The sequence below is a fragment of the Hyla sarda genome (genome assembly GCF_029499605.1).
Source record: "Hyla sarda isolate aHylSar1 chromosome 1 unlocalized genomic scaffold, aHylSar1.hap1 SUPER_1_unloc_2, whole genome shotgun sequence".
In the NCBI taxonomy this organism is placed as follows: domain Eukaryota; kingdom Metazoa; phylum Chordata; class Amphibia; order Anura; family Hylidae; genus Hyla; species Hyla sarda.
This window is the reverse complement of record NW_026607581.1, coordinates 686,045-1,195,637: the sequence shown is the minus strand read 5'-3', so window position 1 is coordinate 1,195,637 and position 509,593 is coordinate 686,045. Positions and strand designations below refer to the sequence as shown.

The window sequence follows — 509,593 nt, the reverse complement described above, 5'->3', positions numbered from 1 at the left end:
CTCCCCTGTATGGCTTCAGATGATGTCACGCCTGCTGGGGAACGCCCCTTCCCAGTCTGTGAATCTGACTGAGACTGAGCAGAAAATACAGAGTAATATCAAGGTAGAAAACTAAGAAATAATAAAAATGAAGGCCGGGGGTGGTTTATCATGATGGGGCAGTGACCTGGGAGGATTATAACATGTAACAAGTTAATGAGAGGTTCTCTTTAATGAAACCGCGCGGTCAATGGCGTAAACATAAAAAATACCAAAGTCCAGAATTGCTGATTTTTGGTCACTTCATAAACCTCAAAAAATTATCATAAACGATCAATAAGCCCCAGGAAAACTATAGTGGTAATAAAATAGTACAGATCCCGGCACATCCGGCTCGTACATTCCTGTATACGGACAAATAAGAGTTATAGGGGTCAGAGGAGGACGATTCTAAGCCCAATCGTGTCTGTACAAAACATTATACGTGTTTAACCCCTTAAAGACTCATTTTGCATTTTCGGTTTTACCTCCTTACCTTTTAAAATCAGCAATTTTCCACCTAAAAATTCATATGATGGCTTATTTTTTGTGCCACCAATTCTACTTTGTAATGACATCAGTCATTTTACCTAAAAATCTACAGCGAAACAAAAAAAAAAACCATTGTGTGACAAAATTTAAAAAAAACAAAACACCATTTTGTAATTTTGGGGGCTTCCGTTTCTATGCAGTGCAGTTTTCTGTAAAAATGACACCTTATCATTATTCTGTAGGTCCATACGGTTATAATGATCCCCTACTTATATAGATTTGATTTTGTCGTATTTCTGGAAAAAATCATAACTACATGCAGGAAAATTATTACGTTTAAAAATTCTCATCTTCTGACCCCTATAACTTTTTTATTTTTCCGCATACAGGCCGGTATGAGGGCTCATGTTTTGTGCCGTGATCTGAAGTTTTTATAGGTATGATTTTTGTTTTGATCGGACTTTTTGATAAAAAAAATTAGTGACCTTAGTTACAAAACTACAACTCCCAGCATGCCCAGACAGCAGTTGGCTGTCTGGGCATGCTGGGAGTTGTAATTTTGCAACATCTGAAGGGCCACAGATTGAAGACCACTGTGCAGATGTTGCAAAACTACAACTTTCAGCATGTCCAGAAAGCCAAAGGCAATGCAATGATACATGTCCCCCTATGTGGCTGAAGGAAGCTACTCATCAGCGACTGTAGACTCAGGCTGCTGCTGATTGAGCCGGTACTGCTCCTGCCACCCCTCCCCTCCCCAGCAACCGTGCCAGTGGAAGGTGAGCGCAGAGGGCCCCCCGAGTCAGACCTGTGAGTGGATGGACCATGTGGACGTCATCGCGCTGACGAATTGTGACAATTCGGGGGTCACTACGCAAGCAACTCAGCATGCATCGTGCCATTTGTGACAGTGACTCGCTGTGACTACCTGCCTCCATCTCCACTGCATACTGCCACGGTGTGTCTGGGTCCTCTGTCTCGCCTCCCTCGTAATAACCCTCCAGCTCCTCTGGCTGCTCCTGCTCCTCCTCTCCTGTCCAATGACCAGAAACACTGGCCATCTCATCCACCGTAAACTGTGCTCCGCTCTGCCCCTCATCATCCTCCTCCAGTTCATCCCCCACAGGACTCATGTAGCCTTCTGATGTAGGTGCAATGTCTCCATTGCCGTGACCAGCCATGTTTTCAATAATTTTTGGGAGTAAATGTAGGAGTGGAATTACGTCATTCATGGTGTAATTCGAGCGACTAACAAAAATGTGGCTTCCTCAAAAGGCCTCAGCAAACGGCAGGTGTCACGTATGAGCTGCCACTCGTTCACATTGAAGTTACACAGGGGAGTACTCCTATCTGCTTGTATCATCAAAAAAATCTGTGATGGCTTTTCTTTGTTCGTATAGTCTGTCCAACATATGGAGGGTGGAATTCCAAAGTGTGGCAACGTCACAAATGAGACTATGTTGTGGGATACCGTTCTGACGCTGCAGCTCAAGCAAAGTGTGCTTGGCGGTGTACGAGTGGCTGAAGTGCATGCACAGTTTCCTTGCCATTGTCAGAACGTCTTGCAAATGGGGTGAAGACTCGATGAACTTCTTGACAACCAAATTCAACACGTGTGCCATGCAGGGCGAATGGTTCACACTTCCTTGTCGCAGCGCGGCCACAATGTTCTTCCCATTGTCGGTCACCATGGTTCCCATTTCCAGATTTCGTGGAGTAAGCCATACTCGGATTTCTTCCCTAATGAACTTTAGCAGTTCCTCCCCTGTGTGACTCTATTCACCAAGGCAAACCATGTGAAGGACGGCTTGACACCGCTGTGCCCTACACACGTGGTATGATGAAGGGCCACCGAGATTTGGACGTGCAGTGGAGGCCGAGGACACGTGGAGGAGGTGGAGGAGGTGCACACTGTAAAAGGACCAACTGCCTGGGAGCCAGAGAGTGGAGGAGGAAGCGGTGTGACCTGTCCAAGTTCCTGTTGTGGCTGTGCAGGAACAACATTTACCCAGTGGGCCGTAAAAGACATGTATTGTCCCTGCCCATAGTTACAGCTCCACACGTCGGCGCTGCCGTGCACTTTTGAACACACCGAAAGGCTCAAGAACTGGCCCACCTTCTCTTGTACAAACTTATGCAGGGCTGGTACTGCCTTCTTCGCAAAGAAATGACGGCTTGGGACTCTCTACCTCGGCTCGGCACAAGCCATCAATTCCCTGAAAGCTGCAGAGTCCACCAGTTGGAAAGGGAGGGACTTCAACACCAGCAACTTCAGGAGCACATTCAACTTCTGCGCCGTTGGATGAGTGGGCGCATACTGTTGTCTCTTGGACATGGCTTCGCCGATCGATTGTTGGCGGAATGGCTGACTACGAGCGGAGGAAGCAGGAGTGCAAGAAGGAGGGTTTGACACAATGCTCCCTTCGGCTGAGGTGGTGGAGCCTTGGCTGGATGACGGAGGGAGCGGATGGCCACTGGGTGATGCGGCAGGCTGGACCAGTACCTCAGAGCCACGGTTATCCCAGGCCGCTTTATGGTGGCGAATCACGTGTTGATGCAGGGCCGTGGTGCCGAGATTGGGACCCTGGCCACACTTCACTTTCTGCCGACAGATTTTGCATGTGACTACGCTATGGTCCTCCGGATTCTTTATGAAGAACAACCACACCGCAGAGTAGCTGATTTTCCCACCCGCAGTTCGCACTATTTCACTGCTATTGGCGCCGTCTCCAGGAACCCCTGTTCCACTACCTCCCTGAATGGTAGCTTGCCGCGAAGCAGGTGGTCTCCCCCTGGCACGTTTGGCTCCTGAATTTTCACTACTGCCACCACCACGCTGATTGCCAACCGTTCTACCGCCTTACTGCCTCATAGAAAAAGTGCAAATCTCTTCTCCTGATGATGATGAAGCCCGGCTTCTGCACCCGGCTCCCAATTGCGATCGGCTTCATCATCATCATCAAAAGATGTGTGCACGTCACTGATGTCCTCCTCGTGTTCCACAACAGTGTCTGCCTCAGGACCCTGAACAATTGAAACACCGCCTCCCACGTCACTCTCCGCATCACTACTTGGCCGCATTGCGGAGCAAGGGACGCATGTCTCCTCACATTCTTGGCTGCCCATTAGCTGCTGACTGTCCTCTATTACATCGTCCTCGCTAAATAGTGGAGCTGAACCCAAAGCATGAGATACTTCTTTGGGAGAGGGAACAGCATAGGACAAAGGCAATGGGATTACAGGGACTGCTCCCGGGCCATGCCAACTGAGGGTTGTGTCTGAGGAACCCACCGACTCTTGACTGGGGTTGTCAGATGTCGCTTGTGATGATGGGGATGAGTGTGCAAACCAATTGACGAGGAGAGATGGGTCGACGACACGACCGCTGGGTGTTAATGGGAGCTCAGGCCTATTGCTGCGACTCCCCAAGTCTGCTGCCAACTCTGCCTGACGTATGTAGGCCTCTGCCCCTTCTCTGTGCACGTCCTGGCAGTTCTCTGCCTGACATACTTAGTGCGTTTATGAGGGTATAGAACAGCAGCAGGCGATTACTTACGGCTGTCCTTTCAAAGTATATAGGCCCTAGACAGAATAACAGTTACTGAATAGTACACTCCTTGGTTCTATGTATGCCCTTTGCAATGATGAGCGCACTGTTAAGCGTATTTATACGCAGAAAAAAACTCTTTTTTTGTTGTATACACCAGCCAGTGTATACTAATGTGTGGAATAGCACTGAATTTAGCACCGAGACAGAAATACAGGTACTAAATAGTACACTACTTGGTTGTATGTAGGCCCTTTGCAATGATGAGCGCACTGTTAAGTGTATTTGTACGCAGGAAAAACTTTTTTTTTCTTTAATACACCAGCAGGTGTATAACGTGGGGTATAACACTGAATTAAGCACAGAGACAGAAAAAAAGGTGGTATATGGTACGCTATTTGCTTGTATTTAGGCCCTTTGCAATGATAAGGCCACTGAAAAAGCGTATTTGTACTCAGGAAAAACGTTTTTTTTCTTTAATACACCGGCAGGTATATAACGTGGGGTATAACACTTAATTTAGCACAGAGACAGAAAAAAAGGTGGTATATGGTACGCTATTTGCTTGTATTTAGGCCCTTTGCAATGATAAGGCCACTGTTAAGCGTATTTGTACTCAGGGGAAAAAAATGTCTTTAATACACCGGCAGGTGTATAACGTGGGGTATAACACTGAATTTAGCACAGAGACAGAGTAACAGGTGAAAAATGGTAAAAAGGCACCAAAGTCCACACTAATATGACTTATTTCTGAACAGCAGCAGGACCCAACAGTGCAGCACCACAAAAAAATAATCCAGGGATTAAACCCTAAATTGCACTCTGTCCCACAATTCTGAGCAGCAGAAGATTTGTGGAGAATAAAAACTCAATAGAGCTGAAAAATGAGGAGATAAGATGGTTGATAAAGTTCAGGCAGCTTGGAGATCTGTATGAGGCAGCTGACAGCTATCTGCCCCTCTCTGCTGCAATGCTCAATAACGTGAATAGGAGGCTTAGCAATCAATGATCCTTCTCAGAGTAACAGCACAGCACTCTGCACTCCTGCCTTTCCCTAATGCTGATGTGACTAGCAGTTGCAGTGTAACGCTGTGGTATGAGCTATTCACACACACACAGTCCCGTCCTCTCCATCTGACTGCATAGATGAAATGAAGAGAGGCAAGATGGCCGCCGATTATATAGGGGCTGTGACATCACAGGGGTCAGTGAACACTGATAGGCTGCATCTCACATGTGGTTCAGGGTCAGACCGCCTACCTTAATTCCCGCTGCTGTTTCCCGCTCTCCCATAATCCCCTGCCCCATGTACTCACATGTGGATCCGCCATCTTAGGTCTCCAATAGCCTGGAACGCTGTAAAATGGAGTTTAATGAAGCGATTTGTGCGATAGAATCGCGGCGATATTCGTATTCGTTGCAAATCGAATTTTTCATAAAATTCGTAACGAATTCGGGTTAGTCAACTTCGATTCGCTCATCTCTAGTGTTAAGGCTAACTGGACCCCTTGTTACGTGCAGCACTAGGACCCCGCAGACTGCATTGTCGTCCCCATAGATGCCAATGCATTTCTGAGCAGATCTCACTAAAGATCCACCCAGAAATGCATTGCCATCTATGGGGACAGCAATGCAGTCTGTGCGGTCTTAGTGCCACCGGCTAAATCTCCAGCAGAAATTCTGCCCAGAGATTCCGTAGTGTGAACCTAGCCTTAAAGTTACAGTGGTAAGATGTGCAAAAAATGGCTGGGTCCTTAAGGTGAAAATGGGCTGGTTCCTTAAGGGGTTAAACCCCACTGGCACTTGACAGATCTTTGGAACAGTGGGCTGTACAAATGAAAAATTTTCATTTTTCATTTTCACAGACCACTGCTCAAAAAATCTATCAGACACCTGTGAGGTGTAAATGCTCACTGCACCTCTTATTATGGGTGTAGTTTCCAAAATGGGGTCAGATGTTGGGGGGGGGTCACTGTTCTGGCACCATGGAGGCCTAAACGCACATGGCCTTCAATTTCAGCCAGATTCTCTCTCCAAAAGCCCAATGGCGCTCCTTCTCTTCTGAGCCCTGTAGTTCACCCGCAGAGCACTTTACATCCACATGTGGGGTATTTTCTGACTCAGAAGAATTGGGGTTACAAATTTTGTGGGGCTTTTTCTCCTATTACCCCTTGGGAAAATGATAAAATTGGGGTAACACCAGCATTTTAGTAAAAAAATGTTTAATTTTTTTTATTTTCACCTCCAATTTGTCAAACACCTGTGGGATGTTAAGGCTCACTATACCCCTTGTTACTGTACGTGAGGGATGTAGTTTTCAAAATGGGGTCACATGTGGGTGTTTTTTTTATGTTTATGTCAGAACTGCTGTGACTTTAGGCCTCAAATGTATATGGTACACTCTCCCTTCTGAGCCATGTTATGTGCCTGCAGAGCACTTTGCGTCAAAATATACAATTTTTTTTTCCTTTTACCTCTTGGGAAAATTAAAAGTATGGGGCAACACCAGCATGTTAGTGTAAAATATGTAATTTGTTTACACTAACATGCTGGTGTAGACCCCAAATTTACCTTTCCCTAAGGGGTAAAAGAAGAGAAAAAAAATGTGTAACCCAAAACTGTTCCCTTGAAATATGAGAGGGCTCCAAAGGGAAAGAGCACCATGCGCATTTGAGGCTTAAATTAGGGATTTGCATCCACCAACAAATTACCCTACGGCAGTGCTTCCCAAATTGGGTGTCTCCAGCTGTTGCAAAACTCCCAGCATGCCAGGACAGTCAATGGCTATGCCGATGTGCTGGCCCCTGTATCACCCGTCATTACGCACAGAGCAAGTTTGCTGACAGCAGGGTGCTGCAACCGAGATCACGGGGGTCCTCTGGAGAGGGGATAAGATGTCTAGGTGCGGAGTACCCCTTTAAGAGGGAAAAACATGATATATATTTAACCCCAACCCAAATGTACCTTATTTTTATTTTTTACCTAAGGTACATAAAGACCGGAAAAAAAACACCTTGTTGTCCGATAGTTGCCTGATGTTTATCTGAATATATAGACCATCAGTTACAGAAATGTGCGGGGTCTTTACCAGCAAACCTCAGAGATAAAGGGCATTTATTAACCCTATTGAGAGATATCATACGGGAAAAGGACTATATGTGGGCAACACTAGATGTTTCTTCATTATATAGTAATATATCACATGACAGAGGAGTGGAGGCTGCGTGATCTTTTTTAGTGGAAGATCCCTTGATGCCCATACATCAGAGGAACGTCATTTTGGAGGCCATTAAAGGAGTAGTCCAGTGCTGAAAAACCCAAGGATAGGGGAAAGGTTTCAGATTGCGGGGGGTCCGACCACTGGGGGCCCCCGCGATCTCCTGTACGGGGCCCTGGCTCGCTGGCCAGATAGCGCATGTTGACCACCAGACGAAGCGCAGCCGACACGCCCTTAGCCTCTTAGCCCTTGATAAAGCCACAGCCTGTGGCGAAACGTCGGGCGGGCGGGCAATGTGTTAGTGTCACGATGCCGGCTGGCAGGTAGTGGATCCTCTGTGCCAGAGAGGGATTGGCGTGGACCGTGCTAGTGGACCGGTTCTAAGCCACTACTGGTTTTCACCAGAGCCCGCCGCAAAGCGGGATGGTCTTGCTGCGGCGGTAGTGACCAGGTCGTATCCACTAGCAACGGCTCACCTCTCTGGCTGCTGAAGATAGGCGCGGTACAAGGGAGTAGGCAGAAGCAAGGTCGGACGTAGCAGAAGGTCGGGGCAGGCAGCAAGGATCGTAGTCAGGGGCAACGGCAGAAGGTCTGGAAACACAGGCAAGGAACACACAAGGAACGCTTTCACTGGCACTAAGGCAACAAGATCCGGCAAGGGAGTGCAAGGGAAGTGAGGTAATATAGGGAAGTGCACAGGTGATTACCCTAATTGGAACCACTGCGCCAATCAGCGGCGCAGTGGCCCTTTAAATCGTAGAGACCCGGCGCGCGCGCGCCCTAGGGAGCGGGGCCGCGCGCGCCGGGACAGAACAGACGGGGAGCGAGTCAGGTAGGGGAGCCGGGGTGCGCATCGCGAGCGGGCGCTACCCGCATCGCGAATCGCATCCCGGCTGGCAGCGGGATCGCAGCGCCCCGGGTCAGAGGACGTGACCGGAGCGCTGCAGCGGAGAGAGTGAAGCGAGCGCTCCGGGGAGGAGCGGGGACCCGGAGCGCTCGGCGTAACAGTACCCCCCCCTTGGGTCTCCCCCTCTTCTTGGAGCCTGAGAACCTGAGGAGCAGACTTTTGTCAAGGATGTTGTCCTCAGGTTCCCAGGATCTCTCTTCAGGACCACAACCCTCCCAGTCTACTAAAAAAAAATTTTTCCCTCTGACCTTTTTGGCAGCCAAAATTTCCTTGACCGAGAAGACGTCCGAGGAGCCGGAAACAGGAGTGGGAGGAACAGATTTGGGAGAAAAACGGTTGAGGATGAGTGGTTTGAGAAGAGAGACGTGAAAGGCATTAGGGATACGAAGAGAAGGAGGAAGAAGAAGTTTATAAGAGACAGGATTAATTTGACACAAAATTTTGAAAGGACCAAGATAGCGTGGTCCCAACTTGTAGCTAGGGACACGGAAGCGGACATATTTAGCGGAGAGCCATACCTTGTCTCCAGGGGAAAAAACGGGGGGAGCTCTTCTTTTCTTATCCGCGAACCTCTTCATGCGTGAAGAAGCCTGTAAGAGAGAATTTTGGGTCTCTCTCCATATAATGGAAAGGTCACGAGAAATTTCATCCACAGCGGGCAGACCAGAGGGCAAGGGGGTAGGGAGGGGGGGAAGAGGGTGACGGCCGTACACCACGAAAAATGGGGATTTGGAGGAAGATTCAGAGACCCTGAAGTTATACGAGAATTCGGCCCATGGAAGGAGATCTGCCCAGTCATCCTGGCGGGAGGAAACAAAATGTCGCAAATAATCACCCAAGATCTGGTTAATTCTTTCTACTTGTCCATTGGACTGGGGATGATATGCAGAGGAAAAATTTAATTTAATCTTGAGTTGTTTACAGAGAGCCCTCCAGAATTTAGACACGAATTGGACACCTCTATCCGAGACAATCTGCGTAGGCAACCCGTGAAGACGAAAAATGTGTACAAAAAATTGTTTAGCCAACTGAGGCGCAGAAGGAAGACCAGGAAGAGGGATGAAATGTGCCATTTTGGAGAATCGATCAACGACCACCCAAATAACAGTGTTGCCACGGGAAGGGGGTAAATCAGTAATAAAATCCATACCAATCAGAGACCAAGGCTGTTCGGGGACAGGCAGAGGATGAAGAAAACCAGCGGGCTTCTGGCGAGGAGTCTTATCCCGGGCACAGATAGTGCAGGCTCGCACAAAGTCCCCAACATCCGTCTCCAGAGTCGGCCACCAATAGAAGCGGGAGATGAGTTGCACAGATTTCTTGATGCCCGCATGACCTGCGAGATGGGAGGAGTGACCCCATTTGAGGATTCCGAGGCGTTGGCGTGGAGAAACAAAGGTCTTTCCTGGAGGAGTCTGCCTGATGGAGGCAGGAGAAGTGGAGATCAGGCAGTCAGGTGGAATGATGTGTTGCGGAGGGAGATCAACTTCTGAGGCATCCGAGGAACGAGAGAGAGCATCGGCCCTAATGTTCTTATCGGCAGGACGAAAGTGAATCTCAAAATTAAATCGGGCAAAGAACAGAGACCACCGGGCCTGGCGAGGATTCAGCCGTTGGGCAGACTGGAGGTAGGAGAGGTTCTTGTGGTCGGTGTAGATAATAACAGGAAATCTTGATCCCTCCAGCAGATGCCTCCATTCCTCAAGTGCTAATTTAATGGCTAGAAGCTCTCGATCCCCGATGGAGTAGTTCCTCTCCGCTGGAGAGAAGGTCCTAGAGAAAAAACCACAAGTGACAGCATGCCCGGAAGAATTTTTTTGTAGAAGAACAGCTCCAGCTCCCACTGAGGAGGCATCAACCTCCAATAGGAAGGGTTTGGAAGGGTCAGGTCTGGAGAGCACGGGAGCCGAAGAAAAGGCAGACTTGAGTCGTTTAAAGGCGTCTTCTGCTTGAGGAGGCCAGGACTTGGGATCAGCATTTTTTTTGGTTAAAGCCACGATAGGAGCCACAATGGTAGAAAAATGTGGAATAAATTGCCTGTAATAATTGGCGAACCCCAAAAAGCGTTGGATAGCACGGAGTCCGGAGGGGCGTGGCCAATCTAAGACGGCAGAGAGTTTGTCTGGATCCATCTGTAGTCCCTGGCCAGAGACCAAATATCCTAGAAAAGGAAGAGATTGGCATTCAAACAGACATTTCTCAATTTTGGCATAGAGTTGGTTGTCACGAAGTCTCTGAAGAACCATACGGACATGCTGGCGGTGTTCTTCTAGATTGGCAGAAAAAATTAGGATATCGTCCAGATATACAACAACACAGGAGTATAACAGATCACGAAAAATTTCATTGACAAAGTCTTGGAAGACGGCAGGGGCATTGCACAGTCCAAAGGGCATGACCAGATACTCAAAGTGTCCATCTCTGGTGTTAAATGCCGTTTTCCACTCGTCCCCCTCTCTGATGCGGATGAGGTTATAGGCGCCTCTTAAGTCCAATTTAGTGAAGATGTGGGCACCTTGGAGGCGATCAAAGAGTTCAGAGATGAGGGGTAAGGGGTAGCGGTTCTTAACCGTGATTTTATTAAGACCGCGGTAGTCAATGCAAGGACGTAGGGAGCCATCTTTTTTGGACACAAAGAAAAATCCGGCTCCGGCAGGAGAGGAGGATTTACGGATAAAGCCCTTTTTTAGATTCTCCTGGACGTATTCGGACATGGCAAGAGTCTCTGGGGCAGAGAGAGGATAAATTCTGCGCCGGGGTGGAGTAGTGCCCGGGAGGAGGTCGATAGGGCAATCATAAGGCCTGTGAGGAGGTAGAGTCTCAGCTTGTTTTTTGCAGAAAACATCCGCGAAGTCCATATAGGCCTTAGGGAGACCGGTTACTGGAGGAACCACAGAGTTACGGCAAGGGTTACTGGGAACCGGTTTTAGACAGTTCTTGGAACAAGAGGACCCCCAACTCTTGATCTCCCCAGTGGACCAATCCAGGGTTGGGGAATGAAGTTGAAGCCAGGGAAGTCCAAGGAGAATTTCTGAGGTGCAATTGGGGAGGACCAAAAGTTCAATCCTCTCATGATGAGATCCGATGCTCATAAGAAGGGGCTCCGTGCGGAAACGTATGGTACAGTCCAATCTTTCATTATTTACACAATTGATGTAGAGGGGTCTGGCGAGACTGGTCACCGGGATGTTGAACCTGTTGACGAGAGAGGCCAAAATAAAATTTCCTGCAGATCCAGAGTCCAAGAAGGCCACAGCAGGGAAGGAGAAGGCAGAGGCAGACATCCGCACAGGCACTGTAAGACGTGGAGAAGCAGAGTAGACATCAAGGACTGTCTCACCTTTGTGCGGAGTCAGCGTACGTCTTTCCAGGCGGGGAGGACGGATAGGACAATCCCTCAGGAAGTGTTCGGTACTAGCACAGTACAGGCAGAGGTTCTCCATACGGCGTCGTGTCCTCTCTTGAGGTGTCAGGCGAGACCGGTCGACCTGCATAGCCTCCACGGCGGAAGGCACAAGAACAGATTGCAGGGGACCAGAGGAGAGAGGAGCCGAGGAGGAGAAACGCCTCGTGCGAACAGAGTCCATATCTTGGCGGAGTTCCTGACGCCTTTCGGAAAAACGCATGTCAATGCGAGTGGCTAGGTGAATAAGTTCATGTAGATTAGCAGGAATTTCTCGTGCAGCCAGAACATCTTTAATGTTGCTGGATAGGCCTTTTTTGAAGGTCGCGCAGAGGGCCTCATTATTCCAGGACAATTCTGAAGCAAGAGTACGGAATTGTACGGCATACTCGCCAACGGAAGAATTACCCTGGACCAGGTTCAACAGGGCAGTCTCAGCAGAAGAGGCTCGGGCAGGTTCCTCAAAGACACTTCGGATTTCCGAGAAGAAGGAGTGTACAGAGGCAGTGACGGGGTCATTGCGGTCCCAGAGCGGTGTGGCCCATGACAGGGCTTTTCCGGACAGAAGGCTGACTACGAAAGCCACCTTAGACCTTTCAGTGGGAAACAGGTCCGACATCATCTCCAGATGCAGGGAACATTGGGAAAGAAAGCCACGGCAAAACTTAGAGTCCCCATCAAATTTATCCGGCAAGGATAGGCGTAGCCCAGGAGCGGCCACTCGCTGCGGAGGAGGTGCAGGAGCTGGCGGCGGAGATGACTGCTGAAGCTGTGGTAGTAACTGTTGTAGCATAACGGTCAGTTGAGACAGCTGTTGGCCTTGTTGCGCTATCTGTTGTGACTGCTGGGCGACCACCGTGGTGAGGTCAGCGACAACTGGCAGAGGAACTTCAGCGGGATCCATGGCCGGATCTACTGTCACGATGCCGGCTGGCAGGTAGTGGATCCTCTGTGCCAGAGAGGGATTGGCGTGGACCGTGCTAGTGGACCGGTTCTAAGCCACTACTGGTTTTCACCAGAGCCCGCCGCAAAGCGGGATGGTCTTGCTGCGGCGGTAGTGACCAGGTCGTATCCACTAGCAACGGCTCACCTCTCTGGCTGCTGAAGATAGGCGCGGTACAAGGGAGTAGGCAGAAGCAAGGTCGGACGTAGCAGAAGGTCGGGGCAGGCAGCAAGGATCGTAGTCAGGGGCAACGGCAGAAGGTCTGGAAACACAGGCAAGGAACACACAAGGAACGCTTTCACTGGCACTAAGGCAACAAGATCCGGCAAGGGAGTGCAAGGGAAGTGAGGTAATATAGGGAAGTGCACAGGTGATTACCCTAATTGGAACCACTGCGCCAATCAGCGGCGCAGTGGCCCTTTAAATCGTAGAGACCCGGCGCGCGCGCGCCCTAGGGAGCGGGGCCGCGCGCGCCGGGACAGAACAGACGGGGAGCGAGTCAGGTAGGGGAGCCGGGGTGCGCATCGCGAGCGGGCGCTACCCGCATCGCGAATCGCATCCCGGCTGGCAGCGGGATCGCAGCGCCCCGGGTCAGAGGACGTGACCGGAGCGCTGCAGCGGAGAGAGTGAAGCGAGCGCTCCGGGGAGGAGCGGGGACCCGGAGCGCTCGGCGTAACAGTTAGATTTTTAATTGTCTTACACTATAGATTGTGGACTGCACCCACAATCTATCTTTTCAATTCAATTAGGATAGCATGCAGTGTCATGCCAATCAATGGATTATGGATCAATATGTGTGAGGTTATTTTAATCTTGGCTCAATAAACGTTAAGTTTTATATTGGGTGGGAAATATAGGGTCTTAGTGACCGCTTAGCGGTCAAATGTTAATAGTACCCCTTTAACTCGTTGGGGACGAAGGGCGTATGCATACGCCCTCGCGTCCCGTCACTTAAGGACGGCGAGTGGCAGTGATCGGACCGGGAAGACTACTGATATCTATCAGCAGGCATCCCGTGGCTATGCCAAGGATGGTCCTGAGACCCCCCCATATCGGCGATCGCAGCAAATCGCAGGTCAATACAGACCTGTGATTTGCCGCGATCCGGGCAAATCGGGTCACTGGTGACCCGATATCCCGGAAAATAAGACTGATCGGAGCTGTCAGAGACAGCTCCGACCAGCCTAAAGGATAGGAGCGAGGTGACAGTGTTGCCACCCCCTCCAATCCCCGGCCATTGGTCGGTCAGGCTGACCACCAATGGCAGGAGGGGGGTGGGGGGTTAGAGTTCATTTCCCCCGCTCTGGCCACAGATCGGAAGTCGGTACAGAGCGGGGGAACACGGGCGGAGAGGGGGGAGCATGGCCCGGCTTACCAGGACCTTCGGAGGCGGCATCTGCGGCATCCACGGAGCAGCGGCTGCAGCAGGAAGAGCGGCAGCCGGAAAGTGCGGCGGAGAAGGCTGCAGTGAAGATCGCGATAAATGATCTTTACTGTGGCCTTCTAAAAGCTGCAAAACTACAACTCCCAGTATGCCCACACAGCCAAAGGCTGTCTGGGCATGCTGGGAGTTGTAGTTTTGCAACATCTGGAAGGTCACAGTTTGGAGACCATTGTGTAGTGGTCTCTAAACTATGGTCCTTCAGACGTTGCAAAACTACAACTTTCAGCATGCACTGACTGTCTGGGCATGCTGGGAGTTGTAGTTTTGCAACATCTGAAGTGGCACAGTTTGGAGACCACTATATGGTGGTCTCCAAACTGTAGCCTTCCAGATGTTGCAAAACTACAGCTCCCAGCATGTCCAGACAGTCAGGGATGCTGGGCGTGTAGTTCTGCAATATCTGGCCCTTCAGATGTTGCAGAACTACAACTCCCAACATGCCTGGACAGTCTGGGCATGCTTGGAGTTGTAGTTTTGCAACATCTGGAGGGCTACAGTTTGGAGACCACTACTTAGCGGTCTCCAAACTGTTCTTCCCCAGTTGTTGCATAACTACAACTCCTAGCATGCCCAGACTGTCCAGGCATGCTGGGAGTTGTAGTTCTGCAACATCTGAAGGGCCAGATATTGCAGAACTACACGCCCAGCATCCCTGACTGTCTGGCCATGCTGGGAATTGTAGTTTTGCAACAGCTGTAGGCACACTGGTTGGGAAACACTGAGCTAGAGTCTGTTTCCCAACTCAGTGATTCCAACCCGTGTGCCTCCAGCTGTTGAAAAACTACAACTCCCAGAGTGCACTGACAGACCGTACATGCTGGGAGTTGTAGTCTTGCAACAGCTGGAGGCACATGGGTTGGAATCACTGAGCTAGAGTCTGTTTTCTAACTCAGTGGTTCCCCACCAGTGTGCCTACAGCTGTTGTAAAACTACAACTCCCAGCATGTACGGTCTGTCAGTGCACTCTGGGAGTTGTCATTTTGCCACAGCTGAAGGTTTGGCGCCCCCCCCCCCCCCATGTAAATGTACAGGGTACATTTACACGGGCGGGTTTACAGTGGGTTTCCTTCAAGGAAATGAATGTACCCTAAAAACACTACACTAACAAATAATAAAAAGTAAAACACTACACATACACCCCCTTACACGTCGCCCCCCCCCCCCCCAATAAAAATGAAAAACGTCTCATACGGCAGTGTTTCCTAAACAGCGCCTCCAGCTGTTGCAAAACCACAACTCCCAGTGTTGCTGGACATAGACTGTCCTGACAGGCTTGGAGTCTTGCAACAGCTGGAGGCACCCTGTTTGGTAAACACTGCTGTAGGGTTTTGGTGGAGACAAGCCCCATCCTTGTAACCGGGTCCACCCCTACTGCAAATTCCTTATTCAGGCCTCAAATGCGCATGGCGCTCTCTCACTTCAGAGCCCTGTCGTATTTCAAGGCAACAGTTTAGGGCCACATATGGGGTATCTCCGTACTCGGGAGAAATTGCGTTACAAATTTTGGGGGGATTTTTCTCCCATTACCCTTTGTAGAAATGGTAAATTTGGGAAAAAAACTGAACTTTAGTGAAAATTTTTTTTTTCATTTACACATCCGAATTTAACGAAAAGTCGTCAAACACCTGTGGGGTGTTAAGGCTCACCGGACCCCTTGTTACGTGCCTTGAGGGGTGTAGTTTCCAAAATAGTATGCCATGTGTTTTGTTTTTGCTGTTCTGGCACCATAGGGGCTTCCTAAATGGGACATGCCCCCAAAAACCATTTCAGCAAAATTCACTCTCCAAAATCCCATTGTCGCTCCTTCCCTTCTGAGCCCTCTACTGCGCCCGCCGAACACTTTACATACACATATGAGATATGTCCATACTCGAGAGAAATTGGGTTATAAATTTTGGGGGGCTTTTTCTCCTATTACCCCTTGTAAAATGTCAAAAACTGGGTCTACAAGAACATGCGAGTGTAAAAAATGAAGATTTTGAATATTCTCCTTCACTATGCTGCTATTCCTGTGAAACACCTAAAGGGTTAACACACTTACTGAATGTCATTTTGAATACTTTGAGGGGTGCAGTTTTTATAATGGGGTAATTTATGGGGGTTTTCTAATATGGAGGCCCTTCAAATCCACTTCACAACTGAACTGGCCCCTGAAAAATTCTGATTTTGAAAATTTTGTGAAAAATTGGAAAATTGCTTCTGAAATTTTAATCCCTCTGATGTTTTCCAAAAGTAAAAACATCTCAACTTTATGATGCAAAGATAAAGTAGACATATTGTATTTGTAAATAAATATATAATTTATTTGGAATGTCTGATATCCTTACAAGCAGAGAGCTTCAAAGTTAGAAAAATGCAAAATTTTCAATTCTTTCATCAAATTTTGGAATTTTTCACCAAGAAATGATGCAAGTATCGATAAAAATTTACCACTACCATAAAGTAGAATATGTCATGAAAAAACAATCTCGGAATCAGAAGGAAAAGTAAAAACATCCCAGAGTTATTAATGCTTAAAGTGACAGTGATCAGAATTGCAAAAAATGCTCCCGTCCTTAGGGTTATAATGGGCTCCGTCCCCAAGGAGTTAAGAGGGAAAAACATGATATATATTTAACCCCAACCTAAATGTACCTTATTTTTATTTTCTACCTAAGGTACATAAAGACCGAAAAAAAATACATCAGAGGAACGTCATTTTGGAGGCAATTAAAGGAGTAGTCCAGTGCTGAAAAACATCCCCTATCTCCTGTACGGGGCCCTGGCTCGCTGGCCAGATAGCGCGTGTTGACCACCAGACGAAGCGGCAGCTGACACGCCCCTTCAAAAAAAGCGCTATGGCAGAGCCAGAGATTGCCAAAGGCAGAGCTGCATCAGTCCCCTCAAAAAATTTGAGTTCCTGGATTTAAATATCTATATTCAGGATGGCTGTTCGCAGACTGCCACCTATTTTAAGGAACTACCTCGACTTTAACAGTCGGAAACAATGGAAGAAGAACATTCCATTAAGTCAAATGAAAAGAATCCGGAGGAATTGTTCTTCCACACAAAAATGCCAGCAACAACTAGATAACCTGGAGGATCGTTTTAAACAAAAAGTGTATCCCAAACCCCTTATACAAGGAGCACGCCAGAGAGTGGACGAATTAGAACAAAGTGCTTGCTTGGAAAATAATAAACAGGGTAATGCAGAGGGAGGTTATAATGATTCTGGTTTTCTAACTACCGTATATACTCGAGTATAAGCCGACCCGAATATAAGCCGAGGCCCCTAATTTCACTATAGGCCTAGGGTGGGAAATACATCATCCCCCCATGTAATCATCCAGACCCCCGTCATTATCCCCCCCCTCCCCTTCATCATCATCACCGCCTGTCAATCCCTTCATCAGTGGTTTTCAACCTGCGGACCTCTAGATGTTGCAAAACTACAACCTCCAGCATGCCCGGACAGCCATCGGCTGTCTGGGCATGCTGGGATTGTAGTTTTGAAACCTCTGGAGGTCCGCAGGTTGAAGACCACTGCGGCCTTCATCATCATCCCCCCCTTCATCATCATCCCCCCCTTAATCATCATCCCCCTCCCTTTCATCATCAACGCCTTTCAATCCCTTCATCAGTGGTCTTCAACCTGCGGACCTCCAGATGTTGCAAAACCACAACTCAAAGCATGCCCAGACAGTCCGGGAATGCTGGGAGTTGTAGTTTTAAAACCTCTGGAGGTCCGCAGGTTGAAGACCACTGTGGCCTTTTTGTTTTGTACTCACCTCCCCTCGGCAGGAAGTTAGGGTGAGCTGGTCCTAGTGATGTTGCCTTGACGACGACGCACAGGGACGTTGCGCATGAAGAGGGCCCTCCGGTGAAAATGGACAGCCCGGAACGAGTATCCCTCCCCACCGGACGGTCCCTGCAGCATAGATGGCCCGGACCAGCTCACCCAAACTGGGGGGGTGAGTACAAAACAAAAGAGGGGGGGGGGGGGCCTGGATGATGACGAAGGCCGAAGTGGTCTTCAACCTGCGGACCTCCAGATGTTTCAAAACTACAACACCCAGCATGCCCAGACAGCCGATGGCTGTCTGGGCATGCTGGGAGTTGTAGTTTTACAACATCTGGAGGTCCGCAGGTTGAAGACCACTGAAAAGGGATTGACAGGCGGAGAGATCACTCGAGTATAAGCCGAGGGGGGCGTTTTCAGCAAGAAAAATGGTGCTGAAAAACTCGGCTTATACTCGAGTATATACGGTAGGTATTACACATCACACACCAATATTTTTTTTACATTTTTTTTATTTTTTTGTATAGGTAATATCACCAGCTCATATTATTGTGCCATGATTACTGGCACCATATGTAGTCCCCCAGTTATTATTCTTTAGATGTTTTCCGTGTCCTGTGCAGTATCTCTCCCAGAAGTCCACTTGATGGCCCCCGTGGTGGTCTACACCCCGAAGTCATCAATTCTTACTCTAAGAGAGAGTTTGCAGCTGTTCCTGGAGACGGTTAACATTAACCTCTGCATGGTGGAATAATAGGTCACGATGTTTATCAGGATCAGTAGAAGCATCACCCACTCGATGATTATGGTGGTGATTTCACGGATCTCGTCCCAGTCTTCATCATCATAGAATAATTCCTGTAATGTTTTATATCCAAAGTAGAAAATTGCGCAGGTAAAAGCCAGGCCACAGCAGGTGCATCTACTATGGTGGATGACTTTGTTTGCTCCTGGTAATTTATACATCTGGATGGACTGCCCAAGGTAGTATAAGGCTTCACATGTAATGGAAATTATCGTGCTGACAAAGTGTATCCTGGGATATTCTTCGGGGGACAATACATGCATGACAGCTGTACCAAAACAGGAGGCCCACACAATGGCCAGCAGGATCCTCTGGATCAGGACCTGATGACCCCTGAACTCTTCAGTATGCATAACCATATACTTATAAATAAGAAAGGTTAGTACCAAAGTGCCAATGGACGTCCCTATGAAACCAATTCTCAATAATATGTTTTCGGGAAAGAAATTTCCCACGTCACTGTGAAGGAAAAGAAACCAATGTTATTGTGGATATTTCCTCACTCCCAACCCATGAAATAAGAATCTTGTGCTTGTTTATCTTACCTGATGTGCATCAGTGGCGAGGCGGCATGGCCGAGGACGACCGTCACGATGTAGCTGGTGGCAAGCCAGGCCGCACACCAAAACGCCAACAGAAGGGGGACGAACCCCAAACCTTTTAGCTCCATCTCAGTCAAGAAGAAGAAATAGAAGTTGCTAATCGCACTGTAATAATCTACAGAATGAAGGCTCGGGCGGCTGTCAGTGGAATGTCAGGACTCCAGCTGTCTATGACATCACATGTCTGATGTCACGATGACTGCTTGTTTCTTAGAGCTGCCATGATTTAGTATCTGCTATGGACAGAACCTGATGTTTCTACTATGGACCTTACAGACCCCAGAACCCAAGTAATTAGTGCAGGGGCTCCATTTTGATCATCTCATATTTCACATTATTTGAGTTCCAGGGCTCGGATACATTTGCACCCTCTATAGCAGTGGTCTCTAAGCTGTGAACCCCCAACCGCTGCAAAACCACAACTCCCAGCATGCCCGGACAGCAACTTTGCATAAGGAAATAGTCTAATTAAACTTTTCTTATATATAGACTCCCCGACATCTCCAAGGATAAGCATCTAAGGGTCTCGTTCGATCTTAATGTTATACCTTTTTTCAATAAGATCGATGATTCCAAAATGTATGAATATAGGAATAATTCCATATAAGATACAAAAAGTTAGCATCCTCCATTTCTGGAAAAGTTTCTGAGTTGCCCAAAGCAACCAATCAGATGGCTTCCTTCATTTTTCAGAGGTCTTTTCAAAAATGAAAGAAGCAATCTGATTGGTTGCTATGGGCAACTGCATAACTCTTCCTCTACACTGGTTTTGATGAATCTCCCCCATAGAGAGAGATTTATCAAAACCTGACCAGTGGAAAAGCTGCTGAGATGCCCATAGCAACCAATCAGATTGCTTCTTTTATTCTTGAAAAAGCCTATGAAAAATTAAAGAAGCGATCTGATTGGTTGCTATGGGCAACTCAGAAACTTTTCCAGGAAAGTAAAGTTTAACCACAACCAGGGGCGGATCCAGAGTCTAGTCTCGGGAGGGGCACTATTAGAGAATTTTGTATTGGCGGACAGAAAATAAGGTGTTTCTTAACCCCTTAAGGACGCAACCCTTTTTCACCTTAAGGACTGGGCCCTTTTTCGCAATTCTGACCACCGTCACTTTACGAATTAATAACGCGAAAAAACTTTTACTGAATATTCTGATTCTGCAATTGTTTTTTCGTGACATATTCTATTTTATTTTGGTGGTACATTTTCGGCGTTACTTGCATCCTTTTTTTGGTGAAAAATCCCCAAATTTAATGAAAATTTTGAAAATTTTGCATTTTTCTAACTTTGAAGCTCTCTACTTGTAAGGAAAATTGATATTCACAATAAATTTTATTTTTCTTCACAAGTACAATATGTTCACTTTATGTTGGCATCATAAAATGGACATATTTTTGCTTTTTTTAAAAATTAGAGGGCTTCAAAGTAGAGAAGCAATTTTCAAAAGGGACAGATGTTACAGAACTACAACTATTTAAATAAAAACAAAAAAAAAACGTATAGGGTTCCCCGTATTTTCATTCTCAGCACAATACCATCCAAACAGCAACAGCCTGACGTTACCAGGGTGGGCGGGGACCATTGTTACTGGCCCTCCCCAGCCTAAATAACGCCAGCCTGTTACCGCCTAGGCCCAGGAGCACCATTTTTGACGCTCCGGGCCTGTTGGTACCGGCTCTTCCCGGCACCCCTGTGGCGGTGGGTACCGGGGTAATAATTGGGGGTTAGCGCTAGCTGTTTTGGGGGCTAGCGCTAAGCCCTGGCTTAGTAATGGATTCAGTCAATAAGACAAGCTTCCACTACTAACCCTGAAAATTCATTAAAAAAACACATTGGAAAAATTATTTTATTTAACCCCTTAAGGACGCAGGACGTAAATGTACGTCCTGGTGAGGTGGCACTTAACGCACCAGGACGTACATTTACGTCCTGTGCATAACCGCGGGCATCGGAGCGATGCCCGTGTCATGCGCGGCTGATCCCGGCTGCTGATCGCAGCCAGGGACCCGCCGGCAATGGCCGACGCCCGCGAGATCGGCCATTCTCGCGGGCGTCCGCCATTAACCCCTCAGGTGCCGGGATCAATACAGATCCCGGCATCTGCGGCAGTGCGCGATTTAAATGAACGATCGGATCGCCCGCAGCGCTGCTGCGGGGATCCGATCATTCAGAACGCCGCACGGAGGTCCCCTCTCCTTCCTCCGTCCGGCTCCCGGCGTCTCCTGCTCTGGTCTGTGATCGAGCAGACCAGAGCAGGAGATGACCGATAATACTGATCTGTTCTATGTCCTATACATAGAACAGATCAGTATTAGCAATCATGGTATTGCTATGAATAGTCCCCTATGGGGACTATTCAAGTGTAAAAAAAAATGTAAAAAAATGTAAAAGTAAAAGTAAAAAAAAAGTGAAAAATCCCCTCCCCTAATAAAAAAGTAAAACGTCAGTTTTTTTCCTATTTTACCCCCAAAAAGCGTAAAAAAACATTTTTTATAGACATATTTGGTATCGCCGCGTGCGTAAATGTCCGAACTATTAAAATAAAATGTCAATGATCCCGTACGGTGAACGGCGTGAACGAAAAAAAAAAAAGTCCAAAATTCCTACTTTTTTAATACATTGTATTAAAAAAAATTATAAAAAATGTATTAAAAGTTTTTTATATGCAAATGTGGTGTAAAAAAAAAGTACAGATCATGGTGCAAAAAATGAGCACCCATACCGCCGCTTATACGGAAAAATAAAAAAGTTAGAGGTCATCAAAATAAAGGGATTATAAACGTACTAATTTGGTTAAAAAGTTTGTGATTTTTTTTAAGCGCAACAATAATGTAAAAGTATGTAATAATTGGTATCATTTTAACCGTATTGACCCTCAGAATAAAGAACACACTTCATTTTTACCAGAAATTGTACGGCGTGAAAACGAAACCTTCCAAAATTAGCAAAATTGCGTTTTTCGTTTTAATTTCCCCACAAAAATAGTGTTTTTTGGTTGCGCCATACATTTTATGATATAATGAGTGATGTCATTACAAAGAACAACTGGTCGCGCAAAAAACAAGCCCTCATACTAGTCTGTGGATGAAAATATAAAAGAGTTATGATTTTTAGAAGGAGAGGAGGAAAAAATGAAAACGTAAAAATTTAATTGTCTGAGTCCTTAAGGCCAAAATGGGCTGAGTCCTTAAGGGGTTAAGGACCGAGGGTTTTTCAGTTTTTGCAATTTCGTTTTTTCCTCCTTGCCTTTAAAAAAATAATAACTCTTTCAATTTTGCACCTAAAAATCCATATGATGGCTTATTTTTTGCGCCACCTATTCTACTTTTTAATTACGTCAGTCATTTTGCCCAAAAATCTACGGCGAAATGGAAAAAAAAATCATTGTGAGACAAAATTGAAAAAAAACCCGCTGTTTTGTAACTTTTGGTGGCTTCTGTTTCTACGTAGTACATTTTTTGGTAAAAATGACACCTTATCTTTATTCTGTAGGTCCATACGATTAAAATAATACCCTACTTATATAGGTTTGATTTTGTCGTACTTCTGGAAAAAGTCATAACTACCGTATTTATCGGCGTATAACACGCACCCCCATTTTAACAGGGAAATTTAAGTAAAAAAAATAAAATTTAAAATAAATGACTTGGACTAAATGCCACATCATCTCCCCAACTTCGTTTTCTTCTGCACCTCAGTTTGGTCCCGTCCCCTCCAGTGCCACATCATTCCTTCCCTTTTATCAGTTCCTGTGCCACATTTACCCCTCTCATCGCCACCCCCCATATCTCATCATCTCCCCATGTCTCATCATTCCCCCCTCATCATCCCCCACCCTGTCTCATCATTTCCCCCTGTCTCATCCCCCCCCTCATCATTTACCCCTGTCTTATCCCCCCTCATCATTTCCCTCCTCTTCCCCCCATCATCCCCCCTCTCATCATTTCCCCCTGTCTCATCCCCCTGTCTCATCCCCCCCATCATTTCCCCCTGTCTCATCCCCCCTCATCCCCCCATCATTTCCCCCTGTCTCATCCCCCCCATCATTTCCCCCTGCCTCATCCCCCCATCACCCCTCCTCATCATTTCCCCCTGTCTCATCCCCCCATCACCCCCCCTCATCATTTCCCCCTGTCTCATCCCCCCCATCATCCCCCCCATCATTTCCCCCTGTCTCATCCCCCCCATCATTTCCCCCTGCCTCATCCCCCCATCACCCCCCCTCATCATTTCCCCTGTCTCATCCCCCCATCATCCCCCCTCATCATTTCCCCCTGTCTCATCCCCCCTCATCCCCCCATCATTTCCCCCTGTCTCATCCCCCCATCATCCCCCCTCATCATTTCCCCCTGTCTCATCCCCCTGTCTCATCCCCCCATCATTTCCCCCTGTCTCATCCCCCCTCATCCCCCCATCATTTCCCCCTGTCTCATCCCCCATCATTCTTCCCTCTCATCATTTCCCCCTGTCTCATCCCCCCTCATCCCCCCATCATTTCCCCCTGTCTCATCCCCCCATCATTCTTCCCTCTCATCATTTCCCCCTGTCTCATCCCCCCCTCATCATTTCCCTGTCTCATTATTCCCCCATCATGTTCCTCCTATGGCATTCAGTGGTCTTCAACCTGCGGACCTCCAGATGTTGCAAAACTACATCTCCCAGCATGCCCGGACAGCCAACTGCTGTCCGGGCATGCTGGGAGTTGTAGTTTTGCAACATCTGGAGGTCCACAGGTTGAAGACCACTCTTCCCCTTTCCTTACTTGTCTGCACTTCGGCTGTCTTGCGGGGTCAGTGAAGCAGATGAGTTACGCTCTCTCCCGGCTCCTCTGCACGGCATCACGGAGGTCACTTTTCGGCAGCGACTAAAAAAAAAATTTAAAAATTAAAAAAAAAATAAAAAACGTGTGTGGTTCCCCATCTTTTCATTTCCAGCCAAATACCAACCAAACAGCAACAGCCTGACGTTACCAGGGTGGGTGAGGACCATCGTTACTGGCCCTCCCCAGCCTAAATAACGCCAGCCCGTTACCGCCCAGGCCCAATTGCGCCATATTTGGCACTCTGGGCCTGTTGGTATCGGCTCTTCCCGGTACCCCTGTGGCGTTGGATACCGGAGTAATAATTGGGGGTTAGTGCTAGCTGTTTTTGGGGCTAACGCTAAGCCCCAGCTTAGTAATGGACTTCGTCTACAAGAGGGCTTCCACTACTAAGCCTGTAAAGTAATAACAAAGAAAAAAAAAGCACACACAAGTTAAAACATTTTTATTAGGAAAAACACTCCCCCACAGCCCTCGTTAACCATTTTATTAAAAGAAAAGAAAAAAATGCAGGTCATCATCGTAGTCCACCGATTCCGATATAGTCCTCCGCATTCACGTATCTGAAAAGAGAAGACAAACACAAAAAAAATGGGTTATTACCTGGAGAGCCTAACTTACCACCCCCATTCCAGCTCCGTCATCTTCCTGCATTGCTAATAGTCCAGTGACTGAGCAGGAACGGAGGTGGGTAAGTGGCCTTGTGATCACCGTATCCAGCCATCTATACATGTGACTGTATACTGCATTAACGTAGCAGAGCGCAACTGCCTCTGCTACTTTTGCAATACTACAACTTCCATCCTGCCCGGACGGCCTTTGGCTCTCTGGGCATGCTGGGAGTTGTAGCCCCTTCACTTTATGACTAAGCTAAGCTACACCCCACACTAAACTCTCTAAACTACACTTCATCTGCCTGTAAAACTAAGTTAGCTACACTACACCCGTGTACAACTACACCAACTATGCTAGAACTGGACTAACACTGCACTACGCTAACTAATCTAAGACTACGCTGCGCTCACTACTCTAAGACTACGCTAACAATACGCTATGCTAAATATACTAAAAGTATGCTAACACTACACTAAAAGTGCACTAACACTACACTACGCTAAAAGTACGCTAGCACTAAGCTACGCTACAATTGCGCTAACACTACGCTATGCTAAATAAGCTACAACTGCGCTAACACTAAACTAAAGCTACGCTAAAATTGAGCTAACGCTACGCTAACTACTTTATACCTGTGTAAAACTACAACTCCCAGCATGCCTGGGCAGCCTTCAGCTGTCTGGGCATGCTGGGAGTTGTGGTCCCTTCGCTGTCTAATCTAAGCTTAACTACCACTCCCAGCATGCCTGGGCAGCCTTTAGCTGTCTGGGCATGCTGGGAGTTGTAGTCCTAAACTACAACTCCCAGCATGCCTGGGCAGCCTTTAGCTGTCTGGGCATGCTGGGAGTTGTAGTCCTAAACTACAACTCCCATGCTGGGAGTTGTGGTGCCTAACCTCCTTTTACTATTAATGCTAAACTATGCTAAATTACAACCTACACTAATGTACGGCTACGCTACCTACCTATGCTATTTGCGTAGTGCTGCGCATGTGCAGTACTACTTTAGCGGCGCCCGCTGCTCTACTTTCTGTTCCCCGTTCCCTGAGAGTTAACGGGACGGGGAGCAGAGCAGGGGAGGCAAGCGGTTGTCAGCGCTATCGGGCATAGGGATCCTGATAGCACTGTCGAGCGAGCGCGCTGGCGGGTGACAAGCTGATAACGCCGCTATCAGGCATAGGGATCTCGATAGCGGTGTCGAGCGAGCGCACTGGCGGGTGACAATAAAAGTATTAGCTTCTGTGGCCCGATACCGCTCTTGGAATCGGGCCACAGACGCCATGAGAGCTCCGTACAGCTTCGGGCTATTACAGGGAGAGATCCTGTCCCTGTGATAGCCCAAGTGAGACTGCCGTGAGCTGCGATGCCTGAGGGTTAAATATGTCATGTGACACTCGCCCCCCCAGCCCCCGCAGTAACCAATGGTTGGGGGGTGTGCGAGTGTCAGCCTATAGAATGTGATGGAGGCGGAGCGCTCGAGCAGGGAAAACTGCTGAGTCACTCCATCACAATCTATGGCAAATCACAATCTACGGCACTGCACCGGCCCACAAGGGAGGAGGATTGGACTCGTAATGAACCAGATATATATATATTAGGATAAACCCCCCTCATGGGGCAGCACGGGGGCTCAGGTGTTTGCACTGTTACCTTGCAGCACAGAAGACAACATCTGCAAAGAGTTTGTATGTTCTTCCATGTTTGTGTGGGTTTCCTCCGGTTTCCTCCCACACTTCAAAAACATGTGACCCCCCAATTGGGACAGTGACCAATATGAGTGTACAGCGCTGCGGAATCTGTGGGCGCTATATAAATAAAGAATTATTATAAAGCAGTCACCCTCAATTATAATAGACAACCCCAATTATATTAGACGCCCCCCCAATTATAATAGACACACCCCAATTATATACACATCCTCAATTATAATACACCCCCCCAATTATAATAGACACATCCCCATTTATAATAGACACATCCCCATTTATAAAGGAGACACCCTAAATTATAATAGACACATCCCCATTTATAATAGACGCCCCCTCAATTATAATAGACACATCCCCATTTATAATAGACGCCTCCCCCCCCAATTATAATAGACACATCCTCAATTATAATAGACACATCCCCATTTATAATAGACGCCCCCTCAATTATAATAGACACATCCCCATTTATAATAGACGCCCCCTCAATTATAATAGACACATCCCCATTTATAAAGGAGACACCCTAAATTATAATAGACAGACCCAAAAAATAATACACACCCTCAATTATAATAGACATATCCTCAATTATCATAGACACCCCCCCCCCCAAATATAATAGACATACCCATGACTATTAGTATGAGTTAAAGGGGTACTCTGCTGGAGAACATTTTTGTGCCAGAAAGTTAAACAAAAAAAAATCTTAATACTTCCAGTACTTATCAGCTGCTGTATGCTCCACAGGAAGTTCTTTTCTTGTTTAATTTCCTTTCTGTCTGACCACAGTGCTCTCTGCTGACACCTCTGTCCATGTCAGGAACTGTCCAGAGTAGGAGCAAATCCTCATAGTGAACCTATCCTGCACTAGACAGTTCCTAAAACGGACAGAGGTGTCAGCAGAGAGCACTGTGGTCAGACAGAAAAGAACTTCCTGTGGAGCATACAGCAGCTGATAAGTACTGGAAGGATTAAGATTTTCAATTTACAAATCTGTTTAACTTTCTGGCACCAGTTGATTTAAAGCAAAAAAATTGATTGCGGCATTTAAAATAGGAAAATAGCATTTCCAGCTAGCTGAGGGCGCTGATCAGGACCGTCACAACAAAACTGCGGGGTACCAAGGACACAAGAGGAGGGTCCCTCACCTGCCTCCGGTGCATCCGATCGATGATTGATTGCTCCAAGCCTGAAATCCAGGCTTGAGCAATCGATCACCGATAACACTGAACAATGCAATGCTAAGGCATAGCATTGATCAGTGCTGGCAATCAATGTACTGTATATTATAGTCTCCTAATGGGGGCAATAACATTGCAAAAAAAAAGTTAATAAATGTGATTTAACCCCTTCCCTAATAAAAGTTCAAATCACCCCCTTTTCCCATTTAAAAAAATAAATAAATGTAAATAAAAATAAATATAAACATATATGGTATCGCCGCGTGCGTAAATGTCTGAACTATAAAAATATATAGTTAATTAAACAGCTCTGTCAATGGCGAACATGTAAAAAAATTCCAAAGTCCAAATTAGCGTATTTTTGGTCACTTTTTATACCATAAAAAAATTATTAAAAATCGATCAAAAAGTCCGATCAAAACAAACATGGTACCGATAAAAACTTCAGATCACGGCGCAAAAAATGAGTCCTCATACCGACCTGTACGTGGAAAATTACAGTTATAGGGGTCAGAAGATGAGAATTTTAAACATATAAATTTTCCTGCATGTAGTTATGATTTTTTCCAGAAGTGCGACAAAATCAAACTTATATAAGTAGGGGATCAATTTAATCGTATGGACCTACAGAATAATGATAAGGGTTCATTTTTACTGGAAAATGTACTGTGTACAAATGGAAGTCCATAAAAAGTTAGAAAATTGTATTTTTTATTTTTATTTTGTCGCACAATGATTTTTTTTTTTTTCCGTTTCGGTGTAGATTTTTGGGTAAAATGACAGATGTCATTACAAAATAGAATTGGTGGTGCAAAAAAAAAAAAAAAGCCCTCATATGGATCTGTAGGTGCAAAATTGAAAGGGTTATGATTTTTAAAAAGTGAGTAGGAAAAAACGAAAGTGCAAAAACGGAAAAAGCCTGAGTCCCCAAGGGGTTAAAGAGGTATTCCAGTTAAAAACTATTTTTTCACATCAACTGGCTCCAGAAAGTTAAACAGATTTGTAAATTACTTCTATAAAAAAAATCTTAATCCTTCCAGTACTTATCAGCTGCTTGTTACGCCTAGCGCTCCGGGTCCCCGCTCCTCCCCGGAGCGCTCACGGCGCCTTTCTCCCTGCAGCTCCCCGGTCAGCGCTGACCGGGAGCGCTGCCCTGTCATGGCCGTTGGGGATGCGATTCGCACAGCGGGACGCGCCCGCTCGCGAATCGCATCCCAGGTCACTTACCCGTTCCCGTCTCCTGCGGTCATGTGCTGGCGCGCGCGGCTCCGCTCTCTAGGGCGCGCGCGCGCCAGCTCCCTGAGACTTAAAGGGCCAGTGCACCAATGATTGGTGCCTGGCCCAATTAGCTTAATTGGTTCCCATCTGTTTCCTGGCTATATCTAGTCTCCTCCCTTGCACTTCCTTGCCGGATCTTGTTGCCCTAGAGCCTAGTGAAAGCGTTTTTGTGTGTTTATACCCTGTGTACCAGAACTTTGCTATCTCCCCTGACTACGAACCTTGCCGCCTGCCCCCGACCTTCTGCTACGTCCGACTTTGCTTCTGCCTACTCCCTTGTACCTCGCCTATCTTCAGCAGCCAGAGAGGTGAGCCGTTGCTAGTGGATACGACCTGGTCACTACCGCCGCAGCAAGACCATCCCGCTTTGCGGCGGGCTCTGGTGAAAACCAGTAGTGGCTTAGAACCGGTCCACTAGCACGGTCCACGCCAATCCCTCTCTGGCACAGAGGGTCCACTACCTGCCAGCCGGCATCGTGACAGTAGATCCGGCCATGGATCCCGCTGAAGTTCCTCTGCCTGTTGTCGCCGACCTCCCCACACTGGTCGCCCAGCAAGCCCGACAGATTGCCCAACAAGATCACCAGCTGTCGTACTTGACCACCATGACTCAGCAACTCCAGTCGCAGCTACAGCAGATTCAGTCTCAGCTACAGCAGCAGCAACCATCTCCTCCGCCAGCTCCTGCACCTCTTCCGCAGCGAGTGGCCACTCCTAGCCTCCGCCTGTCTTTGCCGGACAAATTTAATGGGGACTCTAAGTTTTGCCGTGGCTTTCTTTCCCAATGTTCCCTGCATCTGGAGATGATGTCGGATCAGTTTCCTACTGAAAGGTCTAAGGTGGCTTTCGTAGTCAGCCTTCTGTCTGGAAAAGCCCTGTCATGGGCCACACCGCTCTGGGACCGTGATGACCCCGTCACTGCCTCTGTACACTCCTTCTTCTCGGAAATTCGAAGTGTCTTTGAGGAACCTGCCCGAGCCTCTTCTGCTGAGACTGCCCTGCTGAACCTGGTCCAGGGTAATTCCTCCGTTGGCGAGTACGCCATACAATTCCGTACTCTTGCTTCTGAACTTTCCTGGAATAATGAGGCTCTCTGCGCGACCTTTAAAAAAGGCCTATCCAGCAACATTAAAGATGTTCTGGCCGCACGAGAGACTCCTGCTAGCCTGCATGAACTCATTCATCTAGCCACTCGCATTGACATGCGTTTTTCTGAGAGGCATCAAGAGCTCCGCCAGGAAAAAGTCTTAGATCTCTGGCCACCTCTCCCACAGTCTCCACTGCAATCTGCGCCTAGGCCTCCCGCCGAGGAGGCCATGCAAGTGGATCGGTCTCGCCTGACCCTGGAAGAGAGGAATCGCCGTAAGGAAGAGAATCTTTGTTTGTACTGTGCCAGTACTGAACATTTTCTGGTGGATTGCCCAATCCGTCCTCCACGTCTGGGAAACGCACGCTCACACTCAGCTCTCGTGGGTGTGGCGTCTCTTGATGCCAAGTCGGCTTCTCCACGTCTCACGGTACCTGTTCGGATTTCCACTTCAGCCAGCTCTCCCCTCTCAGCCGTGGCCTGTCTGGACTCTGGAGCTTCTGGGAATTTTATTCGGGAGTCCTTTGTGAATAAATTCCATATTCCGGTGACCCGTCTTGTCAAGCCACTCCGCATCTCCGCGGTCAACGGAGCCAGGTTGGACTGTACCATACGTTTCCGCACGGAGCCCCTTCTTATGAGCATCGGATCTCATCACGAGAGGATTGAACTTTTGGTCCTCCCCAATTGCACCTCGGAAATTCTCCTTGGACTTCCCTGGCTTCAACTTCATTCCCCAACCCTGGATTGGTCCACTGGGGAGATCAAGAGTTGGGGGTCCTCTTGTGCCAAGAACTGTCTAAAACCGGTTCCCAGTAACCCTTGCCGTAACTCTGTGGTTCCTCCTGTATCCGGTCCCCCTAAGGTCATTAAGGACTCTGCCTGCCACAGGAAATGCCCCTCCCCCCCTCCCAGGCAAGCTTCTGTGTCCCCTCATGGCCCTCGTCCTGGTGTCACACTGCCCCGTGCCAGGTCTCGCCCTCTGCCCTCTCTCCCCATTCCTACTCCTGCGGTTCTGCCTGCCGTTGAGGAATCCCTCCTTCCTTTCCCGGTGTCCTCATCCCAGGGGAGGCAGTTACCCGATAAAGAGAAGGGGAGACCTAAGGGGGGGGGTACTGTTACGCCTAGCGCTCCGGGTCCCCGCTCCTCCCCGGAGCGCTCACGGCGCCTTTCTCCCTGCAGCTCCCCGGTCAGCGCTGACCGGGAGCGCTGCCCTGTCATGGCCGTTGGGGATGCGATTCGCACAGCGGGACGCGCCCGCTCGCGAATCGCATCCCAGGTCACTTACCCGTTCCCGTCTCCTGCGGTCATGTGCTGGCGCGCGCGGCTCCGCTCTCTAGGGCGCGCGCGCGCCAGCTCCCTGAGACTTAAAGGGCCAGTGCACCAATGATTGGTGCCTGGCCCAATTAGCTTAATTGGTTCCCATCTGTTTCCTGGCTATATCTAGTCTCCTCCCTTGCACTTCCTTGCCGGATCTTGTTGCCCTAGAGCCTAGTGAAAGCGTTTTTGTGTGTTTATACCCTGTGTACCAGAACTTTGCTATCTCCCCTGACTACGAACCTTGCCGCCTGCCCCCGACCTTCTGCTACGTCCGACTTTGCTTCTGCCTACTCCCTTGTACCTCGCCTATCTTCAGCAGCCAGAGAGGTGAGCCGTTGCTAGTGGATACGACCTGGTCACTACCGCCGCAGCAAGACCATCCCGCTTTGCGGCGGGCTCTGGTGAAAACCAGTAGTGGCTTAGAACCGGTCCACTAGCACGGTCCACGCCAATCCCTCTCTGGCACAGAGGGTCCACTACCTGCCAGCCGGCATCGTGACACTGCTGAAGTTGAGTTGTTCTTTCCAGTCTGACCACAGTGCTCTCTGCTGACACCTCTGTCTGTCTCAGGAACTGTCCAGAGTAGGAGCAAATCCCCATAGCAAACCTCTCCTGCTCTGGACAGTTCCTGACATTGACAGAGGTGTCAGCAGAGAGCACTGTGCTCAGACAAAAAGAACAACTCAACTTTAGCAGCTGATATGAAAAAATAGTTTTTAACTGGAATGCCCCTTTAAGCTTGTAATAAGAGATCCTGCTGAAATCCTTCAGTGATAGAAACTTAGGCAATGACTCTTGTTGTCGGGTGAATATTATGTCATCTGCATAGAGGGAGATTGTCTGGTTCCTTCTCCTATTGAGACCCCAGAAATACCAGGATCTTGTGGAACTGCTTGAGCTATAGGATCTATGCAGAGGATAAAAAGGGGGACGGTTCACCTTGTCGGGTCCTGTTACTAATCATAAATTCTTGTGATAATTCTCTGTATGTAAAGACCCCAGCATATGGGGCTGTATATAGAGCTTTTACTGCATCCAAAAAGTCCCCCCCATCCCCCTCTGCAGGATGGTGAGAAGGTAAACCACCGGTTTATACGGTCCAATCCCTTCTCAGCATCCAGCGACCGAAACAGTAGACTCCTAATCCAGCGCAACATCATGGAATAGGTTCAAGATTCTCCCGGTGTTGTCACATGTTTGGCGACCTTTAATAAACCAACTGAGGCATCAACATGGAAAGACGGCCTGCTAGAATTTTAGTGTGTATTTTTAAATCCATATTTAACCCCTTAACGATTATAGACATAAATGTTTGTCCTGATGCTGAGGTGTCAAGGTTTTCTTCTGGTTAGGCCTTAAATTGTGAGTGACGGCCGCTGTATACTGCTGAGGGCCGACACAAGAAATAAACACCAGACAAAAAGTTGGTATAAATCTCCTTCTCAGCAGAAGCATCGGCTAAGGAGCTGTCCCAAGGAGTTTTGTTTATTATACTGAAGTACATTGTTTTTTACAGTTGACAAAAAGGGGAGGTTAGTTATCACATCAAGTCATCATGTTATATGTTGATTGGTTATTTGAGTATTGTGTATGTATATATTAACATTTTAAGCATTCATTTGCATCCTAATAATTGGTCACTTATGTTGCAATTTCTCTATTCTAACAGAAAATTCCAGATGTATCCGTCATTCTGCACAGTCTGTATATTTTCTCAAATGTTTTGTCTCCAACTTCCAGCTTCTTCTTTATCTTACATCTTTCGGCATCGTCCCAAGGTCTTCAAGCAAATAGCAAACTGATATGTAGTGTAAGGGTAACAAATATCTTTCTGCAGCATTAGCAATAGCATATAAGTATTAATATATTGATTAACAATCAGAATCATTATAGAGGTACTTCACACACCCGGACGTACATTTACATCCTGTACATGACCACGAGCATCGGAGCAATGCTCACATCATGCACTGCAGGACCCGCCTGCTATCAGCAGCCAAGGACCCGCCGGTAATGGTGGACATCAGCAATCACACTGATACCACCATTAACCCCTCAGATGCCTTGATCAATACAGATCACAGCATCTGCAGCAATGCGCATTTTTTTATTGAAGGTCGGATTGCCCATGGCGCTTCCACAGGGATCCGATCATCTAAAATGGCCGACAGAGGTACCCTAAACTTCTGCTCTGGTCTGAGATCAAGCAGACCAGAGCGGAAGATTGCCAATAATACTGATCAGTGCTATGTCCTATGTATAACACTGAACAGTATTAGCAATCTAATTATTGCTATAAATAGTCCCCTATGGGGACATAAAAAGGGTATAAAAAAAAGTTTAAAAAAACAATTAAATGTGAACAATCCCCTCCCCCAATAAAATGTAAATCCCTTTTTCCCATTTTACCCCCAAAAAGCGTAAAAGGAATGACGTAAACGTTAAAAGAAAAAAAGAAAAAGTTGCTGTTTTTTTGTCTCTTTTGTCAAAAGCAGTAGAATTGTATTGACCAACAGAATATGGAAAACATGTAATTTTTACTGTAAAGTCTACAGCGTGAAAACAAAACCCTCCAAAATTTACAATATTGTTGTTTTCATTAAAATGTTATCACTAAAAAAATAATTTTTTAGGTTTGCCGTACATTATATGGTAAAATGAGTGATGTCATTAAAATAAAAGACGAAGAGATCTTATTCTGGTTTTCTAATTCTTGTTGCTTATTTATTAAAGGGGTACTCCGCTCCCCAGCATCCGGAACATTTAGTTCCAAACACTGAGTGCAGGCTTCCGTGGTCGCCCCATCCCCTTGTGACATCACTCCCTGTCCCCGTGATGTCACACCCCGCCCCCTCAATTCAAGTCTATGAAAAGGGGGCATGACGGCCATCACACCCCCTCCCCTAGACTTGCATTGAGGGGGGGGAATTAATGTCAAGGGGGCGGGGCTTGATGTCATGAGGGTGCAGGGCGACCACGGGAGCCCTCACCCAGCGTTCGAAACTAAATGGGGAGCGGAGTATCCCTTTAACATGTCTAGTCGTGTGTTATCTTGTTTCTTGTACGCATGTCCAAGTTTAATAAATGACCCTCTAATGTACCCCAGTGATCCAGAGGAGCCCAGGACGTGTATCTGGGGACATATTTGTCTAGAAAAAGAAATCCAGGTCTTTCCCCAGTAATCCACCGTATGTAGTATGCTGCATTATAAATATGTTGTTGCGCCATATTTATATTAGAACCTTTTCATTAAAAATGATTTATTATGTTTTATCCAAGACGTCGGGTTTATCTATTTCTTTTCCTATTTATTTATTTCTTTTATAAAGAGTTTGTTTGTAATTTTTGTATTATTGGGGCAATATGAATATTATTGTGGTGTAACGGTGATTTGTAACTTTTTTTCTTTTGTTAACAATAAAAGAGACATTGGGAAAAAAACGTTTTTCTTTTATAACGTAGTCACCGATCCAGCGATGTCATCTCTATAATTTTACATGGGAGGTAAAGAGTCTCATATATGGCTACAAGGTAACAGGACACGAGCAGATTAGACATATAAAATCACTTCTATCTTCTGGCTTCTAGGACATTCTGATCCTATAGGTGTTAGATTAGTGGGGTCTCCTACTCTACACAGGGTCCTTCCTTAGGTTATAGAGGGAAGAACAAGTTGTATTCGGCCGAAGTGCGGAGAAGAATTAACCAGGTGGCTCTATGGTTGGTTCCCAGCTCTCTGAGGGGCTGAAGCCAGCTGTGCGATCTCCGTTCAAGGAAAGGACTTGTTAGACGTCATTTGTTAATTTAATGGGGTACTCCGCCCCTAGACATCTTATCTCCTATCCAAAGGTTAAGGGATAATATCTTTGATCGTGGGGGTCACACAGGTAGGATCCCCGCGATCTCTGTGCAGCATCCGGTGTTGGTTTTGAACACAGGGTGCTGGCGGCGGGGCCATGATGTCATGGCCATGCCCCTCCCATAGACTCGCATTTAGGGAGCCTGGCGTGATGTCACAAGGAGCGTGTCTGTGATGTCACGATCCCCGCCACCTGCTCCAAGCCTTCGGAACATAATTTTCCAAATTCTGGGGCAGCGGAGTACCAGTTTAACTCCTTAAGGACATACTCCGTAAATGTACGGCGCTGCCAAGAAGTACTTAGCCCACAGCGCCATACATTTACGGCGCAGCTTTCCTTGATCACCGTGTCTCTGGGCACGGTGATCGGAATAGGATGACTGCTAATATCTATCAGCAGTCATCCCAGCATATCGCCCATAGGGGTCCTGAGACCTTCCCATGTCGGCGATAGCGGCAAATCGCGTGTCAATTCAGACCTGCGATTTTCCGCTATTCCAGGTCAATCGGGTCTCTGGTGACCCGGAAAAAAAGGGTGAATGGGTCAGCCCCATTCACCCATACCCAGCAGGAGTGAGGTGGCATGGGTGCCGCCTCACGATCACCATTGATCGGTCGGAACAACTGAACAATCACGGACCTGCTGGGTGGAGATCGGCGCCGGCGGGGGCCTCCTACCTTGCCCTGGACCGGCGGGGGTCCCCTCAGGATCGGTGGCGGAGACAGGAGCAGCAGGATCGGTCCCAGCAGCAGGATACAGCACGCGGTCCCGGCGGCAGGATACAGCAGGAGGTGAGCCTGTTCACCTCCTCTACCTCCTTTTTGGTAGTCTGTGCATGCTGGGAGTTGTAGCAGTGTGCCTCCAGCTGTTGCAAAGTTACAACGCTCAGCATGCCCTTTGACTGTCAACGCATGCTGATTGTTGCAGTTTTGCAACAGCTGGAGACACATTGGTTGTGAAACAGAGTTTGTTACCTAACTCAGTGTTTCGCAACCAGTGTGCCTCCAGCTGTAGCAAAAATACAACTCCCAGCATGCACCGAGAGACTGTACATGCTGGAAGTTGTAGTTTTGCAACAGCTGGAGGCACACTGGTTGCGAAACACTAAGTAACAAACGCTCAGTGTTTCGCAACCAATGTGGTTCCAGCTGTTGCATAACTGCAACTCCCAGCATGTATGGTCTGTCAGTACATGCTGGGAGTTGTAGTTTTGCAACAGCTGGAGGTTTGCCCCCCCCCCCCAATGTGAATGTACAGGATACAGTCACACGGGTGGGTTTACAGCAAGTTCTGCTGCAAGTTTGAGATGCAGAAAATTTTCTGCCACAACTCAAACTCATTGTAAACCCAACCGTGTGAATGTACCCTAAAAACAATACACTACCCTAAACCTACACAAAATAAAAAGTAAAACACTACATATACACATACCCCTGCACAGTTCCCCCCCTCCCCAATAAAAAAAAAACGATAAAAAAAAACGTCTTGTACGGCAGAGTTTCCAAAACGGAGCCTCCAGCTGTTGAAAAACAACAACTCCCAGTATTGACGAACAGCCACTGACTGTCCAGGCATGCTGGGAGTTTTGCAACAGCTGGAGGCAACCTGTTTGGCAAACACTGCCATGGGGTATTTTTGTGGTGGATTCAAATCCCCAATTTAGGCCTCAAATGCGCATGGCGCTCTCTCACTTCGGAGCCCTGTCGTATTTCAAGGAAACAGTTTAGGGCCACATGTGGGGTATTTCCGTACGCAGGTGAAATTGCGTTACAACTTTTGGGAGCTTTTTCTCCTTTTACCTCTTATGAAAAGGTAAAGTTGGGGTCTACACCAGCCTGTTAGTGTAAAAAAAATAATTTTACACTAACATGCTGGTGTTGCCCCATACTTTTAATTTTCACAATCGGTAAAAGGAAAAAAAAAAAAGACCCCCAAAAATTGTAACGCAATTTTTCCTGATTACGGAAATACCCCATATGTGGGCGTAAAATGCTCTGCGGGCGGACAACAAGGCTCAGGAGTGAGAGCGCACTATGTACAATTGAGGCCGAAACTGGTGATTTGCACAGGGGTGGCTGATTTTACAGCGGTTCTGACATAAACGCAAAACAATAAATACCCACATGTGACCCCATTTTGGAAACTGCACCCCTAACGGAATGTAACAAGGGGTATAGTGAGCCTTAAAGACGTACTCCGGTGAAAACCTTTTTTCTTTTAAATAAACTGATGGCAGAAAGTTAAACATATTTGTAAATTACTTCTATTAAAAAATCTTAATCCTTCCAGTACTTATTAGCTGCTGAATGCTACAGAGGAAATTCATTTCTTTTTGGAACACTGATGACATCACGAGCACAGTGCTCTCTGCTGACATCTCTGTCCATTTTAGCAACCGTGCATAGCAGATGTATGCTAAGGGCAGCATGGTGGCTCAGTGGTTAGCACTGCTGCCATGCAGTGCTAGGGACTTGGGTTCAAATCCCACTAAGGACAACAATAAATAAAGCGTTATTATTATTATAATAACATCATCAGAGAGCAGTGTGTTCGTGATGTCATCAGAGAGCATTCCAAAAAGAAAAGAATTTCCTCTGTAGTATTCAGCAGCTAATAAGTACAGGAAGGATTAAGATTTTTTAGTAGAAGTAATTTACAAATATGTTTAACTTTCTGCCACCAGTTGATTTAAAAGAAAAAAGGTTTTCACCGGAGTACCCTTTTAACACCCCACAGGTGTCTGACAGATTTTTGGAACAGTGGTCCATAAAAATGAAAAATTTAATTTTTAATTTGCACAGTCCACTGTTCCAAAGATCTGTCAAACGCCAGTGGGGTGTAAATGTTCACTGCACCCCTTATTAAATTCTGTGAGGGGTGTAGTTTCCAAAATGGGGTCACATGTGGGGGGGGTCCACTGTTCTGGCATTATGGGGGCTTTGTAAACGCACATGGCCCCTGACTTCTATTCCAACCAAATTCTCTCACCAAATGCTCAATGGCGCTCCTTCTCTTCTGAGCATTGTTGTTCGCCCGCAGAGCACTTTACATCTACATATGGGGTATTTCCATACTCAGAAGAAATGGGGTTACACATTTTGGGAGGCTTTTTCTCCAATTACCCCTTGTGAAAATGAAAAATTTGGGGTAACATCAGCATTTTAATTAAAAAAAATAAAAATTTTCAATTTCCTGTCCAACTTTAGCAGAAATTTGTCAAACACCTGTGGGGTGTTAAGGCTCACTGTACCCCTTGTTACGTTCCTTAAGGGGTGTAGTTTCCAAAATAGTATGCCATGTGTTTTTTTTTTTTTTTTTTTTTGCTGTTCTGGCACCATAGAGGCTTCCTAAATGCGACATGCCCCCCAAAAACCATTTCAGCAAAATTTGCTTTCCAAAAGCCAAATGTGACTTCTTCTCTTCTGAGCATTGTAGTGCGCCCGCAGTGTGCTTGACGTCCACACATGGGGTATTTCCATATTTTGAAGAGATGGGGTTACAAATTTTGGGGGACATTTTCTCCTATAACCCCTTGCAAAAATGTAAAATTTCGGGGAAAACCAGCATTTTTGTGGAAAAAAATTCATTTACACATCCGACTTTAACGAAAAGTCGTCAAACACCTGTGGGGTGTTAAGGCTCACTGGACCCCTTGTTACGTTCCTTGAGGGGTGTAGTTTCCAAAATAGTATGCCATGTTTTTTTTTTTGCTGTTCTGGCACCATAGAGGCTTCCTAAATGTGACATGCCCCCCAAAAAACATTTTAGAAAAACTCACTCTCCAAAATCCCATTGTCGCTCTTTCCCTTCTGAGTCCTCTACTGCGCCCGCCAAACACTTGACATACACATATGAGATATTTCCTTACTCGAGAGAAATTGGGTTACAAATTTTGGGGGGCTTTTTCTCCTTTTACTCCTTGTAAAATTTCAAAAACTGGGTCTACAAGAACAGGAGAGTGTAAAAAATAAAGATTTTGAATTTTCTCCTTCAATTTGCCGCTATTCCTATGAAACACCTAAAGGGTTAATACACTTTCTGAAAGTCATTTTGAATACTTTGGGGGGGGGGGTGCAGTTTTTATAATGGGGTATTTCTAATATGAAGACCCCTCAAATCCACTTCCAAACTGAACTGGTCCCTGAAAAATTCCAATTTTGAAAATTTTGTGAAAAATTTGAAAATTGCTTCTGAACTTTGAAGCCTCTGATGTGTTCCAGAAGTAAAATCATGTCAACTTTATGATGAAAATATAAAGTAGACATATTGTATGTGTGAATCAATATATCATTTATTTGGAATATCAACTTTCCTTACAAGCAGAGAGTTTCAAAGTTAGAAAAATGCTAAAATTTACCACTGTATTAAAGTAGAATATGTCACGAAGAAACAATTTCGGAATCAGAATAATCGGTAAAAGCATCGCAGAGTTATTAATGCATAAAGTGATAGTGGTCAGAATTGCAAAAAAGGGCTCTGTCATCAAGGTGAAAAAGGGCTCAGTTCTTAAGGGGTTAAAGCTCAAGGCGTCTGAACAACATTGCTGAATAAGGGTGGGTTCACATTACATTTTTCCCCATATGGGAGCGCAAACAGCAGGGGGAGCTAAAAACTTGTGCTCCCGTATGTAATTCACTTCAATGAGCCGACCGGACCGAACGTTTCACTCTGGTCGGCTTATTGAAATTAATTACACTCGTGAGCGCAAGTTTTTAGCTCCCCCCCTGCCGTACAACAGAGAGGTCCCACTGGGTTATGGGCTCTTACTGAATAAATCTCCAATCCCCTTCAGGAGGGGAAACCCCCCCTTTTCCGGGGAACAATGCCCTAACTTATAACCCAAATAAAATTTAACTTTTATTGTTATTGATTAAAATAACATGGGAAACGTGAAAATCAAATGTAGTGATTTAAAACTATCAGGAAATACAGGGTGTCTTCTAATGATAGCCCACTAGATGGTGCTACAGTGTAAGTTATGGAGTTCTCTTTTTCCCCTATGCCGGTTCACTACCGTTACATAGTCACTCCACACTTAGACACAGCCTGTATTCTTGTCTAAAAGTGTATAGATGCTCTAACGTTTCGTTTTTGACCAAACTTCTTCAGAGAGCTGCCTAAAAAAAAAAAAAAAAAAAAAAAAAAAAAAATGCGCTACTGTATGTGGAAAAACATAATGGCCCTCATTTACTAAGAAAATCGGGTTGTAAGTCTATGTTGCTTTCTTACCCGACTGCTTTTTTCCCCTGGTATTTATTATTATGTCGCATCCTGTTTGTCGCACGTGGGTTTTGTTGGTTTTGGTTTCCAACTCCTCTGAGCTGTCGGGAAAAAATCCACAACAATTCAACAAATTCGTGGGAAAGCTCAGAAATGTCGGGTTACGCCCCTTTTTCGGGTTTGGGAGAATCCACATCGGGTCCGTCGGGAAAAAATGTTGCATCGTGTCGCAGACTGGCGCACGATGTCTGCGACATGGCGCAGACAAAGCTGCGGCAAAAAAACCCGACAAAAGAGGTCGGGTTTAGAATAGTAAATGAGGGCCAATGTGAACCCATCCTAAGACATATTCTCCCACATTTCCATCTGTCTAGCACCAGAGTGTCCCTTTAATGTTCTCACTTTCTGCTGAGCAGACAAGAGGATAGGATATTACTGACAAAGCAGTTTAACAATCTGCTAAGGGGCCAAGGGCCCAGGACAAGTCTGTTTCTTTATTACAGGTAAGAAAAGCACAATGGACCTGATGTAGTTGACGCAACCATCTTAAAAGGTCTCCAGAGGCACCGAGGAGGGCAAGTGGGTAAAGAACGAGCTGCCCTGAATGATACCGGTCTGTATAAAAACAACAAGGATAAAATCTGTCTACCAAAGGTTCTGTGCCCAATGATGGCCCCGGAGACTCATGGAGTCACCCACAACTGGAAAATGACTATAATATCACTGGTGAGTGATCACTGGATAGCCTCAGGATTTACCACAGTGGTCACCAGGTAAATGCCGGCCGGCATGACCTGTGCAAGACCTAATGTAGGCAAAGCAGTGCAGGTGCCTCCTAAACGTGGCGGATTTACCCAGTGGCGTTGCGACCGGGGTGCGGGGGGTGCGGCCCGCACCGGGTGACACCATCCTGATGGGGTGACACCAGGTACGCCCCCGCTCCTCACTTGCTCTGCCTCTGTAATAGCACCCCTCACCCTCCCCCCGTCCTCACTTTTTCGCTGTCTCACTTGTCTCTGTACTAGTAGAAGCACCCCCACCCCCCCACCCCCGCCACCTGCACAGTGAACCGGCCTGCGCCCCCACATCTTCTGTTGCGCCGGCCCGACGTCACTCCGCAGGGCCGCGCAGGAGGACGTGACGTCACTCGCAGAGCGCCGGAGAGAAGGAGCGCTGCGCTGGATGGGTAAGTGAGTGTGTGTCTGTCTCACTCTATCTCTGTTTGTGTGTCTCTGTCTGTGTGTGACTGTGTGTGTGTGACTCTCTGTCTTTGTGTGTGTCTCTGTGTGTATGTATGTGTGTGTGTGTGTGTCTGTGTGTGGCTCTCTGTCTGTGTGTGTCTCTGTGTGTATGTATGTGTGTGTGTGTGTGACTGTGTGTGACTCAGTCTGTGTGTCTCTCTGTCTGTGAGTGTGTGTGTCTCTATCTGTGTGTGTCTCTGTGGTGTGTGTGTTTTTTTTTGTGTGGGGGGAGGGGGGGGGGTTTGTTTGAACCAGCGATCTAATGTGGGGAGACTTTGACCTATTGTGGGGAACATGCAAGGGAACCTGCAGCCTAATGGGGGGAAACTACTACCATATGTGGGGAATCTATGCTACTTCATGTGAGGAAACTGCTACCTAATGTTGGAAAACTGCTACCTAATGTGTGAAAGCTGCTACATAATGTGGGAAAACTTCTACCTAATGTGTGGAATCTGTGCTACCTAATGTGTGGAATCTGTGCTACCTAATGTGTGGAATCTGTGCTACCTAATGTGTGGAAATTACTACCTAATGTGGGGTAACTGGTACCACATGTGGGGAATCAATGCTACCTAATGTGGGGTAACTGCTACCTACCTAATGTGGGGGAACTGCTACCTACCTTAAGTGGGGGAACTGCTGCCTATCTAATGCTCCCCCCTGGCAGTAGCACCCTCATCATCCACCAGCAAACCCCCCCAGCAGCACCTCCATCAGCAGATCCTGATGGTGGATGATGGGGGTGCTCCTGCCAGGAGGACGATCCTGCCGATGGATGATGGGGGTGATACTGCCAGGGGGGATGGCCAGTAGCACCCTCATCATCCTCCAGCAACACCCCCCCAGTACTAGCACCCCCATCATCCAATAGCAACACCACCAGATTTATATTCAGAGGGTACAGTATGTGTTGGTATTATATTCAGAGAGTACAGTATGTGGCAGATTTATATTCAGAGGGTACAGTATGTGGCAGATTTATATTCAGAGTGTACAGTATGTGTTGGTATTATATTCAGAGGGCGCAGTGGGTGGTAGTATTATATTCAGAGGTTACAGTGTGTGGCGGCATTATATTCAGGGGTACAGCTTGTGGCAGATTTATATTCAGAGTGTGCAGTATGTGTTGGTATTATATTCAGAATGTACAGTGTGTGGTAGTATTATATTCAGTGGGTACGGTGTATGGAAGGTTTATAATCAAAGAGTGTAGTGTATAGTAGTATTATATTTAGAGGATACAGTGTCTGGCATGTTTATAATAATACTTGTTTTCATATAGAGGATGAGAATCCACTGACATAGTGAGGAGACGTCTGGGCGTCACATTCTGCAGAGAGAAGTTTTAGCTGGACCAGGCGGTATGTACCATCTGAATTAGATAAGGGAAGACTATAGAGAAGATGTCACCTGTAGTCACTGATATTATTCTGTATTCTCCTCACTATAGAGAAGTCGTCACCTGTAGTCACTGATATCATTGTGTATTCTCCTCACTATAGAGAAGACGTCACCTGTAATCACTGATATCATTGTGTATTCTCCTCACTATAGAGAAGAGGTCACCTGTAGTCACTGATATCATTGTGTATTCTCCTCACTATAGAGAAGACGTCACCTGTAGTCACTGATATCATTGTATATTCTCCTCACTATAGAGAAGACGTCACCTGTAGTCACTGATATCATTGTGTATTCTCCTCACTATAGAGAAGAGGTCATCTATAATCACGGATATAATTGTGTATTCTCCTCACTATAGAGAAGACGTCACCTGTAGTCACTGATATCATTGTGTATTCTCACTATAGAGAAGACGTCACCTATAGTCACTGATATTATTCTGTATTCTCCTCACTATAGAGAAGACGTCACCTGTAGTCACTGATATCAATGTGTATTCTCCTCACTATAGAGAAGACGTCAACTGTAGTCACTGATATCATTGTACATTCTCCTCACTATAGAGAAGACGTCACTTGTAGTCACTGATATCATTGTGTATTCTCCTCACTATAGAGAAGACGTCACCTGTAATCACTGATATCATTGTGTATTCTCCTCACTATAGAGAAGACGTCACCTGTAGTCACTGATATTATTCTGTTTTCTCCTCACTATAGAGAAGATGTCACCTGTAGTCACTGATATCATTGTCCTCACTATGTCCTATCAGAGCTGTAGTCGCTTGTCAGTTCTACAGTTAGGTCAGTGAATCTCAACTCCCAGCATAACCTCACCACTGCATAAAGGGGTACTCTACTGGAAAAAAAAAATGTAATCAACTGGTGCTACAAAGTTAAACAGATTTATAAATTACTTCTACTTAAAAATCTGAATCCTTCCAGTACTTATAAGCTGCTGTATAAGCAATTCACAGGAAGTTCTTTTCTTTTTTAATTTATTTTCTGTCTGACCACAGTGCTCTGTGCTGACACCTCTGTCCATGTCAAGAACTGCCCATAGTAGGAGCAAATCCCCATTGCAAACCTATCCTGCTCTGGAAAGTTCCTAACATGGACAGACAGAGCACTGTGGACAGACTGGAAAGAACTACACAACTTCCTGTGAAGAATACAACAGCTTATAAGTACCGTAAGGATTAAGATTCTAAATAGAAGTAATTTAAAAATCTATTTAACTTTCTGGCACCAGTTGATATAAAAGTAAATGTTTTCCAGTGGAGTACCCCTTTAAGTAATTCTGGGAGCTGTATATTTAAATGGTGAAAACTTCTTTAACACTTTCCCATTCTGTGGCAACTGGTATATCTGATTATTATACTAGAATTTCTCACAGTGCGCTACAACAGTGGTGTCTGTCACAACTGGCCAAAAACTTACTGGGGGGAGGGGGGAGGTATGGGGGTGACACCATTTTCTACCGCACCGGGTGACACCAACCCTAGCAACGCCACTGGATTTACCTGTTTTGGCGACTGCACATAGACTATATTCCGGTCTCCTTGTGAGGAGGGTATGAATACTTTTTGGTGTGTGTGGATCTCTTTTCAGGTTGGCCTAAGGCCTATCCGGGGAGAAATGGCGATGTAAAGATGGCAGCAGGGCAGATTGTGAAGGATATGCTAGGTAGTTCCAGAAGTTATTGATAGTGATGGAGGTCGCACTTTACTGGATGAATTATGATGCAGGTAATAGGAGCAGGTTATGGATTTATTGGGACAGAACATTGATCCAGGGATTTATTCTGACATTTGGAGTTGGGAAGGAATTTTTCCCCCGTCATGGGGCGATGGGAATCAGCCTCATAAGGGTTTTTTGCCTTCCTCCAGGTCAGCACAGTAGGGACACAATAGGGATATGGATTGACCTTTATGGACTCAGGTCTTTTACAACCTTATGAACGATGTTATGAAGAAGCAGCGGGTTGTCTCCTTATGGGACACTTTTTGGTTGTGCCCCTAGAACAGGGTTGTACTGTCCACAGCTACTGCAGATGTAACACAGTCACCTATCTAGCTATGCGCGGCCGTACACAAGCGCATACACAAGTCTTTATTCAATTCCAGATGGTAAAACTCCTGATATAGATCCTGGAGATCGGGTGGTGATAAAGAGACACAAAGAGTCCTGACCTCCATGTGACCGGCCTTTCCAAGTCCTGCTGACAACAACCACTGCAGTAATAGGAAGGAAAGCCTATGTGGATCCATGCCAGTCCTTGTACCAAAGTGACCTCACCAGATACCACATAAAACACCCGACACTCATCAGGATTTTTACCTCAGGACTAATATTTTTTGGCACCAGATCCCTCACAGATTATTCAATTACTGGTGTATCCTGAGAACTTATGGACACGTGGACAAATTCTGAACGTTTGGCACTTTTGTGTGAAGAATGTGCTGAGTGCGGATGATCCTATATCCACCTGCCTTATAGCTGTGCCCACTGCGGTGCCGACACCAAGAACTATTTTCAGTCTAATACACAAGGACCAGGATGTGGAAAACCACCATGTATCACAACATATTCTCCGTATAGGAATCATTATACCACAAACACTATAATTCTCCGTATAGGAATCATTATACCACAAACCCTATAATTCTCCGTATAGGAATCATTATACCACAAACACTATAATTCTCCGTATAGGAATCATTATACCACAAACCCTATAATTCTCCGTATAGGAATCATTATACCACAAACCCTACAAACTGTTGACTCCACATCAGGACTCTGGACATGATAAAGAGAGGTGAAATGTCATGTGACCCAGATAATATACCTAGGGGCAAGTAATGGAAAATGATAGAACAAGGTGATACTACAGGGTTCGGCAAAACTGACACAAATTAAATAAAAAAAAATGAGATGGAGTGTGACGCTATTATGGTGCCGCCTAGTCACATGACACGTTAGGCTTCTTTCACACTACCGCCATCTTCCTGCCTTCTGACACCCGTTATTCTGCAAAAACAGATCATTAAAAAAATAGATACAATAACTGAACATATCGGGTGATAACTGATGCCCAATGTACATTATTATAACGCCATTCTATCAAAATAATTGACATATTCCATCCATTACTACCCATTATTTCATCCGTCATGCACCGTTATAGTCCGTTATTTTATGTCCGTTTTAACCCCTTCTGGTTGTGACGCTGTATGGAGCATGCTCAGTAGCAATAAGGGATCATAACGGAATATAAAAATACTGGGTGCTAACGGATGTCATTTGTGAACATTCATCATCCATAGACTTCAATGTTAAAATTTTAACGTCTGTTAATCCAACGTTATTTTTGACGGGACAACAATGAGTGCATGCACCGTTATTTGCCCCGTCAAAAATAACAGACGTTAGTCTTAAGGGGACATAACTGATCATGAAGGATGGTCAAAGAATGAATAAAGAATGGACTTACTTAGGGGTACTCCGCCCCTAGACATCTCATCCCATATCCAAATAAGATGACTGGCCCCCTGTGCCACTTTATTTCCCCTGTGACAAATCACCCCTCCCTTTATTACCCCCTGTGCCACATCCTTTCCTCTTGATCCCCCTCTGTGCTATTTCATTACCCCTTTATTACCCTTTGTGCATATTCATCACCCCCTCTGCCACTTTATAAAGAGGTGGAGATGAATTTATACAGAAGGTACTAATGGGAGAATGAATGGCTCAGGGGGATCAAGGGGAAATGATGTGGCACAGGGGGTAAGGGGGGGGGGATAATCAAGCACAATGCACAGGGGAATAAGATGGCACAGGGTAAAAAAAAGGGAGGGGGGTGATTAATGATACAGGGGGTGATTAAACGACACTGGGAGATTCTACTGTAATATTTTTTTTATTGTGTTTTATAGGTAATTACACTCTGGAGTTAGCACAGGACAGTATTCAGTCATTTAGGAAGAATTTGGAGCCTTTTTCCCAATAGGGGCCATCTCTCAATAATGGACACTTTTATTCCCTGTGAGTGTCCGCTATTGGGAGATTCTACTGTCATCATTCATCCCCCTCCTGTCATCATCCACTGCCACAGACACCCATCCCCCATCATCAACCATCCTCCCTGTCATCATTCACTGACACAAACACCCATTCCCCGTCATCATCCATCCCCCTCGTGTCATCATCCCCCTCGCTTATTGTCTAATCACCTTTTCCTGTTGCCTGGCAGTAGAGAAAGGTACACTCCGTGACATCAGGGGTGTCCTTGCATGGTGGCCTTAATGCGCAGCAGCGACCCTACCCCAGAATCACTATTCCGGGGCCAGCCCAGAGTGGAGAAGGTGGATGGACCAGACCAGCTCACTTTTCCCACTGGTATGCGGACGGTCCCTGCGCAGACAGTCCCTTCAGCGTCCCTACTCTGGATGAGTCCGGGGCCGTCCCGGTAAAGATGGATGGCTCCCCCCCCCCTACCTGAATGGCTGGACTGATGTCACTATTATTTTTTTTTTCACTTGAGTTTAAGCCGAGGGGGACATTTTCTACACAAAAAAAAGGTGCTTATACTCGAGTATATATGGCAATCGAAATAACCTGCCAGAAAGATTGAATTTTCAAGCAAGACCCCTGTATATGTAAAAGAGTCCACGACTTAAACCCACACCTCCAACATTGAGAAGATTCTGGAATACCATGTGACAAAAGGAGAGGAGGAGTCCCATACCCCCGACAATATAACTTATATGAACTCTCCTGTATACGAATATAAGGGGAGCAGCCACGTGAGCGCTAGAGATAAATCCGCTCTGTTCTTCAGAGAGTTGGATATTCAGCTCCTCTTCTCATATAAGACGCATTTTGGTTACTATTAGGAGCAGAAGAAATCAGATAAGAATAAAGCTTAGATAGTATTATTATTTAGGGAATAAATACAATCTCTCTAAACCAATTTCAGGGACGTATGTTAGTATAACGCTTAAAACATTGGAGAGTAAAGATAAATTTACTTATAAAACCCCAGAAAGCCTGAGATTCCTCTATGGCCAAAGTCTTAGTAGAAGAATATAAATCTCGTAACGTAAAAGAATGTAAACGTTCCCACAAAGGGCAAGAGGGAAAATGTGTTTAGTAATAACCATAGGGAGTAAAGAAAGTGGGGTTAGGGGAGAAGGGAAATCAGAATCAGTCGTAGAGCAGTCTCGTAATACCGACAAAGTTATATATAAAAGAGGAAAGAACTAGAGAGGCCAAGGAGGAGTGCGGGGGCCACAAAATGGGCCCTATAGAAGGAGGGACTGAGGAGAATTCCATATCCACATGAGGAGGAATATAAAGGGGAGGATGAGAAAAAGAAGAGCGAACGAGCTCTAATAATCCAGACGAAGGAAAAGCTTTATAATAAGTGTGTAAATCCGGAAACACAAAACCGCCGTCTAATGTCTTCAGGGTGAGCGTCTATACGGGACACGTGGTCTCTTCTGAATCATAACAAAATTACTAAATAACCATCGGATAGAAGAAAAATAACAATTCCGTACTATGATAGGGACGGACTGTAAAAATATTAAATATTATTGGTAAATATAAGATTTAAGAACCTTTTTCCTTCCAATCCACGACATATATGGGAATTTACGAGCGTGTAACTGGGTCTTCAATCCGTGTAATAATGGCGCAAAGTGTGAAGTAAAGAGATCTTGTACCAGATGTGATCAGATCTCTAGGGATTTTATACCCCGGGGAGGACAAAGAAAAGGAAAAGAATTACACCGATGTTTACTGAACCCGGGGGACGCTGAGATATTGACGACTTCTCATATAGAAAAATGGATTTTATGATCTGAGACCGAAAATAGACGTCAAGACGGGAAACGCTGGTCTAGGGTTTGTGATAAATAAAAGTATCTGCAGCGTCTTATGTTCAGAAGAGACGATCTTCAAGGGAGACGCGCGGATCCTGTCTGATGCCTTGAATTAAAGTCTCTATAATCATAATGAGAAGGGGGCGGGGACAACACTGACGCGTTACATTCCCTATATACAACGTCAGGGACAATATTACATTTATTATAAGTCCAGTGTGCGGAGATGAATATAAGAATAATAAATCATATAAGAAAGAAAACTTTTATTAACAATTGGTAACAAGTTTGGAGATGCAGTATATGATATATGTATAAATGTCAGATATCCTATGTACATGGTGAATATATAGATGTGTTATCTGCATCATTTACTGCTCTGAATTGGCTTCTCTCCTGTGTGAGTTCTTTGATGTTGAACAAGATGTGATTTCTGAGTAAAACATCTCCCACATTCTGCACATGAAAATGGCTTCTCTCCTGTGTGAGTTCTTTGATGTTGAACAAGTTGTGATTTCACAATAAAACATTTCCCGCACTCTGCACAGCAAAATGGCTTCTCCTCCGTGTGAGTTTTCCTATGTACAACAAAACTTGATTTCTGAGTAAAATATTTCCCACATTCTGAACATGAATATGGTTTCTCCCCTGTGTGAGTTCGTTTATGTTTAATAAGACATGATTTCTCAGTAAAACATTTTCCACACACTGAGCATGAAAATAGCTTCTCCCCAGTGTGAGTTCTTTGATGTTGAACAAGATGTGATTTGTGTGTAAAACATTTCGCACATTCTGAACATGAAAATGGCTTCTCCCCTGTGTGAGTTCTTTGATGTCCAACAAGACTTGATTTCTGAGCAAACGATTTCCCACATTCTGAACATGAAAACAGCTTCATCCCTGTGTGAGTTCTTTTATGTCTAACAAGATGTGATTTCTGAGAAAAACATTTCCTACATTCTGAACATGAAAATGGCTTCTCTCCTGTGTGAGTTCTTTGATGTTGAACAAGTTGTGATTTCACAATAAAACATTTCCCACACTCTGTACAGCAAAATGGCTTCTCCTCTGTTTGAGTTTTTTTATGTACAACAAAACTTGATATAGAAGTAAAACATTTCCCACATTCTGAGCATATATATGGTTTCTTTCCTGTATGAGCTCGTTGATGTCCAACACCCCTTCTGTGACCTTTTTTTTGCTGAACATCCTGTGATGAGTGAGAAGACAGGACCTGTATATAAGGATGAGATGACAGATCTTGGCTGTGAAGGGCTGAGGGTGTATCTGGGATAATGGAATGTTCTTCATATGTATCTTGTGTGATATCATCATCTGCTTTATAATCTGAAGATATAAGATTCTCCTCTGATCTCCTGCTACAAGAATCTGCAGAGAATAACACAGATTTTATTATCAGTATTAACCCCTTAACAACCCAGGACATTTAAGCTTTTGTGTTTCCTTTTTTCCTCCTCTCCACATTCCCATAATTATTTTATTTTTCCATCTACAGAGCAGTTTGAGAGCTTGTTTTTTGTGGCACCAATCGTACATTGTATTAACACTTCATTCACTGTGCATTAAAATAAACAATAGGAGAATCCAGGGACCGGGTCAGATACACAGAAAGGGATCAGGAGCCAAAGTAGGTGATAAGGAAAAGCCCAAGTCAGGAGAAAGGAAAGAAGTGTAGTCAGAAGTCAGGAGAAAGGAAAGAAGTGTAGTCAGAAGTCAGGAGAAAGGAAAGAAGTGTAGTCAGAAGTCAGGAAAGAAGTGTAGTCAGAAGTCAGGAAAGAAGTGTAGTCAGAAGTCAGGAGAAAGGAAAGAAGTGTAGTCAGAAGTCAGGAGAAAGGAAAGAAGTGTAGTCAGAAGTCAGGTCCAGGATCAGGAACCAGAGTGGATGTCGGACAGGTCAGAGTCATCAATATAAGAAACAACAGGATCATCCAGGAGATCAGAGACCACACAAGGGCAGAGCCTCGCAGAACTAAAGCAGATTAACCCCTTAAAGGACATCTGCAGCGTGATTAACACTTATCCTCTATCCACAGGATAGGGGATAAGTGTTTGATCGCGGGGGGTCCGACCGCTGGGACCCTGTGATCTCCAGCATGACATTGCAGCAGGCACGCCTCCTCAATACATCTCTATGGGAGAGGCGGGGAGGCAGTGTTCGTGCTGTAGAACTGTATGGGGACGGGGAGGAGACGGGGCGTCACCCTCGACCACTAGGTCGACGCTACGTCACCATGAGCGCTGATGGCGGCGCTCCGTTAGGGAGATCGCGGGGGGTCCCAGCGGTCGGACCCCCCGCAATCAAACACTTATCCCCTATCCTGTGGATAGGGGATAAGTGTCATACCGCTGCAGTTGTCCTTTAAGGACCAAGACAATTAGGTCTGTACGCCCCTTAAAGACCCGGCCTGTATTTTATATCGGGGGTGTCTGACGTTATTAGAGAATAATTCTGGTTACGTTTTGTCAATCACGATAATTCTGACATTATTCTTTTTGTCACACGTCGTCCTTCATGTACATAGAAAAAGTAGAGTAGAGGGGAGGAGAGGAGAGGGGAGGGGAAAAGAGGGGAGGGGAAGAGAGGGGAGGAGAGGAGAGGGGAGGAGAGGAGAAGGGAGGAGAGGGGAGGAGAGGGGAGGAGAGGAGAGGAGAGGGGAGGAGAGGGGAGGAGAGGGAAGGAGAGGGGAGGAGAGGGGAGGAGAGGGGAGGAGAGGAGAGGGGAGGAGAGGGGAGGAGAGGGGATGAGAGGGAAGGAGAGGGGAGGAGAGGAGAGGGGAGGAGAGGGGAGGAGAGGGGACGGGAGGAGAGGGGAGGAGAGGGGAGGGGAGGGGAGGGGAGGAGAGGAGAGGGGAGGAGAGGGGAGGAGAGGAGAGGGGAGGAGAGGGGAGGAGAGGGGATGAGAGGGAAGGAGAGGGGAGGAGAGGAGAGGGGAGGAGAGGAGAGGGGAGGGGAGGGGAGGAGAGGGGAGGGGAGGAGAGGAGAGGGGAAGAGAGGGGAGGAGAGGGGAGGAGAGGGGAGGAGAGCCATTTGGCTTTCAGGAAATCATTATACAAATTATAGGCTGCACTTCATCTTATAAAGCTGCACCCCCAGAAGTGACCCCCATTATATATACAGGACCCCCAGAAGTGACCCCATTATATATACAGGATCCCCAGAAGTGACCCCATTATATATACTGCACCCCCACAAGTGACCCCATTATATATACAGAACCCCACAAGTGTATTGTCTGGACCAGGGAGCACTCTGATTGGTCCTTGGTCTTCTAGCAGTGACGCGCGGCTGTCTGTGACAGTTATAGTTCCTGATGGATATATCCGCCATGTTGTGGGAATAATCATCCGCTCATGGTGAATATATCCATCACTGGGTGTTTGGGTGATCGTCCCCATTCATACGGCATTTCTGCAGTATCGGTGTCCGCTGTCATGTCAGAAAAGGGATCCAATGTATACTGGACCCGTCTCATTCAGGAATTACTGGAGCTGCTACAGTATACGTCAGCATCATTATTATTGACGTGATGCTGACGGATACCTGTAACATAACGCTGAAACGCAGTATGAACGGGACGCAGTGTAGGGTCACATAGAGCGCAGAGTATTTCACACCGCGGATGCCCCCGGCAGTCACAAGGGCGAGATCACTGCTGCGGCTGGGTAGCTCAGTGTGTCTGCTCATGACTGCCGGCGGGAAATCCACCGCTATGAGTGGACACACAAAGATACCCAGCCGCAGCAGGGAGCTCACTATTGTGACTGCCGGGGCATCCGCAGCATGTAATATGGGATGTGCGCCGTGTAATCCTACACATTATGCATTTTTATTTTTCCTTTATTTAAAGGGTAGCTCCCACCATCCTATTTTTTTTTTTTTTTGCTAGCCCGTTCACCCACTCCCACCCCCCGCTACGGCACTAGCCCGTTCCCTCGTCCCCCCCTCCCCGCCCTGCATATTCCGTTCCCTCATTACACTTGCAGTTACTGCAGAGTCCGGCAGCGGGTGTGCAGGGACAGCGGCGGCAACGAGGTGGCGGTGGCGATGTACGGGAGGAGTGGCCTCCCGGCCAGTGGCCGGGGAGCCAATGCGCTCGCTCCCGCCTGTCTGATTGACAGGCAGGGAGTGAGTGCAGCCTAACTGAAAAAGGACTGATTGCCACTCCAAAATCAGTCCTCTTTCAGTGGCCGTTTTTTAAATGTAAATTAAACCTTTTTAATGAAAAAAAAAATAATAAAAGTATATTAGAGATATGTTGTAGTACATAAGTACTACAACATATCAAAAAATAAAGTTGGTGACAGTGCCCATTTAATAAATGTATTTTTTTTTTTTTTTTTTTTAACACGGTCCCGGCAGTGCAGCAGGCCCCTGCCTGCCGGGGATTACACACAGCACCCCGCGGTCGTGCTGCGGGGTGCTGCAGGGAAGACAGAGGGAGCTCCCTCCGTCAAAACACTTACAGCCCGCGATCACTTCTGATCGCGGCTGTAAGGGTTAAACTGTTGGGACCAAAGTTTACTTAGGTCCCGGCAATGCAGCAGGGTCCTGGCTGTGTGTTACAGCCAAGTCCCTGCCGTGATCTCTGGGTACACTGGGCAGTACCCACAAGAACCATGGATGTGTATACTCCTCCAGGTGCTGGAACGTGCATCCTCCTGGACATGTATACTCGTCCATGGTCGTTATCATGTTAAAGGAAAACTCTAGTACATGAGTACTTATCCCCTAGTCACAGAATCCTGGGGGGATAAATGTCTGATCGTGAGGGGTCCGACCACTGAGACCCCCGCGATCTCCTGCCTGGCATCCCGTTTGTATATCTCCGGCTCTCCCATAGAGATTTATAGAGAGGTATGTCGGGCACCTCTTCATGCAGTGGTTGACAGTAATCCCTGCACGGAGTGGAGGTCACTTGTGCCCAGAGGAGCTGGGAGGCCCCAGCCTGAGATATGTTTTGGGGGAGGGGGATGGTAATTCAAAATTTGGCCTGTAGTCCCAGAGATTCTAGTTACACCACTACTTCCCCCAAAATATTATTGTAGCCGGTGACTGAATAGAATCTGTGACCCTTCTCTGTATTTAATGATCACTACTTACCTGGGTGGTTACCTGTAAATATGTCCTCCTTATACTGCTCATCACCGCTCAAATATGTCTCTTCTGCTTTTACTATTATGTCTGGAGCATTAATATAGATCAGATCTTTTTCTGTAGAAATGTTCACCTTATACTGCTCATCAATGCTTATATCTGTCTCTTCTTCCTTTATGTCTGTAGCATTATTATAGATCAGATCTTTCCCTGTAGGAATGTCCTCCTTATACTGCTCATCACTGCTTACATCTGTCTCTTGTTCTTCTTCCTTTATATCTGTAGTATTAATATAGATCAGATCTTTCCCTGTAGGAATGTCCACCTTATACTGCTCATCATTGCTTACATCTGTCTCTTGTTCTTCTTCCTTTATATCTGTAGTATTAATATAGATCAGATCTTTCCCTGTAGGAATGTCCTCCTTATACTGCTCATCACCGCTCACATCTGTCTCTTCTTCTTCCTTTATGTCTGTAGTATTAATATAGATCAGATCTTTTTCTGTAGAAATGTCCTCATTATACTGCTCATCACCGCTCACATCTGTCTCTTGTTCTTCCTTTATGTCTGTAGCATTAATATAGATCAGATCTTTCTCTGTAGAAATGCCCCCCTTATACTGCTCATCACTGCTCACATCTGTCTCTTCTTTTTCTTCCTTTATGTCTGTAGTATTAATATGGATGAGATCTTGCTCTGTAGTATTATCCTCCATATTCTGTTCATCAAGAGGACGGGGACACCTCTCTGGTGCTGTTCTCTTACTGGATCTGACTGTATGGAACACATACATAGACTGAATTCATTCTTTACATACAAATAATGAGAGGACGTGTATATATAGTCATGTCTATTACCTGGTGATGTGAGGGGCTGCTGATCCTCCATCATGACCTGATCCTTGTACTGATCCTTGTGTCCTTCTACATACTCCCACTCCTCCATGGAGAAATATACCGCCACGTCCTGACACCTTATAGGAACCTGTATTGTGAATAAACATTTAATTCTATACAATTCCAGGATGTTATATGGAGACATTTGAGGGGATATTCCTGCACATGATTTATCTTCTTGCTCTCGGATGATGAGGTGAATACTTGTCGGGGCAGATCCTCTATATTATGGTCACATGTCCTGAACTGACCGCAAGTCTGATGATCCAGCTGTCAGTCCAGGTCATTATACCCAAAGCGCCCGTCCCATGGAGTGTAAGGAGTTAAGTGATATTTCATAGTATCACTGCTCCCCTCCCCCGGGACTATATAGATGGCTGCTTACTGTCTGGCCCCTAAGGATAGAATTGGCAGTGCTGTGCGCCACTTAACCCTAGCTAGACTGGTTGTTCTAATCCCAGCGAGTAGAAGGGACAATAAGCAGCTATCTGTATAGTGTGTGGCCCCAAAAAGTTAAGTGTCAATGCATCACCACCATTTAACTCCTTCATGGCTGACTGGGCAGGAGGTATATAATGTATAGCCATGGGCCCAGCTCCGGAGCAGGAGACGCATCAAATTTGGAATATCTTCTGCTCTTGTGCAGGAAAACCCTTTCAGAGCAGGGACTCCTGTCATTAAAGTGATAAGATTTGGAGGGGAGGGAGGCCGCTGCCTGTCTATGAAGCACAGTCAGGAGTTCAGCACGATTCATAGCCCCTAGGTCCTACCTGCTATCAGCATCTGGGACTCATTGCTAATGCCGGACATCACCAATGCCAAAAATCTATTTCCGGTAGCTCAGTGGAGCTGATAAGGACCCCCACAGTGAAATAGCGGGGTCCCGGTCAGCTGAGAGAACGGGTGGAGGTCCCTAACCTCGCTCCACGCTGTCTGAACGACGCTCCAATCCTGCAGGCAGCCTCAGCATCACAGCATTGATCAGTGTATGTAATCTATAGATTCCATGTAATAGTCTACTACAGGGACTAAAAAACTGGGAATAAGGTAAAAAGAACATTAACTTAATGTGAATAAGCCCCTCCCCTAATAAACTATTTAATCTTCCCCATTTACCAATTTTTTTAAATAAAATAATGTAAACAAAAAATTAATCTAAACATATGTGTAACCGCACGGTCAATGGAGTAAACGTAAAAAATACAACTTCATGGTCCAAAAGAGAACACTTAAAAAGCGATAAAAAAGTCTCATCAAAATTAGTTGTTCCAATAAAAATTACAGATCACAGCGCAAAAAAATGATTTTCATACATCCCCGTATACGGAATAATAAGAGAGTTATAGGGGACAAGGTAGGACAATCTGATACAGACTCATTATTGTACAAAAAGTTAAATTTTTTTTTTATATTTTAAAAGTATTAAAATAAAACCTATATAAATCATTTATCATTGTAATTGTTTGGACCTAAAGAATAAAGGGAATTATTACCGTAATGTGCACTGCGTCCAAACAGAAGACCCCAGATTTCACCCCACAAATTACATTTTTTGTCCCTTGTTGTAGATTTTGCAGTAAAATGAGTGATGTCATTACAAAGTACAAACCGGTGGTGAAAAAACAACAAGAACAAGAAGCCTCATATGGGATTGTAAAGAGGAAATTACAATCATTATGTCTATTAGAAGGAGAAGAGGAAAACATTAAAAAGAGAAATCACTGTGTCCTTAAGGGGTTAAAACGCAAAACTGCTGGGTTCTGAAGGTGTTAATAGTACAAAAAAACATCTAACAGCAACATGTGACCACACGCATACCTCCACCTGCAGAGCCGTACAGGAGCCGTGTACTTACAGGACCTGCGATGATGTCACAGTCACATGACCATTCTCACAGGTCCTTAACTTATCATCCCGTCTATTCTGCACTGCTGACCTCCGCCCACTCCTGTCACATGATCCTCTCCACAGGTCCTTCAGCCACAGTCACATCTATACTGCTAAACTTTGCCCCCCAAATGTACTGGTCACATGATTGTGACCTCATCACAGGTCCTACACCTCCAGCATGTAGCAGATACAGAGCAGGTCCTGGTGGGGCAGTCACTGCTGTTGTGTTGTGTGTGGAGATCTCTCAGAGCAGCAGCCCCTGATCATGTGACTCCTCCTCCATGTGACTGATCACATGACGGTGACATCATCGCAGGTCCTGTAAGCACACGGCTCCTCTACAGATACAGGTATGTGTGTGCGGTCACCATCAGATCAGGATTATTGGGGATGTTTATTATTAACCCTTAAGGACACGATGTATATTTACATTCTGTGCCCCATATGGGACTTTGAGGTGAGCTCAGGAGCTATAAGCAGCCAGGACTCCCCACTAATGACGCTCATCGCCATTAACCCTTTAGATTCCATGATCAAAGTCGATTGCAGGATCTAATATTAGTAAAATGCAGTTGTTGGGGGGCGGAGTCTAGATCAGCTGAGATGACGGCCGGAGGGCCCCTTACCGTGCTCTGTGATCAGATCGGTGCTCTAAGTATACAGACACCTCCACAGCCTGTATAAGCCGAGCACCGATAACACTGATCACTATGGCAGAGCGTTATTCAGGGTTTGTAATAGAAGCCCCTCCCCTAATAAGTTTATATCACATTTCTGTAATAAAATAATGTAGGTGGGCGTGGCTTAGACATGGCGCTGTGCGGTTGTTTCTCTAGGGAGCGCCGTGCCGACCAGCGGTTGTTTCCTGATTTCCTGCCTATACTGCCCCCCAGGGGATGTCTGGATGGTGAAGGTATCAGGTCACTTACCCGCCCATCCTGTCACCTGATCAGTCTCTTTTCTCCGGGTATCAGCCACTTCTTCCATACAGGACTATGTAAGCATCAGGTTTTTTAAATTTCTCCCGCGCCCCTATTATTACTTAAGACAGTGTTTCCAAACCAGCGTGCCTCCAGCTGTTGTGAAACTACAACTCCCAGCATGCCCTGACAGCCAAATGCTGTAACAGCTGGAGGCACCCTGCTTGGGAAACACTGACTCCGTTGGTGGCCCAGACCCTGTGTGTGTAACGGTATATGATGCTCGGCCTCTGCTGCAGGTAATAGCAGGTTCTTCCGGGGGGACATATCACAATTCACATAAAATCCTGATGTAATTGTGATGTATATTGTGCCCCCTAGTGGACACATTTCAGTATTCTTCATTGGACAATGTCATATTGAATCCCTCTATTCTTCTCCCTGCTCTGATGAAGACGTTCTGAATACACCGCAGCCTCAGAGATTAGGAGAAATGGATTCACAACGTCTTCAGCAGAGCAGGGAGAGCGACCTCAGAAGACCTGGAGGACCAGAGCACCACCACTGGACGGGAGAGGGGAGTGCGCTCTAGTCTCTTATTTTACAGCCCTCGGACAATGGATTTTGTTTTATAGAGAAATCTGAAAACTCCCATAATGTCTCCTCAGATGTTTCCCCAGATTATCTCCAGGAAATGGATTTTATTTCTCCATAGAATCTGGTGCGGTTTATCATCGTCTCCTCTTCTTCCCTTCAGGTTTCTCCAATCCAGGATCCTCTGCTGATATCTTCCATATAAGAGAATTCTCCTGGATGACCCATCAACCATGGAGAGAGACAGGAACAAGATGGCCGACAGGATCATAAACCTCACCCTACAGATACTCTTCAGGCTTACTGGAGAGGTGAGGGATTCTGGGAGTGATGTCACATGACCTCATTCTTATCTATGTAATAACAGATGGATATGACTGGAGAGGTGAGGGATTCTGGGAGTGATGTCACATGACCTCATTCTTATCTATGTAATAACAGATGGATATGACTGGAGAGGTGAGGGATTCTGGGAGTGATGTCACATGACCTCATTCTTATCTATGTAATAACAGATGGATATGACCGGAGAGGTGAGGGATTCTGGGAGTGATGTCACATGACCTCATTCTTATCTATGTAATAACAGATGGATATGACCAGAGAGGTGAGGGATTCTGGGAGTGATGTCACATGACCTCATTCTTATCTATGTAATAATAGATGGATATGACCGGAGAGGTGAGGGATTCTGGGAGTGATGTCACATGACCTCATTCTTATCTATGTAATAATAGATGGATATGACTGGAGAGGTGAGGGATTCTGGGAGTGATGTCACATGACCTCATTCTTATCTATGTAATAACAGATGGATATGACTGGAGAGGTGAGGGATTCTGGGAGTGATGTCACATGACCTCATTCTTATCTATGTAATAGCAGATGAAATGACTGGAGAGGTGAGGGATTCTGGGAGTGATGTCACATGACCTCATTCTTATCTATGTAATAACAGATGGATATGACTGGAGAGGTGAGGGATTCTGGGAGTGATGTCACATGACCTCATTCTTATCTATGTAATAACAGATGGATATTACTGGAGAGGTGAGGGATTCTGGGAGTGATGTCACATTACCTCATTCTTATCTATGTAATAACAGATGATATTACTGGAGAGGTGAGGGATTCTGGGAGTGATGTCACATGACCTCACTCTTATCTATGTAATAACAGATGGATATGACTGGAGAGGTGAGGAATTCTGGGAATGTATGTAGTGATATTAATGTGTCTCTCCATACACAGGATTACACAGTAGTGAAGAAGTCCTCTAGTGGGCGCTGTCGGGCCCCTGTGTGTGAAGGATGGGGAAGAACCCTGAGCCCAATCCCGGGGGCCCCACCTCACTCCCTGATACATGAGGAAATGGATGAACAAAAGATCCGAGAACTCATCAACAAGATGATGGAGCTGCTGACTGGAGAGGTGACCCTGCTGGGACATTATACAGTAATGGAGGGGTCTGGTGATGACTGGAGAGGTGACACTGCTGGGACATTATACAGTAATGGAGGGGTCTGGTGATGACTGGAGAGGTGACACTGCTGGGACATTATACAGTAATGGAGGGATCTGGTGATGACTGGAGAGGTGACACTGCTGGGACATTATACAGTAATGGAGGGGTCTGGTGATGACTGGAGAGGTGACACTGCTGGGACATTATACAGTAATGGAGGGGTCTGGTAATGACTGGAGAGGTGACCCTGCTGGGACATTATACAGTAATGGAGGGGTCTGGTGATGACTGGAGAGGTGACCCTGCTGGGACATTATACAGTAATGGAGGGGTCTGGTGATGACTGGAGAGGTGACACTGCTGGGACATTATACAGTAATGGAGGGGTCTGGTGATGACTGGAGAGGTGACACTGCTGGGAATGCTGGGACATTATACAGTAATGGAGGGGTCTGGTGATGACTGGAGAGGTGACACTGCTGGGACATTATACAGTAATGGAGGGGTCTGGTGATGACTGGAGAGGTGACACTGCTGGGACATTATACAGTAATGGAGGGGTCTGGTGATGACTGGAGAGGTGACACTGCTGGGACATTATACAGTAATGGAGGGGTCTGGTGATGACTGGAGGGGTGACACTGCTGGGAATGCTGGGACATTATACAGTAATGGAGGGGTCTGGTGATTACTGGAGAGGTGACACTGCTGGGAATGCTGGGACCTTATACAGTAATGGAGGGGTCTGGTGATGACTGGAGAGGTGACACTGCTGGGACATTATACAGTAATGGAGGGGTCTGGTGATGACTGGAGAGGTGACACTGCTGGGACATTATACAGTAATGGAGGGGTCTGGTGATGACTGGAGAGGTGACACTGCTGGGACATTATACAGTAATGGAGGGGTCTGGTGATGATTAGAGAGGTGACACTGCTGGGACATTATACAGTAATGGAGGGGCCTGGTGATGACTGGAGAGGTGACACTGCTGGGACATTATACAGTAATGGAGGGGTCTGGTGATGACTGGAGAGGTAACACTGCTGGGACATTATACAGTAATGGAGGGGTCTGGTGATGACTGGAGAGGTGACACTGCTGGGAATGCTGGGACATTATACAGTAATGGAGGGGTCTGGGGATGACTGGAGAGGTGACCCTGCTGGGACATTATACAGTAATGGAGGGGTCTGGTGATGACTGGAGAGGTGACACTGCTGGGACATTATACAGTAATGGAGGGGTCTGGTGATGACTGGAGAGGTGACACTGCTGGGACATTATACAGTAATGGAGGGGTCTGGTGGTGACTGGAGAGGTGACACTGCTGGGAATGCTGGGACATTATACAGTAATGGAGGGGTCTGGTGATGACTGGAGAGGTGACACTGCTGGGAATGCTGGGACATTATACAGTAATGGAGGGGTCTGGTGGTGACTGGAGAGGTGACACTGCTGGGAATGCTGGGACATTATACAGTAACACCACTGGAGGGGTCGGGGTGATGACTGTATCATTGTGTGTCAGGTTCCTATAAGGTGTCAGGACGTGGCGGTCTATTTCTCCATGGAGGAGTGGGAGTATGTAGAAGGACACAAGGATCAGTACAAGGATCAGGTCATGATGAAGGATCAGCAGCCCCTCACATCACCAGATAATAGACATGACTATATACACACGTCCTCTCATTATTTGTATGTAAAGAATGAATTCAGTCTCTGTATGTGTTCCCTACAGTCAGATCCAGTAAGAGAACAGCACCAGAGAGGTGTCCCCGTCCTCTTGATGAGCAGAATATGGAGGATATTACAACAGGGAAAGATCTGATCTATAATAATACTACAGACATAAAGGAAGAAGAAGAGACGGATGTGAGCGGTGATGAGCAGTATAAGGTGGACAATGACATTCCTACAGGGAAAGATCTGACCTATATTAATGCTACAGACATAAAGGAAGAAGAAGAGACAGATGTAAGTGGCAATGAGCAGTATGAGGAGAACATTCCTACAGGAAAATATCTGATCTATATGAAGCTACACACATAAAGGAAGTAAAAGAGACAGATGCAAGCGGTGATGAGCAGTATAAGGAGGACATTCCTACAGGGAAAGATCTGATCTATATTAATGCTACAGACATAAAGGAAGAAGAAGAGACAGATGTGAGCGGTGATGAGCAGTATAAGGAGGACATTCTTACAGGTAACCACCCAGGTAAGTAGTGATCACTAAATACAGAGAAGGGTCACAGATTCTATTCAGTCACAATAATATTTCAAATTTCAAATACTATCCCCCTCCCCCATAAAGTGAATCGACTTGATCCCATCACCACTACATAGTGACTGAATAATACCGCCATACTGTTTATGAATCACATTATATACAGACTAATATTCCCCCATTTAGCAGTAGATACCAGCTCTCTGTCTCTCTGGAGTCGATATCTTTCCTTTTTCATCCTGAGGAGAGGGGATAAGTGTCTGATCGTGGGGGGGGACCGCGTGATCTCCTGCTCAGCACCCCAGATCTCTCCAGGCACAGGTGACCTCCGCTCCGTGCAGGGATTACTGTCGACCACCGCACCAAGAGGTGCCTGACATGTCTGTCTATGAATCTCTATGGGAGAGACGGAGATACACAAACAGGATGCCAGGAAGGAGATCGCGGGGGTCTCAGTGGTCGGACCCCCCCCCCCAGTGATCAGACATATATCCCCTATACACAGGATTCTGTGACTAAGGGATAAGTACTCATGTACTAGAATTTTCCTTTAAAGGGTTACTCCGGTGCTCCAGCGTTCTGAACTTTTTGTTCAGAATGCTCAGAACCAGAGGCAGTGATCGTAAAGTCATGGCCACGCCCCCTCGTGCCGTCACATAACGAGGGGGCGTGGCCGGGATGTCACGACCACTGGAATCTTTAAATCCCTTTATTCTTTCCCTCTGATACGGAAATGTTCCGGTTCGGGTCACCTGTGTGGGTCCAAATGGATGTATAAGTGCGGCTGGTGAGTCGTGAGCGAAAATCATTAAAAATAACGGTTCCCCTTTTAACTTGGTTCCAGGAAAACTTCACTGTCTGCCTAGACAGGATAGGGGATAGGTTATAGATCACGGGGGTCCGACCCTTGGGACTCCCCGCAATCTCCTGAATGGGGCCCCAGCAGTCTGCCAGAAGCGGCCGTGCTGACCCCCACAGGATGCCGCGGCTGACACACCCCCTCCATATATTTCTATGGGATACATGGAGGGGGAGTGTCGGCCGTCGCTCCATGCAGGGGTTGGTCCGCCCCCTTCTAGCAGACTGCCAGGGCCCCGTTCAGGAGATCGCAGGGAGTCCCAAGGGTCGGACCCCCGTGATCTATAACGTATCCCCTATCTTTTGCCTGAATTCTCTGGCTGGCATGAGGATTATAAAGGGGGTGGTTTGGATGACTGCTCCATTATAACCTGCGGGGTCAGGTGGATTGGGGGGCACGGTCATTTGGTCCCTGACTGGGCCCCATAGCAGTGATTTTCCCTGAGGCTGTGTCCACATGATTGTCAAAGACTGGTGTCCCCGCTCCTTGTAAGGCAGTGGTGTCAACCTCCAGATGTTGCAAAACTTCAACTCCCGGACATGCTGGGAGTTGACGTTTGCAACATCTGGAGGGCCACAGATTGAAGATCACTGCACTAAGGGATACCATAAGAGGGAAGCCTTGATTTACTTTTCGGGGACAGTGCATCCATCCTCTGGAGGAGGCAGACAGACCTTTGGTGTCCCAGCATGCTGGAGTTGAAGTTTTGCAACATCTGGAGGGCCACAGTTTGACACCACTGTTGTATGGCTGCTCCGCTATCATAGTTAGAGATGAGCAAACTTACAGTAAAGTCGATTTGTCACGAACTTCTCGGCTCAGCAGTTGATGACTTATCCTGCATAAATTAGTTCAGCTTTCCGGTGCTCCTGTGGGCTGGAAAAGGTGGATACAGTCCTGGGAGACTCTTTCCTAGGACTGTATCCACCTTTTCCAGCCCACCGGAGCACCAGAAAGCTGAACTAATTTATGCAGGAAAAGTCATCAACTGCCGAGCCGAGAAGTTTTTGACGAATTGAATTTACTGTAAGTTCGCTCATCTCTAATCATAGCAACTATCTTCAGTTTTGCAGTAAATCTTATTTAACTCCTTAAGGACGCAGGGTTTTTCCATTTTTGCATTTTCATGTTTTCCTCATCACCTTCTAAAAATCATAACTCTTTCAATTTTGCACATAAAATTCCATATTATGGCTTATTTTTTGTGCCACCAATTCTACTTTGTAATGACATCAGTCATTTTACCAAAAAATCCACGGCGAAACGGAAAAAAAAATCATTGTGGGACAAAATTGAAGAAAAAATGTAATTTTGTAACTTTTGGGGGCTTCCGTTTCTACGCAGTACATATTTCAGTAAAAATGACACCTTCTCTTTATTCTGTAGGTCCATACGATTATAATGATCCCCTACTTATATAGGTTGGATATTGTCGCACTTCTGGAAAAAATCATAACTACATGCAGGAAAATGTATACGTTTAAAATTGTCCTCTTCTGACCCCTATAACTTTTTAATTTTTCCGCGTACAGGCCGGTATGAGGACTCATTTTTTGCGCCGTGATCTGAAGTTTTTAGCGGTACCATTTGATGGGACTTATTGATCGCTTTTTATTCATTTTTTCATGATATAAAAAGTGACCAAAAATACGCTATGTTGGACTTTGAATTTTTTTTGCGTGTACGCCATTGACCGTGCGGTTTAATTAACGATATATTTTTATAGTTCGGACATTTACTCACGCGGCGATACCACATATGTTTATTTTTATTTCACAGTTTAATTTAATGGAAAAAGGGGGGTGATTCAAAGTTTTATTAGGGAAGGGGTTAAATTACCTTTGTTTCATTTTTTTTTTTTTTTTTGCTGCAGTGTTATAGCTCCCATAGGGACCTATAACACTGCACACACTGATCTCTTATACTGATCATTGTTATCCCATAGGGACCTATAACACTGCACACACTGATCTCTTATACTGATCATTGTTATCCCATAGGGACCTATAACACTGCACACACTGATCTCTTATACTGATCATTGTTATCCCATAGGAGACTATAACACTGCACACACTGATCTCTTATACTGATCATTGTTATCCCATAGGGACTTATAACACTGCACACACTGATCTCTTACACTGATCATTGTTATCCCATAGGGACCTATAACACTGCACACACTGATCTCTTATACTGATCATTGTTATCCCATAGGGATCTATAACACTGCACACACTGATCTCTTATACTGATCATTGTTATCCCATAGGGACCTATAACACTGCACACACTGATCTCTTATACTGATCATTGTTATCCCATAGGGACCTATAACACTGCACACACTGATCTCTTATACTGATCATTGTTATCCCATAGGGACCTATAACACTGCACACACTGATCTCTTATACTGATCATTATTATCCCATAGGGACCTATAACACTGCACACACTGATCTCTTATACTGATCATTGTTATCCCATAGGGACCTATAACACTGCACACACTGATCTCTTATACTGATCATTGTTATCCCATAGGGACCTATAACACTGCACACACTGATCTCTTATACTGATCATTGTTATCCCATAGGGACCTATAACACTGCACACACTGATCTCTTATACTGATCATTGTTATCCCATAGGGACCTATAACACTGCACACACTGATCTCTTATACTGATCATTGTTATCCCATAGGGACCTATAACACTGCACACACTGATCTCTTATGCTGATCCCTGCAAAGCCATAGCTTTGCATGGATCAGTGTTCTAGGGGCTCGATTGCTCAAGCAGCTCAGCTGTAGCTCAGGCTTGGAGCAATCAAACGCCGATCGGACATGACAGAGCAAGGTAAGGAGACCTCCGCTCGCGTCCTAGCTGATCGGGACATCACGATTTTATCGCAATAGTCCCGGTCAGCCCGACTGAGCTGCCGGGAAGTTTTTACTTTCAATTTAGACTCGGCGATCAACTTTGATCGCTGCGTCTAAAGGGTTAATAGTGCGCTGCACGACATTCGGATCGGGACCGACCCTGTATGATGCTTGACGGCATGACCCCGTTTTAAATACCAGGACCTGACATAAGGCATACCGGTACGCCCTACGTCCTTAAGGAGTTAGGGTGCGTTCACACGGAGTAATTCAAGCGTAATTTACTCTAGTATTTCCTCTTGAATCCTCCGCTCCATATTAATGCTCATCTCCTCTGCCCATTGACTTTAATGTTTTTTCCGCTGTCCTGTTCACACTGTGGAAATTCTGCTAGCGGAATGCCGATGCTGAATTCTGTTCCGCTTGAAGGAAGAGCATGTTCATTCCTCAAGCGGAAACCCCTGGCAGAAATCAATAGAAGTCAATGGTAAAAAAAAATTCCGCCCGACATCGTTTTCGCGTGGAATTTGCGCGGAAATGGCTGAAAAACCCTTCACTTCTTTCTCCCCCATTTCTGTGCGCTAATTCTGCATGAAAATAAAATTATTTTTTCCGCCTGTAAATTTTTCGCCGTTAATTCCTCTTGGTTTACTCCTTGTGACTGCACCCTTAAAATGAAGGGTGGATTTACTAAGTACTATTGCTTAGAAATGCACAAATGTCCTGGGTTGTTAAGGGGTTAATACTCAAAAATAAAATCTGTGTTATTCTTGGCAGATTCTTGTAGCAGGAGATCAGAGGAGAATCTTATATCTTCAGATTATAAAGCAGATGATGATATCACACAAGATACATATGAAGAACATTCCATTATCCCAGATACACCCTCAGCCCTTCACAGCCAAGATCTGTCATCTCATCCTTATATACAGGTCCTGTCTTCTCAGTCATCACTGGATGTTCAGCAAAATAAAGGTCACAGAAGGGGTGTTGGACATCAACGAGCTCATACAGGAAAGAAACCATATTCATGCTCAGAATGTGGGAAATGTTTTCCTTTTAAATCAGACCTTGGTGTACATCACAGAACTCACACAGGAGAGAAGCCATTTTCATGTTCAGAATGTGGAAAATGTTTTACTGACAAATCAAGTCTTCTTAGACATCAAAGAACTCACACAGGGGAGAAGCCATTTTCATGTTTAGAATGTGGGAAATGTTTTACTCGGAAATCAGACCTTGTTGTACATCAAAGAACTCACTCAGGAGAGAAGCTGCTTTCATGCTCAGAATGCGGGAAATGTTTTACTAAGAAATCACATCTTGTTCAACATAAAAGAACTCACACAGGGGAGAAGCCATTTTCATGTTCAGAATGTGAAAAATGTTTTATTGACAAATCAAGTCTTCTTAAACATCAAAGAACTCACACAAGGGAGAAGCCATTTTCATGTTCAGAATGTGGGAAATGTTTTACTTCGAAATCAGATGTTACTCGACATCAAAGAACTCACACAGCGGAGAAACCATTTTCATGTTCAGAATGTGTGAAATGTTTTACTAATAAATCAGGTCTTGTTGTACATCAAAGAACTCACACAGAGGAGAAGCCATTTTCATGTCCAGAATGTGAGAAATGTTATACTTCTAAATCAGATCTTGTTGTGCATCGGAGAACTCGCACAGGAGAGAAATCGTATCTTGTTGAACATCAAACCACTAACACAGGAGAGAAGCCATTTTCATGTTCAGAATGTGTGAAATGTTTTACATCTAAATCACGGCTTGTTGAACATCAGAGAACTCACACAGGTGAGAAGCCATTTCCTTGTTCAGAATGTGGGAAATGTTTTACTAACAAATCAAATCTTGTTCAACATGAAATAACTCACACAGGGGAGAAGCCATTTTCATGTGCAGAGTGTGGGAAATGTTTTACTCGGAAAACAGACCTTTTTAGACATCAAATAACTCACACAGGAGAGAAACCATTTTCATGCTCATAATGTGGGAAATGCTTTACTCAGAAATCAGATCTTGTTAATCATCAAAGAACTCACACAGAGGAGAAGCCATTTTCATGTGCAGAATGTGGGAAATGTTTTACTATTAAATCAGGTCTTGTACATAAAAAAACTCACACAGGAGAGAAGCCATTTTCATGTTCAGAATGTGGTAAATGTTTTACTCAGAAATCAGGTCTTGTTGTACATCAAAAAACTCACACAGAGGAGAAGCTATTTTCATGCCCAGAATGTGGTAAATGTTTTACTTTTAAATCGCATCTTCTTTTACATCAAAGAACTCACACTGGAGAGAAGCCATTTTCATGTTCACTATGTGGAAAATGTTTCACTCAAAAATCGCATCTTGTTGGACATCAAACCACTCACACAGGAGAGAAGCCATTTTCATGTTCAGAATGTGGAAAATATTTTACTTCTAAAATGTGGCTTGTACAGCATCAGAGAACTCACACGGGAAAAACTGTTTTCATGTTCAGAATGTGTGAAATGTTTTACATCTAAATCACGGCTTGTTGAACATCAGAGAACTCACACAGGTGAGAAGCCATTTCCTTGTTCAGAATGTGGGAAATGTTTTACTAAGAAATCAAATCTTGTTCAACATGAAATAACTCACACAGGGGAGAAGCCATTTTCATGTGCAGAGTGTGGGAAATGTTTTACTCGGAAAACAGACCTTGTTAGACATCAAATAACTCACACAGGGGAGAAACCATTTTTATGCTCAGAATGTGGGAAATGTTTTTCTCAGAAATCAGATCTTGTTAAACATCGAAGAACTCACTCAGGGGAGAAGCCATTTTCATGTGCAGAATGTGCTAAATGTTTTCCTGATCAATCAAGTCTTATTCAACATCAAAGAACTCACACATGGGAGAAGCCATTTTCATGTTCAGAATGTAGAAAATGTTTTACTCAGCAATCACATCTTGTTCAACATAAAAGAACTCACAAAGGAGAGAAGGCAATTCAGAGCAATAAATGATGCAGATAACACATCTATATATTCACCATGTACATAGGATATCTGACATTTATACATATATCATATACTGCATCTCCAAACTTGTTACCAATTGTTAATAAAAGTTTTCTTTCTTATATTATTTATTATTCTTATATTCATCTCCGCACACTGGACTTATAATAAATGTAATATTGTCCCAGACGTTGTATATAGGGAATGTAACACGTCAGTGTTGTCCCCGCCCCCTTCTCATTATGATTATAGAGATTTTAATTCAAGTCAATATCTCAGCGTCCCCCGGGTTCAGTAAACATCGGTGTAATTCTTTTCCTTTTCTTTGTCCTCCCCGGGGTATAAAATCCCTAGAGATCTGATCACATCTGGTACAAAATCTCTTTACTTCACACTTTGCGCCATTATTACACGGATTGAAGACCCAGTTACACGCTCGTAAATTCCCATATATGTCGTGGATTGGAAGGAAAAAGGTTCTTAAATCTTATATTTACCAATAATATTTTATATTTTTACAGTCCGTCCCTATCATAGTACGGAATTGTTATTTTTCTTCTATCCGATGGTTATTTAGTAATTTTGTTATGATTCAGAAGAGACCACGTGTCCCGTATAGACGCTCACCCTGAAGACATTAGACGGCGGTTTTGTGTTTCTGGATTTACACACTTATTATAAAGCTGTCACGATTCGGCTGATTGGAGGTGGATCCTCTGTGCCAGAGAGGGATTGGCGTGGACTGTTTCAGTGGACCGGTTCTAAGTTGCTACTGGTTTTCATAAGAGCACGCCGCAAAGCGGGATGGTCTTGCAGCGGCGGTAGCAACCAGGTCGTATCCACCGGCAACGGCTCAACCTCTCTGACTGCTGAGATAGGCGTGGTACAAGGGATAAGGCAAGAGCAAGGTCGGACGTAGCAGAAGGTCGGGGCAGGCGGCAAGGTTCGTAGTCTATAGAAATAGCAGGAGGTCAGGAACACAGTATGGGTAAACACAGTAATAGCTTTCTCAAGGCACTAAGGCAACAAGATCCGGCAAGGAAGTGCAGGGGAAGTGAGGTAATATAGCCAGGGAGCAGGTGGAAGCTAATTAGGCTGATTGGTGCTCTGGCCCTTTAAATCTCAGAGAGCTGGCGCGCGTGCCCTAGAGAGCGGAGCCGCACGTGCCAGAACATGACAGCCGGGGACCAGGACAGGTGAGTGACTTGGGATGCGATTCGCGAGCGGGCGCGTCCCGCTATGCGAATCGCATCCCCGCCGGCAATGTCAGTGCAGCGCTCCCGGTCAGCGGGTCTGACCGGGGCGCTGCAGGGAGAGAAACGCCGCGAGCGCTTTGGGGAGGAGCAGGGACCCAGAGCACTCGGCGTAACAAAAGCTTTTCCTTCGTCTGGATTATTAGAGCTCGTTCGCTCTTCTTTTTCTCATCCTCCCCTTTATATTCCTCCTCATGTGGATATGGAATTCTCCTCAGTCCCTCCTTCTATAGGGCCCATTTTGTGGCCCCCGCACTCCTCCTTGGCCTCTCTAGTTCTTTCCTCTTTTATATGTAACTTTGTCGGTATTACGAGACTGCTCTACGACTGATTCTGATTTCCCTTCTCCCCTAACCCCACTTTCTTTACTCCCTATAGTTATTACTAAACAAATTTTAAAATGATAAAAAAAAATACAAAAATAAACTAAAGCAGGAAACAGGTCAAACACACAGCCAGGGGTCAGGAACCAAAGCTGGTAATCAGGAATAGCCAAAGTCAGAACCAGGATTAGGAACCAAAGTGGATGTCAGCCAGGCCAGGGACATAAATGGAATCACAAACGAGAACAACAGTAACGCTCTTGGAGATCAGACTGCCAATGCCCTTACATGGTCTTTGAACTGTTGCTGTTAAATAGCCAGGACTCAGCAGGGAAGGGGCTGACTGATTGAACAGTAGCCAGGGAAATAAGTAGCTGCTCATTAACATCAGCTAAGATTTTGTTGTCTGAGAAACCAGCAGTGGAGCAAAGGAAAGACAAGAGCCCTCACAGTACCCACCTCTTAATGAACCCTCCACATAGGGGAGCAACAGATTTGTGAAGGAATGTAGCATGAAAGGTACGGAGAAGGGAAGAAGCGCGAACATCTGTAGCTGGAACCCAGGACCGTTCCTCTGGTCCATAGCCTTTCCAGAGGATTAGATACTGGAGGCCACCCCTGGACATATGGGAGTCAATCATACTGCAGACCTCATAATCCGACCTCGTCAAGGAGGTAGTGAGGTGTAGTGATTGCATAACAACAACTTTAAGAATGAAATGTGGAAGATCTCGGAAGTCCGCATGGAGGGCGCGAGGTTAAGTTCATAGGCAACTGGGTTAACTTGTCAAAGTATGCAGTAGGGCCCAATATACAGGGGAGTCATTGTTTTGGTAGAAGTGCGGGGAATCACGTTTCCGGTAGACATCCATACCCTCTCTTGGCCTTCAAGGAGGGTGTCACTAATTGCCTTACAGTCAGTTTTGAGCTTCTGCTACATGGACCTCTAGAGCGATACTTGGATTTTAGTATATGCAACTTCAATAAGATTCTGCTGCACTGTGCACACAACGGAATTTTCAGATCAGACTTGTCCAGAAAGACTTGTGTAAGACTTGTATAATCTGCATTGTGATTGAGGCCCCTGCGATTGATACAGGGCCTCAACTCACCAATCCCAGGGGCCTCAACTAGATTTTTGGATGAACCCCTGGGACAGTCCATCTGTAACATACTCCTCTATGGCTTGGTTCTCTGCCACAAACAGAGGGTAGACTCGGCCCTTTGGGGGTATAGCACCTGGTTGAAGCTCAATGGTACAATCATGGGGTCTGTGGGGAGGTAGTGCCCCCCCGCCTACATCTTATCAAACACATTGCTGTACTCCTGGTATACTTTAGGAAGAGAAGATCTTTGTCGTGTACAATTATATGACAGACCGAGGAGATACAAACCAAACAAACCGATCTATATATACAGGTAGAAGCAAACTAATCACCTGATACCCAGAGTTCCTGAGGCACAGGTAACCACAGGCAACCAGTTACCAATGGGCTTTAGTCCAGCCCCTGATATATAAAGGGCTGTAGTCTCCACACTTAGGGGGAGATTTATCAAAACCTGTGCACAGGAAGAGTTGGGCAGTTGCCCATAGGCCTGTGAAAAATGAAAGAGGCGATCTGATTGGTTGCTATGGGCAACTGGAGAAGTTTTCCTCTGGTTCTGATAAATCTTCCCCTTAGTCTCTTGGTTCCTGCTCTTAGTTCCTGGACAGTAAAGCACCAGTCCTGTACAAGTTCAGTCCAGTCCAGCTAGGCCAAAGCCTACAAGTCTGCAGCCACATCTAATCTGTAAGTCTTCTATGTCTACAAGTCTCTACTGTCCCTACCAAAGTCCTAACAGTAGTACAGTGGCCTCCATCATCATTATTACCACTACAAGTCCAAGCCTGAGAGGTTCTCTGTGTCCCGGTCACCTCTGTAGGAATCTGAATGTATGTACAAATCAAGCCTGTATGTTTGGTGTGCCAGAGATCAATGCTGGGACTTGTAGTGTTACCCTGATGGTGGTGGGATGTCACGTTTATGTCCATGGTGGTTTGGAGTCGCAAACAGTAGTCCCTTGTAACTTCCAAAGGCCCCTACACCATCTTAGTAATGGAGGGCCTGCACTTGATAGTGGTGTAGCGGGATCCTCGGCGTGCACCCAAGTTTACTGTGTGCTGCAGATGGAAGTCGGGGCCCTTGGTGTTTTGGGTTAAAGAAGAAGTTTTTTAAAGTTCTAGATAGCGGGGGGTTCGAGCGCTGTGACCCCCCCCCCCCCCCGCGCGATCTCCTGCTTAGAGCCCCGACATTCCTTCATAGCGGCGCGTCACAACCTTCGCCCGAAGCAAGGGCCGCCACTCCCCCTCCATATATCTCTGTGGGAGAGCCAAGGATAGCCAAACAGCTCTACCCTGGAGATAAATGGAGGGGGCGTTGTGGCCCCCTCTTTGGGCGAGGGGGATGTGGCCGAGGCTCCCTACAGATGATCGCGGGGGGCCACAGCGCTCGGACCACTGCGATCTAAAACTGCAATTCCTTAGTGTGCAGCGGAATCTTAGGGTCTATTCACACGGCAAAATTTCCGCTTGCGGAAATTCAGAAGTTAGATGAATGGGAGTGCGGAATCCCATAAATTCTTATAGGTTTTTATTTATTTATTTTTTATATTCTGTTTGACGTAGCGAGATTGTTCTCCCACCTATTATTACAGACTCCTGACTCCAGATATACAAAAACGATGGAAGACGGCGCTCCAAATGGTGTCCAAATAATGTGAGGTTTATTGGTCCATACACATACAGGGGATGCAATGTTTCCACCTGACAATCAGGTCTTTCTCAAGAATAGTGAATACAAGATTTATCAGGTGTTATATAGGATGACAAATTAGTGACATCATAAGGAGGTGTTACCCTCATACATATCAGTGGGAGGGACCAACAGTGACATCATAAGGAGGTGTTACCCTCATACATATTAGTGGGAGGGACCAACAGTGACATCATATAATACAATAAAGTGTTTCATAACAAATAAATATTATTTTCATCACATATAACCCCCCCCCCCTATCAGTTTTTCCCATTTTACCATAAAAAAGCATAAAAAAATGAATACACATATTTGGTATCGCTGCGTACGTAAACATAAAAAAAATCAAAAATTGCTGCTTTTTTGTCATTTTATTCCCCCAAAAATTTATAAAAAATTAATAAGTAAAACCTAAGCAAAAGTGGTACCAATAAAAACTACAAAGCTACACATCACTTTGCAAAAAATGAGCCCTCATACTGCCCCGTATATGGAAAAATTAGAAAGTTATAGGTGGTCAGAATAGGGCAATTTCAAACACTAATTTCGTTAAAATGGTTTGAGATTTTTTATAAAGCGGTACAATTATAGAAAAGCATATAACATGGGGATCATTTTAATCGTATTGACCCACAGAATAAAGAAAACATCATTTTTACCGTAAAGTGAACAGCGTGAAAACAAAACCTTCCAAAATTTGCTAAATTGCGTTTTTCTTTTCAATTTTCCCACATAAATAATATTTTCTGGGTTGTGCCGTACATTTTATGGTAAAATAAGTGATGTCAATAAAAGTACAATTGGTGATGCAAAAAACAAGTCCTCATATGGGTCTGTGGATGGAAATATAAAAGAGTTATGATTATTAGAAGGCGACGAGGAAAAAACGAAAATGCAAAAATAAATAAGGCCAAAATGGGCCTGACCCTTAAGGGGTTAAGGTAGTGCTGGGCGGTATGACCATAAATGCAAATCACAGTACAGTGATCCCTCAACTTACAATGGCCTCAACATACAATAGTTTCAACATACAATGGTCTTTTCTGGACCACTGTAACTTGAAACCAGACTCAACATACAATTCTACAGACAGTCCAGATCTGTGAAACGCGTCACAAGTGGAGCAACTGACCAATCAGAATGGGCATTTTACTGGTTAATCACCTCTATTACTAAAGTGCATGCACTGACTGGCTGTCTGGTAGCGCCCCCTACAGCACAGGGAGGAACTACAAGTTCTGTACTACTCCTGTGCCAGGGTTAGCTGCTCCTTTGGACACCAGGTGAGGGTGGCTCCATTTGGGACACTATGTGTACTGTATAGGACCCTGAAGAAGCTCCTGTCCTCTACATAAACCATTGTTTCCCACCAGGGTGCCTCAAGCTGTTGCAAAACTACAGCTCCCAGCATGCCCGGACAGCCAATGGCTGTCCGGGCATGCTGGGAGTTGTAGTTTTGCAACAGCTGGAGGCACCCTGGTTGGGAAACACAGACATAGACAGTGATTACAGCTCCCAGCAGATCTTTCTTACTTTTATATGTAAGGACTTGCTATATCTGTATTAGTTATCTACTTATTTTTCTGTAATCCTCCTTTTTTCCAATTTTTTGGATGACATTTTTTGGCTTCAGAACCAATTACCAGGTTCCCATAGAGTTATGGTCTCAACATACAATGGTTTCAACATACAATGGTCGTCCCAGAACCAATTAATATTGTAACTTGAGGGACCACTGTATTTTTGCAAGTTAGGGCGGTTCCACGGTGTTGAACGGTAATGCCCCCCCCCCCAAGGAACTAATCATATATGCCCCCAGGCGCTACTATATTTCTCTAATCCCCCCTCCTCTCTCCTCCAGGCCGCGGCGCTTTAAAATGAATGAAATGCGGGCCGCCGGCACTTAAAATTTATGACTTGCGGGCCGCGGCGCCTTAAATGAATGACTTGTGGGCCGCACTTTAAATGAATGACTTGCGGGCCTCTGGTGCTTTAAATGAATGACTTGCGAGCCACGGCAAGCTTTCACCTCCCCCTGCAAGCGCTAAAAGCCAATCGCTTGCAGGGGGCCGGCACTTTAAACCGCGGCCCGCAAGTCATTCATTTAAAGCGTTGCGGCCCGCAAGTCATTTAATTAAAGCGCGACCCACAAGTCATTCATTTAAAGCGCCGCGGCCCGCATCTCATTTACAGCACCGCTGCAACTCATCTGCGGCTGATAATTCATTCATTTGAGGGGGGAGGGGCCTGACCAGTATTGCGGTATAGGAAAAATTCATATCGTGCAGGGAAAAAATTTCAGTATTCGGTATGAACTGGTATACCGCCCAGCACTAGGTTAAGAAATACCCCATAAATGACCCCATTATAGAATCTGCACCCCTCAAAGTATTCAAAATGACATTCAGAAAGTTTATCTCTTTAGGTGTTTCACAGGAATAGCAGCAAAGTGGAGGAGAGAAATCAAAATCGGCATTTTTTACACTAACATGTTCTTGTAGGCCCATTTTTTCATTTTTAAAAGTGATATAAGGAGAAAAAGCCCCCCTAAATTTGTAGCCCAATTTCTCTTGAGTATGGAAATACCTCATATGTTGACATAAAGTGCTCTGCAGGTGCACAACATGGCTCAAGAGGGAAAGAGCAACTGTGGGATTTTGGAGAGTGAATTTTGCTGTCATGGTTTTTGGGGGCCATGTTGCATTTAGGAAGCTCCCATTGTGCTAGAACAGCAGAAACCCCCCACATGTGACACCATTTTTGAAACTACACCCCTCAAGGAATGTAACAAGGGTTACAGTGAGTACTTACACCACAGGTTTTTGAACAGTGGGCTGTAAAAGTAAAAATTAGATTTTTAACACTAAATTGCTGGACAAAAAATTGATGGACACACAGGCAGAAATTAAAGAGCGTAAAAGGGAGAAATTCGTACAGGACAAGGCCGACTATGAATCGGCCCAGTTGTTTATGTGGCACAATACCAACAAAAAAGCCACTAGGTGCCCATGCTTCCCACCTAATCGTAGACGAGGAAATGCCCACAGGCCACCTGCGGACTATTGAACTTCGGACTCAGATGCTACCGGGTCCGATGAGACAACCAGCATGCAGAACTCTCTTCCCCAAGTTCCAGTCCCAGGTTCATTCCCTTTAGAAGGAAAACGAGGAGAGGGAAAAAAGGACACCGCCATCGCCTCTACCAAGAGGAAGGGGGTCACATGGAAGGACTAGAGACTGCCCCCGATCCATCTAACGTAATGAATCTGACGGACATCCCTCTCATGGCTGAGTGCATGTTACTCCTATCCAAAGGCTTGAACTTTGGCCTCAACCAGTCCAAAAATTTCAGAGATTCCTAGAGAGAAGGATATTCCAGCTACAGTAGGACCTCTAGGTTTTTCACCAATTCTAGATATGACCTCTACGGACAGAGACACTCGTAATACACTATGCGAGCTGGCATATGACAACATACCCAGCACCAGTCCCACCCGGTCTGAGGTATCCCCATTCAGAGGTGGTAACCCGTCTAAATTCTGCCCGTCCGCCCCAGCGGGAAGTTCTATCGACTTGTTCGCTCGGGTGGTGACAAGGGACGTGAAAGCGTTGCTTTACCCCCGTCCTGGGGATAACCTCACTCCGGATGAAACTAGAGCTCTAAAGTGGTTGGCGTCCAGAGCGGACCTCAAAGTAGTCAAAGCTGATAAAGGCAGCAGCACCGTGGTATTGACCACTGCCACCTATTACGCAGAGAAGCACCGCCTTCTAAGTGACGCCACTACTTACAGACCTATACCAGGGAATCCAACCAACAAAACTTTAGACCAGCTCAGAAGTTTCCTCTGTATTAATTGTGAAAAGGGCATTATCTCTAAAAAAAAACTGCAGAGAAACTTCTCCCTAATGCTCCACGCCACCCAAAGTGGTATTACTTGCCCAAGGTACACATGTCGCAGAGCCGACCCCCCCCCCCCCCGGACGCCCTATAGTGGCGGGGAACGGCTCTACGACCAAATACCTTTCGCAATACTTACTTAAACCACTCGTCTTCCACCCCCACGTTTATCAAGGACACAGGAGCCTTACTTAATACCCTCACCGACTTCCACTGGCACGAGATGTACCAACTCGCGTCAGTGGGCGTTGAGAGCCTGTACACCCGCATCCCCCATGATGCGGGTGTACAGGCTGTCCGTGAGTTTCTGTCAGAAACAGACAAAATGGAGCAGTTCATATCCTTTCTGTGACGCATTGCGTTTCATCCTTACCCATAATGAGTTCAAGGATGGCGAGGACTGGTACAGGCAGGAGACCGGCACGGCCATGGGCACGCAGGTCGCCTGCACTTATGCCAATTTGTTCCTCGCCGTCTTTGAACGCAGGTACGTCTTCTCACCCTCGAACCCCTTCTGTAAGTACATCAAAACCTTCTTGCGGTATGTCGACTACATACTTGTAGTCTGGGACTCCACAGAGGATGAGCTATAAATTTGTCGACTATTTAAATCAGTCCAATAAAGAAAATATGCTGTTCACCGCAGTGTTTGGGGGTTGCGAGCTCGATTTTCTTGATGTTAAGCTGAAGGCAGTGGGGAACACACTTACCACTGAGGGTTTTCGTAAACCCACTGCCAGGAATGCGCTATTACATTTTAAGAGCTCGCACCCCCTCTACGTGAAGAAGAGCATCCCCTTCTCCCAATTCCTCCCCAGGATTAATAGTAATGACAAAGTCTTTGAGAATCCGGCCGAAGACCTCAGAAAGCATCTTATAGCACGTCAATATCCTATTAACATCATTGACACCGCCCTCCAACGGGTCAGACACAGGAGTAGATCTGACCTCTTGTTTGACAAACATAAACGTACTGCATCCCCAAAACGTTTCTGTTTCTCCCTTGAAAATTCCAACATAAACCAACACGTAGCTGGTGCCATACGGCGCCATTGGTTCATTCTGGAATCTGACCAGGACCGAAATGAAGTTGTCCAACACCCTCCTTTAATCACCTAAAGAAAGAATGTCACTATAGGAGAAAAACAAAAGAAATTGAAGAGCGTCAGTGACCAGAATCATCCAACTAAAAATTGGCTCACCAGCAGTCCCCTTAAGGGCAATTACCCCTGTAAGACGTGCCACCATTGTAGACACATGTACACGGGTAATACCCTAACAATAGGAGGATGGCACCACTGAGTTAGCGAAATGATCACCTGCAGATCCACCCACGTGGTTTATGACCTTCTTTGCCCTTGTGGTAGGTTCTACGTGGCCAAGACCATCCGGCAGCTCCAGGTTCGGTTCCGTGAGCATGTTCGCTCTCTCCGGACCGGACATGGTGCCCCCAGGTTTATTGCCCACATGAACCAGACAGACAATGGTAATCATGATGAACTTAAATTTGTGGGCTTGGAAAGAATATTACCATTCAAAAACGGAGGGGATAGAGGAAGACTCCTCCTCCAGCGAGAAGCCTGCTGGATAGTGTGCCTGAATGCTACAGGCAACGCCGGTCTTAATGACCGGAATTAATTTGGTGCATTTTTGTAAATTTCACGATTGTATTTATTAATAATATATCTTGTCTAATTGTATTTGCACTATAGAGTTAGAAACTTGTTGTAGTACTCACAATAGTATTTCTATATGTTGTTTCGGTGCTCCGGTAATGTGACCATGACTCCGTTCACGTGACTTAGACACTCACCATTTTGCCGGGCGACTGTCTGACGCCGCCCCTATATACAGGAGCGCGGCACCAGAAGATGTCATTCTGGCTAGAGGAAGTGCGCATAGATGCACGAAACGGCTTGTTCCGGGTCCCTGCTCTCCATCCCGCTCCCCCACTGTAACATCATGTTTATGACGGAAGAAAATAAAGACCTGGATGGTGAGTGCGGCTCCTGTTTGTTGTATGTCTTCACTTTATGCTTCCTGTTCAAGCTTCGCACCTCCGCTACAGGATACTTGTCAGTCCCGTCCCGTGTGTCGCTGCATGTCTAAGTGGCTGCTTAGTTTTGTATGTGCCGGCGTTCTGTCCTCCTTTGGCTTACTAAATTGCTGGTACTAACCAAAATTTTTTTAGTTTCACAAGTAGTAACAGAAAAAAAGCTCCCCAGAATGTGTAGCCCAATTTCTCCAGAATAAGGAAATACCCCATAAAAGGCGGTAAAGCACTCTGCGGGTGCAAAACAGGGCTTAGGAGTGAGACAGCACCGATGAGATTTGAGGCCTAAAGTGGTGATTTAACTGCAAAGGCCGAGGATCTGACATAAAATAAAAATAAAATAAAAACCTCGACAAGTGACCACAATTTTTAACCTCTTAAGGACCTGTAGGCCCTACGCCCGGTCCCGGTGTTTAAAACTCATACCGGGTCGGTCCCGGCTGCTATTCATAGCTGGGACCCTGGCCTAACAGTGCGCGGCATGCTATTAACCCTTCAGACGCGGCAAAGTTTACCGCCACGTCTGAAAGTGAGAGTAAATGCTTCCCGGCAGCTCAGTCGGGCTGATCGGGACATCGCAATAAAATTGCGATGTCCCGATCAGCGAGGACGCGAGCTGAGGTTCCCTTACCTGTTTCCACCGTGTCCGATATGGGTTTGATTGCTCCAAGCCTGAGCTACAGGCCTGAGCAATCAAGCCCCTATCTTGCTGATCCATGCAAAGCTATGGCTTTGCAGGGATCAGCATAAGAGATCAGTGTGTGCAGTGTTATAGCTCCCTATGGGAGCTATAACACTGCAAAAAAAGTGAAACAAAGGTCATTTAACCCCTTCCCCAATAAAACTTTGAATCACCCCCTTTTCCCATAAAAAAAAAACTGTGTAAATAAAAATAAACATATGTGGTATCGCCGCGTGTGGAAATGTCCGAACTATAAAAATATATTGTTAATTAAATCGCACGGTCAATGGCGTATGCGCAAAAAAAATCCAAAGTCCAAAATAGCGTGTTTTTGGTCACTTTTTTTTATATCATAAAAAAAATGAATAAAAAGCGATTAAAAAGTCAGATCAATAGAAATAAAAACTTCGGAACACGGCGCAAAAAATTAGCCCTCATACCGGCCCGTATGCGGAAAAATAAAAAAGTTATAGGGGTTAGAAGATGAGAATTTTTAACATATAAATTTTCCTGCATGTAGTTATGATTTTTTTCCAAAGTACGACAATATCCAACCTATATAAGTAGGGGATCATTATAACCGTATGGACCTACAGAATAAAGATAAGGTGTCATTTTTACCAAAAAATGCACTACGTAGAAACGGAAGCCCCCAAAATTTACAAAATGACATTGTTTCTTCAATTTTTTTTTCCATTTCACCGTGGATTTTTGGGTAAAATGACTAATGTCACTGCAAAGTAGAATTGGTGGCGCAAAAAATAAGCCATAATATGGAATTTTATGTGCAAAATTGAAAGCGTTATCATTTTTAGAAAGTAATGAGGGAAAAAATGAAAATACAAAAACGGAAAAACCCTGCGTCCTTAAGGGGTTAATAAAGATAGGTTACTTGTAGAATCATATTAGCTGTTGGAAACACTTATAGGGAATATAATTAGAAGTCAATCTTTTTTAAAATAAAATTAAATAAAATGATCAATGATACTAACTCATGAAGAATTGAGTTTCTTAGCAAAAAGAAATGGGAAAGGGAAATGGGTGAAATATCTAAACTTGAACGGAGCTCTATAGTAAAAAGTCTGAAAATTGTTTAGAGATTCGAATTGTAATGAGAATCATAAAAAAATAATTACATTCAAAACTATTCATAGGTTATATTTAGTGTTGAGCGGCATAGGCCATATTCGAATTCGCGAATATTCGCGAATATATGGACGAATATTCGTCATATATTCGCGAATATTCGCATATTCGTTATATTCTCGTATTATTTTCGCATATGCGAATATTCACGTATGCGAAAATTAACATAGGTGAATAATGGCATATACAAAATTAACACACGCGTAAATTCGCATATGCGAACATTAGCATATGCTAATTTTCGCATATGCGAATTTGCGCATATGCGAATTTTCGCACGCCAGTCTCACACAGTAGTATTACAGCCTTCTTTACACCACACAAGCTGGAAGCAGAGAGGGATGATCACTGTGATGTGTACTGTGAAGAAAAAAAAACAACAAAAAAAAAACGAATATTCGTAATTACGAATATATAGCGCTATATTCGCGAAATTAGCGAATTCGCGAATATGCGATATTCGCGAATAATATTCGAATTGCGAATATTCGCGAGCAACACTAGTTATATTATACACCGGAGATGTGGTGTGAGAGCCTCTGCTGAATGTCCTTGTTATAATATACACCGGAGAGTCTATATAATGTGGTGTGAGAGCATCTGCTGAATGTCCTTGTTATATTATACACCGGAGAGTCTATATAATGTGGTGTGAGAGCCTCTGCTGAATGTCCTCGTTATATTATACACCGGAGAGTCTATATAATGTGGTGTGAGAGCCCCTGCTGAATGTCCTTGTCATATTATACACCGGAGAGTCTGTATAATGTGGTGTGAGAGCCTCTGCTGAATGTCCTTGTTATAATATACACCGGAGAGTCTATATAATGTGGTGTGAGAGCATCTGCCGAATGTCCTTGTCATATTATACACCAGAGAGTCTATATAATGTGGTGTGAGAGCCTCTGCTGAATGTCCTTGTTATATTGTACACCAGAGAGTCTATATAATGTGGTGTGAGAGTCTCTGCTGAATGTCCTCGTTATATTATACACCCGAGAGTCTATATAATATGGTATGAGAGCCCCTGCTGAATGTCCTTGTTATACACCAGAGAGTATATATAATGTGGTGTGAGAGCCTCTGCTGAATGTCCTTGTTATATTATACACCGGAGAGTCTATATAATGTGGTGTGAGAGTCTCTGCTGAATGTTCTCGTTATATTATACACCGGAGAGTCTATATAATATGGTGTGAGAGCCTCTGCTGAATGTCCTTGTTATATTATACACCAGAGAGTATATATAATGTGGTGTGAGAGCCTCTGCTGAATGTCCTTGTTATATTATACACCGGAGAGTCTATATAATGTGGTGTGAGAGCCTCTGCTGAATGTCCTTGTTAAATTATATACTGGAGAGTCTATATAATGTGGTGTGAGAACCTCTGCTGAATGTCCTTGTTATATTATACATCGGAGAGTTTATATAATGTGGTGTGATAGCCTCTGCTGAATGTCCTTGTTATATTATACACCGGAGAGTCTATATAATGTTGTGTGAGAGCTTCTGCTGAATGTCCTCACTATATTATACACTGGAGAGTCTATATAATGTGGTGTGAGAGCCTCTGCTGAATGTCCTTGTTATATTATACACCGGAGAGTCTATATAATGTGGTGTGAAAGCTTCTGCTGAATGTCCTTGTTATATTATACACCGGAGAGTCTATATAATGTGGTGTGAGAGCCTCTGCTGAATGTCCTTGTTATATTATACACTGGAGAGTCTATATAATGTGGTGTGAGAGCCTCTGCTGAATGTCCTTGTTATATTCTACACAGGAGAGTCTATATAATGTGGTGTGAGAGTCTCTGCTGAATGTCCTCGTTATATTATACACCGGAGAGTATATATAATGTGGTGTGAGAGACTCTGCTGAATGTCCTTGTTATATTATACACCGGAGAGTCTATATAATGTGGTGTGAGAGCCTCTGCTTAATGTCCTTGTTAAATTATATACTGGAGAGTCTATATAATGTGGTGTGAGAGCCTCTGCTGAATGTCCTTATTATATTATACACCGGAGAGTCTATATAATGTGGTGTGAGAGCCTCTGCTGAATGTCCTTGTTATATTATACACCGGAGAGTCTATATAATGTTGTGTGAAAGCTTCTGCTGAATATCCTCATAAAAAATTAAATAGGCATATGTGTTTTATGTTAAAGGGGTTCTCCGGTGCTTACACATCTTTTCCCCTATACAAAGGATAGGGGATAAGATGCCTGACCGTGGGAATCGCGCCGCTGGGGACCCCCATGATCTTGCACGTGGCACCTCGTTTGTAATCAGTCCCCGGAGTGATCACAGGGCAGGCGGCGTGTGACGTCACGCCTGCGCCCCCGTGTGACGTCACGCTCCGCCCCTCAATGCAAGCCTACGGGAGGGGTGTGATAGCTGTCACGCCCCCTCCCATAGGCTTGCATTCAGGGGCCAAGCGTGACTTCACACTGGGGCGCAGGCGTGATGTCACACGCCGCCCGCCCTGTGATCGCCCGTAATCAGACCCAGAGCGAACACACTCCGGGGACTGATTACAAATGGGGTGCCGCGTGCAAGATCACGGGGGTCCCCAGCAGTGGGACTCCCGCGGTCAGGCATCTTATCCCCTATCCTTTGGATAGGGGAAAAGATGTGTAAGCACCGGAGAACCCCTTTAACATAAAACACATATGCCTATTTTATTTTTTTATGAGGATATTCAGCAGAAGCTCTCACACCACATTATATAGACTCTCCGGTGTGTGATAGAACGAGGACATTACAAACGGGGACTGAGTTCAAACGGGGTGCCGCGTGCAAGATCACGGGGATCCCCAGCGGCGGGACTCCCGCGGTCAGTCATCTTCGTCTAAGCACTGGAGTACCCCTTTAAGTGATTATTTACCCAGGGTCTATGGAAGTGTTGCACATGTCTTTTTTATTTTTTTTACATATGTATGAAACGTAACATTATGCAATAAAAAAAAGTAATGTTAAAAAAATATATATTTATCGTTGTGATCGTATGGACCTGATTTATATTTTAATGCACAGCGAATGAAAGGTGTTAATACCATGTAAGATTGGTGTCACAAAAAAGAAGCTCTCAAACGGCTCTGTAGATGAAAAAAAATAAAAGAATTATGGGAATGTGGAGAGGAGGAAAAAAGAAAACACAAAAGTTTAAATTTCCTGGGTTGTTAAGGGGTTAATACTGATAATAAAATCTGTGTTATTCTCTGCAGATTCTTGTACCAGGAGTTCAGAGGAGAATCTTATATCTTCAGATTATAAAGCAGATGATGATATCACACAAGATACATATGAAGAACATTCCATTATCCCAGATACACCCTCAGCCCTTCACAGCCAAGATCTGTCATCTCATCCTTATATACAGGTCCTGTCTTCTCAGTCATCACAGGATGTTCAGCAAAATAAAGGTCAGAGAAGGGGTGTTGGACATCAAAAAGCTCATTCAGGAAATAAACCATTTTCATGTTCAGAATGTGGGAAATGTTTTACTTCTAAATCAAGTCTTGTTAAACATAAACAAACTCACACAGGAGAGAAGCCATTTTCATGTTCAAAATGTGGGAAATGTTTTACTGAGAAATCAAGTCTTGTTAAACATAAAAGAACTCACACAGGAGAGAAGCCATTTTCATGTTCAAAATGTGGTAAATGTTTTACTGAGAAATCAAGTCTTGTTAAACATAAAAGAACTCACACAGGAGAGAAGCCATTTTCATGTTCAAAATGTGGTAAATGTTTTACTGAGAAATCAAGTCTTGTTAAACATAAAAGAACTCACACAGGGGAGAAGCCGTTTTCATGTTCAGAATGTGGGAAAGGGTGTGTTCAAAAATCAGATCTTGTTAAACATCAAAGAACTCACACAGGAGAGAAGCCATTTTCATGTTCAAAATGTGGGAAATGTTTTACTCGGAAATCAGGTCTTCTTCAGCATAAAAGAACTCACATAGGGGAGAAGCCATTTTCATGCTTAGAATGTAGAAAATGTTTTACTCAAAAATCAGATCTTGTTCAACATCAAAGAACTCACACAGGGGAGAAGCCAATTCAGGGCAGTAAATGATGCAGATAACACATCTATATATTATCCATGTACATAGGATATCTGACATTTATACATATATCATATGCTGCATCTCCAAACTTGTTACCAATTGTTAATAAAAGTTTTCTTTCTTATATGATTTATTATTCTTATATTCATCTCCGCACACTGGACTTATAATAAATGGAATATTGTCCCTGACGTTGTATATAGGGAATGTAACGCGTCAGTGTTGTCCCCGCCCCCTTCTCATTATGATTATAGAGACTTTAATTCAAGGCATCAGACAGGATCCGCGCGTCTCCCTTGAAGATCGTCTCTTCTGAACATAAGACGCTGCAGATACTTTTATTTATCACAAACCCTAGACCAGCGTTTCCCGTCTTGACGTCTATTTTCGGTCTCAGATCCTAAAATCCATTTTTCTATATGAGAAGTCGTCAATATGTCAGCGTCCCCCGGGTTCAGTAAACATCGGTGTAATTCTTTTCCTTTTCTTTGTCCTCCCCGGGGTATAAAATCCCTAGAGATCTGATCACATCTGGTACAAGATCTCTTTACTTCACACTTTGCGCCATTATTACACGGATTGAAGACCCAGTTACACGCTCGTAAATTCCCATATATGTCGTGGATTGGAAGGGAAAAGGTTTGATAAAGCAAAGATAATGTGAAACAGTTGGACCAAATGAAAGAGAAATTATTATTAATTAGGCAGGATTACAATGGAACCCGCATTAACACACAGCAGGTCACATGATTTCTCCTGGGTATATGTTATGTGATCAGATAAGAGAACTGTCTTTATAATGTCATTTGTCCATAGTTCAGCCAATCCGGAGACAAAGAAAGTATATACGCATTCATCTTCTTTACCGTGACTCCAGATGCTCCTTGGTAGGTCGTGATAATATGAGTATCTTACACACACGTAAGCAGAAAAACAACTATTCATGACAAACAAAAATGTCATTGTTTCATTGCCTCTTAAGAATCAACTTAATATTAAAAGTAAGAAAAGTGGTAGAAATTCATTGATTTCTTTAACATATTTCACCCTTTTGATAATTATCACACATATATTGATGTTATTAGCACAGCACACGTAGAGGAGTTTTATTAGCATATCACACATATATGGATTGTTTTGCACTTCTCATCTAACAAACATCCTACCTGTCCGAAACTGACCTGGGCTAGTTCTTCATTAACCCCTTAAGGACTCAGGGTTTTTCCGTTTTTGCACTTTCGTTTTTTCCTCCTTACCTTTTAAAAATCATAACCCTTTCAATTTTCCACCTAAAACTCCATATTATGGCTTATTTTTTGCGTCGCCAATTCTACTTTGTAATGACATCAGTCATTTTACCCCAAAACCGACGGCGAAACGGAAAAAAAATCATTGTGCGACAAAATCGAAAAAAAAACGCCATTTTGTAACTTTTGGGGGCTTCCGTTTCTACGCAGTGCATATTTCGGTAAAAATGACACCTTATCATTATTCTGTAGGTCCATACGGTTAAAATGATACCCTACTTATATAAGTTTGATTTTGTCGCACTTCTGGAAAAAATCATAACTACATGCAGGAAAATGTATACGTTTAAAAATGTCATCTTCTGACCCCTATACTTTTTTATTTTTCCACGTACAGGGCGGTATGAGGGCTCAATTTTTGCGCCGTGATCTGAAGTTTTTATCGGTATGATTTTTGTTTTGATCGGACTTTTTGATCACTTTTTATTCATTTTTTTAATGGTATAAAAAGTGACCAAAATACGCTTTTTTGGACTTTGGAATTTTTTTGCGCGTACGCCATTGACCGTGCGGTTTAATTAAAGATATATTTTTATAGTTCGGACATTTACGCACGCGGCGATACCACATATGTTTATTTATTTATTTTTTGCACTTTTTTATTTTTTTTATGGGAAAAGGGGGGTGATTCAAACTTTTATTAGGGAAGGGGTTAAATGACCTTTATTAACACTTTTATTTTTTATTTTTTTTGCAGTGTTATAGGTCCCATAGAGACCTATAACACTGCACACACTGATCTCTTATACTGATCATTGTTATCCCATAGGGGGCTACAACACTGCACACACTGATCTCTTATACTGATCATTGTTATCCCATAGGGACCTATAACACTGCACACACTGATCTCTCATCCTGATCACAGGAGTGTATTAACACGCCTGTGATCAGCATTATCGGCGCTTGACTGCTCCTGCCTGGATCTCAGGCACGGAGCAGTCATTCGTCGATCGGACACCGAGGAGGCAGGTAAGGGCCCTCCCGGTGTCCGATCAGCTGTTCGGGACGCCGCGATTTCACCGCGGCGGTACCGAACAGCCGGGATACTTTCAGTTTCACTTTAGAAGCGGCGGTCAGCTTTGACCGCCGCTTCTAAAGGGTTAATACCGCACATCGCCGCGATCGGCGATGTGTGGTATTAGCCGCGGGTCTCGGCCGTTGATGAGCGCCGGGACCGAAGCGATATGATGCAGGATCGCGGTGCGATCCCGCTTCATATCGCTGGAGCCGGCGCAGGACGTAAATATACGTCCTGCGTCGTTAAGGGGTTAAGGGCATGTATAGAACTTGTAGTCTCATTGATAATCCCATCCATATTGCCAGCATATTTATTTCATTTATTTGCCAACTCAACTCCCCATCCGGTCCAAGACGGGAACCACATCCACGACTTATCTGCAGCTGAAAACAATTCTCGCTTATGTCTGTTTCCCCCAGAAAATGTTTTAAATAATGAAATATTTGCGCGTGGTCTAATGGCTGCTACAACTCTTCCTATAGTCCAGTTACCCCATGTTCCCATAGGAAGCCATGAATAGGTCCTGTTACCACAGATGTAATAGAGCCCCTGCTTTAGGACCCTAGGAATCATCTTACCATGAATCCGTACCATATTACGGTACAACTGAGTGTTACAGATCCCATCATCCTCATCTGTCTGTTCAGGACGGGACACCTGGGGGCACAAGAAGCTTTAAGAGTTGGACAAAACATAAAGTATTACAGGCACCATCCTTCATATCACACGGCATCTCCCTGTACTCCATGTTATATATCAGGGTGACATTCTTACAATTCGTTTCTCCAACATATACCTTGGGCAAATTAACAAGTCGACCTGTAATTTTGGCTATGTAATTCAGGTACATGGGACCCAAACATATTGTGGGTGTAGAGACAATACCAGCAATTTCTAGATATGTATCCTGGTCTGAGAGAGGATTATGGGAAGTGTGATCAACATCTATTTGTACATCATAGCTATAATCTGTGAGATTCACATCATTCAATGATATAGGGGACACCTATTAGAGGAATCCCCCTGTGGGTAGTAGGGATATGGGAACAGATCCCACAGTCAGTCATGTGTGTGTATATATTATATATTATATATAATATATAATATATAATATATAATATATAATATATAATATATAATATATAATATATAATATATAATATATATATATATATATATATATATATATATATATATATATGAGAACAGATCCAGCAGTCAGTCGTGTATATATATATATATATATATATATATATATGAGAACAGATCCAGCAGTCAGTCATGTGTATATATATATATATATGGGAACAGATCCCGCAGTCAGTCGTGTGTGTATATATATATATATATATATGAGAACAGATCCAGCAGTCAGTCGTGTGTGTATATATATGAGAACAGATCCAGCAGTCAGTCGTGTGTATATATATATATATATATATATATATATATATATATATATATATATATATATATATGAACAGATCCAGCAGTCAGTTATATATATATATATATATATATATATATATATATATATATATATATATATATGAACAGATTCAGCAGTCAGTTATGTATATATTTGTGATCGGGGCTCCATACGTGTACTAGTGACAGGAAAGATTGCCTACATACCTATACAAGATCTTACCCTAGCATAGCGGTCTGAGTTGTGCCATAACCGCGCAATGAGGGCACGCCTATAGAGGGCAAAAAGCAACCATGCTAGGATAAATACAATTCCTGAAATAAAACATCCTACATCCAGCATCAATCTTCACATACCCGAAGTAGACTATACCTAGTGTGCTGGAAGAGTAGCCCTGACCAACTAGTGACTACTAGAGGTGGTAACCATACCTTTGAAACCATGGTAGTAACGTCCATCTGTAAAGAATCAACCTGAGAATAACATTCCCTGCCAAATATACTAACTGAACTATACCTATTACCATCCCTACTTGTGACATTACTTCAAATGGACACGGAAAGGCTAACTTCATGGCAGGTCTGACAAGCACCAATCCCCTGCTATTTAAGAGGCAAAAACTAAACTGACAGGTAAATGACAAGAAATACCTATCTACCTGATAGACCGTGTGGGTCATGTCGCCTAACAAGTTTCACGAAGGCACCTTACCTGATTGAGACTGTAACAACAGACATACCTAACTAGCCACTGTACTGACCCAACTGGACTTGGAAGTGATGACCCGTTGCAGATGACAGCTCCCTGCGAGAGCAACGTACCTGTAGACGTGACCAGTGTTTAGGTGAACCATCATGCCTGTAGACCTGACAGGTCTTTGTGACACCGTTGTGCCTGAACCCGACACAGGTCCCCGCGGAACCATCGAGCCTGTAGACATGACAGGTCTTTGTGAAATCATCGTGCCTGTAAACGTCACAGGTCTTTGAAAACCACTTTTTTTTCTTTTAATACATAAGTGTGAAATGCCATATTGAGATTGTATGCTATCTCAAACGTGTCAGATTACCTACATAACCATGTCAAATCAATTGCTCTGAAATGAGACAGCAGCAACCACGATTCAATCCCCGATCCTAAAGAAATGAGTCATGTAACTGTGTATTAAATGCACAATATATCTGCAACTAAATGCTGGCCCTCCTTAAAAGAGAACATGCAATTATGCCGGATAGTTGAATCTGTGTACTATAACGAAATGATAACGTCATTGAGAAATACAACAGACGAGGTTGTATCTGACCTGAAAACGTGTCAGGTCATAACAAAAATAACACACAACAAAATTGCTCTGAAAACGAGTCAGTAGCAACTGGCATTACCCCTTTTAACCTGAAGAGGAGTCAGGCAACAGGGTAACATCATGAGTATGCATGACAAGATACCTGTATGAAGCTGGCGTGTTGTTCTGAAGGCGTGTCAGTAACAAAAATGACCAATTGTGTCCAATACCCTAAGCAAATGATCTACCTCCCCTGTGTGCACCGCATGAAACATGTTAACCGTATGTACGGCATAAACTGCTAACAGTATACCCAACTACAAGTCGCTACTCAATATGTTATTGCTCTGAGACATGTCTGTAACAATAACCTATGTGGTGCATCCCCCCTGCAGACGTAGGAGGTTTAAGAATATGGGCTCGATATATCTGCAATAAATGTAAGCACCATATGAATACTGTAATCGTGTATTGTAAATATATGTACAGCCAGAGGTGCAACTGCTATTCAACACTAGGAACGAATGCACATAATAACCTACCCGCATACAACTATGGTAGTATGCAACAAATGCTGTGTACTGGTGCATGTATCATACACAAGCTGGGAGCGTAAGTACCGTGAAAACGTAAGGAACGTTATGAATTTATGCTCTAACAACATTATGAGTACCTCATACATGCCTAGAAAATAAAGTGTAAACATATATCTAAAAAGATAGACAACGTGCAACTATGCTGGATAGTTGAATATGTCTACTATAAGTAACTGATAACGTGGTCATGAAATACCACGGAGGAGGCTGTATCTGTCCTGAGAAAGTCTCAGGTCATGACAATAAACCACAAAGTAATTGCTCAGAAAATTCGTCGGTAGCAACCGACATTAACCCCTTAAGCTGAAGGAGTCAGGCAAATAGGGCAACATCCTAACAAAGCTGTATAAGCTTTCCGTATAAACACTATGCACGAATATGCAGTATGAAAGCTATGAGCATGAGTACAGTAAAGCTACGGGAGCATATGTATAGTGTAGACTCTAAGGATGGAAATGTAGAAAAACTATTACCCATGTGCAGTACAACAAAATAAAGCTATGAACGTAACCAGACTATGAGCGTAACGTGCAACTATGCCAGGTAGTTGAATCTGTGTACTATAACGAAATGACGTAATCGAGAAATACAACAGACGAGGTTGTATCTGACCTGAAAACGTGTCAGGTCATAACAAATACACCAACGACAAAATTGCTCTGAATACGAGTCAGTAGCAACCGACATTACCCCTTAACCTGAAGAGGAGTCAGGCAACAGGTTAACATTGTGAGTATTCCTGAAATTAGTTGCTCTGAATGTGAGTCAGTAACAACCGCGATTCAACCCCTGAAGGAACGAGTCAGGTGACCGGGTATTGAACAGCCGATTAGTGCCACTAAAATGATGACCACCCTTTGAACGAGTACCTGTGCCGGATAGTTGAATATGTGTACTATAACTAACTGATAACGTAGTCGTGAAATACAACAGAGGAGGTTGTATCTGACCTGAGAACTTGTCAGGTCATGACAATAAACAACAATGCGATTGCTCTGAACGAGTCAGTAGCAACCGACATTGACCCCTTAACCTAAAGAGGAGTCAGGCAATAGGGCTACATCCTGACAAACCTGAGTGAATTTTCCGTATAAAAGACTATGAACGAATACACAGAATGAATGCTATGAACATACGTACAGTAAAAGCTACGGGAGCATGTGTGTAGTGTAGACGCTATGGATGAACATGCAGAATAAATACCATTACCCATGTACAGTAAATGCTATGGATGTTAGTGCAGAGAACATAACAGAATGAATGCTACATGTACGCAGAATAAGTACTACAACGTGTCAGCATAATAATTACTACCATCGTATGTACAGAATGAATGCTACGAATGTCCGTGTAGTGTATTGCTACAATTCTATGTGCAATATACATGACGTGAACATGTCTGTGGTATGAATACAAGCGTATATGTGGTATAAATGCTATGAGCGTATAGTGGTATGATACTATGAGCAGTATAATGCTATGAGTATACTTGCGGTATCAATGCTAAGAGCGTATGTGCCTGATGTAGGCCATGTGTATGTGCAGTATAAATGCTACAAGTACATGTGCAGTATAAGCGTTGAGCATATGTGCTATGAATTAATATGTGGTATGACGCTATGAGGTATGAGTACTATGAGCAGTATAATGCTGTGAACATGCTATGAGCGCGTGGCCACAACTGCATGAAACAGCATGACACTATGTGTGAGAACCGTATGAAACCTGCATGTATGAATGCGATGAACGTGTGAACAACAAAACCATGACCGTGTAACCAATATAACTGCCATGAGCGTATGAATGCGGTGAACGTGTGAACAACAAAACAATGACCGTGTAACCAATATAATTGCCATGAGCGTATGAATGCGGTGAACGTGTGAACAACAAAACAATGACCGTGTAACCAATATAATTGCCATGAGCGTATGAATGCGGTGAACGTGTGAACAACAAAACAATGACAGTGTAACCAATATAACTGCCATGAGCGTATGAACCCTGCGTGTATGAATGCGATGAATGTGTGAACAACAAAACCATAACCGTGTGACCAATATAACTGCCATGAGTGTATGAAACCTGCGTGTATGAATGTGGTGAACGTGTGAACAACAAAACCATAACCGTGTGACCAATATAACTGCCATGAGCGTATGAAACCTGCGTATATGAATGCGGTGAATGTGTGAACAACAAAACCATGACCGTGCAACCAATATAACTGCCATGAGCGTATGAACCCTGCGTGTATGAATGTGATGAACAACAAAACCATAACCGTGTGACCAATATAACTGCCATGAGCGTATGAAACCTGCGTGTATGAATGCGGTGAACATGTGAACAACTTAAGAACCGTGAGCGTGTGACCACTATAACTGCCATGAGTGTATGAACCGTATAATTGCTATAGGCAGTATACTGCCGTAACCAGTATGAAATACCATTAACATATGAACCGAATGATACTTTGAGCGTATGAACCAGTGATAATTACGAGGTGTTTGATTGCCATGAACGTAACATGGTAGAAAGAACGTAAGACCGTGAATATGCCAAGAATATGTGAACAGCATTAATGCCAAGTTTGTGGACCGTGTAAAACACCAGTGAGTGAGAGAATAACCATGAGGTGAACATCATAAACGAGTTTGCCCAGTATAAATGCTGTGAATGTATCGTCAGTGAGTATATGTACCGTATATAATGATATTAGCACATGAAACTGTATACATACTATGCGCGTACAAGCAGTATGCCATAAGCGTATGAATTAACCATGAGAGTACAGACGATAAGAAACTCATGGAGTTATCAAACCGTGAAGATGCTCTACTCGTGTGCACCTTGTACCAGTAATGCGTGTATGCCCATAATAAACCAAGCGTATGAACCGTATGGATACCATGATCGTGCAAACAACGAGTATTACACTGTGTATACTATGATTTAATTGGATGTAGCCTATGTTATATCTCTACAGAGCATTGCACCCTACTGTATACTATATTGAAGCAAGACAGTCTGCAGAGCACTGCATCAGCACACACAGCATATGCTACCCTGCAACGTGATCCTCTGCAGAGTATTGCACCACACCAAACAGTAAATGCCACCCTGTGTTGCAACGAGACCCTTCGCAGAGCACTGCACCACACTGGACATGCTAACTGTAACGACCCTCTGCAGAGCATTGCACTATGCCCTATATAATATGTTGTATTGAAACCATCCCATCTGCAGAGCATTGCACTAACTGTATAAAGTTTATTTATGAGACCATCTGCAGAGTATAGCACTATACTGTATATAGTATATATTATATTGTAATGAGACCATCTGCAGAGCATTGCACCTTAACTATATATCATGTATACTATATTGTAACGAGACCATCTGCAGAGCATATCGCCATAGCTGTATATCATGTATACTATATTGTAACGAGACCATCCGCAGATTATTGCACCATAACTGTATATCATATATACTATATTGTAACGAGACCATCTGCAGAGCACTGCACTATACAGTACATGTTATATTGTAACGAGACCCTTTGCAGAGCATTGCACTATGCCCTATATAATATGTTGTATTGAAACCATCCCATCTGCAGAGCATTGCACTAACTGTATAAAGTTTATTTATGAGACCATCTGCAGAGTATAGCACTATACTGTATATAGTATATATTATATTGTAATGAGACCATCTGCAGAGCATTGCACCTTAACTATATATCATGTATACTATATTGTAACGAGACCATCTGCAGAGCATATCGCCATAGCTGTATATCATGTATACTATATTGTAACGAGACCATCTGCAGAGCATATCACCATAGCTGTATATCATGTATACTATATTGTAACGAGACCATGTGCAGATTATTGCACCATAACTGTATATCATGTATACTATATTGTGAAGAGGCCATCTGCAGAGCACTGCACTATACCGTTATACAGTACATGTTATATTGTAACGAGACCCTTTGCAGAGCATTACACTGTACCGTATACTGCAAGGGCACCGTATACCCCGCAGAGCACCGCACCACACAGCAAAAGTTATATTGAAACGACTCTTTGCAGAGCATTGCACCACACTGTATACAGCAAACGTTATATTGAAACAACCCTCTGCAGAGCATTACACTATACTTTAGATTAACGATAGCAGCCAAGCTGACAGGACCGCCTAACGAAGACTGGGCAGCTGCCGCAACCTGTCCCAAGAGCATAGACAATTGTAGCAGGCAGAGCCAGTCAGAACCATACCTGCCCTATATTACCTTATAATCCGAGTGAGACACAGCATCCCCAGATAAGACAGCCAGCACCATACCTGCCCTATATTACCTTATAATCCGAGTGAGACACAGCATCCCCAGATAAGACAGCCAGCACCATACCTGCCCTATATTACCTTATAATCCGAGTGAGACACAGCATCCCCAGATAAGACAGCCAGCGGAGCTGCCAGGGATGCGGAGCTGCCAGGAATGCCGCGCCTGCACCCCCCCGACTCATGATCAGCGAGGCCTCCGCACCGTGAGCAGCAGCTCTGAAGATTTTTGTGGGAGATTCAAACACCAGCCTGCCACAGGAAGCAGAGATTCCACAAACGACACGAGCTCCGCCCCTGTAGGAGAGGGAGGAGTTATATACACACGCCCCCACCTGTTCCCAATGAGCCCCACCTGGAAGTGCAGGGAGCGATAATTACTTCCGCCCCTCGCACAAACACAGCCCATCAGGCTTTATACATATATGAGAACAGATCCAGCAGTCAGTCATGTGTGTATATATATATATATATATATATGAGAACAGATCCCGCAGTCAGTCATGTGTGTATATATATATATGAGAACAGATCCCGCAGTCAGTCGTGTGTATATATATATATATGAGAACAGATCCCGCAGTCAGTCATGTGTGTGTATATATATATATATGAGAACAGATCCCGCAGTCAGTCGTGTGTATATATATATATATATATATATATATGAGAAGAGATCCCGCAGTCAGTCATGTGTGTATATATATATATATGAGAACAGATCCCGCAGTCAGTCATGTGTATATATATATATATATGAGAACAGATCCAGCAGTCAGTCGTGTGTATATATATATATATATGAGAACAGATCCCGCAGTCAGTCGTGTGTGTGTATATATATGAGAACAGATCCAGCAGTCAGTCATGTATATATATATATATATATATATATATGAGAACAGATCCCGCAGTCAGTCGTGTGTGTGTATATATATATATGAGAACAGATCCAGCAGTCAGTCGTGTATATATATATATATATATATATATATGAGAACAGATCCAGCAGTCAGTCGTGTGTGTGTATATATAAATATATATATATATATATATATATGAGAACAGATCCCGCAGTCAGTGGTGTGTGTATATATATATATATATGAGAACAGATCCAGCAGTCAGTCGTGTGTATATATATATATATATATATATATATATATATGAGAACAGATCCCGCAGTCAGTGGTGTGTGTATATATATATATATATGAGAACAGATCCAGCAGTCAGTCGTGTATATATATATATATATATATATATATATATATATATGAGAACAGATCCCGCAGTCAGTCGTGTGTGTATATATATATATATATATATATATATATATATATGAGAACAGATCCCGCAGTCAGTCGTGTGTGTATATATATATATATATATATATATATATATATGAGAACAGATCCCGCAGTCAGTCGTGTGTATATATATATATATATATATATATATATATATATGAGAACAGATCCCGCAGTCAGTCGTGTGTGTATATATATATATATATATATATATATATATATATATATATATATGAGAACAGATCCCGCAGTCAGTCGTGTGTGTATATATATATATATATGAGAACAGATCCAGCAGTCAGTCGTGTATATATATATATATATATATATGAGAACAGATCCCGCAGTCAGTCGTGTGTGTGTATATATATATATGAGAACAGATCCAGCAGTCAGTCGTGTATATATATATATATATATGAGAACAGATCCCGCAGTCAGTCGTGTATATATATATATATATTCTGCTGATGTAGAAGCCAGATTGAATTTTTCTTCTTTCCACCTTCCACTTGTGCATGAAGATATAAAGCACAACACACCACGTAGGACAGTACATGCATTTTGATTCCGTCAATCCTCTTCATCCCCTGGGGCCTCACCCTTTTGGTGCTAGTCCTTTTTTTGGCCTTCCTTCCCCCTTGACTGAGGTGGGTGTAGTCAGTAGCACCTGGTATGGGCCGTCAAATCGGGGCTCCATATGTCTCCTCACAAATCGTCTTATCACCACCCAGTCTCCAGGGTGCAGGGGGTGAGTTCCGGTTACTTCTTCAGGATCTGGTAAGGAAGAGAAAACTGTTCCATGCTAGTTAGTCAGTTGTATATGCAGCTGGACGACATAGTCAGGTAAGGACGCGGACTGTCCATGTAGTTCTTGTGGAAAGAATAGACCTGTCAGTGGGGGTCTGCCAAACAAAATCTCAAATGGTGAAAGGCCATGTTTTCCCTTTGGGGAATGTCTCATTACAAAGAGGGCTGAAGGTGAGGCTTGTACCCACGTAAGATTTGTCTGCTCACAGATCTTAGCTATTTTGTTTTCTCAAATCCCCATTTGCTCTCTCTCCTTTGCCAGATGATTGTGGACGGTACGGAGTACGGAGATTAATCTGCAAACACTTGTCCTGTAAAGTGAGTCCCTCGGTCGGACTCTACTGTCTCAGGTCGGCCATATCTACACACAATCTCACATATCAGCTTCTTTGCTGTCACCTTAGCAACAGGCCACGCCTCCACCCAAGAGGAGAACATGTCTACACACCCCAGAACATACTCATATGGGGAGATTTATCAAAACCTGTGCAGAGGAAGAGTGGTCCAGTTGCCCATAGCAACCAATCAGATTGCTTCTTTCATTTTCCACAGGCCTCTTTAGAGGCCTGTGGAAAATGAAAGAAGCAATCTGATTGGTTGCTATGGGCAACTGCACCACTCTTCCTCTGCACAGGTTTTGATAAATCTCCCCCATAGACACCACATTTGGGCAGCTGGATGTGGTCTATTTGTAGTCTCTGGAATGGGTAGTCAGGTTTTACAAGATGTCATTTACCTGGATTGTACTTGGCGCAGATCATGCACTTTTTACACCACTCAACTGTGAGAAACCTGGAGCAAACCACAATGTGTTGGTGATAGGAATCATTCCCCCTTTGGAAACATGGGAAGGGAGATGAGAGAAACTCGCCAAAATGGGATACAAGACTGGGGGTGCACACAATCGACCATCCCCATGTTTCCAAACATCATTGTCCGGTCTACAACCAGCCTCCCTCCACCTGCTCTCAGTTTGAGGTCCTGTTTGGTTTTGGAGGGTTTTTAAAGCATCCATTGTCACATTCTCTGTGGTTGTAGAAGCAGCTGGAGAAGCATTAGGCTAGGTTTCCACTTGTTTTTTTTTTACAAAAACGCCAATAAAAACGTTTTGTGAAAAAACGCTGCGGCCAGATGTTCGCTGCAAGTCAATAGTAAACTGCAAAATGCCAAATCCACTTGCCGTTTTTCAGTTTGGCTTTTTTTTTTTTTTTTTTATCCTTTTGACGTTTTTGGGCTCCTTGCCAGTTTTTTAAAAACCACCTCTTGTCGAGCCTTTGGCGTTTTTTCGGGAAAATCTTGGCGTTTTTCTCCCATAGAAGTCTATGGGAGTGAAAAAACGGCAAGAAAAATGCCATGTGGGTTTTAAATTTGGCGTTTTTTCAGGCGGTTTTTATTACTTTTTGGACTTTAGCGATCCAAAATAGTGATGGAGATACCTTTTTTATTAAAATTTAGTAGGGTACCATTAAATGTAGTGTGTGTGTGTTTCACTTTTTATTTTATTTTTAGATTTTTTTTAGGTAGTACTACAACTCCCAGCATGGAACACACTGTTCCATGATAGGAGTAGTAGTTACCTGTACTAATTGACAGATCGCCGGGGTCCGTTGTGATCCTCCTGTATAATGTATAGATGCGGCGGCCGCTCTTCTATGGTCCCTGCACTGACGTATATATATATATATATATATATATATATATATACACATATGAAAAATGGAAATGTCCAGCGCTTTAGAATGCTAAATTCTTCGACTTTATTAAGTCATAAAAGCATACAGCATAGGGACAAGAACGCCGACGCATTTCGGATCTGTGCGATCCTTAGTCATGGCCATGACTAAGGATCGCACAGATCCAAAACGCGTCGGCGTTCTTGTCCCTATGCTGTATGCTTTTATGACTTAATAAAGCCGAAGAATTTTGCATCCTAAAGCGCTGGACATTTCCATTTTTCATTTGCTGTTCCCATTGGGCCAGGCGCGCTGCTGGCCGGTCCAAGCGCAAAGATTGGAGCTGTCGAGAGACTTCATGTATATATACTCATATTTCCCGCAGAGCTGTGATTGGTCAGATGGTTCCAGCCAATCACAACTCTGTGGGAAATAGGAATATGTGTATATATACGGTCGTGCAGGGGACCATAGAAGAGCAGCCGCCCACATCCATACATTATACCGGAGGATACAGCGGGTGTCAGGAGGAGTGACGCTGCGATCTGTCTGTCAATGCAGATACTACAGCTCCCAGCAGAGTGTGCTCCATGTTGGGAGTAGTAGTACCTGCAGTAAGGGACAGATCCCAGCGGATGTCACTCCTCCTGACACCCGCTTCGATCCTCCTGAAGTGACTGTCGGGATCAGCTGTTCTCAAGGCTACAGAGCCGGGAGAACAGATGACGCTGAGCCGTAGGTATACTTCGTATATCTACTGCCCAGCAAGAACTTACAGTGAGCCTGCAATGTGTATACAGTATACACATTGCTGGCTCACTTAACCCCTTGCTGAGCTGTGCGCTAAGCCAGCCCGGCAAGGAAAGAGTTAACTTACACTGCTGGACAGTGTAGGTTAACCCTTTGGGCAGTATACACTATATACAGCTATCTACAGATAGCTGTATATAGTGTATACAGAAGATGGAGAAGTCCCCTTACCTCCGTCCAGTCCCCACGTGTAGCTCCGCCCCTAGTGATGACATAATTAGGGGCGGAGCTACAGACGAGATCCAGGCTAGTAAGTCTGAAGCTCTGTTCACATTGTCCATTTTGGATAATGGGAACAGACCCTTCTGCCAGTGTCTACCCAGACAGGGAGACTCCAGCTGTTGCTAAACTACAACTCCCAGCATGCCCAGACAGCCAAAGGCTGTCTGGGCATGCTGGGAGCTGTAGTTTTGCACCAATTGGAGGCTCACTGTTTAGGTAGACATTGCATTATGGGCGCTCTCCCCTGCAGAGAGTGCAAAAAATGTCCTAACCCATTTTTTTGTGTTTTTTTTTCTTCTCGTTTCATATCCGTGTATGCAGAGGATTACGACGGATTCGATGGCCTGTGGGGGAATGTTTTTTAAAATAAAATAATTTTTCCAATGTGTTGTGTTTTTGTTTTTTTTATAGAATTTTCAGGCTTAGCAGTGGAAGCCGGTCTTATTGACGGACTCCATTACTAAGCCAGGGCTTAGCCTTTGCCCCAAAAACAGCTAGCGCTAACCCCCAATTATTACCCCTGTATCCACCGCCACAGGGGTGCCAGGAAGAGCCGGTACCAACAGGCTTAGAGCGTCAAAGATGGCGCTCCTGGGCCTAGGCGGTAACAGGCTGGCATTATTTAGGCTGGGGAGGGCCAGTAACAATGGTCCTCACCCACCCTGGTAATGTCAGGCTGTTGCTGCTTTGTTGGTATCTGGCTGATACTGAATATGCAGAAAACCCTATGCTTTTTTTTTTCTCCCATAAATAAATGAAAAAAAAAAAAAAAAAAAAAAACTGCATAGGGTTCCCCGTATTTTCATTCTCAGCACAATACCAACCAAACAGCAACAGCCTGATGTTACCAGGGTGGGCGAGGACCATTGTTACTGGCCCTCCCCAGCCTAAATAACACCAGCCTGTTACCGCCTAGGCCCAGGAGAGCCATTTTTAATGCTCCAGGCATGTTGGTACCGGCTCTTCCCGGCACCCCTGTGGCGGTGGGTACCGGGGTAATAATTGGGGGTTAGCGTCAGCGGTTTTTGGGGCTAAGCCCCAGCTTAGTAATGAATTCCGTCTATTAGACAGCCTTTGGCTGTCTGGGCATGCTGGGAGTTGTAGTTTAGTAACAGTTGGAGTCTCCCTATCTGGGAAGACACTGCCAGAAGGGTCTGTTCACATTATACAAAAAGGACAATGTGAACAGAGGCTTACTAGTCTAACTCCCGTCTGTAGCACTGCCCCCTAATGATGTCATCAATAGGGCGGAGCTACACAAACCCGACGGGGACAGGGAGCGAGGAGGGTAAGTGGATCTCCTGTTCTGTATACACTATATACAGCTATCTGTAGATAGCTGTATATTCTGTATTCCGCACAAAGGGACTATAGGAGTAGGGAGTCAGTCTGGTGACAGGATTCCCGGCTCCTGTATAGTATATACGGGTACACTATGCCCCCCTGTATACTATACGGCGGGGGAGGTGAGTAGTGACGTTATATATCCTTCCTCATCTCTTTACACTCAGCATCCGACCCATAGAGTAGTACCCAGAAGACAGTGAAAAAACTGCAACAGGGTACAAATTTGGCTGTTTCCACACACCAGGAAAAACACCAGAAAAATTGCCAAAACTAAGGAAAAACCTGCGGCAGTTTTTCTGGCGTTTTTTTAGGTGTACAAAAAGAACCAAGTGGAAACCTAGCCTCACATCTAGAATGATAAACGCCGGCCAATGTATCCGTAAGTTACACTGAAAAACTAAATATTTAATCTTTGTGACACTTAAATAGGAATGTTCATAATAATTTGGAACAGGGTGTATATATATATATACATTAGGGTACAATATTCTAGTACTTGGTTGAGTATTTTTTTGGGAACACTCATACTTTTTCAATATTAGTTTATTACTCTTTCTTGTGACTCTGACTGCAATGGTCGTAGTATTTGTACTATTTGACAAGTTGGAAGGTTACTTTCCAGTGTGAGCTCTTTGGTGTATAAGAAGAGTTGCTTTCCGAGTAAAACATTTCCCACATTCTGAACATGAATACGGCTTCTCCCGTGTGAGTTTTCTGATGTTTAACAAGATCCGATTTCCAGGTAAAGCATTTTCCACATTCTGAACACGGAAATGGCTTCTCTCCTGTGTGAGTTCTCTGATGTTCAGCAAGATGATAATTTTGAGTAAAACATTTGCCACATTCTGAACATGAATACGGCTTCACCCCTGTGTGAATTTTCTGATGTTTAACAATATCCGATTTCCGAGTAAAGCATTTTCCACATTCTGGACACGGAAATGGCTTCTCCCCTGTGTGAGTTCTCTGATGTTTAACAAGATCTGATTTCCAAGTAAAGCATTTTCCACATTCTGAACATGGAATTGGCTTCTCTCCTGTGTGATTTTTTTGATGCTGAACAAGATGTGATTTGCAAGCAAAAGATTTCTCACATTCTGAACATGAAAATGGCTTTTCTCCTGTGTGAGTTCTCTGATGTACAACAACATGTGATTGCTGAGTAAAACATTTACCACATGCTAAACATGAAAAGGGCTTCTCTCCTGTGTGAATTTTCTTATGTTTAACAAGATTTGATTTATGGGTAAAACACTTTCCACATTCTGGACATGAAAATGGTTTCTCCCCTGTGTGATTTCTCTTATGTTTAACAAGATTAGATTTTTGGGTAAAACATTTCCCACATTCTGAACATGAATATGGTTTCTTTCCTGTATGAGCTCGTTGATGTCCAACACCCCTTCTCAGACCTTCTTTTTGCTGAACATCCTGTGATGACTGAGAAGACAGGACCTGTATATAAGGATGAGATGACAGATCTTGGCTGTGAAGGGCTGAGGGTGTATCTGGGATAATGGAATGTTCTTCATATGTATCTTGTGTGATATCATCATCTGCTTTATAATCTGAAGATATAAGATTCTCCTCTGATCTCCTGGTACAAGAATCTGCAGAGAATAACACAGATTTTATTATTTACACTTCCTCCCCCCCCCCCCCAGTCACAATATACAATGTATCCAGAAAGTCTCCGCCCCCCCCCCCCCCCCCGGTCACTATATACAATGTATCTAAACCTGTGGTCAGTAAAGATACACGCACCATGTAAAATCATCGGCAACAAAAGTGGAATCAAAAATAACGGGGGACATAGTAAAAACTTGTTGCGCCACGAAATTTTGTGGAAATAAAAACATCACACTACATCACAAACACCAAAAAGAACAAACGTTGACACGTTGCGCTGTAATTTTTGAGAAGTGATGGATTTGCGGGGATTCAGTTTCGATTACAGGACATCGCACTCGTGTTTACAGGGAAATTAGGAGGCGGAAATTGTTGTTTTTGCATTATAAGGGGTTCGGGGTATTGTTCAATCTCTAATATTCTCAATGTTTTGAGGTAATAAACACCCGACCCTTCACCTTTCCCTAATAAATTACGATTCTTCTTGAAATTCTACTACAGGGTCCTCCCTTAAAGGGGTACTCAGGTGAAAAACTTTTTTATTATATCAACTGGTGCCAGAAAGTTAAACAGATTTGTAAATTACTTCAATAAAAAAATCGTAATCCTTCCAGTACTTATTAGCTGCTGAATACTACAGAGGAAATTCTTTTCTTTTTGGAACACAGAGCTCTCTGCTGACATCACGACCACAGTGCTCTCTGCTGACATCTCTGTCCATTTTAAGAACTGTCCAGTGTAGGAGAAAATCCCCATAGAAAACATATCCTGCTCTGGACAGTTCCTAAAATGAACAGAGGTGTCAGCAGAGAGCACTGTGGTCGTGATGTCAGCAGAGAGCACTGTGTTCCAAAAAGAAAAGAATTTCCTCTGTAGTATTCAGCAGCTAATAAGTACTGGAAGAGTTTTTAATAGAAATTATTTACAACTCTGTATAACTTTCTGGTACCAGTTGATTTAAAAAAAAAAAAAAAAAAAAAAAAAGTTTTCCACCGGAGTACCCCTTTAACTCGTTCACAACCGAAGACATACGTTTACATCATGGGTCGGGTGAGGAAGTATGGGCAGAGCTAGAGATCTGAGGGTAAAGACCGACATGGAAGACCAATCCGGTGCTGGTTTTCATTTAACCTTTTGAATGCTGCATTCACTAATGGCTGCAGGATTTAAACTGTTTTGCTGGGCATTTCTGGTGTTTAGAGGCCCAATCACCCTCCCCCCCACCCTAGTACTTCGTGCACCGGGCCGAGACTCTTCTCTGCATTTAGTAGGTAATACTCACCAGAGAGGTTACTTGTAGGAATGTCCTCCTTATACTGCTCATCACCGCTCACTTCTGTCTCTTCTTCTTCCTTTACGTCTATAACATTTTCTTTCCCTGTAGGAATCTCCTCCTTATACTGCTCATCACCGCTCACATCTGTCTCTTCTTCTTCCTTTACGTCTGTAGCATTTTCTTTACCTGTAGTAATGTCCTCCTTATACTGCTCATCACCGCTCACATCTGTCTCTTCTTCTTCCTTTACGTCTGTAGCATTTTCTTTCCCTGTAGGAATGTCCTCCTTATACTGCTCATCACCGCTCACATCTGTCTCTTTTTCTTCCTTTACGTCTGTAGCATTTTCTTTCCCTGTAGGAATGTCCTCCTTATACTGCTCATCACCGCTCACATCTGTCTCTTCTTCTTCCTTTACGTCTATAACATTTTCTTTCCCTGTAGGAATCTCCTCCTTATACTGCTCATCACCGCTCACATCTGTCTCTTCTTCTTCCTTTACGTCTGTAGCATTTTCTTTCCCTGTAGGAATGTCCTCCTTATACTGCTCATCACCGCTCACATCTGACTCTGGAACATTAATATTGTTCGGATCTTCACCCTAATTCATAAGATTTGGAAGAAATATAGTAAACGTCATCAGACAGTAGGAGAAGTCACGTGGGATGTTATAGATGAGCAGGAGATGAGGAGTCATGGAGGGTGAGGGGACTGACCACAAGAGCTTCACAGCCCTTCTACAGATCATAGGGAATATCTCCATCTACCTGATCATCCTGTGGAAGAAGAGGACGGGGACACCTCTCTGGTGCTGTTCTCTTACTGGATCTGACTGTAGGGAACACATATAGAGACTGAATTCATTCTTTACATACAAATAATGAGAGGACGTGTGTATATAGTCATGTCTATTACCTGGTGATGTGAGGGGCTGCTGATCCTCCATCATGACCTGATCCTTGTACTGATCCTTGTGTCCTTCTACATACTCCCACTCCTCCATGGAGAAATAGACCGCCACGTCCTGACACCTTATAGGAACCTGACACACAATGATACAGTCATCACCCCGACCCCTCCAGTGGTGTTACTGTATAATGTCCCAGCATTCCCAGCAGTGTCACCTCTCCAGTCATCACCAGACCCCTCCATTACTGTATAATGTCCCAGCAGTGTCACCTCTCCAGTCATCACCAGACCCCTCCATTACTGTATAATGTCCCAGCATTCCCAGCAGTGTCACCTCTCCAGTCATCACCAGACCCCTCCATTACTGTATAATGTCCAGCAGTGTCACCTCTAAAGTCATCACCAGACCCCTCCATTACTGTATAATGTCCCAGCAGTGTCACCTCTCCAGTCATCACCAGACCCCTCCATTACTGTATAATGTCCCAGCAGTGTCACCTCTCCAATCATCACCAGACCCCTTCATTACTGTATAATGTCCCAGCAGTGTCACCTCTCCAGTCATCACCAGACCCCTCCATTACTGTATAATGTCCCAGCAGTGTCACCTCTCCAGTCATCACCAGACCCCTCCATTACTGTATAATGTCCCAGCAGTGTCACCTCTCCAGTCATCACCAGACCCCTCCATTACTGTATAATGTCCCAGCATTCCCAGCAGTGTCACCTCTCCAGTCATCACCAGACCCCTCCATTACTGTATAATGTCCCAGCAGTGTCACCTCTCCAGTCATCACCAGACCCCTCCATTACTGTATAATGTCCCAGCAGTGTCACCTCTCCAGTCATCACCAGACCCCTCCATTACTGTATAATGTCCCAGCAGTGTCACCTCTCCAGTCATAACCAGACCCCTCCATTACTGTATAATGTCCCAGCAGTGTCACCTCTCCAGTCATCACCAGACCCCTCCATTACTGTATAATGTCCCAGCAGGGTCACCTCTCCAGTCATCACCAGACTCCTCCATTACTGTATAATGTCCCAGCAGTGTCACCTCTCCAGTCATCACCAGACCCCTCCATTACTGTATAATGTCCCAGCAGTGTCACCTCTCCAATCATCACCAGACCCCTCCATTACTGTATAATGTCCCAGCAGTGTCACCTCTCCAGTCATCACCAGACCCCTCCATTACTGTATAATGTCCCAGCAGTGTCACCTCTCCAGTCATCACCAGACCCCTCCATTACTGTATAATGTCCCAGCAGTGTCACCTCTCCAGTCATCACCAGACCCCTCCATTACTGTATAATGTCCCAGCAGTGTCACCTCTCCAGTTATCACCAGACCCCTCCATTACTGTATAATGTCCCAGCAGTGTCACCTCTCCAGTCATCACCAGACCCCTCCATTACTGTATAATGTCCCAGCAGGGTCACCTCTCCAGTTATCACCAGACCCCTCCATTACTGTATAATGTCCCAGCAGGGTCACCTCTCAGTTATCACCAGACCCCTCCATTACTGTATAATGTCCTAGCAGTGTCACCTCTCCAGTCATCCCCAGACCTCTCCATTACTGTATAATGTCCCAGCAGTGTCACCTCTCCAATCACCAGACCCCTCCATTACTGTATAATGTCCCAGCATTCCCAGCAGTGTCACCTCTCCAGTCATCACCAGACCCCTCCATTACTGTATAATGTCCCAGCAGTGTCACCTCTCCAATCATCACCAGACCCCTCCATTACTGTATAATGTCCCAGCAGTGTCACCTCTCCAGTCATCACCAGACCCCTCCATTACTGTATAATGTCCCAGCAGTGTCACCTCTCCAGTCATCACCAGACCCCTCCATTACTGTATAATGTCCTAGCAGTGTCACCTCTCCAGTCATCCCCAGACCTCTCCATTACTGTATAATGTCCCAGCAGTGTCACCTCTACAGTCATCACCAGACCCCTCCATTACTGTATAATGTCCCAGCATTCCCAGCAGTGTCACCTCTCCAGTCATCACCAGACCCCTCCATTACTGTATAATGTCCCAGCAGTGTCACCTCTCCAATCATCACCAGACCCCTCCATTACTGTATAATGTCCCAGCAGTGTCACCTCTCCAGTCATCACCAGTCTCCTCCATTACTTTATAATGTCCCAGCAGTGTCACCTCTCCAGTCATCACCAGACCCCTCCATTACTGTATAATGTCCCAGCAGTGTCACCTCTCCAGTCATCACCAGACCCCTCCATTACTGTATAATGTCCCAGCAGTGTCACCTCTCCAGTCATCACCAGACCCCTCCATTACTGTATAATGTCCCAGCAGTGTCACCTCTCTAGTCATCACCAGACCCCACCATTACTGTATAATGTCCCAGCAGTGTCACCTCTCCAGTCATCACCAGACCCCTCCATTACTGTATGATGTCCCAGCAGGGTCACCTCTCCAGTCATCACCAGACCCCTCCATTACTGTATAATGTCCCAGCAGTGTCACCTCTCCAGTCATCACCAGACCCCTCCATTACTGTATAATGTCCTAGCAGTGTCACCTCTCCAGTCATCACCAGACCCCTCCATTACTGTATAATGTCCCAGCAGTGTCACCTCTCCAGTCATCACCAGACCCCTCCATTACTGTATAATGTCCCAGCAGTGTCACCTCTCCAGTCATCACCAGACCCCTCCATTACTGTATAATGTCCCAGCATTCCCAGCAGTGTCACCTCTCCAGTCATCAGACTCCTCCATTACTGTATAATGTCCCAGCATTCCCAGCAGTGTCACCTCTCCAGTCATCACCAGACCCCTCCATTACTGTATAATGTCCCAGCAGTGTCACCTCTCCAGTCATCACCAGACCCCTCCATTACTGTATAATGTCCCAGCAGTGTCACCTCTCCAGTCATCACTAGACCCCTCCATTACTGTATAATGTCCCAGCAGTGTCACCTCTCCAGTCATCACCAGACCCCTCCATTACTGTATAATGTCCCAGCAGTGTCACCTCTCCAGTCATCACCAGACCCCTCTATTACTGTATAATGTCCCAGCAGTGTCACCTCTCCAGTCATCACCAGACCCCTCCATTACTATATAATGTCCCAGCAGGGTCACCTCTCCAGTCATCACCAGACCCCACCATTACTGTATAATGTCCCAGCAGGGTCACCTCTCCAGTCATCACCAGACCCCTCCATTACTGTATAATGTCCCAGCAGTGTCACCTCTCCAGTCATCACCAGACCCCTCCATTACTGTATAATGTCCCAGCAGTGTCACCTCTCTAATCATCACCAGACCCCTCCATTATTGTAGAATGTCCCAGCAGTGTCACCTCTCCAGTCATCACCAGACCCCTCCATTACTGTATAATGTCCCAGCAGTGTCACCTCTCCAGTCATCACCAGACCCCTCCATTACTGTATAATGTCCCAACAGTGTCATCTCTCCAGTCATCACCAGACCCCTCCATTACTGTATAATGTCCCAGCAGTGTCACCTTTCCAGTCATCACAAGACCCCTCCATTACTGTATAATGTCCCAGCAGTGTCACCTCTCTAATCATCACCAGACCCCTCCATTATTGTAGAATGTCCCAGCAGTGTCACCTCTCCAGTCATCACCAGACCCCTCCATTACTGTATAATGTCCCAACAGTGTCATCTCTCCAGTCATCACCAGACCCCTCCATTACTGTATAATGTCCCAGCAGTGTCACCTTTCCAGTCATCACCAGACCCCTCCATTACTGTATAATGTCCCAGCAGTGTCACCTCTCTAATCATCACCAGACCCCTCCATTATTGTAGAATGTCCCAGCAGTGTCACCTCTCCAGTCATCACCAGACCCCTCCATTACTGTATAATGTCCCAGCAGTGTCACCTCTCCAGTCATCACCAGACCCTTCCATTACTGTATAATGTCCCAGCAGTGTCACATCTCCAGTCATCACCAGACCCCTCCATTACTGTATAATGTCCCAGCAGTGTCACCTCTCCAGTCATCACCAGACCCCTCCATTACTGTATAATGTCCCAGCAGTGTCACCTCTCCAGTCATCACCAGACCCCTCCATTACTGTATAATGTCCGAGCAGTGTCACCTCTCCAGTAAGCAGTTCCATCATCTTGTTGATAAGTTCTCGGATCTTCTGTTCATCCATTTCCTCATGTATCAGGGAGTGAGTTGGGGGCCCCGGGATTGGGCTAAGGGTTCTTCCCCATCCTTCACATACAGGGGCCCAACAGCGTCCACTAGAGGACTTCTTCACTACTGTGTAATCCTGTGTATGGAGAGACACATTAATATCACTACATATATTCCCAGAATCCCTCACCTCTCCAGTCATATCCATCTGTTATTACATAGATAAGAATGAGGTCATGTGACATCACTCCCAGAACCCCTCACCTCTCCAGTCATATCCATCTGTTATTACATAGATAAGAATGAGGTCATGTGACATCACTCCCAGAATCCTTCACCTCTCCAGTCATATCCATCTGTTATTACATAGATAAGAATGTGGTCATGTGACATCACTCCCAGAATCCCTCATCTCTCCAGTCATATCCTTCTGTTATTACATAGATAAGAATGAGGTCATGTGACATCACTCCCAGAATCCCTCACCTCTCCAGTCATATCCATCTGTTATTATATAGATAAGAATGAGGTCATGTGACATCACTCCCAGAATCCCTCACCTCTCCAGTCATATCCATCTGTTATTACATAGATAAGAATGAGGTCATGTGACATTACTCCCAGAATCCCTCACCTCTCCAGTCATATCCATCTGTTATTACATAGATAAGAATGAGGTCATGTGACATCACTCCCAGCATCCCTCACCTCTCCAGTCATATCCATCTGTTATTACATAGATAAGAATGAGGTCATGTGACATCACTCCCAGAATCCCTCACCTCTCCAGTCATATCCATCTGTTATTACATAGATAAGAATGAGGTCATGTGACATCACTCCCAGAATCCCTCACCTCTCCAGTCATATCGATCTGTTATTACATAGATAAGAATGAGGTCATGTGACATCACTCCCAGAATCCCTCACCTCTCCAGTCATATCCATCTGTTATTACATAGATAAGAATTAGGTCATGTGACATCACTCCCAGAATCCCTCACCTCTCCAGTCATATCCATCTGTTATTACATAGATAAGAATTAGGTCATGTGACATCACTCCCAGAATCCCTCACCTCTCCAGTAAGCCGGAAGAGTATCTGTAGGGTGAGGTTTATGATCCTGTCGGCCATCTTGTTCCTGTCTCTCTCCATGGTTGATGGGTCATCCAGGAGAATTCTCTTATATAGAAGATATCAGCAGAGGATCCTGGATTGGAGAAACCTGAAGGGAAGAAGAGGAGACGATGATAAACCGCACCAGATTCTATGGAGAAATAAAATCCATTTCCTGGAGATAATCTGGGGAAACATCTGAGGAGACATTATAGAAGTTTTCAGATTTCTCTATAAAACAAAATCCATTGTCCGAGGGCTGTAAAATAAGAGACTAGAGCGCACTCCCGTCCAGTGGTGGCGCTCTGGTCCTCCAGGTCTTCTGAGGTCGCTCTCCCTGCTCTGCTGAAGACGTTGTGAATCCATTTCTCCTAATCTCTGAGGCTGCGGTGTATTCAGAACGTCTTCATCAGAGCAGGGAGAAGAATAGAGGGATTCAATATGACATTGTCCAATGAAGAATACTGAAATGTGTCCACTAGGGGGCACAATATACATCACAATTACATCAGGATTTTATGTGAATTGTGATATGTCCCCCCGGAAGAACCTGCTATTACCTGCAGCAGAGGCCGAGCATCATATACCGTTACACACGCAGGGTCTGGGCCACCACCGGAGTCAGTGTTTCCCAAGCAGGGTGCCTCCAGCTGTTACAGCATTTGGCTGTCAGGGCATGCTGGGAGTTGTAGTTTCACAACAGCTGGAGGCACGCTGGTTTGGAAACACTGTCTTAAGTAATAATAGGGGCGCGGGAGAAACTTAAAAAACCTGATGCTTACATAGTCCTGTATGGAAGAAGTGGCTGATCATGGAATCTAAAGGGTTAATGGCGATGAGCGTCATTAGTGGTGAGTCCTGGCTGCTTATAGCTCCTGAGCTCACCTCAAAGTCCCATATGGGGCACAGAATGTAAATATACATCGTGTCCTTAAGGGTTAATAATAAACATCCCCAATAATCCTGATCTGATGGTGACCGCACACACATACCTGTATCTGTAGAGGAGCCGTGTGCTTACAGGACCTGCGATGATGTCACCGTCATGTGATCAGTCACATGGAGGAGGAGTCACATGATCAGGGGCTGCTGCTCTGAGAGATCTTCACACACAACAGCAGTGACTGCCCCACCAGGACCTGCTCTGTATCTGCTACATGCTGGAGGTGTAGGATCTGTGATGATGTCACAATCATGTGACCAGTACATTTGGGGGGAAGTTTAGCAGTTTAGATGCGACTGTGGCTGAAGGACCTGTGGGTAGGATCATGTGACAGGAGTGGGCGGAGCTCAGCAGTGCAGGATAGAAGAGATTGTGATTGAAGGACCTGTGACAATGGTCATGTGACATATGAGTCCTGCATACACTGAGCAGATGAGCCTAGAGCAGCAGCCCCTGATCATGTGACTCCTCCATGTGACTGATCACATGACGGTGACATCATCGCAGGTCCTATAAGCGGCTCCCGTACAGTCTGCAGGTGGAGGTATGTGTGTGGTCACATGTGGAGGCTGTCTGATGGTTTTTGTTCTATTAACCCCTTCAGGACCCGGTAGGTTTGAGTTTTAACCCCTTAAGGACACAGCGATTTCTCATTTTTGTGTTATTTTATTTTTCCTCCTCGCCTTCTAATAGCCATAATGATTGTAATTTCCTCTTTACAAACCCATATGAGGCTTCTTGTTCTTGTTGTTGTTTTCACCCCTGATTTGTACTTTGTAATGACATCACTCATTTTACTGCAAAATCTACAACAAGGGACAAAATAATATTATTTGTGGGGTGAAAAAGAAAATAAAAGCAATTTAAAAAATTTGGGGTCTTCTGTTTGGACGCAGTGCACATTACGGTTATAATTCTCTTTATTCTGTAGGTCCAAACGATTACAATGATAAATGATTTATATAGATTTTATTTTAACACTTTTAAAATATAAAAAAAGTTCTAACTTTTTGTACAATAATGAGTCTGTATCAGATCGTCCTACCTTGTCCCCTATAACTCTCTTATTATTCCGTATACAGGGATGTATGAAAGTCAGTTTTTGCGTCGTGATCTGTAATTTTTATCGGAAACACTTTAGTTTTGATGAGACTCTTTGATCGCTTTTTAAGAATTTTTTTTTTGGCCCATGAAGTTTTATTTTTTTACGTTTACGCCATTGACCGTGCGGTTACACATATGTTTAGGTTTATTTTTATTTACATTATTTCATTTAAGAGAAATAAAATGGTAAATGGGGAAGATTCAATCGTTTATTAGGGGAGGGGCTTATTCACATTAAGTTAATGTTCTTTTTACCTTATTCCCAGTTTTTTAGTCCCTGTAGTAGACTATTACATGGAATCTATAGATTACATACACTGATCAATGCTGTGATGCTGAGGCTGCCTGCAGGATTGGAGCGTCGTTCAGACAGCGTGGAGCGAGGTTAGGGACCTCCACCCGTTCTCTCAGCTGACCAGGACCCCGCTATTTCACTGTGGGTGTTCTTATCAGCTCCACTGAGCTACCGGAAATAGATTTTTGGCATTGGTGATGTCCGGCATTAGCAATGAGTCCCAGATGCTGATAGCAGGTAGGTCCTAGGGACTATGAATCGTGCTGAACTCCTGACTGTGCTTCATAGACTGGCAGCAGCCTCCCTCCCCTCCAAATCTTATCACTTTAATGACAGGAGTCCCTGCTCTGAAAGGGGTTTCCTGCACAAGAGCAGAAGATATGTCAGATTGGATGCGTCTCCTGTTCCGGAGCTGGGCCCATGGCTATACATTATATACCTCCTGCCCAGTCAGCCATGAAGGAGTTAAATGGTGGTCATGCATTGCCACTTAACATTTCTGGGGCCACACACTATACAGATAGCTGCTTATTGTCCCTTCTACTCGCTGGGATAACATCAACCAGTCTAGCTAGGGTTAAAGGGAACCAATCATCAGATTTTACCCTATATAACGCTCTGCAAAGCGTTATATAGGGTAAAATCTTTATTTTCACCATTCCCGGGGGATGCTCCTGCCTCCAGGGATGGTGAAGATATGAAGTTATAAACTAGTCACCGCCGCCGCCGTAAGTAGTCACTTGGGCGGGGAGGTCTTCTCCCCTACTCCCGTTCTTCCGCCGGCAGCGACGCCCCTTCCGCTTGATTGACGGGCCGCGTCATCGTTCCGCTCACTGAACAGACGGAGCTGAGTGATGACGCGGCCCGTCAATCAAGCGGAGGGGGCGTCGCTCCCGGCCGAAGAACGGGAGTAGGTGAGAAGAGCTCCCCGCCCAAGTGACTACTTACGGCGGCGGTGGTGACTAGTTTATAACTTCATATCTTCACCATTCCTGGGGGCAGGAGCATCCCCCGGGAATGGCGAAAATAAAGATTTTACCCTATATAATGCTTTGCCAAGCATTATATAGGGTAAAATCTGATGATTGGTTCCCTTTAAGTGGCGCACAGCACTGCCAATTCTATCCTTAGGGGCCAGACAGTAAGCAGCCATCTATATAGTCCCGGGGGAGGGGAGCAGTGATACTATGAAATATCACTTAACTCCTTACACTCCATGGGACGGGAGCTTTGGGTATAATGACCTGAACTGACAGCTGGATCATCAGACTTGCGGTCAGTTCGGGACATGTGACCATAATATAGAGGATCTGCCCCGACAAGTATTCACCTCATCATCCGAGAGCAAGAAGATAAATCATGTGCAGGAATATCCCCTCAAATGTCTCCATATAACATCCTGGAATTGTATAGAATTAAATGTTTATTCACAATACAGGTTCCTATAAGGTGTCAGGACGTGGCGGTCTATTTCTCCATGGAGGAGTGGGAGTATGTAGAAGGACACAAGGATCAGTACAAGGATCAGGTCATGATGGAGGATCAGCAGCCCCTCACATCACCAGGTAATAGACATGACTATATACACACGTCCTCTCATTATTTGTATGTAAAGAATGAATTCAGTCTCTGTATGTGTTCCCTACAGTCAGATCCAGTAAGAGAACAGCACCAGAGAGGTGTCCCTGTCCTCTTGATGAACAGAATATGGAGGATATTACCACAGGGAAAGATCTGATCTATATTAATGCTACAGACATTAAGGAAGAAGAAGAGACATATGTGAGCAGTGATGAGCAGTATAAGGAGGACATTTCTACAGAGCATGATCTCATCTATATTAATGCTACAGACATAAAGGAAGAAGAAGAGACAGATGTGAGCGGTGATGAGCAGCATAAGGAGGATATTACTGCAGGGAAATATCTGATCGATATTTATACTACAGGCATAAAGGAAGAACAAGAGACAGATATGAGCGGTGATGAGCAGTATAAGGAGGACATTCCTACAGGGAAAGATATGATCTATATTAATGCTACAGACATAAAGGAAGAAGAAGAGACTGATGTGAGCGGTAATGAGCAGTATAAGGAGGACATTCCTGCAGGGAAAGATCTGATCTATATTAATGCTACAGACATAAAGGAAGAAGAAAAAACTGATGTGAGCGGTGATGAGCAGTATAAGGAGAACATTCTGACAGGAAAAGATCTGGATAATATTAATGCTACTGATATGAAGGAAGAAGAGACAGATGTGAGCAGTGATGAGCAGTATAAGGAGGACATTCCTACAAGTAACCACCCAGGTGAGTAGTAACAACTTAATATAGAGACTGTAATAATTGTGTAGAATTATTTAATCTCTCTGTCCTGTTTCTTGCTGTATATTCTTCTATTCACCCAAAATGTAAACTAATGTGATACTACAGCTGGAATATGGACAAGAAATATCCCTATGTGTACGAGGCCATCACACCCGCTCCCATAGACTTGCACTGAGGAGGCATGGTGTGACATCATGACCCCCGCAGCCCACACCCAGCGTTTGGAACTAAATGTTCTGACCGCTGGGGCAGTGGAGTACCCCTTTAATCTCCCTGTCCGTTCTCCCTCTGCGGCAGAGCAGCTCATGTCCATGTAACAGGGGACGAGAACTGTGGCCAAGAATTCAATAGAGTTGTGTATTGTAGCAGCAGAAGTGTGCTGGGATAAGGAAGCGCTGGTGGTCACGTTCTCTCCTGGACTCTCCGATATTATACAAGATGAGATTGTGGCCAGAGATCTCAAAGAGCTTTTGTCTTTCACCTTCTTAATAGACACTAGGTTCCGAGAGAGAGAGAGAGATCACCATTTCGGAACCCCTTGAGGAGGCCTTCTGTCAGATTGTCACCTCGCCTTTCATGCCCCCCTCACCTCCCATGCAAAATGGCATTGTTTCGTTTTTTTATTTTGTCCCACAAATATTTTTTTTCTTGTTTTCGCCATAGATTTTTGGGTAAAATGATTGATGTCAAGGACAGCAATTATTTTATAACATAATCTGCGGCGAAACAAAAAAAATTGTTTGTGGGGTGAAATAAAATAAAAAATCGCCAATTTGCCACTTTGTAGGGCTTCCGTTTTTAGGCAGTGAACTTTTCGGTAAAAATAACACCTTATCTTTATTCTGTTGGTCCAGACGGTTACAAGGATACCCAAAGTATATAGGTTTTATTTTATTTTACTACTTTAAAAAACTTTTCAAACTTTTTTATTAGGGGAGGGGCTTATTCACATTTATTAATTTAACATCTTTTTTTTACACTTTTTTCTTTAGCCCCCATAGGGGACTATTACCTGTAATCTTCTGATTGTATATACTGATCAGTGCTATGCCATAACATTGATCATTGTTATCAGTGCTCTACTGCTTCAGTCTTGGAGCAATAGAACACTGATCAGACGGCGAGGAGGCAGGTAAGGGCCCTCCCACGTCCTCTCAGCTGATCAGGACATCAGGATTTTGTGGTGATAAAGGAATAAAAGGGATGAATAATTGCACCACATCATGACCACCACCATTACCACCATATAGTGACGGGATAATACTGCCATACTGATACTGAATAATACCCCTGTACACAGACTAATATCCCCCCATACAGTGCCCCCGGCTCTACACAGGCGCTGCAGACCATATAAGTGATTACAGTGCAGTTACATGTAGTGAATCACAGGGGGCGTCTTCCTGAAGTCGTTCTCTTTCCTTTTTGTCCCCACAGAATCTGCCGGAGAAACAAGTTAGGCACCGCACGTTTCCAGCACATTTCCCAATTCTTTCCTACCCTCAGTGCCCTAAATAGTGTAGATAATGTCAGTATGAAGGCAGATAATGGCGGTAGGTAGATAGTGTTGGTAGGTAGATGGTGTAGGTAGGTACTGGTGGTAAGTAGATAGATCAAAAACAAAATAATACATCATTTGTGGCTTCCATTCTTATGCAGAGCACTTTTCGGTACAAATGACGTCATCTATATTGTGTCCAAACAATGACATCGATTCCCAATATATATAGGTTTTGTATTATTGGATTATATTATTATTGTATTATATTGTATTATAACTTTTTGTAATTTTTTTGTAATATTTCTGCCCCCATAACACTTTATTTTCCTTTATGAGGGATCGTTTTTATTTGCACCGTGATTTGTAGTTTTTGTATAGATTGTTCTTTTGTTTTGCTTTTTATACTTTTTTTTCTCTATTTTTTACATTTGCGCCATTCACTGTGCGGTATAATTAACAACATTATATTATAATAGTTCGGATATTTACACCAAATATGTTAATTTATTTTTGTTTACATTATTTTATTCCAAAAAGGGGGGGGGGGGTGTAATCAAACTTTTATTAGGGGAGGGGCTATTTCACATCTGTTTCTATTCTTTAAAAAAAATATTTTATTTATTACTTTTTATGCTATAAATTAGTGATCCGAAACCTAAGGCTCTCTGCCTGCTGCAAAACTACAACTCCCAGCATGCTGCACTATATAGTAGTATAGGTCCTGGTACAACATGCTGGGAGTTGTAGTTTCGGGTCGGCTGCAAAGCCAGAGGCTGTGTCAAGGAATGCTGGGAGATGAAGTATTTAACTACATCACCCAGCATGCTCTGATGCGGCCTATGGCGCTGCAGCTGATACAACCCAAAACTACTCCCAGCATGTTTCACCATATACTAGTATAGTAAAAGTAATGGTGCAACATGCTGGTAGTCGCAGTTTTGGGTCTGCTGCAGAGGTATAGGCTGTATGAGGGCATGCTGGGTGTTGTAGTTGGTAACTGCCACTCCCAGCATTCTTTGAATCCCAGCATTCGTGATGGCACACATCACCGCCCCGCCCACATTCACCCCCCCCCCCCGCAGCTTGCCCCCTCCAATAGACTTACATTGATGGGGTGTGACTGTGACGTCACTACACCTGCAGCCCAAGCCCAGCGTTCATAACAAAATGTTTTGAACACTGGAGCAGTGGAGTGCCCCTTTAAGGGGTTACAAAGTAGTAAAGTGTAACAAAAACTATGCAAACTGAGTATTGTGATCGTATTCACCTGAGAAATAATTGTAGCGCACAGTGAATGAAGGAAAAAATGTTATGGCAAAATAAGAGTTTTGGCTCTCAGAGGAAAGCTTCAATTTCCTGAGTTGTTAAGGGGTTAAAATAAAATGTGTGTTATTCTCTGCAGATTCTTGTAGCAGGAGATCAGAGGAGAATCTTATATCTTCAGATTATAAAGCAGATGATGATATCACACAAGATACATATGAAGAACATTCCATTATCCCAGATACACCCTCAGCCCTTCACAGCCAAGATCTGTCATCTCATCCTTATATACAGGTCCTGTCTTCTCAGTCATCACAGAAAGGTCACAGAAGGGGTGTTGGACATCAACGAGCTCACACAGGAAAAAAACCATATTCATGCTCAGAATGTGGGAAATGTTCTACTAAGAAATCAGATCTTGTTAAACATCAAAGAATTCACACAGGGGAAAAGCCATTCTCATGTTCAGAATGTGGGAAATGTTTTACTCAGCAATCGCAACTTGTTCAACATAAAAGAACTCACACAGGGGAAAAGCCATTTCCATGTTTGGAATGTGGAAAATGTTTTGCTGAGAAATCACATCTTGTTCAACATAAAAGAACTCACACAGGGGAAAAGCCATTTTCATGCTCAGAATGTGGTAAATGTTTTACTGAGAAATCAAATCTTGTTAATCATAAAAGAACTCACACAGGGGAGAAACCATTTTCATGCTCAGAATGTGGTAAATGTTTTACTGAGAAATCAAATCTTGTTAAACATCAAAGAACTCACACAGGGGAGAAGCCATTTTCATGCTCAGAATGTGAGAAATGTTTTACTGAGAAAGCAAGTCTTGTTATACATCAAAGAACTCACACAGGAAAGAATCCATTTTCATGTTCAGAATGTGGAAAATCTTTTTATTTTAAATCAAGACTTGTTAAACATAAAAGAACTCACACAGGGGAAAAAACATTTTCATGCTCAGAATGTGGAAAATGTTTTGTTAAGAAATCAAGTCTTGTTAAACATCAAAGAACTCACACAGGAGAGAATCCATTTTCATGTTCAGAATGTGGAAAATCTTTTAATTTTAAATCAAGACTTGTTAACCATAAAATAACTCACACAGGGGAAAAACCATTTTTATGCTCAGAATGTGGGAAATGTTTCACAGAGAAATCAAATCTCGCTAAACATCAAAGAAAACATTTTCATGTTCAGAATAAAGCAATCAAGACTAGTTAAACATCTAAATACTCACACAGGAGAGGAGCCATTTTCATGTTCAGAATATAGGAAATGTTTTAATGAGAAATCAACACTTAAAAGACATCTTAGGGTATGTTCACACTACGGAATTCCCGCTGAATTCCGCGGTGTGAATTTAACATTAGTGTGAATGGGTCTCCACCCCTTCACACTGCGGAATTTGTTCCGCGCAAAGAAAGAACATGTTCATTCTTTGCGCGGAAGTCCGTGAGTACTGCATAGCCATCAATGGTGACGGCGCAGTGCCGCGCGGTCCTACCACCGCTGTCGGCTGCCAGGCTGAATCTCCGCTCGCGGAATTCTGCGAGCGGAGATTCCGTTCACACTCTGTAGTGTGAACAGACCCTAAGAATTCACACAGGAGAGAAGATATTTTAGAGCACTAAATGATGCAGATAACACATTTATATATTAACCCCTTGCAGCTGAACGCTGTTTATAAATGGCGCTGCGGCAAGGTTATGAATCTAGCTCAGTAGCTGAGCTTGCATCATACCTGCACGGTCCCGGCTGCTATCAGAAGCCAGGACCTGTGACTTATACCTGACATCGCCGTTCAGGCAGATGATCGGCATTTACTATTTAGACGCGGCACTATTTAAGTGCTCTCTGATGACACCTGTCTCGGTAACTGTCCAGGGTAGAAGCAAATCCCCATAGCAAACCTCTCCTACTCTGTGCAGTTCCCAAGACAAGCAGAGATGTCAGCAGAGAGCACTGATGCCAGACAGAAAAGAACAACTCCGATTCAGCAGCTGATAATTATTGGAAGGATTAAGATTTTTTAATAGAAGTAATTTACAAATCTGTTTAACTTTCTGGTGCCAGTTGATATAAAAAAAATAAAAATAAAGTTTTATTTCTGGAATACCCCTTTAAGTTTTAGGCTAGAAGTCGGGATTTTGTATTTATTTTCCTATCTATTTCTTTTTGTTTTGTCATCTTTCTTGTTCTCTTTTTAAAGTGTTTATATTTGTCATTTTGTTATTGTGGCAACATGAATGTTATTGTTACATAACATGATTTATAATTGTCTTTTCTTTTCTTGTTAACAAATAGAGAAATTTGAAAATAAAAATCTTTTACCGGTTTGGTTAGTACGAACCGGTAAAAGTGAGAAATCTCATGAACAGCGTGCGGTTTTGGCTTCTGGAAGAAGGGGGTGGAGCAGGGGCAGTGACATGACATCAAGGTCACAGCATATCACATAATAACCCAGGTTATCATATAACTTGCTGCTATAAGTGTCAATCAGCTTAAAGGCCAATAGGAGACAACAAGGGGTAGGGTTTTACACAGTTAATGGATCACAAGCCAATCCCCATGATGGCAATGGGAACAGCAGACAGAAAGAGATAGACACAGTAATACAGAGGGAGAGAGAGATTGGACAGATATAGGGAACAAAGATAAACAGAGTGTGTGTGAACAGAAGCCATAATCCCTATCCTGGTGGCTGATCTATATGATAACATACATAAAAGAAGCATAGCGCCCTTACACACATGTACAGGGATTAATCGCAAAAAAACTATACCTACAGGTTTTATCATCAGACTGACTGCAGCACGTGTAAATAAAAACACATCAGACTGATAAACACTGTGGTCCTCATTAATCAAACTGTGTGAGAGAAAAAAAATAGTGATTTCCCCACAGTAGCCAATTACAGCTCAGATAACTAGCTCTGGTAAAGTGAAAGCTGAGCTTGGATTGGTTCCTGTGGGGAAATATCTATATATTTTTTCTCTCATACAGTTTGATAAATCTGGGCCACAGTGTTTATTTTCATGGTTCAAAAAAAGACGCATTATATCTTCCTAGTTGTTAAAGGGGTACTCCAGCTCTAAGACATCTTATCCCCTATCCAAAGGATAGGGGATAAGATGCCTGATTGCGAGGGTCCCGCCCCTGGGGACCCCCGTGATCTAGCACGCAGCACCCCATTACAATCAGTGCCCGGAGCACGTTCGCTTTGGGTCTGATTACTGGCGATCAAGGGGCCGGAAAAATTGTGACGTCACGGCCCTGCCCCGTGTGACATCATGCTCCGCCCCCTCAATGCAAGCCTATGGGAGGGTGCGTGACAGCCCATAGACTTGCATTGAGGGGGCGGAACGGGACATAACACGGGGTGGGGCCGTGACAGCTTTCACACCCCCTTCCATAGGCTTGCATTGAGGGGGCGGAGCGTGACATCACAGGGGTGGGGCCATGACGTCACAATGCTCAGGCCCTGTGATCGCCAGTCATCAGACCCGGAGCAAACATGCTTCGAGGACTGATTGTAACTGGGTGCTGCAAACAGGATCAAAAAGGCATCTTATCCCCTATCCTTTGGATAGGGGATAAGATGTCTTAGCACCGGAGTACCCCTTTAAATAACATGGAAGTAAAAAGCGTGTGCAACTGAAATGCATCTTCCCTGTTGACACACTGTTTGTGATTATTATTGGATGATCCGACTTTCAAGAATATGAAATTAGTCAGAAAAAACACTAATACAGAAATTTGTCGAAAAAGTATATGATTTTAAAATGATTAAAAAAGGAAAAACTGTTCAAACTTTGAATAGAAAGGAACTATTAAAACCAGCTGTACCAAAAAATCATGAGAAACAAGATTGTACAATGGCCCTGATTTACTAAGAGTGTTGTGCGGGTTTCTTTGTGGGTTTTAATTCCCTACAATTTTATTTTCCATGGTATTTACTAAGGTTTCCCATAATTTTGCACTTTTCCCTACATTTTGCTTTTTTTTTTTTTTTTTTTTTACACATTTTCTGATCTGTCTGGTTTTCCTCAGTTATAACCCTATAATTAAAAGAAAAGAAAAAAGAAAAAAAGACCTTAAAAAACTCAGACCAACTAGTACCTATAAACAGAGAGAATAAGAACACAAGGAACAGTCATAGAAGGCAAAAATAAAGAAGGATAGAATATACCTACTGATAGAAGGGATCAACTAGGGACGCATATGCGTACGGACTACAGATAGAGCTTGCGTGTCATTAGACGAAGCTCGTGTTCCACCGAGAACAGAAAGTACTGCGCACGCGCGAGAGGAGGTGCGTGCGCAATAGTGAAAAGTGGATGCCCGGGACCACCGGACTACTGGGCATGCGCGAGAATGGCGGCCGGAACACACGGAATGCCAACCACGTCCTGATTGATCCCAACCCTTCACTGGCGCATCAGAAATGATGCGCCGATACAGGGTTATAAAAGGCAGTGCCACACGCTGAACGCCATATTAGGCAGCTCTCTGAAGAAGTTTGTTTTCAAACGAAACGTTAGAGCAATGTATTAAGTTTTTAGACAGGAATACAGTACGTGTAAAAAGTGTGGAGTTACTGTGCAATGGTAGAGTGGAGATACCGACCATGCACAATGAGAAATAGGATAACTCCTACACCAGTGTTGCAGCACCACCTAGTGGGCTTATACTAGAAGACACTCTGTATTTCCTGACAGTTTTAACCATACATAAGTTTCACGTTGTCACAGACACATTTTTTAAGGAATAAGAATAAAAGTTAAATTATAATTGAGTTACAGGTAGGGTATTGTTCCCCGGAAGGGAGGGTTCCCTCCCAGAAGGGGATTGGAGAATTTATAATTAAACCCATAACCCAATGGGACCTTTTTTGTTGGAAGTAATAGAATGTCCACAGCTGAAGTCATGCAGAACGTTAACTCTTTACTTGTAGCTTGTGCAGCAATAACAACCATTAACAGTCTTTACGGTTCTGAGGTCTCTGGTTTGCAGGTAACCTCGCACACTTGTCAGGACTGAGCATACACTTGAGTGAACCACTGTGCTACTGTTACTTTGGCTTGGAAGTAGTCACGGAGTTATAAGTGGCTGCTGTGAGATGGCTTGAGGCCTATCTGAGATGAGTAGAGATAAGAGATAAATCTGTGCTTGTCTTATCTGATGATACCGGAACTAATACAGGAACAAAACAGGAAGAAGGATCAGAATACAGCCCTTTATATAGTGTGGGCTAGACTAATGCTCATTGGTGGCAAGTTGCTTAGTTACCTGTGACCATTGAATCATGGGTACATCACATGACTCACAGGTCCTAACATATAACTCTATACAAATATCACATGATAAACGGATCACATGACTTAAGGTCCTATATAGCACCAATCACATATACTATACAATTTATACAACTTCAATTATAACTGGCAGAGAATATAGAAGAAGAAATAGGGTTCTTGTCATAAACGTCCACGGGGAGACAGGGATCAGAGCCAAGGGCATGAAGTGGCTCTGATTAAGGGGACCTTTACCATGGGACAGAACTATGTCCTGTACCGGGACACCACAAACCCCCTTACTTAAAAGAAGTCGTCCCTGACGTATGTCCCCTGGCAGAGGAACGGAATGGCCAAGGCCTGATGCAGTCCTGGAGCTCAAGTTCGTTAGTGTCCATTCCAGGCTGATGTGGAAAAATAAATCAGCAAAGTAAACAAACAGTCTCTTGTATTCCATAAGAAAGTCCATGTATGCTTTGTATGCTCCGGCACTGTTTTGGAAGTGTCCATGCTTATAGAACCGGATAAAAGACATATATATATGTATTTATTTTTTAAACAGGATGAGCATGAACAGGGTTAGCTAAACATCGGATTTTTCTAGCTCACCAACAGGATTAGCAATAACAAATAATAACCTGTTACTATTGTGTGTATTCTTATTATTTTTTCTGTACTAACATATCTTGTATTTATTTATTTTTATTTCCACAACAATTATACATTTTATTTAAAATCACATTTCTATTTTTCTTTGTCTATTATCAACACTTCAACTAAATGTTCCCTTTCCCCCCCCTCATACATTTCTTCAATCCGGTTCCAGTGCCCTGTCAGACCCTCGCCATCCAAATATTCCTTTTTCCTTATCTACTACTACCTCTCCACCCCCCTTAATAGACCTTCCTATCCCTAAGACAAAATACATAAATAAAATAACATTTGGCTCCACCCCCTCTCCACCTTTTACTCAAAACCCAATGGCGCTATTCATCTCCTCCCTCTCTCCTCCTTCCTCACTCTCTCAATCTCTCATCCTTCACTCCCCTTATTATCATTTTTTTTTCTCTTTCTTTTTTTAATTTTTTTTTCTTTTCCTTTTATTTATTTTTTATAATTATTTACAAATTTCCTCCCCTTGCCAGCGAATAGTGCTGCGTCTTCACGCCCCCCTCCTCCCTGACTACTTGTGCTCCCCCGCCAATGTGTTTATTACGCACCCTCCAGGATCAACATTTTCGGGGAGGATCTTTGAAAGAGCATTTTACCTTTTTTCTTCTTCTTTTTATTATTAATATTTTAGGGGAAACCACTTACATCCAGCTCCTTCACTTAAACCAGCACTAAAACTCTTAATTACTCAATTTTCATTCCGAAAAAAAAAAACAAGGGAGGAGAGACAAAAAAAAAGAGAAAGAAATAAGAAGAAAAAACCCGAAGGAAAACAAACAAACAAGGGAGAAGAGAGGAAAGGAGAAAAGGACACCGCACCTATGTATTCTGTATTTACTACTGACTTTGGTAAGACAGAGCACCTCTCCTTACAAAGATATATATATATATATATATATATATATATGCTTACATCTTGTTTTTTCCCATCCCATTACCCTGCCTGCCAGGGCTACTATAACAATAATGTGGTGTCCCGGTACAGGAACTGTTTCTGTTCCTGTCTAAAGTCCCCTCAGCTAGAGTCCCTCCATTTCCATAGGACTCTCCTGCAGGACTTACCCCTGGTCGCCTCATATATAAATTGTATATCTACTTAATGTATAGGAAATGTAAGTGTATAGGACCTTTCCCAGGTCATGTGATCCACAGTTGTAAATGTATTATTGTTTAACCCCTTAACCCCTTAAGGACAATGGACGTACTCCTACGCCCCCGTTTCCGAGTCCTTAAGGACCGAGGACATAGGAGTACGTCCTGTCCTTTCCCGGCCCCCCGCCGCTAGCCGGAGGGGAGCCGGTGCCCGATGCCTGCTGAAATCGTTCAGCAGGCATCGCGGCATATCGCCCAGGGGGGTCATTATGTCCCCCATGTCGGCGATGGCCGCAGATCGCTGGACAATTCAGTCCAGCGATCTGCGGCGCTTCCGGGTCAATCGGGTCTCCAGTGACCCGGTGACCCGGAATTACTGGCTGATCGGGGCCGTCAGAGACGGCCCCGAACAGCCAGAGCCTGCAGGGGTGAGGTGGCACTGGTGCCACCTCACGATCGCCCTGATTCGTCGGCCGGATTACCGGCCGACCAATCAGGGCGCCTGCTGCGGGTGTCACTCCCGCACCCGCTCCGCCCCTCTTCCGGAGGACGTGAGCGGGTGCGGGACGTGCACCCCTGGTGCTGGGGACCCCGATCCCCGGCGTTAATGTTGGGATCGGGGCCCCAGGAGCGACGACGGCAGCGGGACTGACCTGTGCGGCGATCAAGCAGCAGCAGGAGGTGAGTGACAGCCTCCTGCTGTTGCTTAGCAACAGCTCCCAGCATGCAAAAAGGGCATGCTGGGAGCTGTAGTTATGCAACAGCAGGAGGCAGACCACCACAACTCCCAGCATGCACTTATGGGCATGCTGGGACTTATGGTTTTGCAACAGCTGGAGGCACATTCTTTCTATGGAAAAGTGTACCTTCAGCTGTTGTGTAACTACAACTCCCAGCTTGCACAAACAGCTTAAGTGCATGCTGGGAGTTGTAGTGGTGCATCTGCTGGTTGCATAACTACAACTCCCAGCATGCCCGTTGGCTGTCGGTGACTGCTGAGAGTTGTAGTTTTGCAACAGCTGAAGGCACACTGAGTTAAGTAGCAAACCAGTGTGTCTCCAGCTGTTGCATAACTACAATCCCCAGCATCCCCAGCCAAAGTAGTATGCCTCCCGCTGTTGCATAACTACAACACCCAGCATGCCCTTCCGCTGTCCGTACATGCTGGGGGTTGTAGCTTTTGCAACAGCTGAAGGCACACTGGTTGCAAAACACTGAGTTTGTTGCCAAACTCGGTGTTTCACAACCTGTGTGTCTCCAGCTGTTGCAAAACTACAACTCCCAGCATGCACTGATAGACCGTACATGCTGGGAGTTGTAGTTTTGCAACAGCTGGATGTTCCCCCCCCCCCCCCAATGTGAATGTACAGGGTACACTCACATGGGCGGAGGATTACAGTAAGTATCCGGCTGCAAGTTTGAGCTGCAGCAAATTTTCTGCTGCAGCTCAAGCTGCCAGCGAGAAACTACTGTGAACCCCCCCCCGCCCGTGCGACTGTACCCTAAAAACACTACACTACACTAACATAAAATAAAATAAAAAGTAAAAAAAACACTACATATACACATACCCCTACAATAAAAATGAAAAATGTCTGGTACGCCACCGTTTCCAAAACGGAGCCTCCAGCTGTTGCAAAACTACAACTCCCAGCATGCACTTATAGACCCTACATGCTGGGAGTTGTAGTTTTGCAACAGCTGGATGTCCCCCCCCCCCCCCAATGTGAACGTACAGGGTACACTCACATGGGCGGAGGATTACAGTAAGTATCCGGCTGCAAGTTTGAGCTGAGGCAAATTTTCTGCCGCTGCTCAAACTGCCAGCGAGAAACTACTGTGAACCCCCCGCCCTTGCGACTGTACCCTAAAAACACTACACTACACTAACACAAAATAAAATAAAAAGTAAAAAACACTACATATACACATACCCCTACACAGCCCCCCTCCCCTCCCCAATAAAAATGAAAAACGTCTGGTACGCCACTGTTTCCAAAACGGAGCCTCCAGCTGTTGCAAAACAACTACTCCCAGTATTACCAGACAGCCACTGACTGTCCAGGCATGCTGGGACTTTTACAACAGCTGGAGGCACCCTGTTTGGGAATCACTGGCGTAGAATACCCCTATGTCCACCCCTATGCAAGTCCCTAATTCAGGCCTCAAATGCGCATGGCGCTCTCACTTTGGAGCCCTGTCGTATTTCAAGGCAACAGTTTAGGGCCACATATGGGGTATCGCCGTACTCGGGAGAAATTGTGTTACAAATTATGGGGGGGTATTTTCTGCTATTACCCTTTTTAAAAATCTAAAATTTTTGGGAAACCAACATTTTAGGTAAAATTTTTTTTTTTTTTTTTTTTTTACATATGCAAAAGTTGTGAATCACCTGTGGGGTATTAAGGTTCACATTACCCCTTGTTACGTTCCCCGAGGGGTCTAGTTTCCAAAATGGTATGCCATGTGATTTTTTTTTGCTGTCCTGGCACCATAGGGGCTTCCTAAATGCGGCATGCCCCCAGAGCAAAATTTGCTTTCAAAAAGCCAAATGTGACTCCTCCTCTTCTGAGACCTGTAGTGCGCCAGCAGAGCACTTCTCACCCCCATATGGGGTGTTTTCTGAATCGGGAGAAATTGAGCTTCAAATTTTGGGGGTATTTTCTGCTATTACCCTTTTAAAAAATGTAAAAATTTTGGGAAACCAAGCATTTTAGGTAAAAAAATTTTTTTTTTAAACATATGCAAAAGTCGTGAAACACCTGTAGGGTATTAAGGTTCACTTTACCCCTTTTTACGTTCCCCGAGGGGTCTGGTTTCCAAAATGGTATGCCATGTGTTTTTTTTTATTTGCGGTTCTGGCACCATAGGGGCTTCCTAAATGCGGCATGCCCCCAGAGCAAAATTTTCTTTCAAAAAGCCAAATGTGACTCCTTCTCTTCTGAGACCTGTAGTGCGCCAGCAGAGCACTTTTCACCCCCATATGGGGTGTTTTCTGAATCGGGAGAAATTGGGCTTCAAATTTTGGGGGGTATTTTCTGCTATTATCCTTTTTAAAAAATGTAACATTTTTGGGAAACCAAGCATTTTAGGTAAAACATTTTTTTTTTTTTTTTACATATGCAAAAGTCGTGAATCACCTGTGGGGTATTAAGGTTCACTTTACCCCTTGTTACGTTCCCTGAGGGGTCTAGTTTCCAAAATGGTATGCCATGTGTTTTTTTTTTGCTGTCCTGGCACCATAGGGGCTTTGTAAAGGTGACATGCCCCCCAAAAACCATTTGACGCTCCTTCCCTTCTGAGCCTTCTACTGCGCCCGCCGAACAATTAACATAGACATATGAGGTATGTGCTTACTCGAGAGAAATTGGGTTTCAAATACAAGTAAAATTTTTCTCCTTTTTACCCCTTGTAAAAATTCAAAAATTGGGTCTACAAGAACATGCGAGTGTAAAAAATGAAGATTGTGAATTTTCTCCTTCACTTTTCTGCTATTCCTGTGAAACACCTAAAGGGTTAATACACTTATTGAATGTCATTTTGAATACTTTGGGGGGTGTAGTTTTTATAATGGGGTCATTTATGGGGTATTTCTAATATGAAGACCCTTCAAATCCACTTCAAACCTGAACTGGTCCATGAAAAATAGCGAGTTTGAAAATTTTGTGAAAAATTTTCAAAATTGCTGCTGAACTTTGAAGCCCTCTGGTGTCTTCCAAAAGTAAAAACTCATAAATTTTATGATGCAAACATAAAGTAGACATATTGTATATGTGAACCCAAAAATGTTTTATTTTGAATATCCATTTTCCTTACAAGCAGAGAGCTTCAAAGTTAGAAAAATGCAAAATTTTCATTTTTTTCATCAAATTTTGGGATTTTTCACCAAGAAAGGATGCAAGTTACCATAAAATTTTACCACTAAGTTAAAGTAGAATATGTCACGAAAAAACAATCTCGGAATCAGAATGAGAACTAAAAGCATTCCAGAGTTATTAATGTTTAAAGTGACAGTGGTCAGAATTGCAAAAAACGCTCTGGTCCTTAAGGTGTAAAATGGCCTGGTCCTTAAGGGGTTAAGGATCGGGGTTTTTTCCGTTTTTGCATTTTTGTTTTTTGCTTCTTGCCTTTAAAAAGTCATAACTCTTTCAATTTTGCACCTAAAAATCCATATGATTGCTTATTTTTTGCGCCACCAATTCTACTTTGTAATGATGTCAGTCATTTTGCCCAAAAATCTACGGTGAAACGGAAAAAAATACGTAGTACATTTTTCGGTAAAAATGACACCTTATCTTTATTCTGTAGGTCCATATGGTTAAAATGATACCCTACTTATATAGGTTTGATTTTGTTTCACTTCTGGAAAAAATCATAACTTCATGCAGGAAAATTAATACGTTTAAAATTGTCATTTCTGACCCCTATAACTTTTTTATTTTTGCGTGTATGGGGTGGTATGAGGGCTCATTTTTTGCGCCGTGATCTGATGTTTTTAAAGTTACCATTTTTGCATTTATAGGACTTATTGATCGCTTTTCATTCATTTTTTCATGATATAAAAAGTGACCAAAAATACACTATTTTGGACTTTGGAATTTTTTTGCGCGCACGCCATTGACCGTGCGGTTTAATTAACGATATATTTTTATAATTCGGACATTTCCGCACGCGGCGATACCATATATGTTTATTTTTATTTACACTGTATTTTATTTTATTTTTATGGGAAAAGGGGAGTGATTCAAACTTTTAATAGGGAAGGGGTTAAATGATCTTTATTCACTTTTTTTTCACATTTTTTTGCAGTGTTATAGCTCCCATAGGGACCTATAACACTGCACACACTGATCTCTTACACTGATCATTGTTATCCCATAGGGACCTATAACACTGCACACACTGATCTCTTAGGCTGGGTTCACACTACGTTTTGTCCCATACGGGAGCGCATACGGCAGGGGGGAGCTAAAAGCTCGCGCTCCCGTATGTGACCGTATGCGCTCCCGTATGTCATTCATTTCAATGAGCCGACCGGAGTGAAACGTTCGGTCCGGTCGGCTCATTTTTGCGCCGTATGCGCTTTTACAACCGGACCTAAAACCGTGGTTGACCACAGTTTTAGGTCCGGTTGTAAAAGCGCATACGGCGCAAAAATGAGCCGACCGGACCGAACGTTTCACTCCGGTCGGCTCATTGAAATGAATGACATACGGGAGCGCATACGGTGACATACGGGAGCGCGAGGTTTTAGCTCCCCCCTGCCGTATGCGCTCCCGTATGGGACAAAACGTAGTGTGAACCCAGCCTTACATTGATCACTGGTTTCTCATAAGAAACCACTGATCGATGATTCTGCCGCTTGACTGCTCATGTCTGGATCTCAGGCACTGAGCAGTCATTCGGCGATCGGACAGCGAGGAGGCAGGTAGAGGCCCTCCCGCTGTCCTGTAAGCTGTTCGGGATGCCGCGATTTCACCACGGCTATCCCGAACAGCCCACTGAGCTAACCGGCACACTTTCACTTTCGACGCGGCGTTCAACTTTGAATGCCGCGTCTAAAGGGTTAATAGCGCGCAGCACTGCGATCAACGCCGCGCGCTATTAGCCACGGGTCCCGGCCGTTGTTAGAGGCTGGGCCCGACCTGCTATGACGCCTGTGGCCCCGCATTATAGATTGGGAGCGGACACATGACGTTCCAGTACGTCATGTGTCCTTAAAGGAGTACTCCGATGCAAATCTTTTCTGGGGCAAAAGAAGCATCAAGCAAAGTTATATAGCATTCTAATATACTTGCGCTTTCCATATGGCCCCTTTCCCGGTCTTCTCCTGCATTTTTCCGCTGACCGGAATCTGGGTCCTTTTCCTGCATTTGATGACGCTCGACTGCTTATTCTGAGCGCTCCGCAGGCAACTTAGCCCGGTGACTCATACCTCCCATGAGTCATTGCGGGCTCTGCCGACCTCCCAGCCCGGAGTCGGCTACTCCCCCCTCACTAATATATTCATATATGCGCTGAGCTGAGCTGCCATAGGCTGAGCTCAGCAAACGCGGAGGGGGCATGATTTATTATAATTTCTGGAAGGGGCCAAGCCGGGGAGATACAGGTCGGATGTGACGAGCTGGCATGCTGGGAGATGTAGTTTTTACAGCGCGGGCTGGGCACATAATGCGAAAACGGCTGGGCCCTTCTACACGATTGAGGGCTCCATCAAAAGGTATTTTAATGGGTTACATTATGGCATTACTTTTTTTGGGGGGGAGGCTGCATCGGAGTTTTCCTTTAAGGGGTTAAAGGGGTACTCCGGTGAAAAACTTTTTTTTCTTTTTTAAATCAACTGGTGCCAGAAAGTTATACAGATTTGTAAATTACTTCTATTAAAAAATCTTAATCCTTCCAGTACTTATTAGCTGCTGAATACTACAGTGGAAATTCTTTTCCGTTTGAAACAGAGCTGTCTGCTGACATCACGAGCACAGTGCTCTCTGCTGACATCTCTATTTATTTTAGAAACTGCCCAAAGTAAAAGGAAATCCCCATAGCAAACATATGCTGTTCTGGACAGTTCCTAAAATGGACAGAGATGTCAGCAGAGAGCACTGTGCTCATGATGTCAGCAGACGATAGGATGTGACACCGTTTCGTCCTATCAGATCTCAGCATCTCTGAACTCCGATCAGGAAGCTGTCATGATGGGAGGTTTTAAAACCCCTGCTCGGCGTTTTTTACACTCATTGCCCGCTGCCTCTGGACAAAGCTGCGTTAAGCAGTGAAACATGTAGTGGGGGGCCGAGTGATTGGTTTTAATTACAGTGATCACTCCAATACCCCTGATGTACGCTGCAGATACATGGGGACAGCAAATGAACAATCAATGAAAGTGGCCAGTTCGGCACTCATATGTAATTATGAAATCATATGCAGTGAGTTTCACTGGAATTTTAATTCCTTTGTCTAAGTGTGTTTAGTAAACAATAAAGATAAGTTGTTTATGTATGGGAAAATGGGTATTTTTGGGTCACCTTAGTGACCTATAGGTTGTTATTAGTTAATTTACCCGCCATATATTGGTCTCAAGCAGATTGTAGAATTGAAAAAACCCTGACTAACTCTCCATTTTGCAAAGAAAACCAGGAAAGGGGGCGTGGCCACCAGGGAAAGGGGCGCGGTCTCCAAAAAGGGGCGTGTTCCCAACATATTTACTAAGGTTTCCACATAAAATGTGGTGGAAAACCCGACAGATAGGAAAATGTGTAAAAATAAGCAAAATGTAGGGAAAAGTGCAAAATTATGGGAAACCTTAGTAAATACCGTGGAAAATAAAATTGTAGGGAATTAAAACCCACAAAGAAACCCGCACAACACTCTTAGTAAATCAGGGCCATTGTACAATCTTGTTTCTCATGATTTTTTGGTACAGCTGGTTTTAATAGTTCTTTTCTATTCAAAGTTTGAACAGTTTTTCCTTTTTTAATCATATCCTTTTTCGACAAATTTCTGTATTAGTGTTTTTTCTGACTAATTTCATATTCTTGAAAGTCGGATCATCCAATAATAATCACAAACAGTGTGTCAACAGGGAAGATGCATTTCAGTTGCACACGCTTTTTACTTCCCTGTTATTTAAAGGGATACTCCGGCGCTAAGACATCTTATCCCCGATCCAAAGGATAGGGGATAAGATGCCTTATCGCGTGGGTCCCGCTGCTGGGGACCCCCGTGATCCTGTTTGCAGCACCCAGTTACAATCAGTCCTCTAAGCATGTTTGCTCCGGGTCTGATGACTGGCGATCACAGGACCTGAGCATTGTGACGTCACGGCCCCACCCCTGTGTGATGTCACGCTCCGCCCCCTCAATGCAAGCCTATGGAAGGGGGTGTGACAGCTGTCACAGCCCCACCCCGTGTTATGTCACGCTCCGCCCCCTCAATGCAAGCCTATGGGCTGTCACGCCCCCTCCCATAGGCTTGCATTGAGGGGGCGGAGCATGACGTCACACGGGGCAGGGCCGTGACGTCACAATTTTTCCGGCCCCTTGATCACCAGTAATCAGACCCGAAGCGAACGGGTTCCGGGGACTGATTGTAACGGTGTGCTGCATGCAAGATCACGGGGGTCCCCAGGGGCGGGACCCTCGCGATCAGGCATCTTATCCCCTATCCTTTGGATAGGGGATTAGATGTCTTAGTGCTGGAGTACCCCTTTAACAACTAGGAAGATATAATAGGTCTTTTTTTGAACCATGAAAATAAACACTGTGGCCCAGATTTATCAAACTGTATGAGAGAAAAAAAAAAATAGAGATTTCCCCACAGGAACCAATCCCAGCTCAGCTTTCACTTTACCAGAGCTAGTTAGCTGAGCTGTAATTGGCTACTGTGGGGAAATCACTATTTTTTTTTCTCTCACACAGTTTGATTAATGAGGGCCACAGTGTTTATCAGGCTGGTGTGTTTTTATTTACACGCGCTGCAGTCAGTCTGATGATAAAACCTGTAGGTATAGTTTTTTTGCGATTAATCCCTGTACATGTGTGTAAGGGCGCTATGCTTCTTTATGTTTGTTATCATATAGCTCAGCCACCAGGATAGGGGTTATGGCTTCTGTTCACACACACTGTTTATCTTTGTTCCCTATATCTGTCCAATCTCTCTCTCCCTCTGTATTACTGTGTCTATCTCTTTCTGTCTGCTGCTCCCATTGCCATCCTGGGGACCGGCTTGTGATCCATTAACTGTGTAAAACCCTACCCCTTGTTCTCTCCTATTGGCCTTTAAGCTGTTTGACACTTATAGCAGCAAGTTATATGATAACCTGGGTTATTATGTGATATGCTGTCACCTTGATGTCATGTCACTGCCCCTGCTCCACCATCTTCTTCCAGAAGCCAAAACCGCACGCTGTTCATGAGATTTCTCACTTTTACCAGTTCGTACTAACCAAATCGGTAAAAGGTTTTTATTTTTAAATTTCTCTATTTGTTAACAAGAAAAGAAAAGACAATTATAAATCATGTTATGTAACAATAACATTCATGTTACCACAATAACAAAATGATAAATATAAACACTTTAAAAAGAGAACAAGAAAGACGACAAAACAAGAAGAAATAGATAGGAAAATAAATACAAAATCCCGACTTCTAGCCTAAAACTTAAAGGAGTATTCCAGAAATAAAACTTAAAAAAAAATGTTTTTATATCAACTGGCACCAGAAAGTTAAACAGATTTGTAAATTACTTCTATTAAAAAATCTTAATCCTTCCAATAATTATCAGCTGCTGAATCGGAGTTGTTCTTTTCTGTCTGGCATCAGTGCTCTCTGCTGACATCTCTGCTTGTCTTGGGAACTGCACAGAGTAGGAGAGGTTTGCTATGGGGATTTGCTTCTACCCTGGACAGTTACCGAGACAGGTGTCATCAGAGAGCACTTAAATAGTGCCGCGTCTAAATAGTAAATGCCGATCATCTGCCTGAACGGCGATGTCCGGCATAAGTCACAGGTCCTGGCTTCTGATAGCAGCTGGGACCGTGCAGGTATGATGCAAGCTCAGCTCCTGAGCTAGATTCATAACCTTGCCGCAGCGCCGTTTATAAACAGCGTTCAGCTGCAAGGGGTTAATATATAAATGTGTTATCTGCATCATTTAGTGCTCTAAAATATCTTCTCTCCTGTGTGAATTCTTAGGGTCTGTTCACACTACAGAGTGTGAACGGAATCTCCGCTCACAGAATTCCGTGAGCGGAGATTCAGCCTGGCAGCCGACGGTGGTGGTAGGACCGCGCGGCACTGCGCCGTCACCATTGATGGCTATGCAGTACTCACGGACTTCCGCGCAAAGAATGAACATGTTCTTTCTTTGCGCGGAACAAATTCCGCAGTGTGCAGGGGTGGAGACCCATTCACACTAATGTTAAATTCACACCGTGGAATTCAGCGGGAATTCCGTAGTGTGAACATACCCTAAGATGTCTTTTAAATGTTGATTTCTCATTAAAACATTTCCTATATTCTGAACATGAAAATGGCTCCTCTCCTGTGTGAGTATTTAGATGTTTAACTAGTCTTGATTGCTTTATTCTGAACATGAAAATGTTTTCTTTGATGTTTAGCGAGATTTGATTTCTCTGTGAAACATTTCCCACATTCTGAGCATAAAAATGGTTTTTCCCCTGTGTGAGTTCTTTTATGGTTAACAAGTCTTGATTTAAAATTAAAAGATTTTCCACATTCTGAACATGAAAATGGATTCTCTCCTGTGTGAGTTCTTTGATGTTTAACAAGACTTGATTTCTTAACAAAACATTTTCCACATTCTGAGCATGAAAATGTTTTTTCCCCTGTGTGAGTTCTTTTATGTTTAACAAGTCTTGATTTAAAATAAAAAGATTTTCCACATTCTGAACGTGAAAATGGATTCTTTCCTGTGTGAGTTCTTTGATGTATAACAAGACTTGCTTTCTCAGTAAAACATTTCTCACATTCTGAGCATGAAAATGGCTTCTCCCCTGTGTGAGTTCTTTGAGGTTTAACAAGATTTGATTTCTCAGTAAAACATTTACCACATTCTGAGCATGAAAATGGTTTCTCCCCTGTGTGAGTTCTTTTATGATTAACAAGATTTGATTTCTCAGTAAAACATTTACCACATTCTGAGCATGAAAATGGCTTTCCCCCTGTGTGAGTTCTTTTATGTTGAACAAGATGTGATTTCTCAGCAAAACATTTTCCACATTCCAAACATGGAAATGGCTTTTCCCCTGTGTGAGTTCTTTTATGTTGAACAAGTTGCGATTGCTGAGTAAAACATTTCCCACATTCTGAACATGAGAATGGCTTTTCCCCTGTGTGAATTCTTTGATGTTTAACAAGATCTGATTTCTTAGTAGAACATTTCCCACATTCTGAGCATGAATATGGTTTCCTTCCTGTATGAGCTCGTTGATGTCCAACACCCCTTCTGTGACCTTTCTGTGATGAATGAGAAGACAGGACCTGTATATAAGGATGAGATGAGAGATCTTGGCTGTGAAGGGCTGAGGGTGTATCTGGGATAATGGAATGTTCTTCATATGTATCTTGTGTGATATCATCATCTGCTTTATAATCTGAAGATATAAGATTCTCCTCTGATCTCCTGCTACAAGAATCTGCAGAGAATAAAATAGATTTTAATAACTTTAAAGGGGTATTCGCATCTTAAAGACCCTATGTAATGTTGTAGTACATGTAAAAAAACACACTTGTGCAAATAGTTATAATTACTTTCCTTGAAGCCTTTGAAGGAAACCTCTCGTGGTCTGGACAGTTCCTGACATGGACAGAGGTGTCAGCAGAGAGCACTGTGGTCAGACTGAAAAAACTACACATCTTTCTGTGGAGCATACAGAAGCTAATAAGTACTATTAACCCCTTAAGGACCCGTGGTTTTTCAGTTTTTGCACTTTAGTTTTTTCCTACATACCTTTAAAAAATCCTCTTTCAATTTTGCACCTAAAAATCCATAGGAGACTATAACACTGCACACACTAATCTCTTACACTGATCATTGTTATCCCATAGGAGAGTATAACACTGCACACACTAATCTCTTACACTGATCATTGTTATCCCATAGGGGACTATAACACTGCACACACTGATCTCTTACACTGATCATTGTTATCCCATAGGGGGCTATAACACTGCACACACTGATCATTGTTATCCCATAGGGACCTATAACACTGCACACACTAATCTCTTATATTGATCATTGTTATCCCATAGGAGACTATAAAACCGCACACACTGATAGGAGACTATAACACTGCACACACTGATCTCTTACACTGATCATTGTTATCCCATAGGAGACTATAACACTGCACACACTGATCATTGTTATCCCATAGGAGACTATAACACTGAACACACTGATCTCTTATACTGATCATTGTTATCTCATAAGACACTATATCACTGCACACACTGATCTCTTATACTGATCATTGTTATCCCATAGGGGGCTATAAGACTGCACACACTGATCTCTTACACTGATCATTGTTATCCCGTAGGAGACTATAACACTGCACAAACTGATCTTTTACACTAATCCTTGTTATCCCATAAGAGGCTATAATACTGCACACACTGATCTCTTACATTGATCATTGATATCCCATAGGGGACTATAACACTGCACACACTGATCTTTTACATTGATCATTGTTATCCCATAGGAGACTATAACACTGCACACACTGATCTCTTCCACTGATCATTGTTATTCCATAGGGGACTAAAACACTGCAAACACTGATCTCTTACACTGATCACTGTTATTCCATAGGGGACTATAACACTGCACACAATGATCTCTTACACTGATCATTGTTATCCCATAGGACACTATAAAACTGCACACACTGATCTCTTACACTGATCATTGTTATCCCATAGGACACTATAACACTGTGCACACTGATCTCTTACAATGATCATTGTTATCCCATAGGACACTATAACATTGCACACACTGATCTCTTACAATGATCATTGTTATCCCATATGGGACTAAAACACTGCACACACTGATCTCTTAAACTGATCATTGTTATTCCATAGGGGAGTATAACACTGCACACACTGATCTCTTACACTTATCATTGTTATCTTTTGGAGACTATAACACTGCACACACTGATCTCTTATACTGATCATTATTATCCCATAAGAGACTATAACACTGCACACACTGATCATTGTTATCCCATAGGAGACTATAACTCTGCACACACTGATCTCTTACACTGATCATTGTTATCCCATAGGAGACTATAACACTGCACACACTGATCTTTTACACTGATCATTGTTATCCCATAGGAGACTATAACACTGCACACACTGATCTCTTACACTGATCATTGTTATCCCATAAGAGACTATTACACTGCACACACTGATCTTTTACACTGATCATTGTTATCCCATAGGGGTCTATAACAATGCACACACTGATCTCTTACATTGATCATTGTTATCCCATAGGAGACTATAACACTGCACACACTGATCTCTTACATTGATCTTTGTTATCTCATAGGAGACTATAACACTGCACACACTAATTTTTTACGTTGATCATTGTTATCCCATAGGAGACTAAAACACTGCACACACTGATATTTTACACTGATCATTGGTATCCCATAGGGGACTATAACACTGCACACACTGATCTTTTATACTGATCATTGTTATCCCATAGGAGACTACAACACTGCACACGCTGATCTCTTACACTGATCATTGTTATCCCGTAGGAGACTATAACACTGGATGTATTGATCTTTTACATTGATCATTGGTATCCCATAGGAGACTATAACACTGCCCACACTGATTTATTTACACTGATCATTGTTATCCCATAGGGGGCTATAACACTGCACACACTGATCTTTTACATTGATCATTGGTTTCCCATAGGGGACTATAACACTGCACACACTGATCTCTTACACTGATCATTGTTATCCCATAGGGGGGCTACAACACTGCACACACTGATCTTTGTTATCCCATAGGAGGCTATAACACTGCACACACTGATCTTCTTTTACACTGATCAATGGTTTCTCACAGGAAACCATTGATCAATGATTCTGCCGCTTGACTGCTCATGCCTGGATCTCAGGCACTGAGCAGTCATTAGGTGATCGGACACCAGGAGGCAGGTAAGCGGACCCTCCTCGTGTCCTACAGCTGTTTGGGATGCCACGATTTCACTGCGGCGATCCCGAACAGCCCCCTGAGCTAAGCGGCCTTAGTTTAATTTCACTATAGTCATGGCAATCCACTTTGAACGCCATGTTTTAAGGGTTAATAGTGCAACACCGAGATCAGCGCCGCGCGCTATTAGCCACAGGTCCCAGTCGTTGTTAGTGGTCAAGGCTTCACGTCATAGAACGGGAGCGGACTCATGACGTACCGGTACGTCATGGGTCCTTAAGAGGTTAAATTACTTTAATAGAAGTAATTTATAAATCTGTTTAACTTTCTGGCACCAGTTGATTTAAAAAAAATGTTTTCCACCGGAGTTCCCCTTTAATTACCAAGACCCATTTTCAAATACAACCTGTGTCTCTCTATGTTGTATTACCTTTGGGCGCTTTTACTGACTGAAGCGATTCTGATATTGTTTTTACGTGATGTATTGTAGTTTATAGTGAAAAATGAAAGGGGTACTCCATGTCTGATCGCGGGGGTCCCACCGCATGCAGCACCCACCCCGCAATATAGCTGTCACGCCCCCTCCCATAGACTTGCATTGAGGGGGTGGCGCATGATGTCCCACGGGGGCGGGACCCCCTCGATCAGACATCTTATCCCCTATTCTTTGAGTAGGGGATAAGATGTCTAGGGGTGGAGTACCCCTTTAAATCAACTGGTGCCAGAAAGTTAAACAGATTTGTAAATTACTTCTATTAAAAAATCTTAATCCTTCTGTACTTATGAGTTGCTGTTATGATCCACAGAAAGTTCTTTTGTTTTGGAATTTCCTTTCTGTCTGACCACAGTGCTCTCTGCTGGCACCTCTGTCCATAGCAGGATAGGTTTTCTATGGCGATTTGCTCCTACTCTGGACAGTTCCTAAAATGGACAGAGGTGTCAGCAGAGAGCACTGTGGTCTGGCAGAAAGGAAATTAAAAAGAAAAGAACTCCCTGCAGATCATAACAGCAGCTGATAAGTACTGGAAGGATTAAGATTTTTTAATAGAAGTAATTTACAAATCTGTTTAACTTTCTGGCACCAGTTCATTTAAAAAAAGATGTTTTCCAGTGGTGTACCCCTTTAATAGTAAACTAGTTCTCTAGGATTGTGGGGATAAAAGATGAAATTATTAAACTTAAAAAAACAAAAAATAGTCATTATGATGTATTGTGGTTAGATATTAACATAACTATAATGGGACATTAATATAATAGGATAAAAAAAAAAGGTATGACAGAGAAAAAGAAAAAATAAATAAATTAAACATGAAAAAACTTTAAAAAACTTTAAAAAAAATAAATAAATAAAAACTGGTAAAATAAGAAAAAAGTTTTTTTTTTTAAATGAAACATTAAATAAAATTAACAAAAAATATAACATTTTAAGAATTATAATTAATAAAAATACAGTAAAAAAAAAATAGGTAAAAAAAAGGAAAGAATGTGTGTAGTGGGAATGATGTAGAGAGGAATAGAAAATAGCAGAGCTAGTAGTGCGTCTTACCATCTTGCCGCACACACTTAGGGCTCATTCACACGAGCTGATTTATATACATGGTTCTTGCTTCGTGTTAGAAAGGGGGATGGGCTCTTCAATGGGGCTTGCGGCGAGTTTTCCGGATCGGAAATTCCACAGCCGAAAATCTCCTGTGGATAGCCCGCCCCCTTTATAACAAGTAGCGGGAAACCTGCAAATAAATCCTCTCGTGTGAACGAGCCCTTAGTGTGATCCCCATTAGTAACAGACGCACATACTCGCCATTTCCCTACGTTTTCCTCTTCTTACAATTGCTCTGAGTTATTGTGTTTTCCAGAGCTCAAATTCACCACGTTTTATGCTGAAACTTTACTAAATTTGTAGATTTCATTTGAAAATATATATTTTCTGAGAAACGCCCCTTTTCCCTGATGGCCCCGTCCCCTTTGTAGGGTTTTCTGAGTAAAGTGGAGAGTTAGTGGGTTTTTTGGATTTTTTGTTGGAAATTCTGGCGTAACACACATGCAACAAAATCTACTCGGAAAAGCCTTAATGGGTACTCCGCCCCTAGCATCTTATCCCCCATCCAAAGGATAGGGGATAAGATGTCAGAGCACCGCGGTCCCGCTGCTGGGGAGGCTCGCTCTGCACATAATGACGGGCAATACAAGGGCCGGAGCATCGTTACGTCACGGCTCCGCCCCTCCTGATGTAACAGCCCACCCCCCTCAATACAAGTCTATGGGAGGGGGCGTGGCGGTCGTCACGCCCCCTACCATAGACTTGCATTAAGGGGACGGGCCGTGATGTCACGAGGGGCGGAGCCGTGACATGACGCTGCTCCGTCCCCTCTGTCACCCGTCATTACGTGCAGAGCGAACTCGCTCTGTGCAGCAATGATAGCGCAGTCCTGCAGCGGCGATCTCCGGGGTCCCCAGCAGCGGGACCACGGCAATCTAACATCTTATCCCCTATCCTTTGGATAGGGGATAAGATGTCTACGGGCGGAGTACCCCTTTAAAGGAGATGTCCAGTACGGATTATTCCTATTCCATCCTGCCCGGGCTGCAAAAAAAGAGAAAACAAACTTTCACTTACCTTCCTACGTCCCCCCCGGAGCTCCGCAACAGCTGATTGGTCGGCCGGGCTGTCTACATCCCACTTCCTTCAGCCAGGGACATCACACAGCGCTTCAGCCTATCATTGACTGAAGCGGGACATTGCTGCGGCAGGTGATAGGCTGAAGCGCAGTGTGACATCCCGGGCTAGATGAAGTGGGATGTAGACAGCCCGGCCGACCAATCAGCTGTTGCGGAGCTCCGGGGGGGGGACGTAGGAAGGTAAGTGAAAGTTTGTTTTCTCTTTTTTTTTTTTTTACAGCCTGGGCAGGATGGAATAGGAATAGTCCGCACCGGACATCTCCATTAAAGGGTTTATCCAGGAATGGAAGAAAAAAACAAAAAAATTCTCAGATCATCACAGGACATTCACCTGGCATCTTTTATTCTACTGTGACCTTTGTATTTCCTGTACGTGGCTCTAATACAATGGTCCCTCAACATATGATGGTAATTCGTTCCAAACGACCCATCGTTTGTCGAATCCATCGTATGTTGAGGGATTCGTGCAATGTAAAGTATAGAAAGTTATACTCACCTGTCCCCGCCGCTCCGGACCGTGTCCTCACCGCTCCCGATGCTGTCCCGCTGCTCCGGCGTCTTCTTCGGGATCCTCCGGCTTCTTCCGCATCTTCTCCAGTGTCCGGGCCTCGCTTTCTGGTGACGTTATTACGTTGCTGCGTCGGCACGGCGTGCGAAGCGACATAATAACGATACAGGAAAGCGAGGCCCGGACCCCGGAGAAGATGCGGAAAACGCCAGAGGATCGCAAAAGTAGACCCGGAGCAGCGGGGATAGGTAAGTGAACCTGTCCGGGATGCTTAAACTGCTATCCGACAGCAGCTTAAGCATTTTGCGCTGTCAGATAGAAGTTAATGCGATGGCCCCGACATATAAAAGCATCGTATGTCGATTTGATCATATGTCGGGGCCATCGCATGTCGGGGGGTTACTGTACACATTTTTGCCCACGGTGACCCCGAGTCATATAAGGTCGGTCCCGGTGGCTAATGGTAGCCGGGACCCAGGCCAATACCGGACATCACAGATCGCGGTGATGTCCGGTATTAACCCTTACGATGCTGTGATCAGCCGTCACGCCCTCTCCCATAGATTTGCATTGAGGGGGTGGTGCGTGACGTTATGATCTCCCGGCGCCGGGAACAGCAGAGTACCCCTTTAAGTAAGTGAGGCCCAATGTATGCGATCATCTCCAGTCACTGCTAGCACACTGCTGGAGTAAAGGAGAAGACGTAAACCCTCCACCAACCTCTCCATACACTCAACAGTATTATAAAAAACATTTTTGTTTTTTATTTGTTTCCATTCATCTGTAATGGGTTGTTTTATTAGATAACAAGTGATGAAGCGGAGTGTTAGTGCAGCATGTGGTATAGTGTATAGCTTAGTGCAGCATGTGGTACGGTGTATAGCTTAATGCAGCATGTGGTACGGTGTATAGCTTAGTGCAGCATGTGGTACGGTGTATAGCTTAGTGAACCTGTGCTGTATATTGTACCGTCATGCTTTGTGTGATTGAAATTTACTGTATGACTTGTAATGATGACGACTGAATGAGTAGGTGGCTACAAGGGCCCTGTGACCACGAGACTCCTGGTAATCTTTAAATGTTTTATGAATATTTTCATGTATGTTTATATGTATTTGTTTTCCCGTTTACAGTAATACATCTTTTTATCCCCACAATCCTAGAAAACCAGTCTAATTTTCCACTATTTTTTCCAATTTCGTGCAAAAGGGTCACGCACTGGACTAAGATTCTCGGATAAATAATCAGAGTACATCAGATTGCTATATATATATATATTATTTTTTTACATTGTACTTTATATTAGTAAGTGCTACATTTTTGTTGAAACATTCAGTATTTTTTGTGACAATTTTTTTTCAAATATTGTGAAAAATGTGAAAATTTCTGGCATTTTTTTTTTTTACGGCATTCACTGCTTGGTAAAAATGATGATCTTTATTCTGTGAGTCGGCGCGATCATGGCAATACCCAATTTATATAGCTTATTTTTTCCCATAATAAAATCCTTTTTTCCCCCTTTTTGGTGTTGCCATGTACCTTTTTTTTCTCGTTGTATTACTACAATCGCTAAAACACCCAATTTGTTTAGTTTTCAATATGTTTTTACTGCTTCGATGTTATTTTTTTTTTTTTTGCGTGATCGGTAGTTTTTATCTTTACCATTATGGCACAAATGGAACATTTTTATCGCTCATTATTCCATTTTTGCTGGGATGGGATTAAAATCAATAAAATTCTGGCGTTTGATTATTTTTTGTTTTTTTGTTTACACTGTTACATTATATTTCAATAGTTGAGACAATTCATTACATAGGGACTCCAAATTTTTCTGATTTGGAAAATGGTATTGGAGGGGGTGGGGTGGGGGGTGATAGAGTTTATTGTATTTATTTTTAACCTCTAAAAGACTCCGGGCGTACAGGTACACTCTGGGCACCTGGGTCTTAGCGCATCCTTTGTAATACCCTGGGGATATCCTGTGTGGACTGGAGACGTGACAAAATGCCACGCCCCCTCGTAATGTCATGCCATGCCCCCTCCATTCATGTCTATGGGAGGGGTGTGGTGTCACGAGGGGGTGTGACGTAACATCTCGTCTCCAGTCCCGGAAACAAAGAGCTTTCCGCAATTGGAGACGCAGCCCAGCATAGAATGCGGGTGCTGCACGGAGATCACGGGATCAGACATCTTATCCCCTTATCCTTTCCCTTAGTCATTGGCCAGGTAACACCTTTAAGTCTACTTTGGGTAAGAACTTAATATGACTGAGGCCCTAGCAACACAGACAAGGGAACTGTCTCAGGAATAGGGTGAGGGGGGTGTAAGGGTCTTCAATCAATTGCTTCAAGGGAAGGAGGTGAGGACCTGAAGCTACAAACACATCATCAAAATACCCATCGGCACTGGAGACTACAAGGGCCTGCGTGACCACAGAGGAATTAGCCCATGAGAGGATAATCTTATTCATAGGTTTGTCCTTGTGGATCTCTGTGGATGAAGAAAGCCCACCCAAAAGCTGTCCCTGGGATGGAACAGGACCAAGTGTTTCCCGGCCAGGATTGGCATGATCAGAGCTAAGGGCCCGATTTGCCACAATAAAGACACAGCCCCTACCTCCTACTCTAATCCCTCTCCTCAGCAGAAAGGGGGGTGGACCTGAGCTGCATTGGTCTGACCCTTAAAGAGGATCTGGAACCAGGAGGCATTGGGGGGGGGGGGGGGGGTTGAAAACCGAGGTAACAATCTGACAGAAGACAGAATGGTGGTAGAATCTGTGACTCTTATCTATATTTAGTGGTTACTACTCACCAAGGCGGTTACTTGTAGGAATATCCTCCTTATACTGCTTATCACCGCTCACATCTGTCTCTTCTTCTACCTCTATGTCTCTAGCATTAATATAGTTCAGATCTTCCCCTGTAGAAATGTCCTCCTTATACTGCTCATCACCGCTCACATCTGTCTCTTGTTCTTCCTTTATGTCTGTAGTATTAATATAGATCAGATCTTCCCCTGTATGAATGTCCTCCTTATACTGCTCATCACCGCTCACATCTGTCTCTTGTTCTTCCTTTATGTCTGTAGCATTAATATAGATCAGATCTTCCCCTATAGGAATGTCCTCCTTATACTGCTCATCACCGCTCACATCTGTCTCTTGTTCTTCCTTTATGTCTGTAGTATTAATATAGATCAGATCTTCCCCTGTATGAATGTCCTCCTTATACTGCTCATCACCGCTCACATCTGTCTCTTGTTCTTCCTTTATGTCTGTAGCATTAATATAGATCAGATCTTCCCCTATAGGAATGTCCTCCTTATACTGCTCATCACCGCTCACAACTGTCTCGTCTTCTTCCTTAATGACTGTAGCATTAATATAGATCAGATCTTCCCCAGTAGGAATATCCTCCTTATACTGCTCATCACAGCTCACATCTGTCTCTGGAGCATAAATATTGTTCGGATCTTCACCCTAAATCATAAGATGTAGAAAAAATATATTAAAAGTCATCAGACAGAGGGAGAAGTCACGTGGGATGTTATAGATGAGCAGGAGATGAGGAGTCATGGAGGGTGAGGGGACTGACCACAAGAGCTTCACAGCCCTTCTACAGATCATAGGGAATATCTCCATCTACCTGATCATCCTGTGGAAGAAGAGGACGGGGACACCTCTCTGGTGTTGTTCTCTTACTGGATCTGACTGTAGGGAACACATACAGAGACTGAATTCATTCTTTACATACAAATAATGAGAGGACGTGTGTATATAGTCATGTCTATTACCTGGTGATGTGAGGGGCTGCTGATCCTCCATCATGACCTGATCCTTATACTGATCCTTGTGTCCTTCTACATACTCCCACTCCTCCATGGAGAAATAGACCGCCACGTCCTGACACCTTATAGGAACCTGACACACAATGATACAGTCATCACCCCGACCCCTCCAGTGGTGTTACTGTATAATGTCCCAGCATTCCCAGCAGTGTCACCTCTCCAGTCATCACCAGACCCCTCCATTACTGTATAATGTCCCAGCATTCCCAGCAGTGTCACCTCTCCAGTCATCACCAGACCCCTCCATTACTGTATAATGTCCCAGCAGTGTCACCTCTCCAGTCATCACCAGACCCCTCCATTACTGTATAATGTCCCAGCAGTGTCACCTCTCCAGTCATCACCAGACTCCTCCATTACTGTATAATGTCCCAGCATTCCCAGCAGTGTCACCTCTCCAGTCATCACCAGACCCCTCCATTACTGTATAATGTCCCAGCAGGGTCACCTCTCCAGTCATCACCAGACCCCTCCATTACTGTATAATGTCCCAGCAGTGTCACCTCTCCAGTCATCACCAGACCCCTCCATTACTGTATAATGTCCCAGCAGTGTCACCTCTCCAGTCATCACCAGACCCCTCCATTACTGTATAATGTCCCAGCAGGGTCACCTCTCCAGTCATCACCAGACCCCTCCATTACTGTATAATGTCCCAGCAGTGTCACCTCTCCAGTCATGACCAGACCCCTCCATTACTGTATAATGTCCCAGCAGTGTCACCTCTCCAGTCATCACCAGACCCCTCCATTACTGTATAATGTCCCAGCATTCCCAGCAGTGTCACCTCTCCAGTCATCACCAGACCCCTCCATTACTGTATAATGTCCCAGCAGTGTCACCTCTCCAGTTATCACCAGACCCCTCCATTACTGTATAATATCCCAGCAGGGTCACCTCTCAGTTATCACCAGACTCCTCCATTACTGTATAATGTCCCAGCAGTGTCACCTCTCCAGTCATCACCAGACCCCTCCATTACTGTATAATGTCCCAGCAGTGTCACCTCTCCAGTCATCACCAGACCCCTCCATTACTGTATAATGTCCCAGCAGTGTCACCTCTCCAGTCATCACCAGACCCCTCCATTACTGTATAATGTCCCAGCAGTGTCACCTCTCCAGTCATCACCAGACCCCCCCATTACTGTATAATGTCCCAGCAGTGTCACCCCTCCAGTCATCACCAGACCCCTCCATTACTGTATAATGTCCCAGCAGGGTCACCTCTCCAGTCAGCAGCTCCATCATCTTGTTGATGAGTTCTCGGATCTTCTGTTCATCTATTTCCTCATGTATCAGGGAGTGAGGTGGGGGCCCCGGGATTGGGCTCAGGGTTCTTCCCCATCCTTCACCCACAGGGGCCTGACAGCACCCACTAGAGGACTTCTTCACTACTGTGTAATCCTGTGTATGGAGAGACACATTAATATTACTACATACATTCCCAGAATCCCTCACCTCTCCAGTCATATCCATCTGTTATTACATATATAAGAATGAGGTCATGTGACATCACTCCCAGAATCGCTCACCTCTCCAGTCATATCCATCTGTTATTACATAGATAAGAATGAGGTCATGTGACATCACTCCCAGAATCCCTCACCTCTCCAGTCATATCCATCTGTTATTACATAGATAAGAATGAGGTCATGTGACATCACTCCCAGAATCCCTCACCTCTCCAGTCATATCCATCTGTTATTACATAGATAAGAATGAGGTCATGTGACATCACTCCCAGAATCCCTCACCTCTCCAGTCATATCTATCTGTTATTACATAGATAAGAATGAGGTCATGTGACATCACTCCCAGAATCCCTCACCTCTCCAGTCATATCCATCTGTTATTAAATAGATAAGAATGAGGTCATGTGACATCACTCCCAGAATCCCTCACCTCTCCAGTCATATCCATCTGTTATTACATAGATAAGAATGAGGTCATGTGACATCACTCCCAGAATCCCTCACCTCTCCAGTCATATCCATCTGTTATTACATAGATAAGAATGAGGTCATGTGACATCACTCCCAGAATCCCTCACCTCTCCAGTCATATCCATCTGTTATTCCATAGATAAGAATGAGGTCATGTGACATCACTCCCAGAATCTCTCACCTCTCCAGTCATATCCATCTGTTATTACATAGATAAGAATGAGGTCATGTGACATCACTCCCAGAATCCCTCACCTCTCCAGTCATATCCATCTGTTATTACATAGATAAGAATGAGGTCATGTGACATCACTCCCAGAATCCCTCACCTCTCCAGTCATATCCATCTGTTATTACATAGATAAGAATGAGGTCATGTGACATCACTCCCAGAATCCCTCACCTCTCCAGTCATATCCATCTGTTATTACATAGATAAGAATGAGGTCATGTGACATCACTCCCAGAATCCCTCACCTCTCCAGTCATATCCATCTGTTATTACATAGATAAGAATGAGGTCATGTGACATCACTCCCAGAATCCCTCACCTCTCCAGTAAGTCGGAAGAGTATCTGTAGGGTGAGGTTTATGATCCTGTCGGCCATCTTGTTCCTGTCTCTCTCCATGGTTGATGGGTCATCCAGGAGAATTCTCTTATATAGAAGATATCAGCAGAGGATCCTGGATTGGAGAAACCTGAAGGGAAGAAGAGGAGACGATGAAAAATGGCGGCTGCTAATAGAAACAACAACAAAGAAAGAGACAAATACACAAAAAGGGGCCGAGCGGAGGAGGTAGCGCCGCGGCCATGGCCCTAACCTATTGTTTTCCACACAGGGTGCCTCCAACTGTTTCACCACTACATCTCCCAGCATGCCCTGACATCCAATAGGTGTCAGGGCAAGCTGGAAGTTGTAGTAATGAAACAGCTGGAGGCACCCTGTGTAGATGAACTAAGGGCAGAAGTCGGCCCCCCAGCAGGCATCAGTGACATCGTACCTGCTGGGGAAGTCTGCCTGATACTGAGCACACAACCAGATAGACAAAAAGCCATATTTAATATAGTAAAAAAATAAAATTAAAGGCAGGGAGGGGGTTAGGGATAGATGGGTAATAGACAATGACAGAAAGAAAAACAGAGGTTTGGTGAGAGCTACCCATAAAACCTTGTGTACCTGAAGGGGTTAATAGTAATGTCCCCTCCCCCAGCGCTCCTGATGTCACCACAACCGTATATACCTCCACCTGCAGACTGTACAGGAGCCTTGTACTTACAGGACCTGCGATGATGTCACCGTCATGTGATCAGTCACATAGAGGAGGAGGAGGAGTCACATGATCAGGGGCTGCTGCTCTAGGCTCCTCTGCTCAGTGTATGCAGGACTCTGCTGTGCTGGTTGTGATCGCTGCTGGATGAGCTGAAGTTATGTGTATGCAGCAGAGCTGTGTGTGTGTGTGATGTGCGTGGTGCAGAGCTGTGTATGTGTGTGTTATATATGTCTGCAGCAGAGCTGTGTGTAATGTGCATGTAGCTGAGCTGTATGTGTACACAGTAGAGCTGTATATGTGTAATGTACATGTAGCTGAGCTGTATGTGTACACAGTAGAGCTGTATATGTGTAATGTACATGTAGCTGAGCTGTATATGTACACAGTAGAGCTGTATATGTGTAATGTACATGTAGCTGAGCTGTATGTGTACACAGTAGAGCTGTATATGTGTAATGTGCATGTAGCTGGGCTGTATGTGTACACAGTAGAGCTGTATATGTGTAATGTGCGTGTAGCTGAGCTGTATGTGTACACAGTAGAGCTGTATATATGTGTAATGTGCGTGTAGCTGAGCTGTATGTGTACACAGTAGAGCTGTATATGTGTACTGTACATGTAGCTGAGCTGTATGTGTACACAGTAGAGCTGTATATGTGTAATGTGCATGTAGCTGAGCTGTATGTGTACACAGTAGAGCTGTATATGTGTAATGTACATGTAGCTGAGCTGTATGTGTACACAGTAGAGCTGTATATGTGTAATGTACATGTAGCTGAGCTGTATGTGTACACAGTAGAGCTGTATATGTGTAATGTGCATGTAGCTGAGCTGTATGTGTACACAGTAGAGCTGTATATGTGTAATGTACATGTAGCTGAGCTGTATGTGTACACAATAGAGCTGTATATGTGTAATGTACATGTAGCTGAGCTGTATGTGTACACAGTAGAGCTGTATATGTGTAATGTACATGTAGCTGAGCTGTATGTGTACACAGTAGAGCTGTATATCTGTAAGGTACATGTAGCTGAGCTGTATGTGTACACAGTAGAGCTGTATGTGTAATGTACATGTAGCTGAGCTGTATGTGTACACAGTAGAGCTGTATATGTGTAATGTACATGTAGCTGAGCTGTATATGTGTAATGTGCATGTAGCTGAGCTGTATGTGTACACAGTAGAGCTGTATATGTGTAATGTACATGTAGCTGAGCTGTATGTGTACACAGTAGAGCTGTATATGTGTAATGTACATGTAGTCGAGCTGTACGTGTACACAGTAGAGCTGTATATATGTGTAATGTGCATGTAGCTGAGCTGTATGTGTACACAGGAGAGCTGTATATATGTGTAATGTGCATGTAGCTGAGCTGTATGTGTACACAGTAGAGCTGTATATATGTGTAATGTACATGTAGCTGAGCTGTATGAGTACACTGTAGAGCTGTATATGTGTAATGTGCATGTAGCTGAGCTGTATGTGTACACAGTAGAGCTGTATATGTGTAATGTGCATGTAGATGAGCTGTATGTGTACACAGTAGAGCTGTATATGTGTAATGTGCATGTAGCTGAGCTGTATGTGTACACAGTAGAGTTGTATATGTGTAATGTACATGTAGCTGAGCTGTATGTGTACACAGTAGAGCTGTATATGTGTAATGTACATGTAGCTGAGCTGTATGTGTACACAGTAGAGCTGTATATGTGTAATGTACATGTAGCTGAGCTGTATGTGTACACAGTAGTGCTGTATATGTGTAATGTACATGTTGCTGAGCTGTATGTGTACACAGTAGAGCTGTATATGTGTAATGTGCATGTAGCTGAGCTGTATGTGTACACAGTAGAGCTGTATATGTGTAATGTGCATGTAGCCGAGCTGTATGTGTACACAGTAGAGCTGTATATGTGTAATGTACATGTAGCTGAGCTGTATGTGTACACAGTAGAGCTGTATATGTGTAATGTGCATGTAGCTGAGCTGTATGTGTACACAGTAGAGCTGTATATGTGTAATGTGCGTGTAGCTGAGCTGTATGTGTACACAGTAGAGCTGTATATATGTGTAATGTGCGTGTAGCTGAGCTGTATGTGTACACAGTAGAGCTGTATATGTGTAATGTACATGTTGCTGAGCTGTATGTGTACACAGTAGAGCTGTATATGTGTAATGTACATGTAGCTGAGCTGTATGTGTACACAGTAGAGCTGTATATGTGTAATGTACATGTAGCTGAGCTGTATGTGTACACAGTAGAGCTGTATATGTGTAATGTGCATGTAGCCGAGCTGTATGTGTACACAGTAGAGCTGTATATGTGTAATGTACATGTAGCTGAGCTGTATGTGTACACAGTAGAGCTGTATATGTGTAATGTACATGTTGCTGAGCTGTATGTGTACACAGTAGAGCTGTATATGTGTAATGTGCATGTAGCTGAGCTGTATGTGTACACAGTAGAGCTGTATATGTGTAATGTACATGTAGCTGAGCTGTATGTGTACACAGTAGAGCTGTATATGTGTAATGTACATGTAGCTGAGCTGTATGTGTACACAGTAGAGCTGTATATGTGTAATGTGCATGTAGCCGAGCTGTATGTGTACACAGTAGAGCTGTATATGTGTAATGTGCATGTAGCTGAGCTGTATGTGTACACAGTAGAGCTGTATATGTGTAATGTGCATGTAGCTGAGCTGTATGTGTACACAGTAGAGCTGTATATGTGTAATGTACATGTAGCTGAGCTGTATGTGTACACAGTAGAGCTGTATATGTGTAATGTGCGTGTAGCTGAGCTGTACGTGTACACAGTAGAGCTGTATATGTGTAATGTGCGTGTAGCTGAGCTGTACGTGTACACAGTAGAGCTGTATATGTGTAATGTACATGTAGCTGAGCTGTATGTGTACACAGTAGTGCTGTATATGTGTAATGTACATGTAGCTGAGCTGTATGTGTACACAGTAGAGCTGTATATGTGTAATGTACATGTAGCTGAGCTGTATGTGTACACAGTAGAGCTGTATATGTGTAATGTACATGTAGCTGAGCTGTATGTGTACACAGTAGAGCTGTATGTGTACACAGTAGAGCTGTATATGTGTAATGTACATGTAGCTGAGCTGTATGTGTACACAGTAGAGCTGTATATGTGTAATGTACATGTAGCTGAGCTGTATGTGTACACAGTAGAGCTGTATATGTGTAATGTACATGTAGCTGAGCTGTATGTGTACACAGTAGAGCTGTATATGTGTAATGTACATGTAGCTGAGCTGTATGTGTACACAGTAGAGCTGTATATGTGTAATGTGCATGTAGCTGAGCTGTATGTGTACACAGTAGAGCTGTATATGTGTAATGTACATGTAGCTGAGCTGTATGTGTACACAGTAGAGCTGTATATGTGTAATGTACATGTAGCTGAGCTGTATGTGTACACAGTAGATATGTATATGTGTAATGTGCATGTAGCTGAGCTGTATATGTACACAGTAGTGCTGTATATGTGTAATGTACATGTAGCTGAGCTGTATGTGTACACAGTAGAGCTGTATATGTGTAATGTACATGTAGCTGAGCTGTATGTGTACACAGTAGAGCTGTATATGTGTAATGTGCATGTAGCTGAGCTGTATGTGTACACAGTAGAGCTGTATATGTGTAATGTACATGTAGCTGAGCTGTATGTGTACACAGTAGAGCTGTATATGTGTAATGTACATGTAGCTGAGCTGTATGTGTACACAGTAGAGCTGTATATGTAATGTACATGTAGCTGAGCTGTATGTGTACGCAGTAGAGCTGTATATGTAATATACATGTAGCTGAGCTGTATGTGTACACAGTAGTGCTGTATATGTGTAATGTGCATGTAGCTGAGCTGTATGTGTACACAGTAGTGCTGTATATGTGTAATGTACATGTAGCTGAGCTGTATGTGTACACAGTAGAGCTGTATATGTAATATACATGTAGCCCTAGGACATCCACAGGTTCCAGTCTCCTTAGGAGCTCCCTGGGTAATTCCTTACTTACCGGCCACTTTAGTTTCTTGGGGGGTGGCGGGAGGGAGTTTTAGTAGTTGTGATTTAGTCTTCTTTCGCGTTCTTTTAACGCCCATAGCAGTTGTATTTAGGGTCTAGGTCTGCACTGTGTCAGGGACTAACAATTTTCTCCGTCCCGATTAGTGTTAGACAGGGTGTTTTTGGGAATGTTTATATTAAGCTTGTTATGCTTTTCTGCTTGTGTTTTGTTGGTTGGTGTTTGTGCTCTGTTTGTCTTTTTGTGGTATGTTTGGTCCTGGTGCGCCGTCCTTCTTCCTCCTGGCCTTCCTTTGCTTCCTTCTGCTGATATAGTTGGTTGTGAGTAGTGATTGGGACATTAAGGGTTTTTAGCTGGAACGTCGGGGGCTTAACTCCAAGTTCAAGAGGGCCTTATGTTTTTAGACTTTGTGAAACGCCAGTCTCCCCATACTATCTCCTTACAGGAGACTCACATCACGGGACAGAAGGTTCTCGCCCTGTAGAGTGCATGGATGGCTCAGGGTTACCGTGCTTCCTATTCTAGTTATACCAGGGGTGTCTCAGTTTAGTTACAAAGTCCTTGCCCTTGGTGGTTTCCCAGGTAGCCTGTGATCACTTTGGGAGGTTTGTCATTTTGCATTGTTCTCTGGGCTCCTTCTCATTTATTCTTCTATTGCTAACAACATTTTGTCTTTTCCCTCTGATCCTGTTTTACTTGTAGGAGATTTTAATGTTGTTCCTGATCCTCGCTCCACTGCTATTGACCCTGGTTCTTCATCTTTTAATATTTGGTGCAAGGCGTTGGGCTTGACTGACCTCTGGAGGTGGAAATATCCCACGTCTTCTGCTTTCTCCTTTTACTCTGCTGCCCATAGATCCTTCTCCCGCATTGATCTGGCTCTGGCCTCCGAGGATCTCCTCCAGGCAGTAAGAGATGTTTTCTACACCACTAGGGGGATCTCAGACCACTCTGCTGTATTGTTAGTTCTCAATCTAGGTCTTCGTTCCCCTCCCGTATTTTGCGCATGCACCCTGGTTGGCTAAGGGCTGAGGCAGTGGTGGAGGCTTTAGGGGTTGCCCATAGTAAGTACTGGGAGCATAATGCTTCTTATCCTGATCCTCTAGTTCAGTGGGATGCTTATAAGGCTAGGATTGGGGGCACTTTTATAGCGGGGGTAGCGGGAGCTTAGGTCGGCCACGAAGAATACGTTGTTTCAAGATGTTAGTGCTTTTGAGGTGGCTTATATTCGGGATCCTACACAATATCTCTGCTGGTTGTCCAGAAGGATAGGATTCAATTGAATTTTGCAAATACGGAAGCAGCGCTTTTTGCATTCGGGGATAAGAATGGGAAGCTACCTAGCGTACCTAGCAAAGGCTAGTCGCCCTGCCGCTTCTATTCCTTGTATTAAGGGGTTAGATGGTTCCATATTGTCTGACCCTCAGTTAATTAACTCTATCTTTAGGGATTTCTACTCCTCCCAATAATCTGCTCCTTCTAGACCCTGTCAGGGGGAACTTCTGTTTTTTCTACAGAACCTATCCCTCCCAAAGCTTAGTCGTACTCAGGCAAATGCGTTAGATACCCCTTTTACGTTGGAGGTGGTGAAACAGGCTATTAGGGAGCTTCCCAGTGGGAAGACCCTGGGTTTGGACGGGCTCATAGGTGATTGGTATGGGATGAACAAGGAGCGTTTGGCCCCTATACTCCTTCAATTATTTCATTCGGTGGCTGAGGCTGACTACCTTCCGGACTCTGATAGTGGTACTCCATAAGCCTGGGAAGGATCCGTTGCTACCTGACGTTACAGACCTATCTCCCTATTAAATGTTGATATTAAGATCTTTGCTAAAATACTGGCTTCTCGCCTGTATGGGGTCATTGGCTCTATCGTTCATCCTGACCAAACCGGGTTCATGCCGGGCAGGGCTACTGATGTTAACGTGAATCTCCTTCAGTTGAATATCGCAGCGGTGGGGGAAGACTTTCCTACAGGGATGGTGTTTAGTCTAGATATTTATAAGGCATTTGATTCTGTACTGTGGCCATATCTCTGGGAAATCTTGTCATATGGAAGACAAAAAAAGAGAACACGGAGCGCCTCATAGAATATTATCCTTCGTTAGAAAACAGCTATATGATGTATATAAACAGGGTGCTCACCTGTATAGGTTGTGGGTTAGCCACAACACTATTATACGTTAATCCCTCTACGGGGGGAAGGCCAGGAACGTGCAGCGCGGAGACTAAGACCGGGTTGGACTAGACATATGTAGACAAGGAAAAAGTAAAAAAAGGGCTCCAGTTGTGCAATAAGTCCCCTTAAGTGCTATAAATGCACTAGTCAGTCATGTAGAGTAAAAAAGCTACATTTATTAGTCCATAACAAGCGCTTTCGGAGTCTGAACAACTCCTTCAGGTTCAAAGACTATGATACACAAAACTCTAAATACAGAATATATACACATACACATTCATAAAACAGCGGAAATAAAAACAATTCATTAGTGTGCACCTTAATCACGGCATTCACATGTATTGCGGCGTCCGCATGTATCCGCAATTCGACGGAAGTGTGCTAGAGAAGGAGGAACTACGGAAGTTACATCACTATTCAATCATAGCAAAAATTGAAGTCTCATTGTATTCGCACCACTGTCATGTTTTTTTGTATATTCCAAATATAGTGGTGCGAATACAATGAGACACCATTGTCGTGTGGATTCATATACTTTTTAAGGCATTTTGAGAATCATGTAAATTTTTGCTATGATTGAATAGTGATGTAACTTCCGTAGTTCCTCCTTCTCTAGCACACTTCTGGTGAATTGTGGATGCATGCGGACGCCGCAATACATGTGAATGCCGTGATTAAGGTGCACACTAATGAATTGTTTTATTTCCGCTGTTTTATGTATGTGTATATATTCTGTATTTATAGTTTTGTGTATCATAGTCTTTGAACCTGAAGGAGTTGTTCAAACTCTGAAAGCGCTTGTTATGGACTAATAAATGTAGCTTTTTTACTGTACATGACTGACTAGTGCATTTATAGCACTTAAGGGGACTTATTGCGCAACTGGAGCCCTTTTTTTTTACTTTTTCCTTGTCTGGGAAATCTTGGGCATGTTTGGGTTTGGGTATACTTGATATAGCTTCTAGCTAAAGGTTTAGGTCTCCCAAAAAAATTCTTCCAATAAAGCGAAAGGGAACCTTATATTGCAGATATGATTTAAAACTTCACTTTTAATAGTAGCTAGTAAAATAACCAAAAAAACAAACAAACAAAAGATCTAGTGCACAAAATATTAACGGACCGCCACCATTAATAAGAGATATCGCTAGTAGAAGCTCAAATATCTGCTATTGGGCAGTCCTAGAAAAATGAAGGAGTACTGTAGTCGTAGGGCTACTATGTATCAATAGTCACTAGATCACTACTGCTGATCTTCCTTCAACAAAGGTGCATGTTACCATAATTCATATGCATAAGGTGCGTCTTCCAGCATAAATAGTGGTTGTCATAGTGCAGTAATGACTCTGCTAGTCACTATATCCCAGTGGTACAAGGCCTTGATAGCAGCATACATAGGCAGCAATAGATAGCACGTATCTTAGCAGCATATCATCATAACACTCCGTTCTGCAGCAATTAGTATTGCACTTTCCAGCATAGCAGCAGAAATACTGGTAGCAGCGTCAACAAGCAGCAATAGATAGCACATATCTTAGCAGCATACCGTCATTGTACTCAATTCTGCAACAGTAGATATTGCACTTTCCAACATAGCAGCAGTGATATATAGCAGCAGATTATAGAGTTGGCACCAAAGCAAAATTGATATCATTGCACTTAGCCCTTCAGTTGTGCAGCAGTTATATATTGCACTTAATTCAGTAGCTGCAGATAACTTGCAGTAAGCAGCAGTACAAGCTATTGGTTCCAACATCCATCCATAGTCATTGCACTTAGCCCTATGTGCTGCAGCTGTCCTTCATCTAATCCAATAACAAATGCATTAATAAAGCAGCATAGTTACATATCTTATCATGTCCAGAGCAGGGGTCCTACGCGTTTCCTTTGCCATCAATCATCAGGGACCAACGTCTTGGCTCTTTATTATAGTTTGATCCATGTGCTCATTTCTGTATGTGCGACTCTGGTGGCGGCCGTACAAAGAATATCTCGTTCGCGCTGTTTTTTAAGCTGGTTAGCTCCTCCCCCTACATCACATGACTCCCTCAGTCTGGGTCATACGCGTCATAGACGCGCCCCTGACCCATCCCGAGGATCTGAGATATCACGCTGTAAAGGGAGGAGGTATGTGACGTCAGGTAGCGCTTCACGCCTCGTTCTGACTTGGGAAACTATAGACACCAGTGGTTTGCGTTTCAGATCTCGATATTGATGCCGATCGGGACCGTCTACTCAAACAGGTATATATTAACCATATGTGTACTTCAGCACTCTAGTTCTTTGCAAGTGACATCTAGAGATTAAATTTGTAACTAATTGCAAGACACTTGAGTATTAGTTAATTTGTTTTTCACATTTAAATTGTTGTTTTTATCCATGAGTGTCTGCTGCCCTCGTCATCTTTGTCTCAGTAAGATATAATAGCTATTGGTAAGCCTAGAGACAAGAAAGGGGAGGTGTTATATAAAACAGGCATATGAAATGAAGTCATTAAGCCCTTTTGGCTTGACAGTATCTAATCTAAAGGTCCATTCTGCCTCCCTCTGGAGGAGAGCCCTACGACTACAGTACTCCTTCATTTTTCTAGGACTGCCCAATAGCAGATATTTGAGCTTCTACTAGCGATATCTCTTATTAATGGTGGCGGTCCGTTAATATTTTGTGCACTAGATCTTTTGTTTGTTTGTTTTTTTGGTTATTTTACTAGCTACTATTAAAAGTGAAGTTTTAATCATGTTTGGGTTTGGCCCTCTGTTTTGTGCCTGGGTCCGCTTGTTGTATGATTGTCCTAGGGCTCGTATTCGCACTAACCTAGATGTTTCGGCTTCCTTCCTTCTGGGGCAAAGCAGGGGTGTCCACTATCTCCCTTCCTTTTTGCGCTGGCGATCGAGCCTTTGGCGGCGGCTATACGTAGAGATCCCACAATCTGTGGCATTCCCAGGGGGTCCATTGTAGAGAAGGTTTCCCTTTATGCTGATGACACATTGGTGTATTTAGCAGATGCAGAGGGCTCCTTTGTTTCTTTAATTAACCTACTTGATAGGTTTAGCTCTGTTTCAGGATTGCAGGTAAATTGGGTTAAATCCTCTCTCATGGCACTCTTACCTGATATTGTACTTCCCTCCTCTCTCCCGGCAGGGGTACAGGCAGTCTCCTGCTTCAGGTATCTCGGGATAGAGGTCTCTGCAACTATAGAGGAATATATGACCCTGAATTTAGACCCGTTCTTGACCTCCACAGTTGAACGGTTGAATGCCTGGTCCTCTCTCCCTAGCTGAAAGGATTAATATTTTTTTAATGATTTATTTCCCTAAATTTCTTTATTACTTCCATCTGGCTCCTGTGACTCCCTCCCCCCCTAAGAAATATTTTAATAGACTGTGTGGTTCTCTGGGATCCTTCTATTGGCAGGGGAAGTCTCCCAGACTTGGTCGGGTTCTTCTTCAGGCTCCTAAACAGAGAGGTGGTGCCAATCCCAATGTCTATAACTATTTTCTTGCCTCTCAGTTGGTCTGTGCAGCGTGGTGGATTGACCAGGATCTGTCAAACTCACTGACTGCCTTGCCTGGAGCACTGATGGGTTCATATGAAGCTCTCACTAACTCACTATACAGGTACCATTCTCGTTCCTCTTATCCTCTTCCCTTGCAAACTATAGCTAAAGTGTGGTCCCTGGTGTTGAGTAAATTTCCGCAGCCTTTGGTGTCTCCTAGGGCACCCCTGTGGGGGAATGTACATTTACCTCACCTTCATGGGTTACAGGAGGCCCGTTTCTGGGGTTCTCATGGAGTCAGGTTCGTGGTTCACTTGCTCCGAGAGGATCAGGATTTCTTGTCCTTTGCGGAAATGAAAGAACGTTATGGTGTCCCTGGCAGTGCCTTTTTTAGGTATCTTCAGCTGAGGCAGGCGGCTCAAGCATAATTTGGCTCCCTGACATTTACCCCTGTGTTTTCTGAGGTGGAGATTCTCCTGGGCCCTGCAGATCTCACTAAACCCCTTACCCAGTCCTATGCTCTCCTTCAGACACTGGGGCCTAGCCCGTTCTCGAATGCTTATCATAAATGGGTGGCTGATCTTCCTGATCTGTCTGAGCGCCAGTGGAAGGAAGTTGAGGGCTCATGTTACTCCCCGGTGGTGAGTAGTAGGGATCTGTAGATTCAGTCTCGGTATGTTTTGAGGTTATATTATACCCCTGCTAAGCTTAAATGTATTTGGGTTTCCCTGTCTGACTTATGTTTTCGTTGTTCTGTGGAGGTAGGTACCTTCCTGCATGCGGTTTGGGAGTGTCCAGTTATAGCCTCTTTTTGGAGGGAAGTAATGGGTTTTTTTGGCAGATAATCTAGATTTTCCCTTCCTGCTTACCCCGGTGGTGTGCTTGCTGGGAGTCATCAATGAGTCTCTGGTTTGCATGGACGTATATTGATCCGATTCTTGCTATTCTGTGCCTGTAAAGTGGTAGTAATGACCTGGAAGGATGCTTCACCTCCTCCTTTGTCTCGCTGGCTGAACCTGGTAAATATATTTGTCCCATTGTACCAAGCCTTGTATATGACTCGTAGGTGCCTGAAGAAATTAGACAGGGTGTGGACTCCATGGCTTTTATTGGATGTTTCAGCTGACCAGCCGTCTGGAGTGGTCCATTAGGTTCCCTATAACAGGATATTAATATTGTAGGGGGGCTTTTGGAGTCATTGGGATGTGTGGGTGTGAATGAATGCTTGTCTCGTGGTGTGGGACTCTTCTGGAAGGTACCGGGGATTCTCTTTCCTTATGTGCTTAGTTGCCTTTCCCGTTTATGATATCCCGGTCACTGTGCTGGAGTTAACCTGTGGGCCTCCGGAGGCACCTGTTGCTTGTTACTAGAGATGAGCGAACTTACAGTAAATTCGATTCGTCACAAACTTCTCGGCTCGGCAGTTGATGACTTATCCTGCATAAATGAGTTCAGCTTTCAGGTGCTCCGGTGGGCTGGAAAAGGTGGATACAGTCCTAGGAGACTCTTTCCTAGGACTGTATCCCCCTTTTCCAGCCCACGGGAGCACCGGAAAGCTGAACTAATTTATGCAGGATAAGTTATCAACTGCTGAGCCGAGAAGTTTGTGACGAATCGAATTTACTGTAAGTTCGCTCATCTCTACTTGTTACACTTTCTTGTTGTATTTCTTTATTGTATGCAAAACAAAAAAGTTAATACTTAAAAAAATATATATATACACATGTAGCTGAGCTGAGCTGTATGACATGACATCGCTGGATCGGTGACTACGTTCTAAAAGAAAACGTTTATTAACAATTGGTAACAAGTTTGGAGATGCAGTATATGATATATGTATAAATGTCAGATATCCTATGTACATGGATAATATATAGATGTGTTGTCTGCATCATTTACTGCTCTGAATTGGCTTCTCTCCTGTGTGAGTTCTTTGATGCTGAAGAAGAGCTGATTTCCAAGTAAAACATTTCCCACATTCTGAGCATAAAAATGGTTTCTCTCCTGTGTGAGTTCTTTGATGACTTATAAGGTTTGGTTTCCGAGTATAACATTTCCCACATTCTGAACATGAAAATAGCTTCTCCTCTGTGTGAGTTCTTTGGTGTTTTTTAAGATTTGATATTTTAGTAAAACATTTCCTACATTGTGAACATGAAAATGGCTTCTTATCTGTGTGAGATTTTTCATGTTCAACGAGAGTTGATTTGTAAGTGAAACTTTTTCCACATGCTGAGCATGAAAATGGCTTCTCCCCTGTGTGAGTTCTTTGATGTTTAAGAAGATTTGCTTTCTCAGTAAAATATTTCCCACATGCTGAACATGAAAATGGTTTATCCACTGTGTGACATCTCTGATGTTTAAAAAGATTTGCTTTATCAGTAAAACATTTCTCACATTCCGAACATGAAAATGGCTTCTCCCCTGTGTGAGTTCTTTGATGTTGAACAAGATGTGATTTCTGAGTAAAACATTTTCTACATTCTGAACATGAATATGGCTTCTCCCCTGTGTGAGTTCTTTTATGTACAATAAGACCTGATTCAAAAGGAAAACATTTCCCACATTCTGAACATGAAAATGACTTCACTCCTGTGTGATATCTCTGATGTCTAACAAGACTTGATTTAGAAATAAAACATTTCCCACATTCTGAGCATGAATATGGTTTCCTTCCTGTATGAGCTCGTTGATGTCCAACACCCCTTCTGTGACCTTTCTGTGATGAATGAGAAGACAGGACCTGTATATAAGGATGAGATGACAGATCTTGGCTGTGAAGGGCTGAGGGTGTATCTGGGATAATGGAATGTTCTTCATATGTATCTTGTGTGATATCATCATCTGCTTTATAATCTGAAGATATAAGATTCTCCTCTGATCTCCTGCTACAAGAATCTGCAGAGAATAACACAGATTTTATTATCATTATTAACTCCTTAACAACCCAGGACACTTTTGCATTTCTAAGCAATAGTACTTTGTAAATCCACCCTTCATTTTTAAATAAGATTTACTGCAAAACTGAAGAAAGATAGTTACTATGATAGCGGAGCAGCCATACAACAGTGGTGTCAAACTGTGGCCCTACACATACGGCAAAACTTATACTCCCAGCAGGCCTGGACACCAAAAGTTTTGTCTGCCTCCTCTAGAGGATGCACACTGTCCTCGAAAGGTAAATCAAGGCTTCCCTCTCATGGTATCCCTTAGTGCGGTGGCTTTGAAACTGCGGCCTTCCAAATGTTGCAAAACTTAACTCCCAGCATGCCCGGGAGCTGAAGTTTTGCAAGATCTGGGTTTGACACCACTGCCTTACAAGGAGCAGGGACACCCGTCTTTGACAACCATGTGGACACAGCCTCAGGGAAAATCACTGCTATGGGGCCCGATCAGGGACCAAATGACTGTGCCCCCCAATCCACCTGACCCCGCAGGTTATAATGGAGCAGTCATCAAAACCGCCCCCTTTATAATCCTCATGCCAGCCAGAGAATTCAGAAGAAGGATAGAGCAGTGGTTCTCCCCCAGGGGTACTTAGCAATTCTCCAGGGGGTATTTGAAAAAATTCAGTAATGGCAGCCACAGCCACTGGTTACTGGTCTGGATGACCTTGAAAGAAATGGTCGGCCGACGTCACTGCACCGAGGAGCAGGAGGACAGCAAAGGGGAAGAGCGGGCACTGGGTGCTGTGGGCAGGAACTACAATCAGCTTTGTTGCTCCACTCCTTCAACTATATATGGGGACAGTTTGGGGGCCAACAGCTATATTTGGGGGTACAGAGGAAGTCTTACAACTTTAAGGGGACACAATGCGGGTCCTATTATTGTGAGTGACAATAAACATGGGGAGTCTGTAAATAGATGGATATTGTACTGCAGAAAGGAGCCAAAATGTTTGTTTGTCTGGTTTTGTGAAAACGTCTTGTATGGGAGAAATCATCATGGCGGTCTAGGCCAGATAGTGAAGATAAGAAAACAACCCCGGTTAGAGAAGATGTCACCTGTAAATCGGGGGACTGGGGGGGATAGGGAAAGGAACAGGTGGCGTGTTATAGAGGAAAGTAAAGCATATGAATTATACTATAATCATTACAAAATGTCTGTAATATGGGGGGACAATTTTTGGGGAATGGGCTGTCAAGGGGCACTCAGGCAAATAAAGAACCAATGGGATAGGAGATACGTTATATATCACGGGGGTCCGACACTTGGGACTCCTTGCGATCTCCTGAACGGGGCCCTGGCAGTCTGCTTGAAGGGGGCGGACCAAACCCTGCATGGAGCGGCGGCTGACACTCCCCCTCCATGTATCCCATAGAGATACATGGAGGGGGTATGTCTGCCGCGGCATCCTGTGGGGGTCAGAACGGGCGCTTCCGGCAGACTGCTGGGGCCCCATTCAGGAGATCACGGGGAGTCCAAAGGGTGGGACCCCCGTGATCTATAATGTATCCCCTATCCTGTCTAGGCAGAGTGTATAAAATGTTTGTCTTTTGTCTATTTACACGTATAGAAAGACTTATGTCCTAATAACGTTAGTGAAGTTTTCCAGGAAACAAGTTATAAGGGGAACCTTTATTTTTAATGATTTTCGCTCTCGGCTCGCCAGCCGCACCTATACCTCCATTTGGACCCCCACAGGTGACCCGAACAGGAACATTTCTGTATCAGAGGGAAAGAATGAAGGAATTTAGAAGGGAACTCCACTGCTAGACATCTTATCCAAAGGATGGGGGATAAGATGTCTGATTGCGGGGGTTCGGCTGCTGGGGACCCCCATGATCTCCCGCAGCACCTCCCCATTCTAAACAAAAGCCAGATTCCTGGAGCAGTGGTCGTGTCGTCACGGCCATTCCCCCTCGTGTTGTCGCACCCCCTCCCATAGACAGGAATGGAGGGGGTGTGGCCATGTATCTCCAGCTCTTCCATAGATCTCCCAGCAGCAGGACCCCTGTGATCAGACATCTTATCCCCTATCCTTTAGATAAGATGATTAGAGGCGGAGTAACCCTTTAAAGGCCAGTGCACATACCATTCATCAGAAGAAGGGTCATGCATGAAACTTGCTGGGTGTCCTACGGTGGCCTTGAATCCTGTGGATAGTGGATATATGTTTGATCACTGGGGTCCGACCACTGAGACCCCCCACGATCTCCATCCTGGTATCCTGTTTGTGTATCTCTGTCTCTCCCATAGAGATTTATGGAGAGACATGTCGGGAACCTCTTAGTGCGGTGGTGGACAATAATCCCTGCACGGAGCGGAGGTCACCTGTGCCTGGAGAGATCGGGGGTGCCAGGCAGGAGATCATGGGGGTCTCGGCGGCCGGACCCCCATGATCAGACAATTATTCCCTCTCCTCAGAATTCTTTGGAAGGTACCAACGCCATCTTGTGTAGCGGTTCGGACATAAGTTTGCAGCTTCTTTGTCGCTGACTGACCCCTGGTAGGACCCATAGCTGGGCTAACTGAACTAAGGCTTTTCGGGGTCTTTGGGGCAGAAGAAAGTGTCCAGGACAATTAAAGACATGGGATCTATGCAGAGTTACTGCAACATGAGTCCGCTCAGCGTACAAAAGGGAAGAGAACGACGTCACCTGTTTGCCCTGAAGTCCCAAAGATTCCAGTTACACTAATACTTCCGAAAAATATTATTGCAGCCGGTGACTTAATAGAATCTGTGACCCTTCTCTGTGTTTAGTGGTTACTACTCACCTGGGCGGTTACCTGTAGGAATGTCCTCCTTATACTGCTCATCACCGCTCACATCTGTCTCTTCTTCTACTTTTACTATTATGTCTGGAGCATTAATATAGATCAGATCTTTCCCTGTAGGAATGTCCCCCTTAAACTGCTCATCACCGCTCACATCTGTCATATTAATATAGATCAGATCTTTCTCTGTAAGAATGTCCTCCTTATACTGCTCAGTACTGCTCACATCTGTCTCTTCTTCTTCCCTTATGTCTGTAGCATTAATCGAGATGAGATCTTCCCCTGTAGGAATGTCCTCCTTATACTGCTTATCACCGCTCACGTCTGTATCTTCATCTTTTATATCTGTAGGATTAATATAGGTCAGATCTTTCCCTGTAGGAATGTCCTCCTTATACTGCTCATAGCCGCTCACATCTGTCTGTACTTCTTTCTTTATGTCTGTAGCACTAATATAGATCAGATATTTCCCTGTGGTAATGTCCTCCATATTCTTCTCATCAAGAGGACGGGGACATCTCTCTGGTGCTGTTCTCTTACTGGATCTGACTGTAGGGAACACATACAGAGACTGAATTCATTCTTTACATACAAATAATGAGAGGACGTGTGTATATAGTCATGTCTATTACCTGGTGATGTGAGGGGCTGCTGATCCTCCATCATGACCTGATCCTTGTACTGATCCTTGTGTCCTTCTACATACTCCCACTCCTCCATGGAGAAATAGACCGCCACGTCCTGACACCTTATAGGAACCTGACACACAATGATACAGTCATCACCCCGACCCCTCCAGTGGTGTTACTGTATAATGTCCCAGCATTCCCAGCAGTGTCACCTCTCCAGTCATCACCAGACCCCTCCATTACTGTATAATGTCCCAGCATTCCCAGCAGTGTCACCTCTTCAGTCATCACCAGACCCCTCCATTACTGTATAATGTCCCAGCATTCCCAGCAGTGTCACCTCTCCAGTCATCACCAGACCCCTCCATTACTGTATAATGTCCCAGCAGTGTCACCTCTCCAGTCATCACCAGACCCCTCCATTACTGTATAATGTCCCAGCAGTGTCACCTCTCCAGTCATCACCAGACCCCTCCAATACTGTATAATGTCCCAGCATTCCCAGCAGTGTCACCTCTCCAGTCGTCACCAGACCCCTCCATTACTGTATAATGTCCCAGCAGTGTCACCTCTCCAGTCATCACCAGACCCCTCCATTACTGTATAATGTCCCAGCAGTGTCACCTCTCCAGTCATCACCAGACCCCCTCCATTACTGTATAATGTCCCAGCAGTGTCACCTCTCCAGTCATCACCAGACCCCTCCATTACTGTATAATGTCCCAGAAGGGTCACCTCTCCAGTTATCACCAGACCCCTCCATTACTGTATAATATCCCAGCAGGGTCACCTCTCAGTTATCACCAGACTCCTCCATTACTGTATAATGTCCCAGCAGTGTCACCTCTCCAGTCATCACCAGACCCCTCCATTACTGTATAATGTCCCAGCATTCCCATCAGTGTCACCTCTCCAGTCATCACCAGACCCCTCCATTACTGTATAATGTCCCAGCAGGGTCACCTCTCCAGTCATCACCAGACCCCTCCATTACTGTATAATGTCCCAGCAGGGTCACCTCTCCAGTCAGCAGCTCCATCATCTTGTTGATGAGTTCTCGGATCTTCTGTTCATCCATTTCCTCATGTATCAGGGAGTGAGGTGGGGGCCCCCGGATTAGGCTCAGGGTTCTTCCCCATCCTTCACACACAGGGGCCCGACTGCGCCCACTAGAGGACTTCTTCACTACTGTGTAATCCTGTGTATGGAGAGACACATTAATATCACTACATACATTCCCAGAATCCCTCACCTCTCCAGTCATATCCATCTGTAATTACATAGATAAGAATGAGGTCATGTGACATCACTCCCAGAATCCCTCACCTCTCCAGTCATATCCATCTGTTATTACATAGATAAGAATGAGGTCATGTGACATCACTCCCAGAATCCCTCACCTCTCCAGTCATATCCATCTGTTATTAGATAGATAAGAATGAGGTCATGTGACATCACTCCCAGAATCCCTCACCTCTCCAGTCATAGCCATCTGTTATTACATAGATAAGAATGAGGTCATGTGACATCACTCCCAGAATCCCTCACCTCTCCAGTCATATCCATCTGTTATTACATAGATAAGAATGAGGTCATGTGAAATCACTCCCAGAATCCCTCACCTCTCCAGTAAGACGGAAGAGTATCTGTAGGGTGAGGTTTATGATCCTGTCGGCCATCTTGTTCCTGTCTCTCTCCATGGTTGATGGGTCATCCAGGAGAATTCTCTTATATAGAAGATATCAGCAGAGGATCCTGGATTGGAGAAACCTGAAGGGAAGAAGAGGAGACGATGATAAACCGCACCAGATTCTATGGAGAAATAAAATCCATTTCCTGGAGATAATCTGGGGAAACATCTGAGGATTATAGTCACAATAATGGAGGCTGTAAACCTAGTCGGGGTCCATCATAGTCTGTGGTGGAGTCATGGGGGATGGGTAGAATATGGAGACAGGAATCCACCGTCCATGTTATCCAGGAAATACCAGAAGCCACGAGTGGTGAGAAGAGGGAAATGGTGGACAAAGTGTCTGTATGCATACGTATATGTTTATTGTGAGCGGCTTTACCTCATCTCACCTTCTCTCATAGTGGACTGAGGACATCTAGACCTGATATTCCTTCATTGTATGTATCCCACTGCAAACAAACCATTGTGCCTCCCCCTTAGGGGGTGTAAAGACTTCTTTATGTCGGGAGTGCCCACATTATGGATCCTTTTCATCTGGAACACGTTGTTTGTGGTAACAAAGGGGATGGAAAAGAGGGGCCCCGAGCAGAGATGGGAGAATCCTGAGGAGAGACCATATGTTACCGCTGTGCCTCGTGTGCAGGCTGTGCGGCCGTAAGGAAGGAGGTAGAAGCAGCCACCGGGACCACAGCGGCGGCCATCTTAGATTGCTGTATGGAAGAAATGGCTAGTACCCCGGGAAGACATTAACCAGATGACAGGTTGAGCAGGGAGGTGACCTGCAGCCCTTCACTATACAAACACGCCCCTTCCATAGACCTGCATTGAGAGGGCGTAACGGAACAAGGGGTGTGGCTATGCAAGCACAACCCTCGCTCCAATCGTTCGGAACACTAGGGCAGCAGAGTACCCCTTTAATGGGTTAATCATTAGCGGGGAGTCCTGGCTGCTTATAGCTCCTAAGCTCTAAATCCCATATGGGGCGCAGGGCGTAAATGTACTGCATGTTCTTAAAGGAGTTCTGTAGTAAAAAATAACCAACGGATAGGGAACAAATTATAGATCGCAGGGGGTCTGACTGCTGGGACCCCCCTGCGATCTCTTGTACGAGGCCCTGACAGTCCGCAGAAAGAGGGCGAGCCAACCCCTGCACGGAGTGGTGGCCAAAACGCCCCCTCAATGTATCCCATAGAAATACATGAAGAGGGAGCTTCGGCAGCTGCTTCCTGTGGGTTTCAGATCGCCTGCTTCCTGCAAACTGCTGGGCCCCCATACAGGAGATCGCGGGGGATCCCAGCTGTCAGGCATCTGCAATCTATAACTTATGTTATTTTACACTGCACTAGTCCTTTAAGGGTAAATATTAAACATCCCCAATAATCCTGATCTGATGGTGACCGCACACACATACCTGTATCTGTAGAGGAGCCGTGTGCTTACAGGACCTGCGATGATGTCACCGTCATGTGATCAGTCACAGGGAGGAGGAGGAGTCACATGATCAGGGGCTGCTGCTCTGAGAAATCTCCACACACAACACAACAGCAGTGACTGCCCCACCAGGACCTGCTCTGTATCTGCTACATGCTGGGATGATGTCACAATCATGTGACCAGTACCCATTTCGGGGGGGGGGGGGGGTTTAGCAGTATAGATGTGACTGTGGCTGAAGGACCTGTGGGGTGGATCATGTGACAGTAGTGGGCGGGGTTGAGCAGTGTTGGAGAGGAGATTGTAGTTGAAGGACCTGTGATAATGGTCATGTGACAGCAGAGTCCTGCATACTCTGAGCAGATGAGCCTAGAGCAGCAGCCCCTGATCATGTGACTCCTCCTCCATGTGACTGATCACATGACGGTGACATCATCGCAGGTCCTGTAAGCACACGGCTCCTCTACAGATACAGGTATGTGTGTTCTCTCCCTGTCAGGATTCTCTTACGTCCCCCCAGCAGCACAGATGGTATATTCCTCCCCCCGCACACTGGTATGACCCATGCATTGTACTGACAATAAAACCTTACAAGGGTTAATCGCACCCCCTCCCCTATATAGAGGCCGATCCCCTCATCCTGTGATTTCTCCTTTGGGGATTATTTTTATGTATTTTTGTGTTTATTACTTTAATATTATTTTATCTTTGCTCCTGGTGAGAGAAGGGTTAATATATTGTCTTGTTTCTGCTGCTGTTTGTGTTATTCCGCCATCTTTACTCATTTCCTATATCTCCGCCCAGTTGGCCCCCAGCTAGAAGCCCCGCCCTCCTGTCCTTGTGGCCCTATTCCTGTTATGTCTTTACCTCTAATATGTCAGGTTCTTCTTCTCCTTCTGGTTCTCTCCCCGCGGTGTCCACATGTCTCCCCGGCCGCCGCCATCTTGTAGAAGGAGGTTTATGGAGAACTGGGCCGACTCCTCTGTGGATCCAAGCTCTATGGTGGGGACGGGCTGCACCTCAATAGGTAGGGGGCGCTGTGCTCGGGGAGGAGATAGTGAGGGGGAGATAATGTAGATGGAAAACTGGGCCGACTCCTCTGTGGATCCAGGCTCTGCCGACACGCCCCCTCCCATAGACATGAATGGAGGGGGTGTGGCTGTGACATCACGAGGGTGTGTGGCTGTGACATCATGAGGGTGTGTGGCTGTGACATCACGAGGGGGTGTGGCTGTGACGTGACACAATGAACCCCTATAAAGGTGACTCCGCCCCCAGACATCTTCTCCTCTCTCTGAGGGAGGGGACAGACATTGATCTATAGATAAAATATAGTAAAATGATACATTAACCCTTCATCTCCCACATCCTATAAATCTTCCCATCTCCTCCGGCTCTGGTGTCCAAGGTGATAGATTAGTCGCCATCCATGAGTCTCATGATAGATTCTACCAGACGTGGCCCCCGTGGATGTGATTCCAGGATACTGTGGAGTCGCCGTCCTGTTGTGTCCTCCAGCGTGTTCTCTGCTATATTGCTGGGTCATGTGATTGGTCGTCCATTCCCGCCTTATGCTCCTCCCCCCCCCTTGTTTCCCTTCACCCTCTATCCTCCCTTTTCCTTCTCTTTTCTTTTCGTTTACCTTCTTGTCTTTCTTTTCGTGTTCTCGGTGTTTGTTGTTTTGTTTTTGATTCTTTGCCCCCAAAGATTCTGAAAGATTTTCTGGTAAATTTCCGAGGACGTCATCATAGAGGAGAACTCATCCGAAATCATTGTGACTATAATGTCTCCTCAGATGTTTCCCCAGATTATCTCCAGGAAATGGATTTTATTTCTCCATAGAATCTGGTGCGGTTTATCATCGTCTCCTCTTCTTCCCTTCAGGTTTCTCCAATCCAGGATCCTCTGCTGATATCTTCTATATAAGAGAATTCTCCTGGATGACCCATCAACCATGGAGAGAGACAGGAACAAGATGGCCGACAGGATCATAAACCTCACCCTACAGATACTCTTCCGGCTTACTGGAGAGGTGAGGTATTCTGGGAGTGATGTCACATGACCTCATTCTTATCTATGTAATAACAGATGGATATGACTGGAGAGGTGAGGGATTCTGGGAGTGATGTCACATGACCTCATTCTTATCTATGTAATAACAGATGGATATGACTGGAGAGGTGAGGGATTCTGGGAGTGATGTCACATGACCTCATTCTTATCTATGTAATAACAGATGGATATGACTGGAGAGGTGAGGGATTCTGGGAGTGATGTCACATGACCTCATCCTTATCTATGTAATAACAGATGGATATGACTGGAGAGGTGAGGGATTCTGGGAGTGATGTCACATGACCTCATTCTTATCTATGTAATAACAGATGGATATGACTGGAGAGGTGAGGGATTCTGGGAGTGATGTCACATGACCTCATTCTTATCTATGTAATAACAGATGATATCACTGGCGAGGTGAGGGATTCTGGGAATGTATGTAGTGATATTAATGTGTCTCTCCATACACAGGATTACACAGTAGTGAAGAAGTCATCTAGTGGGCGCTGTTGGGCCCCTGTGTGTGAAGGATGGGGAAGATTCCCGGGGCCCCCACCTCACTCCCTGATACATGAGGAAATGGATGAACAGAAGATCCGAGAACTCATCAACAAGATGATGGAGCTGCTGACTGGAGAGGTGACCCTGCTGGGACATTATACAGTAATGGAGGGGTCTGGTGATGACTGGAGAGGTGACACTGCTGGGACAATATACAGTAATGGAGGGGTCTGGTGATGACTGGAGAGGTGACACTGCTGGGACATTATACAGTAATGGAGAGGTCTGGTGATGACTGGAGAGATGACACTGCTGGGACATTATACAGTAATGGAGGGGTCTGGTGATGACTGGAGAGATGACACTGCTGGGACATTATACAGTAATGGAGGGGTCTGGTGATGACTGGAGAGGTGACACTGCTGAGACATTATACAGTAATGGAGGGGTCTGGTGATGACTGGAGAGGTGACCCTGCTGGGACATTATACAGTAATGGAGGGGTCTGGTGATGACTGGAGAGGTGACACTCCTGGGACATTATACAGTAATGGAGGGGTCTGGTGATGACTGGAGAGGTGACACTGCTGGGACATTATACAGTAATGGAGGGGTCTGATGATGACTGGAGAGGTGACACTGCTGGGACATTATACAGTAATGGAGGGGTCTGGTGATGACTGGAGAGGTGACACTGCTGGGACATTATACAATAATGGAGGGGTCTGGTGTTGACTGGAGAGGTGACCCTGCTGGGACATTATACAGTAATGGAGGGGTCTGGTGATGACTGGAGAGGTGAAACTGCTGGGACATTATACAGTAATGGAGGGGTCTGGTGATGACTGGAGAGGTGACACTGCTGGGACATTATACAGTAATGGAGGGATCTGGTGATGACTGGAGAGGTGACACTGCTGGGACATTATACAGTAATGGAGGGGTCTGGTGATGACTGGAGAGGTGACACTGCTGGGACATTATACAGTAATGGAGGGGTCTGGTGATGACTGGAGAGGTGACACTGCTGGGACATTATACAGTAATGGAGGGGTCTGGTGATGACTGGAGAGGTGACACTGCTGGGAATGCTGGGACATTATACAGTAATGGAGGGGTCTGGTGATGACTGGAGAGGTGACACTGCTGGGACATTATATAGTAATGGAGGGGTCTGGTGATGACTGGAGAGGTGACACTGCTGGGAATGCTGGGACATTATACAGTAACACCACTGGAGGGGTCGGGGTGATGACTGTGTCATTATGTGTCAGGTTCCTATAAGGTGTCAGGACGTGGCGGTCTATTTCTCCATGGAGGAGTGGGAGTATGTAGAAGGACACAAGGATCAGTACAAGGATCAGGTCATGATGGAGGATCAGCAGCCCCTCACATCACCAGGTAATAGACATGACTATATACACACGTCCTCTCATTATTTGTATGTAAAGAATGAATTCAGTCTCTGTATGTGTTCCCTACAGTCAGATCCAGTAAGAGAACAGCACCAGAGAGGTGTCCCCGTCCTCTTCTTCCAAAGGATGATCAGGTAGATGGAGATATTCCCTATGATCTGTAGAAGGGCTGTGAAGCTCTTGTGGTCAGTCCTCTCACCCTCCATGACTCCTCATCTCCTGCTCATCTATAACATCCCACGTGACTTCTCCTACTGTCTGATGACTTTACTATATTTATTTTACATCATATGAATCAGGGAGAAGATCCGAATAATATTAATGCTCCAGAGACAGATGTGAGCGGTGATGAGCAGTATAAGGAGGACATTCCTACAAAGAAAGATCTGATCTTTATTAATGCTACAGACATGAAGGAAGAACAAGAGACATATGTGAGCGGAAATGAACAGTATAAGGAGGACATTCCTACAGGGAAAGATCTGATCTATTCTACAGACATAAAGGATGAAGAAGAGACATATGTGAGTGGTGATGAGCAGTTTAAGGAGGACATTCCTACAGGAAAAGATATGGACAATAATAATGCTACAGACATGAAGGAAGAAGAAGAGACAGATGTGAGCGGTGATGAACAGTATAAGGAGGACATTCCTACAGGTGACCGTCCAGGTGAGTAGCAACAACTTAAAGGGGTATTCCAGGAAAAAACTTTTTTTTATATATCAACTGGCTGTAGAAAGTTAAACAGATTTGTAAATTACTTCTATTAAAAAAATCTTAATCCTTTTTCAGTACTTATGAGCTGCTGAAGTTGAGTTGTTCTTTTCTGTCTAAGTCCTCTCTGATGACACCTGTCCCGGGAAACGCCCAGTTTAGAAGCAAATCCCCATAGCAAACCTCTTCTAAACTGGGCGGTTCCCGAGACACGTGTCATCAGAGAGCACTTAGACAGAAAAGAACAACTCAACTTCAGAAGCTCATAAGTACTGAAAGGATTAAGATTTTTTAATAGAAGTAATTTACAAATCTGTTTAAATTTCTAGAGCCAGTTGATATATAAAAAAAGTTTTTTCCTGGAATACACCTTTAACCCCTTAAGGACTGAGCGTTTTTCCACTTTCCTTTTTTCCTCTTTACCTTTAAAAAAATCATAACCCTTTCAGTTTTGCACCTAAAATCCATATGAGGGCTTATTTTTTGCGCCACCAATTCTACTTTGTCTACTTTGTCATTTTACCCAAAAATCTACGACGAAACGGGGAAAAAAAAATCATTTTGAGACAAAATAAAAAAAAAACACCATTTTTAACTTTTGGAGGCTTCCGTTTCTACACAGTACATTTTCCGGTAAAAATGACCCCTTCTCTTTATCCTGTAGGTCCATACGATTAAAATGATACCCTACTTATATAGGTTTGATTTTGTCGTATTGCTGGAAAAAATCCTAACTACATTAAGGAAAATGTATACGTTTAAAATTGTCCTGTTCTGACCCCTATAACTTTTTTATTTTTCCACGTATGGGGCGGTATGAGGGCTCATTTTTTGCGTTGTGATCTGAAGTTTTTAGCGGTACCATTTTTGCATTGATAGGACTTAATGATCGATGTTTATTTTTATTTACACTGTGTTTTTTATGGGAAAAGGGGGGTGATTCAAACTTTTAATAGGGGAGGGGTTAAATGATCTTTATTCACTTTTTTTTGCAGTGTTATAGCTCCCATAGGGACCTATAACACTGCACACACTGATTTCTTATACTGATCATTGTTATCCCATAGGGACCTATAACACTGGACACACTGATCTCTTATACTGATCATTGTTATCCCATAGGGACCTATAACACTGCACACACTATCTTATACTGATCATTGTTATCCCATAGGAGACTATAACACTGCACACTCTGATCTCTTATACTGATCATTGTTATCCCATAGGGACCTATAACACTGCACACTCTGATCTCTTATTCTGATCATTGTTATCCCATAGGGACCTATAACACTGCACACACTGATCATTTTTATCCCATAGGGACCTATAACACTGCACACTCTGATCTTTTACATTGATCACTGTTTTCTCATAGGAAACCAGTGATCGATGATTCTGCCGCTTGACTGCTCATGCCTGGATCTCGGGCACTGAGCAGTCATTCGGCGATCGGACAACGAGGAGGCAGGTAGGGACCCTCCAGCTGTCTTGTTACCTGTTCGGGATGCCGCGATTTCGCTGCGGCTATCCCGAACAGCTCCCTGAGCTAACCGGCATGCTTTCACTTTCGTTTTAGACGCGGCGTTATTAGCCACAGGTCCCAGCCGTCGTGGCCCTGCGTTATAGAAAGGGAAAGGACTCATGATGTACCGGTACGTCATGAGTCCTTAAGGGGTTAATATAGAGCAGAGTCACAGATTCTTCTGCTGTAATAATTGTGTAGAATTCTTTAATCTCTCTGTCCTGTGTCTTGCTGTATATTCTTCTATTCACCCAAAATGCAAACTAATGTGATACTACAGCTGGAATATGGACAAGAAATATCCCTATGTGTACGAGGCCATCACACCCGCTCCCATAGACTTGCACTGAGAGGGCACGGTGTGACATCATGACAAGATGAGGTTGTGGTCAGAGATCTCGAGGAGCTTTTGTCTTTAATCATCCTAATTGACACTAGGTTCAGAGAGAGAAACCACCATTTCGAGACCCCTTGAGGAGGCCTTCTGTCAGATTGTCACCTTGCCTTTCATGCCCTCCCTCACCTCCCATGTCTCCCCTCACCTCCCATGCCTCCCTCACCTCCCATGTCTCCCTCACCTCCCATGCCTCCCTCACCTCCCATGTCTCCCCTCCCATGCCTCCCTCACCTCCCATGCCCCATGATGAAACCTTGGTTTCCCGATCAGCTGTGAGGACGTGGAGGGTCCCCACCAGCCTCCTCTGCATCCGATCATCGCTCTATTGCTGAGATCCAGACAGGAGCAGTGGAGCGCCGATAACACTGATCAATACTATGCTATGGCACAGAACAGTGTCTGCAATCAAAGCATTGTATGTAATAGTCTCCTATGGGGGCTATAAATGTGTAAAAAAAAAAAAAAAAAAAAAAATATATATATATATATATATATATATATATATAGTTAATAAATTTGATTTAACCCCTTCCCTAATAAAAGTTCGAATCACCCCCTTTCCCATAAAAAAAAATGTAAAGAAAAATAAATATAAACATGTGGTATCGCCGTGTGCGTAAATGTCCAAACTATAAAAATATATCGACAATGGCGAACACGTAAAAAAATTCCAAAGTCCAAAATTGCGTGTTTTGGTCACTTTTTATACTATAAAAAGCGATCAAAAAGTCCTATCAAAACAAAAATTATACTGATAAAAACTTCAGATGACGGCGCAAAAAAATAAGCCCTCATACCGTCCCGTACACAGAAAAAAAAAAAAAGTTATACGGGTCAGAAGATGACAATTTTAAACATAATTTTCGTGCATGTAGTTATGATTTTTTCCAGAAGTACGATAAAATCAAACCTATATAAGTAGGGGATCATTTTAACCGTATGGACCTACAGAATAAAGAGAAGGTGTCAATTTTTGTAATTACATTTATTTCAAACTATGCAAATTATGCAAATTGAGTATTCTTGTGATCGTATTCACCTGAGAAATAATTTTACCGCAGTGAATGAAGGATCGGAGCCGCAAAAAATTAGTTATGGCAAAATAAGACATTTGCCTCTTAGAGAATAGCTTAAATTTCCTGAGTTGTTAAGTGGGCACTCTCATTATGGTGAATAAAAAATATTTCTAATATACTTTTTAATATGTTTCAAATAAAAATGAAGTTTTCTATGTTTTATTTGTGCTTAAAAAAGCTCAAGGGCACATTTTCCCCCATCTCTTACACAGACTTTGGACCGAAGTCCAAACACAGGAAGTACAGCCTGGAGTGCTAAGGGGGGTCCAACCAACAGCATATGGCAGTTACGTGTGAGAGGAGCGATGATTGGATGAGGCTGAACACCCCCCCCCCCTCAGCACTTCACGCTGCACTTTCTGTGTTTGGACTTCGGTCCTAAGTCTGTGTATAAGATGGAGGAAAATGTGCTCTTGAGCTTTTTTAAGTACAAATAAAACATAGAAAACTTCATTTTTTTAAACAAAGTATATTAGAAATATTTTTATTCACCATAAGGGGTGCAATAGCAAAAATTAGTTTTAATAAGTTACTCTTTAAGGGGTTAAAATAAAATCTGTGTTATTCTCTGCAGATGACCGTACCAGGAGATCAGAGGAGAATCTTATATCTTCAGATTATAAAGCAGATGATGATATCACACAAGATACATATGAAGAACATTCCATTATCCCAGATACACCCTCAGCCCTTCACAGCCAAGATCTGTCATCTCATCCTTATATACAGGTCCTGTCTTCTCACTCATCACAGGATGTTCAGCAAAATAAAGGTCACAGAAGGGGTGTTGGACAACAACGAGCTCATACAGGAAAGAAACCATATTCATGCTCCGAATGTGGGAAATGTTTTACTAAGAAATCAAGCTTTGTTGATCATCAAAAAACGCACACAGGAGAGAAGCCGTTTTCATGTTCAGAATGTGGGAAATGTTTTACTAAGAAATCATATATTGTTACACATCAAAGAACTCACACAGGGGAAAAGCCATTTTCATGTGCAGAGTGTGGAAAAAGTTTTGCTGACAAATCAGCTCTTGGTTATCATCAAAAAACTCACACAGGGGAGAAGCCATTTCCATGTTTAGAATGTGGAAAATGTTTTGCTCAGAAATCAGATCTTGTTAAACATCAGAGAACTCACACAGGGGAGAAGCCATTTTCCTGTTCAGAATGTGAAAAATGTTTTACTGAGAAATCAAGTCTTGTTCATCATCAAAAAACTCACACAGGGGAGAGGCCATTTTCATGTTCAGAATGTGGAAAATGCTTTACTTGGAAATCACGTCTTGTTAATCATCAGAGAACCCACACTGGGGAGAAGCCATTTTCATGTTCAGAATGTGGGAAATGTTTTACTGAGAAAGCAACACTTAAAAAACATATAAGAACTCACACAGGAGAGAAGCAAATTCAGAGCAATATATGATGCAGATAACACATCTATATATTAACCATGTACATAGGATATCTGACATTTATACATATATCATATACTGCAGGGGTCTCAAACTGGCGGCCCTCCAGATGTTGCAAAACTTCAACTCCCAGCATGCCTGTGAGGGGAGTCAACTTGTTATACGTATTCATATAACCTTTTATAATAATCCTTTATATGATTATACACCATGTCTATAGTCCACCATCTTGTCTATGTTCCTTCATTATGAACTGAGTGTGAACTTTACCAGAATTATAACCAGGAAACTTGTAAACAAGAACCACAACTGCTGAGCGTACAGAAAACTCCAAGGCTACTGAGTCTGGCTATCATACTTATAATGCAATATAATTCGCGTTCGGGAGCTGGCAAGGATGATAGGGATAGAAATAACACCGATTGTGGAGACCAGGGTATGGTGACTCCTAGAATGCTTTTCATTAGCCCGGCGCAGGTATACCAGAAGGGTTGGACAATAGGGCACGTCCATAGCACATGATACAGTGTGCCCCTGTGTCCACAACCTCGCCAACATGTATCTGGGACAGACTGGTAAAAAATAGCTAGCTTGTCTGGAGTATGATACCAGCGTAAGATTGTTTTATAGGCCGATTCTACGTGTGAGGAGCATTACGAAAAGCTTCATGCCAGGTAGGCATTGGAAAGGATGTATGTAGCTCCCTCTCACACATTCTCAAAGGGTAAGGTTTTGAAAGTGTGTTCGTTAGTAATAAGGCTAAATATATTGGTTTTAGACCTTTCTGTGGTGATGTAAGTAATTGATAGCTGAGCCATCCATATTTCCCTGAGCAGGATGTAGATTCTGTAAGAGGTGCCTAAGTTGTAAGAACTTGTAAAAATCACGTGGCGGGATGTCATACTTCAGGGTTAAGTCTGAGTAGGACATCAACATTCCATCTATGAGCATGTGTCTAAGTTGTAGAATGCCCTTCGCTATCCAAGGGGATAAATCCAAATTGGGGATTTGAGCTTTCAGGAATGTCAGTGGTAAGTCAGTTCTCACCAAGGGGACTGGGTTCGCCATAAGAGATAGAAAAAATGTCCAAGCCATATAGGAAGCCTTAACTATAGGATTGGTGAGTAAGGGGGGGGGGGTGTTCCAATATGGGGCGTATAATACATCTTTTAGTCTAAATGGGGCTACGTAAAAGTTTTCTTTTTGACCCAAGGGAGGGACGCTGAGTTGCACCACCAACGCTTAATCAAAGCCACCAATGTAGCCACATAGTAGAATTGTATGTTCGGGGCGCTCAGACCACCAGCTAATCTGGGGCGTGACATAATGTGCGAGGACAGCCTGGGTTTCCTGCCCGCCCATATGGTTTCATATTTGTTTATTAGTTTATCAATTATACATAATACACAATACAAATCAAACAACAAAAAAGTTTTCCTGGCAAAACAGGTAAAGAAAAGAGAAGTACAAAACAAAATACCATATATCATGTTAGACAAAGTAGGAAGAGTCTATGATCCCAAGGGCATGGCAGACGCATTCGCCAGCTATTATGAAACTCTGTATAACTTAAAGGATGACCATGAGACCACTCATCCAACTCCAGAAGTAATAAACGAGTTCCTGGTGAGTGCGTCGTTGCCATGTCTCTCTAGCATACAAGCTGCTGAATTATCCTCCCCCTTTACTAGAGAGGAAGTTAAAAATCATATCCGTCTTTTTAAATCAGATAAATCTCCAGGTCCGGACGGGCTGTTAAAGGGGTACTCCGCCCCTAGACATCTTATCCCCTGCTGGGGACCCCGGGGATCACTGCTGCAGCACCCCGCTATCATTACTGCGCAGAGCGAGATCACTCTGCACGTAATGACTGGCAATACAGGGGCCGGAGCATCGTTACGTTACGGCTCCGCCCCTCGTGGCGTCACGGCCCGCCCCCGTCAATACAAGTCTATGGGAAGGGGGCGTGGCAGTCGTCACGCCCCCTGCCATAGACTTGCATTAAGGGGATGGGCCGTGATGTCATGAGGGGCGGAGCCATTACGTCACGCTGCTCCGGCCCCTGTATCGCCCGTCATTACGCACAGAGATCGCTCTGTGCAGTAATGATGGTGGGGTGCCGCAATGGCGATCCCTGGGGTCCCCAGCAGCGGGACCACGGCGATCTAAAATCTTATCCCCTATTCTTTGGATAGGGGATAAGATGCCAGGGGCGGAGTACCCCTTTAAATGAATTCTTTAAGATCCACTTGGACAAGTTGGTTCCCTGCTTAACGTATCTGTTCAATGAAATTTTAATGACTGGGAAAATTCCAGAAGAAATGCTTGAGGCAGCTGTAAGAGCTTTACCCAAAGCCAGGAAAGATCCAACTGTACCGAGCAGCTATAGACCTATCTCCCTGCTAAATAGTGATATTAAATTCTATGCGAAATTACTGGCGGCGAGAGTAGGTCTAGAGCTGCCGAAGTTAGTTAATATGGATCAGGTGGGGTTCATAAAGGGCCGACAATCCCTGGATGGGACAAGACGGATCTTAAACCTTATTGAAGGGGCGACACGCGGTCGGATGCCTTCTCTACTCCTAGCTTTGGATGCGGAGAAGGCATTCGACCGCGTTCACTGGGGATATCTGAGAGCCGTACTGGGGAAATTTGGGTGTACCCCCAAATTAATATCTGCAATCATGGCTCTGTATGAATGTCCAGCGGCAAGAGTATGTATAGGAGGTACAGTGTCAAGAAAGTTCTGCATAACGAATGGTACAAGACAGGGGTGCCCCCTATCCCCGTTGCTCTTTTCTCTAGCAATAGAGCCATTAGCTCAACAGGTGCGGGAGTCTGCGGAGATTCAGGGCATCCCTGTAGGAACCATAGATCACCGTATTACTTTGTTTGCGGATGACATATTGATTTCATGCACAGAACCATGTAGGTCCCTTGAGACAGTAATGACATTAGTAAAGGACTTCGGAAGTGTAAGTTATTATAAATTAAATGTGACAAAATCCATTTTACTACCTTTAAACATAGATAGAAATACTAAAAATAAATTAGAGGCGAAATATCCTTATGTTTGGGCAAGGGACCACTTGGACTACCTCGGGATAAAATTGACCAGTTCTCTTAAAGAAACAAGGCGAATTAACATAGAAACATTAAAAATACAATTAAACGCAGATATAGCATTCTACTCTGTTACCAATTTTGTGGATAGGGCGTATATCGGTCATTAAAATGGTCTTACTGCCCAAAATATTATATGTATTTCAGAACCTCCCAATTACAATCCCAAGATCAGTAATAAAGAGTATACAAAATATATTATCACGGTTTATTTGGAGAAATAAGAAACCCAGAACATCAAGTAAAATACTATACTTGCCGGGCATTAACATATGACCGGGCATCCCTATTCGCCCAAGCGCAGAGGCTGTGGCAAAACGATGCTTCAGCACATTGGGTGAATATGGAGACCCAACTAAGTGGAATGTCCTTACCTTGCTTGGCATTGTGGGAAGCAGCTTTGTTAGGGAGGACGAGGAATCTGAATAGTTCAACCTTGAGGGCAAGTGTAGATATTTGGCTAGTTGCTGTCACGATGCCGGCTGGCAGGTAGTGGATCCTCTGTGCCAGAGAGGGATTGGCGAGGACCGCGCTAGTGGACCGGTTCTAAGTCACTACTGGTTTTCACCAGAGCCCGCCGCAAAGCGGGATGGTCTTGCTGCGGCGGTAGTGACCAGGTCGTATCCACTAGCAACGGGTCACCTCTCTGACTGCTGATGATAGGCGAGGTACAAGGGAGTAGACAGAAGCAAGGTCGGACGTAGCAGAAGGTCGGGGGCAGGCGGCAAGGTTCGTAGTCAGGGTGGATAGCAGAAGTTCTGGTACACAGGCTTTAGACACACAATACGCTTTCACTAGGCACAAGGGCAACAAGATCCGGCAAGGGAGTGCATGGGAGGAGGTTAGATATAGTCAGGGACCAGGTGGAAGCCAATTAAGCTAATTGGGCCAGGCACCAATCATTGGTGCACTGGCCCTTTAAGTCTCAGGGAGCTGGCGCGCGCGCGCCCTAGAGAGCGGAGCCGCGCGCGCCAGCACATGACAGCAGGGGACGGGAACGGGTAAGTGACCTGGGATGCGATTCGCGAGCGGGCGCGTCCCGCTGTGCGAATCGCGTCCCCAACGGCCATGACAGTGCAGCGCTCCCGGTCAGCGGGACTGACCGGGGAGCTGCAGGGAGAAAGACGCCGTGAGCGCTCCGGGGAGGAGCGGGGACCCGGAGCGCTAGGCGTAACAGTTGCCCTGTCGCACCAGTTAATTGATCCAAAATACCTCTGAATTTGATCCAGCATCTCCTGGCCGAGACGGACATCTTTCAATGGATGAGCAGCGGTATCATCTTGGGAGACATCAGTGACGGAAATATCCTTTTACCTTTTTCAGATATAGTTGATAAATTTAAAGTTCCGTCAAAAGATTTTTTTAAATATCTGCAAATCCGTCACTGGATTCTTTCCCTTGAAGGAAGGAGGCCCGCAACGGGACGGGGGATCCTGGATATAGAGAGACAGATGAAGAAAAGGGGAATAACTAGGATTTATAAGGCCCTACAAAGCCTCAGTGAGCCAGTAAAGATGCAGTTCCATGAAAAATGGCAAAGAGATCTGGAACTCCAGATAACCAGCGAGGCATGGACTAGGGTATATTCAATCCCATTCAGAACCTCAAGATGTGTATCACAAATTGATGTACCGCTGGTATTATACACCAGATAAATTAGCAAAGTTTAATCCGAAATCATCCCCAGTATGTTGGAGATGCGAAAGAGTGAAAGGATCTTTAATCCATTTATGGTGGGGATGTTCGATGGTCCATCGGTTGTGGGAGGAAACATACATGCTCCTACACTCAGTACTGGGGGAAGAAGTGGGATTGAACTGGGGACCACATGAATTTAACATAGCTTTCCACATTCTGGCAGCCACCCGGAGCCCCATAGCAAAATGCTGGAGAAAAACAGAGGTACCAAACATAAAGGAAATAGTAGCTTTCCAAGTGTGCACTATGGAAAGTTGGCGGCTGGAGAGACTAGGAGACACAAAAAAAAAGGGCTGAAAGAACAGAGATGTGGGCTAACTTCAAAATAAAACTAGAAAAATGGGGGAAAATGTATGAATTAATTGTATGAAGTAAATAAAGTACCGAGGACAGTAAGGGAGAACTTGAGGAGGCGATGGTGGAAGGGCGAGGATGAGGAGTAAATGTGTGGTTGTGAATGATTTTTTTTTTTTTTCGTTGTTTGATTTGTATTGTGTATTCTATAATTGATAAACTAATAAACAAATTTGAAACCTGCCGGCCCATATGAAGGAGGAGAGTCCTTTTTTGCGCTTTAAGAAAAAAGGAGAAGGGAAGAAGTTTAGGTAGAGTTCGAAACAGAAACAAAAGTTTAGGCAAGAGAAACATTTTGTAGGTTGCTACCTGACCCACCCAGGAGATCTCCAATTTAGCCAAGTGAGCCATGTCCGATTGTAAGGTAGTTAACAATTTTTCATAATTGTCCGCATATAGTAATTTAGAGGGGTAAGATAAGTGAATGCCCAAATATTGTATGTTAGAGGATCGCCATTCGAAGGGGTGTATCGTTTTGTGTTTCAGCAATACTGATGGGGGGAGGTTTATAGGTAAGGCTTGGGTTTTTGTGTTGTTTAAGTGATAGTAGGATAGGTTACCATACAACAATATGTTACACATCACTGCAGGGAGCGAGATTGTTGGGTTGGTCAGTGAGAGTGTGACGTCATCCGCATAAAACGAGATGATGTGCTCACTCCCACCATGACTCCAGACACCTGCCCATCCTGTCTGATAGAGTGTGCAAGGGGGCTCCATGGAAAGAACGTATATCAGTGGAGATAAGGGACATCCCTGACGAGAGCCATTTATTATCGGGAACAGTGTAGAGAGGGCGCCATTCACCAACACCTTAGCCGTTGGTGTGGAATATAAAGCGGTAAGAGCGGAAACAATACTCCCAGTGAAGCCCATGTGCGTTAAGACAGAGAAGGCGAACGACCAACGGAGTCGGTCGAACGCCTTCTCCGCGTCCAATGCTAGTATAACTGCCGGGGTAGATGTGCGTTCAAGATGGTAGAAGTGTTGTCAGATCCTTGATGGCTGACAACAAACCCCGACTGGTCTATGTGCACTAAGGATGGTAAAACTTTAGAAAGGCGGCAGGCCAGGAGCTTTGCGTAGATTTTAACATCCTGGTTTAAGAGCGAGATAGGCCGAAAGTTTTGAGGACTGTCTGGCTCTTTTCCCGGTTTCGGCAATGTGGTAATTATGGCCTGCAAATTTTCTGTAGGGAATTTGCCTATACGTATTGCAGCACTGCAAAACTCCACAATATGTGGGGCAAGCTGTTTGCGAAAAGTTTTGTAGTATGAAGAAGCAAAGCCGTCCGGACCTTGGGCCTTGTCTGTGGGTAGGGATTTAATAACCATCAAGACTTCAGGAAGTGTGACCTCACAATTGAGATCTAGTAGTTGAGTCTGAGTAAGGGTAGGTAGGTGTAGGCTAGAAAGATAGGAATGTATAGAGGATGGGAGATCAGGTGGAGAGGGGATAGAGTCCGTCAAGTTGTATAGATGCGAGTAAAAGGAGCTAAATCCATTAGCAATATCAGATGGGGTATAAAGTTTGTCGTTGGTAATGGGATGTAAAAGGTATTGTATACGAGATTTCACCTGGCGCTGCTTTAGGCAGCTAGCTAGTAATTTGCTGGCCTTGTTGTTCTGGGAATAGTATCGTGCCTGCAGTTTCCTATAAGACTTCTCATAAGAGGAGAGAAGCATGCAACGTAAATCTCTTATTATGTTCGACACTATTTCTGCATGAGCGGGACATTTGGTTGGTTTGTTCAGCTTGTTGAAATTGGGCTAAGGTGTCATTGATAAGCTGTTCTCTTTGTTTTTTCAAGATAGAACTATACTTAATGCACAGACCCCGTATGACTGCCTTATGGCATTTCCATACTAGGATAGCATCCGTAACGGAGCCAGAGTTGCTTGTGAAGTAGTCATCTATTTCCTTTCTTAAGCCTGGAGCATAGATCGGATGAGACCACAAATAGGGATTGTTGCGCCAAGCATAGCTCTGAGGAGAAGAGGTGTGATCACGAATTTTCAGAACCACCGCTGCGTGGTCCGACCATTTTATCGGTTGAATGTCAGTATAGAAAGATAGGTTAATAAGTGACCTATCTATCAAAAACATATCTATACGGGAGTATGAGTTATGTACACCAGATAAAAAAGAATAGGCCCTCTCTGTGGTGTGGTGGATATGCCATATGTCATAAAGATCTGTTGCAGAGAGGAAATGAGTTAAGGAGGAGGAATGAAAACGTGAGGAGGAGGTAGAGTCTATGGCAGGGTCTACAACTGAATTAAAGTCCCCACATACCACTAGGGATCCCCAGGCTGTGGTTTTCACCTTTTTCTTTAAGCGCTGCAAGAAGCGCGTTTGGCCCTTGTTAGGTGCATATAGAGACACAATAGTAAATTGGGCAGTGTTGATGGTGCAACGGAGTATTACGTACCTCCCTTGTTCGTCGATATAATCTTTCAGGGTAAATGCGACAGAGTTCTTGACTGCTATGAAGACACCTCGTGCTTTGGAACTGAAATGAGAGTGAAAAAGGTGAGTATATGTAGGGTGGTGTAGACGGTGGGCATCCCTAGCTAGTAAATGCGATTCCTGCACGCATAAAACATCACATTTCAACATTTGAGCTTCCTTCCATAGGTACGCCCTTTTACGGGGAGCGTTTAGCCCGTTGACATTAATACTAACAACAATTATAGCCATACTAACAACGTTGTTCTGAGAAGATAACTAACAGGCTTGTAATGAATATCAGAGCGGCAAGACGCACCCCCCAGCCAGCGTGCATCCTCCCGGTTATCACTGAGCATTACAGGTAGACTAAGCAAGATAGGGGCACCAATGTGTATACAACAAATTAGAACAAAGGAACATGAATAAAATACATAAAGAAAGAAGAATGGTGTGCCGTAGCATGCACCATCCCACAAACAATAGGGGTAAGAGTCCATTCTGAAACTGTGCACTCTGGTCACAGCACGGAGCCCACACAAAACACAGTCGAAAACTACACCGTCCATGGAGACGATTTTCAGGCCATAGCTCAGTCGGTCACCTTGTCCGGGGTTCTAGAAGGTTGGGAGCCTGCAGAGGAGAAAATTGGTGCAATGTTCCATTGAGCCAGCAGTTTTTCCCCTTCCTGGAGAGAACGGACAACATGCATAGAGTTGTTATGTCGGATAAGCAGGCGAACCGGAAAGCCCCACCGGTACAGAATTTTAGCTGAGGTTATGGGAAGAAGCGATCTGCGAGCCTGCAGGGTGGAGGCAGATAGGTCTGCGTAGACTGTTATTTTGCGATATGGAGCAGCTAAACCATTATTGCGGCGTGCATATTCCATCAGCTTTTCCTTGATTTGGAAAAAATCAATGCGTGCCAGGACATCGCGTGGTACAGTGTCCTCCAGATGTTTGGGTCTGGAGACCCTATGAGCTCTGTCCACAATTCATTCAGACCTGGAGCAGTCAGGCAATGCGGCTTGAAGCAGGGAAAGGACAAAGTCTGGTATATCTCCAGGAGCCACATTTTCCGGTATGCCGCGCAGTTTAATGTTATTGCGGCGGCTCCTGTCCTCAAGGTCTGCCACTTTAAGTTTCAGGGCAAGCACTTCATCTTCCACATCGTTAGTTTTGTCAATAACCGAATTGTGGGATGTCGCAAACTGTCCAAATTTCTGTTCTACATGGTCTACTCTGCTCTCAAGATCTTTCACTGTGGCACTGAGAGGGTTAACTAATTTGTGCATATCTTGCAAAAATGAGGAACGTAAGACTAACAGCATTTCTTTAACCCCTTAAGGACCGGAGGTTTTTCCGTTTTTGCATTTTCGTTTTTTGCTCCTTGCCTTTAAAAAATCATAACTCTTTCAAATTTACACCTAAAAATCCATATGATGGCTTATTTTTTGCGCCACCAATTCTACTTTGTAATGACGTCAGTCATTTTGCCCAAAAATCTATGGTGAAGCGGGAAAAAAAATCATTGTGCGACAAAATTGAAAAAAAAAACGCTGTTTTGTAACTTTTGGGGGCTTCCGTTTCTACGTAGTACATTTTTCGGTAAAAATGACACCTGATATGTATTCTGTAGGTCCATACGATTAAAATGATACCCTACTTATATAGGTTTGATTTTGTCGGACTTCTGGAAAAAATCATAACTACATGCAGGAAAATTAATACGTTTAAAATTGTCATCTTCTGACCCCTATAACTTTTTTATTTTTCCGTGTATGGGGCGGTATGAGGGCTCATTTTTTGCGCCGTGATCTGAAGTTTTTAACGGTACCATTTTTGCATTGATAGGACTTATTGATCACTTTTTATTCATTTTTAAATGATATAAAAAGTGACCAAAAATGCACTATTTTGGACTTTGGAATTTTTTTGCGCGCACGCCATTGACCGAGCGGTTTAATTAATGATATATTTTTATAATTCGGACATTTCCGCACGCGGTGATACCACATATGTTTATTTTTATTTTTATTTACACTGTGTTTTTTTTTTTATTGGAAAAGGGGGGTGATTCAAACTTTTAATAGGGGAGGAGTTAAATGATCTTTATTCACTTTTTTTTTGCACTTTTTTTTTGCAGTGTTATAGGTCCCATAGGGACCTATAACACTGCACACACTGATCTTCTATGTTGATCACTGGTTTCTCATAAGAAACCAGTGATCAACGATTCTGCCGGATGACTGCTCATGCCTGGATCTCAGGCACTGAGCAGTCATTCGGCGATCGGACAGCGAGGAGGCAGGTAGGGGCCCTCCCGCTGTCCTGTCAGCTGTTCGGGATGCCGCGATTTCACCGCGGCTATCCCGAACAGCCCACTGAGCTAGCCGGGATGCTTTCGGTTTCACTTTAGACGCGGCGTTCAACTTTGAACGCCGCGTCTAAAGGGTTAATAGCGCGCGGCACAGCGATCAATGCCGCGCGCTATTAGCCACGGGTCCCGGCCGTTGTTAGAGGCCGGGCCCGACCCGCTATGACGCGGGGCCACGCCGTGGCCCCGCGTTATAGATCGGGAGTGGACACATGACGTTCCAGTACGTCATGTGTCCTTAAGGGGTTAAGGGCTGTATCTGTAAGGGCTTGATTGGAGACCGGCACATTAGCCAGTGGGTCATTTGCATCCAGGGTCCCACAAGCAACAACCCCCCAGTGTCCTACCTCAGTGCCATCGGTGTTGGGCAGCAGAAGAGAGCGCTCAGAGAGGGGGCTGCATTCCAGAGAGCCGACCATTGGAGAGGCTGGAGGGTTCATGGAGAAAGCCCGTTTCCTGCTTTCAGCCGCTGTGTCGCTGGGCAGCTCGGAGCCCCCGGACAAGCTAGGCGCTGCTCCGTCCGTGCAGGTGGCTCTGCAGAGGTACGTGTGGCAGGTACCAAGGACGTTCTGCGCTGGAGCTGTGGAGAGTTGCAGGCTCTGTCGCCACTCTGCTGAGCGCGTCTTGTGTGTGCTGCAGGGCCGCCGGCGCCATCTTGACCCGCGCCGTTCGGGGGACAAAGAGGAATTGCGCCAGGGAATCTAACTTGGCTTGTCTCCGTCGCCTGGCAGTCATAGTGGCAGATGTTCCGGAGGTGATGGGGAGTCAAAAGAACGGTGTGTGGCGGTTTCTTTGTCGCTTTAGTAGGCTTCTGTACGGGGCTGCTCTAAACTGCGACCATGCGCCTCGGCTACCAGGCCACGCCCCCTAAGGCTATTGAGTCTGAAGACATCACACTTCCTATCCTGTGGGATATAAAGGTTCACTTAACCCCTTGTTACGTTCACCGAGGGGTCTAGTTTCCAAAATGGTATGCCATGTGTTTTTTTTGTTGCTGTCCTGGCACCATAGGAGCTTCCTAAATACGACATGCCCCCCAAGCAAAATTTGGTCTCAAAAAGCCAAATATGACTCCTTCTCTTCTGAGCATTGTATTCGCCCGTAGTGCACTTCAGGCCAACTTATGGGGTACCTCCATACTCAGAAGAGATGGGGTTACAAATTTTGGGGGGTATTTTCTGCTATTAACCCTTGCAAAAATGGGAAATTTGGGGGGAAACACATTTTTGTGAATTTTTTTAATTTATTTTTTTACGTATGCAAAAGTCGTGAAACACCTGTGGGGTATTAAGGCTCACTTTATTCCTTGTTACGTTCCTCAAGGGGTCTAGTTTCCAAAATGGTATGCCATGTGTTTTTTTTTGCTGTTCAGGCACCATAGGGGCTTCCTAAATGCAACATGCCCCCCAAAAACCATTTCAGAAAAACGTACTCTCCAAAATCCCCTTGTCGCTCCTTCGCTTCTGAGCCCTCTACTGCGCCCGCCGAACACTTTACATAGACATATGAGGTATGTGCTTACTCAAGAGAAATTGGGCTACAAATATACGTATAAATTTTCTCCTTTCACCCCTTGTAAAAATTCAAAAATTGGGTCTACAAGAACATGCGAGTGTAAAAAATGAAGATTGTGAATTTTCTCCTTCACTTTGCTGCTATTCCTGTGAAACACCTAAAGGGTTAAAACGCTGACTGAATGTCATTTTGAATACTTTGGGGGATGTAGTTTTTATAATGGGGTAATTTGTGGGGTATTTCTAATATAAAGACCCTTCAAATCCACTTCAAACCTGAATTGGTCCCTGAAAAAAAGCGAGTTTCAAAATTTTGTGAAAAATTGGAAAATTGCTGCTGAACTTTGAAGCCCTCTGGTGTCTTCCAAAAGTAAAAACACGTCAATTTTATGATGCAAACATAAAGTAGACATATTGGAAATGTGAATAAAAAAAATATTTGGAATATCCATTTTCCTTACAAGCAGAGAGCTTCAAAGTTAGAAAAATGCAAAATTTTCAAATTTTTCATCAAATTTTGGGATTTTTCACCAAGAAAGGATGCAAGTTACCACAAAATTTTACCACTATGTTAAAGTAGAATATGTCACGAAAAAACTGTCTCTGAATCAGAATGATAACTAAAAGCATTCCAGAGTTATTAATGTTTAAAGTGACAGTGGTCAGAATTGCAAAAAACGTCCGAGTCCTTAAAGGTGAAAAAGGGCTAAGTCCTTAAGGGGTTAATGTCATATCATGACCAAAGAGCCAGTGTGATAAAACTTCCTGTGTGTTTCCCAGGCTCAGCAGATGTAACACAGCATGGCAGCGCTTGATTATGCAGTGATGAAAGGAGGGAGAAGGATAAGATATGCTCTTCCCTGTGGGGTGATGCAAGATGTTTGTGGAAGAGGAGGACCCGCATGAGGGGGAGGATAGGCGGGTGGTGTTAGCAGTTAAACCTGATTAGTGCAACCATGGTGGTGTCACCAAAATTACCTGGCCTTGTTACAGTGAAGCCTCATTCTGCAGGATGTTGAACCATTGGGCCATGTATTGGCCCTGGCCATAGCTACTACTCCATGTATCTATGGTAGCATGCATTGTTCTGCTCACAGAAGCCTGAAGGCCGTGGAGTCAACAAGATGGTGCGGGAACACCTACCAACAGCTTGACCAGGTGCAAATTAAGGCGCAGTACAACAGGGTAAATACTGTTGTCTGGAGGACATAGATTCTCCAACAGATACAGTCTTGACAGTCCCATGTGGTGACACTCCATATGGCTACATAGAGACGTAGTTCTTATACTCGGACCCTGGCCACGGCTTACTCTCTGTATGTACAGATGACATAGTACCATGTTATCTTCATCTGGTAAGGTAGAAAAGAATACCGGGCAGTGACTGCTCCACCTGACTGTGCTCCTCCTCTGGAAGGTGTTTTATAGAACCTACATATACAGCAGCGTCTCCGTCACCTGAGCTCATCAGAACAGCAGCCCTACATCTGTTACATTTCACAGTTTTTACCACCTACTTTGGCTATGCTTTTCTGATACTGCCACAACCATCCTGCTCTGAACACGTCAACTCCTCCTCAACTGGTTCCCATGTCTTCTCCCACACAATATCCTCAAAAACAAACTCCTCTTCATCCAAGCTACTCCTTTCTTCATAAACTTCTTGGGCTCCTTGCTTGCCCTCAGCATAGCCATTATGACACCTTAAATTATCCTCATCACACCTACCACCACCAGTCCTGCGGGTGCTAAGCTCGGCCACCAATTCCCCCTCCACCACGTTGGCAACACACTCTAAAGCTTGACTCTCCTTGTGGCTAGTGCTATCCTTCTGCATAGCAGTAGGAAGGGGACAAAGACAGAGATGAGGATACACAGTGTCTAGGTTGGACATTTCCACCGCACCATTTGACTGTAGACGAGGAGGAATCCACTGAGGTGGCTCACCGTCATATTGTCATATAGAGTCCCCAGCTGATGCATTATAACCCCTTAAGGACTCAGACCATTTCGACCTTAAGGACCAGAGCATTTTTTGCACATCTGACCACTGTCACTTTAAGCATTAATAACTCTGGGATGCTTTTACTTTTCATTCTGATTCCGAGATAGTTTTTTTTTGTGACATATTCTACTTTATGTTAGTGGAAAATTTTCGATGATACTTGCATCATTTCTTGTTGAAAAGTTCCAAAATTTGATGAAAATGTAAAAAATTTAGCATTTTCTGTAACTTTGAAACTCTCTGCTTATAAGGAAAATGGATATTCCAAATAAATAATATATTGATTCACATATACAATATGTCTACTATATGTTTCCATCATAAAGTTGACATGTTTTTACTTTTGGAAGACATCAGAGGGCTTCAAAGTATAGCAGCAATTTTCCAATTTTTCACAACATTTTCAAAATTTGAATTTTTCAGGGACCAGTTCAGTTTTGATATTACAAATACCCCATAAATGACCCCATTATAAAAACTGCACTCCTCAAAGTATTCAAAATGGCATTCTGTAAGTGTGTTAACCCTTTAGGTGTTTCACAGGAATAGCAGCAAAGTGAAGGAGAAAATTCAAAATCTTCATTTTTTACACTCACATGTTCTTGTAGACCAAGTTTTTGAATTTTTACAAGGGGTAAAAGGAGAGAAATCCCCCAAAATTTGTAACCCAATTTCTCTCGAGTAAGGAAATACCTCATTTGTGTATGTCAAGTCCTCTGTGGGTGCACTACAAGGCTCAGAAGGGAAGGAGCGACAATGGGATTTTGGAGAGTGTTTTTCTGAAATGGTTTTTGGGGGGCATGTCACATTTAGGAATTTCTTTTCACTAAAATGCTGGTTTTTCCCCAAATTTTTAATTTTTACAAGGGGTAATAGGAGAAAATGCCCCCCAAAATTTGTAACCCCTTCTCTTCTGAGTATGGAAATACCCCATGTGTAGACGTCAAGTTCTCTGTGGGCAGAATATTAAGTCTGAATATTAAGATCTCCCATAATATTTCTCATTTAGAAATAGCTCGAAAAATTCTATATAGATGGTATTTAACACCGTATAAACTGGCACAAATGTTCCCAGGCCAATTTAACAAATGCTGGCGCTGCAATGAAGGAGAAGGCAATATGATTCACATATGGTGGGATTGTAGAGGGATACAACCCTTTTGGTGTAAAGTGTACTCTACTCTGCGTACAATTATAGGCTACACTCCCCCTTGGGGCCCAGAAGTGGCATTACTGAACCTGGGCCTCGAGGAGGTCCGTTTTGCAGATGCGGTTATAGTGGGACATTTTCTCACAGCTGCCAGAGCGGCAGTGGCACTAAAATGGAAAAGCGTAGAAACACCTGACCTTCAGTATATTATCAATAAAATCCACTATCATTATAGTATGGAAAAATCCATTGCTTCTGCTAATAACCAATTGTCAAGATTTACTTCTATATGGGCAAATTGGCTTGAATTTAGATCTTAATAACTCCGTCTCCCCCCCCCTTTTTTTTCTTCTTCCTCTTTCTCTCTCCCCTTCCCTTTCTTGCTTTTTCCCCTGTTCTCTTCGTTCTTTTTCTTTAAACTTTTGTTGCCCAAATTTGTAAATGTATAATCCTACAATTTTATGCCAATATGTTTATGTTTTATGTATATACGAAAAGAAAAGAGAAAAATAAAGAATAATAAAAAAAAGTTCTCTGCGGGCGCACTACAATGCTCAGAAGAGAAGGAGTCACATTTGGCTTTTGGAAAGCAGATTTTGTTGAAATGGTTTTTGGGGGGCATGTCGCATTTAGGAAGCCCCTATGGTGCCAGAACAGCAAAAAAAAAAAAAAAAACCCATGGCATACTATTCTGGAAACTAAACCCCCTCAAGGAATGTAACAAGGGGTACAGTGAGCCTTAACACCACACAGGTGTTTGATAAATGTTCATTATAATGGGATGTGAAAAGGAAAAATTTGATTTTTTACACTAAAATGCTGGGGTTACCCCAAATTTTTCATTTTCACAAGTGGTAATAGGATAAAATGTCACTGTACATTTGTACATACATTTCTTTGGAGTAAGAAAATACCTCATATTAGGACATAAACAGCTCTGCGGGTGCACACCAGGTCTTGGAGGAGCAGGAGCACAGTCAGGGGCCTCGAGCATTTACATAGCTGCCTATGGAGCCAGAAGAGTGGGACCCCCCCTCAAGGAACATTACATGGGGTACACTGAGTTACTAAATTGGGGTACAGTGGGACGTAAAATTACAAAATAGGTTGTTATGTTCCCAGATTGATGACCCAGAGCATAGCCAAAACTAAAAAATATGCCCGCCCCAAACCCTATGCTCTGAGTCATCATTCTGGGAATGTGATGTGTGTGGCCGTCCCTAACCTATTGCCTCAAATGCGCCGCTCAGGTGGGGAGAGAGCGCTGCACATTTGAGGCAACATAAAAAAGTCCCCAATGATAGTGACTCAGTGACCTATGACCCAGAGAAAAAAATACCCCCAGAGGTCTTATCAGGGAAGTGTGTAGTTAATTTGTTTGGTATAATTTATATATAACGGTGTGTGATTAGAAATCACACACCATTATAAGAAAAAAATAAAGGGGGACAAATGCGGACCCTTGAGGACCTATTAGGGGGTCAGCGGGATTTTTTTTTTTTTGGGGGGGGGTCCTGAAGGGTTAAATATTAAGATTTAAGAACCTGACGCGTTACATTCCCTATATACAACGTCAGGGACAATATTACATTTATTATAAGTCCAGTGTGCGGAGATGGATATAATAATAATAAATCATATAAGAGAGAAAACTTTTATTAACAATTGGTAACAAGTTTGGAGATGCAGTATATCAGGGGTCTCAAACTGGTGGCCCTCCAGATGTTGTATAACTTTAACTCCCAGCATGCCAGGACATGCCCGGACAGCCGTTGGCTGCAGATAACCGTTGTCGGCCATGTTAAGGAATTTAACCAATTCCTTCAGGTACATTTGCTGTTTGAGGCCAAATTGGAAATGTTTTATCAATCAGGCCTGATAGATTGGAAGAAATGACACAGACTGGGATCTGTATACAGCGTCTTCTGACGTTTACTACATACAGCAGAATTCTTATAGGCAAAGATGAAAGGACGGCAAACTGCCCAATGATACCTGGTTACAAACAGGCGTCTTATCTCTAAGTAGGAAGGACGGGAAGTGTGAACGTCTTCAGACTCAGTAGCCTTGGAGTTTTCTGTACGCTCAGCAGTTGTGGTTCTTGTTTACAAGTTTCCTGGTTATAATTCTGGTAAAGTTCACACTCAGTTCATAATGAAGGAACATAGACAAGATGGTGGACTATAGACAACATGGTGATGATATATAAAGGATTATTATAAAAGGTTATATAAAAAGGTATAACAAGCTGACTCCCCTCACAGGCATGCTAGGAATTGAAGTTTTGCAACATCTGGAGGGCCGCCAGTTTGAGACCCTGCAGTATATGAGATATATATATATATATATAAATGTCAGATATCCTATGTACATGGTTAATATATAGATGTGATATCTCCGTCATTTATTGCTCTGAATTGGCTTCTCTCCTGTGTGAATTCTTATGTTTTTTAAGATTTGATTTCTCAGTAAAACATTTCCCACATTCTGCACATGAAAATGGCTTCTCCCCTGTGTGAGTTCTTACATGTTTAACAAGACCTGATTTGCAAGTAAAGCATTTTCCACATTCTGAACATGAAAATGGCTTCTCACCTGTATGAGTTCTCTGATGTTTAACAAGATGTGATTTTTGAATAAAACATTTTCCACATTCTGAACATGGAAATGGCTTCTCTCCTGTGTGAGTTTTTTGATGATAAAGAAGACTTGATTTCTCAGTAAAACATTTTCCACATTCTGAACATGAAAATGGCTTCTCCCCTGTGTGAGTTTTTTGATGTTGAACAAGATTTGATTTGTCAATAAAACACTTCCTACATTCTGAACATGAAAATGGTTTCTCCCCTGTGTGAGTTCTTCGATGTACAACAAGGTATGATTTATTAGTAAAACACTTCTCACATTCTGAACATGAAAATAGCTTCTCCCCTGTGTGAATTCTTTGATGTTTAACAAGCCTTGGTTTCTCACTAAAATATTTCCCACATTCTGAACATGAAAATAGCTTCTTCACTGTGTGAGTTCTTTTATGTACAGCAAGATGTGATTGCTGAGTAAAACATTTCCCACATTCTGAGCATGAAAATGGCTTCTCCCCTGTGTGAGTTCTTTGATGTGTAACAAGACCTGATTTAAAAGTAAAACATTTCCCACATTCTGAGCATGAATATGGTTTCTTTCCTGTATGAGCTCGTTGATGTCCAACATCCCTTCTATGACTTTCTTTTTGCTGAACATCCTGTGATGAGTGAGAAGACAGGACCTGTATATAAGGATGAGATGACAGATCTTGGCTGTGAAGGGCTGAGGGTGTATCTGGGATAATGGAATGTTCTTCATATGTATCTTGTGTGATATCATCATCTGCTTTATAATCTGAAGATATAAGATTCTCCTCTGATCTCCTGGTACAAGAATCTGCAGAGAATAACACAGATTTTATTTTAACCCCTTAACAACTCAGGAAATATAAGCTTTCCTCTGAGAACAACAAAATAGAGAATATCTTTCTCGGGATGTGCTATAAAACGTAACCTTTAATTATTATTACTAAGTTAAAAAGGTAAATTACTTAGTGTTGTTAATATAACATTGCACAATGGCAAAAAAAAGAAAGAATGCACTGGCTAAGTGCGGCTGGGCCCAGCCACACAAAGTCCCGCACATAAACTGTTAAAAAAAAACTGTGTCAGAAACTCTAAATATACCGCCAACGTCTTTCTACCACCAGTCTTGGTGGTGTCATCAGGGAGGTATATGCAAAAGACAATCGCAACTTCACATAGAAATGGAGCCCACTAAAGTCAAGTAAGTGGGGCTGTTTAAATCAAGACAACTATATGATGCTGTGGACACGATTATAACCACAGCGAATCACAAGAATCGGAGGCAATTTAAAGGCAGCCTCCAGCAGTTGCAAAATAATATGATACAATTGGCCCATGGACCCAAACGACAGAATCATGTACAAAGTATATGGCTACATCTGCGCTATGACAGTCCTGTAAGGGAAAAAGAAATTGTATTTCCTCATATATATGAATATGTCCCAAGGCTCAATTGTTCAGATGCCGCTGATATTGTGCATCACCTGCAAAATAAAACAAAAGAATCCCACTCACAATAGTGTCCTGTGGAGAGAATTTTCTATAGATCTGTACGGTGACAGACTATAGTACTCACGGCTACTGCAGTTATACAGCTGTCCGGCGTGAGACACCTGCATCCAGCAGGGAGCCGGGAATTACTGGCTCTCTCGCAGGTTCCGGCGAGCGTGTGGCGTCTGACGTCACATCCGCTCATGGCCGCGGCTAAGTATGCGCTAGGCCCCGCCCCCGGTCGACGCAACCACCGAGGGCGTGTGCAGCTGTGCACGTCAGAGCCGATGCCTAATCACTTAGCGGCACGGAGCGCTGATGTAGACAGATATTAGGGTATTTGACAGGTAGGTCTATGGCTAAGACACAGACATCACACTGGCTACGGCGCAATGTGTACTGAGTTCTAGCCCATCACGGACCAGAGAGGGGGGGGGGGGGGGACATCTTTAACTCCTCAGACAATGAGTCTCTAAATATCATAGCGGATATCCGGACAATAATGCTTCATTTTAAGATAATTCATTGTAATAAATTATTACAGAATTTAGCCATGATATAAAAATATACTGTATGAATTGTTCATGGGCACGGACAACAAACTTCAAATAATCATAAGTTGTTTAAGACATAGGGAGAATAGACAAGATATAAAACTTAATATTTAGATTAGAGTTATAAGGAGACGGAGGTGGGGGGGGGGGGGGGGATTGGGTGGAGGCTTGAAGGAAAAGAGTAGAGCCAAAACTCTTATTTTGCCATAATATTTTTTCCTTCACTCACTGTGCGGTACAATTATTTCTCAGGTGAATACGATCACAATACTCAGTTTGCATAGTTTTTGTTACGCTTTACTAGTTTGTAACCCCTTAAAGGGGCACTCCACTGCTCCAGCGTTCAAAACATTTTATTACGAACGCTGGGCTCGGGCTGCGGGGGTCGTGATGTCACGGTCACACCCCTAGTAATGTCAAGCCACGCCCTATCAATGTAAGTCTATTGGAGGGGGCGGGGATGTGTGACGTCACGAATGCTGGGATTCAAAGAATGCTGGGAGTGGCAGTTACCAACTACAACACCCAGCATGCCCTCATACAGCCTATACCTCTGCAGCAGACCCAAAACTGCGACTACCAGCATGTTGCACCATTACGTTTACTATACTAGTATATGGTGAAACATGCTGGGAGTAGTTTTGGGTTGTGTCTGCTGCAGAGCCATAGGCCGTATCAGAGCATGCTGGGTGATGTAGTTACAAACTTCAACTCCCAGCATTCCTTGACACAGCCTCTGGCTTTGCAGCCGACCAGAGACTACAACTCCCAGCATGTTGTACCATGACCTATACTACTATATAGTGCAACATGCTGGGAGTAGTAGTTTTGCAGCAGGCAGAGAGCCTTAGGTTTCAGATCACTGATTTATAGCAGAAAAAGTAAATAAAAATATTGAAAACATTTTGAAATAAATGTGAAATAGCCCCTCCCCTAATAAAAGTTTGATTACACCCCCCCCTTCCTTTTCCCATTTTTGGAATAAATTAATGTAAACAAAAATAAATTAACATATTTGGTGTAAATATCTGAACTATTATAATATAATGTTGTTAATTAAACCGCACAGTGAATGGCGCAAATGTAAAAAAATAGCAGAAAAAAAAAAAAGCAGAAAAAGCAAAACAAAAACTACAGATCACGGTGCAAATAATAACGATCCCTCATACAGGAAAATAAAGTGTTATGGGGGCAGAAATATTACAGAAAAATTACAAAAAAAAGTTATAATACAATATAATCCAATAATAATATAATACAATAACACAAAACCTATATATATTGGGCATCGATGTCATTGTTTGGACACAATATAGATGACGTCATTTGTACCGAAAAGTGCGCTGCATAAGAATGGAAGCCACAAATTATGTATTATTTTTGTTTTTGTGGTAAAATTATCTATCTACTTACCACCACTACCTACCTACACAGTCTACCTACCAACGCTATCTACCTACCGCCATTATCTGCCTTCATACTGGCATTATCTACACTATTTAGGGCACTGAGGAAAGAATTGGGAAACGTGCTGGAAACGTGCAGCGCCTAACATGTTTCTCCGGCAGATTCTGTGGGGACGAAAAGGAAAGAGAACGACTTCAGGAAGACGCCCCCTGTGATTCACTACATGTAACTGCACTGTAATCACTTATATGGTCTGCAGCGCCTGTGTAGAGCCGGGGGCACTGTATGGGGGGATATTAGTCTGTGTACAGGGGTATTATTCAGTATCAGTATGGCAGTATTATCCCGTCACTATATGGTGGTAATGGTGGTGGTCATGATGTGGTGCAATTATTCATCCCTTTTATTCCTTTATCACGACAAAATCCTGATGTCCCGATCAGCTGAGAGGACGGTGGGAGGGCCCTTACCTGCCTCCTCGCCGTCTGATCAGTGTTCTATTACTCCAAGACTGAAGCAGCAGAGCACTGATAACAATGATCAATGTTATGGCATAGCACTGATCAGTATATACAATCAGAAGATTGCAGGTAATAGTCCCCTATGGGGGCTAAAAGATAAATTTAAAAAGTAAATACATGTGAATAAGCCCCTCCCCTAATAAAAGTTTGAATCCCTCCCCCCCCCCATTTCCATTTTTTTTAAATAAATGTAATAAAAATTATTATTTTTTTAAATAGAAAAAATAATTCCCATGTGGTACCGCCGTGTGCATAAATGTCCGAACTATTAAAATATAAGGTTAGCCAAACCGCATTGTCGATGGCGTCCAGGTGAAAAAATACCAAAGTCCAAAATTTTGCATTTTTGGTCACTTCATATACTATAAAAATATTAATGAAATGCGATAAAAAAAAGTCCCATCAAAACAGAAATGGTTCCGATAAAAACTACAGACCACGGCGCAAAAAATGACCCTCATACAGACGCGTATACGGAAAAAAATAAAGTTATGGAGCTCAGAAGAGGAGAATTTTAAACATATTAATGTTGGTGCATGAATTTTTTAAAGTAGTAAAATTAAATAAAACCTATATAACTTGTGTATCCTTGTAACCGTCTGGACCTACAGAATAAAGATAAGGTGTTAATTTTACCAAAAAGTGCACGGCGTAAAAACGGAAGCCCTACAAAGTGGCAAATTGGCGATTTTTTAAATTTTATTTCACCCCACAAACAATTTTTTTGGTTTCACCGTAGATTTTGTTATAAAATAATTGCTGTCATTACAAAGTACGATTGGTGACGCAAAAAACAACAAGCCTCATGTGGGTCTGTAGGTGCAAAATTGAACGCATTATGATTTTTAGAAGGTGATAAGGGAAAAAACGAAAGTGCAAAAACAAAAACTTCCTGTGGAGCATACAGCAGCTGATAAGTACTGGAAGGATTAGGATTTTATAATAGAAGTCATTTACAAATCTGTAGAATTTTATGGCACCAGATGATTTTTTCTAAATATTTTTCCACTGGAGTACCCCTTTAAGGTGGAAATGGGTTTAACCCCTTAACGACAACGTTTTTCCATATTTGCACAGTTTTTTTGTGCCACCAGTTGTACTTTGTAATTTTACATCAATCATTTTACCCAAAAATCTATGGTGAAAAGATATTTGTGCGACAAAATAAAAAAAAAACGTCATTTTGTAAAATTTGGGGGCTTCCGTTTCTACGCAGTACATTTTTGGGTAAAAATGACACCTTATCTTTATTCTGTAGGTCCATACGACTAAAATGATCCCCTACTTATATAGGTTTGATTTTGTCGTATTTATGGAAAAAATAACTACGTGCACGAAAATTAATACGTTTAAAAATTCTCATCTTCTGACCCCTATAACTTTTTTTTTTCTGCGTATGGGCTGGTATGAGGGCTCTTTTTTTGCGCCCTGATCTGAAGTTTTTATCGGTACTATTGTTGTTTTAATCTGACTTTTTGATCGCTTTTTACAAATTTTTTTATGGTATAACAAGCGACAGAAAATATGCTATTTTGGACTTTGGAATTTTTTTTTTACGTGTTCGCTATTGACGATATATTTTTATAGTTCGGACATTTACCCACGCAGCGATAGCACATGTTTATATTTATTTTTATTTAAATTTTTTTTTAATGGGAAAAGGGGGCGATTCAAACTTTCATTAGGGAAGGGGTTAAATCAAATTTATTAACTATATTTTTTACACATTTATATCCCCCCATAGGAGACTATTACATACAATGCTTTGATTGCAGACACTGTTCTGTGCCATAGCATAGCACTGATCAGTGTTATCGGCGCTCCACTGTCTGGATTCTCAGGCATGGAGCAATAGAGTGACGACGATCGGACGCCGAGGAGGCAGGTGGGGACCCTCCACGCCCTCACAGCTGATCGGGACATCACGGATTCACCACTGACTGAGCTGCCGGGAAGCATTTATTTTTTATTTTAGATGCGGCAATTAACTTTAATCGCCGCGTCTAAAGGGTTAATACCGGGCATCAGCGCAATCAGTGATGTCCGGTATTAGCCACCGGTCCCGGTCATTGCTAGGTGCCGGGCCCGACCCTGTGTTACAGCACGGGAGCGGGTGCACCCTGCGTCCTTAAGAGGTTAGGGTGATAGTGGTCTGCGTACAGGGGTTTTATTCAGTATCAGTACGGTAGTATTATCCCGTCACTATATGATCAAGGAAGGCATAAGAGGCGAGGGAGGCATGGGAGGCGAGGGAGGCATAAGAGGCGAGGGAGGCATGGGAGGCGAGGGAGGCATGGGAGGTGAGGGGAGCATGGGAGGTGAGGGAGGCATAAGAGGCGAGGGAGGCATGGGGGTGAGGGAGGCATAAGAGGCGAGGGAGGCATGGGAGGCGAGGGGGGCATGGGAGGTGAGGGAGGCATAAGAGGTGAGGGAGGCATAAGAGGCGAGGGAGGCATGGGAGGTGAGGGGAGGCATAAGAGGCGAGGGAGGCATGGGAGGCGAGGGGGGCATGGGAGGTGAGGGGAGCATGGGAGGTGAGGGAGGCATAAGAGGCGAGGGAGGCATGGGAGGCGAGGGAGGCATAAGAGGCGAGGGAGGCATGGGAGGCGAGGGAGGCATGGGAGGTGAGGGGAGCATGGGAGGTGAGGGAGGCATAAGAGGCGAGGGAGGCATGGGAGGCGAGGGAGGCATAAGAGGCGAGGGAGGCATGGGAGGCGAGGGAGGCATGGGAGGTGAGGGGAGCATGGGAGGTGAGGGAGGCATAAGAGGCGAGGGAGGCATGGGGGTGAGGGAGGCATAAGAGGCGAGGGAGGCATGGGAGGCGAGGGGGGCATGGGAGGTGAGGGAGGCATAAGAGGTGAGGGAGGCATAAGAGGCGAGGGAGGCATGGGAGGTGAGGGGAGGCATAAGAGGCGAGGGAGGCATGGGAGGCGAGGGGGGCATGGGAGGTGAGGGAGGCATAAGAGGTGAGGGAGGCATAAGAGGCGAGGGAGGCATGGGAGGTGAGGGGAGGCATAAGAGGCGAGGGAGGCATGGGAGGCGAGGGGGGCATGGGAGGTGAGGGAGGCATAAGAGGTGAGGGAGGCATAAGAGGCGAGGGAGGCATGGGAGGTGAGGGAGGCATAAGAGGCGAGGGAGGCATGGGAGGCGAGGGGGGCATGGGAGAAGAGGGAGGCATAAGAGGTGAGGGAGGCATGGGAGGTGAGGGAGGCATGGGAGGCGTGAGGGGGGAATGAAAGGCAGGGCGACAATCTGACAGAAGGCCTCCTCAAAGGGTCCCAAAATAGTGATCTATCTGAATGGTGTCAACTAGAATAGTGAAAGATAAGAGCTCTTCGAGATCTCTGATACATGGACATGAGCTGTTCTGCCGCAGAGGGAGAATGGACAGGGAGATTAAAGGGGTACTCCACTGCCCCAGCGGTCAGAACATTTAGTTCCAAACGCTGGGTGTGGGCTGCGGGGGTCATGATGTCACATCGTGCCCCCTCAGTGCAAGTCTATGGGAGCGGGTGTGATGGCCTCGTACACATAGGGATATTTCTTGTCCATATTCCAGCTGTAGTTTCACATTAGTTTGCATTTTGGCTGAATAGAAGAATATACAGGAAGAGACAGGACAGAGAGATTAAAGAATTCTACACAATTATTACAGCAGAAGAATCTGTGACTCTGCTCTATATTAAGTTGTTACTACTCACCTGGGCGGTTACCTGTAGGAATGTCCTCCTTATACTGCTCATCACTGCTCACATCTGTCTCTTCTTCTTCCTTCATATCTGTAGCATTAATATTGTTCAGATCTTTTCCTGTCGGAATGTTCTCCTTATACTGCTCATCACCACTCACATGTGTCTCTGGAGCATTAATATTGTTCAGATCTTCTCCCTGATTCATAAGATGTGAAAGAAATATAGTAAAAGTCATCAGACAGTAGGAGAAGTCACATGGGATGTTATAGATGAGCAGGAGATGAGGAGTCATGGAGGGTGAGGGGACTGACCACAAGAGCTTCACAGCCCTTCTACAGATCATAGGGAATATCTCCATCTACCTGATCATCCTGTGGAAGAAGAGGACGGGGACACCTCTCTGCTGCTGTTCTCTTACTGGATCTGACTGTAGGGAACACATACAGAGACTGAATTCATTCTTTACATACAAATAATGAGAGGACGTGTGTATATAGTCATGTCTATTACCTGGTGATGTGAGGGGCTGCTGATCCTCCATCATGACCTGATCCTTGTACTGATCCTTGTGTCCTTCTACATACTCCCACTCCTCCATGGAGAAATAGACCGCCACGTCCTGACACCTTATAGGAACCTGACACATAATGATACAGACATCACCCCGACCCCTCCAGTGGTGTTACTGTATAATGTCCCAGCATTCCCAGCAGTGTCACCTCTCCAGTCATCACCAGACCCCTCCATTACTGTATAATGTCCCAGCATTCCCAGCAGTGTCACCTCTCCAGTCATCACCAGACCCCTCCATTACTGTATAATGTCCCAGCAGTGTCACCTCTCTAGTCATCACCAGACCCCTCCATTACTGTATAATGTCCCAGCATTCCCAGCAGTGTCACCTCTCCAGTCATCACCAGACCCCTCCATTACTGTATAATGTCCCAGCAGGGTCACCTCTCCAGTCATCACCAGACCCCTCCATTACAGTATAATGTCCCAGCAGTGTCACCTCTCCTGTCATCACCAGACCCCTCCATTACTGTATAATGTCCCAGCAGTGTCACCTCTCCAGTCATCACCAGACCCCTCCATTACTGTATAATGTCCCAGCAGTGTCACCTCTCCAGTCATCACCAGACCCCTCCATTACTGTATAATGTCCCAGCAGGGTCACCTCTCCAGTCATCACCAGACCCCTCCATTACTGTATAATGTCCCAGCATTCCCAGCAGTGTCACCTCTCCAGTCATCACCAGATCCCTCCATTACTGTATAATGTCCCAGCAGTGTCACCTCTCCAGTCATCACCAGACCCCTCCATTACTGTATAATGTCCCAGCATTCCCAGCAGGGTCCCCTCTCCAGTCATCACCAGACCCCTCCATTACTGTATAATGTCCCAGCAGTGTCACCTCTCCAGTCATCACCAGACCCCTCCATTACTGTATAATGTCCCAGCAGTGTCACCTCTCCAGTCATCACCAGACCCCTCCATTCCTGTATAATGTCCCAGCAGTGTCACCTCTCCAGTCATCACCAGACCCCTCAATTACTGTATAATGTCCCAGCAGGGTCACCTCTCCAGTCATCACCAGACCCCTCCATTACTGTATAATGTCCCAGCAGTGTCACCTCTCCAGTCATCACCAGACCCCTCCATTACTGTATAATGTCCCAGCAGGGTCACCTCTCCAGTCATCACCAGACCCCTCCATTACTGTATAATGTCCCAGCAGTGTCACCTCTCCAGTCATCACCAGACCCCTCCATTACTGTATAATGTCCCAGCAGTGTCACCTCTCCAGTCATCACCAGACCCCTCCATTACTGTATAATGTCCCAGCAGGGTCACCTCTCCAGTCATCCCCAGACCCCTCCATTACTGTATAATGTCCCAGCAGTGTCACCTCTCCAGTCATCACCAGACCCCTCCATTACTGTATAATGTCCCAGCATTCCTAGCAGTGTCACCTCTCCAGTCATCACCAGACCCCTCCATTACTGTATAATGTCCCAGCAGTGTCACCTCTCCAGACATCACCAGACCCCTCCATTACTGTATAATGTCCCAGCAGTGTCACCTCTCCAGTCATCACCAGACCCCTCCATTACTGTATAATGTCCCAGCAGGGTCACCTCTCCAGTCATCACCAGACCCCTCCATTACTGTATAATGTCCCAGCAGGGTCACCTCTCCAGTCAGCAGCTCCATCATCTTGTTGATGAGTTCTAGGATCTTCTGTTCATCCATTTCCTCATGTATCAGGGAGTGAGGTGGGGGCCCCGGGATTGGGCTCAGGGTTTTTCCCCATCCTTCACACACAGGGGCCCGACAGCGCCCACTAGAGGACTTCTTCACTACTGTGTAATCCTGTGTATGGAGAGACACATTAATATCACTACATACATTCCCAGAATCCCTCACCTCTCCAGTCATATCCATCTGTTATTATATAGATAAGAATGAGGTCATGTGACATCACTCCCAGAATCCCTCACCTCTCCAGTCATATCCATCTGTTATTACATAGATAAGAATGAGGTCATGAGACATCATTCCCAGAATCCCTCACCTCTCCAGTCATATCCATCTGTTATTACATAGATAAGAATGAGGTCATGTGACATCACTCCCAGAATCCCTCACCTCTCCAGTCATATCCATCTGTTATTCCATAGATAAGAATGAGGTCATGTGACATCACTCCCAGCATCCCTCACCTCTCCAGTCATATCCATCTGTTATTACATAGATAAGAATGAGGTCATGTGACATCACTCCCAGAATCCCTCACCTCTCCAGTAAGCCGGAAGAGTATCTGTAGGGTGAGGTTTATGATCCTGTCGGCCATCTTGTTCCTGTCTCTCTCCATGGTTGATGGGTCATCCAGGAGAATTCTCTTATATAGAAGATATCAGCAGAGGATCCTGGATTGGAGAAACCTGAAGGGAAGAAGAGGAGACGATGATAAACCGCACCAGATTCTATGGAGAAATAAAACCCATTTCCTGGAGATAATCTGGGGAAACATCTGAGGAGACATTATAGTCACAATGATTTCGGATGAGTTCTCCTCTATGATGACGTCCTCGGAAATTTACCAGAAAATCTTTCAGAATCTTTGGCGGCAAAGAATCAAATACAGAAGAACAAACACCGAGAACACGAAAAGAAAGACAAGAAGGTAAACGAAAAGAAAAGAGAAGGAAAAGGGAGGATAGAGGGTGAAGGGAAACAAGGGGGGAGGAGCATAAGGCGGGAATGGACGACCAATCACATGACCCAGCAATATAGCAGAGAACACTCTGGTGTCTGGGGGCGGAGTCACCTTTATAGGGGTTCATTGTGTCACGTCACAGCCACACCCCCTCGTGATGTCACAGCCAAACCCCCTCATGATGTCACAGCCACACACCCTCATGATATCACAGCCACACCCCCTCGTGAAGTCACAGCCACACCCCCTTGTGATGTCACAGCCACACCCTCTCGTGAAGTCACAGCCACACCCCCTTGTGATGTCACAGCCACACCCCCTCATGCTGACACAGCCACACCCTCTCATGATGTCACAGCCACACCCCCTCATGATGTCACAGCCACACCCCCTCATGATGTCACAGCCACACCCCCTCGTGATGTCACAGCCACTCCCCCTCGTGATGTCACAGCCACTCCCCCTCGTGATGTCACAGCCACACACCCTCGTGACGTCACAGACACACACTCTCGTGACATTAAAGCCACACCCCCTCATGATCTCACAGCCACACCCCCTCTTGATGTCACAGCCACACCCCCTCATGATGTCACAGCCACACCCCCTCCATTCATGTCTATGGGAGGGGGCGTGTCGGCAGAGCCTGGATCCACAGAGGAGTCGGCCCAGTTCTCCATAAACCTCCTTCTACAAGATGGCGGCGGCCGGGGAGACATGTGGACACCGCGGGGAGAGAACCAGAAGGAGAAGAAGAACCTGACATATTAGAGGTAAAGACATAACAGGAATAGGGCCACAAGGACAGGAGGGCGGGGCTTCTAGCTGGGGGCCAACTGGGCGGAGCTATAGGAAATGAGAAAAGATGGCGGAATAACACAAACAGCAGCAGAAACAAGACAATATATTAACCCTTCTCTCACCAGGAGCAAAGATAAAATAATATTATAGTAAAAACACAAAAATACATAAAAATAATCCCCAAAGGAGAAATCACAGGATGAGGGGATCGGCCTCTATATAGGGGAGGGGGTGCGATTAACCCTTGTAAGGTTTTATTGTCAGTACAATGCATGGGTCATACCAGTGTGCGGGGGGAGGAATATACCATCTGTGCTGCTGGGGGGACGTAAGAGAATCCTGACAGGGAGAGAACACACATACCTGTATCTGTAGAGGAGCCGTGTACTTACAGGACCTGCGATGATGTCACCGTCATGTGATCAGTCACATGGAGGAGGAGGAGTCACATGATCAGGGGCTGCTGCTCTAGGCTCATCTGCTCAGTGTATGCAGGACTCTGCTGTCACATGACCATCATCACAGGTCCTTCAACTACAATCTCTTATGTCCTGAATTGCTCAACCCCGCCCACTAATGTCACATGATCCTCCCTACAGGTCCTTCATCCACAGTTACTTCTATACTGCTAAACTTTGCCCCCAAATGTACTGGTCACATGATTGTGACATCATCACAGGTCCTACACCTCCAGCATGTAGCAGATATAGAGCAGGTCCTGGTGGGGCAGTCACTGCCGTTGTGTTGTGTGTGGAGATCTCTCAGAGCAGCAGCCCCTGATCATGTGACTCCTCCTCCTCCATGTGACTGATCACATGATGGTGACATCATCGCAGGTCCTGTAAGCACACGGCTCCTCTACAGATACAGGTATGTGTGTGCGGTCACCATCAGATCAGGATTATTGGGGATGTTATTAACCCTTAAAGGACTAGGTCAGTGAAAAATAACATTAGTTATAGATTGCGGGTGTCCAACTGCTGGGATCCCCCGCGATCTCCTGTACGGGTCCCCATCAGTTCGCAGGAAGCCGCTGCCGAAGCACTTCCTCCCTGTATTTCTATGGGATACATGGTGGGGGCGTTTTGGCCGCCACTCCGTGCAGGGGTTGGCTCGCCCCCTTCCTGTGGACTGTCGCGGCCCTGTACAAGAGATCGCAGGGGGTCCCTACAAAACTCCTTTATGAACATGCTGCACATTTACGCTAGGGCTGGGCGGTATGACCAAATCTGCGTATCACGGTATTTTTGTAACTTTCGGCGGTTCCACGGTATATAACGGTATTTCCTCCCCCCCCCCCAAATTAATTATCAGCCCAGCGCTACGCTATTCTGCCCCCCCCCCCAACAAAAATTAATTAGCCCAGCACTGCGCTATTCTGCCCCCCCGCCCCCCAACAAAAATTATCAGCCCAGCGCTGCCCCCATCACATGTCACCCGCTGCCCTCCTCGTGCTGTTTGTTGCGGCTGCCGGCGCTGACACAAGGTAAACAAAATAAACTCACGCATGTTCCGACGTCGGCCTTACGCTAGGGACGGGAACGTCGGACAGCCGTCAGCCTATCACCGGCCGCAGCGATGTTCCGCCTTGGCCGCTGATAGGCTGAGCCCACTGTCATGTAAGGAGCTCTGGGCGGCTTCTTACATGACAGTGGGCTCAGCATATAAGTGGCCGGTGATAGGCTGACGGCTGTCCGACGTTCCATTCACTAGGAAGCAGATGAGGCCGGTACCGGACCAACGGGAGGTGAGTTAAAGTTTATTTTGTTTACTTTTTGCAGCCCGGGCATAGGGATACCACACAGTATAGAGCAGTGGTCTTCAACCTGCCGACCTCCAGATGTTGCAAAACTACAACTCCCAGCATGCCCGGACAGCCGTCGGCAGGTTGAAGACCACTGGTATAGAGTGTCAGCGCCGGCGGCTGCAACAAACAGGAGAATGAGGAGGGCAGCGCATGCGGGTGACATATCAGTATTTACCCCGATGGGGACAGCGCTGGGCTGATAATTAATTGGGGGGCAGAACAGCGCTCGCGGGTGACTGTTGATTAGTTCCCCGATGTGGGGACAGCGCTGCGCTGGGTTCATTCATTCATTACTCTCCCGAGGGGGAGGGGCCCAACCGGTATTGCGGAATGGGTTAAAATTCATATCGTGCAGCACAAAAATGTCGGTATTTGGTATGAACCGGTATAACGCCCAGCCCTAATTTACGCCCTGCGCCCCATATGGGATTTAGAGCTTAGGAGCTATAAGCAGCCAGGACTCGCCGCTAATGATTAACCCAATAAAGGGGTACTCTGCTGCCCCAGTGTTCAGAACGATTGGAGCGGGGGTTGTGCTGGCAAAGCCCCGCCCCTCGTTCTGTCACGCCCTCTCAATGCAGATCTATGGAAGGGGCGTGTTTGTATAGTGAAGGGCTGCAGGTCACCTCCCCGCCCATCCTGTCATCTGGTTAATTTCTTCTCTGGGTATTAGCCATTTCTTCCATACAGCAATCTAAGATGGCCGCCGCTGTGGTCCCGGTGGCTGCTTCTACCTCCTTCCTTACGGCCGCACAGCCGGCACAGTGGTAACATGTGGTCTCTCCTCAGAGGCTTCTCCCTCAGCCTTCTCTGCTTGGGGCCCCTCTGTTCCATCCCCTTTGTTACCACAAACAACGTGTTCCAGATGAAAAGGATCCATAACGTGGGCACCTGGAGGGACAACATCCACATCAGGATTCAAACTCCCGACATAGTGTCGTCCCAACCCTGGAGACCAGATTGGCTTTCTGCCCGGATTCTGGACAATAATTCCCAGTGTGACGCGGATCCATTCACCTATGATCCCACCAAAGCTTTATGTGAACTAAAGTACGAAAAGCACAGGGAAGTGTCATGTGACCGTGTCACAAAAGTCTTTACACCCCTGAGGGGAGGCACAATGGTTTGTTTGTGTCTCATTGTTGTAATGTTTCTGCCATGTTTGCTCTGAGTGAAGGTCTTTACACCCCTGAGGGGAGGCACAATGGTTTGTTTGTGTCTCATTGTTGTAATGTTTCCGCCATGTTTGCTCTGAGTGAAGGTCTTTACACCCCTGAGGGGAGGCACAATGGTTTGTTTGTGTCTTGTTGTTGTAATGTTTCCGCCATGTTTGCTCTGAGTGAAGGTCTTTACACCCCTGAGGGGGAGGCACAATGGTTTGTTTGTGTCTCGTTGTTGTAATGTTTCCGCCATGTTTGCTCTGAGTGAAGGTCTTTACACCCCTGAGGGGAGGCACAATGGTTTGTTTGTGTCTCGTTGTTGTAATGTTTCCGCCATGTTTGCTCTGAGTGAAGGTCTTTACACCCCTGAGGGGGAGGCACAATGGTTTGTTTGTGTCTCGTTGTTGTAATGTTTCCGCCATGTTTGCTCTGAGTGAAGGTCTTTACACCCCTGCGGGGAGGCACAATGGTTTGTTTGTGTCTCGTTGTTATAATGTTTCCGCCATGTTTGCTCTGAGTGAAGGTCTTTACACCCCCTGAGGGGAGGCACAATGGTTTGTTTGTGTCTCGTTGTTATAATGTTTCCGCCATGTTTGCTCTGAGTGAAGGTCTTTACACCCCCTGAAGGGAGGCACAATGGTTTGTTCGCAGTGGGATACATACAATGAAGGAATATCAGGTGTAGATGTCCTCAGTCCACTATGAGAGAAGGTGAGATGAGGTAAAGCCGCTCACAATAAGCGCATACGTATGTATATAATAGAAGGTGATAATGTGAGGAAATCCTTGGGATTAGTAGGACGCAAAAGTTCTCGATCGTGTGTGGAAATATCCCAGATGGATGATCCCTTTATCAATGATTCCAGTGCGGTGTCACCAAATCCCTTATATGTGTAACTGTTCATTGTCTGGAGTCCTGATATTTAGCGCCCTCCAGTGTTCAGGGTAAACACCTAGTTGGCATCAGGATAACTGACTATAGTTAAAATAGGATGGTAAGAGAAGGTGTGTGACATAGGACAGTGACCTCCTGACCTCCGACCATGACAGGTCACATCTACTGGATGATGAAGAGTCCTCAGACACTTTGTCCACCATTTCCCTCTTCTCACCACTCGCGGCTTCTGGTATTACCTGGATAACATGGAGGGTGGATTCCTGTCTCCATATTCTACCCATCCCCCATGACTCCGCTCCAGACTATGATGGATCCCCTGACTAGGTTTACAGCCTCCATGATTGTGACTATAATGTCTCCTCAGATGTTTCCCCAGATTATCTCCAGGAAATGGATTTTATTTCTCTATAGAATCTGGTGCGGTTTATCATCATCTCCTCTTCTTCCCTTCAGGTTTCTCCAATCCAGGATCCTCTGCTGATATCTTCTATATAAGAGAATTCTCCTGGATGACCCATCAACCATGGAGAGAGACAGGAACAAGATGGCCGACAGGATCATAAACCTCACCCTACAGATACTCTTCCGGCTAACTGGAGAGGTGAGGGATTCTGGGAGTGATGTCACATGACCTCATTCTTATCTATGTAATAACAGATGGATATGACTGGAGAGGTGAGGGATTCTGGGAGTGATGTCACATGACCTCATTCTTATCTATGTAATAACAGATGGATATGACTGGAGAGGTGAGGGATTCTGGGAATTTATGTAGTGATATTAATGTGTCTCTCCATACACAGGATTACACAGTAGTGAAGAAGTCCTCTAGTGGGCGCTGTCAGGCCTCTGTGTGTGAAGGATGGGGAGAAACCCTGAGCCCAATCCTGGGGCCCCCACCTCACTCCCTGATACATGAGGAAATGGATGAACAGAAGATCCGAGAACTCATCAACAAGATGATGGAGCTGCTGACTGGAGAGGTGACACTGCTGGGACATTATACAGTAATGGAGGGGTCTGGTGATGACTGGAGAGGTGACCCTGCTGGGACATTATACAGTAATGGAGGGGTCTGGTGATGACTGGAGAGGTGACACTGCTGGGACATTATACAGTAATGGAGGGGTCTGGTGATGACTGGAGAGGTGACACTGCTGGGACATTATACAGTAATGGAGGGGTCTGGTGATGACTGGAGAGGTGACACTGCTGGGACATTATACAGTAATGGAGGGGTCTGGTGATGACTGGAGAGGTGACACTGCTGGGACATTATACAGTAATGGAGGGGTCTGGTGATGACTGGAGAGGTGACACTGCTGGGACATTATACAGTAATGGAGGGGTCTGGTGATGACTGGAGAGGTGACACTGCTGGGACATTATACAGTAATGGAGGGGTATGGTGATGACTGGAGAGGTGACACTGCTGGGACATTATACAGTAATGGAGGGGTCTGGTGATGACTGGAGAGGTGACACTGCTGGGATATTATACAGTAATGGAGGGGTCTGGTGATGACTGGAGAGGTGACACTGCTGGGATATTATACAGTAATGGAGGGGTCTGGTGATGACTGGAGAGGTGACACTGCTGGGACATTATACAGTAATGGAGGGGTCTGGTGATGACTGGAGAGGTGACACTGCTGGGACATTATACAGTAATGGAGGGGTCTGGTGATGACTGGAGAGGTGACACTGCTGGGACATTATACAGTAATGGAGGGGTCTGGTGATGACTGGAGAGGTGACACTGCTGGGAATGCTGGGACATTATACAGTAATGGAGGGGTCTGGTGATGACTGGAGAGGTGACACTGCTGGGACATTATACAGTAATGGAGGGGTCTGGTGATGACTGGAGAGGTGACCCTGCTGGGACATTATACAGTAATGGAGGGGTCTGGTGATGACTGGAGAGGTGACACTGCTGGGAATGCTGGGACATTATACAGTAATGGAGGGGTCTGGTGATGACTGGAGGGGTGACCCTGCTGGGACATTATACAGTAATGGAGGGGTCTGGTGATGACTGGAGAGGTGACACTGCTGGGACATTATACAGGAATGGAGGGGTCTGGTGATGACTGGAGAGGTGACACTGCTGGGACATTATACAGTAATGGGGGGGGGGTCTGGTGATGACTGGAGAGGTGACACTGCTGGGACATTATACAGTAATGGAGGGGTCTGGTGATGACTGGAGAGGTGACACTGCTGGGACATTATACAGTAATGGAGGGGTCTGGTGATGACTGGAGAGGTGACCCTGCTGGGACATTATACAGTAATGGAGGGGTCTGGTGATGACTGGAGAGGTGACACTGCTGGGACATTATACAGTAATGGAGGGGTCTGGGGATGACTGGAGAGGTGACACTGCTGGGACATTATACAGTAATGGAGGGGTCTGGTGATGACTGGAGAGGTGACACTGCTGGGACATTATACAGTAATGGAGGGGTCTGGTGATGTCTGGAGAGGTGACACTGCTGGGACATTATACAGTAATGGAGGGGTCTGGTGATGACTGGAGAGGTGACACTGCTGGGACATTATACAGTAATGGAGGGGTCTGGTGATGACTGGAGAGGTGACACTGCTGGGAATGCTGGGACATTATACAGTAATGGAGGGGTCTGGTGATGACTGGAGAGGTGACACTGCTGGGAATGCTGGGACATTATACAGTAATGGAGGGGTCTGGTGATGACTGGAGAGGTGACACTGCTGGGACATTATACAGTAATGGAGGGGTCTAGTGATGACTGGAGAGGTGACACTGCTGGGACATTATACAGTAATGGAGGGGTCTGGGGATGACTGGAGTGGTGACACTGCTGGGACATTATACAGTAATGGAGGGGTCTGGTGATGACTGGAGAGGTGACACTGCTGGGACATTATACAGTAATGGAGGGGTCTGGTGATGACTGGAGAGGTGACACTCCTGGGACATTATACAGTAATGGAGGGGTCTGGTGATGACTGGAGAGGTGACACTGCTGGGAATGCTGGGACATTATACAGTAATGGAGGGGTCTGGTGATGACTGGAGAGGTGACCCTGCTGGGACATTATACAGTAATGGAGGGGTCTGGTGATGACTGGAGAGGTGACCCTGCTGGGACATTATACAGTAATGGAGGGGTCTGGTGATGACTGGAGAGGTGACACTGCTGGGACATTATACAGTAATGGAGGGGTCTGGTGATGACTGGAGAGGTGACACTGCTGGGACATTATACAGTAATGGAGGGGTCTGGTGATGACTGGAGAGGTGACACTGCTGGGACATTATACAGTAATGGAGGGGTCTGGTGATGACTGGAGAGGTGACCCTGCTGGGACATTATACAGTAATGGAGGGGTCTGGTGATGACTGGAGAGGTGACCCTGCTGGGACATTATACAGTAATGGAAGGGTCTCGTGATGACTGGAGAGGTGACACTGCTGGGACATTATACAGTAATGGAGGGGTCTGGTGATGACTGGAGAGGTGACACTGCTGGGACATTATACAGTAATGGAGGGGTCTGGTGATGACTGGAGAGGTGACCCTGCTGGGACATTATACAGTAATGGAGGGGTCTGGTGATGACTGGAGAGGTGACACTGCTGGGACATTATACAGGAATGGAGGGGTCTGGTGATGACTGGAGAGGTGACACTGCTGGGACATTATACAGTAATGGAGGGGTCTGGTGATGACTGGAGAGGTGACACTGCTGGGACATTATACAGTAATGGAGGGGTCTGGTGATGTCTGGAGAGGTGACACTGCTGGGACATTATACAGTAATGGAGGGGTCTGGTGATGACTGGAGAGGTGACACTGCTGGGACATTATACAGTAATGGAGGGGTCTGGTGATGACTGGAGAGGTGACACTGCTGAGACATTATACAGTAATGGAGGGGTCTGGTGATGACTGGAGAGGTGACACTGCTGGGACATTATACAGTAATGGAGGGGTCTGGTGATGACTGGAGAGGTGACCCTGCTGGGACATTATACAGTAATGGAGGGGTCTGGTGATGACTGGAGAGGTGACACTGCTGGGACATTATACAGTAATGGAGGGGTCTGGGGATGACTGGAGAGGTTACACTGCTGGGACATTATACAGTAATGGAGGGGTCTGGTGATGACTGGAGAGGTGACACTGCTGGGACATTATACAGTAATGGAGGGGTCTGGTGATGACTGGAGAGGTGACACTGCTGGGAATGCTGGGACATTATACAGTAATGGAGGGGTCTGGTGATGACTGGAGAGGTGACACTGCTGGGACATTATACAGTAATGGAGGGGTCTGGGGATGACTGGAGTGGTGACACTGCTGGGACATTATACAGTAATGGAGGGGTCTGGTGATGACTGGAGAGGTGACACTGCTGGGACATTATACAGTAATGGAGGGGTCTGGTGATGACTGGAGAGGTGACACTGCTGGGACATTATACAGTAATGGAGGGGTCTGGTGATGACTGGAGAGGTGACACTGCTGGGACATTATACAGTAATGGAGGGGTCTGGTGATGACTGGAGAGGTGACACTGCTGGGAATGCTGGGACATTATACAGTAACACTACTGGAGGGGTCGGGGTGATGACTGTATCATTATGTGTCAGGTTCCTATAAGGTATCAGGACGTGGCGGTCTATTTCTCCATGGAGGAGTGGGAGTATGTAGAAGGACACAAGGATCAGTACAAGGATCAGGTCATGATGGAGGATCAGCAGCCCCTCACATCACCAGGTAATAGACATGACTATATACACACGTCCTCTCATTATTTGTATGTAAAGAATGAATTCAGTCTCTGTATGTGTTCCCTACAGTCAGAACCAGTAAGAGAACAGCACCAGAGAGGTGTCCCCGTCCTCTTCTTCCACAGGATGATCAGGTAGATGGAGATATTCCCTATGATCTGTAGAAGGGCTGTGAAGCTCTTGTGGTCAGTCCCCTCACCCTCCATGTCTCCTCATCTATAACATCCCACGTGACTCTTTCTTTTGTCTGATGACTTTTATAATTTTTGTTCTACATTTTATGAATTAGGGAGAAGATCGGAAGAATATTAATGCTCTAGAGGCATATGTGAGCGGTGATGAGCAGTATAAGGAGGACATTCTTACAGAGAAAGATCTGATCTATAATAATGCTACAGACATAAAGGAAGAAGATGAGACAGATGTGAGCAGTGATGAGCAGTATAAGGAAAATATTCCTAAAGGGAAAGATCTGATCCACATTAATGCTACAGAGATAAAAGAAGAAGAGACAGATGTGGGTGGTGATGAGCAGTATAAGGAGGACATTTCCACAGAGAAAGATCTGATCTATATTAATGCTACAGATATAAAGGAAGAAGAAGCAGAGACAGATGTGAGCGGTGATGAGCAGTATAAGGAGGACATTCCTACAAGGAAAGATCTGATCTATATTAACGCTCCAGACATAATAGTAAAAGTAGAAGAAGAGACAGATGTGAGCGGTGATGAGCAGTATAAGGAGGACATTTCTACAAGTAACCACCCAGGTAAGTAGTGACCACTAAATATAGAGAAGGGTCACAGATTCTATTCAGTCACCGGCCAAAATAATTGTTTGTGTATTCTTTAAGCTCTGTGTCCTGTTAGTCTTTCCTACATTTAGCTAAAATGCAAACTAATATGAATCTAGAGAATAGTATAGAAAACAATAAGACATATACTAGATAATACAATACACAACATGGAGACATATACTAGATAACACAATACACAACATGGATACATATACCAGATAACACAATACACAACATGGAGATATATACCAGATAACACAATACACAACATGGAGACATATACCAGATAACACAATACACAACATGGAGACATATACCAGATAACACGATACACAACATGGAGACATATACTAGATAACACGATACACAACATGGAGACATATACTAGATAACACAATACACAACATGGAGACATATACCAGATAACACAATACACAACATGGAGACATATACCAGATAACACAATACACAACATGGAGACATATACCAGATAACACGATACACAACATGGAGACATATACTAGATAACACAATACACAACATGGAGACATATACCAGATAACACGATACACAACATGGAGACATATACCAGATAACACAATACACAACATGGAGATATATACCAGATAACACAGTACACAACATGGAGACATATACCAGATAACACAATACACAACATGGAGACATATATACCAGATAACACAATACACAACATGGAGACATATACCAGATAATACAATACACAACATGGAGACATATATCAGATAACACAATATACAACATGGAGATATATACCAGATAACACAATATACAACATGGAGACATATACCAGATAACACAATACACAACATGGAGACATGTACCAGATAACACAATACACAACATGGAGACATATACCAGATAACACAATACACAACATGGAGACATATACCAGATAACACAATACACAACATGGAGACATATACCAGATAACACAATACACAACATGGAGACATATACCAGATAACACAATACACAACATGGAGACATATACCAGATAACACGATACACAACATGGAGACATATACCAGATAACACAACACACAACATGGAGACATATACCAGATAACACAATACACAACATGGAGACATATACCAGATAACACAATACACAACAGGGAGACATATACCAGATAACACGATACACAACATGGAGACATATACCAGATAACACAGTACACAACATGGAGACATACACCAGATAACACAATACACAACATGGAGATATATACCAGATAACACAATACACAACATGGAGACATATACCAGATAACACAATGCACAACATGGAGACATATACCAGATAACACAATACACAACATGGAGACATATACCAGATAACACAATACACAACATGGAGACATATACCAGATAACACAATACACAACATGGAGACATATACCAGATAACACGATACACAACATGGAGACATATACCAGATAACATAATACACAACATGGAGACATATACCAGATAACACAATACACAACATGGAGATATATACCAGATAACACAATACACAACATGGAGACATATACCAGATAACACGATACACAACATGGAGACATATACCAGATAACATAATACACAACATGGAGACATATACCAGATAACACAATACACAACATGGAGATATATACCAGATAACACAATGCACAACATGGAGACATATACCAGATAACACGATACACAACATGGAGACATATACCAGATAACATAATACACAACATGGAGACATATACCAGATAACACAATACACAACATGGAGACATATACCAGATAACACGATACACAACATGGAGACATATACCAGATAACACGATACACAACATGGAGACATATATACCAGATAACACAATACACAACATGGAGACATATACCAGATAACACAATATGGAGACATATACCAGATAACACAATACACAACATGGAGACATATACCAGATAACACAATACACAACATGGAGACATATACCAGATAACACAATACACAACATGGAGACATATACCAGATAACACGATACACAACATGGAGACATATACCAGATAACACAATATGGAGACATATACCAGATAACACAATACACAACATGGAGACATATACCAGATAATACGATACACAACATGGAGACATATCCCGGATAACACAATACACAACATGGAGACATATACCAGATAACACAATACACAACATGGAGACATATACCAGATAACACTATACACAACATGGAGACATATAGCAGATAACACAATACACAACATGGAGACATATACCAGATAACACAATACACAACATGGAGACATATACCAGATAATACGATACACAACATGGAGACATATACCAGATAACACAATACACAACATGGAGACATATACCAGATAACACAATACACAACATGGAGACATATACCAGATAACACGATACACAACATGGAGACATATACCAGATAATACGATACACAACATGGAGATATATACCAGATAATACAGTACACAACATGGAGACATATACCAGATAACACAATACACAACATGGAGACATATACCAGATAACACAATACACAACATGGAGACATATACCAGATAACACAATACACAACATGGAGACATATACCAGATAACACAATACACAACATGGAGACATATACCAGATAACACAATACACAACATGGAGACATATACCAGATAACACAATACACAACATGGAGACATATACCAGATAACACAATACACAACATGGAGACATATACCAGATAACACAATACACAACATGGAGACATATACCAGATAACACAATACACAACATGGAGACATATACCAGATAATACAATACACAACATGGAGATATATACCAGATAATACAGTACACAACATGGAGACATGTACCGGATAACACAATACACAACATGGAGACATGTACCAGATAACAGAAGGTGTCTTTGAAGGATGGGTTCTCTCTCTTCCTCCGCATTATTAACAAGCAGCAATACATTTCCCTGCTGGGCCCTGGCTATTTAATATGCTACAGTTCTGTTTGCCTCCTGTTGAGCTTCTTGTACCTCAACCACCAACCATGTACACTCCTGCTCAGCAGGGCTGTGGAGTCAGTAGATAAATGTTCCGACTCCGCAGGTTTTTGTACTTCCGACTCCTCTGTATTAATATGCGAATGTATTTTATACACTCCAGGAAGGAAAGAAAGGCGACAGACATGTCATTACCACAGGACTCCTGGCTGGGAAGCCAACAGTCTACTGTATTGAACAGTTTAAGCAAAAGACAAACACAATGAAAACAACAAAGTTTTTTATTTTAATTTTTTTTATTAATTTAATCAAGTGGCTGGATAGTAGCAGTCGGCATAAACATCAGGAACAAGAACTTTACTAGTTCAAAAATACAAACCTCATTATTTGGTTGTTTTAGAACAAAAACAAAGCTTCTCTATATGAACCAAAAACAAGATCTGTAAAACCTAGAAATGGTTTATATTAATCTTGAAATGTAGTTATAGGCTTAAAGGGGTACTCCGCCCCTAGACATCTTATCCCCTATCCAAAGGATAGGGGATAAGATGTCAGATCGCCGCGGTCCCGCTGCTGGGGACCCCGGGGATCGCTGCTGCGGCACTCATTAACCTCTTGACAAAGCTGCGTCCAGCAGCGAAACATGTTGAGGGGGGCTGAGCTTTGATTTTAAATATCAGTGTTAGCTCCTATATTGGTTGTACACGCTGCAGGTGTGCACCGATCATAAATACGGAGAGTGCTATATAGCAGCTATTACCTTAGGAGCGGAAAAACACTGTATCTTTTAAATTAATGTGTGCTTAATTAAGATTTAATATTCTACAGTGAATACAACCTAAGGATTATGTATAAAAGTCCTCTAAGGGGAATAAAAAACAAAAAATGTATTTACTATTGTGTAAAAGCCCCTCCCCTAATAAACAGTAATATCACCCTTCTATTTCCATTTTACAAAAAAAATTATAATAATAATAAACATATGTGGTATTCCCAAATAAGGAATTGTCCAAACTATTAAAATCTAATATTTTGATGCCCTAGAGTCAACAGCCTAATCTTAAAAAAAAGCCAAATGCCAAAAATGCAGATTTTTGCTCACATCATATATTAAAAAAAAAAAGGAAAATACATTTGAAACTCCCATCAATAGAGCACAGATGTAATGAATCAATACAGTACACATTTACTGCATTCATCTGTATAAGTAATAGAATGATTGCTTATACAAGTCCCATACGAGGACTAAAAATGTAAATAAACCCCCTCGAATAATAAAAATGTACATTTTTTTGGTGTAAAAATGTAAAGTTGTAATTAAAAAAATTGTTGTAATTGTTGTTAGGACTAAAGTGTAATGAAATATATCATTGTGATCGTACTGAGCTGATGAATAATGTTACCACACAGTTAATGTAGGTGTCATTACAATGCAAGATCGGTCTTACAAAAACAAGCTCCCAAACGGCTCTGTACATGGGAAAATAAGAGTTATGGCTCTTAGAAGAGGAGGAAAAAAGAAAATTCAAAAGTTAAAATTTCCTGGGTTATTAACCCCTTAACGATGCAGGACGTAAATGTACGTCCTGGTGATGTGGTACTTAACGCACCAGGACGTACATTTACGTTCTGAGCATAACCCCGGGCATCAGAGCGATGCCGGCATCATGCACGGCAGGTCCCGGCTGTGGATCGCAGCCAGGGACCCGCCGGTAATAGCAGACACCCGCGATCCAGCGGATGTCCGCCATTAACCCCTCAGATGCCGTGATCAATACAGATCACGGCATCTGCAGCATCGTGATCACTTAACAGGATGATCGGATCGCCTGCAGCGCTGCCGCGGCGATCGGATCATCCTGCACGGCAGACAGAGGTCCCCTCACCTGACTCCGCTGTCTTTTGGGAGTCTTCTGCTCTGATCTGCCTTCCCGCAGACCAGAGCAGAAGATGACCGATAACCCTGATCAGTGCTATGTCCTATACAGAGCACTGAACAGGATTAGCAATCGAATGGTTGCTATAAATAGTCCCCTATTCCGCTTATACGGAAAAATGAAAAAGTTATAGGTCTTCAAAATGGGGGGATTTTAAACGTACTAATTTGGTTAAAAAGTTTGCGATTTTTTATTTTTTTTAAGCGCAACAGTAATAGAAAAGTATATAATCATGGGTATCATTTTAATCGTATTGACCCAGAGAATAAAGAACACATGTCATTTTTAACATAAATTGTACGGCGTGAAAACAAAACCTTCCAAAATTAGCAAAACTGCGGTTTTCTTTTAAATTTCCCCACACAAATAGTATTTTTTTTGGTTGCGCCATACATTTTATGGTAAAGCGAGTGATGGCATTACAACGGACAACTGGTCCCGCAAAAAACAAGTCCTCATACTAGTCTGTGGATGAAAATATAAAAGAGTTATGATTTTTTGAAGGGGAGGAGGAAAAAACGAAAGCATAAAAATAAAATTGTCTGAGTCCTTAAGGTCCAAATGGGCTGAGTCCTTAAGGGGTTAAAGGGTTAATACTGATAAAATCTGTTTTATTCTTGGCAGATAATTGTACCTGGAGATCAGAGGAGAATCTTATATCTTCAGATTATAAAGCAGATGATGATATCACACAAGATACATATGAAGAACATTCCATTATCCCAGATACACCCTCAGCCCTTCACAGCCAAGATCTGTCATCTCATCCTTATATACAGGTCCTGTCTTCTCAGTCATCACAGGATGTTCAGCAAAATAAAAGTCACAAAAGGAATGATGGACATCAACGAGCTCATACAGGAAAGAAACCATATTCATGCTCAGAATGTGGGAAATGTTTTACATTTAAATCAGTTCTTGTTGTACATCAAAGAACTCACACAGGAGAGAAGCCATTTTCATGTTCAGAATGTGAAAAATGTTTTAATCGGAAATCACATCTTGTTCAACATCAAAGAACTCACACAGGGGAGAAAACATTTTCATGTTCAGAATGTGGAAAATGTTGTACTCAGAAATCAGATCTTATAAAACATCAAAGAACTCACACAGGGGAGAAGCCATTTTCATGTGTAGAATGTGATAAATGTTTTATTAAGAAATCATATCTTTTTGTACATCAAAGAACTCATACAGGAGAGAAGCCATTTTCATGTTCAGAATGTGAAAAAAGTTTTAATCGGAAATCACACCTTGTTCAACATCAAAGAACTCACACAGGGGAACAAACATTTTCATGTTCAGAATGTGAAAAATGTTATACTCAGAAATCAGCTCTTATAAAACATCAAAGAACTCACACAGGGGAGAAGCCATTTTCATGTTCAGAATGTGGGAAATGTTTTACTCAGCAATCAAATCTTGTTAATCATGAGCGAATTCACACAGGAGAGAAGCCATTTTCATGTGTAGAATGTGAGAAATGTTTTACTAAGAAATCATATCTTGTTGTACATCAAAGAACTCACACAGGAGTGAAGCCATTTTCCTGTTCAGAATGTGGAAAATGTTTTGCTCAGAAATCAGATCTTGTTAAACATCAAAGAACTCACACAGGGGTGAAGCCCTTTTCATGTGCAGAATGTGGGAAATGTTTTACTGATCAAACAAGTCTTATTCAACATCAAAGAACTCACACAGGAGAGAAGCCATTTGTATGTGTAGAATGTGAGAAATGTTTTACTTGTCAATCAAATCTTCTTAAACATCAGAAAACTCACACAGGGGAGAAGCCATATTCATGCTCATAATGTGGGAAATGTTTTATTTAGAAATCAACACCTATTAGACATCTAAGAATTCCTACAGGAGAGAAGCCAATTCAGAGCAATAAATGATGCAGATAACACATCTATATATTCACCATGTACATAGGATATCTGACATTTATACATATATCATATACTGCATCTCCAAACTTGTTACCAATTGTTAATAAAAGTTTTCTATTAGGACGTAGTCACCGATCCAGCGATGTCATCACTATAGTTTACATGGTAGGAGAAGAGTGTGATATATGGTCAGGGGTGAGGAAATTTAAAAAAAAAAATCTACTTGTCCACGGGACTAAAATGGAGCAAAATCTACTTGTCCCTCCTGAGGATCCACTTGTCCGGGCAATTTTCGTTTTTACCCTCTCGTTCTTTCCTCCTCACCCGATAATAACCATAACTACCTACTATATCATTAGATTCCTCATACAGATCAACCCTATTGATCTGTGTGCTCTGTGATCCATTGATAGAGCCTGGTCCAGCCAGGATCTGTCAATGACAGAGCCACAGACACCAGGGAAGTAGAGGTAAGCCCTCCGACTACCTTTACAGTGGATTGTGCTGTGGGTGGCGATTCACTCTACTAGCCCACCAGGGAGCATTCACATGTCCCTTTGGATGCCGCTGTCAGCTTTGACAGCGGCAATCTAAATGGTTAATAGCAATAGCCAGCCACGGCGATCGCCACATGCTCGCTATTAGCGGTGGCCCCCAGCTACTGAAATCAGTCGGGGGCTGCAGAGTATGGAACAGGCTCCAGTCCGGATGCTGCTCCATACAGACTGCTGAGTGCCGCCGCGCTTGTCAGGTCTGGCCCTGCTTGCCTGAAGCTGGGCTAAGGGCCTGAAAATTTCACCTTCCCGGCATCCGGAACTGCATGTCCCAGGCGTCAGGCGATAGGAATTCCACATCCCTGTATGGTTGTGATATTCACTGCTCCTCATGGAGAAGACCCAACAGGCATAATCCATGGGGAGCTGCTACTGGAGACCCAAACACCTCACAGAGAAGGGACTTATTCCAGTGATGAAGAATTCCAGGACATGACCAGATTAGAGACAGAAAATCACTTCTATCTTCTGGCTTCTAGGACATTCTGATCATATAGGTGTTAGATTAGTCGGGTCTCCTACTCTACACAGGGTCCTTCCTTAGGTTATAGAGGGAAGAACAAGTTGTATTCGGCCGAAGTGCGGAGAAGAATTAACCAGGTGGCTCTATGGTTGGTTCCCAGCTCTCTGAGGGGCTGAAGCCTCTGACATTTATCAGTAGCTGAGCACCGGGTGTTGTCCGGTTTTCCCTACCTAATCCTTGTGGGGGAGGAAAAGCAAAAGAGGAAGCTCTTATCCTCATATCCCGTCTCAATATACTCTCCTCATATCACAAACTCATATCCTTATCCATCCCCTCATATTCCATCCTCATATCCTGACCCCATATCCTGACCTCGAATCCCGTCCTCATATCCTGACCTCATATCCCGTCCTCATATCTCGTCACCATATCCCGACCTCATATCCAGCCCTCAGGTGGGGCTTAGTTGTGATGAAGAGATTGGGGGTGTGGCTTTGTGGAAATGGGCGTGACTTGCAAGCTCATATCCCATCCTAATATCCCGTCCCCGTATGTTGACCTTGTATGCTGTTCTCATATCCCGCCCTCAGGTGGGGCTAAGTTGTGATGAAGAGATGGGGGGCGTGGCTTTGTGGGAATGAACGTGACTTGCAAGCTGGGCTGATGCACAAAAAAGGGTAGAAAATAAAAGGGGTGTGGCTTACATTGTTGGTGTGGCTTTGTTAGATGTGGTGGGGAATGCTGGAGGGGTGTGGCTTGTAAGCTGGACTGACACACTCACCAGGAGATGCAGGGCGCAGAGGAGATACTTGCATGGGACTTGAGACTAAAAACCCATTGAGATATATATGATGGGAATATTCCACCCGATACTCGTCCAAGACAGTGGTCTCAAAGTGTGGCCCTCCAGATGTTGCTAAACTTCAACTCCGGGTATGCTGGGAGTTATAGTTTTGCAGTAGCTAGAGGCACCCTGGTTGGGAAACAATAGTCTAAACTGTGACACAAAAAAAAAAAAAATAGTATTCAAATCCTGAAGGTTCCGTGGGCCTCTTCTATGAATCATGATCTTCAGTTCTTTCCTGTAGATTTTCAATGGAATATAAGTCAGGTGCTTGGCTGGTGGTTGAAGGTTTAAAACATCTGGAGGGCCACACTTTGAGACCACTGATGTAAGAAGACGGCAAAGAGACCAAAGAACAAAGAGACGACACATCGCGGTTATAGTGAGAACGATCTGTTTATTATAAAGAAGTTGGATCTTCTATAGGAAGAATTTTGCAGAGGCCTTGTTAAAAATAAAACAAGCAATCTGGTTGCTATGGGCAACTGGCCGACTTTTCCTTTGGACAGGTCATGATAAAACTCCCCCTATAGCGGATAATCCTCGGTTCATGGAAAGGACTTGTTGGACGTCATTTGTTCACCTGAAGCTCATGGCGCCTCATGGCGCCTGGAACAACATGGCCGACTTTTCATTCTGAATCCGATATTGTTTTTTCGTGACATATTCTACTTTATGTTAGTGGTACAATTTTGTCGATACTTGCATCATTTCTTTGTGAAAAATTCCAAAATTTGATGAAAAAATTGAAAATTTTGCATTTTTTTATTTTGAAGCTCTTTATAAGTGAAATGGATATTCCAAATAAATTATATATTGATTCACATAAACACTATGTCTACTTTATGTTTGCATCATAAAGTTTACATGTTTTTACTTTTGGAAGACATCAGAGGGCTTCAAAGTGCAGCATTAATTTTCCAATTTTTCACAACATTTTCTAAATCAGAATTTTTCATGGACCAGTTCAGTTTTGAAGTGGATTTGAAGGGCCTTCATATTAGAAATACCCCATAAATGACCCCATTATAAAAACTGCACCCCTCAAAGTATCCAAAATGACATTCAGTAAGTGTGTTAACCCTTTAGGTGAATTTTTTCAAGGAGTAATAGGAGAAAAAGCCCCCCAAAATTTGTAACCCAATTTCTCTCGAGTAAGGAAATACCTCATTTGTGGATGTCAAGTGTTTGGCGGGCGCAGTAGAGGGCTCAGAAGCGAAGGAGCAACAATGGGATTTTGGAGAGTGAATTTTTTCGGGGGCATGTCGCATTTAGGAAGCCCCTATAGTGCCAGAACAGCAAAAAAAAAACACATGGCATACCATTTTGGAAACTACACCCCTCAAGGCACGTAACAAGGGGTATAGTGAGCCTTAACACCCCACAGGTGTTTGACGACTTTTCGTTAAAGTCGGATGTGTAAATGAAAAAAAAAAAATTTCACTAAAGTGCATTTTTCCCCCCAAATTTACCATTTTTACAAAGGGTAATGGGAGAAAATGCCCCCCAAAATTTGTAACCCCATCTTTTTTATGGAAATACCCCATGGAAATACCCCATGTTAGGACGTAAAATGCTCTGCGGGCGAACTACAATGCTCATAAGAGAAGGAGTCACATTTGGCTTATGGAAAGCAAATTTAGCTGAAATGGTTTTTGGGGGCCATGTCGCATTTAGGAAGCCCCTATGGTGCCAGAACAGCAAAAAGAAAAAAAAACACATGGCATACTGTTTTGGAAACTACACCCCTTAACTCCTTGGGGACGAAGGGCGTATCCATACGCCCTCGCGTCCCGTCACTTAAGGACGGAGGGCGTATCCATACGCCCTCCGTATTACCGTTCACCGCAGCTCGCCGGCCGGTGATCGGACCGGGATGACTGCTGATATCTATCAGCAGGCATCCCATGGCAATGCCTAGGGAGGTCCTGAGACCCCCCAATGTCGGCGATCGCGGCAAATCGCTGGTCAATTCAGACCAGCGATTTGCCCGCGATCCGGGCCATTCGGGTCACTGGTGACCAGATCGCTCGGAAAATAAGAATGATCGGAGCTGACAGAGACAGCGCCGACCATCCTAAAGGATAGGAGCGAGGTGGCAGTGTTGCCACCCCCTCCTATCCCCTGCCATTGGTTGAGTTAGAGTTCATTTCCCCCACTCTGCCCACCGATCAGAAGTCGGGGCAGAGCAGGGGGAACATGGGCGGCGAGGGGGGAGCGTGGCCCGACTTACCCAAACCGGCGGAGTCGGCATCCCGGAGCAGCGGCGGCAGCAGGAGGAGCGGCGGCTGGAAAGTGTGGAGAAGGCTGCAGTGAAGATCGCGGTAAGTGAACTTCTCTGTGGCCTTCTAAAAGCTGCAAAACTACAACTCCCAGCATGCCCAGACAGCCAAAGGCTGTCTGGGCATGCTGGGAGTTGTAGTTTTGCAACATCTGGAGGGTCACAGTTTGGAGACCACTGTGCAGTGGTCTCTAAACTGTGGTCCTCCAGATGTTGCAAATCTACAACTTTCAGCATGCACTGACTGTCTGGGCATGCTGGGAGTTGTAGTTTTGCAACATCTGAAGTGGCACACGGTGGTCTCTAAACTGTAGCCCTCCAGATGTTGCAAAACTACAATTCCCAGCATGGCCAGACAGTCAGGGATGCTGGGCATGTAGTTCTGCAATATCTGGCCTTTCATATCTTGCAGAACTACAACTCCCAGCATGCCTGGACAGTCTGGTCATGCTTGGAGTTGTAGTTTTGCAACATCTGGAGGGCTACAGTTTGGAGACCACTACTTAGCGGTCTCCAAACTGTTCTTCCCCAGTTGTTGCATACCTACAACTCCTATTATGCCCAGACTGTCCAGGCATGCTGGGAGTTGTAGTTCTGCAACATCTGAAGGGCCAGATATTGCAGAGCTACATGCCCAGCATCCCTGACTGTCTGGTCATGCTGGGAATTGTAGTTTTGCAACAGCTGTAGGCACACTGGTTGCGAAACACTGAGTTAGAGTCTGTTCCCTAACTCAGTGATTCCAACCCGTGTGCCTCCAGCTGTTGCAAAACTACAACTCCCAGAATGCACTGACAGACCGTACATGCTGGGAGTTGTAGTTTTGCAACAGCTGGAGGCACATTGGTTGGAATCACTGAGCTAGAGTCTGTTTTCTTACTCAGTGGTTCCTCACCAGTGTGCCTACAGCTGTTGTAAAACTACAACTCCCAGCATGTACGGTCTGTCAGTGCATTCTGGGAGTTGTCATTTTGCCACAGCTGAAGGTTTGGGGTGCCCCCCCCCCATCCCCCATGTGAATGTACAGGGTACAGGGTACATTCACACGGACTGGTTTACAGTAGGTTTCCTTCTACAAGTTTGAGCTGCAGCTAATTTTCCGCCGCAGCTCAAACTCCCCCACGGAAAACTTACTTTGAATCCCCGCCTGTGTGAATGTACCTTAAAATCACTACACTACACTAACAAATAATAAAAAGTAAAACACTACATATACATACACCCTTACACGTACCCTCCCCCCAATAAAAACTAAAAACGTCTCATACGGCAGTGTTTCCTAAACAGAGCCTCCAGCTGTTGCAAAACCACAACTCCCAGTATTGCCGGACAGCCATAGACTGTGCTGGCAGGCTGGGAGTCTTGCAACAGCTGGAGGCACCCTGTTTGGGAAACACTGCTGTAGGGTTTTACTGTAGGTAACCGGGTCCGCCCCTATTGCAAATTCCTTATTCAGGCCTCAAATGCGCATGGCGCTCCAGTGGTCACGGAGTTTAAGTACTTGGGATCTTTATCCATAGAGACCCAGCTAGTGACCTATCGTCTAACATCCTCTCATTGATCCCATATGTCAAATCCAAATTTGGAGTTTGGGCTACGTTACCGCTATCTGTTACTGGGCGTGTTAATCTTATTAAACTCATTATCCTCCCTAAGTGCCTGTATATGTTGGAACACGCTTCTGGGCCTGTCCCTAAATATTTTTTTGACTCCCTTCTCTCTCTCCTGTCCCCTTATATTTGGGGCCCAAATAGACGCAAAATTTGACTTTCTACTTTGCAACGTCCTAAATTAGCGGCAGGTATGTCATTACCCGACTTCTACCTTTACTATTTGGCGGACCAGCTGCGTTATCTCAGGCAGTGGGTGGGAGAGGATGTTGGAACGGGTCCGGAGCGATCCTTAACTAGCTTTGTCCCGTTCTTGACCCCGAGACTTCTACTGGAGAGTCCCACCCTTGGCGGGCGTGCTTACCTACCCCTCCATAAACTGGCGATCAAGGTTTGGCATGCTGCTAAGGTGCTCTATGGTTATACTGGTGTGCCATTGGATCTCCCGATGTGGGACAACCCCTATCTCCCACACATTACTGTCTCTCTGGACCCACCCTTTTGGAGGGGACTGGGGATTCTTACTTTAGACCATGTGTACCGTGACAATGTACTGTGCTCCTTTGATCAGTTACAATCCACCTATGCTTTGCCCAGGCACTGTTTTTTCAGGTATTTACAGTTGCGCCATGCGCTTAATGCTCAATTCCCTGTAGGTAGCGCCCCTATCTCAGCCTTTCCTCTAATAGGTGTGCTGCGATCTCAGGGTCCTAGGGGGCTGGTGTCCATCCTGTATACACACCTTATTCAGGCCAAGATTTCCGGATCCCAGTTGCCGGCAGTCCGGCATTGGGAGTCTCACATCCCCAATGTGTCTGCAGAGATCTGGGAGGAAATATTTTATACGCATATGCTGGTGTCCCCAGTGGCTAATAATAAATTGATTCAATTGAATGTCATTCATTACAGCTATGTTACCCCTCTCAGACTGTTTAGAATGGGTCGTTCAGACTCTGATGCCTGTCACCGCTGTGGTGATGCCGGAGCGGACTTTTGGCATCTTATTTGGGCTTGTCCCACTATTGAGGCATTTTGGGGGGAGGTTATTCGATTTCTCAACACACTTGCCCAGCCTCCCTTATCTGCTGACCCCTTAATCTGTCTTTTCGGTGTTTTAGATGAGGAGGTGTGGACTCATCATGTCTGCGTCTTCTTGAGGGAAACATTATTCATGGCTAGGAAGGCTATTGCACTTAAGTGGATGGACCCCAGCCCTCCTACTTTATCTCAATGGAAGGCTTTGGTAAATGCAGTGATACCCTTCTCCCGTTTGGTATATAAACATAGGAAATGTCCCGGTAAATTTCTTTCAGTGTGGGGTGAGTGGTGCTCCTCTCCGTCTACACAATGCTCATACTCCATGTCTCCCCGTGGGCCTCCATCCCTAGTTCCTGGTGACTGTGTGTGATTGCGTTGTGCACTTGTCGTCTTCTCTCTTTTCTGTGTCGTGTTAGCTGGTCTTCTCTGTTCTCTTCTCTTGCACGGGTCTGCTTTCTTTCATTTCTCTTCCTTCCCACCCTCCCCCTTCTCTCTTTCTATCCCTTACCTTTTCACTCAACTATGGTGGTACATATGTTTGCCCAGGGTGTGCTCCGTGGGGATGCTCCAATTACTAGTTTCTCGAGTATCCCGGGTTCTCCCGGTTTGAGGTTGCCACCTTAGTGTTCTTTATATTGCATTCTAAGATAAGTCACCCTGTCGTTTACATTCTGTCAGATTGTACTGTTGCTCAGGAGCCCTTGCGTTACTGTAACGTGTACTACTATGTTGTCACTTTATTGGGCCTGCGAGCTGATTGTACCTTACTTTTCAATAAAACGTGTTTAAAAAAAATGCGCATGGCGCTCTCTCACTTCAGAGCCCTGTCGTATTTCAAGGCAACAGTTTAGGGCCAAATATGGGGTATCTCCGTACTCGGGAGAAATTTTGGGGGGATTTTTTTTCTTTTACCCCTTATGAAAAGGTAAAGTTGGGGGCTACACTAGCATGTTAGTGTAAAAAAATTTAAAGTTTTACACTAACATGCTGGTGTTGCCCCATACTTTACATTTTCACAAGAGGTAAAAGGAGAAAATGACCCCCAAAATTTGTAACACAATTTCTTCTGAGTACGGAAATACCCCATATGTGTACGTAAAATGCTCTGCGGGTTAACTACATGGCTCAGGAGTGAAAGAGCGCCATGTACATTTGAGGCCTAAATTGGTGATTTGCACAGGGGTGGCTGATTGTTACAGCGATTCTGACTTGAACGCAAAAAAAAAAACACCCACATGTGACCCCAATTTGGAAACTACACCCCTCACGGAACGTAACAAGGGGTATAGTGAGCCTTAACACCCTTCAGGTCCTTGACAAATTTTCATTAAAGTTGGACATGAAAATGTAAAAAAAAAAATTTTCCCCTGAAATGCTGGTGTTACCCCAAATTTTTCATTTTCACAAGGGGTAATAGGAAAAAAGCCCCCAAAAATTTGTAACCCCATTTCTTCTGAGTATATAAATACCCCATATGTGGAAGTAATGTGCTCTGCGGGCGCACTACAATGCCCAGAAGAGAAGAAGCGCCATTGGGCTTTTTGAGAGAATTAGGCTGGAATTGAAGGCTATGTGTGTTGACAAAGCCCCCATGGTGCCAGAACAGTGGATCCCCTCCACATGTGACCCCATTTTGGAAACTACACCCCTCACGGAATGTAACAAGGGGTACAGTGAGCATTTACGCCCCACAGGTGTAAAATGCCAGTGGGTGTAAATGCTCACTGCACCCCTTATTAAGTTCTGTGAGGGGTGTAGTTTCCAAAATAGTATGCCATGTGTTTTTTTTTTGTTTGTTTTACTGTTCTGGCATCATGGTGGCTTCCTAAATGCGACATGCCCCCAAATACCATTTCAGCAAAATTCGCTCTCCAAAAGCCCAATGTTGTTCCTTCCCTTCTGAGCCCTCTACTGCACCCGCAGAGCACTTTACATACACATAGGAGGTATTTCCTTACTAGAGAGAAATGGGGTTACAAATTTTGTGGGGCATTTTCTCCTATTACTCCTTGTGAAAATGAAAAGTTTGGGGTAACACAAGCATTTCAGTGTTAAAAATAAAATTTTTCATTACACGTCTAACTTTAACGAAAGTTCGTCAATCACCTGTGGGGTGTTAAGGCTCACTGTACCCCTTGTTACGTGCCTTGAGGGGTGTAGTTTCCAAAATAGTATGCCATGTGGGTGTTTTTGTGCTGTTCTGGCACCATAGGGGCTTCCTAAATGTGACATCCCCCCCCCCAAAACCATTTCAGCAAAATTTGCTTTCCTAAAGCCAAATGTGACTCCTTCTCTTCTGAGCATTGTAGTTTGCCTGCAAAGCATTTTATGCCCTAACATGGGGTATTTTCATACTCAGAAGAGATGGGGTTACAAATTTTGGGGGGCATTTTCTCCCATTACCCTTTGTAAAAATGGTAAATTTGGGAAAAAAAACTGCACACATCCGACTTTAACGAAAAGTCGTCAAACACCTGTGGGGTATTAAGGCTCATTGGACCCCTTGTTATGTGCTTTGAGGGGTGTAGTTTCCAAAATAGTATGCCATGTGTTTTTTTTGCTGTTCTGGCCCCATAGGGGCTTCCTAAATGTGACATGCCCCCAAAAACCATTTCAGAAAAATTCACTCTCCAAAATCCCACTGTCGCTCATTCCCTTCTGAGCCCTCTACTGCGCCCACCGAACATTTTACGTACACATATGAGGTATTTCCTTACTCGAGAGAAATTAGGTTACAAATTTTGATTTTTGTTTTTCTCCTATTACCCCTTGTAAAAATTTAAAAACTGGGTCTACAAGAACATGCGAGTGTAAAAAAATGAAGATTTTGAATTTTCTCCTTTACTTTGCTGCTATTCCTGTGAAACACCTAAAGGGTTAACAAACTTTCTGAATGTAATTTTGAATACTTTGAGGGGTGCATTTTTTATAATGGGGTCATTTATGGGATATTTCTAATATGAAGGCCCTTCAAATCCACTTCAAAACTGAACTGGTCCCTTAAAAATTCTGCTTTTGAAAATTTTGAAGAAAAATTAGAAAATTGCTGCTGAACTTTGAAGCCCTCTGGTGTCAGCTTGCTCTTTCTGAGTGTTGCTGTGTAAGAGGGGGCGTGAAAGAGGAGTTTCAAAAACTGTGATTATCTGTTGTGCGGAGTGAATCTGTGGAGTGGGTGCGACTGCCTATAGCCCACATTCTTATTTTGGGTAAGTTTTTCTCTTTTGCACATAGTGGGATAACTGTTAGAGTTTAAACACCCTTTTTCATTTTTTTTTTTTTCTCTGTTCCACCTCTAGGGGGAGGAGGAGTAGATTGGGCACAGGTGTATAAATCTTAGCTTGGGACTCTTATTGAGAGCTTGCTCTTTCTGAGTGTTGCTGTGTAAGAGGGGGCGTGAAAGAGGAGTTTCAAAAACTGTGATTATCTGTTGTGCGGAGTGAATCTGTGGAGTGGGTGCGACTGCCTATAGCCCACATTCTTATTTTGGGTAAGTTTTTCTCTTTTGCACATAGTGGGATAACTGTTAGAGTTTAAACACCCTTTTTCATTTTTTTTATTTTTTTATTTTTTTTTCTCTGTTCCACCTCTAGGGGGAGGAGGAGTAGATTGGGCACAGGTGTATACATTTTAGCTTGGGACTCTTATTGAGAGCTTGCTCTTTCTGAGTGTTGCTGTGTAAGAGGGGGCGTGAAAGAGGAGTTTCAAAAACTGGAGTTGGAAAGCAGGAGGTTGAGATCGCTGTGAGTTTTAATTTTTGAACCCACAAGGTCTACAAAAAATTTTAAGTGTCATTTTGACTGTCTGTTTTTTCCTATACATTTGTGAAATCCCCATAATTAGATGGCCTCCATGTTGGAAAATGCAGTCCAATGTACATCCTGTTCAATGTATACAATCCTTGAACAGCAGTTTGAGGGTGCATATTGTTGTGCGAGATGTGTGCTAGTTGTCCGTTTGGAAGCCCAGATCCTGCATCTAGAGGGGCGACTGGCAACAATGAGAAGCATTAACAACATGGAGAGGAGTCTCCTGCTCACTGAGCAGGCACTCTCGGGAATAGAGGTGGGGGAGGACAGTGGGACGGAGTTGCAGGACAGTCAGGCAGTTAGCTGGGTTACAGTTAGAAAGAGGGGTAGGGGAAAAAGTGTCAGGGAGGCTAGTCCTGAACTGGCACACCCCAACAAGTTTGCCCGCTTGGCAGATGAGGGGGATGCCATTACAGAGCTAGCAGAACTGCAGCAGGATACCGCCTCTGACCGCCAGGGGGGTGTCTGCTCCAGTAAGGAGGGAGGGAGGAGTACAGGGCAGGCCAGACAGGTACTAGTGGTGGGGGACTCAATTATTAGGGGGACAGACAGGGCAATCTGTCACAAAGACCGGGATCGCCGAACAGTGTGCTGTCTGCCTGGCGCACGAGTTTGGCACATCGCGGATCGGGTTGACAGGTTGTTGGGCGGGGCTGGAGAGGACCCAGCAGTCATGGTACATATTGGCACCAATGACAAAGTAAGAGGTAGGTGGAGTGTCCTTAAAAATGATTTCAGGGACTTAGGCCGCAAGCTTAAGGCAAGGACCTCCAAGGTAGTCTTTTCTGAAATACTACCAGTACCACGAGCCGCACCAGAGAGGCAGCGGGAGATCAGGGAGGTAAACAAGTGGCTCAGAAGCTGGTGTAGGAAGGAAGGGTTTGGGTTCATGGAGAACTGGGCTGACTTCGCTGTCGGTTACCGGCTCTACCGTAGGGACGGGCTGCACCTCAATGGGGAGGGTGCAGCTTTGCTTGGGGAGAAGATGGCTAGAAGGGTGGAGGAGTGTTTAAACTAGGGACTTGGGGGGAGGGAACCTACAGCAAAGAGGGGGAAGATAGTGTAGATAGAGAGGTGGGAATTATAAATGTACCTGGGGGTGGAGCGGAGGGAGGGGTTAGAATAGTTAATAGGAATAGGCTTCATAGGAAAATAAAACTTACACCCTTGAATCCCATTAACCCCAATAACATAAAGGATGGAAATGTAAAGTGTATGTTCACAAATGCCAGAAGCCTAGCAAATAAAATGGGGGAGCTTGAGGCCTTTATACTGAAGGAACATATTGATATAGTTGGGGTCACTGAGACATGGCTTGACTCCTCGCATGACTGGGCTGTTAATCTGCAGGGGTTTACATTGTTTCGCAAGGATAGAATGAACAGAAGAGGTGGTGGAGTCTGTCTGTATGTAAGAAGTGGTATGAAAGTCAGTGTGAACGATGCCATAGTGTGTGATGATTCTGAGGAGGTGGAATCACTGTGGGTAGAATTACAAAAGGAGGGAAATACTGAAAAAATAATATTTGGGGTAATCTACAGACCCCCTAATATCACTGAAGAGATAGAAGTTCGGCTTCATAAACAAATAGAGAGGGCCGCCCGGGCAGGTACAGTGGTAATAATGGGAGATTTTAACTATCCAGATATAGATTGGGGTCCGGGGTTGGCTAAAACTACAAAGGGGCGACAATTCCTAAATTTATTGCAGGATAATTTTATGGGCCAGTTTGTGGAGGACCCAACAAGAAGTGACGTCTTGTTGGATCTGATCATTTCCAACAACGCAGAGCTGGTTGGTAATGTAACTGTGCGGGAAAACCTTGGTAATAGCGACCACAATATAGTTACTTTTGACTTAAAATGTAGAAAACAAAGACAGGCGGGGAAGGCAAAAACATATAACTTTAAAAAGGCAAATTTCCCTGGGCTGAGGGCTGCACTACAGGACATAGACTGGGGGGAGGTGTTCTCAAATACTGATACAGAAGGTAAATGGGACATCTTTAAATCAACTCTAAATAACTATACAGCTAAATATATACCAAAGGGGAACAAATATAAACGATTAAAACTAAATCCTACATGGCTGACACATGATGTTAAAAGAGCAATAAACAACAAAAAAAATAGCCTTCAAAAAATACAAATCTGATGGGTCAGCTATAACATTTAAACAGTACAAAGAGCTTAATAAAATCTGTAAAAATGTAATAAAAACAGCAAAAATTCAAAACGAGAGACAGGTGGCCAAAGAAAGCAAAACTAATCCTAAATATTTTTTTAGATATATAAATGCAAAAAAACCAAGGACAGAGCATGTAGGACCCCTTATAATGATAATGGGGAGGTTGTCACGGGTGATCAAGAGAAGGCGGAGCTACTGAATGGGTTCTTTAGTTCTGTATACACTATGGAAGAAGGAGCTGACATTGGCCAGGTCAGTGCTGGTAACACATCATGTACAGGTCAGTGCTGGTAACACATCATGTAATGTACTGAACTGGCTTAATGTAGAGATGGTACAAGGTAAGTTAAGTGATATAAATGTAAGCAAATCTCCAGGGCCGGATGGACTACACCCAAGAGTTCTTAGAGAGGTAAGTTCAGTAATATCTGTACCCCTGTTCATGATATTTAGAGATTCTCTGGTGTCTGGTATTGTGCCAAGGGACTGGCGCAAGGCGAATGTGGTGCCAATCTTCAAAAAGGGCTCTAGGTCTTCCCCAGGAAACTATAGACCGGTAAGTTTAACGTGCATTGTGGGTAAATTGTTTGAAGGACTTATAAGGGATTACATACAGGAATACATAGGGGATAATAGTATTATAAGTGATAGCCAGCATGGGTTTACTAAGGATAGAAGTTGTCAAACCAATCTAATTTGCTTTTATGAAGAGGTGAGTAGAAGCCTTGACAGAGGAATGGCTGTGTATATAGAGGGGGGGCTGTGTATATAGAGGGGGGGCTGTGTATATAGAGGGGGGGCTGTGTATATAGAGGGGGGCTGTGTATATAGAGGGGGGGCTGTGTATATAGAGGGGGGGCTGTGTATATAGAGGGGGGGCTGTGTATATAGAGGGGGGGCTGTGTATATAGAGGGGGGGCTGTGTATATAGAGGGGGGGCTGTGTATATAGAGGGGGGCTGTGTATATAGAGGGGGGCTCTGTATATAGAGGAATGGCTGTGGATATAGTGTTTCTGGATTTTGCTAAAGCGTTTGATACTGTCCCTCATAGACGTCTGACAGGTAAGTTAAGGTCTTTGGGTTTGGAAATTTTAGTTTGTAACTGGATTGAACACTGGCTCATGGATCGTACCCAGAGAGTGGTGGTCAATGATTCGTACTCTGATTGGTCCCCGGTTATTAGTGGTGTACCCCAAGGTTCAGTACTGGGCCCGCTGCTGTTTAATTTATTTATCAATGATATAGAGGATGGTATTAACAGCTCTGTTTCTATCTTTGCAGATGACACCAAGCTTTGTAGCACAGTACAGTCTATAGAGGATGTGCATAAGTTACAGGATGACTTGGATAGACTAAGTGTCTGGGCCTCCACTTGGCAAATGAGGTTCAATGTGGATAAATGTAAAGTTATGCATCTGGGTACTAATAACCTGCAGCATCGTATGTCTTAGGGGGGATTAAACTGGCAGAGTCACTGGTAGAGAAGGATCTGGGTGTACTTGTAGATCACAGACTACAGAATAGCATGCAATGTCAGGCTGCTGCTTCCAAAGCCGGCAGGATATTGTCATGTATCAAAAGAGGCATGGACTCAAGGGACAGGGACATAATACTCCCCCTTTATAAAGCATTGGTACGGCCTCACCTGGAATATGCTGTTCAGTTTTGGGCACCTGTCCATAAAAGGGACACTGCGGAGTTGGGAAGGGTGCAGAGACGCGCGACTAAACTAATATGGAATAAATAGAAAGAAAAAAGACCGGGGAACGGCGCCTCGTGTATTACCCTTAAACACAAACAGCAAGTGTAAATGTGGGAGAAACCCACGGCACTTATAGGTGGCTGCTCACCAGATGTAAATAGAAGTAACGCATATCACTCCAAATAGGGGTACTCACTGATGTCCAAAGGAGGGCTGCAAGCCGGAGGTCACAGGCACATACGTCCTGACGTAGTCATCAAACGGAAAATGGAAAAGGACCTCATTCATCCAGGCGCTGCCGGTTAGGTCATCAGGTGCACAAAATGATGCAATGTATACCTTGGAATATTGTATACATGAAAGTTTATTAAAAAATAATAAACAACATACAGATTACGCGTTTCGAGGGTGACTCCCCTCTTCCTCAGATCAGGCACACCTGATCTGAGGAAGAGGGGAGTCACCCTCGAAACGCGTAATCTGTATGTTTATTATTTTTTAATAAACTTTCATGTATACAATATTCCAAGGTATACATTGCATCATTTTGTGCACCTGATGACCTAACCGGCAGCGCCTGGATGAATGAGGTCCTTTTCCATTTTCCGTTTGATAAACTAATATGGGGCATGGAACATCTTAGCTATGAGGAGCGATTAAAGGAGTTACAATTGTTTAGTCTTGAGAAGAGCCGTTTAAGGGGGGATATGATAAACGTATATAAGTATATTAACCCCTTAAGGACCGGAGATTTTTCCGTTTTTGCATTTTCGTTTTTTGCTCCTTGCCTTTAAAAAATCATAACTCTTTCAAATTTACACCTAAAAATCCATATGATGGCTTATTTTTTGCGCCACCAATTCTACTTTGTAATGACGTCAGTTTTGTAACTTTTGGGGGCTTCCGTTTCTACGTAGTACATTTTTCGGTAAAAATGACACCTGATATGTATTCTGTAGGTCCATACGATTAAAATGATACCCTACTTATATAGGTTTGATTTTGTCGCACTTCTGGAAAAAATCATAACTACATGCAGGAAAATTAATACGTTTAAAATGGTCATCTTCTGACCCCTATAACTTTTTTATTTTTCCGTGTATGGGGCGGTATGAGGGCTCATTTTTTGCGCCGTGATCTGAAGTTTTTAGCGGTACCATTTTTGCATTGATAGGACTTATTGATCACTTTTTATTCATTTTTAAATGATATAAAAAGTGACCAAAAATGCACTATTTTGGACTTTGGAATTTTTTTGCGCGCACGCCATTGACCGAGCGGTTTAATTAATGATATATTTTTATAATTCGGACATTTCCGCACGCGGTGATACCACATATGTTTATTTTTATTTTTATTTACACTGTGTTTTTTTTTTTATTGGAAAAGGGGGGTGATTCAAACTTTTAATAGGGGAGGAGTTAAAGGATCTTTACTCACTTTTTTTTTTCCACTTTTTTTTTGCAGTGTTATAGGTCCCATAGGGACCTATAACACTGCACACACTGATCTCTTATACTGATCATTGTTATCCCATAGGGACCTATAACACTGCACACACTGATCTCTTATACTGATCATTGTTATCCCATAGGGACCTATAACACTGCACACACTGATCTCTTATACTGATCATTGTTATCCCATAGGGACCTATAACACTGCACACACTGATCTTCATCATTGATCACTGGTTTCTCATAAGAAACCAGTGATCAACGATTCTGCCGCATGATCTCAGGCACTGAGCAGTCATTCGGCGATCGGACAGCGAGGAGGCAGGAAGGGGCCCTCCCGCTGCCCTGTCAGCTGTTCGGGATGCCGCGATTAGCCGCGGCTATCCCGAACAGCTCGACTGAGCTAGTCGGGAACTTTCACTTTCACTTTTAGCCGCGCGGCTCAGCTCTGAGCGCGCGGCTAAAGGGTTAATAGCGCGTGGCGCCGCGATCGGCGCTGCGCGCTATTAGAGGCGGGTCCCGGCTTCACTATGACGCCGGGCCCGCCATGATATGACGCGGGGTTACTGTGTAACCCCGCGTTATATCAGAAGAGCAGGACCAAGGACGTACCGGTACGTCCTTGGTCCTTAAGGGGTTAATGGCCCATACAAAAAATATGGAGAAAAACTGTTCCAGGTTAAACCCCCCCCAAAGGACGAGGGGGCACTCCCTCCGTCTGGAGAAGAAAAAGTTTAGTCTCAAGGGGCGACACGCCTTCTTTACCGTGAGGACTGTGAATTTATGGAACGGTCTACCTCAGGAACTGGTCACAGCAGGAACAATTAACAGCTTTAAAACAGGATTAGATACATTCCTGGAACAAAATAACATTAATGCTTATGAAGAAATATAAAATCCCATCCCTTCCCAATATCCCACCACACCCCTACCCCTTAATTCCCTGGTTGAACTTGATGGACATATGTCTTTTTTCGACCGTACTAATTATGTAACTATGTAACAATGATCAGTATAAGAGATCAGTGTAAGCAGTGTTATAGGTCCCTATGGGCAGCTGTGTTTCCCAACCAGGGCACCTCCAGCTGTTGCAAAACTACAACTCCCAGCATGCCCAGACAGCCAACAACTGTCCAGACATGCTGGGAGTTGTAGTTTTGCAACAGCTGGAGGCACCCTGGTTGGGAAACACTGTGTCTCTCTGCACTAAAAAGCCAATGCTGAGAACCAGGGGCGGTGGGAGCAATTACAGGGGCAGTGATTAAGATGAATGTCGGGGGGGGGGGGGCACAGAGCAGGGAGTGCAGTGAGATAATACAATGTATAAGATAACGTGTGGTGAGGGGCACGGAGAACACAGAGCAGGGGGGAGGGGGAGGTGACTGGCTGTCATATGAGAGGCATGTGCAGGCTTGTAGCTCACAGGCTGGGGGCGAGTCCTGAGCTGAGAGGACTGAACTTCCTGTGGAAGGACCAGTGCCCTTCAGCATTAGTCCTAAAAGCTGTACACTTACTATGAAAAGCATAGGAAGCTGCCTGCAGACCCGGCATAGAAGAGAGACCCCTAGTGGCCAAAAGTATAAAATGAAAAAACTGGTATAAATATTAATTTTTTTTAACCCCTTAAGGACACAGCCCATTTTCACCTCTAGGACGCAGCCCTTTTTTGCACATCTGACCACTGTCCCTTTAAACATTAATAACTCTGGAATGCTTTTAGTTATCATTCTGATTCCGAGATTGTTTTTTCGTGACATATTCTACTTTAACATAGTGGTAAATTTTTGTGGTAACTTGCATCCTTTCTTGTTGAAAAAGCCCAAAATTTGATGAAAAAATTGAAAATTTTGCATTTTTCTAACTTTGAAGCTCTCTGCTTGTAAGGAAAATGGATATTCCAAATATTTTTTTTTGGGATTCACATATACAATATGTCTACTTTATATTTTCATCATAAAATTGACAAGTGTTTACTTTTGGAAGACACCAGAGGGCTTCAAAGTTCAGCAGCAATTTTACAATTTTTCACAAAATTTTCAAACTCGCTATTTTTCATGGACCAGTTCAGGTTTGAAGTGGATTTGAAGGGTCTTCATATTAGAAATACCCCATAAATGACCCCATTACAAAAACTGCACCCTTCAAAGTATTCAAAATGACATTCAGTAAGTTTTTTAACCCTTTAGGTGTTTCACAGGAAAAGCAGCAAAGTGAAGGAGAAAATTCAAAATCTTCATTTTTTACACTTGCATGTTCTTGTAGACCCAATTTTTAAATTTTTACAAGGGGTAAAAGGATAAAATTTATACTTGAATTTGTAGCCCAATTTCTCTTGAGTAAGGACATACCTCATATGTCTATGTAAATTGTTCGGCGGGCGCAGTAGAGGGCTCAGAAGCGAAGGAGCGACAAGGGGATTTTGGAGAGTACGTTTTTCTGAAATGGTTTTTTGGGGGCATGTTGCATTTAGGAAGCCCCTATGGTGCCAAAACAGCAAAAAAAAAAAAAAAAACACATGGCATACCATTTTGGAAACTAGACCCCTTGAGGAACGTAAAAAGGAATTAAGTGAGCCTTAATACCCCACAGGTGTTTCATGACTTTAGCATATGTAAAAAAAAATAAAAAAAAAATTCACTAAAATGTGTGTTTCCCCCCAAATTTCACATTTTTGCAAGGGTTAATAGCAGAAAATACCCCCCAAAATTTGTAACCCCATCTCTTCTGAGTATGGAGGTACCCCATAAGTTGACCTGAAGTGCATTACGGGAGAACTACAATGCTCAGAAGAGAAGGAGTCATATTTGGCTTTTTGAGAGCAAATTTTGCTCGGGGGGCATGTCGCATTTAGGAAGCCCCTATGGTGCCAGGACAGCAAAAAAAAACGACATGTTATACCATTTTGGAAACTAGACCCCTTGAGGAACGTAACAAGGGATAAAGTGAACCTTAATACCCCACAGGTGTTTCACGACTTTTGCATATGTAAAAAAAAAATAATTTTTTTTACCAAAAATGCTTGCTTTAGCAAAAATTTTACATTTTAAAAAAAGGTAATAGCAGAAAATACCCCCCAAAATTTGAAGCCCAATTTCTCCCGATTCCGAAAACACCCCATATGGGGATGAAAAGTGCTCTGCTGGTGCACTACAGGTCTCAGAAGAGAAGGAGTCACATTTGGCTTTTTGGAAGCAAGTTTTGCTCTGGGGGCATGCCGCATTTAGGAAGCACCTATGGTGCCAGGACAGAAAAAAAAAAACACATGGCATACCATTTTAGAAACTAGACCCCTTGGGGAACGTAACATGGGGTAAAGTGAACCTTAATACCCCACAGGTGTTTCACGACTTTTGCATATGTAAAAAAAAATTTTTTATTTTTTTTTACACTAAAATGCTTGTTTTCCCCCAAATTTTACATTTTTACAAGGGATAATAGCAGAAAATACGCCCCAAAATTTGTAACCCCATCTCTTCTGAGTATGGAAATACCCAATAAGTGGACGTGAAGTGCACTGGGGGCGAACTACAATGCTCAGAAGAGAAGGAGCATCATTGAGCTTTTGGAGAGAGAATTTGGCCATGTGCATTTCCAAAGCCCCCCTGTGGTGCCAGAACAGTGGAACCCCCCATATGTGACCCCATTTTTAAAACTACACCCCTCACGTAATGTAATAAGGGGTGCAGGGAGAATTTACACCCCACTGGCATTTGACGGATCTTTGGAACAGTGGGCTGTGCAAATTAAAAATTTTATTTTTCATTTTCACAGACCCCTGTTTCAAAGATCTGTCAGACACCTGTGGGGTGTAAATGCTCACTGTACCCCTTGTTACATTCCGTGAGGGGTGTAGTTTCCAAATTGGGGTCACATGTGGGTATTTATTGTTTTGCACTTATGTCAGAACCGCTGTAAAATCAGCCACCCCTGTGCAAATCACCAATTTAGACCTCAAATTTACATGGCGCACTCTCCCTTCTGAGCCTTGTTGTGCGCCCCCAGAACACTTTGCGCCCACATATGGGGTATCTCCGTCCTCAGGAGAAATTGCGTTACAAATTTTGGAGACTTTTTTTCTTTTACCGCTTGTGAAATTTTACAGTATGGGGCAACACTAGTATGTTAGTGTACAAAAATGTTTTTTTTACACTAACATGCTGGTGTAGACCCCAACTTTACCTTTTCATAAGGGGTAAAAGGAGAAAAAGCCCCCCAAAATTTGTTAGGCAATTTCTCCTGAGTACGGCGATACCCCATATGTGGCCCTAAACTGTTGCCTTGAAATACGACAGGGCTCCAAAGTGAGAGCGCCATGCGCATTTGAGGCCTAAATTAGGGATTTGCATAGGGGTGGACATAGGGGTATTCTACACCAGTGATTCTCAAACAGGGTGCCTCCAGCTGTTGCTAAACTCCCAGCATGCTTGGACAGTCAATGGCTGTCCGGAAATGCTGGGAGTTTTTGTTTTGCAACAGCTGGAGGCTCTGTTTTGGAAACACTGCTGTAGGATAAGTTTTTCATTTTTATTGAGGGGGAAGGGGTGGTGGGGAGGGGGGGGCAGTGTACGTGTGTATATGTAGTGTTTTCCTCTTTATTTTATGTTAGTGTACTGTTTTTAGGTTACATTCACACTGACGGCGGATTACACTGAGTCTCCCGCTAGGAGTTTGAGCTGCGGCTGCTGCAGCTCAAACTTGAAGCAGGGAACTCACTGTAATCCGCCGCCAGTGTGAATGTAACCTGTACATTCACATGGGAGGGGGGGGGGGGGCAAAACTACAACTCCCAGCATGCACTGACAGAACGTGCATGCTGGGAGTTGTAGTTTTGCAACAGCTGGAGGCACACTGGTTGGAAAATACTGAGTTAGGTAATAGAAACTATTACCTAACTCGGTATTTCCCAACCAGTGTGCCTCCAGCTGTTGCAGAACTACAACTCTCAGCATGTACTGACTGCCAAAGGGAATGCTGGGAGATGTAGTTATGCAACAGCTGGAGGCACGCAAGTACAACTCCCAGCATGCCGAGACAGCCATTTGCTGTTTCTGAATGCTGGGAGTTGTAGTTTTGCAAGATTTAGAGGGGTTCAGGCTGGAGATCATTGACAGTGGTCTCTAAACTGTGGCCCTCCAGATGTTGCAAAACTACAAATCTCAGCATGCTAAGACAGCAAACTGCTGTCTGGGCATGCTGGGAGTTGTAGTTTTGTAATATCTGGAGGGCTACAGTTTAGAGACCACTGTCAGTGATCTCCAGCCTGAACCCCTCTAAATCTTGCAAAACTACAACTCCCAGCATGCCAACACAGCAAACAGCTGTCAAGGCATGGTGGGAGTTGTAGTTTTGCAACATCTGGAGGGCCACAGTTTAGAGACCACTCTCCAAACTGTCGCCCTGCAGATGTTGCTAGGCAACAGACTCCTGGACACGCGGCGTCATACTCACCTCCACCGCCGCCATGATCACAGCCGCCGCCGGGTAAGTGACCGCCGCTGCCGCCGCTACTACACGGTTCCCCCCGCTGTGCCCCGACACCGATGGGTGGGCATAGCGGGGGGAACCAAACTTTAACCCCCCCGCCCCCAGTCTGCTATTGGTCGGTCGCTCCGCCGATCAATAGCAGGGATAGGAGGGGTGGCAACCCTGCCACCTCACTCCTATCTCTTCAAGGGGGATCGAGGGTGTCTTGGACACCCCCGATCCCCCTTATTTTATCGCGGCGCCGCCGTTGATGGGCAGGGGGAGAGCGCTCCCCCTGCAAACACCATAGATGCTGTGATCAGAACTGATCACGGCATCTATGGGGTTAATGCTGCCAGGACCGGCACGATCGCGGCCCCGGCAGCTGCGGCGGGACTCCGGCTGTGATTGACAGCTGAGTCCCACCCGCGATCTCCTGCGCTGCCCGCGGCAGAGCAGGAGATTGCTTGGACGTATGCATACGTCCATTTGCGCGAACGTGTAATTCGCCTGGACGTATGCATACGTCCAATAGCGGGAAGGGGTTAATGAAGATATATTACAATATCTCTTCATTAATGATTATGAACAACATATTAAAAGTTTTTGATGATGACAGGTACTCTTTAAGGGGTTAAGGGCCAGTGCACATACCATTCATCAGAAAAAGGCTCATGCACGGAACTTGCTGGGTGTCCTACGGTGGCCTTGAATCCTGTGTATTGGGAATATATGTTTGATCACTGGGGGGGTCCGACCACTGAGACCCCCGCGATCTCCTGCCTGGCATCCCATTTGTATATCTCCGGCTCTCCCATAGAGATTCATGGAGAGACATGTCGGGCACCTCTTGGTGCGGTAGTGGACAGTAATCCCTGCACGGAGCGGAGGTCACCTGTGCCTGGAGAGATCTGGGGTGCTGGGCAGGAGATCATGGGGGGGGGGGGGGTCTCGGCGGCCGGACCCCTCACGATCAGACACTTATCCCCTCTCCTCAGGATTCTTTGGAAGGTACCAGCGCCATCTTGTGTAGCGGTGCGGGATAAGTTTGCAGCTTCTTTGTCGCTGACTGACCCCTGGTAGGACCCATAGCTGGGCTAACTGAACTAAGGCTTTTCGGGGTCTTTGGGGCAGAAGAAAGTGTCCAGGACAATTAAAGACATGGAATCTATGCAGAGTTACTACAACACGAGTCCGCTCAGCGTACAAAAGGGAAGAGAACGACTCCAGGAAGACGTCACCTGTTAGTCACTGCTGGGATCTACTGCTATATGGTCTCTATATGGAATAATATTAGTCTGTATATAATGTGTTTGATTCATAAACAGTATGGCGGTATTATTCAGTCACTATGTAGTGGTGATGGTATCAAGTCGACTGATATAGAGTCAATATAGGGGGGAGGGGATAGTATTTACCCTGAAGTCCCAGAGATTCTAGTTACACCAATACTTCCCGAAAATATTATTGCAGCCGGTGACTGAATAGAATCTGTGACCCTTCTATATATTTAGTGGTTACCTGTAGGAATGTCCTCCTTATACTGCTCATCACCGCTCACATCTGTCTCTTCTTCCACTTTTACTATTACCGTATATACTCGAGTATAAGCCGAGTTTTTCAGCACGATTTTTCGTGCTGAAAACACCCCCCTCGGCTTATACTCGAGTGAACTCCCCCACCCGCAGTGGTCTTCAACATGCGGACCTCCAGAGGTTTCAAAACTACAACTCCCAGCAAGCCAGGGCAGCCATCGGCTGTCCGGGCTTGCTGGGAGTTGTAGTTTTGAAACCTCCGGAGGTCCGCAGGTTGAAGACCACTGCGGCCTTCAACATCATCCAGCCCCCCTCTCACCCCCTTTAGTTCTGAGTACTCACCTCCGCTCGGCGCTGGTCCGGTCCTGCAGGGCTGTCCGGTAAGGAGGTGGTCCGGGCTGCTATCTTCACCGGGGAGGCCTCTTCTAAGCGCTTCGGGCCCGGCCTCAGAATAGTCACGTTGCCTTGACAACGACGCAGATGCGTCGTTGTCTAGGCAACGGCTCTATTCCGGGCCGGAAGCGCGGAGAAGAGGCGCCCCCGGTGAAGATAGCAGCCCGGACCACCTCCTCACCGGACCACCTCCTTACCGGACAGCCCTGCAGGACCAGACCAGCGCCGAGCGGAGGTGAGTACTCAGAACTAAAGGGGGTGAGAGGGGGCTGGATGATGTTGAAGGCCGCAGTGGTCTTCAACCTGCGGACCTCCGGAGGTTTCAAAACTACAACTCCCAGCAAGCCCGGACAGCCGATGGCTGCCCGGGCTTGCTGGGAGTTGTAGTTTTGAAACCTCTGGAAGTCCGCAGGTTGAAGACCACTGAGGGCGAATGATGAGAAGAGGATGATGAAGGGGGGGGGGTGTGGGGATGATGAAGGGGGGTGGGGATGATGAAGGGGGGGGGGGGTGTGGGATGATTACAAGGGGATGATGAAGGGGGGATGTGTGGGATGATAAGGGGATGTGTGGGATGATGACAAGGGGATGATGAAGGGGGGTGGGGATGATGAAGGGGGGGGGTGTGGGATGATGACAAGGGGATGATGAAGGGGGGATGTGTGGGATGATAAGGGGATGTGTGGGATGATGACAAGGGGATGATGAAGGGGGGATGTGTGGGATGATGACAAGGGGATGTGTGGGATGATGACAAGGGGATGATGAAGGGGGGATGTGTGGGATAAGGGGATGTGTGGGATGATGACAAGGGGATGATGAAGGGGGGATGTGTGGGATAAGGGGATGTGTGGGATGATGACAAGGGGATGATGAAGGGGGGATGTGTGGGATGATGACAAGGGGATGATGAAGGGGGGATGTGTGGGATGATAAGGGGATGTGTGGGATGATGACAAGGGGATGTGTGGGATGATGACAAGGGGATGATGAGGATGTTAATGACGGGTCTGGATGATGACAGGGGGGGATGAGGTATTTCCCACCCTAGGCTTATACTCGAGTCAATAACTTTTCCTGGGATTTTGGGTTGAAATTAGGGGTCTCGGCTTATACTCGGGTCGGCTTATACTCGAGTATATACGGTATCTCTGGAGCATTAATATAGATCAGATCTTTCCCTGTAGGAATGTCCTCCTTATACTGGTCATTACTGCTCACATCTGTGTAGTCTTCTTCTTCCCTTATGTCTGTAGCATTAATATAGAAGAGATCTTCCCCTGTAGGAATGTCCTCCTTATACTGCTCATCACCGCTCACATCTGTCTCTTCTTCTTTTATATCAGTAGCATTAATAAAGATCAGATCTTTCCCTGTAGGAATATCCTCTTTATACTGCTCATCATTGCTAACATCTGTCTCTTCTTCTTCCTTTATGTCTGTAGTATTAATATAGTCCAGAGCTTTCTTTGTAGTAATGACCTCCATATTCTGTTCATCCAGAGGACGGGGACACCTCTCTGGTGCTGTTCTCTTACTGGATCTGACTGTAGGGAACACATACAGAGACTGAATTCATTGGTTTACATACAAATAATGAGAGGACGTGTGTATATAGTCATGTCTATTACCTGGTGATGTGAGGGGCTGCTGATCCTCCATCATGACCTGATCCTTGTACTGATCCTTGTGTCCTTCTACATACTCCCACTCCTCCATGGAGAAATAGACCGCCACGTCCTGACACCTTATAGGAACCTGACACATAATGATACAGTCATCACCCCGACCCCTCCAGTGGTGTTACTGTATAATGTCCCAGCATTCCCAGCAGTGTCACCTCTCCAGTCATCACCAGACCCCTCCATTACTGTATAATGTCCCAGCAGTGTCACCTCTCCAGTCATCACCAGACCCCTCCATTACTGTATAATGTCCCAGCATTCCCAGCAGTGTCACCTCTCCAGTCATCACCAGACCCCTCCATTACTGTATAATGTCCCCGCAGTGTCACCTCTCCAGTCATCACCAGACCCCTCCATTACTGTAGAATGTCCCAGCAGTGTCACCTCTCCAGTCATCACCAGACCCCTCCATTACTGTATAATGTCCCAGCAGTGTCACCTCTCCAGTCATCACCAGACCCCTCCATTACTGTATAATGTCACAGCAGTGTCACCTCTCCAGTCATCACCAGACCCCCTCCATTACTGTATAATGTCCCAGCAGTGTCACCTCTCCAGTCATCACCAGACCCCTCCATTACTGTATAATGTCCCAGCAGTGTCACCTCTCCAGTCATCACCAGACTCCTCCATTACTGTATAATATCCCAGCAGTGTCACCTCTCCAGTCATCACCAGACCCCTCCATTACTGTATAATGTCCCAGCAGTGTCACCTCTCCAGTGATCACCAGACCCCTCCATTACTGTATAATGTCCCAGCAGTGTCACCTCTCCAGTCATCACCAGACCCCTCCATTACTGTATAATGTCCCAGCAGTGTCACCTCTCCAGTCATCACCAGATCCCTCCATTACTGTATAATGTCCCAGCAGTGTCACCTCTCCAGTCATCACCAGACCCCTCCATTACTGTATAATGTCCCAGCAGTGTCACCTCTCCAGTCATCACCAGACCCCTCCATTATTGTATAATGTCCCAGCAGTGTCACCTCTCCAGTCATCACCAGACCCCTCCATTACTGTATAATGTCCCAGCAGTGTCACCTCTCCAGTCATCACCAGACCCCTCCATTACTGTATAATGTCCCAGCAGTGTCACCTCTCCAGTCATCACCAGACCCCTCCATTACTGTATAATGTCCCAGCATTCCCAGCAGTGTCACCTCTCCAGTCATCACCAGACCCCTCCATGACTGTATAATGTCCCAGCAGTGTCACCTCTCCAGTCATCACCAGACCCCTCCATTACTGTATAATGTCCCAGCAGTGTCACCTCTCCAGTCAGCAGCTCCATCATCTGGTTGATGAGTTCTCGGATCTTCTGTTCATCCATTTCCTCATGTATCAGGGAGTGAGGTGGGGGCCCCGGGATTGGGCTCAGGGTTCTTCCCAATCCTTCACACACAGGGGCCCGACAGCGCCCACTAGAGGACTTCTTCACTACTGTGTAATCCTGTGTATGGAGAGACACATTAATATCACTACATACATTCCCAGAATCCCTCACCTCTCCAGTCATATCCATCTGTTATTACATAGATAAGAATGAGGTCATGTGACATCACTCCCAGAATCCCTCACCTCTCCAGTCATATCCATCTGTTATTACATCGATAAGAATGAGGTCATGTGACATCACTCCCAGAATCCCTCACCTCTCCAGTCATATCATCTGTTATTATATAGATAAGAATGAGGTCATGTGACATCACTCCCAGAATCCCTCACCTCTCCAGTCATATCCATCTGTTATTACATAGATAAGAATGAGGTCATGTGACATCACTCCCAGAATCCCTCACCTCTCCAGTCATATCCATCTGTTATTACATAGATAAGAATGAGGTCATGTGACATCACTCCCAGAATCCCTCACCTCTCCTGTCATATCCATCTGTTATTACATAGATAAGAATGAGGTCATGTGACATCACTCCCAGAATCCCTCACCTCTCCAGTAAGCCGGAAGAGTATCTGTAGGGTGAGGTTTATGATCCTGTCGGCCATCTTGTTCCTGTCTCTCTCCATGGTTGATGGGTCATCCAGGAGAATTCTCTTATATAGAAGATATCAGCAGAGGATCCTGGATTGGAGAAACCTGAAGGGAAGAAGAGGAGACGATGATAAACCGCACCAGATTCTATGGAGAAATAAAATCCATTTCCTGGAGATAATCTGGGGAAACATCTGAGGAGACATTATAGGAGTTTTCAGATTTCTCTATAAAACAAAATCCATTGTCCGAGGGCTGTAAAATAAGAGACTAGAGCGCACTCCCCTCTCCCGTCCAGTGGTGGCGCTCTGGTCCTCCAGGTCTTCTGAGGTCGCTCTCCCTGCTCTGCTGAAGACGTTGTGAATCCATTTCTCCTAATCTCTGAGGCTGCGGTGTATTCAGAACGTCTTCATCAGAGCAGGGAGAAGAATAGAGGGATTCAATATGACATTGTCCAATGAAGAATAGTGAAATGTGTCCACTAGGGGGCACAATATACATCACAATTACATCAGGATTTTATGTGAATTGTGATATGTCCCCCCGGAAGAACCTGCTATTACCTGCAGCAGAGGCCGAGCATCATATACCGTTACACACGCAGGGTCTGGGCCACCACCGGAGTCAGTGTTTCCCAAGCAGGGTGCCTCCAGCTGTTACAGCATTTGTCTGTCAGGGCATGCTGGGAGTTGTAGTATTACAACAGCTGGAGGCACGCTGGTTTGGAAACACTGTCTTAAGTAATAATAGGGGCGCAGGAAAAACTTTAAAAAACCTGATGCTTACATAGTCCTGTATGGAAGAAGTGGCTGATACCCGGAGAAAAGAGACTGATCAGGTGACAGGATGGGCGGGTAAGTGACCTGATACCTTCACCATCCAGACATCCCCTGGGGGGCAGTATAGGCAGGAAATCAGGCAAACAACTGCTGGTCGGCACGGCGCTCCCTAGAAAAACAACCGCACAGCGCCATGTCTAAGCCACGCCCACCTACATTATTTTATTACAAAAATGGGATATAAACTTATTAGGGGAGGGGCTTCTATTACAAACCCTGAATAACGCTCTGCCATAGTGATCAGTGTTATCGGTGCTCGGCTTATACAGGCTGTGGAGGTGTCTGTATACTTAGAGCACCGATCTGAGCACAGAGCACGGTAAGGGGCCCTCCGGCCATCATCTCAGCTGATCTAGACTCCGCCCCCCAACAACTGCATTTTACTAATTTTAGATCCTGCAATCAACTTTAATCACAGAATCTAAAGGGTTAATGGTGATAAGCGTCATTAGTGGTGAGTCCTGGCTGCTTATAGCTCCTGAGCTCACCTCAAAGTCCCATATGGGGCACAGAATGTAAATATACATCGTGTCCTTAAGGGTTAATAATAAACATCCCCAATAATCCTGATCTGATGGTGACCGCACACACATACCTGTATCTGTAGAGGAGCCGTGTGCTTACAGGACCTGCGATGATGTCACCGTCATGTGATCAGTCACATGGAGGAGGAGGAGTCACATGATCAGGGGCTGCTGCTCTGAGAAATCTCCACACACAACACAACAGCAGTGACTGCCCCACCAGGACCTGCTCTGTATCTGCTACATGCTGGAGGTGTAGGACCTGTGATGATGTCGCAATCATGTGACCAGTACATTTTGCGGGCAAATTTAGCAGCCTAGATGTGACTGTGGCTAAAGGACCTGTGGGGAGGATCATGTGACAGGAGTGGGCGGAGCTCAACAGTGCAGGATTGCGGGTGAAGGACCTGTGATAATGGTCATATGACAGCAGAGTCCTGCATACACTGAGCAGATGAGCCTAGAGCAGCAGCCCCTGATCATGTGAATCCTCCATGTGACTGATCACATGACGGTGACATCATCGCAGGTCCTGTAAGCACACGGCTCATGTACAGTCTGCAGGTGGAGGTATGTGTGTGGTCACATGTGGAGGCTGTCAGATGGTTTTTGTACTATTAACCCCTTCAGGACTCGGCAGTTTTGATTGTTAACCCCTTAAGGACACAGCGATTTTAACTTTTTTCCTTCTCGCTTTCTAATAGGCATAAGGCTTGTAATTTCCTCTTTACAAACCCATAAGAGGATTGTTGTTTTTGTTGTTGTTTTTTGCACCACAGATTTATACTTTGTAATGACATCACTCATTTTACTGCAAAACAAGGGCCAAAAAAATATAAAAATTTTTAAAATCTTATTACAGATTTTTAAAATTTGGGGTCTTCTGTTTGGACGCAGTGCACATTACGGTAATAATTCCCTTTATTCTGTAGGTCCAAACGATTACAATGATAAATGATTTATATAGGTTTTATTTTATCACTTTTAAAATATAAAAAATATTCTAACTTTTTGTACAAAAATTATTATGCATCATATTGTCCTACCTTCACCCCTATAACTCTCTTATTAATCCGTATACGGGGATGTATGAAAGTCATTTTTTGCGCTGTGATCTGTAATTTTTATCGGAACCACTTTAGTTTTGATGAGACTTTTTTATCGCTTTTTATGAATTTTTTCTGGTCCATGAAGTGGTGTTTTTTTACGTTTACGCCATTGACCGTGCGGTTACACATGTGTATATGTTTTTATAAAAATAATAATTGGTAAATGGGGAAGATTCAATAGTTTATTAGGGGAGGGGCTTATTCACATTAAGTTAATGTTCTTTTTACCTTATTCCCAGTTTTTTAGTCCCTGTAGTAGACTATTACATGGAATCTATAGATTACATACACTGATCAATGCTGTGATGCTGAGGCTGCCTGCAGGATTGGAGCGTCGTTCAGACAGCGTGGAGCGAGGTTAGGGACCTCCACCCCTTCTCTCAGCTGACCAGGACCCCGCTATTTCACTGTGGGTGTCCTTATCAGCTCCACTGAGCTACCGGAAATAGATTTTTGGCATTGGTGATGTCCGGCATTAGCAATGAGTCCCAGATGCTGATAGCAGGTAGGACCTAGGGGCTATGAATCGTGCTGAACTCCTGACTGTGCTTCATAGACTGGCAGCGGCCTCCCTCCCCTCCAAATCTTATCACTTTAATGACAGGTGTCCCTGCTCTGAAAGGGGTTTCCTGCACAAGAGCAGAAGATATGTCAGATTTGATGCATCTCCTGCTCCGGAGCTGGGCCCATGGCTATACATTATATACCTCCTGCCCAGTCAGCCATGAAGGAGTTAAATGGTGGTGATGCATTGCCTTAACTTTTTTGGGGCCACACACTATACAGATAGCTGCTTATTGTCCCTTCTACTCGCTGGGATAAGAACAACCAGTCTAGCTAGGGTTAAGTGGCGCACAGCACTGCCAATTCTATCCTTAGGGGCCAGACAGTAAGCAGCCATCTATATAGTCCCGGGGGAGGGGAGCAGTGATACTATGAAATATCACTTAACTCCTTACACTCCATGGGACGGGCACTTTGGGTTTAATGACCTGAACTGACAGCTGGATCATCAGACATGCGGTCAGTTCGGGACATGTGACCATAATATAGAGGATCTGCCCCGACAAGTATTCACCTCATCATCCGAGAGCAAGAAGATAAATCATGTGCAGGAATATCCCCTCAAATGTCTCCATATAACATCCTGGAATTGTATAGAATTAAATGTTTATTCACAATACTGGTTCCTATAAGGTGTCAGGACGTGGCGGTCTATTTCTCCATGGAGGAGTGGGAGTATGTAGAAGGACACAAGGATCAGTACAAGGATCAGGTCATGATGGAGGATCAGCAGCCCCTCACATCACCAGGTAATAGACATGACTATATACACACGTCCTCTCATTATTTGTATGTAAAGAATGAATTCAGTCTCTGTATGTGTTCCCTACAGTCAGATCCAGTAAGAGAACAGCACCAGAGAGGTGTCCCCGTCCTCTTCTTCCACAGGATGATCAGGTAGATGGAGATATTCCCTATGATCTGTAGAAGGGCTGTGAAGCTCTTGTGGTCAGTCCCCTCACCCTCCATGACTCCTCATCTCCTGCTCATCTATAACATCCCACGTGACTTCTCCTACTGTCTGATGACTTTTACAATATTTCTTCCACATCTTATGAATCAGGGTGAAGATCCGAACAATATTAATGCTACAGAGACAGATGTGAGCGGTGATGAGCAGTATAAGGGGAACTTACCTACAGAGAAGTATCTGATCTATATTAATGCTACAGACATAAAGGAAGAAGAAGAGACAGATATGAGCGGTTATGAGCAGTATAAGGAAGACATTCCTATAGGGAAAGATCTGATCTATATTAATGCTCCAGAGATAGATGTGAGCTGTAATAAGCAGTATAAGGAAAACATTCCTACAGGAAAAGATCTGATCTATATTAATGCTACAGACATAAAGGAAGAAGAGACAGATGTGAGCAGTAATAAGCAGTATAAGGAAGATATTCCTACAGAAAAAGATCTGATCTATATTAATACTACAGACATAAAGGAAGAACAAGAGACAAATTTGAGCTGTGATGAGCAGTATAAAGAGGACATTCCTACAGAAAAAGATCTGATCTATATTAATACTACAGACATAAATAAAGAAGAAGAGACAGATGTGAGCGGTGATGAGCAGTATAAGGAGGACATTCCTACAGGGAAAGATCTGATCTATATTGATGCTATAGACATAAAGAAAGAAGAAGAGACAGATGTGAGCGGTAATGAGCAGTATAAGGAGGACAGCCCCACAGGGAAAGATCTCATCTATATTAATGCTACAGACATAAATAAAGAAGAAGAGACAGATGTAAGCAGTGATGAGCAGTATAAGGAGGACATTTCTACAGGGAAAGATCTTATCTATATTAATGCTACAGACAAAAAGAAAGAAGAAGAGACAGATGTGAGCGGTGATGAGCAGTATAAGGAGGACATTCCTACAGGTAACCACCCAGGTGAGTAGTAACCACTAAATACAGAGAAGAGTCACAGATTCTACTCAGTCACAGCTGCAGTAATCACAGAAAAAAATAATGTTCATATATGTTACTCACTAGGTCATCCAGATGCTATACAGGTCTTTTTTATTTGTCTTCTGTATTTGGCTTACAAATCCCTCTGTTCTGCTGCTCACTTATTCTGACATCCACTGTTCAGGAAAGGGAGTGTCTGAGGCAAGCACTGAGCCCGCCCTCACTCACCATTCATTCACTTCCTCCCTGGGTCTGCTGTGCCAGGTCTCTTTATCCAATCACTGCAGGCGGCTCTGTAACCCCCTCCTCTCTGCTTTCATGCTGCAGTCTGATAGGACAGGAGTGAGCACAGAGGAGTACTAGTCCTGCCAGGTCTGTGCTTCAGCTGGGACAAAGATGATGCTGCAGCCGGACAGGATTATGTTTTAGATCCATGGTCTCAAAGTGTGGCCCTTATTGATACTGAGCATGCGTTTTGTCTTTAACCCCTTAAGGACCAGGCCAATTTTATTTTTATTTTTCGCTTTTTCCTCCTCGCCTTCTAAAATCCATAACTCTTTAAAATTTACATCCACAGACCCATAAGAGGCTTGTTTTTTTGTGCGACCAATTGTACTTTGTAATAACATCAATAATTTTACCATAAAGTGTACGGCAAACCCCAATTTTTTTTTTGTGAGGAAATTTTTATGAAAACCACAATTTTGCTGATTTTGGAGGGTTTGGTTTTCACACTGTACCCTTTACAGTTCTTTATTCTGTGGGTCAATACGATGAAAATTATACCCATGATTATACACTTTTCTATTATTGTCCGGCTTTTAAAACATCTCAAACTTTTTCTTTTTTTTTTTTTTTTACAAAATCAGTCTCCCTATTTGGACAACCTATAACTTTTTAATTTTTCCGTATATGGGGCGGTATGAGGGCTCAGTTTTTTGCACCATGACCTGTAGTTTTTTTTTTTGTTCCAATTTTTTGTACTTTTTTTATGTTTACGCTGTTCACCGGGATCATTAACATTTATAGATCGGACATTTATGCAGGCAGCAATACCAAATATGTTTAATAATTATTTTTTTTTATACTTTTTTGAGTAAAATAGGGGAAAATAATGATTTACATTTTTTTAGGGTGGATTTTAAATTTATTGTTTTTACTTTTTACACTTTTTTTTTAACTTTTATTTTTAACTCATTATGTCCCCATAGGGGACTATCTATAGCAATCATTAGATTGTCAATGCTGTTCCGTTCCATACATAGGCATAGTACTGATCAGTATTATCAGCGATCTTCTGCTCTGGTCTGCTGGAAGGAAGATCAGGGCAGAAGATCCCGGGAGAGCGGTGGAGGCAGGTGAGGGGACCTCCGTGCCGCCGACAATCAGATCAGCTATTACAAGTGCCGCACTGCCACAGGTGCCGTGATCTGTATTGATCACGGCATCTGAGGGGTTAACGGTGGACATCAGCGCTATTGCTGATGTCCGCCATTACCGGCGGTTCCCTTGTTGCTGATAGCACCTGCCGTGCATGTTGCGAGTACTACTCCGATACTCACTGTCATGTACAGGACACAAATGTACATCCTGGTGCACGAAGTACTGCCGCACCAGGTCGTACATTAACGTCCATTGTCATTAAGGGGTTAAAGTCCTTGCGCTGTTGTTTTTATTGTCTCTGTTGTCTCCATCTTATATAGTCAGCAGGATTTCCATGTAGACGACTAGAGGAATAATTTGGGATATTTCCCAGCACTTCTGTATTGCTGGGGGCTCTGAACCGCCTCGGCTGTCGTCTGATTTGTGCCCTATGGATTGTTCATTGCTGCTGGATCGGGGTGTGATGGGGTCCAGGAGTGGGGTGTATGTGACCTGAAGACCCTATATTATGTCTACATTAACTATTTATTATTGGGAGGACGGGGAGAAGGTTCCATGATGTCACATGCTGCACTTATAATGTTCTTCTAAAAAGACTATAAATATGGGCACAGTTATTAATAAAATCTGTGTTATTCTCTGCAGATTCTTGTAGCAGGAGATCAGAGGAGAATCTTATATCTTCAGATTATAAAGCAGATGATGATATCACACAAGATACATATGAAGAACATTCCATTATCCCAGATACACCCTCAGCCCTTCACAGCCAAGATCTGTCATCTCATCCTTATATACAGGTCCTGTCTTCTCAGGGTGGTAAGCAGAATAAAAGTCACAGAAGGGGTGTTGGACATGAAAGAAATCACACAGGAAAGAAACCATTTTCATGCTCAGAATGTGGGAAATGTTTTACTCAGAAATCAAGTCTTGTTACACATCAGAGAACTCACACAGGAGAGAAGCCATTTTCATGTTCAGAATGTGGGAAATGTTTTACTTCTAAATCAGATCTTGTTGTGCATCGGAGAACTCACACAGGGGAGAAGCCATTTGCATGTTCACAATGTGGAAAATGTTTCACTCAGAAATCACATCTTGTTGGACATCAAACAACTCACACAGGAGAGAAGCCATTTTCATGTTCAGAATGTGGAAAACATTTTACATCTAAAACGTGGCTTGTTCAGCATCAGAGAACTCACACAGGGGAGAAACTGTTTCCATGTTCAGAATGTAGGAAATGTTTTACTTCTAAATCACGGCTTGTTGAACATCAGAGAATTCACACAGGAAAGAAACCATATTCATGCTCAGAATGTGGGAAATGTTTTACTCAGAAATCAAGTATTGTTACACATCAGAGAACTCACAAAGGAGAGAAGCCATTTTCATGCTCAGAATGTGAGAAATGTTTTTCTTCTAAATCAGATCTTGTTGTGCATCAGAGAACTCACACAGGGGAGAAGCCATTTGCATGTTCACAATGTGGAAAATGTTTCACTCAGAAATCGCATCTTGTTGGACATCAAACAACCCACACAGGAGAGAAGCCATTTTCATGTTCAGAATGTGGAAAACATTTTACTTCTAAAACATGGCTTGTTCAGCATAAGAGAACTCACACAGGGGAGAAACTGTGTTCATGTTCAGAATGTGGGAAATGTTTTACTTCTAAATCACGGCTTGTTGAACATCAGAGAACTCACACAGGGGAGAAGCCATTTCCATGTTCAGAATGTGGGAAATGTTTTACTAAAAAATCAAATCTTGTTGAACATCAAACAACTCACACAGGAGGGAAGCCATTTTCTTGTTTAGAATGTGTAAAAAAATTTACTTCTAAATCCTGGCTTGTTAAACATAAGAGAGTTCACACAGGGGAGAACCCATTTTCATGTTCAGAATGTGGGAAATGTTTTACTTCTAAATCAAATATTATTGAACACCAGAGAACTCACACAGGGGAAAAACCATATTCATGTTTAGAATGTGGGAAATGTTTTACTAAGAAATCAACTCTTGTTGAACATCAAAGAACTCACACAGGGGAGAAGCCGTTTCCATGTTCTGAATGTGGGAAATGTTTTACTCGGAAAGCACATCTTGTTGTACACCTACAGAAATGTCTGTTTTACAAAATGCAAATAGAATCCAAATAACACATCTGTATGTATTGTCGTGCGGTAATAACTCAATTATGAATTATGGTCATAAAATATTAATTAGGAAAAATTAAAACAATTGAAAATTATTAAAAATATCTAAATTATGACCTGGTGAATTGTAGACAAAGCTAATCAATACAATTCACTAGAGATGAGCGAACTTACAGTAAATTTGATTCGTCACAAACTTCTCGGCTCGGCGGTTGCTGACTTTTCCTGCATAAATTAATTCAGCTTTCTGGTGCTCCGGTGGGCTGGAAAAGGTGGATACAGTCCTAGGAAAGAGTCTCCTAGGACTGTATCCACCTTTTCCAGCCCACCGGAGCACCGGAAAGCTGAACTAATTTATGCAGGAAAAGTCATCAACTGCCGAGCCGAGAAGTTTGTGACGAATCAAATTTACTGTAAGTTCGCTCATCTCTACAATTCACATCTGAGTCCGACTATTTCCTCAGATATCAACAAGTTCTTTTTATGACGGGATGATATTAACGCTTAAGGATGTAGTTTTGCAATATACAATAATACACAGGTATAAAGTATGCAGATTTATTGGTTATTAGGTTATAGACATAAATGAGTAACAAACACAATGATATATGCAAATGAATATCAATTATATATTAGTAAACATTATAAGTTTGTTAATTGACTACATATAATAGAACAATACATGTGAGTAGAAAGTAACTTGTTACAATAAAACAAAATCTACTAGGTTAGGAATATGATATAAGAAAAAGGTTACATATCACTCTGTCCAGAGGAACCTCATGATATGAAGATGGGTAATATCTAATCATAGACATATCAATATGGAATGCTAAATACACTCCGCCCCCTTCTAACCAACTACAAATCACATGACTCCAAGAATGGGCAAATCCATCTAAGGAAATAAACATGGAAGAAATGTAATATACTTCCGCCCCATTCTGGACTATTTTCTATACATGATCTTGGTTAGACATTAAGACTGATTAGCAGAGATATATGATCTTGCTCTATATTATAGGATAGCAGGAGATGTGGGAATAAGTTCCTCTACAAAAGACGCTGGTAACCAAAAGTGGAGATAAAACTTCTTTATTTGCTACGCGTTTCGATCCCGAACCGGGATCTTCATCAGGCATAAAATTCCATGCAATACAGTTACATTTATAATCTAAGAAGATTGATGACCACTTCCGGAACACCGGAAAAAGACGTGTCACTAAGATAATTGTGCAATAAATGCAATGTATAAGAATCAGCGCAATAGTATTGTTAAAATCATTAAAGATTATTAATATTTTAAAGTTAAAAAGTATTAAAAACTTTTATTTGTGAAACTGATTAAAAATGAATGAAAAACAGTACCTCTAAACAACCATTGGGTGGCAGTGTTGTAGTACAATGATGTGGAGAAGACAATTAGAGATGAGCGAACTTACAGTAAATTCGATTCGTCACAAACTTCTCGGCTCGGCAGTTGATGACTTTTCCTGCATAAATGAGTTCAGCTTTCAGGTGCTCCCGTGGGCTGAAAAAGGTGGATACAGTCCTAGGAGACTCTTTCCGAGCCGAGAAGTTCGTGACGAATTGAATTTACTGTAAGTTCGCTCATCTCTAAAGACAATGTGTGGTGTTAGTACTCAAAAAACACCACTAGATGGCAATGAAGCCCTGTGTTTTTACATAAGTTAAAGTGACATGCGCAGCAAAAAGCAGAGAAAAACTCCAGCTAGATGCGTGGACGGAACATCTACTAGGTGAGTGGGAAAAATGTATGTGGATAATAGTAATGGATATAATAATAAGTTGGATGTATACAATAAATATATATAGTTGGTCAGATGTTTAAAAGAGAAAAGATGAATTAATATCTATTTTATATATAATTAGATGTACACAATGAATATATATAGATAATTGACAAGGTGTTTAAAAGAGAAAAAGAAGAACAAGATCTTTTAGCATGATGTGATCTAATGTATTCATAAAATAACTTCAGAGAGTTCATTAAGACCATCGGGAACCAAAGTTCCCATCCTATATATCCAATACACTTCTTTGCGTTTTAATTGCTGGAATCTATTGGAGACATTTTGTGGTATAGCCTCCAGAGGGGTAATGGTGATCGGATTGTTTGTATCAGGATGAGCACAGTGCTTTGAAACTCCATGAAGTAGAACCTTATTCTTGATGTTATATTGATGTTTATTTAACCTATTGAGGAGTGATTGAGTGGTTCTTCCAACGTATTGAAGTGAACATATGCATTGAATGACATATATCACAAAATCTGACTGGCATGTCAGGCGGGTTTTTATATTGAATCTTTCCCCTGTTTATTTAGAGGTGATCCAAGTACAGCCGTGTGTGATTTCTTTACAACACGTGCAGTTTTTGCTGTAACATAACTGCCGGGTTTTGTAGAAGGATTTTTACAGTTATCATTGGTTTGAGAGCGGTGTTGGCGTAACTGGCTCGGGGCTAGTAAACTTTTCAGATTTGGTGCTCTCCGAAAGGTAAACTGTGGTCTGTTTGGTAGATGTTGCTTGAGATCGCTATCTTGTTGTGGGACATGCCAGTGTGATTTTAAAATATGTTTAATTGACGATATGTTTTTTATTAAAAGTTGTAATAAAATTTGTAGAGAATTTATTAACCTCTTTTTTGGTGTTCTTCTGTTTGGGGGCTAAAAATCTTTTTTTATGTAAATTTCTGGCTTTCTCAAAAGCATTCTGAATAATTTGTTCGGGATATTTTTTAGATTTAAAACGTTTATTTAAAATACATGACTGGGTAAAAAATCACTATCTTTTGTGCAGTTTTTTCTGATACGCCGGAATTGACTGAAGGGGATATTGTTGATCCATTTCTTGTAATGCCCACTCTGAAATTCTAGGTAACTGTTCGCATCAACGGATTTAAAATGAGATGTAAAAATACTGTGGTCATCATGTGATATACATAAATCTAAGAATGTGATATTGTTAAAATTTGATTCCATGTAAAAGAAATGCCCCAGTCATTGTTATTTAATATTTCCAGTAAAAGAGCCTCTGAGCCGTCATTTCCTTCCCATATAAAAAATAGGTCGTCTATAAAACGACGATAACATTTAATATGGGGTAATAAAATGGGATTATCCCAAATAAAAAAAATTTCAAAAGAGCACATGAATAAGTTAGCGAACGAAGTTGCCACTCTCGCACCCATCACCGTGCCTGTTTCCTGATGGCATATTTTTCCATTATAGGTGAAATAGTTATTCTTTAGAATGAAACTCAGGCCATTAATGAGAAATTCTTTATGTGGGATGGACAAAGTGGCATCTTGCTCTAAAAATTCTTTGACACAATGGATGCCTCTATCGTGATTAATATTGCTGTAGAGCGCTGATACGTCACAGGTGATAAACTTCCATCAAGGCTTCCACTTTATATCTAAAAGGTATTCAATCAGATGAGATGAATCTTGGAGATGGCTCGTCAATTTCAGAACATGTTCTTGTAGGTATAAATCTATAAAGTGAGCTAAATTGCTCGTCGCTGATAATGTGCAGGAAACAATAGGACGACCTGGGTTTTTATTTTACATCCTTGTGGATCTTAGGCAAGAAGTAGAAATAGGGCTTATTGCCATTTTTATAGTAATATAATTGCGTTCTTCTTTGGTGAGAATACTCTGTTTGAAAGCATCATTAATGAGATTGTGGAGGTCTGCTTCTACTTTCATAAAGGGATCATTATCAGTAATGCTATAATATAATGTATTGGATAAAATATTAGTAGATTCATTTTCATAATAATCAAGATCCATAATAACTAAGCCGCCACCCTTATCTGCCGGTCGTAGTACAATGTTTCTATTATTTTGAAGATCTTTTAGTGCTTTTTGCTCATGTTTGGTAATATTCGGTTTCTTTCTGGGTACTTGGTACATTTTTTCCTTAAAAACTTCAATATAAGGAGCTTGTTTATAAAAAGGATAAAAAGTCTAGGCTGGTTTGACTTGTTTTTAATACTTTTTAACATAATATATTAATAATCTTTAATGATTTTAACAATACTATTGCGCTGATTCTTATACATTGCATTTATTGCACAATTACATTATCTTAGTGACACGTCTTTTTCCGGTGTTCCGGAAGTGGTCATCAATCTTCTTAGACTATAAATGTAACTGTATTGCACGGAATTTTATGCCTGATGAAGATCCCGGTTCGGGATCGAAACGCGTAGCAAATAAAGAAGTTTTATCTCCATTTTTGGTTACCAGCGCCTTTTGTAGAGGAACTTATTCACACATCTCCTGCTATCCTATTCCTCCAGTCCGACTGACGTCACACCGGGAAGTTCCTCGTGGCAGCGGTTCCATCTGACTATCTACATCCAGACGCTATTGTAGGTGTTGTGCTCTGAGCGCAACACCTAGGGGTAAGAACCCATCTTTGTCTCATCTCCTCACTCATGTTAAACGGTCCTCACTAGGGGCGCACCTCTTGTTGTTTTTTTTTCCATTTATATATTAGTTATTACTTATCCGGTGACCGGTTGAATTGCGTTCCACTCGAGGCTTGCCGCACCAGGACCAGACATCATGAATTACTATGCTAATCGGTTGAGCCAGCGGGAGCAGCTTATCTCCAGGCTCACTTTGTCTTTTTATAATGGTACTACCCCACCAGATACTATTGAAACGATAGATGTTCAAGATCCAATTGATGTTCAGACTATGACATCTCTCTTTCATTCATTGGAAAACAAATTAAAAGAAGAGATGCAGCAGCATATTGATGCCAATTTCCTCGAACTATATCTCAAAGAGAAAATTACCCCACAGGGTCTAAGACTGACTTTTAACCCTTCTTTTCATGATGATAGTGAATATGTTACTAATTGGCATGCATTGCTAGATAACTGTACTTTTAGTTTATTAAAGAATATCTGTGAGAAACTAATTTCACGTTGCATTACACTCATTACTGAAATATTAAGTTTACAAAATGAACTTAAATCTTTTTCTTCATTCCATGACTTTGATAAAATTAATCATAATATATCCACTTGGCTAATCAAACTAGAAACTGAGTTGAAAAAAGGCAATAAATATAACAGAGACCGCACCGACTATAACACTGGTGACCCATGGTCCTGGCATAAAAATAACAACAAAAATAATAACAATAACCATAACCTCTGCAACTCTAATAACACCAACACCACTACAAACCCTCCCAGATCATACTCCAAAGTATCTGAAAATTGTCCACCATTTTCTAAATCACAATATCAACGGGTTACCCCTGGCAACCACATTAGAAATCCACGTCATTTCACCAATAGTAAAGACAAATACTCTCGCAACCATAATAATAAACCAGAGTCTGGACAGAGTATGCCGATACATAACACCAACACTCCTGTCATATCCATTTCACTACCGACTCGGCCCGAGAACATTTCAGCCATATCCACACCATCATCGACACAACTCAATAATCTTTCTGGCCCAGCACCCTCAGGTACCACGACCAATATACACCAGTCACCCATGAACCCTCATATAGAACACAGGTCAACAGTTACTATTGTGGTAGATTAACTCCTTGTTCTTGTACAGAATGTATATACTGAAGCATAGAGAAATAAATCAGACAGAGCCATTGTGCTTTAGCGTTCTGTGTGCTGTACACTGGCTTTATTTCAAATCGTTCAAGCTTATATCACCTTTGTCATTAACATAAGTTCCCACCCCCTGCAAGGGGATGTTCTAGTATTTAGGGCAGTGATGGCGAACCTTTTTGAGCCCGAGTGCCCGAATCGTAATGCACGCCAACTTTTTTCCCCTCAAAGTGCCAGCAAAGCAATTAAATCAGAATACACATTAGCTTGGCAGTATAGTTCCCCCACATTAGGTGCAGTATAGTTCCCCCCACATTAGGTGCAGTATAGTTCCCCCACATTAGGTGCAGTATAGTTCCCCCACAATAGGTTGGCAGTATAGTTCTCCACATTAGGTGCAGTATAGTTCCCCCACATTAGGTTGGCAGTATAGTTCCCCCACATTAGGTTGGCAGTATAGTTCCCCACATTAGGGTTGGCAGTATAGTTCCCCCACATTGGGTGTACTAAAGTTCCCCACATTTAATTGGCAGTATAGTTCCCCCACATTAGGTTGTCAGTATAGTTCCCCCACATTAGTTTGGTAGTATAGTTCCCCACATTAGGGTTGGCAGTATAGTTCCCCCACATTGGGTGTACTAAAGTTCCCCACATTTGATTGGCAGTATAGTTCCCCCACATTAGGTTGGCAGTATAGTTCCCCCACATTAGGTGCAGTATAGTTCCCCGCACATTAGGTTACATAGTTACATAGTTAGTATGGTTGAAAAAAGACATACGTCCATCAAGTCCAACCAGGAAATTGAAGGGAAGGGTGTAAGGGAATAAGATGTAGTTTTATAATTCTGCATAAGCATTAATGTTATTTTGTTCCAGGAATGTATCTAACCCTGTTTTAAAGCTGTTAATTGTTCCTGCTGTGACCAGTTCCTGAGGTAGACCGTTCCATAAATTCACAGTCCTCACGGTAAAGAAGGCATGTCGCCCCTTTAGACTAAACCTTTTCTTCTCCAGACGGAGGTATTGCCCCCTCGTCCTTTGGGGGGGGTTTAACCTGGAACAGTTTTTCTCCATATTTTTTGTATGGGCCATTTATATACTTATATATGTTTATCATATCCCCCCTTAAACGTCTCTTCTCAAGACTAAACAATTGTAACTCCTTTAATCGCTCCTCATAGCTAAGATGTTCCATGCCCCATATTAGTTTAGTCGCGCTTCTCTGCACCCTTTCCAACTCCCCAGTGTCCCTTTTATGAACAGGCGACCAAAACTGAACAGCATATTCCAGGTGAGGCCGTACCAATGATTTATAAAGGGGGAGTATTATGTCCCTGTCCCTTGAGTCCATGCCTCTTTTGATACATGACAATATCCTGCCGGCTTTGGAAGCAGCAGCCTGACGTTGCATGCTATTCTGTAGTCTGTGATCTACAATTACACCCAGATCCTTCTCTACCAGTGACTCTGACAGTTTAATCCCCCTAAGACATACGACGCATGCAGGTTATTAGTACCCAGATGCATAACTTCACATTTATCCACATTGAACCTCATTTGCCAAGTGAATGCCCAGACACTTAGTCCATCCAAGTCATCTTGTAACTTATGCACATCCTCTATATACACAGCCCCCCCCCACTATATACACATCCGCTATATACACAGCCCCCCACTATATACACATCCTCTATAGACTGTACTGTGCTACAAAGCTTGGTGTCATCTGCAAAGATAGAAACAGAGCTGTTATTACCATCCTCTATATACACAGCCCCCCACTATATACACATCCTCTATAGACTGTACCGTGCTACAAAGCTTGGTGTCATCTGCAAAGATAGAAACAGAGCTGTTATATCATCCTCTATATATATACACAGCCCCCCCTGTATATACACAGCCCCCCCCCTCTATATACACAGCCCCCCCTCTATATACAGAGCTGTTAATACCATCCTCTATATCATTGATAAATAAATTAAACAGCAGCGGGCCCAGTACTGAACCTTGGGGTACACCACTAATAACCGGGGACCAATCAGAGTACGAATCATTGACCACCACTCTCTGGGTACGATCCATGAGCCAGTGTTCAATCCAGTTACAAACTAAAGTTTCCAAGCCCAAGGACCTTAACTTACCTGTCAGACGTCTGTGAGGGACAGTATCAAACGCTTTGGCAAAATCCAGAAACACTATATCCACAGCCATTCCTCTATATACAGAGCCCCCTCTATATACACAGCCCCCCCCTCTATATACACAGCCCCCCCTCTATATACACAGCCCCCTCTATATACACAGCCCCCCTCTATATACATAGCCCCCCTCTATATACAGAGCCCTCCTCTATATACACAGCCCCCCTCTATATACACAGCCATTACTCTGTCAAGGCTTCTACTCACCTCTTCATAAAAGCAAATTAGATTGGTTTGACAACTTCTACCCTTAGTAAACCCATGCTGGCTATCACTTATAATACAATTATCCCCTATGTATTCCTGTATGTAATCCCTTATAAGTCCTTCAAACAATTTACCCACAATGCACGTTAGACTTACCGGTCTATAATTGCCTGGCGAAGACCTAGAGCCCTTCTTGAAGATTGGTACCACATTCGCCTTGCGCCAGTCCCTTGGCACAATACCAGACACCAGAGAATCTCTAAATATCATGAACAAGGGTACAGATATTACTGTACTTACCTCTCTAAGTAGGTTAGCAGTATAGTTCCCCACATTAGGTGCAGCATAGTTCCCCCACATTGGGTGCAGTATAGTTTCCCCCACATTAGGTTGGCAGTATAGTTCCCCCACATTAGGGTTGGCAGTATAGTTCCCCCCACAAGGTTGGCAGTATACTTCCTCCCACAAGGTTGGCGGTAAAATCCCCCCCCCCCACAAGGTTGGCAGTATACTTCCCCCCCACAAGGTTGGCAGTATAATTCCCCCCACACAAGGTTGGCAGTATACTTCCCCCCCACCCACAAGGTTGGCAGTATACTTCCCCCCACCCACAAGGTTGGCAGTATAATTTCCCCCCACAAGGTTGGCAGTATAATTCCCCCCACAAGGTCGGCAGTAAAGTTCCCCCCCACATTAGGCAGGTAGTGTTCCCCCACATTAGGCAGGCAGAGTTCCCCCACATTAGACAGGCAGTGTTCCCCCACATTACGCAGGCAGTGTTCCCCCACATTAGGCAGACAGTGTTTCCCCACATTAGGCAGGCAGAGTTGCCCCACATTAGGCAGGCAGTGTTACCCCACATTAGGCAGGCAGTGTTACCCCACATTAGGCTGGCAGTGTCCCCCCACAGACATACAGCCTCCATGCATATACAGTGTATGGCTGGAGGCTGTATGTGTGTGTCGGAACACCGAAGATGACGTCCCGCTTGTCACTTACCATGCGCGTGTCATCCTCGGTTCTCCCCGATGCTGCGCTCTGCTCTGCTTTACGGGCGCACGCATAGGACGTCAGTGACGTGATGTCCCTGCGTGCTCTACCTCCCGGCGGTCCCTGCGTTTTTAAAGTGAACGCGGGACCGCAGAGAGGTACCCGGGACATCCTTGTGTCTCGAAATGACCTTTCGAGACACAGGGATGTCCGGAATGTGACGGGGGCGCGTGCCATAGGTTCGCCATCACTGATTTCGGAAGTGTGCAAATATCATGAGGAATGTGCCTTGTCCTCATGGCACTCCACTTCCTGTAACTTTCCTGGGCTTTCTTCTTTCAAAGTCTTCACACGATGGGAGGGGTGATATGAGAGAGAGCAGATGGGGGAGAGCAGATGGGGGAGGAGTGGACAAGTAACAGAAATGTGTAGTCTTCATCCTAAATGGGCATTTTACATATACAGTATATAAAATGTATGTATACACACATGTAAATATCTATCACAGTCCCCCCTAAAATTACCAATTTTCCCTTTCCCTAATTTCTATCATCCTAACTCATCTGCCCCAATGTGTTTTCTCGAACGTTTCACTGTACTTTAGACGACCCATGGCTTATCCATGGACCCCCTTAGCCTCAGACTTTACACATATGGATATAAACCTACAATACGCTAGAGAAAGCATAACCCTTATATCCCAATAATGAAATACAAGTAATATGAAAATATATATGTAAATTTTATTAAATACAAAGACATAAATTTAAAAATATATGCATATAAGATGGGAAAAGAAAATTCATACACAGTCAATATAAATCTGTAAATATAAGTTGATAAAAATTCATCTCAATTTACAACATACAGTAATTGATAATAATAAAAGCAGGATAAAAATATAAATATAAAGGGAGAGTCGAATCCGGTAGGTGGATTAAAAAAATTTATCTATATATAGCGTAAAAGGTATATAGTAAAAAGGTATATAGTAAAAAAATTATTCAGATAATATATCTATATGTATATATGTACAAAAGATAGGATTGAGTATACAAGGGTGAATGTATACAAAACATGTATTATAATAGTATGGCCCCAACTGCAGAGCTAAAGATAAAGTGCAAGTCCTGAAAAACTATAAACACTTCTTGCATGAGTGAAAAATATCACAGAGTGTATAACTAAGCAAAGTGCAACGTGCTAAAATAACAGCGATATTGAAAAACATAACATGTGATGTGTTTGGTTGTCACGATGCCGGCTGGCAGGAGGTGGATCCTCTGTGCCAGAGAGGGATAGTGAGGACCGTGCTAGTGGACCGGTTCTAAGACACTACAGGTTTTCACCAGAGCCCGCCGCAAAGCGGGATGGTCTTGCTGCGGCGGTAGTGACCAGGTCGTATCCACTAGCAACGGCTCACCTCTCTGGCTGCTGAAGATAGACGCGGTACAAGGGAGTAGGCAGAAGCAAAGTCGGACGTAGCAGAAGGTCGGGGGCAGGCGGCAAGGTTCGTAGTCAGGGGAGATAGCAGAAGTTCTGGTACACAGGGTTTAAACACACAAAACGCTTTCTCAAGGCTCAAGGGCAACAAGATCCGGCAAGGGAGTGCAAGGGAGGAGACTAGATATAGCCAGGGAACAGGTGGGAACCAATAAGCTAATTGGGCCAGGCACCAATTATTGGTGCACTGGCCCTTTAAGTCTCAGGGAGCTGGCGCGCGCGCGCCCTAGAGAGCGGAGCCGCGCGCGCCAGCACATGACCGCAGGAGACGGGAACGGGTAAGTGACCTGGGATGCGATTCGCGAGCGGGCGCGTCCCGCTGTGCGAATCGCATCCCCAACGGCCATGGCAGAGCAGCGCTCCCGGTCAGCGGGACTGACCGGGAAGCTGCAGGGAGAAAGACGCCGTGAGCGCTCCGGGGAGGAGCGGGGACCCGGAGCGCTAGGCGTAACAGTACCCCCCCCCTTAGGTCTCCCCTTTTTTTTGTCCGGTGACTGCCTCCCCTGGGATGAGGACACCGGGAAGGAATGGATGGTTTCCTCAATGGCAGGCAGCACAGCAGGAGTAGGAATGGGGAGGGAGGGCAGAGGGCGAGACCTGGCACGGGGCAGTGTGACACCAGGACGAGGGCCATGAGGGGACACAGAGGTTTGCCTGATGGGACTGGGAGGGGGGGAAAGGCATTTCCTGAGGCAGGCAGAGTCCTTAATGACTTTAGGGGGAGCGGATACAGGAGGAACCACAGAGTTACGGCAAGGGTTACTGGGAACCGGTTTTAGACAGTTCTTGGAACAAGAGGACCCCCAACTCTTGATCTCCCCAGTGGACCAATCCAGGGTTGGGGAATGAAGTTGAAGCCAGGGAAGTCCAAGGAGAATTTCCGAGGTGCAATTGGGGAGGACCAAAAGTTCAATCCTCTCATGATGAGATCCGATGCTCATAAGAAGGGGCTCCGTGCGGAAACGTACGGTGCAATCCAACCTGGCTCCGTTGACCGCGGAAATGTGGAGTGGCTTGACAAGACGGGTCACCGGAATGCGGAATTTATTCACAAAGGACTCCCGAATAAAATTCCCAGAAGCTCCAGAGTCCAGGCAGGCCACGGCTGAGAGGGGAGAGCTGGCTGAAGTGGAAATCCGAACAGGTACCGTGAGACGTGGAGAAGCCGACTTGGCATCAAGAGACGCCACACCCACGAGAGCTGAGTGCGAGCGTGCGTTTCCCAGACGTGGAGGACGGATTGGGCAATCCACCAAAAAATGTTCAGTACTGGCACAGTACAGACAAAGATTCTCTTCCTTGCGGCGATTCCTCTCTTCCAGGGTCAGGCGAGACCGATCCACTTGCATGGCCTCCTCGGCGGGAGGCCTAGGCGCAGATTGCAGTGGAGACTGTGGGAGAGGTGTCCAGAGATCTAAGTCCTTTTCCTGGCGGAGCTCCTGATGCCTCTCAGAAAAACGCATGTCAATGCGAGTGGCTAGATGAATGAGTTCATGCAGGTTAGCAGGAGTCTCTCGTGCGGCCAGAACATCTTTAATGTTGCTGGATAGGCCTTTTTTAAAGGTCGCGCAGAGAGCCTCATTATTCCAGGATAGTTCAGAAGCAAGAGTACGGAATTGTATGGCGTACTCGCCAACGGAGGAATTACCCTGGACCAGGTTCAGCAGGGCAGTCTCAGCAGAAGAGGCTCGGGCAGGTTCCTCAAAGACACTTCGAATTTCCGAGAAGAAGGAGTGTACAGAGGCAGTGACGGGGTCATCGCGGTCCCAGAGCGGTGTGGCCCATGACAAGGCTTTTCCAGACAGAAGGCTGACTACGAAAGCCACCTTAGACCTTTCAGTAGGAAACTGATCCGACATCATCTCTAAGTGCAAGGAACATTGCGAAAGAAAGCCACGGCAAAACTTAGAGTCCCCATTAAATTTGTCCGGCAAGGACAGGCGGAGGCTAGGAGCGGCCACTCGCCGCGGAAGGGGTGCTGGAGCTGGCGGAGGAGATGGTTGTTGCTGCTGTAGCTGCGACTGTACTTGCTGTAGTTGTGACTGGAGTTGCTGTGTCATGGTGGTCAAGTACGACAGCTGGTGATCTTGTTGCGCTATCTGTTGCGACTGCTGGGCGATCTGACGAGCTTGCTGGGCGACCAGCGTAGGGAGGTCAGCGACCACTGGCAGAGGAACTTCAGCGGGATCCATGGCCGGATCTACTGTCACGATGCCGGCTGGCAGGAGGTGGATCCTCTGTGCCAGAGAGGGATAGTGAGGACCGTGCTAGTGGACCGGTTCTAAGACACTACAGGTTTTCACCAGAGCCCGCCGCAAAGCGGGATGGTCTTGCTGCGGCGGTAGTGACCAGGTCGTATCCACTAGCAACGGCTCACCTCTCTGGCTGCTGAAGATAGACGCGGTACAAGGGAGTAGGCAGAAGCAAAGTCGGACGTAGCAGAAGGTCGGGGGCAGGCGGCAAGGTTCGTAGTCAGGGGAGATAGCAGAAGTTCTGGTACACAGGGTTTAAACACACAAAACGCTTTCTCAAGGCTCAAGGGCAACAAGATCCGGCAAGGGAGTGCAAGGGAGGAGACTAGATATAGCCAGGGAACAGGTGGGAACCAATAAGCTAATTGGGCCAGGCACCAATTATTGGTGCACTGGCCCTTTAAGTCTCAGGGAGCTGGCGCGCGCGCCCTAGAGAGCGGAGCCGCGCGCGCCAGCACATGACCGCAGGAGACGGGAACGGGTAAGTGACCTGGGATGCGATTCGCGAGCGGGCGCGTCCCGCTGTGCGAATCGCATCCCCAACGGCCATGGCAGAGCAGCGCTCCCGGTCAGCGGGACTGACCGGGAAGCTGCAGGGAGAAAGACGCCGTGAGCGCTCCGGGGAGGAGCGGGGACCCGGAGCGCTAGGCGTAACATTGGTACAAGAAACAAAAGTGCACAAAAGAAGTGGCAGTTGAGCAAAATGGAAGACAAAGGACATATAGATACCGGACTGAACCCTACGCCTGCTATGAGTCTCCGACGCGTTTCGCCCGCAGCCGGGCTTTCTCGAGGAGTGTCAATGTTTGTTTCATTAGACCCCCCTTTTCCAGTTATTTTTAGGAGCCATTTTTTGGACTCTTTTTTTAGGTTGTTGTTTTACACATATGGAGTCAGATGCTGTCCCTATGGGTCACTGGTGTTATAGATGGCATTGAAGCTCTGTAATGGGGTATAGGCTTCATCTGTAATCTCAAAGGGGGAGATTTATCAAAACCTGTGCAGAGGAAAACTTGCCCAGTTGCCCATAGCAACCAATCAGATCGCTTCTTTCATTTTTCACAGGCCTTCATAGAAATTAAAGCAGGAAGCTGATTGGTTGCTATGGGCAACTGGGCAAGTTTTCCTCTGCACAGGTTTTGATAAATCTCCCCCAAAGTCCTCACTTGTCATTACTGGCGTGGTATTCTTGTTGGTCGTCTCACACTTCTTCTTTAGGCAAAACACAACACACAACAAAGCAAGATTATTAGAATTATAAGTATGGTTATTTTACTGGTCCTATACTGGCTGAGATATATGCACAACAAGTCTCCCAAACATCTTGTATACCCCCCTTTTTCCTTTTACACCATACATCATATCTAATGCCGTACCATTTTGGAATATTATAGTGGATGTGACTCTTAGTTGTTCGGTCTAACATTGAAAAGCATTTACAAAGAAATGTATTAATCTTAGTTGGTTATAATAGATATAATTAATTTTACTCATGGAAATCTGGGATATTATTGACTCAACTCCGGCTTTTTATTTGATCTCTAGCTATAAACTCATCTGGGACCCCCCTTGGGACTCCTTTAAGATCAATATACACAAAGGGATCGAAACTCCCAGCAGGGGCTGTATGTTTTCCTCTAAAGTGCGGTTTAGATTTCTTTGTAGGTTCTGTAATGGAAGTGTGTATGGGCAGACGTGTCTTGACTAATGTGTATTCCCCAGTTTAATTCCTTTCTAATTTAACTCTAAACTTCATATCCCCAAGTATCCCATACTTTACGGTAGTTACCATTTACTCATCCCGCTATTTGTACATGTTCACCTACTGATTCTCCTCATACAACGTCACATCCTAACAATCCGTTGTGATTATCTTTCCCTTTGGAACAACCATGGTTATGCACAGACATAGATTTAACAGTTATCAGAGATACATTTATACGGGATCATCATATGCAATCTTCTCTTTCCTCACTTATTTCCTGCATAGGTTTTGAAGAAATGGGTGACAATGACAGAATCTGAACTAGGTACGGTTTCACAAAAGGTTCTTAATTGTATACTTCACTGTATCTATGGTTAGGGATCAGTACACTTAGACAAGGAGACACTGATATTGACCTACCCCAGGCAGTTAGATGAAGTCTACTCATATTCTCTGAAACAGGTAAGATGATTATGGAGTGTGTTGGTCAGGTACCTTTATTGTTTTCACCTAGGTCATATGTCAGATGTAAATGATGACGTCTGTACAAACCTTCTTTCTGCATTGTAGAATCCTGAGGCGACCCAATGTACTGACATTACTATGCACATAGCTCCCCTCTGCTTAGTGTATGGGGTCATATATGTTACCATGGGGTACAAGACTGCTGGCACATACATTTTCTTACCAACTCTTTCCGGATGCCTTCTTTGCCCTGTACCACCTCTTTCTTCTTCCATTGGTCTCTCTCAGCATGCATAGCTGGTTCCTGCAAGAGACCTAACCAGAAAATTCCACATTGCCCATCCACCTGTACACTTTGTACCATCATTGTGGGGGAACAGGAGCACTGCAGCCTTGGCAGCCTCCTTCACCATTCAGTCCCCTTGGCTTCTGGGGCTGTTTCCTTCATGTGTCTCTGATCTTTACGATGGCCACTTTCTCTGGCCGCTCTCGGACTTTGAACACTTGAATTACAAACTACAGATTGTTCTTGAATCCCTGAGCGAACTACTCTTACGTCAATAGGCCCATACTTGTGGGCGGTAGTTAAAGTGTACCCATACTCATTGTGTCATACCTTTAGATATCTTACACATCTCAGTGAATACCTTCAATTCTACTTCTCTGAACCACCAGCTCAGATCAAGTGGTTTATTGCAGTAGAACTTCATTCTGCGTGTGGTCACCATATATCCTGTCTTATGTATTACATCTTTACATTACTTAGAACAAACTTACATTTATAACTCAGCATTAACCATGGATTCTCCGATATCCTATCATGGCTCTTGAATTATTATTTTTTTTTATAAGTTCAAGACAATCAGCATCTTCATATTACACTAAACATCATTATAAAGTTATCCACTTAAAATTGATATTATTCAAATAAATATAATGTAGAATGTATAGGTATATCACGTTGTGTATGCAGGTACTATAACACATTCAAGTTTAAACAGTAGATTTGTAGTTCCTTCAATTTAATGTGACTGTGTTACCTTAGACCAAGGCTGTTCTGTCAATCTTCCTATAAGCCCCGCCTTTCTCCTCCCACTCCTCTATGTCACTGGTCACCACCCCTTTGAGTCTGGCTTTTTGTCTTTCAGTTTGTTCATTCCTCAAAAATTCTTGAGCAATCAGTGCCTACATGGAGACATACCATACACATGTAACATGTAACAATACCAACATTTACAAATACTCAACATACAACACACACAGGGCCCACATTCTCACCAAAAATAAAATGTAAAAGAATTAAAATGTATACAGAGCTCTTTCAAAAATTGGGAAAAAATCATCGTCAATGCGCATTATTTATAATCAATAAACCATTAGCTGATTTTAAATGCTTAAAGTAATATTCATTAATTAACCTCTTCAGGACATAGGGCGTATGGATACGCCCTGCATCCCGAGTCCTTAAGGACCGAGGGCGTATCCATACGCCCGTGGGAATTCCGGCCCCCACCGCTAGCCGGTTGGGGACCGGAGCCGGATGCCTGCTGAAATCGTTCAGCAGGCATCCCGGCATATCGCCCAGGGGGGTCATTATGCCCCCCCATGTCGGCGATCGCCGCAGATCGCTGGACAATTCAGTCCAGCGATCTGCGGCGATTCCGGGTCAATCGGGTCTCCAGTGACCCGATGACCCGGAATTACTGGCTGTTCGGGGCCGTCTCTGACGGCCCCGAACAGCCAGAGCCTGCAGGGGTGAGGTGGCACTGGTGCCACCTCACGATCGCCCTGATTCGTCGGCCGGATTACCGGCCGACCAATCAGGGCGCCTGCTGCGGGTGTCACTCCCGCACCCGCTCCGCCCCTCTTCTGGAGGACGTGAGCGGGTGCGGGACGTGCACCCCGGGTGCTGGGGACCCCGATCCCCGGTGCCCCTGTTGGGATCGGGGCCCCAGGAGCAGCTGCGGCGGCGGGACTGACCTGCAGCGTCTGGATCGTTGGAGGTGAGTGACAGCCTCCTGCTGTTGCTTAGCAACAGCTCCCAGCATGCAAAAAGGGCATGCTGGGAGCTGTAGTTATGCAACAGCAGGAGGCAGACCACCACAACTCCCAGCATTCCCTTATGGGCATGCTGGGACTTATGGTTTTGCAACAGCTGGAGGCACATTCTTTCTATGGAAAAGTGTACCTTCAGCTGTTGTATAACTACAACTCCCAGCTTGCACAAACAGCTAAAGTGCATGCTGGGAGTTGTAGTGGTGCATCTGCTGGTTGCATAACTACAACTCCCAGCATGCCCATTGGCTGTCGGTGACTGCTGAGAGTTGTAGTTTTGCAACAGCTGAAGGCACACTGGTTGTGAAACTCAGAGTTTTTTTTTACCTAACTCAGTGTTTCACGACCGGTGTGCCTCCAGCTGTTGCAAACTACAACTCTCAGCAGTCACCGTACACCATGCACCGTACATGCTGGGAGTTGTAGTTTTGCAACAGCTGGAGGCACACTGGTTGTGAAACACTGAGTTAGGTCACAAACTCAGTGATACATAACCAGTGTGCCTACAGTTGTTGCAAAACTGCAACTCTCACCAGTCACCGACAGCCAACGGGCATGCTGGGAGTTGTAGTTATGCAACAGCTGGATGTCCCCCCCAATGTGAACGTACAGGGTACACTCACATGGGCGGAGGCTTACAGTAAGTATCTGGCTGCAAATTTGAGCTGCCGCAAACTTTCTGCTGCAGCTCAAATTGCCAGCGAGAAACTACTGTGAACCCCCGCCCGTGTGACTGTACCCTAAAAACACTACACTACACTAACACAAAAAATAAAATAAAAAATAAAAAACACTACATATACACATACCCCTATACAGCCCCCCTCCCCTCCCCAATAAAAAACATCTGGTACGCCACTGTTTCCAGAACGGAGCCTCCAGCTGTTGCAAAACAACTCCCAGTATTTTCGGACAGCCGTTGACTGTCCAGGCATGCTGGGAGTTTTGCAACAGCTGGAGGCACCCTGTTTGGGAATCACTGGCGTAGAATACCCCTATGTCCACCCCTATGCAATCCCTAATTTAGGCCTCAAATGCGCATGGCGCTCTCACTTTGGAGCCCTGTCGTATTTCAAGGCAACAGTTTAGGGTCACATATGGGGTATCGCCGTACTCGGGAGAAATTGTGTTACAAATTTTGGGGGGTATTTTCTGCTTTTACCCTTTTTAAAAATGTAAAATTTTTGGGAAAACAAGCATTTTAGGTAAAAAAAAAAATTTTTTTTTACATATGCAAAAGTCGTGAAACACCTGTGGGGTATAAAGGTTCACTTAACCCCTTGTTACGTTCCCCGAGGGGTCTAGTTTCCAAAATGGTATGCCATGTGGTTTTTTTTTTTTGCTGTCCTGGCACCATAGGGGCTTCCTAAATGCGGCATGCCCCCAGAGAAAAATTTGCGTTCAAAAAGCCAAATGTGACTCCTTCTCTTCCGAGACCTGTAGTGCGCCAGCAGAGCACTTTTCACCCCCATATGGGGTGTTTTCTGAATCGGGAGAAATTGGGCTTCAAATTTTTAGGGGTATTTTCTGCTATTACCCTTTTTAAAAATAAAAAATTTTTGGGAAAACAAGCATTTTAGGTAAAAATTTTTTTTTTTTTTTTTACATTTGCAAAAGTCGTGAAACACCTGTGGGGTATTAAGGTTAACTTTATCCCATGTTACATTCCCCGAGGGGTCTAGTTTCCAAAATGGTATGCCATGTGGTTTTTTTTTGCTGTTCTGGCACCATAAGGGCTTCCTAAAGGTATCATGCCCCCCAAAAACCATTTCAGAAAAACGTACTCTCCAAAATCCCCTTGTCGCTCCTTCCCTTCTGAGCCCTCTACTGCGCCCGCCGAACAATTTACATAGACATATGAGGTATGTCCTTACTCGAGAGAAATTGGGCTACAAATACAAGTAAAAATTTTGTCCTTTTACCCCTTGTAAAAATTCAAAAATTGGGTCTACAAGAACATGTGAGTGTAAAAAATGAAGATTGTGAATTTTCTCCTTCACTTTGCTGCTATTCGTGTGAAACACCTAAAGGGTTAAAACGCTGACTGAATGTCATTTTGAATACTTTGGGGGGTGTAGTTTTTATAATGGGGTCATTTATGGGGTATTTCTAATATGAAGACCCTTCAAATCCACTTCAAACCTGAACTGGTCCCTGAAAAATACTGAGTTTGAAAATTTTGTGAAAAATCGGAAAATTGCTGCTGACCGTTGAAGCCCTCTGGTGTCTTCCAAAAGTAAAAACACATCAATTTTATGATGCAAACATAAAGTAGACATATTGTATATGTGAAAAAAAAATGTATTCGTAATATCCATTTTCCTTACAAGCAGAGAGCTTCAAAGTTAGAAAAATGCAAAATTTTCTAATTTTTCATCAAATTTACGGATTTTTCACCAAGAAAGGATGCAAGTATCGACAAAAATTTACCACTATGTTAAAGTAGAATATGTCACGAAAAAAACAATCTCGGAATCAGAATGATAACTAAAAGCATTCCAGAGTTATTAATGTTTAAAGTGACAGTGGTCAGATGTGCAAAAAACGCTCCGGTCCTTAAGGCCAAAATGGGCTCCGTCCTGAAGGGGTTAAACAGTGATCACTTTTTCATTTATTTTACGTTTTATTTTATTCTCCTTGGCCAAACTTCTCTCGTTACTCCTATAATATAATCACACAGTTAATTGAATTTCCTTATAAATTTCCTTATTTTAATTTTTCTATTTTTTTTTAATCCATCTTGCACTCCTGCGAAAACAAACTTATTTAGAGATTAATAAAATATCATCAAGTAGTTTCATTATGACATAAACATGTACATACACAGTTTCACCTAAATCCATTCACTGGTCATACTCCATGTATTCCTAATCTATCATATACGTTTCAATTGACTAGGTGTGTTAAAATGGCTGCAGGGGAGTGGAGGTGAGAACTAATAGCATGAGCTAAAATGGCTGCTGGGGGGGGAACATGGCTGCCCCCCCCCGTACAGAATAAGCATGTGGCAGAGACTAGCAGCCTCATGGAAAGAGAGAGAGAAAGAGAGAAAAAAAGCATGGAATGAAGAAAGGTAAAATCTGGGTTTATAACTTTAGGAATTAGTATTAGGGTGTCACTCCATAAGGGATTCTTAGCTCCATAATATTAATAATATTATACATACAGTTCAATTTTCACAGTCCCTCCCCCCTGCTTACTACAAAGGCTCTCTTCATTGAAAATATGATAATTCTCACCATCCTATCACCAGTTTATAAACAAATGTATGTCTGTACATCGGTGTTAACTTCAATACCTAAATATTTGCATCATACTTTCAGCCAACACCTTATGCCTATCTATTCACCTCACATTCTTTTGCCTATCTATATCCATTCAGATGGTTACAATATAACTAAGTCAAATCACAATTGTTCTCAAGAATCACGCTGTTATATATAACTGTATATTACACTGCCATATATATAAAGCTTCTTATCCTATCAACCAGCAATATATTTCAAACTTGCAACTGCCTTAATATCTATAATTTATCAATTCCATTTTGAACTCACCACATGCTTTCCATCAAACTGCATTTTCCTTCTATACAACTCCGTGCAATTCCCTCAGTGAGCTCAGGTTACTTCTGCACATTCCAAAGCCCTGCAGCTCTCTTCAGCCCCCTCTGTCTCCTCCAAAAAGCCCACAAACCCTAGGGTGCCCCCAGCTTTTGCCAACTAAAAACCCTTTCAAAAACCTTGCTGTACTTTTAGGAGATATCTTTAAAACACTAATACATTAGATCTAGTATTAGAAGGGAAGTTATTTCCCCCTCTTAATCTGAATTAGCTAATTTAACAATAATCCATGGACACACACACAATACAAGACACATCTCACATATTCTATCAGTTGCAATGGGGCAAGTTCCAGGAATCTGTTATTGCCGGCAAAATCCCTTGTACCCCCAGTCCTAGATAAGCTCTAATTATGATGTTATACCAGGCAACCAGCAACATCTCCGTCCTAGATCACTTATCTATTTATAACTCTGTCCTAAACATTCTGATGATGCCTTAACATCCCAATGCTTATTTATGACAACATACTCCACAACTCAACTCCCCAATGAACAGTCCCAATTCCACTTATTCACTCACACACATTTCATACACACTCAGGCAGTAAGATAGCTACATTATACATGGGTAATTGTCTCTGGAAGAGAATGTATCTATCTTTCTCTGTTAGGTCACATGTAAGTCCGCTAGATCAGCATGACAAAACAAAGGGGAGACATGGGTACTTTTGGCTAGGTACAAGTATGTCCTACCGTACGCCTCGAGTTGAATCCCATCTGCGTCCGCCTTTGTTCAATCGTCTGGTCTGGGTATTATGACCTGACCTGCGCATGAGGCCTATAATCCAGCCCCATGACATTGGGCGACATCTATGGTGGATTTAACTCAGCGTTTTTGTAACTGTCTTACTCCCGGCCAAATCCGTATACAGAATGTATATACCGAAGCATAGAGAAATAAATCAGACAGAGCCATTGTGCTTTAGCGTTTCCTGTGTGCTGTCCACTCAGCATTTATTTCAAATCGTTCAAGCTTATATCAACTTTGTCATTAACATAAGTTCCCACCCCCTGCTAGGGGATTTTCTAGCATATAGGGAGTGAGCAAATAGCATGGGGGATGTGCCTTGTCCTCGTGTCGCTCAACTTCCTGTAACTGTTTCACAAGTCTCTTTTGTTCAGTCTTCACACGATGGCGGGGGCCAAGATACCGGAAGGAGCAGAGGGGGAAAACAGATGGGGAAGGGGGACCTCCTAAATGAAATTTTTTTTACATAGATAAATCTATTGCACCCCTTATATCAATTCTATGTCTGGAACCATTGGCACAGGCGCTGAGGCAGGGAGAACAAATCTCTGGAGTCTCCATCACAGGACGACATCACCTCATCTCATTATATGCAGATGATACTATTTTATCACTTATTGATCCCTCTGTCTCTGTGCCGGCTGCCATGACCTCCATACTTCACTTTGGTCAGCTTTCCTATTACCACCTTAATGCCACTAAAACTCAGGCCCTTCCTCTAAACCTTCACCCCGCCCTGGTAGATACCATTAAAAACGTGCATCCCATTGATTGGCAAAACACTAGTGTTAAATATCTAGGAATCAAACTAACATACCCTCATAACCTACTATACTCCAATAACTATGAATCTTTCCTACAGACCATCGGCGTTGAAGCGGACAGACTAAGCTCTATCGACATATCTTGGACAGGCAGAGTAGCAGCCTTTAAAATGCTTCTTCTACCCGCTTCCTCCATCTCTTTAGAACCCTCCAGATTGCTGTTCCTAAATCCTTCTTTTCTAAGGCCCAAGCCATTTTGTCATCCTTTGTGTGGTCAGGCAACAGGCCCAGATTGGCCGCATCCATATTGACTAAGTACAGAGACATGGGAGGACTTGGAGCACCAGATTTGTGGTGTTATTATCTTGCCGCCCTGGTGGGGATGTTGAGAGGCTGGCGCAAGGAAGATTTGACCACTGCTTGGGTCCATATAGAAAACTCCTTGGTTTCCCCATACTTACTTAAAGACATTCTTTTTCTGCCATACTGGTCTCCACACACCGCCCCCGTTTACAAAGCTATTGTGGCGGCCTCATATAAGGCATGGGTAACATACCTCTCCCTAGTGGACAACCCCAAAACCACGGACAAAACTCTCATTCCCATATCTCTTATACAAAGCATGAGCCCTGACATATCGCTGGTCCCATGGATTCACAGTGGGCTTACACATCTCCACCAACTTTATTTATCTGAAACCCTACTACCCTTTTTAGAATTGCACTCTACCTTTTCTATTTCTCACTCGGACGTCTACAAGTTTCTGCGCTTGCGTCATTTCTTATTTCACACTCCACCATCTTCCATCCAGTTACATAAACCCTCTTAAATTTTTCTCTCTAGCAACCTAAAGGGCCTTCGCCCCTTATATTCTAATGTATCCCATACTTCCCAATTTCGCAAATCACACCCCTTTCGTTCCTGGGAAAACGAGCTGGGCAAATCTATCTTTGAATCCCAATGGTGAGCGGCTTTCCAGAATATACGTAGAGCCTTTCAATGTGTTTCACATGTTGAATCTGCTATGAAGACCATATTGAGGTGGTACTACACTCCTGAGCCCCTGTCCCACATCTACTCAGAAATGACTGGACTATGTTGGCGTGATTGTGGACAGAGGGGCACATTGTTACACATTTTGTGGGAATATCCCTCCATTAAAGCCTACTGGCTCGCCTGCAAACAGCTCTTGAATGAGGTTTTAGGGGAGGAGAGGGCCTGGACCCCACAACAGATTCTATTGTTTCTCGATGTATCTGATATACCTAGAGCCGAGAGAGACTTAAAGGGGTATTCCAGGCCAAAACTTTTTTTTATATATCAACTGGCTCCGGAAAAATAAACAGATTTGTAAATTATCAATACAGTGGAGAATTAGAAAAACATCGGCACTCACCGGTTCTCTTAAAACAGCTTCTTTATTGGTACTCACAACATGAAATGCAGTCAGGGAGAGGCTGCTCTCTGATGACTCACGTCCAGGGAGCTGTGCAGTTCCTATGGGGATATTTTCCCATCATGCACAGCTCCCGGGACGTGATATCATCATTGAGCAGTTAGACAGAAAACTTCAGAAGCTAATAACTATTGGAAGGATTAAGATTTTTTAATAGAAGTAATTTACAAATCTGTTTAACTTTCCAGAGCCAGTTGATATGTATAAAAAAAAAGGTTTTGCCTGGAATACCCCTTTAACCCCTTAAGGACACATGACGTACTGGAACGTCATGTGTCCACTCCCGATCTATAACGCGGGGCCACGGCGTGGCCCCGCGTCATAGCGGTTCGGGCCCGGCCTCTAACAACGGCCGGGACCCGTGGCTAATAGCGCGCGGCATTGATCGCTGTGCCGCGCGCTATTAACCCTTTAGACGCGGCGTTCAAAGTTGAACGCCGCGTCTAAAGTGAAACCGAAAGCATGCCGGCTAGCTCAGTGGGCTGTTCGGGATAGCCGCGGTGAAATCGCGGCATCCCGAACAGCTGACAGGACAGCGGGAGGGCCCCTACCTGCCTCCTCGCTGTCCGATCGCCGAATGACTGCTCAGTGCCTGAGATCCAGGCATGAGCAGTCATGCGGCAGAATCATCGATCACTGGTTTCTTATGAGAAACCAGTGATCAATGTAAAAGATCAGTGTGTGCAGTGTTATAGGTCCCTATGGGACCTATAACACTGCAAAAAAAAAGTGCAAAAAAAAAGTGAATAAACATCATTTAACCCCTTCCCTATTAAAAGTTTGAATCACCCCCCTTTTCCCATAAAAGAAAAAACACAGTGTAAATAAAAATAAAAATAAACATAAATGGTATCGCCGCGTGCGGAAATGTCCGAATTATAAAAATATATCGTTAATTAAACCGCTCGGTCAATGGCGTGCGCGCAAAAAAATTCCAAAGTCCAAAATAGTGCATTTTTGGTCACTTTTTATATCATGAAAAAATGAATAAAAAGCGATCAATAAGTCCTATCAATGCAAAAATGATACCGTTAAAAACTTCAGATCACGGCGCAAAAAATGAGCCCTCATACCGCCCCATACACGGAAAAATAAAAAAGTTATAGGGGTCAGAAGATGACAATTTTAAACGTATAAATTTTTCTGCATGAAGTTATGATTTTTTCCAGAAGTGCGACAAATTCAAACCTGTATAAGTAGGGTATCATTTTAATCATATGGACCTACAGAATAAAGGTAAGGTGTCATTTTTACCGAAAAATGTACTACGTAGAAACGGAAGCCCCCAAAAGTTACAAAATGGCGTTTTTTTTTTCAATTTTGTCTCACAATGATTTTTTTTCCCGTTTCACCGTAGATTTTTGGGCACAAAGACTGACGTCATTACAAAGTAGAATTGGTGGTGCAAAAAATAAGCCATCATATGGATTTTTAGGTGCAAAATTGAAAGAGTTATGATTTTTTAAAGGCAAGGAGCAAAAAACGAAAATGCAAAAACGGAAAAACCCCCGGTCCTTAAGGGGTTAAGGGGTCCTTAAGGGGTTAAAATGATACCCATGATACATTATATTTTTGTACCGCTTAAAAGAAATCTTAAACTTTTTGAACAGAATCAGTAATAAAAAATCGCCCTATTTTGACCACCTATAACTTTTTCATTTTTCCCTATATGGGGCGGTATGAGGGTTAATTTTTTTGCGCTGTCATCTGTACTTTTTATCGATACCACATTTGCATATATAAAACTTTTAGATCACTTTTTATTTATTTATTTTTAATAAAATGTGACAAAAAAAGCTGCATTTTTTTACTTTTTTTTATTTTTTACGTTTACGCCGTTCACCGTATGGGATAATTAACATTATATTTTTATAGTTCGGACATTTACATAGTTAGTACGGTTGAAAAAAGACAGACGTCCATCAAGTCCAACCAGGGAATTGAAGTGAAGGGTGTAAGGGGATAAGGGAAAGGGATGTAGTTTTATATTTCTTCATAAGCATTAATGTTATTTTGTTCCAGGAATGTATCTAATCCTGTTTTAAGGCTGTTAACTGTTCCTGCTGTGACCAGTTCCTGAGGTAGACCGTTCCATAAATTCACAGTCCTCACGGTAAAGAAGGCGTGTCGCCCCTTTAGACTAAACCTTTTCTTCTCCAGACGGAGGGAGTGCCCCCTCGTTCTTTGGGGGGGGGTTTAACCTGGAACAGTTTTTCTCCATATTTTTTGTATGGGCCATTAATATACTTATATACGTTTATCATATCCCCCCTTAAACGTCTCTTCTCAAGACTAAACAATTGTAACTCCTTTAATCGCTCCTCATAGCTAAGATGTTCCATGCCCCATATTAGTTTAGTCGCGCGTCTCTGCACCGACTAGGGGACTATTTATTGCAATCTTTTGATTGCTAATACTGTTAGGTGCTATGTATAGGACATAGCACTGATCAGTATTATCGGCTATCTACTGCTCTGGTCTGCTCGATCTCAGACCAGAGCAGGAGACGCCGGGAGATGGAGGAAGGTGAAGGGACCTCTGTCCGCCATTATGGATGATCGGATCCCCGCGGCAGCGCTGCAGGCGATCCAATCATACAGTTTAACATGCGCACCGCTGCAGATGCCTTGATCAATACAGATCATGCGATCACGGATGTCTGCCATTACTGGCGGGTTCCTGGCTGCTGTCAGTAGCCGGGACCAGGCGTGTATGACGCGAGCACCGCTCCGATGCTCGCGGTCATACTCAGGATGTAAATGTACGTCCTGGAGCTCCATAACTCTTATTTCCGTATACGCGGCGGTATGAGGGTCATTTTTGGTCTGTAGTTTTTATCGGTACCATTTTTGTTTTGATGGGACTTTTTTATCGCAATTCATATATATTTTTATGGTATATGAAGTGACCAAAAATGCACAATTTTGGACTTTTGGTATTTTTTACGTGTACGCCATCGACCGTGCGGTTTGTTAGTACACCAAAAAAGAATAATACTAGCCCAAAATAAGAATCACCAATTATTGGCAAATCAAGCAAATCTTTATGGAAATAAATACATTCATTAAAACATATGTTTAAAAGAAGATGGCACAAGAAGATAACGCCATGGAAGCGAAACATATGTAGGGGTTCGGCATATATTTGGGTAAGGTTCATCATACTACTTGGTACTGGCTTACTATATTGTTCACTTTGTGCTCATACTGTATACTGCAGCATGAGTGATCTGTTCTGTTACTGATTCTGAGTACTACTTACCTCCTTCCCACCTACATGCCTTCCATGGTGTTATCCTCTTGTGCCATCTTCTTGTAAATATATGTTTTTATGTATGTATTTTTTTCTATAACGATTTGCTTGATTTGCCTATAATTGGTGATTCTTAATTTGGGCTGGTAGTATTCTTTTTTGGTGTACTATCTTATAATATAATATTAGTCAATGTACTTACCTTGTAGTAGCTAGGGCCTGCAGGATGTATTTAGGAGTATAACCTTATTTTTTAATCGTTCAGACATTTATGCACGCATCGGTACCACATGGGATTTTTTTTTTAATTACATTGTTTTATTAAAAAAATGTAAATGGGGGGATTCAAACATTTATTAGGGGAGGGGCTTATTCACATTTATTAACTTTCTTTTTTCTGCCCCCATAGGGGACTATTACGTGTAATCTTCTGATTGTATATACTGATCAGTGCTATGCCATAACATTGATCATTGTTATCAGTGCTCTGCTGCTTCAAGCTTGGAGTAATAGAACACTGATCAGACGGCGAGGAGGCAGGTAAGGGCCCTCCCACCGTCCTCTCAGCTGATCAGGATTTTGTTGTGATAAAGGAATAAAAGAGGTGAATAATTTCAATAATTACATTATTTTATTCCAAAAATGGGAAAAGGAAGGGGGGGGGGTGTAATCAAGCTTTTATTAGGGGAGGGGCTATTTCACATTTGTTTCTATTTTTTTATATATTTTATTTACTATTTTTTATGCTGTAAATCAGTGATCCGAAACCTAAGGCTCTCTGCCTGTTGCAAAACTACAACTCCCAGCATGTTGCACTATATAGTAGTATAGAACATGGTACAACATGCTGGGAGTTGTAGTTTCGGGTCGGCTGCAAAGCCAGAAGCTGTGTCAAGGAATGCTGGGAGCTGAAGTTTTTAACTACAACACCCAGCATGCTCTGATATGGCCTATGGCTCTGCAGCTGATACAACCCAGAACTACTCCCAGCATGTTTCACCATATACTAGTATAGTAAAAGTAATGGTGCAACATGCTGGTAGTCGCAGTTTTGGGTCTGCTGCAGAGGTATAGGCTGTATGAGGGCATGCTGGGTGTTATAGTTGGTAACTGCAACTCCCATCATTCTTTGACTCCCAGCATTCGTGACGTCACACATCCCTGCCCCCAATCCCCCTCCCTCGCAGCCCGCCCCTCCAATAGACTTACATTGTTAGGGCGTGGCTTGACATTACGAGGGGCGTGACCGTGACATCACGACCCCCACAGCCTGAGCCCAGCGTTGGTAACTAAATGTTTTGAACGCTGGAGCAGTGGAGTGCCCCTTTAAGGGGTTACAAAGTAGTAAAGCGTAACAAAAACTATGCAAACAGAGTATCCTTGTGATCATAGTCACCTGAGAAATAATTGTACCGCACAGTGAATGAAGGATCGGAGCCGCAAAATATGTTATGGCAAAATAAGAGTTTTGGCTCTTAGAGGAAAGCTTAAATTTCCTGAGTTGTTAAGGGGTTAATACTGATAATAAAATCTGTGTTATTCTCTGCAGATTCTTGTACCAGGAGATCAGAGGAGAATCTTATATCTTCAGATTATAAAGCAGATGATGATATCACACAAGATACATATGAAGAACATTCCATTATCCCAGATACACCCTCAGCCCTTCACAGCCAAGATCTGTCATCTCATCCTTATATACAGGTCCTGTCTTCTCACTCATCACAGAAAGGTCACAGAAGGGGTGTTGGACATCAACAAGATCACACAGGAAAAAAAAACATATTCATGCTCAGAATGTGGGAAATATTTTACACAGAAATCGAATCTTATTCAGCATCAAAGAACTCACACAGGAGAGAAGCCATTTTCATGTTCAGAATGTGGGAAATGTTTTACTCAGCAGCCAAGTCTTATTGGACATCAAAGAACTCACACAGGGGAGAGGCCATTTTCATGTTCAGAATGTGGAAAATGTTATACTTTTAAATCAGATCTTGTTGTACATCAAAGAACTCACACAGGAGAGAAGCCATTTTCATGCTCAGAATGTGGAAAATGCTATACTAAGAAAACAAATCTTGTTCAACATCAAAAAACTCACACAGGGGAGAAGCCATTTTCATGTTCAGAATGTGGAAAATGCTTTATTAGGAAATCATATCTTGTTAAACATCAGAGAACTCACACTGGGGAGAAGCCATTTTTATGTTCAGAATGTGGGAAATGTTTCTCTCACAAATCAAATCTTCTTCAACATCATCAAAGAAGTCACACAGAGGAGAAGCCATTTTCATGTGCAGAATGTGGGAAATGTTTCTCTCACAAATCAAATCTTCTTCAACATCATCAAAGAAGTCACACAGAGGAGAAGCCATTTTCATGTGCAGAGTGTGGGAAATGTTTTACTCGGAAATCAGACCTTGTTGTACATCAAAGAACTCACACAGGAGAGAAGCCATTTTCATGCTCAGAATGTGGAAAATGTTTCTCTCACAAATCAAGTCTTCTTCAACATCAAATAAGTCACACAGAGGAGAAGCCATTTTCATGTGCAGAATGTGGGAAATGTTTCTCTCACAAATCAAATCTTCAACATCATCAAAGAAGTCACACAGAGGAGAAGCCATTTTCATGTGCAGAGTGTGGGAAATGTTTTACTCAGAAATCAGACCTTCTTGTACATCAAAAAATTCACACAGGGAAGAAGCCAATTTAGAGCAATATATATCAACAAGAAATTAAGTCTCATTTATCATCAAAAAACACACAGGGGAGAAGCCATTTCCAGGTTCTGAATGTGGAAAATGTTTTACTGGGAAATCAAGTTTTGTTTATCATCAAAGAACTCACACCGTAGAGAAGCCATTTTCATGTTCGGAATGCGGGAAATATTTTACTGAGAAAGCAACACTTAAAAGACATAAGAATTCACACAGGAGAGAAGCCAATTCAGAGCAATAAATGACACAGATATCACATCTATATATTAACCATGTACATAGGATATCTGACATCTATATATATCTTATACTGCAGGGGTCTCAAATTGGCGGCCCTCCAGATGTTGCAAAACTTCAACTCCCAGCATGCCTGTGAGGGAAGTCAGCTTGTTATACCTTTTTATATAACCTTTTATAATAATCCTTTATATGATTATACGCCATTTTGTATATCATCACCATGTTGTCTATAGTCCACCATCTTGTCTATGTTCCTTCATTATGAACTGAGTGTGAACTTTACCAGAATTATAACCAGGAAACTTGTAAACAAGAACCACAACTGCTGAGCGTACAGAAAACTCCAAGGCTACTGAGTCTGAAGACGTTCACACTTCCCGTCCTTCCTACTTAGAGATAAGACGTCTGTTTGTAACCAGGTATTATTGGGCAGTTTGCCGTCCTTTCATCTTTGTCTATAAGAATTCTGCTGTATGTAGTAAACGTCAGAAGACGCTGTATACAGATCCCAGTCTGTGTCATTTCTTCCAATCTATCAGGCCTGATTGATAAAACATTTCCAATTTGGCCTCGAACAGCAAATGTACCTGAAGGAATTGGTTAAATTCCTTAACATGGCCGACAACGGTTATCTGCAGCCAACGGCTGTCCGGGCATGTCCTGGCATGCTGGGAGTTAAAGTTATACAACATCTGGAGGGCCACCAGTTTGAGACCCCTGATATACTGCATCTCCAAACTTGTTACCAATTGTTAATAAAGTTCTCTATATTATATGATTTATTATTCTTATATTCATCTCCGCACACTGGACTTATAATAAATGTAATATTGTCCCTGAGGTTGTATATAGGGAATGTAACGCGTCAGTGTTGTCCCCGCCCCCTTCTCATTATGATTATAGAGACTTTAATTCAAGGCGTCAGACAGGATCCGCGCGTCTCCCTTGAAGATCGTCTCTTCTGAACATAAGACGCTGCAGATACTTTTATTTATCACAAACCCTAGATGAGCGTTTCCCGTCTTGACGTCTATTTTCGGTCTCAGATCATAAAATCCATTTTTCTATATGAGAAGTCGTCAATATCTCAGCGTCCCCCGGGTTCAGTAAACATCGGTGTAATTCTTTTCCTTTTCTTTGTCCTCCCCGGGGTATAAAATCCCTAGAGATCTGATCACATCTGGTACAAGATCTCTTTACTTCACACTTTGCGCCATTATTACACGGATTGAAGACCCAGTTACACGCTCGTAAATTCCCATATATGTCGTGGATTGGAAGGAAAAAGGTTCTTAAATCTTAATATTTAACCCCTCCAGGACACAGGGCGTACCTGTATGCCGTAATTTTGGGGACCAGACCGAGATGCCTCCTGAAATCATTCAGCAGGCATCCCATGACAATCCCCAGGGGGGTTCTGAGACCCCACACCTACCCATGTTGCGCAATCGTCGCAGATCGCTGGTGAATTCAAACCCGCATCTGTGGCGATTCTGGTCATATGGGTCACGTGTGACCTGATGACCCGGAATTAGAATTAGCACCTCCCCAGGAGCGCTGCTATTGGTCAGATGATCAATAGCAGCCGGGAGAGGAGGGGTTAATGTCCCCTTCTCTCAGCTCTGCTCGCCCACCGAGCTCAGCCAGCGGGCAGAGCTGAGAGAATAAGCCAGGGACCCCCCCCCCCCTCTGTGAAGATCTGTGCCCCTCAGGGCTGAGGAATTGATTTTAGTGCAGGGTGAGTTTCAGTGCAGGGACAGGTAGGTTAATAAGAAAAGTGAAAAAAATTCACCCCGACCCCCTAATAAGTCATCAAGGGTCCGCCACAGGGCTTCAGGGCGCTGCATTTGGCCCCCTTTGTAAATAATTTTTTTTGGCCACAGCATTTTATTTTTTTCTTATAACGGTGTGTGATTTCTAATCACACACCGTTATATATAGGTTACACCAAACATACATTACACACTTCCTGCCCCTCCCTTCGCATCTCCCCCTGCCACAACAGAAAAAAGGTGATGGCCCGCCGGGCATATTCGGCGGAGGAGGCATATGCTTTACTTGCCTCCAACTCCAAATCTGCCAGTGAGGACGAGGAAGATCCTACTTTTCTGTGTTCTTCCTCATCATCTAGCACTGATGATGAGCCCCCCAGAAGGAGGGGGAGACACTGCCAGGCGAGGCCACACACCCCTATTATAGTGACCCATTGGCCGACACTAGTACAAGTGTCCATGCCGCTCGTAATAGAAATCCGAACCCCCCCCCCCCCCCCCCAGACAAGCATACTGGAGCCCCCTACTGGTGAACCTGTCTGGAAACCCCCAGAGGGATATCGGCCACATATTCCTGAGTTTGTTGGCGACTCAGGAATCCGGATTGACACGGCCGGATACACTGAAATAGACTATTTTTTGTTTTTATTTCAGTGATGACTTTGTCAATCTAATGGTGGAGCAAACAAACTTGTACACCCAACAGTTCATTGCCCGCCACCCTGATTTACTTTTGGCCAGGTCCAATGAATGGTACGCCATTAATGCACCCGAACTGAGGACATTTTGGGGCCTCATGCTGCATATGGTCAAAAAAACTAGTCAAAAAAATAGTCAAAAAAAACATAGACATCCTCTACCAGACCCCACTCTACGCTATGGCCATGGAACGAGGACGGTTTGAGGCCATTCGGAAATGCCTGCATTACACTGATAATGCGGCATGTCCCCCCTGAGGTGAACCTGACTATGACCGGCTTTACAAAGTGAGGCTGGTCATAGATCACTTTGGGGCTAAATATTGGGAGGCCTACGTACCCCTCAGGGAGCTCTCTGTAGATGAGTCTCTTATCAGTTTTAAGGGGAGACTCATCTTCCGCCAGTATGTTCCCTCGAAGCAGGCACAGTATGGCGTGAAGCTCTACAAACTTTGTGAGAGTACCTCCGGGTACACTCTCAAGATTAGAGTATATAAGGGACAGGATTCCCGTATTGAACCCCCAGATTGTTCCCCCACTCTGGGTGTTAGCGGGAAGCTTGTGTGGGACCTTGTGCACCCATTGCTGGATAAGGGTTATCACGTGTATGTGGACAACTTTTATACCCGCATCCCTCTGTTCACATCCCTTGCCGCCAGATCCACGTCCGCTTGTGGAACCGTGCGGAAGAACCAGGGAGGCCGCCCTCTAAATTTTGTACAGACACCTATCCCCAAAGGTGAGTCCCGTGCACTTACCCATGAAAACCTGTTGCTGGTCAAGTATAAGGATATGAGGAATGTCCTTTTGCTGACCATAATTCATGGTAACGGCAGCTCACCTGTCCCTTTGCGAGGTACCACAACACCGGCCCTCAAGCCCGATTGTATTCTGGACTACAATTGTGATAGATGTATATGTGTGTATATGTAAATTTTATATACTGTATATGTAAAATGCCCATTTAGGATGAGGCCATGCTTCTCTGTTACTTGTCCACATCTCCCCCATCTGCTCTCTCCCATCTTGCCCCCACCATCGTGTAGAGGAAGCTGCTGGCCACAAGGACAATGCTACTCCCCCATCTGCTCTTTCCTGTCTCACCCCTCCCATCGTGTGGAGAATCAGAAGAAATAAGCCCGGCAAACTGTTCAGGAAAGGCATAGTAGGGGGGTGGGAACGTATGTTAATTACAAAGGTAATATAAGCTTGAACGATTTGAAATAAAGCTCAGTGACGAGCACACAGAACACAGAAGCATTTGAAACTGACAATGGCTCCGTTTGATTTACTTTGGTATACTTCGGTATATAGATTCTGTATACAGATTTGGCCGGGAGTAAGATAGCTACAAGAACACTGATAAAATCCATGTCACAATCAGTATATGGGGGGAGTTGATCTCTATGATCAAGTCCTCAAGCCATATAATGCCATGCGGAAAACACAGATATGATACAAAAAAGTTGCACTCTACATGGTACAGGTTGCCATGTATAACTCTTTTGGACTGTCCCAGTATGCTGGCAACACAGGGACATTCCTGCAGTTCCAAGAAGAAGTCAGGCGACCGGGAAAAAGCAGGCCGGAGTTCCTGATGAACTGGAAATATAGGTGCCAGGATGGTCCCCGGCCAGCACTTTCCAGGTGATGTACCCCACACTGGAAATAAGGGACGATCCCAGAAAAAATGCAGAGTGTGTCACAAGTGGGGGATATGGAAGGACAAGATGGGGATACGGAAGGCCAAGAGGGGGATAGGGAAGGACAAGAGGGGGATACGGAAGGACAAGAGGGGGGATACGGAAGGACAAGAGGGGGATATGGAAGGACAAGAAAGGGATATGGAAGGACAAGAGGGGGATATGGAAGGACAAGAGGGGGATACGAAAGGACAAGAGGGGGGATACGGAAGGACAAGAGGGGGATATGGAAGGACAAGAGGGGGGATACGGAAGGACAAGAGGGGGATATGGAAGGACAAGTGGGGGATTTGGAAGGACAAGAGGGGGATATGGAAGGACAAGAGGGGGATACGGAAGGACAAGAGGGGGATACAGAAGGACACCACAACTCAATGTGACACTTGCCCTGATCATCCAGGCCTCTGCATTTAGGAATGCTTCAGGGAGTATCACACTTCCATGGAGCACTACATTTTCCCTTTTCATTTTAATTTTCCATAATTTGACCCAAATGTACTAAGTCCAGAGAATATTCCAAATTTTAACCCCATAAACCACTAAATTGCCCATCAAAAAAAATCTCATAAAAAAAAAAACTGATAAGACCTCTGGGGGTATTTTTTCCAAAAATGGGTCATGGGTGACCGAGTCACTAGCATTGGGGTCCTTTTTTTTTTTTTGCCTCAAATGTGCAGCGCTCTCTCCCCACCTGAGCGGGTGCGCATTTGAGGTAACAGAATAGTTACGGCCACACACATCACATTCCCAGAATGATGATTCAGAGCATAGGGTTTGGGGCGGGCATTATTTTTACTTTCGGCTATACTCTCGGTCATCATTCTGGGAATATAATTGGCACATCAGTAATAAAATTGTAATTTTCATTCCCCCCATTGTACACTTCATCCATTCCTGGAAAATAAATTTAGGGAACACCTGTCCAGTTCCCACCTATACACAGTGGCGTTGCTAGGGTTGGTGTCACCCGGTGTGGTAGAAAATGGTGTCACCCCCATACCTACCCCCTCCCCCCAGTAAGTTTTTGGCCAGTTGTGACAGACACCACTGTTGTACCGCATTGTGAGAAATTCCAGTATAATAATCAGATATACCAGTTGCCACAGAATGGGAAAGTGTTAAAGAAGTTTTTACCATTTAAATATACAGCTCCCAGAATTACTTAAAGGGGTACTTCACTGGAAAACACTTACTTTTATATCAACTGGTGCCAGAAAGTTAAACAGATTTTTAAATTACTTCTATTTAAAATCTTAATCCTTACAGTACTTATAAGCAGGTGTATGCTCCACAGGAAGTTGTGTAGTTATTTCCAGTCTTACCTCTGTCCATGTCAGGAACTGTCCAGAGCAGGAGAGGTTTGCAATGGGGATTTGCTCCTACTATGGACAGTTTTTGACATGGACAGAGGTGTCAGCACAGAGCATTGTGGTCAGACAGAAAAGAAATTAAAAAAGAAAAGAACTTCCTGTGAATCACTTATACAGCAGCTAATAAGTACTGGAAGGATTAAGATTTTTAAATAGAAGTAATTTACAAATCTGTTTAACTTTGTAGCACCACTTGATTACATGAGGAGAATATACAATGATATCAGTGACTTCAGGTGACGTCTTCTCTATAGTGAGGAGAATACACAATGATATCAGTGACTACAGGTGACGTCTTCTCTATATTGAGGAGAATGTACAATGACATCAGTGACTACAGGTGACGTCTTCTCTATAGTGAGGAGAATACACAATGATATCAGTGACTACAGGTGACGTCTTCTCTATAGTGAGGAGAATACACAATGATATCAGTAACTACAGGTGACGTCTTCTCTATAGTGAGGAGAATACACAATGATATCAGTGACGACAGGTGACGTCTTCTCTATAGTGAGGAGAATACACAATGATATCAGTGACTACAGGTGACGTCTTCTCTATAGTGAGGAGAATACACAATGATATCAGTGACTACAGGTGACGTCTTCTGTATAGTGAGGAGAATACACAATGATATCAGTGACTACAGGTGACGTCTTCTCTATAGTGAGGAGAATACACAATGATATCAGTGACAACAAGTGACGTCTTCTCTATAGTGAGGAGAATACACAATGATATCAGTGACTACAGGTGACGTCTTCTCTATAGTGAGGAGAATACACAATGATATCAGTGACAACAGGTGACGTCTTCTCTATAGTGAGGAGAATACACAATGATATCAGTGATTACAGGTGACGTCTTCTCTATAGTGAGGAGAATACACAATGATATCAGTGACTACAGGTGATGTCTTCTCTATAGTGAGGAGAATACACAATGATATTGTCACGATGCCGGCTGGCAGGTAGTGGACCCTCTGTGCCAGAGAGGGATTGGCGTGGACCGTGCTAGTGGACCGGTTCTAAGCCACTACTGGTTTTCACCAGAGCCCGCCGCAAAGCGGGATGGTCTTGCTGCGGCGGTAGTGACCAGGTCGTATCCACTAGCAACGGCTCACCTCTCTGGCTGCTGAAGATAGGCGCGGTACAAGGGAGTAGGCAGAAGCAAGGTCGGACGTAGCAGAAGGTCGGGGCAGGCAGCAAGGATCGTAGTCAGGGGCAACGGCAGAAGGTCTGGAAACACAGGCAAGGAACACACAAGGAACGCTTTCACTGGCACTAAGGCAACAAGATCCGACAAGGGAGTGCAAGGGAAGTGAGGTAATATAGGGAAGTGCACAGGTGAAAACCCTAATTGGAACCACTGCGCCAATCAGCGGCGCAGTGGCCCTTTAAATCGCAGAGACCCGGCGCGCGCGCGCCCTAGGGAGCGGGGCCGCGCGCGCCGGGACAGAACAGACGGGGAGCGAGTCAGGTAGGGGAGCCGGGGTGCGCATCGCGAGCGGGCGCTACCCGCATCGCGAATCGCATCCCGGCTGGCAGCAGGATCGCAGCGCCCCGGGTCAGAGGACGTGACCGGAGCGCTGCAGCGGAGGGAGTGAAGCGAGCGCTCCGGGGAGGAGCGGGGACCCGGAGCGCTCGGCGTAACAGTACCCCCCCCCTTGGGTCTCCCCCTCTTCTTGGAGCCTGAGAACCTGAGGAGCAGACTTTTGTCAAGGATGTTGTCCTCAGGTTCCCAGGATCTCTCTTCAGGACCACAACCCTCCCAGTCTACTAAAAAAAAATTTTTCCCTCTGACCTTTTTGGCAGCCAAAATTTCCTTGACCGAGAAGACGTCCGAGGAGCCGGAAACAGGAGTGGGAGGAACAGATTTGGGAGAAAAACGGTTGAGGATGAGTGGTTTGAGAAGAGAGACGTGAAAGGCATTAGGGATACGAAGAGAAGGAGGAAGAAGAAGTTTATAAGAGACAGGATTAATTTGACACAAAATTTTGAAAGGACCAAGATAGCGTGGTCCCAACTTGTAGCTAGGGACACGGAAGCGGACATATTTAGCGGAGAGCCATACCTTGTCTCCAGGGGAAAAAACGGGGGGAGCTCTTCTTTTCTTATCCGCGAACCTCTTCATGCGTGAAGAAGCCTGTAAGAGAGAATTTTGGGTCTCTCTCCATATAATGGAAAGGTCACGAGAAATTTCATCCACAGCGGGCAGACCAGAGGGCAAGGGGGTAGGGAGGGGGGGAAGAGGGTGACGGCCGTACACCACGAAAAATGGGGATTTGGAGGAAGATTCAGAGACCCTGAAGTTATACGAAAATTCGGCCCATGGAAGGAGATCTGCCCAGTCATCCTGGCGGGAGGAAACAAAATGTCGCAAATAATCACCCAGGATCTGGTTAATTCTTTCTACTTGTCCATTGGACTGGGGATGATATGCAGAGGAAAAATTTAATTTAATCTTGAGTTGTTTACAGAGAGCCCTCCAGAATTTAGACACGAATTGGACCCCTCTATCCGAGACAATCTGCGTAGGCAACCCGTGAAGACGAAAAATGTGTACAAAAAATTGTTTAGCCAACTGAGGCGCAGAAGGAAGACCAGGAAGAGGGATGAAATGTGCCATTTTGGAGAATCGATCAACGACCACCCAAATAACGGTGTTGCCACGGGAAGGGGGTAAATCAGTAATAAAATCCATACCAATCAGAGACCAAGGCTGTTCGGGGACAGGCAGAGGATGAAGAAAACCAGCGGGCTTCTGGCGAGGAGTCTTATCCCGGGCACAGATAGTGCAGGCTCGCACAAAGTCCCCAACATCCGTCTCCAGAGTCGGCCACCAATAGAAGCGGGAGATGAGTTGCACAGATTTCTTGATGCCCGCATGACCTGCGAGATGGGAGGAGTGACCCCATTTGAGGATTCCGAGGCGTTGGCGTGGAGAAACAAAGGTCTTTCCTGGAGGAGTCTGCCTGATGGAGGCAGGAGAAGTGGAGATCAGGCAGTCAGGTGGAATGATGTGTTGCGGAGGGAGATCAACTTCTGAGGCATCCGAGGAACGAGAGAGAGCATCGGCCCTAATGTTCTTATCGGCAGGACGAAAGTGAATCTCAAAATTAAATCGGGCAAAGAACAGAGACCACCGGGCCTGGCGAGGATTTAGCCGTTGGGCCGACTGGAGGTAGGAGAGGTTCTTGTGGTCGGTGTAGATAATAACAGGAAATCTTGATCCCTCCAGCAGATGCCTCCATTCCTCAAGTGCTAATTTAATGGCTAGAAGCTCTCGATCCCCGATGGAGTAGTTCCTCTCCGCTGGAGAGAAGGTCCTAGAGAAAAAACCACAAGTGACAGCATGCCCGGAAGGATTTTTTTGTAGAAGAACAGCTCCAGCTCCTACTGAGGAGGCATCAACCTCCAATAGGAAGGGTTTGGAAGGGTCAGGTCTGGAGAGCACGGGAGCCGAAGAAAAGGCAGACTTGAGTCGTTTAAAGGAGTCTTCTGCTTGAGGAGGCCAGGACTTGGGATCAGCATTTTTCTTGGTTAAAGCCACGATAGGAGCCACAATGGTAGAAAAATGTGGAATAAATTGCCTGTAATAATTGGCGAACCCCAAAAAGCGTTGGATAGCACGGAGTCCGGAGGGGCGTGGCCAATTTAAGACGGCAGAGAGTTTGTCTGGATCCATCTGTAGTCCCTGGCCAGAGACCAAATATCCTAGAAAAGGAAGAGATTGGCATTCAAACAGACATTTCTCAATTTTGGCATAGAGTTGGTTGTCACGAAGTCTCTGAAGAACCATACGGACATGCTGGCGGTGTTCTTCTAGATTGGCAGAAAAAATTAGGATATCGTCCAGATATACCACAACACAGGAGTATAACAGATCACGAAAAATTTCATTGACAAAGTCTTGGAAGACGGCAGGGGCATTGCACAGTCCAAAGGGCATGACCAGATACTCAAAGTGTCCATCTCTGGTGTTAAATGCCGTTTTCCACTCGTCCCCCTCTCTGATGCGGATGAGGTTATAGGCGCCTCTTAAGTCCAATTTAGTGAAGATGTGGGCACCTTGGAGGCGATCAAAGAGTTCAGAGATGAGGGGTAAGGGGTAGCGGTTCTTAACCGTGATTTTATTAAGACCGCGGTAGTCAATGCAAGGACGTAGGGAGCCATCTTTTTTGGACACAAAGAAAAATCCGGCTCCGGCAGGAGAGGAGGATTTACGGATAAAGCCCTTTTTTAGATTCTCCTGGACGTATTCGGACATGGCAAGAGTCTCTGGGGCAGAGAGAGGATAAATTCTGCCCCGGGGTGGAGTAGTACCCGGGAGGAGGTCGATAGGGCAATCATAAGGCCTGTGAGGAGGTAGAGTCTCAGCTTGTTTTTTGCAGAAAACGTCCGCGAAGTCCATATAGGCCTTAGGGAGACCGGTTACTGGAGGAACCACAGAGTTACGGCAAGGGTTACTGGGAACCGGTTTTAGACAGTTCTTGGAACAAGAGGACCCCCAACTCTTGATCTCCCCAGTGGACCAATCCAGGGTTGGGGAATGAAGTTGAAGCCAGGGAAGTCCAAGGAGAATCTCCGAGGTGCAATTGGGGAGGACCAAAAGTTCAATCCTCTCATGATGAGATCCGATGCTCATAAGAAGGGGCTCCGTGCGGAAACGTATGGTACAGTCCAATCTTTCATTATTTACACAATTGATGTAGAGGGGTCTGGCGAGACTGGTCACTGGGATGTTGAACCTGTTGACGAGAGAGGCCAAAATAAAATTTCCTGCAGATCCAGAGTCCAAGAAGGCCACTGTAGAGAAGGAGAAGGCAGAGGCAGACATCCGCACAGGCACAGTAAGACGTGGAGAAGCAGAGTAGACATCAAGGACTGTCTCACCTTTGTGCGGAGTCAGCGTACGTCTTTCCAGGCGGGGAGGACGGATAGGACAATCCCTCAGGAAGTGTTCGGTACTAGCACAGTACAGGCAGAGGTTCTCCATACGGCGTCGTGTCCTCTCTTGAGGTGTCAGGCGAGACCGGTCGACCTGCATAGCCTCCACGGCGGGAGGCACAGGAACAGATTGCAGGGGACCAGAGGAGAGAGGAGCCGAGGAGACGAAACGCCTCGTGCGAACAGAGTCCATATCTTGGCGGAGTTCCTGACGCCTTTCAGAAAAACGCATGTCAATGCGAGTGGCTAGGTGAATAAGTTCATGTAGATTAGCAGGAATTTCTCGTGCGGCCAGAACATCTTTAATGTTGCTGGATAGGCCTTTTTTGAAGGTCGCGCAGAGGGCCTCATTATTCCAGGACAATTCTGAAGCAAGTGTACGGAATTGTACGGCATACTCGCCAACGGAAGAATTACCCTGGACCAGGTTCAACAGGGCAGTCTCAGCAGAAGAGGCTCGGGCAGGTTCCTCAAAGACACTTCGGATTTCCGAGAAGAAGGAGTGTACAGAGGCAGTGACGGGGTCATTGCGGTCCCAGAGCGGTGTGGCCCATGACAGGGCTTTTCCGGACAGGAGACTGACTACGAAAGCCACCTTAGACCTTTCAGTGGGAAACAGGTCCGACATCATCTCCAGATGCAGGGAACATTGGGAAAGAAAGCCACGGCAAAACTTAGAGTCCCCATCAAATTTATCCGGCAAGGATAAGCGTATCCCAGGAGCGGCCACTCGCTGCGGAGGAGGTGCAGGAGCTGGCGGAGGAGATGACTGCTGAAGCTGTGGTAGCAACTGTTGTAGCATAACGGTCAGTTGAGACAGCTGTTGGCCTTGTTGCGCTATCTGTTGTGACTGCTGGGCGACCACCGTGGTGAGGTCAGCGACAACTGGCAGAGGAACTTCAGCGGGATCCATGGCCGGATCTACTGTCACGATGCCGGCTGGCAGGTAGTGGACCCTCTGTGCCAGAGAGGGATTGGCGTGGACCGTGCTAGTGGACCGGTTCTAAGCCACTACTGGTTTTCACCAGAGCCCGCCGCAAAGCGGGATGGTCTTGCTGCGGCGGTAGTGACCAGGTCGTATCCACTAGCAACGGCTCACCTCTCTGGCTGCTGAAGATAGGCGCGGTACAAGGGAGTAGGCAGAAGCAAGGTCGGACGTAGCAGAAGGTCGGGGCAGGCAGCAAGGATCGTAGTCAGGGGCAACGGCAGAAGGTCTGGAAACACAGGCAAGGAACACACAAGGAACGCTTTCACTGGCACTAAGGCAACAAGATCCGGCAAGGGAGTGCAAGGGAAGTGAGGTAATATAGGGAAGTGCACAGGTGAAAACCCTAATTGGAACCACTGCGCCAATCAGCGGCGCAGTGGCCCTTTAAATCGCAGAGACCCGGCGCGCGCGCGCCCTAGGGAGCGGGGCCGCGCGCGCCGGGACAGAACAGACGGGGAGCGAGTCAGGTAGGGGAGCCGGGGTGCGCATCGCGAGCGGGCGCTACCCGCATCGCGAATCGCATCCCGGCTGGCAGCAGGATCGCAGCGCCCCGGGTCAGAGGACGTGACCGGAGCGCTGCAGCGGAGGGAGTGAAGCGAGCGCTCCGGGGAGGAGCGGGGACCCGGAGCGCTCGGCGTAACAGATATCAGTGACAACAGGTGACGTCTTCTCTATAGTGAGGAGAATACACAATGATATCAGTGATTACAGGTGACGTCTTCTCTACAGTCTTCTCTTATCTAATTCAGATGGTACATACTGCCTGGTCCAACTAAAACTTCTCTCTGCAGAATGTGACGCCCAGACTTCTCCTCACTATGTCAGCGTATTCTCATCCTCTATATGAAAACAAGTATTATTATAACTAGAGATGAGTGAACTTACAGTAAATTCGATTCGTCACGAACTTCTCGGCTCGGCAGTTGATGACTTATCCTGCATAAATTAGTTCAGCTTTCAGATGTTCCGGTGGGCTGGAAAAGGTGGATACAGTCCTAGGAAAGATTCTCCTAGGACTGTATCCACCTTTTCCAGCCCACGGGAGCACCTGAAAGCTGAACTAATTTATGCAGGATAAGTCATCAACTGCCGAGCCGAGAAGTTTGTGACGAATCAAATTTACTGTAAGTTCGCTCATCTCTAATTATAAACCTGCCAGACACTGTATCCTCTAAATATAATACTACTATACTCTTTGATTATAAACCTTCCATACACCGTACCCACTGAATATAATACTACCACACACTGTACATTCTGAATATAATACCAACACATACTGTACACTCTGAATATAAATCTGCCACATACTGTACCCTCTGAATATAATACTGCCACACACGGTACCCTCTGAATATAATACTACCACCCACTGCGCCCTCTGAATATAATACAACCACAAACTGCGCCCTCTGAATATAATACTACTATACACTATACTCTTTGATTATAAACCTTCCATACGCCGTACCCACTGAATATAATACTACCACACATCTGTACATTCTGAATATAATACCAACACATACTGTACACTCTGAATATAAATCTGCCACATACTGTACCCCTGAATATAATACCGCCACACACTGTACTCTCTGAATATAATACTACCACCAACTGCGCCCTCTGAATATAATACTACCACAAACTGCGCCCTCTGAATATAACGTTGCCATACAGTGCACCCTCTGAATATAATACCGCCACACACTGTACCCTTTGAATATAATACTACCACCCACTGCGCCCTCTGAATATAATACTACCACAAACTGCGCCCTCTGAATATAATGTTGCCATACAGTGCACCCTCTGAATATAATACCACAACCGCAGTAACACCCCTCAACATCCGTTAGCTGATGCTATTACCATGGGAGGGGGATATTGGTGGTGTTGCTAGTGGATGATGGGGGTGCTACTACTGGGGGGGTGTTGCTGGAGGATGATGAGGGTGCTACTGGCCATCCCCCCTGGCAGTATCACCCCCATCATCCATCGGCAGGATCATCCTCCTGGCAGGAGCACCCCCATCATCCACCATCGGGATCTGCTGATGGAGGTATTACTGCTGGGGGGGGGGGGGGGATGTTGCTGGTGGATGATGAGGGTGCTACTGCCAGGGGGGGAGCATTAGGTAGGCAGCAGCTCCCCCACTTTAGGTAGTCAGCAGTTCCCCCACATTAGGTAGGTAGCAGTTTCCCCACATTAGGTAGCACAGATTCCCCCCATTAAGTAGCAGTTTTCCCCCATTAGGTAGCATATATTCCCCACATTAGGTAGCAGTTTCCCCATATTAGATAGTATAGACTCTGCACATTTGGTAGTAGTTTCCCCACATTAGGCAGCAGGTTCCCCACAATGGGTCAAAGTCTCCCCACATTAGATCGCTGGTTCAAACCCCCCCCCCCCCCCCAAAAAAAAAAACACATACACAGACAACACAGAGAGACACAAACACACACACACAGTCAGAGAGACACACACTCACAGGCAGACACACACACAGAGTCACACAGTCACACACACAGTCACACACACGCAGAGTCACACAGTCACACACACACAGTCACACAAACACACACACAGAGTCACACACACACACAGAGTCACACAGTCACACAAACACACACAGAGTCACACACACAGAGTCGCACAAACACGCACACAGTCACACAAACACACACACACAGAGTCGCACACACACACAGAGTCACACAGTCACACACACAGAGAGTCACACAAACACACACACACAGTCACACACAGGGTCACACAGTCACACAAACACACACAGAGTCACACAGTCACAAACACACACAGAGTCACACACACACAGAGTCACACACACAGAGTGACACAGTCACATACACACACACAGAGTCACATACACACACACAGAGTCACACACACACAGAGTCACATACACACACAGTCACACACACACAGTCACACACACACAGTCACACACACAGAGTCACACAGTCACAAACACACACACAGTCACACACACAGTCGCACAAACACACACACACAGAGTCACACAAACACACAGAGTCACACAGTCACACAAACACACACACAAAGAGTCACACAAACACACAGAGTCGCACATACACAGAGTCACACAGTCACACACACACAGTCACATACACACACAGGGTCACACAGTCACACACACAGAGTCACACACACACACAGTCACATACACACACAGTCACACAGTCACACACACACAGAGTCACATACACACACACAGAGTCACACACACACAGTCACACACACACAGTCACACACACACAGAATCACACAGTCACACACACAGAGTCACACACAGAGTCACATACACACACACACAGAGTCACACAATCACACACACACAGAGTCACACAGTCACACACACAGATTCACACACACACACAGAGTCACATACACACACGCAGAGTCACACACACAGAGTCACACAGTCACACACACACAGAGTCACATACACACACACAGTCACACACACACAGTCACACACACACAGTCACACACACAGAGTCACATACACACACATACAGAGTCACACACACAAACACACACACAGAGTCACACACAGACAATCACACACAGACAGAGACACACAGACAGAGCTAGAGACAGACAGAGAGACACACACACACAGTGCAGCGATCCTTCTCTCCGGGCGCCCTGCGAGTGACTATGTCCTCCTGCGCGGCCATGCGGTGGGACGTCAGGCCAGCGCATCCGAAGACGTGGGAGCGGAGGCCGGGCACAGTGCTGGTGAAGGCGAGGGGGGGGGGGGTGATGACATATGGGTGCACAGTGCAGGTGAAGGCCGGGAGGGAGGGTCCAGGGGTGCTGACGGACGGGCACACCATGCAGGTGAAGGCCGGAGGGGGGGTGCTGATGGACGAGCGCACCGCACACAAAGTGCAGGTGAAGGCCGGGGGGGGGGGGGTGCTGACGGATGGGCGCACCGCACAGCGCACGTGAAGGCGGGGGGGGGGGTTTGTTCCTGACGGACAGGAGGCCGGTCGGGCACAGAAGGGGGGAGTCGGTGTGGCTGGGGAGGGGGGGGGGTGGGTGCTGCGGAGCGTCTTGGTGTCACCCCATTAGGTTCGTGTCACCTGATGCAGGCCGCACCCGGGTCGCAACGCCACTGCCTATACACCTTTCCCAGGGGGGGGGGGGGGGGGGTACTGTCTGTAATGGGGTCACATGTGGGTTTTTCCTTTTTGTTATTTTCCTCTGAATATATGTAACCGTCAGCTACTGATATGCCATAGGCCTCAAATACAAACATAGCTCTATGACTCTTGAGCCTCTATGACACCCACATATGGGGTATTTCCATACTCGGAAGCAATGGGGTTACAACATTTGGGGGGCATTTTCTCCTATTACTCCTTGTGCAAATGAAAAATTTAGGATAACACCAGCATTTTTGTGAAAAAAAAAACTATTTTGTCATTTTACGGCCCACTGTTCAAAACACCAGTGAAGTGTAAATACTCACTGTACCCCTTGTTACGTTCCCTGAGGGGTGTAGTTTCCAAAATGATGGCACTTGAAGGGGGGTCCCACTGCTCTGGCTCCATGGTAGCTCTGTAAACGCTCAAGGCCCCTGACAAAATTCTCCTAAAGCCGAATGGCGCTCCTGCTCTTCTGAGACCTGGTGTGCACCCGCTGATCTGCTAACATCCAAATATGAGGTATGTCCGTACTCCAAAGAAATCAAAGAAATGTATTTACAAATTGTGGGGGCCATTTTTTCCTATTACCACTTGTGAAAAATTTGGGGTAACCCCAGCATTTTAGTGTAAAAAATCAAATTTTTCCTTTTCAAATCCCATTTTAATGAACATTTATCAAACACCTGTGGGGTGTTAAGGCTCACTGTACCCCTTCTTACGTGCCTTGAGGGGTGTAGTTTCCAAAATAGTATACCATGTGTTTTTTTTTTTGCTGTTCTGGCACCATAGGGGCTTCCTAAATGCGACATGCCCCCCAAAAATCATTTCAGCAAAACTGGCTCTTCAAAATCCCATTGTTGCTCCTTCCCTTCTGAGCCCTTTACTGCGCCCGCCGAACACTTTACATAGACATATGAGGTATTTCCTTACACATTACACATTTTAGGAATTTCTCTCCTTTTACCCCTTGTAAAAATTGAACAATTGGATCTACAAGAACATGCGAGTGTAAGAAAAGAAGATTGTGAATTTTCTCCTTCACTTTGCTGCTATTCCTGTGAAACAACTTAATGGTTAACACACTTTCTGAATGTCATTTTGAATACTTTGGGGGGTGCAGTTTTTATAATGGGGTCATTTATGGGGTATTTCTAATATGAAGACCCTTCAAATCCACTTCAAACCTGAACTGGTGTCTGAAGAATTCGAATTTTGAAAGTTTTGTGAAAAATTGCTGCTGAACTTTGAAGCCTCTGATGTCGTCCAAAAGTAAAAACATCTCAATTTTATGATGGAAATATAAACTATACATAGGGGGAGATTTATCAAGAAATGTCTGTGTTAGATCACATTTCCACCATTTTTTTGTCTATTCTTTGACTAGCGTTCCCCTTATTCATCAATAATGCGCAGGAGTAATGATGGATAAGGTGCAGCTCTCCTGTCTAAACACCTTTTCTAAAAAAGAGTCAGACCAACAACCAGAGGCCTGGGTTCCCAACGTACATGTACCTATAGGGGTACACCACGGGGTGAGCGTTGGTATGCAAAAGCGCCGACAAATACTGGCCATGGACTGGCAAGTACTTGTCAGCGCATAGCCGGGCAAACCTCCAGCTGTTGCAAAACTACAATTCTCAGCATGCAGTGACAGAAGGGCATGCTGAGACTTGTAGTTATGCAATAGCTGGAGGCTCAATACTATAACTTTCAGCATGCCCTTTGGCTGTCCGTGCATGCTGGGGGTTGTAGTTATGAAACACCTGGGGCACACTGGTTGCAAAACAGAGTTTGTTACATAACTCAACCCATGTGCCTCCAGCTGTTGCAAAACTAAAACTCCCAGCATGCATGGTCTGTCAGTGCATGCTGGGAGTTATAGTTTTGCAACAGCTGGAGGCACATGGGTTGGGAGTTGGAAAACAGATGATGTTTCCCAGACAGTGTGCCTCCAGTTGTTGCAAAACTACAACTCCCAGCATGCCCAGACAGCCGAGGGGCATGCTGGGAGTTGTAATTTTGCAACAACTGGAGGAGAACAGATTGGGGACCAGATTGGAGACCAGATTGGGGACATCTGCTGGGCCATGTTCTGGCTCCTGCGGCGTCCTGTGCGCTGCACAATGACGAGTGATGTCATCAACGCGACATCACCGTCAGTGCACACAGTGACAGCTCAGGACGCCGCCGGAGCCAGAAGTAGCGCGGACCCCGGGAACAGGTAATTATAAAACCCAGGATGGGGGAGGCAATGGGGCAGCGGCGGCGGTTGGACTTGGGAGGACCCCAGGACAGGCAGGGGGAGAGAAGTGGGCGGCGGCGGCGGTCTCTGGCCCCACTAAAGCCCCTGCAGTTCATTGATTTAAAGCGCCAGCTTTAAATCATTGATCTGCATCGGCTTCTGAGGGGGGAGAAATAGCCCAAAACTTCTACCAGAATATCGGTATAAGTTATCGGCCATCGGGCTGGTAACAGCGGCACCTCTGTCAGTTAACCCGTGTGATGTCGCGCATCGCTGGGTTAACTGAATGCCGTCTATAGACAGCAGAATGCGTGAAGGACCTGCGCAATTCACCATCTATAGACTGGATTCTGCGGGAAGGGGTTAAAGGTTGAATTGTGGAAGGTAGAAATTATTCTCACACCTACTGGTAAGTGGTCTAGCTTTGTGCCTAAAAATGTACCTTTACGCACAAAATAGCGACTTTTGACATAAGTCGCAAATGATAAATACGTGACCACTGCAGGGTCAGAAAGAAATAGTTCTACGGGTCGGCAAAAAGAGTAAAACTGTCTATATCAAAAGGCGCAGAAAAGTCTCATAATATGCTGCTTGCGCCTGAACTGCGCCAAAACAGACAAAAACATGCTCTAAAAGCCATGATAAATCTCCCCCTATGTCTCATCTCTAAACATGTCACTTTCAGATCCAAGTCATTATATAGTCATTTTACCCCATGTTTATCTACTAAGGGAGTATGAAAAGCTTCTAATACCTTGTTACCTAATCCTGGACTCCCTGATTGCTGTAAGAAGTAGAGAAAGGGAGGAAGGCGCCTCATGTGCGGGATCAGTAGATCTTGTTGGTGGGGGTAGGGGACGGTAATTCCCAAGCCGCTTACCAAAGTTGGTTGTGCGCCCACACACAACAAGGTAAAGTGCAGAAGAAGTAAAGAAGAAGGTCCACTGCAGCCCTCCTGGGTAAGAGTAAAATCAAAACCGAAAGACCAGGGAGTCAGGAGTTTGTCTGGCGCAGAGAGGAACCATCAGGCAGCCAAGTAAAATCAATGGATTTATTAGATGCAACGCGTTTCGCTGCGCATGCGCAGCGAAACGCGTTGCATCTAATAAATCCATTGATTTTACTTGGCTGCCTGATGGTTCCTCTCTCTGCGCCAGACAAACTCCTGACTCCCTGGTCTTTCGGTTTTGATTTTGCTGTAAGAAGTGGGAACAGGATTTAGATAAGACTTTTAGTGAGGAACAATGGATTCACGTCTTTACACTGAGCTAAAAAATGTCACATAATGGCCCCGAGGCGGGACATCGCTGCGGCCGGTGATAGGCTGAAGCTCCGTGTGACGTGCCGGGCTAACAGGAAGTAAGAAGAATACAGCCCGGGGACCGAACACCTGTACCGGAGTGTACCGGAGCTCCGGGGGCTCGTTGGCAGGTAAGAGAAAGTGCGTTTTCTTTTATTTTGCAGCCCGGACAGGATAAAAGGAAAAAAGTGCGCGCCGGAGTACTCCTTTAAATATGAGAAACATTGTTAGAATTTTGAGCAACTTCTTGAAGAGGTAAACTTTATTACTTTGTATTTGTTATGCAATTGTTTATGTAAAAGAATAAATAAAGAACCTTTTTCCTTCCAATCCGCGACATATATGGGAATTTACGAGCGTGTAACTGGGTCTTCAATCCGTGTAATAATGGCGCAAAGTGTGAAGTAAAGAGATCTTGTACCAGATGTGATCAGATCTCTAGGGATTTTATACCCCGGGGAGGACAAAGAAAAGGAAAAGAATTACACCGATGTTTACTGAACCCGGGGGACGCTGACATATTGACGACTTCTCATATAGAAAAATGGATTTTATGATCTGAGACCGAAAATAGACGTCAAGACGGGAAACGCTGGTCTAGGGTTTGTGATAAATAAAAGTATCTGCAGCGTCTTATGTTCAGAAGAGACGATCTTCAAGGGAGACGCGCGGATCCTGTCTGATGCCTTGAATTAAAGTCTCTATAATCATAATGAGAAGGGGGCGGGGACAACACTGACGCGTTACATTCCCTATATACAACCTCAGGGACAATATTACATTTATTATAAGTCCAGTGTGCGGAGATGAATATAAGAATAATAAATCATATAATATAGAGAACTTCTTAAAAATTGGTAACAAGTTTGGAAATGATATATATATATATTACTGTCAACTATCCTATGTACATGGTTAATATATAGATGTGTTATCTGCATCAATTATTCCTCTGAATTGACTTCTCCCCTGTGTGAGTTCTTTTCTTTGATGCTGATGAAGACTTGACTTCTGTGTAAAACATTTCCCACATTTTGAACATGAAAATGGCTTCTCTCCTGTGTGAGTTATTTGATGTACAACAAGATGTGGTTTCTGAGTAAAACATTTCCCACATTTTGAACATGAAAATGGCTTCTTCCCTGTGTGAGTTCTTTGATGTTTAACAAGATCTGATTTCTGAGCAAAACATTTTCCACATTCTAAACATGAAAATGGCTTCTCTCCTGTATGAGTTCTTTGATGTTTAACAAAACTTGATTGAAAAGTAAAACATTTCCCACATTCTGAACATGAAAAGGGCTTCTCTCCTGTGTGAGTTCTTTTATGTACAACAAGAATTGATTTCTGATTAAAACATTTCCCACATTCTGAACATGAAAATGGCTTCTCTCCTGTGTGAGTTCTTTGATGTGTAACAAGACTTGATTTAAAAGGAAAACATTTCCCACATTCTGAGCATGAATATGCTTTCTTTACTGTATGAGCTTGTTGATGTCCATCATTCCTTCTGTGACTTTTATTTTGCTGAACATCCTGTGATGACTGAGAAGACAGGACCTGTATATAAGGATGAGATGACAGATCTTGGCTGTGAAGGGCTGAGGGTGTATCTGGGATAATGGAATGTTCTTCATATGTATCTTGTGTGATATCATCATCTGCTTTATAATCTGAAGATATAAGATTCTCCTCTGATCTCCTGCTACAAGAATCTGCAGAGAATAACACAGATTTTATTATCAGTATTAAAGGGGTTCTCCACCATAAGGTTATTTAGTACGTACCTGGCAGACAGTAATGGACATGCTTAGGAAGGATCTGCGCTTGTTTTGGAGCTAAATGGCTATGTTGTGAGATTACATAACACTGTGGCTTTTTGTGAACTGGTATTTACTGTTTGAGTTTCCTTCTTTGCCTACAAATCCCATAATTCCATTTTCCTCCCTCCCACACATCACCCACCCCACCCATTGAAACATAAATGAGCTGCATCCATTCCAAAGGCCTGTGGTTTTCAATCAGGGTGCCTACAGCTGTTGCATTAGTTGTAGATTGATCTCTCTCCCACCAAGCGATCGCTCCACCCATTGAAGCATACAGGCTCCCTGTCATCAGCTAACTAGTGATGTCAGGTCTCGGCCGCATTGCAACCTGGGAAAAATCTGAGACAACAGTCATTTTGTATGCTGGTGAAAATAAATATTGGGGTGAAAATCACAGAAGAATTGTGAGAAAACCGTCACACACAGGTACAGACACTATATTATGAACTACACTAACTTTACAGCCCCTGTATCATAGTAAAAAAAATCCTGGAATACCCCTTTAACCCCTTAACAACCCAGGAAATTGTGTTTTCATTTTTTCCTCCTCTCCTCATAGCCATAACTCTCTTATTTTTCCATATACACTGCGTTTGAGAGCTTGTTTTTTGTGGGACTGATCTTACATTGTATTAATGTGCATTAAGATATAAGTCCGGTCCATACAATCACAGTGATATCTAATTTTCATAGTTTGGGTTACACTTTACTACTTTTTAAAAACAATTACAACAAAAAGCAAACAGTGTAAGTACAGACCATGGAAGTCTATGACAAAATCCCATTCAGCACAGCATGATGTATACAGAGTGAGGACAGCTGCATAACACAGTCACTGACTACAGACACAATACAACCTAAACCGGGAACCTTAAAGGGGTACTCCGCCCACAGACATCTTATCCACTATCCAAAGGATAAAATGTCTGATCGTGGGGGAAGAAAGGAAGGAGAAAAACAGAAGAGGAAAGGGTTAAAAGGAAGAGACAAGAGTGCGGAGGACAGAAAAGAGGTGAAAGCCGAGGGAGAACCACACCGCCCCCCCCCCCCCCCCCCATACCTTATGGAACTTATCAGGACACTTTCTTATTCAAGGTGAGGGTTTTTTTCAAAAATATTGCAAAACTTTACCTATATTTACAATTTAGTTGTTTTCTGTAGATTTTAAGTCTTCAGATTCGTTCACACGTTTCCATGGTTACATGGTTTTTCTGCAATTTGCGCAACTATGGCAATAGCCAAATTTGGAAAATCATGGCAAATATACAATGTATGGACACAGCCTTAGGGAAGGTGTATAACTACCATATATCCTTATCCCTTAGAGATAACAGCAGCAGTATACAGATTGAGCTGGAGGGGAGGCATATATCTACTATATATCCTGATCCCATAGAGATAACAGCAGCAGTATACAGATAGAGCTGGAGAGGAGGCATATATCTACTCTATATCCTGATCCCATAGAGATAGCAGCAGTATACAGATTGAGCTGGAGGAGAGGTGTATAACTGCTATGTATCCTGATCCCATACAGATAGCAACAGTATTCAGACAGAGCTGGAGGGGAGGTGTATAGTTACTATATATCCCGATCCCATAGAAATAGCAGCAGCAGTATACAGATAAAGCTGGAGGGGAGGTATATAACTACTATATATCCTGATCCCATAGAGATAGCAGCAGTATACAGAGCACTGTTTCAGACAGAAAAGAAATTCAAAATGAAAAGAACTTCCTCTGTAGCATACAGAGGCCGATAAGTGCTGGAAGGATTAAGATTTTTAAATAGAAGTAATTTACAAATCTGTTAAACTTTTTGGCACCAGTTGATTTAAAAAAAATTGTTTTCCACCGGAGTACCCCTTTAAGCATGAAAGACACAGAGAAAGGCAGGAGCGCGTACATCTGTAGCTGGGACCCAGGACCGTTCCTCTGCTCCATAGCCTTTCCAGAGGATTAGATACTGGAGGCCGCCCCTGGACATATGGGAGTCACGGATACTGCAGACCTCATAATCCCACCCCGGCAAGGTGTAGTGAGGTGTAGTGATTGCATAACAACAACTTTAACCCCTTAAGGACGCAGGACGTACTCAAACGGCCCCTTTTCCGAGTCCTTAAGGACTCAGGATGTTTGAGTACGTCCTGTCCATTCCCGGCCCCCCCACCGCTGCTGAAATCGTTCAGCAGGCATCCCGGCATATCGCCCAGGGGGGTCATTATGGCCGCAGATCGCTGGACAATTCAGTCCAGCGATCTGCGGCGGATTCCGGGTCAATCGGCTCTCCAGTGACCCGATGACCCGGAATTACTGGCTGATCGGGGCCATAGCCAGCAGGGGTGAGGTGGCACTGGTGCAACCTCACAATCACCCTGATTCATCGGCCGGTTTCCCGGCCGACCAATCAGGGCGCCTGCTGCGGGTGTCACTCCCGCAACCCGCTCCGCCCCTCTTCCAGAGGATGTGAGCGGGTGCGGGACGTGCACACCGGGAGCTGGGGACCCCGATCCCCGGCGTCAATGTTGGGATCGGGGCCCCAGGAGCAGCAGCGACGACGAGAAACTGACCTGATGCGGCTGGATAGTTGAAGGTGAGTGACAGCCTCCTGCTGTTGCTTAGCAACAGCTCCCAGCATGCAAAAAGGGCATGCTGGGAGCTGTAGTTATGCAACAGCAGGAGGCAGACCACCACAACTCCCAGCATGCCCTTATGGGCATGCTGGGACTTATAGTTTTGCAACAGCTGGAGGCACATTTTTTCTATGGAAAAGTGTACCTTCAGCTGTTGTGTAACTACAACTCCCAGCTTGCACAAACAGCTAAAGTGCATGCTGGGAGTTGTAGTGGTGCATCTGCTGGTTGCATAACTACAACTCCCAGCATGCCCGTTGGCTGTCGGTGACTGCTGAGAGTTGTAGTTTTGCAACAGCTGAAGGCACACTGAGTTAAGTAGCAAACCAGTGTGTCTCCAGCTGTTACATAACTACAATCCCCAGCATCCCCAGCCAAAGTAGTATGCCTCCAGCTGTTGCATAACTACAAGACCCAGCATGCCCTTCCGCTGTCCGTACATGCTGGGGGTTGTAGCTTTTGCAACAGCTGAAGGCACACTGGTTGCAAAACACTGAGTTTGTTACCAAACTCGGTGTTTCACAACCAGTGTGCCTCCAGCTGTTGCAAAACTACAACTCCCAACATGCACTGATAGACCGTACATGCTGGGAGTTGTAGTTTTGCAACAGCTGGATGTTCCCCCACCTCCCCAATGTGAACGTACAGGGTACACTCACATGGGCGGAGGATTACAGTAAGTATCCGGCTGCAAGTTTGAGCTGCGGCAAATTTTCTGCCGCAGCTCAAACTGCCAGCGCGAAACTACTGTGAACCCCCGCCCGTGTGACTGTACCCTAAAAACACTACACTACACTAACACAAAATAAAATAAAAAGTAAAAAAACACTACATATACACACACCCCTACACAGCCCCCCTCCCCAACAAAAATGAAAAACGTCTGGTACGTCACTGTTTCCAAAACGGAGCCTCCAGCTGTTGCAAAACAACTACTCCCAGTATTACCAGACAGCCACTGACTGTCCAGGCATGCTGGGAGTTTTACAACAGCTGGAGGCCCCCTGTTTGGGAATCACTGGCGTAGAATACCCCTATATCCACCCCTATGCAATCCCTAATTTAGGCCTCAAATGCCCTGTCGTATTTCAAGGCAACAGTTTAGGGTCACATATGGGGTATCGCCGTACTCGGGAGAAATAGTGTTACAAATTTTGGGGGGTATTTTCTGCTTTTACCCTTTTTAAAAATGTAAATTGTAAATTTTTGGGGAAAAGAAGCATTTTAGGTAAAAAACATTTTTTTTTTTTTACATATGCAAAAGTCGTGAAACACCTGTGGGGTATTAAGGTTCACTTAACCCCTTGTTACGTTCCCCGAGGGGTCTAGTTTCTAAAATGGTATGCCATGTGGTTTTTTTTTTTGCTGTTCTGGCACCATAGGGGCTTCCTAAATGCGGCATGCCCCCAGAGCAAAATTTGCTTTCAAAAAGCCAAATGGGTATTTTCTGCTATTACCCTTTTTAAAAATGTAAAACTTTTAGGAAACCAAGCATTTTAGGGAATTTTTATATATATATTTTTTTTTTTACATATGCAAAAGTCGTGAATCACCTGTGGGGTATTAAGGTTCACTTTACCCCTTGTTATGTTCCCCGAGAGGGGTCTAGTTTCCAAAATGGTATGCCATGTGTGTTTTTTTGCTGTTCTGGCACCATAGGGGCTTCCTAAAGGTGACATGCCCCCAAAAAAACATTTTTCGCTCCTTCCCTTCTGAGCCCTCTACTGCGCCCGCCGAACACTTTACATAGACATATGAGGTATGTGCTTACTCGAGAGAAATTGGGTTTCAAATACAAGTAAAAATTTTCTCCTTTTTACCCCTTGCAAAAATTCAAAAATTGGGTCTACAAGAACATGCGAGTGTAAAAAATGAAGATTTTGAATTTTATCCTTCACTTTGCTGCTATTCCCGTGAAACACCTAAAGGGTTAAAACGCTGACTGAATGTCATTTTGAATACTTTGTGGGGTGCAGTTTTTATAATGGGGTCATTTGTGGGATATTTCTGAACTGGTCCCTGAAAAAAAGTGAGTTTCAAAATTTTGTGAAAAATTGCTGCTGGACTTTGAAGCCTCTGGTGTCTTCCAGAAGTAAAAACTTGTCAATTTTATGATGCAAATATAAAGTAGACATCAAAAATATTTGGAATATCCATTTTCCTTACAAGCAGAGAGCTTCAAAGTTAGAAAAATGATAAATTTTCAAATTTTTCATCAAATTTTGAGATTTTTCACCAAGAAAGGATGCAAGTTACTACAAAATTTTACCACTAACATAAAGTAGAATATGTAACGAAAAAACAATCTCGGAATCAGAATGATAACTAAAAGCATCAGAGTCATTAATGCTTAAAGCGACAGTGGTCAGAATTGCAAAAAATGGCCGAGTCCTTAAGGTGAAAAAGGGAACAGTCCTTAAGGGGTTAAGAATGAAATGTGGATGACCTTGGAAGTCTGTATGGAGGGCGCGAGGTTAAGTTCATAGGCAACATTCCAGGAATAAAAAAACAGGCCTTTTTTTTTTTCAAAGACCTCTCCCTGTCTGTCTCCAGGTTGGGTGTGGTTCTGCAGCTCAGTTCCATTGAAGTGAATGGAGACAAGTTGTAAAACCACATCCAAAGTGGAGACAAACAGGGCGCGGTCTTTGAAAGAAAAAAAAAGGCCTGTTTTTTTATTCCTGGAATTCCCTTTAACCTGTCAAAGTACGTGGTCGGGCCCAATATACAGGGGAGCCATTTTTATGGTGGAAGTGCAGGGAATCTTGTTTCGGGTGGACAACCATACCCTCTCCCGGACCTTCAAGGAGGGTGTCATTAATTGTCTTACAGTCATTCTGGAGCTTCCGCTACATGGACCTCTAGAGCGATCCTTGGAATAATACCCATGTGGACTGGGGTTACTGGAGATGGTTTTCTAATGTCGGAACGTTTACTGGTGGAGAATTCAGAGTAATAAGGAGGGTTCGAAACTGTAGTCAGAAACGGAATCACACTCGAGGATGAATTCACGGCGTTGTTACAGGCAAACTCCGCCCAAGGGTAACCGGTCCGATATATAGAAGAGCAGAAATTACTCCAAGACCTGATTAAAACGTTCCATGGTAACATTAGATTGTGGGTTGTGGGGCGAGGAGAAGAAAAGCTTGATACCCATTTAGTCCAAAAACTCAGTAGGAGGAGCGGCTCTAATCCAATACTGAGCAATGAGTTTTCTGGCCAATCCCAGAGGGCTCCGCTCCACATCCTAGAAGACCCAACAGGCAAGTTATAGGCTCCAATAGATAAACCCGTACACTGTATGAATGAGCAGTATCAGGAACTTACAGAGGAGATTCCCAAACCATATGGAACAAGTGGGCAGCCAGATAGCCGCACCTCGTCTGCCCGACCTATTTATTTATTAATCCCAGAGAAAAAACCTACAAAAAACTACAGCTCATGGCGCAAACAATAAACCCTAATACAGATCCGTAGGTGGAAAAATATAAAAGTTATAGAGGTCAGAACAGGAGCAGAGCTTAGAGCGGTGAGAATGGGGCCCCCAACAGGCAGGTGACAGTACTACATATAGTGCTAGAATACGGTCAGCAGGTATGACTGGTATGAGACAGGGCATCAGCTTTAGGTTATGTTCACACTGCAGAATTCTGCAGGAATATTCCACACGGACACTAAGCTGCAGCAGAGTCCGCTTGATTTCCATAAGATTTTAGTCTATGTGCTGTCGAGGCGACTTCTATAAGATTCTGCTGCACTGTGCACACGACGGAATGTCCAGATAGACTTGTCTATTCTTCCTGCAGATTCCGCTCAGAAATGAGACGACCATCGGATCCTTCAAATCTGCGGAATGTCGCCCGTGTTTTCTGGGTGTTCATTCCGCACATTTTCAGCCATTTGAACGCGGCCTTAGTGTTCTTAGTGCCAATAAGAAAGGAGACACATAATAAAATGGGGAGAAGAAGAAGAGAGGCCCACCTAGCCTGTCCTAGAGATAAACATTTGGCCGCAGGGAGGTAAATGAAGTGTTTGTGATCCATAAGAATTAGTATAGGTCCGGTAGTACCCACAGACAAGTGCGGCCACTCCTTGAGGGACAAATGATGGCCACTGAGGAAAGATTCCTGGTAATAAAGCTATAAGGATAAAATGGTCTCTCTGGGGTAGGAAGGTGAGACACCTATTCTGTCTCAGACGCATCGTATGAACGGGAAAGCTGGGTTGTGGTGACCCAGGATGGGAGCTGTGGTGACGGCAGCTTTCAGGGTGGAAAACGTTTGTGACCTTCATGGAATTCACATTTCTCCAGTTTGTAATACAGAACAATCTCTCACAACGTAGCAATGCAGCTAAAGATTACAGCGCCGGAACTCTGCATATACTACACGGATGTGAGTAAGTGACCCCTCTTTGTAAAGCTGTTTACCCCACTATAACCCCGTATATTGGCTTTAGTGTGGAGAACAAGGGGTCAGATTCTCTATAAGTTACTTTGGATAAGACTGTAATGTGATTGTGGCCCCACAGTGCTCTCTGCTGACACCTCTGTCCAGGTCAGGAACTGTCCACAGCAGAAGCAAATCCTCATAGCGAACCTCTCCTGCTCTGACCAGTTTCTGACATGAACAGAGGTGTCAGCAGAGAGCAGTGTGGTCAGACTGGAAAAAACTAGACAACTCCCTCTGGAGCATACAGCAGCTGATAAGTACTGGAATGATTAAGATTTTTAAATATAAGTAATGTACAATACTGAATAAATTTCGAGAACCAGTAGATTAAAATAATTAATTTCCATCGGAGAACCCCTTTAAACAAAATTCCATATAAAATTATTAGTCAGTGACTGAGCAGAATCTGTGACTTTTACTACTCACCTGGGCAGTTCCCTGTAGGAATTTCCTTCTCATTCTGCTCATCACTGCTCAAATCTGTCTCTTCTTCTTCTTCATTTATGTCTGTAGCATTAATATAGATCAGATCTTTCCCTGTAGGAATGTCCTCCTTATACTGCTCATCACCGCTCACGTCTGTCTCTTCTTCCTTTATGTCTGTAGCATTAATATAGATCAGATCTTTCCCTGTAGAAATGTTCTCCTTATACTGCTCATCACTGCTCACATCTGTCTCTGAAGCATTAATATTGTTCAGATCTTCTCCCTGACTCATAAAATGTGGAAGAAATATAGTAAAAGTCATCAGACAGTAGGAGAAGTCACGTGGGATGTTATAGATGAGCAGGAGATGAGGAGTCATGGAGGGTGAGGGGACTGACCACAAGAGCTTCACAGCCCTTCTACAGATCATAGGGAATATCTCCATCTACCTGATCATCCTGTGGAAGAAGAGGACGGGGACACCTCTCTGGTGCTGATCTCTTACTGGGTCTGACTGTAGGGAACACATACAGAGACTGAATTCATTCTTTACATACAAATAATGAGAGGACGTGTGTATATAGTCATGTCTATTACCTGGTGATGTGAGGGGCTGCTGATCCTCCATCATGACCTGATCCTTGTACTGATCCTTGTGTCCTTCTACATACTCCCACTCCTCCATGGAGAAATAGACCGCCACGTCCTGACACCTTATAGGAACCTGACACATAATGATACAGTCATCACCCCGACCCCTCCGGTGGTGTTACTGTATAATGTCCCAGCATTCCCAGCAGTGTCACCTCTCCAGTCATCACCAGACCCCTCCATTACTGTATAATGTCCCAGCATTCCCAGCAGTGTCACCTCTCCAGTCATCACCAGACCCCTCCATTACTGTATAATGTCCCAGCAGTGTCACCTCTCCAGTCATCACCAGACCTCTCCATTACTGTATAATGTCCCAGCAGTGTCACCTCTCCAGTCATCACCAGACCCCTCCATTACTGTATAATGTCCCAGCAGTGTCACCTCTCCAGTCATCACCAGACCCCTCCATTACTGTATAATGTCCCAGCAGTGTCACCTCTCCAGTCATCACCAGACCCCTCCATTACTGTATAATGTCCCAGCAGTGTCACCTCTCCAGTCATCACCAGACCCCTCCATTACTGTATAATGTCCCAGCAGTGTCACCTCTCCAGTCATCACCAGACCCCTCCATTACTGTATAATGTCCCAACAGTGTCACCTCTCCAGTCATCACCAGACCCCTCCATTACTGTATAATGTCCCAGCAGGGTCACCTCTCCAGTCATCACCAGACCCCTCCATTACTGTATAATGTCCCAGCAGTCACCTCTCCAGTCATCATCAGACCCCTCCATTACTGTATAATGTCCCAGCAGTGTCACCTCTCCAGTCATCACCAGACCCCTCCATTACTGTATAATGTCCCAGCAGGGTCACCTCTCCAGTCATCACCAGACCCCTCCATTACTGTATAATGTCCCAGCAGTGTCACTTCTCCAGTCATCACCAGACCCCTCCATTACTGTATAATGTCCCCGCAGTGTCACCTCTCCAGTCATCACCAGACCCCTCCATTACTGTATAATGTCCCAACAGTGTCACCTATCTAATCATCACCAGACCCCTCCATTACTGTATAATGTCCCAGCAGTGTCACCTCTCCAGTCATCACCAGACCCCTCCATTACTGTATAATGTCCCAGCAGTGTCACCTCTCCAGTCATCACCAGACCCCTCCATTACTGTATAATGTCCTAGCAGTGTCACCTCTCCAGTCATCATCAGACCCCTCCATTACTGTATAATGTCCCAGCAGGGTCACCTCTCCAGTCATCACCAGACCCCTCCATTACTGTATAATGTCCCAGCAGTGTCACCTCTCCAGTCATCACCAGACCCCTCCATTACTGTATAATGTTCCAGCAGTGTCACCTCTCCAGTCATCACCAGACCCCTCCATTACTGTATAATGTCCCAGCAGTGTCACCTCTCCAGTCATCACCAGACCCCTCCATTACTGTATAATGTCCCAGCAGTGTCACCTCTCCAGTCATCACCAGACCCCTCCATTACTGTATAATGTCCCAGCAGTGTCACCTCTCCAGTCATCACCAGACCCCTCCATTACTGTATAATGTCCCAGCAGTGTCACCTCTCCAGTCATCACCAGACCCCTCCATTACTGTATAATGTCCCAGCAGTGTCACCTCTCCAGTCATCACCAGACCCCTCCATTACTGTATAATGTCCCCGCAGTGTCACCTCTCCAGTCATCACCAGACCCCTCCATTACTGTATAATGTCCTAGCAGTGTCACCTCTCCAGTCATCACCAGACCCCTCCATTACTGTATAATGTCCCAGCAGTGTCACCTCTCCAGTCATCACCAGACCCCTCCATTACTGTATAATGTCCCAGCAGTGTCACCTCTCCAGTCATCACCAGACCCCTCCATTACTGTATAATGTCCCAGCAGTGTCACCTCTCCAGTCATCACCAGACCCCTCCATTACTGTATAATGTCCCAGCAGTGTCACCTCTCCAGTCATCACCAGACCCCTCTATTACTGTATAATGTCCCAGCAGTGTCACCTCTCCAGTCATCACCAGACCCCTCCATTACTGTATAATGTCCCAGCAGTGTCACCTCTCCAGTCATCACCAGACTCCTCCATTACTGTATAATGTCCCAGCAGTGTCACCTCTCCAGTCATCACCAGACCCCTCCATTACTGTATAATGTCCCAGCAGTGTCACCTCTCCAGTCATCACCAGACCCCTCCATTACTGTATAATGTCCCAGCAGTGTCACCTCTCCAGTCATCACCAGACCCGTCCATTACTATATAATGTCCCAGCAGTGTCACCTCTCCAGTCATCACCAGACCCCTCCATTACTGTATAATGTCCCAGCAGTGTCACCTCTCCAGTCATCACCAGACCCCTCCATTACTGTATAATGTCCCAGTATTCCCAGCAGTGTCACCTCTCCAGTCATCACCAGACCCCTCCATTACTGTATAATGTCCCAGCAGTGTCACCTCTCCAGTCATCACCAGACCCCTCCATTACTGTATAATGTCCCAGCAGTGTCACCTCTCCAGTCATCACCAGACCCCTCCATTACTGTATAATGTCCCAGCAGTGTCACCTCTCCAGTCATCACCAGACTCCTCCATTACTGTATAATGTCCCAGCAGGGTCACCTCTCCAGTCATCACCAGACCCCTCCATTACTGTATAATGTCCCAGCAGTGTCACCTCTCCAGTCATCACCAGACCCCTCCATTACTGTATAATGTCCCAGCAGTGTCACCTCTCCAGTCATCACCAGACTCCTCCATTACTGTATAATGTCCCAGCAGTGTCACCTCTCCAGTCATCACCAGACCCCTCCATTACTGTATAATGTCCCAGCAGTGTCACCTCTCCAGTCATCACCAGACCCCTCCATTACTGTATAATGTCCCAGCAGTGTCACCTCTCCAGTCATCACCAGATCCCTACATTACTGTATAATGTCCCAGCAGTGTCACCTCTCCAGTCATCACCAGACCCCTCCATTACTGTATAATGTCCCAGCAGTGTCACCTCTCCAGTCATCACCAGACCCCTCCATTACTGTATAATGTCCCAACATTCCCAGCAGTGTCACCTCTCCAGTCATCACCAGACCCCTCCATTACTGTATAATGTCCCAGCAGTGTCACCTCTCCAGTCATCACCAGACCCCTCCATTACTGTATAATGTCCCAGCAGGGTCACCTCTCCAGTCATCACCAGACCCCTCCATTACTGTATAATGTCCCAGCAGTGTCACCTCTCCAGTCATCACCAGACCCCTCCATTACTGTGTAATGTCCCAGCATTACCAGCAGTGTCACCTCTCCAGTCATCACCAGACCCCTCCATTACTGTATAATGTCCCAGCAGTGTCACCTCTCCAGTCATCACCAGACCCCTCCATTACTGTATAATGTCCCAGCAGTGTCACCTCTCCAGTCATCACCAGACCCCTCCATTACTGTATAATGTCCCAGCAGTGTCACCTCTCCAGTCATCACCAGACCCCCCCATTACTGTATAATGTCCCAGCAGTGTCACCTCTCCAGTCATCACCAGACCCCTCCATTACTGTATAATGTCTCAGCAGTGTCACCTCTCCAGTCATCACCAGACCCCTCCATTACTGTATAATGTCCCAGTATTCCCAGCAGTGTCACCTCTCCAGTCATCACCAGACCCCTCCATTACTGTATAATGTCCCAGCAGTGTCACCTCTCCAGTCATCACCAGGCCCCTCCATTACTGTATAATGTCCCAGCAGGGTCACCTCTCCAGTCATCACCAGACCCCTCCATTACTGTATAATGTCCCAGCAGTGTCACCTCTCCAGTCATCACCAGACCCCTCCATTACTGTATAATGTCCCAGCATTCCCAGCAGTGTCACCTCTCCAGTTATCACCAGACCCCTCCATTACTGTATAATGTCCCAGCAGTGTCACCTCTCCAGTCATCACCAGACCCCTCCATTACTGTATAATGTCCCAGCAGTGTCACCTCTCCAGTCATCACCAGACCCCTCCATTACTGTATAATGTCCCAGCATTCCCAGCAGTGTCACCTCTCTAGTCATCACCAGACCCCTCCATTACTGTATAATGTCCCAGCATTCCCAGCAGTGTCACCTCTCCAGTCATCACCAGACCCCTCCATTACTGTATAATGTCCCAGCAGTGTCACCTCTCCAGTCATCACCAGACCCCTCCATTACTGTATAATGTCCCAGCAGGGTCACCTCTCCAGTCATCACCAGACCCCTCCATTACTGTATAATGTCCCAGCATTCCCAGCAGTGTCACCTCTCCAGTCATCACCAGACCCCTCCATTACTGTATAATGTCCCAGAATTCCCAGCAGTGTCACCTCTCCAGTCATCACCAGACCCCTCCATTACTGTATAATGTCCCAGCAGTGTCACCTCTCCAGTCATCACCAGACCCCTCCATTACTGTATAATGTCCCAGCATTCCCAGCAGTGTCGCCTCTCCAGTCATCACCAGACCCCTCCATTACTGTATAATGTCCCAGCAGTGTCACCTCTCCAGTCATCACCAGACCCCTCCATTACTGTATAATGTCCCAGCAGTGTCACCTCTCCAGTCATCACCAGACCCCTCCATTACTGTATAATGTCCCAGCAGTGTCACCTCTCCAGTCATCACCAGACCCCTCCATTACTGTATAATGTCCCAGCAGGGTCACCTCTCCAGTCATCACCAGACCCCTCCATTACTGTATAATGTCCCAGCAGGGTCACCTCTCCAGTCATCACCAGACCCCTCCATTACTGTATAATGTCCCAGCTTTCCCAGCAGTGTCACCTCTCCAGTCATCACCAGACCCCTCCATTACTGTATAATGTCCCAGCAGTGTCACCTCTCCAGTAATCACCAGACCCCTCCATTACTGTATAATGTCCCGGCAGTGTCACCTCTCCAGTCATCACCAGACCCCTCCATTACTGTATAATGTCCCAGCAGTGTCATCTCTCCAGTCATCACCAGACCCCTCCATTACTGTATAATGTCCCAGCAGTGTCACCTCTCCAGTCATCACCAGACCCCTCCATTACTGTATAATGTCCCAGCAGTGTCACCTCTCCAGTCATCACCAGACCCCTCCATTACTGTATAATGTCCCAGCAGTGTCACCTCTCCAGTCATCACCAGACCCCTCCATTACTGTATTATGTCCCAGCAGTGTCACCTCTCCAGACATCACCAGACCCCTCCATTACTGTATAATATCCCAGCAGTGTCACCACTCCAGTCATCACCAGACCCCTCCATTACTGTATAATGTCCCAGCAGTGTCACCTCTCCAGTCATCACCAGACCCCTCCATTACTGTATAATGTCCCAGCAGGGTCACCTCTCCAGTCATCACCAGACCCCTCCATTACTGTATAATGTCTCAGCAGTGTCACCTCTCCAGTCATCACCAGACCCCTCCATTACTGTATGATGTCCCAGCAGTGTCACCTCTCCAGTCATCACCAGACCCCTCCATTACTGTATAATGTCCCAGCAGTGTCACCTCTCGTCATCACCAGACCCCTCCATTACTGTATAATGTCCCAGCAGTGTCACCTCTCCAGTCAGCAGCTCCATCATCTTGTTGATGAGTTCTAGGATCTTCTGTTCATCCATTTCCTCATGTATCAGGGAGTGAGGTGGGGGCAACGGGATTGGGCTCAGGGTTCTTCCCCATCCTTCACACACAGGGGCCCGACAGCGCCCACTAGAGGACTTCTTCACTACTGTGTAATCCTGTGTATGGAGAGACACATTAATATCACTACATACATTCCCAGAATCCCTCACCTCTCCAGTCATATCCATCTGTTATTACATAGATAAGAATGAGGTCATGTGACATCACTCCCAGAATCCCTCACCTCTCCAGTCATATCTATCTATTATTACATATATAAGAATGAGGTCATGTGACATCACTCCCAGAATCCCTCACCTCTCCAGTCATATCCATCTGTTATTACATCGATAAGAATGAGGTCATGTGACATCACTCCCAGAATCCCTCACTTCTCCAGTCATATCCATCTGTTATTACATGGATAAGAATGAGGTAATGGGACATCACTCCCAGAATCCCTCACCTCTCCAGTCATATCCATCTGTTATTATATAGATAAGAATGAGGTCATGTGACATCACTCCCAGGAATCCCTCACCTCTCCAGTCATATTCATCTGTTATTACATAGATAAGAATGAGGTCATGTGACATCACTCCCAGAATCCCTCACCTCTCCAGTCATATCCATCTGTTATCACATAGATAAGAATGAGGTCATGTGACATCACTCTCAGAATCCCTCACCTCTCCAGTCATATCCATCTGTTATTACATAGATAAGAATGAGGTCATGTGACATCATTCCCAGAATCCCTCACCTCTCCAGTCATATCCATCTGTTATTACATAGATAAGAATGAGGTCATGTGACATCACTCCCAGAATCCCTCACCTCTCCAGTCATATCCATCTGTTATTATATAGATAAGAATGAGGTCATGTGACATCACTCCCAGAATCCCTCACCTCTCCAGTCATATCCATCTGTTATTACATAGATAAGAATGAGGTCATGTGACATCACTCCCAGAATCCCTCACCTCTCCAGTCATATCCATCTGTTATCACATAGATGAGAATGAGGTCATGTGACATCACTCTCAGAATCCCTCACCTCTCCAGTCATATCCATCTGTTATTACATAGATAAGAATGAGGTCATGTGACATCACTCCCAGAATCCCTCACCTCTCCAGTCATATCCATCTGTTATTACATAGATAAGAATGAGGTCATGTGACATCACTCCCAGAATCCCTCACCTCTCCAGTCATATCCATCTGTTATTACATAGATAAGAATCAGGTCATGTGACATCACTCCCAGAATCCCTCACCTCTCCAGTCATATCCATCTGTTATTACATAGATAGGAATGAGGTCATGTGACATCACTCCCAGAATCCCTCACCTCTCCAGTCATATCCATCTGTTATTACATAGATAAGAATGAGGTCATGTGACATCACTCCCAGAATCCCTCACCTCTCCAGTCATATCCATCTGTTATTACATAGATAAGAATGAGGTCATGTGACATCACTCCCAGAATCCCTCACCTCTCCAGTCATATCCATCTGTTATTACATAGATAAGAATGAGGTCATGTGACAACCCTCCCAGAATCCCTCACCTCTCCAGTCATGTCCATCTGTTATTACATAGATAAGAATGAGGTCATGTGACATCACTCCCAGAATCCCTCACCTCTCCAGTAAGCCGGAAGAGTATCTGTAGGGTGAGGTTTATGATCCTGTCGGCCATCTTGTTCCTGTCTCTCTCCATGGTTGATGGGTCATCCAGGAGAATTCTCTTATATAGAAGATATCAGCAGAGGATCCTGGATTGGAGAAACCTGAAGGGAAGAAGAGGAGATGATGATAAACCGCACCAGATTCTATGGAGAAATAAAATCCATTTCCTGTAGATAATCTGAGGAAACATCTGAGGAGACATTATAGTCACAATCATGGAGGCTGTAAACCTAGTCAGGGGATCCATCATAGTCTGGGGCGGAGTCATGGGGGATGGGCAGAATATGGAGACAGGAATCCACCTTCCATGTTATCCAGGTAATACCAGAAGCCACGAGTGGTGAGAAGATGGAAATGGTGGACAAAGTGTCTGAGGATTCTTCATCATCCAGTAGATGTGACCTGTGATGGTCGGAGGTCAGGAGGTCACTGTCCTATGTCACACACCTTCTCTTACCATCCTATTTTAACTATAGTCAGTTATTCTGATGCCAACTAGGTGTTTACCCCGACCACTGGAGGGCGCCAAATATCATGACTCCAGACAATAAACAGTTACACATATAAGGGATTTGGTGACACCGCACTGGAATCACTGATAAAGGGATCATCCATCTGGGATATTTCCACACACGATCGAGAACTTCTGCGTCCTACTAATCCCAAGCATTTCCTCACATCACCTTCTGTTATATACATACGTATACGCTTATTGTGAGCGGCTTTACCTCATCTCACCTTCTCTCATAGTGGACTGAGGACATCTAGACCTGATATTCCTTCATTGTATGTATCCCACTGCGAACAAACCATTGTGCCTCCCCTCAGGGGGTGTAAAGACCTTCACTCAGAGCAAACATGGCGGAAACATTACAACAACGAGACACAAACAAACCATTGTGCCTCCCCTCAGGGGTGTAAAGACCTTCACTCAGAGCAAACATGGCGGAAACATTACAACAACGAGACACAAACAAACCATTGTGCCTCCCCTCAGGGGTGTAAAGACCTTCACTCAGAGCAAACATGGCGGAAACATTACAACAACGAGACACAAACAAACCATTGTGCCTCCCCTCAGGGGTGTAAAGACCTTCACTCAGAGCAAACATGGCGGAAACATTACAACAACGAGACACAAAAACCATTGTGCCTCCCCTCAGGGGTGTAAAGACCTTCACTCAGAGCAAACATGGCGGAAACATTACAACAACGAGACACAAACAAACCATTGTGCCTCCCCTCAGGGGTGTAAAGACCTTCACTCAGAGCAAACATGGCGGAAACATTACAACAACGAGACACAAACAAACCATTGTGCCTCCCCTCAGGGGTGTAAAGACCTTCACTCAGACCAAACATGGCGGAAACATTACAACGAGACACAAACAAACCATTGTGCCTCCCCTCAGGGGTGTAAAGACCTTCACTCAGAGCAAACATGGCGGAAACATTACAACAACGAGACACAAACAAACCATTGTGCCTCCCCTCAGGGGTGTAAAGACCTTCACTCAGAGCAAACATGGCGGAAACATTACAACAACGAGACACAAACAAACCATTGTGCCTCCCCTCAGGGGTGTAAAGACCTTCACTCAGAGCAAACATGGCGGAAACATTACAACAACGAGACACAAACAAACCATTGTGCCCCCCCTCAGGGGTGTAAAGACCTTCACTCAGAGCAAACATGGCGGAAACATTACAACAACGAGACACAAACAAACCATTGTGCCTCCCCTCAGGGGTGTAAAGACCTTCACTCAGACCAAACATGGCGGAAACATTATAACAACGAGACACAAACAAACCATTGTGCCTCCCCTCAGGGGTGTAAAGACCTTCACTCAGAGCAAACATGGCGGAAACATTACAACAACGAGACACAAACAAACCATTGTGCCTCCCCTCAGGGGTGTAAAGACCTTCACTCAGAGCAAACATGGCGGAAACATTACAACAACGAGACACAAACAAACCATTGTGCCTCCCCTCAGGGGTGTAAAGACCTTCACTCAGAGCAAACATGGCGGAAACATTACAACAACGAGACACAAACAAACCATTGTGCCTCCCCTCAGGGGGTGTAAAGACCTTCACTCAGAGCAAACATGGCGGAAACATTACAACAACGAGACACAAACAAACCATTGTGACTCCCCTCAGGGGTGTTAAGACCTTCACTCAGACCAAACATGGAGGAAACATTACAACAACGAGACACAAACAAACCATTGTGCCTCCCCTCAGGGGGTGTAAAGACCTTCACTCAGACCAAACATGGCGGAAACATTACAACAACGAGACACAAACAAACCATTGTGCCTCCCCTCAGGGGGTGTAAAGACTTCTTTGACATGGTCACATGACACTTCTCTGTGCTTTTTGTACTTTAGTTCACATAAAGCGTTGGAGGGATCATAGGTGAATGGATCCGCGTCACACTGGGAATTATTGTCCCGGAATGTTACATAATTGTCCAGAATCTGGGCAGAAAGCCAATCTGGTCTCCAGGGTTGGGACGACACTATGTCGGGAGTTTGAATCCTGACGTGGATGTTGCCCCTCCAGGTGCCCACGTTATAGACCCTTTTCATCTGGAACACGTTGTTTGTGGTAAAGGGGATGGAAAAGAGGGGCCCCGAGCAGAGAAGGCTGAGGGAGAAGCCTCTGAGGAGAGACCATATGTTACCGCTGTGCCTCGTGTGCAGGCTGTGCAGCCGTAAGGAAGGAGGTAGAAGCAGCCACCGGGACAACAGAGGCGGCCATCTTAGATTGCTGTATGGAAGAAATGGCTAATACCCAGAGAAGAAATTAACCAAATGACAGGATGGGCAGGGAGGTGACCTGCAGCCCTTCACCATACAAACACGCCTCCTTCCATAGACCTGCATTGAGAGGGCGTGACGGAACGAGGGGCATGGCTGTGACACAACCCCCTGTGACACAACCACTGGGGCAGCAGAGTACCCCTTTAATGGGTTAATTATTAGCGGTGAGTCCTGGCTGCGTATAGCTCCTAAGCTCTAAATCCCATATGGGACGCAGGGCGTAAATGTACTGCATGTTCTTAACCCCTTAAGGACCAAGGACGTATGAGTACGTCCTTGGTCCCGCTCCTGTGATATAACGCGGGGTCCCACGGTGACCCTGCATCATATCACGGCGGGCCCGGCGTCATAGTGAAGCCAGGACCCGCCGCTAATAGCGCGCGACACTGATCGGGGTGCTGCGCGCTATTAACCCTTTAGCCGTGCGCTAAAAGCTGAGCCACGCGGCTAAAAGTGAAAGTAAAAAGTGCCGGTTAGCTCAGTGGGCTGTTCGGGATAGCCGCGGCGAAATCGCGGCCTCCCGAACAGCTTACAGGACAGCCGGAGGGTCCCTACCTGCCTCCTCGCTGTCCGATCACCGAATGACTGCTCCGTGCCTGAGAATTATCGATCACTGGTTTCCTATGAGAAACCATTGATCAATGTAAAAGATCAGTGTGTGCAGTGTTATAGGTCCCTATGGGATAATAATGATCAATGTAAAAGATCAGTGTGCGCAGTGTTATAGGTCCCTGTAAAAGATCAGTGTGTGCAGTGTTATAGGTCCCTATGGGACCTATAACACTGCAAAAAAAAAAAAAGTGGAAAAAAAAAAGTGAAGATCATTTAACCCCTCCCCTATTAAAAGTTTGAATCACCCCCCCCCCTTTCCCATAAAAAAAAAACACAGTGTAAATAAAAATAAACATATGTGGTATCGCCGTGTGTGGAAATGTCCGAATTATAAAAAAATATCATTAATTAAACCGCACGGTCAATGGCGTACGCGCAAAAAAATTCCAAAGTCCAAAATAGTACATTTTTGGTCACTTTTTATATAATTTAAAAATGAATAAAAAGCGATCAATAAGTCCTATCAATGCAAAAATGGTACCATTAAAAACTTCAAATCACGGCGCAAAAAATGAGTCCTCATACCGCCCCATACGCGGAAAAATTTATAGGGGTCAGAAGATGACAATTTTAAACGTATTAATTTTCCTGCATGTAGTTATGATTTTTTCCAGAAGTCCGACAAAATCAAACCTATATAAGTAGGGTATCATTTTAATCGTATGGACCTACAGAATAAAGATAAGGTGTCATTTTTACTGAAAAATGTACTACGTAGAAACGGAAACCCCCAAAAGTTACAAAACGGCGTTTTTTTTTTCAATTTTATCTCACAAGCCATCATATGGATTTTTAGGTGCAAAATTGAAAGAGTTATGATTTTTTAAAGGCAAGGAGCAAAAAACGAAAGTGCAAAAACGGAAAAACCCCGGTCCTTAAGGGGTTAAAGGAGTTCTGTAGTAAAAAAAATAACCAACGGATAGGGGACAAGTTATAGATCGCAAGGGTCTGACTGCTGGGACCCCCTGCGATCTCTTGTACGGGGCCCCGACAGTCCACAGGAAGGGGGCGTACCAACCCCTGCACATATGGCGGCCAAAACGCCCCCACCATGTATCCCATAGAAATACATGGAGGGGGAGCTTCGGCAGCTGCTTCCAGTGGGGGTCGGATCGCGCGCTTGCTGCAAACTGCCGTGACCCCGTACAGGAGATCGCGGGGGATCCCAGCTGTTGGACACCCGCAATCTATAACTTATCCCCTATCCTTTGGATAGAGGATGTTATTTGTCACTGCACTAGTCTTTTAAGGGTTAATAACATCCCCAATAATCCTGATCTGATGGTGACCGCACACACATACCTGTATCTGTAGAGGAGCCGTGTGCTTACAGGACCTGCGATGATGTCACCGTCATGTGATCAGTCACATGGAGGAGGAGTCACATGATCAGGGGCTGCTGCTCTGAGAGATCTCCACACACAACACAACAGCAGTGACTGCCCCACCAGGACCTGCTCTGTATCTGCTACATGCTGGAGGTGTAGGACCTGTGATGATGTCACAATCATGTGACCAGTACATTTGGGGGCAAAGTTTAGCAGTATAAATATGACTGTGGGTAAAGGACCTGTGGGGAGGATCATGTGACAGTTGTGGGCGGGGTTGTGTAGTGCTGGATAGAAGAGATTGTAGTTGAAGGACCTGTGATAATGGTCATGTGACAGCAGAGTCCTGCATACACTGAGCAGATGAGCCTAGAGCAGCAGCCCCTGATCATGTGACTCCTCCTCCTCCTCCATGTGACTGATCAAATGACGGTGACATCATCGCAGGTCCTGTAAGCACACGGCTCCTGTACTGTCTGCAGGTGGAGGTATATAAGGGTGTGGTGACATCAGGAGCGCTGGGGGAGGGGACATTACTATTAACTCCTTCAGGTCCACAAGGTTTTATGACTTAAGGAAGAAGATCACAAGATCCAGAACTTTCTATGTAGTTGTCTCTTTCTCTGTTGTTGTTTCTATTAGCAGCCGCCATTTCTCATCGTCTCCTCTTCTTCCCTTCAGGTTTCTCCAATCCAGGATCCTCTGCTGATATCTTCTATATAAGAGACTTCTCCTGGATGACCCATCAACCATGGAGAGAGACAGGAACAAGATGGCCGACAGGATCATAAACCTCACCCTACAGATACTCTTCCGGCTTACTGGAGAGGTGAGGGATTCTGGGAGTGATGTCACATGACCTCATTCTTATCTATGTAATAACAGATGGATATGACTGGAGAGGTGAGGGATTCTGGGAGTGATGTCACATGACCTCATTCTTATCTATGAAATAACAGATGGATATGACTGGAGAGGTGAGGGATTCTGGGAGTGATGTCACATGACCTCATTCTTATCTATGTAATAACAGATGGATATGACTGGAGAGGTGAGGGATTCTGGGAGTGATGTCACATGACCTCATTCTTATCTATGTAATAACAGATGGATATGACTGGAGAGGTGAGGGATTCTGGGAGTGATGTCACATGACCTCATTCTTATCTATGTAATAACAGATGGATATGACTGGAGAGGTGAGGGATTCTGGGAGTGATGTCACATGTCCTCATTCTTATCTATGTAATAACAGATGGATATGACTGGAGAGGTGAGGGATTCTGGGAGTGATGTCACATGACCTCATTCTTATCTATGTAATAACAGATGGATATGACTGGAGAGGTGAGGGATTCTGGGAGTGATGTCACATGACCTCATTCTTATCTATAAAATAACAGATGGATATGACTGGAGAGGTGAGGGATTCTGGGAATGTATGTAGTGATATTAATGTGTCTCTCCATACACAGGATTACACAGTAGTGAAGAAGTCCTCTAGTGGGCGCTGTCGGGCCCCTGTGTGTGAAGGATGGGGAAGAACCCTGAGCCCAATCCCGGGGCCCCCACCTCACTCCCTGATACATGAGGAAATGGATGAACAGAAGATCCTAGAACTCATCAACAAGATGATGGAGCTGCTGACTGGAGAGGTGACCCTGCTGGGACATTATACAGTAATGGAGGGGTCTGGTGATGACTGGAGAGGTGACACTGCTGGGACATTATACAGTAATGGAGGGGTCTGGTGATGACTAGAGAGGTGACACTGCTGGGACATTATACAGTAATGGAGGGGTCTGGTGATGACTGGAGAGGTGACACTGCTGGGACATTATACAGTAATGGAGGGGTCTGGTGATGACTGGAGAGGTGACACTGCTGGGACATTATACAGTAATGGAGGGGTCTGGTGATGACTGGAGAGGTGACACTGCTGGGACATTATACAGTAATGGAGGGGTCTGATGATGACTGGAGAGGTGACACTGCTGGGAATGCTGGGACATTATACAGTAATGGAGGGGTCTGGTGATGACTGGAGAGGTGACACTGCTGGGACATTATACAGTAATGGAGGGGTCTGGTGATGACTGGAGAGGTGACACTGCTGGGACATTATACAGTAATGGAGGGGTCTGGTGATGACTGGAGAGGTGACCCTGCGGGGACATTATACAGTAATGGAGGGGTCTGGTGATGACTGGAGAGGTGACACTGCTGGGACATTATACAGTAATGGAGGGGTCTGGTGATGACTGGAGAGGTGACACTGCTGGGACATTATACAGTAATGGAGGGGTCTGGTGATGACTGGAGAGGTGACACTGCTGGGACATTATACAGTAATGGAGGGGTCTGGTGATGACTGGAGAGGTGACACTGCTGGGACATTATACAGTAATGGAGGGGTCTGGTGATGACTGGAGAGGTGACATTGCTGGGACATTATACAGTAATGGAGGGGTCTGGTGATGACTGGAGAGGTGACACTGCTGGGACATTATACAGTAATGGAGGGGTCTGGTGATGACTGGAGAGGTGACACTGCTGGGAATGCTGGGACATTATACAGTAATGGAGGAGTCTGGTGATGACTGGAGAGGTGACCCTGCTGGGACATTATACAGTAATGGAGGGGTCTGGTGATGACTGGAGAGGTGACACTGCTGGGACATTATACAGTAATGGAGGGGTCTGGTGATGACTGGAGAGGTGACACTGCTGGGACATTATACAGTAATGGAGGGGTCTGGTGATGACTAGAGAGGTGACACTGCTGGGACATTATACAGTAATGGAGGGGTCTGGTGATGACTGGAGAGGTGACACTGCTGGGACATTATACAGTAATGGAGGGGTCTGGTGATGACTGGAGAGGTGACACTGCTGGGACATTATACAGTAATGGAGGGGTCTGGTGATGACTGGAGAGGTGACACTGCTGGGACATTATACAGTAATGGAGGGGTCTGATGATGACTGGAGAGGTGACACTGCTGGGAATGCTGGGACATTATACAGTAATGGAGGGGTCTGGTGATGACTGGAGAGGTGACACTGCTGGGACATTATACAGTAATGGAGGGGTCTGGTGATGACTGGAGAGGTGACACTGCTGGGACATTATACAGTAATGGAGGGGTCTGGTGATGACTGGAGAGGTGACCCTGCGGGGACATTATACAGTAATGGAGGGGTCTGGTGATGACTGGAGAGGTGACACTGCTGGGACATTATACAGTAATGGAGGGGTCTGGTGATGACTGGAGAGGTGACACTGCTGGGACATTATACAGTAATGGAGGGGTCTGGTGATGACTGTAGAGGTGACACTGCTGGGACATTATACAGTAATGGAGGGGTCTGGTGATGACTGGAGAGGTGACACTGCTGGGACATTATACAGTAATGGAGGGGTCTGGTGATGACTGGAGAGGTGACACTGCTGGGAATGCTGGGACATTATACAGTAATGGAGGAGTCTGGTGATGACTGGAGAGGTGACCCTGCTGGGACATTATACAGTAATGGAGGGGTCTGGTGATGACTGGAGAGGTGACACTGCTGGGACATTATACAGTAATGGAGGGGTCTGGTGATGACTGGAGAGGTGACACTGCTGGGACATTATACAGTAATGGAGGGGTCTGGTGATGACTGGAGAGGTGACACTGCTGGGACATTATACAGTAATGGAGGAGTCTGGTGATGACTGGAGAGGTGACACTGCTGGGACATTATACAGTAATGGAGGGGTCTGGTGATGACTGGAGAGGTGACACTGCTGGGACATTATACAGTAATGGAGGGGTCTGGTGATGACTGGAGAGGTGACACTGCTGGGACATTATACAGTAATGGAGGGGTCTGGTGATGACTGGAGAGGTGACACTGCTGGGACATTATACAGTAATGGAGGGGTCTGATGATGACTGGAGAGGTGACACTGCTGGGAATGCTGGGACATTATACAGTAATGGAGGGGTCTGGTGATGACTGGAGAGGTGACACTGCTGGGACATTATACAGTAATGGAGGGGTCTGGTGATGACTGGAGAGGTGACACTGCTGGGACATTATACAGTAATGGAGGGGTCTGGTGATGACTGGAGAGGTGACCCTGCGGGGACATTATACAGTAATGGAGGGGTCTGGTGATGACTGGAGAGGTGACACTGCTGGGACATTATACAGTAATGGAGGGGTCTGGTGATGACTGGAGAGGTGACACTGCTGGGACATTATACAGTAATGGAGGGGTCTGGTGATGACTGGAGAGGTGACACTGCTGGGACATTATACAGTAATGGAGGGGTCTGGTGATGACTGGAGAGGTGACACTGCTGGGACATTATACAGTAATGGAGGGGTCTGGTGATGACTGGAGAGGTGACATTGCTGGGACATTATACAGTAATGGAGGGGTCTGGTGATGACTGGAGAGGTGACACTGCTGGGACATTATACAGTAATGGAGGGGTCTGGTGATGACTGGAGAGGTGACACTGCTGGGAATGCTGGGACATTATACAGTAATGGAGGAGTCTGGTGATGACTGGAGAGGTGACCCTGCTGGGACATTATACAGTAATGGAGGGGTCTGGTGATGACTGGAGAGGTGACACTGCTGGGACATTATACAGTAATGGAGGGGTCTGGTGATGACTGGAGAGGTGACACTGCTGGGACATTATACAGTAATGGAGGGGTCTGGTGATGACTGGAGAGGTGACACTGCTGGGACATTATACAGTAATGGAGGAGTCTGGTGATGACTGGAGAGGTGACACTGCTGGGACATTATACAGTAATGGAGGGGTCTGGTGATGACTGGAGAGGTGACACTGCTGGGACATTATACAGTAATGGAGGGGTCTGGTGATGACTGGAGAGGTGACACTGCTGGGAATGCTGGGACATTATACAGTAATGGAGGGGTCTGGTGATGACTGTAGAGGTGACACTGCTGGGAATGCTGGGACATTATACAGTAATGGAGGGGTCTGGTGATGACTGGAGAGGTGACACTGCTGGGACATTATACAGTAATGGAGGAGTCTGGTGATGACTGGAGAGGTGACACTGCTGGGACAATATACAGTAATGGAGGGGTCTGGTGATGACTGGAGAGGTGACACTGCTGGGACATTATACAGTAATGGAGGGGTCTGGTGATGACTGGAGAGGTGACACTGCTGGGACATTATACAGTAATGGAGGAGTCTGGTGATGACTGGAGAGGTGACACTGCTGGGACATTATACAGTAATGGAGGGGTCTGGTGATGACTGGAGAGGTGACACTGCTGGGACATTATACAGTAATGGAGGGGTCTGGTGATGACTGGAGAGGTGACACTGCTGGGACATTATACAGTAATGGAGGGGTCTGGTGATGACTGGAGAGGTGACACTGCTGGGACATTATACAGTAATGGAGGGGTCTGATGATGACTGGAGAGGTGACACTGCTGGGAATGCTGGGACATTATACAGTAATGGAGGGGTCTGGTGATGACTGGAGAGGTGACACTGCTGGGACATTATACAGTAATGGAGGGGTCTGGTGATGACTGGAGAGGTGACACTGCTGGGACATTATACAGTAATGGAGGGGTCTGGTGATGACTGGAGAGGTGACCCTGCGGGGACATTATACAGTAATGGAGGGGTCTGGTGATGACTGGAGAGGTGACACTGCTGGGACATTATACAGTAATGGAGGGGTCTGGTGATGACTGGAGAGGTGACACTGCTGGGACATTATACAGTAATGGAGGGGTCTGGTGATGACTGGAGAGGTGACACTGCTGGGACATTATACAGTAATGGAGGGGTCTGGTGATGACTGGAGAGGTGACACTGCTGGGACATTATACAGTAATGGAGGGGTCTGGTGATGACTGGAGAGGTGACATTGCTGGGACATTATACAGTAATGGAGGGGTCTGGTGATGACTGGAGAGGTGACACTGCTGGGACATTATACAGTAATGGAGGGGTCTGGTGATGACTGGAGAGGTGACACTGCTGGGAATGCTGGGACATTATACAGTAATGGAGGAGTCTGGTGATGACTGGAGAGGTGACCCTGCTGGGACATTATACAGTAATGGAGGGGTCTGGTGATGACTGGAGAGGTGACACTGCTGGGACATTATACAGTAATGGAGGGGTCTGGTGATGACTGGAGAGGTGACACTGCTGGGACATTATACAGTAATGGAGGGGTCTGGTGATGACTGGAGAGGTGACACTGCTGGGACATTATACAGTAATGGAGGAGTCTGGTGATGACTGGAGAGGTGACACTGCTGGGACATTATACAGTAATGGAGGGGTCTGGTGATGACTGGAGAGGTGACACTGCTGGGACATTATACAGTAATGGAGGGGTCTGGTGATGACTGGAGAGGTGACACTGCTGGGAATGCTGGGACATTATACAGTAATGGAGGGGTCTGGTGATGACTGTAGAGGTGACACTGCTGGGAATGCTGGGACATTATACAGTAATGGAGGGGTCTGGTGATGACTGGAGAGGTGACACTGCTGGGACATTATACAGTAATGGAGGGGTCTGGTGATGACTGGAGAGGTGACACTGCTGGGACAATATACAGTAATGGAGGGGTCTGGTGATGACTGGAGAGGTGACACTGCTGGGACATTATACAGTAATGGAGGGGTCTGGTGATGACTGGAGAGGTGACACTGCTGGGACATTATACAGTAATGGAGGGGTCGGGTGATGACTGGAGAGGTGACACTGCTGGGAATGCTGGGACATTATACAGTAATGGAGGTTCTGGTGATGACTGGAGAGGTGACACTGCTGGGACATTATACAGTAATGGAGGGGTCTGGTGATGACTGGAGAGGTGACACTGCTGGGACATTATACAGTAATGGAGGGGTCTGGTGATGACTGGAGAGGTGACATTGCTGGGACATTATACAGTAATGGAGGGGTCTGGTGATGACTGGAGAGGTGACACTGCTGGGACATTATACAGTAATGGAGGGGTCTGGTGATGACTGGAGAGGTGACACTGTTGGGACATTATACAGTAATGGAGGGGTCTGGTGATGACTGGAGAGGTGACACTGCTGGGACATTATACAGTAATGGAGGGGTCTGGTGATGCCTGGAGAGGTGACACTGCTGGGACATTATACAGTAATGGAGGGGTCTGGTTATGACTGGAGAGGTGACACTGCTGGAACATTATACAGTAATGGAGGAGTCTGGTGATGATTGGAGAGGTGACACTGCTAGGAATGCTGGGACATTATACAGTAATGGAGGGGTCTGGTGATGACTGGAGAGGTGACACTGCTGGGACATTATACAGTAATGGAGGGGTCTGGTGATGACTGGAGAGGTGACACTGCTGGGACATTATACAGTAATTTAGGGGTCTGGTGATGACTGGAGAGGTGACACTGCTGGGAATGCTGGGACATTATACAGTAATGGAGGGGTCTGGTGATGACTGGAGAGGTGACACTGCTGGGAATGCTGGGACATTATACAGTAATGGAGGGGTCTGGTGATGGCTGGAGAGGTGACACTGCTGGGACATTATACAGTAATGGAGGGGTCTGGTGATGACTGGAGAGGTTACACTGCTGGGACATTATACAGTAATGGAGGGGTCTGGTGATGACTGGAGAGGTGACACTGCTGGGACATTATACAGTAATGGAGGGGTCTGGTGATGACTGGAGAGGTGACACTGCTGGGAATGCTGGGACATTATACGGTAATGGAGGGGTCTGGTGATGACTGGAGAGGTGACACTGCTGGGAATGCTGGGACATTATACAGTAACACCACTGGAGGGGTCGGGGTGATGACTGTATCATTATGTGTCAGGTTCCTATAAGGTGTCAGGACGTGGCGGTCTATTTCTCCATGGAGGAGTGGGAGTATGTAGAAGGACACAAGGATCAGTACAAGGATCAGGTCATGATGGAGGATCAGCAGCCCCTCACATCACCAGGTAATAGACATGACTATATACACACGTCCTCTCATTATTTGTATGTAAAGAATGAATTCAGTCTCTGTATGTGTTCCCTACAGTCAGAGCCAATAGGAGAACAGCACCAGAGAGGTGTCCCCGTCCTCTTCTTCCACAGGATGATCAGGTAGATGGAGATATTCCCTATGATCTGTAGAAGGGCTGTGAAGCTCTTGTGGTCAGTCCCCTCACCCTCCATGACTCCTCATCTCCTGCTCATCTATAACATCCCACGTGACTTCTCCTACTGTCTGATGACTTTTACTATATTTCTTCCACATCTTATGAATCAGGGTCAAGATCTGAACAATATTAATGCTCCAGAGACAGATGTGAGTGGTGATGAGCAGTATAAGGAGGACATTCCAACAGGAAAAGATCTGAACAATATTAAGGCTACAGATTTGAAGGAGGAAGAGACAGATGTGAGCGGTGATGAGCAGAATAAGGAGGACATTCCGACAGGAAAAGATCTGAACAATATTAAGGCGACAGATATGAAGGAGGAAGAGACAGATGTGAGCGGTAATGAGCAGAATAAGGAGGACATTCCGACAGGAAAAGATCTGAACAATATTAATGCTACAGATAGTGAGGAAGAAGAAGAGACAGATGTGAGCGGTGATGAGCAGTATAAGGAGGACGTTCCTACAGGTAACCGCCCAGGTGAGTAGTAACAACTTAATATAGAGAAAAGTCGCAGATTCTTCTGCTGTAATAATTGTGTAGAATTTTTTAATCTCTCTGTCCTGTCTCTTGCTGTATATTCTTCTATTCAGCCAAAGTGCAAACTAATGGGGCCCATGAGGCACCTCTTTAACTGTCCCAGGGGATCATTTTACACTGTGGTTAAGGGGTTTATTGTCATTTATTATTCACTGTAACATATGTAATGCCATTTGTTGTTCTTCTGTGCCAATGGTTCTGTTACACCACACCTCTACGGTTCCTTCTAGGGATTGCCTGGTTTTGTACTATTCTTGCTGTTTAAGGGTAGTGGTTGGGTAATCTCCTCCGGTCATGAGTTTCCACGTGTTTCACTGAGGGATCCCGTTCCTATAGGTACCCATCTAGTTATAGTTGCTGTAGGATTCCCCTGGAGGCCCCTCTTTACGTGTAAATTCTTTCCCTTTCGTTTAAGCCCAGTTGATTGGTTTATGTCGGGGGTCTGGGGTGGGAGTTCTAGCCACCCACATATCCGAAAAAAGTGGAGTCCTTTACCCAATTTATGGCCGCCCCTATTCTATTCTGTGGATTGGTCTGTCTGGGGATTTTTTTTTTTTCTGTTCTTGCCCTTTTTCGGGTTGTCTTTGTTTGTTTCTGTGTTTTTGCCTCCCCCCCCCCCCATGTTCTTCTCATGATGTCAGATCCTTTTCTGTTTTACCTTCCTTGTATTTCTGGTTCCATCCAATGTTTCCTCCTCGCCTTCACCTATCTTTGGTCCTCTTGTCCATCATGCTCTCCTCACCCTCATAGCTATTTTCTCCTCAGTATATGTTCCCCGCTGCTCTCTCTTGCCCCCCGGGGGACGTTATCTCACCATGTGTAAGTTGGTGATGTGGAATGTTAAGGGTTTATGCTCCCTACAAAAATGCATAAAAATTCTGCGCTTTTTGAAACGCCTGCATCCGGACATGGTCCCTCTCCAGGAAACGCATTTAACGGAGCAGGATTTTCAGAGAATGCAGAAGTTGTGGGTGGGCAAGGTGTTTGGCAGCCCAGTGGCGGACGGCAAATCGGGAGTTGTAACGTTGCTTCACAAGTCTTTCTCGCACCACATCCTCTCACACGAAAGGGATGACGAGGGGTGTTTTTCTCATTTTCAACTAGTCCGTAATGGTACCACATATCACGTTTATAATGTTTATGCTCCTAGTGGTGATAACTCTTCCTTCTTTGCATCTTTAGCAGATACAGTCAATAGGTCTAATGGACCGCACACCATCCTGGGAGGCGACTTAAATACAGTGAATAGATCATAGACGCTCAGCTCACATATCTATCATCCCAAATCAGAGTGACAGGGTCCTCCCTCCTTTCCTGACACAGACGGGATTGATAGACTCTTGGCGGCACTTCTCACACGTACAGGGTTCATGGTCTCGCATTGACCATTTCCTAGTCAGTCCTCTTGTGTGCTCTCGCTTGAGAGAAGTGGACATACGGGACCTGGTCATTTCGGATCATGCACTGGTGGTCTTGGAGCTCCTGCCATCATGCACAAAGGGTTCTGACATCTTGTGGCGGTTTTTGTCTTATTTAACGAAAGATGAATCTTTTCTAAGTTTTCTCAGGGGGTGGCGGCTGGAATTTCAAACGGACAATGCATCCCACATTGACAATCCCTCTCTGTACTGGGAAACTGCTAAGGCGGTACTTAGGAGTCAAATTATGTGTTATAGTAACTCCGTCAAAAGGAATACTCTGGAGGGTCATGCAATGGCAAGCGCAGCCTTAGCGGAAGCTTACTCCTGCTTTTTAGAGTCCCCCACCGTAGATCATAAACTCAAGTGGCAGGCAGCAAAATCCTTGTATGAACTCTGGTTGGATAGGAAAGAGAGAATCCATAGGTCTCACTTTGAAGTAGTTATGTTTTGGCAGGGAAATAAGGCGGGACGTTTGCTAGCACGTATAGTGAAGGAGTCACGCATGTGTAATGCATGCGTAATGCAGGTAATGCATGAGCCGCACTCAGTTAATGGCGTCTTGGACTCCTACTATGCTGCTCTCTATTCTTCCCCGCTCTGAGGAAGGGACGCCGTTTCTGGAGGGGCTCACCCTACCATCTTTATCTGATGAGCAGCAGCAGGAACTCAACGCAATGTTCCAGTGGAAGAAGTAGCCACTAGTATATGCGCTGTGGCAAATGGGAAAGCGCCAGGGCCAGACAGCTTTCCTGGCAAGTTTTACATTAACGTACTCCCCAATCCTGACAAGGACCCTTTAGAACCTGGTTGTTATCGCTCTGATCAACCAGGATGGGAAGTTATTATCTAAGATCCTGGCAGATCGCCTGGCTAGATTTTTACCTTCCCTTATTGGTGACCATCAAGTGGGGTTCGTGAAAACCCGTTCGGCGGTCATGAACATTAGGAGGGTACTGGCAGTATTGGACAGTGTTTGGGGCCAGTCCCAGACAGCAACCCAACCCGCATTGTTTGCTTTGGATGCTGAAAAAGCTTTTGACAATGTTCGGTTTGACTGGCTGCGGCTGGTCCTGACAAAGTTTGGGATTGTAGGTCGATTTAGCTCCTTTACAGACTGCCTATGTGATGGTCTCAGGGCTAGGGTACATACCCCAGGCATCTTATCCACTCCCCTCCAGTTTGCGAAAGGAACACGTCAGGGTTGTCCCTTATCGCCTTTATCGCCGCTATTTGATCTCCTCTGATATCTACAGGGGTATAGCCAGGGGCACCCAGGAGATCAAATTGTCCATGTGTGCCGATGATGTATTACTTTACCTAACCACCCCAAGGAGGCTGTCCCTAAAATTCTGAACTTTCTATCTTATGCCGGAAGCTTTACGGGCTACAGGGTCAATGTCGCCAAGAGAATGCTTTGGGTGCAACTCCTCCTGGGTGGTGTCTTGATACAAATGCCTTGGGTGTTACAGTGGCCTCTGCTTCCATAATGTATCTAGGCATTCGCATTGGGAAGACTCCTGACATGCTTTATTCACTCAACTACACACCCCTCTTTCAGCGTATTTTTGTGGAGTTGAAGCGCTGGGACCCCTTGCCCTTATCTTTCCTGGGTAGATGCCATCTCGTTAAAATGATTAGTTTCCCCGCTTGTTGTACCCCTTGCAAACTCTCCCACTTCTACTTCGGCATGATGACATTAGACGCCTCAACGCAGCCTTTTAATGCTTCCTATGGCAGGGCGAGCTTCCGCGCATAGCTTTACAGAAGCTCATGCTTAGCAAGGTTGAGGGGGGAGTTAATTTCCCAAACATCGGGGGCTATAATTTGGCTTGTTTGTTTCGCCAAGCACTTGATTGGCTGCACTCCTCTGACTACTTCTCCAATCTAGCGGTGGAAACAGCGCTGGCCGCCCCATGGTCTCTACCGACACTGCTTCACACTTCATAAGCTATACTTCGGGTAGGGATCAGGGGCTCAGTGCTACTACGAGATACCATAGTGACGTGGAAGGAAGTGCGAAAAGTTTTTGGCCTTCCGTTTCTGGTATCCAAAAGGATGCCCTTGCTTGACCACCCAGAATTCCTGCAGGGTAAATCTTCTCTGTGGTTGAAATTGTGGCTTTCTAGAGGGTCTCGGACGATGGGGGCAACTGATTTGTAGTGATGACTGTAGATGGCTCACCCCTGGAGAAATGTTCTGTGTGTTTGACCTCCCCCTGTCCCACACTCTTTATGCCAATCAGGTAATGCCTTTTGTTCGTCTAGATATCGGAATCTGTCGAAGCAAGCCCCAAACCACATTTTAGATGACATTATAGGCAATGAATCCCAGAGAAGGTCGATCTCTGACTTGTACGCAGCCTTCCGTAACCGCTTCCTAAAACTTGATCCCAAACATGTATTTCGGACGTGGGAAAGATGGACACGGCACACAAACATTACTGACGTAGTGTTGAGCGGGTCTGTACGGAAAAATGTTATCGATGAGAGGTGGAGGGAGACATACTTCAAGGTTGCTCATGCTGCCCTATATGGCTTCAACATCTTGCCCTCCCATAACTTCCCAGATAGGATCACTCATTGCCCTAAATGAAGTACCCCACTTACAAACTTGTATCATGGCATCTGGGAGTGCTAACACTCAGCGATATACTGGCGTCTCATACAATCGTACATATGGGATCATTGGAAGGTGTGGGTCCCTTTTACACCACAATCGCTAATATTTCACCAGTTGCGCCCACCGGAGGGAGGAGGGGAAGGGGAGAAGAGGTTTCCTCGGTTTGTCCATATAGTCCATTTAGTTGCCGTGCGTTGTCCAAATGGTTAGATACTACCACTCCAGATTTGCCTATGCTGATTGCCCAATTGAAATAGTTTCTAGACGTAGATCACTTAGATGCCGAGAGACATTCAGAAACTGGCACTAAACGTTTTTTCTAAAAATGGAAATCCTTTCTTGTTGCTCACTTTGACTCTCGGGGGATCGTTGAGATTGTACGACCATTTAGATACAACCACATGGTACAATGTGGAATCTCGGAGAGGTTCTCTAGGGGTGCTAAGATTTCCAGATACATAATACTAAATACAGGCTGACCATTTATTTTGAGCACTATGGCTCTCGGTTTGGATGCCCTGGGAGTCAGAGGAGCACCAGCAGGGTCCGAGTGAGGCTCCCGTAGCGAGGAGCTGCACTTTATGCTTGTCTACATGGTTTGGGGCCAGGGGAGGAATGTGGTAACTCTGTCTCCCCATCGACGACACCTATTTCGTACCAGATGATGACTGCGCGGTGATCGATGTCAATTTCTCCTAAGATGCCTTAGTGCACTTTTCAAGGACGTTGAGAGACTATGCTATTTTCTACTTTTCGTTTGGGGGAGGAGGGATTTATATTATAGGGATTATGGTACCTGGGTGAAGAAGCTTTATGCGCTCTTTACATTCTCGGAGATGCCATGTTCTCTGCCTAGGGCAGGGCATACCTGTACGCCCTACGCCCGGTCCTGGTATTTAAAACGGGGTCACTCTAATGATAGCGGGGACCCTGGGCCAATGATCAGTGCCGCGCGCTATTAACCCTTTAGACGTGGCGATCAAAGTTGATCGCCGCATCTAAAATGAAAGTGAAAGCTTCCCTGCAGCTCAGTTGGGCTGATCGGGACCATCGCGATAAAATCGCGATGTCCTGATCAGCTAGGATGCAAGCGGAGGCCCCCTTACCTTGCTCCGTCGCGTCCAATCGCTGATTGATTGCTCCAAGCCTGAGATACAGGCTTGAGCAATCGACCGCCTATAACATTTATCCATGCAAAGCTATGGCTTTGCTGGGATCAGTGTAAAAGATGAGTGTGTGCAGTGTTATAGCCCCCAATGGGAGCCATAACACTGCAAAAAAAAAGTGAAAAAAAAAGTTAATAAAGGTCATTTAACCTTGAATTTAACCCATAAAAAAACTGAGTAAAAATAAACACATATGTGGTATCACCACATGCGGAAATGTCCGAATTATAAAAATATATTGTTACTTAAACCGCGCGGTCAATGGCGTACGTGCAAAAAAATTCCAAAGTCCAAAACAGCGTATTTTAGTTTTTCACTTTTTATATCATGAAAAAATTAATAAAAAGCAATCAAAAAGTCCAATCGATACAAAAATGGTACCAATAAAAACTTCAGATTACAGCGCAAAAAATTAGCCCTCATACTGGCCTGTATGCGGAAAAATAAAAAAGTTATAGGGGTCAGAAGATGAGAATTTTTACGGATACATTTTCCTGCATGTAGTCATGATTTTTTTCAGAAGTGCGACAAAATCCAACCTATATAAGTAGGGGATCATTTAACCGTATGGACCTACAGAATAAAGATAAGGTGCGATTATTACCCAAAAATGCACTGCGTAGAAACGGAAGCCCTCAAAAGTTACAAAATGGCTTTTTTTTCTTACATTTTGTCGCTCAATGAATTTTTTTTTTACGTTTCACCGTTGGATTTTTTTGTAAAATGACTGATGTCACTGCAAAGTAGAATTATTGGCGCAAAAAATAAGCCAACATATGGAATTTTATATGCAAAATTGATAGCGTTATGATTTTTAGAAGGTGATGAGGAAAATATGAAAATGCAAAAACGGAAAAACCCTGCATCCTTAAGGGGTTAATAAAAATATACTTAAAAAATAAAAGTGACCAAAAAATCAGCCAGGAAGCATAGGAAGAAGTGGTCTGTGGTCACCACCTGCAGAACCACTCCTTTATTGGGTCTTGCTAATTGCCTATAATTTCCACCTGTTGTCTGTTCCATGTGAAATTGATTGTCAGTGTTCTTCCTGAGTGGACAGTGGGATTGACTTGGAGTGACTTGGAGTTACATTGTGTTGTTTACGTGTTCCCTTTATTTTTATGTATTCAAATATAGGGGGAGATTTATTAAAACCTGTCCAGAGGAAAAGTTACCCAGTTGCCCATAGCAACCAATCAGATGGCTTCTTTCATTTTTAACCTCTGCAAAATGAAAGCAGCGATCTGATTGGTTGCTATGGGCAACTGGGTAACTTTTCCTCTGCACAGGTTTTAATAAATCTCCCCCATAATGTTTATGATTCCGCATGATGAACATCATAAAGGTAAAAATTACCAAACAACAAAAATGCGGATTTTTGGGCCCATCATATACCGTATATACTCGAGTATAAGCCGTCCCCAATATAAGCCGAGGCCCCTAATTTCACCCCAAAAACCCAGGAAAAGTTATTGACTCGACAATAAATAAGCTTAGGGTGGGAAATACATCATCCCCCCATGTCATCATCCCCCCTGTCATCATCCAGACCCCCGTCATCAACACCCCCGTCATCATCGCCCCCGTCATCATCGCCCCCGTCATCATCGCCCCCGTCATCATCCGCCCCCCCCCCTTCATCATCTCCGCCTGTCAATCTCTTCTCAGTGGTCTTCAACCTGCGGACCTCCAAATTTTGCAAAACTACAACTCCCAGCATGCCCGGACAGCCATCGGCTGTCAGGGCATGCTGGGAGTTGTAGTTTTGAAACATCTGGAGGTCCGCAGGCTGAAGACCACTGCGGCCTTCATCATCATCATCCAGACCCCCCTTTTGTTTTCTACTCGCCTGCCCTCGGTGACGTCCCTGCGCATGAACGTCCCTGTGCGTCGTCATCAAGGCAACGTCACTAGTCCGGGGCCGGCCCGGAGGAGAGGGAGAGTTTTTTTTGTTCACTCGAGTATAAGCCGAGGGGGGCATTATACTCGAGTATATACGGTATCTGAAAAAAAGTTATCAAAAAGTCAGATATATGATGGGTAATGGTCCTGATAAAAACTACAAATCACAGCGCAAAAAAATCCTCCTCATACATCCCAGTATACGGAAAAATAAGAGTTATAGGGGTCAGAATACGGCAATTTTATGAATAACTCATTTTGTAAAAAGTATAATAGTAAAATTTATCGTATTTACCACAGAATAAAGAGAAGATTTTTTTTCCATTTTCCTCACAAATAGTAATATTTTGGTTTTGTCGTAGATTTTAGGACACAATAAAAAAAGTGTTATTACAAAGTAAGATTTGTCCCTCCAAAAAAACAAGTTCTCAAGCGGCTCTGTATACGGGAAAATAAGAGTTATGGCTCTGAGGAGAGGAGGAAGAATGACAAATGCAATAGTTTAAAGGTCCTGGGATGTTAAGGGGTTAATACTGATAATAAAATCTGTGTTATTCTCTGCAGATTCTTGTACCAGGAGATCAGAGGAGAATCTTATATCTTCAGATTATAAAGCAGATGATGATATCACACAAGATACATATGAAGAACATTCCATTATCCCAGATACACCCTCAGCCCTTCACAGCCAAGATCTGTCATCTCATCCTTATATACAGGTCCTGTCTTCTCAGTCATCACAGGATGTTCAGCAAAAAAACGGTCACAGAAGGGGTGATGGACATCAACGAGCTCATACAGTAAAGAAACCATTTTCATGTTCAGAATGTGGGAAATGTTTTACTTCTAAATCAAGTCTTGTTAAACATAAACAAACTCATACAGGGGAGAAACTATATTCATGTTCAGAATGTGGAAAATGTTTTACTGTGAAGCCACATCTTGTTAAACATAAAAGAACTCACACAGGGGAGAAACCATTTTCATGTTCAGAATGTGGAAAATGTTTTACTCAGAAATCAAATCTTGTTCAACATCACATAACTCACACAGGGGAGAAGCCATTTTCATGTTCAGAATGTGGAAAATGTTTTACTAAGAAATCACATCTTGTTGGACATCACAGAACTCACACAGGGGAGAAGCCATTTTCATGTCCAGAATGCGGGAAATGTTTTACTATGAAATCACATCTTGTTGAACATCACAGAACTCACACAGGGGAGAAGCCATTTTCATGTCCAGAATGCGGGAAATGTTTTACTATGAAATCACATCTTGTTGAACATCACAGAACTCACACAGGGGAGAAGCCATTTTCATGTCCAGAATGTGGGAAATGTTTTACTAGGAAATCAACTCTTGTTAGTCATCAAAGAACTTGCAAAAGCAATAAGCCATTTTTATGTACAGAATGTGGAAAATCTTTTACTGAGGAATCACATCTTGTTGAACATCACAGAACTCACACAGGAGAGAAGCCATTTTTATGTTCAGAATGTGGGAAAAGTTTTACTCAGCAACATCAGCTTGTTAGGCATCACAGAACTCACACAGGGGAGAAGCCATTTTAATGTCCAGAATGTGGGAAATGTTTCGCTATGAATTCAAATCTTGTTAGGCATCAAAGAACTCACAAAGGCAAGAATCCATGGGAATTCCGGTCTGCCTGCTGATATCGCCCCCCCCCCCCCCCCCATGTTGGCGATCGCGGCAAATGGCCGATCAATTCAGATCAGCCATTTGCCGCTATTCCGGGCTGATCGGGTCTCTGATGACCCAATCGCCCGGAAAATAGGGATGATCGGAGCTGTCAGTGACAGCCCCAATCATCCTAAGGGATAGGAGCACGGTTGCAGTGGTGCCACCCCCTCCTATCCCCTGCCATTACTCAGCAATGACTACTGGCCAATGGCAGTTGAAAACAGGGGGTTACCATGGAGATCCCCCACTCTGCCCACCCCTGGATGTCGGGCAGAGCGGGGGGAGAAGATGGCGGCCGGTACCTGGGGACTTTTATGCGGTGGGGACCGCCGATCATCAGTGGCATCAGCGGAGAGCAGCGGCGCAGGTAGGGAGGCGACGGCGTGGAGCATCAAGGAAGGTTGCAGTAAAGCGATATTTACTGCTGACTGCTAGTGGTTGCCAAACTGCAACTCCCAGCATGCCCAGACAGCCAAAGGCAACATCTGTAGAGTCACAGTTTGGAGACCACTATACAGTGGTGCCCAAACGGTATCCCTCCAGATGTTGCAAAACTACAACTCTCAGCATGCCTAGACTGCCCAGGCATGCTGAGAGTTGTAATTCTCTAACATCTGTCCCTTCAGATTTTGCAATTTTCATCAACATTTTGAAAATTGCTGCTCTACTTTGAAGCCCTCTAATGTCTTCAAAAAGTAAAAATAGGTCAATTTTATGAAGCCAACATATAGTAGACATATTGTATTTGTGAATCAATATATAATTTATTTGGAATATCCATTTTCCTTACAAGCAGAGAGTTTCAAAGTTAGAAAAATGCTAAATTTTCATGAAATTTTGTGATTTTTCACCAAGAAAGGATGCAAGTAACAACAAAAAATTTACCGCTATGTTAAAGTAGAATATGTCACAAAAAAACTATCTCGGAATCAGAATAAAAGGTAAAAGCATCTGAGTCATTAATGCATAAAGTTACAGTGGTCAGAATTGCAAAAAAGGGCTCAGTCCTTAAGGTGAAAAAGGGCTCAGTCCTGAAAGGGTTAAAGAAAATAAAAGTCACAGAAGGGGTGTTGGACATCAGAGATTGTGCAAGTGGGGGGGGGAGACATTTTCATGTTCAGAATGTGAGAAATGTTTTGCTTTAAAATTAAGTCTTATTAGACATCAAAGAACTCACACAGGGGAGAAGCCATTTTCATGTACAGAATGTGGGAAATGTTTTACTCTGAAATCAGTACTTATCAAACATCTAAGAATTCACACAGGATAGAGCCCATTTCAGTGTGCAGAATGTGGTAAATGTTTTCCTTAGAAATCACCACTTATTAGACAAGAATTCACATAGGAGTGAACCCAGTTTAGAGCAATAAATGATGCAGATAAGACATCTATATATTCACCATGTACATAGGATATCTGACATTTATACATATATCATATACTGCATCTCCAAACTTGTTACCAATTGTTAATAAAAGTTTTCTTTTAGAACGTAGTCACCGATCCAGCGATGTCATCACTATAGTTTACATGGTAGGAGAAGAGTGTGGTATATGGTTGTGATATTCACTGCTCCTCATGGAGAAGACCCAACAGGCATAATCCATGGGGAGCTGCTACTGGAGACCCAAACACCTCACAGAGAAGTTCCTCGTGGGCGGAGCTTGAGCTCTTGCAGGAAGGCGGCTTCTGAACTGAGCTTCTTCCTGATCCACTTATAAAGTGACTATAATGCAACTTCCTCAGCTGGAATTCGGCAAAAAAACTAATATCTGGACTGTGGGGAATCAGAGGAACAAACCAACACCTCATTTGTACAATTTAAAGCATTTTTCCCAGATCTAGTTTTGAGGCCTGCAACACAAGCTGAAGCCTGGGACTAAATTTTCAGTTAAATCCTACAATCTGCTCCCACTTACCTTCCTGTGTAGTGAACACCAGGAATCCTCCTCAGCAACACTCCGGAGGCCGGCCTACACTAACTCCAGACTGCTGGGGCAAGAAAACCTCCCCCAAAGGACTGTAATACTAAGTAGTGGTCTCCTCCAGCCCATCCGGGATCTTTGCCTTCATAGCTCGGGGACTCCTCTTCAGAATTAGGACCAATCCTCTTCTTGTCCCCTGTCTGGCTATTTGTGGGGATGGGGGGCTCTTCTGTGCCCCTGAAGTCTGCTCTCCTGCACGTTACACTGCCGCGTTGTTATTAAAGGGGTACCCCGGTGGGGGAAAAAAATTTAGGCTTTTATCTTTGGGGTCATCTGAAGGCAATTGTCTATGCTGTGAAGATACGAGATGGGCAGCACCTGAAACTACGGATACTGGAAGCCTGTGCTAGCATTTCTCCTGCGGTGTATATAGTAGTATATAGCAGTGTATACGGATACTGGAAGCCTGTGCTAGCATTTCTCCTGCGGTGTATATAGTAGTATATACCAGTGTATACGGATACTGGAAGCCTGTGCTAGCATTTCTCCTGCGGTGTATATAGTAGTATATAGCAGTGTATACGGATACTGGAAGCCTGTGCTAGCATTTCTCCTGCGGTGTATATAGTAGTATATAGCAGTGTATACGGATACTGGAAGCCTGTGCTAGCATTTCTCCTGAGGTGTATATAGTAGTATATAGCAGTATATACGGATACTGGAAGCCTGTGCTAGCATTTCTCCTGCGGTGTATATAGTAGTATATAGCAGTGTATACGGATACTGGAAGCCTGTGCTAGCATTTCTCCTGAGGTGTATATAGTAGTATATAGCAGTATATACGGATACTGGAAGCCTGTACTAGCATTTCTCCTGCGGTGTATATAGTAGTATATAGCAGTGTATATGGATACTGGAAGCCTGTGCTAGCATTTCTCCTGCGGTGTATATAGTAGTATATAGCAGTGTATACGGATACTGAAGCCTGTGCTAGCATTTCTCCTGCGGTGTATATAGTAGTATATAGCAGTGTATACGGATACTGAAGCCTGTGCTAGCATTTCTCCTGCGGTGTATATAGTAGTATATAACAGTGTATACGGATACTGGAAGCCTGTGCTAGCATTTCTCCTGCAGTGTATATAGTAGTATATACGGATACTGGAAGCCTGTGCTGGCATTTCTCCTGCAGTGTATATAGCAGTATATAGAGAAGAGGGTTGCATTGACAATCCAACACAATGGGCAGCACATTGAACACATTTGATAAGTGGTCAGAAACTTGTAAATAACTCATGAAAGAATAAAGTTACGTTAATACCAAGCACATCATTGTTTTTCATGTGAAATTCCCAATAAGTTTGATGTGTCACATGACCCTCTTCCTATTGAAAAAACAAAAGTTGGATTTAAAATGGCCGACTTCAAAATGGCCGCCATGGTCACCACCCATCTTGAAAAGTCCCCCCCCCCCCCCCTCACATATACTAATGTGCCACAAACAGGAAGTTATCACCAACCATTCCCATTTTATTAAGGTGTATCCATAGAAATGGCGCACCCTGTACATGTTTGTTATTCAGTGGTGAGCTGGTGCGGGTGTGATGCGAAACAATGTAAAGTATCTTTTACCATTTGTGTAAATTGATCAAATAAAGTTTTAGTACCTGCTTAGATTTCCTTGTATTTCATTGCTGCGGCTGGTAAGGGGGGGGGGGGGGGGGGGCGAAGATGTCCAATGGTGTTTCATCGAGGCAAATGTTCATGAATCACCCAAAGTGCAAGAAAAAGTGCAAACGTGTTACACTAAATAATAGTGCACAAAGAATGCGGCCTATCACAATCCTTTCTCCGATAGGATAGAGGCCCCCAACAAACCGTACCCTTCCACTCCGGGACCAAAGGCTCCTGTGAGGTTCCAGGTTCAATGTCCCTTTTCGCCAAAGCTACTAAGCTACTAGGCGTTAGCCAAGGAATCTGCCCGCAGAGCCCATAACGGTTGGTACCCGGCCCATGCAGGAATACCCGCGGTTTTTGCAGGGAGGTGCGGAACCTGATGGCCACACACACCTCCCCTAGACCGCCAGAAGGGACACCCAGAAGGGCTACCGCATCCTGACAATCTTGTGGACACACAAAAGTGACACAGTGACAAAAATAAATAAATAAGTGAATATGTGCAGGTATACTGGGGGAGATTTATCAAAACCTGTCCAGAGGAAAAGTTGCCCAGTTGCCCATAGCAACCAAACAGATCGCTTGTTTTATTTTTAACAAGGCCTCTGCAAAATGAAAGAAGCGATCTGATTGGTTGCTATGGGCAACTGTTCCTTTGCACAGGTTTTAATAAATCTCCCCCACTGGCCGGACCTCCTGCCGGATCTATAAATATTTCCTAACCAGAAGGAAATCAAGAGGTGAGTGCCAAGGGTGCAGAGATTATGGTGTCGGTGCTTCCACTCAGTGAGTTTCGGCACCTCAGGGTCACCACTCCCCGAGTCCCTAAAGTACTTCGGCTCTAGACTCTTCCAACCTCATGACGAGACCCGGAGGAAACAGGTCACATGGGGGCAGCCGTCCAGCTGATTCCTCAGAACCAGCCCCGGAACGCCCTGGTACACCTGCCCCCTCCAGGCAGCATCCATCCTACATCAATGGCAGAGACTAGAACACTGAGAAGAACAGATACTACACTTGATCTTAGCCAAAAGGCCGAAAAACAATGTTTCATAGGAAATGTTTCAAACGGTGTCCTGGCCGGCGGCGTCTCAACCAAACTCTTCCCGATGGAGTATGCCGTGTCCTAGGCCGCTGCTAGTGATGTCACTACAGTATGCTTGAAGGTCCAAAACAGTTTCCGACGTGTTCCAGAAGCTGAGCGGGCTCCTTTGTGGAGGATGGATGTTCTTGGAGTCATCTGTCTTTAAATATCTCCATAGGTACGTGTAAGGCGATGCTCCTGTTCTCTTTCCCTATTTTTGGCACAAAATAGTTTCTATCAGTTATTTAACTCCTTGGGGACGAAGGGCGTATGCATACGCCCTCGCGTCCCGTCACTTAAGGACGGAGGGCGTATCCATACGCCCTCGGCATTTCCGATCACTTCCGCTCGCCGGGCGGTGATCGGATCGGGATGACTACTGATATCTATCAGCAGGCATCCCGTGGCAATGCCTAGGGGGGTCCTGAGAACCCCCCCCCCCATGTTGGCGATCGCAGCAAATCGCAGGTCAATTCAGACCTGCGATTTGTCACGATCCGGGCAAATCGGGTCACTGGTGACCCGATCGCCCCGGAAAATAAGACTGATTGGAGCTGTCAGAGCCAGCTCCGACCAGCCTAAAGGATAGGAGCGAGGTGGCAGTGTTGCCACCCCCTCCAATCCCCTGCCATTGGTCGGTCAGGCTGACCACCAATGGCAGGAGGGGGGCGGGGGGATTAGAGTTCATTTCCCCCGCTCTGGTCACCGATCGGAAGTCGGTACAGAGCGGGGGGAACACGGGCGGAGAGGGGGGAGCATGTTCCGGCTTACCCGGACCTTCGGAGGTGGCATCGGCGGCATCCACGGAGCAGCGGCTGAAGCAGGAAGAGCGGCGGCCGGAAAGTGTGGCGGAGAAGGCTGCAGTGAAGATCGCGATAAGTGATCTTCACTGTGGCCTTCTAAAAGCTACAAAACTACAACTCCCAGCATGCCCAGACAGCCAAAGGCTGTCTGGGCATGCTGGGAGTTGTAGTTTTGCAACATCTGGAGGGTTACAGTTTGGAGACCACTGTGTAGTGGACTCTAAACTGTGGTCCTCCAGATGTTGCAAAACTACAACTTTCAGCATCCACTGACTGTCTGGGCATGCTGGGAGTTGTAGTTTTGCAACATCTGAAGTGGCACAGTTTGGAGACCACTATATGGTGGTCTCCAAACTGTAGCCCTCCAGATGTTGCAAAACTACAATTCCCAGCACAGCCAGACAGTCAGGGATGCTGGGCGTGTAGTTCTGCAATATATCTGGCCCTTCAGATGTTGCAGAACTACAACTCCCAGCATGCCTGGACAGTCTGGGCATGCTTGGAGTTGTAGTTTTGCAACATCTGGAGGGCTACAGTTTGGAGACCACTACTTAGCGGTTCTTCCCCAGTTGTTGCATAACTACAACTCCTAGTATGCCCAGACTGTCCAGGCATTCTGGGAGTTGTAGTTCTGCAACATCTGAAGGGCCAGATATCGCAGAACTACACACCCAGCATCCCTGACTGTCTGGCCATGCTGGGAATTGTAGTTTTGCAACAGCTGTAGGCACACTGGTTGCGAAACACTTGAGCTAGAGTCTGTTTCCTAACTCAGTGATTCCAACCCGTGTGCCTCCAGCTGTTGCAAAACCACAACTCCCAGAATACACTGACAGACCGTACATGCTGGTAGTTGTAGTTTTGCAACAGCTGGAGGCACATTGGTTGGAATCACTGAGCTAGAGTCTGTTTTCTTACTCAGTGGTTCCCCACCAGTGTGCCTACAGCTGTTGTAAAACTACAACTCCCAGCATGTACGGTCTGTCAGTGCATTCTGGGAGTTGTCATTTTGGCACAGCTGAAGGTTTGGGGCGCCCCCACCATGTGAATGTACAGGGTAGAATCACACGGGCGGGTTAACAGTAGGTTTCCTTCTACAAGTTTGAGCTGCGGCAAATTTACCGCCGCAGCTCAAACTCCCAGCGGAAAACTTACTGTACTACCAAATAATAAAAAGTACAACACTACATATACATATACCTTTACACGTCCCCCCCCCCCCCCCCCCAATAAAAATGAAAAACGTCTCATACGGCAGTGTTTCCTAAACAGGGCCTCCAGCTGTTGCAAAACCACAACTCCCAGTATTGCCGGACAGCCACAGACTGTCCTGGCAAGCTGGGAGTCTTGCAACAGCTGGAGGCACCCTGTTTGGGAAACACTGCTGTAGGGTTTTACTGTAGGTAACCGAGTCCGCCCCTATTGCAAATTCCTTATTCAGGCCTCAAATGCGCATGGTGCTCTCTCACTTCAGAGCCCTGTCGTATTTCAAGGCAATAGTTTAGGGCCAAATATGGGGTATTTCTGTACTCAGGAGAAATTGCACTACAAATTTTGGGGGGGATTTTTCTACTTTTACCCCTTATGAAAAGGTAAAGTTGGGGGCTACACCAGCATGTTAGTGTAAAAAAATAAAAAAAAATTTACACTAACATGCTGATGTTGCCCCATACTTTTCATTTTCACAAGAGGTAAAAGGAGAAAATGATCCCCAAAATTTGTAACACAATTTCTTGTGTACGTAAAATGCTCTGCGGACGAACTACATGGCTCAGGAGTGAGAGAGCGCCATGTACATTTGAGGCCTAAATTGGTGATTTGCACAGGGGTGGCTGATCGTTACAGCGGTTCTGACTTGAACGCCAAAAAAAAAAAAACACCCACATGTGACCCCAATTTGGAAACTACACCCCTCACGGAACATAACAAGGGGTATAGTGAGCCTCAACACCCTTCAGGTCCTTGACAAATTTTCATTAAAATTGGACATGAAAATTAAAAATTAGTTTTTTTTCCCTGAAATGCTGGCGTCACCCCAAATTTTTCATTTTCACAAGGGGTAATAGGAAAAAAGCCCCCCAAAATGTGTAACCCCATTTCTTCTGAGTATATAAATACCCCATATGTGGAAGTAATGTGCTCTGCGGGCGAACTACAATGCCCAGAAGAGAAGGAGCGCCATTGGGCTTTTTGAGAGAATTAGGCTGGAATTGAAGGCTATGTGTGTTTACAAAGCCCCCATGGTGCCAGAACAGTGGACCCCCTCCACATGTGACCCCATTTTGGAAACTTCACCCCTCACGGAATGTAACAAAGGGTACAGTGAGCATTTACGCCCCACAGGTGTCTGACAGATTTTTTGAACAGTCGTCCGTAAAAATGAAAAATGTAATTTTTCATTTGCACAGCCCACTGTTCCAAAGATCTGTCAAATTGCCAGTGGGGTATAAATGCTCACTGCCCCCCTTATTAAGTTCTGTGAGGGGTGTAGTTTCCAAAATAGTATGCCATGTGTTGTTTTTTTACTGTTCTGGCATCACGGTGGCTTCCTAAATGCGACATGCCCCCAAGAACCATTTCAGCAAAATTTGCTCTCCAAAAGCCCAATGTTGCTCCTTCCCTTCTGAGCCCTCTAGTGCACCCACAGATCACTTTACATACACATATGAGGTATTTCCTTACTCGAGAGAAATGGGGTTACAAATTTTGTGGGGCATTTTCTCCTATTACTCCTTGTGAAAATGAAAAGTTTGGGATAACACCAGCATTTCAGTGTTAAAAATAATAATTTTTCATTTACACGTCCAACTTTAACGAAAGTTCGTCAATCACCGGTGGGGTGTTAAGGCTCACTGTACCCCTTGTTACGTGCCTTGAGGGGGGTAGTTTCCAAAATAGTATGCCATGTGGGTGTTTTTGTGCTGTTCTGGCACCATAGGGGCTTCCTAAATGTGACATGCCCCCCAAAAACCATTTCAGAAAAATTCACTCTCCAAAATCCCACTGTCGCTCCTTCCCTTCTGAGCCCTCTACTGCGCCCACCGAACAAATATGAGGTATTTCCTTACTCAAGAGAAATTGGGTTACAAATTTTGGGGGGCTTTTTCTCCTATTACCCCTTGTAAAAATTCAAAAACTGGGTGTACATGCGAGTGTAAAAAATGAAGATTTTGAATTTTCTCCTTTACTTTGCTGCTATTCCTGTGAAACACCTAAAGGGTTAACAAACTTTCTGAATGTCATTTTGAATACTTTGAGGGGTGCAGTTTTTATAATGGGGTCATTTGTGTGGTATTTCTAATATGAAAGCCCTTCAAATTCACTTCAAAACTGAACTGGTCCCTTAAAAATTCTGATTTTGAAAATTTTGTGAAAAATTGGAAAATTGCTGCTGAACTTTGAAGCCCTCTGATGTCTTCCAAAAGTAAAAACATGTCAACTTTATGATGCAAACATAAAGAAGACATATTGTATTTGTGAATCAATATATCATTTACTTGGAATGTCTGTTTCCTTTCAAGCAGAGAGCTTCAAAGTAAAAAAAAAATGCAAAATTTTCTATTTTTTCATTACATTTTAGAATTTTTCACCAACAAATGACGAAGTGTCGACAAAAATTTACCACTAACATGAAGTAGAATATGTCATGAAAAAACTATCTCGGAATCAGAATAAAAAGGTAAAAGCATTCCAGAGTTATTAATGCTTAAAGTGACAGTGGTCAGATGTGCAAAAAAAACGCTCTGGTCCTTAAGGTGAAAACTGGCCTGGTCTTTAAGGGGTTAAAGAATTCTGGATGAAGGTGGTTAGGATGATAGAAGGAAGGCTAGAATGGAAGGAAGGGGATAAACTAATATCTTAGTTAACAATCTCACTGACAGTTGGACACAATGGTGTCCTATAGCTATTTTCTACCAGAATAACATTAAACCATGTAGCTAAAAATTAACAATTTTATTAAATCCTCGTAAAAAAAAACAATAACAATAATATAAATAATTAGTATCAATACATAAGAAAGAAGAAGTTCTCCTATGATGAACAACTGTATATCCCAACGCGTTTCCCCGTGTATTGAAGAGACACACCGGTGTCACTACACATGTGGGCAAAGCATGGTGGTGATACTAAATGTATCTCCTTTTGTGTTATGGAAGTAATTCGGAAATCCCCTAGGGGTGGAGAGTGGGACAGACGCATCCTACAAAAAGAATCCGAGTGGATTTTTAGGATGCGATCTGTATCACCACTTGGCCTAAACGAACGTCTAACTTATAGCTGCTTTTTGTAGCTTATTACAGCATTGTCACTCTTTACTAACTCTCATTGTAATTTATTTAACTTTTGTTTTGGAGGAGGTCCCGATTGTTACGGGATTTCTTCTTTGCTTACTAGTAAATACTAGTAAAGACATTACCCATAATATGGTAATCACCTTGTTTTTGGTGAGATAATATAAAATGGACCTGAAAGCTATATGAAACTGCGAGAAATGCCCCTAACACTATTGGCTCGTTTGAGCAGTTAGGTTTTAAAAGTTATTATACTATTTATGTAGTCACAATTGACACATAATATGAATGTATCATTTTTTCTCAAGCATTTATGATTCCCTGTATTTTTGTAATAAAATATGTAGTCATTATTTGGCTACACAATATATTTTCTTTTTCTATTACTTTATATCTATATATGTATTTTTTCTATGTTCATCTACATATATATATAATACCTTATTTAAGTTCTCCTGTGCTGCTTTTATCTGTCATACAGTACTATCTCTTTCCAGCCTCCTTTCCAATTCTCCTCACACTCCTATCTTCATTAACTATCTTGGACGTGTAGTGCAGTGACGGATGCAATGGGTCACATGATACATCATCATGTGATCCAATTTGGTTGCAGCGTCCTTGGAGATGCTATCACATGATACGCGGCCACCGGAAGTGACGCATTTGGCGTCCCGGATATGCGCGTGAGTATTGAGGTATTTAAGATAGAGGCTGGGTTATGTTTAGCCATCTGCGACGTGGATCGCCAGCCGCAGACGGACGTATCGTGCCTATGGCATTCTGATATGGGGGTAAGCAGTGGACTGTGCATGATGGACTGTGGCGTTAGGAATTAGGTTATTCAGTTTAGTTATTTATTGCAGTAACTACACATGGATAATGGCTGGACATCTTTTGGACAATACTGTGGTTATGTGGACATCATAGAGGTTGCTTTTTTTTACCTAGGTAAGGACTAGGGCGTTGGGGTTGAAACCTTGGATTTTATGCATATACCATGTGTACTGATCCAACTCCTCCCCCCCCCCTTTTTTTTTCTCCCCTCCACGTCTCTGTATAGGTGGTATTATTATCTGAATTCTTTATCTAATAATTTGGAGGGTCATATAGGATCCTGGTGATTGGACAATTGTGGTCTGGAGCTATCTGTAGTAAAGAAGCAACTATTTTCAGGTCTTTATTCCAGGTAGAGGCTTGACTATTATTGAAATGGTCCATATATATATATGGTAGATTTGGTATGGCTTATCATGATGATTTTTTTTCTTGCCATCTTATCCTTAGGGGCCATCTATTAAGCCTTTCTCTCTCTTTTGTGGAGGAGCCCTTATCTTAGGGTCCTCACTCTATCAGTGACCTCGTTTTTTGCTATCCAACTACCTAGAGGTAATGATACATGTATATATGTCTCTGGGGTTTTTTGGGTATTTTTTTGAGACCACATCTGGTGTAATTTAAGGATTTTATCTACTCTCCTTTTCCTTTTTGGCACCTGGTCTGTTACTAACACAGCATTTATCTATCTTTTTATTTACTTCTGTTATTATCCTTAACACAGTCATTATCTATACTATAATTTCTACACTTTTTCATGTCTTAATATCCTTTGGCATGTTATGTTATTATTTTTTGTCTTGCTTTGCAAATATATGTATAATGGAATATTTGTGTACTAAAGCCAATGTTATGTTTTATGTGGTATGTTGTGTCTTCTTTCTATCCTTCTTGTTCTCCTTTTTTTTGCCTTCTGCTACAGGTCGCTACATCAGTCGGAGGATATTTAAATGAAGCCACAAATAAGCCTTGCTATCGTCTGTCTGCATTCATGTGCTTTGTACTGTATATATGTTTGCTTTGATGTATTATAAATATGTATAGTTCTAATTGTCCTCCCATCTTTTGTGCATTAAGTTGTGCCTTTGTCCATGTGTGGCACGCTATCTATATATATATTGTTCCTCCATATCTCTGTGCTTATTAGGTATATATTTGTATACTGTTGTTGTCATCCCCTGATGAACCGTTGTATATCACAAGATACACGGGGAAACGCGATGGGATATACAGTTGTTCATCATAGAAGAACTTCTTCTTTCTTATGTATTGATACTAATTATTTATATTATTGTTATTGTTTTTTTTTACGAGGATTTAATAAAATTGTGAATTTTTAGCTACATGGTTTAATGTTATTCTAATATCTTAGTTATTAGGGGGAGAAAGAACGGAAGGAAGAAAGAGACAAGATTCTAAGAGGGAAAGTGCAATTTGCAACAAGATTATTGGTGGCAGGAAAATGGATCTAAAGAAGAACCAAATATTGATGAACTTAAAGCTACAGTATGTAAGATGGTGAATTCTGAGTTCTCCTTTAAGGCTACAGTATGTAAGATGGTGAATTCTGAGTTCTCCTTTAAGGCTACAGTATGTAAGATGATGGATTCTGAGTTCTCCTTTAAGGCTACAGTATGTAAGATGGTGGATTCTGAGTTCTCCTTTAAGGCTACAGTATGTAAGATGGTGGATTCTGAGTTCTCCTTTAAGGCTACAGTATGTAAGATGGTGAATTCTGAGTTCTCCTTTAAGGCTACAGTATGTAAGATGGTGAATTCTGAGTTCTCCTTTAAGGCTACAGTATGTAAGATGGTGGATTCTGAGTTCTCCTTTAAGGCTACAGTATGTAAGATGATGGATTCTGAGTTCTCCTTTAAGGCTACAGTATGTAAGATGGTGAATTCTGAGTTCTCCTTTAAGGCTACAGTATGTAAGATGGTGAATTCTGAGTTCTCCTTTAAGGCTACAGTATGTAAGATGGTGGATTCTGAGTTCTCCTTTAAGGCTACAGTATGTAAGATGGTGGATTCTGAGTTCTCCTTTAAGGCTACAGTATGTAAGATGGTGAATTCTGAGTTCTCCTTTAAGGCTACAGTATGTAAGATGGTGGATTCTGAGTTCTCCTTTAAGGCTACAGTATGTAAGATGGTGAATTCTGAGTTCTCCTTTAAGGCTACAGTATGTAAGATGGTGAATTCTGAGTTCTCCTTTAAGGCTACAGTATGTAAGATGGTGGATTCTGAGTTCTCCTTTAAGGCTACAGTATGTAAGATGGTGAATTCTGAGTTCTCCTTTAAGGCTACAGTATGTAAGATGGTGGATTGTGAGTTCTGTTGGCAGCTGTAGGGTCGGGTGCTTGGATAAGTGTCATGTAATTTGGGATAGATGAATAAAGATATGATGGAGAGAGAGATGGTGTCTGGTGGAGTCTTAGATAAAGGGATAAGGTGGAGTATTATTCTTCCTCCCTTCTGCCATGGGGGGGGGGGGGTGATTATATATATTTGTAAGGGGGAGGGTGATTATATATATTTGTAAGGGGGGGCGGGGTGATTATATATATTTGTAAGGGGGGGGGTGATTATATATATTTGTAAGGGGGGGGATTATATATATTTGTAAGGGGGGGCGGGGTGATTATATATATTTGTAAGGGGGGGCGGGGTGATTATATATATTTGTAAGGGGGGGCGGGGTGATTATATATATTTGTAAGGGGGGGCGGGGTGATTATATATATTTGTAAGGGGGGGGGGTGATTATATATATTTGTAAGGGGGGGGGGGGATTATATATATTTGTAAGGGGGGGGGGGTGTTCTTTCCGACCGAAGCCAGTAGTATCTATAAGATGGTATTATTGTCTTTTTTCTTTCTTTCCTCTCTGTTTTCCATTATGGATTTTCTTTCCTGCTTTTTGGCTCCCCCCCCCCCACTTACCTTCTCTCCGAGTTGGAATGAGAATCGAGTGGGTGAGAGTCCTGGCACTGGACCAAGTGGACCACGAGAAGGAGTTAAATATGAGCGGTTTCCCTGATAAATTTTTTAAAAAATTTATAAAAAAAAAAAAAAAGTTAATATAGACCATCAGCAGTGGAGCACAAATAGTCAGGGAGGAGTGGGGTGTGAAGGCGCAGCGCCCCTCGCTGGCAAGGGGAGGAAATTTGCAAATACTAAATTAGTAGGGGGGGGAGGGGGGGGAATGAAGATATGTATGGTAAATACCAGGAGAGAGAAAGTGAGGAAATAGGTGAGAGGGAGGAGAGGAGTAATGCGGTTGGGTCTGGATTGAAAGCTGGATTCTGAGGGGGGGGGGGGGGGGGGGGAGGAGCTAAATGCTACTTTCCTATTTTGTTTGGTTCTAGCGATAGGAATGTTAATTTAGGGGGGGATGTGGGCGGGGAAGAGGACGAGAGGTAGTATTAGATAAAGCAAAAGATATATTTAGATGGCGAGGGTCAGACAGGGCACTGGAACCAGATTGGAGAGATGTATGGGGGGGAGGGGTATATAGGAAAAATTTTAAGAAATTGTGATAATTGACAAAGAAAAATGGAAATGTGATTTAATATGGAATGTATAATTGTTTCATTTTAGTTGAAATAAAAAACAAGGGAAAAAACTTATATATATATCTGTCAACTATCCTGTGCACATTGTTAATATATATTACTCTAAATTGGCTTCTTTCCTGTGTGAATCCTTTGATGTCTGACAAGATGTGATTTATCAGCAAAACATTTTTCACATTCTGCACATGAAAATGGCTTCTCTCCTGTGTGAGTTCTTTGATGTACAACAAGGTCTGATTTCTGAATAAAACATTTTCCACATTCTGAACATGGAAAGGGCTTTTCTCCTGTGTGAGTTCTTTGATGTACAACAAGACCTGATTTAAAACAAAAACATTTCCCACATTCTGGACATGAAAATGGCTTCTCTCCTGTGTGAGTTCTTTGATGTACAACAAGGTCTGATTTCTGAGTAAAACATTTCCCACATTCTGCACATGAAAATGGCTTCTCCCCTGTGTGAGTTCTTTGATGTTTAACAAGATCTGATTTCTGAGCAAAACATTTCCCACATTCTGCACATGAAAATGGCTTCTCCCCTGTGTGAGTTCTTTGATGTTCAACAAGATAGGATTTCTGGGTAAAAAGTTTCCTACACTCTGCACATGAAAATGGCTTCTCCTCTGTGTGAGATCTTTGATGTTTAACAAGACTTGATTTGTGAGAGAAACATTTCCCACATTCTGAACATAAAAATGGCTTCTCTCCTGTGTGAGTTCTTTGATGATGAACAAGATCTGATTTCTGAGTAAAACATTTCCCACATTCTGAACATGAAAATGGCTTCTCTCCTGTGTGAGTTCTTTGATGTACAACAAGGTCTGATTTCTGAGTAAAACATTTCCCACATTCTGCACATGAAAATGGCTTCTCCCCTGTGTGAGTTCTTTGATGTTTAACAAGATCGGATTTCTGAACAAAACATTTCCCACATTCTGCACATGAAAATGGCTTCTCCCCTGTGTGAGTTCTTTGATGTTCAACAAGATAGGATTTCTGGGTAAAATGTTTCCCACACTCTGCACATGAAAATGGCTTCTCCTCTGTGTGAGATATTTGATGTTTAACAAGACTTGATTTGTGAGAGAAACATTTCCCACATTCTGAACATAAAAATGGCTTCTCCTCTGTGTGAGTTCTTTGATGTTGAACAAGATTTGATTGAAGACTAAAACATTTTCCACATTCTGAACACGAGAATGGCTTCTCCCCTGTGTGAGTTATTTGATGTACAACAAGACCTGATTTAAAAGGAAAACATTTCCCACATTCTGAACATGAAAATGGCTTCTCTCCTGTGTGAGTTCTTTGATGATGAACAAGGTCTGATTTCTGACTAAAACATTTTCCACATTCTGAACATGAAAATGGCTTCTCTCCTGTGTGAGTTCTTTGATGTATAACAAGACCTGATTTAAAAGGAAAACATTTCCCACATTCTGAACATGAAAATGGCTTCTCCACTGTGTGAGTTATTTGATGTTTAACAAGATCTGATTTCTTAGTAAAACATTTCCCACATTCTGAGCATGAATATGGTTTCTTTCCTGTATGAGCTCGTTGATGTCCAACACCCCTTCTGTGACTTTTATTTAGCTGAACATCCAGTGATGACTGAGAAGACAGGACCTGTATATAAGGATGAGATGACAGATCTTGGCTGTGAAGGGCTGAGGGTGTATCTGGGATAATGGAATGTTCTTCATATGTATCTTGTGTGATATCATCATCTGCTTTATAATCTGAAGATATAAGATTCTCCTCTGATCTCCTGGTACAAGAATCTGCAGAGAATAACACAGATTTTATTAATAACTGCGCCCATATTTATAGTCTTTTTAGTAGAACATTATAAGTGCAGCATGTGACATCATGGAACCTTCTCCCCGTCCTCCGGATAATAAATAGTTAATGTAGACATAATATAGGGTCTTCAGGTCACATACACCCCACTCCTGGACCCCATCACACTCCCATCCAGCAGCAATGAACAATCCATAGGGCACAAATCAGACGACAGCCGAGGCGGTTCAGAGCCCCCAGCAATACAGAAGAGCTGGGAAATATCCCAAATTATTCCTCTAGTCGTCTACATGGAAATCCTGCTGACTATATAAGATGGAGACAACAGAGACAATAAAAACAACAGCGCAAACAAGGACTTTAACCCCTTAATGACAATGGACATAAATGGACATCCTGGTGCGGCAGTACTTCGTCCACCATTAACCCCTCAGATACCTTGATCAATACAGATCACGGCACCTGTGGCAGTGCGGCGCTTGTAATCGCTGATCTGATTGTCGCCGGCACGGAGGTCCCCTCACCTGCCTCCGCCGCTCTCCCGGGGTCTTATGCACTGATCTGCCTTCCAGCAGACCAGAGCAGAAGATCGCTGATAATACTGATCATGTATAGCACTGAACAGCATTGGCAATCTAATGATTGCTATAGATAGTCCCCTATGGGGACATAAGGAGTTAAAAATAAAAGTTAAAAAAACAAATTGAAAAATTCACCCTAATAAAAATTTTAATCACTATTTTCCCTTATTTTACTCAAAAAAGCATAAAAAGTTAATAATTATGAAACATATTTGGTATTGCTGTCTGCATAAATGTCCGATCTATCAAAATGTAAAGTTACTGATCCCGTGGGGTGAACAGCGTAAACTGGAAAAAAGTACAAAAAAAGTACAAAAAATTGCTGCTTTTTGGTCACATCACATTCACAAATTTTTTTACTAAAAAAGCGACTTAAAAGTCACATATACACAAAAGGGGAACTAAAAAAAACTACAGGTCATGGTGCAAAGAATGAGCCCTCATACCGTCCCGTATACGGAAAAATGAAAAAGTTATAGGTGGTCAAAATAGGGCGACTGCTTGGAGCCTCTCCGGGACTCCTCAAGGCATCGCTCAATCCACTCTTTTGCTTCACTTAGTAAACTTAGACGCAAACTTCAAGAGTTGGGCCTGGTGGACACGTGGAGAGTACTCCACCCGTCCGACACTGATTATACTTTTTTCTCAGCTCCACACAGGTCGCACCAGAGACTGGACTATATCTTTGTTCACTCAAGCCTGCTCCCTTTTTTGCTTGCAGCTAAAATTGGCATTACTACCCTATGTGACCACTCACCCATAGATATTAAGATAACTTTCCCCACTTTACCTAAAAGAGACTTCACTTGGCGCCTAAACGACACACTCCTTGACTCTTCTGCCGATGTGCTACATTTGTCCTCCCACTTAAACGAATATTTTTTATTGAATGCCACTCCAGAAGTGGACTCTACATATGTATGGGAAGCGCATAAAGCTGTTATGAGAGGCCATCTTATAGCCTTAGGCAGTAGAGTGAAGAAAGAGAAACTGCGTAAAATGAATGATTTATTGAACCAAATAGCTGATCTTGAAAAGGCGCATAAAAAATCGTCTGCCCAAGCCGTTTATGATCAATTAAACAACCTTAGAGACCAACTTAAAGACTCACTTAACGCAAAAAGTGCAAAATCCCTACTGTATCTCAAACATAAAATATACGCCCATGGAGATAAAGGTGGCAAAATGATGTCGGCGCTACTGAAAAAACAGAGGGAACGATCGTTCATTCACACCATTAAAACGTCAGATGGAGCTCTACACGTGTCTACACCAGACATAGCTAAAGCTTTTACAGATTATTACTCCTCCCTATACAACCTGCCCAATACCTCTGCATCTCCATCAGACAGAGATGATCTGATATCATCCTTCCTTGAGAAACTTAAGCTTCCTTCTGTGTCGCCTGAGGAAGCTGCGAGACTAACTGAACCAGTGACGCAGCAGGAGGTTAAAAACATAATCTCTTCCTTCCCCGCGGGTAAAAGTCCCGGCCCAGATGGTTTTACCATTGCCTACTATAGAAAATTCTTAGATATATTGTCCCCTTTTTTAACAAAAACATATAATTCTTTGCTGAGCGGTGGCCATTTTCCCAGGCAATCGCTAGAAGCACACGTCACAGTTATACCGAAAGAAGGCAAGGACCCTACATCTTGCGCTAGTTATAGGCCAATTTCACTTCTAAACCTCGACATCAAAATTTGGGCAAAACTCCTGGCTATAAGAATGGGTGAATTGCTACCGAAATTAATCAACCCAGATCAAACGGGTTTTGTGAAGGGGAGGGAGGGGAAACACAATGTGTTAAGGGTGCTCCACGCTATCCAGTATGCTCATGAAAGCGGCAAACCGCTGCTGCTTCTGGGCACAGACGCTGAAAAAGCCTTCGATAGAGTGGCATGGGATTTCATGGAGAGCACCCTATATAAATTTAACTTCCCACCCAAATTAGTATCTGCAATACTTTCCCTTTACGATGAGCCATATGCGAAAATAAAGATTAACGGCACACTGTCGCCACCCTTTATGATACGCAATGGAACCCGACAGGGCTGCCCCCTCTCACCCACACTATTTGTCTTGACGGTCGAGACGTTTTTGCAAAGTGTCCGCCAGGACCCTGGGATATTTGGCTTAAAGGTTGGTAAACATACCCACCTTGCTTCAGCATTTGCTGATGACATATTGCTCCTTCTTACGAGACCAAGTCAATCCCTGCCTGGAGTCCTCAGGGCCCTGGCGACATATAGCGAGGTATCTAACTTTAAGGTGAATTACACCAAATCCGAAATCCTAAATATTACAGTCCCCACTAAATTGACCACGTATTTGAAGACATTAGCCCCCTTTTTATGGCCCCAAACTTCTATGAAGTATTTGGGAATACAGTTACCTAAATCTCTCTCCCTACTGTATGAGTGTAACTACGTACCCCTCTTACATAAACTTACTGATACACTTAAATCATATGACTTGCCCTTTATCTCATGGATGGGACGTAAAAATATCCTCCACACTTACGTATTTCCTGTTTACTTATACACATTGACCCTCCTTCCAATCCATTTACCTAAACATTTCTTTCAAAAATTGAAACGCCTGTTTTCCAATTTTTTGTGGAGAAATAATAGACCCAGACTAGCTTATTCCCTTCTGGCCCGTAAGAAACATATGGGGGAACTAGGACTACCGGACCCTGAATCGCAGTATAAAGCTATGCATTTAAAGCGCTGGGTGGAATTGGTTACGGGCACTGGATTGTTACAGGGCCCCGATATCGAAACTGAGCAGTTGGGAATAAACAAACTGAGCCTTTTATGGGTAACGCTTAAAAAAGATGTGGCCACCTTAGCAAACCCCCTGTTAAGGGGTACTCTACTAGTGAAACAAGAATTTCATACCAAAACACAATCAGCACACCTAATCACTCCCATAGCACCAGCGGCACTTATTCCACAGGTGATGGACATTTCGTCATACTCAGGGAACCCTGTGTGGCCTTTGCTAACTACGGTGGCACTGGAGGACTTCTTACCTAACAATACACCCCCTACCCTGGAGTTACTCCAGTCTCTGGTGCATTCACACCCTTCAGCTGCAATGCATAGTTATTCTACAAGACAGACGTGCATTGCCTTTCTAAAAGAGTTTAAGATTGCCCGATCCACCACATGGCTAGATGACATCTATTCTACCAACAAAAATACTAAGATGAAACTTGCTGTTTTTCACAAGTCCCTATTAACAGATACTAGCGTTGGTGACCCTCTGTACTTGCACTCATGGGAAACAGAATTAAAAATACAACTCACAGATGAACAGAGAAGGTTTGTCCTTCGCAATTCTCATGGATTCTCTCGGTGTGTCAAACTACAAGAGAACCATTTTAAATTACTCTCTCGATGGTACAAAACACCCGAAGTGCTGTGCAGACTTGGTCTCCTGAACTCTAACTCCTGTTGGAGATGTGGGGGAGGCTTGGGCGATCTAACACACATTTGGTGGAGTTGCCCAATGATCCAACCTTATTGGAAGGCTGTAGAGGATACAATTAATACGGTGTGTAAGAGTTCGATCACGCTCTCAATGGCTGTTATAGCCCTTGCCCTACCTACACCTTCCTTAAAACCCTCAAACAAATCCCTGCCTACCCACATGATAGCAGCAGCTAAGGCTCTTATTCCCCAATTATGGCGACAAACCGTACCTCCCACAAAAACACAATGGATAGAGAAGTTGAATCAAATATGCAGAATGGAGGAACTTTCCAGCTGGTCATCCCTCACCCATGACAAGTTTGAAATGTTATGGGGACCCTGGCTCTCGTATAAGCGCCTTTGCATGACACAGTCCCTCTCTACGCCATTGCCCTCTTATTAAACAGATTCAAAGTATCCGGACCTCACGAATAGACCACCGCAATGTACAACCTCTAGGAGTGCTACGCCACACAGGACTTCCTGGTATATCCCTCCTACCCCCCCCCCACCCCCCTCCACACTGATATACTTATCTAGCTTTCATCCTCCTAGAGATCATATTTTAACTGATGAACCCTTAGCTGTTCTAGCTAGCTCACCACTCTATTTCACTGAAGGGTAACAAATTCTTGACCGTCTCGATTCACGTGACATGTTTTGTTTGTTGATATTTGTGTTTTAATAATGGGATCTTTCCAGGATTACATATCTATGCATGTCTCTTTTCTATGTAAAAGGCTATATATACAGTGCACATGTACCATTCCGATTGCTTATTGCTCTATCCAGCAAAGAGAATACATTGTGTAGATCCCATTCATTGTTATCATTGTATTTTGATTACTGTTATGTAAAAAATAAAAAACAGACTTGTTAAAAAAAAAAAAATAGGGCGACTGATTTAGTAAAAAAAAAATATATATATATAAGTTTGAGATTTTTTAAAAGCAGTACAATAATAGAAAAGTATATACCGTATTTTTCGCCCTATAGGACGCACCGGCGTATAAGACGCACCCAATTTATAGGTGCAAAATCTAAAAAAATAATGATTTTGAACCCAATAGTGGTCTTCAACCTGCGGATCTCCAGATGTTGCAAAACTACAACTCCCAGCATGCCCGAACATCCGTTGGCTGTCCGGGCATGCTGGGAGTTGTAGTTTTGCAACATCTGGAGGTCCGCAGATTGAAGACCACTGCAGGAGGTAATACTCATGTGTCCCCGCCGCTCCGGACCCGTCACCGCTGCCCTGGATGTCGCTCCATCGCTGTCGCTCCGGAACGTCTCTGCTGCCGGCCGGGTATTCTCGCTCTCCGTCACCGCCATCACATCGTTACGCACGCCGACGCACGTACGCGACGACGAGGAAGGAGAGCGCCGGCCATACAGGGGATCCCTGAACAGAGAAGACACCGAGGAGGCAGGTAAGGTCCCTCCCGGTGTCCTGTAAGCACTAACCCGGCTATTCAGTCGGGCTGTTCAGGACCGCCGCGGTGAAATCGCGGCGGTCCCGAACAGCCCAACTGAACAGCCGGGTTAGTGTCACTTTCCCTTCAGACGCGGCGGTCAGCTTTGATCGCCGCGTCTTAAGGGTTAATACAGGGCATCACCGCGATCGGTGATGTCCTGTATAAGCCGCGGGTCCCGGCCGTTGATGGCCGCAGGTACCGCCGCGATAAGGGGTGTATTCGCTGTATAAGACGCACTGACTTTTTCCCCCCAGTTTTGGGGAAGAAACAGTGCGCCTTATACGGCGAAAAATACGGTAATCGTAGGTATAATTTTAATCGTATTGACCCACAGAATAAAGAAAAATTTCATTTTTACCGTAAAGTGTATAGGGGGAAAACAAACCCTCCAAATCAGCAAAATTGTGGTTTTCATTAAAATTTCCTCACAAAAAAAAATAATAATTTGGGTTTGCCGTACATTTTATGGTAAAATGAGGGTTCATGACAAAGTACAATTGGTCCCACAAAAAACAAGCCTCATATGGGTCTATGAATGTAAATGTAAAAGAGTTATGGATTTTTGAAGGCGAGGAGGAAAAAAACGAAAACACAAAAATAAAATTGGCCTGGTCCTTGAGGGGTTAAAGACAAAACACATGCTCAGTATCAGTAAGGGCCACACTTTGAGACCACAGATCTAAAACATAATCCTACACAAGTAAAGGGATGTGTGCAGCTCACAACCAAGCGTCCGAGGTTTAATGTGGCTATAAGATCGATCCCCACAGATCAAAAATATAAAAAATATATGCAAAATGAACCCCTCCTCGAGGATCCTGCCCTACTGGGTACACAATGAAAAATTATTGGAAATAGTTTATTTGAAAAAATGTGGAAATATTTATTAAAATACAATTATAAATTTAAAAGAAAGAAAACCCCATATACATAAAACATAATGATCAGAGAAATACTAGTTATATGTTGTAATTCTCTGCCATTGGGCCCTAATGGTAAAGATAGAGAGATATAGCAGTGCCAGATGTCCGCACTCCTAAACAATTGGCACTGCTATATCTCTCTATCTTTTACCATTAGGGCCCAATGGCAGAGAATTACAACATATAACTAGTATTTCTCTGATCATTATGTTTTATGTATATGGGGTTTTTCTTTCTATTAAATTTATAATTGTATTTTAATAAATATTTCCAAATTTTTTCAAATAAACTATTTCCAATAATTTTTCATTGTGTACCCAGTAGGGCAGGATCCTCGAGGAGGGGTTAATTTTGCATATAAAACATAATCCTGTCCGGTTGTAGAATCATCTTTGTCACAGCTGAAGCACAGACCTGGCAGGAGTAGTACTCCTCTGTGCTCACTCCTGTCCTATCAGACTGCAGCGTGAAAGCAGAGAGGAGGGGGTTACAGAATAGCCTGCAGTGATTGGATAAAGAGATCCGGCACAGCAGACCCAGGGAGGAAGTCGAATGAATGGTGAGTGAGGGCGGGCTCAGTGCTTGCCTCAGACACTCCCCTTTCTGAACAGTGGATGCCAGAATAGGTGAACAGCAGAACAAAGGGATTTGTGAGCCAAATACAGAAGACAAATAGACCTAGTGAGTAACATATATGAGCATTATTTTTTACTGTAATTACTGCAGTAGGTGACCGAGTAGAATCTGTGACTCTTCTCTGTATTTAGTGGTTACTACTCACCTGGGCAGTTACCTGTAGAAATGCCCTCCTGATACTGCTCATCACTGCTCACATCTGTCTCTTCTTCTTTCTTTATGTCTGTAGCATTAATATAGAGCAGATCTCTCCCTGTAGAAATGCCCTCCTTATACTGTTCATCACTGCTTACATCTGTCTCTTCTTCTTCCTTTAGGTCTGTAGCATTAATAGAGCTCAGATGTTTCCCTGTAGGAATGTCCTCCTTATACTGCTCATCACCGCTCACATCTGTCTCTTCTTCTTTCTTTATGTCTGTAGCATAAATATAGATAAGATCTTTCCCTGTAGAAATGCCCTCCTTATACTGTTCATCACTGCTTACATCTGTCTCTTCTTCTTCCTTTAGGTCTGTAGCATTAATAGAGCTCAGATGTTTCCCTGTAGGAATGTCCTCCTTATACTGCTCATCACCGCTCACATCTGTCTCTTCTTCTTTCTTTATGTCTGTAGCATAAATATTGATAAGCTCTTTCCCTGTAGGAATGTTCTCCTTATGCTGCTCATCACTGCTAACATATGTCTCTTCTTCTTTCTTTATGTCTGTAGCATTAATATAGATCAGATCTTTCCCTGCAGGAATGTCCTCCTTATACTGCTCATTGCTCACGTCTGTCTCTTCTTCATCCTTTATGTCTGTAGCATTAATATAGATCAGATCTTTCTCTGTAGTAATGTCCTCCATATTCTGCTCATTTAGAGGACAGGGACACCTCTCTGCTGCTGTTCTCTTAATGGATCTGACTGTAGGGAACACATACAGAGACTGAATTCATTCTTTACATACAAATAATGAGAGGACGTGTGTATATAGTCATGTCTATTACCTGGTGATGTGAGGGGCTGCTGATCCTCCATCATGACCTGATCCTTGTACTGATCCTTGTGTCCTTCTACATACTCCCACTCCTCCATGGAGAAATAGACCGCCACGTCCTGACACCTTATAGGAACCTGTATTGTGAATAAACATTTAATTCTATACAATTCCAGGATGTTATATGGAGACATTTGAGGGGATATTCCTGCACATGATTTATCTTCTTGCTCTCGGATGATGAGGTGAATACTTGTCGGGGCAGATCCTCTATATTATGGTCACATGTCCCAAACTGACCGCATGTCTGATGATCCAGCTGTCAGTTCAGGTCATTATACCCAAAGCGCCCGTCCCATGGAGTGTAAGGAGTTAAGTGATATTTCATAGTATCACTGCTCCCCTCCCCCGGGACTATATAGATGGCTGCTTACTGTCTGGCCCCTAAGGATAGAATTGGCAGTGCTGTGCGCCACTTAACCCTAGCTAGACTGGTTGCTCTTATCCCAGCGAGTAGAAGGGACAATAAGCAGCTATCTGTATAGTGTGTGGCCCCAAAAAAGGTAAGCGTCAATGCATCACCACCATTTAACTCCTTCATGGCTGACTGGGCAGGAGGTATATAATGTATAGCCATGGGCCCAACTCCGGAGCAGGAGACGCATCAAATCTGGCATATCTTCTGCTCTTGTGCAGGAAACCCCTTTCAGAGCAGGGACACCTGTCATTAAAGTGATAAGATTTGGAGGGGAGGGGGAGGCTGCTGCCAGTCTATGAAGCACAGTCAGGAGTTCAGCACGATTCATAGCCCCTAGGTCCTACCTGCTATCAGCATCTGGGACTCATTGCTAATGCCGGACATCACCAATGCCAAAAATCTATTTCCGGTGGAGCTGATAAGGACACCCACAGTGAAATAGCGGGGTCCCGGTCAGCTGAGAGAACGGGTGGAGGTCCCTAACCTCGCTCCACGCTGTCTGAACGACGCTCCAATCCTGCAGGCAGCCTCAGCATCACAGCATTGATCAGTGTATGTAATCTATAGATTCCATGTAATAGTCTACTACAGGGACTAAAAAACTGGGAATAAGGTAAAAAGAACATTAACTTAATGTGAATAAGCCCCTCCCCTAATAAACGACTGAATCTTCCCCATTTACCAATTATTTTTATAATGTAAACAAAAATACATCTAAACATATGTGTAACCGCAAAGTCAATGGCGTAAACGTAAAAAAATACAACTTCATGGGCCAGAAAAGATTCTTAAAAAGTCATCAAAAAGTCTCATCAAAACTAAAGTGTTTCCGATAAAAATTACAGATCACGGCGCAAAAAATGACTTTCATACATCCCTGTATACGGAATAATAAGAGAGTTATAGGGGTCAAGGTAGGACAATCTGATACAGACTCATTATTGTACAAAAAATATATCATAAATCATTGATCATTGTAATTGTTTGGACCTACAGAATAAAGAGAATTATTACCGTTAGAGATGAGCGAACTTATAGTAAATTCGATTCGTCACGAACTTCTCGGCTCGGCAGTTGATGACTTTTCCTGCATAAATTAGTTCAGCTTTCCGGTGCTCCCGTGGGCTGGAAAAGGTGGATACAGTCCTAGGAGACTCTTTCCTATGAATGTATCCACCTTTCCAGCCCACCGGAGCACCTGAAAGCTGAACTAATTTATGCAGGAAAAGTCATCAACTGCCGAGCCGAGACGTTCCAGACGAATCGAATTTACTTTAAGTTCGCTCATCTCTAATTACCGTAATGTGCACTGCGTCGAAACAGAAGACCCCAAATTTTAAAAATGGCTTTTTTTTCAATTTCACCCCATAAATAATATTATTTTGTCCCTTGTTGTAGATTTTGCAGTAAAATGAGTGATGTCATTACAAAGTACAAATCAGGGGTGAAAAAAACAACAAGAACAAGAAGCCTCATATGGGTTTGTAAAGAGGAAATTACAAGCGTTATGTCTATTAGAGGGCGAGAAGGAAAAATATAAACTAACACAAAAATGAGAAATCGCTGTGTCCTTAAGGGGTTAAAACTCAAAACTGCTGAATCCTGAAGGGGTTAATAGTACAAAAAACTAACAGCGCTCCACATGTGACCACACACATACCTCCAACTGCAGACTGTACAGGAGTCCTGTGCGTATAGGACCTGCATGATGTCACAGTCATGTGATCAGTCACATGGAGGAGGAGGAGTCACATGATCGGGGGCTGCAGCTCTGGTCTCATCTGCTCCGTGTATGCAGGACTCTGCTGTCACATGACCATTATCACAGGTCCTTCACTCACAATCTCTTCTATCCTGCACTGCTAAGCTCCGCCCACTCCTGTCACATGATCCTCCCCACAGGTCCTTTAACCGCAGTCACATCTATACTGCTAAACTTTGCCCCCAAATGTACTGGTCACATGATTGTGACATCATCACAGGTCCTACACCTCCAGCATGTAGCAGATACAGAGCAGGTCCTGGTGGGGCAGTCACTGCTGTTGTGTGTGGAGATCTCTCAGAGCAGCAGCCCCCGATCATGTGACTCCTCCTCCTCCATGTGACTGATCACATGACGGTGACATCATCGCAGGTCCTGTAAGCACACGGCTCCTCTACAGATACAGGTATGTGTGTGCGGTCACCATCAGATCAGGATTATTGGGGATGTTTGTTATTAACCCTTAAGGAGACGATGTATATTTACATTCTGTGCCCCATATGGGACTTTGAGGTGAGCTCAGGAGCTATAAGCAGCCAGGACTCACCACTAATGACGCTCATCGCCATTAACCCTTTAGATTCCATGATCAAAGTCGATTGCAGGATCTAAAATGAGTAAAATGCAGTTGTTGGGGGGCGGAGTCTAGATCAGCTGAGATGACGGCCGGAGGGCCCCTTACCATGCTCTGTGCTCAGATCAGTGCTCTAAGTATACAGACACCTCCACAGCCTGTATAAGCTGAGCACCGATAACACTGATCACTATGGCAGAGCGTTATTCAGGGTTTGTAATAGAAGCCCCTCCCCTAATAAGTTTATATCCCAATTTTGTAATAAAATAATGTAGGTGGGCGTAGCTTAGACATGGCGCTGTGCGGTTGTTTTTCTAGGGAGCGCCGTGCCGACCAGCGGTTGTTTGCCTGATTTCCTGCCTATACTGCCCCCCAGGGGATGTCTGGATGGTGAAGGTATCAGGTCACTTACCCGCCCATCCTGTCACCTGGTCAGTCTCTTTTCTCCGGGTATCAGCCACTTCTTCCATACAGGACTATGTAAGCATCAGGTTTTTTAAGTTTCTCCCGCGCCCCTATTATTACTTAAGACAGTGTTTCCAAACCATCGTGCCTCCAGCTGTTGTGAAACTACAACTCCCAGCATGCCCTGACAGCCAAATGCTGTAACAGCTGGAGGCACACTGCTTGAGAAACACTGACTCCGGTGGTGGCCCAGACCCTGCGTGTGTAACGGTATATGATGCTCGGCCTCTGCTGCAGGTAATAGCAGGTTCTTCCGGGGGGACATATCACAATTCACATAAAATCCTGATGTAATTGTGATGTATATTGTGCCCCCTAGTGGACACATTTCACTATTCTTCATTGGACAATGTCATATTGAATCCCTCTATTCTTCTCCCTGCTCTGATGAAGACGTTCTGAATACACCGCAGCCTCAGAGATTAGGAGAAATGGATTCACAACGTCTTCAGCAGAGCAGGGAGAGCGACCTCAGAAGACCTGGAGGACCAGAGCGCCACCACTGGACGGGAGAGGGGAGTGCGCTCTACTCTCTTATTTTACAGCCCTCGGACAATGGATTTTGATTTATAGAGAAATCTGAAAACTCCCATAATGTCTCCTCAGATGTTTCCCCAGATTATCTCCAGGAAATGGATTTTATTTCTCCATAGAATCTGGTGCGGTTTATCATCGTCTCCTCTTCTTCCCTTCAGGTTTCTCCAATCCAGGATCCTCTGCTGATATCTTCTATATAAGAGAATTCTCCTGGATGACCCATCAACCATGGAGAGAGACAGGAACAAGATGGCCGACAGGATCATAAACCTCACCCTACAGATACTCTTTCGGCTTACTGGAGAGGTGAGGGATTCTGGGAGTGATGTCACATGACCTCATTCTTATCTATGTAATAACAGATGGATATGACTGAAGAGGTGAGGGATTCTGGGAGTGATGTCACATGACCTCATTCTTATCTATGTAATAACAGATGGATATGACTGGAGAGGTGAGGGATTCTGGGAGTGATGTCACATGACCTCATTCTTATCTATGTAATAACAGATGGATATGACTGGAGAGGTGAGGGATTCTGGGAGTGATGTCACATGACCTCATTCTTATCTATGGAATAACAGATGGATATATATCACTGGAGAGATGAGGGATTCTGGTAGTGATGTCACATGACCTCATTCTTATCTATGTAATAACATATGGATATGACTGGAGAGGTGAGGGATTCTGGGAGTGATGTCACATGACCTCATTCTAATCAATGTAATAACAGATGGATATGACTGGAGAGGTGAGGGATTCTGGGAGTTATGTCACATGACCTCATTCTTATCTATGTAATAACAGATGGATATTACTGGAGAGGTGAGGGATTCTGGGAGTGATGTCACATGACCTCATTCTTATCTATGGAATAACAGATGGATATGACTGGAGAGGTGAGGGATTCTGGGAGTGATGTCACATGACTTCTTTCTTATGTATGTAATAACAGATGGATATGACTGGAGAGGTGAGGGACTCTGGGAGTGATGTCACATGACCTCATTCTTATCTATGTAATAACAAATGGATATGACTGGAGAGGTGAGGGATTCTGGGAGTGATGTCACATGACCTCATTCTTATCTATGGAATAACAGATGGTTATGACTGGAGAGGTGAGGGATTCTGTGAGTGATGTCACATGACCTCATTCTTATCTATGGAATAACAGATGGATATGACTGGAGAGGTGAGGGATTCTGGGAGTGATGTCACATGACCTCATTCTTATCTACGTAATAACAGATGGATATGACTGGAGAGGTGAGGGATTCTGGGAGTGATGTCACATGACCTCATTCTTATCTATGTAATAACAGATGGATATGACTGGAGAGGTGAGGGATTCTGGGAGTGATGTCACATGACCTCATTCTTATCTATTTAATAACAGATGGATATGACTGGAGAGGTGAGGGATTCTGGGAATGTATGTAGTGATATTAATGTGTCTCTCCATACACAGGATTACACAGTAGTGAAGAAGTCCTCTAGTGGGTGCTGTCGGGCCCCTGTGTGTGAAGGATGGGTGAGAACCCTGAGCCCAATCCCGGGGCCCCCACCTCACTCCCTGATACATGAGGAAATGGATGAACAGAAGATCCGAGAACTCATCAACAAGATGATGGAGCTGCTGACTGGAGAGGTGACCCTGCTGGGACATTATACAGTAATGGAGGGGTCTGGTGATGACTAGATAGGTGACACTGCTGGGACATTATACAGTAATGGAGGGGTCTGGTGATGACTGGAGAGGTGACACTGCTTGGACATTATACAGTAATGGAGGGGTCTGGTGATGACTGGAGAGGTGACACTGCTGGGACATTATACAGTAATGGAGGGGTCTGGTGATGACTGGAGAGGTGACACTGCTGGGAATGCTGGGACATTATACATTAATGGAGGGGTCTGGTGATGACTGGAGAGGTGACACTGCTGGGAATGCTGGGACATTATACAGTAACACCACTGGAGGGGTTGGGGTGATGACTGTATCATTATGTGTCAGGTTCCTATAAGGTGTCAGGACGTGGCGGTCTATTTCTCCATGGAGGAGTGGGAGTATGTAGAAGGACACAAGGATCAGTACAAGGATCAGGTCATGATGGAGGATCAGCAGCCCCTCACATCACCAGGTAATAGACATGACTATATACACACGTCCTCTCATTATTTGTATGTAAAGAATGAATTCAGTCTCTGTATGTGTTCCCTACAGTCAGATCCAGTAAGAGAACAGCACCAGAGAGGTGTCCCCGTCCTCTTCTTCCACAGGATGATCAGGTAGATGGAGATATTCCCTATGATCTGTAGAAGGGCTGTGAAGCTCTTGTGGTCAGTCCCCTCACCCTCCATGACTCCTCATCTCCTGCTCATCTATAACATCACACGTGACTTCTCCTACTGTCTGATGACTTTTTTACTATATTTCTTCCACATCTTATGAATCAGGGTGAAGATCCGAACAATATTAATGCTCCAGAGACAGATGTGAGCAGTGATGAGCAGTATAAGGAGGACATTACTACAGGGAAAGATCTGATCTATATTAATGCTACAGACATAAGGGAAGAAGAAGAAGAGACAGATGTGAGCGGTGTTGAGCAGTATAAGGAGGACATTCCTACAGGAAAAGATCTGAACAATATTAAAGCTACAGACATAAGGGAAGAAGAAGAGACAGATGTGAGCAGTGATGAGCAGTATAAGGAGGACATTACTACAGGGAAAGATCTGATCTATATTAATGCTACAGACATAAGGGAGGAAGAAGAAGAGACAGATGTGAGCGGTGTTGAGCAGTATAAGGAGGACATTCCTACAGGAAAAGATCTGAACAATATTAAAGCTACAGACATAAGGGAAGAAGAAGAGACAGATGTGAGCAGTGATGAGCAGTATAAGGAGGACATTACTACAGGGAAAGATCTGAACAATATTAAAGCTACAGTCATAAGGGAAGAAGAAGAGACAGATGTGAGCGGTGATGAGCAGTATAAGGAGGACATTCCTACAGGTAACCACCCAGGTGAGTAGTAACAAGTAAATGCAGAGAACAGTCACAGATTTTTCTTGGTCACTGGCTGCAGTAATTTATGGTAAGTAGTGGTGTAACTAGAGTTTTTTTTATTTTTTTTGGGCTCCAAGGCAAATCTTAGACCACAGGTCCTTCTGTGCGCTCTTACTATAGATTCTACACCTTTTATGCCCCCACACTATTACTGTGCCCCACAGACTGTTCTGTATCTTCTGTTCACCCCCCCCCCCCCCTACCCGGACCCCCAGAGGAGCCCCCCCTGCAGCCATGATCATTACACCCCTGGATGGAAACATTGCTGCTCAGTAGAGACTGGGAGGAAGAGACCTCGATGCCGGACGATCAGTCATAGACCCTATGGGAAGGACAGTTCAGCTAAAGCCATGTCAGCAAAGTGACTGTACAGGATATGAAGCTTGAAAATAAGAACAAGTCTTAGCAGTTTAGGCTTCTGGTCGGTAGAGTCTAGTCATGTGATCAGGTTGGTCTCATTAGGTGAACTGCAGTGATCAGACTCCACCTCTCTCTCTCTCTGTAAAGTCAGAAGAATCATGGGAAATATAGGCAGGATGAGAAAACCATTTATGTTCTGTGGCTTAAAGGGGTTGGTTCTCCGGAGGGGAAAAAAAATCAACTGATGACAGAAAGTTATACAGATCTGTAAATTATTTTAATTAAAAAATCTTTACCCTTCCAGTACTTATCAGCTGCTGTATGCTTCAGAGGAAGTTGTGTAGTTCTTTCAGTCTGACCACAGTGCTCTCTGCTGCCACCTCTGTCCATGTCAGGAACTGTCCAGAGCAGGAGAGGTTTGCTATGGGGATTTGTTCCTACTCTAGACAGTTCCTGACCGGACAGAAGTGTCAGCAGAGATAAGTACTGGAAGGGTTAAATATAGACTGCAGGGAGCTTAGTGGAGCTGATCGGGATCATCACGGGAAATCGCAATGTCCCGATCAGCTGAGAGGATGGTGGGAGGGCCCTTAACTGGCTGCTCGCTGTCCGATCGGTTCTCCAAGGCTCCAGTCCGCCATGTCAGGCTGGAGTAATGGAGTACTGATAACACTGATCAATGCTATGCTGTTGTATTGTTAAGTGTATGTAATCAAGGATTGCATGTCATAGTCCCCTATGATTTAACCCAGGGGTCCTCAAACAACGGCCCGCGGGCCACATGCGGCCCACGGAGCGAATTTACCCGGCCCGCCGGGTGTTTTTGCCTTAGGACATCCCTGTGTTCCGAAAGATGCTTTCGGAACACAAGGATGCCTCTGAAGTCCCTGCGGCCTGCGTTTACTTTAAAAACGCGGGGACCGCCGGGAGCAGGCTCACGCAGCGACGTCACTGACGTCCCATGCGTGCGCCCATGGCAACCGAGCGTAAAGCAGAAGAGAAGAAGCAAGGACGTGCGCGTTGGTAGTAGGTAAGTGTTTACCAGCGGCGCGTCCCTTCGGTGTTCTGACCACCGATCCTCCTGCTATGGCCGGAGCGGTGGTCGGAACACTGAAATGGGGCAGTACACAGGCATACAGCCTCCAGCCATACTTTATGGCTGGAGGCTGTATGCCTGTGGGGGAACATACTGCCAATGTAATTTGGGGGACTATACTGCCAGCCTAATGTGGGGGAACATACTGCACCTAATGTGGGGGAACATACTGCCAGCCTAATGTGGGGGACTATACTGCACCTAATGTGGGGGAACTATACTGCCAACCTAATGTGGGGGACTATATTGCACCTAATGTGGGGGACTATATTGCACCTAATGTGGGGGGACTATACTGCCAGCCTAATGTGGGGGAACATACTGCCAGCCTAATGTGGGGGACTATATTGCACCTAATGTGGGGGAACTATACTGCCAGCCTAATGTGGGGGACTATATTGCACCTAAAGTGGGGGAACTATACTGCCAGCCTAATGTGGGGGACTATATTGCACCTAATGTGGGGGGACTATACTGCCAGCCTAATGTGGGGGGAACTATACTGCCAGCCTAATGTGGGGGAACATACTGCTAACGTAATGTGGGGAACTATATTGCACCTAATGTGGGGGACTATATTGCACCTAATGTGGGGGAACATACTGCCAACGTAATGTGGGGGACTATATTGCACCTAATGTGGGGGAACTATACTGCCAGCCTAGTGTGGGGGACTATATTGCACCTAATGTGGGGGAACTATACTGCACCTAATGTGGGGAAACTATACTGCACACCTAATGTGGGGGAACTATACTGCCAGCCTAGTGTGGGGGAACTATACTGCCAGCCTAATGTGGGGGACTATATTGCACCTAATGTGGGGGGACTATACTGCCAGCCTAATGTGGGGGACTCTATTGCACCTAATGTGGGGGACTATATTGCACCTAATGTGGGGGTACTATACTGCCAGCCTAATGTGGGGGACTATATTGCACCTAATGTGGGGGAACATACTGCCAACATAATGTGGGGGGACTATATTGCACCTAATGTGGGGGGACTATATTGCACCTAAAGTGTGGGGACTATACTGCCAGCCTAATGTGGGGGACTATATTGCACCTAATGTGGGGGAACATACTGCCAACATAATGTGGGGGGACTATATTGCACCTAATGTGGGGGACTATATTGCACCTAATGTGGGGGAACATACTGCAAGCCTAATGTGGGGGAACTATACTGCCAGCCTAATGTGGGGGACTATATTGCACCTAATGTGGGGGGGACATACTGCCAACGTAATGTGGGGGACTATATTGCACCTAATGTGGGGGAACTATACTGCCAGCCTAATGTGGGGGACTATACTGCCAGCCTAATGTGGGGGAACTATACTGCCAGCCTAATGTGGGGGAACTATACTGCCAGCCTAATGTGGGGGAAACATACTGCCAGCCCAATGTGGGGGACTATATTGCACCTAATGTGGGGGAACATATTGCACCTAATGTGGGGGGGACTATATTGCACCTAATGTGGGGGGGACTATACTGCCAGCCTAATGTGGGGGACTATATTGCACCTAATGTGGGGGAACATACTGCAAGCCTAATGTGGGGGACTATATTGCACCTAATGTGGGGGGACTATACTGCCAGCCTAATGTGGGGGACTATATTGCACCTAATGTGGGGGAACTATACTGCCAGCCTAATGTGGGGGACTATATTGCACCTAATGTGGGGGGACTATACTGCCAACCTAATGTGGGGGAACATACTGCAAGCCTAATGTGGGGGACTATATTGCACCTAATGTGGGGGGACTATACTGCCAACCTAATGTGGGGGAACATACTGCAAGCCTAATGTGGGGGACTATATTGCACCTAATGTGGGGGGACTATACTGCCAACCTAATGTGGGGGAACATACTGCAAGCCTAATGTGGGGGACTATATTGCACCTAATGTGGGGGGACTATACTGCCAGCCTAATGTGGGGGACTATATTGCACCTAATGTGGGGGAACATACTGCCAACCTAATGTGGGGGGACTATATTGCACCTAATGTGGGGGACTATATTGCACCTAATGTGGGGGAACATACTGTAAGCCTAATGTGGGGGACTATATTGCACCTAATGTGGGGGACTATATTGCACCTACTGTGGGGGAACATACTGCAATCCTAATGTGGGGGAACTATACTGCCAGCCTAATGTGGGGGACTATATTGCACCTAATGTGGGGGGGACATACTGCCAACGTAATGTGGGGGACTATATTGCACCTAATGTGGGGGAACTATACTGCACCTAATGTGGGGGGGGGACTACAACCTAATGTAGGGGAACTACTACCTAATGTGGGGGAACTATACTGCCAACCCTAATGTGGGGGAACTGTACTGCCAACCCTAATGTGGGGGAACTATACTGCCAACCCAATTTGGGGGGAACTGTGCTGTGTACTTAAAGTGGTAGTCCACTAATAAGATATATAAGTGTTCATAGGAATTTATTCATGTTTTGTTATCTATAGTCCGGCCCTCCAACGGTCTGAGGGACCGTGAACTGGCCCCCCGTTTAAAAAGTTTGAGGACCCCTGATTTAACCCCTTCCCTAATAAAAGTTTGAATCACCCCCTTTTTCCATATAACAAAAAATAAACATATGTGGTATTGACACATGTGTAAATGTCCAAACTATAAAAATTTAACGTTTTTAAAACCGCACGGTCAAAATACCAAAGTCCAGAATTGCGTATATTTGGTCACTTTGTATACCCTAAAAAAATTTATAAAAGTGAACAAAAAGTCCCATTACAAAATGGTGCAGATAAAAATTTACACATCCTGTATACGGAAAAATAATAGTTATAGGGGTCAGAAGAGGACAATTTTAACCATGCTAATTTATATACAAAAAGTTCTAATTTTTTTAAATGAAGTAAAACAAAATCAAACCTATATAAGTTGGGTGTCCTTATACCGTATGGACCTACAGAATAAAGGTAAGGGGTCACTGTTACCGAAAAGTGCGCTGCGCCGAAACGGAAGCCCCAAATGTTACAAAATAGTGTTTATTTCTTTTTTGCCTTCGTCGTAGATTTTGTGGTGAAATGATTGACGTCATTATAACGTAAAATTTGTAGCGCAAAAAACAACAACAACCTCATATGGGTCTGTAGGTAGAAAACTGAAAGCGTTCTGATTTTTAGAAGGTGAGGAGGAAGAAACGAAAGTGAAAAAACCCTTAAAAAGTCCTTAAGGGGTTAAAGTATTTTTTTAATTAAAATATAAGGAAAACTATACAAGATGATACTGACCTGATGGATAAGTATAACGTCAGTTGTGACATCACGTTATATGGTAGGTGATGAAAAAAATCCCAAATTTGCAAAATTGTATTTTATTTCAATTTAATTTTATCCCACAATTTTTTTCTATTTCACAGTAAAATTGGTCCCACAAAAAACAAACTCTGATGTGACTCTAGATGGAAAAATGTAAATAAGATTAATACTCAATTATATAATCTGTGTTATTCTCTGCAGATTCTTGTAGCAGGAGATCAGAGGAGAATCTTATATCTTCAGATTATAAAGCAGATGATGATATCACACAAGATACATATGAAGAACATTCCATTATCCCAGATACACCCTCAGCCCTTCACAGCCAAGATCTGTCATCTCATCCTTATATACAGGTCCTGTCTTCTCACTCATCACAGGATGTTCAGCAAAATAAAGGTCATAGAAGGGGTGTTGGACATCAACAAGCTCATACAGGAAAGAAACCATATTCATGCTCAGAATGTGGGAAATGTTTAATTAAGAAGTCAAGTCTTGTTGAACATCAGAAAATTCACACAGGAGAGAAACCATTTTTATGTCCAAAATGTGGTAAATGTTTTATTCAGAAATCAGCTCTTGTTCAACATCAAAGAACTCACACAGGGGAGAAGCCATTTTCATGTTCAGAATGTGGGAAATGTTTTACTGTCAAATCAAATCTTCTTAAACATCAGAGAATTCACACAGGAGAGAAGCTATTTTCATGTTCAGAATGTGGAAAATGTTTTACTGAAAAATCATGTCTTGTTCAACATCAAAGAACTCACACAGGGGAGAAGCCATTTTCATGCTTAGAATGTGGGAAATGTTTTACTTTTAAATCAGGTCTTCTTGTACATCAAAGAAATCACACAGGAGAGAAGCCATTTTCATGTTCAGAATGTGGTAAATATTTTACTGAAAAATCTAATCTTGTTAAACATCAAAGAACACACACAGGGGAGAAGCCATTTTCATGTTCAGAATGTGGGAAATGTTTTACTGAAAAATCATTTCTTGTTCAACATCAAAGAACACACACAGGGGAGAAGCCATTTTCATGTTCAGAATGTGGGAAATGTTTTACTGAAAAATCATGTCTTGTTCAACATCAAAGAACTCGCACAGGGGAGAAGCCATTTTCATGCTCAGAATGTGGGAAATGTTTTACTTTCAAAGGAGATGTTACTCGACATAAAAAAACTCACACAGGAGAGAAGCCATTTTCATGTTCAGAATGTGGGAAATGTTTTACTGGCAAATCAAATCTTAAACATCAAAGAACTCACACAGGGGAGAAGCTATTTTCATGCTCAGAATGTGGGAAATGTTTTACTCAGAAATCAAATCTTGTTAGACATCAAAGAACTCACACAGGGGAGAAGCCATTTTCATGTGCAGAATGTGGGAAATGTTTTACTCAGCAATCAAATCTTGTTAAACATCAAAGAACTCACACAGGGGAGAAGCCAACTCAGAGCAATAAATGATGCAGATAAGACATCTATATATTGTCCATGTACATAGGATATCTGACATTTATACATATATCATATACTGCATCTCCAAACTTGTTCCCAATTGATAATAAAAGTTTTCTTTTAGAACGTAGTCACCGATCCAGCGATGTCATCACTATAGTTTACATGGTAGGAGAAGAGTGTGGTATATGGTTGTGATATTCACTGCTCCTCATGGAGAAGACCCAACAGGCATAATCCATGGGGAGCTGCTACTGGAGACCCAAACACCTCACAGAGAAGGGACTTACCTGCTGAGACCCTTTTAGAAAGGTTGTGTTATCCCGATCCTAGCTGATCATGTGGCGTCCGATCACTGGACACCTCACTCTGTGCTCGGCTGTTTCTGCAGCTCCCATAGTGAATGTACCTCCTCCCTACCTGGGGACACTGGGGTCCCTGTTATTGAGATACAGGGGATAGATGACACAACCCCCTCACCACCCCGTGATGTACTTTTATGTCATGGGCGGGATTACTTTCCCACCTGTCTTGGCAGTGTAACCCTATGTATGCCGCAGTCAGTACTGATTGTGGCATCTATAGGGTTAAACTGTCTTGCTCCCCCAGTCATGGCCTCCAGGTCTACCAGGCGCTGTTGCCTATGAGGCCTGACCTCGGTAACACTGACAGTTATACTGCGCTGTAGTACAGATGTATGGTGGTGTAGTATAACAGAGATTAGACGAAAGAGATCATTGTGTGCAGTGTTATAGTCTCCTATGGGATAATAATGATCAGTATAAGAGATCAGTGTGTGCAGTGCTATAGTCTCCTATGGGATAACAATGATCAGTATAAGAGATCAGTGTGTGCAGTGTTATAGTCCCCTATGGGATAATAATGATCAGTATAAGAGATCAGTGTGTGCAGTGTTATACTCTCCTATGGGATAACAATGATCAGTATAAGAGATCAGTGTGTGCAGTGTTATAGTCTCCTATGGGATAACAATGATCAGTGTAAGAGATCAGTGTGTGCAGTGTTATAGTCTCCTATGGGATAACAATGATCAGTATAAGAGATCAGTGTGTGCAGTGTTATAGTCTCCTATGGGATAACAATGATCAGTATAAGAGATCAGTGTGTGCAGTGTTATAGTCCCCTATGGGATAACAATGATCTGTGTAAAAGATCAGTGTGTGCAGTGTTATAGTCTCCTATGGGATAACAATGATCAGTATAAGAGATCAGTGTGTGCAGTGTTATAGTCTCCTATGGGATAACAATGATCAGTATAAGAGATCAGTGTGTGCAGTGTTATAGTCCCCTATGGGATAACAATGATCTGTGTAAAAGATCAGTGTGTGCAGTGTTATAGTCTCCTATGGGATAACAATGATCAGTATAAGAGATCAGTGTGTGCAGTGTTATAGTCCCCTATGGGAACTATTACATTGCAAAAAAAAAGTTATCAAAGATCATTTAACCCCTTCCCTAATAAAATCCATCTGGCGGATTAATGGATTTAGTTATGTTGCTATTGTTCTGTTCTGATTTTTTGGTCTATTTGGTTTTATCATTTTATGTATTAATTGGTTTTATCACCTTTTTCTTCTTTCTCTGCACACTTACCCTTTCTTTTTCCTCTTTTCTTTTCTCTCTACTTCCTTCCTTCCTTCCTTCTCCTTTTTTTCGTTTTCCTCTTCTTTTTCCCATGTTCTTTTTCTCCTGGTTTTCTTTTGCTGTTTTCTTCTTTTTTCTTCCTTTTTCTCACCGATGCCTTTTACCTGGTTAAATGAAGATGGCTTCCAACCTGTGTTCTCCCTGGATATTCTACTATTATGAATATATATGTACATGTATACTATCTGCTATGTATAATAGATTTCAGCAGTGATCAGACGCCTTACTCTCTTTCTTCTGACATTACTATCCACCAATTGTCATTTTACACCTCTCTCGTCTGCTGCACTTTCACTTGTTTTTTCCATTCTCTCACATTCCCGTTTTGCACTTTTTATTAATTCTCCATCACATGAACATTCTGAATATCTTTATATGTCCCGTGGATTAATAAGATTTCTCATCTATACACTAATGCAATGTGTTACACATGTGACTGTTGTCGTCTTTTTCCTATTCACTGCCCCTTAAATACTATTACTAGATTTCACTGCAACTTTATTCCACTTTTTCCCCTTTAGCATTTTGTGTGTTTGTTGTGCAGTTTATCACCTTTTCACATCTTTTCCCTTCATCTTTTCTTTCTCTTTCTTTCTTTTCCTTTCTTTTCTTTCGTCTCTTCTGTCTCTTCCTGTAATTTCTCACATTTCCGCTGTATACCAGCCGGTCACTTTTCTATTTTGCGTCCAATGCGCACCATGCATTTTTTATTATTTTCTCACATTCATAGAATTATTTCCCCATTCTATCTCACATACTATGTATTAGACATGTTTATTCTTCATTCATTTGGTGTAAATGCATCCGCTCACTGATATTACTTTATTGTCTTTATTTTTGCTGGACGCGCTTGTGCGCATACGCGCCTGGCGATTCTCAGGGCACGGCCGTGATTGGCCGCGGTCGGAGTGCGTTCCATATGCGCTCCACCAGAGATCTGCATTGTGCATGCGCAAATCGCCATATCTGACGGGATGACGTTGGCGGACGAGTCACGTCTTTGCGCATGCGCAGTGCGATCCATCATGGCGGACGCCATTATAGGTGGCGTTTCACATTAAGGTAAATCTAGTTGACACCTGTGTCTCTTTATCTATTCTGGATTGTGATTGGCAATCGCCTATATATAAGGACCGTTATGTACACACTCCCTGAGGAAGCCTTCACAGTGAAACACGTTGGGGTGTGACGTGCTGCATGGGTATGTGTTATGTGACTAGGTAATTGTCCCTCCTCTTTGGTAAATACATTATTTGGCCTCCAAGCAGACCTGCATGTGGATTTGGTTGTGTCCTGTTGCCTCCACATTTGATCGGCCTTCATTACCGGGCTTAGAGGTTGGAACAATTGCCGATATGATTCTCCAGGATTTGTTGTCACTTTTGGGATATGTGTAATTTATCTTTTGGCAATTGCCTTAACCATTGAAGTGTTTCCATTGCTTCCATCTATGTACGCTGCACTTTTGTGTCTTTATAGATGGCATTAGTCACTTTCTATATATCCGCCTCCCTGTCCTGTTTATATACCTTATGTGATTAGCAGCAGAAGGTTTTCTGCTTGTTGTTGTCTCTTTTAAAGTGTTTTTATTTATTTTTGTGTAATAAAGCATTATGAATTTCCCTCTATTTATGTGTTGTGGTGTTTGGGGATTTACGTGTATTAGTGACGCACCAGTGTTCTACTGAATCTTGGATAGTGCCCTTTTGTTTTGGATTACCCTTCCCTAATAAAAGTTTGAATCACCCCCCCCCCCTTTCCCATTTATAAAAAAACAGTGTAAATAAAAATAAACATGTGTTATCGTCGCGTGCAGAAATGTCCGAATTATAAAAAATATATCATTAACTAAACCGAACGGTCAATGGCGTACACGCAAAAAAATTCCAAAGTCCAAAATAGTGCATTTTTGGTAACTTTTTATATCATGAAAAAATTTATAAAAAGTGATCAAAAAGTCCAATCAATACAAAAATGGTGCCGATAAAAACTTCAGATCACGGTGCAAAAATGAGCCCTCATACCGCCCCATACACGGAAAAATTAAAAAGTTATAGGGGTCAGAAGATGAGAATTTTAAGCGTATACATTTTCCTGCATGTAGTTATGATTTTTTTCCATAAGTCCGACAAAATCACCTATATAAGTAGGGGATCATTCTAACCGTATGGACCTACAGAATAAAGATAAGGTGTCATTTTTACTGAAAAATTTACTGGTTAGAAACGGAAGCCACCAAAATTTACAAAATTGTGTTTTTTCTTTAATTTTGTCGCACAATTATTATTTTTTTCCGTTTCATCGTAGATTTTGGGGTAAAATTACTGATGTCCTTACAAAGTAGAATTGGTGGCGCAAAAAATAAGCCCTCATATAGATTTTTAGGTGCAAAATTTAAATTATGTTATGATTTATGATTTATTAAAGGTGAGGAGGAAAAAAAGTGCAAAAACAGAAAAACCCCTGGTCCTTAAAGGGGTACTCCGGTGGTCAACGTGTTTTTCCGTTTTTGACTTACCCTATTTGTTTTGTTTCATTTCTATTCTTGTTGTTTAGCCGACTCTACTTCCGTTCTTTGTTGTCTTTTTATCCCCCACTTTGCTATCTTTGCTTCTATTTCCTGTTTCTTGCTGTGCTGAAAACTACAAATCCCAGCATGCCACATGCCTTGTTGGTTTGGGGCGGCTGCTTTTTTTTTTTTTGTTTATTCCGCCCTTTACCCACCCATTTTCCCGGGTCGACCCCCTTATACACAGCACACTAATATAATCAGCCCTGGTTGGTATACACTGGCATACACATACAAAAGGGACTACAACTCCCAGCATGTGTCATTCAGGAGTCTTCAGTCTGTGGTATAACACCAGCATGCTGCCTCTGTAGTCTCCTGGGGGTTGTAGTTCACCACACCTCTATATGGCAAACACCAGTGTTTCCCAACCAGGGGGCCTCCAGATGTTGCAAAACTACTACTCCCAGCATGCCCAAAGTCTGTCAGTGCATGCTGGGAGTTGTAGTTTTGCAACAGCTGGAGGCAGACTGGTTAAAAAACACTGGTGTAACATGATGTGTATGCTGAATAGGCTAGAACAGTGTTTCCCAACCAGTGTGCCTCCAGCTGTTGCAAATCTACAACTCCCAGCATGCCCAAAGTCTGTCCGGGCATGCTGGAAGTTGTAGTTTTGCGACAGCTGGAGGCACACTGGTTTGGAAACACTAGCATACACACACATAACAGGGACTACAACTCCCTGCTGTGTGTGTATATATATATACTGTATATGGGCTGTGGAGGTGATGATGGGGGTTGTTGTCCGCCTGTTTGCAGTATAGGAGGTCCCTCAGGTGACATGCTGATAACATTATTGCTTATAGAGGGTTTCCCCAATTTATAAATGATCCCCTATCCACAGGACAGAGGATATCCAGTGATCAGTGGGGTCTGACCGAGGGGATCCCCAGAATGGAGGAGTAATGTCCCGGAAATGAAGAGAGTGACCAGCGCTCCATGCATTCTCTATGGAGAGGCCCTGCTCTATAAACCATGGATGGAGTGTGGGGGGGTATGTGCGGGGTCTTGTGTACAGTAGTGGAGAATATTATAGAAGAACATACATACATATACCTAGGGCGGCCTAGGGTAGTACAAAACTAAAATACCCCCCAGGTTACACCCCCAATTCTATACATAGTAACATCTCATCCCCTCTGTCAGTCTATAGGACGGTATGACGGTTTATTCATCCCCTGGTGATCTATAAACTGCCGCTCTCCGACTGCTTCATAACTACAACTGTCAGCATGCCCTGGAGGATGGAGATCAGCAACAGTTATGTCTGAGCCTGCTGGGAGTTGTAGTTCTGTACAGTTGGAGAGCCACATGTTATAGACCATTGTCCTAGAGATAGTCACCTGACAGACGTGATGTTACCTCTCATGGGTCGACCCATGTATGCATTACACAGGACTGATCCATGGACTATACCATTCTATAGAGAAGACAGGGGTCAACTGCATTGATATAAGAGAGAAATTGTGAACTGTGAAGCTATTTATCCTGTGAAGCTATATTAAGACTGTATAATGTCATAGGGGGAGATTTATCAAAACCTGTCCAGAAGAAAAGTTGCCCCAGTTGCCCATAGCAACCAATCAGATCGCTTCTTTCTTTTTTAACAAGGCCTCTGCAAAATGAAAGAAGTGATCTGATTGGTTGCTATAGGCAACTGGGTAAATTTTCCTTTGCACAGGATATGATAAATCTCCTCCATACTGTACAAACTAATAAAAAGAAATAAAACTGGAATATCCCTTTTCTAATAAACAAAATCCAGATATCTTAGTTTATTTACACTGGTCTCCATCATGAAAGAGTATGGTGCTGACATTATCCTATGGAATGTTGGGCGCTGATGACATCACAATGGGGGTCAGTGCCTACAGGAGGCTGATGCACAAACACGGTCACTTTACTGTTTGGACTTCGAGCTTGAAGGATGAATTGAACAGTGATAAGGAATTTACTTTGACGCCACCATGAGTGACAAGCGTTCAAAAGGTGATCAGTGGCTGCCGGTCACCACTACATCCTCGCGGACATCCTTTGGCTCCATCATTCTGACCCCGTTCAGAAAGATTTATGAGAGATGCAAGAACCTGAAGAAGCCAAGAGCCATGAAAGGTATCCAATGGTTCTTCTCCTCATTTTCTGTTAAGAAAGACCATGACAGAAGCCAAGGACCCGAGGAAAAGACTCTTACCTACAGAGATGACTCCATGACTGGACATGATGCTGCCCATCAGGGTGCTGATAATGCCCATGAGGGGCTCTCAAGAGTTAAAAGACCTCGAGACATAGGAGATGCAGAGACCTTCCTGGACAACCAAGAACCGCCTCCTAAAATTCAGAGGATTGATCAGGACTCGGCCACAGAAAGGCCCACTGCGACCCTCAAGAGAAAGGCTGCGGCCTCGGAGGAGCCTGACACCGCACCACCAGCCAAGAAACCCAGGACAGAAGGCAAGTGTGATCAAAGTGGTGAAGATGAAGGTCCATCCCAGGATGAGCCCAATATCTACACACCACAGAACACCAAGGACCTGTCTCCTGGACAAATGTCAGTGCTGCAAAGTCAAGGCTATGACGGCATGCTGGACGATGAGATCATCAACATGGCTCAAGATCTCCTCCAAAGGCAATTCCCCGACTCCGATGGCCTCCAGCCTGTGGCCGCTGTCCTCTTTCCCGGGTACGAGGTAACAAAAGATGCCGTTCAGATCCATAACGATTGGAAAAGAATGCATTGGCTAACCACCTGCTATAGAGATGGCAAGATCATGGTGGCCGACAGCATAAGAACCCACAATCTGTCACCTTCCATACGTGACCAGATAACAAACCTATACAGTGGAGTGGTACACGAGCCCCTTAACCCCTTAAGGACGCAGGACGTAAATGTACGTCCTGGTGCGGTGGTACTTAACGCACCAGGACGTACATTTACGTCCTAAGCATAACCGCGGGCATCGGAGCGATGCCCGTGTCATGCGCGGCTGATCCCGGCTGATGATCGCAGCCAGGGACCCGCCGGCAATGGCCGACGCCCGCGATCTCGCGGGCGTCCGCCATTAACCCCTCAGGTGCCGGGATCAATACAGATCCCGGCATCTGCGGCAGTGCGCGATTTGAATGAATGATCGGATCGCCCGCAGCGCTGCTGCGGGGATCCGATCATTCATAACGCCGCACGGAGGTCCCCTCTCCTTCCTCCGTGCGTCTCCCGGCGTCTCCTGCTCTGGTCTGTAATCGAGCAGACCAGAGCAGAAGATGACCGAAAACACTGATCTGTTCTATGTCCTATACATAGAACAGATCAGTATTAGCAATCATGGTATTGCTATGAATAGTCCCCTATGGGTATATAGAAAGCAGGCGGCTCAGCATCATACACAAAGGGGTGCTATTAAGCGTACCAAATAACAATGACTACACAAAAAGAAAGAGAGATACGCAATATAATGCACACCCACAATAACTGTAATCCAAAAAGTATATCTTTATTACATATAAATAGTACAAAAAGCAGACAATACAGTTAAAACCAATTAAAAAAGGCCCAATTGGCCACTGCACAAACCAGGGGGGGGGGGGGAACCCCTACCAAAAGGAAGGGGAGAAACCCCATCCAGGGCACCTGCCTCCACAAATACTCAGGTTATCAACCTATCATACAACAAGAGTGTTAAATCAGTACAGTCCTGTCCCCACAACACCAATAATATGTATACAACCTGAATATCCTCAGTATATAGCACAGGGGACTGGTAGTAGAGGACAATAGATGGAGGAGTAATATGGCAGGTGCCCACCTAAAGACCCAAGGGTTCCCCCCCCCCCCCTCGTTTGTGCAGTGGCCAATTGGGCCTTTTTTAATTGGTTTTAACTGTATTGTCTGCTTTTTGTACTATTTATATGTAATAAAGATATACTCTTTGGATTACAGTTATTGTGGGTGTGCATTATATTGCGTATCTCTCTTTCTTTTTGTGTAGTCCCCTATGGGGACTATTCAAGTGTAAAAAAAAAATGTAAAAAAATTTAAAAGTAAAAAAAAAGTGAAAAATCCCCTCCCCCAATAAAAAGGTAAAACGTCAGTTTTTTCCTATTTTACCCCCAAAAAGCGTAAAAAAGTTTTTTTATAGACATATTTGGTATCGCCGCGTGCGTAAATGTCCGAACTATTAAAATAAAATGTTAATGATCCCGTACGGTTAACGGCGTGAACGAAAAAAAAAACAAAAGTCCAAAATTCCTACTTTTTTAATACATTTTATTTAAAAAAAATTATAAAAAATGTATTAAAAGTTTTTTATATGCAAATGTGGTATCTAAAAAAAGTACAGATCATGGCGCAAAAAATTAGCCCCCATACCGCCGCTTATACGGAAAAATAAAAAAGTTATAGGTCATCAAAATAAAGGGATTATAAACGTACTAATTTGGTTAAAAAGTTTGTGATTTTTTTTAAGCGCAACAATAATATAAAAGTATGTAATAATGGGTATCATTTTAATTGTATTGACCCTCAGAATAAAAAACACACGTCATTTTTACCATAAATTGTACGGCGTGAAAACGAAACCTTCCAAAATTAGCAAAAATGCGTTTTTCGTTTTAATTTCCCCAAAAAATAGTGTTTTTTGGTTGCGCCATACATTTTATGATATAATGAGTGATGTCATTACAAAGGACAACTGGTCGCGCAAAAAACAAGCCCTCATACTAGTCTGTGGAGGAAAATATTAAAGAGTTATGATTTTTAGAAGGCGAGGAGGAAAAAATGAAAACGTAAAAATTTAATTGTCTGAGTCCTTAAGGCCAAAATGGGCTGAGTCGTTAAGGGGTTAATCATCTGCACTTTCTGGACGTAGACCAGCAGAGTAATAACTACGACTGTGGAGTGTTTGCCATCGCTTTTGCTTATGAGTTGCTGGCAAAGGACGGAGACCCAGAGGTGACATATGACCACGCGGCAATAAGGGGACATCTCATAACGTGTCTACAGAACGGTATCATAACCAAATTTCCCACAAAGGAAAAGTAAGACCACCACCGCAATTACAGTGCTGACTATCAATGGACCAACTAAGAAGCACACTTCATTTCATTTTAGTTGAGTTTAAGTGCTAGTGTGTGTCTTATAATAAATATATATAAACCTAAGAAACCTGTCATATTGTGGACTAAATATACATGAAAAAGGTAAAAGTGAAAATCATAGAATCAAAACATTCAACAACATTGATGACACGATCATAATACATAGAAGCCTAGAGTTCTATGAGCGGCTCTAGACTTTGTGAAAATTGATCATGAGGCCTCGGGCCCCGGCTCACCAGGGGCGCACATAGGATTTTCTCATGGGTCGGGGGTTTAAAAACATAAAATAATACCTCCACACCAGGACGACATATTACTACTGTAAGGGCTAATACCAACATACTGTTATTAAAGGGGTACTCCATCCCTAAATATCTTATCCCCTAAAGGATAGGGGATAAGTTGTCTGCTTGCGGGGCTCCCCCTGCGATCTCTGTGCTGCACCCAAAGTTCGTTTAGAACACTAGGTGCTGGTGGCGGGGTCATTATGTCACGATCATGCCCCTTGTTATGTCATGCTACGTCCCCTCAATGCAAGTCTATGGGAGGGGGCATGGCTGCTGCCACGCCCCCTCCCATAGACTTGCATTGAGGGGGCGTGGTGTGGCGTCACAAGGTGCGCAGTCATGGCGTCATGACCCCACAGCCCCCTCCAAGCATTCAGAACAAAATGTTCCAAATGCTGGGGCAGCGAAGTACCCCTTTAGATATAAAACTCTATACAGAGACCAATAAAACCACTATGCAAGGGACAAAAAATTGCACCACACCATGACCACGATATAGTGACAGGATAATACTACCATACTGATACTGGATAAAACCGCTATACACAGGATCACCAATAACACCACTATACAAGGGACAAATGATTGTACCACACCATGACCACGATATAGTGACAGGATAATACTACCATACTGATACTGGATAAAACCGCTATACACAGTATCACCAATAACACCACTATACAAGGGACAAATGATTGTACCACACCATGACTACATATTATAACACCGCTATACACAGACAGTAGTGACCCCGGCTCTACACACCATATAACAGTACTGATTACATACAGTTACATCAGGTGACCTCTTCTCTCATCACTTTCCTTTTTCTTCTCTATACAGCCCAGACCGTCATGATGATTTCTTTCAGCCACAACTCCACAGAACCTGCCAGACCAACATTTTAGATCTTTTTAGCACCTTTAGCGCTCTATACAGTAATAATAACACGAGTGTCACACTGGTTGGAAAATACCGAAGGTTTTCCAACCAGTGTGTCTCCAGCTGTTGCAAAAGTACAACTCCCAGCATGCACGGTCTGTCAGTACATGCTGGGAGTTGTAGTCTTGCAACAGCCGGACGTTTGCCCCCCCCCATGAGAATGTACAGGGTATATTCACACGGGTGGGTTTATAGTGAGTTTCCTGCTTCAAGTTTGAGCTGCGGCAAATTTTCCACCGCAGCGCAAACTCCTGGCGGGAAACTTACCGGAAACCGCCACCAGTGCGAATGTTCCCAAAAAACAATACACTACACTAACACATAATAAATGGTAAAACACTACATATACACCCCCTTACACTGCCCCCCCCCCCTAATAAAAATGAAAAACGTATCATACGGCAGCGTTTCCAAAACAAAGCCTCCAGCTGTTGCAAAACAGCAACTCCCAGCATTTCCAGACAGCCACTGACTGTCCAGGCATGCTGGGAGTTTAGCAACAGCTGGATGCACCCTGTTTTGGAATCACTGGTGTAGAATACCCCTATGTCCACACATATGCAGTCCCTAATTTAGGCCTCAAATGCGCATGGCGCTCTCTCACTTCGGAGCCCTGACGTATTTCAAGGAAACAGTTTAGGGCCACATATGGGGTATTTACGTACTCAGGAGAAATTGTGTTACAAATTTTGGGGGGCTTTTTCTCCTTTTACCCCTTATGAAAAGGAAAAGTTGTGGTCTACATTTTGACACAAACATGCTGGTGTTGCCTCATACTTTTTATTTTCACAAGCAGTAAAAGGAAAAAATTTGTAATGCAATTTCTCCTGAGTACGGAAATACCCCATACGTGTGTGTAAAATGCTCTGCGGACGCACAACAAGGCTCAGGAGTGAGAGCGCACTATGTACATTTGAGGCCTAAATTGGTGTTTTGCACAGGGATGGCTGATTTTACAGCCGTTCTGACAAAAACGCAAAAAAATAAATACCCACATGTGACCCCATTTTGGAAATTGCACCACTCATGGAATGTAACAAGGGGTATAGTGAGCCTTAGCACCACACAGGTGTTTGACAAATTTTCGTTAATGTTGGATGGGAAAAGAAAAAATAATGTTTTTCACTAAAATGCTGGAGTTACCCTAAATTTTTTATTTTCACAAGGGAAAATAGGAAAAAAAAGCCCCCAAAATTTGTAACCCCATTTCTTCTAAGTTAGAACATACCCCATATGTGGATGTAAAGTGCTCTGCGTGCAAACTACAATGCTCAGAAGAGAAGTCCCCATAGTGCCAGAACAGTGGACCCCCCCTCCCCCCCATGTGACCGCATTTTGGAAACTACACCCCTCACGTAATGTTATAAGGAGTGAAGTGAGCATTTACACCCCACAGGTGTCTGACAGATTTTTGGAACAGTGGTCCGTGAAAATGGAATATATAATTTTTTTAAATTTTGTGAGGGGTGTAGTTTCCAAAATGGGGTCACATGTGGGGGGGTCCACTGTTCTGGCACCACGGGGAGCTTTGTAAACGCACATGGCCCCCGCCATCCATTCCAACAAATTTGCTCTCCAAAAGCTCAATGGCGCTCCTCCGATTCTGGGCATTGTAGTGCACCCATAGAGCACTTGACATCCACACATTGGGTATTTCCATACCCAACCATGGGGTTACAAATTTGGGGGGGCATTTTCTCCTATAACCCCTTGTAAAAATGTAAAATTTGGGGAAAAAACAGCATTGTAGTGAATTTTTTTTTTCATTTACACATCCGACTTTAATAAAAAGTCGTCAAACACCTCTGGGGTGTTAATGCTCACTGTACCCCTTGTTACGTTTCTTGAGGGGTGTAGTTTCCAAAATAGTATGCTATGTTTTTTTTTTCTGTTCTGGCACCATAGGGACTTCCTAAATGGGACATGCCCCCCAAAAACCATTTCAGCTAAATTTGCTTTTCAAAAGCCAAATGTAACTCCTTCTTTTCTGAGCTTTGTAGTTCGCCAGCAGAGCATTTTACGTCGTAACATGGGGTATTTCCATACTTAGAAGAGATGGGGTTACACATTTTGGGGGGCATTTTCTCCTATTACCCCTTGAAAAAAAATTAAATTTGTGGGGAAAACAGCATTTTAGTGAAAAAAATAATAATTTACACATCCAATTTTAACAAAAAGTCGTCAAACACCTGTGGGGTGTTAAGGCTCACTGTACCCATTGTTAAGTTCCTTGAGTTCCTTGTGTTTTTTTTTTTTTTTGTTTTTGTTTTTTGCTGTTCTGGCACCATAGAGGCTTCCTAAATGTGACATGCCCCCAAAAATCATTTCAGAAAAACTCACTCTCCAAAATCCTATTGTCGCTCCTTCCGTTCTGAGCCTTGTAGTGCTGTAGTGTTATTTGGGATGTCCATTTTCCTTATAAGCTGAGAGTTTCAAAGTTATCAAATTTGGGAATTTTTTCACCAGGAAATGATGAAGCACTTGACATACACATATGAGATATTTCCTTACTCGAGAGAAATTGGGTTACACATTTTAGGAAGATTTCTCTCCTTTTACCCCTTGTAAAAATTCAAAAACTGGGGCTACAAGAACATGAGAGTGGAAAAAATTAAGATTTTTAATTTTCTCCTTCACTTTGCTGCTATTCCTGTGAAACACCTAAAGGGTTAATACACTTACTGAATGTCATTTTGAATACTTTGAGGGGTGCAGTTTTTATAATGAGGTCATTTATGGGGTATTTTTAATATGAAGACCCCTCAAATCCACTTCAAAACTGAACTGGTCCCTGAAAAATTCAGATTTTGAAAATTTTGTGAAAAATTGGACATATTGTATATGTAGACATATTGGGGGACATTTCCTAATCTAGTCTATTCTGGGTATGCTTATAGACCAGCGTATGTGGTCGTCTCCTGTCTATTGTGCTCCTAATTTATCAAAGGTCTCACAGCCCTTGATAAATTCTGTGCTCAGACTTCAGGGTCTACAGCTTAAACTGCATTTAGACCTGCTCCAACATGGTCTGACATTTCAGCGTATTTTGGGCAGATGCGACTTGTCGCACAAAAGTCGCACTTGATAAATTCAGCACCAATGCATTTTCCAATGCATTTCCGTCTAAAATAGACTAGCATGCATCATGTTCTAAAAATCCTCTACAGCAAAAGTCGCAGAAAAGTCGCACATATTTAGACTGCGACTTTCTGTGCGACAAATTTAGACAGGAAAAACCAGTCTAAATCCTTTGATAAATCTCCCCTATTGTATATGTGAATCAATATATAATGTATTAGGGATATCCATTTTCCTTATAAGCAGAGAACTTCAAAGTAAAAAAAAAATGCTAAATTTTCTAATTTTTCATAAAATTTTGGAATTTTTTCACCAAGAAATGATGCACGTATCGACGAAATTTTACCACTAACATAGAGTTATTAATGCTTAAAGTGACAATGGTCAGATTTGAAAAAAAGGCTCTGGTCCTATCGCCGGCCGAGTTGGACTTCGCTGCGGCTGGTGATTGGCTGAGTGCAGTATGATTCTCCGACCACCGGCAACCAGAAAGTGGATCGCGGTGGAGGCCGGAGCCAGTTACCCTTAGGCCCCGGGGGAGCGGAGGAAGGTATGTACATCTTTATTTTTTTACTGCCGGCAGTATGGGGGACAATTTTTGTATTCTGGAGTTCTCCTTTAAGGTGAAAATGAGCTGCATCCCTAAGGGTTAAGATGTATTTGATATGTTAAATGGTTTATGCTCCAAATCACATGTTACTTCTCATTATAGTCTATGGGCATTCCATTATGTCATTCCCCTTGTCATTTCATAGAAACCAATTATAATCCCACTTAATCTCCATTTTAAATAATCCCACTGAACTCGCACACTATGCGCTAAAGATTTATTTCATATGTTAAATGGTTCAGACTCCAAATCACATTTCCCTTCCCATTATAGTCTATGGACATTCCATTGTGTCATTTACTTTAGTTTTCTATAATAAACAGCTATAATCCCAGGTCATTTTAATCTTACAATGTGCTACTCTACCTGGGGAACACTTTTTGTAAAGGTTAATTTACTAAATAACACAGATTTACATGTAAATGAGCTGACATTTTGCTTCCCATTCCAGTCTGTTAGGATCTATTCCGTCCCTGTGATCAGTCATCTCCAGCTGTGTTTATTATCAGACAGATTTAATGCACATATATCCATACAGGTGGATGTTCTCTAACATGCAGAAAGAACAGCTCCGCAGAAGAAAATCATACCCCAAAATAGATTACAGCCCTTTTATATAGCAACACACTGAGCGTGAAGGAACCCCGATGCCTCATAGTGTATAACTTTATTACCAATCACAGGATTCCTTTTACACTTTCTTAACATGTTATACAACAAAGCCTCATTATTTACCAAGGTCATTTGGATAGTTTTCGAGCATCACTGGGCACTGGCCAGAAGTAAGACAATGGTTAATTGAAACTAGATAAAACCGGCCAACACCATCTAAAGTTAGACAATATATATATAATATATATATATATATATAAATTGGAAATATCCACAGCACACTGGGTAGTAAAATCCCAAAAAGTTTTTATTCCATCACAGTGAGGGTGTCCAGAACAACGTTTCAACCAGCTCCCTGGTCTTTTTCAAGCTCAGTATACAATGTGCACAACACACAATTTATAAGGGTATTCATCAAGTACCAAGATAAGTGTCAATAAATCCATAACATCAAATATAATGTGAAAAAGAATCAATCTTTTAAAAATAATCAAATACATCATACCAAGATAGTGAAAATATACAAATCAATACATAATCAATTCCAAAGTGTACATAAATACTGTGCTATGTGCACCAATACCTTCATAGGTGTCCGATTGTATAGATCAGACACCTGGGTGCAAATTAAAAACAAAGCAGTTGCTAGGGGAAGCTCACTCACCCGGACGAACTCTGGCTTGTAAACAAAGAGAATGCGCATGCGCGGCAAACCAAGCCGCCGTGCATAGCACGACACAATGTATAACTTCCTGTCGCTGTCTATGGGCGTGTTCAGAGCACGTCCGCTAGACAACTTCCACCAGGGAGCTGGTTGAAACGTTGTTCTGGACACCCTCACTGTGATGGAATAAAAACTTTTTGGGATTTTACTACCCAGTGTGCTGCGGATATTTCCAATTTTTTGCTTACATATGGATCCCTTACCCGGGTCTGGACTCTGCGTGCACCAATTCTTGTTTGCCTAGGGTGCTGCTCTCCTTCTATTTATATGCTTTGGTCTATGAGCGTGCGCTAAACCTATTATATGGACGTTGTGACAGTTATATACAGCAACATGGAAGCAGGTATGTCTGCCAGTTCTACTAATATGGGTGTCTCTTCATATACGGATGCAGATATCTCGAGGATTTTGGGAGATGTTTCGGAGGATGGGACTTTCCTACATACACCATCAATGATTGATGTTAAAAGGAATTATGAGTTTGCCACGAAGAAGTTACTCAGCTTACAATTGCATCACACTATGCTAGCTGAATATTTCAAAGCTAAAAGGATCCCCCGTGGGTTAAGGTCACAACCCAGGGATTGTGCATATATGAATGAGACTGAATACCGCAGCAGGTTTGAAGCAATATCAAATAGATACGCATTTGACCTCATGCTTTTGCATATGGAGTTTATTTTTCATGATATTACTAAAGTAAAGCAGCTGGTTACACAAGTGGAAATAATACTTAAGGACAATATATCCGGACAGGATCTGGATAATCTCCTTGACAAACAAAAAGAGTTTCTAACAAAATTTAGAAGTGAGTTGGAGGATGGTAAAAAGCGTCAATGGCACAGAGACGTACAGGATTATACCAACAATAAGGTCTATAATTGGGGATCCCCATTTAATAATCAGAGAAGAACTAAGAGGAACAAAGTTAATAGTGAAGAAACTTTAACTAATGTCCTGGAGAATCCACAAGGGGTCAACAACATGGACAGTGGTTCATCTGTTTCTTTTTTAGGACAGCGCACACCCCAGGGAGATGCCGTCGGCGGGGCGGCAGAAAGCATGACAGGAAACGTAAGAACCAGGAACAACAGAAGGAACGCTGGCACCCCACAGACCAAGATATTCAAAAAGAAATGAGCACCGTGATTAACATTTCGTCTAAAGAACTTACTCCTGAACAGCAGGGACTCTTACAAAAAGGACTAAGTTTTTGCCCTAGCGTCACCATGGATTGGTTTCAATTTGAGTTAGATTTTTTGCAATTTGTTCGTAAATTTAAGCTTAAAATGTGGTTTGCAGGCAAAAATGTATCGACTTTTCCTACTGATGTCTCTTCTTCTTCTATGAAACCATGCGACTTAAAGAATACGGCTTAAAAAATGTAAGTGATTTTTCCCCAAACATCGACACTAATGTTATTGATGTATATGCACTATGTGTAAAGAGAGATCTAGGAAAATTGAGGAATAACATAAAACAATTGAGGTATCCCAACATGACTAGGAGCGAGATGGACTCCCTGGCAGTTCTTGTTCATGACCACGATCGCATCATCAAGCCCGCGGACAAGGGCGGTGGTCATGGACCGAGATCAGTATGTCAGTGAAGCCTTGAGACAGCTACAAGACAGTACTGTATATGAGTGCCTCCCTAGGGATCCCAAAATGAGTATTGAAAAAAAGATCAAAGGAGTTATTGAGTATGGTTTGTCTAGGAATCTTATTGATGAAGATGTGGGTAAATTTTTGGAGGTACTCTTTCTGGTGACCCCTCAATTATACCTGTTACCTAAAGTTCATAAAGATCTGAGAAATCCTCCCGGACGACCCATCGTGTCCGGGAGGAATTCCATCACCTCACGGATGTCCATTTTTCTTGACAAGTTGTTACGACCGTTTGCAGTTAATGCACGGTCGTATATAAGGGACACTAATGATTTTTTGCGAAAAATTTCAGGGCTGAATATACCCAGTAGTGCTATAATAGCGTAATTTGATGTGGTCAGCCTCTACACCTCCATCCAGCATGATGGGGGTGTAGAGGCTGTCAGTGACTGTTTGCGGAGGGCAAATTATTCTGGTGAAAAAATTGATTTTGTGATCACATTGTTACTACTGGTGCTTGAGAACAACTATTTTCTTTTTGATGGTACTTTTTATTTGCAACGTCGGGGTACTGCAATGGGCAGCAATGTGGCCCCGACGTATGCAAATATTTTAATGAGTTTTTTTGAGGAACAACACGTCTATGTATCCCACCACTCCGGGTTTATCCTGGAGTGGTGGCGATACATAGATGATATTTTCTTGGTTTGGACAGGAGATATTAACACACTTTTCAGGCCTACCTTAATGATAGAACAAGAGACATACAATTTACCCTGACTTATTCAACTAGTTCCATCAGTTTTCTTGACATACTCCTCACATTGGAGGGTGATCGCCTGACCACTGATCTATTTGTTAAGGAAACGGACCGGAACACCCTTTTAAGGTATGACAGTTGCCACCCCCGACTGATGGTGAACTCCTTGCCCTTCAGCCAGATGCTGAGGGCAAGGAGGATCACAGACACTTCTGACAAACTTGATAGAGCATTAGAGCTAATGACTGACAACTTTAGAGATAGAGGTTATCCAATGCAGCTGATACAGACACAGCATGCTAGAGTGATGACTGATGGCTCACAACAGACTGACAGGAATCAGACGGCAAGATTAGCCTTTGTGAGCACATATAATGACTCCTCCCCTGAAATAGGTAAAATATTACGAAAACATTGGCATCTCTTTTCAGGTCTGGGACATATTCCAGAATTTTTACAACCTCCGCTAATGTCATACAGAAGAGCCACAAGTTTGAGAGATAATTTGGTACGTGCAGACGTGTCACAAAAGAAAGGACAGAGACAAACTTTTTTATATCAGAGAAAAAGGGTTGTTTTCCGTGCAGAAACTGCATTAATTGTAAATATATGCAAAAAGGTGATAAATTCATACATCCCAATTTGGGAACTGAGTACCCTATTAATTTCTATCTAAATTGTAATTCCTCTTATGGGATCTATGTATTGTGGTGCCCATGTGGTCTCCTATATGTCGGAGAGACCACATGGGACATGAAGACGCGACTAAATCAACATAGATATACCATCAGAAAACACAAGGATGATCTACCTGTGCCCAAACACTTCTCAGAGGTGGGACATGGTGAGGGTGATCTGAAATTCATGGTCATCGACCATGTCCCTCCTCTGGGGAGGGGTGGTGATAGACAGGGATTACTTAAAAGAAGAGAACTAAAATGGATCTTCGCATTGGGCACACTTAGGCCAGGTGGCCTAAATGTTGAATTTAAAGTGTCATCAAGGGTTGTTGGTAGATAGGGGGTTGTGCCTCGGTTCTTTTCCCTCTACTTTGATTTCTCTGCATCTGTATACTCAGTATATATATTGTTTTATGTATTAAGAAAGATTTATCAATACCTCTTATTTCTTGCTCCTTTTGCAGTATGCGGCTGGGAGGATATGCTCAACTCATCGGACTATATCAAGGATTGATGAACAATTCTTTCTTTTCTGTACTCAATAAATTGTTTAATCTAATCATGTTATGGAGTAGTCTGTGATCGCACTTTAGGCATGGGCGGCAGCTCACACGTTGGACAGTGTGATTTGGGAGAGCCTTAAGTGCTGTTTTCATTCTTTATTCCTATCAAATTTTGATTTTATTTTCATTTTTTATTACTTCTTTTAAATTTTTTTCTTTATTTTTTATTCTTTATTTTTTATTTTTAATCCTTTATTATTAATTTTATTTACATTTATATTTATTTTAATTCTATTTTTTTCATTTTTATTGTTCACTTATTAATGTTGTTCTATTCTTTATTTTTTAAATTTTATTTTTTTGTTTTAATTGTTTTATTTTCACATTAATTTTGATCAGGGGTTGGTTATATCAACCGTACTAGTCCTTAGAAGGGTTAACTTATTTTGGACCATAGCAACAGGGCCTTGAGTGTGTGGGTACCTGGGCATAATGTGACTGGAGGGTCCAGTGGGAGGTGTAGAGGTGACATGTCCTTATCATCAACCAAGTAATTGGGTGAGATGGGACATGGACCCAATGGTGTATGCCATTTGTCACAAATGTGCTGATTGACATGCGCCAACATCGAACCCAGGTTTTGCCAGGCTGTGGTATCACCACTCTGAATGAATTTATGATACCCTTGGACTATAAAATATTATTCATTATCTTTTCATAACCTTAATTTTTATTTGATTTTGTTTTATATAGTATTTCTTCTTATTTTTTTTTTTTCATGTCATTTTCTTTTATGTATTCTGTTATTTTATTGAGGCTATAATATCCACATTTGAGATATCTATCTGTCCATACGTGTGATATACTGGACTCTTTGCGCCTGCGCGGCTGATGCCTTCTGTCGGGACTTAGTCTCGGGTGTTGGTATCCATTGCGCATGCGCTGGAGACTAGTGACGCGTTGCCATGCCAACGAACGCGCTCTGATTAAGTCCATGTAGGCGGAAGTTGTTTAGCGGACGTGCTCTGAACACGCCCATAGACAGCGACAGGAAGTTATACTTTGTGTCACGCTATGTACGGCGGCTTGGTTCGCCGCGCATGCGCATTCTCTTTGTTTACAAGCCAGAGTTCGTCCGGGTGAGTGAGCTTCCCCTAGCAACTGCTTTGTTTTTAATTTGCACCCAGGTGTCTGATCTATACAATCGGACACCTATGAAGGTATTGGTGCACATAGCACAGTATTTATGTACACTTTGGAATTGATTATGTATTGATTTGTATATTTTCACTATCTTGGTATGATGTATTTGATTATTTTTAAAAGATTGATTCTTTTTCACATTATATTTGATGTTATGGATTTATTGACACTTATCTTGGTACTTGATGAATACCCTTATAAATTGTGTGTTGTGCACATTGTATACTGAGCTTGAAAAAGACCAGGGAGCTGGTTGAAACGTTGTTCTGGACACCCTCACTGTGATGGAATAAAAACTTTTTTGGATTTTGCTACCCAGTGTGCTGCGGATATTTCCAATTTTTTGCTTACATATGGATCCCTGACCCGGGTCTGGACTCTGCGTGCACAGATTCTTGTTTGCCTAGGGTGCTGCACTCTCTCTCTCTCTCTCTATATATATATATCAGCTTTATTTCCACAGGTTGCAGGTAAAGCAAAACATAAACAGGACAGGAACAAAATAAAGTCCTAGACCGTCTGGTCACTGACTACACATATCAGCATGCCCTGACTACTAGCTGGTGAGCTACCCTCAGCCAGTTAAACATGTGACTCCTGCAACCTGTTACTCACAGTTCACACCACTTCTTGGACCACTCGCAGCGCCTTCTGCGTGTTACCTAAACAGGGTCCGTGTGTCTCCCCCTCTAACAGCCAGCATACTGTTTCCCAGGGAGACCCCAACTATTCTGTTTCCTTTCCTTTAAAAACACACTTTCCCTTCGTGATACCTCATTAATCAGGCCACAGGTGGAGCATTCTCCAGAGTTAGCAAGGGAAATACACCCTTTCCTTGCCACACTGCCACATATCCCCCCCCCCCCTTTGCTCAGACCACCGGGAAGGAGAACATGTATTTGAAAGGCAGAAACCATCTGCCTTTCCTTTCTCTTGGACAACTTTTGTCCCACAGTCTCTGAAGTCCTTGACTTTTTTCTTCCGGACTTTTACCAGCCACCAATTGCAAGTCTCTCGGTCACACCTCTCCAGTACCAGGTTCTTCACCCTGGTGTGGGCAGGGTTCTTGAAATTAAGGACAGAGAGGACCGAGGCTTCTAACCTTTGTCTTCTTCTGGCTTGCCGGACCTCTGCCTCTGCTTCAGAGAATCTTTCGGCCTCAGTGGCTTCACCAACCACTGTCTTGTTCTCTGTAGCTTCAGAGGACCTCCGACACAGGTCCATCTCAGTTTCAACTTTAGAAGGCTTCCCACCTGGTTTCACCACAGTTTTGACTTCAGTGGATTTCTCACATGGTTTCACCTCATCCCTTCCAGCTTTCTCTTCAGGGGCACCAGCTTCCTCAGGTTTGGCTTCAGAGTCTTTGGCTCCTTCAGATTCTTGTGTAGAATCAGCTTCTACTACTGTTTGGCTCTTCTCTGCAGCTTCTTCAGGCTTACTCTTCTCTTCACCTGTAGCTTCAGTTGTGCCATTCTCTTCACTCATAGCTTTCGAGGTTGACTCTGGTTTAGTTTCTGCTTCAGAGAATTTCTCTGCCTCAGCATTACCTTCAGAATTTTTGGTCTGCTCAGGTTCAGAGGATTTCCCGCCTGACTTCTCCTTAGTCTCCACTTCAGAGGATTTCACACCAGGTTTCAGCTCAGTCCTAGCTTCAGAGGACTTCTTACAGGGATTCACCTCAATCTTAGCATTAGAGGACTTTTTACCAGGAAAGCATCCCTGTATCCCGTAACTTCTGCCCCAGAAGCCTTTCTTGAGCCAATTCCACCATAGCTTGGTCTCTGCTCTCTTTTAGGACTTCCTGGTCCTTTTTCTCACATTTTTGCTGCTTACACTGGAGCTCAGCAGACTTAATTCTCTCACTGTCAAGTAATTCTGTCAAGTCTGACAGTATCTTCCATAGACAGCAATTGTTTCCTTAACTGTTCATTGTCCGCCAGCACAGCCACCTGCTCGTAGAGTTGCGCTCCCAGCAAAACCAAGGTAGCTACGTGGGACCTTCTGCGCATTTCGTTCTGCGCATCCAGGCTCTCTTTTAAGATCTTCATGTTATCTTCCAGATTTATATATTTCAGCTGCTCACTCGAGGTTTGCGGAGATCATCTTCTCACTGTTCAGCAACTGTTTCTTGGTCTTCTCTAACTCATTGATACATTTTCCACTCTCACCAATCTGTTCAGATAGATCTGAGATCTCCTGTTGCAAGTTCTTGTTTTCATGTTTCAGAGTCTCAACTTGTTCCAGGGCCTCCTCATACTGCTCACAGAGCAAGTCATTGTCATGACGAGCAGATTGAAGAGCATGTGCAAGGGCACTCTTCGCCTTGACTTCCTCCTCAAGTTGTCTCTTAGATTTAGAGACACTCCAGATTGCTGGCAAGAGCCTAAGCTTCCATCTTCATTTCATTCTTCTCTTTTTCTATTTTTTCCATGGCCTGATATGCACCATGTAGAAGACTCACTTCTTCTTCCTGGAATGACATCCGCTTGGCCAGACTCTGCACTTTACTCTCCTTGCTGGTCACAAGACCCTGGGAGCGGGACAGTTCATCCTGCAGAGCCACAAACTCACTTCTGTGGTGCTCCATGACTTTTTCCAGCTGAAGCCTCGCTTCTTGCTCTTTCTTAAAGTCAGCAAGCGATTTGTCCCTCTCCTCTGTCAAGCGATGTACCTCTTTTTCTTTCTCTGTCAACTTCACAGAAACCATCTGCAGGGATTCTTCCAGATTCTGGATCTGCTCCAGTTTTTTCCCTAGGCCAGCTCATCTTTCCGAGACCTTTTACTGACAGCGGTCTCCTCACTCTCACTGTTAGACCTTGAGACATCCTCTGGTCCTCTGTCATACACTCGACCCAGCTCTTCTCCATCTCTAGATGAAGTCTCCCCCTTTTTCGGGGTTGCGGACACTTTTGCCTCATCACCATCATCAACAACAGGTGACACCGACACCTGGCAGACTTCCTCTCCCATCACTTTGGCAACTCTTGAGACTCTTGCTAAACACTCCCGTCAGACCGGCAATCCATTGGTGGTAAGCTTGTTGCCCCTGGCAACAACTTCAATGGCTCTTGGCACCAGCGAGTCAGGGTTATTCCTGAACAGTTCCTCTGAACTGTCTCTCGGCTCCTTGGTAGACTTTTCTTTTGTCTTGTCACAGTCTCTCCACGGCCTGGCAAAACCGACTAGGGCTCCTGGGTCTGCAACAATATCTGGTCCAGTGGTTCGACCTTCCTGGTTACAACCCCTCTCTAGTCCAGATGCCACATCTCCTTCACTTAGGACTCTGTCTGTGACCATAAGCGCAGCCCCCAGCTCCACTGGTACTCTTTTCCGGAGTTTTGGTTTTTTCACAGCCATCTCTGTAGTTTCTTTTCCAGTCACCTCTTTAACTTGACTCGTGGACTGTTCTTCAGCTCCCCTAGTGGTCTGGCACACTCCCACCTGAGATCTACCTAGGGTCTGCTGACACTCCCCATCCTCATCCTCTGCTGGGTTACTGTCCCCTGCTATGTGGTGTAAATCAAGTGTTGTGAGCCTATCAGGTGTTCCTGCTCTAGTCACCTGACTATCTTCCCACAACTGTTGAAAAAACTGAAAATCTTTCCCCAGCACTACTTCATACTCTAAGGTTGGCTCTATTGCAACCTTGTGACTTATGGTACCATAGGGAGTAGAAATACACACATTAACTGTTTAATAACCCCAAATACCGGCTTGTATAGACATTACAGCAGGGTCTGGCTTTCTGCAGCTATTCTTTACCAGACTTATTACACATTTTGGATCTAACAAAACCATAATCTTTTTACCTTCTATTTCCAGCTCACACAGGTTTTCTTTTGTCCTGCGAGAGGTGGCAACAGTACTCTTTACATCAGAATACATTAACATAAGTGTTTCAAGAAAAACATTATCAGCCTGCATGGGTTCACAATATACAGCACCATTCACACAGTCCAGTAGAGACCCCCCAGTCCTCACTCCTTCCGGAACCTTTGTGTGCGTATTCTCTGGCTCACTCTCCTCATCCAACAACTGCCAGAAATATGGAAAGTCTCTACCCAGAATAATTTCTACTGTAAGTTCGGCACAAACCTCCATTATATGGCTCAATGTCCCAAAACACATTTCAAAGTCAATTGGAATAGTCTTACCAAACTCTGGTCGGGACTTCACGAATGGAATAACGTTTGGCATAATTCTGCAAACAGTCTGGCAGCAATCCAGTTCCACAAGTAGTGGGATTCCACCCACCAGTAACTCACGGGTCCTCTTTTCCGTCTTGGCAACCACAGCTTGTGGCCTATGTCGGTTGGTCCCAGCAACGGCCTTTCGAGGTTGTCAAATTTTCTTGAAAAAAAATAAAATAAATCTCGATCCGTTGCCCCTAGCAATTCTCCTCCACAGACCCCAAACTGTGCTTGAACTCCTCTGCTGGGCTCCTCCAACTTGCAATCTTGCAGGGGGTTGCTCCTAGCAACAGCTCCTCTCCAACTCGCTCGTTGGTTGCCAACGCAACGGCATGCCCGCATCCTCCACCAAAATGTGACGAACTGTCTTGGGGATTAGCTCTGAGATCGTCCTGGTCACGTTCCTCAAAATAACACCACAGACTACAGTTCCGCATACAAGTCTGGCTCCTCGCCAGCTTTATTTCCACAGCTTGCAGGTAAAACAAAACATAAACAGGAACAAAATAAAGTCCTAGACCGTCTGGTCACTGACTACACATAGCATGCCCTGATTACTAGCTGGTGAGCTACCCTCAGCCAGTTAAACATGTGACTCCTGCAACCTGTTACTCACAGTTCACACCACTTCTTGGACCACTCGCAGCGCCTTCTGCGTGTTACCTAAACAGGGTCCTCATTTAGGTAACACGCCTCATTAATTAGGCCACAGGTGGAGTATTCTCCAGAGTTAGCAAGGGAAATACACCCTTTCCTTGCCACACTATATATATATACAGAGAACATTGATATCAAAATATAATGTTACCAACATTCCCTCCTCTGATATCTATGTTCACTCTCTCAGTTCATCTCAGCATAAGTCCCTTCCTCAGCTGGGTTTTTGGACATTCCTTCATAGAGAGGGAGTATCATCATAGACATCTTCTTCTAGAGGAATAGTTTGGTATATAGTTCTTGTCACAGCAGTCTCAATCAGTTTTTGAGATAGTCCTCGGATGCAGGGAATGCAACAACATCCACAGGTCACCAAGATGGCCAACACAATCGTGATGGAGATGAGGGAAGACGTCACCAATCCAGTCCATCTTCCCAACCATCCCTCAGGCCAGTCGGTGAATGGGTGACTTATTCCGGAGTTCTTGGCCATCTCATTTGATAATGCAGTCATTCCTTCGATTGCTCTGGTCACGATTCCTCCTGGAGCTGTATTGTTGGGAATAAAGGTACAACACATACTGCCAAACATCCTGAAGACCCCTCCTCTTTCTGCTAGTACTATATCTAGGGCAATCCTATTTTGCCAGGCCATCAAAGAGGTGGGGGCCAATTATTCTGCTAAGCCTTTGACTACATCCCTTATAGAGTGTACAAACCTCTGTTGGTTATAGCAGATGTAATTTATTCAGTCAACATTTTTGTTTACTGTTCTCCACCAAAAGAACAGAGGCTCAAACCCTGCTACCACTTCATCTCTGGCCTAAAACTCATTAGGTACTCCACGTGGATCCCCTATCTCATCAATGTATGCCTGAGAATCAAAAGACCCTTTAGGAGAGGTGTCCTTTCGGCTACGTGAGTGGCCTCTTTTCCAGGGTGACTGACAGGTTATGGAGGGGCATAGCCAGTTGGACCACAGTACCCTCAGGCATTGGCTGGGATCCTAGCTCTTAGCCGTTTATCTCCGCATAACCACCGGACGTCAGCCCTTTGGGTATCATGCTCAACCCAGCCACCATCTTTCCCTATTGTGTTAATCCTCTCCATACAGTAGTCATCAGGCAACGATCCCAGGTTTGTACCGCTCTCATTCTCTGGGAGTGCAAAGAGAGTAAAATTGCCAGAAAATGTCATGACCGCTGGGGGTATCTGAGATCTCTGGACCTGAGGAAACAATAAACTCAATGTATGACAGGTTGTGTTAGTATCAGGTTTGTTTGCTTTTTGGAACAGTTTCATCATACAATTTAAACCTTCTGGATCTGTACTAGGGTTTAGAGGAAAGGGTGCTGCAGCTAAGTGGAGCCTGGTACCCGCACAGGCTAGGCAATTTTCTCTTTTAAATGTTTTGGCTTTATAGCTTAGCCATTAAAGCCACTCAACAAATTCTGTACTTTAAGGATATTAACTGTTTAGTTTCCACAACATTAATCCCCCTTTGATTATATTGTTTGCCATATCTTCTCAATATCCCAATGACTATATTCCACCAGCAGATTGAATGCTAGTATTCAACATGCTGTTGGCAGGAACCCCACTTGTTTAATAAAAATTTCTGATTTAAGAAAAAAAAAAGAATATGGAAATACACCATGCGTGGACATCAAGTGCCCTGCGGGCGCACTACAATGCTCAGAAGAGAAGGAGTCACATTTGGCTTTTGGAAAGCAAATTTTGCTCAAATGGTTTTTGGGGGGCATGTCACATTTAGGAAGCCCCTATGAAGCCAGAACAACAACAAAAAACACATGGCATACTATTTTGGAAACTACACACCTCAAGGCACGTACAAGGGGTCCAGTGAGCCTTAAAACCCCACAGGTGTTTGATAAATGTTCATTAAAGTGGGATGTGAAAAGGAAAATGTTTTATTTTTTTTCAGTAAAATGCTGGGGTTACCCCAAATTTTTCAATTTCACAAGTAGTAATAGGAGAACATTTGTAAATACATTTCTTCGGAGAAAGGACATACCTCATATTTGGTGTGCGGATGCACACCAGAGCATAGCCAAAACTAAAAAGTGTGCCCGCCCCAAACCCTATGCTGTGAATCATCATTCTGGGAATGTGATGTGTGTGGCCGTCCCTATTCTGTTATTTGAGGCAACATAAATGCCCTTCGATGATAGTGACTCAGTGACCCAGGACCCATTTTTTGAAAAAAAATACTTCCAGAGGTCTTATCAGGGTTTTTTTTTTTTCTTTGATGAAAGGGTTTTTTGGGCAATTTTGTGGTTTATGGGGTTAAAATTTGGAATTATAGGAAATTAAAGAGAATAGGATTCAAAATTTAGTACTCCATGGAAGTGTGATACTCCCTGAAGCATTCCTTAATGCAGAGGCCCGGTTGATCGTGGCAAGTGTCACAGTGAGTGGTGGTGTCCTTCTGTATCCTCCTCTTGTCCTTCAGTATCCCCCTCTTGTCCTTCCATATCCCTCTCTTGTCCTTCCGTATCCCCCTCTTGTCCTTCCATATCCCCCTCTTGTCCTTCCGTATCCCCTCTTGTCCTTCCGTATCCCCTCTTGTCCTTCAGTATCCCCCTCTTGTCCTGCAGTATCCCCCTCTTGTCCTGCAGTATCCCCCTCTTGTCCTGCAGTATCCCCCTCTTGCCCTTCCATATCCCCCTCTTCTCTTGTCCTTCCGTATCTCCCTCTTGTGACACACACTACATTTTTTCTAGGATCGTCCCTTCTTTCCAGTGTGGGGGACCTCACCTGGAAAGTTTTGGCCTGGGACGATCCTGGCACCTATAACTCCAGTTCCTTGGGAAATCTGGCCTGCTCTTTCCCGGTCATGCATACAAAGTGCCAACATTTGTTTGTATGTTCCCATACCATGCAAAATTAGAACATCAAAGAAAAAACCAGGGTATTCAGGGACACAAATTTCAAACTTTATTGTTTTAGAAAAAAGGACATACATTTAAAAACATTTAAAAAAGGGGGGGGGGGGGGTACAAAATACCAAGATGGTCCTACAGATGCACAACCGGAGGTCCATAGAACAAGAGGTTAATCACCAAGGAAATACCTATATATACAGATGGCTATAAAGAGCCTACTTTGTAATAGCAACAGTGTCCCAGCTAGTGGCTATATTTAGTAAAGTAACAGCCATATACATTTATACACATAGCAAGAGGTTGTTAGTTCCACCTTCTAAGGACCTCCGTCACCCAACGTTTCGCAATTAGATGCTTCTTCCGGTCACCAAAGATCAGGGCCCTTAGGAATTCTTCTTGGAACTGGAGGAATGTCCCTGTGTTGTCAGCGTACTGGGACAGTACAAAAGAGTTGTACATGGGAACCTGTACCATGCATGTAGACCACAACTTTTTGTACCATGCCCATGTTTTCTGCATGGCCATGTATGGCTTGAGGACTTGATCAGAAAGATCAAATCCCCCCATATACTGATTGTAGTCCAGAATACAATCGGGCTTGAGGACCAGTGTTGAAGTACCTCACACAGGGACAGGTGAGCTGCCATTACCATGAATAGTGGTCAGCATAAGGACATGCCTCTTATGCTTATACCTGACCAGCAACAGGTTATCATGGGTCAGGGCACGGGACTCACTATTGGGCATAGGTGTCTGTACAAAATTTAGAGGGATGCCCCTCTGATTCTTCTCCACGGTCCCACAAGCGGATGTGGATCTGGCGGTCAGGGATGTGAAGAGAGGGATGCTGGTATAAAAGTTATCCACGTACACGTGGTAACCCTTATCCAGCAATGGGTGCGCAAGGTCCCACAAAAGCTTCTCACTAACAACCAGAGTGGGGGGACATTCTGGGGGTTTAGTACGGGAATCTCGTCCCTCATATACTCTAAACTTGTAAGTGTACTCAGAGGTACTCTCGCAAAGTTTGTAGAGTTTCACGCCATACCGCGCCTGCTTCGAGGAAATGTACTGGCGAAAAATTAGTTCACACTGCACAATTCCTGCAGAATTCCTCGGGTAGAATTCTGCGCAGTGAACGATACCATCAGTGTGAATGGGTCTTGCACGAGACCCGTTCACACTGTGGAATTTCAGCGGCGGACAATTCCACCGCTGAAAGTGTTCCGCACAAAGAAAGAACATGTTCATTCTTTGTGCAGAATTCCACGATTATTGCATAGCTGCCAATGGTGACTGCGCAGTGCCGCACCGTCCTACAACTGTTGGTGGCTGCCAGGCTGATTCCCTGTTCGCTGAATTCCACGACTGGAGATTCAGCATGCGCTCCTCAGTGTGAATGCACCCTAAAACTGATAAGAGACTCCTCTATAGAGAGCTCCCTTCTAGGTACATAGGCCTCCCAAAATTTGCCCCCTAAGTGATCTATGACTGGCCTTGCTTTGTAAAGCCAGCCATAGGCAGGATAACCTTGGGAGGAAATCATGAGGAGGAATATAAAAGGGGAGGATGAGAAAAAAGAAGAGCGAACGAGCTCTAATAATCCAGACGAAGGAAAAGCTTTATAATAAGTGTGTAAATCCGGAAACACAAAACCGCCGTCTAATGTCTTCAGGGTGAGCGTCTATACGGGACACGTGGTCTCTTCTGAATCATAACAAAATTACTAAATAACCATCGGATAGAAGAGAAATAACAATTCCGTACTATGATAGGGACGGACTGTAAAAAAAAAAAATTTTTGGTTAAATATAAAGATTTAAGAACCTTTTTCCTTCCAATCAACGACATATATGGGAATTTACGAGCGTGTAACTGGGTCTTCAATCCGTGTAATAATGGCGCAAAGTGTGAAGTAAAGAGATCTTGTACCAGATGTGATCAGATCTCTAGGGATTTTATACCCCGGGGAGGACAAAGAAAAGGAAAAGAATTACACCGATGTTTACTGAACCCGGGGGACGCTGAGATATTGACGACTTCTCATATAGAAAAATGGATTTTATGATCTGAGACCGAAAATAGACGTCAAGACGGGAAACGCTGGTCTAGGGTTTGTGATAAATAAAAGTATCTGCAGCGTCTTATGTTCAGAAGAGACGATCTTCAAGGGAGACGCGCGGATCCTGTCTGATGCCTTGAATTAAAGTCTCTATAATCATAATGAGAAGGGGGCGGGGACAACACTGACGCGTTACATTCCCTATATACAACGTCAGGGACAATATTACATTTATTATAAGTCCAGTGTGCGGTGATGAATAAAAGAATAATAAATCATATAAGAAATAAAACTTTTATTAACAATTGGTAACAAGTTTGGAGATGCAGTATATGATATATGTATAAATGTCAGATATCCTATGTACATGGTGAATATATAGATGTGATATCTGCATCATTTATTGATCTGAGTTGACTTCTCCCCAGTGTGAGTTCTTTGATGCTGAAGAAGAGTTGATTTCTGAGCAAAACATTTCCCACATTCTAAACATGAAAACAGCTTGCCTCCTGTGTGAGTTCTTTGATGTTGAAGAAGATAGGATTTCTTAGTAAAACATTTCCCACATTCTGAACATGAGAATGGCTTCTCTTCTGTGTGAGTTCTTTGATGTTCAATAAGATGTGATGACTGAGTAAAACATTTCCCACATTCTGAACATGAAAATGGCTTCTCTCCTGTTTGAGTTCTCTGATGTACAACAAGACTTGATTTAAAAGTAAAACATTTCCCACATTCTGAGCATGAAATTGGCTTCTCTCCTGTGTGAGTTCTTTGATGTACAACCAGACTTGATTTAAAAGTAAAATATTTCCCACATTCAGAACATGAAAATGGCATCTCTTCTGTGTGAGCTTTTTGATGTCGAATAAGACTTGATTGCTGAGTAAAACATTTCCCACATTCAGAACATGAAAAAGGCTTCTCCTCTGTGTGAGTTTTTTGATGTTGAATAAGACTTGATTGCTGAGTAAAACATTTCCCACATTCTGAACATGAAAATGGCTTCTCTTCTGTGTGAGTTCTTTGATGTTCAATAAGATGTGATGACTGAGTAAAACATTTCCCACATTCTGAACATGTAAATGGCTTCTCTCCTGTGTGAGTTCTCTGATGTACAACAAGACTTGATTTAAAAGTAAAACATTTCCCACATTCTGAGCATGAAAATGGCTTCTCTCCTGTGTGAGTTATTTGATGTTGAATAAGATTACATTTCTTGGTAAAACATTTCCCACATTCTGAGCATGAATATGGCTTATCCCCTGTGTGAGTTATTTGATGTACAACAAGTTCTGATTTCTGAGTAAAACATTTCCCACATATTGAACATGAAAATGGCTTCTCTCCTGTGTGATTTGTTTGATGTACAACAAGACGTGATTTATAAGGAAAACATTTCCCACATTCGGAGCATGAATATGGTTTCTTTACTGTATGAGCTCGTTGATGTCCAACACCCCTTCTGTGACCTTTATTTTGCTGAACATCCTGTGATGAGTGAGAAGACAGGACCTGTATATAAGGATGAGATGACAGATCTTGGCTGTGAAGGGCTGAGGGTGTATCTGGGATAATGGAATGTTCTTCATATGTATCTTGTGTGATATCATCATCTGCTTTATAATCTGAAGATATAAGATTCTCCTCTGATCTCCTGGTACAAGAATCTGCAGAGAATAACACAGATTTTATTATCAGTATTAACCCCTTAACAACCCAGGACATTTAAGCTTTTGTGTTTTCTTTTTTTCCTCCTCTCCTCATAGCCATAACTCTTATTTTTCCATCTACACTGGGTTTGAGAGCTTGTTTTTTGTGGGACCGATCTTATATTTTACTGCACATTAATACAATGTAATTCCAAACTAAGATACAGAGGCACCGGCATGTACACTACTATAAGTATGCAAAGCAGTCCCAGTACAGCAATCCACTTCAGGCACCTGCCCTGGTGCACATAGACAAGAGATGAATTTCAAATGTAGAAATATAAGAAAAGACAGCGGCCAGCACTCACCATTCAGGGATCTTTATTGTACAGGGACGGCCATTTATAGGATACACCTTAATAAATGGGAATGGTTGGTGATATTAACTTCCTGTTTGTGGCACATTAGTATATGTGAGGGGGGAAACTTTTCAACATGGGTGGTGACCATGGCGGCCATTTTTAAGTCGGCCATTTTGAATCCAACTTTTGTTTTTTTCAATAGGAAGAGGGTCATGTGACACATCAAACTTATTGGGAATTTCACAAGAAAAACAATGATGTTCTTGGTTTTAACGTAACTTTATTCTTTCATGAGTTATTTACAAGTTTCTGACCACTTATAAAATGTGTTCATGTGCTGCCCATTGTGTTGGATTGTCAATGCAACCCTCTTCTCTATATACTGCTATATACTACTATATACACCGCAGGAGCAATGCTAGCACAGGCTTCCAGTATCCGTATACACTGCTATATACACCGCAGGAGAAATGCTAGCACAGGCTTCCAGTATCCGTATACACTGCTATATACTACTATATTGTCACGATGCCGGCTGGCAGGTAGTGGACCCTCTGTGCCAGAGAGGGATTGGCGTGGACCGTGCTAGTGGACCGGTTCTAAGCCACTACTGGTTTTCACCAGAGCCCGCCGCAAAGCGGGATGGTCTTGCTGCGGCGGTAGTGACCAGGTCGTATCCACTAGCAACGGCTCACCTCTCTGGCTGCTGAAGATAGGCGCGGTACAAGGGAGTAGGCAGAAGCAAGGTCGGACGTAGCAGAAGGTCGGGGCAGGCAGCAAGGATCGTAGTCAGGGGCAACGGCAGAAGGTCTGGAAACACTGGCAAGGGACACACAAGGAACGCTTTCACTGGCACTAAGGCAACAAGATCCGGCAAGGGAGTGCAAGGGAAGTGAGGTAATATAGGGAGTGCACAGGTGATAACTCTAATTGGAACCACTGCGCCAATCAGCGGCGCAGTGGCCCTTTAAATCGCAGAGACCCGGCGCGCGCGCGCCCTAGGGAGCGGGGCCGCGCGCGCCGGGACAGAACAGACGGGGAGCGAGTCAGGTAGGAGAGCCGGGGTGCGCATCGCGAGCGGGCGCTACCCGCATCGCGAATCGCATCCCGGCTAGCAGCAGGATCGCAGCGCCCCGGGTCAGAGGACATGACCGGGGCGCTGCAGCGGAGGAGGTGAAGCGAGCGCTCCGGGGAGGAGCGGGAACCCGGAGCGCTCGGCGTAACAGTACCCCCCCCCTTGGGTCTCCCCCTCTTCTTGGAGCCTGAGAACCTGAGGAGCAGACTTTTGTCAAGGATGTTGTCCTCAGGTTCCCAGGATCTCTCTTCAGGACCACAACCCTCCCAGTCTACTAAAAAAAAATTTTTTCCTCTGACCTTTTTGGCAGCCAAAATCTCCTTGACCGAGAAGACGTCCGAGGAGCCGGAAACAGGAGTGGGAGGAACAGATTTGGGAGAAAAACGGTTGAGGATGAGTGGTTTGAGAAGAGAGACGTGAAAGGCATTAGGGATACGAAGAGAAGGAGGAAGAAGAAGTTTATAAGAGACAGGATTAATTTGACACAGAATTTTGAAAGGACCAAGATAGCGTGGTCCCAACTTGTAGCTAGGGACACGGAAGCGGACATATTTAGCGGAGAGCCATACCTTGTCTCCAGGGGAAAAAACGGGGGGAGCTCTTCTTTTCTTATCCGCGAACCTCTTCATGCGTGAAGAAGCCTGTAAGAGAGAATTTTGGGTCTCTCTCCATATAATGGAAAGGTCACGAGAAATTTCATCCACAGCGGGCAGACCAGAGGGCAAGGGGGTAGGGAGGGGGGGAAGAGGGTGACGGCCGTACACCACGAAAAATGGGGATTTGGAGGAAGATTCAGAGACCCTGAAGTTATACGAGAATTCGGCCCATGGAAGGAGATCTGCCCAGTCATCCTGGCGGGAGGAAACAAAATGTCGCAAATAATCACCCAGGATCTGGTTAATTCTTTCTACTTGTCCATTGGACTGGGGATGATATGCAGAGGAAAAATTTAATTTAATCTTGAGTTGTTTACAGAGAGCTCTCCAGAATTTAGACACGAATTGGACCCCTCTATCCGAGACAATCTGCGTAGGCAACCCGTGAAGACGAAAAATGTGTACAAAAAATTGTTTAGCCAACTGAGGCGCAGAAGGAAGACCAGGAAGAGGAATGAAATGTGCCATTTTGGAGAATCGATCAACGACCACCCAAATAACGGTGTTGCCACGGGAAGGGGGTAAATCAGTAATAAAATCCATACCAATCAGAGACCAAGGCTGTTCGGGGACAGGCAGAGGATGAAGAAAACCAGCGGGCTTCTGGCGAGGAGTCTTATCCCGGGCACAGATAGTGCAGGCTCGCACAAAGTCCCCAACATCCGTCTCCAGAGTTGGCCACCAATAGAAGCGGGAGATGAGTTGCACAGATTTCTTGATGCCCGCATGACCTGCGAGATGGGAGGAGTGACCCCATTTGAGGATTCCGAGGCGTTGGCGTGGAGAAACAAAGGTCTTTCCTGGAGGAGTCTGTCTGATGGAGGCAGGAGAAGTGGAGATCAGGCAGTCAGGTGGAATGATGTGTTGCGGAGGGAGATCAACTTCTGAGGCATCCGAGGAACGAGAGAGAGCATCGGCTCTAATGTTCTTATCGGCAGGACGAAAGTGGATCTCAAAATTAAATCGGGCAAAGAACAGAGACCACCGGGCCTGGCGAGGATTCAGCCGTTGGGCCGACTGGAGGTAGGAGAGGTTCTTGTGGTCGGTGTAGATAATAACAGGAAATCTTGATCCCTCCAGCAGATGCCTCCATTCCTCAAGTGCTAATTTAATGGCTAGAAGTTCTCGATCCCCGATGGAGTAGTTCCTCTCCGCTGGAGAGAAGGTCCTAGAGAAAAAACCACAAGTGACAGCATGCCCGGAAGGATTTTTTTGTAGAAGAACAGCTCCAGCTCCTACTGAGGAGGCATCAACCTCCAATAGGAAGGGTTTGGAAGGGTCAGGTCTGGAGAGCACGGGAGCCGAAGAAAAGGCAGACTTGAGTTGTTTAAAGGAGTCTTCTGCTTGAGGAGGCCAGGACTTGGGATCAGCATTTTTCTTGGTTAAAGCCACGATAGGAGCCACAATGGTAGAAAAATGTGGAATAAATTGCCTGTAATAATTGGCGAACCCCAAAAAGCGTTGGATAGCACGGAGTCCGGAGGGGCGTGGCCAATTTAAGACGGCAGAGAGTTTGTCTGGATCCATCTGTAGTCCCTGGCCAGAGACCAAATATCCTAGAAAAGGAAGAGATTGGCATTCAAACAGACATTTCTCAATTTTGGCATAGAGTTGGTTGTCACGAAGTCTCTGAAGAACCATACGGACATGCCGGCGGTGTTCCTCTAGATTGGCAGAAAAAATTAGGATATCGTCCAGATATACCACAACACAGGAGTATAATAGATCACGAAAAATTTCATTGACAAAGTCTTGGAAGACGGCAGGGGCATTGCACAGTCCAAAGGGCATGACCAGATACTCAAAGTGTCCATCTCTGGTGTTAAATGCCGTTTTCCACTCGTCCCCCTCTCTGATGCGGATGAGGTTATAGGCGCCTCTTAAGTCCAATTTAGTGAAGATGTGGGCACCTTGGAGGCGATCAAAGAGTTCAGAGATGAGGGGTAAGGGGTAGCGGTTCTTAACCGTGATTTTATTAAGACCGCGGTAGTCAATGCAAGGACGTAGGGAGCCATCTTTTTTGGAGACAAAGAAAAATCCGGCTCCGGCAGGAGAGGAGGATTTACGGATAAAGCCCCTTTTTAGATTCTCCTGGACGTATTCGGACATGGCAAGAGTCTCTGGGGCAGAGAGAGGATAAATTCTGCCCCGGGGTGGAGTAGTACCCGGGAGGAGGTCGATAGGGCAATCATAAGGCCTGTGAGGAGGTAGAGTCTCAGCTTGTTTTTTGCAGAAAACATCCGCGAAGTCCATATAGGCCTTGGGGAGACCGGTTACTGGAGGAACCACAGAGTTACGGCAAGGGTTACTGGGAACCGGTTTTAGACAGTTCTTGGAACAAGAGGACCCCCAACTCTTGATCTCCCCAGTGGACCAATCCAGGGTTGGGGAATGAAGTTGAAGCCAGGGAAGTCCAAGGAGAATCTCCGAGGTGCAATTGGGGAGGACCAAAAGTTCAATCCTCTCATGATGAGATCCGATGCTCATAAGAAGGGGCTCCGTGCGGAAACGTATGGTACAGTCCAATCTTTCATTATTTACACAATTGATGTAGAGGGGTCTGGCGAGACTGGTCACTGGGATGTTGAACCTGTTGACGAGAGAGGCCAAAATAAAATTTCCTGCAGAACCAGAGTCCAAGAAGGCCACTGTAGAGAAGGAGAAGGCAGAAGCAGACATCCGCACAGGCACAGTAAGACGTGGAGAAGCAGAGTAGACATCAAGGACTGTCTCACCTTTGTGCGGAGTCAGCGTACGTCTTTCCAGGCGGGGAGGACGGATAGGACAATCCCTCAGGAAGTGTTCGGTACTAGCACAGTACAGGCAGAGGTTCTCCATACGGCGTCGTGTCCTCTCTTGAGGTGTCAGGCGAGACCGGTCGACCTGCATAGCCTCCACGGCGGGAGGCACAGGAACAGATTGCAGGGGACCAGAGGAGAGAGGAGCCGAGGAGACGAAACGCCTCGTGCGAACAGAGTCCATATCTTGGCGGAGTTCCTGACGCCTTTCAGAAAAACGCATGTCAATGCGAGTGGCTAGGTGAATAAGTTCATGTAGATTAGCAGGAATTTCTCGTGCGGCCAGAACATCTTTAATGTTGCTGGATAGGCCTTTTTTGAAGGTCGCGCAGAGGGCCTCATTATTCCAGGACAATTCTGAAGCAAGTGTACGGAATTGTACGGCATACTCGCCAACGGAAGAATTACCCTGGACCAGGTTCAACAGGGCAGTCTCAGCAGAAGAGGCTCGGGCAGGTTCCTCAAAGACACTTCGGATTTCCGAGAAGAAGGAGTGTACTGAGGCAGTGACGGGGTCATTGCGGTCCCAGAGCGGTGTGGCCCATGACAGGGCTTTTCCGGACAGAAGACTGACTACGAACGCCACCTTAGACCTTTCAGTGGGAAACAGGTCCGACATCATCTCCAGATGCAGGGAACATTGGGAAAGGAAGCCACGGCAAAACTTAGAGTCCCCATCAAACTTATCCGGCAAGGATAAGCGTATCCCAGGAGCGGCCACTCGCTGCGGAGGAGGTGCAGGAGCTGGCGGAGGAGATGACTGCTGAAGCTGTGGTAGCAACTGTTGTAGCATAACGGTCAGTTGAGACAGCTGTTGGCCTTGTTGCGCAATCTGTTGTGACTGCTGGGCGACCACCGTGGTGAGGTCAGCGACAACTGGCAGAGGAACTTCAGCGGGATCCATGGCCGGATCTACTGTCACGATGCCGGCTGGCAGGTAGTGGACCCTCTGTGCCAGAGAGGGATTGGCGTGGACCGTGCTAGTGGACCGGTTCTAAGCCACTACTGGTTTTCACCAGAGCCCGCCGCAAAGCGGGATGGTCTTGCTGCGGCGGTAGTGACCAGGTCGTATCCACTAGCAACGGCTCACCTCTCTGGCTGCTGAAGATAGGCGCGGTACAAGGGAGTAGGCAGAAGCAAGGTCGGACGTAGCAGAAGGTCGGGGCAGGCAGCAAGGATCGTAGTCAGGGGCAACGGCAGAAGGTCTGGAAACACTGGCAAGGGACACACAAGGAACGCTTTCACTGGCACTAAGGCAACAAGATCCGGCAAGGGAGTGCAAGGGAAGTGAGGTAATATAGGGAGTGCACAGGTGATAACTCTAATTGGAACCACTGCGCCAATCAGCGGCGCAGTGGCCCTTTAAATCGCAGAGACCCGGCGCGCGCGCGCCCTAGGGAGCGGGGCCGCGCGCGCCGGGACAGAACAGACGGGGAGCGAGTCAGGTAGGAGAGCCGGGGTGCGCATCGCGAGCGGGCGCTACCCGCATCGCGAATCGCATCCCGGCTAGCAGCAGGATCGCAGCGCCCCGGGTCAGAGGACGTGACCGGGGCGCTGCAGCGGAGGAGGTGAAGCGAGCGCTCCGGGGAGGAGCGGGAACCCGGAGCGCTCGGCGTAACATATATACACCGCAGGAGAAATGCTAGCACAGGCTTCCAGTATCCGTATACACTTCTATATACTACTATATACACCGCAGGAGAAATGCTAGCACAGGCTTCCAGTATCCGTATACATTGCTATATACTACTATATACACCGCAGGAGAAATGCTAGCACAGGCTTCCAGTATCCGTATACACTGCTATATACTACTATATACACGGCAGGAGAAATGCTAGCACAGGCTTCCAGTATTCGTATACACTGCTATATACTACTATATACACCGCAGGAGAAATGCTAGCACAGGCTTCCAGTATCCGTATACACTGCTATATACTACTATATACACCGCAGGAGAAATGCTAGCACAGGCTTCCAGTATCCGTATACACTGCTATATACTACTATATACACCGCAGGAAAAATGCTAGCACAGGCTTCCAGTATCCATATACACTGCTATATACTACTATATACACCGCATGAGAAATGCTGGCACAGGATTCCAGTATCCGTATACACTGCTATATACTACTATATACACCGCAGGAGAAATGCTAGCACAGGCTTCCACTATCCGTATACACGGCTATATACTACTATATACACCGCAGGAGAAATGCTAGCACAGGCTTCCAGTATCCGTATACACTGCTATATACTACTATATACACCACAGGAGAAATGCTAGCACAGGCTTCCAGTATCCGTATACACTGCTATATACTACTATATACACCGCAGGAGAAATGCTAGCACAGGCTTCCAGTATCCGTATACACTGCTATATACTACAATATACACCGCAGGAAAAATGCTAGCACAGGCTTCCAGTATCCGTATACACTGCTATATACTACTATATACACCGCATGAGAAATGCTAGCACAGGCTTCCAGTATACATATACACTGCTATATACTACTATATACACCGCAGGAGAAATGCTAGCACAGGCTTCCAGTATCCATATACACTGCTATATACTACTATATACACCGCATGAGAAATGCTAGCACAGGCTTCCAGTATACATATACACTGCTATATACTACTATATACACCGCAGGAGAAATGCTAGCACAGGCTTCCAGTATCCGTATACACTGCTATATACTACTATATACACCGCAGGAGAAATGCTAGCACAGGCTTCCAGTATCCGTAGTTTCAGGTGCTGCACATCTCGTATCTTCACAGCATAGACAATTGCCTTCAGATGACCCCAAAGATAAAAGTCTAAGGGGGTCAGATCGGGAGACCTTGGGGGCCATTCAACTGGCCCACGACGACCAATCCACTTTCCAGGAAACTGTTCATCAAGGAATGCTCGGACCTGACACCCATAATGTGGTGGTCACCATCTTGCTGGAAAAACTCAGGGAACGTTCAGCTTCAGTGCATAAAGAGGGAAACACATCATCATGTAGCAATTTCGCATATCCAGTAGCCATGAGGTTTCCGTTGATGAAGAATGGCCCTACTATCTTTGTGCCCCATATACCACACCATACCATCAATTTTTGTGTTCCAACAGTCTTGGAGGGATCTATCCAAAGTGGGTTAGTGTCAGACCAATAGCGGTGGTTTTGTTTGTTAACTTCACCATTCACATAAAAGTTTCCTCATCACTGAACAAAATCTTCTGTGGAAACTGAGGGTCCTGTTCTAATTTTAGTTTTGCCCATTCTGCAACACCTGAAACTACGGATACTGGAAGCCTGTGCTAGCATTTCTCCTGCGGTGTATATAGTAGTATATAGCAGTGTATACGGATACTGGAAGCCTGTGCTAGCATTTCTCCTGTGGTGTATATAGTAGTATATAGCAGTGTATACGGATACTGGAAGCCTGTGCTAGCATTTCTCCTGCGGGGTATATAGTAGTATATGGCAGTGTAAACGGATACTGAAAGCCTGTGCTAGCATTTCTCCTGCAGTGTATATAGTAGTATATAGCAGTGTATACGGATACTGGAAGCCTGTGCTAGCATTTCTCCTGCAGTGTATACAGTAGTATATAGCAGTGTATACGGATACTGGAAGCCTGTGCTAGCATTTCTCCTGCGGGGTATATAGTAGTATATGGCAGTGTATACGGATACTGAAAGCCTGTGCTAGCATTTCTCCTGCGGTGTATATAGTAGTATATAGCAGTGTATACGGATACTGGAAGCCTGTGCTGGCATTTCTCCTGTGGTGTATATAGTAGTATATAGCAGTGTATACGGATACTGGAAGCCTGTGCTAGCATTTCTCCTGCGGGGTATATAGTAGTATATGGCAGTGTATACGGATACTGAAAGCCTGTGCTAGCATTTCTCCTGTGGTGTATATAGTAGTATATAGCAGTGTATACGGATACTGGAAGCCTGTGCTAGCATTGCTCCTGCGGTGTATATAGTAGTATATAGCAGTATATAGAGAAGAGGGTTGCATTGACAATCCAACACAATGGGCAGCACATTGAACACATTTTATAAGTGGTCAGAAACTTGTAAATAACTCATGAAAGAATAAAGTTATGTTAAAACCAAGCACATCATTGTTTTTCTTGTGAAATTCCCAATAAGTTTGATGTGTCACATGACCCTCTTCCTATTGAAAAAACAAAAGTTGGATTCAAAATGGCCGACTTCAAAATGGCCGCCATGGTCACCACCCATCTTGAAAAGTTTCCCCCCTCACATATACTAATGTGCCACATACAGGAAGTTAATATCACCAACCATTCCCATTTTATTAAGGTGTATCCATAGAAATGGCCCACCCTGTAGTATTCGGTGCATTGACAAGGTTGCAGCGGGCAGGGATCAGAGGAAGAGGTCTCGGGACATTACTGTTTCGCGCACAGCAGGCGCTTCCACAAGCCGATACACCGGCATGGACGCACGCACCTGGATTAAGTACGTTGGTCACGTCGGAAGTGTAGTCATAGCAACCCTTAAACAAATAACAAAGTCATGTGATGAGGTGTGGAAGGTACAGAAACAAAGACGAGATTAACAAAACAGTGAGTATCATTGATAATACTGAACATTTATAAGAAAGGAAGCAATTCAAAACGGTCATTCAGGCCCAGGGCTCCGGTTGCATCGAGTTTGATGATCCAACGGGCTTCCCTTTTCAGTAGGAGATTGTTTCGATCTCTGCCCTGCACTTGGGGATTAACTCTTTCCAAGCCTGTGAATTTCAAGCAGGTAGGATCCCCTTTGTGTGCATCGCGGACATGAGCAATTAATCTGGGTGCGTCAGTGCTCGTTTTTATGGATCGGAAATGTTCAAGGATCCGAACATAAAGTGGACGTATGGTTCTGCCCACGTAGTAGTTACCACATGGACAAAACAGGGAATCCACGACATGTGATATACGACAGGTAATGAGGTTATTCACTATGTGAGTGCGACCTCCTAGGCTGATTTGTCTGCTAGAGATATTGTATGAGCAGAAAGAGCAGTTACCGCACCGATAATTTCCTCTCGGAGTGTTTTGTAAGCCATTTAGAATTCGTAGGTTCTTCTTCTCTTATCTTTTTTGACATGGTATGTTTTAATCCATCACCTAAAGTTATGTTTTTTCTATATGTAATAAGGGGTTTGGAGGCAGCCACTGGTTGTAAATCAGTGTCTGCTTCCAGCATATACCAATGCTTGTGGATGGTCCTAGCAACTACATGATTTACATTAGAATTATTTAAAGAAAAGCTGAACCTTCTTTCTTGTGTAGAGTGTCAAGTTTTTTTTCTCAATAAATCTCTTCTGTTTATTTCTTTTACACGGGAAAGACTATTTTCAATCACTGAAAGGGGGTATTGGCGTTCTAGTAGGCGTTGTTTTAATTCTTGCGCTTGGTTGTCAAGAGTCTTGGTTACTGTTTATTCTTTTTAGGCGGATAAACTGGGAATAGGGAATGCTGTTTTTTACGTGCATTGGGTGGGAGCTATGATAGTGTATAATGGCATTACGTGCGGTTGGTTTTCGATAGCCCTGAGTAACCAGTGATCCATTCTCGATAAACAACTGTACATCTAAAAATTCGAGTTCTGACCCACCAAATGCACTAGTAAACAGCAGGTTTTCACTATTCCAGTCATTAAGGTACTGGACGAACTCAGAAAAAACAGATTGTGGGCCGCCCCATATGACTAGAACGTCTAAGGAACAACTTAATGTGTTTAACGTAGGGATTTGTCTCACAAAAGATGTAACGACGTTCAAAGATGGCCAGGAAGAGATTGACATAAGTGCAGGAGACCAGCGTGCAGGAGACCGGCGTGCCCATAGCCGTGCCAGTCACCTGCCTATACCAATCTCTTCCCTCCATGAATACGTTATGGGATAGAACGAAATGTAAAGCCTCGTGGAAGAAGGAAATTAATTCTTCAGTTTTTTCGGTCTACTGGAGGACCTCGCGGACAGCTTATACACCGGAATCCCAAGCTCTCCACATCAATAGAGGCAAGGTGAAAATTTTCCTGCCAATGGAAGCCCTCAAAATGAAAAAGAAAATCACTGGTGTCATTAAAGGGGTACTCCCGTGGAAAACTTTTTTTTTTTTTAATCGACTGGTGCCAGAAAGTTAAACAGATTTGTAAATTACTTCTATTAAAAAATCTTAATCCTTCCAGTACTTTTTAGGGGCTGTATACTAAAGAGGAAATGCTTTACTTTTTAGATTTTTCTGATGTCATGACCACAGTGCTCTCTGCTGACCTCTGCTGTCCATTTTAGGAACTGTGCAGAGCAGCATATGTTTGCTATGGGGATTTTCTCCTGCTCTGGACATTTCCTAAAATGGACAGCAGAGGTCAGCAGAGAGCACTGTGGTCATGACATCAGAGAAATCTAAAAAATAAAGCATTTCCTCTGTAGTATGTAGCCCCTAAAAAGTACTGGAAGGATTAAGATTTTTTAACCTCCCTGGCGGTATGATTAGGTCAGGAAATTTGTACCAAAAGTGGTACAATTTTTTGCATGGAAATTTGATATGTACCTACCCATTTTATGCCCACCACCCATTTCACATCCCCCCCCTTGTCACATCCCCCCCTTTGTCACATTCTTCCCCCCCCCCTTTGTCACATTCTTCCTCCCTCCATGTCACATTCCCCTCCCCCCCCTTTGTCACATTCATCCCCCTTCTCACCTTCTTGTCCTGTAGTAACATACACTAGGTTTGTCGTGCAGATTTCAAACCTAGTGTATTTGCTGCCGAACAAGTCCTTTCCCCTTCAGCCAATCACTGGCTTGACAAGTGACACCACTGCGGCCGGTGATTGTCTGAAAAGGGAAAGGTCCTACAAGTTGAATAATGAAGAGAGCAGGGACCGGAGCGCACAGAGGGGAACGGCATCTGCAGGGACCGGGATTAGGTAAGCAGAAGGTTTTTTATTTTCCTCCCAGTGGCCTTTTACACTTAGCTCAGTGTTTTTCTACCAGGGTGCCTCCATCTGTTGTGAAATTACTACTCCCAGCATGCCCGGACTGGAGGCCCCCTGGTTGGGAAACACTGACTTTTAGTATTTAGATTTGTCTTTACCTGCTCTGGCCGGCCCCACCACAGGAGCTGACCGGAGCAGATAATTGGATGTTTTCCCGGGGGGCCGTATCGCTATATCGCAAAAAGCAAAAATCACGATTCGATTGCTTTTGTGATATATCGTGCAGCCTTATTACCCCAGCAACTCTGCAATGCTACCCCAAGCGTGACTCCTGGCAGGGAAAATTAACCCCGAGTCACGCTCGGGATAACCGATAAGAAGGTTAATAGAAGTCACTTACAAATCTGTTTAACTTTCTGGCACCAGTTGATTTAAAAACATTTTTTTTCCAGTGGTGTACCCCTTGAATGTATGTAGGGGTGACCTGTAAAAGAGTTTTAACAACCACTCAAGATATTGAGATAACGATTCAGTCGCAGAGCCGATCCCCGCCACAATGGGGTGTCCGGGGGGGTCGGCTCTGCGACTTGTGAATCTTGGGTAGAAAATTCAATTTTCTAAAATTTTGGTAAAGTGGGCAAAAGTTTTTCAGCCATACGTTGTGTTATTAAACTTTGTTCACATTTTATTCTTAAAAATGTGCGTAAAGCACTTAAGGTTTTTCTGGTGGGATTACATGGAAGGGGCTTCTGAGTGGATCTATCTCCCAGTAATCTTTTAGTTTCATCAAGATAGTAGGCGGCTGTCATCACAACTTTGCCGCCACCTTTGTCGATTTTCAAATCAGATCTGGAAGATAGCCAATTAAGAGCGCGTTCTTCACTGGGGGTAAGGTTACTTTTTGGGCTGAGGGTATAGTCTTCACTTCCTGCCGGACAGCTCGATTAAATAAATCCAGGGAACTGTCAGCAGGAATAGGGGGGGGGAATACCTAGAAGGATTGCCACCTTTGAATGGAGGAACCTCTACCTCAAACTCATTTGGGTTTATGGGTTTGTCTTCCGACATCTGGCTGTTATGCGAATCGCGTCCCAAGTTACTCACCTGTCCCGGTCCCCGGCTGTCACGTCCTGGCGCGCGCGGCTCCGCTCCCCAGCTCTCTAAGATTTAAAGGGCCAGTGCACCAGTGATTGGTGCCTGGCCCAATCAGCCTAATTAGCTTCCACCTGCTCCCTGTCCATATTACCTCACTTCCCCTGCACTTCCTTGCCGGATCTTGTTGCCTTGTGCCAGTGAAAGCGTTTAGTGTTGTCCAAAGCCTGTGTTCCAGATCTCCTGCTATCCTCATTGACTACGAACCTTGCCGCCTGCCCCGACCTTCTGCTACGTCTGACCTTGCCTCTGCCTAGTCCTTCTGTCCCACGTCTTCTCAGCAGTCAGCGAGGTTGAGCCGTTGCCGGTGGATACGACCTGGTTGCTACCGCCGCAGCAAGACCATCCCGCTTTGCGGCGGGCTCTGGTGAAAACCAGTAGACACCCTAGAACCGGTTCACCGACACGGTCCACGCCAATCCCTCGCTGACACAGAGGATCCACATCCAGCTAGCCGAATCCTAACAGTAGATCCGGCCATGGATCCCGCTGAGGTGCCGCTGCCAAGTCTCGCTGACCTACCCACGGTGGTCGCCCAGCAATCGCAGCAAATTGCCCAACAAGGACAGCAGCTGTCGCAGGTTGACCGCCACGTTACAGCAACTTCTGCCACTGCTACAGCAGCAACGATCTCCTCCGCCAGCTCCTGCACCTCCTCCGCAGCGAGTGGCCGCTCCTAGCCTCCGCTTGTCCCTGCCGGACAAATTTGATGGGGACTCTAGACTCTGCCGTGGCTTCTTGTCTCAATGTTCCCTACATATGGAGATGTTGTCGGACCAATTTCCTACAGAACGGTCTAAGGTGGCGTTCATAGTGAGTCTTCTGTCTGGAAAGGCCTTGTTTTGGGCCACACCGCTCTGGGACCGCAATGGTCCTGCCACAGCCACTGTCCAGTCCTTCTTCGCTGAAGTCCGTAGTGTCTTCGAGGAACCAGCCCGAGCTTCTTCTGCCGAGACTGCCCTGCTGAACCTGGTCCAGGGTAATTCTTCAGTAGGCGAGTACGCCATCCAATTTCGTACTCTCGCTTCCGAATTATCTTTGAATAACGAGGCTCTCTGCGCGACCTCTAAAAAAGGCCAATCCAGTAACATCAAGGATGTGCTGGCCGCACGAGAGATTCCTGCCAACCTGCAAGAACTTATCCATTTGGCCACCCGCATTGACATGCGTTTTTCTGAGAGACACCAGGAGCTCCGCCAGGAAAAAGACCTTGATCTCTGGGCACCTCTCTCACAGTATCCTTTGCAATTTACCCATGTGCCTCCCGCCGAGGAGGCTATGCAAGTGGATCGGTCTCGCCTGACCCATGAAGAGAGGACTCGCCGTAGGGATAATAATTTATGTCTGTACTGCGCTAGTACCGAACACTTCTTGGTGGATTGCCCTATTCGCCCTCCACGTCTGGGAAACGCACGCACCCAGCTCACGTGGGTGTGGCGTCTCTTGGTACGAAGGCTGCTTCTCCACGTCTCACCGTGCCCGTGCGGATTTCTCCTTCTGCCAACTCCTCCTTCTCAGCCGCGGTCTTCTTGGACTCTAGTTCTGGAAATTTTATTCTGGCCTCTTTGGTGAATAAGTTCTGCATCCCGGTGACCCGTCTCGTCAAGCCGTCATTTCCTCGGTCAACGGAGTGAAATTGGACTGCACTGTGCGTTACCGCACAGAACCCCTGCTCATGAGCATTGGACGGCATCACGAAAAAAATTGACCTTTTTGTTTTGCCCAACTGCACCTCTGAAGTCCTCCTTTGTCTGCCATGGCTCCAACGCCACTTCCCTACCCTTGATTGGACCACCGGGGAGATCAAGAGCTGGGGTGCTTCTTGCCATAAAAATTGCCTCACGTCTGCTCCCAGTCCCGTCAGTCAAACCTCTGTGTCTCCTCCTTTACCTGGTCTCCCCAAGGCCTATCAGGACTATGCTGTGTCTCCTCCTCATAGCCCCCGTCCTAGTAACACTTTGCCCCGTGCCCAGCTTCACCCTCTTCCCCCCCTCCCCACTCCCATGCCTTCTGGTTTGCCCGCTGTTGATGAGATTTCCCGGGACTTCTCCACCATCTGGAAAGAGACTCAAAAATCCCTCATACAGGCCTCATCCCGGATGGAGAAACATCCCGACAAAAAGAGGGGGAGACCTAAGGGGGGGGGGTACTGTTACGCCGAGCGCTACGGGTCCCTGCTCCTCCCCGGAGCGCTCGCGGCGTTCCTCTCTCTGCAGCGCCCCGGTCAGACCCGCTGACCGGGAGCGCTGCACTGACATTGCCGGCGGGGATGCGATTCGCATAGCGGGACGCGCCCGCTCGCGAATCGCGTCCCAAGTCACTCACCTGTCCAGGTCCCCGGCTGTCACGTCCTGGCGCGCGCGCGCCAGCTCTCTGAGATTTAAAGGGCCAGTGCACCAGTGATTGGTGCCTGGCCCAATCAGCCTAATTAGCTTCCACCTGCTCCCTGTCCATATTACCTCACTTCCCCTGCACTTCCTTGCCGGATCTTGTTGCCTTGTGCCAGTGAAAGCGTTTAGTGTTGTCCAAAGCCTGTGTTCCAGATCTCCAGCTATCCTGATTGACTACGAACCTTGCCGCCTGCCCCGACCTTCTGCTACGTCTAACCTTGCCTCTGCCTAGTCCTTCTGTCCCACGCCTTCTCAGCAGTCAGCGAGGTTGAGCCGTTGCCGGTGGATACGACCTGGTTGCTACCGCCACAGCAAGACCATCCCGCTTTGCGGCGGGCTCTGGTGAAAACCAGTAGCAACCCTAGAACCGGTCCACCGACACGGTCCACGCCAATCCCTCACTGACACAGAGGATCCACATCCAGCTAGCCGAATCCTAACACTGGCACATAAAATCTAGGCAGATACGCTCCTCTGTGGTGAATGTGTTAACTGGGGAAAAGCCCAGAGAACCCATTATGGCTGGTACTTCACCTTCTTTTGAAGTATTTACATGTAGTAGATTTTTCTTGTTTGCCAAATATTTTGAAAAGGTTTATTTTTCTAATTGCTTTATGCATGTCAATTTCGAACTGTGTGAAATCAAAAGGTTTGCACAGTCCAAAATTGATGCCCTTAGACAGGAGAGATGTACACTCATTAGATAGAATGACATCGGCGGTGTTGATAACGGTACTGGATTCAACAGTTGTAATTAGTCCCTCTATGAGACTCTCTTTCTCTTCACTGCAGTGCCTCCTTCTCTTCCTTCCTCTGCCCCTCTGGGTCTTTTGCCGGGTCTTCCATTGGAAGGAAAATTTTCACCTTGCCTCTATTGATGTGGAGAGCTTGTACACCCGCATCCCTTGGGATGTGGTTGTACGAGCCGTCCGCGAGGTCCTCCAGGAGACCGAAAAAAACTGAATAATTAATTTCCTTTGTCCGCGAGGCTTTACATTTCATTCTATCCCATAACGAATTCATGGAGGGAAGAGGCAGGTGACCAGCACGGCTATGGGCACGCCAGTCTCCTGCACTTATGCCAATCTCTTCCTGGCCATCTTCGAACGTTGTTACATTTTGTGAGACAAATCCCAACGTTAAACACATTAAGTTGTTCCTTAGACGTTCTAGTCATATGGGACAGACCACAATCTGTTTTTTCTGAGTTCGTCCAGTTCCTTAATGACTGCAATAGTGAAAACATGCTGTTTACTAGTACATTTGGTGGATCAGAACTCGAATTTTTAGATGTACAGTTGTATATCGAGAATGGATCACTGGTTACTCAGGGCTATCGAAAATCAACCGCACGTAATGCCATTCTACACTATCATAGCTCCCACCCAATGCACATAAAAAACAGCATTCCCTATTCCCAGTTTATCCACCTAAATAGAATAAACAGTAACCCAGACTCTTGACAGACAAGCGCAAGAATTAAAACAACGCCTACTAGAACGTCAATACCCCCTTTCAGTGATTGAAAATAGTTTTTCCTGTGTAAAAGAAATAAACAGAAGAGATTTATTGAGAAAAAAACCTCGACACTCTACACAAGAAAGAAGGTTCACCTTTTCTTTAACCCCTTAAGGACACAGCCCTTTTTCACCTTAAGGACTGAGCCCTTTTTTGCAATTCTGACCACCGTCGCTTTACGAATTAATAACACGATAACGCTTTTACCGAATATTCTGATTCTGAGATTGTTTTTTCGTGACATATTCTAATTTATTTTGGTGGTAAATTTTCAGCGTTACTTGCATCCTTTTTTGGTGAAAAATCCCCAAATGTCATGAAAATTTTGCATTTTTCTAAATTTGAAGCTCTCTACTTGTAAGGAAAATGGATATTCATAATAAATTTTATTTTTATTCACAAATGCAATATGTCTACTTTATGTTGGCATCATAAAATGGACATATTTTGACTTTTTGAAAAAATTAGAGGGCTTCAAAGTAGAGCAGCAATTTTCTAAAATTTCATGAAAATTGCAAAATCTTTTCTCCAAAATCTTTTCTCCAAAAAGTGGTCTCCAAACTGTGACCCTCCAGATGTTGCAAAACTACAACTCCCAGCATGCACTGAGACCTCGCTCTTATCCCTCAAGATGATCAGGGCTGTCCCTGACAGCTCCGATCATCCCTATTTTCCGGGTGATCGGGTCACCAGAGACCCGATCAGCCCAGAATAGCAGAAAATCGCAAGTCTGAATTGACATGCGATTTTCTGCGATGTACCGGGATGCCTGCTGAAGGATTTCAGCAGTCATTCCGGTCCGGTCCCCAACCGGCAAGCGGCGGGGACCGGAATTCCCACGGGCATACGCCCGGCATCCTTGAAAGGTTAAATAATTCTAATGTAAATCATGTAGTTGCTAGGACCATCCACAAGGATTGGTTTATGCTGGAAGCAGACACTGATTTACAACCAGTGGCTGCCTCCAAACCCCTTATTACATATAGAAAAAACATAACTTTAGGTGATGGATTAAAACATACCATGTCAAAAAAGATAAGAGAAGAAGAACCTACGAATTCTAAATGGCTTACAAAACACTCCGAGAGGAAATTATCGGTGCGGTAACTGCTCTTTCTGCTCATACAATATCTCTAGCAGACAAATCAGCCTAGGAGGTCGCACTCACATAGTGAATAACCTCATTACCTGTCGTATATCACATGTCGTGGATTCCCTGTTTTGTCCATGTGGTAACTACTACGTGGGCAGAACCATACGTCCACTTTATGTTCGGATCCTTGAACATTTCCGATCCATAAAAACGAGCACTGACGCACCCAGATTAATTGCTCATGTCCGCGATGCACACAAAGGGGATCCTACCTGCTTGAAATTCACAGGCTTGGAAAGAGTTAATCCCCAAGTGCAGGGCAGAGATCGAAACAATCTCCTACTGAAAAGGGAAGCCCGTTGGATCATCAAACTCGATGCAACCGGAGCCCTGGGCCTGAATGACCGTTTTGAATTGCTTCCTTTCTTATAAATGTTCAGTATTATCAATGATACTCACTGTTTTGTTAATCTCGTCTTTGTTTCTGTACCTTCCACACCTCATCACATGACTTTGTTATTTGTTTAAGGGTTGCTATGACTACACTTCCGACGTGACCAACGTACTTAATCCAGGTGCGTGCGTCCATGCCGGTGTATCGGCTTGTGGAAGCACCTGCTGTGCTAGCCACTGTCTTTTCTTATATTTCTACATTTTAATACAATATAAGTCAGGTCCATACAATCACAGCGATATCTCATTTGCATAGTTTTTGTTATGCTTTACTACTTTTCTAAAACAATTACAACAAAAATGTTAAAATTCTATTGGAGTGGGTTCATTGACATTTTTAAAAACATCTTTTGAATTTATTCATTTTTTTTTTTTTACCCTTTTTGGCCCCTCTATAGGACTTGTATGAGCAGTCATTGGATTGCTCATACAGATCAGTGCAGTATTTACTGCATTGATCCATTAGAGCCGACCATAGACAGGCTGTATCAATAGCAGAGTCCCGGCAGTGACAGAGTCCTAGCAATCATGTTATGTGCAGTAAAATTGACTTGTTCTCCTCATAGATCAGGTTGGTACGATCGGTATGTATAACATAGCGTTATCTTTTACTCTGTTTTTTATTTTTTAAACTTATTTTACTGAAAAGTGAGTAAAGAGACGTACAGTGTAAGTACAGACCATGGAAGTCTATGACAAAATCCCATTCAGCACAGCATGATGTATACAGAGTGAGGACAGCTGCATAACACAGTCAGTGACTACAGATACAATACAACCTAAACCGGGAACCTTAAAGGGGTACTCCGCCTACAGACATCTTATCCACTATCCTTTGGGTGGTCCATGTGGTCTGATGAGCCCAGTTAAACAGATTTGTAAACTGCTTTTATTTAAAAAATCTTTATCCTTCCAGTACTTATCAGCTGCTGTATGTGTTTTTTTTGTGTAGTGTAGTTCTTTCCACTCTGACCACAGTGCTCTCTGCTGTCAGGAACTTTCCTGAACAGGAGCAAATCCCCATAGCAAACCTCTCATGCTCCGGACAGTTCCTGACATGGACAGAGGTGGCAGTAAAGAGCACTGTGGTCAGACGGAAAAGAACTACACAACTTCCTTTGGAGCATACAGCAGCTGATAAATACTGGAAGGATTAAGATTTTTAAATAGAAGTAATTTACAATTTCTAAGAACTTTATAGCACCAGATGATGAAAATTTTTTTTTCCATCGGAGTACCACTTTAAAAATTCAATAAAAAAATTATTATAGTCGGTGACTGAGTAGAATCTGAGACTGTTCTCTGCATTTAGTGGTTACTACTCACCGGCGTGGTTACCTGTAGGAATGTCTTCCTTATACTGCTCATCACCGCTCACATCTGTCTCTTCTTCCCGTAAGTCTGTAGTATTACTATAGATCAGATCTTTCCCTTTAGGAATGTCCTCCATATACTGCTCATTACCGCTCACATCTGTCTCTTCTTTTTCCTTTATGTCTGTAGCATTAATATAGATCAGATCTCTCTCTGTAGGAATGTCCTCCTTATACTGCTCATCACCGCTCACGTCTGTCTCTTCTTCCTTTATGTCTGTAGCATTAATATAGATCAGATCTTTCCCTGTAGAAATGTTCTCCTTATACTGTTCATCATTGCTCACATCTGTCTCTGAAGCATTAATATTGTTCAGATCTTCTCCCTGACTCATAAAATATGGAAGAAATATAGTAAAAGTCATCAGACAGTAGGAGAAGTCACGTGGGATGTTATAGATGAGCAGGAGATGAGGAGTCATGGAGGGTGAGGGGACTGACCACAAGAGCTTCACAGCCCTTCTACAGATCATAGGGAATATCTCCATCTACCTGATCATCCTGTGGAAGAAGAGGACGGGGACACCTCTCTGGTGCTGTTCTCTTACTGGATCTGACTGTAGGGAACACATACAGAGACTGAATTCATTCTTTACATACAAATAATGAGAGGATGTGTGTATATAGTCATGTCTATTACCTGGTGATGTGAGGGGCTGCTGATCCTCCATCATGACCTGATCCTTGTACTGATCCTTGTGTCCTTCTACATACTCCCACTCCTCCATGGAGAAATAGACCGCCACGTCCTGACACCTTATAGGAACCTGACACATAATGATACAGTCATCACCCCGACCCCTCCAGTGGTGTTACTGTATAATGTCCCAGCATTCCCAGCAGTGTCACCTCTCCAGTCATCACCAGACCCCTCCATTACTGTATAATGTCCCAGCAGTGTCACCTCTCCAGTCATCACCAGACTCCTCCATTACTGTATAATGTCCCAACAGTGTCACCTCTCCAGTCATCACCAGACCCCTCCATTACTGTATAATGTCCCAGCATTCCCAGCAGTGTCACCTCTCCAGTCATCACCAGACCCCTCCATTACTATATAATGTCCCAGCATTCCCAGCAGGGTCACCTCTCCAGTCATCACCAGACCCCTCCACTACTGTATAATGTCCCAGCAGTGTCTCCTCTCCAGTCATCACCAGACCCCTCCATTACTGTATAACGTCCCAGCAGTGTCACCTCTCCAGTCATCACCAGACCCCTCCATTACTGTATAATGTCCCAGCAGTGTCACCTCTCCAGTCATCACCAGACCCCTCCATTACTGTATAATGTCCCAGCAGTGTCACCTCTCCAGTCATCACCAGACCCCTCCATTACTGTATAATGTCCCAGCAGTGTCACCTCTCCAGTCATTACCAGACCCCTCCATTACTGTATAATGTCCCAGCAGTGTCTCCTCTCCAGTCATCACCAGACCCCTCCATTACTGTATAATGTCCCAGCAGGGTCACCTCTCCAGTCATCACCAGACCCCTCCATTACTGTATAATGTCCCAGCAGTGTCACCTCTCCAGTCATCACCAGACCCCTCCATTACTGTATAATGTCCCAGCAGTGTCACCTCTCCAGTCATCACCAGACCCCTCCATTACTGTATAATGTCCCAGCAGTGTCACCTCTCCAGTCATCACCAGACCCCTCCATTACTGTATAATGTCCCAGCAGTGTCACCTCTCCAGTCATCACCAGACCCCTCCATTACTGTATAATGTCCCAGCAGTGTCACCTCTCCAGTCATCACCAGACCCCTCCATTACTGTATAATGTCCCAGCAGTGTCACCTCTCCAGTCATCACCAGACCCCTCCATTACTGTATAATGTCCCAGCAGTGTCACCTCTCCAGTCATCACCAGACCCCTCCATTACTGTATAATGTCCCAGCAGTGTCACCTCTCCAGTCATCACCAGACCCCTCCATTACTGTATAATGTCCCAGCAGTGTCACCTCTCCAGTCATCACCAGACCCCTCCATTACTGTATAATGTCCCAGCAGTGTCACCTCTCCAGTCATCACCAGACCCCTCCATTACTGTATAATGTCCCAGCATTCCCAGCAGTGTCACCTCTCCAGTCATCACCAGACCCCTCCATTACTGTATAATGTCCCAGCAATGTCACCTCTCCAGTCATCACCAGACCCCTCCATTACTGTATAATGTCCCAGCAGTGTCACCTCTCCAGTCATCACCAGACCCCTCCATTACTGTATAATGTCCCAGCAGTGTCACCTCTCCAGTCATCACCAGACCCCTCCATTACTGTATAATGTCCCAGCAGTGTCACCTCTCCAGTCATCACCAGACCCCTCCATTACTGTATAATGTCCCAGCAGTGTCACCTCTCCAGTCATCACCAGATTCCTCCATTACGGTATAATGTCCCAGCAGTGTCACCTCTCCAGTCATCACCAGACCCCTCCATTACTGTATAATGTCCCAGCAGTGTCTCCTCTCCAGTCATCACCAGACCCCTCCATTACTGTATAATGTCCCAGCAGTGTCACCTCTCCAGTCATCACCAGACCCCTCCATTACTGTATAATGTCCCAGCAGTGTCACCTCTCCACTCATCACCAGACCCCTCCATTACTGTATAATGTCTCAGCAGTGTCACCTCTCCAGTCATCACCAGACCCCTCCATTACTGTATAATGTCCCAGCAGTGTCACCTCTCCAGTCATCACCAGACCCCTCCATTACTGTATAATGTCCCAGCAGTGTCACCTCTCCAGTCATCACCAGACCCCTCCATTACTGTATAATGTCCCAGCAGTGTCACCTCTCCAGTCATCACCAGACCCCTCCATTACTGTATAATGCCCCAGCAGTGTCACCTCTCCAGTCATCACCAGACCCCTCCATTACTGTATAATGTCCCAACAGTGTCACCTCTCCAGTCATCACCAGACCCCTCCATTACTGTATAATGTCCCAGCAGGGTCACCTCTCCCGTCATCACCAGACCCCTCCATTACTGTATAATGTCCCAGCAGTGTCACCTCTCCAGTCATCACCAGACCCCTCCATTACTGTATAATGTCCCAGCAGTGTCACCTCTCCAGTCATCACCAGATCCCTCCATTACTGTATAATGTCCCAGCATTCCCAGCAGTGTCACCTCTCCAGTCATCACCAGACCCCTCCATTACTGTATAATGTCCCAGCAGTGTCACCTCTCCAATCATCACCAGACCCCTCCATTACTGTATAATGTCCCAGCAGTGTCACCTCTCCAGTCATCACCAGACCCCTCCATTACTGTATAATGTCCCAGCAGTGTCTCCTCTCCCGTCATCACCAGACCCCTCCATTACTGTATAATGTCCCAGCAGTGTCTCCTCTCCAGTCATCACCAGACTCCTCCATTACTGTATAATGTCCCAGCAGTGTCACCTCTCCAGTCATCACCAGACCCCTCCATTACTGTATAATGTCTCAGCAGTGTCACCTCTCCAGTCATCACCAGACCCCTCCATTACTGTATAATGTCCCAGCATTCCCAGCAGTGTCACCTCTCCAGTCATCACCAGACCCCTCCATTACTGTATAATGTCCCAGCATTCCCAGCAGTGTCACCTCTCCAGTCATCACCAGACCCCTCCATTACTGTATAATGTCCCAGCAGTGTCACCTCTCCAGTCATTACCAGACCCCTCCATTACTGTATAATGTCCCAGCAGTGTCTCCTCTCCAGTCATCACCAGACCCCTCCATTACTGTATAATGTCCCAGCAGGGTCACCTCTCCAGTCATCACCAGACCCCTCCATTACTGTATAATGTCCCAGCAGTGTCACCTCTCCAGTCATCACCAGACCCCTCCATTACTGTATAATGTCCCAGCAGTGTCACCTCTCCAGTCATCACCAGACCCCTCCATTACTGTATAATGTCCCAGCAGTGTCACCTCTCCAGTCATCACCAGACCCCTCCATTACTGTATAATGTCCCAGCAGTGTCACCTCTCCAGTCATCACCAGACCCCTCCATTACTGTATAATGTCCCAGCAGTGTCACCTCTCCAGTCATCACCAGACCCCTCCATTACTGTATAATGTCCCAGCAGTGTCACCTCTCCAGTCATCACCAGACCCCTCCATTACTGTATAATGTCCCAGCAGTGTCACCTCTCCAGTCATCACCAGACCCCTCCATTACTGTATAATGTCCCAGCAGTGTCACCTCTCCAGTCATCACCAGACCCCTCCATTACTGTATAATGTCCCAGCAGTGTCACCTCTCCAGTCATCACCAGACCCCTCCATTACTGTATAATGTCCCAGCAGTGTCACCTCTCCAGTCATCACCAGACCCCTCCATTACTGTATAATGTCCCAGCAGTGTCACCTCTCCAGTCATCACCAGACCCCTCCATTACTGTATAATGTCCCAGCAGTGTCACCTCTCCAGTCATCACCAGACCCCTCCATTACTGTATAATGTCCCAGCAGTGTCACCTCTCCAGTCATCACCAGACCCCTCCATTACTGTATAATGTCCCAGCAGTGTCACCTCTCCAGTCATCACCAGACCCCTCCATTACTGTATAATGTCCCAGCAGTGTCACCTCTCCAGTCATCACCAGACCCCTCAATTACTGTATAATGTCCCAGCAGTGTCACCTCTCCAGTCATCACCAGACCCCTCCATTACTGTATAATGTCCCAGCAGTGTCACCTCTCCAGTCATCACCAGACCCCTCCATTACTGTATAATGTCCCAGCATTCCCAGCAGTGTCACCTCTCCAGTCATCACCAGACCCCTCCATTACTGTATAATGTCCCAGCAATGTCACCTCTCCAGTCATCACCAGACCCCTCCATTACTGTATAATGTCCCAGCAGTGTCACCTCTCCAGTCATCACCAGACCCCTCCATTACTGTATAATGTCCCAGCAGTGTCACCTCTCCAGTCATCACCAGATTCCTCCATTACGGTATAATGTCCCAGCAGTGTCACCTCTCCAGTCATCACCAGACCCCTCCATTACTGTATAATGTCCCAGCAGTGTCTCCTCTCCAGTCATCACCAGACCCCTCCATTACTGTATAATGTCCCAGCAGTGTCACCTCTCCAGTCATCACCAGACCCCTCCATTACTGTATAATGTCCCAGCAGTGTCACCTCTCCAGTCATCACCAGACCCCTCCATTACTGTATAATGTCCCAGCAGTGTCACCTCTCCAGTCATCACCAGACCCCTCCATTACTGTATAATGTCCCAGCAGTGTCACCTCTCCAGTCATCACCAGACCCCTCCATTACTGTATAATGTCCCAGCAGTGTCTCCTCTCCAGTCATCACCAGACCCCTCCATTACTGTATAATGTCTCAGCAGTGTCACCTCTCCAGTCATCACCAGACCCCTCCATTACTGTATAATGTCCCAGCAGTGTCACCTCTCCAGTCATCACCAGACCCCTCCATTACTGTATAATGTCCCAGCAGTGTCACCTCTCCAGTCATCACCAGACCCCTCCATTACTGTATAATGTCCCAGCAGTGTCACCTCTCCAGTCATCACCAGACCCCTCCATTACTGTATAATGTCCCAGCAGTGTCACCTCTCCAGTCATCACCAGACCCCTCCATTACTGTATAATGTCCCAGCAGTGTCACCTCTCCAGTCATCACCAGACCCCTCCATTACTGTATAATGTCCCAGCAGTGTCACCTCTCCAGTCATCACCAGACCCCTCCATTACTGTATAATGTCCCAGCAGTGTCACCTCTCCAGTCATCACCAGACCCCTCCATTACTGTATAATGTCCCAGCAGTGTCACCTCTCCAGTCATCACCAGACCCCTCCATTACTGTATAATGTCCCAGCATTCCCAGCAGTGTCACCTCTCCAGTCATCACCAGACCCCTCCATTACTATATAATGTCCCAGTAGTGTCACCTCTCCAGTCATCACCAGACCCCTCCATTACTGTATAATGTCCCAGCAGTGTCACCTCTCCAGTCATCACCAGACCCCTCCATTACTGTATAATGTCCCAGCAGTGTCACCTCTCCAGTCAGCACCAGACCCCTCCATTACTGTATAATGTCCCAGCAGTGTCACCTCTCCAGTCATCACCAGACCCCTCCATTACTGTATAATGTCCCAGCATTCCCAGCAGTGTCACCTCTCCAGTCATCACCAGACCCCTCCATTACTGTATAATGTCCCAGCAATGTCACCTCTCCAGTCATCACCAGACCCCTCCATTACTGTATAATGTCCCAGCAGTGTCACCTCTCCAGTCATCACCAGACCCCTCCATTACTGTATAATGTCCCAGCATTCCCAGCAGTGTCACCTCTCCAGTCATCACCAGACCCCTCCATTACTGTATAATGTCCCAGCAGTGTCACCTCTCCAGTCATCACCAGATTCCTCCATTACGGTATAATGTCCCAGCAGTGTCACCTCTCCAGTCATCACCAGACCCCTCCATTACTGTATAATGTCCCAGCAGTGTCTCCTCTCCAGTCATCACCAGACCCCTCCATTACTGTATAATGTCCCAGCAGTGTCACCTCTCCAGTCATCACCAGACCCCTCCATTACTGTATAATGTCCCAGCAGTGTCACCTCTCCAGTCATCACCAGACCCCTCCATTACTGTATAATGTCTCAGCAGTGTCACCTCTCCAGTCATCACCAGACCCCTCCATTACTGTATAGTGTCCCAGCAGTGTCACCTCTCCAGTCATCACCAGACCCCTCCATTACTGTATAATGTCCCAGCAGTGTCACCTCTCCAGTCATCACCAGACCCCTCCATTACTGTATAATGCCCCAGCAGTGTCACCTCTCCAGTCATCACCAGACCCCTCCATTACTGTATAATGTCCCAACAGGGTCACCTCTCCCGTCATCACCAGACCCCTCCATTACTGTATAATGCCCCAGCAGTGTCACCTCTCCAGTCATCACCAGACCCCTCCATTACTGTATAATGTCCCAACAGTGTCACCTCTCCCGTCATCACCAGACCCCTCCATTACTGTATAATGTCCCAGCAGTGTCACCTCTCCAGTCATCACCAGACCCCTCCATTACTGTATAATGTCCCAGCAGTGTCACCTCTCCAGTCATCACCAGATCCCTCCATTACTGTATAATGTCCCAGCATTCCCAGCAGTGTCACCTCTCCAGTCATCACCAGACCCCTCCATTACTGTATAATGTCCCAGCAGTGTCACCTCTCCAATCATCACCAGACCCCTCCATTACTGTATAATGTCCCAGCAGTGTCACCTCTCCAGTCATCACCAGACCCCTCCATTACTGTATAATGTCCCAGCAGTGTCTCCTCTCCCGTCATCACCAGACCCCTCCATTACTGTATAATGTCCCAGCAGTGTCTCCTCTCCAGTCATCACCAGACTCCTCCATTACTGTATAATGTCCCAGCAGTGTCACCTCTCCAGTCATCACCAGACCCCTCCATTACTGTATAATGTCTCAGCAGTGTCACCTCTCCAGTCATCACCAGACCCCTCCATTACTGTATAATGTCCCAGCAGTGTCACCTCTCCAGTCATCACCAGACCCCTCCATTACTGTATAATGTCCCAGCAGGGTCACCTCTCCCGTCATCACCAGACCCCTCCATTACTGTATAATGTCCCAGCAGTGTCACCTCTCCAGTCATCACCAGACCCCTCCATTACTGTATAATGTCCCAGCAGTGTCACCTCTCCAGTCATCACCAGATCCCTCCATTACTGTATAATGTCCCAGCATTCCCAGCAGTGTCACCTCTCCAGTCATCACCAGACCCCTCCATTACTGTATAATGTCCCAGCAGTGTCACCTCTCCAATCATCACCAGACCCCTCCATTACTGTATAATGTCCCAGCAGTGTCACCTCTCCAGTCATCACCAGACCCCTCCATTACTGTATAATGTCCCAGCAGTGTCTCCTCTCCCGTCATCACCAGACCCCTCCATTACTGTATAATGTCCCAGCAGTGTCTCCTCTCCAGTCATCACCAGACTCCTCCATTACTGTATAATGTCCCAGCAGTGTCACCTCTCCAGTCATCACCAGACCCCTCCATTACTGTATAATGTCTCAGCAGTGTCACCTCTCCAGTCATCACCAGACCCCTCCATTACTGTATAATGTCCCAGCATTCCCAGCAGTGTCACCTCTCCAGTCATCACCAGACCCCTCCATTACTGTATAATGTCCCAGCATTCCCAGCAGTGTCACCTCTCCAGTCATCACCAGACCCCTCCATTACTGTATAATGTCCCAGCATTCCCAGCAGTGTCACCTCTCCAGTCATCACCAGACCCCTCCATTACTGTATAATGTCCCAGCAGGGTCACCTCTCCAGTCATCACCAGACCCCTCCATTACTGTATAATGTCCCAGCAGTGTCACCTCTCCAGTCATCACCAGACCCCTCCATTACTGTATAATGTCCCAGCAGTGTCACCTCTCCAGTCATCACCAGACCCCTCCATTACTGTATAATGTCCCAGCAGTGTCACCTCTCCAGTCATCACCAGACCCCTCCATTACTGTATAATGTCCCAGCAGTGTCACCTCTCCAGTCATCACCAGACCCCTCCATTACTGTATAATGTCCCAGCAGTGTCACCTCTCCAGTCATCACCAGACCCCTCCATTACTGTATAATGTCCCAGCAGTGTCACCTCTCCAGTCATCACCAGACCCCTCCATTACTGTATAATGTCCCAGCAGTGTCACCTCTCCAGTCATCACCAGACCCCTCCATTACTGTATAATGTCCCAGCAGTGTCACCTCTCCAGTCATCACCAGACCCCTCCATTACTGTATAATGTCCCAGCATTCCCAGCAGTGTCACCTCTCCAGTCATCACCAGACCCCTCCATAACTGTATAATATCCCAGCAGTGTCACCTCTCCAGTCATCACCAGACCCCTCCATTACTGTATAATGTCCCAGCATTCCCAGCAGTGTCACCTCTCCAGTCATCACCAGACCCCTCCATTACTGTATAATGTCCCAGCAGTGTCACCTCTCCAGTCATCACCAGACCCCTCCATTACTGTATAATGTCCCAGCAGTGTCACCTCTCCAGTCATCACCAGACCCCTCCATTACTGTATAATGTCCCAGCAATGTCACCTCTCCAGTCATCACCAGACCCCTCCATTACTGTATAATGTCCCAGCAGTGTCACCTCTCCAGTCATCACCAGACCCCTCCATTACTGTATAATGTCCCAGCAGTGTCACCTCTCCAGTCATCACCAGATTCCTCCATTACGGTATAATGTCCCAGCAGTGTCACCTCTCCAGTCATCACCAGACCCCTCCATTACTGTATAATGTCCCAGCAGTGTCTCCTCTCCAGTCATCACCAGACCCCTCCATTACTGTATAATGTCCCAGCAGTGTCACCTCTCCAGTCATCACCAGACCCCTCCATTACTGTATAATGTCCCAGCAGTTTCACCTCTCCAGTCATCACCAGACCCCTCCATTACTGTATAATGTCCCAGCAGTGTCACCTCTCCAGTCATCACCAGACCCCTCCATTACTGTATAATGTCCCAGCAGTGTCACCTCTCCAGTCATCACCAGACCCCTCCATTACTGTATAATGTCCCAGCAGTTTCACCTCTCCAGTCATCACCAGACCCCTCCATTACTGTATAATGTCCCAGCAGTGTCACCTCTCCAGTCATCACCAGACCCCTCCATTACTGTATAATGTCTCAGCAGTGTCACCTCTCCAGTCATCACCAGACCCCTCCATTACTGTATAGTGTCCCAGCAGTGTCACCTCTCCAGTCATCACCAGACCCCTCCATTACTGTATAATGTCCCAGCAGTGTCACCTCTCCAGTCATCACCAGACCCCTCCATTACTGTATAATGTCCCAGCAGTGTCACCTCTCCAGTCATCACCAGACCCCTCCATTACTGTATAATGCCCCAGCAGTGTCACCTCTCCAGTCATCACCAGACCCCTCCATTACTGTATAATGTCCCAACAGTGTCACCTCTCCAGTCATCACCAGACCCCTCCATTACTGTATAATGTCCCAGCAGTGTCACCTCTCCAGTCATCACCAGACCCCTCCATTACTGTATAATGTCCCAGCAGGGTCACCTCTCCCGTCATCACCAGACCCCTCCATTACTGTATAATGTCCCAGCAGTGTCACCTCTCCAGTCATCACCAGACCCCTCCATTACTGTATAATGTCCCAGCAGTGTCACCTCTCCAGTCATCACCAGATCCCTCCATTACTGTATAATGTCCCAGCATTCCCAGCAGTGTCACCTCTCCAGTCATCACCAGACCCCTCCATTACTGTATAATGTCCCAGCAGTGTCACCTCTCCAATCATCACCAGACCCCTCCATTACTGTATAATGTCCCAGCAGTGTCACCTCTCCAGTCATCACCAGACCCCTCCATTACTGTATAATGTCCCAGCAGTGTCACCTCTCCAGTCATCACCAGACCCCTCCATTACTGTATAATGTCCCAGCAGTGTCTCCTCTCCCGTCATCACCAGACCCCTCCATTACTGTATAATGTCCCAGCAGTGTCTCCTCTCCAGTCATCACCAGACTCCTCCATTACTGTATAATGTCCCAGCAGTGTCACCTCTCCAGTCATCACCAGACCCCTCCATTACTGTATAATGTCTCAGCAGTGTCACCTCTCCAGTCATCACCAGACCCCTCCATTACTGTATAATGTCCCAGCAGTGTCACCTCTCCAGTCATCACCAGACCCCTCCATTACTGTATCATGTCCCAGCAGTGTCACCTCTCCAGTCATCACCAGACCCCTCCATTACTGTATAATGTCCCAGCAGTGTCACCTCTCCAGTCATCACCAGACTCCTCCATTACTGTATAATGTCCCAGCAGTGTCACCTCTCCAGTCATCACCAGACCCCTCCATTACTGTATAGTGTCCCAGCAGTGTCACCTCTCCAGTCATCACCAGACCCCTCCATTACTGTATAATGTCCCAACAGTGTCACCTCTCCAGTCATCACCAGACCCCTCCATTACTGTATAATGTCCCAGCAGTGTCACCTCTCCAGTCATCACCAGACCCCTCCATTACTGTATAATGTCCCAGCAGTGTCTCCTCTCCAGTAATCACCAGACCCCTCCATTACTGTATAATGTCCCAGCAGGGTCACCTCTCCCGTCATCACCAGACCCCTCCATTACTGTATAATGTCCCAGCAGTGTCACCTCTCCAGTCATCACCAGACCCCTCCATTACTGTATAATGTCCCAGCAGTGTCACCTCTCCAGTCATCACCAGATCCCTCCATTACTGTATAATGTCCCAGCAGTGTCACCTCTCCAGTCATCACCAGACCCCTCCATTACTGTATAATGTCCCAGCAGTGTCACCTCTCCAGTCATCACCAGACCCCTCCATTACTGTATAATGTCCCAGCATTCCCAGCAGTGTCACCTCTCCAGTCATCACCAGACCCCTCCATTACTGTATAATGTCCCAGCAGTGTCACCTCTCCAGTCATCACCAGACCCCTCCATTACTGTATAATGTCCCAGCAGTGTCACCTCTCCAGTCATCACCAGACCCCTCCATTACTGTATAATGTCCCAGCAGGGTCACCTCTCCAGTCATCACCAGACCCCTCCATTACTGTATAATGTCCCAGCAGTGTCACCTCTCCAGTCATCACCAGACCCCTCCATTACTGTATAATGTCCCAGCATTCCCAGCAGTGTCACCTCTCCTGTCATCACCAGACCCCTCCATTACTGTATAATGTCCCAGCAGGGTCACCTCTCCAGTCATCAGCTCCATCATCTTGTTGATGAGTTCTCGGATCTTCTGTTCAACAATTTCCTCATGTATCAGGGAGTGAGGTGGGGGCCCCGGGATTGGGCTCAGGGTTCTTCCCCATCCTTCACACACAGGGGCCCGACAGCGCCCACTAGAGGACTTCTTCACTACTGTGTAATCCTGTGTATGGAGAGACACATTAATATCACTAATTACATTCCCAGAATCCCTCACCTCTCCAGTCATATCCATCTGTTATTACATAGATAAGAATGAGGTCATGTGACATCACTCCCAGAATCCCTCACCTCTCCAGTCATATCCATCTGTTATTACATAGATAAGAATGAGGTCATGTGACATCACTCCCATAATCCCTCACCTCTCCAGTCATATCCATCTGTTATTACATAGATAAGAATGAGGTCATGTGACATCACTCCCAGAATCCCTCACCTCTCCAGTCATATCCATCTGTTATTACATAGATAAGTATGAGGTCATGTGACATCACTCCCAGAATCCCTCACCTCTCCAGTCATATCCATCTGTTATTACATAGATAAGAATGAGGTCATGTGACATCACTCCCAGAATCCCTCACCTCTCCAGTCATATCCATCTGTTATTACATAGATAAGAATGAGGTCATATGACATCACTCCCAGAATCCCTCACCTCTCCAGTCATATCCATCTGTTATTACATAGATAAGAATGAGGTCATGTGACATCACTCCCAGAATCCCTCACCTCTCCAGTCATATCCATCTGTTATTACATAGATAAAAATGAGGTCATGTGACATCACTCCCAGAATCCCTCACCTCTCCAGTCATATCCATCGGTTATTACATAGATAAGAATGAGGTCATGTGACATCACTCCCAGAATCCCTCACCTCTCCAGTCATATCCATCTGTTATTACATAGATAAGAATGAGGTCATGTGACATCACTCCCAGAATCCCTCACCTCTCCAGTCATATCCATCTGTTATTACATAGATAAGAATGAGGTCATGTGACATCACTCCCAGAATCCCTCACCTCTCCAGTCATATCCATCTGCTATTACATAGATAAGAATCAGGTCATGTGACATCACTCCCAGGATCCCTCACCTCTCCAGTCATATTCATCTGTTATTATATAGATAAGAATGAGGTCATGTGACATCACTCCCAGAATCCCTCACCTCTCCAGTCATATCCATCGGTTATTACATAGATAAGAATGAGGTCATGTGACATCACTCCCAGAATCCCTCACCTCTCCAGTAAGCCGGAAGAGTATCTGTAGGGTGAGGTTTATGATCCTGTCGGCCATCTTGTTCCTGTCTCTCTCCATGGTTGATGGGTCATCCAGGAGAATTCTCTTATATAGAAGATATCAGCAGAGGATCCTGGATTGGAGAAACCTGAAGGGAAGAAGAGGAGACGATGATAAACCGCACCAGATTCTATGGAGAAATAAAATCCATTTCCTGGAGATAATCTGGGGAAACATCTGAGGAGACATTATAGGAGTTTTCAGATTTTTCTATAAAACAAAATCCATTGTCCGAGGGCTGTAAAATAAGAGACTAGAGCGCACTCCCCTCTCCCGTCCAGTGGTGGCGCTCTGGTCCTCCAGGTCTTCTGAGGTCGCTCTCCCTGCTCTGCTGAAGATGTTGTGAATCCATTTCTCCTAATCTCTGAGGCTGCGGTGTATTCAGAACGTCTTCATCAGAGCAGGGAGAAGAATAGAGGGATTCAATATGACATTGTCCAATGAAGAATACTGAAATGTGTCCACTAGGGGGCACAATATACATCACAATTACATCAGGATTTTATGTGTATTGTGATATGTCCCCGGAAGAACCTGCTATTACCTGCAGTAGAGGCCGAGCATCATATACCGTTACACACGCAGGGTCTGGGCCACCACCGGAGTCAGTGTTTCCCAAGCAGGGTGCCTCCAGCTGTTACAGCATTTGGCTGTCAGGGCATGCTGGGAGTTGTAGTTTTACAACAGCTGGAGGCACGCTGGTTTGGAAACACTGTCTTAAGTAATAATAGGGGCGCGGGAGAAACTTAAAAAACCTGATGCTTACATAGTCCTGTATGGAAGAAGTGGCTGATACCCGGAGAAAAGAGACTGACCAGGTGACAGGATGGGCGGGTAAGTGACCTGATACCTTCACCATCCAGACATCCCCTGGGGGGCAGTATAGGCAGGAAATCAGGAAACAACCGCTGGTCGGCACGGCGCTCCCTAGAAAAACAACCGCACAGCGCCATGTCTAAGCCACGCCCACCTACATTATTTTATTACAAAAATGGGATATAAACTTATTAGGGGAGGGGCTTCTATTACAAACCCTGAATAACGCTCTGCCATAGTGATCAGTGTTATCGGTGCTCGGCTTATACAGGCTGTGGAGGTGTCTGTATACTTAGAGCACCGAACTGAGCACAGAACATGGTAAGGGGCCCTCCGGCCGTCATCTCAGCTGATCTAGACTCCGCCCCCCAACAACTGCATTTTACTAATTTTAGATCCTGCAATCGACTTTGATCATGGAATCTAAAGGGTTAATGGAGATGAGCGTCATTAGTGGTGAGTCCTGGCTGCTTATAGCTCCTGAGTTCACCTCAAAGTCCCATATGGGGCACAGAATGTAAATATACATCGTGTCCTTAAGGGTTAATAATAAACATCCCCAATAATCCTGATCTGATGGTGACCGCACACACATACCTGTATCTGTAGAGGAGCCGTGTGCTTACAGGACCTGCGATGATGTCACCATCATGTGATCAGTCACATGGAGGAGGAGGAGTCACATGATCAGAGGCTGCTGCTCTGAGAGATCTCCACACACAACACAACAGCAGTGACTGCCCCACCAGGACCTGCTCTGTATCTGCTACATGCTGGAGGTGTAGGACCTGTGATGATGTCACAATCATGTGACCAGTACATTTGGAGGAAAATTTAGCAGTATAGATGTGACTGTGGCTAAAGGACCTGTGGGAAGGATCATGTGACAGAAGTGGGCGGAGCTCAGCAGTGCTAGATAGAAGAGATTGTGTGTGAAGGACCTGTGATAATGGTCATGTGACTGCAGAGTCCTGAATACACTGAGCAGATGAGCCTAGAGCAGCAGCCCCTGATCATGTGACTCCTCCTCCATGTGACTGATCACATGACGGTGACATCATCGCAGGTCCTGTAAGCACACGGCTCCTCTACAGATACAGGTATGTGTGTTCTCTCCCTGTCAGGATTCTCTTATCTCCCTCCAGCAGCACAGATGGTATATTCCTCCCCCCCGCACACTGGTATGACCCATGCATTGTACTGACAATAAAACCTTACAAGGGTTAATCGCACCCCCTCCCCTATATAGAGGCCGATCCCCTCATCCCCTGATTTCTGTATTTTTTGTGGTTTTTACTTTAATATTATTTTATCTTTGCTCCTGGTGAGAGAAGGGTTAATATATTGTCTTGTTTCTGCTGCTGTTTGTGTTATTCCGCCATCTTTACTCATTTCCTATATCTCCGCCCAGTTGGCCCCCAGCTAGAAGCCCCGCCCTCCTGTCCTTGTGGCCCTATTCCTGTTATGTCTTTACCTCTAATATGTCAGGTTCTTCTTCTCCTTCTGGTTCTCTCCCCGCGGTGTCCACATGTCTCCCCGGCCGCCGCCATCTTGTAGAAGGAGGTTTATGGAGAACTGGGCCGACTCCTCTGTGGATCCAGGCTCTGCCGACACGCCCCCTCCCATAGACATGAATGGAGGGGGTGTGGCTGTGACATCAAGAGGGTGTGTGTGGCTGTGACATCATGAGGGTGTGTGTATGTGACATCATGAGGGGTGTGGCTGTGACATCATGAGGGGTGTGGCTGTGACATCATGAGGGGTGTGGCTGTGACATCATGAGGGGGCGTGGCTGTGACATCATGAGGGGGTGTGGCTGTGACATCATGAGGGTGTGTGGCTGTGACTTCACGAGGGGTTGTGTCTTTGACATCATGAGGGGGTGTGGCTGTGACATCATGAGGGGGTGTGGCTGTGACTTAACACAATGAACCCCTTTAACCCCTTAAGGACACATGACGTTCTCATACGTCTCCATTTCCGAGTCCTTAAGGACACATGACGTATGAGAACGTCATGTGTTTTACCGGCCCCCCGCAACCATCTGGAGCGGAGCCGGTCCCCGATGCCTGCTGAAATCGTTCAGCAGGCATCGGGGCATATCGCCCAGGGGGGTCATTATGACCCCCCATGTCGGCGATGGCCGCAGATCGCTGGACAATTCAGTCCAGCGATCTGCGGCGGATTCCGGGTCAATCGGGTCTCCAGTGACCCGGTGACCCGGAATTATTGGCTGATCGGGGCCGTCAGAGACGGCCCCGAACAACCAGAGCCAGCAGGGGTGAGGTGGCACTGGTGCCACCTCACGATCGCCCTGATTCGTCGGCCGGATTACCGGCCGACCAATCAGGGCGCCTGCTGCGGGTGTCACTCCCGCAACCCGCTCCGCCCCTCTTCCGGAGGACGTGAGCGGGTGCGGGACGTGCACCCCGGGTGCTGGGGACCCCGATCCCCGGCCTCAATGTTGGGATCGGGGCCCCAGGAGCAGCGGCGGCGGAGACGACGAGGGACTGACCTGTGCGGCTGGATCGTTGGAGGTGAGTGACAAGGGCATGCTGGGAGCTGTAGTTATGCAACAGCAGGAGGCAGACCACCACAACTCCCAGCATGCCCTTATGGGCATGCTGGGACTTGTAGTTTTGCAACAGCTGGAGGCACATTCTTTCTATGGAAAAGTGTACCTTCAGCTGTTGTGTAACTACAACTCCCAGCTTGCACAATCAGCTAAAGTGCATGCTGGGAGTTGTAGTGGTGCATCTGCTGGTTGCATAACTACAACTCCCAGCATGCCCGTTGGCTGTCGGTGACTGCTGAGAGTTGTAGTTTTGCAACAGCTGAAGGCACACTGAGTTAAGTAGCAAACCAGTGTGTCTCCAGCTGTTGCATAACTACAATCCCCAGCATCCCCAGCCAAAGTAGTATGCCTCCAGCTGTTGCATAACTACAACACCCAGCATGCCCTTCCGCTGTCCGTACATGCTGGGGGTTGTAGCTTTTGCAACAGCTGAAGGCACACTGGTTGCAAAACACTGAGTTTGTTACCAAACTCGGTGTTTCACAACCAGTGTGCCTCCAGCTGTTGCAAAACTACAACTCCCAGCATGCACTGATAGACCGTACATGCTGGGAGTTGTAGTTTTGCAACAGCTGGATGTTCCCCCCCCCCCCCCCAAATGTGAACGTACAGGGTACACTCACATGGGCGGAGGATTACAGTAAGTATCCGGCTGCAAGTTTGAGGTGCGGCAAAATTTCTGCCGCAGCTCAAACTGCCAGCGAGAAACTACTGTGAACCCCCGCCCGTGCGACTGTACCCTAAAAACACTACACTACACTAACACAAAATAAAATAAAAAGTAAAAAACCCTACATATACACATACCCCTACACAGCCCCCCTCCCCTCCCCAATAAAAATGAAAAACGTCTGGTACGCCACTGTTTCCAAAACGGAGCCTCCAGCGGTTGCAAAACTACAACTCCCAGCATGCACTGATAGACCGTACATGCTGGGAGTTGTAGTTTTGCAACAGCTGGATGTTCCCCCCCCCCCCCCAATGTGAACGTACAGGGTACACTCACATGGGCGGAGGATTACAGTAAGTATCCGGCTGCAAGTTTGAGCTGCGTCAAATTTTCTGCCGTAGCTCAAACTGCCAGCGAGAAACTACTGTGAACCCCCGCCCATGTGATTGTACCCTAAAAACACTACACTACACTACCACAAAATAAAATAAAAAGTAAAAAACACCACATATACACATACCCCTACACAGCCCCCCTCCCCTCCCCAATAAAAATGAAAAACGTCTGGTACGCCACTGTTTCCAAAACGGAGCCTCCAGCGGTTGCAAAACTACAACTCCCAGCATGCACTGATAGACCGTACATGCTGGGAGTTGTAGTTTTGCAACAGCTGGATGTTCCCCCCCCCCCCCAATGTGAACGTACAGGGTACACTCACATGGGCGGAGGATTACAGTAAGTATCCGGCTGCAAGTTTGAGCTGCGTCAAATTTTCTGCCGTAGCTCAAACTGCCAGCGAGAAACTACTGTGAACCCCCGCCCATGTGATTGTACCCTAAAAACACTACACTACACTACCACAAAATAAAATAAAAAGTAAAAAACACCACATATACACATACCCCTATACAACCCCCCTCCCCAATAAAAATGAAAAACGTCTGGTACGCCACTGTTTCCAAAACGGAGCCTCCAGCTGTTGCAAAACAACTACTCCCAGTATTGCCAGATAGCCGTTGACTGTCCAGGCATGCTGGGAGTTTTACAACAGCTGGAGGCACCCTGTTTGGGAATCACTGGCGTAGAATACCCCTATGTCCACCCCTATGCAAGTCCCTAATTTAGGCCTCAAATGCGCATGGCGCTCTCACTTTGGAGCCCTGTCGTATTTCAAGGCAACAGTTTAGGGCCACATATGGGGTATCGCCGTACTCGGGAGAAATTTTGGGGGGTATTTTCTGCTATTACCCTTTTAAAAAATGTAAAATTTTTGGGAAAACAAGCATTTTAGGTAAAAAAAATATATATTTTTTTACATATGCAAAAGTCGTGAAACACCTGTAGGGTATTAAGGTTCACATTACCCCTTGTTACGTTCCCCGAGGGGTCTAGTTTCCAAAATGGTATGCCATGTGTTTTTTTTTTTTGCTGTTCTGGCACCATAGGGGCTTCCTAAATGCGGCATGCCCCCAGAGCAAAATTTGCTTTCAAAAAGCCAAATGTTACTCCTTCTCTTCTGAGACCTGTAGTGCGCCAGCAGAGCACTTTTCACCCCCATATGGGGTGTTTTCTGAATCGGGAGAAATTGGGCTTCAAATTTTGGGGGGTATTTTCTGCTATTACCCTTTTTAAAAATGTAAACATTTTGGGAAAACAAGCATTTTAGGTTAAAAAAATTTTTTTTTTTTTACATATGCAAAAGTCGTGAAACACCTGTAGGGCATTAAGGTTCACGTTACCCCTTGTTACGTTCCCCGAGGGGTCTAGTTTCCAAAATGGTATGCCATGTGTTTTTTTTTTGCTGTTCTGGCACCATAGGGGCTTCCTAAATGCGGCATGCCCCCAGAGCAAAATTTGCTTTCAAAAAGCCAAATGTGACTCCTTCTCTTCTGAGACCTGTAGTGCACCAGCAGAGCACTTTTCACCCCCATGCGAGGTGTTTTCTGTATCGGGAGAAATTGGGCTTCAAATTTTGGGGGGTATTTTCTGCTATTACCCTTTTTAAAAATGTAAAATTTTTGGGAAACCAAGCATTTTAGGTAAAAAAAATATATATTTTTTTTACATATGCAAAAGTCGTGAATCACCTGTAGGGTATTAAGGTTCACATTACTCCTTGTTACGTTCCCTGAGGGGTCTAGTTTCCAAAATGGTATGCCATGTGTTTTTTTTTTGCTGTCCTGGCACCATAGGGGCTTCCTAAATGCGGCATGCCCCCCAAAAACCATTTGTCGCTCCTTCCCTTCTGAGCCCTCTACTGCGCCCGCCGAACAATTAACATAGACATATGAGGTATGTGCTTACTCGAGAGAAATTGGGTTTCAAATACAAGTAAAAATTTTCTCCTTTTTATCCCTTGCAAAAATTCAAAAATTGGGTCTACAAGAACATGCGAGTGTAAAAAATGAAGATTTTGAATTTTCTCCTTCACTTTGCTGCTATTCCTGTGAAACACCTAAAGGGTTAATACACTTACTGAATGTTTTTTTGAATACTTTAGGGGGTGTAGTTTTTATAATGGGGTCTTTTATGGGGTATTTCTAATATGAAGACCCTTCAAATCCACTTCAAAACTGAACTGGTCCCTGAAAAATAGTGAGTTTGAAAATTTTGTGAAAAATTTCAAAATTGCTACTGAACTTTGAAGCCCTCTGGTGTCTTCCAAAAGTAAAAACTCATAAATTTTATGATGCAAACATAAAGTAGACATATTGTATATGTGAACCCAAAAAAAATATATTTTGAATATCCATTTTCCTTACAAGCAGAGAGCTTCAAAGTTAGAAAAATGCAAAATTTTCATTTTTTTCATCAAATTTTGGGATTTTTCACCAAGAAAGGATGCAAGTTACCATAAAATTTTACCACTAAGTTAAAGTAGAATATGTCACGAAAAAACAATCTCGGAATCAGAATGATAACTAAAAGCATCAGAGCTATTAATGTTTAAAGTGACAGTGGTCAGAATTGCAAAAAACGCTCCGGTCCTTAAGGTATAAAATGGCCTGGTCCTTAAGGGGTTAAAGGTGCACTCCGCCCCCAGACATCTTCTTCTCTCTCTGAGGGAGGGGACAGACATTAATCTATAGATAAAATATAGTAAAATGATACATTAACCCTTCATCTCCCACATCCTATAAATCTTCCCATCTCCTCCGGCTCTGGTGTCCAAGGTGATAGATTAGTCGCCATCCATGAGTCTCATGATAGATTCTACCAGACGTGGCCCCCGTGGATGTGATTCCAGGATCCTGTGGAGTCGCCGTCCTGTTGTGTCCTCCAGCGCGTTCTCTGCTATATTGCTGGGTCATGTGATTGGTCGTCCATTCCCGCCTTATGCTCCTCCCCCCTTGTTTCCCTTCACCCTCTATCCTCCCTTTTCCTTCTCTTTTCTTTACGTTTACCTTCTTGTCTTTCTTTTCGTGTTGTCTGTGTTTGTTCTTCTGTATTTGATTCTTTTCCGCCAAAGATTCTGGATACGGTACGTAGCAAGAACTTGATATTATGATAGAATTTCCACCAACGCGTTTCTGCCACCGTTTACGGTGGCGTCATCAGGGAGGAATATATAACTATCTTTCTATTATCCAGATAGGTACCACAAAATGTATAGAAATCAATTTATGTATATGCCAAAGAAACCTAAAAAGGAAAGCATAATACCAATCTTATATAGAGACAGTGGAATCAGGCATGTAGCATATTGCCCCAGGTAACTTATAGTCAGTATCACCGCCTGTGGAGAAAAGAAATATTCAGATCCACTGTCTATATTCAGAATCCTGCGATCCACCTAGAAAAAAAGGCAGGAAAAAACTCTTTCACAATTGTGTCCTGTAAGAGAGCAAGATCCATAGAACTGTACAGTGACAGTCTATAGTACTCACGGTTTCAACGGATCAGTAGAGTAAAAACGTGAGACACCTGCAATCCTGCAGGGAGCCGGGGATTACTGGCTCACTCGCGGGTTCCAGCGAGGAGATGGCGTCTGACATCACATTCGCCCAATGCCGATTAAATACGCGCTGACCACGCCCACCGAGTGACACCATTACTGAAGGGGCGTGCGCATTCAAATGCGATTGACAGCGCAGGACAATCGCGGCTCGGGCGGTGTATATAGAAGATAAAGTGTCAGGTAAATCTAGCCTTGGACCACTTAAAGCAACCGCATCAATGATAATATTAAAAGGCATAAGGGGCAGATTAACCCATTCGTGCCTAATATAGTGTGCATATAGAGAGAAGGATTAAATATTATCGCAGCACGGACAGCGACTTCGCAACAGGGATTCCAGTTAGTAAAGGACCGATCATGAATGAGGTAAAGTCCTATTTTAATTGTTTAATAAGGCAGATAAAGTCTAACCACAATCATTAGTAAAGGACATTGAGGAACAAGAAGATGGTAGTACTATTAAAAAGAAAGTACTATGTGACTTCTATGCAGAGAGAGGGAATAGATGAGCCAACGAAGGAGAGATACGGGGGGGGGGAGTTTATATTATAGAAAGGACGAGAGCAGTATTTGCTCAGAAAGTCCCACGCTGGTCCCACACACCGTAGGAGTGGGCTGTCCTAGTTGGATAGGGAGGAGGGAATTATTGCATGGCTCTAGGGGACCTAAGATGTACCTGGTAAACCCTAATTAAAAGAGCCCTAAGCCTAGGCGGGGTGGCCGCCCTAAAAGGGCGGTCCCGCACAGGAACCTCCTAGAAACCTCTAGTTGACCCTAATTAGAATGGATGACCACTCACTCCTCCCGGCTGACTACAGCCGTCCCTGACTACCTACAGGTCATCCTGTGTGGGACCAACTGGAACAAGTTATATATATATATCAAAAAAAAATCTGTAAAAAACATCCATTTTGAATCTGCTCGTTAAGACCAGCAGGGGTCACTGTATTTAGCCTGTGTATCCAGCGACATTCTTTCTGCAGCAATATTCTATCCAAGTCCCCCTTTCTCTCAGATATAAATGCCCTTTCAATTCCAACAAATGACAAGTGGTGTAAGGTACCTCCATGGAAATGATTCATGTGGTTGGCAACTGAAGTCTCTCGAGAATTCCTAATGTTCCCAATGTGCTCTAAGATTCTTTTCTTGAATTCCCTACTTGTTTTTCCCACATAGAACATGGGACAAGGACACATAGCTATATAGATTACTCCTTTTGAGGAGCAATTTATATAGTGTGGGATGGTAATCCGTTCGTGATGATGTGGTATTGTATATGTCTTAATTACATATTGGCAAGCCCGAAAGTGTTTTTGTGTTTTTGTTTTACGCATTACCCAAAATACATAAGGGTCTTATTCCCCTAAAAGGACGCCCCAAAGTATCTGGGGCGGGCAGTATCTCGCAAAACGTGGGCATCTACATTGATAAAATCCTACGCCAATTTGTCTTCTCTTTACCCTCCTACTTAAGAGACACTATGGATCTGCTCCAACATATAGAGGGCGTCACCATTGATAATGAGACCATCATGGCTAGCATAGACGTAGAAGCCCGCTACTCTTCTATACACCATCATGTTGGGCTAGGGGCAGCAGCATATTTTTTAGATATGAGAGGTGCCCCCTTCCAGGAACATAACACGTTTGTTCTTCAATTACTTAAGTTCGTACTTACTCACAATTATTTCTTATTTCAAGGCCGAGTCTACCACCAGCTCAGGGGGACTGCAATGGGGAGCCCCTGTGCCCCCAGCTATGCAAACCTCACCCTGGGCTGGTGGGAGGCCACCACCCTCTTCTCAGATGATAGGGAACATTTCAGTGAGCATGCCTTAATTTGGTTACGTTTTATCGATGACGTGTTTGTTCTTTGGAAGGGGACTAAAGATACCTTTAGACAGTTAGTACAGGCGATTAATATCAATAATATAGGCCTTTTCTTTACATTTGAGATACAAGAAAGGATTCTCAACTTTCTAGATGTCAGCATAATTAGGGAGAGAGATGGAACTCTGCAGAGTACCATCTTTCGTAAAGCCACTTCTTCAAACAACCTCCTGAGGTGGAAGAGCTGTCATCCGGGCCCCCTAAAAAGGGGGATCCCGAAGGGACAGTTCCTCCGCCTCAGGAGGAATTGCTCCCGCCCAGATGATTACAAAAAAGAAGCACAAATTATGAAACAGCGATTTCGCAACAGAGGATATCCAGATTATGTATTAAATAAGGCTCAGAGAGAGGCCTCTATGAGACCACGGAGTGAACTGTTGGTGCCTAAACAAAATAGTGAATTTGCCACTAATTCAACTCCTGCCAGAATCATAGGCATGTATGATAAATATTTGATCCCTATACGGCAGATTATCACGAAACACTGGGACATTTTGAAGGTAGACCCAGATCTAAAGGAAATTATTACCAACACCCCGCAAATAACATAGAGAAGAGGCCGCAGTCTTGGTGACATGCTTGTCCACAGCCATCTTCGACAAATGGATTCTGTAGCACAACACTGGCTGGGTCGCATGTCACCAACAAAAGGCTGCTTTAAATGTGGCCAACGTGGGACTTGTGGCCAACGTGAGTACTATAGACTGTCACTGTACAGTTCTATGGATCTTGCTCTCTTACAGGACACAATTGTGAAAGAGTTTTTTCCTGCCTTTTTTTCTAGGTGGATCGCAGGATTCTGATTATAGACAGTGGATCTGCATATTTCTTTTCTCCACAGGCGGTGATACTGACTATAAGATACCTGGGGCAATATGCTACATGCCTGATTCCACTGTCTGTATATAAGATTGGTATTATGCTTTCCTTTTTAGGTTTCTTTGGCATATACATAAATTGATTTCTATACATTTTGTGGTACCTATTTGGACAATAGAAGATAGCTATATATTCCTCCCTGATGACGCCACTGTGAACGGTGGCAGAAACGCGTTGGTGGAAATTCTATCATAATATCAAGTTCTTGCTACGTACCGTATCCAGTGACTGTGCTGGCTGTCTATTTATCTTACATTTTAACTGTAATTGTGCAATAGGGATGTTGGCTGGGCTCAGCAATTATCCATTAAATAGCACTCTTCTCTGTTTAATTTTGCCATTTGGCTATTTCATGAATCAACACCTATAATAGTTTAATAATTTTAATTGCTACTAGTAAAAGTTATATTTTAAGCACATCCGGAGACTCTTATGTTCTCACTTTTTTGATATTTATATGCTGGATGATTTGTTTATGCAAACAGTGGTCCATGTAGAACCACCCTATTAGTTTCTACGTTTTAGTGATCCGCCAAAGATTCTGAAAGATTTTCTGGTAAATTTCCGAGGACGTCATCATAGAGGAGAACTCATCCGAAATCATTGTGACTATAATGTCTCCTCAGATGTTTCCCCAGATTATCTCCAGGAAATGGGTTTTATTTCTCCATAGAATCTGGTGCGGTTTATCATCGTCTCCTCTTCTTCCCTTCAGGTTTCTCCAATCCAGGATCCTCTGCTGATATCTTCTATATAAGAGAATTCTCCTGGATGACCCATCAACCATGGAGAGAGACAGGAACAAGATGGCCAACAGGATCATAAACCTCACCCTACAGATACTCTTCCGGCTTACTGGAGAGGTGAGGGATTCTGGGAGTGATGTCACATGACCTCATTCTTATCTATGTAATAACAGATGGATATGACTGGAGAGGTGAGGGATTCTGGGAGTGATGTCACATGACCTCATTCTTATCTATGTAATAACAGATGGATATGACTGGAGAGGTGAGGGATACTGAGAGTGATGTCACATGACCTCATTCTTATATATGTAATAACAGATGGATATGACTGGAGAGGTTAGGGATTCTGGGAGTGATGTCACATGACCTCATTCTTATCTATGTAATAACAGATGGATATGACTGGAGAGGTGAGGGATTCTGGGAGTGATGTCACATGACCTCATTCTTATCTATGTAATAACAGATGGATATGACTGGAGAGGTGAGGGATTCTGGGAGTGATGTCACATGACCTCATTCTTATCTATGTAATAACAGATGGATATGACTGGAGAGGTGAGGGATTCTGGGAGTGATGTCACATGACCTCATTCTTATCTATGTAATAACAGATGGATATGACTGGAGAGGTGAGGGATTCTGGGAGTGATGTCACGTGACCTCATTCTTATCTATGTAATAACAGATGGATATGACTGGAGAGGTGAGGGATACTGGGAGTGATGTCACATGACCTCATTCTTATATATGTAATAACAGATGGATATGACTGGAGAGGTTAGGGATTCTGGGAGTGATGTCACATGACCTCATTCTTATCTATGTAATAACAGATGGATATGACTGGAGAGGTGAGGGATTCTGGGAGTGATGTCACATGACCTCATTCTTATCTATGTAATAACAGATGGATATGACTGGAGAGGTGAGGGATTCTGGGAGTGATGTCACATGACCTCATTCTTATCTATGTAAAAACAGATGGATATGACTGGAGAGGTGAGGGATTCTGGGAATGTATGTAGTGATATTAATGTGTCTCTCCATACACAGGATTACACAGTAGTGAAGAAGTCCTCTAGTGGGCGCTGTCGGGCCCCTGTGTGTGAAGGATGGGGAAGAACCCTGAGCCCAATCCCGGGGCCCCCACCTAACTCCCTGATACATGAGGAAATGGATGAACAGAAGATCCGAGAACTCATCAACAAGATGATGGAGCTGCTGACTGGAGAGGTGACCCTGCTGGGACATTATACAGTAATGGAGGGGTCTGGTGATGACTGGAGAGGTGACACTGCTGGGACATTATACAGTAATGGAGGGGTCTGGTGATGACTGGAGAGGTGACACTGCTGGGACATTATACAGTAATGGAGGGGTCTGGTGATGACTGGAGAGGTGACACTGCTGGGACATTATACAGTAATGGAGAGGTCTGGGGATGACTGGAGAGGTGACACTGCTGGGACATTATACAGTAATGGAGGGGTCTGGTGATGACTGGAGAGGTGACACTGCTGGGACATTATACAGTAATGGAGGGGTCTGGTGATGACTGGAGAGGTGACACTGCTGGGATATTATACAGTAATGGAGGGGTCTGGTGATGACTGGAGAGGTGACACTGCTGGGACATTATACAGTAATGGAGGGGTCTGGTGATGACTGGAGAGGTGACACTGCTGGGACATTATACAGTAATGGAGGGGTCTGGTGATGACTGGAGAGGTGACACTGCTGGGAATGCTGGGACATTATACAGTAATGGAGGGGTCTGGTGATGACTGGAGAGGTGACACTGCTGGGAATGCTGGGACATTATACAGTAATGGAGGGGTCTGGTGATGACTGGAGAGGTGACACTGCTGGGGCATTATACAGTAATGGAGGGGTCTGGTGATGACTGGGGAGGTGACACTGCTGGGACATTATACAGTAATGGAGGGGTCTGGTGATGACAGGAGAGGTGACACTGCTGGGACATTATACAGTAATGGAGGGGTCTGGTGATGACTGGAGAGGTGACACTGCTGGGACATTATACAGTAATGGAGGGGTCTGGTGATGACTGGAGAGGTGACACTGCTGGAAATGCTGGGACATTATACAGTAATGGAAGGGTCTGGTGATGACTGTAGAGGTGACACTGCTGGGACATTATACAGTAATGGAGGGGTCTGGTGATGACTGGAGAGGTGACACTTCTGGGACATTATACAGTAATGGAGGGGTCTGGTGATGACTGGAGAGGTGACACTGCTGGGAATGCTGGGACATTATACAGTAATGGAGGGGTCTGGTGATGACTGGAGAGGTGACACTGCTGGGACATTATACAGTAATGGAGGGGTCTGGTGATGACTGGAGAGGTGACACTGCTGGGACATTATACAGTAATGGAGGGGTCTGGTGATGACTGGAGAGGTGACACTGCTGGGACATTATACAGTAATGGAAGGGTCTGGTGATGACTGGAGAGGTGACACTGCTGGGACATTATACAGTAATGGAGGGGTCTGGTGATGACTGGAGAGGTGACACTGCTGGGACATTATACAGTAATGGAGGGGTCTGGTGATGACTGGAGAGGTGACCCTGCTGGGACATTATACAGTAATGGAGGGGTCTGGTGATGACTGGAGAGGTGACACTGCTGGGACATTATACAGTAATGGAGGGGTCTGGTGATGACTGGAGAGGTGACACTGCTGGGACATTATACAGTAATGGAGGGGTCTGGTGATGACTGGAGAGGTGACACTGCTGGGACATTATACAGTAATGGAGGGGTCTGGTGATGACTGGAGAGGTGACACTGCTGGGACATTATACAGTAATGGAGGGGTCTGGTGATGACTGGAGAGGTGACACTGCTGGGACATTATACAGTAATGGAGGGGTCTGGTGATGACTGGAGAGGTGACACTGCTGGGACATTATACAGTAATGGAGGGGTCTAGTGATGACTGGAGAGGTGACACTGCTGGGACATTATACAGTAATGGAGGGGTCTGGTGATGACTGGAGAGGTGACACTGCTGGGACATTATACAGTAATGGAGGGGTCTGGTAATGACTGGAGAGGTGACACTGCTGGGACATTATACAGTAATGGAGGGGTCTGGTGATGACTGGAGAGGTGACACTGCTGGGACATTATACAGTAATGGAGGGGTCTGGTGATGACTGGAGAGGTGACCCTGCTGGGACATTATACAGTAATGGAGGGGTCTGGTGATGACTGGAGAGGTGACCCTGCTGGGACATTATACAGTAATGGAGGGGTCTGGTGATGACTGGAGAGGTGACACTGCTGGGACATTATACAGTAATGGAGGGGTCTGGTGATGACTGGAGAGGTGACCCTGCTGGGACATTATACAGTAATGGAGGGGTCTGGTGATGACTGGAGAGGTGACACTGCTGGGACATTATACAGTAATGGAGGGGTCTGGTGATGACTGGAGAGGTGACACTGCTGGGACATTATACAGTAATGGAGGGGTCTGGTGATGACTGGAGAGGTGACCCTGCTGGGACATTATACAGTAATGGAGGGGTCTGGTGATGACTGGAGAGGTGACACTGCTGGGACATTATACAGTAATGGAGGGGTCTGGTGATGACTGGAGAGGTGACACTGCTGGGACATTATACAGTAATGGAGGGGTCTGGTGATGACTGGATAGGTGACACTGCTGGGACATTATACAGTAATGGAGGGTCTGGTGATGACTGGAGAGGTGACACTGCTGGGACATTATACAGTAATGGAGGGGTCTGGTGATGACTGGAGAGGTTACACTGCTGGGACATTATACAGTAATGGAGGGGTCTGGTGATTACTGGAGAGGTGACACTGCTGGGACATTATACAGTAATGGAGGGGTCTGGTGATGACTGGAGAGGTGACACTGCTGGGACATTATACAGTAATGGAAGGGTCTGGTGATTACTGGAGAGGTGACACTGCTGGGACATTATACAGTAATGGAGGGGTCTGGTGATGACTGGAGAGGTGACACTGCTGGGACATTATACAGTAATGGAGGGGTCTGGTGATGACTGGAGAGGTGACACTGCTGGGACATTATACAGTAATGGAGGGGTCTGGTGATGACTGGAGAGGTGACACTGCTGGGACATTATACAGTAATGGAGGGGTCTGGTGATGACTGGAGAGGTGACACTGCTGGGACATTATACAGTAATGGAGGGGTCTGGTGATGACTGGAGAGGTGACACTGCTGGGACATTATACAGTAATGGAGGGGTCTGGTGATGACTGGAGAGGTGACCCTGCTGGGACATTATACAGTAATGGAGGGGTCTGGTGATGACTGGAGAGGTGACACTGCTGGGAATGCTGGGACATTATACAGTAATGGAGGGGTCTGGTGATGACTGGAGAGGTGACACTGCTGGTACATTATACAGTAATGGAGGGGTCTGGTGATGACTGGAGAGGTGACACTGCTGGGACATTATACAGTAATGGAGGGGTCTGGTGATGACTGGAGAGGTGACACTGCTGGGACATTATACAGTAATGGAGGGGTCTGGTGATGACTGGAGAGGTGACACTGCTGGGACATTATACAGTAATGGAGGGGTCTGGTGATGACTGGAGAGGTGACACTGCTGGGACATTATACAGTAATGGAGGGGTCTGGTGATGACTGGAGAGGTGACACCGCTGGGACATTATACAGTAATGGAGGGGTCTGGTGATGACTGGAGAGGTGACACTGCTGGGACATTATACAGTAATGGAGGGGTCTGGTGATGACTGGAGAGGTGACACTGCTGGGACATTATACAGTAATGGAGGGATCTGGTGATGACTGGAGAGGTGACACTGCTGGGAATGCTGGGACATTATACAGTAATGGAGGGGTCTGGTGATGACTGGAGAGGTGACCCTGCTGGGACATTATACAGTAATGGGGGGGTCTGGTGATGACTGGAGAGGTGACACTGCTGGGAATGCAGGGACATTATACAGTAATGGAGGGGTCTGGTGATGACTGGAGAGGTGACACTGCTGGGAATGCTGGGACATTATACAGTAATGGAGGGGTCTGGTGATGACTGGAGAGGTGACACTGCTGGGACATTATACAGTAATGGAGGGGTCTGGTGATGACTGGAGAGGTGACACTGCTGGGACATTATACAGTAATGGAGGGGTCTGGTGATGACTGGAGAGGTGACCCTGCTGAGACATTATACAGTAATGGAGGGGTCTGGTGATGACTGGAGAGGTGACCCTGCTGGGACATTATACAGTAATGGAGGGGTCTGGTGATGACTGGAGAGGTGACCCTGCTGGGACATTATACAGTAATGGAGGGGTCTGGTGATGACTGGAGAGGTGACACTGCTGGGACATTATACAGTAATGGAGGGGTCTGGTGATGACTGGAGAGGTGACACTGCTGGGAATGCTGGGACATTATACAGTAATGGAGGGGTCTGGTGATGACTGGAGAGGTGACACTGCTGGTACATTATACAGTAATGGAGGGGTCTGGTGATGACTGGAGAGGTGACACTGCTGGGACATTATACAGTAATGGAGGGGTCTGGTGATGACTGGAGAGGTGACACTGCTGGGACATTATACAGTAATGGAGGGGTCTGGTGATGACTGGAGAGGTGACACTGCTGGGAATGCTGGGACATTATACAGTAATGGAGGGGTCTGGGGATGACTGGAGAGGTGACACTGCTGGGACATTATACAGTAATGGAGGGGTCTGGTGATGACTGGAGAGGTGACCCTGCTGGGACATTATACAGTAATGGAGGGGTCTGGTGATGACTGGAGAGGTGACCCTGCTGGGACATTATACAGTAATGGAGGGGTCTGGTGATGACTGGAGAGGTGACCCTGCTGGGACATTATACAGTAATGGAGGGGTCTGGTGATGACTGGAGAGGTGACCCTGCTGGGAATGCTGGGACATTATACAGTAATGGAGGGATCTGGTGATGACTGGAGAGGTGACACTGCTGGGACATTATACAGTAATGGAGGGGTCTGGTGATGACTGGAGAGGTGACACTGCTGGGACATTATACAGTAATGGAGGGGTCTGGTGATGACTGGAGAGGTGACACTGCTGGGAATGCTGGGACATTATACAGTAATGGAGGGGTCTGGGGATGACTGGAGAGGTGACACTGCTGGGAATGCTGGGACGTTATACAGTAATGGAGGGGTCTGGTGATGACTGGAGAGGTGACCCTGCTGGGACATTATACAGTAATGGAGGGGTCTGGTGATGACTGGAGAGGTGACACTGCTGGGAATGCTGGGATATTATACAGTAATGGAGGGGTCTGGTGATGACTGGAGAGGTGACCCTGCTGGGACATTATACAGTAATGGGGGGGTCTGGTGATGACTGGAGAGGTGACACTGCTGGGAATGCAGGGACATTATACAGTAATGGAGGGGTCTGGTGATGACTGGAGAGGTGACACTGCTGGGAATGCTGGGACATTATACAGTAATGGAGGGGTCTGGTGATGACTGGAGAGGTGACACTGCTGGGACATTATACAGTAATGGAGGGGTCTGGTGATGACTGGAGAGGTGACACTGCTGGGACATTATACAGTAATGGAGGGGTCTGGTGATGACTGGAGAGGTGACCCTGCTGAGACATTATACAGTAATGGAGGGGTCTGGTGATGACTGGAGAGGTGACCCTGCTGGGACATTATACAGTAATGGAGGGGTCTGGTGATGACTGGAGAGGTGACCCTGCTGGGACATTATACAGTAATGGAGGGGTCTGGTGATGACTGGAGAGGTGACACTGCTGGGACATTATACAGTAATGGAGGGGTCTGGTGATGACTGGAGAGGTGACACTGCTGGGAATGCTGGGACATTATACAGTAATGGAGGGGTCTGGTGATGACTGGAGAGGTGACACTGCTGGTACATTATACAGTAATGGAGGGGTCTGGTGATGACTGGAGAGGTGACACTGCTGGGACATTATACAGTAATGGAGGGGTCTGGTGATGACTGGAGAGGTGACACTGCTGGGACATTATACAGTAATGGAGGGGTCTGGTGATGACTGGAGAGGTGACACTGCTGGGAATGCTGGGACATTATACAGTAATGGAGGGGTCTGGGGATGACTGGAGAGGTGACACTGCTGGGACATTATACAGTAATGGAGGGGTCTGGTGATGACTGGAGAGGTGACCCTGCTGGGACATTATACAGTAATGGAGGGGTCTGGTGATGACTGGAGAGGTGACCCTGCTGGGACATTATACAGTAATGGAGGGGTCTGGTGATGACTGGAGAGGTGACCCTGCTGGGACATTATACAGTAATGGAGGGGTCTGGTGATGACTGGAGAGGTGACCCTGCTGGGAATGCTGGGACATTATACAGTAATGGAGGGATCTGGTGATGACTGGAGAGGTGACACTGCTGGGACATTATACAGTAATGGAGGGGTCTGGTGATGACTGGAGAGGTGACACTGCTGGGACATTATACAGTAATGGAGGGGTCTGGTGATGACTGGAGAGGTGACACTGCTGGGAATGCTGGGACATTATACAGTAATGGAGGGGTCTGGGGATGACTGGAGAGGTGACACTGCTGGGAATGCTGGGACGTTATACAGTAATGGAGGGGTCTGGTGATGACTGGAGAGGTGACCCTGCTGGGACATTATACAGTAATGGAGGGGTCTGGTGATGACTGGAGAGGTGACACTGCTGGGAATGCTGGGATATTATACAGTAATGGAGGGGTCTGGTGATGACTGGAGAGGTGACACTGCTGGGACATTATACAGTAATGGAGGGGTCTGGTGATGACTGGAGAGGTGACACTGCTAAGACATTATACAGTAATGGAGGGGTCTGGTGATGACTGGAGAGGTGACACTGCTGGGACATTATACAGTAATGGAGGGGTCTGGTGATGACTGGAGAGGTGACACTGCTGGGACATTATACAGTAATGGAGGGGTCTGGTGATGACTGGAGAGGTGACACCGCTGGGACATTATACAGTAATGGAGGGGTCTGGTGATGACTGGAGAGGTGACACTGCTGGGACATTATACAGTAATGGAGGGGTCTGGTGATGACTGGAGAGGTGACACTGCTGGGACATTATACAGTAATGGAGGGGTCTGGTGATGACTGGAGAGGTGACACTGCTGGGACATTATACAGTAATGGAGGGGTCTGGTGATGACAGGAGAGGTGACACTGCTGGGACATTATACAGTAATGGAGGGGTCTGGTGATGACTGGAGAGGTGACACTGCTGGGACATTATACAGTAATGGAGGGGTCTGGTGATGACTGGAGAGATGACACTGCTGGGACATTATACAGTAATGGAGGGGTCTGGTGATGACTGGAGAGGTGACACTGCTGGGACATTATACAGTAATGGAGGGTTCTGGTGATGACTGGAGAGGTGACACTGCTGGGACATTATACAGTAATGGAGGGGTCTGGTGATGACTGGAGAGGTGACACTGCTGGGACATTATACAGTAATGGAGGGGGTCTGGTGATGACTGGAGAGGTGACCCTGCTGGGAATGCTGGGACATTATACAGTAATGGAGGGGTCTGGTGATGACTGGAGAGGTGACACTGCTGGGACATTATACAGTAATGGAGGGGTCTGGTGATGACTGGAGAGGTGACACTGCTGGGACATTATACAGTAATGGAGGGGTCTGGTGATGACTGGAGAGGTGACACTGCTGGGACATTATACAGTAATGGAGGGGTCTGGTGATGACTGGAGAGGTGACACTGCTGGGAATGCTGGGACATTATACAGTAATGGAGGGGTCTGGTGATGACTGGAGAGGTGACACTGCTGGGACATTATACAGTAGTGGAGGGGTCTGGTGATGACTGGAGAGGTGACACTGCTGGGAATGCTGGGACATTATACAGTATACAATATTTCTTCCTCATCTTATGAATCAGGGTGAAGATCTGAACAATATTAAAGCTCCAGAGACAGATGTCAGCGGTGATGAGCAGTATAAAGAGGACATTCCTACAGGAAAAGATCTGAACTATATTAATGCTTTAAACATAGTAGTAAAAGAAGAAGAAGAGACGGATGTGAGCGGTGATGAGCAGTATAAGGAGGACATTCCTACAGGGAAAGATCTGATATATCGTAATACTACAGACATAAAAGAAGAAGAAGAGACAGATGTGAGCGGTGATGAGCAGTATAAGGAGGACATTCCTACAGGTACCTGCCCAGGTGAGTAGTAACCACTAAATGTAAAGTACAGTCACAGATTCTGCTCAGTCACCGATTATAATAATTGTTTATGACATTTTTTTTAAAGGGGTACTCCGATAGAAAACAATGTTTTTTTTTTAATCAACTGGTGCTAGAACATTATTCAGAATTGTAAATTACTTTTATTTGAAAATATTAATCCTTCTAGTACTTATCAGCTGTCGTATCCTGCAGAGAAAGTTGTGTAGTTCTTTCTGTCTGACCACAGTGCTCTCTGCTGACACCTCTGTCCGTGTCAGGAGCTGGTCAGAGCAGGAGAGGTTTGCTATAAGGAGTTTCTCCTACTTTGGACAGTTCCTGACCTGGACAGAGGTGGCAGCAGAGAGCACTGTGTTCAGACTGAAAAGAACTACACATCTTCCTCTGGAGCATACAGCAGTTTATAAGTTCTGGAAAGATTAAGATTTTTAAATATAAAGTAATTTATAAACCTGTTGACCTTTTGGGGACCAGGTGATCTAAAAAAAAAAAAATTGTGGTTCCACCGGAGTACCCATGTAACTAATAATCACCAACTGACCAACACCAGTGAATAGAGGTGGCTTAAAACATCACTTTTAATATATACTCAATAAAAGTAGAAAGTACAATCAGTGCCGTTCCGTGCATGTACTCGATAATCTTTGATCCAAATTATAACTGCTAAAAGCAAATATAATTATATCCAAGCTAGGAGTGCTATAGTATAATTCAAGCACATCCAACCATGAAAAAAAGTGTGCTACATCAAAGCACAATCAAGCTGATGTGACAAATCACTTGGGGTCACCCAGCAAATAGTTACTCCTTCAGTCATCCAATGATGGCGACTGAGTCTCCCAACGCGTTTCTATCGCCTGTTACGGCAGTGTCATCAGAGGAGGTATTGACATAGGAGTCAATCAAAAGTAGACCGTCAGGGTGTGTACCAACTGAACGGACTAAGTCAAGGGGCTGCAGCATGTAACCATACAGCCGTTGGCTGTCCGGGCATGCTGGGAGTTGTAGTTTTGCAACATCTGGAGGTCCGCAGGTTGAAGACCACTGGTATAGGAGGTAGTACTGATCTGTTTCCCCCTCCGGACCCGTCACCGATGCCATGGATGTCGCTCCATCGCTGTCGCCACGTCCCCGTGGTGTCCCCGACGCTCCGGACGTCTTTTTCCCCGGGATCCACGCTCTCCATCACGTCGCCACGCACGCCGCTCCTATTGGATGACAGGAAGGCGTGCGCGACGACGTGATGACGTAGAAGGAGAGCGCCAACCATGCAGGGGATCCCGGCACGGAGCAGACACCGAGGAGGCAGGTAAGGTCCCTCCCGGTGTCCTGTAAGCTGTTCGGGACACCGCAATTTCACCGCGGCGGTCCCGAACAGCCCGACTGAGCAGCCGGGTTAGTGTCACTTTGGCTTCAGACGCGGCGGTCAGCTTTGATCGCGATCGGTGATGTCCTGTATTAGCCGCAGGTCCCGGCCGATGATGGCCGCAGGGACCGACCCGATAGGTGTGTGTATTCACCATATAAGACGCACCAACTTTCCCCCCCCCCCCCCCCCAGTTTTGGGGAAGAAAAAGTGCGTCTTATATGGCGAAAAATACGGTATATTAACTTAGCCACCTGCTACAATCTAAAAAAGATGGTATACACATATATCAAACGAAAAAGTGTAACAGGTTTGATAATTCTATGGCTGCTGTAAAGAGATGTTATAAAAAACAAGGATATAAACCTATCACTCGGTTTCAGTCTATCAGATGGAGACAAAATGTACATCTATATAGAGAGCTGACAGAAGAAGCCAAAATTAACCAGACTCCTAAAATACAGCCAAATATAGACAATCTCAGCCCACCAAAATGTATGGGAGATAGAGCTTGTAGGGGTTGTCAAGAAATACTTAGCTTTAGACCCAAAACCTGGCAAGTCTCTGAATTCAAAGAAGTCACAACGCGTTTCTTGCCCTGGTCATCAGGGGACAATGGGGGGCAACGGATGGCATTGTGATGGTAGGATGGCGAATAGTATGATGCTGCTGGATAGTCAGATTGATCATCTTGACATCATTCCATCTATCTTATACATACTAGTATCATGATTTTTTGCTGCTAACTGCTCTAGATTGCAGCAATAATCTTAGACCAGGAAGGAGTCACCACACAGGTCACTACCGGACTTCATAACCACGATTTAATTTGGTATTGTGACCATAGGTCAATCCTTTCCTTCTCCTATCCATTTATCTAGATAGCATCATATAGTGAGATAGTCAGCCTCCTGCGTGTGTTTATTCAGGGAGAGTGGAGGCAACTAGGGGTAGGTTCCTTATCAGGACGTTCACTCCGCCTAGGGTCAGGGGTAGTATCAGGGCCCTGAGTTATAGGGTATATAGGTAACGGCCACACACCCATAGGCCATTTGATCCCTAGGCCCATCCCCCCTGTCCCCATCCCCTTATCCCCCATCTTGCCTTTAGCTTTTTATCTGTAAGATCCCAGACCTGACAAGTCTCCAGATTGGTTGGAGCTATCCTAAGCAAGTACAAGATACTGCTGTTCTCTGAGTAATCATTTATATCACTGTGTGACGTCACGCTCCGCCCCTCAATGCAAGCCTACGGGAGGGGGCATGATAGCTATCACGCCCCCTCCCGTAGGCTTGCATTGCGGGGCGGAGCGTGACGCCACACGCCGGCGCAGGCGTGACGTCACACGCCACCCGCCCTGTAGTCGCCGGTAATCAGTCCCGGAGCGAACACGCTTCGGGCACTGATTACAAATGGGGTGCCGCGTGCATGATCCCGGGGGTCCCCAGCAGCAGGACTCCCGCGATCAGGCATCTTATCCCCTATCCTTTGGATAGGGGATAAGATGTTTAAGCACCGGAGAATCCCTTAAAGTTTGTTTTGGATTAACATTTACAATTTTTGGGTGGTTTTCTTTGATTTTGTTGTTTTAGTGATGATAATTAAAAGTTATATTTTAGTGTCTTTCTGTGATCCTGATTTAGTCTGATACTTTGGTTATAGTCTCTAGTTCTGTGACAGTAACAAAAACTATGCAAATTAGATATCGCTGTGATCGTATGGACCGGACTTATATATTAATGTACAGGTAATACAATATAAGATCGGTCCCACAAAATAAAAGCTCTCAAACCCAGTGTAGATGGAAAAATAAAAGAGTTATGGCTATGAGGAGAGGAGGGGGAAAAAGAAAACACAAAAGCTTAAATTTCCTGGGTCGTTAAGGGGTTAATACTGATAATAAAATCTGTGTTATTCTCTGCAGATTCTTGTAGCAGGAGATCAGAGGAGAATCTTATATCTTCAGATTATAAAGCAGATGATGATATCACACAAGATACATATGAAGAACATTCCATTATCCCAGATACACCCTCAGCCCTTCACAGCCAAGATCTGTCATCTCATCCTTATATACAGGTCCTGTCTTCTCATTCATCACAGGATGTTCAGCAAAATAAAAGTCATAGAAGGGGTGTTGGACATGAAAGAGATCATACAGGAAAGAAATCATATTCATGCTCAGAATGTGGGAAATGTTTTACTTTTAAATCAGGTCTTGTTCAACATCAAAGAATTCACACAGGAGAGAAGCCATTTTCATGTTCAGTATGTGGGAAATGTTTTACTCAGAAATCAGACCTTGTTGTACATCAAAGAACTCACACAGGGGAGAAGCCATATTCATGTTCAGAATGTGGGAAATGTTTTACTTTTAAATCAGGTCTTGTTGTACATCAGAGAACTCACAAAGGAGAGAAACCATATTCATGTTCAGAATGTGGGAGATGTTTTGCCCAGAAATCAGATCTTGTTAAACATCAAAGAACTCACACAAGAGAGAAGCCATTTTCATGTGCAGAATGTGAGAAATGTTTTACTGATAAATCATATCTTGTCCAACATAAAAGAATGCACACAGGGGAGAAGCCATTTTCATGTTTACAATGTGGGAAATGTTTTACTCGGAAATTAAGTCTTATCGGACATCAAAGAACTCACACAGGGGAGAAGCCATTTTCATGCTCAGAATGTGGGAAATGTTTTATCCTGAAATCAATTCTTGCTGTACATCAAAGAACTCACACAAAAGAGAAGCCATTTTCATGTTTAGAATGTGGGAGATGTTTTTCTCGGAAATCAGGTCTTCTTCAGCATCAAAAAACTCACACAGGGGAGAAGCCAATTCAGAGCACATCTATATATTAACCATGTACATAGGATAGTTGACAGTAATACTTACATATATATATATAATATGTCATGGCTGTAAATGTTTGCACCCCTGTAATTTTTCGAGAAAATTAAGTATTTCTCACAGAAAAGGATTGCAGTAACATATGTTTTGCTATACGCATGTTTATTCCCTTTGTGTGTATTAGAACTAAACAAAAAAAAAGGGAGGATAAAAAGCAAATTGGACATAATGTCACCAAACTCAAAACATGGGCTGGACAAAATTATTTGCACCCTGTACTTAATATGTGGTTGCACACCCTTTGCAAAAAAAAATTACAAATCAGTGGCTTCCTATAACCATCAATAAGCTTCTTACACCTCAGCCGGAATTTTGGACCACTCTTCCTATAACCATCAATAAGCTTCTTACACCTCTCAGCCGGAATGTTGGACCACTCTTCCTTTGCAAAATGCTCCAGGTCTCTCTTATTGGAAGGCTCCTTTTCCCAACAGTAATTGTAAGATCTCTCCACAGGTGATCAATGGGATTTAGATCTGGACTCATTGCTGACACTTCAGAACTCTCCAGCGCTTTGTTGCCATCCATTTCTGGGTGCTCTATGCCGTATGTTTGGGGTCATTATCCTGCTGGAAGACAAGATCTCGGACGCAAACCCAGCTTTCTGACACTGGCCTGTACAGTGTTACCCAAAATCCGTTGGTAATCCTCAAATTTCATGATGCCTTGTACCCATTCAAGGCCCTCAGTGCCAGAGGCAGCAAAACAACCCAAAACATCACTGACCTCCACCATATTTCACTGTAGGTACTGTGTTCTTTTCTTTGTAGGCCTCATTCCATTTTCGGTAAACAGTAGAATCATGTGCTTTACCAAAGAGCTCTATCTTGGTCTCATCTGTCCACAAGACGTTTTCCCAGAAGGATTTTGGTTACTCAAGTTCATTTTGGCAAAATGTGGTCTTGCTTTTTTATGTCTCTGTGTCAGAAGTGGGGTCCTCCTGGGTCTCCTCCATAGTGGGGTCCTCCTGGCTCTCCTGCCATAGTGGGGTCCTCCTGGGTCTCCTCCATAGTGGGGGTCCTCCTGGGTCTCCTCCATAGCGTTTCATTTAAATGTCGACGGATAGTTTGCGCTGACACTGATGCTCCCTGAGCCTGCAGGACAGCTTGAATATCTTTGGAACTTGTTTGGGGCTGCTTATCCACCATCCGGACTATCCTGCGTTGACACCTTTCATCAATTTTTCTCTTCTGTCCACACCCAGGGAGATTAGCTACAGTGCAATGGGTTGTAAACTTCTTGATAATGTTGCGCACTGTGGGCAAAGGCGAATCTAGATCTCTGGAGATGGACTTGTAACCTTGAGATTGTTGATATTTTTCCACAATTTTGGTTCTCAAGTCCTCAGACAGTTCTCTTCTCTTTCTGTTGTCCATGCTTAGTGTGACACAGACACACAATGCAAAGACTAAGTGAACTTCTCTCCTTTTTATCTGCTTTCAGGTGTGATTTTTATATTGCCCACACCTGTTACTGGTCCCAGGTGAATTTAAAGGAGCATCACATGCTGGAAACAATCTTATTTTTCCAAATTTGAAAGGGTGCCAATCATTTTGTCCAGACCATTTTTGGAGTTCAATTTGCTGTTTTTTCCTCCCTTTTTTGGTTTAGTTCTAATACACACAAAGGGAATAAACATGTGAATAGCAAAACATGTGTTACTGCAATACTTTCCTGTGAGAAATACTTAAGTTTCCAGAAAAATTTCAGGGGTACCAACATTTATGGCCATGACTGTATAATACATCCAATATAACTATATAAGCATATAATACATCTAATATAACAATATAAACATATAATACATCTAATATAACAATATAAACATATAATACATCCAATATAACAATATATACATATAATACATCCAATATAACAATATAAGCATATAATACGTCCAATATAACAATATATACATATAATACATCCAATATAACAATATATACATATAATACATCCAATATAACAATATAAGCATATAATACGTCCAATATAACAATATATACATATAATACATCCAATATAACAATATAAATATATAATACATCCAATATAACAATATAAATATATAATACGTCCAATATAAACATATATGTCCAATATAAACATATAAAGCGTACAATATAAACATATAATACGTCCAATATAACAATATAAACATATAATACGTCCAATATAACAATATAAACATATAATACGTCCAATATAAACATATAATACATCCAATATAACAATATAAACATATAATACGTCCAATATAAACATATAATACGTCCAATATAACAATATAAATATATATGTCCAATATAACAATATAAGCATATAAGACGTCCAATATAACAATATATATATATAATGCGTCCAATATAACAATATAAACATATAATACGACCAATATAACAATATAAGCATATAAGACGTCCAATATAACAATATAAACATATAATACGTCCAATATAACAATATAAATATATATGTCCAATATAACAATATAAGCATATAAGACGTCCAATATAACAATATATATATATAATGCGTCCAATATAACAATATAAACATATAATACGACCAATATAACAATATAAGCATATAAGACGTCCAATATAACAATATAAACATATAATACGTCCAATATAACAATATAAACATATAATACATACAATATAAACATATAATACATACAATATAACAATATAAACATATAATATGTCCAGTATAACAATAAAAACATATAATACGTCCAATATAACAATATAAACATATAATACGTCCAATATAAACATATAATACATCCAATATAACAATATAAACATATAATACGTCCAATATAAACATATAATACGTCCAATATAACAATATAAATATATATGTCCAATATAACAATATAAGCATATAAGACGTCCAATATAACAATATATATATATAATGCGTCCAATATAACAATATAAACATATAATACGACCAATATAACAATATAAGCATATAAGACGTCCAATATAACAATATAAACATATAATACGTCCAATATAACAATATAAACATATAATACATCCAATATAAACATATAATACATCCAATATAACAATATAAACATATAATACGTCCAATATAACAATATAAACATATAATACATCCAATATAACAATATAAACATATAATACGTCCAATATAACAATATAAACATATAATACATCCAATATAACAATATTCATAAAAGACGTCCAATATAACAATATAAGCATATAATACGTCCAGTATAACAATATAAACATATAATACGTCCAATATAACAATATAAACATATAATACGTCCAATATAACAATATAAACATATAATACGTCCAATATAAATATATAATACATCCAATATAACAATATAAACATATAATGCGTCCAATATAACAATATAAACATATAATACATCCAATATAACAATATATACATATAATACATCCAATATAACAATATAAGCATATAAGACGTCCAATATAACAATATATATATATAATGCGTCCAATATAACAATATAAACATATAATACGACCAATATAACAATATAAGCATATAAGACGTCCAATATAACAATATAAACATATAATACGTCCAATATAACAATATAAACATATAATACATCCAATATAAACATATAATACATCCAATATAACAATATAAACATATAATACGTCCAATATAACAATATAAACATATAATACATCCAATATAACAATATAAACATATAATACGTCCAATATAACAATATAAACATATAATACATCCAATATAACAATATTCATAAAAGACGTCCAATATAACAATATAAACATATAATACGTCCAGTATAACAATATAAACATATAATACGTCCAATATAACAATATAAACATATAATACGTCCAATATAACAATATAAACATATAATACGTCCAATATAACAATATAAACATATAATACGTCCAATATAAACATATAATACATCCAATATAACAATATAAACATATAATACATCCAATATAACAATATAACATATAATACGTCCAATATAACAATATTCATATAAGACGTCCAATATAACAATATATACATATAATACGTCCAATATAACAATATAAACATATAATACGTCCAGTATAACAATATAAACATATAATACATCCAATATAACAATATAAACATATAATACATCCAATATAACAATATAAACATATAATGGGGGAGATTAATCAAAACCTGTTCAGAGGAAAAGTTGTTTAGTTGCCCATAGCAACCAATCAGATCGCTGCTTTCATTTTTTTTCAGAGGCAGTTTCAAAAATGAAAGAAGCGATCTGATTGGTTGCTATGGGCAACTCAGCAACTTTTCCTCTAGACAGGTTTTGACAAATCTCCCCATTATATGTCCAATATAACAATATAAACATATAATACGTCCAATATAACAATACAAACATATAATACGTCCAATATAACAATATATACATATAATACATCCAATATAACAATATAAACATATAATACATCCAATATAACAATATAAACATATAATACGTCCAATATAACAATATAAACATATAATAGTGTTGTGATAATTCTATGCCCCAAAAATGAATCACTATGTTTAATATGTTTAATAGCATGATGTCGGCCATTTTGCGTATAATCTAAGTAGGCCACAATTCTAAAGTTACATCTCTACAAAAAGTGCCAGTCTGAGAGAATACTTGTTGTCTCTTTAGATATTTATGGCTGTTTAGATAAAACAGACAGATTAGGGGACTAGTTACACTCTCTAGACGACACTACTACAATTCAGCCAAGGCAAAGGGGGGTGAAAGGAGAGAAAGGGAGTTGAGAGAAACTGTGAAATAATTATGTCTCATCCGAACGAAAATGAGTTCTTTACCATATAATATATATGGTAATCAGTAGGACATATGATATTGTCATATACTGTTAGTATTGTAAAATACATCAGTATATATCTATTATCTTATATATGATTCTCATAGGGAGCATTGCTCAGTGTTATTGTAACTTACAATCAATTACCTAGACTAGACAGACAGGGAGATTCACACGTCTGTGTGAAAGAGACCTCCATGGTATTGTTATCTCTCCAATAAATTTGGATGTCTAGGTAGTTCCCAAGATGTCTATGAGAATCCAGGTTTTAATTACTTATATGTCAAAAATAATCCCTGTTTGTTAATTATGGCTCCATACGTCAAGTGTGGAATGTGGGTTTAAGACCAGTTATTGACAGTTAACCCTTAATAGTAATGATGCTAATTTCTTAGGCAATAACACCCCCTAGCGTATGGGTAGTTGACATTACACCAACAGGAAAGGCATTATGGGTGATATGCTTAATGCATTCTGGGTATTATAGTGATGTCATAGTCATTACCATATGTACACGCCCAACCTACATTCATTGGGGAATTCCAATTTAGGAGGGTGTGTCTAACTAATTAAAAAGTCTGGTAGATGTTAGGGACTGTAGACTGTGCTGTAGACAGTGGACGGGAGAGAAGACAAAGACACCCAAAGAAAGGAACACACCTAGAGGAAAGACTTAGACATACAAAGACAAAGAGGTCTTCCACTGAAAGAGGTCCACAAGATGGAAGCCATGAAAAGCCAGGTGAGATCCCAGTAAGCCGGACTGATCACGTGGTACCGAACCAATGGCTATCCATAATGATGAGATAGACCGTTCAATTTACCTAGGACCAGAAGCGAGGTTCTTACATAGACTTGGTAAGAGACACAAAAATGGTATTCCGTTTAATTAAGGCTAATTGGGATAATGGTGATGGAATTATACCATTTAGATTGATGAATAAATTAATTTAATAAAATAATTAATTAATTATCTCCATATTGAGATTATAGTTTTAGGTTATTGTGAGACTTCATTCTACCTGCAGAAGAATCAGGACTCATAATCTATCAAAGCTTTAAATAATTGCTTCGACATATTGATAGAATTTCTACTCGCCAAACTAAGTGTTATAAGTAAATTTCCCACACAGGAAGCTTGTTTCAAGTTCTTCCTCCTAAAATATAGTCTAGAGAGATCATAAAACTCTGCTATTTGTCTTAATGTCTTACCAAGATCATGTATAGAAAATAGTCCAGAATGGGGCGGAAGTATTCTTCCATGTTTATATCCTTATGGATTTGAATTCAGGTAGAAGAAACAGACATGGTCGCACATCTACATATTGTATATTGATCTAATTGCTTCTCAGCATAAATTCAAAAACTAACAGGTTATCCTTATGGATTTGCTCATTCTTGGAGTCATGTGATTTGTAGTTGGTTAGAAGGGGGTGGGGAGTGTATTTAGCATTCCATTTTGATATGTCTATGATTAGATATTGCCTATCTTCATATCACGAGGTTCCTCTGAATAGAGTGATATGTAACCTTTTTCTTATATGATATCCTAACCTAGTAGTTTTTGTTTTTATTGTAACAAGTTACTTACTACTCACATGTATTGTTCTACTATATGTAGTCAATTAACAATCTTGTAATATTTACAAATATATATAATTGATATTCATTTGCATATATTCATTGTGTTTATTACTCGTTTATGTCTATAACCTAATAACCAATAAATCTGCATACTTTTATACCTGTGTATTATTGTATATTGCAAAACTACATCCTTAAGCGTTAATGTCATCACGTCATAAAAAGAACTTGTTGATATCTGAGGAAATAGTCGGACTCAGATGTGAATTGTATTGATTAGCTTTGTCGACAATTCACCAGGTCATAATTTTGATATTTTTGATAATTTTAAATTTTTCATAATTCATTTTTATGGCCATAATTCATAATTGACTTATTTCCGCATGAAAATACGTCCAGTATAACAATATAAACATATAATACTCCAGTATAACAATATAAACATATAATACGTCCAGTATAACAATATATACATATAATACATCCAATATAACAATATATACATATAATACATCCAATATAACAATATATACATATAATACATCCAATATAACAATATATACATATAATACATCCAATATAACAATATATACATATAATACATCCAATATAACAATATAAGCATATAATACGTCCAATATAACAATATAAATATATAATACATCCAATATAACAATATATACATATAATACATCCAATATAACAATATAAGCATATAATACGTCCAGTATAACAATATATACATATAATACATCCAATATAACAATATATACATATAATACATCCAATATAACAATATATACATATAATACATCCAATATAACAATATAAGCATATAATACGTCCAATATAACAATATAAACATATAATACATTCAGTATAACAATATATACATATAATACATTCAGTATAACAATATATACATATAATACGTCCAATATAACAATATATACATATAATACATCCAATATAACAATATATACATATAATACATCCAATATAACAATATAAGCATATAATACATCCAATATAACAATATATACATATAATACGTCCAATATAACAATATATACATATAATACATCCAATATAACAATATAAACATATAATACGTCCAGTATAACAATATATACATATTTCATACATCCAATATAACAATATATACATATAATACATCCAATATAACAATATATACATATAATACATCCAATATAACAATATATACATATAATACATCCAATATAACAATATAAGCATATAATACGTCCAATATAACAATATAAACATATAATACATTCAGTATAACAATATATACATATAATACATCCAATATAACAATATATACATATAATACATCCAATATAACAATATATACATATAATACATCCAATATAACAATATATACATATAATACATCCAATATAACACTATATAAGCATGTAAGATGTCCAATATAACAATATATATATATAATACGTCCAATATAACAATATATACAAATAATATGTCCAATATATCAATATAAACATATACGTACAATATAAACATATAATATGTCCAATATAACAATATAAACATATAATACGTTCATAAATAAATATAGGATCTTGGCGCTTGATTGTCTGTGGGTGTAAACTGCTCTAGTTTTATGATTTTGTGCACCGTTCCTGCTGCCAGGTATATACTATGGGTCCCTGTCTACCATAGATATGTACCGGAGTACTAGTAAAATCAAATTAACATATACCAGCGCTGAAAGGGTTAAAAAAGAGATACTTTTCTTGTTGAATGCTTATGTAATCTGCAGATTGTGGTAATAATCCTCAATGTGTCAATGGTCTAGATAATAATAAAATGAATCCGTGTATAATGATCTGTAGTGCCCAGGTATACATACATGTAGATATACAATGTAATGCACTTACACAACGTTGTGCTCACCTGTATCTATACATACATGTAGATGTACAATGTAATGCACTTACACAACGTTGTGCTCACCTGTATGTATATATACATGTAGATGTACAATGTAATGCACTTACACAACGTTGTGCTCACCTGTATGTATATATACATGTAGATATACAATGTAATGCACTTACACAACGTTGTGCTCACCTGTATGTATATATACATGTAGATATACAATGTAATGCACTTACACAACGTTGTGCTCACCTGTATGTATACATACATGTAGATATACAATGTAATGCACTTACACAACGTTGTGCTCACCTGTATCTATACATACATGTAGATATACAATGTAATGCACTTACACAACGTTGTGCTCACCTGTATGTATATATACACGTAGATCTACAATGTAATACACTTACACAACGTTGTGCTCACCTGTATGTATATATATATACATGTAGATGTACAATGTAATACACTTACACAACGTTGTGCTCACCTGTATGTATATATACATGTAGATGTACAATGTAATACACTTACACAACGTTGTGCTCACCTGTATGTATATATATACATGTAGATGTACAATGTAATGCACTTACACAACGTTGTGCTCACCTGTATCTATATATACATGTAGATATACAATGTAATACACTTACACAACGTTGTGCTCACCTGTATGTATATATACATGTAGATCTACAATGTAATGCACTTACACAACGTTGTGCTCACCTGTATCTATATATACATGTAGATGTACAATGTAATACACTTACACAACGTTGTGCTCACCTGTATGTATATACACATGTAGATCTACAATGTAATGCACTTACACAACGTTGTGCTCACCTGTATGTATATATACATGTAGATGTACAATGTAATACACTTACACAACGTTGTGCTCACCTGTATGTATATATACACGTAGATGTACAATGTAATACACTTACACAATGTTGTGCTCACCTGTATGTATATATACATGTAGATGTACAATGTAATGCACTTACACAACGTTGTGCTCACCTGTATGTATATATACATGTAGATGTACAATGTAATACACTTACACAACGTTGTGCTCACCTGTATGTATATATATATACATGTAGATGTACAATGTAATACACTTACACAACGTTGTGCTCACCTGTATGTATACATACATGTAGATGTACAATGTAATGCACTTACACAACGTTGTGCTCACCTGTATCTATATATACATGTAGATATACAATGTAATGCACTTACACAACGTTGTGCTCACCTGTATGTATATATACATGTAGATATACAATGTAATGCACTTACACAACGTTGTGCTCACCTGTATGTATATATACACGTAGATGTACAATGTAATGCACTTACACAACGTTGTGCTCACCTGTATCTATACATACATGTAGATATACAATGTAATGCACTTACACAACGTTGTGCTCACCTGTATGTATATATATATGTAGATATACAATGTAATGCACTTACACAATGTTGTGCTCACCTGTATGTATATATACATGTAGATGTATAATGTAATACACTTACACAACGTTGTTCTCACCTGTATGTATATATACATGTAGATGTACAATGTAATACACTTACACAATGTTGTGCTCACCTGTATCTATACATACATGTAGATGTACAATGTAATACACTTACACAACGTTGTGCTCACCTGTATGTATATATATATACATGTAGATGTACAATGTAATACACTTACACAACGTTGTGCTCACCTGTATGTATACATACATGTAGATGTACAATGTAATGCACTTACACAACGTTGTGCTCACCTGTATCTATATATACATGTAGATATACAATGTAATGCACTTACACAACGTTGTGCTCACCTGTATCTATACATACATGTAGATATACAATGTAATGCACTTACACAACGTTGTGCTCACCTGTATCTATACATACATGTAGATATACAATGTAATGCACTTACACAACGTTGTGCTCACCTGTATGTATATATACATGTAGATGTACAATGTAATACACTTACACAACGTTGTGCTCACCTGTATGTATATATACACGTAGATCTACAATGTAATGCACTTACACAACGTTGTGCTCACCTGTATGTATATATACATGTAGATCTACAATGTAATACACTTACACAACGCTGTGCTCACCTGTATGTATATATACACGTAGATCTACAATGTAATGCACTTACACAACGTTGTGCTCACCTGTATGTATATATACATGTAGATCTACAATGTAATACACTTACACAACGTTGTGCTCACCTGTATGTATATATACATGTAGATGTACAATGTAATGCACTTACACAACGTTGTGCTCACCTGTATGTATATATACATGTAGATCTACAATGTAATGCACTTACACAATGTTGTGCTCACCTGTATGTATACATACATGTAGATGTACAATGTAATGCACTTACACAACGTTGTGCTCACCTGTATCTATATATACATGTAGATATACAATGTAATGCACTTACACAACGTTGTGCTCACCTGTATCTATACATACATGTAGATGTATAATGTAATACACTTACACAACGTTGTGCTCACCTGTATGTATATATACATGTAGATATACAATGTAATGCACTTACACAACGTTGTGCTCACCTGTATGTATATATACATGTAGATATACAATGTAATGCACTTACACAACGTTGTGCTCACCTGTATGTATATATACATGTAGATATACAATGTAATGCACTTACACAACGTTGTGCTCACCTGTATCTATACATACATGTAGATATACAATGTAATGCACTTACACAACGTTGTGCTCACCTGTATCTATACATACATGTAGATGTATAATGTAATGCACTTACACAACGTTGTGCTCACCTGTATCTATATATACATGTAGATATACAATGTAATGCACTTACACAACGTTGTGCTCACCTGTATGTATATATACATGTAGATGTATAATGTAATGCACTTACACAACGTTGTGCTCACCTGTATGTATATATACATGTAGATGTATAATGTAATGCACTTACACAACGTTGTGCTCACCTGTATGTATATATACATGTAGATCTACAATGTAATACACTTACACAACGTTGTGCTCACCTGTATGTATATATACATGTAGATGTACAATGTAATGCACTTACACAACGTTGTGCTCACCTGTATGTATACATACATGTAGATGTACAATGTAATGCACTTACACAACGTTGTGCTCACCTGTATGTATATATACATGTAGATCTACAATGTAATGCACTTACACAACGTTGTGCTCACCTGTATGTATATATACATGTAGATCTACAATGTAATGCACTTACACAACGTTGTGCTCACCTGTATGTATATATACATGTAGATGTACAATGTAATGCACTTACACAACGTTGTGCTCACCTGTATGTATATATACATGTAGATCTACAATGTAATGCACTTACACAACGTTGTGCTCACCTGTATGTATATATACATGTAGATGTACAATGTAATACACTTACACAACGTTGTGCTCACCTGTATGTATATATACATGTAGATATACAATGTAATACACTTACACAACGTTGTGCTCACCTGTATGTATATATACATGTAGATGTACAATGTAATGCACTTACACAACGTTGTGCTCACCTGTATGTATATATATACACGTAGATATACAATGTAATGCACTTACACAACGTTGTGCTCACCTGTATGTATATATATATACATGTAGATGTACAATGTAATGCACTTACACAACGTTGTGCTCACCTGTATGTATATATACATGTAGATCTACAATGTAATGCACTTACACAACGTTGTGCTCACCTGTATGTATATATACATGTAGATGTACAATGTAATACACTTACACAACGTTGTGCTCACCTGTATGTATATATACATGTAGATATACAATGTAATGCACTTACACAACGTTGTGCTCACCTGTATGTATATATACATGTAGATCTACAATGTAATGCACTTACACAACGTTGTGCTCACCTGTATGTATATATACATGTAGATGTACAATGTAATGCACTTACACAACGTTGTGCTCACCTGTATCTATATATACATGTAGATATACAATGTAATGCACTTACACAACGTTGTGCTCACCTGTATCTATATATACATGTAGATATACAATGTAATGCACTTACACAACGTTGTGCTCACCTGTATGTATATATAGATGTGTAACTGTCCCTGATGGGAGGCGGCAGTGTGTGGTAAAGACCTGATATCCTGGATAAATAAATGAAAGGGTTAAGTATAAAAACACAAGAATGGGACTTGCAAGTTATTCCCTTGGTTAATAGTCCATACCCCTTAAATATTGATGACAGTTGTAGTGCGGGGTAGTTGTAGATCTATCGTTGCGGTGCAATGTGCTGCAGATTCGCACCTTCAATAAATGTTCTGCTGATAGGCTTCTGCTCCAGCGGCCCTTGTTTTTCAACATTTATACTCTAGTATAATCCTGGATATGTGGTTGCGGTATGATGAACTGCAGATCCGCACCTTAAATAAAGTACCTGGTGCGATGTTCTGCAGAGAGATTTCTGCTTTACTGGCTCTATTACATAGGAGAGAGGTGCGTGCTATTCCTTTTGTCTTCACCGCTAAACCTAAACCGCACCTTATCGGTGAAGGGAGTGTATTCCAGTTCTGCCGGCTCCTCTGTTTCGCTGTATTCCGGTGTCCTCGGTGATTAGGGACGGTCTGGGAGACGACCCCGGCCGGTGGTTTCTGGACCAGAAGCGTTCCTGCAGCAACTGCTATGGATCAGGTGACCACTGGTGAGTGACATCACTACAGGTCACGATTGAGAACAGAAAATCTCCAATGCATTTGGGAAAACACTTTTTCCTTAATCTTGGAGTGGCCCTCGGTCTCTAACCTGAATTTATTTTATCTGCTGCTGATCAGCTTCACACCGGGAGGATTTTCCTGCTGATTTTCCGTGTGTTTTTTTCCCCTGAAGATAAGATCTTATTTCCTTTTACTGGTGAAATATATGTATACACAGCATAAGGTGACGACATGTTCTCCTTATTATCAGTTTGTTCAGTGTCCGTTGCGGATTTACAAGAGCCATTTTTCTCCTTTTTCTATACTGTTATGTGTTCCATTATAGCATAGGACAGTATTTATTTTGTAGATAACTACTCTTTGGTTTTATTCCTAGAATTTTATTGTTTCATTGTGGAACTCAATGTACATTTCTTATACTTGTTCTCGTCCAGATTTTCCACACTGGGAGGAATATCTGATTTTTTGCATTTTTTTCCCAGTTTTTTTTTTTTTATTAAATTTTAAAAAAGAAGGGAGAAAAACAGTAAACTGATTAATATATTAGAAAATGCATAGTTTTATACTCAGTAAGGATATCTCTTTTTACAGAAAGCCATAAAGTAAAAATTTCATATTTAATCCATTAGGTACCAGGGTATCTAGGTCAAATATCCATTTTGCTTCGGACCTGGACATTTGAGAGATGTAATCTCCTCCTCCTCCAATGGGGTTCCACTTTTTCTATCCCTAGAAAAGTGGCTCCTTTTATGCTGCAGTTGTGTTGCTTCTTAAAATATTTAGAGAGGGAATGTCCCTCGTGTCCCCTATTTATATTATAACAATGTTCCCCTATTCTCTTATTCAGTAGGCATTTTGTTCTGCCCACATAAAGCTTCTTTAGATTTAGATTCTTTAGATTTATAGTGGCTGTGTTGTTTTATTGCAATTTCCTTATTGTTACAGCAGGTGGTAGTGGATCCTAAACAGAGCTTGTAGGAGACCGGATTCATTTTCTGCAAAACCTCGAATGGTCCAAGGTAACGAAGACCCAACTTGTAACTGGGGATCCTGAAACGGACATACTTAGAATAGAAAGCCAGACCTTGTCACCAGGGAAGAAAGTCTGAGGAGACCTTCTCTTCTTATCCGACTGAGACTTCATAAAGGAAGAGGTGAGCTCCAAAGAGTGCCGGGTTTCTTGCCAAATTGTCATGAAATCCCGTAATTGTTCATCCACCGCTGGCAAACCAGAAGAGACTGGAAGAGGAAGGGGAAGACGAAGATGATGACCATAGACAACAAAGAATGGTGATGTCCTCGTAGACTCAGAATCCTTGTCGAGCTGAGACAAAATGACAGAGATAGTCTCCCAGGATTTGATTAACTCTCTCTACCTGGCTGTTGGTTATTGGGTGGTAGGCAGAAGAAAAGTCCAGCTTGATTTTAAGGCGAGAGCAGAGAGCCCACCAGAACTTGGAAACAAATTGCACTCCTTGATAAGAGACTATGTAAGATGGAAGGCCATGAAGGTGGAAGATATGCTGAAGAAAATGTTTCGCCAGTTGCGGAGCAGATGGAAGACCAAGCAAAGGAATGAAATGAGACATTATGGAAAAAGGATCAACTACAACCCGAATGACCGTATTGTTGCTGGAAGGTGGCAAATAGTCCATAGCTATGTGAGACCATGGAGTTTCCGGAATAGGAAAAGGTTGTAGAAGGCCAGCTGGTCTCTGCCTGGGAGCCTTGTCGTGAGCAAAGATAGCACTGGAACGTTCACCGCGTTCAAGGTTCGGCCACCAGTAATGCCGAGAAATAAGTTGGACAGACTTCCATACTCGTGACCCACCAGCAAGAAAGAATGTCAGATTATAAAGCTTGCATTATAATATACATATTACATATAATATACATCACCGCCTCACATTGCCAGTTCGCTCTGTGCACCGGATGTCTAGGGTGCCAGCAGCGGGACCCCCGCGATCAGACATCTTATCCCCTATTGTTTAGATAGGGGATAAGATGTCTATTAGCGGAGTTCCCCTTTATTACTCTCCTCCAGGACTTTGTAATATCAGTATAATGTAAGACTGCTCTTCTTACATCTAACTTGTGAAATTTTTCTTCCTTATCGTTCTTAGGGCCATTACAGAACGTAGGAAGAACCATGTCTTGTATTAGCTACTATTTTCAGGAGAAAAGCGGGATTACGTTTTAAGAAGATTTTATCCTCTCAAAACTGTAAGATAGAGACTTTCAATAGATAAGGCTTGTATTTCACTTACGCTTCTGGCCGAAGTGATAGCCACAAGGAATACAGTCTTCCATGTAAGATGCTTGATAGAAGATTCAGATAAGAGTTTAAAAGGGTTTTGAGTCATCATTTAGTCCCTAACGCTTGGAGCGTCCAGCAGGGGTTGTGACGTCATGGCCATTCCCCTCATAACGTCACATCAATGCAATCCTATGGGAGAATGCGTGGTGGCATGACATCACGACCCCTGCTGCCCGCACCCAGCATTCTAAACGAACGTCGGCTGCTGCAAAGAGATTGTGGGGGTGCCAGCTGCGGGATCCCGTGGAGCACCCCTTCAAGAGTGCTCAAGGAAAGGCCCACCTCAAAGCCATCCTGTAAGAAGTCCAGAATTCTAGGAATATTGTTTAAAAATATTTGGAGGGGAAGAGCTACACCAAAACAATAAGGTGTCTATGGCCTACTTAGAAAGACCCTTTTATTCTAGTACAAACCTTTCAATAGCCAAGCTGATTGACTAGGTCCTTGTGATACAGGGGACCTTGGCTGAACAGTTCGATTTACTGAGGAAGAATGGGGTCCACTAGAGAGAGATGTTTTAACAGGCTGAACCAGCTTCTCTTTGGCTACAATGGGGCTATAAAGATACATTTTGCGGTACCTTCTGAAGAGCTCTCATTATCAGAGGAAATGGGGGAGGAAAGCATATGTAATGTCCGTTTTTGTAGCTTTGCGTTTTTATGTCTTGGGTCTGTTCAGACAATGGTATTCTTGTGCTTGGAAGAGTTAATGCTCTGAGCCAATTGGAACTCGGGTGTGGCTATTTAAATCCTAGCCTTCCTGCACTCAAGTGGCTGGTGATTGAACTTCCATGTCTGTTTTATCATGCACTTTGTATTTATGTTGTGATATTATCCGAGTTTTAGCCATGGTTAATAATCCTGTATATTATTGATTTTAGTCTGTGGTACATCTGTCGGTTTTTAGGATTGTATGTCTGTTCTGCTTGTACCTTGTTTCTTTGTCTCTGTTCACACTGTGAGAATCCTGACCTGTGTCCCTTCACGTTGTGAAGTTTGGTTTTCTTGTGTCCTTTTTTTTATAGAGTTCATTATAGCTGATCTTTGGAGTTTATAGTACATGCACTGATCATAGAGTATATGATCACTGATCTTGTGTTTCCTCTGTGCTCTATCATTAGTCTATAGTATCCTCTGTGCTTACTCACTGATCTGTGTCCTCTGAACTTAATCTGTTTATGTTAGTTATATGAGTCCAGTGTTCCAGTCTATGTTCCTGATCAGTTTTGTGTTTTACATTCAGTTCATCTGTATACTTATTCCATAGTAAAAACAAAAGGAAAAATAGCCAGCACAACAACCTAATACACAGGTGCCCGCTGCTGTGGCAAATACAAAATGTACAAAAAAGAATGTGCGCTAAGAGCCTCCATTTTTTTACCTAGAGTGCTGTTGCAACTTTCTTTTTTGTATACTTATTTCATACTTAGTCTTGTTCATTTATTCATATCTACTGTTTGTTAGTACACTATATTCTGTCCTGTTTGTATATTTATATCCTGTCTGGTTTATCTGGTTGGTAGTTTTCCGTTATGTTTCATATCTATGCCTGTGTTCAGTATTATTTGTTTTTACGCCCATTGCACTTTAGCGCAGGTAGGGACCGGCACCGTGGTCGTTGATCCGCAGTTTAGGGAAGATGGGCAAGCAGCCTCGCATATGTTGTCATGTCCGGGGGAGGACAGGGATAGTGAGCCCTAAGCTTACCCTAATAACACTCTCTCCGTCTTCCCCCGGTCATGACAGCATATGCGAGGTTGAACGACCAAACTTGTTGAAGGGCATCTACCGCCTGCGGACTGTCCCTTGGAATGAAAGAAGAAAAATCGATGAACTTTTCAATTTTTCCAGTTTGCAAATAGATCTATTTCTGGGCGACCCCAAGTCTGGACTAGAGATAGGAAAACTTGAGAATTTAGTTCCCATTCGGCCGGATCCAAGATGTGACGACTTCGAAAATCAGCCTCTGAATTGTCCACTCCTTTCAAATTAACTGCTGACAGATATGCCACGTTCTGTTCTGTCTTATAAAAAAATCTATACTGATAGAGCCTTCAGTAATGTGTGCATTGTTCCACCCTGATGGTTGATAAAGGCCACTGCTCTAAATTTTTCTGAATAGACCTTCACATGAAGACCCTTTATCAATTTTTTATCAATTTTTTGTAAGGCCTTGAAGACTGCCTTCAACTCTCAATACTGGGTCTATTGAGACCAGGGACCCTGCAACTGAGGGTCCCCCACCAGAACTCCCCAGCTCCAAAGACTGACGTCTGATGTTATAGGAATGGATGGATGAGGAATTGGGAAACCCCCAGAACAAGGTTCTCCATTTTTTTAGCTGCCATTTTAAAGACTTTTTTACGTGGTGAGATAACCTCATTTTGTTCTCCAAGAAGATGTGAGAGTGGTCCCAAGTCCTTAGGATTTGTGTCTGAAGAGTTCTGGAGTGACTCTGGCACCAAGGTACTGCCGAAATACAAGAGGTCATGGACCCCAGTAAAAACATGGCCTCCCTTAATGTGACAGTCTACTTCCTAAAGAGACTTTATTTTCTGCTATAAAGAGGATACCTTTTCTGCTGGAAGAAAAGTCTTTTGTACTTCAGTTCAGGGTCATGCCCAAAAATGTCTTGGTCCTTAATGGAGTGAGATCCGATTTTTGGAAATTTATTATCCAACCCAAATCTTGAAGACATGATACCATCTGATAGACATGTTGGGAAAGGAGATGATGAGAATTGGCAGTGATTAGAAGTGATTAGTCCCCTATGGGGGCTATGAATGTGTAAAAAAAAAAAAAAAAAAAAAAAAAAAGGGTGATTTAACCCTTTCCCTAATAAAAGTTTAAATCACCCCCTTTTAACATTAAATAAATATATATAGATAAACAAAAATAAACATTAAACATATAATAATTAACCCCTTAAGGACTCAGGGTTTTTCCGTTTTTGCACTTTCGTTTTTTCCTCCTTACCTTTTAAAAATCATAACCCTTTAAATTTTTCACCTAAAACTCCATATTATGGCTTATTTTTTGCGTCGCCAATTCTACTTTGCAGTGACATTAGTCATTTTACCCAAAAATGCACGGCGAAATGGGAAAAAAAATTGTGCGACAAAATCGAAAAAAAACCAAACGCCCTTTTGTAACTTTTGGGGGCTTCCGTTTCTACACAGTGCATATTTCGGTAAAAATTACACCTTATCATTATTCTGTAGGTCCATACGGTTAAAATGATCCCCTACTTATATAGGTTTGATTTTGTCGCACTTCTGGAAAAAATCATAACTACATGCAGGAAAATGTATACGTTTAAAAATGTCATCTTCTGACCCCTATAACTTTTTATTTTTCCACGTACGGGGCGGTATGAGGACTCATTTTTTGCGCCGTGATCTGAAGTTTTTATCGGTATGATTTTTGTTTTGATCGGACGTTTTGATCACTTTTTATTCATTTTTTTAGTGGTATAAAAAGTGACCAAAATACGCTTTTTTGGACTTTGGAATTTTTTTGCGCGTACGCCATTGACCGTGCGGTTTAATTAATGATATATTTTTATAGTTCGGACATTTACGCACGCGGCAATACCACATATGTTTATTTATTTATTTTTTTACACTGTTATTTTTTTTATGGGAAAAGGGGGGTGATTCAAACTTTTATTAGGGAAGGGGTTAAATGACCTTTTATTAACACTTTTTTTTTTACATTTTTTTTGCAGTGTTATAGGTCCCATAGGGACCTATAACACTGCACACACTGATCTCCTATGCTGATCACTGGCGTGTATTAACACGCCTGTGATCAGCATTATCGGCGCTTGACTGCTCCTGCCTGGATCTCAGGCACGGAGCAGTCATTCGTCGATCGGACACCGAGGAGGCAGGTAAGGGCCCTCCCGGTGTCCGATCAGCTGTTCGGGACGCCGCGATTTCACCGCAGCGGTCCCGAACAGCCCGACTGAGCAGCCGGGATACTTTCAGTTTCACTTTAGAAGCGGCGGTCAGCTTTGACCGCCGCTTCTAAAGGGTTAATACCGCACATCGCCGCGATCGGCGATGTGTGGTATTAGCCGCGGGTCCCGGCCGTTGATGAGCGCCAGGACCGAAGCGATATGATGCAGGATCGCGGCGCGATCCCGCTTCATATCGCGGGAGCCGGCGCAGGACGTAAATATACGTCCTGCGTCGTTAAGGGGTTAAACCGCACGGCCAATGGCATACACGTAAAAAATTCCAAAGTCCAAAATTGCTTATTTTTGGTCACTTTGTATACTATAAAAAAAATTTTAAAAATGCCCATCAAAACAAAAATGGTGCCGATAAAAACTTCAGATCACGGTGCAAAAAATGAGCCCTCATACCACCCTGTACGTGGAAAAATAAAAAAGTTATAGGGGTCAGAAGATGAAATTTTTAAACGTACTAATTTTTGTGCAGTTATGGTGAAAAATATAAGTAAAACAAAATCAAACCTATATAAGTTGGGTATCATTTTAATCAACCATATTCGATTTCAATTGAATATGGACCTACGGAATAAAGATAAGGTGTTGCTTTTACCGAAAAGTGCACTGCGTAGAAACGGAAGTCCCCAAAATTTACAAAATAACAGGCGTTTTTTTTTTATTTGGTCCCACAAATATATATTCTTTTCGGTTTCGTAGTAGATGTTCAAGTAAAATTGGTGGCGCAAAAAATAAGCCCTCATATAGGTTTGTATGTGCAAAATTGAAAGGGTTATGATTTTTAAAAGGTAAAGAGGAAAAATGAAAGTGCAAAAACGGAAAAACTCTGAGTCCTTAAGGAGTTAAAGTTAACGAAAACACGTATTCCATATACTCTGCTCAAAAAAATAAAGGGAACACTAAGATAACACATCCTAGATCTGAATGAATGAACTAATCGTATGAAATACTTTCCTCTTTACATAGTTGAATGTGCTGACAACAAAATCTCACAAAAATTATCAATGGAAATGAAATTTATCAACCCATGGAGGTCTGGATATGGAGTCACACTCAAAATCACAGTGGAAAACCACACTACAGGCTGATCCAACTTTATGTAATGTCCTTAATACAAGTCCCAATGAGGCTCAGTAGTGTGTGTGGCCTCCACGTGCCCGTATGACCTCCCTACCATGCCTGGGCATGCTCCTGATGAGGTGGAGGATGGTCTCCTGAGGGATGTTCTCCCAGACGTGGACTAAAGCATCCGCCAACTCCTGGACAGTCTGTGGTGGATGGAGCAAGACATGATGTCCCATATGTGCTCAATCGGATTCAGGGGAACAGGCGGCAAGTCCATAGCATCAATGCCTTCCTCTTGTAGGAACTGCTGACACACTCCAGCCACATGAGGTCTAGCATTGTCTTGTCTTAGGAGGAACCCAGGGCCAACCGCACCAGCATATGGTCTCACAAGGGGTCTGAGGATCTCATCTCGGTTCCTAATGACATAGGCTACCTCTGGCAAGCACATGGAGGGCTGTGCGGCCCCCCAAAGAAATGCCACCCCACACCATTACTAACCCACCACCATCTTATCCCCTATCGAAAGGATAGGGGATAAGATGTCAGATCGCGGGAGGCCCGCCGCTGGGGACCCCCGGGATCTCGGCTGCAGCACCCACCTGTTGCGGCTTCCGGCAGCGCTGGAGGCTCTCATCCTAACGCCTCACGACCACGGTGACGGGAGATTGTGACGTCACACCCTGCCTCCTCAATGCAAGTCTATAGGAGGGGGTGTGACGGCTGTCACGCCCCCTCCCATAGACTTGCATTGAGGGGCGGGGCATGACGGCCATATAATGTCCAAAAAGCGATGAGCTCAGTCCATGGTCTGTCGCCCACTTACAAAACCTCCAAAAACTTCAAAAGGATAGGGGATAAGATGTCAGTTCACGGGGGTCCTGCGACTGGGGACCCCCGGGATCTCGTCTGCAGCACCCACCTGTTGCGGCTTCCGGAAACGCTGGAGGCTTTGGATCCCGACCATGGTGACGGGAGATGGTGACATCACGACTCCTCCCCCGTGGGACGTCATGCCCCGCCCATCAATGCAAGTCTATGGGAGGGGGCATGACAGCCGTCACACCCCCTCCTATAGACTTGCATTGAGAAGGCGGGGCGTGACGTCACAATCTCCCGTCACCGTGGTCGTGAGGCGTTAGGATGAGAGCCTCCAGCGCTGCCGGAAGCCGCAACAGGTGGGTGTTGCAGCCGAGATCCCGGGGGTCCCCAGTGGCCGGACCAACGTGAACTGACATCTTATCCCCTATCCTTTTGATAGGGGATAAGATGTCTAGGGGCAGAGTACACCTTTAAAGCCTAATAAGTCATCCAGACCTGACAGGCGCATGGGCGCATCTTGGCTCCATACTTAGACATTACAGAAGTCATGATAGGCACCAAAGAACATCGCATCAGTCTTTTTGCCGACGATGTCCTTTTTAAGCTTGACATGTCCTGAACAATTTTTTGAAGGTATTACTCAAAATCAGTTATTATAAAATCAACTCCTCTAAGTCCCAAATTCTGAGCATAGGAATACCAATAGAACTTAAAAACAGAGTTGAGAATCTATATCTATATAGATGGACTGATGGCCAAATACCTTATTTAGGAATAATACTTACATCCCCCCTGACCAGGGCCACCATCAGGAATTTCAGGGCCCCATATACCCCCCTTTAGAGCTGGGCGGTATGACCAAAAATGTGTGTCACGGTATTTTTGTAACTTATGGCGGTTCCACGGTATATAACGGTATTTCTTTCACCCCCCCCCCCAAATCATGTGACCCATGAGCGCTGTTCTGCCCCCCCACCAAGTCATGTGACCCGCCAGCGCTGTTCTGCTCCCCCCCACCAAATCATGTGACCCTCCAGCGCTGTTCTGCTCCCCCCCCCCAATTAATTATCAGCCCAGCGGGGTACAACTCACATATGTCAAGCACTGCCCTCCTCCTCTTTGTGGCGGGCCGACACCGCAACTGGAACTCTATACTGTACGCCAGTGGTCTCCAACCTGCGGACCTCCAGATGTTGCAAAACTGCAACTCCCAGCATGCCTGGACAGCCAACGCTGTCCGGGCATGCTGGGAGTTGTAGTTTTGCAACAGCTGGAGGTCCGCAGGTTTGAGACCACTGCTGTACGCTGTATCCCTATGCCTGGGCTGCAAAAGATAAAGAAAATAAACTTTAACTTACCTACGTCGGCCTCACGCTGGGGACGGGAACGTCTGAGAGCCATCAGCCTATCACCGACTGCAGCGATGTCCCACCCCGGCCAGTGATAGGCTGAGCCCACTGTCATGTAAGAAGCCGGCCAGAGCGTTGGCTGTCCGGGCATGCTGGGAGTTGTAGTTTTGCAACATCTGGAGGTCCGCAGGTTGGAGACCACTGGCGTACAGTATAGAGTTCCAGCAACGGCGGCCCCCAACAAAGAGGTGGAGGGCAGTGCTTACGGGTGACATATGTGAGTAGTACCTTGCTGGGGTGATCATTAATTGGGGGGGGAGCAGAACAGCGCAGGCGGGTCACATATGATTAGTTCCCCGATGTGGGGACAGCGCAGCGCTGGGCTGATAATTCATTCCCAAGGGGGATGGGCCCGACCGGTATTGCGGTATTGGAAAAATTCATATCGTACAGCCCCAAAATTTCGGTATTCGGTATGAACCGGTATATACCGCCCAGCCCTACCCCCCTTCCCTCCCCCCTTAACAAAATAAATAGTACAAAAAAACCTTTTTAATTTGGGTCATATCTTTACAGCACAAGGGGGGGGGGGGGGGGGGGAGATTCATCAAGACTTGTGCAGAGAAAAAGTAGAGCAGTTGCCCATAGCAGCCAATCAGATCGCTTCTTTTATCTTTCAGATCTTTTATCCTTTTTAAAAACCAAAGAAGCGATCTGATTGGTTGCTATAGGCAACTGGTCAACTTTTTCTCTGCACAAGTATTCGTGAATCTCTCCCAAAATACGTGCAGCATTTCAAGAAGAAACCAGACCAGATTTTAGCATGTATATGGACAAAAAAAAGGGTCTGACACATAAAAGTGTACCTCAACTTGTATTCAATCTTTGACAGTGAGAATCTGGCTGCTGAGACCACCAATCATTTAGGGTACAGTCCCAAGAAGCGCTTACAAAGCGAATTTCATGCTGCGCAAAATGTGCTGCACAGCGGGAAATACGCTGTGTAAGCGCTACGTGGGACCATACCCTAAAACAAAGAAACAGAATATTTTCAGCCAAAATACTGTGTGTGAACATGGGGAAAATCCAACCATTGCTATGAAATACTGCAGTATATTATGTCTCAGCAATAATGTCTTACACTATGGATAAAGCTGGGACTTTGACAACACCAGAACAGGGTGTAGAACTAAGAAAGTCTGAATATATATATATATATATATGCACATGAAGTGGAGGATTAAAGGGGTTCTCCAACTTAAGGCGATTTAGTACGTACCTGGCAGACAGTAATGGACATGCTTAGGAAGGATCTGCGCTTGTCTTGGGGATAAATGGCTATTTTGTGAGATTACATAACACTGTGGCTTTTTGTGAACTGGTATTTCCTGTTTGAGTTTCCTTCTTTGCCTATAAATCCCATAATTCCATTTTCCTCCCTCCTACACATCAGCCACCCCACCCATTGAAACATAAATGAGCTGCATCCATTCAAAAGACCTGTGGTTTTCAATCAGGGTGCCTCCAGCTGTTGCATTAGTTGTAGATTGATCTCTTTCCCACCAAGCGATCCCTCCACCCATTGAAGCAGACAGGCTCCATATCATCAGCTGACTAGTGATGTAATGTCTTGGCCGCATTGCATCCTGGGAAAAATCTGAGACAACAGTCATTTTGTGCTGTCAAAAATAGTTGGATGAAAATCACATAAGAATTGTGAGAGAACCGTCACACACAGGTACAGACACTATATTATGTACTACACTAACTTTACAGCCCCTGTAGCATAACCAAATAAAAAAAATCCAGGAATACCCCTTTAACTATTATAGACAGGCTGTTCACAAAACTTTGACTCCCTCCCAACCATACCAAATAAAACCAGTATACTAATAGCAACACAATCAATAATACCACTACACACAGGACAAATAATACCGTCACCTCATTATCATACAGTACCCCACACAGTGACCGAATAATGGGGGAGATTTATCAAAACCTGAGGAAGAGTGGTGCAGTTGCCCAAAGCAACCAATCAGATCGCTTCTTTCATTATTCACAGGCCTCTTTAAAAATGAGAAAAGGGATCTGATTGGTTGCTATGGGCAACTGCACCACTTTTCCTCTCCACAGGTTTTGATAAATCTCCCCCATAGTCGCTATATACTAAATAAAACCCGGTATCACAAAGACCAATATTACTAATGATAAATCTATACAGGGGACACAAACAATCAGTTACACTATGATCACATATATATATCTATATATATATATATATATATATATACACATATATATATATGCCGCCATACTGTTATACCAAACACTATATACAGACCGACATTATTCCCATACAGTGACCATACACTGCACAGGTCGGTTACTTCTTAGTGTTGGGACTTATTTCCACAGAATCTTTTAGGCTCTGCCCTTTTCCTGCATCCTACACCATACAAACTTTTTATCCATAGTGCCCCATACAGTAATAATGCCCCATTTGTGCCCCATACAGTAATAATGCCCCATTTGTGCCCCATACAGTAATAATGCCCCATTTGTGCCCCATACAGTAATAATGCCCCATTTGTGCCCCATACAGTAATAGTGCCTCTCAAATAGTGTGCCCCCACAGTAGTTACTCCCCAATAGTTCCCCCAGAAGCCATTCTCAGTGACAAGTAAGACGAGGAGACCATCACTTCTGGGGCTTCAGGAGACTGGGAAAGCTGGGTGACAGGCAGTACACAGTGCAGGGCTCACATTACTTCCCCAGCTTTTCTAGTCTCCTGAAGGGAATATATGTCTGGTGAAGCAGCCATATTGGAGACATGAAGTACCAGATGTCACACTAGTATTCTGCCTTTAAGGAGTTTATAAAGCTGGGGAAATACTAGGGGGACATCTGTTACTTCACTGCATATCTCCTCTCCAATGTAACTGCTTCACCAGACTGATATTTCCTTTAGGAGACTGGGAAAGCTGGGTGACAGACAGTACATAAAGCTGAGGAAGTAGTGTGAGCCCTGCACTGTGCATTACCTGTCACCAAGCTTTCCCAGTCTCCTGAAGAGAGTACTCATATAGTGCCGCACAATGTGGGTACACACATATATACACATTACAAATATACATTGATAATACTAACAGACATATACACAATTAGACACAGCACATATACACACATACCATATACACACATAGACAGAAGCACACTTACTTTCTAGGTAGGATTCAACAGCTCCAGGGGGTCCACATTTTGTGTAGCCACCAGCTTCACTTCTGCTCCAAGCTATAGCACTGTGCAGCCTGCAGCCTCCCCCTCCTCCTATTCCCCGACTGCCGAGCTGTGTACAGCAGGAGGCTGGGGAACTTAGTCCAGGCAAAGTCCAGGCAGGGGAAGGGAACGGGGCCCCATGATTTTAGCTCCGTAAAAAGAACCTACTGCATTGCAAGGGGCTTGTTCTTTTTTACTAACATGCAGTGTGGGAGGAGAGTGACAGAGCCGGCAGCAGCCGGGCCCCCAGTACACAGTGCTCCTTGTCCGGGCCCCTGACGACAGTACTGCCCTGATGGTGGCCCTGCCCCTGACTAATATGATCCCTGTGAATTATTCCACTCTAGGCGCCCAAATATCTAGGGATATATCTAATTATTCAAGGTTTCCTACATCATGGGTGGGTCAGATTGCAGCTACTAAAATGCTTCTACTATCCAAATTCTTTATTATTTCTGGACCTGCCGGTTCAGGTCCCCAAATACAGAATTCGATTTCTTCAACAACATCTTAAGTAATTTATTTGGCTTTCCAGTATCTACCGTATATACTCGAGTATAAGCCGAGTATTTCAGCCATCGGCTGTACGGGCATGCTGGGAGTTGTAGTTTTGAAACATCTGGAGGTCCGCAGGTTGAAGACCACTGCCGGGCCTTAATCATCATCCAGACCCCCCCCCCCCCCTTTAGTTTTCTACTCACCTCCCCTCGGTGGGAAGGAAGGGTGATCTGGTCCGGGCCATCTGTGCGGCAGGGACCGTTCGGTGGGGAGGGTTAGTCGTTCAGGGCTGTCCATCTTCACCGGGAGGCCCTCTTCTCTGCTCCGCGTCGGCCCCGGACTAGTGACGTTGCCTTGATGACGACGCACAGGGACGTTCATGCGCAGGGACGTCCCTGTGCGTCATCGTCAAGGCAACGTCACTAGTCCGGGGCTGGCCCAGAGCGGAGAAGAGGGCCTCCCGGTGAAGATGGACAGCCCGGAACGACTAACCCTCCCCACCGGACGGTCCCTGCAGCATAGATGGCCCGGACCAGATCACCCTTCCTTCCCACTGAGGGGAGGTGAGTAGAAAACTAAAAGGGGGGGGGGGTCTGGATGATGACGAAGGCCGCAGTGGTCTTCAACCTGCGGACCTCCAGATGTTTCAAAACTTCAACTCCCAGCATGCCTGGACAGCCGCGGGCATGCTGGGAGTTGTAGTTTTGAAACAGCTGGAGGTCCGCAGGTTGAAGACCACTGATGAAGGGATTGACAGGCGGTGATGATGACAGGGTGATGATGATGAAGGGGGGATGATGACAGGGTAATGATGAAGGGGGGATGATGACAGGTGATGATGATGAGGGTGTTAATGATGGGGGTCTGGATGATTACATGGGGGGATGATGTATTTCCCATCCTAGGCTTATAGTTGAGTCAATAACTTTTCCTGGGTTTTTGGGGTGAAATTAGGGGCCTCGGCTTATATTCGGGTCGGCTTATACTCGAGTATATATGATATGTCTCTCTGGAGACAGAGGCGGGTTGAGCTGCCCAGATTTATAATGATATGAAGCCTCGCTGCTGGACCAGGTTAAACCATGGTGGACAAATGACTGCTCTAAACTGTGGGTACATATAGAAACCTCTTTGTACCCTCAGGTTCATTATTTTTAGAACTATGGATATCGCGTCTATCAAATAGTATTCCATCTAACATTTGCCCCACCATGTTAGCAGCTTTTCGTATTTGGTCTCTTCCCTTGATTCAATACTTCTGTTAAGTCTTAGGGACCTGCCCCTGGATATAATTCAGACACAAATTCCTAATAATAATTTTATATATTTATATACTCCGATATATGAGAGGATAGCCGGCTCCGACCAGTTCAACAAATTGCTCAAACATTCTCACTTCCCACTACAGAATGTTATAAATACAGTTGTGGTCGTCGCCTCTGCCCGAGAACCGTACCTACCTACCCTACTACAGCTGAATACCAACCCCTAACTAACCAAGCAGTCTGAGGTGTGCCATAACTGCTGCGTATAGAATATGGCTGGGGGAAAAGAGGGCATACCCTGTAACTGAGTAAACGGAAATTAGGGGAGGGTGGGTGGGACTGAAGAACCCACGGTGGCTGGGCGTGCGGCGGCCGTGAGTTCTTAAAGGCAGCCGGCTCCTCCCACAAATACAGGCCAGCTGCGCAGGCCTTAAAACTTGTGGTCGTCGCCTCTGCCCGAGAACCGTACCTACCTACCCTACTACAGCTGAATACCAACCCCTAACTAACCAAACAGTCTGAGGTGTGCCATAACTGCTGCGTATAGAATATGCCTGGGGGAAAAGAGGGCAAAACCCTATAATTGCATGAAAGTACATTTACGAGCCAACGTTTCGAAAGCATAGCCGTCCCTTCTCAACCTGTTATTATTTAATCCCTACAAGCCATTGCGACTACGGCCATGCCTCTGCATGTAATTCTCCTAACCTTGGATATGACGACAACTGAAAGCCAGCACATCCTCTAACGATGAGCCGTCCTGATGGTCCCGATGGGGAACTACCTAAGCACCAGTCAACCAACTAACCAGGTCAGCTGCTAGAGCTGACGGCTGCTAGAGGGTTCGCAACCTCCCTTTTCATGCGCTCTCCAAGGTAGATTTGATGGCGTGGAATGGAATGCAAACAATGGTGCCCTGTCAGAGGAACCACGCGATGTTATGCTGGACACCTGACAGATATATTTCGATAGTACTATGCTGGATGCAAAGAAGAATGGCAAAACCCGATGAATGCAAATAGAATGAAATGGCATGTGAGACATCCACTAGGTATCAATGAATATCACATAAGTATTCTCGGCTACGTGTTGGAAGTACGCTGTGAGCTGAGGGCGTGAAAAAGCCTCGACTGAGAATAACCCTATGCCCGAATGTACAACTCCGAGTGCTAACATGTGTATACACAAAGACTACGTAAACACCAACTAAACCTATGTCGGCAATGCGACCCCTAGTGCAGCAACATGATAATGAGACTCACCCAACATGTGACTACTATCATCGTCAATCTAGGCCAAGACAAACTAAACCAACCACACCGAACCGAGCTATATCCCCGATGCTAAGTAAACATGGACATGCGATGACGTTACCGCCGACCTGAAGACGTGTCAGGTCGCAACTGAACTGACCTATAGACGTGATAGGCCGAAACGTGAAAGACTGAACTAATCTGTAACTAACCGAATGACCGTCGCCCTGAACAAAACAGGACGTGTCCATGACATACCTAAAGACGTGGCAATTAACAATGGAAACATCATGCTATCCCTGTGGCATAACCCGATTGCTGAAAGAATACAATGTATACAAAGACATTATCGCTGCGTTAAGTCTTTTCAAGTTGTAACCAGACTGACCTGTAGACGTGACTGGTCTAGATCAACAACATGAGTGTATGTATAAACTGAGCGTATGTACCGAATGAACTATGAACGTGTGGCTGGAACGAACTGCATGGGTGTGCGTATATACTGAACAACCTATATGACCAGATGCACAGAACGACTAATCCACACATGTGCCTAGTACCACTATACAACAACATGAAATACTGACATATGAAGCAACACCTGGATTTATACATGCGGTGTCTAAATAATGAGTATATCACCTCGCAAGTGTCATAATGCTGTTGCTCTGAAGGCGTGTCAGTAACAACCGTGCAACGTACCCCCCTGCAGGCGTGGCAGGCATGATGGGTATATATCACGTATGTGTGGTGTTATTGCTGTTCTGAAGGCGTGTCAGTAACAACAATTGTGCGACGTACCCCTCCTGCAGGCGTGGCAGGTATGATGGGTATACGCATCTTATGTGTCGTGATGTTGTTGCTCTGAAGTAGAGTCAGTAACAACAACGAATATGCAATGTATCCCCCTGCAGGCGTGGCAGGCATGATGGGTATACATCACCGATGTGTGGTGTTATTGCTGTTCTGAAGGCGTGTCAGTAACAACAATTATGCGACATACCCCTCCTGCAGGCGTGGCAGGCATGATGGGTATACATCACCTATGTGTGGTGTTATTGCTGTTCTGAAGGCGTGTCAGTAACAACAATTATGCGACGTACCCCTCCTGCAGGCGTGGCAGGCATAACAGGTATACGCCACCTATGTGTTATAATGTCGTTGCTGTGGAGACGTGTCAGTAACAACAACTGCAATGTATCCCCCCTGCAGACGAGGCAGGCATAATGGGTATACACCACCTATGTGTCATATTATTGTTGTGCTGAAAGCTTGTCAGCAACAACAATAATGCAATGTACCCTTTCTGCACCGTGGCAGGCTTAACAGGTAAACACCACCTATGCGTAATGTCAATGTCGTTCAGAAGGCATGTCAGTAACAACGATAATGCAACATACCCCGTCTGCAACGGTTTAATGGGTAAGCACCGCCTGTGCGTCGTGTAATTGTCGTTCTGAAGACATGTCAGCAACGACAGCTGCCATGTATCTCCCTGCCTATATAAAGATGCGTGCAGAACGATTACGTGTGAAACTGTCGTGAACCGCTATGCATGGCTGTACCACCAACTTGATGAACCTATACTCGGGCCAACCATATACGCGTATACACCACTAGCGAACACACCTGTAGCTAACCACGACCGATGGCAGAGAATATGCCGGTAAGTAGTAACTATTACGACCACATACCTGCATACGGGGCCACACCCCATGTGCTGTATGAGCATGTGCGCTGCACAAAAACTGCGGGCGTGCGAACTTCACAAATAGCGCAAGCGCATGTACAGAACACATGCCACGAGTGCACGCGCAGCCTGATTCCCGCGTGCACCCATGTAATATAACCCTACAAACATGCGTGATACAAGTCCTGCGAGCGGGTGTGCAGCACAATCCTTATGAGTGTATGTTCAGTAGTAATCCTACGAGCGTGAGGACCATGTAATACTATGAACGTGCGTACAGTGTGACTCGTATAGGCGTGTACATAGTATGATTCCTATGAGTGTGTATGACATGACTCCTACGAGAGCGTGTGTAGTATGAACCCTGCAAGCGTGTACAAGCGTGTATACCACGTAAACCTACGAGCAAGTGTACGGTATGTATGCTACAATGGTATGAACCACATGAACTTTGTGAATTATGCGAGTGAGTGTACCGTATAAATGCTACCGGCGAATGTACTGCATAATCCTAACGCGTGTAAAGTAAGAATCCAACAAGCGTGTGTCCTACCAGTGTGCACGGCAGAAAAAATCCTGCAGGTGTGTACAGCATGAATCTTACAAGTATAAAGACAGCATAATGCTACAAGCATGTACAAGCGTGTGTATAGAGTAAATGCTACAAGCATGCACCCCACAAACACGCTCAAGCGTGAGTGCAGTATGAATCCTACAAGCAAGTGTACAGCATGAATCCTAAGGGCGAATGTACAATATAATCCTACAAGCGAGCGTACAGTATGAACCTATAGGCGAGTAAACGGCATAAAACTCTACAAGTGTGTACTGTATGAATCTTACAAGCGTGTGTGCAGTATAAACCTTACAAAGGGGGTGTACAGTATGACCCTAAACGCGCGTGTACGGTATAAAACTACAAGCGTGTAGAGAACGAATGAATTCTGTAAGCGTGTGTGGCGTATAAATGTTACCAGCATGAATCCTACCAACGTGTATGGGCGTGAGTACAATATAAGTCCTACAAGCGAGTGTATGGTTATAAATCTTACAAGTGAGTGCACCGTTTAATTTCTACAAGTTTGTGTACAGTAAAAACCCTACAAGCGTATATACAGTATGACTCTACGAGTGTGTATACCATGACCCTACAAGCGGATGTCCTACTAGTACCGCATGAATCCTATGAGCATGTGTATGGTATGAAACCTACAAGTATGAATAATGAGAATCTACAGTGTGTGTACAGCATAAATCCCACAAACGTGTGTAGAGCATAAATGCTGCCAGCGTGTGTACTGCATAAATCCAACCAACGTATATATAGCATAAATCCTAAAAACGTGTGTACGGCCTGAATCCTGCAAGCGTGTGCACAGCATGAAACCTACAAACGTGTGTACGGCATGAATCCTACCAGCGTGTGTACAGCATAAGACCTTCCAGCGTGTGTACGGCACGAATCCAACCAGCGTATGTACAGCATAGATCCTAAAAACATGTGTAGGGCATAAATTCTACGAGCGTGTATGCGGCACGAACCATACAAACATATGTACAGTCTAAATCCTACAAGCGTGTGTACGGCATGAACCCTACCAGGATGTGTACAGCATGAATCCTACGGCATGATTCCTATAAGTGTGTGTATGGTATAAATGTTACGAATGTGTGTATGACAACTATGAGGGCATGCACCTGGAACAAAGAATATGACCGAAAGAGCAAACAAATTATGAGTATATACTGACCAACTACGTACGCGGACCACATGTTATGTAAATTAAGTTATAAGAGTGTGAACACTGACAACTAAATGTGTGCCCGGCACAACCACGTGACCTGTCTATGTATAAAGAATATGTGCATGACATAACTATATGAGCATATACAAAAAATGTTTTTTTTTTTTATTTATTTTTTTGATAGCGAAATGCATGAAAACTTAATTTTCTTGTAACCTGACAGACACCAAAGCTAAACAATACACCTTCCTGTTATTAAGGATGGAACCCCCTCCTGAAATGGAGTTCTAACTTAGATGATTATACCTGACTGCTGGCTACTTGCAACGCACCGAGAAAATGCAAGTAACTGCAGGGGAAGGGGGGGAAGGATGAAGGAAGACAGTATTAGCACTGCTAAGAGCATGCCTCCGTCCACCCCTGCAGTTTAATCGACCGCAGTATAAGTGAGAATCGTAGCTCCACAACAGCTGGAGGCACACCGCCCGGAAACACAGAAGTATAAATATAAAATAAATGAAAAGAAAACTGTGAGGAAGTTAGTTTAAGAGACAAAGGTTGGAGGTGAGCCCAGCTGTTGGTGTAGCGTGCCTTAGACTGACCAGATTGGCAGCTGTGGGGGTGAAGCATAAGGCCACAGGGTGGGGCGGAGCGGTGAGTCCGATTGAGTGTAAAGGTGTGCGAGTCTCAGTATACCGGAGACACATATAGATCCTCCCAGCAGCACCGAACTACAAAATGCGATAATGATATATATGTGCAGGAGGCTGTTCACATAGAGCGGTAATGATATACATGTGCAGGAGACTGTTCACGTGGTGCGGAAATGATAAAATATGCAGGAGACTGTTCACATAGTGCGGTAATGATATACATGTGCAAGAAGCCTATCACATAGTGCGGTAATGATATGCATGTGCAGGAGACTGTTCACATAGTGCAGTAATCATATACATGCGCAAGAAGCCTATCACATAGTGCGGTAATGATATGCATGTGCAGGAGACTGTTCACATAGTGCGGTAATGATATGCATGTGCAAGAAGCCTATCACATAGTGCAGTAATGATATACATGTGCAAGAAGCCTAACACATAGTGCGGTAATCATATACATGTGCAGGAGACTGTTCACATAGTGCAGTAATCATATACATGCGCAAGAAGCCTATCACATAGTGCGGTAATGATATGCATGTGCAGGAGACTGTTCACATAGTGCGGTAATGATATGCATGTGCAGGAGACTGTTCACACAGTGCAGTATTTACATAGTGCGGTAATGATATGCATGTGCAGGAGACTGTTCACACAGTGCAGTATTTACATAGTGCGGTAATCATATACATGCGCAGCAAGCCGTTCACATAGTGCGGTAATGATATGCGTGTGCAGGAGGCCGAAATTCCGGTATGTAATACAATAACCTGGGGCCGGGCTGACCAAGGGTATCCCTGAACTCCGGCTTACCTCCGGAGTCCGGGAACAGCCAGCGTTACCCCCGGTCAGCCTCGGCCACTTACCACCCCCATGCCGGCTGGAGCGACCTTCCAGTCAGCTGACCCGTGCAGTCAGCTGACCCGTGCAGTCAGCTGACTGGTGAGAACGTGACGCCACCTCCTGCTGACATCACGTGACGAACCCTTGACTGAAGAACCCACGGCGGCTGGGCGTACGGCGGCCGTGAGTTCTTAAAGGCAGCCGGCTCCTCCCACAAATACAGGCCAGCTGCGCAGGCCTTAAAACTTACGATATTATGTCTCATCTCTAAACATGTTCCAGATCCAAGTCATTATATAGTAAAAACATTTTTTACCCCATGTTTATCTACTAAGGGAGTATGAAAAGCTTCTAATACCTTGTTACCTAATCCTGGACTCCCTGATTGCTGTAAGAAGTGGGAAGAGGATTTAGGGAAGACTTTTAGTGAGGAACAATGGATTCACGTCTTTACACTGAGCTAAAAAATGTCACATAATGTCCCTGATTTATAAGAGTCTTGTGGAGGTTTCTTTGTGGGTTTTAATTCCCTATAATTTTTTCCCACGGTATTTACTAAGATTTCTCTACATTTTGCACTTTTCCCTACATTTTCCTTTTTTTACACATGATCTGATCTGTCCGGTTTTCCTCGGCTCAAATCCACCACATTTCCTGTGGAAATCTTAGTAAATATGTTGGGTTTTTGTGAAAATGTCGGGAGCACGACCCTTTTCTGCTCTCAAAAATGTATCCAGAATCGCTGGCGCTGTAATACACGATCGGGCACTTTTCTTCATGTATGGTGGGAATGTGACTTCATTTCTGACTTCGGGCAGAAGATTCATTTGACTTTGAACCACATTATGGGGTTCACCTTTCCCTGGGGCCCAGAGGTGACATTATTACATTTGGGTCTGGGAGAAATCCCTTTTTCGGAAATCACTATCCCAATTCATATACTTGGAAAAGCGAAGAGATACCTGATCTTCAGCATATTATTAATACAGTTCAATGTAACGTTACCATGGAGCGATCCATTACATCTGTTACAGATCATTTAAAACTGTTCACTAGAGATTGGACCAAATGGCTGGAATTTAGGTTTAGGCAAAGTTACAATTTTAACCTATTTCTAAGTTATTGGGGTTTTATTTTTGTTTCTTTTCTCTTCTCTCCCCTTCTTCCTTTCTTTCTTTCTTTTTCTCTCATTTCTTTTTTCTTTGCTCTCGACTCGTCTTTACTTACTAGACAATAGGAGAATTTTCCTTAAACTGGACAAACTCTGAAATATTAAACATTTGATTAACCAGTTTCTCTTCTTTCAGTTAAAGGAGTACTCCGGCGCGCACTTTTTTCCTTTTATCCCGTCCGGGCTGCAAAATAAAAGAAAACACACTTTCTCTTACCTGCCAACGAGCCCCCGGAGCTCCGGTACACTCCGGTACAGGTGTTCGGTCCCCGGGCTGTATTCTTCTTACTTCCTGTTAGCCCGGCACGTCACACGGAGCTTCAGCCTATCACCAGCAGAGGCGGGACATCGCTGCGGCCGGTGATAGGCTGAAGCTCCATGTGACGTGCCGGGCTAACAGGAAGTAAGAAGAATACAGCCCGAGGACCGAACACCTGTACCGGAGTGTACCGGAGCTCCGGGGGCTCGTTGGCAGGTAAGAGAAAGTGTGTTTTCTTTTATTTTGCAGCCCGGACGGGATAAAAGGAAAAAAGTGCGCGCCAGAGTACTCCTTTAAATATGAGAAACATTGTTAGAATTTTGAGCAACTTCTTGAAGAGGTAAACTTTATTACTTTGTATTTGTTATGCAATTGTTTATGTAAAAGAATAAAGAACCTTTTTCCTTCCAATCCACGACATATATGGGAATTTACGAGCGTGTAACTGGGTCTTCAATCCGTGTAATAATGGCGCAAAGTGTGAAGTAAAGAGATCTTGTACCAGATGTGATCAGATCTCTAGGGATTTTATACCCCGGGGAGGACAAAGAAAAGGAAAAGAATTACACCGATGTTTACTGAACCCGGGGGACGCTGAGATATTGACGACTTCTCATATAGAAA

The 509,593-nt window shown here is 44.4% G+C and overlaps 11 protein-coding genes and 2 pseudogenes across 14 annotated transcripts; 8 read left to right on the top strand and 5 right to left on the bottom strand.

Annotated features, from left to right (window-relative positions):
* Window positions 1-18,254: 18,254 nt before the first annotated feature.
* Window positions 18,255-19,201, bottom strand: LOC130298068 (uncharacterized). Its single transcript, XM_056550964.1, has 2 exons — window positions 19,100-19,201; window positions 18,255-19,013 (listed from the first exon to the last, which is right to left on the bottom strand). The coding sequence occupies exons 1-2, from the start codon at window positions 19,108-19,110 to the stop codon at window positions 18,413-18,415; spliced, it is 612 nt and encodes a 203-aa protein (XP_056406939.1). The 5' UTR covers window positions 19,111-19,201; the 3' UTR covers window positions 18,255-18,412.
* Window positions 19,202-48,803: 29,602 nt separating this feature from the next.
* On the bottom strand, window positions 48,804-250,749 carry LOC130298060 (oocyte zinc finger protein XlCOF7.1-like). Its single transcript, XM_056550953.1, has 10 exons — window positions 250,672-250,749; window positions 249,195-249,342; window positions 248,518-248,697; window positions 247,190-247,316; window positions 246,707-247,105; window positions 245,152-245,220; window positions 194,855-195,009; window positions 134,753-135,641; window positions 101,747-102,441; window positions 48,804-49,932 (listed from the first exon to the last, which is right to left on the bottom strand). Exons 2-10 carry the CDS (start codon window positions 249,270-249,272, stop codon window positions 49,153-49,155), a joined length of 3,372 nt encoding a protein of 1,123 aa, XP_056406928.1. The 5' UTR covers window positions 249,273-249,342; window positions 250,672-250,749; the 3' UTR covers window positions 48,804-49,152.
* LOC130298064 (oocyte zinc finger protein XlCOF6.1-like) lies at window positions 61,755-288,288 on the top strand. Of its 2 annotated transcripts, none has more exons than XR_008849735.1 (2): window positions 61,755-61,889; window positions 66,428-66,597. XR_008849735.1 is itself a non-coding variant. In XM_056550959.1 (2 exons), exons 1-2 carry the CDS (start codon window positions 61,848-61,850, stop codon window positions 287,298-287,300), a joined length of 1,212 nt encoding a protein of 403 aa, XP_056406934.1. In that variant the 5' UTR covers window positions 61,771-61,847; the 3' UTR covers window positions 287,301-288,288. The 2 variants fall into 2 exon arrangements, 1 of the variants encoding a protein (XP_056406934.1); XM_056550959.1 differs by lacking the exon at window positions 66,428-66,597 and adding an exon at window positions 286,131-288,288 and having other exon boundaries at window positions 61,771-61,889.
* On the top strand, window positions 66,049-84,892 carry LOC130298077 (oocyte zinc finger protein XlCOF7.1-like). The gene is made up of 3 exons (XM_056550971.1): window positions 66,049-66,137; window positions 68,113-68,608; window positions 84,242-84,892. The coding sequence occupies exons 1-3, from the start codon at window positions 66,049-66,051 to the stop codon at window positions 84,890-84,892; spliced, it is 1,236 nt and encodes a 411-aa protein (XP_056406946.1).
* Window positions 111,490-177,571, top strand: LOC130298058 (oocyte zinc finger protein XlCOF6.1-like). 3 transcript variants are annotated; one of them, XM_056550951.1, is made up of 5 exons: window positions 111,490-111,623; window positions 113,917-114,043; window positions 114,127-114,789; window positions 117,711-118,764; window positions 176,308-177,571. In XM_056550951.1, exons 2-5 carry the CDS (start codon window positions 113,956-113,958, stop codon window positions 176,930-176,932), a joined length of 2,430 nt encoding a protein of 809 aa, XP_056406926.1. In that variant the 5' UTR covers window positions 111,490-111,623; window positions 113,917-113,955; the 3' UTR covers window positions 176,933-177,571. The 3 variants fall into 3 exon arrangements, with proteins under 3 accessions (XP_056406926.1, XP_056406924.1, XP_056406925.1); XM_056550949.1 differs by lacking the exon at window positions 176,308-177,571 and having other exon boundaries at window positions 111,610-111,689; window positions 117,711-120,429; XM_056550950.1 differs by lacking the exons at window positions 114,127-114,789; window positions 176,308-177,571 and having other exon boundaries at window positions 111,610-111,689; window positions 117,711-120,429.
* On the top strand, window positions 168,205-346,277 carry LOC130298059 (zinc finger protein 436-like). The gene is made up of 7 exons (XM_056550952.1): window positions 168,205-168,287; window positions 329,512-329,659; window positions 330,306-330,485; window positions 336,715-336,841; window positions 336,925-336,989; window positions 337,156-337,528; window positions 345,261-346,277. The coding sequence occupies exons 2-7, from the start codon at window positions 329,582-329,584 to the stop codon at window positions 346,268-346,270; spliced, it is 1,833 nt and encodes a 610-aa protein (XP_056406927.1). The 5' UTR covers window positions 168,205-168,287; window positions 329,512-329,581; the 3' UTR covers window positions 346,271-346,277.
* LOC130298072 (zinc finger protein 585A-like) lies at window positions 214,395-257,754 on the top strand (annotated as a pseudogene).
* On the bottom strand, window positions 306,792-316,616 carry LOC130298084 (oocyte zinc finger protein XlCOF7.1-like; the record flags this gene model as incomplete). Its single annotated transcript, XM_056550977.1, has 3 exons — window positions 306,792-308,486; window positions 316,105-316,387; window positions 316,554-316,616. Coding segments are annotated over 3 exons (1,146 nt in total), but the record flags the coding sequence as incomplete, so codon positions are not given.
* A 4,602-nt stretch (window positions 346,278-350,879) lies between the features above and the next one.
* Window positions 350,880-351,049, bottom strand: LOC130298085 (U2 spliceosomal RNA; annotated as a pseudogene).
* Window positions 351,050-360,616: 9,567 nt separating this feature from the next.
* Window positions 360,617-450,202, bottom strand: LOC130298083 (zinc finger protein 850-like). The gene is made up of 9 exons (XM_056550976.1): window positions 449,792-450,202; window positions 448,319-448,466; window positions 447,049-447,228; window positions 435,880-436,006; window positions 435,193-435,796; window positions 414,133-415,402; window positions 370,471-370,730; window positions 369,629-370,387; window positions 360,617-362,370 (listed from the first exon to the last, which is right to left on the bottom strand). The coding sequence occupies exons 5-9, from the start codon at window positions 435,725-435,727 to the stop codon at window positions 360,689-360,691; spliced, it is 4,506 nt and encodes a 1,501-aa protein (XP_056406951.1). The 5' UTR covers window positions 435,728-435,796; window positions 435,880-436,006; window positions 447,049-447,228; window positions 448,319-448,466; window positions 449,792-450,202; the 3' UTR covers window positions 360,617-360,688.
* Window positions 372,704-384,552, top strand: LOC130298053 (zinc finger protein 436-like). Its single transcript, XM_056550940.1, has 7 exons — window positions 372,704-373,106; window positions 374,435-374,582; window positions 375,751-375,930; window positions 376,297-376,423; window positions 376,507-376,571; window positions 376,740-377,316; window positions 382,322-384,552. The coding sequence occupies exons 2-7, from the start codon at window positions 374,505-374,507 to the stop codon at window positions 383,590-383,592; spliced, it is 2,298 nt and encodes a 765-aa protein (XP_056406915.1). The 5' UTR covers window positions 372,704-373,106; window positions 374,435-374,504; the 3' UTR covers window positions 383,593-384,552.
* LOC130298066 (uncharacterized) lies at window positions 399,526-402,742 on the top strand. Its single transcript, XM_056550961.1, has 2 exons — window positions 399,526-400,548; window positions 402,676-402,742. Exon 1 carries the CDS (start codon window positions 399,531-399,533, stop codon window positions 400,302-400,304), a length of 774 nt encoding a protein of 257 aa, XP_056406936.1. The 5' UTR covers window positions 399,526-399,530; the 3' UTR covers window positions 400,305-400,548; window positions 402,676-402,742.
* Window positions 450,203-461,018: 10,816 nt separating the features above from the next.
* Window positions 461,019-475,359, top strand: LOC130298063 (oocyte zinc finger protein XlCOF7.1-like). The gene is made up of 3 exons (XM_056550958.1): window positions 461,019-461,150; window positions 468,914-469,202; window positions 472,514-475,359. The coding sequence occupies exons 1-3, from the start codon at window positions 461,091-461,093 to the stop codon at window positions 473,455-473,457; spliced, it is 1,293 nt and encodes a 430-aa protein (XP_056406933.1). The 5' UTR covers window positions 461,019-461,090; the 3' UTR covers window positions 473,458-475,359.
* Window positions 475,360-509,593: the final 34,234 nt, after the last annotated feature.

What these genes read in the sequence shown, in the direction of transcription:
- LOC130298083 (XM_056550976.1), bottom strand. Translation starts at nt 435,727, where the DNA reads ATGGAGATATTCCCTATGATCTGTAGAAGGGCTGTGAAGCTCTTGTGG. An exon ending in AAGTCAACTCAGATCAATAA is followed by an intron (nt 370,731 to 414,132) that starts ATGATGCAGATA and finishes ACCATAATATAG; the next exon opens with AGGATCTGCCCCGACAAGTA. An exon ending in TTCTACAGGTAACTGCCCAG is followed by an intron (nt 362,371 to 369,628) that starts GTGAGTAGTAAC and finishes TATTCTCTGCAG; the next exon opens with ATTCTTGTACCAGGAGATCA.
- LOC130298058 (XM_056550951.1), top strand. Translation starts at nt 113,956, where the DNA reads ATGGAGGAGTGGGAGTATGTAGAAGGACACAAGGATCAGTACAAGGAT. An exon ending in GCAGCCCCTCACATCACCAG is followed by an intron (nt 114,044 to 114,126) that starts GTAATAGACATG and finishes TGTTCCCTACAG; the next exon opens with TCAGATCCAGTAAGAGAACA. An exon ending in TCCTACAAGTAACCACCCAG is followed by an intron (nt 114,790 to 117,710) that starts GTGAGTAGTAAC and finishes TATTCTCTGCAG; the next exon opens with ATTCTTGTAGCAGGAGATCA.
- LOC130298066 (XM_056550961.1), top strand. Translation starts at nt 399,531, where the DNA reads ATGGGTGTCTCTTCATATACGGATGCAGATATCTCGAGGATTTTGGGA.
- LOC130298064 (XM_056550959.1), top strand. Translation starts at nt 61,848, where the DNA reads ATGAGCAGTATAAGGAGGACATTCTTACAGGTAACCACCCAG. An exon ending in TCTTACAGGTAACCACCCAG is followed by an intron (nt 61,890 to 286,130) that starts GTAAGTAGTGAT and finishes TATTCTCTGCAG; the next exon opens with ATTCTTGTACCAGGAGATCA.
- LOC130298063 (XM_056550958.1), top strand. Translation starts at nt 461,091, where the DNA reads ATGGATGAACAGAAGATCCGAGAACTCATCAACAAGATGATGGAGCTG. An exon ending in TGGAGCTGCTGACTGGAGAG is followed by an intron (nt 461,151 to 468,913) that starts GTGACCCTGCTG and finishes CTTATGAATCAG; the next exon opens with GGTGAAGATCTGAACAATAT. An exon ending in TCCTACAGGTACCTGCCCAG is followed by an intron (nt 469,203 to 472,513) that starts GTGAGTAGTAAC and finishes TATTCTCTGCAG; the next exon opens with ATTCTTGTAGCAGGAGATCA.
- LOC130298077 (XM_056550971.1), top strand. Translation starts at nt 66,049, where the DNA reads ATGCCGATGCTGAATTCTGTTCCGCTTGAAGGAAGAGCATGTTCATTC. An exon ending in GAAATCAATAGAAGTCAATG is followed by an intron (nt 66,138 to 68,112) that starts GTAAAAAAAAAT and finishes TGGCTTGTACAG; the next exon opens with CATCAGAGAACTCACACGGG. An exon ending in TTACTCAGCAATCACATCTT is followed by an intron (nt 68,609 to 84,241) that starts GTTCAACATAAA and finishes AATAAAGGTCAG; the next exon opens with AGAAGGGGTGTTGGACATCA.
- LOC130298059 (XM_056550952.1), top strand. Translation starts at nt 329,582, where the DNA reads ATGGAGAGAGACAGGAACAAGATGGCCGACAGGATCATAAACCTCACC. An exon ending in TCTTCCGGCTTACTGGAGAG is followed by an intron (nt 329,660 to 330,305) that starts GTGAGGGATTCT and finishes CTCCATACACAG; the next exon opens with GATTACACAGTAGTGAAGAA. An exon ending in TCCTACAGGTAACCGCCCAG is followed by an intron (nt 337,529 to 345,260) that starts GTGAGTAGTAAC and finishes TATTCTCTGCAG; the next exon opens with ATTCTTGTACCAGGAGATCA.
- LOC130298053 (XM_056550940.1), top strand. Translation starts at nt 374,505, where the DNA reads ATGGAGAGAGACAGGAACAAGATGGCCGACAGGATCATAAACCTCACC. An exon ending in TCTTTCGGCTTACTGGAGAG is followed by an intron (nt 374,583 to 375,750) that starts GTGAGGGATTCT and finishes CTCCATACACAG; the next exon opens with GATTACACAGTAGTGAAGAA. An exon ending in GCAGCCCCTCACATCACCAG is followed by an intron (nt 376,424 to 376,506) that starts GTAATAGACATG and finishes TGTTCCCTACAG; the next exon opens with TCAGATCCAGTAAGAGAACA.
- LOC130298060 (XM_056550953.1), bottom strand. Translation starts at nt 249,272, where the DNA reads ATGGAGAGAGACAGGAACAAGATGGCCGACAGGATCATAAACCTCACC. An exon ending in TGGAGCTGCTGACTGGAGAG is followed by an intron (nt 247,317 to 248,517) that starts GTGACACTGCTG and finishes ATTATGTGTCAG; the next exon opens with GTTCCTATAAGGTGTCAGGA. An exon ending in GCAGCCCCTCACATCACCAG is followed by an intron (nt 247,106 to 247,189) that starts GTAATAGACATG and finishes TGTTCCCTACAG; the next exon opens with TCAGATCCAGTAAGAGAACA.